The sequence below is a fragment of the Macrotis lagotis genome, chromosome 2, assembly GCF_037893015.1.
Source record: "Macrotis lagotis isolate mMagLag1 chromosome 2, bilby.v1.9.chrom.fasta, whole genome shotgun sequence".
NCBI classification, from domain to species: Eukaryota; Metazoa; Chordata; class Mammalia; order Peramelemorphia; family Peramelidae; genus Macrotis; species Macrotis lagotis.
This window is the reverse complement of record NC_133659.1, coordinates 147,682,149-148,258,864: the sequence shown is the minus strand read 5'-3', so window position 1 is coordinate 148,258,864 and position 576,716 is coordinate 147,682,149. Positions and strand designations below refer to the sequence as shown.

General features: G+C 35.6%; 6 protein-coding genes, 1 non-coding gene and 1 pseudogene across 23 annotated transcripts; 3 read left to right on the top strand and 5 right to left on the bottom strand.

Annotated features, from left to right (window-relative positions):
* Positions 1-94,082: 94,082 nt before the first annotated feature.
* On the bottom strand, positions 94,083-111,957 carry TOMM20 (translocase of outer mitochondrial membrane 20). The gene is made up of 5 exons (XM_074222983.1): positions 111,666-111,957; positions 105,337-105,383; positions 99,250-99,331; positions 96,471-96,613; positions 94,083-94,336 (listed from the first exon to the last, which is right to left on the bottom strand). Exons 1-5 carry the CDS (start codon positions 111,784-111,786, stop codon positions 94,292-94,294), a joined length of 438 nt encoding a protein of 145 aa, XP_074079084.1. The 5' UTR covers positions 111,787-111,957; the 3' UTR covers positions 94,083-94,291.
* LOC141515757 (small nucleolar RNA SNORA14) lies at positions 111,160-111,296 on the bottom strand. The gene has a single exon (XR_012476503.1). It is a non-coding gene; the product is annotated as a small nucleolar RNA SNORA14 (small nucleolar RNA).
* A 13-nt stretch (positions 111,958-111,970) lies between the features above and the next one.
* On the top strand, positions 111,971-121,641 carry LOC141513286 (lysosomal-associated transmembrane protein 4B-like; annotated as a pseudogene).
* A 5,525-nt stretch (positions 121,642-127,166) lies between these two features.
* RBM34 (RNA binding motif protein 34) lies at positions 127,167-144,981 on the bottom strand. The gene is given in 12 exon segments (XM_074222982.1): positions 127,167-127,514; positions 128,220-128,338; positions 128,750-128,789; positions 129,049-129,112; positions 129,235-129,318; positions 133,462-133,505; positions 137,238-137,297; positions 138,155-138,407; positions 143,034-143,116; positions 143,119-143,178; positions 143,918-144,092; positions 144,855-144,981. Coding segments are annotated over 12 exon segments (1,323 nt in total). The 5' UTR covers positions 144,908-144,981; the 3' UTR covers positions 127,167-127,226.
* A 25,607-nt stretch (positions 144,982-170,588) lies between these two features.
* Positions 170,589-386,284, bottom strand: ARID4B (AT-rich interaction domain 4B). Of its 14 annotated transcripts, XM_074222968.1 has the most exons (26): positions 386,197-386,281; positions 385,847-385,966; positions 384,938-384,995; positions 287,620-287,730; positions 284,100-284,165; positions 278,994-279,084; positions 278,436-278,515; positions 261,686-261,777; positions 255,117-255,255; positions 249,690-249,769; positions 246,313-246,389; positions 244,721-244,879; positions 235,739-235,807; positions 227,090-227,184; positions 226,416-226,513; positions 224,809-225,049; positions 223,814-223,989; positions 219,524-219,793; positions 202,373-202,457; positions 199,775-199,970; positions 192,149-193,354; positions 189,281-189,394; positions 186,462-186,680; positions 180,579-180,725; positions 171,664-171,790; positions 170,589-170,788 (listed from the first exon to the last, which is right to left on the bottom strand). In XM_074222968.1, exons 3-26 carry the CDS (start codon positions 384,941-384,943, stop codon positions 170,710-170,712), a joined length of 4,023 nt encoding a protein of 1,340 aa, XP_074079069.1. In that variant the 5' UTR covers positions 384,944-384,995; positions 385,847-385,966; positions 386,197-386,281; the 3' UTR covers positions 170,589-170,709. The 14 variants fall into 14 exon arrangements, 12 of the variants coding, with proteins under 12 accessions (XP_074079069.1, XP_074079067.1, XP_074079066.1 ...); XM_074222966.1 differs by lacking the exon at positions 385,847-385,966 and having other exon boundaries at positions 386,197-386,284; XM_074222965.1 differs by lacking the exons at positions 385,847-385,966; positions 386,197-386,281 and adding an exon at positions 385,364-385,700.
* On the top strand, positions 385,872-423,378 carry GGPS1 (geranylgeranyl diphosphate synthase 1). 3 transcript variants are annotated; one of them, XM_074222979.1, is made up of 4 exons: positions 385,872-386,409; positions 407,242-407,337; positions 413,827-413,897; positions 420,105-423,373. In XM_074222979.1, the coding sequence occupies exons 2-4, from the start codon at positions 407,268-407,270 to the stop codon at positions 420,861-420,863; spliced, it is 900 nt and encodes a 299-aa protein (XP_074079080.1). In that variant the 5' UTR covers positions 385,872-386,409; positions 407,242-407,267; the 3' UTR covers positions 420,864-423,373. The 3 variants fall into 3 exon arrangements, with proteins under 3 accessions (XP_074079080.1, XP_074079081.1, XP_074079082.1); XM_074222980.1 differs by lacking the exon at positions 385,872-386,409 and adding an exon at positions 386,448-386,753; XM_074222981.1 differs by lacking the exons at positions 385,872-386,409; positions 413,827-413,897 and having other exon boundaries at positions 407,255-407,337; positions 420,105-423,378.
* Positions 423,379-438,518: 15,140 nt separating this feature from the next.
* Positions 438,519-537,356, top strand: TBCE (tubulin folding cofactor E). 2 transcript variants are annotated; one of them, XM_074222977.1, is made up of 17 exons: positions 438,520-438,635; positions 463,562-463,695; positions 467,765-467,849; positions 475,270-475,452; positions 482,219-482,307; positions 496,521-496,620; positions 499,116-499,218; positions 501,151-501,227; positions 502,522-502,617; positions 513,238-513,302; positions 513,384-513,448; positions 514,224-514,376; positions 521,820-521,973; positions 528,242-528,310; positions 528,851-528,910; positions 536,098-536,189; positions 536,371-537,356. In XM_074222977.1, the coding sequence occupies exons 2-17, from the start codon at positions 463,590-463,592 to the stop codon at positions 536,461-536,463; spliced, it is 1,590 nt and encodes a 529-aa protein (XP_074079078.1). In that variant the 5' UTR covers positions 438,520-438,635; positions 463,562-463,589; the 3' UTR covers positions 536,464-537,356. The 2 variants fall into 2 exon arrangements, with proteins under 2 accessions (XP_074079077.1, XP_074079078.1); XM_074222976.1 differs by having other exon boundaries at positions 438,519-438,635; positions 536,098-536,436.
* Positions 535,153-574,032, bottom strand: B3GALNT2 (beta-1,3-N-acetylgalactosaminyltransferase 2). Its single transcript, XM_074222978.1, has 12 exons — positions 573,909-574,032; positions 559,997-560,144; positions 558,443-558,543; positions 556,493-556,686; positions 552,223-552,318; positions 549,778-549,888; positions 548,041-548,119; positions 542,569-542,752; positions 540,662-540,787; positions 539,850-540,009; positions 538,859-538,915; positions 535,153-538,285 (listed from the first exon to the last, which is right to left on the bottom strand). The coding sequence occupies exons 1-12, from the start codon at positions 574,024-574,026 to the stop codon at positions 538,151-538,153; spliced, it is 1,509 nt and encodes a 502-aa protein (XP_074079079.1). The 5' UTR covers positions 574,027-574,032; the 3' UTR covers positions 535,153-538,150.
* Between the last annotated feature and the right edge of the window lie 2,684 nt (positions 574,033-576,716).

Here is a 576,716-nt window from a genome sequence, read left to right as displayed (position 1 = left end):
ATTCACAGAGGTTTAGCAAACACTAACAAAGCCTTTCTTTAGCTTAGAAAGATCTGCATTGTTGTCTCCACTGGAAGAGATGAGGAGGCTTAAGTAGTGAGAAGACAAGTGACTAACAAGGAATAAGAGCTAAATAGTAACAGACCCTAGTGCTTAGGGCTCCTTTTATCATTGAACACCTTGTATCAGGCTCCTTATTGTTCTCTAGATCTCATTCCTATAGCAAAAAGTCTTACCAAGTATTTTCCTCACAGTAAACAAGGGAAATAGGTTTTTTATATAATATTTATTATCCCCATTTCACAGCTGAAACTAAGTGGTTTGCCCAAGATCATTAAGTTTCAGAGTTAGGACCACAGCAACAGCCCAGGGTTCCAATTCCAAATCCCAGATCTAGCCTCTATATCAGAAGCGGCCGTTATGGCCCATGTGACCCATGATACCCCTGACTGCATCCCAAACTAAATCAAAATAGAATTGGGGGCATCTAAGTGGCACCGTGGATAGAGCACGGGCCCTGGAGTCAGGGGTTTAAATCCATTTCTCAGACATGTAATAATTACCTAGCTATGTGACCTTGGGCAAGTCACTTAACTCCATTGGTTTTCCAAAAAAAATGCAATTGGGAAATATTTGGAGTCAGGAAGACCCAAGTTTAAATCCTTCTTATATTTACTAGCTTTGTAACCCTAGGTTAATTTATGTGAAAACCTCATTCAGCTTCAGTTTTCTCATCTGTAAAATGGGGATGAGAATAATAAAATGAGAGTCAAATGGATGACAAATATTAAAAGACTCTATAAATGCAAGCTATTATTAGTGAATTACATACAAACTAAAGTGGGGGCTCAGGGGACCCAGGAATGCTTCAGATCATAGAATCACAAAATGTTAGCATTAGAATGGATCCTAGACTTCCTCTACTCCAGAGTTTCTTAACCTTTTCACTGTCTCAGACCCCTATGACAGTCTAGCGAAACCTGTAAACCCTTACTCATAATAATATTTTGTTATTATCATATGCTATATGAGATTACAAAGGAAACCAATTATATTGAAATACCATTATAAAACATAGTTCCTGGACTCCAGATTATAAATTTCCATTCTAGTTCAATCCTCTAAGATGGTGATCTGCAGAATATTATTTGTAAATAGAAGTAAGGAAGGAATAATGCAGTCAGCAGAAGTATGAGGGTCTGGGTGATGAGGTCAAGAGTTTCAGAAAACCCCCCTTGGTATCCTCAGTTCCTGTTGTCACTGTGAAGCTGTACTATACCCTGAGGTATATGCATTCCTAAGGCCTCATCATCCACTTGTCCAGGAGCCTGGACCCTAGTGGCCGAGTTCCCAGCTTGCCTCTTTGTCAGGAGGGCAGGATGGAGGGTTACCTGGGGACAACCTATCTGAGCTCATGTGTTGCTAGGCGGATCTGCTGTCTGGGAGCCAACCTGACTCTAGGGAGCTGGGAACAAAGAAAGGCAGCTTCCGTCCCAGCCCAAGGAAAGCAGATCATGGCCTGCAGGTATACAGTCCCCACCCTCCACCCCTCTTGCAGTCAGGCAGAAATCCTTCTGCCTTCCTGTGATATCTGCATTTGGCACCTGTCATTCTTCGAAACAAGAGAGCGCATTTGAACTGACCAATTTTTTTATTTAAGTAGATATAAGTTCCTTGCACTGACTCCTTCTACTCCCTCCTATCAACCGATGCCAGCCCATCGGCCCCCAAGTCCCACCCTTTGTGTCCCTATCCTCCCTTTCTCTATTCTTCTGTTGTTTTCTCTGGACCTCACACCTCAGTACTGCCCTATTCCCCTCTGATTAGCGGGTAGACCTTAAGAACTCTCAAATCTCCACTTAATGAGGGGGCTTAGAACAACCATTTCCTCATTTCTCACCTGATTTCTCTTCTTCACCACCATGACCCAGTCTCAGTACTTCCTGCACCACCCCCAACCCTTCCTTACACATTCACACTTTTCAACTTTCTTTTCGAAGTTGTCTGTCCCATTTGATTATAGGTTCCTTGAGAGAGAGACTTTTTATTTTGTATTTATAGCCCTCAACATTTTACACAGTAACTGGGATATGGTAGTCACTTAATAAATGTTTAGGGACTGCCTAGAATCCCAGTTCTATTGTTAACAAACTACCCTTCATATTAAATAAATGCTTTCCCCACCTTCAAATTACATTGATATAATTACTTATGTGTATAATATTGTTCTACACCAATGAGATATAAATTTCATGAGGGGAGTCACAAATTTCTTTTGTCTTTGAATACTCAGAGTCTAGCACAGTGCTGGCACATACAAGGTAGGACTAAATAAATGCTCATTGAATTGTACTGCCTATACACTCTGTCTAAGACAGTGATCATGGCCATGGCACAAATGGTTCATAAGGATGGTCAGTGTGTTAGCCCCCAAACCAACATTAAGGCATATGATAATGAGCTTTTACCTCTGCTGTTGGTGCTCAAGACCACTTCTATTGATTTGTTTGAGTCTCAGGCTCAGGCCAAGAGATGGTCTCTTCCATTGCGGCAGTAATATGGAAGAGTGGTTTAAACTCTAATGTGTCATCTTAGGGTGACAGCAAGACATTTAGGGGACAATAAACAACAGACAGCTTGTATTTGTAATTATAAATCCCTGATAGGTTGGGATGGCTACCTATAATATATCTGTCTGTTGCCAATTATATTTACTTTTTAAATGAGGAATGGGGGGGTTGCTTTCTGAAGATGAGTCAGAAATAAAAGTTCTCCATTGTTGTGAAAACAGAAGAATGTCTCCTGAGGGTGTATGTAATACACCACTGTCAGGCCAGGACAATGGAAAAACTGACTGCTGAGCCAACCAAACCCCCATAAATACCTAATGATATCTCTTCTGGCCCAGATTTCCTACAAGTCAGTGCCTGAACTGCATACCAAACCACAATCAATAGGAAAGGATCTCTCCCTCTTGGACTAAGCCAGCATTTAAGAGCCTGGCTAAGCATCCTATTCCTGCTAATACAGGAGGATTCGGCATCTGCTGTTACATTAATTGAAAGGCAGTGTTCCAGCTGAAACTCAGAAAAGGTTTTTTTCCCTCATCAAAGGCAAAGAATGTGGACCAGATGGCTTTAAATGAATAGACTTTATCAATAGCTGGATCCCCAATATTATTATCAACAACAATAATACTAACAGTAAGTAATTCTACTGCATAAAATAGTGGTGCACAGAAATAAACAATAATCCTGCTTCCAAGACATAAAATAATCTTCATATTGATGATTTAGGTAACTGATAGTGTGTCCCCACCATTCCCCCAAACTCATCAAGGCTGAGTTTGAACATCTCTATAACACACACCACACATGTAGGTACACACACACACTCTCATCTGTGTGCATTTTTATGCCTATTTAAATTACATTATGAGAGACAGTATTGACATAGTGGATAGAGAGCTGATCTCAAAGTCAGATAATGCTAAATTCAAGCCTGCCCTCTGACACATACTAGCTGTGTGATCCTGGGCAAATCACTGACCTCTCAGTTCTAGGCAACTCTTTGAGGCTCTAATATGCATCTGCAGCCATAGCTTCCTTTCCTAGGAATTCTCTATATCTATAAAATCACAGGTGCAGTCCCTTTCCATGTATATTAAATGCAGGTATTTTGTATGCCTATGCACAAATGTTTGTTTCAAGCTGTCTCGGTTGGTCTGTCTTCCTCCTTATGCTATGAGAGTCAACTCCCAGCAAGACCATATCATTCATCCATCTCCTCCCTCCTCCCAGGATGTGCTGTCATGGAGTTAGAAGCAAAGAGCATGACACAGTTGAGAGTGGGGTATGAGCCAATGAGCAAGAGTTTCAAAGCACTAGTGTTTAGAACTGATTTTCCAAAAGTTCTTTCTTTTTTTAAAACCATACTTGTTTTGTTTTTTTCCAGGAAAGCTGAATTGTTTTTGGAAAAGAGGAGGAAGAGAAAAATATGTATCCATTTCCTGAGTCTTTTAAATAGTTCTCTGCAGACTGAGTATAGATAGTTAGGGAGGTCCTTGGAGGAGGGAGAGCTATCAGGTACACTGCATACTTGGAACGAAGATTGGAGCTGATCCATCACATATGTTTTTTAACAGGACATCTGTAGGAAAACTGGCTTCAACATGAAGGGCTCTAAGGGTGGATTGGCTTTTGTGTTTCCCCAAGAAAATGTTTTGAGGCTGGTTGTTCAGGTTGGCCTTCCTGCTTGTCCCTGCAGGATTCCAAAATGCTGAATTAGGTAATTCATTTGAGAAGGTGTGAAAGAGAGCAGTGTTTTTGGTGATGGGGGTTCCAGGTGGAGCCCTATTCTTAAACCAAGAATACTTTGGAGAATTCCCAAACAGGAAGGGGAAAGAAAGAAGGTAGAGAGGAAAAACAAGATCTCAAAGACCAGACTGTTTGAGACTTGAGATAATGATTGATGTTATCCACCATCAAAGGATGGGGTGGGGGGAGGTGGGAAGGGGAAACACCATTGCCTCGGAGGTCAGCTCTGGGACAATAAATACTGTGTTTGCATTATATCTGTTTCATTGTGAGGTATATAAAGAATACCCACCCACTTGACAGATGGGAAATTGGTGACTAACATGTGAAGTACCTTCTCTAGAATCACCTGACAAGTTCATGGGCTTTGCCTATTAGTCTTCATTGTGAATCCCTCATCATAAAATAAAGCACTAACTTGTTTTCTATGTCCATGATCCAGGCATAGTGGGAGGCCCGGTGCAACCCAAGTCATGTCTTGAGCTAGTCTCACTGCAACTAAGCTTGATTTAAGAAGACAATGAGAGGATGAAAAGGAAGCATGAAAAACAAGTAGAAAAGAAGTAATAGAATGAAAGTTTGCCTTGGAACAAGAATGCTCAAACATTTTTTTTATCATGGACCCCCCCCATTGGCAGTCTGGTAAAGCTTGAATCTCCTCAGAGATAATGTTTTTAAATGCATAAAATAAAATACATAGGGTTATAAAGGAAATCAAAGGTTAGTGAAACAGAAGTAGTTTTTCTCCCATCCAAGCTCTTGAACTCAGTGAAATCTACCCATACACTACTTGAAAGTCCATGGACTACAGATTAAGAACTCTAGTCTAAGTACACCAGGCAGTGCTAATCGCTTTTAAGGGATCTATTGAAAGAAAAAAATCATTTATTCTAATATACAATCATCAGCATTTTTCAAAGCAAACACATAGGGGCAGCGAGGTGGCACAGTGACTAGAACATGGGCCCTGGAGTCAGGAGATCCTCAGTTCAAATCCAGCCTCAGACACTTACTAATTACTTCTGTAACCTTGGGCAAATCACTCAGCCCCATTGCCTTTCAAAAAAAATTTTTAAAGCAAGTACATGGACCCCAAGTTAAGAAACCCTGACTAGACAAGTTGGATTTGAAGTGTTTCTCTGGCTATATCAATAGTCCGCTTCAATATTTCAGATTACAGATGCACTAGGCATTTTTGTTGTATCCTCAGTCAAAGTAGAAAGAATGTTTTAACTAATAACTAGAAATTTGGGTCCAACCCCAGCCATTAATTAAATATGGGACCTCAAGCACATCCCTCTCTTTAAGATTTCAGTTCCTTTACTACCTTCTCCCTGTGTCATGAATTTAAAAAATTGAATCATGATCAATCAATCAATGAAAGAAGCAATCATTAACTAAGCCACTGAGTTTAGGTTCTAGGGATACAAAATCAAAAATGAAACAATCCTTGATCTCAAAGAGTTTACATTTTACTGAGGAAAACAACAGATAAATATTTTACAAGATAAATATGAGATAATTTAGGTATTGAGAGAAATGTTCAGAGGAATTTGTGATGAAGACTGATGGGCCACACTCCTTGACTTTGTCAGGTAACATTGGAAAAAGCAGACTTACCTGTCAAAGGCGTGGGTAAGTCATTTGTAAAATGAAAGGTTTGGACCAGGTGCCACTAATAACCCTTGCAGCTCTAGCAATCCATGATTGGTAGATGCAGTTAGAGATACAGTTGCAAAAATTATCCAGCAGAGATGAATGCATATTGACTCCAGACAGGATCCTGGAATTTGATCTCTTGATAAAAAGAAAAAAATTTCCAGATCAAGCAGGTCAATGTATGTTCAGAAAGACAGTCTCTAAAATAGGTACTTTCTCTTTTGTCACCTCTTTACTCTAATTTTCATAGATCTTGGAGTAGGAGGGCAAAGTGTTCACTGAAGGAAAGCTTGCATGGAGGTGATCAGAGAATCCTCCCAACTAACAGTCTTCTCTTACAGACTGAAATGGAAGTCAGTAAAACTCATCCAAACTACCTCTAATTCTATATTGCCCAAAGAAAATAAAGCGATGTCATCCAATCTGATGAGTATTTATTAGTTCTCTACTACGTAATACTATGAGAATTGATCTCCCAGCCAGGAGGACCTCTGTTGAGTCCAGGTTCTGAAGACAAAACTCACCATGTGACCCTGGACAAGTCATTTCACTTCTCAGTGACCCAGTGACTCTATAAAATTCCTAAGTTGCAAAATAAGTGCAAATCTGCATTAATAGATAGCTTCCTCACTGGGAGTTCCTTAAACCAATGAAATCAAAGGTCTAGTCTTAACGAGTCAAGCATGATGTTAGATTCTGGTGTTACAAAGACAAAAATGAAAATATAAGAACCTTTTATTACAGCAGAGAAAGACATGTACATACATAGAGAGAAAGTATTAGAAATAGTATGGTCATAGAGTACTTAATTTAGAATCACTAATACATGTTCAAATCTGACACTCACTGGGTATGTAGCTCTAAGCAAGTCAATAAATTTCTCTGGGCCTCAGCTTCTTCATTTGTAATATGAGATGATTGGACTCATTTTAGAGATATTAAGATCTGACTCTGAATATATAAGTTTAATTTGTAATGGCACAAAAACACTAATAATTTAGGATTTAAGGGAAAAGTCTTCATGGAGGAGAAGGCAGATGAGCATAGTTTGAATGGAGCCATAGAGTCCAAAAGAAAAGGGGTGAGGAGAGAGAACAGATTAAAAAGATTAACTGTTAAGACCACATCCTGCCCCTAATTTACACTAAATACTTAAAATCTGATCCATCTCCTCTTCCCATTTGGACAACAGAGACCTGTTCATCTCAGCTATAAATAACTACCCCTCTCCCAGAGCCTCAGGGTGCTAAAACAGGACCTGTGATGTAAGCCTGTAGCACACACATAAATGGAGACCCCATGAATAGACAGATAAGCCTAGGCTGCAGAGCTTCACCAAGTGAGGAAAGATTTTCTTCCCATCTCAGCTTCCTCCAAGGACTATTTGACTACAGCAGATCATATGACTTTGTTCTTGGAGTTACATTTTAACTGAAAAAGTTTAACAACAACTATGACTTATGGCCTTCTAAAATTGGCAGCAGAAAAATGAGCTGAGGAAGTAATGGAAAAAAACCACAAGTGAAGCCATTCCATGTTATGCACAATTTCTGAGCACTTTTTTCTTTCCAATCCTCTGTGTGTGTGTGTGTGTGTGTGTGTGTGTGTGTGTGTGTGTGTGTGTGTGTTTCAGATGGTGGAAAATATTTTCCAGATACAGTCCTGGCCTTCCCAAGTACATATTTATGCCAGGTTTATAAAAAGCAGCTGCAGACAGGGTTGACTGAAAGGATTACTCTGCTGTCTGCCTTCCAGAAGGTGCTTCAGTTCACACCCTATCACCAAGACTCAGACTTATTTCTGAAAACCCTGTAACTTTCACAAAGCATACCCCAAAAGGAGGACAAACCTTCAACTCAGTAAATAGAAGTAATGGAGGATCCTTCCTATTCCAAGCCCTCATCTCACAGTTTAGATTTGCAAAGTGCCTTGGTGATATTGATTATTATTCCTAACAAGAGTCACTGAAATGCTCTTTCAGAAAAGAGAAAAGGGTATTTTTGAGATGCATTTCACAGATCCAACCAGCAGCACAGTACAGGAAGGTTTTATATGTGTGCTCACATGCTAAGCTCTTGGGAGCATCCGAATAACTGAATAAGAATCCAAATCAAGTGCATGGACGGCTCTCCCGGCTATGTACTGAAAGATCTACCCTCTCTCCATGCACAAATTCTGAGATTAGCAAATAAGACCTTTGCCATAGGTCCCAAGGTTCTCCATTCCTCCCTCCAAGATCCCATTGCTCCTTTACTTCCTACCCAGAGTCAGGTCTCTGCTTGTGCACTCGCTGGGTTATATCATCACTGCCCAACCTCTGATGTTCTGGGAATTCCCAACCAGCCATAAACGACTGAGGCCTACTGCTGACTCTCTCCTTAGTTTCCTGGCTAGCCTTGGGCTGGGTTTCCACTTATCTTTCTTAGTTTTCCCTCCTTGCCAGAGAATAATTAAAATAATAACAACCTCCCTGGTAGCGCTTTGGGGGTGGGGGTGGGGGTGACTAAGTAGTTAATGCTGGGAAGGTGCTTTGAAGACCAAAAGCCCTGGGTATTACTCATGGAGTTTTAAGGAGCAATGAGTCCCAGTCTGGAATTGAGTCAGCAAAGGAATGACCTCCCACCAACAAACAGGCTGGCACAGCTGAGGTCTCAAATGGGTTAGCTGGTCAAGGCTATTAGTTCAAGTGTACCAAGAGTATCTATCACTGGAAAACCAAAAGGGAGGATTGTTGTAGGAGGACTCTGGTATGTGACAGATTAGGGGTTTTGGAACCACAACTTAAAGCTGTTTCCACAGTCCAAGCCTTAGAGTAACCCTGCCAAGAAGGCGGCCTTACTTTAGGAGTATCAGTCAAGACAATATTTCCTGGCAATTGTTTGGGAAAATGCTTTTCTCACATCTAATTGTTCCCAGGAGACAGAATTCTCTCCATCTTCAGGAAGGAGGGAGGCTGAGAGCTCAGGGAAGCTAGCTTTGAGGAAGGAGGGGAGAGAGAAGTGGGAGGGAAGGACTGAAACATGCGGAGGAGTGAGTGGTGAAGGATCTGTAAGACCCAGGCTCTCTAATTTTCCTCTACTCCTTTACTCTCTAACCTGCAGCCCCTACCTATAGCAGGACTAGCAGTGAGAAAAGATCCAAAGTCGGAGATCCTCAGATAGAAAATAACGGTGTTTGCCTGTTGTTGTTGTTTTGCCACTGGGGTTTTTTTGGGAACTCTACAGCCCCTTGTACCCCTAACCAAAAAGAGGAGAGCTGACAGCAACTGCAGCTGGAGAGGCAGAAATAGAAGGGCAGGATGTCTTTAATCTCCCCCAGCGTGTGGCCAAGATGCCTTTCTTAGAGACCTTGTTTACAGTGCTTCCCCAAGCTCCTTCTTCACATTCCTTCAATTCCTGCTGTGTTGCCCCTTCTCCCACTGACTCCTCTGAATTTTATCCTTTTGCTCTACTTCTCATTCATTTTTCTTCCTGCCTTCCTCATTACTCAAAACAATAACAAAAACAATCTTACAATATCAAAAATGGTGGCATCCCTTGACTTTCCCTTCTAGAAAGAGGCCTTTTTTAGGCCTCATTTAGGCCTGTTTATTACCATTCTGTGGGCCTGGGAACCCCCTGAGAATGATGATCATTAGGGTAGTAACAGAAGCCGAGGGCCAGAATCAAAAGTAGACAGGCAGCAGGGAGAGGAGGGGGTCTGAAACCGGACATGAGTGGCAAAAAGCGTAACAGCTGTACCAGGCTAAGAAATGATTTTGTTCTATTTTGTTTTCAAGAAGGTGGGTGGAATCACTGGTTTGGAGAGGGTTAGAACAGAAGAAGGAAAAGAAGGGGGGGATCTCCAAAAAATAACAGGGGAACAGAGTTCTTCTCTCTCTAGTTATAAGAGTGCCATCTAATGGTGTTGGCCACAGGTGCAGCATCAAGTCCAAAGAGAAAAGACCATCTATGTGAGACTGCAGACAATGATGAGTAGGTAAGGTTGCCACATTCAGTGATCTGCTAACCACAAGCACTGAAGATCTATGGCCTATCTCTGGCAAGTAGACGTATCAGCTTCCTAAGAGTAAGAATAAGGGGGAGGGGGGAGTAAAGAGGGAGTGGAGAGGAATATTTGTTCTCTTCCTCCCTCCCATGCCAGCTATCTCTCTAATTGGCATAGTAGACAGAGCTCAGGGCCTGGAGTCTAGAAGACTTAAACTCAAATCTGGTCTCAGACTCTTATCGAGTATAAGACCCTGAACAAGTCTCTTGACTGCTTTATACCTCTAGTTCTTTAACCAGTAAATAGGAATAATAATAATAACACCTCCCAGGGCTATTGTGAGGGTCAAATGAAATAATAATTGGAAAGAATATAGCACTATGTCTGATACATAGCATATGTTGTATAAATATTAGCTATTTTCTCTATCTAATATAGCACACTTATCTATGCATATATTTATATATATATAGAAAATTTATATCTATATATATACACATATGAATGGATATGTGTCTCCACCCTATCAGAGGACCTGATTCACACAACCTTTTTTTTTATAAAGATTTTTCTACTTATTTATAATGGCATCATAAGTGCTGTTTTTATTTAGTCGTTTCAGTTGCATCTGATTCCTCATTACCCCAATTAGGGTTTTCTTGGCAAAGATACTGGAGTGATTTGTTATCATCTCCTTCTCCCACTCATTTTACAAATGAGGAGACTGAAGCAAATAAAGATAAGTGACTTGTCCAGGGTCCTACAGCTAGCATTGCATCTGAGGTGAAATTTGAACTCAAGATCAGATTTCCTGACTTCATGGACAGCACTCTGTGCGCTATCACGCCATCTGGTGGCACCCCAAGGAAAAGTTACAGATGAGAGGAAGCAACGAACCACACTCTCAGTTGAAAATCTAACCACACTCTCAGTCAAATCCTCCTGTTAGCACCTGTGTATCAGGTAGTCCCACATGCTGAGGGGTAATTCATTTGTAGTTGTCAGATCTATGCTTGCTTCGACTTTATATGTAGGCTGGTGGAAAAACTTGCCATTCCACCCACTATTGAAAGATCTGGTTGTAAAAATTTTTTGATTTTAATTCTCAAAGACATTATTTAATTATTTGTACTTATTATTTTAACTAGGTCTTTTATACTGCTTAAAATAAGATGCTCAATCACTTTAGAAAAGCTAAAGTCAAAGGGAAGCAAGGTCATATTTCTCTAAGGAGGATATGATAAAGAAAAATAGAGGTGATACAATGCTCCAAGAATGCACAGATATTTTTGTGGACATAGCTAATATGGGAATTTGTTTTTCTTGACTGTGCAGATTTGATCTTACACGTTTTTTTCCTTCTTTTCTGGAGGGGGAAATGGGAGAAAGGAAAATAAATGTTTGATAATTGAAAATATACAATTATATAAATGTATATATAGATAGAGATGGATAGATAGATAGATAGATAGATAGATAGACAGATATAATAGTTTCTCCCCCCCCCCATTCCCACAAAGTTTCTATCCTAGATTGCCTGTTGAGAGGAAGTGAGGTCAACAGTATCATGGGGAATCTGTATTTGGTTTGGGGGGGGGAGAAGAGTGAGGTACTTTTAGGTGATGAAATAAAAATGACCACAAGCAAACAGACTAATTAAGTCATCAGAATCAGAAGTTCCTGCAAAAGAATTCCTACTAATGCAGGTCAAGAACTACTCTGTAGTTTGTAGTTTTAGAGTGTTCTAGGGCCACCAAGAAGTTCAGTGACTTGTCCAGTATCACAAAGTCATTCTATGTCAGAAGTAGGACTTGAATCCAGGTCTTCTCAACTCTTAAGGTCATCTCTCTATCCACTCTGCTACACCACCTCACTAAAGGAGAATTTACCTAAGCTACTGGTCAGTTGTTGTTTTTTTTTCAGTCATATCTGACTATGTGGCCCCATTTGGGTTTTCTTGTCTAAAATACTGGGATGGTTTGCCACTCCTTGTTAATAAATATCTGAGGTTAGATTTGAACTCAAGATGATTCTCCTGAGTCCAGGCCCAGAACTCTATCCAACTGCGCCACCTAGCTGCCTACGAATCTCCCTATACAAATACCCTCCATCACTCCACAAATACACACCAGCAGCAATGTGGAACTGCCAGGACCTGCCTAGAGCTGATTCATTTATTTCTGTGAATTCTGCCTTTGCAAATGATCAATCTCTGTCGCTCTCAAGTTATACATTTGACAGGAGGTAGGGGTGAGAAAAAGGAAGAAAGGGCTTGACTAGTGAGTATTACAACAAATGTTACCTTTACTCATACAGACTTATCAGAGTTGTTCTAGTAACCTTTGAGATGTATTGTGATCTCTGATTGTATTTGGGCTATGCCATACCTAAGACAATATGTAGCTTAAAAATTGTTGTTTCACATTGGAGTAATGAACAACCTTGATGGACTCACTCATCCCTTCAGTGCAACAATCAGGGACAATTTGAGGCTGTCTGCAATGGAGAATACCATCTGTATCCAGAGAAAGAATTATAGACTTTGAACAAAGACCAAAGACTGTCAAATTAGAAAAAAAATGTTATATTATTATGTAATTTTACTATCTCATACTTTATTTTTCTTCCTTAAGGATATGATTTCTCTGTCATCACATTCAGCTGAGATCAATGTATAACATGGAACTAACAGAATGCCTTCGGGGGGGGGCAAGAATGGGTGAAAAATTATAAAATTCAAAATAAATAAATAAGTAGATAAATAAAATCTTTCTTTTTTTAAGGTTTTTACAAGGCAATGGGGTTAAGTGGCTTGCCCAAGGCCACACAACTAGGTAATTATTAAGTGTTTGAGGCCAGATTTGAACTCAGGTACTCCTGACTCCAGGGCCGATGCTCTATCCACTGCGCCACCTAGCCACCCCTAATAAAATCTTTCTTTAAAAAAAAATTGTTGTTGTAGTTGTTATTTAATCAATTTTGTCTATAAAATACCAAATGATACAACAAGTGATGAAGGAATCAACTAAATTGAATTATTACTTGGATCATTACATGGACAAATCATAATAAGTCTGATTCATTCCTATGTCATCCAATGTAGATCAAGATATGGCATGGCAGAACTAGATAGTAGATAAAAAGAGCAAAGTTTAAACTTGAAGACAGAGGAAACTTGATGACAGGAGAACTGTCCAAATGCAGAATGGGTTGTTTCAAGAGATACCAATATTCCCCATAACTGGAGGTTCTCAAGCAGCATCTAAATGACCACTTGTTGGGAAAATGTTAGAGATGATTCCTGCTAAGGTATAAAGATTGCTTGTGATTCTACAATTCAGAGTTAAGATTTTAGTTATTTCTCTAAATTCATACTGAATAACATGAAAAACAGAAATAATTCAAAAATCAGAAATAATTCATATAAGAGAATTAGGCTCTAGGAAAAGGGGAATTCTAGAGTGTTCATTAAGAATTCAGTCACAAAGGACAAATGCTGAGTGAGTCTAGGCTTGCTAGGTTTGATGTTCATTTCCCTTGTACTAGTCAGATTGGAAGGGAAAATGATATACCAGGCTTTCTGTAAGTACATTTTATGTTCTCAACAAGAAAAATCACTACTTGGCCAAAGTAAACTAGACATGAAATTCTTATGAAAACAGGACTAACATTTATGCCATATCACATAACAAGGAGTAGAGCAAAGCAATTTTTACAGCCAAAGGCAAACTTTTTCCAGTTTTGTTCTTTAAATCTTTTCTATTTAAGGTCTCTGACCTAAAAATCTCAAGTCTCATTTTTGAATACCTATAAGATAAAAGGTGAAAAAAATAAGGAATTGGTAAATGGGAATTATTTGCCCAAGAAAATGAATATAACAATGAGTGTAAGGAAAGAGCAGTGAATTTGAAATCAGAAAATAACAGAGCATGTTCAAAAGATGGTAACCAGAATGATAATGTCTTGGGTACCATACCATTGCTTAAGGAATTGGGGATGTTTAGCTAAATAGAAGACTGGAGGGAGATAAGAGAGGACAAGATGGACATGATCAATGCCTTCAAGTATTTAAAGAGTTGTCAGAAGGAAAAGAGAATGCATTTGTTTTTGTTGGTCCCTGATGACAAAACCAAGGGCAAATTTTCCGAACAATTAGTTCTGTACAAAAAAAGAAAAATGCTATGTGAGGAAATAATAGGTTCTTCATTACTGGAGATCTTCAGATGGACAGTCACTCCACAGAAATGGTGTAGAGACAATTCCTGTCAGGGATTGGTTAGATCAGATGAATTTAGGTCTCTTCCAAATCTAATAGTCTAAAGTGCATTTTAATGAACCTGGGTTCAAAGCTTACCTTTACCTCTCTGGTAAATGGATGAGAAGTGTTAGGTCATGGATCCTTCCAGCCTTAAAACCTAGAAAGCATTCACTGTGATGACTTTAAGTTAAACTTCATGTTATTTGGGAGTAGGGTGGAAATGGAGGGAAAGGGGAAGAGAGGTGTGGAAAGAGAAAGAGGGAGAGATCAGAGCAAGACCAGAATCAAGATGATTCCCCAGTGTGTAGTTGAAGAGGAAATAAATTGAGGGGCAGCAATTCCTCCAATCCACATTCTCAGCACATGACTTAGGAGCTTAGCCTTAGTCTTTATAGGAAACTTCCTTCCAAAGGTATGGGGTACCTCTCTGATCCCTTCTGAGGCAAGTCCTCCCTTCCTCCACATCATGGGATTCTCTACATTCCAAAGCCAGGCAAACAACAAAGGCAGTGTTTGTGTCATCTGAGAACAAACTTGGAAACTTTTAAATGTCAAAATGAATGATGTGGAAAGACTTGTGGGAAAGCCAAGGAAGCAGCAACATAGCTGAGAAAATGGAAAGGCAAGGGTTGAAACCCAAGGGCCTGCTGGTTAACAAGTCTGTGGGACTCAAAGTCTTTTAATATAAGGGATCCTCAGAAGCAGAAAGACATCTTGAGCTGTCACAAAAATCAGTGATGCAGCAAAAATGTGAAGATTAATGTGGTCCCAGCGGGGAAAGCTAGGGCTCATGCTATTGATTTTATTGAGAATCTACAGTGGGAAGAAGGACCATCTGATATGCAGCAGAATGTCACAGGGTACTAAATATTATTATCCTATTCTAATGAAATTTCCTGAGGCCCTGCTGCTAAAGGGGTCATCAAGTATCATATTAGAAGAGAGTCTCAATCACACCAACAGCAAAGTGTCCCTAAAGAATTGGGAAATGATTCATCTAAAACCCCAAATTGCCATTTTCTTACCAGTTTAATGTATTGTTTTCTCCATACAATGAGTAGAATGAACATTCTGGTAGCTCAGATTTGGAATATTGTATTACAGAATACCCTGAACTGGGGAGCCAAGAAATCTTGGGTTCTAATCCATAATCTGCCACTAAATTACCATGTGATTTGGGCAAGTCAGTTTTCTCACAGGTATGGGCAGCTAGGTGGCACAGTGGGATAAAGCACCAACCCTGGAGTCAGGAGGACCTGAGCTCAAATTTGACCCCAGACACTTGATAATTGCCTAGCTGTGTGACTTTGTGCAAGTCATTTAACCCCACTGCCTTAAGTAAATTTTTTTTAAAAGAGTTTTTTCATGGACAATAAAGGAGTTGGATTGGGTAGTTTCTAAGGTAGCTTTTAAATACTACATTCTTAAAAAATAAATTTCATATACTACTCCAGGCTCTCTAAACCACTACATGGAGCCATAATTAACAGTTTTTGTATTCATGACAAGCAGCATAAAATGCACTCTTAAATCAGCTTTTTAAAGACAAATTCACTTGATGATACTGGTACATTTAGATAAACCTGACATCTGGTAGCTTGCTATTTTGACTAATTAAGTCTTGCTCATGAAGGTTAAACTCTATTGTTTCTCTGTTGCTGAAGAACTATTAGTGCTGTCAATCACTCCCTAAGTTTTAATAATTTGAGACAAAGTTTCTGTTGCTCCACTATTAATACTTCCCTGCTAGTGGGTACATCCATGCTTACTTCTAGAACCCTGAAACCTCAAGTGACAATTACAGTCCAGGAAGGTCATTCATTCATGCTAATATTGTCTGAATTGCTACTTATTTTAAAATATGCCTCAAGTGTACATGATATATTTATATATGTGCATGTAAAATATCTACTTCTATAACTTCTTGAAGCATGGCAACAGCTGGAACTGCAACCAAATTTGGAGATAAATTGGGAAGTTCAGTTATGAAGCTGGTTAGTGTCAGTCTATTCCAAGGATAAATCCCTGGAGAGTAAGTGATATATGTGGCATATTCAGCACTGCCAGGCTTTTAATCTGGAATTCTTGATCTTATGCTCATCAGAGTTATTGCATATCACCACAGCAAGGTAATATTTAATTAAATTGACTTCATTCACAACTCCCTTATAGGGTATAAGATCTTGATTTCTCTGAAGTATTATCCCACAGGCTCAAGCATACACACACAAAAAAATAAAAGTAGTTTAATATAGAACACTGATATTCCTTTTAGATGCAGCTGAGCACAGAAATGATGCTCAAACAATAATAGTGTATACGTGAGTAAGAACATAGCTAAAGAGCCAACCACAGCTCTACAGTGGTCACTATACTCACAGTTGCCTGGTAAACTAATGAAATAGGGCAGCTTGCAAGAGTCCAACCAATCCTAATAATTATACCATTCAGATGTGGTCAAAAGAAGCTCCCAGTTCTGTGGAAAACACAATCACAGTCATATGCCTAAGAGTGCTATAAAGCAGACATTGTGCAATCAGCAACTACTAAAAAATAGCTATCTGGGAAGACCAGAGTTCTCTGGTGAAAGTGGTCCTAGAGACCAAATGCTTTGAAGAGGAGGGAGATAATGGCAGAGCAATCACTAGCAATTCTGGCACCTAGGACAAGTAATACAAAAGACACCCCCCAAGTCAAGTTTTTAAGATAAATTGAGTTTGGAAGAAGGGAAACTGGAGACCTCAAGAGACTTGGATCACCACGATGCTACAGTTACAAAAGCCACCTCTAGGAGAAAGAGCAGCGTGGGACCAGATCAAGGAGTTCACTTAGGGAATAAGTTTCTAGAGGAAGAAGTATCCTTTTCATAGTTTCTTCTTTTAATTAATTATTCACTCAATCACATTTATTAAGTACCTTCCTAATAAATAAAATATTTATTAAGCTGAACTCAGTTATTTCTCCTTGCTGAAGTCATACATGTCCTCTACATTCTGGTAGCCAAGTCAACGTTCTAGTCATACCATGAAACTCCTGGTACTGGATCATGACTTATTCCAATCCATCCTGTCTGTCAACCAGGAAAGAAGAAAGAAGAGGAGAGCAGTCTATGGGTTAAAACATTTAGATGGAAGCAGAAAGAACTCAGCTCAACCTTCCCTCTTCCAAATGACAGTGACAGTTCACAGCCAGGACCCACATCAGAGGCTCATCAGTTACCAAGAAAATGATTTCACAAATAACAAATAAACTTCAAATCCACAATTCAAGTTCCTCATGGAAATAATTTGTTCTTATTGCCTATTTATCCTCCATGTCTCCCCATAGTAGAGAAGAAAATAAAGGTTGGTGAAAGGTTAAACTGATGAAGTTTGAAAGTGATAATGAAACAAGGGAGACAGTAATCCCTTTGAATATTGGAATTGTCACCTCTCCCTTTCTTATCCTCAGCAACTAGGAACAGTGCATTACAGGGAGTAGACACTTGGTTATCAGTCTGAATTGAGTAGTAAACTCCTCATTATGGCTCCACCAGCTTCTCTGTTCCTTTGAAATTAATTCTGTAGAAGTTGCTTGACTTAGTTGTTGTTGAGTCATTTTCAGTCACATCCAACTCTTTTGGGTTTTCTTGGCAGAGTTACTGGAGTGATTTGCCATTTCCTTCTCCAGCTCATTTTATAGATGAAGAAACTGAGGGAAACAGGATTAATGACTTGCCCTGGGTCACATAACTAGTGTCTGAGGCTGGATTTGAACTCAGATATTCCTGACTCCAGATTTAGTGCTCTATTCACCCAGCCTGCCCACAGGTCAGATTAGAAGGAAAGATAAATCCAAGGGGGCAACTAGACACTTGGTTTGCAGGGCTGTTGGGAGGATCAAATGAGATCATATTTGTTAAAAAAAAAAAAAAAACAGGAGTTGGTTCATAGAAGGTGGTATATTAATGCTTATTCCCTTCCCTTTTTCCCCCTCTCTTCCCCCTTAAAATACCTCCTTTTAGCTGTTCACCAATGCCCAGAACTCCAGTAAGAGTTTCTTTCCTTTTACTTATGACCTTGTCCTCTGATAAAAATTAAAATATTTTTGGAAGAAGTAATATATTAGCTTCATTAGTCATTTATACCTCTGCATGAGTAAATTTCTTGGATCCTTCTCTCAGAACAGGGTTGGTGAGGTAGAAGATGGGAAAAATTTATGAGTATTGGTAAACTGGAGTTGAATAATGGGAAGATTTCAGGATTAGAGAATAAATCATTGCTAGGAACCCCTTAGCCAAACTGCTTACTTTTCAAACTTTCCTTGGGCCAGGCAGTCCTAACGAAGATGAAGAAGGGGATGAAAACCTAAATTCATTGGTAAAGGGAAATTCTCATGTGAGATCAAACAGCCTCAAAAAACAAAAACTGACTTATCCAGGGTCACACAACCTATTCTTCTGAAGAATAACATAAACCCAAGTCTTCCTAACTCAGATACCAGTTCTTGATCCACCATGGCATGATTGCCTCTAAAGAGTCAAATACTATGAATCAGTTATTATTTATTAAGAATTTAAGAGGTGAGGGTACAACGACAAAATGAAACAGTTCCTACCTTCAAGAAGCTTGCATTTTATAAGAATTCAGGCAAATCTGAGATCAGAATTACTCTGCCAAATAGAGTAGGGAAGAAGAAAGAAAGAAAGAAAGAAAGAAAGAAAGAAAGAAAGAAAGAAAGAAAGAAAGAAAGAAAGAAAGAAAGAAAGAAAGAAAGAAAGAGAAAGAGAAAGAGAAAGAGAAGAGAAAGAAAAGAGAAAGAAAGGAAGGAAGGAAGGAAGGAAGGAAGGAAGGAAGGAAGGAAGGAAGGAGGGAAGGAAGGAAGGAGGGAAGGAAGGAAGGAGGGAAGGAAGTATAGGAGGGAAGAAGGGAAAGAAGGAAGGATGAAAGGAAGGAAGGAAAAAAGAAGAAAGAGGGGGGAAGGGTGTAGTGGGAGAAGGTGGGGTAAGAATCAAGGTCAGTGATTCTACTTAGCCCTGGTCAGTGTCCTCTCTCCCAATAAGGTTGGGTCTCATTGAATAAAGGACCAGAAGAATTGCTGCTGAATCTCTAGCTAGTGATTTAGAAGCTGCTCAGTTATAAAACCGAGCTGGGCCCGATCTTTAAAGAACCAGTGCCACACACTGGCAAACTCTAGAAAATAAAACTATTCTATTCTAATCCATTATTCTTGCCACCACATATCTAGGGGATACCTCATCAATCTAAGTGACTTATCACCTAAATCACCCATTACAAGTATACATAGAAAGGCCCCTATCTCCCTCAGGATTGGTCACCTTATAGGATTTCATAAAACACCAAATCTAAACATACCTAAAGTTGTCTTTCACAGACATAAACCTTGAAAAGACCTTAGAGATTTTAGTTAAGGACACTGAGGCAAAGAGTGGTTAAGTAATAGCCCAAAGTTACCCAGGGTAAGGTAAGAGGCAGAGCCAGGATTTGAAGCTAGGTCATCCAAGGAGTGCTTGGTGGCATATTGGACAGAGTATGAGACCTGGAATCAGGAAGACTCATATTTCTGAGTTCAAATATGGCTTCAAAGAGTCACCAGCTGTGGGATCCTGGGTAAGTAACAATATTATTTGCCTCAGTTTCCTCATCTATAAATGAGTTGGAGAAGGAAATGCCAAACCATTGCAGTATATCTGCCAAGAAAAACCCAAAGGGAGTCATAATGAGTGGGACACAAGTGAAAAATGGCTCAACAACAACAAAACAACCTCTGACTTCAGATCTAACAACTCTGCACTATGCTACTCTGCTTTTCTATCATCACCCATGTTCTATAAATTCTGTCACAAATCAATTAGGGAGGTAGTCGATGGACAAGCATTTCATAAACTCCTTTTATGGCTCTAAGAACTGGAAATATAAAGACAGATATGCAATTAGAGTTTATTGTCTGTATCATCTATGGTAATTTCAACCATTTCTTGTTTTGTCCAGGAGGATGGAAATAGAGAGCTGTAACGAGGGAAGGATAATCAGAAATTTATCCCTAAGCATCAAAATTTAAATGGTTAAAAAAACTCAACAACATATTGCTTCTGATATTTTGAGGATACTAAAGCTATTTATTCCCCCTTCCATTCAACTGATTTTGTCTTAATTCTTGCATTCAATTCAGTAAACATTTATTAAGTATTTACTATGTGCAAACACTGTGCTAAGTACAGGGGATGCAAAAAGAGATGAGAGTCCCTGTCTACAAAGAACTTAAAATCTAATGGATTTTATTATTTTACAGTCTAATAGAATATATTATTTTCACATCAAGAATTATGAAATTGATCTGAGGATATATTTTATGTTGTCTGCTCTAGGTTTACATTTCTTGCTGCTCATTCCAATGACCAAAATTGCTTATTTTTTGTCTAGACTGATATGGATAAGAACTGAAAAGGCTGGCTGAATAGAATTGGGAGAAGATGAAATAGATACTGATATTCAAGGAAACATTTTCTGATGATCAGGGCATTAGGATTTGATGGTCCCTTGTCTGATGACTGATCTAAACAATCATGTCATGACCTCATGATATAGTTGAACAAAGCAAGATAACATAGTGACATGTCAGTGAACTGGGAAGTAAGAGACATGGATTCTCTTCCTAGCAATGTCATTAATGAGTCAAGTGAACATGGCAAGTCATATTACCTCTGGGTTCCCTCATCTCTTGAATTAAAAATTAAAACTCAAATATCGTATGGTCCTACAATGTCACTAAATTCTCATTTTCTGTTTCAATTCAGAAAATGACACCAAGGTGGAGCCACTCAGGGAAAAGGAAGGCAAATGAAGAGATTAGATCAGATCTAGTGCATGCATATCTCTGCCCTTCCTGCTAGCTTTCAATGGTTTCTTTCCCCAAGGCAACTTTCTCCCCTAGCTCTCCATATATTATTCCATGAGAGAAAATAGACTATGGTCATACTAGCATAGCAAAACCCAAGTCAAAGACTGGCTGCCTAGAATGAATATCCCAAGAACTGGAAAATAAAAGTGTACCCATAAGTTGGGAAGTGGCTGGACAAATGATGGCATATAAATATAATGTAATATGATGATTTTTCCATTTGAAATGACAAAAAGAAATAGTTTCAAAGAAACCTGAGATGATATGTATGACCTAATGTGAGCAGATGACAGAAGAATCAAAACAATTCATTCAATAATAAAAAAACAAACTTGGAGAAACTTAACATTTCTAATCAATGAACTGACTAGCACAATTCCAGAGGATCAATGATGAAGTGTGATACCCATCTCCTAGAAGTTTGCTGAAACATAACTAATGGAACCCTTGCCAGGAAAATGTTTCTAAATGCATTTACTAAAACACATAGGATTATAAAGAAATCAATTATACTGAAAAACAGTTATCAAGAAAAAAATTTTTAAGCAACATTCATAGACTACAGGTTAAGAACCCTGATCTAAAAGTACTGAACTAAATATAATAATTAAATCCACATAGAAATCAAATTATACAAGTATCATTTATCACACAACAACCAGAGGTGAAGAATTTCCATAGTGTGATGTTGATCAAGGGGGAAGGATTTCTCTATATTTTATGGCTGTAAAATTTTGAGGTCTCCTGAGTTTTTCCTCTGTGCTATCTTGTTGATTTTACACATAGATGGTAGAGGTGATGGTGGTGGTAGCAGTGGCGGTGGTAGTGGTGGTGGTGATGGTGGGGTTGGTAGTTTTAAACCAAAAGCACTAGAGCAAAGTATTTTGCTGTGAGTACAAGTCATCTCAGATGTGTAAGGTACAAGTCATCCAAGATATTTTAAGGATTTTAGAGTTGATGGAAGCTATAGCCCCTTCAGAATTCTTGCAGGAGGTTTCACCTCCAAAGGACCTCCAGGTTCTTTGTTTTTAAGTAAATCATGTCTCAGGAAGAACTTTGCATTTCTGAAATGTAATCCAATTCAGTTCATGTTTGAAAGTTGGCTGATTGTCACTAAAGACCTGCAAGTTATTTCCAAATAACCTAATGAAGAGTTAAGTGATCCAGGAAAGGAGATGGTGTGTGTTTGAGTCTCTGTGTATATCAGAGTGAACTCCAGCTACTATTAGTAATATCTTTAGTGGCAACTTTTGGTAAGATAGCCATTTCCATGCCTAGAAAACATTGTAGCATAGTGAAATGAACACTGGGCTTGGGTTTTAAAAGACCCAGATTCTAGGGGTGGTTAGGTGGCACAGTGGATAGAGCACCAGCCCTGGAGTCAGGAGTCCCTGAGTTCAAATCCAGCCTCAGACACTTAATAATTATCTGTGTGGCCTTGGGCAAGTCATTTAACCCCATTTGCCTTGAAAAAAAACTTAAAAAATGTTTTTTTTAAAAAGAGAGAGACGGATTTTAGCCCTACCTCTGTCACTAATCCTGTGCCCTTAACCTTGCTGATCTTGTCTAGAAAAACAATCAAGTTGGACTAGACAAGCTCTAAACTCTAAACCTCCCTTCTAGCTCTGAATATCTAAATAAGGGCCATGGTTAGCTGGTTTTAAAAGTTCATTCTATTTCTAACATTTCTTTTTTTTCATTGTTTTTTGTTTTTGCAAGGCGATGGGGTTAAGTGATTTGCCCAAGGTCACACAGCTAGGTAATTACTAAGTGTCTGAGGCTAGATTTGAACTCAGGTCCTCCTGACTCCAGGGCTGGTGCTCTATCCACTGTACCACCTGGCTGTCCCTATTTCTATTATTTCTCTTTCTAAGACTACTATTTTCCCTTGTCATAAATATATTTCAATCAGATTTTCCTGGATTTATAATGTATATACAGCATTGTGCACATGACTATAAACAGATGTATATATTTAGATGACTATAATGCATATGTGTATATACATGCATATGTATGAAAATACAAAACAGCTTGAAGAGGAAAGTAGATTTGTGGTGAAAATCATAGGCAATAATACCAATGGAATGTGGAATGAAGAAGTCAATAGGTCTAAATATGCCTGGCAAATAACAGGATACTCAATGGTGTTCTTGCTGATGAAAAGACTGTGAGGATGGCAACAGATAAAATAAGCATTCACATTTGTTCACATTTATAAAATGCCTTTTCTTAGCATGCAGCTAGAGGGCACTCAAGCACACACTCTTCCAAAGTGGATAACAGGTCAAATGATGTATTAAAGTTCTGAGTTTTTATTTAAATGCCTACTATGTTCTTGGAGGAGGCTAAATGCTAGGGATATAAAGAAAGTTAAAAATAGTCCCCTACTCTCTAGGGGCTGACATGGAAACATAACATCTAAACAGCAAGCAGTAAAGTGGAATGGGGAAAGAATGTCTGCAGAAAGTGGGATTTTTATCTGAGACTAGAAGACAGGGAAGTGGGGGGGATTATGAGGAGGGTGATAATTCAAAGAATGACGAACAGTCAATAAAAATACACAAATTTATTACTATCATGTAAAATGTAATATCATTTAAAAATATTTTTATGAACAGTTCATAGCTTCCTATACAATACTTTTTTGCTCTTTATTTTAATGTGCATATTTGTTTTTTTAATTCTAATTGAAATGTTTACAAACAATCCTGCAGAGAGAGAGAGAGAGAGAGAGAGAGAGAGAGAGAGAGAGAGAGAATCTGAATGGGAATCTAAACTCAAAATGCCCTGTAGCAGAAGAGCTTCAATGAGTCAAAAGATCCAGTTGATCATGGCTCCCATTTACTCTCTTATACAAGGAGGAAAAAAAATCTAGTCTTTTCTTGCCTAAAAAATTACTCTGACTTCATTTTTAAAAGGTTAATTCCTGTGTTTTTCAATTTAAAGTCAAAGCTGCTAACAAAATAACCCCTTTTCAGCACATGCTTATAAAAACACACTGTGTATGTAAGATCTGCGTTTTTAATCAGTTAAAGGTCTAGAATACCTTCAGTGATCACTTGTAGTCCCAGATAGCATCAAAAATAATTTTCCCTAAAAGACACAGAACCACTGCACTTGTCTCCTGAATTTAAATGCACAAGTTCTGCTGCAGAAAAAAAAAAAGTCATTCTATCATTTAAGCAGTGAGGATGGAGAAGTGCAACTCACACAATAAAGAGAGTGTGAGTCCCATGTCCAGAGAAGGATCTACCTATGGTGAAGAGACTGTCCTGTGTGGCTCAAAAGAAAGCAGAATAGATAACTCAACCTTCTTCTCTAGCCACTCTCCCCCAAAGAAGCAGGCTTGACCTCTTCCATCTTTTTTCTTGACTCAAAGCTAAACTCAAAGTAGACTCCCCTTTGATGAGTCCTGAAAGATACTTCTATTTGAAGAGTCCCAAAAGTGAGACTGGTAAGAGTTGAATCTCTCATCTCTTGATAATTCTGCTCCTCCAAAACACACACACACACACACACACACACACACACACACAAGTAGATCTTCATGTCTACAATTAAAAGAGTCCTGTATCAGTGGACTTTGGGATAGGAGTTACAATCATACACTCAAACATACAAAACTTGTAAGATCACATAAAAGAGAGATATAAATGTACTATAAGAAAGGTCAAAATCACCCTATTTTCAGAATCAAGATGTCCTATTATCCGACTCCTTTCTATGAACTGGAAAATGAAATCACTTGCAAAAAAGCCCAAGGGAGTGGATGTGACAATTCCAAGGAGCTGGGGGGGGGGGGGGGGCTTATCTCTCCAATCTTTTCTCTCTTAAAGTTCAATGCAGGAGGGTCAGAATTTTCTTTCCACAAAACCACTAGGAGAGATTGGCCAAGTCGGTATCTCCCTAAGGGAAATCAGCTGCCTTCCTTCTTGGCCAATTACAGCCGCTGCACAGCTGTCTTGATTCCTTTGGCTCTTATCCCCAAACCCCCAATAAACCAATAAGTAATGTCAGCCTCCCTAACAGAACAAAGATCTGAAAAGATAATAACTAAAAGCCATTTCCACCCCAGCAGATGTGCTTTTTGGGAATGTCATCACAAAAAAGAGAAGGCCCTAAGTTCAGCCAGAAGAACAGTTGAACTGTGGGAGACACTCTCAGAAGGCCTAAGAAACAACTTGGCTGGGGAAACAATACACATTGATCATTTGCTTTGGGTAAAGAGAAACAATAAACTGGCTGTAATGAATTGCCTAGATTGTCCTACCCATCATTTTCCCAGGGCCTCAGTCTGACAGATCATTTCTAGAACCTACTCTGCAAGGAAACTGACCCTTAAACACTATATTTCTTTATGCTAAAATCTAAGTGAAAATTGGTAGTGTCTGGTTTGCTGCAGCTGAACCAATTAAATTTCAAAATCTACATATATGTTCACCTTATACACCAGTGTCTTTACAGTGATCACTTGCTTATCAACTCATGGCAGTCTGGCTTGACATCCTCATTCAATGAAAACTGTTCTCTCCAGGATTACTAATGACCCCTAAAATACCAAATCCATTGTCTTCTTCTCAGACTTTATCTTTCTTGACCTATCAACAGCTCTTCCTGGATGCTCACACTTCCCTGGGTATTGGCTGATCTCTCTTTTCTTCCTGGCAGGACTCTCCTTCAGTCACTTTTACTCAATCCTCATCCATACTTAAACAACCCTGGGCTCTGTCCTGGGTTCCTTTCTCTCTTTGCATTATCTTGCTTGATAACCTCATCAGTTCCATGGATTCAAATGCCATCTCTATGAAAAGCAAACTTCCATAACCATAGGTTCAACCCAAGTCTTTCTTTTGAGTTCCTATCCTGAATCACTAAATACCTATTAGACATTTCCAACTCAATATCCTATAGACATTTCAAACTTGGGACTCATTATCCTTTTCCCCAAAACTTCACCCTCTTCCTAACTTCCTTATTTGGAGATCAACATCCTTTCAATAACATAGCTTTTAAACCTCAGAATCAACTTCTACTCTTCCCTTTCCCTCACTCATCATTTCTAATCAATTAACAAGTCTTATTGATTCTACTATCACAACATCTTTCACATTTATCCCTTCTCTCCAATTACAGAGCCACAACATTAGATTAGGTTTTCATCATACCTCATCTGAACTTTTGCAATAGCTTCCTATTTGATTTCTCTGCTTCCAGTGTCTTCCCTCTCCAATTAATCCTCCATATAGTGAATAAATTACCATTCTTAAAACATAGTTCTGACCATGTCACTTCCCTATTCAAGAAGATTCAGTGACTCCCAACTGCCTCTAGGATAAAATATACCTTTATTTGCTATCTAAAGCAATTGCCAACCTAGCTCCACCTGCATTCCTAGTTTTATTGCATTTTACTCTCCTAGTATCCTTCCCTTCCCTTACCAGACATTGAAGGAGAAATATCTAATTTTTTTAATATTATGAAAATATTATTTGTGCCTGTCTTATATTTTCAGAGGGCTTCCTCTGCAGCATAAACCCCATCAGATGTAAATTCCCTCCAATTGTTCAATGTAACTTCATTGTTAGGTATTAATTCGAAATGGAACTTCAGTGTTAAATATAAATGTGCCAAGATAAGAGCAACCTCAGTCCATCCCTCTATCCCTCTTCCAGCTTCCTGCTTCTCAGTCTTCAAAAGTAGGTAACTGACCCCAATCAAGTAGAGGGAGGTGGATCACCCTTTAACCTGTCTGTTTGGCCCACATTCCTCTCTAGGTCAGACTCACTTGGGTCAAGCCCAGACATTTCTTATGGCTGTTTTCCTTTCGTTGTTTCCCTCAGGCATTCCTGCCTAGGCCTTTGTTTTTCAGCCTGTTCTTAAGTAATTTACTGTCTCTCCAAATGAATTAAATTTCTGAATTAAAAAAAAAAAGCTGAGCTTTTATACCTCCAGGATCAGTCATGAGTTCTTCACATAAGAATGAGTCCTTTGGGACAACACCACCCAGTTCCCCCATCATCACAAAGAGCCAACCCATAACACAAAAAATTGTTCTTTACATTTACATTGTTGTACTCAGTATGTATATTTTTCCCTTGGATCTGCTTTATTCATCCATTCATTCATTTTGTCATTTTTTGAAAGCAAAATAATATTGTATTATATCCATGATGTACCACAATTTGCTTAGCTCTTTCTCAAATTGTGGGTATCTATTTTGTTTATAATTCTTTGTACCTATAAAAAGTAATGATATAAATATTTTGGTGTATTTGAAGACTTTCATTTTATTAATGATTTCCATAGTATATACATGTATATACATACATATGTATATGCAGATAAATATATACATAGATAAATAGTTCTATCTATATATCTTGGATTATAGGGGCATCTTTAGGTCAAATGATATAGGCATTTTCAATCACTTTATCTGAATAAAGTAGTACTTTCACAAATTGTTTTATTAAATCTCAGATCCACTGAAAATGCATTTATGTGCTTATCTTGCCATAATTATTCCAATACAAGCTATTCCCTTCTTTGTCATCTTTGCCAATTTGCTGAATAGGAAGTGAAACCTGAGGATTGTTTGGATTTGCATTTCTTTTATTTTAATATCAGTATTTTTATTTATTCCATATTTGAAATATTTATAACTATAATATAATATAAAACAAATTGATTTTTTAAATCCATCTTGGAATAATACAGTACATGATGTTTTAAGTACTAATACCAGTCAACTATACTAGTATAATAGTTGTAATGCTTATATTTTAGTATCACTTTTCACATACAAGACAATAAATAAATAAAATAAATAAAAACCTTGAATACTTTTAACACTTATTTACACTATTGGAGAGGATTCTGGGAAGATGTTAGCATAGGTCAGAATATTTCAAGCTCTCCAGATTTCCTCACAAACAAGACAAAATAGCTCTTGAGAGTGAAGAAAGAGTGAACAAAATAAATAGTTGGGGCAGAACAGTGATCTTCCTAGAACAACCAGAGATGATCTGAAGAAAGATCCTAGGACAAAGTTTGGCTCCAATGAAAAGTAAACACTTCCAGGCTAGCTTCCCTGAAACAGCAAGCCAGGAATCCCCGGGGGCAGAGAAGACTGAGGGAACCTCTGCTCTCAAAGGACACCAGACCCAGTGCTACTGCTGAGACTCAGTCCTAGGCAAGAAGGAATCAGCAGAAGTCCACTGAGTGCAGAAGTGGGGGGGGGGGGGGCAGGGAGGATGCTGATAGGGCACATAACAGAAGAGTTGAGTTCCTGGTCTCAGTTCCAGGCCAGAGCGGAGAACTAAAGGTTATAGCCGCTGGATGGTTCTCAGGGAGCAAAATCATTTCTAGTGTAGTGTGCCAGGGGACCTAGTTGTGGCTTGGAGGGGGAAAGGAGTGCAGAGGTTCCACCCAGGACAAAGCTCAAAAGTTAACAGTGAGGACTTGAGTCCAGAGGTACCATCCCCCACACCCCAGGATTAGAGGTGATTATGATAACACACTGTTTAAAAAAAAGAGCAAGCAAAGAAGAAAGAACACAGCCATTGATAGTGACTATGATAGAGAAGACCAGTGTTCATCTTCAGAGGATAGAGAAGAAAAAAAGGCTCTCCTACCCCAAAGAGTAAAGTCTGATGGTCACTTGTGCAAAAAGAATTCATAGAAGAACTCAAGAGAGACATTCAAAATCAGAGAGATTGAGAAAAACTTTTTTAAAAAAATAAGAATAATTCAAGAAAAACGAGATGATTATGTAAAGAAAGGCAACCAACAAGAAAAAGAGATCTAGAATCTTTTTTTAATTTAAATTTATTTTTATTAAAGATATTATTTGAGTTTTACATTTTCCCCCAATATTGCTTCCCTCCCCCCTCCCCCCCCCACAGATAGCACTCTGTCAGTCTTTACTTTGTTTCCATGTTGTAACTTGATCCAAATTGGGTGTGATGAGAGAGAAATCATATCCTTAAAGAGAAGAGAAGTCTAAGAGGTAACAAGATCAGACAATAAGCTATCTGGGTTTTTTTTTCTAAATTAAAGGGAATAGTCCTTGTACTTTGTTCAAACTCCACAGCTCCTTATCTGGATACAGATGCCACTCTTCTTTGCAGACAGCCCAAAATTGTTCCCGATTGTTGCCCTGATGGAACAAGCAAGTCCTTCAAGGTTGAACATCACTCCCATGTTGCTGTTAGGATGTACGGTGTTTTTCTGGTTCTGCTCATCTCACTCAGCATCAGCTCATGAAAATCCCTCTAGGTTTCCCTGAAATCCCATCCCTCCTGGTTTCTAATAGAACAATAGTGTTACATGACATACATATACCACAATTTTCTAAGCCATTCCCCAATTGAAGGACATTTACTGAATTTCCAATTCTTTGCCACCACAAACAGGGCTGCTATAAATATTTTTCTACAAGCAATGTTTTTACCCTTTTTCCTCATCTCTTTACCCTCTTTCCTCATCTACCAGTGGTGGTATTGCTGGGTCAAAGGCTATGCACATTTTTGTTGCCCCTTGGGAATAGTTCCAAATAGCTCTCCAGAAGGGTTGGATGAGTTCACAGCTCCACCAACAGTGTAATAGTGTCCCAGATTTCCCACAACCCTTCCAACAATGATCATTATCCTTCCTGGTCATACTGGCCAATCTGAGAGGTGTAAGGTGGTGGTACCTCAGAGAAGCTTTAATTTGCATTTCTCTAATAATTAATGATTTAGAGCATTTTTTCATATGGCTATAGATTACTTTGATCTCCTCATCTGTAAATTGCCTTTGCATATCCTTTGACCATTTGTCAATTGGGGAATGGCTTTTTGTTTTAAAAATATGACTCAGTTCTCTGTATATTTTAGAAATGAGTCCTTTGTCAGAATCATTAGTTGTAAAGATTGTTTCCCAATTTACTACATTTCTTTTGATCTTGGTTACATTGGTTTTATCTGTGCAAAAACGTTTTAATTTAATGTAATCGAAATCATCTAATTGGATTTTGGTGATGTTCTCCATCTCTTCCTTAGTCATAAACTGCTCCCCTTTCCATAGATCTGACAGGTAGACTAGTCCTTGATCTTCTAATTTGCTTATAGTATTGTTTTTTATGTCTATGTCCTGTAACCATTTGGATCTTATCTTGGTAAAGGGTGTGAGGTGTTGGTCTAATCTAAGTTTCTTCCATACTAACTTCCAATTTTCCCAGCAATTTTTATCAAAGAGGGAGTTTTTATCCCAATGGCCAGACTCTTTGGGTATATCAAACAGCAGCTTACTATAATCATCTCCTGCTTTTACACCTAGTCTATTCTACTGGTCCACCACTCTATTTTTTAGCCAATACCAAACAGTTTTGATGACTGATGCTTTATAATATAATTTTAGATTGGGTAGGGCTAAGCCACCTTCTTTTGCACTTTTTTTCATTAAGCTCCTGGCAATTCTTGACTTTTTATTTCTCCATATGAATTTACTTATAATTTTTTCTAACTCGTTAAAGTAATTTTTGGAATTTTGATTGGTACGGCACTAAACAGATAATTTAGTTTTGGTAGAATTGTCATTTTTATTTTATTAGCTCTACCTATCCATGAGTAGTTGATATTTGCCCAGTTATTTAAATCTAATTTAATTTGTGTGAGTAGTGTTTTATAATTGTTTTCAAAAAAGATTGTGAGTCTGTCTTGGCAAATAGACTCCCAAATATTTTATATTGTCTGAGGTTACTTTGAATGGGATTTCTCTTTTTAGCTCTTCCTGCTGTTTCTTGCTAGACATATATAGAAAAGTTGAGGATTTATGAGGGTTTATTTTATAACCTGCAACTTTGCTAAAATTGCTAATTGTTTCCAGTAGTTTTTTAGATGATTTCTTGGGATTCTCTAGGTAGACCATCATGTCATCTGCAAAGAGTGAGAGTTTTGTCTCTTCCTTCCCAATTCTAATTCCTTTAATTTCTTTTTCTTCTCTAATTGCTGAATCTAACATTTCTAATACAATATTAAATAGTAGTGGTGATAATGGGCACCCTTGTTTCACCCCTGATCTTATTGGGAATGGCTCTAGCCTCTCCCCATTGAATATAATGCTTGTTGATGGTTTCAGATAGATACTGCTAATTATTTTAAGGAACAGTCCATTTATTCCTATACTCTCTAGTGTTTTTAATAGGAATGGATGCTGTATTTTGTCAAAAGCTTTTTCAGCATCTATTGATATGATCATATGACTCCTGATAGGTTTGTTGTTGATATAATTGAGTATACTAACAGTTTTCCTAATATTGAACCAACCCTGCATTCCTGGAATAAATCCTACTTGATCATAATGTATTATCCTAGTGATAACTTGTTGTAATCCTTTTGCTAAGATTTTATTTAGGATTTTTGCATCTATATTCATCAGGGAGATAAGTCTATAATTTTCTTTCTCTATTTTAACTCTTCCTGGTTTAGGTAAATAGTACCATATTGGTTTCGTAGAAAGAGTTACGCAGAGTTCCATCTTTCCCTCTTTTTCAAGATCTAGAATCTTAAGGAAGAAAATGACTTCTTGAAAATTAGAATTGGGCAAGGAGAAGACAGCAAAGTTATAAGAAAACAAGATATTATAAAATAGAATATAAAGAATGAAAAAAGAAGATAATGTGAAACATCTGATAAGAAAACCAATTGATCTGAAGAACAGATCAAAAGAGAAAACAAAAATAATTTGACTTCCTGAAATCTATGATTAAAAAGAAGAATCTTAATTTGACAATACAAGAAATAATTAAAGAAAATTGTCCTGATGTGTTAGAACAAGAGGAGAAAATAGAAATAGAAAACTATCCACCATTCACTACTTCAAAGAAATCCTAGAAGGAAAACCTACAGAAATATCATAACCAAATTCCAAAATCCCCAGATTAACAAGAAAATATGATCAACAAGAAAAAAAAAAGTTCAAATACAGCAGAGCCATAATTTAGATTACACAAAACCTAGTAGTAGCTATATTAAAAGATTGCAAGTCTTGGAATACTGTATACCAAAAAGCAAAATAATGGCCATTGTGGCTGATAATAACATACTCAACAAAGTTAAGTATAATCCTGACTGAAAAAAAAGACATTCAGAATTTTACTGCAAAAAAGACAACCTAATAAAAGATACAAGCGAAATATAAGGTGAACATTAATGACTAATTACAAGGGACTCAATAAGAACAAATTGTTTGCTTTTTAATATGTGGAGATGTAAACTAAATATCTAAGACTGAAATTTGTAAATGGATAGTTGGAAAGAAAGATTGGGGTCAAGATGAGTATGAAATCCTTCTAAAAAACAAAATGATATAGAAAAAGGTAAAAAGTAATTATCTCATACAAATGACATGTAAAAGGAAGAATTGATACAGAGGAATTAGATGGGAAGGAGAGCTGATAGTCCTGGAACCCAACTATTTTTAATTGATATTTTATTTTATTTTATCTTTCCAATTACATGCTATAGTAGCTTCTTTTTTTTGCAAATTTATAAGTTACACATTTTTCTACCACCTTCCCTTCCCTCCCTCCCCTTGGAGGCAGTCTGGTAAAAGTTGTACATGAAAATATATTTACATATCAGTCATATTACACATATCACACATAAGAGGAATTAGGACTAAAGTGAACATAATATAAAGTCAAATTCCATGTTTTTCCCCCCTCTGGATGTGGATGGTGTTGTCCATCACAGATCTTCCCAGGGTTGTCCCTGATCTCTTAAATGTTGAGAGGAGTTGCATTTATCATAATAGAACAACTGACAATGTTGTTGTTAATGTGCACAGTATTCTATTAGTTCTGCTCCATTCGCTCTGGATCAGTTCATGTAATATTTTCCAAGCTTCTCTAAAGTCCAAACATTCATGGTTTATTATAGAATAATTGTACTCCATAACATTCATACACCATAACTTGTTCAGTAATTCCCCAAATGATGAGCATTCCCTCAATTTCTAATTCTTTACCACTACAAAAAGAACTGCTATAAATATTTTTGAACATGTGAGGCTTTTCCTGTTTTTTAATGATATAGGCTTAGGATTGGTATTGTTGGATCAGTTTTATTGTTTTTTGGGCATAGCTCCAGATTGCTCTTCAGAATGTCTGGATCAGTTTACAATTCCACCAATAGTTCATTAATATCCCAATTTCCCCACATCCTTGATCATTTTCCTTTCTTTGTCATCTTAACCAATATGATAGGCATGAGGTGGTACCTCATAGTTATTTTAATTTGCTTTTCTCTAATCAATAACAATTTGGAACATTTTTTTCTACATGGCTATAAATAGCTTTAACTTCTTCATCTGAGAACGGCCTACTGGAAACCTACTCTTATCAGAAAGGGAAGTGGTTGGGGCGGGGGGGGGGGGGCTAGGTTAAGTAATAGAAGGGCAAGGTAGTGGGTAGAAGTTAAGAGGAGGAGTGATAAGGAAAAAGAATAGCATGAGAAAGGTAGTGAGGAAAAATAAAAAGGAGGAAATTAAATAAATATGCTTAGAATGTAAATGCAATCAATTTATCTATAAAATGGAAACAGTAGATTAAAAATTGGAATTCAACATTTTGTTGCTTTCAGGAAATACTATAAAAATGAGAGAAATACATATGCATGAAATAAAGTCCAGGAGTAGAAATTATTATGTAAAAAAAAAGCAGGGGTAATCATTATGATCTCAGACAAAACTAAAGCCAAAATATATTTAATCAAAAGAGAAAACTATGGGGCAGCTAGGTGGCACAGTGGATAGAGCACCAGCCCTGGAGTCAGGAGTACCTGGGTTCAAATCCATCCTCAGACATTTAATAATTACCTAGCTGTGTGGCCTTGGACAAGCCACTTAACCCCATTTCCTTGCAAAAAAATTAAAAGAGAGAGGGAGAGAGAAATATTGTTTTAGACTATTTAAAATAGCCAGATCTTTTAAGGTTGGAACGTTGCTATTGTATAGCAAATGATGAACTGGTGGACTTAGAAAAATATGGAAAGACTTGAACTTGTGAAAAAAGATGCTATTTACCTTCAGAGAACAAGGGAAATAAGTTTATCTTACATATCTGCATATGAATGCAAATTTTCATAATTATAGATATCTGTGTGTATGTCTGTATATGTGTATAAGTATTTATGTGTGTGTGTGTGTGTGTGTGTGTGTGTGTGTGTGTGTGTAGACTTCTTGGGGGATGAGGGAAAAAGAAGGACAAAATAAAGTAAAAAATACACAGCAGAGAACAAAAGAAAACTTATGAAAAACAACCTTAACGGACTTACTCATACCATTGGGCAACAATCAGGCATAATTTGGGGGTATCTGCGACGGAGAATGCCATCTGTACCCTGAGAAAGAATTGCAGAGTTTGAACAAAAACCAAGAATTTCTATGTACCTTTTTAATTTAAAAAAAAATTGTCATATTATGTAATTCTGCTATATCTTGTACTATATGTTTCTTCCTTAAGGAGATTTCTCTCTCATCACATTCAATTTAGATCAATGCATACTATGGGAATGATGTAAAAACTAACAAACTGCCTTCTTTGGGGGGGAAATTGTAAAACAAATAAATTGTAAAACAAATAAATAAAACCTTTCTAAAACTAAAAAAAATAAAAATTTGTTATTTACATCCTTAAAAAGAAAGTAAAGATAGACTGCTTTAAACAAATGTATAATATTTATTATATAGACATTTTTTGAAATGGAAATTTACTGCTTCATTTTGAATTCTCTATTATGTTCTTTTGTGTACATGACATTTTTTTCTTTTCTATTTTCTATTTAAGTTTAAAATAATATTTTAAAAATTAAAAAAGATATAGATTAAAAATCTGTCAAATATCCCCACTTAAAAAAAACATTTTAATTTCAACAAATATGAAAAACACACTAGACTAGCTTATAACATAAAAAATCTAAATCTTATTCACATTTCCAGTTATGACCTTGGATAAATTAAGCATTTCAAAATATCTATTAATCAAAGCAATTTTCCTTTTTATGAGTAGGGGAAAGAAGCGAAAGACTTGCATTTCTTTTACTTTAATAAATTGCAAAATTCTTTCAGGAACATTCATTCATTAATTTAATAAGAATTTATTAGACACCTATTATGTTTGTACTAGATACTTAGGATACAGAGATATCTTTGCCTTCAATTAATTTAAATTCCATAGGAGGGAAACAAAATTAATTCAGAGAAGTAAATGTAAAAGACAAAATAAATAAAAAATAATGTCCAGATAGGTGGCACAGTAACAAGGGGTGAATTAAGAAATTTTTAAGTGATATTTAAATAATTAATATCCTCAACCTCAATATAACTAAGTTAAAATTTTCTTTTGGATTCAACTAAAACAGAATATACTGTTGAAAAGATAATTTTTCATTTCAGTTCATCCCGATTAAGGAGGCAAAACTCAGGAGAAAGAGAATTAAAAGGAGTTTTAAGAATATCAAAGTAGCAACACAGGTTGATCACTAGAGATCAGCTATATAATCAAGGTAGGGCTAGTTTTTATTGCAAAATTTCATAATGAGATAAAGATAATTCGATGGGTCAGCTCCAGCAAAAGAGACTGGGCAATTACACCTCACTTTCTCTCCAAAGTAGCAAAAACAAAACAATTTGCAGTTGGGATTATACATGTCTCAGGTAGGAATACTTGACAAAGAGCAGCTAATGCAAAAAGCTGCAGACTCAGCATCATCTTCCTCAGACAGAGATTCCCTTCAACACTGATTGACAAGCAAGGCTAGGAACAATAGGTTATTGAGTGAATATACCTTTAGAGTAGGTGTGTCCAACCTGTAGCACAGGGATCATAAAGGGCCCTCAAAGCCCAGTTGTGTGGCTTTATTACATTTTATTAATTATACTTATTGGTAATTTGGGCATACTGTAGTCATAAATAAATATTAAATTCTCTATGTGATCCTTGACAAGTCTTTGTTGAGCAATGTGGCTCAGAAGAGCTAAAAGTTGAAAACCCAATGCTTTAGAACTCGGGTGGGAAACTTCAGGCCATAAGTCCGTGAAATCATTTGGCTGCCACAGCTACTGCAGGCAGGACTCAAAATTCAATAAATCTAGGAACCTTTTAGAGGTGAATTAATTAAATGTTTGACCAAACATAGCAGGCTCATTTTTAAGTTGATTATTTTGCATGGGTTATAAATTAAGTTTTATATAAATTAATTTTTATATAAATTAATTTTTAAATTGATTATTTTGCATGACATTATAAATATCCAAATTTTCCTTGGCTAAAAAAAGATTCCCCATCTCTGCTTTAGAGGAAAGACTTTTCTGACTCCTGAGAGCCCCAATACCTGTGTATGCTACCTAATTCAAAATAAGATGAAAAACAGAAGAATACTTAGTAGTGGGTTCAGACTGTAGAGGAGCTAAAGATTCCACTTTATAATAAAAAATGTTCTGAGAGGTTCCATTGCTTCTCATCCAACACCATCTCCTGTCTTCATGCCTTTTCAATGGCTGTCCCCCCATACCTGGATCATTTCCCTTACTCACTTCCACCTCCTCATTTCCTTTAAAGTTTAGTTCAAACATAATCTTCTTGAGCAGAACCAGATTGTATACCATAAACAGCAACATGTGGTTGATGATCAACCTTAATGGACTTGCTCATTCCATCAGTGCAACAATCAAGGACAATTTGGGGCTATCTGCAATGGATAATACCATCTGTATCCAGAGAAAGAATTGTGGAGTTTGAACAAAGCTCAAAGACTACTACCTTTAATTTTAAAAAACCATTATCTTATTATGTAATTTTGCTATCTCATATCATAAGGATATGATTTCTTTCTCAATACATTTAACTTAGATCAATGTATAGCATGGAAATGATGTAAAGTCCAACAGACTGGCTTCTGGGGGTGGGGGGTGGAGAGTGATGGGAGGGAAGCCAGATTAGGGGGAGGAAAATAAAATTCAAAAATAAATAAACATAATCTGATCTTTTCTCTCCTATCCACCCCTACATTTTGTTTGATACTTATATAATGGGGGAACTAGCTTGTAAAGTCTTGGTACTTAGAGTAAATTTGATTTGCCCCTTCTCAGCAGGATTTACAGAGCATACAAAATATTCCCTTTACCTGGTTCCAATCCAATACCTGGAGGCTTGGGGAGGCTACTTCTGGCCATGAATGACTCAGACATCCATTTTGAGGTAACAAAAAGTCTTGTGATTGACTTCTAAGCCAAGGACTGATGACTCAGGAGGCCTGGCACTAGAACAGAGTTCCCATACAAAAAGATCTACACATCACTCTTGCCCTTTGTTTTTTCTTCCTGGCAGCGGGTGGAGACTACTAATTGCTAGTCCATGAAAGATGCTTTTTTCTTTTGTTTATTTGTTCTTGATCTTAGGTAAATTCGTATTCTAAGAGGGTGGTGCTCAGAAAATCCTGAGATCCTTCAGAGTGGTTTCTTTGGAAACCAAAGATGGCAGTAACTCTGGCTCTAGAGGAGCCAGAATGGTATGTACTGACCTGCCTTGCAGTAAATGACCTCAACTGAAACACCTCATTCTACAAGAAGCCAGCCGAGCTAAGCAAAGGAGCACAGGACCTGTCCATCAATAATGATGCTTCACTAGAAAACAAACCTGGAGCACTACTGAAAGGGAAAAAAGGACTCCTTGTAATGTATTTTAAACTAGTCCTTTTCTTAACAGGCCAGAAACTATCCTCAAGTCTTGACTGGCCCAGGAGGCTAAGACTCAAGATACTTCACTGGTAGCTTTCTTCCTGGTGGTCTCAGACTTAATCTACTTGGCTAGTTATAAGACCTTCCCATAAGAATTCTAGGGCTCTTCAGAATTGGTCAAAGGAATCATCACACCCTGCTCTGTGGATCAGATGGTTTCTAAATAGAGAGATTAGTTAAGTCTACTCACACTAAAAGCTGCTGCTTCTGATGTTTATCCTTCCTTCTTGAAAAAGACCGTGACATCAGGAAGGTGATGCTATGACAAGCACATGAATTGATTTGAATGAGGGGTGCTGTACTAAGATATCTATCTCATTTTCTCCTCCAGAGACATCTGGGACCATTGATTAGATATGAAATAAGTCTACTGGAAATGGCCCTGGATGCAAGGCAATCAGGGTTAAGTGACTTAGCCAAGGTCACACAACTAGCTAATAAGTCTCAAGTACCTGAGACCAAATTTAAACTCAGATTCTCCTGACTCCAGGGCTGGTGCTCTGTTTACTATAACTGCCCTCCACTAAGAGCCATAATATCCTTGTTGAATATCCTTTATGTTATGACTAAGTAAACCTCCATCTATGACTGCTGAATGAGTTGCTCCATATCAAACCAAAACTCCCTGTCAGAATCCACCTCACATTCAGTCTACACTAAACCTTAATCATTTCTTACTGCTTCTGCACTCTGGACTTCATTACTTTTACACCCAGTCATTTACCTCCCACCTTTTTTTTCACCTTACTTTTATGAGATATATTCCCCATTAGAATGTAAGCTCCTTATATCTTTCTTTTTGCTTATATTTGTATTCTCAGCTTAGCACATTACTTGGAGCATTTGCTGCTCAGGCATTCAGTTTTGTTCAACTCTCGGTGACCTTGTTGAGCATACTATCCCTGTTCCTAGCAAAGATTCTGGAATAGTTTGCCATTTCCTTCTTCAGTGGATTAAGAGGTTAAGCAGCTTAGGGGCAGCTAGGTGGCACAGTGGGAAAGAGTGGAAGAACTGAAGTCAGGAAGACTCATCTTCCTGAGTTCAAATCTTGCATCAAATATTTACTGGCCATATGACACTAGGTAAGTCCTTAACCCTGTTTGCCTTAATTCCTCATTTGTAAAATGAGCTAGAGAAGGAAATAGAAGACCACTCTGGCATCTCTGTGAAGAAAATTTCAAATGGGTCACAGAAAGTCAGATGCAACTGAAATGACTGAACAAAACAAATAAATGTTTGTTAACTGACTGACCAGTTTTAACTCCAGAATTCTTTGATATCTAATAGAGAAGTACCTCCTGAGATTAATTTCTGTTTGATCACATTTGATGGAGATTTGGGGAACCTCTAATTAACTGAATCATCCCATCTCCTTGCAGGAAGTCCAAGTGAGAAAAAAAACCTGATAAGAATCCTAAAAGAAATTGCTCTCCTTATATAGGGAAAAAAAAGGAGGTTCCTCCATAAGACCCTTCCCTACCCCATGAACTAAGTTATCTTGGCAAATAATTCATCATTAATACAACCTATTGTTAGGGACCAGTCAAGAGTTGTTAAGTCATTCTGGCAAAGCACATGTCCCTCAGCAAAGAATTCCATTGTAGATGCCCATCTCTCACAAAGGTCCACACCCTGTTATCTCATCAAATGGATTGGACTGTGGAGACTCCATTAATTAGAAAATCCCCATCACCCTTGTTCCATTTTTGAAGACGTTATCTGCTGTCAGTTTAATTTAAGCAAGTATAGCTCTCCTTTTCTTTTAGCAAGGCAATAGGGTTAAATGACTTGCCCAAGGTCACATAGCTAGGTAATTATTATGTGTCTGAGGTAGGATTTGAATTCAGGTCATCCTGACTCCAGGCAGGTGCTCTATTCACTCTAGCTATCCTTTTGACACAATTTGGGGCTTTCTCCTTCCTTCCTTTCCAAGAACAAGACAGATAAGCTGCCTTACAACATTGGAAAGTAGCAGATGCTAGATGAGAGGTTAACTCTTATATGCAAAGCTTGGCAAACTATCAGAAGTTAGAGGAGCTGGTTTGGAGAATTGAGCTGAGAGGAAGAGCTGACATTTCCTGTCCATACCCTTTATTAGTCAGGAGCTACTGCAAGAGCCAGAGTCAGAGTTGGAAGCAAAGATTTTCTTCCTTGGTTCCTGAAAATGATTCCTTGTCCATTGGTGATAGGAATCATTAGTTGAATACATCAAAGCAACTGGGTTGTGATCTATAGCAGCTGTCATTCTGGCTTGTTTGATAATTGTGAAGTGACAGGTTGCTTTGGTCCCAGATCACTTGAAAGATCCAGCTATAGTAATATGAACAGTGGAGTTCAGAGTACAGCTGTCACAAATGCTTCTGTTCATGTAAAACAGACTTAAAAGAGAGTGTAAAAGAAAACAATAGGACAGATTAAGTACAGGACATACAGAAACAAATCAGCACAGTTACTTAGTATTTGATAAACCTAAAGATCTCAGCTTTTGGGGCAAGGACTCACTATTTGACAAAAGCTGCTGGAAAAACTAGAAAGCAGACAGGCAGAAACTTGGCAGTATAGATCAACATTCACACCATATACCAAGGTAACCTCAAAATGGATACATAATTTTTACATAAAGAGGAATATCATAAGCAAATTAGTGAAGCATGGAAGAAATTACCTGTCAGGTCTATAGATAAGGGAAGAGTTCATGACCAGGCAAGAAATAGAAGGGTTCATGGGATTTAAAATGCACAAGCAAAACCAATACAGTTAAATTTAAAAGAAAAGCAAGAATCTGGAGAGGAGGGAATCTTTGCAACAAGTTCTTCTGATAAAGGTCTCTTATTTCAAATATATAGAAAGTGACCCAAAATTATAAGAATAAGAACTATTCCTCAATTGTTGATAAATGGTTGGAGGATATGAACAGGCAGTTTTCAGAGGAAGGAATCAAAGATATCAATAGTTTTATAAAATGTCCAAAATGGCTAATAATTAGAGAAATGTGAATTAAAATAACTCTGAGATATTGTGTTATGGCCATCAGACTAGCTAAGAGAAAAGGAAAATAACAAATGTGGGATGTGAGAAATAGGAGTACTAATATATTCTTGGTATAGCTGTGAAATAGTTTATCGATTCCAGGAAGAAACTTGAAATTATGCTCAAGAGACTTTTAAACTGAGTATACCCTTTGACCAGGATACACACCCCAAAAAAGATCAAAGAAAAAGGAAAAAGACCCATATATACAAGAATATTCATAGCAACTCTTTTTTTTTGCAGTGGGGAAAAATGGAAACCAAATGGATGCTCATCAATCTGGGAACGGCAGAAAAAGTTATGCTTTAATAATGTGATGGAATACTATTGTGCTGTAAGAAATGATCAAGGGAATGGTTTCAGAAAAACATGGGCAGACTTATATGAACAAACATAAAGTGAAGTGAGCAGAAAGAAATAGAAGAGAGGATCCATGTTATAAAATACTACCCACTTCCATATAGAAAACTGATGAACTCAAAGTGTTAAAACATTTCCTCTTTTTTTTCGTGTTTTTTCTCCTTTTCAAAGCATTAGCTAATGCATAAATTTGTTTTGCGTGACTTCATATTTGTAATCATTTTTGTATTTCTTGTCTTCTCAATAGATGTGGGATGGGTGGAAGAAGGGAAAGAATCTGGAATTGAAAATAAAATTAAATGGAAAAAATAGTCCATACTTGGAGTCAAAAGACTTGGGTTCAAGTCAGCTCTGAAAATGCTAAGCTGTGTAACTGCTAGGAAGTCACTTTATATATCTGAGCCTCAGTTTCTTCACCTATAAAATGAGAAGAGAACACTTTCACTAATTCAAAGAGTTGCTTTGAAGAAAGCACTTACAAACTATAGTAACCTATAGAAATGTGAGCCTACATCCAAGAAGAAGGAGTGAAAATTGAATATCATTTCAGAATGAATTTATAGCACTCAGAAGATAAAGGAGCAAAGAAAATAAAACTTTGCCAGCACTCCACTTTGTGCTGAGTTTTAAAATGAGGTGGCAAAGTTACAGGTTTTGTTGGTTTTCTGAAGTTTTGAATTTAGCAAGACAATTTTGTTCAGCTACTTTCTCTCATTTGGCATTTTCCCATCTAAAATGCTCATCTTTAAAAATCTCAGCCAAGACTTTATGAAATGATGTCATTCTAACATACCATACTTACTTTGATTCAATAGCAGATCCAAACTAGTTAGACTGAACATTACTCACTTACTTCTGCTATCATGATTCCCTTTTGAGTTTCTTCATTAGAGTGTAAGCTTCTAGAGGGCAGGGACTGTTTTTCCTTTTGCTTGTGTTTGTATTCCCAGGATTTAGTCGGATAAAAAGAAACTGCTTATTAAAATGCTGCCCCAAGAAAATGAGTTCTTCAGAAATAATTATTTCATTGTAATATTAACAATAATCTACATGATTCAAGATTCATATCTCAGCAGTAGTCTTTTCTATAACCTTTCCAAGAAGAGCTTATTCAGTTTCTACTTTTGAAAACCTTGAGTATTGGGGGACTCATTATCTTACTGAGACAGCCCATTCTACCTTCAGATAATTCTAATTGCTAGGAAGAGTTTGGGTTTTTTTTTTAATATTAATTCTAAATTTTCCTCTCTAAAACTTCTGTTTGTTGATTCCAGTTCTGTTCTTTGGGGCTAGGCATGTGCCAGAGTGATTTTCCTAAAGCACAGGTTATAATCATGTTGTCCTCCCCACTCAATAAAGTCCAGTGGCTCTCTATTACCGCTAGTATCAAAATCCTCTGACATTCAAAGTCAAATAGACTAGGTTATGAAATAGCTCAGGTCCTTCCCATCCATTTTTCTAGTCTTCTTGCACCTTACTCCTCACCACTAAGTCTTTGATCCTGTAACAATAGTCTCTTTATTGTTCCATGAACACGATACCCCATTTCTCTACATTGTGCATTTCCTCTGGATATTGTGTTTGGAATGCTCTCCCCTTCCCATCTCTAACTTCTGGTTTTCTGGCTTTCTTCAAGTCCTAAATAAAATCCCATGCAGGGGTAGGGGAACCTTTTTTCTTCCAAAGGTCATTTGAATATTTATAACATCATTTGAGGGCTATATATTTGGTCAAACATTTAATTAATTCATCTCTAAAAATCTCCCATATTTATTGAATTTCAAATCCCTCCAGTTGGAGGTTCCCCATACCTGTACAGAAAGCCTTTCTTAACTCATTTTTATTGTGATATTTTTCCCTTTCTAATCATTTAAGATAATTGTAATTATATTTTAATTAATTTGTTCACTATTTTTTAATTTTCCTGTGTATAGTGTGTTCATATTTGTTCACGTTTTGTCTCCCCCATTCAATTATGAGCTTTCTGAGGGAAATTCATCCCTTTACGCATTACCAGTAAGGGCTTAATAAATGTTTATTGACAGACTTCCTGGTTATATCATTTCAAATATTTGGACCCCCATCTTGGTTCTCTCTACTGCTACATTTTCCCTTCAGGTTAAGCATGTCCATTTTCTGCAATTAATTCTAACATAGTTTTGCATCAAGGCTTCTCATCTTGCTTACTGATCTTCCTTCTCTGAACTTGTTGCAATTTGTTGTTGTCCTTCCTAAGATGAATTATCAAAAACTGATAATCACAACAGTCTGGATATGTTCTAACCAAGGCAGAGTACAGCAAGACTGTCATTACCCTCATTCTGTATAATATCTATTAATGTAGCCTAACATCACTCCACAAAGCCTTTCTCCAAAGTCTGACATCCTGGCAGTGACTGAATTATCCAAGATTTTTCTAGCAAACAGAAAGATCTGGCAGGTTCTACTCCCTTTGAAATTTCCAGTGTAATCCCAATTACAGACTGAGGCTGCTGAAGGCCAGTCTAGCTAAGAACAGAAAGCTCATGACTATTACATAATCCTCAAGATGATGATTTCTTTGATTATGACAACCCATAGATCAAAGAAAACATTTAAATGGTCTTTAGCCCTATATGCACTTCTTTTGCTTTCAGAGTGATAATGATGGAGTGGTGGGCATTTAGTACTAAGAATAATAGTGGTTTTTTTTTAAATTGCAGGTTCTCTATATGTGAGATCTTTATCCAATGACCAATAAGTCTAGAAGGATTAAGGCTGACATCACCATGATAAGCAAAATTAAAAGTCAAAAGAAATCAAAGGTAGAAAGAAAGGTGCAATAAATACCAAAATATTCATAGAATTACATCACATGTAAACACTGGGGAAAAATAGATTTTCATCAGTTGAAGAATAGTTGAGTAAATTTTTGGCAACCATAATTTCTAACCATAACAACAAAGTTAGTTTTATAAATGAAGTTTAATTCTCTGGGATCTAACCAAAACCCACAGGTGGATGACATTCTTTCAAAGGTCAATGTTTTCCCAACATTTGGGGAAATTTTATACAATTTAGACAAAGAGCCATAAAACTTTAGGTGGCCAACCAATGAGATTTCACAAAGATGACATGGTGTTTTTTTGTTTTGTTTTGTTTTGTTTTTAGGTTTTTGCAAGGCAAATGGGGTTAAGTGGCTTGCCCAAGGCCACACAGCTAGGTAATTATTAAGTGTCTGAGACTGGATTTGAACCCAGGTACTCCTGACTCCAAGGCCGGTGCTTTATCCACTACGCCACCTAGCCTCCCCAGATGACATGGTTTTACAAATACAATTCTCTCAACTCTTATATTCACTGAAAATTCCTATGGACAAGAATTCCACTTATGCTGAAAATTAAATGTTCACAAACAATAGGATTTTCTCTCTGCTCATGTCTTTTATCTTAAAGTTTGTTTATCAAGGTAATTGTGATATTTTAACACAGATGGATTTTAGGAGACAGACCTTACATAGCAGACTGCATATTATAACTCTTAGTTAAAGGTTAAGAGACAAACGTCTGATCATAAATATATTGTTAAAGAACTATAAATTCCATCTTAAAGAATATCAGGCTATACATTTGTCATTGATTCAACCAGAGCAGTTTTCTTGTTTTTCAAGAATGACTCTCCATCTAACACACAACTTGTAAGCCATTCTTTGAGATGCCCATTTGAATAGACCTTACAGACAAAACCTTTTCCCTTTGATCTATTTAAATTTTTTTTCCCTTTCATCTATTTAAAAATTTCTCCCCCTGGGGAGAAAGAGATAAACATTTTTGAACCTACTTTCCTTAATTCAAGCTAACAGGAGAATTATTTTCTTTTTTTCAGAACTACAGAGATCAAGAAGTATTAATAAACTATGTAAGGATATGAGAGTACACAGTATGTAATGGAATGCACTTCAAGAAATAAAATACTATAAGGAATTCAGAGAAACATGAAAAGACTTGTATAAGTTGATTCAGAACAAAGAAAGCAGAACTGAGATCAAACAATTCATGAGTAAACATTTATTAATCAACTTTTATTTGCCAAGTCCTGGGAATACAAAGACCAAAATAGAACTGTCCCTGTCCTCAAAGAGTTTACATTTTACTTTTTAACAGGGGGAGGCAACACACACACACACACACACACACACACACTTTTGCAAAATTGATTAAAGATGGGGCAGCTAGGTGGCGTAGTGGATAAAGCACCGGCCTTGGAGTCAGGAGTACCTGGGTTCAAATCCGATCTCAGACACTTAATAATTACCTAGCTGTGTGGCCTTGGGCAAGCCACTTAACCCTGTTTGCCTTGCAAAAACCTAAAAACAAAAAACAAAAACAAACAAAAAAATTGATTAAAAGATGATTTGGAAGAAGGACATTAATATAAATCATATAATTTTAAAAGACTACATAATTCAAACTAAATGCAATGACAAATATTGATTTCAGAGGATTGATGATTAAACACACTTCCTTCTTGTCAGAGAGGTGATAAACTACAGGAGTAGAATTTGCCCAATTTATTAGCTACTTTGATTTGGGAAGAGAAAGAACAACAAATACAGTAATAAGCATAATATGCAGTGGTATCTAGTATTCTTTCTACTTTTTATTCAGTTGTGACTATGAAAATGTGCTCTGCAGTAGAAAATCAGTTTCAAAAGCCTCTATGACTAATAGAACAGGTAGACTGGTGGGAGGGTGGCTTAATGGAGTAGTGGATAAAGCACCAGCCTCAAAGTTAGGAGTACCTAGGTTCAAATCTGGTCTCAGATATTTAATAATTACCTAGTTGTGTAGCCTTGGGCAAGCCACTTAACCCCATCTGCCTTGCAAAAAACCTAAAAAAAAAAAATAGAACAGGAAGATGGGACAGTAAATAGAGGACCCAGCCTAGAGGTGGGAAGATGCCGGTTCAAATTCAGACTTAGATACCTAATAACTGTGTGACTCTGGGCAACCCAGGGTTACTTAACCCTGTTTACTTCAGTTTCTTCATCTGTAAAATGATCTGGAAAAGGAAATGGCAAACCACTCCAGGTTCTTTGCCAAGAAAACCCCAAATAGAGTCACAAAGAGCCAGACATAACTAGAATGACTTACAACAACAAACAAAGCAAACATAGCAAAAGTCAAAAATAGTGATGAAAAGGTAGTGAGAAGATAGGCAAAGAAGTATACTTTTATAGTTATAAAAAGGAACAACAGAAAATAATTTAGGAATTTTTTTAGGTGACTAAGCTATTTCTTTTTTCTCAAGGATACCACTGCAAGGTATATGCAAAGTAAGTCAAAGTCCCATATACATAGAAAAAAATTGGGAACAAATAAAGTGTTCTTTGAAAAGGGAATGGTTAAACAAACTGAAGGATGTGAATGTATTATTCCAAAAGGAATAATAAAAGTGAGAAATTCAGAAAAACATAGGAAAACTTGAGGAAATAATGCTGAGCGAAGTAAATATAGCCAGGAAAACAATATATGCTAAAATTATGCCAATGAAAACAAAAAGGATAAGAAATGAAACTGAATGTTATACAAATATGATGACTAATGGCTCCAAAGAAGAAATAAAGAAATACATCTTCCCCCTTGTCACTGGAGAAGCAGAGGACTATGGGTGTGAAATGTTGTACAGATTTTCAGATGCAATGTGTTGATTGTTCTTGTTTAACACTTTTGTTTTATTTTATTTTCCTCCCTGATTACAAGGAAGGTTCATTGAGTAGGAGAGTGAGAATAATATATTAGGAAATGTGTATGATATTAAAATAAAAGGCATCAATAAAAATTATTTAGTCAGATAACTGGGAGACTCTGTTAATCAAGGGGTCCCCCATATCTGTTGTGGCTTGTTTCACCTTGGGGCCCTATCAGTGATGACCTCCCTCCCAGAGGGGAGCTGAGAATAAGGAGTCAAGCCACACTGCCTTATGCCTCCAGCTTAATTTTATTACTGCTTAGCTTCTACATATATACTGTTAAGTCTTCCAGGGTAGAACAAAGAAAAATGAGGGAATGGGGGATGCAAGCAGGTCTAAGTGCAGCACTTGCGTTACAGCATAAGAGGGTACGTTAGGGGAGAAGTGGTAAAACACAGCTGTGTCCTGTGCCCTTGGGCCATAGGGAAGAAAGACCAGCTCCCAAGGACTCTGGCGCACCTTATCTCTCAGGGCGGCATGCCAGCTCCTGAGACTGTGTCCAGGTGGCGGGGCCATTAGAATAGCTTGTGTTCCAACACATATCCACCCCACAAACAACATGATGAGACAAGATGTGAACCTTTGTCAAAATGGACTTGTGAGCTAGGTATGTTCCCTAGCCCCTTGATAAGAGAACATAGGGAATTCTTATAATTGCTCCTCAGAAACTGAAGCTGCCTCCTGATGACCCATGCCCTGGGAAAGACCTATGTGAAGGAATTCAGACTTCCTTCAGTCTATAAGAATGAGGCTTTCCTTTTTTTTACCCAGAGGATCCATTTCATGGATTCTTGCCTACTTGAACTTTCAAAGGGGAAGGGGGAGGGGAAGAGATTTCTATCTTGTTCCTTTACCTCATGTCACCACCCCACTCCCCATCCAGGACCCAGATAGTACAACAGTATGATTCTTTCCAACTTTGTTCAGCAACAAATGAGTATGAGTGAAGATAGTGGATGGTGACATTAAGGCTGAGGTTTGGCAGGGCAAGATCCTGGAGAGGATGAGAGGGCAAGTGATTTGAGAGAACAAGACAGGAAAACTCTATGGTTGAAATACTGTGATTAAGAGTCCAGAAGATCTGGACTAATACTAAAGCCATATAATGAGGATCTTGGACAGGTCTAAAGGTGAATGAAAAATACTTGCTCAGCTACTCCTAAAGGGGCTTTCCTTTCAAAAGAAATAAAATGAGCTAAAAAGTTTACGTGAGAACTTTATGCATCTTATATTTATATGTTCAGATGTGTGAGTCCTATTTCCCTTAGGTAATTGGTCATTCCATTATATTCCATTCTCCTAGCCTGGAATCCTCCTCACTGCAGAGTACAGAGAACAACACCATTCCATCCTGCTCCCTCTGCCTATCTTTGATCTATACTCTTCTTCCTGCTTGAAAGGAGAGAAACACTTTTTCTTCCTACTCCCACCATTTACCTGGCTAGATTTGGCTTGCCTACATGGAAAAGAAAGAAACACCATGCGATCAATTCTCCCCACTGGTCCCTTGCTGAGCCTATACTCTGACAGGACTACATCCTGAGGTCAAAACCCTAAGGATACCTGCCTGGACCCATTCCTCAATGATGTACAAACTCTCATCTAGTTATCCCCAGCCCAGTGATTCTGAACCCTCAGAGATCATTATTTAAACACTGTTCTCCATCCCTACTGCATGCTCCTTTAATCCCATCTCCCTCAACTCACCCCATTCCCTAATCTCCCCATCTTCTTGCTATGATCTCTGGAATACCAGCGTTGTAGATAACAAAGTTACATTCAACTTAAATCTTTTTTCTTTCCCACTCTTTTTCTCTTCTGGATTCCACTGAGACCTCATTTCTTCCTAGTAACACTACCTTTCTGGTCACTCTTGCCTACACCTGTTTCCCTGACTCACTGATCAAGGTGAGGGAGGGAGTTGGAATAGTCCTTGCTCACTATTGCCATTTCCAAGCTTCCCTTAGTCGACATCACTCAGTAAATTCTTATCCTTCAATCCATATCTACCATCCAATCAAAATCTGGTAGCCGTTATATATTGACCTCAAAAGCATTCCCCTTTTTCCCCTCAATGAGTTCATAACCTCATAATCTTTCTCTCACCCCCCCATCTCCTACCCTCACATTAGGGGTCTTCAACTTTCATATTAACTTTCCTTAAACATCTAATCTTCCACTTCAACTTGCTTGCTCATTTCCCATGACCCACTCTTCCACCCCACCACAACTACACCCAGAGATAGTCTTATTCCTGGTCTTTTCATCCCCCCAAAAAGCACCACTACCATGTTCATGAAAATCTATTATTGTCTGTTGTCATTTTGTCTCTCTGATTTGCAGCCCTGATCTTCCTCCATATCTAGGCCTCCAATCTTTTAATCTCTCAGCTCTTCCCTTGACCACGACTGACTGCACTAGTTACAATCTCCTTCCTTTGTCACCTTGACTACATGGTGAACCAGTTCAGCTTTACAGTCTTCTTCTCTCAAATCTCTTGCCCTCTCATCCTCTCCAGAATCTTGCCCTTCCCAACCTCAGCCTTAATCTCACCATCCACTATCTTCACTCATACTCATTTGTTGCTAAACAAAGCTGTAAAGAATCATATTACTGTATCAACTGGGTCTACTACACATTTATGTAGTTGATATTTCTCCCAGCAACCTTAATTCTGACTTTTGATTCATCCAAGTTGGCATTTTGCATAATGTACTTTACAGAGAAGTAAAATAACTCATAAATATATTTATGTAAATACACATGTATACACACACACATATAAATGGAAATTAAGGTTGTTGGGAGCAGTAATGCAGACATACTACTCTGATAACAGAAAGTGAAGAAGAATAAGGTGTCTTTTGATGAGGGTGAAAGAGAATGTAAAAGCTGACTTGGAACAATATTTAAAAAAAAAACAACTAAAATCTTGACAACTGGTTTCATCACTTCCTGGCAAATAGAGGGAGAAAAAATGAAAGAATTATCAGATTTTATATTCATAGGCTCAAAGATCACTGCAGATGGTTACTACAGTCTTGAAATTAAAAGCTGCTTGCTCCTTGGAAGGAAAGCTATGATAAATCTGACAGCATACTAAAAAGCAGAGATATCACTTTGGTGACAAAGGTCTATATAGTCAAAACTATGGTTTTTCCAAAAGTAATGTATGGCTGTGCACTGCAGAATTGACATTTTCCAATTGTGATACTGGAGACGACTTCTGAAATCCCTTGAACAGCAAGGAGATCAAATCAGTCACTTAAATAAAGTAAATCAGATTACTCATTAGAAGAAATACCGAAGCTGAATATATTGGCTACATAATGAGAAAATAAGACTCATTGGAAAAGTTCCTGATTCCTGAAAGGAAAAGGAGATGGGGGCCAAAGATGAGATGAATAGAGAGTGCCAAGAAAACAATTAATTTGGACAGACTTTGAGAGATAGCAGAGGACAGAAGGACCTGGTGAGCTTTGGTCCAAGGGATCACAAAGAGTTGGACACAACTGAATGCCTGAATAACAATATACAATTATGTTATCTCAACTAGCATTTATGTTACAAAATCTCAACTAGCTCCCCATTGTAGCTAGGTAATCTTACTCTTTCAAACCTTTTCATCCTCTTTAGACCTCTCAAAGTTCCTGGTTCCTTCATCCTCTCTGCTAAGAACAGAACCTTGCCTCATATTTCACTAAAAAAAATTGAAGTCATTCACTGAGATCTCCTTTTCTCCCCTCCTCATCTCACATAACTCAGAAATTCCTTCTACCACTATTTCTGCCTTCACCTGAAGAGGTAGCTCTTTTCTTTGCCAAGGCAAACCACTCTCTATGCATTCCTTCTCATCTTCTCCAGCTATCAGTCCCACTGTCTCACATATTTAATTTCTCCCTGTCTACTATCATCTCCCCCATTTCCCAAAAGCATACTCATCCCCATTTTGTCTATCCATCTCTACTGTCCCACATCTCTCTTTCTTTTTGTGGCTAAACAACTTGAGAAGGTTTTATCCACAATCTGATTCTGCCTCCTCTTACTCTCTTCTGAACCTTCTTCAATCTGGCTTTCAATTGAAACTATTTTCTCTAAAGTTACCAATGAACTCCTAATGCTTAAATCTAGGGACTTTTTCTCAATCATATTACCTGCTCTTTCTATGATCTCTGACACTATCAACCAGTGTCTTCTTGATACTCTTTTCTCTATATATGTTATTGTCTCCTGGTTCTCTTCTTACCTATCTGATCACTCCTTTTTTGTCTCTTTTACTGGAGACAGGTCTTATCCATTACAGATCGGTGTCTCTCCACCCCTCCACCCTCACCGCCACCCCAAAGCTCTCTCCAGGTCCCTTTACCATTCCTCCTCAATTTCCTTGTAAATAATCATTCTTTTTTCCTTAACTGAAATTTTATTTATTTTTCCAATTACGTGTTAAGGTCTTTTTCAACATTTCATCTATTTACAAATTTAGGAGTTCCACATTTTTCTACCACCTTTCCCTCCCCACCTCTCCCCGACAATCTGGTAAAGGTTGTACATGTAAAAACATGATTAACATATTTCCATATTACTCATGGAAAGAGGAATTAGAACTAAGGGGGGAAAACATAAGAAAGGAAAAAATAAAAGAGGTCTGAAAAAGGTTAACGTGTGTTTTGCTCTGCATTCAGACTTCATACTTTTTTCTCAGGATGTGGATAGCATTGTCCATAGCAGGTCTCTCAGGATTGTCCTTCATCTCTGAACTGCTGAGAGGAGTTATAATGTTGTTTTTAATGTGTACAATGTCCTTTTGATTCTGCTCCTTCATTCAGCATCAGTTTATGAAAGTTTTCCATGTTTCTCTAGCTCACGATTTCTTGCAGAACAACAGTAATCCAGAACATTCATATATCATAACTTGTTTAGCCATTTCCCAATTGATGTTGACCCACATATTAAAATATAAACTGCTTGAGTTAAATGATTGTGTTTTTGTATTTCTTTGCTCAGTGGCTTCTAAAACATCCCCAGTCCTTAGCATAGTTTTTGGAAGCTGTTACACAATAATTACTTGTTGTCTTTCATTCAAGCAGCTTACATTGTTTCCTACTAATCCATAAAGTGATACAACTAATAATCTTTTAAGACAAATATTTTATTAATTTTTTTTGCTTCATTCAGACTGATCCTTCCTATTAAGTGCCACTGCCAGATCCTACTCCAACAACCTTACCTTTTAAGAAAACTAAAAAAAAATTAAATCAAACAAACAACCACAGTGTTGGTACATTTAAAATTCCCAAGAAATGAAACGCTAGACATTCAACAAGTTGGATTAAAAAACTATCTGTTCTCAGTAATGAGAGAATTCTATCACTGGAGAAAATGAAACAAGATAAATTGAAAAGAAAAGTTATCAACAGGAAGAAAGAAAATAAAACATCTGAGTAAGGAAAAGGGCTCAATGGGAAATGAAATTCTCAGGCAGGAAGGCAAATCAATAAGAGTAGCAGAATATACATTCCCCCTCCACCACCCTCCCCCAAAAAGAAAGAAAGAAAGAAAGAAAGAAAGAAAGAAAGAAAGAGAGAGAGAGAGAGAGAAAGAAAGAAAGAAAGAAAGAAAGAAAAAGAAAGAAAGAAAGAAAGAAAGAAAGAAAGAAAGAAAGAAAGAAAGAAAGAAAGAAAGAAAGAAAGAAAGAACTAGATTGGATAAATACTAGACAGAAGTAAAAGATATAGGTTAAGGACAAAAAATAAGTCATTAGATTACCAAATAACACCCACTTACCCCCCAAAAAAGTGAAAAAGGAAACAGTCTAAGGATTCTTTTTCAGAAAATTGTTCAAGAAAATATCCAGAAATAGAAAGATCAAGGGAAAGACTAAAGAATAGAATTAACCAAGTACTCTCAGAGAGAAACTAGACTAAATTTATCCAGACACATCATTATCAGACTTCAAAATTTCATCAGTAATGGATTTTTACAATTAAGATAAAAAATATGTCTTATGAAGGAATTATAATTTAAATCACACAGTCTTATTCACCCATCCTGAGAAAACAGCAAAAAGCTGCAATGACTTCTAGAAATTGAAGGCAAATAAATCAATTAAAATGTCCAAATCCATTGACCCAGAGAGTACCACTACTAGATATATACCCCAAAGAGGTCAATTTTTTTTCGTGTTAGCAAAAAATTGGAAACAAAGTTGATGCCCATTGGTTGGAGAATGGTTAAACAAATTATTGTATATAATGGAATATTACTATAATAAAAGAAAAAATATTCATAATAAATACATATCATAGAAATACCTATACACAAAAAGATGACAAAATATTCATAGCAGCTCTTTTATAGTAGCAAAGAATTGAAAACTGGATGCCAAGTGAAGTAAGTAAAGCCAAGAAAATAATATACTCAATGACTCCAACAATATAAATGGAAAGAGCAAGCATCACAAACCAATCGAAAAATGAATTATTAAAAAATTACAAAGGGGCAGATAGGTGGTGCAGTGGATAGAGCACCAGTCCTAGAATCAAGAGTACCTGAGTTCAAATCTGGCCTCAGACACTTAATAATTGCCTAGCTGTGTGATCTTGGGCAAGTCACTTAACCCCATTGCTTTACATAAAAAATTTTAAAAAATTACAAAGAACAAACCTGGCCCCAAAGAAGAATTTTGATAAAGCACCTCCCCTCATTCCTCTGCATTATTAGGAGGTTCATAGGTTGCATATATAACAAATTTTTTTTTAAATTTATTGATAGATTTGGCTGGTTTTCTTTCTCATACTCTTTTTCTTTTTAAAAATAATTCTTTGCTAAAGTAATAAAAATAGGTATACCCTTTGATCCAGTAATTCCACTACTGGATCTGTATCCCAAGGAGATTTTTAAAAAGATGACAAAAATATCCAAAGCAGCACTTTTTATAGTAGCAAAGAATTGAAAATTGAAGGGTTGTCCATCAGTTGGGGAATGGCTGAATAAATTGTGGTATATGCATATAAAGGAACACTATTGTTCTATTAGAAATCAAGAGGGATGCGATTTCAGTGAAGCCTGGAAAGACTTGCATGAATTGATACTGAGTGAGATGAGCAGAACCAGAAGAACATTGTACACCCTAACAGCAACATGGGGTGATGATCAAACTTACTGGACTTGTTCATTTCAGCAGCACAATAAACAAAGACAATTTTAAGGGACTTGTGATGAAAAATCCATATCCAGAGAAGGAACTGTGAGTTTAAATGAAGATCAAAGCTTATCATCTTCAATTTTTAAAAGTTGTCTTATGTATTTTGTTATCTCTAAATTCTTTCTTTCTTCCTTTTTGAATCTGATTCTTTTCTCACAACATGTTCAATATCGATCTATGTTTAGCATGGTTGCAAATATAGAGCCTATATCACATTGCTTTCTGTCGGAGGAGGGGGGAAGGAAGGGCAAGAGGGATAAAAATTGTAAAACTCAAAAACTTTGAAAAAAAAGATTGGTAAAAACTACATTGTATGTAATTGGGATAACAAAAATTTATATTTTTAAAAATTGTTAGATATTAATAAAGAGTTCAACATTTAAAAAAGGGGGGAAAAGAATAAATCTTTGTCATGAGGAATGTTACCTCAGAGGTGGCAGGTGAAAAGAAGACAGGGGAAATTTTTGTTACTATCAAAACAAAATATATCAATAAAATTTCTTTTTTAAAAAGGAAATGAGGGGCAGCTAGGTGGCGCAGTGCATAGAGCACTGGCCCTGGAGTCAGGAGTACCTGGAGTTCAAATCCAGCTTCAGACACTTCATAATTACCTAGCTGTGTGGCCTTGGGCAAGCCACTTAACCCCATTGCCTTGCAAAATAAAAAAAAAACAAAAAAAGGAAATGAAAAGAAATGAAATTAGATAGCACTCTGGAGATTTCACCCAGTGTTAGAGGAATAAAGTATGAACCTACTAGTTGATCGATTCTAGGCAAATCCCTTAACTTCTCTGAGCCTGAGAAAAACTATTAAAATAAAGGGAATGAACTAAATACTAAATAATGGGTGTTAAAAACTCAAACAGAGACAGGAGTCACTAATCCTTATATAAGGATCCCTGCAGATCACATAGATCTACAAACAGATTTTCAAAGCAATATTATTTATGTTTTATTATTTTTTGTTAAATATTTTTCAATTACAATGTAATGTGATTCAGGTAGCAATACTGGGATGCTGTAAGTTATATGCCTCTGATGGTTCCCATAGTTAACACTTATGTTCTAAATGACCTTAAAGGAATCTTTTGCTCTAGATCTATAATCCCATCATAAAAAAGTACATTTCCACAGGAAATATAAAAATCAAAATAAAATAAAATAAATTTGTCATGTTGTAAGAAATGATGAGCAGATTGAGTTTAGAAAAATATGGAAAGATTTGCACAAAATAATAAAGATTGAAATGAGCAGAACCAAGAGAACATTGTATACAGTAACAATAATATTATTTGGAAAATAACTATGAATGATTAATTTATTCTGAGTATTAAAAATACTCAAATCAATTACAAAGGACCTCTGAAAGAAGATGCTATCCACCCTCTGAAAAAAGAACTGATAAATAAATGTATGCATGCATGATATTTGCTTTTTCAGTGTGTGTGTGTGTGTGTTTGTGTGTGTGTGTGTGTGTGTGTGTGTGTGTGTGTGTGTGTGTGTGTATAAAATGATGATCTTCTCTAGTGGAGGGAGAAAGATAGTTAAGAACTTAAAATATAACAAAAAACATTAAGGTAAATTAAAAAAACTTGGCTAAAGCCTTTGATGGATAACCAAATCAATCAAGAAACATACCTCTGAGTAAATACTTAAAGCGACCAAGTCATTTAATCAGAAAAATCAACAGTGATCTCATAATACCATATCAATTACATAATGGATCTTTACAATTAAGATAAAAAACATGTCTTATAAAGGAATTATAATTTAAATCACACAGTCTTATTCACCCATCCTGAGAAAACAGCAAAAAGCTGCAATGACTTCTAGAAATTGAAGGCAAATAAAGCAATTAAAATGTCCAAATCCTTTGACCCAGAGAGCACCACTACTAGATATATACCCCAAAGAGGTCAATTTTTTTTCATTTTAGCAAAAAATTGGAAACAAAGTTGATGCCCCTAAATCACTAGAAGAGAATTTTTCATGTGAAGTAAAAAGAAAGAGAGAGAAAGAAAAAAAAAGTTGGGCTTTTAAGGGCTGAAATTGTTCCAAAGGGTGAGGGTGGGAGGCAGGATTGAGTGGGGAATTCATTATATTATTTAAGAAGGCAAAAATTCAGAAGCATTATTGTCATCTGTGGTGATTTCAAAGGATAGAAGAAGACAGAATGGAGTGGGAGGAGATTACTAGATGGCAAAAACAGGGGCAGGCTGAAGAAAAATGCAGTTGCCTAGTTGGGGAAGTAAATCAGACAAAGGGAAGGAGATCAGACAAGGTGAGGGAGATGGGTCAAGGTGAAAGGGTATAAGTGTTGGTCTGTTTCCCAAATTGGAAGCATCGTAAAAGACTATGAAGGCCACAGAGGGCTCAATTAATAAATGTCCTGCAGCAAGGTTATTTTGTTTGATAACTAAAGGTCACAAATGGACTTTGGAAGTAGGTGAAAAACTAATAAATGAACAAATAGTAAACAAAAAAATAGATAACAAATTCATCAACCAGTCACACAGTTATTACAGGACTCATAGTTGCATTATTAATAATGAAACATTTGAAACATTTCTTCCACTGTTATCTTAGAGATCACTTTGCTCATTACACCACAAGTCTTAGAAGAATCCAGTCTCCTGTATCAGAACCAAAGCCAAACCAAACATTTTGACCCAATTCAATTCAATTCAATTCAACAAGAATTTGTTAGACTCAAGCACCAGCTTTCCCTGAGCCATTCTGCTAGAAGAGATAGTAAAGTAAAAGCCACCTAAGTTCTGGGAATATAGTCTACTGAGAGGAAAAAAATTTGTGCTCAGATAAGTAAATATAAGAAATATGCAAAATAAAGACAAAATATTTAGGAGGGGGGAGCACTAGTAAGTTCAGGAAGAGATTCACTCGTTTCAGATTTTCCCCAAATCTGAAATGACCACCATCCTCAGTTCAGCCCCATAGCTAGCTCTTTTCCAGGCTCAGCTCAAAGGACACCTCCAATTTTTCTGACTACTGCCACCACCTCATCCTCCATCTGCTACTGCCTCTCCCACCTACCTCAAATTACTTTGTAATTAAAATCAAAGATTCAAAGGTAGAAGGACCCTCTCATTTGTTACAGAGAAGAAACTAAGAATCCAAGAGTAAATGAAGTGAATTCCTCAAGAGCTAGTGAATAGAGTGACGCTACACCATGCTGCCTTCGGTATGTGTTGTTTCCCTGGATAAAATAGAATATAATTTCCTTGAGGGCAGGGACATTCCATTCTGATTATTTTTCTTGGAGGTACCACTTTTTCCCAACCTTGAAAAAAGTTTGAGGTTCAAAGAGATGGAATTGCAGAAGAGCATTCCAGGAAAATATACAGACATAAGAGATGGAATATCAGTTATATTCAGGAAACATCCCATAGACTTTGAGGAGCATGAGAAAGAAAAATGTATAGGTGACCTAGAACAATATGCTATAGCCAGAAAGTGCTTTAGATGACAAACAAGGAGTATATATTTTGGTTTTGTATCAACAGGGAGTTACTGACTCACCTTTCACAGAGGAGTGGCATGATTAGACCTCTTGTTTTAGGAATATCAATTTTGACAGCTGTGTGAGAAATGGACTGGAGAAGCAGAAGCTGAAGACAGAGAACAGGTAGGAGACTATGGCAGTAATCCAGATGAGAGAAAATGAAGGGTTGAACCAAGGTGGTGAACCTTTCAGAGGCAGGTAGGGGACAAATCCAAGAGATCTTTTTTTTTTTTGGTTTTTGCAAGGCAAATGGGGTTAAGTGGCTTGCCCAAGGCCACACAGCTAGGTAATTACTAAGTGTCTGAGACTGGATTTGAATCCAGGTATTCCTGACTCCGAGGCCGGTGCTTTATCCACTATGCCACCTAGCCGCCCCTATCCAAGAGATCTTAAGGTGGTAGAACCCACAAGATTTGACACCAATAGTCACCCCTTCCACATCACAAATGTAAGAGGATCAGTTCCCCCCAAGATGTGCAAAATCTTTGTATAATTTTTTGATTTTCCCTTTGTATCAGAGATGAAAACTGGATTCTTTTTCTTTTTCTCTTATTATTGTAAAATTTGGGTTAAGTATTTGGTTATAGGATTTGTGTTGTCCACTGGATTTCATGTCGTCTGTGACTTCTGAAAAATTCCCAAAATATCTCATTTAATTTCCTATGCTGACCCATAATATGTTGAAAGTACAATGGGGAAAGTCAAGATGTGGAAGGAATAACTATATTTGGATATGGGAGATGCGTGAGAGTGAAAACTTGTGGTGACTGAGATATTGAAGACTAAAAGGTAGGGTATTCTGGACAGAAAAAGGGCAGTCAGAGGAGGGGTGGAGTTAAGGGAACTAGAATAAGCTTTATTTTCATTCATTCAACAAATAGTAGGCACCTACTATGTGCCAGACCCTATACAAGGTGCTGGGCTTATAAAGACAAAAAGAAAGTCCCTAAGCTGAAGAAGCCTACCTTCCCCAGGGAGAAACAACAGGTACACAGAAAATGCAAAATTTCTAGCAAGAAGGTAATAGAGATAGAGGGAATCTTCTTTAGGGAACATCATGTAACTTGAGCTTTTAACAAAACTGGATATTTTATGAGGTGGAGGTGACAAAGGTGTTCTTTCTAGGTAAGAGGGACTGCCTTTGAAAGGAAAGAATGGAGTAATAATAATAATAATATTTATATAGCACTTTAAAGTTATCTAAGTGTTATATCTTATTTTATTTCATTTGATCCTCACAATTCTAAGGGCAGTGCCTTATTTCCATTACACAGATGAAGAAACTGAGAATGAAAGAGGCTAAGTGATTTGCTCAGGGTCAAATAGCAAATAAAGTCTCTTTAGTTCTTGCTGCTCAGAATCTGTGCTCTATCCAGTATTTAAATGTATTAAGAGATAGGATGTTGTTGACAGAAAACATCAATTTGGCTAGTTTGTCTGAAATACCAGTTGTGTGAAGAAAATAAGCTTGAAGAGGTAAGTGAGAGCCAGATTGTAAAAAGATTAAAAATCAAAACAGAAGGATTCCTATCTTATCCTGAAGGTTTTTTTCTTTGAGAGAGATATTTTAGTTTCTTCTTCTTGGAAGAAATTGGGGTTAAGTGACTTGTCTAGGGTCACAATCTAGTTCCTGAAGCCAAATTTGAACTCCAAACTTCTTGATTTTAGAGCTGGTGCTATTATATCCACTGTACCATCTTGCTGTCCATTACTTCAACTTCTTAAAAATGGTAGTAACATTGTCAGACTTGAGCTTTAGGATAATCAATGTGGCAACTGTGCAGGGGTGAACTGGAAAAGGAAAAAGTTTGGAGACTGCAAGAGCAATGAAAGGCTTATTACAACCATGTAGATGAGAGGTGAAAAGGGTCTAAATTAGCATGATAAATAGAAGATTCTTTCTGTGAAGGCAGAATTAATAAGACTTAGCAACTGACATGGTTTGCCATTTTGGGGACCTGTTGAGCATTAGAGAGTTGTGGAACATTCAAATAGAAATGTCCAGCAGTCATAACCATCTACACAAGAAAAACCAAGTGGATGAAAAATTCCTCTGTGATATGCTATTGGATGGGTAAGCTATAGAGCTCATTTATCAGTACATATTTTAGATTAAGGAGTATATAGATGTATGTGTGTGTGTGTGTGTGTGTGTGTGTGTGTGTATAACTTCTACAAATGATTATTGAGTTTGGTCTAGAATTATTGAACATGGGGAGAGCAGCCTGGATTGTCTTTGAGAAACTATATCACAAGTGTAAATATACACAAATATATGTATACACATATTTAGTATCCATACACATATGTTACTGTTATATCTTTTGTGACACCAATCAGAATTTTCTTGGTAAAGATTACTAGAATAATTTATCATGTCCTTCTCTAGATCATTTTACAGATGAGGAATTGAGGCAAATAGGCTTAAGTGACTTGTCTAGGATCATGCAGCTAGTAAGTGTCTGAGACCAGATTTGAATTTAGGTCTTCCTGACTCCAGATCTAGGACTCTAGTACTCTGTTCACTGAGCTACCTGGCTGCCTCCTGCACACACACACACACACACACACACATATCATCATCATCATCATCATCATCATCATATTGCAAATACAAATAATTAGTGGAGTGAAATTACTAATCAGGAAACTAGAGGTTGTATTACAACTTAGCCACTAACTAGTCACATGACCTTGGAAAAGATATTTCACTCCTCTCTGCCAATTTTTCAATTTAGAAGATGTGGCTTATGAGCCTTATTTTATCTATCTCATACTACCAATTTGAGAATAAAATGAAAAAAGACTTTTGGTCATTGTTTAGTAAACATTTTTTGAGTTGAGTATAGTGCCTTCTGAGATTATGAAAAATTTGAGAAAAATGGGATCAAAAATCTAACAGCATAAAATGTATAATTTTAGCTATTGTTCATTAATTTCTTTTTGACAAAAGTTTAAGACAAGACTGTAATCCTAAATTTTTTAATTAAATAAAATTTAATTTTACCTGGTTTAGTAGGGGAAAATAGAATATTGTTTTCCCCTATTTCCAGTTATAATAAATTTATTTTTAAAATATGAAGAACTAGGATCTTAAATACAGAGATCATTTCATTTAAGTATATCCAGCTTGACACTTTCTTCAAAGTTTCTAATGCATTTCATAGATCTATCCTGTAGGAATGAAGCATTTTTCTCTCAAATTTCATGAGCCATTTTTCTTCTCCAAGTCTTTTGCAAAGTATTTCTATAAAGTAAATGCAACTTTCCTCTCAATTTTTATCAGTCCATCAACTGATCAATCAAGAGGAATCTTACACATGTTATGCTGTATGCTGCAGGTGATATAAAAAGCATAAAATGCCTCTGATTTCAAGAAACTTCTTATCTCACTGGAAGAGAAGAGATTTTTCACAAAAAAAATCACTGAAGAATAAGTAATCCCTAAAATTAATAAATACAATCAAAATTCAGAAAATGGAGTTTTGTGTGTTAGAGAAGTCTAGCCTCTTGAATGTTGTAAATGAATGAAAAGAAAAACCTGCTAGAGTAAGAGAAAATTGTACATTTTATTCACAAACCTTGCAATTGGTCTTGGAACCTCAGGTAATTTATGGTCTTCAGAAACTCTTTCCCCTCCCTCTTGGATGTTCATAGGTTCTCAGAGTTTGAGTTACAATCTAAGATGTCCACCCATTCCATGACATGCTCCTAATATGATCCCCCCCACAGATCATATGACACATGATATGCTAATGAACCCCAGTCATCACAGGGGGTGTGTGGGTTAATATTCAGTTACCTAATTGTACAAACTCAGTTGCATTAGGTCAAGATCTCTAGGTCACTCTTGACCGGTTGAGAACCAGTTTGGGATTTGCTATCCCTGGAATGGGATTAGGAAAACTATCCCAGTCTTGTGATTGGTTGGACCATTCCCCTTTGTAATGGATTCCCTAAGGGATCCCCTCCACACCCTGTGACGAAGGTGGATTTGGCCTGAGCATTGAAGGATGGGGAGGATTTGGCCAGGGCATCATCTTCATGAAGAGGTGGGACTAAGGATACCATACAACAGTGAGGTTAGCCTCCTGGAAGTGTAGGTTGGAAGGAAGCTGGAGATATTGTGGATTCCTTTCTTTCTATTTCTCACCTAGAGGAGCTACTATAGGACTTCTCTGACTTTTCCACTATACCCCAGTGAACTCATCCCTGGGAAGCCTCTTCATCCTGCATGATTCAGTCAGCTTTGGTACTTCCACCACATAATTATCCTCTGCCCCTCCAGAAGGCTGAGTCAAAACTTCTAAAATCTCCATTTAAGAAAAAGGCTGAGGGGTGGCTAGGTGGTGCGGTGGATAGAGCACCAGCCCTGGAGTCAGGAGTACCTTAGTTCAAATCCAACCTCAGACACTTACTAATTACCTAGCTGTGTGAGCTTGGGCAAGTCACTTAACTCCATTTGCCTTGCAAAAACCTAAAAAAAAAAAAAAGAAGAAGGAGGCTGAGGATGGATAATTCATTTTGCATTTAGCTAAACTATATTGGAATTTCTCTAATGCATTAGGGTACCTTTCCTTGCCCCTTTTCAATTTCCTTTTGTGTGTTGTTTTCCCCCATTAGGCTATAAGTTCCTTAAGGCAAGGGCTGTCTTTTTAAAAATTTTTTATCCTCCAGTGATTAACGTAGTGTCTGACACATAGTGGTGCTTATTAAATACTTACTGCTAACTAAACCCCAGTACTTGATACTTGACACCTTCACCCCTACAACCACCTCCTCCAATTGGTAAATTCGACCATAGAAACTCCATTTGAAAGAACACCCCACCAGTCATGGTGAATTCAGGTGTGGATCACCCCATTGCTCTCTGGTCTATTTCTTCATCTTGTCTCAACAAAAGTATTTTCCTTAACCCCAACAATACCCCTACCTGCTATTTGGCTCCCCTATTAGAAAGCAAGTGACTTCTGGGCAGGGATTGATTATATTTATGAAATGAAAATAATAATATTCCATGGTAAGTGCTTTTATAAAGGATTAATGACTGACTCATTTATAGTTCAAGGTCCAAAATAGGGGGAGGCTTAAAAGTCAGAGAGAGAAATCTGGATTTAATGTTGTAGGAAGCAATTATAAGTTTGTTAACAAAGGAATGAAAAAAATGAAAGTGGTGTTTAGAACAATTAGTTTGACAATGTGTGGGAGAAAGATTGGGAAGAATGAAAGGAAAGTCAGTGAGCTCATTTAGAAAGCTCTTGAAACTAGCCAGGCATGAGATGATGGGGCCTGGATCTGGTTGGGAGCAGTAGGAGTAGGGAAAAAGGGATAAATCTAAGTAACATTTAAAAGGAAGAAACAATAGGACTTGTTGAATGACTGGTTATAAGGAATGAAGGAGAATAAAGGGTCAAATGGAACTCTCTTAACTAATACTTTAATACTACTTTAATATGATAATCAATATGCCTAATAGTGACTCTTAAATACATATGATCCAGAAGTTAATTAAGGATGCTTTTTGACAAGGTTATTATACCAAAGATTGACAAATTCTGCTTAGGATAATAATAAGAGGAATCATTATCATAATATTTAAATAATCCTTTGAGTTTTGAAAAGCTATTTACATATATCATTTCATTGAACTGACTACAGAGAATGAAAAAGATTAAGAAATTAGGATTTACGGCTAAGCTAAACAGCTTAACCAAAGGCAGTGTGGCATATTGTATAGAGGGTCAGCCCTGAAGCCCCAGTGGCCTTCTCATGATGACAACACCTTCACCCTATAGCCCCCTCCTCCAATTGATAAATTCCACCATGGAAGCTCCATTTGAAAGACTACCCAACCAGTCATGATGATTTCATGTGTGGATCACCCCATTTTCTCTATCTTGCCTCAAAAAGAACATTTTCCCTAACCCCAATACTACTCCTACCTGCTTTTCAGCTCCCTTTTATTTACTGTCTTCCACTATTAAAAGTATAGTGTCTTCTGGACAGGGACTGTTTTTCTTTATGTTTATAAAATGAAAATAATAGCAGCTGCCTTCCACAGTTATTATGAGGATCATATGAGATAATATTTGTAAAGCTTTCCATATTAAGCTTTACAGTGCTTTACATATTAAGTATCTAAGAGATATTTTAATATCTTTATCTAATTATCTTAAAATCATAATTAGCTTATTTAATTACTTTGAAATCATAACTACCATATCTAATTACCTTGAACCCACAAGTTCAAGATGGGTTCAAGAACCATCTCTGACATATGCTGGCTCTGTGAGTTGAGAAAGTCATTTGACTTCTCCGTACTCTAGTACTGTGAGTTGCAGAGTAGGGCTATCGACACGACTGTCCCATAGCAATGAAATCATAGACCCAGGCCATAAAAATTCCCAAGAGATTAATGCAAGAGATAGCCAGTGTGCTCTATACTGACAAAAACACAGTAAAACAATAAGATCTCCATAATGTAGATCCCATTAATTCAGAATTTTGAAAACTACAACAAAGGTTAGGCTAAAAAGTATTTTTTTTCACAAGGAAGGAAAGGTTTGCTTTTGCAAATTAATATTCTGGGGTGTACACTCAGGGGCGGAACCAAGATGGCAACAAGAAGGGATCAAGTCTTAGGTGCTCTCTGATAAAACTTGAAACTAAGGACTCTAACTAAACTTCGAGAGACAGAACCCACAAAGAGACCCAGTGAGGCAGTCTCCTACTCAAGGTAACCTGGAAAAGAGCAGAAAGGCTCTGCTCCCGGGGTCGGAGGGGCAGCCCACCAGAGGGAAAGAACTTCAGCCTCCCGGAGGCAGCCCCAGGGCGCTGGGAGCCGGGGCTCACAGCAGCAGGGGAGTCTCCTGAGTTGCACCCCAGGGATCACCGGGAACAAAATGGGGGAACAGTGGGGGACCTCTGCCAGAGTGAGCACATGGAGCCCAGCCCTCAGGGCACACACCAGATCCAAACAGAAGCAGGTGGAGCCAGTAAGCAGGAGCCTCCAGGGCATGAGCCCAATGAGCTGAGGGAGGGGAGTGAAGAGAAACTGCAGAACTCTGTCCTCTGTCCCTGGAACAGGACTCTGGGGCTCTGACCACATTCAGATCCTGATAGCAGTCTAGACCCCACCATAGAACAGCAGGCCCCCCCCACCTCAGCCCCATGGCAGAGGGGGGTGCATATGGTCATTCACAGACCAGGAGGGAGGACAGAGCCTCACACACTGAGACCCTTGTGGGAGTGTCCCAAAAGCTCAGGAAGCACCCCAAAACCAGGCCCAGGTTGGGAAAATGAGCAAGCAGAGAAACAAGAGGAAGACCATTGAGAAATATTTTGCATATGAGCCCAAGAAGGATCAAAATACTCAGTCTGAAGATGAGGAAACACAAGCTCTCGCATCTAAAGACTCCAAAAAAAAAACAGAAATTGGCTATGACAGAGCTCAAAAAAGACTGAAAATCAAATGAGGATCGGGACTTCCGGCCAAGATGGCGGAGAGAAGACAGGCACAGTTCTAAAGTCTCCTGATCTCTTCCCCATCTATCCAGAAAACCCAGAAAGTAAAGCCAGAAGTACAGCTATCTCAGGATTTGTCTCCCGCAGCAGCCTTGGATGAATCCGGGCAGGTGAGTCTGGGCTCCAAGGGAGGATCTGCCCCCATCAGCCACATTAACAGCTGAATTGGAAACTGGGAGTCTGAGGGCCCAAGAGCAGACCTGCTGGATCAGTGGTGGGGCTGGGCAAAAGGGGCTTGGGTCCGCGGGGAAGCAGAGGCGCTGGTGTTGGTGCTGTCCCCCTGGAGCTCTGGGACCAGGCTGGTGCAGGACAACTGCAGACACCATCCCTAGGCTTCTCAGGTCTGAGAACCTCTGAGGAGAATACAATCTGGTCTCCAGCACAGAAAGACTTCCTTGAAGAAATAAGGAAGGAGCTTAAAAATTTGGGGGAGACAATACCTTAGAAAGTACAATTGGACAAACACAAAAGGAGAATAAATCTCTCAGATCATCAATTGGACAATTACAAAATGAGAATAATTCTCTCAGATCCTCAAATGAGCAAATGCAAAAAGAAATTAATTCTCTCAAAACCTCAATTGGTCAAATGGAAAGCTCTTTCAAAAGTAGCATTGACCAACTGGAAAAAGGAGTTGCAAAAGGTTAATGAAGAAAACTCCTCCTCCCAAAAAATAATGGAGTCTACAGAAACTAATGACTCCATGAGACAGCAAGAGTCAGTTAAACAAAATCAAAAAATAGAAAAAATAGAAGCAAATGTAAAATACCTCATAAACAAAACCACTGACCTCAAGAATAGAACGAGGAGGGGCAACCTGAAAATTATAGGACTTCCTGAAAACATTGAAGAGGAAAAAAAGCCTGGACTTAATGTTACAGGATCTAGTGATGGAAAACTGCCCTGATATCATGGAATCAGAGGGCAAAATAGTTATTGAAAGAGTACATCGATCCCCACCAGAAAAAGATCCTAAAATGAAAACACCAAGGAATGTTGTGGTCAAACTGCAGAACTATCAGATAAAAGAGAAAATCCTGCAAGCAGCCAGAAAGAAACAATTAAAATATCAAGGAGCCACAGTAAGGATCACGCAGGACCTGGCTGCATCAACATTAAGGGATCGAAGGGCCTGGAACGAGAAATTTCGAAGAGCATGGGAGCTTGGAATGCAGCCAAGAATCTACTTTCCTGCAAAGCTGAGCCTTCTCTGCCAGGGAAAAAGATGGACATTTAATGAAATGGAAGAATTCCAAAAATTTCTGATGAAAAGACCAGAGCTAAACAGAAAACTTGGACATCAAACAGGAGGTTCAAGAGACACATGAAAAGGTAAAAAAAAAAAATGCAATCCAGTAAGTTATAACTGGCTATATTCCAGAAACTGGCTATATTCCAGCATGGGGGTAAAAAAAATTCCTATAAACTTTGAGAAATGTAACTCTAACAGAGAAAATACACCTAGCCAGAAATGATGGACATTCATGACCTATCCATGAGACTACTATCCAATGGGATGTAACTGGCTTTAACCCCACTTGGGAGAAAGACTCTAATAACTCTCAGGAATTTTGACTCTATTCAATAGAATATACAGAACTAGAAGGGACAGACACTCAGAATTTTCTGACATAGAATGATCTAAAAAAAATCACTACTGCCCTAAAAAGGGGGACAGGAAGGAGATGGGAGGAGGGAGGGGATTGAATGGGGTAAGTCTCATTACACTAAGAGGTACAAAAAACCTATGGCAATAGTGGGGAAGAAGGGAGTGGAGGAGAAACACCTGAATCTTCTTCTCATCAGACTTGGCTTAAAGTCAACCTACACATATTATAAAACATCTAACCTTTCAAGTATTAAAAGGGGAAAAGGGGAGGGGGGATGGAGAAAGGGAAGGGGAGTAGGGGAAATAAGGGGAAATAATAAAAGGAAGGGAAGGGAAAAGGGAAAAAGGGAAAGGGGAAAGAAAGGGCAAACACACTGAAGGGGGTGGTTTTCAGGAACAAAAGACTGGGGAATATGGATAAAAGGGGGAGAAAGGGGGAAAAATACAAACAGAGGGAAGATAGCATGGAGGGCAATAAAGAATTAGTAATCATAACCTTGAATGTAAATGGGATGAACTCTCCCTTAAAACGTAAGCAAATAGCAGAGTGGATTAAAAACCAGAATCCTACAATATGCTGCTTACAAGAAACTCATTTGAATCAGAGAGATACATAAAGAGTAAAGGTAAAAGGTTAAAGCAAAATATATTTTGCTTCAGCTGAAGTAAAAAAAGCAAGGGTAGCAATCCTTATCTCAGACAAAGCAGCAGCAAAAACAGATAGCGTTAAAAGAGATAAGGAAGGAAACTATATCCTCCTAAAAGGTAGCATAGACAATAAAGTCGTTTCAATATTGAATATATATGCACCCAGGGGGACAGCATCCAAATTCTTAGAGGAGAAGCTGAAAGAATTACAGGAAGACATAGACAGTAAAACTCTACTAGTGGGAGACCTCAACCTCCCGCTATCAGATCTAGATAAATCAAATCATAAAACAAACAAGAAAGAAATTAGGGAGGTAAATAGACTTAGAAAAATTAGATATGGTAGACTTATGGAGGAAACTGAATGAGGATAGGAAGGAATATACCTTTTTCTCTGCAGTACATGGAACTTATACAAAAATTGACCATGTACTAGGACATAAAAACCTAATGATCAACTGCAGAAAGGCAGAAATAGTGAATGCATCTTTGTCAGATCACAATGCAATAAAAGTTATATGCAATACAGGGCCAAGGAGATATAGACCCAGAACAAATTGGAAACTGAATAAACTCATTTTAAAAAATGAGTGGACCAAAAAACAAATTATAGAAAGAATTAACCATTTTATCCTAGATAATGATAATAACGAAACAACATACCAAAACCTATGGGATTCATTCAAAGCAACTCTCAGGGGATATATTATAGCTCTAAATGCTTATATGAATAAATTGGAGAAAGAGGAAATCAATGAACTAAACATGCAACTAAAAAAATTAGAGAAAGAACAAATCAAAAATCCCCAATGAAGTGCCCAATTAGAAATTCTAAAAATTAAAGAAGAAATTAATAAAATTGAAAGCAAAAAACTATTAAATTAATTAATAAATAAAACCAAAAGTTGGTATTATGAAAAAAACCAATAAAATTGATAAACCTCTGGTCAATTTGATTAAAAAAAAAAAGAAAGAAGAAAACCAAATTGCTAGTATCATAAATGAAAAGGCTGAAGTCACCACCAATGAGGAGGAAATTAAAGTAATAATTCGAAACTACTTTGCCCAACTCTATCCCAATAAATTTGATAATCTAAGTGAAATGGATGAATATTTACAAAAATATAAGGTGCCCAGGTTAAATGAAAAGGAGATTAAATACTTAAACAACCCTATCACAGAAAAAGAAATTCAGCAAGCCATTACTGAACTCCCTAAAAAAATATCTCCAGGGCCTGATGGATTCAAAAGTGAATTCTACCAAACATTTAAAGAACAATTGGTTCCAATCCTATATAAACTCTTTGGAAAAATAGGGAAAGATGGAACTCTGCCTAACTCTTTCTACGAAACCAATATGGTACTGTTACCTAAACCAGGAAGAGTTAAAACAGAGAAAGAAAATTATAGACCTATTTCCCTGATGAATAAAGATGCAAAAATCCTAAATAAAATCTTAGCAAAACAATTACAAGTCATCACTAGGATAATACATTATGATCAAGTAGGATTTATTCCAGGAATGCAGGGTTGGTTCAATATTAGGAAAACTGTTAGTATACTCAATAATATCAACAACAAACCTATCAGGAATCATATGATCATATCAATAGATGCTGAAAAAGCTTTTGACAAAATACAGCATCCATTTCTATTAAAAACACTAGAGAGTGTAGGAATACATGGACTATTCCTTAAAATCATTAGCAGTATCTATCTGAAACCATCAACAAGCATTATATTCAATGGGGAGAGGCTAGAGCCATTCCCAATAAGATCAGGGGTGAAACAAGGATGCCCATTATCACCACTACTATTTAATATTACATTAGAAATGTTAGCAGCAGTAGTTAGAGAAGAAAAAGAAATTAAAGGAATTAGAATTGGAAAGGAAGAGACAAAACTCTCACTCTTTGAAGATGACATGATGGTCTACCTAAAGAATCCCAAGAAATCATCTAAAAAACTACTGGAAACAATTAGCAATTTTAGCAAAGTTGCAGGTTATAAAATAAACCCTCATAAATCCTCAACTTTTCTATATATGTCTAGCAAGAAACAGCAGGAAGAGCTAGAAAGAGAAATTCCATTCAAAGTAACCTCAGACAATATAAAATATTTGGGAGTCGATTTGCCAAGACAGACTCACAATGTTTTTGAAAACAATTATAAAACACTACTCACACAAATTAAATTAGATTTAAATAACTGGGCAAATATCAACTACTCATGGATAGGTAGAGCTAATATAATAAAAATGACAATTCTACCAAAACTAAACTATCTGTTTAGTGCCCTACCAATCAAAATTCCAAAATATTACTTTAACGAGTTAGAAAAAATTGTAAGTAAATTCATATGGAGAAATAAAAAAGCCAAGAATTGCCAGGAGCTTAATGAAAAAAAGTGCAAAAGAAGGTGGCCTACCCCTACCCGATCTAAAATTATTTTATAAAGCATCAGCCATCAAAACTGTTTGGTATTGGCTAAGAAATAGAGTGATGGACCAGTGGAATAGACTAGGTGTAAAAGCAGGAGATGATTATAGTAAGCTGCTGTTTGATAAACCCAAAGAGTCTGGCCATTGGGATAAAAACTCCCTCTTTGATAAAAATTGCTGGGAAAATTGGAAGTTAGTATGGAAGAAACTTAGATTAGACCAATACTTCACACCCTTTACCAAGATAAGATCCAAATGGTTACAGGACATAGACATAAAAAACAATACTATAAGCAAATTAGAAGACCAAAGACTAGTCTACCTGTCAGATCTATGGAAAGGGGAGCATTCTATGACTAAGGAAGAGTTGGAGAAAATCACCAAAATCCAATTAGATGATTTCAATTACATTAAATTAAAAAGTTTTTGCACAGATAAAACCAATGTAACCAAGATCAAAAGAAATGTAGTAAATTGGGAAACAATCTTTACAACTAATGATTCTGACAAAGGACTCATTTCTAAAATATACAGAGAACTGAGTCATATTTTTAAAACAAAAAGCCACTCCCCAATTGACAAATGGTCAAAGGATATGCAAAGCCAATTTACCGATGAGGAGATCAAAGTAATCTACAGCCATATGAAAAAATACTCTAAATCATTAATTATTAGAGAAATGCAAATTAAAGCTTCTCTGAGGTACCACCTCACACCTCTCAGATTGGCCAGTATGACCAGGAAGGATAATGATCATTGTTGGAAGGGTTGTGGGAAATCTGGGACACTATTACACTGTTGGTGGAGCTGTGAACTCATCCAACCCTTCTGGAGAGCTATTTGGAACTATGCCCAAAGGGCAACAAAAATGTGCATGCCCTTTGACCCAGCAATACCACCACTGGGTCTATACCCTGAAGAGATGAGGAAAAAAGGGTAAAAACATTACTTGTACAAAAATATTTATAGCAGCCCTGTTTGTGGTGGCAAAGAATTGGAAATACAGTAAATGTCCCTCAATTGGGGAATGGTTTAGCAAACTGTGTTATGGAACACTATTGTTCTATTAGAAACCAGGAGGGATGGGATTTCAGGGAAAGCAGGAGGGATTTGCATGAACTGATGCGGAGTGAGATGAGCAGAACCAGAAAAACACCGTACACCCTAACAGCAACATGGGAGTGACGTTCAACCTTGAAGGACTTGCTCATTCCTTCAGAGCAACAATCGGGAACAATTTTGGGCTATCTGCAAAGGAGAGTACCATCTGTATCCAGATAAGGATCTGTGAAGTTTGAACAAAGTGCAAGGACTATTCCCTTTAATTTAGGGAAAAAAAACAGATAGCCTATTGTCTGATCTTGTTACCTCTTAGACTTCTCTTCTCTTCAAGGATATGATTTCTCTCTCATCACACCCAATTTGGATCAAGGTACAACATGGAAACAAAGTAAAGACTGACAGAGTGCTCTCTGAGGGGGGGAGGGGAGAGGGAAGCAAGATTTGGGGAAAATGTAAAACTCAAAAAATATCTTTAATAAAAATAAATTTAAATTAAAAAATCAAATGAGGGAGTTGGAAGAAAAACTGGGAAAAGAAAGAAAAGAGATGCAGGAAAAACATGAAAATGAAGTCAGCAGCCTAGTCAAGGAAATCCAAAAAAATGCTGAAGAAAATAGCATGCTAAAAAAGCAGCTTAGGTCAAATGGATAAAACAGTTCAAAAAGTTACTGAGAAGAAGAATGCCTTAAAAAGCAAAATTGGCCAGATGGAAAAAGAGATAAGAAAACTCTCTGAGGAGAACAAATCCTTCAGACAAAGAATAGAATTCGGGGAGATTGGTGAATTTACCAGAAATCAGGAATCGATACTTCAAAACCAAAAAAAATGAAAAATTAGAAGAAAATGTGAAATATCTCATTGAAAAAACAACTGATATGGAAAACAGACTTAGGAAAGATAATTTAAAAATTGTTGGAATACCTGAAAGTCATGATCAGGAAAAGAGCCTTAACATCATTTTCAAAGAATTACTACAGGAAAATTGCCCTGATATTCTAGAAACAGAGGGCAAAATAGAAATGGAGAGAATCCACCGATCCCCCTGAGAAAGAGATCCCAAAAAACCAACCCCCTAGGAATATTATAGCCAAGTTCCAGAACTCCCAAGTCAAAAAGAAAATATTACAAGCAGCCAGAAGGACACAGTTCAAATATTGTGGAGCTGCAGTCAGGATCACACAGGACTTAGCAGCAACTACATTGGAAGCTTGTAGGACTTGGAATATAATATACTGGAAGGCAAAAGAGCTTAGAATGCAGTCAAGAATGAACTACCCAGCAAGGCTGAATGTCCTCTTCCAGGGAAAAAGATGGACTTTCAATGAACCAGGGGAATTTCAAATGTTCCTTTTGGAATGGCCAGAGCTGAACAGAAGGTTTGATCTTCAGATACAAGTCTCAGATGAAGCATAGAGATTGGAGGAGAAAATATGAGAGACTTAATGATGATGAACTGCATGTATTCCTGCATAGAAAAATGACACTGATAATACTCATATAGACCTTCTCAGTTAATAGAGCAGGTAGAGGGAGCTTTTATAGTTGAAGCACAGGAGAAAGCTGAATTCGAAGATAAAATATGGTATAAAAATGGAGTCAATAGAAAAAAAAGGGAAAGGTAATGGGAGAAAGAAAAAGGAGAGGGGGAACAGGACAAGATATTTCATATAATAAAATTTTTTTTATTATCTATTGCAATGATATGGAAGGGGGAGGCAAGGGGGAATGAGGGAACCTTTGCTCTCATCAGAGGTGTCTAGGAGAAGAAACAGCATATATACTCAATGGGGTATAGGCATTTGGAGTAAGAAGGAGGAGGTAGCAGGGGGAATGGGTGGGGATGTGAATAAAGGAGGAGAGGATGGACTATGGGGGGAGAGTGGTCAGATATAACACATTTTCTTTTTTACTTCTTGCAAGGGGCTTGGATTGGAAGGCCTGTCCAGGACCATAGGGCCAGGTAGAAGCTAGGCCTAAGGGGTGGTATTGGGGTTCAGGGCTTCTTGGCCTCAGGACCAGGGATCTGTCTGCTAAGCCACTCAGTGACCCTACAGCAGAGTCAGAGTGAAAGGAGAGAGAAAATATAGTACATGGTAGTGGAGAAATAAGAAAGGAGGGAGTTGTGATCAGCAATGGCAATGTTGGAAAAATATGGAAGTAACTTTTGCGATGGACTTACCATAAAGAATGTGATCCACTCATGACAGAGTTGTTGGTGTTGGAACAAAGACTAAAGCACATTTTTTATTATTATTATTTGGGGGAGGGTGCAGGGAAAATGGGGCTGGGTGGCCTGCCTGGGGCCACATAGCAGGGTGATCTTTGGGTGTCTGGGGTCAGATTTGGACACAGGTGCTCCTGGCTCAAGGGCCAATGCTCTGTCTGCCACCCAGCCACCCCTACTATTATTACTATTTTATTTTATTTTGGGTCTTTTTTTTTCTTCTTTTTGGTTTTTGCAGGGCAGTGGGGATTGGGTGGCTTGCATGTCACATGGCTGGATGATTGTTGGGTCTACAGGGCTGGATGTGAGTGCTCGTGGCTCCAGGGCTGGTGATTCGTCCATTGTACCACCTGGCCATACTTACAATTCTTACTATTATTTTTTTTTAATTTTAATTTTTTTCTCTCCCCTTTACTTTATCACCCAAGGAAGTCTATATTCATGGGGGGAGAGGTATTTTGTTTACTCTTAAACAAGAATATTTTATTAATGTAAAAAAAAAACATTTGTACAAAATGAGAATTAAAAAATAAAATAAAATAATAAAGAAATAAATAAAGAAATAAAATTAATATTCTGAGGAATACCTGAATAATTTGAAATAAATAAACTCCTTAAGAGAACTATTCAAATAAAATGTCTAAAAAATACAGATAGGATCATACAGAGAAATGAGAATAGGATAGGATAGAAGTGATACATGTATTCTGAGAGGACCCACTTGAAGATAATATCTGCAGGATATTATGGTGTGTTCACTCATTTTAATGTGACTTTTTTTTAGAATTTTGAAGTTTATAACTAACAATCATAAATTAACTCTTTGAACATCATGGGAAGTTTATATAAAGATTGTTGGGTTTGGGGCAGCTAGGTGGCGCAGTGGATAAAGCACTGGGCCTGGAGTCAGGAGTACCTGCGTTCAAATCCGGCCTCAGACACTTAATAATTACCTAGCTGTGTGGCCTTGGGCAAGCCACTTAACCCCATTTGCCTTGCAAAAACCTAAAAAAAAAAAAAAAGATTGTTGGGTTCATAGTTTAGGTTCATGAATTTCCTGAGTTTTATTCAAACTCAGTATAGTGTTGGGATATAGAAGACACTTAAATGTTTATTGACTTTATGTCATAAAGTGAAGATAAGTCATTGACCCCCACAGGATACTCTGACTTGAGGCACGAGTCTAGCCAGCCAGTGCAGGGGATTAGGAATCTTTGAGAAGAGGTAGGAAGGTAAGTTTATCATTAGAGTCACAAGAAGCTGGGGAAAGAAGAGACAGAAATCTTCCCGCTGAGACGGCTATTCTACAGCTGTTTTGATGAGAACTTGCTGATGGTAAGAGCTGTTGCTGATTGCCTGGAGAAAGGATAGAAACAACAACTGGAAGCTCATTGGCTAAGAGCTGAACAAAGGAAACCTCTCAGGGATATCTGGTCAGATGTGGACCCTTCTGGTTGGAAAGGAACAAGAGAGGAAAAAGACAGACTTTGTGTCTGTTTTATTGTCATCTTTGAATTAATGTATGGATAAAAATGACTACTTCACAAAACAAAAGAACAGATAAAGCTGGCCTTTTACAATAACAACCTGAATTTTATATAACATTTCAAAGTTTACAGAAGTCTTTCCTAACAACACACCTGGAAGGTAGGTAGTACCAGTATTATTCCCATTTTATAGTTGGGCAGATGTGGTGTCTGAGGTTCAGAGACATTAAGTAAGTTGCCTGGGATAAAAAGAACTATGATATTTAATTCATTGCAATTTCAAGCTCCATGCTTTTACTACAATAGCATGCTACTTCCTATATATGATTTATATATGTATATATATATATATATTCTTTAAAAAAATGCTTATTAAAGACTTCTTCAGCATTCTCAAATTCTTGACAGTCCTCTTTCCACATCAGATGTAGGAGTAAACAATCAATCAACAAATATTCATTGAGCCCTTACATAAACCAATCACTATGAATACACAGAAATTAGAGTTTCGGCCTCAAGGAGTTTACATTCTATTTGCATAATGTATATAAGCATACATACATGAATGAAGTTTGTATGTACCTATCTATGTACATGCATACATAAAAGTATATATATACATATATATACAAAATAAATAAAGGGTAATAGAGTGGAGTGGTTAAGTACTATCAGCTGCAGGGAATAGGGAAGGTTTCCTAGGGGATGGTCCTTGATTTGAGCTCTGAAGAAAACTAAGGATTTTATGAGGTGGACATAAAGAGGGAATGCATTCCAGGGATGAGAAACAGCCTTTACACAGGCAGAGATAAAGAGAAGTGTTATATGTAAGAAATAGCAAGAAGGTAAGTTTGGCTCATATGAAGGGGAGTGATAGCTAGCAACAGGTTGGGGACATGGGAGAGATGATCATCCAGCAAAGACCACTTTGATTAGTCAGTATTCTTTTGGTTTGACAGCAATCTCAAATGGAATTTTTGAGTAGCTAGATAGTACAGTGAATAGAGTAACTATAATTAGTTCTAAACCCAAGTATAATTTTGGCCTGACACTTTCCTGTGACCCTGGGCAAATCATTTAACCCTATTTGCCTCAGTTTCCTCATCTGTAAGATGAGCTGGAGAAGGAAATGACAAACCACTCTAGTATCACTGCCAAGAAAACTGCACACGGGATCACAATCAGCCAATACCGAAATGACTGAACAACAAAATGGGCTTTAGCTGAGAAAGCGAAGTTCGAAAATAACAAAATCACACTTTTTTTAAATTACTTTATAATGTAGGTTAGTCTTCCCTCCTAAATAGACTATTTAGGAGGGAAGACTAGAAGGATAACTCCAGTTTTTTCTTTACAAAATTTTAATAATTTTGTCTCAAATTTGGTCTTCAAAGTAGTGTGGTAAAGTTGGAAAGCATGCTAGTCTGGAGTTATGAGATCTGAATTTCGATCCCAGCTATCCACACATTAGCTTAGAGATCATTTCCCCTCCTAATACTCTATTTCTTAATGCATAAAATAAGGATAATAATCCCTATATTGTTTACTTCATGCTGTGAGGAAGGTTACTTTGTAAACCTCAGAATTCTAAATAAATATAAATTGTTAGAATGACAAAACATTTTAGGTGTCGTATCTTGCTGTGTTAACGCCCACACCCATAGGAATGGAAGTTATTTTTTTCCAAACTTTATATAAAATAGTTCATAAAAGATAACATCAGAGACCCTCTATTCTGTCAAAGTGAAAAAAGGAATACTGAAGAAAAATGTAAATCTACAATTCAGAAAAGAGATTCAATGTCATGCTATACTACTTATTAATTTTTTTTGAAAATTTAGCTTGTGGAGTCCATGGTATAATGCTCAAGAGCTAGAGAAGATATGGAACAAGTTGTCTTTCATAACTATCAAATATTATTTATTAAGCATCTTTATGCATACGATCCCTTTTCCTGCCATCTTTTGCAAGATTTTAATCTGCTTTTGCGGATGACTAATTTCTAAAGTCACATTTAAATTCGACTATTCATATAAAGTATTTTAAGACCTGTCACCCCACACTGCTTTATATTACGCATCTGGCTGAAGATAAATCTGAAAAGGACAACAGTGTCTTTTTCAAGGAGAATGTGAGGAGGGAAGTAGACTATGTCGAGATTGACCTGCTGAAAAACAGTCTTTCTGTCCCTTAGTCATAATGGAATATATAGTAGCAAAAAATTGTTGTTGCTTTAATTGAAACACCATTTCAGGAACTACCAGACTTCTTTGATCTTTGCATTTTATTAGTTAATAAGCATAGCTTCTTAAGAGGAATGCAGATTGGTGCATTATTTGGGGGTGGTGGTTTTGTTTTGCAAGGCAGGGGGTTAAGTGACTTGCCCAAGGTCACACAACTAGATAATTATATTTCTGAGACAGGATTTTATCCACTTCGCCATCTAGCTGCCCTAATATTGGTGCATTATTGCACTGTGCCTTGAAGCTCCCTGAAATGTGAATCAAGAGGCCCAAGTTCTGAACATTCTTACACAGAAATAAGTCTTGCTCATTTATAACAATGATAGAGCAATAATCAACTCTCAAAAATTATATATGATGTTATTCTAGAATTTGGAGGATGAAAGTACATCATGAATCCTTTGGATTTGTGATTGGTCATTGTGTTCATCAGAGTTGATTTGCCTTTCAAAGTTATATTATATTCACAATATTGTTATTTCTACATACACTTTTGATCCCTTTCCTATTGGTCTTAGGGCCCTGCTCTATGTTCTCCCTTGGTGATTCCATCAGTTCTCCTAAGTTCAATTAGCACCTTTATGAAAAAAATGATTCCCAAATCTACATGTTGTCTCACTCTTTTTGATACCTGGACCTAAATGTTCTACAGATATCCCAAACTTTACATGTTCTAAAAAGAAGAAATAATCTCTCTCCCCAAAATCTTGCCCTAATTCTCAAATTTTTAGTTACTATCAAAGGATTGGCAATCTCCCAGGCATCCAAGCTCATAACCTCAGTATCATCTGGTTCTTCATTTACAATCACCACATATATAGTCAATATTTTATGAAAAAATGTTTTCACCCTTTACAATGTCCCCTTCTGTCCACTTAATCAGTGACTGAATACAAGTTCTCATTTCCACTTTTTTGTATTTTTTCAATTGTGTTCTATTGTCCTTGCTTCAAGATTCTCCAACATAGTGGCTCCTTGTTACCTTAAGGACCAAATGAAAAACCTTCAGCTTGGCACTCAAAGCCCTTCAGAGCCTCCATTTCTTTCCTTTCCAATCTTGTCATACTTTATTCTTATCCATGTTTTACAATTCGGGTAAATGGCCTGTTTGCTACTTCATCTAAAGCCTTTGAACTGTCTACCTCCTTGGCTGAAATTTTTTCCTTCCTTATTCCCATTCCTCTGGTTTCATTCAAAACTAAACTCAAATCTCATCTTCTATGAGATCTTTCCTAGTCATTCCCATTTTTAGTGTCTTTCATCACAGAAAACCTATCAGTATATGTTTTATATACATTGTTTTGTACATGTGGTCTCCATCAGTGGGACAACTAAATGGCAAAAGTGGATAGAGTGGAGGCTTGGAATCAGGAAAACATCCTCCCTAGTTTAATAAGCTATGTGACCCTGGGCAAGTCACTTCACTGTTTGCTTCAGTTTCCTCATCTGTAAAATGAGCCGGAGAAGGAAATAGCAAATCACTCTAGTGTCTCTGCCAAGAAAATCCCAAATGGAAGTTACAAAAAGTTGGATAGAACTGAAAAAATGAACATAAATTCCAATAGTAAATTCTTTGAAAACAAATGCAGTTTTTGCCTTTTTTGTATCTCTAGCCCTTAGGATGATACACAATGCATGGTAAGCTATATTTCCTATATAGGAAATCATGCTTGCTTCTGGAGGAAATAGGAAGACAATGCAGTTTGGATGGGTTAGGGAAGTGAAATAGTGACATGAGCTTTAGGAAAATCACTTTAGCAGATGAGTGGATGGATTGGTATAGGGAGAGATGTAAGGCAGTGATGTCAATTAGTCTTAAGTGGGTAGGATGGTTCTATTCATATCCTGATGGAGCCTACATTTTGGCGGATATCCCTCCAAGTTCTTTTATCTGCAAATTTGATGAACATACTTTTATGCCTTTATCCAAATCAATACTAAATATTATACAGTACATGGACAAACATAGATGACACATTGAATGATTTAGAACCAATCTTTCAGTTCAGTCAACCAATTACTGCTGAATCCATCTGATTGAATTATTTAAGCTCTACCTCTCTATCTCATTCACAATTATAAGATACTTATCAAAAGATTTGTGAAAATCAAGGTAATTATATTTGTAGCTTTGCCCTTGCTTACTTGTTCAGTAATCTAGTTTAAAAAAAGTCATTTCTCAATGCTCCCAAATAAGGCTCTTGTTCCATATCTCCTCTAGTTCTCAAGGGACTCCATGAGATAAATTTTCAAAAAAAAAAATCAATGAATTATGACATTCAATCTTTTTGGAATTATAGATTTATGATTTACAATATTTTACAAATTATCAGCTCTCATAGGTTTAAATATCTCTGTAAATAATTTCCAGATCTATATATCCAAACCTCTTGTCTCTTCTGAGGTCCAGAACTGCATCACCAACTGCCTATTGGACCTTTCAATCCAGTTATCTCATAAAAATCTCAAATTCAACATGTCCAAAACTGATTTAATCATTTTCCCTCTCCAAACTTCCCTACTTTTATTGAGGGCACCAGCAGTCTTAAGGTCTTCTAAGTTCACAATTTTGGCATTATCTAAAACTATTCACCTTGTGGCATGTGGAAAGATCACAGGACTTGGGAGTTAAAAAATTTGAGGTCAAATTTCAACTCCACTCTGTATTGCCTGTGTGACCATGGGCAAATTTAATTTCTCTTGATCTCTTACCTCATTTGTTGACCCCTAAGATCTTTTAGCTCCAAGTCTGATCTGTTATCTCACAACAAATATCCATCAGTTGGTAAGTTTTGCCATTTCTACCCCTCCATTACTTCTCATGACCTCACTCTCTGCTCACCAAACAACTATGCTAATTTAAATCTGTATCATCTCTCGCCAGTCTATGTACTGTCCCTTCCTCACAACTTTTCTCACCTGCATGCTCTGTAATAGATCTAAAATTGATTTTCCTTCAGAACAATTAATTAATCATGCCATTCTCTTGCAGGAACTTTAGTTAAAAAGCATGTATTTTTGCTATTAGAAAAATGCAAATTAAAACAATTCTGAGGTACATCCTTACACCTAACAAATTGGCTATTGTGAAAGAAAAGGAAAATGATAAATGGGGAAAACACTAATGCACCATTGAAGGAATTGTGAATTATTACAAGGATTCTCCAATTTGAGAATAATTTGAAATTATACCCAGTGCTATAAAACTATGCCTTTTCATCCAATAAGACCATTACTAGGTCTGTATCCCAGAGATCATAAAAAAAAAAAGAGAAGGATCCACACAGACAAAAATAGAGAAACTTTTTGTGGTGGCAAAGAATTGGAAAATGAGGGGATGCCTATCAATTAGGAAAATGACTGAACAAATTGTGGTGTATTAATGTGATGGAACACTTTTATTCTGTAAGAAATCCTGAGCACCTTCCGTTTAGTGAACAAAGACAATTCTAAGACTTGATGGAAAATGCCATCCACAGCCAGAGGAAAAACTCTGTGGAGTCTGAATGTAGATCAAAGCACACTTTTTATGTCAAAATCCTGTATCCATTTTGATCTTAACTTGGTATAGAGTGTGAGGTGTTGGTCTAATCTAAATTTCTTCGATACTAACTTCCAATTTTCCCATTAGTTTTTATCAAAGAGAGAGTTTTTATCCCAATAGCAGGACTCTTTGGGTTTATCAAACAGCAGATTACTATAATCTTCTCCTGCTATTGCACCTAGTCTATTCCACTGGTCCACCACTCTATTTCTTAGCAAATACCAGACAGTTTTGATGACTGATGTTTTATAATATAATTCTAGATCAGGTAGGGCTAAGCCACCTTCTTTTGCACTTTTTCATTGAATTCCTGGAAATTCTTGACTTTTTCTTTCTCCGTATGAATTTACTTACAACTTTTTCTAACTTATTAAAGTAATTTTTTTGGAATTTTGATTGGTAGGGCACTAAACAGGTAGTTTAATTTTGGTAAAATTGTCATTTTTATTATATAAGCTTGGTCTATCCATGAGCAGTTGATGTTTGCCCAGTTATTGAAATCTGATTTTATTTGTGTGAGAAGTGTTTTGTTTTCAAAACGTTTCCGAGTCTGCCTTGGCAAATAGACTCTCAGAGCTCTGAGGGGCAAGGGGTGGAGCCAAGATGGCGACAAGAAGGGAGTCTTAGGCACTCTCTGATAAAACTTGAAACTAAGGACTCTAACTAAACTTTCGAGAGACAGAACCCACAAAGGGATCCAGTGAGGCAGTTCTCCTACTCAGGATAACCTGGAAAAGAGCAGAAAGATTCTGTTCCCCAGGTTGGAGGGGCAGCCTGCCAGAGGGGTGGCCCACCAGAGTGAAAGAACTTCAACCTCCCAGAGGCAGCCCCAGGGCACTGGGAGTCATGGCTCACAGCAGCGGGGGAGTTTCCTGAGCTGCACCCCGGGGAGCACCGGGCACAAAGTGGGGGAACAACAGGAGGACATCTGCCAGAGTAAGCACATGGAGCCCAGCCCTCAGGGCACACAGAGAGCAGCTTGGTCTTTCAGCAGCACAGATCCAGAAACAGAAGCAGGCAGAGCTGGTAAGCAGGAGCCCCCAGGGCATGAGCCCATTGATCCTAGGGAGGGGAGTGAAGAGAGAGAGAGACTGCTGAGCTCTGTCCTCTGCCCCTGGAACAGGACTCTGGGGCTCTGACCACATTCAGATCCTGATCGCAGTCTAGGCCCCACCATAGAACAGCAGGCCCCCCCCCACCTCAGCCCCGTGGCAGAGGGGGGCGCTTATGGTCATTCACAGACCAGGAGGGAGGACAGAGCCTCACACACTGAGACCATTGTGGGAGTGTCCCAAAAGCTCAGGAAGCATCCCAAAACCAGGCCCAGGCTAGGAAAACAAGCAAGCAGAGAAACAAAAGGAAGACCATTGAGAAATATTTTGCGTATGAGCCCAAGAAGGATCAAAATACTCAGTCTGAAGATGAGGAAGCACAAGCTCCTGCATCTAAAGACTCCAAGAAAAAACAGAAATTGGGCTCAGGCTATGACAGACTTTGAAAATCAAATGAGGGAGTTGGAAGAAAAATTGGGAAAAGAAAGAAGAGAGATGCAGGAAAAACATGAAAATGAAGTCAGCAGCCTAGTCAAGGAAATCCAAAAAAATGCTGAAGAAAATAGCATGATAAAAACCAGCTTAGGTCAAATGGATAAACAGTTCAAAAAGTTATTGAGAAGAATGCCTTAAAAAGCAAAATTGGCCAGATGGAAAAAGAGATAAGAAAACTCTCTGAGGAGAACAAATCCTTCAGACAAAGAATAGAATTCAGGGAGATTGGTGAATTTACCAGAAATCAGGAATCAATACTTCAAAACCAAAAAAATGAAAAATTAGAAGAAAATGTGAAAAATCTCATTGAAAAAACAACTGATATGGAAAACAGACTTAGGAAAGATAATCTAAAAATTATTGGAATACCTGAAAGACATGATCAGGAAAAGAGCCTTAACATCATTTTCAAAGAATTACTACAGGAAAATTGCCCTGATATTCTAGAAACAGAGGGCAAAATAGAAATGGAGAGAATCCACCAATCCTCCCAAGAAAGAGATCCCAAAAAACCAACACCTAGGAATATTATAGCCAAGTTCCAGAACTCCCAAGTCAAAAAGAAAATATTACAAGCAGCCAGAAGGACACAGTTCAAATATCGTGGAGCTGCAGTCAGGATCACACAAGACTTAGCAGCAACTACATTGGAAGCTCGTAGGACTTGGAATATAATATACTGGAAGGCAAAAGAGCTTAGAATGCAGCCAAGAATGAACTACCCAGCAAGGCTGAATGTCCTCTTCCAGGGAAAAAGATGGATTTTCAATGAACCAGGGGAATTTCAAATGTTCCTTTTGGAATGGCCAGAGCTGAACAAAAGGTTTGATCTTCAGATACAAGTCTCAGATGAAGCATAGAGATTGGAGAAGGGGAAAATATGAGAGACTTAATGATGATGAACTGCATGTATTCCTGCATAGAAAAATGACACTGATAATATTCATATGAACCTTCTCAGTTAATAGAGCAGGTAGAGGGAGCTTTTATAGTTGAAGCACAGGAGAAAGCTGAATTCGAAGATAAAATATGGTATAAAAATGGAGTCAATAGAAAAAAAGGGAAATGTAATGGGAGAAAGAAAAAGGAGAGGGGGAATAGGCCAAGATATTTCATATAATAAGTTTTTTCTTTACTACAATGATCTATTGCAATGATATGGAAGGGGGGAGGCAAGGGGGAATGAGGGAAACTTTGCTCTCGTCAGAGGTGGCTAGGAGAGGAAACAGCATATAAACTCAATGGGGTATAGGCATCTGGAGTAAGAAGGAGGAGGGAGCAGGGGGAAGGGGTGGGGATGTGAATAAAGGAGGAGAGGATGGACCATGGGGGAGAGTGGTAAGATATAATACATTTTCTTTTTTTACTTCTTGCAAGCGGCTGGGATTGGAAGGCCTGCCCAGGACCATGGGGCCAGGTGGATTCTGGGCCTAAGGGGTGGTATAGAGGCTCAGGGCTTCTTGGCCCTAGGACCAGGGATCTGTCTGCGGCGCCACTCAGTGACCCTACAGCAGAGTCAGAGTGAAAGGAGAGAGAAAATATAGTACATGGTAGTGGAGAAATAAGAAAGGAGGGAGTTGCGATCAGCAGTGGCAACGCTGGAAAAATATGGAAGCAACTTTTGTGATGGACTTACCATAAAGAATGCGATCCACCCATGACAGAGGAGTTGGTGTTGGTACAAAGACTGAAGCACATTTATTATTATTATTATTATTTGGGGGAGGGTGCAGGGAAAATGGGGCTGGGTGGCCTGCTTGGGGCTGCATAGCAGGGTGATCTTTGGGTGTTTGAGGCCGGATTTGGACCCGGGTGCTCCTGGCTCAAGGGCCAATGCTCTGTCTGCCACCCAGCCACTCCTACTATGATTACTATTTTTTTTTTTTTATTTTGGGTCTTTTTTCCCCCATTCTTTTTGGTTTTTGCAGGGCACTGGGGATCAGGTGGCTTGCATGTCACACAGCTGGGTGATTGTTGCATCTATGGGGCTGGATGTGGGCTCGGGTGCTCGTGGCTCCAGGGCTGGTGCTTCGTCCATTGTGCCACCTAGCCATACCTACAATTATTACTATTATTTATTTTTTTTTATTTTAATGTTTTTCTCACCCCTTTACTTTATCACCCAAGCAAGTCTATATTCATGGGGGGAAGGGTATTTTGTTTACTCTTAAACAAGAATATTTTATTAATGTAAAAAAAATTTGTACAAAATGAGAATTAAAAAATGAAATAAAATAAAACAAAAAAAAGAAAAAAAATAGACTCTCAGGTATTTTATATTGTCTGAGGTTACTTCGAATGAGATTTCTCTTTCTAGCTCTTCCTGCTATATCTTGCTACTCATAGTTGAAGATTTATGAGTTTATTTTATATCCTGAAACTTTGCTAAAGTTGCTAATTGTTTCCAGTTGTTTTATGGATGATTTCTTGGGATTCTCTAGGTAGACCATCATGTCATCTGCAAAGAGTGAGAGGTTTTTTGTTTTAGTTTGGTTTTTTTAGGATTTTGCAAGGCAAATAGTGTTAAGTGGCATACCCAAGGCCACACAGCTTGGCAATTATTGAGTGTCTGAGGCCGAATTTGAACTCAGGTACTCCTGACTCCAGGGCCGGTGCTCTATCCACTGCACCACCTAGCTGCCTTAAAGAGTAATAGTTTTGTCTCTTCCTTCCCAATTCTAATTCCTTCAATTTCCTTTTTCTTCTCTAATTGCTGAATCTAACATTTCTAATACGATATTGAATAGTAATGGTGATAATGGGCATACTTGTTTCACCCCTAATCTTATTGGGAAGGCCTCTACCCTCTCGCCATTGAATATAATGCTTGATGATGGTTTCAGATAGATACTGCTTATTAATTTAAGGAACAGTCCATTTATGCCTACACACTCTAGTGTTTTTAGGAAGAATGGGTGTTGCATTTTGTCAAAAGCTTTTTCAGCATCTACTGATATAATCACATAATTTCTGATAGGTTTGTTGTTGATATAATTAATTATACCAACATTTTTCCTAACTTTGAACCAACCTTGCATTCCTGGAATAAATCCTACTTGGTCATACTGTATTATCTTAGTGACAACTTGTTGTAATCATTTTGTTAAGATTTTATTTAAAGCTTTTGCATCTATATTCATCAAGGAGATAGGTCTATAATTTTCTTTCTCTTTTAACTCTTCCTGGTTTAGGTTGATACCTAAATGGTGCTGTTGCACCATAATGGTGTTATAGGAAGAGTTAGGCAGAATTCTGTCTTCTCCCATTTTTCCAAAGAGTTTATATAGAATTGCAACCAATTGTTCCTTAAAAGTTTGGTAGAATTCACTTGTGAATTCATCAGGCCCTGGAGATTTTTTTCTTAGGGAGTTCAATGATGGCTTGTTGAATTTATTTTTCAGAGATAGGGTTGGGCAACTTATATTTTAGTAAATATTTGTCCATTTCACTTAGATTGCCAAATTTATTGACATAGAGTTGGGCAAAATAATTCTGAATTATTACTTTAATTTCCTCATTGGTAGTGAGTTCACCTTTATCATTTATGATACTAGCAATTTGGTTTCCCCCTTTTTTTTAATCAAATTGACCAAAGGGTTATCCATTTTATTGGTTTTTTTCATAAAACCAACTCTTGGTTTTATTTATTAATTCAAGTTTTTTTTTGCTTTCAATTTTATTAATTTCTCCTTTACTTTTTAGAATTTCTAATTTGGTATTTAATTGGGGGTTTTAATTTTTCTTTCTCTAATTTTTTTAGCTGCAAATTTAGTACATTGATTTCGTCTTCTCTAATTTATTCATGTAAGCATTTAAAGATATAATATATCCCGATAGCCACTTTGAGCGAATCCCATAGCTTTTGGTATGTTGTTTCATTATTGTCATTACCTAGGATAAAATAATTAATTCGTTTTATAATTTGTTGTTTGATCCACTCATTTTTTAAGAGGTTATTTAGTTTCCAATTAGTTTGACATCTGTATCTCCCTGGTCCAGTATTGCCTATCATATTTATTGCATTATGGATCTGAGAAAGATGTATTCACTATTTCTGCCTTTCTTCAGTTGATTATTAGGTTTTTTTATGAACCAGTACATGATCAATTTTTGTATAAATGTCATGTACTGCAGAGAAAAAGTATATTCCTTTCTATCCCCATTCAATTTCCTCCATAAATCTACCATATCTAGGTTTTCTAATCTTTAACTACTTGTTTATTTTATGATTCGATTATCTACATCTGAGAGAAGGAAGTTGAGGTCTCTCACTAGTAGTTTTGTTGTCTTCCTGTAGTTCTTTCAGCTTCCCCTCTAAGAATTTGGATGCTATTCCATTGGTGTATATGTATTTATTATTGAAATCACTTTATTGTCTATAGCACCTTTTAGGGGAATATAGTTTCCTTCCTTATCTCTTTTAATGCTATTTATTTTTGCAGGAGTTTTGCCTGAGATAAGGATTGCTACCCCTGCTTTTTTCACTTCAGCTGAAGCAAAATATATTTTGCTCCAACCTTTTACCTTTATATGTATCTCTCTGCTTCAATGGAGTTCCTTGTAAGCAGCATATTGTAGGTTTCTGGTTTTTAATCCACTCTGCTATTCACTTACATTTTAAGGAAATGTTCATCCCATTCACATTCAAAGTTATAATTACTAACTCTTTATTGCCCTCCATGCTACCTTCCATTTGCATTTTTGCCCTTTTTCCCCTTTATCCATATACCTCAGTATTTTTTCTGAATAACCACCCCCTTCAGTGTTTGCCCTCCTATATTCACCACCTCCCCTCTTTCCCATTTCCCTTCCCTTCTGTAAGTTCCCCTTTTTCTTCCCCTCCCTGTCTCCTTTTCCCCTTTTAATACTTGAAAGGTAAGATGTCTTTTAAGTTAACTGAGTGTGTGTATAAATTAAGCCAAGTCTGATGAGAGGGAGATTCATGTCATTCTCATCTCCCTTCTTCCCTTCTATTACCATAGGTCTTTTGTACCTCTTAATGTAATGAGATTTACCTCATTCATTCCCCTCCCTCCTCCCATCTCCTTCTCCCTTTTTAAGGAGGAAGTGTTTTTAAATAATTCTGAGTCACAGAAAATCCTGAGTATCCATCACTTCAGGCTAAGTATATTCTCTCTAATAGAGTTATAATTCTTGAGTTATTAGTCTTTCTTCCAAGTAGGGATACAGCCAATGTCATCCCATTGGATAGCAGTCTCATGGATAAGTCATGAGTGTCCATCATTTCTGGCTAAGTATATTCTCTCTGATAGAGTTACAGTTCTTAAGAGTTTTGAGACTTTTTCCCAAGCTGAAATAAAAAGCCAGTTTTATCTTATTGGATAGCAGTTTTTTTCTTTACCCCCCCCTTTTTAAACCTTTTTGTGTGTCTCTTGAACCTCCTGTTGATGTCCAAATTTTCTATTTAGCTCTTATTTTTTTCAACAGCAAGTGTTGGAAGTTTTTCATTTTGTTAAATGTCCATCTTTTCCACTGAAAGAGAAGGCTGTGCTGGATAGTGAATTCTTGGCTGTATTCCAAGCTCCCTTTGCTCTTTGGAATATCTCCTTCCAGGCCCTTCAATCCCTTAATGTTGATACAGCCAGGTTCTGTGTAAACCTTACTGTCTCCTTGGTATCTAAATTATTTCTTTCTGGATGCTTGCAAGATTTTCTCTTTTATTTGATAGCTCTGGAATTTGGCCACAACATTCCTTGGTGTTTTCATTTTAGGTTTGCTTTCCGGCAGGGAGCAATGTATTTTTTCAATAACTATTTTGCCCTCTGGTTCCATATCAGGGCAATTTTCCAATTTTCCATCACTAAATCCTGTAATATTAAGTCTAGGCTTTTTTTTTCCTCTTCAATGTTTTCAGGAAAAATCATAGAATTCTCAGGTTGACCCTCCTCGATCTATTCTCGAGGTTGGTGGTTTGCTGATGAAGTATTTTACATTTTATTTTATTTTTTGGTTTTAATAGGCTCTTGTCTCAAGAAGTCATTAGTTTCCATAGACTTTTTTTCTTATTTTAGGTTTTTTTTTTTGCAAGGCAAATGAGGTTAAGTGGCTTGCCCAAGGCCACACAGCTAGGTAATTATCAAGTGTCTGAGACCGGATTTGAACCCAGGTACTCCTGACTCCAGGGCTAGTGCTTTATCCACTGCACCACTTAGCTGGCCCTCCATTCTTTCTTTAAGAGAAGAATTTCCTTCATTTAGCTTTTGCAACTCATTTTCCAATCGGTCAGTTCTATTTTTGCAAGTTTGCCATTTGACCAATTGAGGTTTTGAGGAAATTATTTCCTTTTTCCATTTGTCCAATTGCATTTTCCAATGATTTGTTCTCTTGTGGAAAGGTGTTAATCTTCTCTTGGGTTTCTTTTCCTAAATTTTTCAATTGATTTTTAAACTCTGTATTTTAAGGTCTTTCTGTGCTGGGGTGCAGATCATATTCTCCTCAGAGGTTCTAAGGTCTCTCTGAGTTAGGGTCTTTTCCTTCCAAGAATTTTTCTATGGACCCTCCTTTTTGCTGGCCTTTCTTCATTTTGCTAAGACTTTGAGTTGGGGAGGGTCTGGTTCACAGAGGTTTGGTGCTGGGATCCCCAGAGGCTTTATTCACTGAGTGTAATATCTCCAGCTGGCCAGTATGAGGTGCTAGAGGATTTACTCACTGAGTTTAATCTCTCCAACTGGCCAGTAGGGGTGTAGTTGCTTTCTCTGGAGCGTCTGTGACCTTGATCGAGGCCCTCTCCTTTGGCCTGGAGGAAGTGATTGGAGCTGTTATATACTTTTGTCTTTGATCCATGGTGGGCTATAACCTAGGATGAGGTGACCACTCTCCCTACCAGCTGAGGTGGTTCTGCTGCTTGGTCCTAGTCTGGAGCAGAGGTAGTGTTTGTTCTGGGAAGAGGCTTCAACTGAAAGGGAGGTGTGGATTTGTAGCTCCTCCAGACCAGAGGAGCCCAGGGATGATGTCTGAAGCTTTCCTACACCAGAGCTCTCCCTCTAGCCCTGCCGGCAAGCTCCAGAGGGTCAGTGTCACCCCCAATCCCTTTGCTCCCTAGTTGACCCAAACCCCCTCAGTCGACCAGGCCCTAGCCCATCTGTCTGATTCTTGGGCCCTCAAGTTCCTGGCCTCCAGCTCCTCCACTAATCAGGCTAATTCAAGGTTGATCCAGGTTACCAGGTTCTCACCTCAGGGGCCTTGATTCAACCAAGCTCTTGGAAGACAGATCCTGAAGTGGATGTTCTTCTGGGTTTTCTGCTTTTGTCAATGACTTCTGTTAAAAGGTCTGCTTATCACATGTGAGGGAAAGTCAGATTTTATAACTATGCCTGTCTTCTCCCCTTCATCTTGGCCAAAAACAAAAGCATACCTTTTTTTTTTAATAAGATTTTCCAAGGCAATGGGGTTAAGTGGCTTGCCCCAAAGCCACACAGCTAGGTAATTATTATTAAGTGTCTGGGGTTGGATTTGAACCCAGGTACTACTGCTTCAGGGCCGGTGCTCTATCCACTGCACCACCTAGCCGCCCCAAAAGTATACTTTTTTAAAAACCTTTTTTATTGGTCTTTTTTCATTTTTTTCCACCCTTTCTTATTTCACAACACGATTATGGAAATGTTGAACTTGATTGTACATGTAGAACCCATATCAGATGCGTTTTTATTTGTTATGGGGAGGGTGGTAAAAGAAATGTGGAATTCAATCTTAAAATAAGATGAATGCTGGAAAAATAAAAAAAAAAACCCAAGACATGGCCTATATCATAAACTGAAAAAAATTCTTATACTTCTTAAACAAAGGGACTGTTACTCAATAGCAAAAACAGATGTGGTCATATGTAGCCAATTATATACCTATTAATAGGAATGGTACATCCTTAAAAGGATCACTCCTGGTTTGTTACCACATCCTTACATGGCAGTTGAACGACTCTTAATTTCTGTGGAACTGAGGTTAAGGAAAATGGATGATACTTTCTGAAATGTTTATGCCCAGGTTAATAATAATGTTTGTCCTTCATTTCCTTTTTTTTATTTAAGGCAATGGGGTTAACTGACTAGCCCAAGTTCACACAGCTAGGCAATTAAGTGTCTGAGGTCAGTTTAAACTCAAGTCCTCCTGACTCCAGGGCTCGTGTGCCTCCCACTGTGCCATCATCTAGCTGCCCCTGTTCATTTTCAAAGATCACCTCAGGGAGGTGGATGATGCCATGACAAGCACATAAATTGGAATTCTGAGTGAGGGAGATGCTGTGTTATGTCACCAGTCTCTCACTTTCTCCTCCAGAGATATCTGGGCCCAGTGGCCAGATATGGCTCTGGATTCAAGTAATGAGGGTTAACTTACTTGCCCAAGGGCACACAGCTATTAAGTGGCAAGTACCTGAGGCCAGATTCAAACTCCTGTGCTCATGAATCCAAGGCTCTAGAGAAAAGATAACAAGGTACTGAATTTAAAATGATAAAAATGTTTGGCCAACTCTTTAGTAATGCTAGTAGGATGTTGCTCCCACATCTTTATTTTCTCCCTAGAGCTAATTAGATATCTTAGAATGTCACATCTCAGTGACAACAGAAAAGCTAAAATTATCCATTTTCAACACCAACTGTTCACCAATGCCTGATAAAAATCAGAAATTTTAACCAAACTTCAAATCTCATAAAGCCTATGAAAATTACCAACATTCTACTATCTAGCAGACTATTTAATGACCAAAAAAACATTTTCTTTTAGATAAAGGTATATTCAAGCTCAGCTATATTGAATTAGAGGTAGTTATTCATTTTGTGATCCTGTCTGACTTCTCAAGATCTCATTTGAAGATACTGGAATGCTTTACCATTCCATCTCTAGCTCACTTTACAGGTGAGGAAACTGAGGCAAATAAGAAAAATTTCTTGCCCAGGGTCACACTGCTAGTGACTGAGGCTAAATTTGAACTTGCAAGTTTTCCTGACTCCAGGTCTGACAGTCTGTCCAATATGCCACCCAGGTGGATCCTAAAGAGGTTTACTGTAATTTAAAATAAATATTTCTAACTAAATACCACATTTATCTTAACCTTGTAAATCTCAATTTACTTCTAAGTTTCTTAAGTCAGACAAACCAAGCACAATGTTTTTGTCTTGAAGTTCTTTCAATAACTGAGCACTACTTTATCATTGTACAATACTGAGATACATCAAATGTAGGACTAGATTAGGGCATATTTAGCTCAATTCAAGGATCTATCATGGAAATTGTTCACAGGTGTTATAATTTCTAATAACCAAATTGCTTTTCTTGTCACCACTTTCTCAGACAAAGTCTAGTCTGGACACCTACAAGCAGGTCACAGCTACCATGCAACACGTGATCCAGGAGGTAACAGGGTGAAAAGCTGAATAACCACCATTTTGATAGGATAAAGTATCCAGGGACTGAGGTTTAAAAACTTCAACATCCAAACCCATTTTATTGATCCAAACCCAAGTTCATTGATAATAAAGAGTCCTCTCTGATACTAGTGCCTTCTTCCCTTAGGAGCCATACAATCTTCAAACTCTGGAAGGGATCCAAAAGCTTCAGCATTAATCAAGTTCTAAATTTTTTTCTCTCAAATTTTAAGCTCCTTTGAAATTTACCTCTTATCTGTGTATTCTATCCTCTAGAACAGACAAAGGCAAATAACATACTTATTTGTTATAGATGAGGAAACCTAAACTAACAGTTAACTTTGACTCCAAGTTACACAGGAAGTCTAGAGTCTTCATATATTCCTATTAGATGACATTTTTTGTAAACATAATGAGGCCCACAAATTTTCTCCAAGCCCTTTAATATTTCGTTTTTAAACAGCCTGAGGCACAAGGAACATTAAAAAATCCGTCTTTTTTTAAGATTGAAAGTTCTATATAGTGCTTATGTAATAAACCAACATTCTTGAAATTTCTGCAACATTTTGCATAATACCCTAGTCCATGGGTTGAATAAATAATATAACAAAAGCAGATATAGAATAACTACCTTCAGGTAAGCACATTCCTGGTGCTTTACACCAAGTATGAAATTATGAAACAGATAAAAAAAACATTTGTCCATAAGAAGAAACTTGTATACCTCTGAAAGCTCATGACTTTCCATTTCCAAAAGTTTTATGCAAATGTTAATGTTCTAGACAATTTGTTCTTTTCTTAGAGCGTAAGATCACATTTGATTCACCTGAACATAATAGGTTTTGACATTATCAAAGTGGACTGGGGTTTCATAAAACAAAATCCTTTAGGAAGAGAACATGAAATTATTCTTCAACAAAGATATTTAAATTTCTGATGCCATATGTACTAGCATTAAATTTTTATATGCCCCCCAAGATACAATTAGAATTTGTTTAAAAAAATTCATTTATCATTCCTAAAATGAATTAACAATGAGGAATTATTCCCATACTAGTTCATGAAAAAAAAAAAAATTTCACAGCAGGGGTCCAATCTCACTCATACCTTTTAGGATCAGATATATTAAGTGCAAAATGGCTATTAATCTTTAAGAGGTCAGTTCCACTGATGCCACATTTCTTTCAAAGAAGCTTGAGCTTTGCTAATTCCTTGTATTAGCTCTCAGTAGCAAACATCTTCCCCTAATTATTTGCAGCCTATTTACAATAGCACTTCTTTAAAATGTGCCCAGATGAGCAAGCTAGGAGCTCCACAAAAGCTTTATTATACTTGGCAGAATGGTCACCACATCTCCCCCCTTCAAAATCATCACTTTAAGGTTCTCATTTCTTAAGACTATAAAACTAGAGGATATTATAGAACAAAACATTTATGATTTTTAAAGGAAATTTTTTTTATAAAGTTTATAGCAAATTATTGGGGTCAATCTGCATTTTAGAATACTTAAGAGTGTGTTTGGTTTAGAATAGCCCAATATATACCAGATGCTAGGCTTTATAAAGTTTTTAAACTTATGTGTTTATAAAAAAGGAGCTTGATCAGCCCAATCGCTCTCATCCATGATATTAAACATTGGTGTTTCAAAGTTTGAGAAAGTAAATAAACCAAAGATTTGAAGGTGTAGAGGAGAAATGATAAGGACCATAGAGATAAGTGCAAGGAAAGAGTTAAGGGGTAAATTAAACTTACTGTGAAATTACACAGTATCAGGGTTGGAAAAGACTTGACTTTAGAAATCATCTAATCCAACACATACCTGAAAAGGAATTCCAAGAAGGTCATATAGTCTCTAATTTAAAGACCACCAATGATAGGGAATTCACAATATCCTGAGATAACCCACTACTCTATCTTTGAAGAGACAACTGCCAACATTTTTTTTCTTTACACCTAATTTTTAGACTAAAAGGAAAAACTCATCAGGGTAATAGGTCAAGAAAACCATTTTGGAATATGTAATATATTTGTGAGTGGTAAGACAAACATACAAAAACCACAGTATAACTAAGTGACTCTGATGTTAAGGAAAATAATCATAGAGCTGAAAAGAACTAAGATTATTTCATACAAATCTCTCATTTTACAGGAATTCTGTGATAAAGAAATCTATCCTACAACTATCATAGTTGTTAGTGGAAGAACAAAACTAGAGCACATGTTTCTTGATTATTACTAGTTTAGTACTCTTTCCAATAACTGAATTGCAGAATAAATATTTCCAAGGGGTTTTTTGGTTGTTTTTGATAGCTGTTGTGCTATACACCAAAAATGGGTCCTAAATAGATCCATGATTATCTTTATGAACAGGAAATACTTCACAGCTTGTTAGCTTTGGTAAATTAAAAAAGTTAACAGTTTTCTAATATACTACAAAATTTATTAGGATTAAACCAAATTCAACCGTTAGTTCTCTAACATGGAGTGTTAATTTTTTTTATTGCCTTAACTTGTTTTTCAAAAATGAGCACTGAGTTTAACATGTAGTAGTATCATATGTATCTTACAACTGCATGTTTTAGTAACAAATGAAATTAATGATATTTAGATAATTCATAGTGTATTTATAAAATACACTTCTCACTAAGATAAATAAATAAAATCCAAGCAAACCTACCTACACAAAGTTAGGATGAACTTTGGTAGATTTCAGTGTAATACATAGTCCATAACTAACATGTTTGCCCTTCCCCCCCCACCCCCCATTGCTGCTCATCTTCTGGGCTAAGATTTATTTAAAATTTTTTTATTAAGATTTTATTACGTTGACATGTTTCTTATTCCACATCATCTTCGGCCAAACTCTGTACACTCACAATTCTCTATGGAGGAAAAAAAAGGAAAAATATATATAGTTTTCAAAAAACAGTAAGCCCATCTATATACAAGAAAAATACATTATTCAACTAAAGATTTACTAGTCAATTCACCATAAGATTTTTTTTAAATGAAGTGATATTTCATAGTTATAACCAAGGAGAAAAATGATCAATCAAATGATTTCTAATTGAAAATGCAAAAGAAAGCCTTTCAATACATGGAGATCTTGTACTTTGTAACCCCAGAATTAGCCTACCAGGGAAGTTAATAATACTGATTAGAACTTTCAGAACAATTCACCTTTCAAGCATACCTACTTCAAAAAGTATAGTCACTATAAAAAGCTCAAACACTGCAGCATGAATTCAAGTATTAACATACAAAAACATTTACAAAGTCTGGGCACCACAGGTTCTAACTTCATCTCCTACACTAAGAAATTTAGTGTCTGCCATAAAGTTAAGTTTTCAATTCTCTACCTTCAACAAAAAATAAAATAAAAATCAACCTCAGATCATTTTTTAATGGGAAGACAAATTTCAGAGGGGAATGATACTGCTAAGCATAAGTAATGCAAAGAACCAAATAAGATAGTATGTTTCCAATATCAAAGAGGTTAAAATTGAGATTAAGAAAATAAAGAACTGGGCGGCTAGAGCACAGGCCCTGGAGTCAGGAGTACATGAGTTCAAATCTGCCCTCAGACAGTTAATAATAACCTGTGTGACCTTGGGCAAGCCACTTAACCATTGCAAAAAAAACTAAAAACTAAAAAAATAACTTTACACCTTTTCCCCTTGACTACTAACATGCAGGCCATAACTTCCTCATGGCAATTTCTAGTGTGGAATCAGTGGGGCCAGGGATAGGGCACAAACACTGAAAAATCAGTTTTCTCTATCCTGAACTTCCATAGGCCAGGTCTACTTTAAAAAAATCTTAATCCTAGTTGTAGGTTCTTAAAAATCCAGGGAATATTTGTTTATTAGATCCAATTTGTTCTCCCCACTAAGTATCATAATCCAGCTAGAGAAGATATAAAGTCATTGAAAGGTTAACTCAAACCATTAAGACTTCATCTTGATGCTCTATTTCCACCCCTCCCATCATATCTTACATCTTAATTATCACATTAAGCTAAGGTTACTTAAGAAACTTAAAAGGGTTGACTTTTATGTTTCCATATATAATCTTCCAAATAACAAATGTGTACTTTCCTTTAAATAAAAAAAAAATTTTAAGTCTTTGCCCCCCCTATCAATTAACCCCATTGCCTTGCAAAAGCCAAACACATAAATTAAAAAAAAAGTCCTTTGGGTTTCTGGAAAAAAAAATAGTGTTGTATCATTAGAGACTAACATATCCATAACTTATACCTCTTTACTATAAAACTTATCATTAATTGCTGGTCATTTAAGTCAAAGGGAATATTCTTTTGCTACAACAAAAGTATGCTAGTTCTTAAAACAGAAGTCATAATTTTCAACATACCACTTGTCAAGACAGGGACATCTTACAGAGACAGCCCAACATAACTTTATCAAAAACCACCCTCCCAAACTACAATCTATGCAATATGAGCATTTATAACAGATAATGATCTTCTAAAATCATTCTTTCATTAACTAAATCGCTCTGTACAGCCAACTCAGTAGGGCAAAATTCAAGTCATCAGGGGTCAAAAATAGTATTTTTTGGATTTTTTCAAGGCAGTGAGGTTAAGTGATTTGCTGAAGGTCACCCAGTTAATTAAGTTTCAAGTGCCTGAGACCGAATTTGAACTCAGTTCCTACTGATCCTAGGGTTGGTGCTTTCTCCACTCCAGCTGCCCAAATGGTTGTTAATATTACATAGTAACAGTTTCACAATACTGTTTATTATGTAGTTTTATATATATATATATATATATATATATATATATATATATATATTTATTTGATAATATTATTCTAATTAATTTGATTTGACAAATATATGCCTATTGTACTATTTCAAATTTATGCTTGAATTTCATTATTTAACTAGGTTTAATAGGAAGGCCTTTAAAAGTTCAATTTTCAAAATGATAAAATTTAATTTTCAGATTCTAAATGACTACATTTTTGCCAATAACTGCAGAAAATTCCATTTTCTTACCTGGCTAATCGTTGGCAGCTTAGTTAGAAGCATCTGAAACACTGGTGTTGGAAGAGTTTGCTGTAAAACTTGCAACAACTGCTGTGGCTGCCCACAGACAGCAATGGCATTTGTCAAGTGATCAACACCTTTGTCATATTCACCTAGAAAGGAAATTTTTATGTAAATGCTTTTATGAAACCTAAAAAGTCTTTTCCTTTCATTATAAACTTCAAATATAAAGCACTTATTGATATACTTGAAATAAAACTATTTTCTAAGAGCCACTCCTTCAAAAAATTCTATTACAATAAACCTCAGGTGATAATACTATCCTAATTCCTTGGACACAGTGAAACTATTAGATAAACTACATTTTGAAATAAGTTGGTAACTGGAAGGGACTGAGAAGCATGTTAATCATCGAGATTGCTATTTGTTGTAATGACATTTTTTTTTGCAAGGTTTTGAGTTTTACATTTTTCTCCCTCCCTCATCCCCTGACAGAACACTGATAAGAGGATCTATATTTATAATTATTTATATATCACATTTAATCTTACTAGATTTAAGTTTATATTCTAGTTTTGGATTTTTAAATCTCATGCATAGTCTTAGCTATTCTCTGCTATCTCTGTTAAATTTATTTTTAGCAAATTGATTCTAAGACTCTAAGGTAGCTATTGATGATGGGTAGAGTCCTAAGCTGTGTAAAAATTATTTGAAAAACTGCCCTATAGGGCAGCTAGGTGGCACAGTGGATAGAGCACTGGCCTTGGAGTCAGGAGTACCTGAGTTCAAATCTGGCTTCAGACAAATAATTACCTAGCCGTGTGGCCTTGGGCAAGCAACTTAACTCCATTGCCTCGCAAAAACTTAAAAAAAAAAAAAAAAAAAAAAACAGAAAAACTGCCCTATAGAATGTATTAAGACTTATTCTTGGTCTCAAAGGGAAAAAATTGTAGCAATGGGTGTAAGCTGCAAATCGATTTAGCATGAAAAAGGAAAAATTTGCTAACCATTTCAACCTATCCCCAAATCTCTGGGATTATAATCTCCAAAAATAGTAAGCACCTATTCTTAAGAGAATGACTACTTATTAAATATTGTTAAAAATATTACAGTTCAAATGAGATAGATAACTTCTAGAATCTCTCTAAACTCCAATTCAATTTTGAATCCAAGTTCTGTCACTTATTATTTCTGTGACTTTAATAATGTCACTTTCTTCAGAAACAAATCAAGATTATTTCCAAAGTCCTTTCAATTCTGAAGTATGAGCCCATGAACCTAACCATTTAAAAACTAGACAGGAATTAAGGAAATAAAATAATTTTATTTACATTTAACCTATTTATTCTACTCTTTTATTATGATTAACTTAAAAATTTTTTTTGCCTGTAAATGTTTCTTCCTAGGCCATTATCCCATCAATTACTATTTTGTATCATATTTAGCCTTAAAAAAATTGAGTTTAAATAAAAAAATCAAAGTTATCTATAGTCATATGAGAAATTGTTCTAAATCAATATTAATTAGAGAAATGAAAATTAAAACCTCTCCAAGGTAAAGCCTCACAACTTATAAGATTGGCCAATATGACCAGAAAGGAAAATGATCAATGTTGGAGGGGATGAGGGATAATAACTAGGACATTAATGTATTGTTGGTACAGTTGTGAACTGATTCAACTTTTCTGGACAGCAACTTAGAATTATGCTCAAGGGCAATAAAAATGTACACAACTTTGATCCAGTAATACCACTACTGCATCTGTATCCTGAGATCATCTTGAAAAATGGTAAAAAATGAACAAAAATACTCAATGCAAATTAAGCTCTTTTTGTTAGTGGGAAAGAATTGGAAACTGTGGGGATTCTCATCAACTGGGGAATGGCTGAACAAATTGCAGTATGTGCATGTGATAGAACACTACTGATCTATAAGAAACCATGAAGGATGAGATTTCAGAAAAGCCTGGAAAAACTTGCATGAATTGATACTGAGAGAAATGAGCAGAACCAGAACATTATACACACTTTAATTATCAACATGATGGACTACTTGTTCATTTCAGCAGTATAATATTCAAAGACAATTTTAAAGGACTTGTGATAGAAAATATCATCCATATCCAGAGAAGGAATAGTGGAGTTTAAATGAAGACCAAAGCTTATTATCTTCAATTTTAATAGGTTGTCTTATGTGTGTCACTTTTTTTTTCTTTAATGTTTTCTTTTTTCCATTTGGATTTGATTCTTCTCTCACAACATGATTCATTATAAGTCTATGTTTGATATGGTTATAAATGTAGAACACCTAAATCAGATTTGCTTTCTGTCAGGGAGGAAGGGAGAAAAATGTAAAACTCAAATACTTGCAAAAAAAAAAAAAAAGACTGGTGAAAATTACTATTGCATGTAGTTGGAAAAACAAACTATTTTTAAAAACTCAGTCTACCACAATATTCCAAGTTTAATAATTAAATTATAGAAATGTCAAAAGTTCTCTCCCAAATATTGTAGAAAAATCAGGTAAGCATAGTAGTAACTTAGCAAAATTTACTTTCAATAGTCATTTTTTAATGTCAATCTAACATCACTATCTAGCTTACTTGATCTTCACAGAGATCTGAATTTTCAGCATCCTTAATGTGTCTCTAAGATTCAACACAGCAATAGTTTGAAGCAATCAAGACAGGCCATAGATGATCATGCTAAAATGCTTCTTTTAGAGACTTATTTTTCTTTTGAATAGAATATAATCATGAAAAAAATCTGATTCTTATAGTGATATTTACCTTGGGCTAGTAATTCCTCACCAAGTTGTATTTCTTCAAGAAAGAATTTCTGAACAGCTTCTGCATCTTTAAGGTCAGGTAACTATAAAGCAAAAAGATCTTAATTTTAAAAACTTTCAAAATGGTTAAACAGCATTTTTAATAAAATTAAAGGTTTTTTCTAAAAAAGAAAAAGAAAAATTTACTTTTGTAGTGTTGCTGATAAGGAAGTTTCCTCAAAAAAGCACCTTTACAAATGAATTCAAAAATATCCATTTATCACAGTTCTAAGAATAGTGGCAAAAAATTTAAGTCTACAAATGTAACGAACCAGTTTTAGATAGGAAAACTCAGGCTTCTTATCAATGTTCATTCAATTTTGCAGAATTAAAAACTAATCTTAGATTTTTCATTTCTTTCAAAGATAAATAGATCATTTGAAACTAGGTAATTAATTTAGGCCTCTCTTTTTTCCATTCTAAAGCTCAGTAACATCATAAATGTATAAAGGGTTTTGCTAAAAGGACTTGTGATAGAAAATACCATCACAAAACTAAATTAATTAGTTCCATTAGAGTTTGAAAATGTCAGCATAATCTAATAAAGTACTGAAGGGCATTTATGAAAATTAAATATTTAAACCCATGTGACCTGAGGCAAATTACAAAGTAACCCTGAATTTGCAATTTCATCTGTAAAAATAAGGTGGTAAGCCTAAATAGTAACAAAGTTGATTCCTACTCTAAAATACTGTGACTTCAATGTAGTCAGCTGAAAACAAAGCCTTTCTGATAGTGCAATTATTTTTGAACAGACATATCAATTCAGCAGAGGGACAATAAGACTACTGGCAAAAATTAAAATATGAAGAGCATTTGAATACTGATGTACTTAATTCAATAATCATTAATTGTCTAGTGTCTAAGGTGAAATACTAAAATTGAGGATAAGTGACACAGTGCTTGAAGGCCTTTTTAAGAGGTCATCCCTGATTTTTCCCATTTTAGTGCCTCCCTAACCCCAGAAATCATCATGTATTTAGTTGGGTTTTTAAAATACATCTTTTATTTACTTTTTATGTGAATCAGTTGCATCACCCAATAGAATATAACCTCCCTCAAAGAATGGTCTCTCAGTACGGAATTTCTGTCTCCCCAAGCATAGTTCATGGTTGACAGAAGGCACTCATCTGCTCACTGACTAACAATCTGTTTGGGATGAAGTAAGCTGAAAGGGAAGTATGGTCAATTTCCATCAGGTACAAAGAAGGTCCTTTGGACACTGCAGTTAAGCAGGGAAGGGGGGCAGCTGTCAGCTGTCACCAATTGACCTTTCCCAGTATTCCACTTCCCTCTAGCCTTCTTCCCTCAGGTTATCTCCTACCTGCTCTGTATGTTTATATCATTGTCTGCAGGTTGTCTTCTCCCATTAGAACATGAGCCCATAAGGATAGACACTTTGATTTTCATAGAGCCTGGCACCCATTAAGCACTTAATACCATGAAATAAGGCTAAAAGGATATGGTGGCAGCCCCCAGATTCTAAGAAGTTTAAATAACAAACTAAGTTTTTAATATAATCCTTGAGGTAACAGGGAGTCAATGAAGATTTTTGAGCAGAGAAATGTCAGGGTCAAACCTAAATCCCATAAAGATTATTTTGTAGCTGTGTAATTGAAAACTAAATCATAGACTATAACAGCTATTTTGCTAATCTGATGACAAGAGAGTTTTGCTATTCCTAAAGCATGTATGTAATTCAAATTATGAGAGAAAAGTTCCAAGACTTGCCAAGCTAGAAGACTATAATTCAACTGCTATTTATTAGAATTTATTACCATTATCATGAAATCTATAAAACATTGCTTAAGGTAAAGAAGTATTAGGCAAGAATCCAAAGGATCATAATGGGTATAGATGATGTTTTCCTAATTGATGCTAATCAAAGTCTCAGGAGAGACAGTTTTGGGGAAGAGAGCAGATGGTAAAGAAGATGGAATCTAAGAACAAGATTTGGATTCTGGACCATAAATTAAAATATAGCAGAATGAACAAAGGCTATATAAACCCATACTTACCTAGAAGTTCAGTAAACTGAATTAAAAAGACTTTTAAAATGAATAAGAGAAAAAAGAAAAAAAAAGAAAATTATTGACTAGGTCCACCAAACTAGATACCAAAAGACAAAAGAGCTAGAGCATGCCTATAAAGTGGAAAACATTGAGTCTACAGCCACCGCTGCAACCCATAACTTCAGATGTCCACCTTTAATTATGAAAGTACTGTTATAGCAAAGTAAAAAGAAAAACCCTCACAAGATAAGAACAAACAGCTGAGTTTAGAAGTATGAAAAATCATGCTAAGATTACGGTTTTAGAAGGATGTAAGTCACTCAAGAAAGTAAAAGTTAGGTTAGAAGAGATTGGGAAACAGTGATGAGAATAGCAGAGGAATGATGTAACAGTGAAAAGGGATTTCAAAATATTCTGAAGCTATTTCTCTACTCAAAGAGTATTAACGAGGGAAAAGTGAATTTAAAAAATGCAATCAGAATGATACCAAAGGATTTATAATTCATGCTGCCCATCTCCTGACAAAAAAGAATACTGGATTCAAGATGTAGATTGAAATATTTATTTTTGGACTTGGACACTGAGGAAACTTGTTTTGTTTACAATATTCATTAGGGCAGTTGTTGGCATTGTGAAGAGTGCCAGGCCTGAAAGTCAGGAAGACACTCATCTTCCTGAGTTCAAATCCAGTCTCAGGTACTTACAAACTGTATGACCCTGGGCAAGTCACTTCAACCCATCTGCCTCAGTTTTTTCACTTGGAGAAGGAAACGGCAAACCACTTCAGTGCCTTTGCCAAGAAAATGCTAAATATGGACCAAAGAATTGGACATGACTGAAAAATGAATGAACAGTAAACAATATTCCTTACAAAAATTTTTATTTTTTTTTAAATTGGGGAAATACTTAACTGTACCCAAATGTCCTTAGACTATGTCAACAGTTCACTTGATAAAACTGCAGCTCTCCAACAAATAAAGATAAGGACAATCTACAGGACCTTATGAAAAAAATGGCAAAGAAAAGGGTAAGGCCTATGGGTCTTCTATACCACCAGACGGAATGGAGTAGAGAATTCTCATCTCATCTAAGCCCTCTAGACACTCAAACCACCCTAATAAGCTCAAAGAGAGGGTCTTTCTGATGTTAACAGTTTTTCATGAATGGATTGAGGGGGGGGGGGGTGATGGAGGATAGGGGACTAGAAAGCAAACGGGAGAAGAGTGTCTAAAGTGGTACTAAGTAACCTTGCCCTCCATCCAAGAACAAAAGAGAATTTACTATTCTAGACCAATCTTTTTTTTTAAGGACTTTGCAAGGCAATGGGGTTAAGTGGCTTGCCTAAAGCCACACAGCTAGGTAATTATTAAGTGTCTGAGACTGGATTTGAACTCAGGTACTCCTGACTCCAGGGCTGATGCTCTATCCACTGCACCACCTAGCCGCCCTTAGACTAATCTTAATAAGGAAGAAGTGCTTTGAAGATGATAATTTGGCTCACCAGTAAGGAATTAATCAATTCCATCTTAAAAATCTGTGATAAAAGAAATTCAGGTATAGTCTAATATGCATCCCTAATTTGGGAAGATCAAATTTCAAAGGGAATGTAGAATCTTAGTACCTAAAATTCTAAAGGAAAAGTTTGCCCAAGAAGAAAAGCTCCCAAGAATACAATTCTGAAGACACAATGAAAAATAATTACTATCAAGATGATAGATTTTAGAATTGGAAATAACCTTACATCATCTTGTCCAACCTCTTCAATTTACAGTTGAGTAGAGAAAAAGATCACGAAGGATAAAAAACTGACCCCAGAACTGATAGGACAGGCTATCAACAAGAGAGTGTGGAGTGGTAAATCAAGATTTGAATCCAGGATTTCTAATTCCAGTTCTGATATAAATATAAAGCCAAAGAGAAGAAGAAGAAAGTACCAATCAGATGTATAAGAGAATCAGGAAACTAAAAAGAACATATTAAGAAATGGTTGATCAATAGCATTAAAACCTACAAAATCAAGAAAGATGTGTATTGAGAAAAGATTTGCAATTAAAGAAACCACTGGTAATTTTGGAGAGAGCAAGTATCCAAAGGGGCTGCTACATGAAACAGGGATTAAATGTGTAAGAACATAAAGAGAAGTAAAGGTCCTGAAAGAACAGCCCTTTAAGAGATGAGGAAAATGAGTCCAGAAATATTACGGGACTTGCCTGAGATCACCCAGGATGAAGTGGCAGGACCAGAGGGCCCAATGACACCAGCACTTTTTCCATTTAAATACTTCTTCTCCCTCTCCCTAGAGAGAATGTTTGGTGTGGAAGAAAAAAACCAGATTTGATATAAAGAAAAACTTGCTAACGGTAAGAGTTATTAAAAAATGAAATTAATGGTCATTCATGAAAGTTATCAAGTTCCTTTTTTCCTGAAGTCTACGATAAAGGCTGGATGACCACCTATTAAGCACATTGCCTAATTCAAATAGAAAAGATCCCTGTCTGTGGCATACTGACTCAGAATACCTCAAATCTAGGTTTTACTGAAATTTTTTTTTTTTGCTTAAACATTTCCCAATTACATTTTAACCTACTTCTGACAAGAACTTTGGCCAGCTTTGCTGCAAGAGTTTGATAACCTCTGTTAAAGAGTATCCTTATTCAGATGTGGACTGAATTCGATGGTCCATTCCAATTTAGATTCTATAATGCACATATTCCACCACAGTGCCTCTCAAGAGTGCTATATATCATTTGCCCATGAAAAAATTCTTTAATCAAAGGACTCAAGGTGATTCCTGTGTCAGTGCAACCCTCAAAAAACATTGTATCCAATGGACAAAAATTCCTTCCACACAGAATGACTGACCTAAACTTGTTAATAAATAAAGTAAAATTTAATGACTTGGATTTAATTTTTCTTTCCAGTCCTCAACATCTGACAAAGAGGCTAATAAAAAGGAGGGGAAAAAAGCAGCATATGACAGGCTATCAACAAAACGACAGGCTATCAACAAAACAGCATGAAGTAGTAAATCTACAAAAGGCTTAAAGGTTCAAGATCTGAGATGTAGATTTTTAACAATTTAAAATCTACTTTAAGGCTTTGGGCCTAAGCTTTTTCACCTATAAAATGAGGCATTAAATAAGCCCAGGAATCAGGCAGATATTCCTGACAATTTGGTCAAAATGCTTTCATTTTGCAAATGAAGAAACTGAAACAAAGGAAAGATGGCTTGCTCAAATCTACAACAAGTAGCATTAAACCTAAGTCTTATGTACAACTCTAATGATATGCCCTCCAAAATGTTGATTGGTGGATCAATGTCAGTCAACCTATGCAACAGTGTTTATAATGATCATTTCCTCAATATTCTTTACTGATGATCAGAAACGCATAGATGGGATGTTTATCAAATGTTTATAAACACAAAACTGAAGTTAACAGAATTAGCATTTATAAAGGGCCTCACAAATCATCAAATCCAAACTCAATTTTTGAGGAGAATATTGACAAATTGAAATGAGGAACCAAAATTGCTGACAGAATTAAATCAGGACAAATCTAAAGTTCTGCTTATTTCAGTACTTTAATCTGGTAATTCATCAGTATAAGTGCTCCCTCCATTAGTGCAAATTGTTAAGATCAGTACTCAAATTAATGACATCATATATCAATGGGATCTGAAGTCTTTCCAGCTTCAGGGACCTTCCAGTGTTTATACAGTTGGTACAGCCTTTGAAGAGTCAGAAGCAGTATCACTGATTTAATATATCAAAGACATCCAAATAAGCAATTTAATGAGGATAAAGTCCCCCACTTAACAGATGATCAAATATAAAAAGAATTGTGGTTTCAATTCAGGCTTGAAATGACTGAAATGACTATTTCTAAATACCAAACTATACTTTGATATTACTATGAAAAATTATATATCTGATAACTTGAAATGTCTATGTTTTTAAAAAATAAATATACTGAAGAAATTTTTAATAGATTTTTATATAACACAATCAATACTAAGTTCAGGTTATCAGCATTACCTTGGAAAGTCCAGCTCTCTCTTTAGCAAGCTTCTGTTTCTTTCTTCCTGCAACAGATTTAATAAACGTTGGTTTTACAATCAATGAAAATAGTGATTAAATAGTAATGGCTGAAATGTTTAAAGGTATAATCTGTTACTTAGAGTCTCAGTTTATTCATTTGGAAAAATAAGGTTAAGATCCACAAAAACCTACCTCCCAGGATTTAAGATCAAAGAGGATAATGTATTTGAAATTGTTCTGAAATAATTTAACTGCTCTACAAATTTGAGGCATTACCTTAACTTGTATGTGCTTTTCAACAAATATTAAAGATCTCATGGAATGTTCTTGAACTGAGATGTCTCTATGACTATATTCTATAGAAGTCTCTTTTTTTCTTTGATCTATATCATAAAAATCAAGAAGCAACCATAGTAAATAGTGAGCTGCATATACCATATACAGCAACATTAACACTGACTCTGTGAAGTCAGGTTTAAGTATCTTTTGATAATACCTGAGGCAATATTAACCTAAGAAAAGTAATTTAATTCTGTTATTATGCAAAGGTTATATTAAGAGATTACCAATGTCACAGTAAGACTGACCCCAAGAAAGAATAGTAAATTGATAAGCTCTTAAGAACTATTATATACTTAAGATATAAGATTTGGTATCTTACAAAAACTAGCATATTTGATGCAATAATCCAGTCAGAGAAGAAGAAATAAACATGATGATTTTTTGTGGAACTATTGAAAAAAATATGTAGATTAACAGACACTACTTGTTAATTGAGAAGACAAGGCAGATATAAATCCCTTTGGCATTTAAAGTCAACAACCTGGCTCCAACCCACTTTTACAACCCTATTATTCATTAATTTCCTTTATGTCCTGGAAAATCCAGCCAAACTAGCCTTGTTTTTCCTCACACACAATACTCCCAATGTCTTTATGTCTTTGCAGTGAATGTTTCTTTATGCCTCCCTTCTTACCTCTGACTTCTAGGATTCCCACTTTTCCTCAGAACTCCCCCCCAAGGATCACTTTCTATGCTGGGGCTCTCCTCCTAAGCCCCACTCTGTGTGTATGTATATCTCTATGTCTTTCCCCTAATGAAATAGAAGCCCTGAGGAGGCAAAGATTATTTCATCTTCTGAATCCCCAGGGTCTAGCACATTAAGGAGGGGCTTATTAAAATAATTTGAAATTGTTAAATTATTTTCAAATATCCTATACTAATGTTTCTAAATGTTAACAAAAGTTAACAAACTACTAAAAAACTAGGAATGACTTACACAAATTACATGCTTAGTTCCTGCAGACAAGATTAAAACTCAGACACAGGAGAGTTAAAAGACAAAGAGCAGTAATCCTGAAGTCAAAGAACTTTCCTCTGAACCTTACAAATTTTATGACCTTAGTCAGGTCACTTAAATCTCCCTGGGCCTCATTGTTAAAATGAGTTGATTTAGATGGCCTCTTACAGCTTTAGACATACAATCATAGAATAATCTTAGTCAAACAGTATTACCCTCATGTATGATTCTACAAAGTTAAAGTATTATAAGAATGTTATATATGAAAATGAAAATTTAAACCCATTGAACAGATAAAACTGGAATTGACCATTCATCTTACAAGTTTTCCTACAGTGTTTTAAGTAGATAAAAAAGTGAAAGCTAACTAAATGGGATGGCTCCAATTAATTTAATAAATAATAGCAATAGCTAACATATACTATATTAAGGCTTGCAAAGTTTTACACATATCATTTCACCTGAACATTAAAACAATGCTGTGAAGTGGTGGCTATTGTCCCCATTTTTTAGAAGAAGAAACTGAAGTTGACTAAGGCTAGTTAATTTACCAAGGGACAAAGAGGAAAAATTGTCAAGTTTTCCTGACCCAAGGTCCAGCAATCTAAAGTTCCCCCTTGGGGTGGTTAGGTGGCCCAGTGGATAAAGCACCAGCCCTGGAGTCAGGAGTACCTGGGTTCAAATCCTGTCTCAGACACTTAAGAATTACCTAGCTGTGTGGCTCTGGGCAAGCCACTTAACCCCACTCCCTAGCAAAAACCTAAAAAAAATAAAAAATAAAAATAAAATAAAGTCCTTCCTTACTCTACAATTACAAAACTTGAAATCTTTCCTCCATTGTTTAAACAAAAGTCTGTATAGTTAACCATCTAATTAGCTCTAAATGAATTAACCTACATACAACTTGAAAACAATGCATTCAATAAAATAAGAAACTCCCATCTAACTATGTTCATAAGCAAGAATTTAAATATGGTCATTAAATAATGATCATTCTAAATAAATTTACTGATAGAATGAATTTGAACAATGTCTAAATTGGAAGCCTAACTAATGAGGTTAAGCTAAATATGACTCATTCAACCTGTAAAAACTCCAACTTCCAATCTCAACTACAACTTTTTAACAACAGAATCTAAAATGACTGATTTGTAGTAGAGCACCTTTGTCTCGATTTTAGGACTATGAATAAACACTCAGGATTTAGAGCTGAAAATAATTTTATTACTTAAATTCAATGTCTTCATTTTACAGATGAGAAAAAGTCCCAGAGATGTCATACCCTAGGGTCAACATAGTAAGCAGCACAGAACTATGAATTAAATAATCCTAGGTCTTTCTTTGACTACAAAAACAAGGAATCTTTCCAATAACTATACTTCTGCCAATAAATGTAAAAATTTGGAGATAAGGCTTACCTATTCTAGTTATGCCTAAAACAAGTTTCATCTTAAAAAATAATGACTGTTCCTAAAATGGCTTTTGCTCATTTTTTACAACTGCCAGTTGATAGTAAAGTTATCTCATAATTAAAACATCTTGGCTATGAAACAGGACTGTTACAAATTTCCAAAAATAGAAGTTTCTTAGATTTAATATTATGGAAATGTTTTTTTTTTCTCTCCCATGGTATATATATATATATATATATATATATATATATATATATATATATCCAAATCCTTTAAAAAAATGAAAAATATAACTCAGAATGTGTAGCACAACCACTAACTCTAAATGCCTTAGATTCTAAGTAAACAGGTGGTGGCAAAATGACTTACAGGACTGAATCTAGAGTCAGGAAGCTCAGAGTTCAAATTCAACCTCATATATCCTGTCACTTAACCTGTTTGCTTCAGTTTCCTCTGATAAAATGGAGCTAACAGTAGAAAGGGTATCAAGAGGATCAAATGAGACAATATTGGTAAAGCATTTAAGTACAGTCCTTAGAACATAGTATGTGATCTATAATTGCTTATTGCCTTTCATTTTCCATCCCCTCTTCTCTGGCCTTTGTTCAGTCCCTCCTTCCTGTCTAGATCTACAAAAAAAAAAAAAATCCTTCCATGTTTCTTTGAGGCACTCACCACTACCCTTCTTAGGGCATTCCCTAAGGAACAGGAGGTGACAGCTTTAAAATGAAAAGGACTTCAAAAGGGGATAAGGGGTAGGAAAATGTTTTATGCCCAGTCTTTTCTCAATTTAGTTTTTATAATCTTTATCTAGGTTATAAACACTTATTTGGATATATATCATTCCCTCCCCTTCCCCAACAGAAATGTAAAATTCTTGAGGTCAGGGGCTATTTCATCTGTGACTCTGTAATCTCTCACTCCCCATACAACTTGTCACATAGTAAGTGAACTGTTGAAATGAATAGAATTGGAATCAAGAAATTGCTGGATATGATAAAAAGCCAACACTATCCTGGTTTGGCTGAAATATCTAAAGAATGAGGTGATCTAAGGCAGGAAAAATGGTGTGTGGCTCTAGATTGGGAGGAAAGGGGGAGCAAGAGAGTGGGAGGCAGTTCAAGATAAAGGAGTTTTAATTGTATCTGATACAAAGAAGATGAAACTGAAGAATTAGAGATGGAGACAAAGTTATGGCTATGTATGAAAGCTCAACTGGGGGGGTAGACAGAAAAAAATTTGTTAGAACACTACTGCCAATAAGTAGATGGTAAGGAGGGCCTATACTACAGTGGTGCAATGGAAACAAGATATCATTCAAGATCTACTGAATTTGGTTATCTATGTATGAGAGATGAAAATTAATCAAATTAATCAAAAATACGGGAGATTGGTATCAGAAAAAGAAGCAAAGTGAGAAATAAAGATAGATTTGGGGGATAAATATGATATACTAAATTAGATATTATATATATATTGAATTTGAAGTATCTGGAAGACATTCAAATAGAGATAACCTATCTCAGGATTGAGGATTTAGAGTTACTTCACTAAGATGAACATTGAAGTCACTGGAGTCAAAAGATTTCAGGAAAAGTATAGATTATAGCCAGAGTAGACAACCAAAGATAGTTGTTTGGAAAATAGAGAAAAGAATAGAGAGCCAGGAAAGTTAAATAAAGGAAACAGAAGATAATCAAGAGTTTGGCATCTCAGAAGACTCAAAAATGTCAAAATCCATAAAGGTCAAGACTGGGGTTGAGACAGAGGCACTGGATTTGTTAATCAAGCCATTGGTGGAGTAAATTCAGGACAATGGTAAGGATAGAGCAGGACAGCTGTGGACCCTGGTTCTAGTACTAATTAACTTAATTTTTCTACATTTCACGTCCCCTGTTCTAAAATGAGAGTACCAGGATCTCTTAAGGTCCCTCCTTAGGACTTTAACTTTACAAAATTTAAAATCACCTTTTCTCCACCATTCATACAGACTGTAGCCTTTACTTGGCCCAGGGGAATAGGTACAAAAAGGCAAAGTTAGAGATGTGGCCAGGTAGTGCAGCAGATAAAGCACCTGCCCTGGAGTCAGGAGTACCTGGGTTCAAATGCGGTCTCAGACACTTAATAATTGCCTAGCTGTGTGGCCTTGGGCAAGCCACTTAACCCCAATTTGCCTTGCAAACCTAAAAAAAAAAAAAAAAGGCAAACTTAGGGATCTAGCACAGTTGCTGGCAGATAATAAGTACTATGCAATTATAAACTATAGTTATGATGATTTTGCTGAAGTCTTTTTCCCATACTCTTCTTTGACTTTATAAATATAGGCTGCTAGGTAATTTGGAGATAACACTTAATAATTATCTAGCCATGTGGCCTTGGGCAAGCCACTTAAACCCTACTGCCTAGCAAAACAAATAATAAAAAAAACTTTAGTCACTTAGCAAGTGAAAAGAGGATACCTGTAGAATGTCTTACAAATAATTCAAAGGTTTTAAAAACAAAAGAAATTTTTGGCACAAAAACTTAAGTTTTGAATTTAATTCTAGTCAGAATTGGAAGAAATCTACCAAGTCAAAAAAAGGGTTAACAGTGGTGCCTGGGATTTGGGGGGGGGGGGTAAGTGGAGAGGATAGAGAACTGAATTTTGATCTCGACAAATAAAAGTTCGAAATAGCTAACCTCACTGTCACAAAGGGAAATCAATCTTGCCCAAGAAGTTGCAAACAAATCATGACCTTTCAAAATTGTCAACCATTACATTCCTCTGAAATGATCCACATAGAATGACCTCCTCAACTTTACACTTAAAATGTCTCTGAGGTCGTTTTCAAAGACAAATCGTGTCAATTATTATTGTTCTAGGTTTTAGCAAGGCAATGGGGTTAAGCGGCTTGCCCAAGGCCATATTAAGTGTCTGCGGCCGGACTTGAACCCAGGTTCTCTCCTGACTCCAGGGCCGGTGCTCTCTATCCACTGTGCCGCCTTAGCCGCCCTTGTCCATTATTTTTAAAAAAATATCTAACTTGCAAACAAATCTGCTCCTCTCATCTTGCGAACGCCGAGGTCCCCCAATTAAATTGGGTTTGCAAGCTGGCGATCATCTCTAAAAGGTGTCCCAGATGTGAAATAATGCCAAGTCAGCAGAAAACACTTAGCATTTTGGATTCATCTGCAATTTCCTGTCGCATTCACTCATATCTTGGGAGCGTTGGCAGAGGCGCTACCAAGAGGGTTTAAGAATGCGGTGGCACGAGCCGCGGGCTCGGGGTCTCGGCTCCCACGTTCCCTGCGGGGATGCCAGGCGGCTGCTGGGAGGGTCAAGGTCAACGTCATCGGGGACGGGGCGGAGTGGGCACAAACGGGGCAGCCTCGTCGCTCCTCGTTTAATTTAAGTGGGGCAAAGGAGGTCGGAAGCTGGGTCTGCCCCCAAGGCTTGGGCCATGCCTGCCGGGGGAGGCGCCCCGGAGCCGGGGAGGCACGTGCGCGGGGAGCGGGCCGGGGCGGCGCGCGGGGCCCGGGGCCCGGGGCGCCCGTTGGCCCAGGCGCGTGAGGGGGCGCCCCGGGCCGAGGAGGCGCGAGGCGAGCGCGAGGAGCGGGGGGCGGGGGCCACTCACGCTCTCGGAGCCGGTTCTTGAAGTTGGGGTCGCTCCGCCTCTTGCGGTCGAAGTAGATACAGTAGCCGATGAAGAGGGCCCCGCACACGCCGGCGGCGATGGCGCCACTGCGGCCCACCATGTTCCCGGCGGCTACGGGCCACGGACTCGGGCTGACCCCCAGGCCCGGAGACACGCGCGGGCCGCTCCGCTCCCGTCGAGGGCGGAGCCAGCAAGAGAGAGAGAGAGAGAGAGAGGAGAGAGAGAGGGCGGTAAGAGGACCCTTGGGCGCCCCACTTCCGCTTCTGACGCGCTAAAAGAGCGACGTCGCCGGGACATCCGGGGCAGAGCCTGAGGAGAAGACGGCTGACTCGGCGCTGTGCGCGCATGCGCGGCTCCCGCCACGTGGGACGAAGCGTGGCCGGAAGTGGACCGCCCCCAGGTAGCTCCAGAGATGAATAGCGGCGTTTCCTCCGGCACTCTGCGGGCAGGGTCGGCAGTGACGCCACCCCTCACGTAGCCCGGCCCGCGGTGCCCGGCAAGGGTGGCATGTCGCTTAATTCAAAACAGGTTTGTGTTCCTCTCCTCCACCCGGCCGGGGGTTCCCCGCCCCCACCCTCCGTCCTGTACCCCAAAGCCCGGGTCGTGCAGATGCTCAGAGCAGCAACCCAAACACCTCGGGAAGGAGGGAGGACCCAGGCTCAGAGTCACCCCGAGAAGCCCCTCCCTCAGCTTCCCTGTCTGGCAATCACTCCCCTCTCAGCGCCAAATCTTGGATCCTCAGGACCCCCCAGTTTAGCCCCAACTGATTTCACAGCTCAATCGATTCCATATTACTTGACTTTATTCCACCTTTATTTACTTGCGTTTCGACTCTGCAACGCCGTTGTGTGGAATAAGAATCCGCATTTTAAAAATATGTAAACTTTACTCCTTTGAGCAAAAAGGAAAGCTTATTTTGGCTTTTCCCAGAAAAGGGCACCCCCAAGTCTCACAAAGGCCGTGAAGATCAAGGCAAGCAAGACTATATGGCCTAGCGTGATTTCCCCCCCTCCCTAGCCCCCCTCTCTTCCAACCTGATTGGTTAAGGTTTTCAGAGTTACAATCTTTACTCGAAAAAATCAACCCAGCAACAAAGAATAAAAGGTTTTTGTAAAATATTACCTCACCATCCAGATGGCGGGGGGTATCACAATATTTCTAACGACCTTCTGTTAAATGAATTAATGTCTGAGTATGCAAGGTCTTCTTAGTTTAGTACTTATCAAACAAGAGAAGGCAGGCTACTGTTCTCACAGTCCATTATCAAACAGGTGGCTAACTGAGACTGCAAGGCCTCTTCTTTGGAAGTTTTCCACTGTTTCACTCCCTAACAGAATCAATGCAAGGTCTTTGTGGAAATAGTCCAGTTTCAACTCCCTAGCAGAATCAGGAAGATGTCTGACTGGCAATGCAAGGCCTCTCTCCCTCCCTTTCCTAAGAATAGTCAAAGAGTAATAGTCTGTCTTTGTTTTAATGATTTTTAACCCTGAGAGGACTTCACTAAGAATATTAACTCTTAAGAAGGAATATTCCACTCAATCCCTCCTCTTTTCTTCTAAATAAATATACCTATATATTTTGACATCTGAAGTCCTCTCACACTATCCTTGATACCCTCTCAAGTCCTATACTCTCTCTTCCTGTCTACTTGGAACCCATCTTCTTTTTTGGAACCCTGACCAAACAACCCATACACATAAGTTAGATGCAAGGGAGGAAGATGAACTCATCTAGTTTCCTCTCTTTTCCCCTGGAGGTATTCAATATCTTTCTGTAGCTGCAGGATCCATTCCAATCTCCAATTGAGATGACTTGCTGAGATCTCCTCTGGTAAAGGAACTTAACACAACATATTATCAGACAGATTCATATTTTCATCATCAGACCATAAAGTTCTAAAGCTATTAAAATTCACATTCACATTGAGATACATACTTTACTTTAACCAAAATACAACTTCCATAATTGTTTACTTCACAAGTGAATGTGTTGGAAATTATCAAGTTACTTGAGCTTATACCATTTACATTAGATGACCATCTTTGTACAAAGAGTGTCCAGCAAGTGACATACAAATAGCCTTAATCTCTTGCTCTTCATATAATAACTCAAATATCCTTAACTGTAATAAATAATCCTTTCTTCCCAAAAATGTTTCTTAACTAAACTATAGGTGATTCCTCTCCTGATTTACTCAACTGACTTACATTCCCTTCTCAAAATAGACCTTGAAACTGCTACTGCACAGGAGTATATCTTGAGATTATATAACCTTCTTTATTCTTCCTACTTAAATATCCTTTCCCTATCACAAAATAAAAGAATCTTAATTCTTCTCAAAACATATAGCTAACAGCAGAAGTTAAAACCACATGCTGACTTGTCTAGCAATTAACTTCCACTTGACCTAAAATTTCTATGTCAGATTGACTTTAATGATTTAATGATTTATGATTATAAAGATCTGGGACATCAAAGGAAAATTCCTTTATAGATATAATTTTGAGTGTCAGTTTCCAGGCAGAGGTCACATGGATAGTCAAATGCCCTAAGTCAAATATTAGATTTATCTGGTGGGACATTATTCAACTGTCACATTTGGGGAAGTCAAGTTAAAAGGGTCCAACCTCAGGTCACACTGAAAAGTCGCCCTTTGGCTTTTTCTTCCCAATACACCTGTCACCTGTATAGTGTCCAAACCTCCTTCAGGCTTCCAGACTTCGAGAGAGCATTGAAATCAACAGCACTTCCTTTGCAGATCACATCTGATGTTAGACATAAAACAAAAGCCAATTAATAAGTCCCATGTTCTAAAACAGTAATTCCATCTAATTAGATCTCCAAATGAATTCACTTCCCAAGGACTAAATGCTAATTCTAATCTGGATGGGGGGGGGCTCACAATCAGTCCCCTTCCCTACACATATATCACCTATATCTACTCTGAGTGTCCCTGTCATCAGAATACAAAAAATAAAGTGACTTTCTAAACATTCAAAAAGCAGTCATCTGGAGTATCTGGAGTATCCTTGACATACCAAAAAAAAAAAAAAAACTTAGTCACAAATATGTTTCATAATTCAACTAGAAGGTCTATCCTCCTAGTGGCACTAACTTCTAATCTGCAGACCCACATCCCTTTGTCTGAAATCATATCTGTTTTATTACTGGACAAAGATGGTGTATTAGAGGCCTCTTGGCTAGCCTGCTGTAATACAAAACACCCCTTTGACTAGGAGATTATTCTAAGAATTCTCACATAACAATTAGCCAGAGACTGTCACAAAAAATAGCACAATTATTATTATCATTATTTTCTTTCCCATGTTGTTTAGGTGCTTTTAATTCAAAGCAAACAATCACAACTTTGAGATTATAAATATAAATATTTACACACATAAATTACCACAAAAATTCCAATTTATATATATATATATATATATATATATATATATATATATATAAAATTGTCAAGTTCTTTGCAAACAATTTTCTATAATAAACCTGTCTAATTATTAGCTATGTTTGGAATACAAATTATTTTTCAGAATTCATTCAACCCATTAGAATATCTTTAAATTTAATAAAACAGTAATAAGTGTAACACATTAAGAAATCAATTTCACAAAACAATCTTTCTATTATTACATTTATACCTGGACCTGTAGTTCTAGAGCAAGGTCCAACACATCATTTAAAAATTTCAGGGAACCCAGAGGGTCTTTGATAACTTCCCTCATTATTCCCACAAAGCAGTCAATCATTAATTCCAGGTCTGACCACATTACTAAATCACTTGTTTGATAACTCTCTTCAACATCTTATTCATTGATAAGTCATCTAATTAGGATCTAATCATTTTCCAAAGCCCCACACATTTACACAGCATTATTGGAAAGGGTATCTTGCAGTTACACTATCTTTCTGAATCTGCATTTAACATGGGGGAAGAAATCTGCAATTTTACTTCTTTAAAATTTAAACATGCATGAAACAAAGTTTTCATGATGACATCTTATTCTCTTAAAGCAAAACAAAACAACAGGTTTTCTTAAAGTTAACCTTATAATTAAGTAGCTTTTACACACAAACCTCTTCTAAATTTGTGCTTTATAAGCTTATTTATCTCTTCTTCCAATACACTTCTATTTTCAAAACACAGAAAATAAGATTCTCCATGAATTTCAGTCTTACACATGATAATTTCATTTTTTACCCATGCTAGTGTTACATTTACATATATAATTTCTTCATCTTAAATAAGACTTCCATTCATTGTTCATTATTGTAATACAATTTTAAATTCCCCCCCAAAAAGTTGTTTAAATCTATTCTTTTACAAAGTTTACCAATTCACTATATATTTCAATTTCATCTATTTTCTCTTTACTCCCTAGAATTTTGCAATATAGAGAAAATCTTAAAACCAGTTGTTGCTAAAAATCCCTTTTTATGATTACAAGATTTTCTTAATACTTCTCTCAAATTCCAAAAGTCATATTCAAAATAACCTTAAATCATTTTCTTTTTCAAAGCTAAAAAATATGTTGGAAATTCTTTTTTATCTTTATCAGTGCAATACTAACTTCTCAATGCTTTAACTTATAAGAGTTTTCTATCCTTACTGACCAACATTTCTTCATCTTAAAACATTTTATGTTCTGGGAATTGGAGATTCCCCTCAATTTGAGATATTAAAGTAATATATATTAATTCTGTACCTTTACTATTTATCAGTACTCATTCACTCCAGTTTTTTTTTTTGTTTTTTTTTTTAGGATTTTGCAAGGCAAATGGGGTTAAGTGGCTTGCCCAAGACCACACAGCTAGGTAATTATTAAGTGTCTGAGTCTGGATTTGAACCCAGGTACTCCTGACTCCAGGGCTGGTGCTTTATCCACTGCGCCACCTAGCTGCCCCTAGATTTTTTTTCCAAGTACATGAATCATAACTCCAAACATGTTTTGAATTGGTCTTTCCCGATTCCCTTTGTTTAGTAATTCTAAAGCTTGATGAAGATAACTCACAGTCTATCCTGACTGTCAGCTTCCACCAAGGTCATTCCGTCCATATCTATTACAGCATTTCAATTAATTCTTTTTCTTCCTATGACTGGAGGAGCCATAAAACATTAAAAAAAAAAAACCTTAATTGAATTTGAAATCACCTCCCAAAGGCCCCAAAATCCCAAAATCAATCCTTTTAACTTATACAATATCAAATCTACTCAAATCTTGTTTACATGCTTTAACCAATTTCCATACTTAGCAAATGATTAAAAAAACTCAATTGTTTCTATGCCTTGATTCTCTTCCTAGTACTTTAAGAACTTCTTAATATTCTGTTCCACTGGAGTCCTGCAGCATCTGCAGCCTGAGACCTCTCTGGGCTTGGCAGAGCCCGGGATTCAGCCAGGGAGCCGGCAGGCTGGCAGGGGAGGGGGCGCTCCCTAGAGTCCCAGCAGCTGGAAGTGGCTGGGCTGGGCCGGGAGCTCTCCAGTAAAGTTGGGCACGTGTTTGCAGGAACTCCAGGCGGACGGAACAGCCACGGTGGGCAAGGCTGCAGCGACCCCCGCACGGGTCCCAGAGAGCCCGGAGGGGTTCCCTGAGATGAAGATGAGCGCGCCCTGGACCCGCTTCTACTCCAACAGCTGCTGCCTGTGCTGCCATGTCCACACTGGCACCATCCTGTTTGGCATCTGGTACTTGATCATCAATGCCGTGGTACTTCTCATCCTATTAAACACCATGGCAGATCCAGATCGGTATCACTTAACCAATTCTGAACTAGGGGCTGACTTTGAATTCATGGATGATGCCAACTTGTGCATTGCAACTGCAATCTCCTTTCTCATGATCTTGATCTGTGCAATGGCAACATATGGTGCATACAAGCAACATGCAGCCTGGATCATCCCGTTCTTCTGCTACTAGATTTTTGATTTGCCCTTAACTTGCTGGTGGCAATCAGTGTACTTGTTTATCCAAATTCAATCCAGGAATATATAAGACAGCTGCCTCCTCAGTTTCCATACAAGGAAGATATCATATCAGTGAATCCTACCTGTCTAGTCCTTATTATTCTCCTCTTTATCAGCATTGTCTTGGCTTTTAAGGGTTACCTGATTAGCTGTGTCTGGAACTGTTACCGCTACATCAATGGCCGAAACTCTTCTGATATTCTGGTTTATATAACCACCAATGATACTACGGTGCTGTTACCACCCTGTGATGATACCACTACAGCCTCAACTGCAATGGGTGTAGGGGTAGGGGCAGGCATGGGTATGGGGATGGGTGCTGGTGCGAGTGGAGGTGATGCTGCAAGTAAAGAACCCCCACCACCTTATGTATCTGCCTGAGCCAAAAGGTGGCTTGACGTTGGAAACAACAGCTTTCCTCAGACATGTGAGCAATAGAATATTCAGATATGTGCCCCCTATGATTGCCCATCTGTCTGTCTTCTGTGGATCTCTTGTTATTTTCAAACCCTGATATGTTAAAAATTTATAAACAATAATTTTTAAAATGTGCTTCAGTTATATCTTCTACCTGGGCTGCAGAATTTTTACATTTGTGTTAAGCCAAAAGTAGGTTCATTTGAAAGAATTCCTTACATTCAACATTTGGGAAAAACTAGGCCTTGAGTCTGAAAACAGTCTTATTTGGTGCCCATGAAAATTTCTAAAATAGATAGAGGTGAGAAATATTCTTCATCTTTGGGACCTTTAAGTTTTGAAAATATATAGAATAAAATTAGGGACAAAAAAGGGTTTTCACTTCCTCTCAACAGTTCTTGAGTTCTGTAGGCCTGATGCTTGCTAAAGTATCTCACTTTTTATTTTGGGGAATGGGATAGACCTTTCAACTATCACAGCATTCACCTGATAATCCTTTGTATGATTTAGAAGTCAATAGTTTCCATGCTCCAATTATGTCTGCTGCCTACTGGGCAAAAGTTACTCTTGTCTTTAAACTCACTCAATCTATAATTCCATCAGGAGGAGTTCTCTGCAGAAAAATGAGCTGCTGATACTGGTCTAATTAAGCCATGGACTTGAAAGAAGACTGGAGCTAACCAATCTTCTTTCATTGACCCTCAACCATCCTACCACTAGAAATATATTCAAGTCATAGTTCCATTCTCTAATTGAACTTCCATAGAGGTTTGATATTTAAGATGCAAAATCAAGAGTGTTTAGAATTTCAAATCACTTCCTCAGTTCTTCTTTCCCTCAAGAGACCCTGACTGGGTCTAAAACATATACAATAGAACTGGTAATTTTTGCGCAGAGTAAGCTTGTAATTTCCCACATTACCTAGGGAAGAAGGCAGAGAGTCCCTACAGTGTTTTCTAAGGCAGTTTTCTCACCTGTAAAATGAGAGAATGTTGAACTATATGTCTAACATGGCTTATGTTCTCAAGTCTATATGATTTTGATTTCTCAAACCATAACACTACTGTTATATCTTCGACCACCATTATTTTCTATCTTCTCTGACACTGAGTCCCTCACTAAAGCTGTAGGTTTCATGTGTTATATTATTCTTGAACAGACCTAGCAGAATATGATCTGCTCCCTGCTCTCTCTGCCTCTTCCTCCTTTCATAACCTCCTATAACATACCCTGAACTCTATCCATCTTGATTTCATGACTCTACCCTCTTCTGGGGCATCCCCAAACAGCTTCATTCATTTTACTATTTCTGATGGTAAAGTGATAGACAGAAAAGTAGGAAACCCTTGGGTTCCATTAGAATGGGCCAGGTAGGAAGGAGGGTAGGAAAGAACAGGGAAAGAATGAGAGTACATATCTACATAGGTGGGTGAGGTGTAGGCACTAGTGAAGGGTCAATGCCATCTGAGTCTGGTTTGTTCTAGAGCATGGTTGTATGACTTGTTTGGGCATTAACATATTTTTAGTTGACTTGATTTATATTGAGCAAGTCCTGTTTTACAAAACTATTTTCAAATTAAGGGGAACTTGATGGGAGAAAAGAACCATCATCTTATTCAAGAGCAAGACTGGAAGAGATTGCAGAAGGTCCTTAATAAGGACAAATAAGTTGGTAAATTGATGGAAGAAAGGTTTTCTGGGCAGAGGAGGTCTATGGAAGTTGGAAGAGTGATAGAGTTGTTCAACTCAAGAGAAAAAAAGAAACTCGAGAGTGAAAGACAACTGCTCCTGGGAGTTGAAGGCAGTAGACATTTTTTCCTGAAGTTGGGGAAGGAAATGGATGTGAGGAACAGTATCCAGAGAGTGAGATGAGGCAGAGAGAGGAGCAGGTCACCCAGGAAATGTTTGGTGGGTTGCAGGTCAAAAGTTTGCTCTCAGAAGTCTGGTGAAAGCCAGTTCCTAACTCTTCCTTGCCTCTTCCAGTTAGGGTGAGGTCCTGTTGCTTGATCTCACTCATTAAGACTACCCCAGGTCACTCAAGGAGGTTGTCTAGCCCAGTCTCTGAGGCACATAGTTAGTAAAACATATACCTTCAAACTTAGGCAGCAAGATTTGCTCTACCTCTCTCTGCCCAGCAAGTGTTACTCCCTCTTTGCTTTTCTGCTTGTTGACCCTCTGAAATGTAATGCAAACCCCAAATTCCTCTGGGGAGATGAATACAGCACTTTTCTTCCTGGTTATTAACTTCCTAAAGAACTGAAGAACTTTGATACATTCATTTGTTTGAAAGTCAGCAACTCCACTATTTGTTCATTGGTAAATATAATCTATTTGAAGGCTTCCTGCAATGAAAAGTGCTATGTCCTCACGTCTAAGAAAATAGCCTTTGGAACTTCTGAGAATGCTGCCCCATGGACCACCCCCTTTCCTGAGAATTGTCATGTAAATGCTACACAATTTCCATGTGAATAAGAAGTATCATGTTTATTCCATGCTATGTGTTTAAGAAAAAAAAATTCAGAGAAAATCAAAATCTGCTAATCCGAGCTCTAGGGGAGACTGAACAGACATTTGAAGCCATTATTTCTAACTCCTGCCAGTGACCTACTCTCCTCTCCAGCATTTTCTCATCTGTTTTGTATATGGTGTGCATTGGGGTCTAAATGTAGCCGTAATAAGCAAGAGACTTTGCTGTGGAGAATGTTTATCCCTTTGAATCAGCCTATTTTTTTTTTATTAGTGTCACTCATTATTACTTTCTATAAATATTCCCTAAATTCCACAGCTTCTAGCTTCTAGACTCACACAAAGTTAGATTGTAGAAAAGAAAGATTTGTAAGGGAATTCTACCCATTTTTGAAGAAGGCACAAATATATATATATAAAATTAAATGTGCAACTAAGTGGCACAGTGGATAGAGCACTGGCCCAGGAGGACCTGAGTTCAAATCTGAGCTCAGACAATAATAACTTAACTGTGTGACCTTGAGCAAGTCACTTAATCCCACTGCCTTTCAAAAAAAAAAAAACAACCAATGTATCCCTCACCTCCCAGAGGATAACAAAACAGTTTAGATGCTGAGTGAAGTGAGCAGAACCAGGAGAACACTACACATTTACAGGAACATTGTGTGATAATCAACTATGATGAATGTAGCCCTTCTCAGCAGTTCAATGAAAAAACACAATTCTAAAGGTCTTGTGATAGAAAATACCATCCACATCCAGAGAAGGAACTATGGAATCTGAATGCAAACCAAAGCTTACTTTTTTCAATTTTTAATATTTGTTTTATGCTTTATTTTTCCCTCTCATGTTTTCCCTTTTTTCTTTATTTTTCCTTTACAAAATGACTAATATGTTTAGCATAGTTATATTCATATATAACCTATATCAGATTACTCATTGTCAAGGGGAGGGGAGAGGGAAAGGAAGAAGGGAGAATGTAAAATTCAAAACCTTACAGAAAAATGAATGTTGAAAACTCTCTTTGCATGTAATTGGAAAAGTAAATAAATGAATTTATTAAAAATTTTTAAAAAGCAACAATTTAAAAAAATATTCTGTTCCACTATTCTTTTTTTTATTAACTTTTTAACTGTAGTTATTACTGTTCTGAACTAGCTGTATAAACCACAGGCATGATTCCATTTCCAGAAAACATTTTCCATTCAAAGGATTTAACACTTCTTGATTTTAACTGGTAAAACCTTTGAGAAGGCAAACAGGTACTTTAAAAAAAATCTCACAGCCTAATTGGAATATTACCTGCTCTCTTCAGATAGAATAAATCACATAACTTTTCTCATAAGGAGGCAGGTCTAAAATCTTTCTTGGGAGCTCTTCTGTTCTTAGGTCCCCACCTTGATAACTAACATTACCAGAATCTCAAAACTATAATGTTGCCATATCATTCTGGTAAAATAATAACTATTTAGTTTCCCTTTCTGTGTAACCAGATTATATACTTCAGAATTAACTTTACTCTCTTGACTCCCTGGGATTTACTTTTCCTGAAATCTTTTTCCAATTAAAATAACATTTCTTTTTATGATTTTTTTAACATATTTAGTAATTTTCATTGTTGCCTGTCTCTTTAACTTCAAAATAAGGTCCTTCTTTCTCGGATAATTCCCTTTTTGCTCCCATTTCTCTCCCAAGGTTGAGAGATAACAAACCAAAAAAAAAAAAAAAAACCAGGCAAGTGTCTGGGAGAAAAGCAGCAGGGAGGGGGAGAAGGAGAAAGCATTCTAGCAACAGAATCACAGTGAAAAAGTGGGAAGAGAAAGTCAACAGCATTTGATCATTTTCTGCATTTTTCCCCCTGATATTTTAGTTCCTTCTTCCAATTACTAAATTGAAGTCCCAAGGCACTATGTCCTGGCACTTCAGGGAGGGATTACAATTTACTGCTGCAGCCATGCTTTAAATTTGACCCTCCCATTTTTTCCCCTCGGCCTAATGCTGTCTCTTGGACTTTCTCCTAGGAAGATTTTACTTTGTTTATACCCCAGAGCATCAGCCAGCACTTCCAGACCCTTCACCTGTGCCCTTCATCCCCTAACTGCATGGGCTACTGGGATCTCTCCCCGCAGGCCATCCCACGATTCTGGCACAAAACTGCCTGAATTGGCCCTTCGGCCTAGCATGGCTTGAGCTTGGCAATTTAATTGCGTGGAAGTATTTCCCCCCCGGCCCTTTTTTCTGTCCCAAATTAATGGGAGGATGAAGGGCGGGTCACCTAGGAAGGCTCCTGGACACAAACTTATGGACCCTTGGCGTCTGCTTATCATAGCAATATCTAAATAAACTTTTTCTCCCTAAATTCTTCTGGATCAGAGTTGATCTTTTCAAGGAATCCTTTCACATTTGCTTGAACCTCTGAAACCTTTAACCAGACACATTTTCTGGCAACAGAATGAAACTCAAATTGAACAGGGCCACAGAACCATAAATAAGGACCCCTGCCAGTCCCATACTTACTTAGAAAACTACATGTTAAGATAATAAAAATGATTTTGTCAAATCAAAATTACATTTTCATCTGGTATGGATTTGTCCTAGCCATTTGGCACATATTTGATGCCTAAGGTATTTCCACTTTTCTGATTCTTATAATTCTCAGAAATCATAGAATTCACCCAAATTCATTGGGGACAGTAGAAATTATCTAACCACTTCTCTTTATAGATGAGGAAACTGAGGCCCTGAGAAGTGGCTCCTCAAGGGAATGGAAGCTCAAGTTTACTTGGCTACTAAGTTGGAAACCTTGGATTCAAACCCAGGTTCCTATGATACCAAAGTCTCTTTCCACTAGATCACACTGATACTTGTATTAGATGTTCTCTCAGCTTTTATTCCTTTTCCTAAAAATGCTTGTTTCCTTCTTTTTCTTAAGCTTGATCCTATTTAGTTCAAGAGTCTACTCCAAAATTGTAATTCAAATCTACAGCATCGTTTACTGTCACATTCCTTGTCCCCTTATTATACCCCAATTTACTACACCCCATCTATGGACCACTCCTACACTTTGTCTCTTCCACTCCTACCCATGTGCTGCTCAACAGGAGGAGGAAATCAGGCAAACTAGCTGAGTCAGTTAGTCTTCTACCTCTCCCCATTTATTTGTTCTTTCCAGACCCCTTACAGACACACCCAAGTTATCTACCATCCTTTTAAAAATCTTACTAGATACTACCATTCCCTCTATTATCCTCCATCTCTCCTTCCTTTGTTAAACTCCTAATGAAAGCTACCTATACTCATTTCCCTCATTTCTGCTACTCTTACGAGCTTTTCCAAACCTGTCTTCTGGCCTCCTTTTTTCACTTCATCACCTTCTAAAGATCCTTTCCTCTTAGGGTTTTCATGACACTGCTTTCTCTTGATGTCCTTACCTTTCTGACCATTCCTTAATCTTTTTCTGGATCATCATTCATATCATGACTTCTACCTGTAGGTGTAACCCTAAGATTCTATCCCAGGCCATCTTGTCATAATAAAATGCATAACAAATAGCTTTTATGTAATTAAGGTTTAAAAAGTACCTTACAAATATTCTCATTCTCACAAACACCCTAGAAGACAGGTGCTATAAACGAGGACACTGAGATAGGTGGGTTAAATGATTTGCTCAGCCATTGTATGAGGCCACATTTGAACTCAGATCTTCATAACTCCATGCCAACTAGCTTTCATTATCTATTCTCTCAATTAATTTCATTGGTTCTCATAGAGCAAATTACCATCTCTATGCAACTAACTCCCAAACCTATACATCCAGGTTATTTCTCTTGTGTTCTAGTCCTCTATCATCAACTATCTATCTACTAGAAATTTTCAACTAGATGTCCCATAGAAATTTCAAATTCAAAAATTGAACTCATTTTTCTCCCCAATCAACTTATCATTTTTCTGTTGGGAGCCAGGGTCTCTAAGCTGTTTGACAGTTGCAGCAAGAAGACTCAAGGCAGTGACACTGCCTGATGGAACAACATTTCCTTCTTCAATATATATAGGGATTTCATGCGTAGCAATATTTATAGGTTTATTATTGATTACAGTATTTACTCACCCTAATACTGGAATGACTATAAAGGAAGGATTTCAGAAAAATTCCTTGAATAAAACAGATTGTAAACTCTGTCTAAATTTAACAGGACTGCCTCTCCCTGAGGCATACAAAAGGCTTCAACATTATGAAATCTCTGGTAAACCCAGCACTGGGAATTCCAAGGAGATACCAGAATATATACAGGGAAAACAGATACGAGATGGGTCAGATAGAATTCCAGGGAAATTAATAGTTTTGCCCCCCTTATCATACACAGGAATATATGAAAAAGATGGTGAGAAAATAGTACAGGTGACTGATATGTGAACTCCAGCAGCCTTAGTTTCATGGGAAAGAATAAAAAAGTCACAGAAACTGTGGCTTCTACCAACTAGGGCAGAAAGAAAAAATTGGTTATTGTAAGAGTTAACGGATGGGTGGACAAGCATAAAGACCCTCACTGCAGACTGTTAAGGAAGTGTTATCAAAAAACATTACTTACACAAAAAAATATAAAAAACTTTCCATTAAAAGAATTGCTTAATTAATAACCCTAAATGAATTAACAATTATACAATGTAGTAATAAATATGGTAACAGACAGGTTAAGGTCATAGTGGTCCGAGTAGGGATAAGAAATTAACTATATAATTATTATTTAAACTTGTAATCACATGATTAAAACTTGTAAACATATGAACTATATGATTGATGATGAAAATTGCACACTCTTGTAACCAAGGAAATGATCTCAGCTGGCTTGCTTGCTTGAAACATACATGATTCTGAAACTATAAAATCCAAGCAGCTGACAAGTCAACCTGCTCCTGCCTATACCCACTTGTTGACTCAACTCATTTCACCAACTATCCCTCCTGTCAGGTTCCAAGAACCCCAGAGGCTGGACCCCATTTTTCCTCACCTTGAGTTTCAACTTTAGAATTGTCCTTGACATCTGACACTTTCCCAAATCACATATTCAAACTGTTGCCAAATCTTGAATTCTTCCTCATATTCATCTTTTATTTACTCAACCACAGCCACTCCCACATGGTTCAAGCCTTCATCATCTCTTACTTGGGACTATTGCAATCCTAATTGTGCTTCCTGTTTTAAATATCTTCCCCACTAAATCAATAGTTATGAGGGAAATATTCCATATCCTTTAAAGCAAGCACTATGGAAATGAAGTTGATATCATTCAGTAGTTCCTAACTCTGGTCATTGCCTCTTCTTCTGTGGAAGTAAAAAACTTGCTCTCCCTTTTGATATTTGTATAATATATAAAGATTCTTCATTACTGCTATTCATCCACTTGTTAACTCGCAGTGCAAAGAGACTCATGCCCCTCTTAAACGGCCTCATCATTCCATCCATGGTAAACACATGGAACAATTGATTTAGAGCTCAAAGGTACTTTTGAGGCCAAGGTAAGTCCAACCCCTCATTTTACAGATGAAACTGAGACCCAAAGAGGTTAGTGACTTGATCAGTGTCATATTTTGTTGAGGACTGAAATCCAGATATTTCTGACTCCCAAGTCCAGAGGTCATTTACTACATACCTTGCTGCTGACTTACAAATGATATACCATGAGTATATACAAACATTCTACCTAACAGTCACAAAATCTGTAATGAAATGCACAAAACCAGACCTGAACAAGGATCACTTCTACAACAATTAACTACAATCATTAACATTTAAATAGGGCTTACTTTATGCTATGCATGGTGCCAATAAGCATTTTATAGTTAACCATCTCGTTTGAAATATCTCAACAATTCCCTTTATTTCAGATTCTCTGTAACTGGTTACAACTTAGTGATCAAGAAGTTTTTGGCTCCACTTAAAAGGGCAGCAAGCCTACAGGGTTTGAAATTTTTATCAACAAAGGAAATGCAGAAATTGGTATGGTGTTGTAAAAAATTAACTGAGTAATATCAACTTCAAAAATTATCCTATAAATGAAAAGCTACTGTGCATGGCATCATTAAAAAAAAAAAAAGTGGTCTGTCTTTGAATCCTGGTTCAATTTGAAAGCAACTTAACCAGCTGTGTGATTGAGCGAGCCAGAAATTTGGATTTTTTACATTCAATTTCCTCATTCCACCATCATTTATGAAATGCTAATCACTGTGCTAACTATTAAATAACATTTATTTTTAGCCAACTTTAATAATATTCTATTGTTGTTTTTATTAAATGAGAAATTAAAGCATTGTTTCTAAGGTTACTAAAATTAGCTAGCCCATTTTCCAATGTTCATTCAAGTCAGGTGTTCCCTATACAGATATGAGTGGTTTCAGGATGAGAATACCAATGTTGGAGTCAGAAAGACCACAGCTTCTGACATAGCTGTGTGATTATGCTAAGTCAATGAAATTCTGGCCCTCCAGAGAACATTTTGAATCCCATGAAGTTTCAGTAAATCTTAAAACATACTGCTAGGAGGTAAGTTTTATAATTTGGAGCCACCATTAGAAACTAGGGTTGTCCAGATTTTAAGGATGCCTTACATTTTCTCAAACTCATTAAATAAAACACAACTTTATTATGTAAATTATCCAACAAGTAGAAACATCTCAGATTATTTGTGTTTTTCTATTTGCTTTTTACTTTTTCCACTTTTTTGCCAATTCTTTTTCTTTTTCAAGGGATTAGCTTTTTCTCCAGTAAATGTATTTCCAGAATGTTGTCCTGAACTTTTAGAAGGAAAATTAAGTTTGTGCTTAGATTTAGTGGAATTTTCCAAAACTTTGCCAGGAGTATGGGATGGTTTAACCTTTTCATTATTAACATAACGCTTGACTCGTAGTTTTCTTCCCATTAATTCAGAGTTGTTTAATCTCAAAGCAAGTTGTACAGCATCAGTATTCTGAGGAAATAATTCAAAGAATAATTACAAACAAAATTTCATGATAAAGCAAACATTTGCACAAAACCAAATAAATGATTTTAATGCACCAGAGCAATAACTTTTCATTTTTTTAAGTTACAAAATATTTAAGTTTTTTTCACACCCTAAAATCCCACTCCACAGGTAGAAAAAAGACTCTAAAAATAACCAGGATACTGGTTGTGCAACCTTAAATCCTTGGGCCTGTTTCATCCATAAAAGAAGGGAGAAATTGCTCGCTAATGACAAAGTTATATTTCCAGTTTTCAAAACAGAAAACTGAGTCATAAATTCACTTTAAAAGCTATCTGGGGCAGCTAGGTGGCACAGTGGATAGAACACCGGTCCTGGAGTCAGAGGAGGACCTGAGTTCAAGTCTGGTCTCAGACACATAATAATTGCCTAGCTGTGTGACCTTGGGCAAGTCACTCAACCCCACTGCCCTGTAAAAATTTTAAAAAATGAAAATTTAAAAAAAGGTATCTGAAATACTGCTAGGAAATTTTTTTGTCAGAAAAGTTTTTGTTGCAATGGCCCTCATTATAATGGGGTTTAAACTGTATCAGTTTTTCCCCCAATACAGAATTGGAGTGGAGATTTAACAATATAAAATGGAGTACTAGCACAGTATTACTTTCTTTTAGCTTATCTTCAAATAAATAATAATGCTTTAATTTTTCATACCTCGAAGAGCACATAGCCACATCCTTTGCCAACTCCAGTGACTTTATTTCTCACAATTTTTACTGCTAAAACGCTTCCACAGACAGAGAAATGCTCTTGAATAGCAGCCTCTTCAATCTCTGCAAACAAATTCAACAAAACAAGTTAAGAATTTTACATTTAAAAAAATTTTTAAGACTAACACAAAATTTTAGTATATTTTCCCAAAAGTTTACATTTTCTCAATGTTATAAGTCAATTTTAAATCAGAGATTCAGTCAATATTAAAACAACCAAATTTTAAACTTAATTTTGTTCTTAATTATTCTAAATATAAAATGTTAATTTGAATATTTGTTAAAAAAAAAAACTTGGGGCAGCTAAGTGGCACAGTGGAAGGAGCACTGGCCCTGGAGTCAGGAGTACCTGAGTTCAAATTCGGCCTTAGACACTTAATAATTGCCTAGCTGTGTGGCCTTGGGCGAGCCACTTTTTAACCCCAATGCCTTGCAAAAATCTAAAAAACCAAAACAAACAAACAAAAAACTTACTGTAAGGAAGGTTTCCCACAAACACTGATCTCTTGCCCCTCTGAAACAAGAATTTGAGTTTAATATGTTAATGGGGGGAAAATAAAAGCCAGAAATAAAATCAAGGAAGGTATCTATATAACCATGACTAGTAATGAATAACCCAGTTCTGCTCATGTAACTAGAAAGCACTTGTAGCACCACTAGGATTCTGAACTAGAGACCAAAGCCAAGACAAAACAATTTTATCTTTTTTGTGCCACTTTAAAAAAGTATATTAAATAGAATTCAGCAATTTTAAAAATACAATCTTAACTTACCAAAGGAGTGTCAGATATAAGTTCAACTCGGATGGGAAATCCCTCTGCAATGTGAGCACCATTTCTATTAAGGACATGAGGATGGTTATGAAAAGAAATGAGGAACAAATTACAAAGATTGCCTAAGACTGACAAAAAACAACAAAATTTTACTTCAAAGATTAACAGATCAAAAGATAAAATTACCTTTTTAGTGCCTTTTCAGCAGCACTCTCTTCCTTAAAAACTACATAACCATTGATACTCTTCTGTTCAGGGTGAACTTCACGTCTATTAAAAAAAGTGACTATTAAAAATTTTTTTACTTTGTAAAATATAATAAATGTACATTCTCCTATTTCTTACCCTTCATCACTATTCAATAACTATTCCCAAAATAAATGGTTTCTTTACATAAATATGTAAAAGTGAATTTAAAGAGACAATTCAATTGTGGAATGATTTGTGGGACAATAACCAAAATAGATAACCTGTCCTTATAAACTGCTCCTGTATCAAAGAACTGCTAAATTTTCTCTGTGACTCTTATTCTTGGGAGTATTTCTAGTATACTAGAATTTAAAACTGGTGAACCTAGAATAATAATAGGTATAACAGATTAAGTTGAAAATTGTTGCTGGAACTGACTGAATACAGAGAAGAAATATGCAATAAGATGACAAAATTTCAAGGCATTCCAGGATCAGTTTTCATTGAGAAGAATCTAAGAAATGAAAAAAAATTTTAAGCACCTATCATGTGACTGTCTTAGGCACTGAGGATACAAATACAAATAATCAGTTCCTGCCTTCAAGGAGCTTACAATAGTCTAATAGAAAATTATATTATAAATATAAATGCCCAGGTAAGAGTTTGAGGCATTTGAAATAAAAAAAGAAATATATTTGTGGAGTCAAAGGGTAACTTATTCCCATATTCTTCCCAATATCAGTGGTAATATTGATGTAATTACTGTCTCCAGAGGGTGGGCTGGGGAGAAAGAGGCAGAGTTGGCAGAATGCCCAGACAGGCCCTGGCTAGTGGATGGCTGGATGGTATATATGGAGCATGACATAGGGCTGGCTAGATAGAGAATATGAGTTGAATTTATTCCAACAAAAAGATTAAAAACACTGCTTTTACTACACACACACACACACACACACACACACACACACATATACACAAAACAAGCTGTGGGGGGGTTGCAAACACAACAAAAGAATACAACTACTAACTTAGAAATGACTATTCTCATCTCTATAAAATTTTCCTAATATTGTTATACAATGAAAAGTCAACTTGATGAAAACATAAAAGGGACCAAACAGAAGATTTTCCATATCACACCTCAGTTTTACATTCACACAATTGAGAATAAAGACCTGTCAATTGTTTATTGATTTTTTAAAAAGCCTTTTATATCTTGAAGAACAAAATTCTGCCTTAATGACTCTCAAGTATCTGCCATATAAAAATAAATATATACATCTCTTTAACAATATGACAAAAGATAATTTTGTTCACGTTTTGTTCATTTTAAAGGTGAAAACAAGGAAATAAGCTCTGATTCACAGATGACATTGTCGTAATTTCACCAATCCCCAATAAAGTTAAAAAGAAATCCTTAGTAAAATCTGGGACAATACAAAAAATAGATTAGTCTAACCATCTGTACTGCATGGAAAACACAACACTCAGATGAGTGTATAAGTCAATTAGCATTTATTATCTTACTATGTACCAGGTACTGTGTGAAGTGCTAGATAGAGCTATAAAGGTAAATGACTGAATTAGTCTCACAATAAGAATATAATTGATGAATTAGATAAAGTTAGGGAAGGGCTTTTTTGGGGGGCTTTCTATTTTGCTGCAATAGTCATCAAACAACATGGCCCTCATCTAAAAAACAGAGAAGATCAGTGGGACAGACTAGACAAACAGAAACTAGAGTTAATTAATACCCTACTGTATATGTGAGATTTCCTAGAAGAACTGGGAAAACTTACAGGAACCATAAAAGACAAAATAGACAGTTTCAATCATAAAATTGAAAAGGGCTTTTGTAAAACTAAAGCAGTAGCTGGATTAAAGAGAAAGGGAATAAAATCTTTGTCTAACATATCTGATAAAAGTTTAATTTCATTCATGGATCTCAATAGCAAGCCTTCTAGTTCATATTATTGATGAGAAAACTAGGTCTCAGGAAGGTTGTAAGTGATTTTGCCCAGGACAGGAACTCTCATCTTGACACAATCCAGCTTATCAGTGTCCTTCCTAAAATATGATACATAGAGCTGAATCCAGTAATCCAGAGGTGTTCTGATAAAGGCAAGTACATGAATGACTATCATATCTTTATTCTTGGACTCTATGCCTTCCATATTGTAGTCTAAGCTTGTATTATTCTGGCTGCCCTATTTTTTAGAACTATTAGAAAAGTCCTAAATTTCAAGTACATCATAGGTTAAATATACATTAAAAGCTAGATTGAACTGAACTATGTGATAAATACAGTTTAAGAGGTGAACACTAATGATCTGGATGAAAAATGGGTTCAAAGACAAGAGTGGATGGGTCATTAAGCTGAAATAAAAAACAGTAGGTGAACAACCCAAATGCTGCCCTAGTGCTTCCAACATACTAAAAGAAATAGAGGAACCTCTCTGGCATGGTAAAGGACTTATGATCCTTCTGACCTTAAGGTCAGAGTGAACAGATGAGAAGGAATGGAGAAATCTCTACAGTTAAAGGGAACACTAATAAAACTAATAAAACTATCCATTCACTAAAAGGACAGAAAGCATCAACATTACAAAAAGTAGCAGAGCTGCACAAAAGGTACATTAGCCTCTTTTAGCTCTCTGAGAACCTGGTAACATGGATCAGAGAAAAACAAGAGACAAAATCTACTTGATTTACCACAACCTGTTGACAAGTATAATTGTCACAATTAGTTATTGTCCTAGAATAGTCAAATTCTAAGATTATGGGAATAAATTTAAGGAAGATTTCAGGAGTTCTTCTGATAGAAGATACTTTTTCTTTATTTTGGGCTTGGTTTTTTTTTGTTTTCCTTTAAAGCATGACATACATGGAAATGTGTTTTGCACAACTCCCTTTGTAAAACCAATGTCAAGTTGCCTTCTTTCTCAAGGAGAAAGAGCATTTGGAAACCAAAATTTGAAATGAGGAATGTTAAAATTGTTTTTCATGTAATTGAGGAAAAAAATATCAATTTTTTTTTTTAGGTTTTTATAAGGCAAACGGGGTTAAGTGGCTTGCCCAAGGCCACACAGCTAGGTAATTATTAAGTATCTGAGACCGGATTTGAACCCAGGTACTCCTGACTCCAGGGCCAGTGCTTTAGCCACTACGCCACCTAGCCGCCTGAAAATATCAAATTTTTAAAGAGTTTATATGAACTAGCAGAACATGACCATCACCTTCAATATGGGCAAACAATAAGCTTATATATTCCAGGTTAAGAGTGACAAATAGGGGTGGCTAGGTGGTACAGTGGATAGAGCACCGGCCCTGGAGTCAGGAGGACCTGAGTTCAAACCCTGCCTCAGACACTTAATAATTACCTAGCTGTGTGGCCTTGGGCAAGCCACTTAACCCCGTTTGCCTTGCAAAAACCTTAAAAAAAAAAAGCCTACTAAAGAGCAACAAATCAGAGGAGAAATTAAGATTAAGAATAATTTTTTCTGGGGCAGCTAGGTTGCACAGTGGTTAGAGTACTGGCCCTGGAGTCAGGAGTTCAAATGTGGCCTCAGACACTTAAAAATTACCTAGCTATGTGATCTTGGGTGAGTCACTTAACCCCACTGCCTTGCAAAAACTTAAAAAAAAAAAAAGAATAGATTTTCCTGAAGGGAGCATGGATCACTGTGGCAAATAACAAACAAACAAACAAACAAACAAATAAATAAATAGATCAGCAAAATAATAAGCAATAAAGAAAAACACTTAGAGTAAGTAGGTTTTTTTAGTATTATTATAAAGGTCCTAAATTTCAGGTACATCATAGGTTAAACAGACATTAAAAACAATCTAGAATCCTAATGAACTATGTGCTAAACACAGTTTAAAAAAAAATGAGTTCAGAATACTCAAAAACCTGCCTTGCCTAGGAAACATGGAATATACCTCATTCATTTATAAGGAAATGCAGTGATCACCTTTCTAAGTTTCTTAATCTGTAAAAGGGGGATAAGGATACCTTTAGGATCTCTTACAGTTACCAATTCTTAAATAATTATGAAAAAGTGCTTCAAAAACTAAAGGATTTCAATAATAAATGTCATAATTACAGTACAGGAAATATAGCAATATATAAAAACAATTTTCTTAGGTCTAACAACTTAAAATTTTATTAAAAAAAGGAGACAAATTAACTTAATGGATTATTTTCTTCAATCAATAACTTACTTTATTGCAGCAATCTTTTTGGATAAAGTGCTCTTTGCTGGAATCTTTAAAACAAAAATAATGTTTAATCTTAACATATTTCTTCAATTTTATATAAGGGAAAGGAAGAAAATTTCAAAGTCAACAATATTAAAAAGCCAAAATATGAAATTTGTTACACTACAATTGAATATATTCCTAGAGAAAAAAAATCAATAGTAAAATAAGTTCATTAAGAATCAAACAAATGGGGCAGCTAGGCAGTGCAGTGGATAGAGCACCGGCCCTGGAGTCAGGCATGCCTGAGTTCAAATCCAACCTCAGACACTTAATTACCTAGCTGTGTGTGGCCTTGGGCAAGCCACTTAACCCCATTTGCCTTGCAAAAACAAACAAACAAAAAGAATCAAACAAATAAACCTTAAGTATGAAGTTGCCCTTACCATGGGATTTGTCCCTCAAAGTTTTTGTGTTTGATTTTATTTATGTTTTTTGTTTTTGCATTACTTGCATTTCCTAATGTATCTTTTCCCTCAAGCCAAAAATCATATCATAAAATAAAGCATGAGGGAAAAAAAGGAATTTAGTAAAGTCAACAAACTTATCAATCTAGTCTTAAGCTGTAATGACTTATTAAAAATATTCCATAAGAATTTAGTAGAGATGACCTGAGGCTTCAGGAGATAAATACTGAAGATGAGAAACAATAAGAATTTAGAAGTGTATCTCTTCCATAAATACAAACAACTGCTGCTCTTTCTGGAAGTGAATCCATAGCCATTTGTGCTCCTTCCTGAACCTGTGTGACAAAGACACTTCCCAAATAGAAAGTTTATAATTATTCCCAATTTGGGAATAATTGGGATCTGCTTCTGCCAAATTAGAAGTAGTGAAACAATGTAAATGAAAATAGTATAACACTGGTAATTTGAAGGGATCAATCTTGATTCCAGGGAAAATAGAAGATGTACATCTTCCCCCCTCAGTAGTGAGGTGGAGGGCTAAGAGTTTAGAATGCTGTATATGCATTTTATTTGCTTACAGTTTTTTTTTGTTGTAAGGGAAGATTCATGGAGGAGGGAAAGCAAAGGAAGTACGTTGGGAAATGATTGTTATTTTTCAAAAGTCGTAAACATTATTTATTGAAGATGGAACTATTATCTACACAAAATTCCCTTATGAAAGTAGAAAATAAGTAACTGAATACTATTTAAGAATTCACTCAGAAATATTATACAGTATCTTCTATATACAAAGTATGATATGGAATACAAAGATTAACACAAAAGTGTCTCTGGCCTTTCAGTCAGGGTTAATTAAATACAGAGACAGGAGCAGCTAGCTAGGTGACACAGCAGATAAAAGCACTGAGATTGAAATTCGGAAGACTTAACTTCATGAACTCAAATCTGTCATCAAATCACCTTAAAGCTGTGAAACTGGGCAAATCACTTAACCTTGTTTCTCTGCTTCCTCATCTGTCAGAGCTGGAGAAGGAAATGGCAAACCACCTCACAGTATCTTTGCCAAGAAAACTTTAACAGAACTAACAGAGAGTCATCAGACTTAACTGAAAAATGATTTAACATACTGTACAAAGCAATATGCAAATGAAACAGATCATACCCTTTGACCCAGCAATTCTTATACTATGCCTATATCCAGAAGAAATCATTTAAAAAAATGGAAAAAGTCCCATGTGCTCCAAAATATTCATAGCATCTCTTTTCAAGTGGCAAAGAATTGTAAATCAAGGGAATGCCCATCAACTGGGGAATGGCTGAACAAGTTATGATATATGAATGTTATGAATAAGAAACCATGAATGGTCAGACTCTAGAGCAGCATGGAATGAGTTATAGGAACTGATGCTAAGCAAAGGAAGCAGAACCAAAAAAAATTGTACACATTAACAATATTTTGAGTTGATCAACCTTGCAGCTCCTCTCTCAGCAGTTCTGAGTCCTAGGAAAATCCTAGGAGACCCACTATGGACAATCAATTCCAATCCAGAGGAAGAAAAACAAAACAAAAAAACCCTATAGAATCTGAACTACATTCATTTCTAAAAATTTCTCTTATGTATTTCTTTCCTATCTCATGGTTATCTTTCTTTTTCCTTAATCCTAATTCCTCATACAGAAAATGACTAATCTGTAAGTATGTTTAACACAAATGTGTATGTACAATATTCACCTGACTGCTGCTGAGAGGAGAGAAGGGTAGGAAGGGAGGGTGGAAGGAAATTATGTAACTTAAAAATATGCATATGCAAGTGGATCAGTGTTGAAAAACTTTCATAATGTAATTAGAAAATTAAAAGATCAATTGAAGAAAAAAACAAATCAATATGCAATAAAATGCCATAGATTCATTAAGACACACATGTATTAAGCATTTTCTATGAACAATTAATTTGCTAATTATGAACAAAATTCCATTGGAATCTGAGGAGGAAGACAGAATTTCTGATAAGAGAGGTTGTTTACCAGCAAAAAGCTTTATTTAGATAGTGCTTTAAGAATGGATAGGATTGGGGCGGCTAGGTGGTGCAGTGGATAGAGCACAGGCCCTGAAGTCAGGAGGACTTGAGTTCAAATCTAGCAGCAGACACTTAATGATTACCTAGCTGTGTGACCTTGGGCAAGTCATTTAACTGCCTTGCCCCCCCCCCCCCAGAAAAAAAGAATAGGTAGGATTCAACACTTTAAAAAAAGGGAAATAGCATCACAGGAGCAAAGAAAGGCTTAAACAGTGATGTGGAAGGTCCCATCTGAGGAATGACCAACAGTCATGTTCACCAAATAAAAAAGATTTTTATAGTGATTGATAATACTGTACAGATTAGTTGAAGCTAGACTGTGAAGGTGCTTAAATCTCAAGCTAAGGAGTTCAAATTCTTTCCAAGGCAGTAGAACGTCAAAGAAGAATTTTCAAAAAAGGAAAAGGCATAATCAAAGGTGTTCTTTAGGAAGATTAATTGCATAATGGTGATAGAATAGTGTGGAGATGAAAACAGGGAGACTAGGCAAAGGAATGAGGACCTAAACTAAGATGGTAGCAGGAAAGAGAGGGAATGATTCAAGAGACTGTGATGATAGAATCAACAAGTTACAGGAACTAAATTATATGGTTTAAGGGCAGGGAAAAATTAAATATAATTGAGATTTGAAAATTGTGGTATTAAAAGAAATATGAAAATCAAAAAGAGAATCTGGTCTACAAAGAAAATTCTATTTAAAACATTTTGAATCTAATGCGCTGGCAAGACAAACTGGTAGAAACTGTAAGCAAGCAGTTGGCAGAAGTGAGGAATTTGAGAGAGGTAAGAAGAAACAAAGATTTGTGAGTCACTTCCAAAGGAGGAGTTTAATTTGAGGAAGTATTTAACATTTCCTAGATAAGAGTACAGAGAGATTAAGGACAAAACTTGAATAATTTTTATATTTAGGTTAAGAAACAGTGATATGAAATTAAAAGTCTTAATTATATATTGTCTTTCATTTAGCAAGAAAATTATCCATTTACATTTCCTTCTCAATGGGAGTGGCCAGCAGACAATGTCTGTCAAGTATAATGTTAGGCTTAATAATATGGCTAACAATTTACTAGGAAATGAAGATATTAACTTATACAAAGACAAATATAACAAAAAGATAGTAATAGGTTAGGCCACTTAACAGCAAGAAATGGATCTGAACTTGATAAATCCAGAAATAAAAGTTTAGTAATTGTCTACTCTATCACACTAACCTTTATGCCAATAATACTATAGGGTTTAAAAGGAAACAACATACCAAAGAACGAAATCGTACACATTCTATTTGTCCATACTCTTTAAAAAATGATTTCAGCACCTACAAATCAAACAAAACACTCATTTTATATTCATATTTTTAAAAATCAATTAAAATTCCCACAATATAACAATAAATAAAACCTACCAATTTTAATTACTAATTTTTAAGCAAAGTAATAGTCAAGGGCCAAATGGTCCACTCCAACTATTGAATTCAGTTGGGGAAAAAAAAAACTTAACAATAATGTACATACAAAAGCTAACCTAATTCCAATTCTTGACATTTGGTGTTTATATTGTATTTCAAAGTATCATCATTCACTTGAATTATAATAAAAGCCTTTTGGTTGATCTTCCTTGTCTCATGTTTCTACTCACTCCAGTTTATCTCTACTCAGTTATCAAAATCATCTTCCTAAAACACAAGACTGACCAAGTCAACCTTCCCCTCCAAGTAATAAACTCCAATGGCTTCCTATTACCTCCACAATCAAATATAAAATCCTGTTTGGCTTCTAAAGGCCTTTGTAACTTGGTCTCTTCTGACATTTTCTGTCTTCATACCCCACATTACCCTCTAGATATTCTAAGTCTAGTGATACCAGCTTCCTTGCTGTTCCAATACACTCATTTCTCAACTCTGTTTTTTCATTAGCTGTCCACATGTTTGGAATGCTCTCCTCTGCCCCACCTCCTGGCTTCAAGTCTCAGTTAAAATCTCAGGCTCCTTTAATATTAGTGTTTTCCCTCAAAGAACACCATCAATTTAATCTGAAAAAAATCTACCTTGTACATACATTATCTACATGTCACTTCAGCTAGAATATGAACTGCCGAGGGGCAAGGAACTTTTTTTACCTTCCAATGTGATAAAATAAACCACTATAAATCTCTACAATCCATATATTCACTCACCTTTTTTTTACAGGTGACAGGTAAATTTCCCACAAATACTGTTCTCTTATTCTTTATTCTTTCTTCTTCCTCATTCACTTTAATCTTCTTCCTTTTATTTAACTCAAATGAATAATTTGAATTATCAAGTATTTCACCATCTGTTGTTTTACCATTATTACCATCTTGAGAAATTTTCTTTTTCTTCATCTGTTTAGCTTGCATTTTTTCTTCTTCTTCCTCTTCAAGATCAGCAAATACCAAAGCACTTTCTCTTTGAAAGACAAAATGTACATAAAGAGTAACAGGAATATCAAACATACCTGGCATGTTAAGAAAAATCACTTTTCCAATTTAACATTTCAAAACATGGAAAAAAGCTTAATTTAACAAGTGGATAGTTTTTTTTCACAAAGTTCTTAATTCACTAAATAACTTCACTAAAAAATTTTACTAAAAACAAAGATTATTTTAAGAATGTCTAACAAATCTATTTCTTTTGCATCTCCCTTTTTAATTACAACAAACTACATTTCTAGGAATTGTAAATAGTTTTCAGTATACAAATATCCATGGATATTGAATATCATGTCCATAATAGCCTATCCATAATTTCATTTCTTCCATAAACTTAACATTAATGAAACCTAAGATATTAGGAATTTTAAATGACAATCAAAATAAAAGAAAATATTTTAGATATAATTTTTATTTCACTGTCATTATGTGAAACAAAAAATTAAATTCGTTTATTTATTAAGCACCTGCTTATGTATCAAAAAGAAAAACTACCAGCCCCTACCCTCAAAGAGTTCATAGTCTGGGGGGGGGGGTCTGACAAGTATGTAAATATACATTATAAGTCAGGTGATGATAAATGAAGAGGTCCAATCCTAGGAGAAACGTGAAGAACAACTTCAGTTGTCATTATTAAAAGCTTCACAGAGAGGGTAGAAATGAGGATGAATGCATTTCAAGAATTCAGAATAAGCAAAGAAAATGAAGAAAGAATAGGAGAATGGGGATGTAAAATAAGAAGGAGATACAAAAGAGAGGTGTGAGGACGATCAAAAGACAATTTAGAAAATTAACAGAAAACCATACTTTTCCATAATGTTGCATTAAACAATGTCTTTCCATGTGAATTCCAAAACTTATACATATATAACATTATATATTACTTCAAAAAGCATTATATACTATTTCACCCATTAGAATCCCATCTATTTCCTTGAGCATATCTTCCTAGATCCTTTGCTCTCATCACTCCCTATCTTATACTGCACCGGATTCTATCCCTAAACAAAACAAATGTCTATGGGTCAGTTTTGTTGCAGGAAACTAGATGACAACAATATTGCTGTGTACAATGTTCTCCTAGATCTGCTTACTCCACTTTGCATCACTTTTTTTAAGTCTTTCCAAGTTTTTCTGAAACCATCCTGCTGATCATTTCTTAGAGTACAATTATATTCTACCACAACTGTACAACACTTGTTCAGTTATTCCCCAATTGAAGGGTACCTCTTCAATTTTCAATTCTCTGCCACCACAGAAAGAGATGCTATAATTATTTTCCTACATAATGGTTCCTTTTCCTCTCTTCCCCACCCCCCATCTTTGGAATACAAACCTAGTGTTATTCATGGTTCAAAGGGTCTGCAATTGTATAGACCTTCAAGCATGGCTCCAAATTGGCTTTCCAGAATGGTTGGTGCATAAATCCTTTTCTTTTAGTTTTTGCAAGGCAATGGGGTTAAGTGGCTTGCCCAAGGCCACACAGCTCCGTAATTATTAAGTGTCTAAGGCGGCATTTGAACTCAGGTACTCCTGATTCCAGGGCCAGTGCTCTATGCACTGCACCACCTAGCTGCCCCAGGTGCATGAATCTTAACAGTACCCTCATGTCCCAATTTTTCCATATCCCCTCCAACATTTGCTATTTTCCTTTTCTGTAATAATTACCTAATCTGATAGGTCTCTTCATATCCTTTAACTACTGTCAACTGAGAAGTGATTCATATGAAGACAAGCTTTAAAAAGGCTTGTCAGGTACTTACAAATTTCATTTTCTACTCAATAAAAGTAAACTCATGTGCTCACAAACGGACAAATCATTTCACAGATAGACAAATCATTAATAAACACTTATTATGGGTTAGGCCCTGTGGGAAGGGACTAAATTCATTTTTAATTTTGTATCTATAGAAAGTATTCATTTAATAAACACTTTGGTTTAATTCAATGGCAGGCACTGCCATTTTTAATTTTTCTATTTCCATAGCCTGAAACTATGCCTTGTAGATAACCTTTATTCAACCATTTAAGAAGCAACAACCTAGTCCATGCAAGGCACTATATACCAGGCTACAGGAAGACAAAGAGAAAATGAAAAACTAGTCCCTACCCTTAAGGAACTGCTATTCTACTGAGGGTGTTTACATTTCTTACACATTTCACAGCAAACATTTTACTGAATTCAGTATTTGTTTTTTGGGTGTGAGATTAAGGAATGGGGAGGAGAAACTTTTTAAAATTAGCCAAATGCTCATGTTGCACCTGATAAGCATTCTCCAAATCTCTTCTTTACTCATTCTCAAATTTAGTAACCTCATCAGTACTCATTCCCTCCAAACACTTATCCCAGCTGATGATTTCCAGACTTTGTTAGAACCAACCCCAATCTCTCTTCTGAACTTCACCAATTTCTTATAGAACATTTCAAATAGTTTTCAAACCCAACATGTCCAATCTTAAACTTATTGTCTTTTCCCCAAAACCCAAACCTCAACCAAATATCCCTATTTTTAATTAAAGGCACTATATCTGTCACCTCAAAGTTACTTTAAACTTCTCACTCTTCCTCACTTCACTATTTAATCAGTTGCTAAATGCTATAATTTCTACCTTCACAATATCTCACATACCTCTCTATTCTTAGATTCAATAGTTTGGGTCAAGCCTGCATCTACTCTTAAATATTATAAAAACCTCACAATTAGTGTCCCAGCCTCTAGTCTCTCCCACTCCAAACCAGATTCCACAACTACCAGAGTATTTTCTTTTATCAAAGATCTGACCATATATACTACTTGATAAATCCCAAAAGCTCCCCAGTGCCTTCAGATAAAATATAAAACCTGTCTGATTTATAAAACCCTTCATAACCCAGTTAAAATCTTAATTTCCACATTTTATGGTAATATTTTTCTTCATATATACTATTAGTTCTTCAGCATTGAAGAGGACTACACCAAATGACTGAAGGCATGAGTTGGACAATTATGTTGATTATAGTGAGGGGTATGCTGAGCAGGACATCCTTCTCACTTGCCTTTACCAGAATTGTTCCAACCCAGGGCGACTGAAGATGATCTGGCTGCTGCTGGAGTCTCTTGGCCTTAAATGGTTTTGATTCCTTTCATATCAGCAAGGCATCATGGCACACCATTAACACACAGCAAGCAATAGTCTGTGCTATGTGGTGACAGAATTTGACAATCAGGTACATCCTAGGGGCAGTTAGGTGGTGCAGTGAATTGAGCACTGACCCTGGAGTCAGGAGGATCTGAGTTCAAATCCAGCCTCAGACACTTACTATTTGCCTAGCTGTGTGACCTTGGACAAGTTACTTGACCCCATTGTCTTAAATAAATTTAAATTTTTTTTTTTTAAATCAGAGACATCTTAACCCGTCTCTTGATGGGTCAATCATCAGTACATCTTTCCACTCAAACCTTCCATCTTTGAATTGTGAGCCATGCTCATCAGTATGATACAATTGGCAATTGTTTTTAGCACTAGGACAATGTCATGGGCTATATTGCTCTGCTGTTAGTACAGTCCCTAGAGCTCAAGCTCATTAGACATAGCCAGAACTCACATTCTACCTTTTATCTCCATGCTTTTGAACCAGCAATCACCAAAACCTGGAATGCACCACTTCCTCAGCTATGTTTCTGAGAATTCCCTCAAAATGCAATGAAGAATGATCTTCTAGACCATAGCTTTCCTAATTCCCCACATCTAGAATCCTCCCTTGCCCACTTTCTCTACATTGTATTTATTCTGTATTTACTCTCAGAGGTACAAGCTGTCAACCCAACAGAATATAAGCTCCTTTGCAACAGGAATTCTTCCATTCTTTGGGCTTGAAGTGGCTCAGTGGATAGAGCACCAGCATTGGAGTGGGAAAGACCCATGTTCAAGCCTGCCTCAGACATTTCCTGGCTTTGAGGCCCTAAAAAAGTCGTTTCACCTCTGACCCTTAAATTTCTTTATTTGTAAAACAACAAAAACAATCGCTAACATTTAAATCACACTTAAGATGTGTCAGGCTCTGAACTCAGGGCTTTCCAGATATTATCTCATTTGCCTGATACAACTACCATGGGAGTTAAGCTCTACTCTTGCCTCCATTTTACAATGAGCATTATAAGGATCTAAGTAGATGCTATTTATAAACCCTGCAAAGATGTGCAAATCTTGAAATAAGTTACTATTATTATTATTATCATTATTGTTGTGATTTATATTCCCAGTACCTGGTATATATGAGATGGTTAATGAATGAATAAATGCTTCTTTATTGACTGATTGGCTGCATAGTACATGGTAAAGAACAATGAACCTCTGGTCATAGAATCAGCTCAAATTCTGGGTCTACCATTACCATATAACCTTAGCTATGTCATTTAGTTTCTCTGGGCTTCAATTTCCTCATCTGTACAGTGACGGATTTTGGCCAGATGGTCATTAATTCTCCTTAAATTTTAGATCTATGAATCAATATGACCTCAACAGATTAAGGAAAAACAGGGTGGAGCAAGAGTAACAAAGCAGGCTCAGTAATTTCAGTTTCTAAAAGTCATGAAAATATGCCTCCTGACATAGTACTGACCTGTTTGCCAATTTTTTATCTGCATCAGAGAGATGCTTCTTCACTATAATTCTTTTTGCAGGCTTTTGTTCAATACCAGCACAAGTTCTTCACTGTGGATTGCAGCAGTCTCATCTTCATCATGTTTTCTCTTCTTACTGTTAACCTTTAAAAGAAACTAAGCTATATTTAAAGAGTTTTCACTCAGCACAACTTATACAAAAATCCTACTCTTTCCTCCTCTCTCTATCTCTCCTCCCTCAATTGGAAGAACTTTCCACTCTAAAATTACTTTTCATTTACTCTGTACCTTGTATACACCTAATTTCCAACATCTTGTCTCCACTCCATGTTCTTTAGTGGTAAAAATTTGTTTTTACCTTTCTTTGTATCCTTAGCATTAGTACAGTGCCTGGAACATGATAAATATTATTGACTGACAGTCTTATTGATTGATCCATGATGATATTCTATATTTGGAATCAGGAGACCAGCCCTGTTTCTTATTATCTGTAGGACCTTAGGCACCTCATCAAATTTTGGGGAGGCTGGGGGGCAGGATGGAGGGGGATGACTAGATATCTTCTGAGATTCTTCCAACTATAAACACAGGATCTTATGAGTTCCCTATGTTCATTTCAAATGCATAGCAAGTGTAATGGAGAGAGAGCTGGCCTCTTAGCAACATTTTGGATAAAGAGTAGACCTTCTTGGAAAGATCTGAATTCAAATCTATCTCTGATCCAGGGTTGATACTATCTAAAGTATACCCAAGAAATCCTCTAAGATTAATTAATTGATTAATTGCAAAGCAATTGCTATAAATATGTGTTCCAAGTTCACTGTATCAATGAAATTAAATTTCACCTAGGAGAAAAAAAGATACCAGAACATTTCTGACTTACTTCTCTGGCAGTCACATAGACAGGCTGTTGCACTTGTGTAGCTGAAGAGCTGAAGAGTGATGCCAGGCGGCTCTTGCCATTCTTAAAGGGCTTGTTTTGAAACAAGCTGCTGGCCACCTGTCCAACCTGATATTCTCCAGATGCAGAGCTGCTCAATGTGTCCTCCACTGCTTTGCTGGAAGGAAGTAAAAGCAAGTATGTTTTTTAGCACTCTAAGGTTTGTAAAGTGCCTTTCAAATTATCTTATTTGCTACTCATATAGACCCTTTGAAAGGGATACCATGGTCATTCCCATTTTCCGTGTTGTGAGCATAAAAGCTAATCATTGCTCCTTTTTTTTGCCTTTGTCTATCCAGCACTTAGCACATACTCAGCACATAACAAGTGGTAATAAATGATTGGTAATGGATTGATGTGTCAGAGAATGAGATTTAAACCCAGGGCTTCCTTACTTCAAATTCATCCATTTATCGCTAGATCACCACACATACATCTGTAAAGAGACAGTGAGAGCCATCTCTGGGGCAGCTGGCGGTGCTGGGTCGGAGTCCAGAAGCCCCGATGCCCATCCCGCCGCCGCGCCCTGTCTGCCTCAGGTGTCCTCCTCCGCAAAGCGAGCTGGAGAAGGAGGCAGAGAACGCCGCAGGCTGCCGCAGCCGGCCAAGAAGGCCCAAGCGGGGTCAAGAAGGGGGCCCGACTGGGGGATGCGGAGCGCGTGTGTGCGCGTGCGCGTGTGCGCGCGGACGTACATCGGTGTGATCCCCGGCGCGGCCCCGTGACGTAGGTCAGCGAAGGGACTTCCCTGCAGTGGTGCCAGTCTGAGGCGGCACCTGAACCCGCGTCTCCCGTCTGTGAGCCCAGGCTTCCCCGGGCCGGCCAAGGGCCGTGGGGGCCGGAGGGGCACCGGCCCCGGCGCAGGCTGGCGCACGTTCCTCACCCGTCTCCGCTCGGCCTCTTTTTCTTCCTTTTAATCTTCCGCTCAGTCGCCATCTCCGCCGCAAGGTAGCACCTGGGCTGGAGGCGGGCCACGTGACGGCGCCCACTTCCGGCGCCGCTCCGGCAACTTCCGGCCGGCGGCCTCGCCCCTCCCCCTCCTCCTCCTCCTCCTCCTCCTCCTCCTCCTCTGGGTGAGGCCGAAGCCTCGCGAGTATTAAAGCTTCCCGACGGCCCTTGGGGCCTGTGGCCCTGGAGGGGCGCCGACTACCTGGACGGGGCGGGGCGGGGCCCGGGAGCGGGGCCCGGGGCCCTCGGAACTTTTTCCTTTTGCACCTTTTTTAGAAGAGGCGGGGAAGTGGGGGAGGGGGCGTTCCGAAAGGAGCGGCGCGCCGGACGCGCGCAGGCGCGGAGCCGGGCCTCGGGATCGGGGCGCTTGCGCACTGCGGGGCCCGCGGGGCCCGGGCCGAGCGCGCGCACACGCCGAGCGCGCGCACACGCCGGTCCCGGCGGGCGGCGAGGTCTTAGCCGGGAAATGGCCCTGAGCGACGGCACTCGCCGGCCACGGCCCCCGATGAGCTTTACAAAAGTTGCCTTTGTAAAATTTTACTGTTATTTTTGTCAGTTTACAACCATCACTTTTCGTCTCACGCCCCCCTCTGAAGGAACCCCCCCAATTCTAGGGGTACGTCTACAGAGTCGAGCGCGCCACGCTGCCCCCAGGCCGGTCTGGCATCTGTCGGAGGCGGCACTCCGCAGCCCCGGTGCCCGCGGGGCACCGACTTCCTGGCCTTCCGGGCCGTCCTGGCTGAAGTGCTGCAGACTGCACCCTTATTTTAACTGCGGGAGCCTTTATGCTTAAAGTGCATTTCTTGCCCTACCGGTTCACATTCACAGTTATACTTAATTGGGGGTTTCCCCCCCTCCTGTTTTTTTTATGCCCCCCCATTCTCAGTTTTCTTCCTCTCTCCTTATAAAGAAAAGCCTGAGAGAAGAGGTGTGCTTAGCACCAATATGCTAGGTTTGGTGAACTCTCAGTTCTCTCCCTGACCTAGAATCCAATCATAGATACTTATTCTTTAAAAGAAAAATTTTTTTAAGTCCCTCTTTGAAATATTAATCCTACCCTTATTCTATCCTCCCTTTTTTTTAACTTTTCCCCTTTCCTTACTGAAAGAAAGGTATTTTTGTACCTTTATATTTTCTCCTCTTTTGATCAGTTCAGAAGGTTCAGTGTTGGCCTACTCCCCCCACCCTTCCTTAGGAGTCTATTTAATAATATCTCATATAACTGCAAACCCCAGTTATATGACATGATTTCCCCCACCTTTCTCCCTCCCTGCCCCCAGGATATTCCTCTTCCCTTTCTTTTCTGTTTTTTTGATTTTTTTTTTGTAAGGCCAATAGGGTTAAGTGACTTGCCTAAAGTCACACAGCTTGGTAATTATTAAGTGTCTGAGGCCACATTTGAACTCGGGTCCCCCTGACTCCAGGGCAGGTGCTTTATCCACTGTACCACCTAGCTGTCCAACCCTGGACTCAGACACTTAATAATTACGTAGCTGTGTGACCTTGGGCAAGCCACTTAACCCCATTGCCTTGCAAAAAAGATAAAGAAAATATGTAAAACCACTGATGATAGGATTCAGAAGGGACTTGTGTCATCTTAGCAGAAGGGAATAAGCATTATTAAATACCCACTATGTGTGTCAGGCACTCTGCTAAATGCTTTACAAGTACTATCTCATTAAAATGTAAAGAGTTTATCATTATGTAATCCTTGTGATTGTTTCTCTTGAGTCCTGTGTTTGTATTTCATAGTTTCCACACAGAGGCACTGATAGCATTTTTTCCTCAATTCATTCAACACACTTCTTGCACAACAACCTAGAAAATGCATCAGATTAAAATCTGATCAGGAAAACCAAGACAAATTTACTATAAGTCATTTTTCCAGCTAAGGACCTTTATGATAGGGCAGTGAATGGCCAGGATGCAGCACAGGAGTAGGAGCAATTGCAGTGGCCAGGAAGGCAAGAAGGAGACCTCTAAACCAGAAAGGGGTATCAAGTGACAACTCTGTCAACTGTTAGTTCCAGGTCACAGTTCCAGGATGGACAGAAACAATCCCATGGGAGATGAATTCTACCTGTATTTTTAAAAATCAAATAAGAGCAGTAGAGGGAAAATGGGGAAACATCATAATTATGCAACAAAGTTATGAAAAGAGCATTAACAGCTTGACAAAAGAGTGACAAAATAATTCTGAAGAAAATAATTCCTTTAAAGTTAGAACTGGTCAAATAGTAAAAGAGGTACAAAATCTCAATGAAGAAAAAAATTTCTTAAAAATTAGAACTGACCAAGCGGAAGTTAATGACTCCATGAGGCATCAAGGAATAATAAAAGTTTCAAAAAGATTGAAAAGTAGAAGAAAATATGAAATATCTCAAAGGCAATACTAATTACCTGAAAAATTGACTGCAGAGATAATTTTAAAATCATTGTACTAACTGAAAACCATGAACAATAACAAAAGAGAACTTCAATATCATAGTTTATGAAATTATAAAAGAAAACTTCTCATATATCTTAGAACCAGAAATTGAATACATCCTCTAGTTACCCGAAAGAAATCCAAAAATTAAAAACTCCCAGGAATATTATTGTCCAAATTCAGGTTTCCCAGGTCAAAAAGAAAATACTACAAGAGGGCAGAAAGAATTCAAGTATCATGTAGTCACACTCAAAAATCACACAGATTTAAATTTAAATAACAATTTAGACACAAAGGGTTCAGAATATGATATTACAGAATGCAAAGGATCCAAGACTGTAACAAAGAATAGCCTATTCAGCAAAATTGAATATATAATCTGACAGGGAGAAAAAGTAATCTTGAATGAAACAGAGGACTTTAAAGCATTCCTGATGAGCAAATAATCACTGAATAGGAAATCTAATAATTAAATATATGACTCCAGAGAAATATAAAAAGACAAGCATGACTAAGAAATCAAAAGAGATTAAACCAAGGGAAAGAAGGATACATATACCTCAAAATTTTATCATCATCAGGGCCTTTTGCAAGAGTCTAAATAGAGGGCCTGGGTGTGCATCTAATATGTTGGGAAGATCTCCAAAAAAGAATGAAAGGGTAAGGAAGACGAACATACTGAGAGATGAGAAAGGGAAGAGGTAGAATACAGGAAATTATCTTACATAAATGGGGCACAGAAGAGAAGTTTATACAGTAGAGAGAGTCATGGAGGTACCAAGTAACACATGAAACTTCATTCTCATCTGAGTTAAAGGGGGAAGAATAAACATCCATGGGCAGTTAAGGTACAGAAATTCATTTTGTCTTCCCTAATTGATAAATGGTCAAAGGATATTAACAAGTAGTTATCAAATGAAGAAATTAAAACTATATGTAATCATATGAAAAAATGTTCCAAATCATTACTGATGAGAGAGATTCAGATTAAAACAACTATGAGGTACCCCTCACACCTATCAGATTGACTGAGATCACAAAAAGGAAAAATGCTGGGAAGATTGAGACATTAATGCACTGTTGGTGGAATTGTGAACTAATCCAACCATTCTGGAAAGCAATATAGAACTATGCCCAGTATATAAAACTATGCCCGAAGAGCGATAAAACTGATCATACCCTTTGACCCAGCAATTCCAATAGGCCTACATCCAGAAGAAAAAAATAAATAGGAAAAGTCCCACATGTTCAAAAATATTCATAGCAGCCTTTTTTAGAGTGACAAAGAATGGAGGGGATGCCCATTCAGTCAGGGAATGGCTGAACAAGTCATGGTATATGGAGTACTATTTTCTATAAGAAACCATGAATTGTTGGGCTCCAGAGAATCATGGAACAAATACAGAAACTGATGCTGAGTAAGGAGCAGAATCAAAAGAACATTGTACACATTAACAGTAACTTCGTGAGTTGATCAACTTTGATGGATGCAGCTCCCGTCAGCTATCCAGAGAGCTAGGATAATCATAGGAGACCAGATATGGACAATGCTATCCACATCCAGAGGAAGAAAAACAAAACAAACAAAAACACTACAGAATGAATGAATACTATGTTCACTTTTTTAAAATTTCCTATTTTTCCTTCCTATCTCAGTTTTCTTTCTTTTCCCTTAGTCCTAATTCCTCATACAGAAAAATGACTAATCTGTAAACATGTTAAACACAAATGTGTATGTACATTGTTCACCAGACTGTCACTGAGGGGAGTGGGGGTGGGCAAGGAAGGGGAAAAGAAATTATATAATTTATAAATATGCAGATACATGTGGATGAATGTTGAAAAACTTTCATAACATCTAATTAGAAAAATAATATGAATTTCTTAATTGATATTTTATCTAATAGGGAAGTGGGAGGGAAAGTTTTAAGAAAAAAAGCAAGGTAGAATAAAATAAAAATGAGGTTAGAATAAGAGAGGCGGTCCCAGAAGCAAAACAAACCCTTTAGGAGGGGACTGGGTAAGAAATACAAGGATACATATAAGACACTACATATAAAAAATATAAGAGAATAGGATGTAAGCTATTACATAGATAGTTCACAAACTTAACTATGAATGTGAAAAGGATTAACTTGCCCATAAAATAAAAGCAAACCAGAATCTAACAGTATGTTGTTTATAAGAAAGATACTGGAGGGGCGGCTAGGTGGTGCGGTGAATAAAGCATCTGCCCTGGAGTCAGGAGTACCTGGGTTCAAATCTGGTCTCAGACACTTGATAATTACCTATCTGTGTGGCCTTGGGCAAGCCACTTAACCCCATTGCCTTGCAAAAAAAACAAAAGATACTGGAAATAGACACCCAGAGAATTTAAAATAAGGGGCTGGAGCTGAATCTCTTATGCTTCAATTAATTTCATTAAAGATAATGACAAATGAAAGAATACATCCAAATTTGTGGGAATGAAGCCAAAGCCATATTTAGGGAAAAACGTATATTTCTCAATGCTAACATTAATAAAAGAGGGAAAAAGCATATTGGATATGCAATTTAAAAAAAACTAGAAAAGCAATGAATTTAAAACTTCCAGTTAAATGCTAACTAGAAGTCCTGAAAAATTAAAAGAAAGATTAATAAAACAAAGTAAACTTTCAAAAATTGAACTAATAATAAACAAAACTAGATGTTGGTTTTGGGGGGAAATAAAAAATTAATTACTGGATAATCTGATTTTTAAAAAAATATATTAGTATAAAAAGTGAAAAAGGTCAATTCACAACCAATAAAGAAAAAATAAAAGCTGCAATTAAAAGCTATTTTATCTAACTTAAATTCCAAAAAAAATGAAAATCTAAATGGAATAGATGAATGCCATAAATGAACTCTAGAAGAAGAAAAAATGTCAGAACCAGATATATTTATGTGTGACTTCTACCAAACATTTAAAGAACAATTAATTCTAATACTATGTAAACTGTTTGGAAAAAGAATGAAAAATTCCACCAAATTCCTTCTTTCACACAAATGGTCTTGCTACTCAGGAAGAATCAATACAAAGAAAACTACAGATCAATTTCCCTAATGAATATTGATACAAAAATTTTAAATAAAATAAAAATTTTAAAGTAAAATACCATTTAAAATAAAATAAACAGATAAGATTGATCTTACACTATATAAGAAAGATCACACACTATGACCAGGTGGGATTTGTACAAGGAATGCAAGGCTGGTTCAATCTAGAACAATTATGGGCATAATTGACCATATTAATAACAAAAATATGATTATTTCAATAGAAAACTTTTGATAAAATACTGCATACATTCCTGCTTTATTTTTATTTTTTGAGGTTTTTTTGCAAGGCAGTGGCGTTAAGTGACTTGTCCAAGGTCACACAGCTAAGTATTAACTGACTGAGGTCGAATTTGAACTCAATTCCTTCTGATTCCAGGGTCAGTGTTCTATCCACTGAGCCATCTAGCTGCCCCTTTACATTCCATTCCTGCTTTTAAAAAAACACTAGAAAGCATAGAAATTAGTAGAGCTTTCTTTTAAAATGATTAGTATCTATCCAAAATCAAGAGCAAATATTATCTCTAATGGTGATATACTAGAAGTCTTTCCATTAAGATCATTCATGAAGCAAGGATGTTCGGCATTGCCATAACTATTCAATACTAGACATGCTAATCATAATAGCAAGATATGAAAAAGAAATTGAAGAAATAAGCACAGGCAATATGGAAACAAAGCGAATACCTTTTTTTGCAGATATGATGATTTAATTAGAAAATCCTAGAGAATTGAAAAACTAATCAAAGCAATTAACAACTTCAGCAAAGTGGCAGGACATAAAATAAACCTACATAAATCATCAGTATTTATTACCAACAAAACCCAACAGATAAATTCCACTTGAAATAATTACAGAAAGTATAAAATACTTTGAAGTCTACTTCCCAAGACATACACAGGAACTATATGAACAAAATTATAGATTTTTCTATCTTATTTTAATTTCCTAATTTTCCCTTCCACCCTGATCCTGAGAAGACAAGAAATAAAATTCTCATTATACATATGAAGTCATGCAAAATATTTCATTAGCTATATTCTAAAGGAGAAAAAAGCAAGTAAAATTAAAAAAAAAAGAAAAAACTATATACTTCAGGTCACTCTCTGAAGGTGAATAGCATACATCAGATTGACTCAAATGACAAAAAAAAGGAAAATGACAAATATTGGGGGGTATGTGGGGAAACTGGTATACCTAATGGACTGTTGGATCCATGAATTAGTCCAACCATTCTGAAAAGAAATTTGTAACTATGCCCACAGAGTTGTTAAATTTTGCATAGTCTTTGACTCAGCAATGGTAAGTCTAATCTTCTGAAGAGTTTAAAGAAAATGGAAAAGGACTCATATGTACAAAAATATTTAGAGCAGTTCTTTCTGTGGTGGCAGAGTTAAAAGCTAAGGACATGCCTATCTGTAAGGGAATAGCTGAACAAGTTGTGATATATGAATATGATAGAATTTGTTGGTTAGTCACTTTAGTCTTGTCTGAGTCTTTGTGACCCCATTCAGGATTTTCTTAGCAAAGTCACTGGAGTGGTTTGCCACATCTTTCTCCAATTCATTTTACAGATGATGAGATTAAGGCCAACAGGGCTAAGTGAGTCATTCCGAGTCACACAGCTAATAAGTGAGGCCAGATTTGAACTCAGTAAGATGAATCTTCCTGACTCCAGGCCTGGCTGTCCTTATATGATAGAATAATATTGTACTATAAGAAATGATGAAGGAGATGATTTCAGAATAACCTCAGAAGGCCTGTAAGAACTGATGCAAAATGAAATTAGTAGAATGAAAACAATATACAAAGGAACTACTATATTGTAAAGACAATCAACTTTGCTCATCAAATTCAACTTAGATCAATGCATACTAGGGAATGATGTAAAGACTAACAAACTGTCTTCTGTGGGGGGGGAAGGGAAGCAAGATTGGGGAAAAAATTGTAAAGCTCAAATAAAACCTTTCTAAAATTAAAAAAGGGGAAAAAAGATAATCAACTTTGAGAGACTTAGTAACTTAACAACACCATTACCTATCACAGTTCCAAACTCATGATGTATCCTATTATCCAACTCCAGAGAGAACTGATGGGTTCAGAGTGCAGACTGAAACAGTTTCTTATTTTTCCTTGCTTTTTTTTTGGGGGGGGGGAAGCATAGCTAATGTAGATATTTATTTTTGTAAGGCTAAACATATTTGTAATTTATTTTTCTTATTTCTTGATTGGGGAAGAGGGAGAGGAAAATTTGGAACTGAAGAAAGAATTTTAAGTCTATATTTTTTTCTTTTTAAGATTTTATTTATTTTGAATTTTACACTTTTTCTTCTAATCTTCCCTCCCTCCCTCCCTCCCCGCCCCAGGCAATCTGTTAGTCTTTACAATGTTTCCATGGTATACAATGATCTAAGTTGAATGTGATAAGAGAGAAATCATATCCTTAAGGAAGAAAAAATATAAGAAATAGCAGAATTACACAGTAAAAAGTTTTTTTTTCTTCTAAATTAAAGGTAATAGTCTTTGCTCTTTGTTCAAGTCCACGATTCATTCTCTGGATACAGATGGTATTCTCCATTGCAGACAGCCCCAAATTGTCCCTGGTTGTTGCACTGATGGAATGAAAGAGTCCTTCAAAGTTAAACATCACCCCCATATTGCTGTTAGGGTGTACAGTGTTTTTCTGGTTCTGCTTATCTCACTCAGCATCAGTTCATGCATATCCCTCCAGGCTTCCCTGAATTCCCATCCCTCCTGGTTTCTGATAGAACAATAGTGTTCCATGACATACATATACCACAGTTTGCTAAGCCATTCCCCAATTGAAGGACATTTACTTGATTTCCAATTCTTTGCCACCACAAACAGGGCTGCTATGAATATTTTTGTACAAGTGATTTTTTTACTCTTTCATCATCTCTTCAGGGTATAGATCCAGTAGTGGTATTGCTGTATCAAAGGGTATGCACATTTTTGTTGCCCTTTGGACGCAATTCCAAATTTCTCTCCAGAAAGGTTGGATGAGTTCACAACTCCACCAACAATGTATTAGTGTCCCAGATTTCCCACATCCCTTCTAACATTGATCATTGTCCTTTCTGGTCATATTGTCCAGTTTGAGAGGTGTGAGGTGGTACCTCAGAGATCCTTTAATTTGCATTTCTCTAATAAGTAATGATTTAGAGCAATTTTTCATATGACTATGGATCACTTTGATTTCCTCATCTGTAAATTGTCTTTGTATATCCTTCGACCTTTTGTCAATTAGGGAATGGCTTTTTTTTTGAAAATTTGTCTCAGTTCTCTGTATATTTTAGAAGTGAGTCCTTTGTCAGAAATACTAGTTGTAAAAATTGTTTCACAATTTACTACATTTCTTTTGAAATGCAGTTGATTACAGTGGCTTTATCTGTGAAAAAGCCTTTTTAATTCAATGTAATTTAAGTCTCTATACTTAAAAAGAAAAAAAATACCGAAACTAAAACATCCATTTCTTGAAAAAAAAGTTCTTTCTGCTCTGGTCTTCTCTTCAGGAATGCTTTTAAGTCCTCTATGTCACATTAAAGACCCCTTTCCCACCTTCCCTCCACCCCAAGGTTTTGCTCAGTTTTGCTGCATTAGCTATTCTTGACTAGAAGCCTTTATCTTTTGCTTCTGGAATAGCATGTTTCAAAATCTTTGTTCTTTTATAAATTGTTGCTAGTTGTTATAGTGCTAAATCATGGATCAGTCAGTAATAACCATATATTAAATGTCTAACATGTATAAGACACTGCCCCAAGTGTGGGGATACAAAGAAAACAAAAAGACAATCATTGGTTACAATCTTTTGGAGGAGACAAGTACAAAGTATATACAAAACATATAGGATAATAGAGTGAGGCGCTAGAATCAGGAAAGGCTCTCTATAGAATGTGGAATTTTAATTGAAATTTCAAGAAAGCCAGAAGCTTAGAGACGAAGAGGGAGAGCAATCCAGGCCTGCATCAGTTCATATTTCTTATTATCCTCTGAATTCTTCATATTTGCTTCTTTTAATTAGTAATAATTTAATTTTAAATTAGTAATTTTAATTAGTAATATTTCACTATTACAATACTACAGAATATTTAACCATTCCTCAGTCCATTGGCACCCAGTTTGTTTCTAGCTTTTTTTTTCCCCCAAAATATTTTGGCATATTCAGAACCTATATTTATTCATATTCTAGGGTATATTTGTGTGTTTTTGTGGCATCTCTGGATCAAAGGATCTGGACAGAGATCCAGTGTCCTTGTCCTCCTTCCTTTCCACACTTTCCCAGTTCAAAAGCCTCACAAAATGACCTTGGAAAAGAGAACCTACTTATATCTGGGAATAAGCCAAGGTTAAGGGCTGGAAAGTCAGCATCTTGTCAAAACAATCTCTGTGAATTGGCAGACTCTGGAGACTCCAAAAAAGTTAGCTTTCAAGATCAGGCAGGTCCAAGGGTTGTTCTATTCTAGTTGCTATAAAAATTATCCAGGCAATGAACCCTTGTGGAAATTTTCATCTGTCAATTAGTTCTAGAAGTGCTGAAGCACCTGTTGTCTCAAGTGATTCTAACTATTAAAGACTCAGAAAAGAAAGGTTTCAACACTAAAGTCCTTAACCCCAGTAAATGGTTCAACATCAGACATGGATTTGTTTTTTTTTAATCAGTAGAAATAAAATTAAAGAAGTTGCATTACCATATACTTCTCTATTAAACCCTAATTATCATAAGGATTTTCTATCAACTTGTAGATGAAACCTATATGGGTTGATTTTCCCTGTTAGAAAGTGAGCTCCTTGAGAGCAGAGATTGTTTTGATTTTTCTATTTGAATCCAATCCTTAGCATATGTTTTGTGTATGGTAATTGCTAAATAAATTATTTTCATTCATTCATCTGCCCAGCTGCTATGCAAATCCTGTTCCCCAGACTTCACCTTTAGAAATTGATAATGAAACCAACATTAACACTTCCTGCCAAAATGAACATTTGTTGTTGTTCATCCTTGATTTTCTTTTTTTAAAAAATTTTATTTATTTAAGGCAATGGGGTTAAGTGACTTGCCCAAGGTTACTAAGCAATTACTAATTGTTTTAGGCTGGATTTGAACTCAGGTCCTCCTAACTCCAGGGCTGGTGCTCTATCAACTTTACCGCCTAAATGCCCCGATCTTTGATTTTCAAAGAGGTTCACTGACATTATGGATCATGTCTTGACTTACCAGTGAATGTATTTAAGTGAAGCAGAGTTGCACACAGAGCCTTCCTTTAGAGGACAGATTTCCTAGTTTCCAAATATTTAACATCAGCAAAACTCTGAAATCAAAACTAGACCAGTGTTGTAAAATTCAATGAGGAAATTTCAATGCAGAAATAACTTTTTCCATCCCAATATGACACAAAAAAGCAAGTCAAAAGCCCACTGACAATAGACAAGAGCAGTCAGATCCAGCAAAGCAAGCACAAGCATGACAAAAGATAGGAAACATGGAGCCTTCATTGCTCTATGTCTGACAGAGACTAAAGTAACGGGCTCCTCCCCAAAAGCAGGGGCCTTGGGAGTTATTAGAAGAGTAGCAGCTTGGTCACAATAAGATAGGGATATACCAGGTATCCATATGTCTCCAATATCCCTAGCACTCTGTCTGAAGACATTAGAAAGGTCTCTGAATCTCAAAGATCTATGGGATGTTTAACCTCAGGAGGGAGAAGTTAGTACAAAAATGCAGGACAACCCGCTCAACCACCCAACCCAAAAAAATCTCAACAGGGTTCAATGGTAGGGTAACTTCTTAGATCCTAGTTTGTTTTTTTAACCTATGCCACCTCAAGTGGCATTAACCAATACCACCTCAAGTTCAATCCTTACTTGTTTCTCTTGTTGAATTGATGCATTTCTAGATGGAATGTTGAGTTTGGAGAACTAGTGGTATAATATTGAGTGACCTATTTGGAAGTTTTGGAAGGGCAGTGTTATGAAAGAAGCATAGGAAGATAGGTAAGTCTAAATTATAGATGGCTCTAAAGGACGAACTAAGAATTTTATTCTGGAGGAAACAGGAAGCCACTAAAGACTTTTGAAAGTGTGACATGATCAGACTTGTACCTTACAAAGATGATTTTGGCTGGACTTTCAGGGGCAGAGCCCAGATGGCAGAATAGAGGTAGTGCTAAGATCTCCCAACATTCCCCCTTCAAACAACTTTAAAATAAAGCCTCAAGTGAAATTCTGGAATGGCAGTCACCAAAAGGTCAGGGTAAGACAGTTTTCCAGTCCAAGACAACGTAGGTCAGGAGTGGGCAGTGACACTGTGATGGAGGCTGGCCTTGGAGGTGGCAACAATAGCAGCAGTGGCTTCTGGGCTCTCAAGCCAGAGATCATAAGGGATGACTAGGCAACTGCTCAGACAGATTACAGGGAACCCCTGTGCCAATACTGGGTAGAAGACTATGCTAATGGCAACTCCATTATGTATACCCACTTTTGAGTCAAAGTTCCAAGGAGGAGGCAACTAAGTGGATGGGGGCAGCTAGATGGCACAGTGGATAGAGGACCAGTCCTGGAGTCAGTACAACCGGAGTTCAAATTTGACCTCATACATTTAATAATTACCTAGCTGTGTGACCTTGGGCAAGTTACTTAACCACATTGCCTTGCATAAACAAAAAAAAATGTTCTAGGGAAGGGGGACTTAATATGATTAAATTATTTATATTCTTAATATGGAAAAATGATACATGTAACTCCAAAGAACTTTATAATTAATAGGGAAGTTAAAAAGAATGCTACATAGACAGAGTACAGAGGTGATTCTATTCTATTGAAGTATTTTTAAAATGTATGGATGAGAAAAAGGGATGCATTGGGAGAAGGGGAAAAGGAGAGGAAAATGGGAAAATTATCCCATATTAAAAAGATTGCACAAGGAAAGGTTTTTATAGTGGAGAAGAAAATGGTGAGGGATGGGGGGCAGATAACACCTGAACCTCACTCTTACCTGAATTTGTTCAAAGAAGCAAGAATATGTATAGATACTCAGTATAAAAATCTATTTTACTCAATAGGGAAGTAGGGGGCCAAAGAGCTAAGAAAAAGAAGAGTGTATGATAAAACGGAAGGCAGATGAAAGGCAGTCTCAGAAGCAAAACAGACTTTTGGTTTAATGGGGGATTCTTTTAATTGAGGGGGAACAAGGTAAAAGAGAGTGAAAAGATAAACAGAAGAAAATAGAATGGACAGAAATACAATTAATAACTGAGAATGTGAGTGAGATAAGTTCACCCACAAATGGAAGCAGAGAACAAAAAAGAGAAGAACCAGAATCCAGGATTAAAATAAAGGGCTGAAGCAGAATCTAGAAAAAGGCCAGGGCAGCAATTATAATTTCTAGGCAAAGCAAAAGAAAAAAGGTCTAATTAAAAGAGAAAAGCAAGGAAACATCTTTCTAAAAGGGACCGTAAACAATGACTAAACATATATGCATCAAATGTATAGAATTGAAATTCTTTTTTTTAATTTTTAAAAAATTTTTTATTTACAGTAATGGCGTTAAATGACTTGCCCAAGGTCACACAGCTAGGTAATTATTAAGTTCTGGTTCTGAATTTGAACTTGGGTCCTCCTGACTCCAGGGCCGGTGCTCTATCCATTGTGCCACCTAGCTGCCCCAGCATTCAAATTCTTAATAGAAAAGTTAGATGAACCTATTGGAGGAACTAGATAACAAACTTATAGTAATGGAAGGAAACCTCAACTTTTTCTCCTTGGAGCTAGATAAATCCAAACATAAAATAAATAAGAAAAAAGGATACAAATAATTTCAGAAAAGGTAGATATGATAGAACTCTGGAGAAAACTGAATGGTAACAGAAAAGAGTGAATCTTTTTTTCTTCTGTACAAGGTACATCACAAAAGTTGCCTATGTATTAGGACACAAAAATTTTACAAATTCAGAAGAGCAGAAATATTAAATATATTCTTTTAAAAACAATGGAATAAAAATCATTAAAGAGAAGGGCAAATTAAATACTAATTGTAACTAAATAATCTAATCTTAAAGAATGAGTGAGTCAAAATCATAGAAACAATTTCATTGAAGAGAATGACTAGAATGAGACATACCAAAATTTGTGAGATATAGTCAAAGCAGTATTTTTGACAAAATTTATATCTGTAAAGGTGTAAAGAGAAAGAGATCAATGAATTGGGTATCAACTAAAAAAACCAAAGCAAAACAAAACATATTAAAAATCTCCAAACAAACACAAAAATGAAAATCCTGAAAATCAAAGGGGATCAATAAAATTGAAAGAAAAAAACAAAAACAAACCATTGAACTAATCAATAAAACTAGCACCTGGTTATATAAAAACATGCAATAAAATAAACTGTTTAGTATAAAAAAATGAAAAGAATTAATGCACTACCAATGAAGATGCAATGAAAGTACTATTACTTTTGCTCAGTCACTGGCTGGTAAAATTGATAATCTAAGTGAAATGGATAAATTTGTGAAACTATAAACTGCTCAGATTAAAAAAAACGAGGAAACAAAATATATAAATAACCTGCCTTAGAGAAAAACACTGAACAAGCCATAGATGAGTTACCTAAGGAAAAAAATCCCCAAGATCAGATGGAATTACCAATTCATTTCATCTAACATTTAAAGAACAATTAATCCCAATTCTATATAAACTATTTGAAAAAACGGTAAAGAAAAAGTCCTACCAAATTCCTTTTATGATACAAATATGACTCTGATACTTAAATCAAGGAGAGCAAAAACAGAGAAAGGAAACTATAGGATATTTTCATTAATGAATACTGATACAAAATTTTAAATAAAATACTAGCAAGGAGATTTACAACAATATAACACAAAGATCTATATAATTTGACCAGGTAGAATTTGTACAAGGAATATAGTAAGATTAGATCAACTTTAGGAAAACTAGAAGTATGATCAACCATATCACAATAACAAAAACAACAAAAATCAAATGATTATATCAACAGATGCAGAAAAAGTTTTTGACAAAATATAAGTACCATTATAACATTATTAAAAATTCCTATTTTAAAATTATAAGTAATACTACCTAAAACCAAGAACAAATATTAATTATAATGGAAATAAACTAGAATACTTTTCAATAAAATCAGTGAAAAAGCAAGGATGTCCATTATTACCTTATTGTTCAATGATAAGGAAGCAGTCTATGATTAAACAGGAGACAAGAGAGGTTCATGGGAAGTAAAATGACTAATTTGATCACAGGAAATTTTAAATATTTTTGTAGAAATAAAACAATGTAGTCAAAATTAGAAGGAAAACAGAGAAAATTTTTTCACAGTTTCTCTGATAAAAGTATCATTTCCCCTATGTTTTGTGTGTGTGTGTGTGTGTGTGTGTGTGTGTGTGTGTGTGTGTCTATGTGTGTGAGAAAGTAATGGAGTCAAATTGTCAAATTTACCAAGTAAGAGTCATTTCTTAAATGATTAATGATTAATGAATATGAACATGCAGCTTTCCAAAGAAGTCAAAACTATCAATGGTCACATGAAAAAATGTTCTACATCACTATATATATTACAGAAATACAAATTAAGACAACTCTGAGGTATCATCTCATAACTATCAGATTAGCTAATACAATAGACAAGGAAATTAATAAACATTGGAGGGAATGTGGGAAAACAGGTAAACTAATGTCCTATTGGTGAAGTTGGGAACTGATCCAACCTTTCTGGAGAACAATTTGTTACTATGTACAAAGGGCTAACCAAACTGTGCATACACCCTTTGTGATCCATCAATGCCAGAGATCAAAGAAAAAGGAAAAGGCTCATATTGTAAATATACTTACAGCAGCAATTTTTATGGTATCAAAAAATGTAAATTGAGGGAATGACCATCAGTGGGGAATGGCTGAACAAGTTGGGTTATGATTGCAATAGAATATTAATGTACTATAAGGGGGCAGCTAGGTGGTGCAGTGATCCTGGAGTCAGGAGGACTTGAGTTCAAATTTGACCTCAGACACCTTGGGCAAGTCACTTAACCCCATTCCCTTGCCAAAAAAAAAATCAAAAAAAATTTGCTATAAGAAATGATGAGCAGTATAGTTCCAGAAAAACCTGGGAAGACTTATATGAACTGAGCAAAGTAAGCAGAAGCAGAACATTATACACAGTAACAAAAATATTAGAACAATGATCAACTGTGGATTCCAAAGGACAATCTATGAAAAATGTCATCTACTGTGGGAAATTTGGGACATTAATACATTGTTGGGTAGAGCTGTGAACTCAGCCACCCTTTCTGGAGAGCAAACTGGAATTATGTCCCTTTAAATGTCCATACCCTTCAGCACTATCACTGCTGGTTCTATACCCCGAAGAGATCATGAAAAAGGGTAAAAACATCACTTGTACAAAAATATTTATAGTAGCCCTATTTGTGGTAGCAAAGAATTATAAATTGAGGGGACGTCCATGAATTAGGGAATGGCTGAACAAATTGTGTTATATGTATGTTATGGACCACTAATTGTTCTATTAGATACCAGGAGGGATGGGAATTCAGAGAAGCCTGAAGGGATTTGCATGAACTGATGCTGAGCAGATGATGAGCAGAACCAGAACATTTTACACCTTAACAGCAACATGGGGGTGATGATTAACCTTAATGGACTTGCTCAGTTCATCAGTGCAATAATCAGGGACAATGTTAGGTAGGGTATCTGTGATGGAGAATACCATCTGTATCCAGAGAAAGAACTGTGGAGTTTGAACAAAGACCAAAGACTACCACCTTTAATTTTTTTTTTAAAAAGTTCTTATATATTATGTAAGTATGCTATCTCTTATATTGTATTTTTTCCTTAAGGATATGATCTCTCTCTCAACACATGCAATTTTGATCATCAATTTATAGCATGGAAACAATGTAAAGATTTTTGGACTAACTTCTGTGAGTGGCTGGGGAGAGAAGCGAGACTGGGAGAAAAATTGTAAAACTCAAAAAAAAAAAATGCTATCCACATCCAGACAGAGAACTGGTGAACACTTCAGTGAATACTGAATCATATTGGGCAAGCCACTTAATCCCATTTGCCTTGCAAAAACCTAAAATAAAAATGACAAAGTTAAAAACAAAAACAAAAGGTCATTTTGGCAGTTGGGTGGAGAATAGTCAGAGAGAGAAGTCTAAATGAAAAATTAGGAGACTATCATAATACATAATAAACATGAAGAATTCTGAGAAATGTGGGAAGACCTATTTTGAACTGAGGTAGAATGAAATAAAAACAGTACAATGCAGTTATAACCTCCTGCTTGGCTTTTACAACATCTCAACTTGGCCTAAACTTAACATTTCAGCCTTATGATACATTTATACGATTCTTCTTCCACCACTTTGTTTCAGCCAAACTCATCTTTGTTTCTGAGACAGGGCTCTACTCTTTGTATCTTTTCACTGGTTCTTCCCCTGCCCTTTTATGTAATTCCTCCCCACACCTTCACCTCACAGATTAGCTCATTTCAATAATGATCCAGCTCAAGCATTTGTTTCTTAACATTCTTGCTTCTTCCAATTGCTAGTACCCTTCCTCTCTAAGTACCTTATAATTTTTTTTTAATAACTTGAGTTTCTAGCCAAACCTGGGACATTTCATATGTCACTTATACTCCAATATTAGGTTTGGATGAAGCAACTAAGAATGTGAAGGGCACAAAAGAGAAGGTAAGATATATCCATCTGTCCTTGAAAATGTGAAGAATATCCTGTGGATAAAGTACATAAACTTGTTCTATTTGACTCCAGAGGACAAGGAACAATGGGAGGCAGATTTCAGCTTAATGAAATATGGGGATCTGGAACACGTGCAGAGGACGGCATGTCTTTATATGAAGAATCTGAAGAAATCTGTTTCTGGAAGAATCATCATGACCATGTGGAAAGTGTCTTTGGAACAGAGGAGAATGCCTAAGTATTCTATAACTGATTTAGGTTAGCTAAACACTAGTTGAGGAGAAAGCATTTTAGCTGGCTTCAAAAGCATTAAAAAAAAGGCCAGTCAGCTTCAGCTAATCTCTTTTGTTTCGTTCATTCTTGAGGATTTTGGTGATTCATTCACTTACCACATTCTGGAAAGGGAGTAACCTATGTTTTCCACTTCCTTGGGAGTTTTGGAAAGTGAAGAGAATGAGATATAGGAATCTGATAGCAAGAGTTCAGGCCAGGTAATATAGCTAGCCTAGAAACGACTTACTAACAAATGACTTTCAGGAAGACCTAAGTCAGTGGTAGCTGAGACAAGAACTCCTCCAGCAAAGATGTTGCCTTTGGACTTGAACTTGACGGGACCACTTCTATATATAGGAAAAGAATGAAGTTTTGAGCCTACTCCCCTAAAGACTGCGGTAGTATAGGAGCCAATGTTTGTACAATTTTTTTAGTGGCTACGTCTTTAAAATGGACAGCAGCAACTGGTGGCTCAGTGAATAGTGTTGGAATAAGGAAGGTCTGATTTCAAATCCAGCTCTAAACATTCACTAGCTGTATGATCCTGTATGATCATTCAATATCTATTTTCCTAAGTTTCCTCAACAGGAAAATTAAGATAATGGTACCCACACCTTGAAGTTTTATTGAGGGGATCAAATAAGATAAATTTATAAAAAGCACTTATACAGTAGCTGGTATATAGTAAACACTAGAGTTCTTCTTCCTTTTCTCTTTCCCTTCCCTTCTGAAGTAAATATCCTTTTGTAAAGTAAATTGATATTGTGGTTAATTGAAATTTGGGCATTAGTCATTGACCCAACAACGGATGGAGTCACAACAAGATGGTGTTTGAACAAAGAGCATTAGAAACAAAAGAGATCCTAAAGCCTCAGGATGCTCTGAAGCCCTCCATGGAGATCAATGCAGTTGGTTTAGCTCTGGGAGAGATGGCTCCAAGTCAGCCCATGGAACTGAGAAGTGACTTCCTCAGAATCTCTGTGTCGGAGGCAGGAGTTGAATCCGAGTCTCTATTCCTTTCACCCAATCAAGTAACAAGCACACATTAAAAACCTCATATATGCTAGGCAGGCACCATGTAAAGTCTTGGAGATGCATTTGTAGAGAATGAAATAATCCATACATAAGAAGAATATATTCAAGCAACAGGAGGAAGTTTCCAAGTTTTACATGTGTATATATACATACAATTATATATAAATATATGCTTATATATATATTAAATACATAAAAGGGAAAAACTATTAAGTGCTTACTATATAGATCAGACACTAAGCTAATAGCCTTACTCATATTATCTTATTTGATACAACTAGTGGAAAGGAGGTATCTTATGAGGAAATTAATTTTAATGCTATATCATTTGATTATTCATGATAATTTGTAATATTCCCTTCTGTGTCAAAAAGTCATCTCTTAGAGAAGTTTTCAGAGAACAGGCCCCCTTGGTCTAGGTCATCACATTCCTGTCCTCCAAAGGACAGGTGGGCCTTTTTGTCCTATAAACAGTAACTAAACTTGACTTCCTCAAGCACTCTAAGAGTTCTCCTGTGACCTTGTTCCCATCATTAGAGTTTGGCTCATGTAGAAGAAATCAAGCTAAAAGAGAGTGGGTTTTCTTTCCATAATTGCTGGAGGCTGCTAAATCTCATGACAAGGTCTTGTTCCTCAATTGACCTCCTTCCCTTCATAATGAAGTAATGGGGAGGGACTGACATAGTGTACCCCCTCATTAAATGTTCACCAATCAGGGCTGCTTTTCCTTTGTCATGGGAGGTTTGTTTCAGAAGCATAGCACTTGATTTAAGATGTCTCAGCCTCCCTTTTCATCTTTGATCATCAAGAGAGATCATTTGACCATCAATTTATTAATTATTGACCAGTCCAGTTAATAAATTGAGTTTTAATATCTGGGACTTTTGTCTCTTAGAATTTCATATACTCCAATTCTTAATCTCATTTTGCAGTTGAGGAAACTGAGGCAGAGATTAAATGCTTGATCAGGGTCACATAGCTAGTAAATGTATCTAGATTTGAACTCGGCTCTTTCTGGGTCCAGATGCAGCACTCTATTCACTGCACCAACTAGCTGCCTTATTAAATAAAAATAAATACATATTAGTTAAATGTAAGATAATTACATTTGTATGTACAGAGATGACAGTCATATTTAAAAAAGTAGATGAGATAATCAAGAGAAAGCAGAGGGCACAGGACAGAACCATGGAATATACTCACAATAGGAACTGTCCATGGATCATGAATGAATAAATGAAATTGCAATTATTAAGCAAGCATTTAACTAGGTACAAATCAGATTGAACGGGGGTGGGGGGGGGTTGTTCAGGGAGGATTAGCACCTCCAGTGTGAAGGATTACCAAGCTCCTACTAGGAAAGCTCATCCTCAATTCTTATTTTTGGCTCCAAGAAGCAGTCACATGACAGTAAACCAGATGGAGGGTAACTGATAGCTTCCAACTTGTCCTAGAGTTAGGAGGAATATCTACTACTCTCAGTGGGATGGGCAGATGAGAACAATTTGTCCAATGGCCACCAAGGCAGTTGAAACAGGTACTGCTGAGCTCTTTGAATAGCTTGGCCAAGTATTGAAGACACCCAAGTCCTTCTTTGCCTTCCAGGTCTTCACCAGTGGTCTTAACTTTTGTCCTGTCATTGGACTTTGATAACTCAGGAAGGGAGTGATTTTGCTGATGATTTTGCTCAATTCTGCCTCATTTAAATCAAATTCATACACAAATCAAGACATCACCCGTGATTGGCTCTCTTCAAAAAATAAAGGGTAACAACAAAGTACAAATTGAACATCATGTACAAATTACTGAGTTAAGTGTTATAAGAATAGGAAAGTAGAAGTTATTGTTCTCATGCATATCACATACTAATAAGGGAAGACAACATATGGATATAGAAAGTTTCAGTTACAAATAAGATAGAAAGGTCAGTGGTCTTTAAGACGCAGCAGCAGAGCAGATGGCAATGCATTTTCTTTAATGTCATTTCTGGTGACAAAACCATATCATTTTTGATGCTGAACCATTTGAAAATCACCAGAACTTTGTTGGCAAGGACTTTTCCAGCTCTTCAGTAGATGTAGCTGCTATGGAGGTGGTGGAGGGCTGCAGCACCTGTAGAGGAAGTTGACAGGTCACACATCTCAATAAGCATTGTTTCCCTGGATAAGTGATAGGAATAGGCTGAGAGCAGGATTGGTGGTTTGGGAAGAACTGTTACTCCTGGGACTCTGGTTTACCTGAATTATTCAATATTAGTTATCAGATAGTGATGCAGGAGATGAAAATGATGAGTCTTTGATTCACTAGAATTGCTCCCCTTATGATGGCTGTGGAGGCCAGAAGAAAGCAGGACTGCTAGTCTGTAGGGTACTTTATTTCTGGGGAGCTCTTAGGGCTCTGGGCCTTGGGTTATCTCTACCCGAAGGTAAAGAAGTCTGAGGAGAAATTAGACAGGTAGGAGGAAAACTGGGAAAGTCATGTCACAAAAACTCAGGGAGGAGAAATTGGAATAGAGGTCAATAAAGAGATCATTAATAACCTTAGAGCTATTCCAATGAATGAAGCTGGATACCAGATTTTTAAAAGAGGAAGAAAGACTTAGAGGAGAGGAAAAATTAGGCTGTGAAAGATATATAGGGCAAAAGCTTTGGGGAATGGTAGGTTTAAGTGAAGGTTAATTTATTTTTCTTTTTAGAAATGGGGAACACTTGAAAATATTTTTGCTCAAAATCAAAGGAGAGAGAGTAGGAAAGTAAGTTGACTAAGGGTTAACTTTTCCTAAGATTGCCCATTCTCTCCTCCTTTGCTCCAATGTCAAGGAATTTTGAAATACAGAACAGAGGGAGAGAAGAGAAAGTTTATGATAAATGGGTGTATTTCCATGGAACTGGTTTGAAGGGAATCACCAACAAGTGGTAATCCAGTACCTAGTTTTGTAATCACTTTTCTTTTGAGATGCTCACCAGCTATCTCTTAAATATTCTAAAATTTTTCTAGTTTTTTTAAGTTAAGACCAATGGCCTGTAGTTTGCAGCCTCAGTTCTCTGTCCTTTTTTTTTGAAAATGAGGACACTCAGGGTCAGCTAAGTGGTGCAGTCAGGAGGATCTGAGTTCAAATCCAGCCTCAGAAGCTCGATACTTACTAGCTGGCTTGATACTTACCAGCTGTGTGACTATGGGCAAGTCCCTTAATCTCTTTGCCCCCACAAAACAAAAATCAAGACTTTTTCTTTTCAATCTTTCTCTATTTCCCAACTCTTTCAATTATTACTGACAGTGTATTGCTCAGTAGTCACATCAGTCAGTATCCCAAGGATGTAGCACTTTTTCACTAGGTGACTTCAATTCAAGGGCATCTAGATGCTCCCTGATTATCTTAAGCATCAATTGTTAAGCCACTTTCATTTCTAGCACAGAGAAACAAGCAGTAAAATAAGAATTCTGTAGCTCTGTGTTTTCTGTTAGCAGTTATCATTATCCCAACCACCCCAAACAAAGGCCCTAATAGCAGCGTGTTGATAAATTTTTAACAACTAAGCTCTCTTGGGAAAAAAAAGTACATTTCTTCCTAAAAAAATCTATATTTGGTTAGTTTGTGTTTCCACATTGATCTCTTCAGACAAATTCCACTTTTCTTCCTCAGTGTAATTCTTTGGGTCTTTAGAATTTCATTCTTGAGCATCTCCCATTCCTCCTGGGTTGATTTCCCAATGTAGCAGTTTAGTTCATGAGACCAATTACTTTTAAATATATTTTTGTAAATCTTAGGGTTCATATCAAGAACATGCCTGTATTTCCTCTCCTTCATCACATTTTAGGATGTAATAATCAGTTCCCTCAGGGTTCCCATCATTTCCATCTCAGTGACTAATAAAATGGTGAGAATTAGAGAGAATCAGATCCAGAACAGAACTTCCCCAGTTTGGTTCCTCCACCTTTTGAAGGATGAAATCACTAGGTCAAAATAACATATTAGCAGCTCTTGACAGAGAGTTTTAAGAGATGCCTGGTTAGTTGAACTCATTCATCACTTTTCTATCAGGTCTTATGCCCTGCTTCTGATCTATTTCCCAATTTATTTACTTCCACTTTCTGACCAGGTTGTCTTCAGGACTTCTGTGACAACCACTCTTTCTTTCTACATGACCTCCAAATACTCTCCCATCATAATCCTTTCCCATCCCCAGATTTCCTCTCATGACTTTCTTAAATAGACAAGATAATTTTTCACTTTGCAACCTCCCAAACTTAATATCACCATGCCACCTTTTTAACTTAACCTCTTTTCCCCAGTAATATATAAGATAAGAGTCTATTCTAAGGGTGTATGAGGAAATCCCTCAAGTGCCTTCTCAATTATTTTTTCTTTACATCCAGCAGAACTCATACTACTTTAGAATTTATAGCATGGTACTATTCCTACAGTGAATACTCAATAAATACCAAAATGAAAAATAATTCATGTTCTCCAGGGGTTTATAGGCTACTGGAAGATAGAACATTTACACAAATAAAATGCAAACTAATTGTGAGAGGGAGAAAACACTGACAACTATAGTAGTGTGATAAGGAGAGGCCTTTTGGAGACATTGACTCCTGAAGTGAATCTTGAAGGAGGTAAAGAATTCTAAAAGGTAGAGGTGAGGAAGGAGCAGCTCCAGGTAGAAGGAACATGCCTTTTCAATAGTTTAAAGGCAGGAAATGGAATGTTGTATATGGGGATACAGTATGTAAGTTTGACTGAAATATAAATATGCCACATGAAATGAAACAATATGAAATAAATTGTGAAAAGCAGCATGATAAAGCCAGATTGTGAAGGACTTTCAATACTCCACCCCGCCTTATCCTTGAAGCACAAGGAAGCCACTCAAGATTCTTTAAGAGAATGACATCAGACTTATGCTCTACCAAGATTTGGGTAGCAGGTTGGAAGATGGTTTAGAAAGCAGAGAAACTATAAAAGCAGGGAGACCAGTTAGAAGGTTATTGCAATGTGAGAAGTCCTGAACTAAGATGGTGGCCATTCAAGCAGCTAGAAGAGGAAAGGTGTGAGAAACGTTGTGGAAGGAGAACAAAGATTGACAGACAACTGTTAGTATATGAGGGTGAAGGAGAGGTGAGAGTTGAGATGCAAGGTTAGCAAAAGTTACAAACTTAGGTGACTTTTGGAATGTTGTCTTCAATAAATAAATAGAAAAAAATTAGGCAAGATTTTCTTGGTGAGAGAATTGTTTTGGATGTTGCAGGGAAATTGGAAGTTCAGAGGAGCTAGAATAATAAGGGACGATAGATCAATTTAGAGATGAAGAAAATAATGCTCATAGAAGTTAGGTGACTTGGTCATTGGAGTAACATTGTTAATAAGCCAAGACTTAAATCTAAATTCAGTGTTCTTTTTGCTACTCTACATTGGCCTTTGTAGGGTTTGAGATGCTCAAAAAATGAATTGTGGATTTGCAGAGAGGAGAAATTTTTAAGTTTTTTCCTTCTAAGTTTATTTCAGTAAAATAATCAACTTTAGAGCAATTTTATGTTAATCCTAAATGTTTCTGCCTTAGACATGTTATATATTATAAATTCATCTATTAAAAGTTATTTTAAGAGATAAGGAAGCTCATCTATAGGTGACATAAGGAGTGTGTGTGTGTGTGTGTGTGTGTGTGTGAGATGGAGATGAAGGTTTAGGAAGGACATAAAAGCTGAAGGTTTCCCAATTCAAAACAGATTTGGACTCAGTGCTTTAGAGAGCTAAAAACACCCTAGATAGAAATTAGTTTAATTGTTTTCTAATAAGAAAGTGTGACATAAGGTCATTCCTGAAAATGACAAGGATGCTTATAAGTACAATTTTTAAAAGGCTGCCCTCCTTTTGAACACATGGAGACAATTATACAACTAAAAATTCCTCAAAGTAATAACAATGTCATAAAATTTTAAATACATGTAAGAAGCTAACAAACAAGTTCAATTTAAAAAAAGCAAATACAGAAAAATTGGAGGGGGGAGATTTGTAAAACAAATAAAAAAATCAAACTCCTTGATTTTTTTCTTTAGACAAACCATTCTTTGAGAATAGAAATATTTTCACAACAGTTAGGCAAATGAAGAAATACAGATATAAGAACACTCAAATACCTTATTTTCCATTTATGATACAGTACTTAAGTTTTTTACAAAGGCAGCATGGTGCAATGCATAGAGGGCCAGCCTTAGAGCCAAGAAGCCTTTGGTTCCTATCTTGCTTCTGAGACATATTAGCTGTGTGACTCTAGGCAAATCACATAACCTCCCAGTGCCCCATGCAAAGCTCTCTAGGACTAAAATTTTACAGGAAGCTGCTGTTTTACATCCATGGAGGGAGCTTCCACACACATTAGGAGTTCCCTACATTGATGAAATAACTCTGGACAGATAAAATTTTTGGAGGTAGGTTTTTCCCTGGCAATATTTTATGATTTTGAAAGACCAAATCTTAATTTATAGAAATGCACTAAAATTATTTAATTAAACCTTTAGAAACATAATCAGGGATTCACAAACTATGGCATTTTATTTCAGAGCCTTTGCTTACATTTGTACAATATATTACATAATTCTCCATTGTCTGCATAACCTAATATATGCTCTAAAGCCTTTTTCTATAAGCTTTTCCTTCAATGTTTGTCAACAAATTTTTACAGTCCTGTACAAATCTGAATATTTTGAAACCATTTTCAACAAAATCGGTTACTGTGAGCACACACTACAAAGACTGAAAATGCTTTTCTTAGAAAATTTGAATGTAAAGGATTCTGACACGTTAGCATCTACGAACAAAACATTTCAAAATTCCCACATTGTTTTGCCAGGAAAAAAAAAACATGCCAGTCCCCATCCAAAAAAAAGTACACAGAACTACAATTAAAACAGTAAAACAGTCTGTACAATAAAGTACTGTGTATTAACAGTGCTAGGTATTAAATAGCTTGAATGAACACTTCCGCAATATACAAATGTCTTACAAAGGTGTATAATTAAATATACAAGTGCCAAACAGAACAGATCTCGGGATCATACAACATAAAAGTCAATACAAGTGAAAACAGTTTGCGTTCATTTTTAATTTTGTACAAGGCATTTTTTTATCTTAGTAAACCTACCACTCAGATAGCTGTAATTAAAACTCTCATTTTGTGGTAGTGTTCACTTCATCAACCATGAATCACACATGAACACAGCTTCCTTGCTCCTGAAATCCTCGGTTGCAGCTCATAATAAAATAAGCGTTACACATGAAATATCTGCTTTAAAGGGAAAAGAAACATTTACAATAAAACACAAAAATAGAACTGTGATAATCCATTATGAATAAATATACACTTTAAACCGGCTACATACAGTTTTATACATTGTTTAAGATTTAATATAGTTTGTTAGCCATTTTCTTCCTTTTTCACACAATGTATTATATCAAAATTAAAAAAAAAAATACTGATTCATAGAAAAATGGCGAAGTACAGTAGTTCCATTCCAATTAATGGGCCATGAAAACCCATTGCAAAACCATTTAACCTAATTCAAACCTGTAAACATTGTCAGTCTTTTTAAAAAGAGAATCTTATTTGGTTACCAGGACTGATGTCTAATGTCCTGTTTACCTGCAGGTTTTGAATTTATTACATGTGCTTGACTTATACAATTTAAAGCCACTTTAAGGTGACTTGCATTTAAAAAACAATTAGCTTGTACAAATGAAAATAGGTTCATATTTTTCATAAATAAATGGAAAAATATCAAATGTTCCAGCTTTAACAAAATACCAGGGAATACATGTACAGTTAAGTTGTTCGACATGTTCTGGCCCACCCAATAACTATGCTTCCTGTATTGTCTCAGCAGGCAGTGAAAAGCCTCCATTTGCCACAGTGGAAGGCCTTCAAGTTACCAGACATACAATTCCCAGACAAGTTGGAAACAATTATTGCTTGAGGAAAAGCAGTTCATTGTACTTTTTCTTCATAAAAAGTGCACTTAAGTGCCAAGTCAGCTTGTCAAGAAACAATTTTTAAATATAAAATAGTGCTTGTCTGATTTTGTGTGCCACTGTGCAGTATATATAAAAAAGGGCCCTCAACAGCCATGAAGTGCAAAGTGCTTGGGGGAGTCCTGCTGTCACCTGCACTCCACGGACATTCCGGGCTGGGACGCACTGGACATGGAGGGTTCTGCTAAAGTTAACATGACAGCAGCTGTGATTGAGCTGGATGAAGGAGAGGAGGAAGAAGATGAGGATGTAGCAGCACCTAAAGAGAGTGGAAGCAAAACAAAAAGTAGGTTAGAAAAAACAGGACCCAAAGAATACTAATGGCTGACATTTCTACCATACTTTAGGATTTTTTCAAAATACTTTCTATGAATTGTTTTATTTGAGCATCACAATACTTTGTAGATCCATTTTACAGATGAGGAAGCTTGCTTCTAGCAAGGTTTAAGCTAGTAAGGTTAAGAAATGTGAACTACCTAAGTCTTCTTATCCCAAGTCCTTTGCTTTATTCACTATTTGCCCTAAAGAGAAAGGGAGGATTAAAGTATTCCAGTGCTCTGAACTATGACTATGTAACACTAAGTATAAGTATTTGGTTTGCAAAAAAGAAGTTAGATATCATGAAAGCATGATATAAAGAAAAGAAAGCATATAACTATCAACTTGACATTACCAAAATAATCTTTATCGAATGTCATTTAAGTGATAATACTATAGATTACTTGATATAACACAATGAACACTCAATATGTAAGACCTAGTAACATAATCCAAAAATTAGGTAATTCTAGTTCCTATCTTTTCTATTGGGAAGAGTCAGCATTTTTATAGATTCCTGAAATTTCTTTATATATTTTTTTAAGAAAGAGCACTAATAAAGGTTCTCTCCTGGCGTCTCATCTATTTTCTACACATAGCTAGCTGGTACACTGGATGTGGACTCAAAAAGATGAGAGTTTGAATCTTGTCTTTGGTAAATTATTTCAGTCTCTTTGAGTCTGTTTCCTTATCTGTAAAATGAAGATGCTAATAGGATCTATATCCCATGACTGCTGTGGGAATAAAATGACATAATATGTAAAATGCTTGTTAAACCTGATGAACTATTAAATATTAGCTATGACTTAGGACACTATTTGGGATATCCTAAGTACTTAACTAAATGCATGCTTCAAATGAAAATAATAAAACCATGTGAACATTGTACACAGTAACAGCAATACTGAATGATGATCAGCAATGAATGACTTAGCTCTTCTTAGAAATGAGTTCTAACAATTCTAAGAACTTATGATGAAAAGTGCTCTCCAAATCCCGAGAAAGAAGTGATAAGAATTTGAATGCAGATTGAAGCATATTTTTTTTTGTCTATTTTCTTTCACAACATGACTAATGTAGAAATATGTTTTGCATGACTACAAAGATGCTTGCCTTCTCAATGAAGGGGAGAGAATTTGGAACTCAAAATTTTTAAAAAACATAAATGTTAAAGATTTTACATGTAATTGAGGAAAGATAAAATATTTCAAAGAAAAAATAAATGCTTTCTTCCCTGATGATGAAGATCATGATGATAATGATTATATCTTTCTTGATGAGCTGATGACAGCAGCTGTGATTGAGCTGGTCTCCATTAGCATCTATTTGCAAATGATTCTCAGATTCATACACCCAATTCTAGTGTCTCTCCTGAGTTCTAGTCTTTTACAACCAATTTTCTATTATACAATTCCAACTGGATATCTTCTAGGTATCTCAAATTCAATAGGCACAAAACAAAATGCAATTATCTTTCCTCCCAATTCCACTCCTGTTCACAACTACTGAGGGTACTGGACCCTTCAAGTTACCTAGACTTGTATCCTTGCTAGCCACTATTTTCCTTGGCCCCCACCTATCTAATAATTTGCTTTCTTTACAGTATCTCTCACATATAGCTCCTGCTCTTCTAACATCATAGTCATCACCCTAGATCAAACCTTCATTACCACTCCTGAGTTGCAATCACCTTCTAAATGGTCTCCCTACCACAAGTCTCTTCTCACACATTTCAACCTCCACAGGATGGTCAAAATGCTTTTTTCCTAAAGCACTGGTAAGATCATGTGACCCTCCTATTTGAGGTGCTTTAGGTACCTCCAGATAAAATATAAACTCCTCTAACATTTCAAGTTCTTCACAAACTGGCCCATTACTATCTTTTAGTTTTCTTACATATTACTCTTTCACAAATGATTTAGTGTGACTTGTTTTCCCCTGTATCTTGGGGTTCTTAATCTTGGGTCTTCATGCTTATGCAGTGGGTCCCCCATGCCTGTCTTGCTGCCTACTGTTCCTCTGGTCCCTTCCTCTGTCTGGAGAAGGTAGGAGGGGACCTGAGTCAGTCATCTCTTCATTTCTCACCCTGCTGTTCTCCTTTGGACTTCTACATCATGCCCTTGGATCAGGCACCTCACCACCAAAAAAGATGGGGGGGGGAAGGCAGTCATTTCCTGAGAGCTTCAGGTAGTCACATCCCTCTCATCTCAAGTTATCATTACCACCACCACCACCACCACCACCACCACCACCACCACCACCACCACCACCACCAATAATAGCCAGTATCAATAATGTACTTTAAGGATTAAAAAGTGCTTTACATAAATCATGTCATTTGATCCTCATCAATCCTATGAGGTTGTTTCTGTCTTTTTTCATCTTCATCTTACAGTTAATGAGGCTCAGAGAAGTGAATTGACTTGCTCAGGGATCACACAGCTAATACAAATTTAAGATAGAATCTGAACTCAGGTCTTTCCAACTCCAGGTCTAGTATTCCAAAATGTACCAGCTAGTTTTCTCAGACACATTTATCTTTGCTACCTATTTCCTCCTTCATTGTTGTCTTAGATGAAGAGGCAGCTATCCTCATTGCCAAAACAGTCCCTTCCACTTGGACCCTTGACAGCTTCTTCTCCTATCTTCTCCAACATTTTGGTCCCATTATCATCCCCCCCCCCTTTTTTTAGGTTTTTGCAAGGCAAACGGGGTTAAGTGGCTTGCCCAAGGTCACACAGCTAGGTAATTATTAAGTGTCTGAGAATGGATTTGAACCCAGGTACTCCTGACTCCAGGGCCGGTGCTTTATCCACTGCCCCACCTAGCCGCCCCTATCATCCCTTGAGTCTACTTCCCTGATGACTATAAATACATTCCTTATAATTCTCCATCTTTAAAAAACCCTCAATTGAACTGATTTTCCTGTTGACTACAGTCCTATTATCTCTCCTTCCCTGATGGATTTAACTCCTTGAGCATTTAGAAATACACCAGGTTCCTCCATTTCCTATCTTCTCAGTCTCTTTAAACCTCCTTTATAAAAATATAGTTTCCAACTTCATCATTTAACTAAAAATGTTCTGTTCAAAGTTATCAACTATCCTTTCATTGTTAAATTTAATGGTCTTTTTTCAAATCTTTTTGACCTCCCTGGAATCTTTGACATTGCCAATCACTATCTTTTAATATTTGCTTCTTCAAAATCTCAACTTTCTTTAGGATTCTGTAACACTATCTCTTGGTTCTCCTGTCTGACTACTACTCAGTCATCTCAAATTGGAAGTCCTGTAAGGCATCACAAACTCGTTATGTCCAAAATAGAATTATCTTTTTACCTAAAACCCTCTCCTCACTCCAATTTTCCTATTACCATCAAGAGCTCCACCATCCTGTCACTTACGCTGACAACCTAAATGTCAACCTCAACTCTTCAATTTTGCATTCTCATCTCAACATTTCCCATTTATTGTCAAATCTTGTCATTCATATCTTCACCACATCTGTCACATACACCCCCCCCACAGCCACCATATAGTCACTATGCAGAATAAGGTCCTCAACACTTCTTAAATGGACTAGAGCATTTTCATCAGCATCCCAATCATTCAATACACTCCCATCAGCTCCAGGGTCAAATCTAAAGCCCCAGTCTGACAATTAAAGCTTTTCAAAACTTGATGCTTCCCTCTTCATTCATTCATTTATTTTTTAGGTTTTTTGCAAGGCAAATGGGGTTAAGTAGCTTGCCCAAGGCCACACAGCTAGGTAATTATCTATTACATTACTTAATTGCATCTATTTTTTTGAATTATAAAGATTTTATTTATTTTGAGTTTTACAATTTTCCCCCTAATCTTATACTTCCCCACCCCCCCCCAGAAAGCAATTTACCAGTCTTTACATTGTTTCCATGGTATACATTGATCCAAATTGAATGTGATGAAAGAGAAATCATATCCTTAAGGAAGGAACAAAGTATAAGAGATACTAAGATCAGACAATAAGATACAAGTTTTTTCCTCCTAAATTAAAGGTAATAGTCCTTGGTCTTAGTTCAAATTCCCAATACCAAGTGTCTGAGGCTGAATTTGAACTCAGGTGCTCCTGACTCCAGGGCTGGTGCTCTGTATACTTCACCACTGAGCTAACCTGATTTATTCCTTCTTAGGCAGCTTGGTGGCTTTCAATCTTGGGGTGGGGGGGTGGGGGACAGACTCACCATCTGGTGCCAAATTTAGTGGGGTCACTGGATTGTCTTTGGCCCATCTGAATCTCAGAGTTCTCAAGCTCAAGGAATACATCAATCTAGCCTCCCCAATAGAAAGGACACAGGGAGTGTTAGCACAATTGGCTAGTAGATTTTTAAAAACTGTTTTTAAACCTATTAAAAGGTGAGTTTCCTGGTTTTCACACTCTAGAAACTAAATAAACTATATGTTAGTAATGGGAAAGAGATGAGAAAACCAAGCAGCTAAGGATTAGGAGTATGGAAAGATTTCTAGAGAAGAATGGCTGGGTGTGGCAAGGTATGAGAACTAATGAGATAACTGGAGTTTTCTAAAGTTTATTTCCTTCTATCTGCCTTTGGGATGGCAGAAATTTTCTAACTTCAAATTAAAGACAGCTAAGTAGAGACTGCATTATCCTATCAAATTAAAAGGTAGAAAAAACTTCTGCCTCTCCTTTGTCCAATAAATTATTTATCCTTCATTCTCAAAGAGGGTAACATAAATTATATACCTTTCTTAGGATGACTCCAGCAATGAATAATAGGCTTAGAAACCAGAAGTTTTCAGCAACAGTTAGTTAAGAGAACTTCAGTAAAAGATAGAGGATCTGGATTCAAGTAAGAATGGAGAGAAGGGAGAAATTTTCAATTATTTGGAAAGTGAGTCTGATGGAATTAAGTAATTCCTATGTATGTACAAAATGTAAATGTAACCAAGGTTTTCTCTGAAGAGTTCCTTGAAATAATAGAAGGCGGGCTTCAAGGAGGAAATAAGAAGAGAAAGGATGCAGAGAGGTTGGGTGGGGTCCCTATAATGTGACAGGAAGAAGGACCAATAAGCGGTCATACAGTGATAGCTAGAAAAAAAAAAGGTAGGGTTGGCTAATGAATTGTTTAAAGGATACAAAAATAGTTCATCAGCAGCTTCAACTTATATATTCCTTTTTCACCACACTAGGTGATCTCTCATTTACTGGCACCTGTAGATTTTTATCATTACAACACAAATGCTTCCTCCAGATGATGTTCCTTTTCATGAAGAGCCTTAGATCTACTACCTAGCTGCAAATGTTTTGGCCACTGACCAAAAGAGAAAGTTGGATTTGGGAAGTAAATAGTAAGCTAAGAAGGTGGTATCAGAAATGAGATTTGGAACAGTCTGGCACAGAGGCGTTATGGGCTTTTGAGAATGTATAGAGTAAAACTAATACTGGCCTTTAAAAACCCACTTGCCTTCTTAGTAATCTGAGAGGGGAAAGGAAGAGAGAGAGAGAGAGAGAGAGAGAGAGAGAGAACTGCCCACACAAACTCATTACAGAAAAACAGCAGATAAGAGTACAAGAAGAGGGACAGAAAAGAGAGCTGGCAATTCATGGGATACAACATCCAAGAGGAAAGCCAGAGATCAGAGATAAAACCTATGGCTTCAGATGACAACAATTCACAAACATGCACAAAGTACTGGTAAATAAGTAGTGTCAATTAGAAATCCTAATAGAAAATGGCAAATCTGACACAATAGCTACCACTGAAATGATGGGATTCATTACTGAAATATATCTTTGGATGAGTAAACTTTAAGAAAAAGGAACAGAAAAAGGTATAACACATAGAAAATTACTTAGATCAGGAACTCAGGAATCAAAGAGACCTGGAGAATAGTTGAATACAGTTTGAGAAATAGAAGCTATATTGTTATCAAAGTTCACTATAGACCAGTGCTGTCCAACCTATTTACTGAAGCAAAAGAAAACATATTTTGATTTGCCATTTTAGTGAGAGCTCTGCAGTAGTTTGGCTTCGTTTACTAAAGCACTTAGTAAAACCCACAGGGGGGTGGCATAAAAATATACTGCAGGTGTCATGGGCCTGCTGGCTGCATTTTGGACAGCCCTGCTAGAGACCAATTATTAAAAAAAAAGAAGAATCAGACAAAGAGTTAAAGAAATGATTCAAAATCTGGTATGGGGGTATAATATTATAATGATTTTGATAAAGGAAGACTATGGCACAATCTACTGTCACATTCTCCAAAATTTGTAACATAACTTGATTTCATCCCTCAAAAGGAAACAATAAAGCAAATTATAAAGACCTAATCTGGACTGGTTGCTGAAGAAAAAATGATGTAAACGCTGGGGAGAAGTCTATCATGGAATTTATGAGGAAACAGAAGAAAGAGGGACATAATTTGTGGAGGACAGATTTCAAAAGATTTAGAGAGAACAGTACTTCAAACAGTATATCCAAGTCCTAATAGTTTATTGGAGAAGTATCACTAAGAGAAGACACAAGCAGAAATGTCTTCAATTAAGAGGAAAAGGGGGAGCTGCTTAAAGGGATCAAATGACTAAGGAAATTCATGGATCAATTTAGGATTTTAAAATAGCATACATTTAGAGTGCCTACTATATGACAACATTATTTTTATTCAATAAGGGCTTTACAAATGACATCTCATATAAAATTGTTTGCCCTCTCAAGGAAAGATCTGGGGGAGGAAGAAAGAACATAATTTGGAACTCAAATATTTTTTTTAGGTTTTTGCAAGGCAAACGGGGTTAAGTGTCTTTGCCCAAGGCCACACAGCTAGGTAATTATTTTGTCTGAGACCAGATTTGAACCCAGGTATTCCTGATTCCAAGGCCGGTGCTTTAACCACTACACCACCTAGCTGCCCCTGGAACTCAAAATTTTTAAAAAATGATTGTTAAATATTGAATGAAATATATTTTAAAATTTGAAAAAATAAATCATCTCACTTGATCTTCAAAACTATCCTGAGAGGTAAAGTGCTATTATTACCCCCATTTCATAGATGACAAAACTGAGGCAAGTAGGAGCAAGTGACTTGCTCATCAGGATTACACAGTAAATGAGTAGAGCTGGATTTGAATGCAAATCTTCCTGACTCCACTGTACTACCTAGTTGCACCAAAAAAAAGGACATGAATGGAAGCAAGAACAAGAATAAACGCAAAACATATCTTCTAAGAATGTCAGAAGCATCAAATTCCCAAATGAGATATGCCTGATGTGAATATTAATGACACTTTTTAAAAAGCTTTTAAACTATGCTGAGCATCAGATGAGGATCAAAAAAAGGAAGGGACTGCTGCTTAGTTGAGGTGAAAATATTGAGGATAATGGACAACAGTGAGAAGGTTGAACTTTTATCATCCCTAACTTTGCTTCTGTTTGCTTTGACAGAAACAATTAACTTTGGCCTGGTAAAGATAGAACAGAAATGATTATGAAGATGCTGAATTTTAATTCAAAAAAAGGAGATAGTAATAGAAGCCCCTAAGCACTCTCACAATGCCCACATCAATTATCAACATACTCTACTTCTAAGGCACAGATAAGACTGGTGATTGCTATTATTAGTCATCTTTGAAAGATCCTGGAAATAATGAAAAGTGCCATCTAAAAGAGATGATTATTTCCCTATTTTCAAAAGAAGATTCAATGAACATCTTAATTAGATAAATGGGAATCCTACAAGATTAGTGGACAGCTATTCAACTCATTTCTTTAATTGTATGGCTTGATAATATACAATTTTGTCAGATACCTTAAGAGATCTCCCCAAAATATGATGCATATAGATAATTTTAAAAGATAAGGAACTCTCATTTTTTTGGAACTCTCATTTTTTTTTAGATTCAGGAAACTTGAGTTAGTCTACACTAGTACACATCAATAGGAACAATAAAAATATTCACATCCACACATTAAAAGTAATCAGTGCCATACTGTGGAAAGCATTCCATCACTGGTTTTGCCTTTTATCTAATTGTATGAACTTATGGAAGTTTATTTAACTTTCCCAGATCTGATTTCTTTCATCTGCAAAATGTACACAGGGTGGTGTTGGGAACAGGATTGGATTAAATGTCCAGTGAAGAAATAAAATGCTATAATATTAGAATAAATTAGAAATAAGTTAAAGAAGAGTGGCATGGTAAATATGCAATTGCCTTCCCAGTAAGGGTTCAAATCGTTTCTCTGGCATGCACAGGCTATAGGGTGTAAAAAAAAAAAAGACAACGTTTCACTACCTTCAGCTGTTCCTAAAGGCTATAATATATAAGGGCAGGAGCCAGGCTATGTCACATTGGCATGGACCCAAAAAATAATTAAAGAAGAAAAATGGACTAATTATTTTATGGAATAACAAGAAATTTTAGAAAATAAATAATTTCTTTTGTTTTCTACATTATTTTCATTTTCAAATATTCCCCTCTCTGGTATATACCACATCCCTTATAATAAACCAAAAAATTAAGGGAGAAAACTGACAGTTCAGCAAAATTAACCAACATATTACAAGAGTCTAACAATATAGGAAATGTTACTTACTGACAGTGTCCCATCTCAGAAAAGATTAGATAGCAAAGGAAATTTTTTTCTCTGCTTCTTCAAGATCAAGCTTGGTTCATTATAATTATACAATATAATAAAAATTACATTTTACTGAAAAGGTGAAAACACTCACTTTCTCTTTCTTTCTTCTTTAAACGTTTTCTTCTCCGATCAATGGAAGCCACCTCAGATTTCAATGAGAGATAATGTTTCCTGATTTCCTGTAGTTTTTCTTGAAGGATTGCAATGCGTTCTGTACTTGTCATATTTTCCAGGTCAGCTATCAGTTTAAAAAACTTCAATGAATATGTGCTTTCAAAAAAAAAAGGAATTCTTTATACGAAAGCTATAAAATCAAAAATTATGTAAGACCACTTTAATAGGTATCTTATAATTTTGGTTAGAGAAAAATGCAAGTGGAAAATAGAATTATATCATGGAAAAAAGAGGAAATTTCAAGCTAGTATTTTTCTGCCTACTCAAACATCTGTAAAAAAAAAAAGTCAAACACTCTTGAGAGTCTGACTCTAGATATTTTAATTCCACGAATCTTCCTTTTCTAGAACTTTGGACAACAAGCCTTTGGGATTTAGGACTCCATCCAGATCCTAGGCCCAATTTTTGTCTCAGTGTGCCAGAATCTTCTGACTATGTCCCACCAATTCTATATGATTCAAAGGAACTAGTACTGAATGTAACATCCATGATTTAGAATATTGGAATTCTTCTCTTGAGCTCTCTCTTTAATCTTCCCATTCTCCTACTGTCTTGACTACTAGTGAGTCTATTTTGTGTTTTCATTGAAAGGTCCTGACACTGCTCTCTGCTCTGTTTTCCTAGTCTAGTCTTCCTTTCACAGCTTGAATCCCATAGTCACCTCTATCCTGGCCCCTGCCCTTCTGTCCTGTCCCTTTTCCATCTCAGCCCTTTTCACAGTCTTCTCATGGGGTGCTTAGGGAGTCAATCAAGGAACAAACCACGAGGATGGACTAAGTATCACCAGTGTTCCAGGCACTGTGTGTGCTAAGGAATAGGGGGAATTTCATATGCAATTGCATGTAAGAAAATTAGAAAAGTAAACAACAACAACAGACAGCACTTGTGTAGCATGCTAAGCTATCTTGTTCCATCTTCTGGAAAGCCCTAGGAGGTAGAGACTGTTATTATTCCCTTTTCTATAGATGAGGAAACTGAGACAGGTAGAAGCTGAGGGTCATACCCAGTATCACATCTGAGGTGGCAATGGACTCAAGTCTTGTGACTCCAGGGTAAGGGCTCCATCCACTTGGCTACTTAATTGACTCAATCTCAATAAATAGAAATGTATCCAAGTAGTTAAATACAAAGGAGTTTTGGAGGGAGAGTACCAGTAGTTGGAAGGATCCAGAAAGGCTTCTTACAGAAGATAGTTTTTTAGCTGGGTTACAAAAGAAGAGGACTCTGAGGGATTTATAGTCAGGTGAAAGAGGGCAGTGGCATGGAGCAGAAAGATGGACCGTCATGTATGAAGAACAGAGGAAAACGATAGTTTGGTTGGACTGTAGAACAGGAGAGAAGCAAGGTCCAGTGATAGACAGGGACTAAAACAGCAGAGTCATGGGAGCTGATGAAGTTGAGGAATCACATGGCCAGTCAGATCTACACTTAAAGAAGAATACTTAAGCAGGGAGGAAGGACTTCTTAAGGGATAGGCAGATAGGTGGCACAATGGATAGAGCAATGGCCTTGGAGTCAGGAATTTGAATCCAGCCTCTTGACACTTGACACTAATTAGCTGTGGGATCTTGGGCAAGTCACTTAACCCTGACTGCCCCACAACAAGGGCCATCTCTAGTCTTTCTGATTCCTATTTGACCACTGGACCCAGATGACTGGAGAAAAAAGTGAGCCACTCAAATCCATTTCATGAGCTTGTCATTGCACCACCTCCCTGATGTGTTGTGGTCTTCTTCAAAAATGAAGAACAAAACATTATTAAGAGAGGTGATAAAGACCTCTGTATGAGGAGAGAGATCCTGAAGGTGAGAGATGTTCTGAAGGTAGAAACAGTGCGATATGACAAATGAAGGGATGTGCTGGATATAGAGGAATAATACTGGAAGAATGATGGGACCTTCAACAGAAATGGGGAACCTGTTAAGTCTGAGCTATAAATGTCTAATAAGGTATTGGGGATTAGAATTTGGGGGAGAACTTTTTAAATGAGCATATCTTTGAGTTAGTTGCATAGAGGATAAGAGTTAAACCCATGGGAGCTGATGAGGTTATCAAGAGAAAGTATGGGATGAGAACAAGAATTCCTATGTCTGGAACCACTGGAGACTATCCAGACTACTAAGACATAGAATAGATGATGACAAGGAAAATGTATTGCCAAGACAGGTAAGAAGAGAACTAAAAGAGAGTAGCTTCATGAAAACCCAGTTTAAGATATAATATCCAGAAAAGGTGTCCAATGAAGCAGAGAAGCAGAGGTGTGACAATTAAAATATCAGTGATAACTTTGAAGAGAGAATTTTAAGATACATGATGAGGTTGGAAGTCAAGACTAAAAAGGGTTAAGGAATAAGTGAGAGAAAAGGAAATGGAGGTAGTGAATGGAGAAAGAGAAGTGGGAGGCAGAGAAAGAGAAAAAGAGATATCAATTTAGTGTAATCAACTGGAGTGGCTAGAGGAGATGTGATTAAGGATCAAGGATACATATGAAGAGGCTGGCCTTTGCAAGAAGGACCAGTTCTTGGTCAGAAAGAAGAAGAAAGTGGGAAGTGATAAAAGAATTTTGAGATGATGCAAATGGAAGAAGAGGAAGCTCATATCAAATGATCTCAATTTTCTCAATAAAGTAAAAGGCAAAATTTGTAAGAGGTGGTGAAAATGTGGGAGAATTGAAAAGAGAACTGAAAAATTGGAATAACTTCTTTGGGATTTGAGATAGGGAATCAATTAAGGAGAATAAAAGAATTGCCTGTGGCAGTGAAGGTTCATATTGGATAACATGAATTTGTAATTACCAACAAGGTTGGGTTCCTCCAGATGAATTCAGTAGCTTTTAAGTGGAAATAAGAACAGAAGACAAAGTTGTTAAAATATCTACCTAGTAGGTTAAGATCAGAGAAGGAAGAAGTAAAGTCAAAGCAGGGAAAAGATAGTTAAAAAGAAGCAGAGGGACTAGAGGTCTCAATGACACTGAAGATTTAGGAGTGGTCTAGCATAGGGAAAAATCTGGGCCCTCATTGCTACACAGCAAATCCAGTGTTCTTTCTTGACTATCTCTTAATTTCCTCACAGGAAATAAAGGGACTCTCATTCTACTGCTAAAAAGAAGAGGCCATTTAACATGAATTTCTTCTATTCTATACCTCAACATATATACATCAGTTCCTGTTTTCTTTGCTTCTTTCCTCTGTTCTCTCATGAAAAAATGACATTTCCCATTTCCTTATGACCTTGAAGCCATCCATTTCATGTTTCTTCAGGAGCTTACCTCTTCAATTATCCATCCTTCCAAATCTGACTTAGTCCCTTAAAGTTGTCTTTTATCCCTCTTCAGTTTCAAAAACTCTCAGAAAAATCTAACTACTTTACCTTCCACTTACATTTTAACTCATATAATCTGGTTTCCCCACCATCTTTCAAATGAAATTACTTTCTTCGAGGTTATGAATGATCTTAAAGCTCATGGCCTTTTCTGAGTCCTCAGTTCATTCATTCATTCATTCATTCATTCATTCATTTTTAGGATTTTGCAAGGCAAATGGGGTTGAGTGGCTTGCCCAAGGCCACACAGCTAGGTTAATTATTAAGTGTCTGAGACTGGATTTGAAACCAGGTACTCCTGATTCCAAGGCCAGTGCTTTATCCACTGAGTCACCTAGCCGCCCATAGTCCTCAGATTTCTTGACTTTTTTGTAGGTTTTTCATCCTGATGACTCTTCTCCATCTTATCTCTGACCTTGGCTTTCATTATATTATTCTTTACAGATTTCCTCCTACCTATATGATTCCTCCTTCTCAGGCTTTTTTGTTGGGATATTTTTCATGTTTCATTCCCTAATTGAAGGTGTGTCTCACAAGGCTTTGTTCAGGATCTCTTCTCTTTCTAGATCATCTCTTTCTTCAGGATCTCATCAGATTTTGTGGATTCAGTTGACATCTTTATGAAGATGACCACCAAATCAATATATCCAATTCTCATCTATGTCCTGAGATGCAGCTCTATACATCACCCACCACTGCTGGCTGGATATCTACACAAGAATGTACTGTAATCACTTTAAACTCAAGGTTTAAAGGAATTAAAGGAATTAAGGAATTACATTAAGGGATTTAATTAATTAAATTAAATTAAGGAATTAAAAGGAATTCATTATCTTCTACCCTAAATTTGTCTCTCTTCTAAACCTCCTTGATACTTACTACTGAAGGAAACATCATCCTTCCATTTACCCAGGTTCACAACCTGAGAGCCATCATTAACTCTTCTTCTTCTTCTTCTTCTTCTTCTTCTTCTTCTTCTTCTCTCTCTCTCTCTCCATTAATCCAATAATTTGCCAAGTCTTGCCAATTTTTCTCCAAAACATTTCCTTTATCTGTCTCTTCCTTTGGACTATTCTATTAACATATAATTTTGGTCTACTGTCTTCTGGTTTATTCCTTTACAATCCAGTTGCCAAAATAATCTTCCTAAAGGATAGGTTCAGAAGTTCCTCATCTTAAAATTTAAAACCCCTCATATTCTGGTTCCAGTCTATCTTAACTAATTTCATAATATTTCCTTTTATCTACTCCATGTTCAAGCCAAACTGGCCCACAAATCATTCCATATCCCAATCTTATGCTTTTGCACAAAATGTGTTCCAGTGCCTAGAATGTACTTCTTTCCTTAGTCACTTCTTGTTCTTGCTGAGGTTCCTAATATATGGATATGCTGAATCCTTCATATAATTTAGATTCCTTGATGATTGAGACTTGTTTTATTTTTGTCTTTATATTCCTGGGATAGGTAGCAAAAAATGCTTTTTAAGAATACCTTCTAGATTCCCCCAGTTTTTAGTGCCTGCTCCCTCCTCAAACTGTATTTATTTCTCTTTGCAAATATTGCACAACATCCCCAGCAGCATACAAGTTTTCTAAATGGACTACTATTATATCTATTTCCATACATTCATCAATCCATTCTCTATACTGACATTCTTTGTATCTCACAGCACACTGCATATAGGATGCTTAATAAATGTTTGCTGAACTGAAATTAGGGATTTTTAAAATGTCATTTTTTTTCATTGCTATATCAATCAATAAGGCTTTATTAAGTGCTTACTTTGTGAGAGATGTTATGATAGGGCTGGAGATACAGAAACAAAAATGAAAGTCACTTCTATTAAGGTATTTACATTCTACTGAGAAAAGACCATTTATACATAAATAGGAATACATATACATATATATATGTATATACACACACATACATTTATACATGCATATACACAAATATAAAAATAACATGCAATTAGGTAGTAAGAGCTAGCATTTAATACAATGCTTTAAGGTTTGCAAAGTGCTTTACATGACTTCTGCTATCTGGAAGTAAAGCCTCTGCTAGCCAAGTCACAGATGATAGAATCCATGACCAACCCTGTATCTGTAGTCTTTCCAACTATTAAAAAGATCTAATGTTTATTCCTTTGAGAATCCCTTGTCAGCTCCATTCCATAATGCAGCACCAGGATAGAACTTTAGTGAAAGTTATTCAGAAATAAAAGACCTAAAAATTGTTAAGGATGCCTAGTCCACAATTTTGTAAGAAGCTAATTATATTGTTTTCATCTAGTTGAAAATTTATTACCTCGAAACAGCTAGGTGGCTCAGTGGATAGAGCACTGACCCTGAAGTTAGGAGGACCTGAATTCAAATATGATCTCAGACACTTAATAATTGCCTAGCTGTGTGACCCTGGATATCACTTAACCCCATTGCCTTAAATAAATAAAATTTTTAAAAATGCATTACTACTTACACATTTGAAAACTCCATTTGTAAATTTTGGGTAATCGATTACTATGTTCCTTGAGCTCAGAATCCTTGTCTCCATTCTTTCCATTACACTTTCCAGGAGACTGTGTTCTTGCTGGAGATTTGGAATTATGAGACTTCATTCCAGTGGAAACAGATTTAGCTGGTTGACTCTTAGTCACACTTTCACCAGCAGAAAGTTCTTCACTATCACTACTGTTTGCTGATATACAAAAAAACAGGACAGAAAAGTATTAAAGACAGAAAATTAAGAATTTCTGCCAGTGATTTAAGTAGGTAACTAAAAAAATAGTCATTTTAATTTATAACCACTAATATTTAGTGATTTGTTGATGTACACACTAGTAATCTAGTGACTAAAAAAACAGCACATGCAAATTCAAGTCATCAGTTAAATAGTTCATTCAAACCCATCACCTTAAAGAAAACTGTTCTTACCTGAAATGCTCAATAATCAAAAAAATTATTTAAAACATTCTTCTGCCATGCCTTCCATACTCAAAAATCACAATTATTTTAAGACACTTTAAATTACAAACATATTATAGATCACTTGAGCTTTCTCTCACCCCCTGATTTCCTTTTCTACTGTACATCATAGAGACAGTGATCAATACAATACACTGCAGGTCACAAAATAAAGAATGGTAAACCATGTTCAACTAGAGATCACTGAATTGGAGCTGAAACAATTCTTAGAGGTCATCTAATTCATTCCTATTTACAGATGAGCAAACTGAGGCACATAATGGTTAAGTGACTTGCCCAAGATCAGACAGCTTAATAAGTGGCATAGCTGAGATTTGAAATGAATCACATTTATTAGAGACTATTTAAAAAGTATTCCACATAACTTTAAAAATTCAAAATCTTGTTATCTTTTGGGTTGTTCTTAGATTTAATCTTGTGACTGATTCTCCTCTTGTACTATGCTCAGACTTTTTTAGAAAAGACCACATTAGAAGACTGTGAAGAAATTAGAAATCTATGTGGGAAATGCATTATAGCACCACCTGTTTATTTACAGGGAACCTGCAGACAGCAACATTATAAAAATCAAAGGAAAAATCTCGACAGTGTGCTTTGTAAAGAACAGATAATGGGATCAGAATCACTTTATTGTCAAATTACCTTTGCCAGGACATGAAGCGTTAACATTAGAATCCTGAAAGAGGTAATTCACTTTATTAGTTTGTTTAAAGCCCACTGTATATAATTCAGATAGGAGAGTGCATTCAATTGCTGTATCTCCAAATTATATGAAAATTGACTTGAAGTTGCGAGTCCTCTCAGGAAAGGCTACTTAGATGGTAAAGCCTTAAAGACAAAAAAATCACAGTGTAGAAAAAAATTTCAAATATCCTGTTAAGCTTACCAAATAGATTGTGTTATACCTGTATTGACTATATTTACTCACATAATAGCCACCACAGTTATAAAGCTCAAACTAGGTTTGGGATTCAAAAGCCTAGACATTTCTTGATTAGCAAAGGCACATACCAACTCCTCCCCCATTATGGGTTTTTTTTTTGGCAAGGCAGTGGGGTTAAGTGGCTTGCTGAAGGACACACAGCTAGGTAATTATTACGTGTTTGAGGCTGGATTTGAACCCAGGTACTCCTGACTCCAGGGCCAGTGCTCTATCCACTGTGCCATCTAGCCGCCACCCCCCCTCCATTATGTTTTGAAAAAAATAGAAATTCCTTTGGCCCCACTGCTCCTCCATACATAACTTAACCACATCTAGTCCCCACTTCCACCCTATTGCTGCTCCTGAATCTCTGGCAACTCCTGCCTATTGGTGAACTTGGTTCACCACTGCTGCCACCCATGGCTTGGCCCCACTCCGATACAGTGGACTGACTCAGCCTGGCTTCACATGGCCCTGCTGAGCATTGCCACCTGGGTCCTAAGGGATGCCATATTCACCGCATGGAAGTCATGTGGGCTCAGCAGAACCTCAGGGAACAGGCCGAATAACCCTTTCTGCATTGAGTGCAGCCAAGCCGGCTGATAGCAAAGGTCAAGCAGTGGAGGTGGCAGGAGTGTCCTGGAAGAGCAGCAGGAGGTCAATGTGGGGCACCTGAAAAAAAATTCTTTACATATTTTCTGTTTCCCATTTTGAGCCCAAGAAAGAGAGATAAAATGTGTAGCTCTAATGAGAATAAAATATGTTTACTCTGTATGACTCTGGAGTTTGTTTACAGAGTTAATGTTAAAGATATTGGTTTGAGCACATTAAGTAAAAAATAAAGTTTGAAAAGGAGAAGAGACATAAGGCAAACCTAGGAAGGTAGAAGCTACCCTGTAGGTCACATAGAAGTCAAGAAAATAGGAAGTAAAGAAGAACTTCTAGAATTGTAATCTGACAGAAAGGTTCCTCTTAATCTTAACTGACTGCACTCGTTTAAGGGTGAGCAAAACAATTAAGACAATGGCAATTTTGGGGGCGAAGAATGAATACAACATGGTTGTAGTGACTTACATGTGACATACATATGCACACTGGTAACTTTAAAAATCTCTGGATATTTAGGTTGAATTTTAAAAGGGTGCTATTTTGGACATTTGTGTTTATATATAAAGATCTGCCACTTAATGAGAAAGGCTTAACCTAATCTATGACATGGTATTATAGTTGAATAATATGAAGTTTAAAATAGATCTCTAATTCCTATAACTCTATGATTCTAAAGATATGGACCAAAGGGCATGGAACTGTCCCATATTCTCAGCATGAACTTTTTCATCTGGAGAGAAATTTTATTAGCTGGTATTTTTTTATTGAGATAATCTACTTACTGGTTTTGCCTTTCTTTTTGTTGTTTACCACTGATGTTTTGTGGCTTCTTTTCTGCTTTTTTGATGAACTTCCTCCCCCCTGAGCATCTTTTACTCTTTTCTGACCTGTACAGACTATAATGGGGAAAAATTCATTAAAACAAGATAAAAACAAACCCACCCTTAACATGTCTGAATTTTTAGTTTTTAGAGACATATACTTACTAACCTCAAAACTAAAAGTGGGTACTTAACATAGCTTGCTAGCATTAAAATAGTTACATTTCTCATAAACTGTAATGGGGCTGAATTTTCTACTTGACATGTTAGCAAATGAAAGTAAGGAAAAAAATCAAATGAAGAACACATATATTCATCCTAGAAAAGTCAAGTATAAACTGAAGATGGTTCCTGATAAAGCACCTAAAACATCCAAATTATCAAATGAAAAATTAAGTAGCTACTCATTCTGAAAACAAATATGTTAAGATTCATTAAAACCACAGAGTTCTAATTAGCCCTCAATAATATTAATATGAATATTTTAGAAGGAAATCACACTTGGGAAAATAAACAAATGAAGTTATAACACAAATTATGTGGATCCCAGGGCACAGGATAACACACATCATTTACAAACCCAATACAGTAATTTTCTGTTTAAAAAAAGTTTTGTCTTGTTCATGGAAAAGTTTATTCAAATTCTCTAATTCCTATCCTTGCTTCTTAGCTCAGCCAAACAAAACCTTCACTGACTAAGCACTCTATCCACTCAATTATAGCTCATACCGTCTAGTCTGCTAATCAAGCCTTTAATATAGCCTACCATATAAATGAGTCCATGTCTATATATATATATATATAGTATATACATATATATATATATATTTCCATATCTAGTGTGTATATATATATCCTATAACTAGACCATAAATTCCTTGAGGGCAGGGATTATTTCTTTATCTCTCTTTAGATCCCCTGTATGTAGAAGACTGCCCTATGCACACTTGGCACTCAATAAATGTTTGTTGATAATAATACTAATTCATCTTGTAAAAAAAAATAGTCTTTCATTCTGAATAAAGCTTCTTAGATCATGTCACCAGTGGAAAGATCAAATCTCCATGCAAAATTCTAGAGTATTTTATGGGTCACAGCTTGTTCCATAACTTTTGGTTGATACTACAACATTACAATGTAAGGAGAAGAAAAGGTGATTTTTAAATTGATTATTTTGAAGCACAGGATCTTAAAATTTAAACAACTGGTAAATGTCTCACCAAGATTTTTCCTTTAATTTGGAAACTTTTCTTCTCTGTGTTAAAAAATTAAGCATGAAAATACTGCTTTATAAGGACAGGAAGCAAACATGTATAAGGAAGCTAAAGATTTACATTTTTATTTTTAGCATATAGCATGATTCCTGTAATATTTAGTAGTTAACAAGCTACATAAAAATTAGACCATTATTTTTGGAAGGAAAATAATTGCTTAAAAAAAAGGTCAGAAATGGCTTTTTTTGCATTTTTTTATTTCATTTTTTATTATTGCCTTTCATGACCAAAATGTGGGAGTATGTTATCATGCTCTATGTAATTTTATATATTCAATAACAAAACTGAGAGGGTGTTGCTAATTTACACAATATGAACAGCTATATAGCCTTTATTTTTCCATAGCTAAATGATTTTCAGAGATGAAAAGCAGTATTGAAAAAATCTCTTGGGAATTTAGTAAAAAAAAAAAACTTTCAAAGTAATAACATTGCTATTGGAGTGAAATCTACTCTGTTCTCTCAAAGAACTCTTTCATTTAAAAATATCATATTCATACCTATATAATTTAATCTTATGGGGTACTTATGAAGGTACCAATATCATTAAACAAGGGAGCTATACATATGGATGTGAGAAACAGAAAAAAAATCATTATTTAAAAAAGGCAAATACTGATCTGGGTGAGAAAATTTCATATTTCAAGTAATCTAAAGGTAGTATTTTTTTGACTAAAATAAAAGTGGTAAGACTAGGATTTTGTGGGTCATATACCAAATTGAAACTAGTATAACATCATTCTCATAAAATGCTTTGAAACCAAGCTAGATTATACCAAATTTCAACCCACAATACACATTTGATATTTGAACAAAATGGTTTATAAGGAAAAGGATAATAGAAGTACAGCTACTGTGTCATCATATAAAGGTTCTAAAACTTTTAGGAAGAATTAATTTGAATTTCTAATTTTGTCAGCTTCTTCACTTGAGAAAGGCTAAATCAAAAAAGGATTACTGTAGATTACTAACATACATATTGATCCTTCAATTTGGGAGCTATGCATCTAAGAAAGCATCAAATTCCTTTACAAACTCACACAAGTTAGCCAGGCTTGAAAATCAGTTTGACACGGTTGTCTGAGGAAAGCAGTGCCTGGACAGTTGGTTGCTCCAAACCCCTACATACAGTATTTGGTTAAGGTTGGAGGGGTCTGTCAATAAATCAAAATGTTTTGTGAGAAACTGCACAACATATCTGTAAAAAACAATGTTACAAAAATATATTCAAGCAGCTCATGCTATACAGTCAACCACTGTTTAAATGAATATGCAAATGAGTTTGGGTTTGGAGTGCAATTTCCAAGATTCATTCTGGTGTACTGTGAAATTTCATGGACTGCTCAAGAAAAGAACATGAAAGCCTTCTTGGGCCATTAAATATATTCTGTTGTCCATTAGCAATACACCTTTCAATTACCAGTCTTTCCATGTTCTCACTAGTACTTCCCTTAAATGTATCAAGCTATAGCAACAGATACTGCAAAAGCATTAACATTTTAAGAAGGGAAATTCTAAATAAGTTAGCATTTTCAGCTCTCAGTTTTCTTCCTCACCTTTTCCAGGATGTTCCAGTTCTGGTTGATTACTACTGCTGGAGCTGACACTAGCATCAAAGCCTGTTGGAGAGATATTTCCTTCAGACTGGAGGTCTTGGAGCTCCCCTGCAACACTATCCACCTCAATTGTGCTATCAGTTTCACTCTTGATACTGCGTACCTCTTCTTGATTTGGGGCCAATGTTTCTGACACTGTCACAGTTGATTGCTGCCTACTGGTTTCTGTTACAGTTACAGATGAAGGTGATTCGGGTGTAGTAGGAGGGGTATTTAGCACTGAATTGCTCCCACTGCTCGGAAATTCTGATTTCTTATCATTCACTTCGATGTTTTTTTCCTCCACAGGTTTAATATCTATATCGACAGGTAATGGTTTCTCTAACTCAAGCCCAGGTGAACCATTCTCTTCTTCAGCCACAGTCTGTAGCTGCTCCTCTGTGGCCACATCTTCAGGAGAAGCATGTGGGGGTGAAGCAGCAGCCTCCGTGTCAGAGTCTGAAAACAGTTCCTTGAGTGTTTTTTTAGGCCACTGTCCTTGAATACTGGACCATACATCTTTTCGATCTTTAGCTCTACTGTTCTGAAGTCTTTCATCAGAGTTATTTAGCAGTTTTATCCTCTTTTCTGCCACTTCTGAAAACCCTGAATAGAAAGCAGTTGTCCTTAAAGATTTCCTTTTATCCTCCAAACCATTGTATTTCTTAGTTGGTGTCACTTTTGCCTTAGATTTATCTTCATCATCATCAGAGGAGCTGTTACTACTGTTTTCTAAACAAAGTGATTCTTTGCTCTTAGGTTTCTCCTCTTTTCTGCTAGGTGACCCAGGTTTTAAGCATTCTTCTGTATTGCAATGCCTTCTCTTACCACGTTTTACTTGAGGCTTTGACGACTTATCTGTTGTCTCCTTCTTGATTTCCTTTCTCTTTATTGTGACTTCATCTTCATAATCAGTATCTTCAGATATTTCTTCTAGGTCTTTTCTTAATCTTTCTGGAGATTTTGATACTGACTTGGGTGTTAATGAATCTGTTTGGATTTTGTTTTCTTGTGGCACAGATAAACTGCTCTGTTCCTCTTTTGGACTAAGCTCATTTTTGTCATGGCTCACAGTGTCAGCCTTAGACTCTTCCTTGCCATTATTATCTATGTCCTGAGTCCTTGCCTCATCTTCCTGCTCACTGTCTTCAGCAGAACTTTCAGAAGCTATTAAAATAAGATGACAAGACCAGTTATATGAACACACATAACACAGATATATTAGAAAACCATTCATTTTTATTCAACATGAAGAAATATTTTTCAGAAAAAACTAGTCTTATTACAAAATAAAAGCAAGATTAGAAGTTATATTCCATTTTTTTTTTTACATAACAAAACTTTACCCAAAGATCTTGCCAAGGATGGATTTCCATTACTTTGTTTTAAAATGTCAAGTTTAGGATTATGAAGGATTATAGGAAGCCTGTGGCTGATATAAAACATCAAGCCACTGATATCAGGAGGTAGTTAAGAAAACCACTAGACTTAGGTTGCTGAAGCTTTTAATGGATTTCAGTTCCAACACTTATTTATTGTGTGACCTGGTGCAAATCACTTAACCTCTCTGAGTTTCAGTGTCCATTCTGTAATATGAAGATAATAATATACTTATGCTACTAACCTACTGGAGTAAAATGAAGTTCAAATCAAATGTTCATGAAATACTCATTAACTATAAAGTACCACACAAACGAGCATTCTAAGAACTTTCTCAATCTTAAGGCATATTAGTATGCAAACCCAATAAAATATTTTAATAATAATGACTTAGCATATATATATATATATATAGAATCAAACACTGTTAAACATTTACTTTTTAGAAGACTATTATTCTAGGGTGCTATAGGCATTCAAAAAATTGGAGAGGATGAAATATGGTTACATCCCTCATGGACCAAGCCTGTATATCTGAAGAATAACTGTCCATAGAGCTCCCCTAAGAGAATAAATGTTAAATTACAGATCTTAAATTTTTTTTTGTATATTTTCAGGAAGTTTCTCCATATAAGATTATTATCTACTAAAAATATTTAATATTACCCTATAGAAAATTCACTAAAAAGTAAAAAGAAAGTTGCAAGCATAAGAGAAGGTAGTTTTAGAGTCCTAAATCATAAAACTTGAACCCTAGACCTTAAACTGATAGCCCCCTTGGCTCATATCTATTAGGAAGGAATTCATTAAGCTAACCAAATGTTTAAAAAAAAGATAATTACTGTTACACTAAAGATACATTTAAACAAATCTTTCTGAGTTCTTGAAAAATATAAAAATTCTTAGAGAACATCATTCTTTTACTTTATTTGATGATGCAGGGGTCTTAACATAAATTTGTCCCAGTTGCTATATATTTTCCCATAGTTTGTGAAAAGCTCAGATGAAGTTACACATAGACCTATTTAATATACACACAAGTTATACATATATGCAGTGCGTATATTTATATAAAATATATGTGTACTTAATAAATAGCTATTTTAAACTTTAATACAGATCCCAAAAGAATGTTTTAGGGTCAGCACCCAGGCACAATAATAGAAGTAGATTTTCATTGATCCAAACAACTGCTAAGTGGCCACTCTATAAAAGTCACTATTAAAAGTGGTAAGAGAGACACAAAGGTAAATAAAACACAGTTCTTGCCCTCAAGGAGCTTACAATCTGATAGGACACTGTCAACCATGGATTAGATAAGAGGAAACAAAAAATATTTGTTATCAGACAAATAATTTCTAATCTTAATGATGTTATGATGTTCTCTCATTATTTTATGAATTGTAGTATTTTCCCTAAATAGAATTCAATAACTACATTCAATTTAAACTTTCTTGCTACCAGAATTCTTCATGTCTCTGAACACCAATCTTTTTAAAATCATTTACTATATAGAAACAGTTGTCCTCTCAGTATGGGCCCAAGAGAAGTCAATGCCATCTTAACCCTATTTCTTCAATTATCCATTATTTATTTATTAAGAACTCTTTGAAATTTTATGCTTTCTTGCTTCTCAATATCTGGCACAAAGAACAAGCAGGAACTATTTATAATTTGTTTTATCTTAAAAAGAAGACAACTAAGAAAAAGTTAAAATGTTCTACAGCATTCATTAACTTCTCAGCAAACTCTGAGGTGCCATCTGTGGCTTAAACTATAATCCTAGTATGACCTCAGGTATCTAGGGCTTTTTCGAAGTCTGCATCATAGCAAGCATTACCATCAGAATCACAGTAGCCATAAGTATTCATTGCAAGAAATTTCAATTATAAACATGTATTATTCCTTCTTCCTTTTTAACTTAAATTTTAATAACTTGATTTAGCTATCAGATGAACTGGATGTATATAGCCTCTTAGCAAAGCAAAAGGAAAATCTGCAACCTCCTCTGTGCTGGTGACAGAATTTTAATACCTGAAGTAGCTAAAAAAAAAGTAGCTGAATCTGCTGGTTAATTAAATTAAACTCAAGTCAACAAACATTTATTAAGCACCTCATATGTGCAAGACACTGGGGATACAAAGATGAAAAAAGAAAATCATTGTCTTCAAGGAGTTTACAACCCACTAGGAGGGAAAAAAGACACACATACACAGGACTACAATACAAATTAGATTCTAAAAAGTAGAGAGGAGAGTCAAAGAAGGAGTGGTTGTTTCTGGAGGGAAGAGATGAGGAAAGACTTCATTTAAGAGGTAGTATGTGTTCTGGAGTTTAAAGGAAGAGAAGCATTTCAACAGAGAGATGTATGAGGAAGGGATTCCCAGCACAAGAGACAACAAGCACAAATGCATGAAGGCAGGAAGAGAGGGCACTGTGAGGTTAGAGAATGGCAAGTTCAGTCTGATAATAACATTGATTACATGAAGAGGTGTGTATGAAGAGGATGTTAGAGAGACACATGTGGAGGGGGGGATAGAAACCTTGGCCAATGGATTTGAATTATGTTTAGCAGATGCTGCGGAGGCCCTGAGCAGGACAGTGACAATTCAAAGCATAAATTATTAGAAAAACAATCTTGATAGAGATAGAAAGGATGCCTTCTACAGGGGAGACACCAAAGGGCAAGGATATTAGAGTATTAGCAGATTAATTCAGTAAAGAACTAAATCATAAAGTCTGAGTGGTGGCACTGGGATTAATAGAAATGGATAGATACACAAGATAAAGCAGAATCAAAAGGACTTGGCTATCAATTTTATGTAGGAAATGATGAAACAATAAAGTCACAAATGAACCCAAGGTTTTAAGTCTGGATGATGGGGACAACTGTGCTATCAACAGCCAACTAGAAATTAAAGAGAGGCAGATTTTCTGGGAAGATTATAAATTCAATCTCACATGTATTAAATCTGAGTGTATGGTATGTAACTGAGGTGGAAGCATCCATTTGAATGGAAATTCAATTTGGAAGCTCAACAGAGTCTAGGGCCAGAAATAGATTTAGGGGTCATTGGCACAGAGATGGTAAATGAAGTCGAAAGAGATGTAGAGAATGATGAGGGCACAGAAAGAAGAAAAGGAAGCAGAGGAAAATTAAAAGATAGAAGGAAAAGGAGGAAGCAACAATAGAGAAAGGAGTAGAGGCTAGAATGAAAGGAGGAAAATTATAAGACAGCGATGTCCAGGAACTAGAAGGTAGATATATCAAAGACTGGTCAACAGTATCATATGATCTCATTAGGAGACTGAGGAAAAAGGATTAGAATTGTTAGTTAAAAGAACACTGCTGATTCTGGAGAAAAAACTGGAGTAGAGTTGTAAGAAGGAAATCCAGATAAGTGAGGAAGTAGAAGCAACATGTATTTCTCTCATTAGAAAGAACAACTTAACCCTAAAGTCAGTGTATCTGGCAGACATATTCCAACTTTCAAGACAGCATTTCTAAAACAATCTCCTCCGCTAATTCAATTTAGCTTATTACTTTATATATATATTTCTTGGCTAACTCATCCTGCTAGGTCCTTAAGGATGCAGTCCCTCTCAAAACATGGCATTCTAAAAGCCCCATACCAAGATTCTTGAATGATCATGGTGTCTAATTGCTAATCACTGTCCTTAATACTTTTCATATGCAAACTGTCTCTTCTATGCTTTAGTTAAGTCAGTCCTAGTGCATAAACAGATTCAAAGCTTATTTTGGGAAAAACTTTGATCATCACAGACATCCGACCAATATGTAGAAGATGCTCCTCTATCTGGGTGAGAATATACAACAAACTTTCACCAAAAAACAATTTCCATTATGTACATTTGATAGTGAAAGCAAATGAATCCTTCTTTCAAGAACAATACAGAATATAGCTGTTTAGCAGAATTTAGCCATGGATTGACTGAACTACACCACATGCCCAAAGCTACTGGGGCTAAAAGTAGCTATTTCAGAGACATTCTAACATATATGTTAATCATGAGTCTATTTTTATGTATTTATTGTTAGATCAGAAGGCTCTGGTCATGGATGGTATTATGTTTACTTCCTAGAAAAATGACTTAAGGAAGTTAATCTTATTTGAAGAAAATTTCTGTACCATTTGCAAAATTAAATTTGGAGACAGTCTAATATTTTACACAGAGTCCATTATGTAAGAATTCATGAATGCTATATCAGATGACCTGAGTTTTAGGCTTTGTTTTATTACTTCGTTACTTTGGGCAAGTCACTTAATTTCTCTTAGAAATCAGTTTCCTCATGTATAAAATGGATAGTGCTCATACTACCTGCCTCACAGGGTTGCTTTGAAGAAAGCATTGAAAATGTAGAGCCAAGTATAAAGGATGTCCCAGAAGTCTCAGAGCAGTTTCAAGCTTTAAAAGCTTCAGAAACGTAATTAAAAAAAAAACTTTAAAAAAATCAACTGAAAGTTTGCTTAAATTTCATTTAAACTTTGCTAAAAGTTTTATGGATTCTGCTTAATAAATTTTAATTTTAACAAGACAAGGGAACCCCTTATGCATTATATGTGCAAGAGTGTCTGGATAACACATTCTCAGTCTGATGGATCTGTAGAGGAGATCCTCTTATTGACCATCTCAGTCATCTGAGATTATAATTTTTCCTGTGATATTATGCGAAAACTGTAAAATATGCATAAAACATTCTCTGTTTGATCAAATGTAATCCATCAAGTTGTTGAATAGAAGCTGATTAAAATGTTTTACTAAATTAAAAAATTGATTCATAATAATATATAGCATAAGATTTTAATTGGAAACATCAGCATTTAAAATTTTTAAATAATTAACCTTTAAAATGTTGTTTTTTGCAGTTTGTAGTATTTATGCTTTCTAACTTATTAAAGCTTAAAACTAAGATTTCTAGGACAGTCTGGATAAATTTAAATTATTATTATTCATGTGACAACTCCTTCTTAGACAAGATAACAGGAAAAAGCCTATTTCTTTCCAGATCTTTTCTTTCATCAGGCAAGAATTATATAACCTAGTATGTTTCCCTTTTCACCTTAGCTGCTAGAGTTAAGAGCTGAATTTGTTTGAAGTTGATATATAATATCTTAAATGTTCCATGCATCCACTTTTCAGCTTCTTTTAATTACACTCCTATTTTAATTTTTAATTTTTCTAACTTTATAGGCATTAAAAAATTTAAAGTAACTAAAATCAATTCAAGAAGCAGGTGGGGCACTGGCCATTAAAAAACTCCAGAAACATGTTAACCCAAAGATATACTAGACATGTTCCATATATCTCAAAACTATAGAGGGGAAAGATGGACTCTGGAATCATGAGAAATAGATTCAAATTCTAATTCTGCAACTTAATGTCTGTGTGACCTTAGGCAAGTCAGTTATTCTCAGTTTCCTCATCATAAAATAAGAAGGATAGCTGTACCATCTAACACAAAACATTTTTATGGAGAAAGAACTATTTAAATTTCATCCATCACTGTCATTTTGGTGCTAATGATTATTACAATTTTTATATTTAATGGATCCAAGATCTCATTAGTGTCTATGATTCCTGCAATAACGAAGATCATAAACCATCCAAGGCCATCCTATTCTCTATTATGTTTTTCCCTTGTGCTCATAAATCTGAACACATTGAATATATTGTTTGCCATTATAAGTTCTGCATATATTTATCCTCCCCACTCCCTGACTTAGTTCTAGGTAAAAAAAAATTTTCCCCAAAACTTTTAAATTTTTTTTAAAAGCTATGTTTCAAAGAAAATTAAAATATCTTCAAAGAAAAAAAATTATTTAAGTCAAATTTTAGTCTTTTTCCCCCCAATCTGAAACTTAATGAAGTCACAAATATGTGGCTGTCTATATCCCAGAGTACATATGTAATCATTGTACTATTAAATCATGCATTGCAATAATGTTCTGGATGATCTCAGAAAGGGCTAGATAGAATAAGTAGAGTATCATTACTGGGATAGTATTCCTGAGCACATCTGAATTCTTTATAACACAAAAGATGTTCAAGCCTTGGCCAATAACTCACTTATTTCAACTAATATTTGATGTAGATATATTTAAAACAAGCAAAATTGGAAAATCTCTCAGAATCAACTTACAGCAAAATTATATAATGAACAAAATTTTTAAATTTTTTTTTTACCTTGAAGTCCATTTAGGATAGAAGTAATTTCTACAGATTTAACTTGAACTTGTTCAGAATTTTTGGTTTCATTATCCAGTTTAGATGCTATTTCAGGTGGTGTATTTGCTGGAAATGGTGGTTTTGAAAGGCGGCGAAGCTTACAGTTTTTTGGAGAATATTTCTCATCTTTCTCTTTTTCTTTGTCAATTTTATTCTAGATGAAAAACAAATTAGTCAAACTGTGATTCATTTTATTTATCATTAACAATGCTTTAAAGTATTTTATTAAAACTTTAATGCTTATACAAATAATTTTTAAAATATAAAAACATCGAAAAAGAATATAGTAAACTTTAAAACAAGCTTTCAAAGCAAAATTTTGTCATGTAAGGAAAAAACTTTAATGGATAATAATATGCATTTTTTAAATTACTAGAAGGAACCTTAGCTTGTTAAGCTTTTTGAAACTAGATAAAATTGCCAAATTATGAGCATACTAGAGTCACAACGTCTCCACCAAAAAATAAAATCAAGTTTAAATTAAGAACTTAAATAAAAAATAATTTTAACCTAATTTTAGAGATATATAGTCTCATTGCTGAAATATGAGCCAGGGAAGAGAAAATCTTTCTCCTTTCAGCTGATAAACAATTAGCATTGAAAATAAAAGATTTCCTCTAGGAAATCTACAATAGTGTGGCATTTTTTTTTCTTTCATGGGGAAGGTAGAGCTTTACAAAAGATATGGGGTACCTTTGAAATTTATCATTTTCATTTCAGGCAAGGAGAGTCAGGTTAGTATCAATCTAAACCACTTTTTTAGCAATTACTCTTAAGGTACTGTTTCTGAACAATCTATGGAGATTGGAATTCCTAGAGTTGTCTTAATGCAGAACTAAAAAAATCTTGTCTGCAAAGCACCCAAGGTCTCATAATGCAGATTATCTATGACCTTCTTCTTTGTCCTATTATAGGTCTTTTCATGATTTCAGTGTAACCAATAATTGATAAGACTCAATAAGGCTACTTTTTTTCAATATAGACTAAAAGCAAAGTTAAACTATCCTAAACTTAAATGGCTTTAGATTCCTGGTGTATCAATTAATCAATTATTATCTTATGACATCCAGAATAAGGTATTAAATTGTGCTCTGAGTTACAAGGCGCTGGCATATTCTTATTCTCCTAAAAGCCCTCATATAACAGTACAATAAATAGCAATGTTTCCATATTTAATAACATAGTAAGATTGAAGATGAACAGGGGAAAGGAGTCATATCTGAAAGTCTCAATCATCCTGTGTGATATAAATACAAAATATCTGTCTAGTATGTAAACCTGGACCTAACTTGACATTGAGAAATAAGTGCCTGATCTTGGCTTATTTAGGAGATACCTCCACTCTTTTAGGTCACTATAGCACCATTTAACACATTAAAAGGCAATTTACCAAAAGGCCTAGCCTTGAGAGTGAGAAACCAACTATTTATTAACGAATATTAAGTTTCAAAAGAAATTATCAACTAAGACAACAATAACATCCAATAATAATATTGACACCCAAAGTTATTTTTCAAATCTATTTTAGAATAAAAGTTAAAGGCCAGATTCACAATTCACCCTAAATTCTTAAAAATCTAAAAGAAATCAGAAGAATTATCTATTTTACATAATAGATTATTTTTTATTATAACTTAAGAGATTTTTAAAAATTTGACAGGACTTTCTATTACCAATTATATTTTATTATTGAAATATGAATGTATCCAGTAGAACAGGTAATGATAAATATATTTTGCTCTGCCTCTTTTACCTTCCTTTAAATTTGTATACTAAAATATATAGGGACAATTTTATCTAATTTCTTTTCTTTTTTTCTTTTAGGTTTTTGCAAGGCAAACGGGGTTAAGTGGCTTGCCCAAGGCCACACAGCTAGGTAATTATTAAGTGTCTGAGACCAGATTTGAACCCAGGTACTCCTGACTCCAGGGCCGGTGCTTTATCCACTGTGCCACCTAGCCACCCCAATCTTATCTAATTTCAAGACAAGAACCTCTCCAAGGATATTCTTAGTGGCTACCAGCTGCTGGAGAAAGATAAGGAAAGAAAAGGGTCAAAAGATAGCTAAATCCTAAAACTGACTTGATATTTCATTTCTTCTTTTGCTGTCATCTCCTGAAATATACTTCTTATCCCTTTCTCTAGGGATTCAGGTAGGGGTAGGCAAAGAAAAAGACTATGCATTGGAATGTGAAAGAATTTGCTTTGTTTCCAAATCTACCATACAATATGGCAAAATTAACTAAAGAGAAAACATAACTTTTTTTTTTTTTTTTTTAGGATTTTGCAAGGCAATGGAGTTAAGTGGCTTGCCCAAGGCCACACAGCTAGGTAATTATTAAGTGTCTGAGGCCAGATTTGAACTCAGGTACACCTGACTCCAAGGCTGGTGCTCTATTCACTGTGCCACCTAGCCACCCTAAAACATAACATTTTACAAAAACATCACATCGTCCACCGACATCAAGATATAAACTTATTAAAAAAAGTAAGGAAACACAAAAAGTTCTCTGATTAAGTATTGTACAGAATTAATTTGGAAAAGAAATCGCCTACCTTTATTTTCTTTCGATGTTTTATTTTTGGTACATTTTTGTCAGCAGGTCTTACTATTTTATCTGCCTTAATCCATTCATCATATCTAAAAGTAAAAGTAAATTGTCATAAATACAAAAAACCAAGTCTTTGGAAGCACAAATTCAATATCAGAGAAACTAATCAGAAAACAATCATAGTACACGGCTGAAAAACTATCTATAGTTCAACTACAACACTCAAATGGTCAAGAATTTCACAGAAATTCTATGACCCAGTGACATTGTTAATATTAAATCCAACAGTGCAGTTTTCCAAGTCAGAAGATCCTTGGACTGACCATCTTACCCAGTTTGTTTTATCATCCTCTATTAGAATGCAAAATTTCTCAAGAACAGATACTATCTTGGCTTTTAAGGATTAGCACAATGCTTGACACATAGTAAGGGTTAATAATTTTTTTAATTGATTCACTAATTAATTCTACATCAAGCTTCTGGGTTTCCAGTTCAGTGCTTGGTCCATTACACCACAAAGTACCTTGTTGAAAAAAAAAAAGAATTAAACCTAAATGATAAATGTCACAATTGTTTACATACATTAGCAAAGTTGTATCACATCTCCCTCTAAACATGTTAAAATTCTACCTGTAAATTTTTTCAAAATTTAATGATGGATACCATTTCTCTACAACTGAACTTCCTCAAGATGGAGTTTATTACAGATGTTAAGTTCTTTGATAACTACACACACACACGCACGCGCGTATGTATATTATACCAGGGATTTCTTTTCCAAGTCCAAATTCACTTTTCAGTTTTTTCACTTACATGTGAAAATAGTTGGTAGACTTGGCTTTCCAAAGGAGCTAAACACAAGGAAGTGGCTGTGTATCCTATTAGAGAAGGGACTAATAGCCAATGAGATAGGAACTCCTAAAAAGGCTGATGTAAGTAAACTGATACTTTAGTGTTTATGCAAAAGAAGAAAATAGGGAAAGCAATTAAAATAATGAAAATCTGAAAATAAGACAGATTTTGCCTTAGTAACTTGGTTTGGAGGTTATTTTTACTCTGTTAAGTTTGCTGAGAAATGATGGCACCTTCTAGGTAGCACTGGTAACACTGACAGGCTCTTGGGGACTCTCAAGTAGTTATCTCGGTCAGTCAATGGTGATTGAGGGTGTGGGCCTTTATTACAGTGGGCCTTTAAAGAGAAGAAAGGGGCTCTAGAAAAGTTTTCATGTATGTGTAATTGTGTGTATATATGTATATAGAAATATACATATATATGTATATGTATGCATGTATGTATATATGTATGTATGTATGTATCACCAGATTCATAATTTCAGCTTCAAAGTGAGGTGGTGGAAAGAACATTGGACTTGGAGTTAAAGGTTTGGTCAAACCACCTTGTCAGCCTGCAGCCATCTTAAAAAGCTCATGAGGCACATGTGAAAAAATATGTGAGACTACAAATATGTATACACACACACACACACACACACACACATATATAAAGATAATATCCTACTAAAACTTCAACTCTTAATTTTTCTAAGTACAATAAGGCCTGTTTTTGTTCATTACTATTTTTTAACTCATTCCTTAAGATTAAGTCTTCATTCCACTAAATCCCATTCTACAAAAGAGAAAATATTGTAAATTTTCTCCCTAAAATTTGGAGGTCAAAAAAATGGTAAAAATTAAAAATGTTAATGATAGATCTTAAAAGTTCAAAGTTAACACTCTAAAGACTTATTTATAAGAAAAAAATAATTTAAAACATGACACAATAGACTCTGTCCTTTCTTATTTAATTAGAGCTTGAAAATTTTACTTTTATTTAATAATATTATGCAGTATTTGTTATTGATTAGTATGAAACCCATCCAGTGAATTTAACTTTAGAATCCAAGAAATATTGGGGCTAACATGAAATTCTTATTTTTATCTAATTTATCTACAATTGCCTCTATCTCACCAATATAGTTATCAAGCACAAAATATTTTCAAAAGCTCCAAATGCATTCACTCCAGTTAGAAGTCAATTATTTATGGGAACAGAAAAAAAAAAAATCTATAGTTGAGTGGGACAGTTAATAATACCAGCTATTATGCTGTTGAACATGGCAAGGACCTATGGTCACTATCAATTCTATTGGTAATTTAATCACAATCAAAATGCTCTAAGAATACTTCATTTAGAAAGTTAAGAGGACAGTTCAGTGGAAAGTAATTAGTGAATAGCAGAGGGCACAAGGTCCTCTAATTGAAAGAATTACAGGGAAGACATATTCAACTGTATAAATAATCTTGATAAATTTTAGGGAATCTTAAATCTCTCCTGTGCTTTTTTTTATCATCATATGACATCTTTAGAAATGTAGCAACATGAAAAAGATTCTATAGTCATACAAAATAAATTGTCCCTGTAAATATAGCAACCCAGTCAGATTTTCTTGTCCAGGATTTTCCTTTCTAAAATTATCTAACTAGTTTTCTTTTCCCCTTCTCTTTTCCATGTTTTCATATTTTATTACAAAACATGAATTATTTTTAAATTGTAAAGTATTAGACTTTACATGGTGTAATAAATACTATTCTTGTAAGAAGATAATTGGAAAAACGCTTTTCAGCTAAAGCCGTGAAGAAGCAACAAGATAGTAGAGTCTGGCAAAAAAAAAAAAAAAAAAGAAAATTAGAATAAACAATAGAAAAATAGATCAGCAATTGAAAATATCTTGTGAAAAACAAAAAAATATAAACATTTTCACAAATACATAATATAAAACTGATGGGGGTGAAAACATTGACTTTACCAAAAAAAAAAACTATCTTATCTAAGAAAACACTAACATTTAAGGAAAATAAAGTGATAGCAGGCAGTTTATAAGTTTGCATAATAGGCATAGTATTTTAAAACATTTTGCACACCAAGAAGAGAAGATTTGCAAAAAAGTATGAAAAAGCAAAAACTTGCACTATCACTGAGTATCAGAAAGACTTAGATCCAGTTAAATGACAACAGCACAATTAAAATTATTTAAATATGGGCAATATTAAGAAGCCTAACACAATGATTAGTACTTGACTGAATAAGATGCAATCACTAAATGAGAATGGATAATTATAAATAAAATACTATAATATAATTCTTAGTTATCAGTTCAGAAATTAGGCTTTTCGAGGGAGATTGAGTGCATTAAAAAAGCAGATCGCAGTCAATTTTAATTTTAATTCAGATATGGAGAAACCTCGGGTTTGGGTAGAACATATCATTTTTCTCCTTCTTTGTAAGAGTGCTGTTGCTATTTGTTTTTTTTAATTTTTATTTATTTAAGATAATAGGGTTAAGTGACTTCCCCAGGGTCACATAGCTGAGGCCACATTTGAACTCAGGTCTTCCTGACTCTAGGCCTATTGTTATTTGTGATAGTAACTGAAATTATGATTAAATATTCCTGAATTCAGAGGATTCTGATTCAGGAGTCAGAAGGGAATGCTAGCTGTAAATGCCAACTGTAAATCCAGAGTTGAGAGTTTTTGAAAATTTGAAATCTATTCATTTCAAAGTATATATTAATAAAATCAATAATAATACTAGAAAGTATATATTATAGCCAGAAAGTAGATTCAGAAATAATTTAAACATTGGCTATATAGTCAATAACTTTTACAGTTGGTTTTGAAGATATGTCTTGGTTTCCTTAGCAAATCAACTTGAAAATTTACTGCCTGAAATATAAACTTTTAAAAAATATATACACAACTAAGCAAATATTAGTTATTAAGATAATAAATGAATTCAAAATCTATGTCTGAAATTTAATATATGCAGCTCTCCAATATCAATTGAACAGTGTATAATTATAACTTATTGCAGAATCAGGCAGGATTTAGCCAGTAAATAAAAGTCTCATATCTTCTCATACAATTGACTTTTTTTAAACCAGAATTGACTTTTATTTTTAAATTAATTTTTTTCAATTAACTAAAATCCTCTACCTCTCCTCACCTCCCACTTAAAAAGAGAAGAAAAATATAATTATTATAGTAAATAAATAAGTCAGATAAAACAATGCCTTGCAATGGGCATGTCTATGTATACATACATACATACATACATATATATACATATGTGTGTGTATATACATATAAAAATATACAAATAAATAGATATCTATATTGTCTCAATTTGTACTCTGGATCCATTACCTCTCTATCAGGGTGAGCAATATGTTTCATCATGAGAAATGACTTAACTTTTAAATTTAAACTTTTTTCTCTGTGGTTTCCCAACCAGAAATTCAGGATCTAAGACAAGCTGAAGTATGTTTCTCAGAAATTGATCAGATTGTAAAAAATTTCTACTAAAGGAATATAAAATATAAAAAAGGAAGCTACAAGAGAAAAAAGAACTCAAAAAAAATCAAAATTTTAAGAGTGATGTTAGTGAGAATTATAAATCTTGAAAATAAACATTTTTGACAATATTCACCCATGTTAAAAAATGCCTTAAATTGCCTATGAAATTTTGTTTATTTGCTTTAACTTTTGGAAACATCAGAATTCTCAAGAAAAAAAATTTATTCTCAAGATAAAATTTGTGCTATAGCAGAAGTAAAAATTCTGATATTTCTAAGAGGCAAAATTGATAGCAAAATCACAATAAAAAGCTAAGAGGATTATTAATATTAATATTTTGCTATTTTGCATAATGAATCAGCAAATGCCTACAAATCCTATTACTGACAAGGCTAATGCTAGCAGATTGCTTGAGTGCAGGAGTTCTGAGATGGAGCAGAGCTAAAGTGGACTGTGCTACCCAGGGAAAGGATGAGGGAGAATAGAGGCCACCAGACTGTTTAAAGAGAGGTGAACTCAACCAGATTGGAAATGGAGCAGTTCAAAGCTGTCATGCCCATTAGCTGAAGGTTTGGGCTAGTGAGTGACACACTACTTCCAGCCTAGATGTGATAGGAGGATGCAGTCCCCCCCCCCCAAAAAAAAAGAAAAAAAAGAAAATTTTGCATATTGTTTTTAGCTCATGTAGAATTATAGTTATGATAATTAAAGAGAAACAGAAATAGTGATAAGTTTGTTATAACTATTCAAAATTAATACTGCTATTAGACAAATTTAAAGAATAATAATTATTATTATTAGGTTCTTTTGCAAGGCAATAGGGTTAAGTGGCTTGCCCAAGGCCACACAGCTAGGTAATTATTAAGAGCTGAGGCCGGATTTGAACTCAAGTACTCCTGACTCCAGGGTCAGTGCACTGTCTACTGCGCCACCTAGCCACCCCTAAAGAATATTATTTATTCATTAGCAAAACATGACCCATTTTGATATGAACTTCCTAAGTTCTGAACTATCAAATGTGACTTAACTAAGTATAAATAAATCTTAATGTAGGGTTTACAACAAAGTGAAAGTGATTAAGTTATTTTGTAAGGACAAAAACAATTTCTCTCCTCAAAAATCAACCTTAAATAAGATCAAAACAAATAAATAAATGAATGAATGAATGAATGAATGGATACGATACTTTGCATTACAAAAAGTTTTATTGTTCTCACTATTTTAAAACTCATAAAGTCAAAAGTTATTTTAAAATATTAATTTAAATATTTTTGTATTCATTTATTGTAAGCTCCAAATCAGGTTTTTTTTTTTGTTTTTTGTTTGTTTGTTTTTTAATAATGATCCTATTGCTGCAAATGTTCTGTCTCCAAAATGAGATGGAATTCTGGAGATGAAACTTTATATAGATAATGTTAATTGCATCATACCATTTTCAAACTCATATTTGCTATTAAGAGGCAGCTAGGCAAGTCAGTAGATGAATACTAGACTTAGAGTCAGAAACACTGACGGCAAATCTTAACTCAAATATTAGTTGTATAACACTTAGTCTCTATTAGTTACAGTTTCCTCATCTGTAAAATGGGAATAGCAGCAACTACCTTAGAGGATTGCTGTTAAGATCCAAATGAAATAACAAATATAAAGCTCCTAGCAAACCTCAAAGTGCTATCTAAATGTTTGCTATTACTATTTATCTGTTATGATAGGATGACCAGTAATCTGAAATACACTAGGAAGGCAAAAAAAAATGTTAAGAATATTTAAGTGGTTTGGAAAAGATAAATAGAAAGTTAGATTAGCAGAGGAAATGGAAAGGGAGACAAATGGAATAGATGATGGACGAAAGAAATGGATATGAATTTGATAAAGGAGAAATAGTGCCAAAAAGTGTTGCAGCCATTTTTCAAACAAACTGCATTAGATGGCCTTGGAAGCAGTTTAGTAGTTTATTCCAAAATAGATTTGGATTTTGTAACTGAGAAAAACTCACATGTCTTTTTTTTTTTTTGGCACAACAAAATTGCTTAGTCTTCTCAAGAAGATGAACCAGATACCATTATCATAATTTGTATTTAATGGATAAATAGAATGATTTGCAAAAATGATTTATATTTTCTTAAAACAATCATCACTTGAATATGACAGTATACAAAGTCAAATTGCTTGAAGCATTGGGTAACAGGAGAAAAGGGAAGGAGAAAAATAAGGAGCAATATTAATTAGGAAAGGAAAAGAAAACAAAAATGAAGGCTATGAGTTGAGAAGTGATCAAGGGGAGAAGAAAAGAAAGATAATGATGTGCTCTAATAATGTTGATGAGAAGGAAAAAATACAGGAGGAATATTTTATTCTCTAAAAGGCAGAGGATATACTTCACATGATATGTAAATGATCTGCAAAAGGTGAAGTCCTTCAGAGTTAGGTGGGTGATCAATATCACAAAAACCAATCCTTGCTGTTGGGAGTATTCAATCCCATTTCCCCCCACAAACAAGACCACCCATTAATAGCTCCAGGGATCCAGGAGAGACTGAAGAAAACTCATCAAGTCAAGTCCTATACTTTGAATTTATGGAGCATCCATCTATTAACCTCTTGATTTGTCCTGTGAATTTATGTTGCATTAACTAAAGCTGGGATAATATGAAAAGTCTGAAGTACTTTGCAACTTACAATGCTATATTCACTATGAATGCAAGGCAGCAAGGAGGCTCAATACATAAAGTGCAGGACCTGGAGTCAGGAAGATATGAGTTCAAATTTGACCTCAGACGCTTACTAGCTGTGTTCTTCTTAAGCAAGTAATTTAACCTCTATTTGCTTCAGTTTCCTCAACTATAAGAGAGAATAATAATAGAACTTATCTCACAGAGTTGTGATGATCATGAGATATTTGAAAAAGGTGATATATAAAAATGTTTATTCTCTTCCCATTTTCCCTATTATAATCATTGTAATTCTTGAAAACCAACCTTGGTTTTTGGACCCAAATCAATCATTTTTTTTCCTACAGAAAAGACCACCTACTTCCCTAGATGAGGGAGACTAAAGAAGATTATTAAGGATATCAAGTCATAAACAAACTCATGTCATATTGCATTTGGTTTCCAAAATCGCAATTACTTTTTTAGAATCAAGATACTCTCCATTTTCATTTAGTGATATGAGAGGGTGGTGCTAGAAGATGATTAAAGACAAAATGGGGTTAAGAAGGTAAGGATAATAGTTATTATACTCCAGTGACTGTTATTCTTTCTTATCAGGAGAAATTTAAGGAAAATTTAAAAGTAATATAAACATGGCTAACAATTCTCAAGGGAATTAGATATTAGAGGGAAATCAGAGGCAGCAATAAAGAAGTGAGAAGGATGATCACATAAAGTTTACTAGCATTCTGGGTAAGGTTCAATAGAATGAATTGGGATTTGGCACTAGGAGACCTAGGTTCAAATTCCAGCACCAACACAAACCAATGTATGACTCTGGGTTAAGTCATTTAAACTGACTTCAGTCATCAAATTCTTTTTTGGGGGGCTGGGGGAGAGGGGGAAAGGGAAAACTCATTTTCTTTTTAGTAGCTGAAACCATAAAATATCTAATATGTATAGCCTGTTTTATTTTAAAGTACATATGAAATTTAACATAACAGTATCACTGCTGTCCAACTTTTCTTCCCCCTTCTGTACTTCTTCAATTTATCCTTTTAAAAATGTTTCAGACTCCTATTTCCAAAAGTACTTTTTCCCTTATACCAATTTTCTAATAAAAGTAAAAAGTGTTTTAGAAATGTGAATTATTAGTATTAGTTATTATTAACAACCATTAGGCTATAAAGTAATGTAATACATTAATAATATAACCAAAAAAATGCAAAGAGGTGGGGAAAACACATAAAAGTAAAGAGGAAATAAGAATCAAAGAGTTTCAAGTTAAGAAACTATTTTAAATGAGAAAAAAGACAACAAGAAAAAATGTATTGGGAAAAGATGTAGCAAAAGCAAGTGGACATCAATTGTTTAGGTATTCAAATTTGCTTAACTTTATACTTTCTTTTGAGGTAACTAGTGACAGATCAATTACTTTGTCCCAATTTTTTTCTTTTTTCCATTGCTTTATAGGCAAGTTCAAATCACAGAATATTAAAGCTAATTAGACCTGTGATTCTGGGACCATCCTGAAATCCAGAGTATCATGAAGCTGTATGCAAGAAGTCATCTATCCTCTATTTTATGACTGAGGTTCCACGACACCCAGGGAGCTGAAGTGCTTACTCTCAGGTTACATTATTCAGTTAAGGTAAAAGTAGGACTAGAAACTGAATTTCCTTACCACCAGTTCAGAGCTCATGAATTATGCCAGTTGTTTCAGTTACATACAGTTGGTTCAGTCATAACCGACTCTTCATGACCCCATTTGAAGTTTTCCTGGCAAAGATACTTGAATGGTTTACCATCTCTCTTCTCTATCACATTTTACAGATGAAGAAACCGAGGTCAGAAAGTTTTTGTAACTTACCTAGAATAAGTATCTGAGGCCAAATTTGAACTCAAGAAGATGAATGAGTCTTCCTGACCCCAAGCCAGGTAGTCTGTCTACTGAGTTACCTAGCTCCTCTCAACTAGTAACTTCTATCAAGGGTTAAGTGGGGGAAATTTTGGTCCAAATACGATTATGCATGCTCTCAGCTCCTTCCCACAGATAGTTGGAGGCTGACTGCAGAGAAATTAAAATCAAGAAAGGCTTTGATCATATCTGTGCCCTGATGAAAACCTTTCAATGACTCTATTATAAGACTTCAAACTCCTTATTCTACAAGTCAAGACTTAACAATTTTTCCCAATCTATCTTTCTATTTATAATCTTATCTTTTGCTACTAGCAATAAGAGATTTTGGTCTAAACTCATATTTAGCTGAGGTGCTACCTTCTCCAATTCTGGATCATCAGAACCTCCAAATGAATTAAACAAAAATTTATTAAGCACCTACTAAATGCAAGCAAGTCTGCTGGGTGCTGAGGTTCAAGGGTAGAAGTTAAAAATATCTTGCCCATAGAGGAATACAATATTTACACAGACAGGGAAATACAAATATCCAAAGTAATTTGGGGGAAGGCTAATGCCACAGATGACAATTGAGTTGAACTATGAAAAGATTCCAAGAGGTGGAAGTGAGAAGGGTCTGTGTAAAGTGAAGGAATAGGATATTATATGAATGGACAAGCAAGGCCAGTCTGGTTGAACATAAAGTCTATGAGAAGTAACAATTTGAAATCATCCTAAAAAAGATAAGTTAGAGCCAGATTTGAAGTTTTAAATGTCAAACAAATAAGTTTGTATTTTATTCTAATGGCTAGCTTCTTAAGCAGGGAGAAGTGACATGGTCAGAAATATATTTTAGGACCATCAATTTGGGAGCTGACTAGAAGATCAACAGAAAGGGAAGACTGAACAGGGGAGACCAATTAGGAAATTATTTCAATAGCCTAACTGAGAAATGATACTAGCCTGATCTAGAATGAAGATTATGTGAATGAAGGGAAGGTGAGAAATGTTGGGGAGACAGAACTGACAAAAATTGACAATTGATTGCATATGGAAGAGGGTGGATATTGGGGGATCATGAGAGAAAAGTGAAGAGTCAAGGATTATTAAGATGTTGTTAAATCTGGATAAGAATAATGAGAATGATGATGATGATGATGACGACGACGACGACGACGTCCTCAACATTAATATGGAAATTCTGAAGGTGAGAGGGTTGGGAGAGAGGAAAATAATGAATTCTGTTTTAGATATGTTGAGTTTGAGATGAAAATAGTATATTCAGGGATAAATGTCCAACAGACTATTTGTGATGCAGGGGAGAGATATGAGGATGTGAAATGGGAGTCATCTGTATAGGATTGATGATTAAATTCATGGGAGCTGATAAAAATCACCGAGAGAGAGAGAGAGAGAGAGAGAGAGAGAGAGAGAGAGACAGAGACAGAGACAGAGACAGAGAGACAGAGACAGAGACAAAGAAAGAGAAGTTCTAGATATATTCACACATATGTAACAAAACATGGAATATGATCCAGCAAAGACAATTTTTAAAAGAGTCAGGTGATTGCCATATAGTCTATAGTCTCTCCCTTCAAACAATCCATTCTTCACACCACTGTCAAAGAATATTTAAAACAACAGTATAAATTGTGTCACTTATGCTCAAACGTTTGTGATTTTCTACTGCTTATTAACTAAAGCAAAAATTGTACTTGAGGACTTTATAATTTGGCTTCAACAAAGCTTTTAAAGCTTATATCATATGATACCCACCCTCTCCAAGTTTCACATAGTTTGGGCTACAGCTCTGTTCATGCCTAGATTACCCATTCCCAACTCCACCTCTTGGCATTCTTTCCAGGATACCTCAAGAAGCATCTTTACATGAAGCTTTCCTCAGGCTGCAAATAATAAATCCCTCCCTTTTGAGTCTCTTAAAACCTCTCATATCCATTATTATTTTTAACATATTGCAGTTATAGTACAAACACATGAATATATGTCTGATATATATGTGTGTGTACATGTACACATACAATGAGGGATAAAGAGGTAGAATGAGGAAGGGGGAAGGGCAGGAGGGAGGGAAAAGAGAGAGGGGGGAGGGGGGAGGGGGAGAGAGAGAGAAAGTGTGTGTGTATGTTAGTTCTAGCTCTCCCTCACCAGCTCTAAGAGCTGGGATGCTATTATTTTTCATTCTGGTATCTCCAGTGCAGAGTCTTATTAATAGTAAGAATTTAATAAATTTTTAATTGAAATGGAATTTTCCTGTCAGATATGCTTTTCCTAATCTTTTTTGCTTATCTAAATCATATCCAGTTTAGAATATAATTTCTAAGAAGATACTTCTCAGATCTATTTGTCCAGTCCTAACTTCTGTCCTTACCTTTAGTCTCACACCTCCAACAGTTCTGTAGACAACTCAAACTAGATGTCCCATAGACTCTTTAACTCAACATGTCCAAAACTAAATTTACTATCTTCCCTACCCCCAATTCTCCTTTCTTCAGCCACCCTTCCATTCATTCAGGCTCACAAACCTAGATGTCATCCTTGATTCCAGATCTTCTCTCACCTACATATTTTACCAAATTGCCAAGATAGTTTACCCTTATCCCCACTTATCTCCTCTAACATTGCTACCACATTGGTACAAATCCTCTTCATCTTATACCTAAACTATTGCAAAAGCCTGCTGATTCATCTCCCAGTCATAAATCTCTTCCCACTTCAGCCCATCCTCCACTCAGTTGTCATACTGATTTTTCTCAAACACAGGTTTTACCACGTCGAACTGCCCCCCCCCCCGAATAAAATCCAGGGTCTTTTTATTACTCCTAGGAACAAATATAAATTTTGGCCTTTCCAGTCTTCTTACAACTTATTCTATATATTTATAATTTTTTTTTAGGTTTTTTCAAGGCAAATGGGGTTAAGTGGCTTGCCCAAGGCCACACAGCTAGGTAATTATTAAGTGTCTGAGACCGGATTTGAACCCAGGTACTCCTGACTCCAGGGCCGGTGCTTTATTCACTGCGCCACCTAGCTGTCCCCCGCACATATATTTTGATCCAATGATATTGTACTGACTCTTTGCTATCTCTCACACAAGACACACCATCTCCTGACTTGGCATTTTCCTGGTCTGCCACACATGCCTAGAATTCACTCTCTCTTCCTCACTACCACATGGCTTCTCTTTGAGTCTCAATTAAGTGCCATCTTCTGCAAGAAGTCTTCCCCAGTTCTTAATCTTAGTGCCATTTCTCTGAAATAATCTTCAGTTTGTCCTATGTAGCTTGTTTATATAAAGTTGCTTGCATGTTGGTTCCTCCATTAGACTGCAACCAGGCATGTAGTAGGCACTTAAAATGTTTGTTGATTGGATCCACTTCTTCCAAGAAACCTTCTTTGACAATCTCAGTTAGAAATTATATTATCCTTTGATAATTTATAATTATCATAAATTATATTATCCTTTGAATTTACATATCATTTATCTGTTGACTTCTCTTGCTGGTTGTCTTTATCTATGTGTGTGTGTGTGTGTGTGTGTGTGTGTGTGTGTGTGTGTGTAACTTACCAATGAAAATATAAGCTTTTTTATATATAGGGACTAATTAGTCTTCATTGCATATGTTACTTAATACACATTTACTGACTGATTTAAATTTGTGCATTTCAAAATTTCATATCCAGTTTAGAATATATACTATACAGTTAGTATGTAACAAATAAGAGGAGCACGTATATAATTTTACATATTTGCCCATAATTCAAAATTATTGTCAATATGCAATGGTCATAATTCTGATTAAAGAAATATAGAGAAAGCAAGCAATGACATTCTAATTTTTAACTTTGGTGAACTTTGTTTCTCTCACTGTTTCCTGGAACTGTGATTTCAGTGATAAAGGGAAAACCTAGTATACAAAGTCCCTTTACTCTGAAAGTATGGCTCTACCTTTGAAAGGTAGAGTCCTCAGACTAGATTTGACTAGGTAACTCAGAGGTTAACTAGAATAAGAGTCACATAACTAATATGTATTAGAAGCAACATTTTAATCCAGAAATTCAAGACCAGTAATTTACTCACTATGTTGTCTCACTTGGTAATTATGGATATGAAAATTTATCCTTTCACTTTTATATAATTTTAAAGTCAACCTGTTAAACAAGTATATAAGTCAATCATCCTCAAGTCAACAGTGGTAGACTTTAAGCCATTTGGTTTAAGTATAACCCATTCTCAAAAAGGGGATTTTAAATTCATTTGAAAGTTAAATGTTTTCAAATGCTGGGGCCTTTGCTTTCATGATTAAGTCTGAAGAAAACCAGAAACGGAATTTGTTTTTTGACTTTATTGTTTAATGTGCCACAAGGGATGTGCTTGAAATGAAAAAAAAAAATCAGTTACTGACCATTTGGCATATCTTTTAACTGGGAATTCTTACAGTATTCTTCTGAAAGTACTCAAAATATTCAGACAAGTAATTAATTCCCATAAAATATGTTGCTTCTATACTGGTTCACCAAATTCATAAATATACTTTAAAAATATACTTTTTTAAAGACAATTCTTGTTTCAAATCTTTCTAAACAGTTTCATATTTCACCATAAATAAACTAAACAGCTAATTTTAGCTACTAGTTTCAAGCGCTGTCAAAACTCTGATTATGAAAGCTAATATAGCAAAATGGTTAAATAAAAGAATAATTTTCTTCCATCAAAACTCTGGTAGAATCTCTATATGACAGTAATAGTCAAAGGGTAAAGGTAACAAAGGGATAAGGGAGAGGTAGAGGAGATAGAGGTGCTGAACATGATATCGCTGTATGCAAACTCTCTCCACCAATTCAGATTCATCTAGTTCATTTGCGATTTATAGTCTTTTTGAGAGTTGCTTGGGAAATAGAGAAATTAAATTATTGCCCAGAATCATAGAACTACCATATGTCATTCAGGACTTTAATCTTCCTTGGTTGCAAGGCTGGCTCTTTATCCATTTTGCCCTGGTGCCTTTTTCACATTCTAAAGTCTTTAAGAATGTTACCAGTAACCATTAATTTAACCTATATGGCGTGAGAACACTCTAAAATATCTGATATGCCCAAAGAGAATAGTGTTTTGTCATTTTACTCACAAAGGATCAAACAGGTCTAATTTTAAAAGGTCTTATACAAAAAATTCACCAAAGTTAGGTCAATTTATGGAGTTTGAAATGCTAGTGACCTAGAGTACTCAAACTAAAATCATGAATTTTACAAATTGAACAAAAGAAATATTTGCTATTTATACTCTGTATAAACAAACAAATACCTCTATCAAGCAAGAAATGGCAACAAATTAAAATGATAGCAATTAATAACATTGTTAAATTAAAATTCCTTTTCAGAAATTAGGAAAACAAATCAATTTAGAAATGTTATAAAATCATGAAAATCACAATCAAACTTTTAAAAAATCTTCTAACTATTCAATGAATTATTCAGATATTAGAAAATTGTGATAATTTTAGGTATGACAGAATTTCACATGGACATGAAATCTTACTCTGTAATCTGTAAGTAATATTTCTTTGTTCAAATCAATACTATAATACCTTCAGAGATACTCTAAATTGGGAGGAAAAGAGATCTATAGTTTCTTATTTTACATTGTTCCTACTTCGAATAACTCCCATCAAGAAACTAACCACCTACTTGTACCTTCATAGAAGAGATTCACATTTCTGATTTTCATCACTCTTTCGATGTGGATTTATGAACACTCCCTTAGACCCCCTCAAATAGAGGAGAAAATTGAAAAATGGCTGGAGAGCTAATGAGATTTGTTACAGTCATCACTAGATATATTCTGGCAAAGCAAAAATCATAAAATCATTACCTATTAAATGTTATATTCTACCTATTATTGCATGGAGGTATATGAATTTTTCCCAAACAATATATATGATCACAACCTATTTTGTTGAATCCTGAAAGGTTTTTGTATGATGTTGGGAGAGCCTTCTACCCAATGGTCCATTTTGTTTTTCAATAAAAAAACCATGACTTAAATAAAATGTGGCTATTGAAAATATTCTATCACCTTTTCAGTGATGAATTACAATAAAAGACTATTTTACTGAATTCTGTCCCAACTTAAAATCTCAAAAATACTCCAACTTTCTTTTCTATAATATATTGAAATAAATCCCACATTTATTATCATTAGCTCATCATGTTATAAATCAAATATAAGGACAAAATTTCAGAGCTGAAAAATGATTATAATTGACCTTTCAAATGCTATTCTCAAAAAAATCTGAGTATTATGATTCAATTAGTCAATAATCCATATTTATCGAGAATATTTATGAGAGTATTAGAGATTAGAGAACCCCCTAAATTCTTTACTTTATTTATTAAATTTAAGGTCAATGATCAATGACAGCAGAAACACAATTTTTTAATATAATTTAACTACTAGTGCAACATTTAGGATGTGAGCCAAGAAGATAAAGAATGGAATGCTTTAAAAGGGGCATGAGTGATTAGATAATACCTATTTAAGGTTATTCTATATAAGATACTTAGCAATTTTTTATTTCTGGCTCAATTTAATATTTAAACCACTTATTTTATGGGTTTGTATAACAGAAGAAGCTAGTTATAATTAATAATTTTCAAAAAAGTTCATTGTTTAAAATGACTAACTCTAAAAAATTGGTCCAATAAATTGATCAAAAAATTGGTCAATATATTGTTATAACATCTATCTTTCAGTTCCCAATTATTTCCATGAAAGGAAGTCTTTCAGAAACCAGTCTTTCAATTTAAAGAAAAAACATTCTATTTAGACATCATTAAGACAAATAATAGCTGAATATTTGATTTATGTACAGTATAGAACTGAAAAACTATTATCTTAATGTCATCTGAAACATCTTATGTTCCTGTAAAACTATTTTGACTCTGTTATATCTCTGAATTGGCGTAGGCACTTTAAATCCCGGAAATCTTCTTAGTTTGGAATGAGCAGAATGAATCCCAGACAATATTCTTGAGGTTTTCCTTAGCACTGGAGTTGCTATGGTATCCAAAGCATCAGGATGGATTGAAATTATAGTTTTCACAGAATGAGAAAAGTAAGTGGATTGGGCAATGCCTCCAGTCTTTTCCATTGAGGGAACACAACTGCAAAAACTGCTTTTAAGAAGTCGAAAATTTTAGATGAGGTCTTCCTGACAATACTGTCATTAGCCAGAACCACACTCTACAAGAGAGTTAATTAAAAGAGTGACAATACTCTTTAAAATACCTCAGAAAGGTATTCCTGACAATAAATATCTATATTTTAACTATTATGAAGACAATATTTCTATTACTACCATTTATATTCCAAAAACAATAATGGACATTCCAAGAAAAATCCATTTGTGGAGCAGACAACTTAAAGATCCTAAAATCTACTATTTCTATTTAAGATTCACAAAGAATGTATCTGGATAAAGTTAGGCTACATAAGCCCAAGAGACTACTGGTTCAAGATAAGAATTGTGGCATAACCCAAGACTGAACCTTCAGCATTGAAATCCTGTTCCCCAGTTCACAGTGGCAGCTGAAAAGTGCCATCCAACTATTTCTTTGAGTAGAGTTGAATTCTTTCAGTTATGATGTTTGCCAGTGTAGGAGATGGTCCAAAGAAACTTCTGTTGCTGCTGAAATGAAGTTATAATGCAAGGCCTGTTGATGAGGAGATAACTGGAGAACAAGGGCCTTCTTGAAGAAGGATAAGTTTTCAGAATCTCATCCCTGACTACTGAACAAAATGAAATAAAGATGACTTAAGATTACGAAGAAGATAATGCAGCAATGCAGTTGAATATGCAAAAAAGCAGATGATCTGATAACTAGCTTGAAGAAACTAAGAAGTTCAAAAGTCTTTAACCTTTTAAAAAAATATCTTCTATCACTGAACCAATAAAGTTGCCTTTCTTAAGCTATAGATGTTACCATAAAAATTGTCAAGACTTAATTTTTTCTTTATGCCATAATCTAAGGTGTAGCACTGAAAACATTAAGAACTACATAGAAAGTCACTAAATGTGGAATTTACATGCTAAAAAAACTAAATATTTTTGATATGGTACAATGACCTTAATAGGATATCAACAAGTCTGTAATTCAACAATCAATTTGTTTTTAAAATAGAAAAGTATTTTAGAAGTATTTTTTAGGTAGTAATCACTAGCTAAAACTCAGTTACCTCACATTCCATCCGCAGTAATGCACCAAGTAAAGGACCTCTCCACCTTCGACATCAGAATCTTTAATACTAGCTTCATACATTTTCTGATTTTTCCCTCGTCCATACCGCACTTGAACTTTCATGCCTGGTGGATAGCATTCAAACTCCTCTTGCTCATTGTTGTCATCGTCGTCATCTTCTTCTTCCTCCTCCTCCTCCTCCTCCTCCTCCTCCTCCTCCTCTTCTGCTTCTTCCTCATCTTCATCTTCCTCCTTATTCGTTTCATCTCTTGAAAGGTTTAAAAAATTGCAGAGTTAATAAAAGACACTTGATAAGTTTTTCAGTTCCAACCCACATATACTGATAAATATTGTGGATGCGATTGTTCCTGGGAACAGCAGGTTCCAAGTGCATGAAATTTTCTGATTTCCAAATTAATATAATCACTAAAAATGGTAGTAAAAGAAGCTTTTACAAAAAGTGAAGAGGCAAAAATGGCTTCATTTAAAGAAAATTTCCATCAACAGCCAGAAGAACTGAAGTGGTGCTGTATACCAAGGAACTAGTGAGGTTGACTGTAACAAATTTTATTTTTTTTCAAATATTTACACATTTGGTTTAACGTTCATTAGACTCCACAGTCATTTTTTGTAGTTGCTGTTGTTAAATATTTCCCTCTCTCATCAAACCTTAATCAAAATTTTCACTCACAGTAGCTAGTATTTTAAGATCTTTTAATCTTAAAACTATGTGTTTTGAATGTAGTCAACTATGTTAAACAATAATTAAGATATTATTTAATCTTATGCAAGCATATTCTGCCAATTTCACTAGCTTCTCTAAGCACTGTCTAACATTTAATTTTAATTTACCTATGCCTTCTTTGATGCAAATAATCTTTTACAGAATCTATCAAACCTAAAGTTCCAACAAAATGGATATAGTAAAGAATAGTTCCAAATGTTACTCCTCAAAAATGAAAGCTATAAATATAAAATCAGTTAGAGTATTCTCAGCAACGTGCTCTTTCTGTAATTTAGGAGTATTCATTTGCAGAAAAACCTCCACATATTACTATTTAAACAATATACAGAAAAAACTTACATTAGCACAAAAATATCACAAGTACTCTTATTTCAGAATTAAGAGGAAGTAATTTCAATATGAAATCTAAAACTGCACTAAATATTTCATTTTTAGTCTGTTTTACAGAAATACCTACACTAAACACAACTAATTTCTCTCAAAGAGAAACACTTTCAAAAGACAAATAAAAACTAAATATGAAAATCAATAAGATATCTAGATTTATTTCCAGACTTCCTTTAGTTAATGTTCTTATGGTGAACGACACTATTCTAAAGCTAATTTCAACCATATAAATTATAGATAATATTTAACAATTAATCTATGGCTATTGTACATCATCACCATGTATGGAACACAGAGAAATAAACAGTATGTATGGGTACAGTTTTTGGTTCCTTTCCCTTCCCATTCATTTTCTGAGGAAATTCTTAAGTCAACAAAGACTTATTGGTTTTAATAATTCAATGTTCACAAAGCACAGTTTAAAATTCTACTATAAAACAAAAAGCAGTCTATGTTTCACAGCTGTTTTTTGGCTTCCATAAAGTAATTTACTATGTAAATCACATAAAAAAAGATGCAGCAAATTTTTTTAAAAAAATAAATAGGTATCCAGGGCTTTCCAGTGACAGGATATTCTATCAATTTTTATAACAAAAATTTTGTTAAAGTAGGTTTGTTTTACAGGCTAGGATTAGAATCCTCAATGACATTTTTTAAAACTGGAAAATGTGCATCTTCCATAAATACTAGCTAAAATACAAAAGTGTGCTTTAGAGTACACTTTGTTACTACACATAGGAAACAAAACAGATTTTTTTTTAATCATTTAACTATCACTTGAAGTGAAATACAAAACATTTCATACATTGTTCATCAACCTGGCTGATTAGGAAATCAAAACATGGGAAGAAGTACTTACTTGAAGTAGCTAAAATATTCAAGAAAATGGCAACATAAATAATGGTAGGGAAGCATAATTACTGGTTTAAGATTATATGCATGAGAACAAAAAATACTAAAGTTCCTTGTATTTTCAGAAGACTATTTGATTGGAATGCTATGATCATACAACTGTACTTCACTCATAATAGAGTATATATTCTGGTACAAAAATCAGTTTAATGTTTGAGCAACAAAAATTCTATTTTTAGACTTCATCACTATCAGATAAAAAAAAAGAAAGGTGCATATTGCTAAGTCCAAATTCTTCTTACAAAAATAGCAAGACAAATTAGATCATAAATAGTTCAGCACTGAGCAAACTTGAAGTATTCCACAAATGTTAAATTTAAATAATATTAACAACAATAAAATAAAACTATAACAATGTTTAGGAAATAGACTGAGAAAATTCTTATTGGTTATGAAATAAACATTATTAATATTCTATATAAGTCAAGCAGGTTATTCAAAATGAAACATGAGACACATTTAACATCAGATAGGGATATAAACCAAATAAATTTCATCCAAATAACATATGTAGTGAACAAAAAGCAAACATAACAATTAAATCACTGGAAATCAGTAAAATCTAAGAATTCACTGCTCTACTGAACAATGCAGCGAGTAAATCAAAGGGCTAGAAAAATTAAGAAAATTTGAAAAAACAACAAATGCCCCAAGATATAAACATAAATTTCATTTATGTAAAATTCATTGTTATATGTAGACTAAAATAACATACATAAACATATATATATACATACACATATCTAATATATAATATATAGAGATATACATATATCAACATTGTTCTATGAGACATATTTCAATGCCATTTGATATAATATATATGTATGTATATGCATATTCATTCCAGTTTATTTTCTTTTAAAGTACCACATTTTGGTCAACAGATAATTTTAAGAAACAAAATATTCCAACAGATCTCTCCCAAATCTGAAGCCAAGCTCTAACTCTTAGAGGATGTATTTCATGCCTGAAGCGTGGAGAAAGAAAAGAGAAAACTCTAAATAGCAGCCAATTCCTTAGACAACAAAGTTTAGTGAATAAAAAATAAAACTAAATAATTCTTTAAAACTGTATTTCCAAATAGCTTTTTCTAGCATAAAACCAATAAATTAATTTCTGATATTACCATAATATGTAACAGTAAGAAAATACATCAACAACAAATTTAGTTCTAGGATGTGAACAGCAAGAAAGTATATTGAAAAGCAAGAATAAGAAGAAATTGAAATGGCCAGGGGAACAAAAGTCTATGGAATATTTTATAAGAAAATTCTAAACATAATAAGTCCCAGTAGAAGAATTCATTCTTCTTCTGCTACCTTAACCCACCTCCCCCACCTCTTTTCCTTTCAACTTGACTCTCTGGCTCAGTCTCTCATATAAAGAGGATAGAACTGAGGTCTTTAGAGGACAGAATAGTCACTGTAGACAATTTAGATATTTTACCTGTCCACAATATATTCTGAATTACAAAACCACTGACTTAATGGGTTTTTTTTTTGGGGGGGGGTTGCAAGGCAATGGGGTTAATTGACTTGCCAAAGGTCACACAGCTAGGTAATTATTAAGTGTCTGAGGTCGAATTTGAACTCAGGCCCTCTTGACTCCAGGGCCAGTGCTCTATTCACTGCCTGAGGTAGTGGTTCTTAAAAAGACCAGTAGAGATTTCCTAGATTACAAGGGGGAAAAAAAACCTTTTGGATAGACATCATTGCTCATTATCTCATCAACATTTTAATCAAGTAATGAGGATTTAGTTAATTTACTGTAGGATTATGGTTTCAGAATTTAAAGCATCTAATTCCTGTCAATTTTTAACCCAAGAAATAAAAACACTGGCCACAACACATAATCTATAGACATCCAGTTCCCCACAAACAATGGGATGATGCTCTTTTTCACATCCATCACTATCAAGCACGATGTGGTCAATAAACAGATTAAGCAGTAGGAAGCAATTTCATCTTTGTAAAGTTTCTCATATTTCTGAGCTGAGAACAAGAGAAATGAATCAGAAAACTTCAAATTTATTCCTTGTACAATGGCATTTGTAAGATCTAAGTCATTTAAAATTTCTAAAAGACAAATCTAAATCAGGCAATCATTCTGTATTTGCTCTTATTTTTCTTATTTGGATAAATTAATACACATTAACAACTTGGAGTAAAGAATCCAACCATTTATGTACATTAAACTAACATAGCTTTTCAAAATTATTTTTACCAAAAACAAATGTCTTACCCAGATTTTGCTTTTTCTTCTTCTGCCTCTACCTTTGTGTTGAGCATTTCATCTACCTTAATTGTCTCATCTTCTTTAACTTCTAGATTTTCATTCTCTTCTGTCTTTTTAATGTTAAGTTCTTTTTCCTGATCAGATTGTATATGTGTAGATTCTGATAAATTCTTTTTATTACCCTAGGAAAATATTAGAGAGACTAAGCCAAAATTTTTAAAATTACCATATGTATTTTTATACCCATGATCTCTAAAGAGTATACCCAGAAAAATGTATACTCCTTGTGAAATATTGATCCCTTTTGTGTTTGTATGCTTAGTGCAAAGCACATAGTAGGGACTTTTATTCTTACTCAATTAGAATCAAGCTAACTGCTGGGAATAGAAAAATTGTTTAGTATAATTTAATTCACTACTTAACTTTTTAAATACAAAAAAATTATTGTGAAAATAAGAATCAAAGAAAGAAGTGTGTTATAGAGCAAGTCATATCTGCATCAAAATGTCACATGCTCATTGCCTACAGTTTATTCCAAGAAGGGCAATTCTGGTAAGTACAGCATTAGAGATTTCCAACTTTCTGACTATCATTTTCAAAGGGAAAATTTTTATCCAATAGTATGGTTATAGACAAAATATTGATATTTAAACTACATTTAAACATTTTATTGAAGATATTTTAAAAGTTTGACATTAGTTCATATTTCATTAAAAGAGTAAGAAATTATTACTTTAAAAATAAGGTGAGACAAATTATGAAGTTCAAAAAGTTTTTTTAAATTAAACTAGGCAAAAATAATTCACTATAATATTTTGTTACATGAATAAAAATATAACTATAATACCTAAAATTAAAGAGAAATAGCATGTTGATGAGGAAGTATCAATTCATTAGTAAAGGAGGATCTATTTTGTATTGTGGAAACTTTCTAAATTTAAATAAGGAATAAAACTCAAAGGATCTACTAACAAGTACAGCACAGACAGAATCTATTTTACCAGACAAGGTTTGATATTTTCTTTTCTTTCTATTTCATCTTCAGCAGGTTTCTCTTCTTGTAATACAGTATCTCCTTCCTCTTTAACCTCTGTTTTTATTTCTGATTCAGTTTCTTCCTTGCTTTTTGTTTCTTTTGCATTTTCACATTCCTTACAAGGCTTGTTAACCATCTTCTCTGGCAATGCCATCTGAAATTCAATGTTGGCCGACCTACAATATTCTTCAAAGCCATACAAATATCTGTAAACAGTAAGACAGATTGTTTTTGGTAAAAAGATCCAATGTTATTAAAAATTCTTTTATTATACAGATTCCTATCATGAATACAGTGGAGACAGATAGATGGTTGATAAAGGAACCATTCACCTCTCAAATTCTACGATTCTTAAACCTAAGAAAATTGGCTATAGGGGGCAGCTAGGTGGCATAGTGGATAAAGCACCGGCCCTAGAGTCAGGAGTAACTGGGTTCAAATCCAGTCTCAGACTCTTAATAATTACCTAGTTGTGTGGCCTTAGGCAAGCCACTTAACCCCATTTGCCTTACAAAAACCTAAAAAAAAAATCGGTTATAAAAATGTCTATTTCTCATTTAGTTCTTAAAGCACAGAGACACACCTTCTCAGTAGTTAGGTGAAATAATGAACAGAGTGCTGGCATGAAGGACAGCCAGTGAAAATGAAAATTCAGGAGAAAATCTTCTGAGAGTTATGTGGAATGTAACAAGGAATGTAATAGAGAGACTGGAAAGGTAGGAAAGGATCAAGCTATAAGGAGAGTTAAAAGTCAAATAGATGATGCTATATTTGACGTTGGAAGTAACAGGAAGTCAAACTGTGAATAGGGAGGGTGATATGGTTAGATCTGTGCTTTAGGAAGAAGATTTTGAAAGTTGAACACAGGTAGTACTAGAATAGGAAAACAGTTGAAGCATGGATCCCAATTAGAAGTTTATCACAATAGTTTAAGGATGAAGTGATATTGTGATGATTGGTACAAAGGAAAAGTTCTGACAACTGATTAGATACATATGGTGAGAGCACAAAGTCAAAGATAATGTCTAAAACTGAGGTTGCAAACTTGAAAGTCTAGAAGAATAGCAGTATTCTCAAATAATAATATGGAAGTTTAGAATAACATGGAACATGATGGGGGGAAAGATGTGATTCATTATTCCACCAAAAACAAAAAGGAATGAGCTTAGGCTAAACTCTTACTTATTGGTCCCTGTCTAGAGGAAAAGAACCCACTCTCTGAGGGTCAACTGCCATAGATTTGAGGTAATATGTTGAGGTGGGAGGTAGAAGGGTGAGGGTGGTGTGGGGTGTTTTTCCAATGCTATTTGCACAGCTATAGCTGTGAGTGTTGCCTGAATATTGGCATGGCTACAGCTGTCTTGATAGGCCTACATCTGGCAGAAACAGGAGGTTGGAAGCTTACATATCACAGGGGACATAAAGAGAATTTTGGGGGCTAAAGGGGTAAAATTGGTTGTCTAGGAAATTAAAAGCCCACAACAAACTTCCCTTTATGTCTCTAATTGATTAATTAGAATCGCGGGGTCCAGACATAGTTCTCATTTGGCTTTAACTGGTTTTAGCACTTACTTTTTATAAGCACATTTAACATTATATCCTGCAGCTGAATTTAAAACAGGAATTCCAAGATCCTGATAGACTTGCTTCCATATGGCTCCACTTTCAATCTGCAATGAAAAACAAAATTAAAATTTACATTAATAATTGGAAAAAAGAACAAATTTTAGGAGAAAGCACTTTTTTATGAAGGAGATCAAATAAAGAATTTGAAATTTTTTTTTAAAAATTAGCTTGACACAACTCATTTCCGACAGAAAAAGGAAAGATTTAACTACATTCTGTACTAGAAACTACCATTCATGTAGATTTGTATTCAATTTAAAATAAAAATTAAATAAATTTGAAAAATAAATTAAGCATTAAAAATTATGCAAAAAGAAAAAATGAGTCACTCTACTGACTCAGTAGGCACACATTTAAACAAAATGTTTAAAAGACAATTGTGCTGATTTCCATATCAAACAAAGTAATTTTGGGGCCTAAGTCAGCTTAATGAAAAACTTATGATGTAAATTTAAAGGACTGAATAATGGTGTCAGTTTTAATTCTCTTAATAAAATTACAAATTTGGTATGTAATAGTGATACTTTGCATATAAAAAAGTAATCATTCTTTTTTTCTTAGTTATAACTTCTCAATCCTTTAAGGTTTTGACATAATTCACTTTTAAGTTGAATACTTACATTATCAAATCCTCCAAGTTTGTGTACAAGTCTAAATAACTTAAAAAGATTCAAATTTCGGTATCCAAGAACCGGCCTTTTATTAATAGGTGTGCCTAATAGCAAAACAAAAATTATTTTAGAGATTTTATTAAACTACAGGAACTAAAATTTTGTGAAGTGACAATTGTTAATAGAAAAAAATGAACAAACCATATTTTCTAATCACTGTAGAATAGTCACTATATTAAATCAAATTAACATAAATCTTGATCCAATACACTTACCACTAATTATTTCTACTGCTTCTTCAAGCACTTTACATTAGCAAAAACTAGTTAAATTTCAAAGATAATTGAATCTGAATGATAAATATCACCTCTGATACCCATGCTCTGCACACAGTTGTGATACATTTTTGTTCCTGACTAGGTTATTTCTGCACGATCTAAAACTATATTATAAAGTAGCAGACATCTAAACTGTCTGGTACTGGCTAAAAATAGAAAAGTGGATCAGTGGAACAGATAAGGTACAAAAGAAACAGTAGTTTCTACTATAGTAATCTACTCTTTGATAAACCCAAAGATTTCAGCTTCTGAGACAAGAACTCACTATCTGGCAAAAACTTCTGGGAAAACTGGAAAATAGTGTGACAAAAAGTAGGCATAGACTAACTATCTTATACTAAGATAAGGTCAAAATGAGTACAGGATTTAGAAATAAAGACTGAAACCGAAGTCAATTAAGAGAACAAGGAATAAATAATCTGTCAGGTCTATAGAATGGGGAGGAGTTTATGACCAAACAAGAGATAGAGAATACTAAAAATTGCAAAATGGATAATTTGATCTACATTAAATTAAAATATTTTTTGCACAAACAGGATAAATGCAACCAAGATTAGAAGGGAAAGCAGAAAGCTGGGAAACAATTTTCAGCTAGAGTTTCTGACTTCTAAAATATATAGAGAACTGAGTCAAATTTTTAAGACTACTAGTAGTTCTCCATTTGATAAATGATCAAAGGCTATTAACAAACTGTTTTCAGATGAAGAAGTCCTATGGAAAAAATGCTCTAAATTATCACTGATTAGAGAAATACAAATTAAAACAATTCTAAGGTACCACTTTCACACATATCAGATGAGCTAAAATAAACAATTAAGGAACATGATCAATGCTGGAGAGGATGTGGGAAAATTGGGACACACATACTGTAAGTAGAGTTGTGAACTGATACAATCATTCTGGATAGCAATTTGGAACTATGCCTTAAGTATAAAAAAAAATTTTTATTTTAACCAAGCACTTCTACTACTAGGGTCTATATATCCCAAAGAGATCATAAAAGAGGGGGAAAAGATCCACATGTACAAAAGTAAGAGCAACTTTTTTTTTGTAGTGGCAAAGAATTGGAAATTGAGGGGATGCCCATCAACTTGGGAATGGCCAAAAAAATTACTGTATGTGAATGTAATGGAGTATTATTGTTCTGTAAGAAATTCTGAGCGGCCAGATTTCAGAAAAGTTTAGAAAGACTTGGATGAATTGATGCTGAGTGGAGTGAGTAGTAATGGGAGAACATTAAGAAATGATCAGCTCCTTTCAGTAGTTCAGTGATCAAGTATAATCCTGAAAATTCTTTTATGGAAAATGCAATCAACACAGTGAATAGAGTACCAGCCCTGGAGTCAGGAGTCCCTGAGTTCAAATCTGGCCTCAGACACTTAATTACCTAGTTGTGTGGCCTTGGGCAAGCCACTTAAACACATTTGCCTTGCAAAAACCTAAAAAATAACCCCCCATATTTCCATATTAGTCATATTGTAAAAGAGGAATTAGAACTAAGGGAGAAAAACTATGAAGAAGAAAAAAAAGTAAAAGAAATTTTAAAAAGTGAACATAGTATTGCTTTGCTTTGCATTCAGATTCCATAGCTGCCCCGATACATGTTTTTTCCTTAAAAGATTTTATTTTGAGTTTTACAATTTTTTCCCTGATCTTACTTTCCTCCCCCCCACCCCCCCAGAAGGCAATTTGTCAATCTTTACACTGTTTCCATGGTATACACTGATCCAAATTGAATGTGATGAGAGAGAAATCATATCCTTAAGGAAGAAACAAAGTCTAAGAGATAGCAATATCAGACAATAAGATATCAGGGTTTATTTCCTAAATTAAAGCTAATAGACCTTGGTCTTTGTTCAAACTCCACAGTTATTTCTCTGGATACAGATGTTATTCTTATAGAAATATGTTAAACATGACTGCAGCCTATATCAGATTGTTCATTACCATGGGAAAGGACTGAAAGAAGAGAGGGTAGGAGAAAACTGTGGAACTTTCTAAAATTTGCAAAAGGATGAATATCGAAAATTACCTTTGCATGTAATTGGAAAGACAAAAGAAAATTTAAAAAGAAAAAAGGAAAAAAGGATATTTCTGAGAAGACAATAGGCAAAAGGCTTAAGAGCAAAGCTTATTTCTATTACTAGGTAACCTTAGGCAAGTTACTTAACCTGTTAGGGCCTTAGTTTTATCTATAAGTAAAATGAGGAGGTTAGACTAGATGATTTCTAAGGTTTCTTCTATTTCAAATGATTCTATGACATCATGGATCATACTCAAATATGAAACTTCAGAGAATAAATTTTCATTTTTAAGGTATATTACTGAAATAAAATATCCTAAAGGAGTGTGTACTGTCCAAAGTCAGGTACAAGGAAAAATTCTCTAATAATTAAGAATGGAGAAAGTATAACTGTTTTAATTCATATTTCACTTTGTTATATATTGTTCAAAAGGGTTTTCAGGGATCTTTACTAATATATATTTATTTGTTCAGAAACCTAGTGTCTAGAGGAAGAACAGAAAATGACAGAAATGAAGAGTAGTGATAGGACAGTTGGTGGATAACAATACAATAGGTCTTGGAAAATTAACTACACATTAAAGAGTAACATATCCTTGATTATCTCTCAAAAGTGTTTCACTTCTCTGACTAAGAATTATAAAATCCCTTTGTTTGACCAAAACTTCCCATCTATCCAAACCACTTTCTAGGGATAACTTCAAGGAACTTGAGAGATAAAGACAATGTAATGCTAAATTGGTTCACTTAGGGAGTTATAGGTCAGAGAAAGTCATTGCCAGGGAGATTGGCTGGAAAAGAACTGATGGAGGTAATGAAAGACATGATGAAGACACAGAACAGTTTTCTTCTATCTGCGATCTTCTAAGATTAGAAAGTAAGCTCCATAAATAAGGGTCAGGACTTCCTTGTATTTGTATCTCCCCCTCCCTCTCCCACTCCGAGTTTAGCACAAATGATAAAAGCTTAATAAATTCACTCTCTTGCTTGAATTATTTATCTAATTAATCATTCCATTATTTCCCTATGCATTATTCTTCCGGAATTCAATTTTCTTTCTTATTGTGAACTCCAGTCCTTCCATCCCTCAATTTTATCAGATCCACAATAAATTTAGGCCATGAAATCTCAGCAGATCCCTCACTGTAGTTTTTTACTTCTTCCACTCTGATTAACTATCACACTTAAAACAGGCAATCTAAAACTCTCATAACTTCCCCTACCCAATGAGCAAAGGATATCATTTGATATAAAAAAAAATGGAGAAGAAAATGGCAAACTACTCCAATATCTTTAAGAAACCCCAAACGGGGTCATAAAGACTCAGAACTGAAAACAACTAAAACACAAGAGGCCATTTGCTGTGAACTATTTCTAATTTTCAAAACCCCTTTATTACAGTCTAATGAAGAAATGAACCAACTCTCTCTGAAAGACAAATCCTATTACTTTTAAAATATATTTGTTATTGAACTTTGTTTTAAATCACTTATATTTCCAGTCTCTGATGAAGAAGTGAACTTTTTCTCCCTGGAAGGTCAATCCCATTACTTGAAAAAATACGTATTTAACTGAACTTTGCTTTAGAATAACCTACATTTCTAAACGTATCCCTAAAATCTCAAATGCCATTCATTAGAATGGGGGGGGGGGGGGAAGCACAATAAAACCAGCCATATCCAAAAAAAAGAAAAGTCTGATATTATATAGCATTCCACATCCATAGTTCCCAACTTTAATCCACAAGCAATAAAAATGTATTAAGTGCATACTACATGCCATGCCCTGCTTTAAACACTGGAATCATAAAAAAGAGGCAAAAGATGGTCCCTGCCCTCATAGAACTTACAATCTAGTGGAGGAGTCAATATGGACATAAATATATATAAAGTAAGCAATAGACAGGATAAATAGCAAATAATTAACTGAGTGAACGCATTTGATGGGTTAGGGAAAGCTTCCTGTCGAAGGTGAGATTTTAGTTGAGCTTAAAGAAAACAAGGGAGGTCAGTCATTGAAGATAAGATGGAAAGCATTCTAGACATGGGACATGCCCAGAAAAGATGCCCAGATCAGAGAGATGCTGGTGTCATTGGATCAAAGAGTTGTATCAGGGAATGATTATAAGAAGACTGGGAAAGTCTGAGGGGTGAGGTTATAAAGGTGTTTTTGAATGCCATGTAGAAGCCACTGGATTTTTATCAGGTGTTTGGCAGGTAGGGGTAGGGATGGGTTCACCTGGCTGGATCTATGCTTTAGAAAAGTCATTTTATTTGCTAAATAGAGAAAGGATTAGAATGGGGAGAGACTTGAGGCAGGTAGACACACTAGCAAGCTGTTGCAATAAATGAGACACAATGTGATGAATGCTATAACTAGAGTTACAGCAGTTTTAGAAGAGACAAGGGGGGTATATTTGAGAAATACTGCAAAGGTGAAAATCAGCAGGTTTGGGCAATGAGAGATAAAAGATCAAAGATAGTGAGGAAACCAGAATGACTCCTAGATTGTCAATCTGAGGGGGTTATTAGCACTGTGCTTGGCACATGGTCAATGCTTAATTTTTGTCAACTTGTTGTTGACTTGAATTGATTATATTAGATACTTTGAACTAGTGGTAAAATAGGTATCCTGAATTCAACATGTCCAAAATAGAATCCATTTTCTGTTTTGAACATTTTTCCTCTCTTGTACCTGTTATTTCAGTAGAAAATAATTTAAAAGAAAATATCTAATCAATTGCCAAGTCTTGTTAATTCAATCTCTACAATATCTCTCTTAACTGTTTACTTCTTTGCACTTATGTAGTCACCACCCTAGTTCAGACCCTCATCACCTGCTTTATAGTAATAGATTCTTACTTGGCCCCTCTACCTTCATTTCTCTCTCTAATTTATTCCCTATACATCTGTCAGTGATATTCCTATAGCAGTCTTGACCATGCCAGTTCCATAATCTAATAACACCAAGAATTCCCTACTTCTTTTTTTCCCCCAATTTCTTTCTTTTTTTGACAATGGAATCTTATTTTCAAAATTTTCCCTCAACTATATGCAAAAGCAAGTTTCAATATTTATTTCCAAAACTTTGAACTCCAAATTCTCTCCCCTCCTCTCCCCCTCCCCCTCCCCTTAAGAAAGTAAGTTACTTGGTGTAGGTTAAAAACACAGAGCCATGAAAAACATTATTATTGTAAAAGTAAACCTAATTTCCCCTTCACAAAGAAAGAAAATGTCAAGAAAAATATAAAGTGGGGAAAAAAATAATGGGCTTCAGTCTGTATCCATACACCATCAGCTCAGTCTTTGGGATGGATAGCATTCTTTATCATTCCCATCAGAGAAATTGCTTCAACTTTTTTTCCCACTGTTGCTATTACTAGCTATATTTCTCTCAATTCTATTCACCCCACCCCCATTTATCCCATTCTCTCTCTCTCTCTCTCTCCTTTCATCCTGTCCCTCCTCAAAAGTGTGTACCTGATTACCTTCTCCCAGGATCTTCTCTCTCTCTCCAATCATCTACGACCCCCCTCCCCCCCCACCCCTTTCCTCTCCTATTTTCCTCTAAGGGTAAGATAAAAGTGTATATGTTATTCCCTCTCTGAGTCACTTCTTTTTCTTTTCTTTTTTTTTTGAAGTTTTTGCAAGGCAATGGGGTTAAATGACTTGATCAAATTCATACAACTAGGTAATTATTAAATGTTTGAGATTAGATTTGAACTTAGGTTCTCATGACTCCAGGGCCAGTGCTTGATCCACTGCATCATATAACTGACCCCTCTGAGTCCTTTTTGATGAAGAGTAAGGCTCACTAAACTCTCCTTAACCTTCTTCTTCCAAAAAAGCAAAAGCTTTTTCTTGCCTCTTTTATGTGAAATATCCCATTCTACCTCTACTTTCCCTTTGTTCCCCATTAACTCATCTTTAAAAGAAAAATTCTTTTTTATTTATTTAAGACAATGGGGTTAAGTGACTTGCCCAAGGTCACACAACTAGGTAATTATTAAGTGTCTGAGGCAGATTTGAACTCAGGTACTCCTGATTCCAGGGCTGGTGCTCTATGCACTGTGCCACCTAGCAGCCCCCAACTCCATCTTTTTAATAGCTTATACCTTCAAATTCAACTCCCTCCTGTGCCTTGTCTATATATTCTCCTTTTGTCCTAATAAATGAGATGGTTCACACGAGTTATCAGTATCATTATCTTGTGCAGGAATACAAGCAGTTCAACATCATTAAGTCCCTCATGATTTGCCTTTCCCATCTACCCTCTGAGTTCTGTATTTGAATACCAAACCTTTTGTTCAGCTCTGGTTGTTTCATCACTAAGTTTGAAAATCCCCTGTTTTATTGAAAGTCTCTCCCCTGAAAGAAGATGTCCAGTTTTACTGGGTAGTTAAGTCTTGTGGGACACCAAGCTCTTTTGCCTTCCAGAATTATCATTTTCCAAGGCATATGAGTCCTTAATATAGAAACTGCTAAATTTTTTGTATAATCCTGACTGTAGCTCCATAATATTTAAATTATTTCCTTCTGGCTGCTTGTAATATTATCTCCTTGACTTGGGAGTTCAGGAATAATATTCCTAGAAGTTTTCATTTTTGGATATCTTTCAGGAGGTGATCAATGGATTCTTTCCATTTCTATACCCTCTGCTTCTAGGATATCAGGGCATTTTTCCTAGAGAATTTCTTGAAAAATTACATCTAGGATCGTTTTTTGGTCATGACTTACAAGTAGTTCAATAATTTAAAAAAAAATCTCACCTGGAGATAATTGTTATTGGGGTTTTTTTTTTTTAGGTTTTTGCAAGGCAAATGAGATTATGTGGCTTGCCCAAGGCCACACAAGCTAGGTAATTATTAAGTGTCTGAGGCCAGATTTGAACTCAGGTACTCCTGACTCCAGGGCTGGGGCTCTATCCACTGCGCCACCTAGTTGCCCCTGGAGATAATTGTTTTACTCAGTTTTTTGGTGGGTTCTGCCACTCTAGAATTTGGTAACAATCATTATTTAAAAGTATTTGGAGTGGTTTAGAGGGAGAATTCATTAAAGTCCTTGCCTTTAAGGGCAGCTAGGTGGCGCAGTGGATAAAGCACCGGCCCTGGAGTCAGGAGTACCTGGCTTCAAATCAGGTCTCAGACACTTAATAATTACTTAGCTGTGTGGCCTTGGGAAAGCCACTTAACCCCATTTGCCTTGCAAAAACCTTAAAAAAAAAAAAAAAAAAAAAAAAGTCCTTGCCTTTTCTCCACCATCTTGATTTCACTTTCCTCTCCATTTCTTCTAAGACTAAATACAAATTCTTATGTTTGGTATTTAAAGCCCCTTCAAACATACTTCCAACATATCTTCCTATTCTTATTATGAATTACTTTCCTTAATGCACCATAATCAGGTTATTCCAGGCTTTATGACATTCCTTAAACACACAGAATTCCCACTCCCATTTTCAAAAACTTCTCATAGGCTGTTGTTCTTCAGTGCCACACAGCTTAATCTCTAACCTCATTGAAAGCTCAATTTTAAGCAGCATCTCCACCAAAGGTTCTTTCCTCATCCCTCAAAAGCTAGAATTTTCTTTACCAAATTAGCTTATATTTAACTTTCTAAAAATTTTGCATATCCTTATATTACTGTAAGGAAAAAAAGTTGTCTCTTCCAACAGTCACTCTCTTAAAGAAGAATCTATTTCATTTTCTGCTTTTGCAGCCACAATATGTACAGTGTCTTATGTATAATAATATAACTTTCTTCACAACTTTTTTTCCTTACAGTAATAAGAAAACAGGGCAAGAGAAAAGAAAAAAAAAACTGAAATAAGTGTGAAAGCACTTTGATTTGGGAGAGTAATCTCTGACACTACTGCTAAAAATTAATTTCTGAGGTGATTATGCCATGATTGTTCTAGAATTCTCTATTATATGTTTTTACTTTACATATTTTTACCTTATCTTGGAGACAAAAGTTCTATACTGGATTAGAATAAGGATCCATACATCTAAAGATATATACTATAGAAAATTTAAAGTATTTTTATTTTAAAGAATAAAAAGTAGCTCTATTCTAGAACAGGAAAAAAAAGAACAAAGTAAGTATACTTTTAGATAAGAGATCTGCAAATAGAAATCTAGAAGACAGTTTAATTTACAAAACGATGTAACAGTTTATAAATATGAAGTTTGAATGTATCTTTAAAATTGATCAAAATCAACTTTTAATTATTATATTGGATATAAATTTGATTATCTGACATAGGTTAATTGGAGATTAATTAAAAGAAAACACACTTCACCTCTGTCTTCCATAAATTTGTAAAGTTGTTGAAGAAAGTTCTCTCGTTCCTCTGGAAATGGTTCTATTTCTTCCTAATAAAAACCAAAGAAGATAAAAATAAAATCACAATTTGTGCAACTGAATATTTAATTAGTACAAGCCAGTTTTATGACCTCTCCAAAATTATGTGATCATAAGGTGTTAAAAGGGTATTTTATCATTAAAATATGAACTCTTAATAATACTGTTATTCAGAAGCAGCAAATTCTACTTCCAAAATCTTTAGATCTTAAATCAAAACTCTCTCTCTCTAAAAAATAGTCTAATAAGTAAAATACCAAAAAAAGGAATTCCAGAAAGGGAGGTGAAAGTAAAAATAACTCCTACTCATGAATAAGTCTTTTTCCTATACCCATAACTCATTTACAAACTAACATTACAGTCACAAGAAGTCCAACTCTTGAACTGGAACAGACAGTGACAGAAACAAAATTATGGCCTCCATAATACATAATTTTCTCCCCAAGATTAAATATAGAAATTAGATAGAAATATCTTTACAATATAACTTCATCGTACAGTAATTTAAACTTATGGAGTTGAGTGGGGCCCAAACTTGGTTTAAAATTAGCTGAAGACTCAGTTATGGAAATCTTCAGATAATAAATTTGTTTCCCATTACAAGGAAGGGCCTAGTTCCTTGCTGTTGTAATCAAGGGTTGCAGCACTGGTAAGTGGGTCTTTGAAAAATCTATAGAGGGCAGGGTAGTTAATTTAAATATTAAGGGTCAGAAAAGACGCCATTTATTCAGTGGCTTGAATCTTTTTTTTTTTAGGATTTTTTTTTTTAGGGTTTTGCAAGGCAAATGGGGGTTAAATGGCTTGCCCAAGGCCACACAGCTAGGTAATTATTAAGTGTCTGAGATGGATTTGAACAGGTACTCCTGACTCCAAGGCCAGTGCTTTATCCACTACGCCACCTAGCTACCCCAAAGTGGCTTGAATCTTACTATGAGAAGGGGGGGGGTAGTAATAAAGTTGACAAGTGGAACCTGACATTTATCCTGGCTGAAACATACCTAAATCCAATATCAAGGGAATATAAAGTTATTTGCTTTGAAATGGAGGTACTAAGTGTATAAATCACTCTAGGTCCAAGATTATTTAGTATTATTTAACTAATTATGGGAAAGGTATATAGGGTTGGGAGAAAAAATACTCAGATAAATTGTAAATAAGGATTCTATAAAGAACAACTTATATAACAAAAAAAACCGAGTTAACAGCAGAAGCAGTATTTACTAATTTAAAAGGATAAAAAAAGGAATAATAATAGCACTGTAGATACATTACCTAGTTGGAGACTCACAACAACTATTATTATGCCCATGTAACCATAGAGGAAACTGAGGCCAAGAAATATTGTTCATGGTCACATTAAGTCAAAGGTAGCCTTCAAACCCATGTTTTCTTGTCCAGCATTCTTCAGTAAGTCATAAAACAAAGAAGGTGAAGAATACTACTGATACATTCAAAGGTCTACATACCAATACATAATAGGAAGCTGAAGAGTTTGATATAGGCACACAGGGATTTCATGGATGACCTCATATTTATAGAGAAAATAGACAAATACACACACACACACACACACACACATGCACATATAAAGGAAATAGACAAGAAAGGACATATATACTCAGAAACAAATATAAAAGAGTGACATGAAACTATACTAGCCTAAATCAAAAATAAGCTTAATTTTCTAAAAATGCTAAGTGAAATAGAAAAGGCTTTTAAAGATATGTTTAATATAAGGGAACAAAGAAAAAACAGGTTGTAGTATATGAGATAAATTGTAATGTTAACAGATAAGAGGGGGGAAATTAATAATAGCTAGTATTTTGCCTTGCTATTTGCTAAGCAATTATTATATTATTTGATTCTCACAAAAATCACGAGAGGAAGATGGAGGAAGAAAGTTAAGGCTATTAATCTCCTATTTTGTTTTATCTTCTCTATTAAGGAGAACAATTTTCCATTAGAAAGGGTGAAAAAAAGTTCAGAGACATTTGAAGTCCAAGACAGGAAATAACATAGGAGAGAATCCAACTGCCAAAGTTTAAATCTCTAGAGTACCAATCTATGATCTAATTTCCTGGGGTATTAAAATAATTTGGGGGGTATTAAAATATTTTGTAGACAAAATAATAAAAACATTGCTAATAATCTTTGCCTAATTGTAAAGAATGAGAGAAGTACAAGAATAGAGAAGAATGACAAATTTTATCCTGAAAGTATAAAACGTGGGTTATGAAAAATACAACAGAGGCTAAATTTACAATAAAATTAATTATAAAAAAAGTTAAGATTATAAAACAGATGCTTCATGAACACTTAGAATGGTTATCATTAAGAGAAAGCATGGATTACAAGTCATACTGAATTAACTTCATTTTCTGTCTGTGGCTGAAATATTAGGCCAGCAGAGAGACAGTCATAGACATGTTAATATCTCAATATCAGCAAGCCATTTGATAATGTCAAGAAATTTTATCATTGTGGACAAGACAGATTAATGAAATCTGAGAGTATAATTAGGCATGATTATAGTTAGAATAACTATAGCAAAGAAGACTGATTAATGAATGAATATATCTGTGAGATGGGTCTCTGTCCTCAATCCTTTTCTCCTCAACATTTGTAATAACAGCTTGCACTGCGTGATAGGATATCACATTCATAAAATCTACATGCACACAGTATCAAGGAGAAGATGATCTATCTATATCTATCTGATAGATTAATAGCTGAAAAATATTTTAAAGAGGTGAATTCTAAGATAGAAGCTCGGCAAGGTAAATGCTTCAAAGGGACAAAGGGGCAATTAACTTGAGAGAAACAGATAGTTTTCAGTCAAGCTGAACTAGTTCACCAAAGAAAGGGGAGGGGAGTATAGCTCTGCAGGGATTTAGGAATAGATAGATATAAAAGACAGCTCATCTAACTGCATTTCAGAGTTTGAACATTTACATTCTCTCACAATTGCTTCTGCAGTTGCATCTTCCCCAACTGAGTCCACCCCTGAATGAATACTTCACCCTATATCCTCTCTGCTTTTCAATTTAGCAGGTGTCCCAAAACCCTGGGTTGAACCCCTAATAATGATGATAACCTACCTGAACACATTCCTCAATGGTTAGTGAATTCTCTCACTCTGTCAAGCCTTTCCCTTACAAAGATTCTGAATCTTCGTTGTCAAAGTTTAAACCATTTTCCATCCTCCACTGACTGCTTCTTTACTTCTCCCACCTCCAATATAAAGGCTATTAATTCTATCAATAGTGCTTTTTGTAATATCTGTTCCAAGCTTGAAAACAAGTTTGTTTCCATCTTAAACTTTTTCCTTGCCTTTTCCATCCATCTTCCTGTACTCACTAAGATGTAATTTCCTCCTGATAATCATAGCTTTTTCAGGTCACCCTCCAGCACTGGTTGCATCTTCACCCAAACTCTCTCACTTAGTAACTGAGCTGGAGGAAATGGATGCTACCAACTACCACTTCTGACATACAAATAACTTAGTAACCTCTCCTCTTCCTTTGAAGTTGATTCAGTTCCCTCAATCAAGATTCTGTTGGCTATTGTTTAACTGACCTCCAGGATACTTCTTTTCTGAAAAAATTCAATGCCTGGCTAGCTTTCTTTCCTCCCTAATTCCTGCCCTCATACAGGAACTTCAAAATATAAAATGATATTTCCTCAAATAAACTAACCTCTCAGTTTCTCAATTATTTTATTTCTCATGATCTATTCCTCCACTCCATTGCACCAATACACAGAAATGGTCACACCCTTTACCTTAACATATCACCCTAGAGGGAACTACAAAATCTCCCCTCTGATCACAATCTGTTGTCAGACTTCTCTCTCTGCTTGAAATCCTTAATTCTGTTCATTGTCCTTGTTCTTTCCCAAATCTTCACCCCTGTAGAGCTTTACTCTCATCTCTCTTTCCCATGCTTACTAGTGAATGACTGTATGCTTGTCTTGCCAAATCTCAGTCTTGGATTACACTGCCTCAGTTCCTGCTTACATCCTACTAAAGTTGTAGAAAATCATATTCTGTGGTGAAAAAAGCTGGGCTGACTAAATTTATGAAAAATTTATATTACATAATTTCAACCAGGTCCTCATTGTAGAAAGGCAATCCTTTTACACTTTCCTGATCCTATTCCACTTGCCAAAATAACTTTCCCAAATTTTTCATACCTTGTCATATTTTCCATAGTTCTCCTCCCCACCCTACTATCTGAGAACCCTGTTCAGTGAAAAACCTAAGACCATTCATTAAGAGCTACATTTTCTCCACTTCTTTTTTCTCTCATCATTCAGATGCCCCCTACCACCATCTTCTCCTTCATCCAAGTCAAACCCACAGATACAAGTGATTCAATGATACTCTTCTAGCAGATTACTCTATCAAATTTACTCTAATATCTTCAATCTCTCCCTATTGGCTGCTTTTCTGATACTTACTAACACATTTGTGTCTTCCCTATCCTTAAAAAAATCTTCCATGAATTTTTCCTACTAAATTTCCATGGCTAAAGTTATTAAGGCTTTTAACAACCTGTGCCTTTAGTTCATTTCCTGATACTTTCTTAACTCCCTGCATTATAGTTTCAGACTTCATCATTCAACTAAAAGTGTTTAATCCAAGGTTACCAATGATGCATTAATTACCAAATTTAATAGTCCTTTTCTCAATCATTCCTTTCTTAACCTTAACACTTTCTATGTTTTAATTGTGTCACTACTCTCTCCTGGTTCATTTCCTATTGCTCTTCAGGCTCATTTGTTGGATTTTCATAGGCCAGGCCTAACTAAAGTGGATGTTCCCCCCAAGGATCTGACATGGCATTTTTCTCTTTTCCTCTTATACTATTTTGCTTAGTGATATTATTTGCTCCAAAGGGTTCAATCATCATCATTATGCTAATGATTCGCCAATCTATTTATCTAGTCCCAGTCTTCTAAAGCCAAATCCCAATCTACCTAGTAGACATCTCAGCTTGGATGTTGTGTAGGTAGCTTAAACTCTCATGTCCAAAAAAAGAACTCACTATCTTTTCCTCAAACCTTCTCCTCTTCTGAACTTCCCCATTCCTTTGAGATTATCACATACATTCATTTCCCCAGGCACCCAGGTTTGTAACATGGGTTTTTCATTCTTGACTCCTCAATTTCCCTCACTCTCAAATATTCTATCCATTTCCAAATTCCGTTAATTCTATTTTTGTTACAGCAAACATATTTGTTCTCTTTCTCCTCTGTTAGTGGAGTTAGGATCTCATCATTTCATGATAGGACCAAATGAACAGTCTGGTCTCTTTAATTTATGTTTCACCCCACTTCATTAAAAGTTCAACAGTTGCCAAATTAATCTTCCTAAAGTGCAGATCTGATCATATTACCCTCCTATGCTCAAAAGGTTCCAGAGGATTTTTACCATACCTAGAAAAAGATGTAAAATTATGGGTTTAAATTCCTTGACAACCTGTCCCTCTTTCCTTTCTTTTGGATCTTCTTACTCTTTACTGTTTCCTCCACAGTCTACACACTTTAAATCTGGTGATACTGGTTTCCTTGCTATTTTTCAAACAAGACATTCTCCTTACTAAGGAGCATTTTTTCCCAACTGTCCCCTTCCTGGAATTCTCTCTCTCCTGCTCTTCCTAGTTCTCTTCAAATTCCAGCCAAAATTTTACTTTATTGATTTCCTCTAATAATAGTGCATTCCCTCTATGATTGTCTCTAATTTTTCCTATACATTTCTTATTTGTACAAAATTGCTTTACATATTGTCTCCCCCATCAGACTGTGAGTTCCTTGACAGCAAGGCTTAATTTTTTTTGGTCTTTCTGTCTCCAAAGCTTAGCACAGTAATTGGTACATAGTAGATCCTTAATACCTGCTTATTGCCTTGATTTGCAAATCAAATTCTTAGTCCATTCTTTTCTTCTTCCCTGGGTGTAAAATTGGGCAGAATTCTTTTGACTTTTTTTAAAAAAAAATTTACATTTGCATTTTCTGGGCCTTGATGCAATCAGAATAATGTCAAAAAGTAAACATCTGAAGGATATCATTAACTATAAACAACTTTACTTTTGATTTGTCTTTTCCATGACAGTAGTGAGAACTTTTGACAAACATGTCCCTATTTTATTCTTCATTTGAAATTAACATAATAGGAGAGGTTTTTAAAAAGTGATCTCACTTGTTTTATTTTTTTCCCCCTGGGAATCTATAGGACCTTAAACAACAAATGTAAGGAAGACACCTTTATGATAGAGTTTTACTTTCCAAAATAAAATTTTTTGTAGTCAACAAGAAGCTCAATGAGTAATATCTTGCTTGTCAAAAAAAAAGTTTATTATGAGGCAGGGCTAGGTGGCACAGTGGATAGAACACTGGCCCTGGAGTCAGAAGTACCCGAGTTCAAGTCCAGCCTCAGACACTTAATAACTACCTAGCTGTATGGCCTTGGGCAAGCCACTTAACCCCATTGCGTTGCAAAAAACCAAAAAATTTAAAGTGACAAAGTAAAGACAAATTGAAATAAAAGATAATTTCTGAAACCATGTCTGTTCTTTTCTTATATTTTTATGATAAATGTGTAGGTTATTTCTCATAAAGTATCTTCAGACTTGAGAAAATAGGCACATGGTTTGGTAGTTGCTGATGTCCTCTTTGACAGGAATAGTGTTCATGATTTTTAAAATAATTTGTTATCCTTTTTTTTTAAGGTTTTTGGCAAGGCAAATGGGGTTAAGTGGCTTGCCCAAGGCCACATGGCTAGGTAATTATTAAGTGTCTGAGACTGGATTTGAACCCAGGTACTCCTGACTCCAGGGCCGGTGCCTTATCCACTACGCCACCTAGCCGCCCCTTTAATTTGTTATCTTTACCTCTTTCTAGCACACTGAGAAGTAAACCTTCCATCCTTGGAAAAGGCTGTCACCTTCAACACAGGACTATTTTGTTTATTTCTGATCTAGTCCAACTACTGTTGCAAACTATTTTTATTATTTTGATATTTACTTTGTAATATAGTGAAATAAGGAGCATGCAATGCTAAGTGTATAAATTCAATTACTAGTAATTGGGTAAGATGCTCACATTTAAAGTCTATAAAACATTAATGTTCATAAATGGTCTCAAATCTATATGATCCTTAGTCCCTTCTGACTCCTTTTCTGCCTTCAATGTTACTGAAGGAGAAAAATGGTATTAACAGAGAAGATAATCAAGATCATTTTCTATTTTTCTTTTGTTTTGTGTGTTGCAATAGTCCTAGAATTGACCATTTAATGCCTAGATTTCCAGTTAAAGATGAACCTCCCTATCCTTAACTAGATTTCTGGACAGTAGTCAACCATCAGGAATGGACGTGAAACCTTTTTTAGCAGAGTAGAATCTTCCAACAATCTGCACTGCCTGGGGGCATAGTCCTCATAAACTGAGGATAATTTATACATGAAGACAGAACATAGGAGTAAGGCTTTGTGGAAGTTTAAAACTTAGCTTTAAAAAAAAATTCAACTGTACTGCCAGGGCAGACATTCATATATAAATGATTAGGGGTTTTAGCTTACTGTAAGTTTAATATGAGTCTAGAGTGGGATAACTCTGCTTAAATGAATGAAAAAGCATTAATAAATGCATACAATGCATCAAGCAGTGTATTAAAATAACTAAATCTTAACACCACATTAAGTTAAGTATAGGGTACAGAGTAAAGAAATGAATGATACCAAGTTCTTCTGGTGAAATATCCTTTGAAAGATTATGCTCAGTTTGGGGTATCAGGTTTTTGAAGTGATATAGACAAACTGGAACACATCGAGAGTAGGGGGAGGAAGAAAACTGGTAGGTAAGGAAAAGCACCATATGATAATGAACTGGAGATATACATGCTGAACAAGACACAGCATAGATGAAATGATATGTCTATTTAAATAGCTTAAAAGATGTCATGTGGAAAAGAAGTAAGACAATTTATGTGGTTCCAAAGAGTAGAATTAATACCAATAGCTACATAGTACAGGAAATAAGGCCTCAGCTCAGTATATGAAAGAATTCAACACAAGTGAAGCTATCAAAAATGTAATTATTGCTTCCTAATGAGACAGGGAATTCCCTGTTACTATAAATTTCTAACCCTACATGAAATAGTGATGGAGAGGATAATTAAGCTTATTACTTTTGAATTTACCAAACACAGAACTAAGAGATGTAAATAATCTATTAATGCTAAAATAATAAAAAATAATGTTGTTATGTTAAAAATCTTCATTTCAGGGGGTGGCTAGGTGGCGCAGTGGATAGAGCACCGGCCCTGTAGTCAGGAGTACCTGGGTTCAAATCCAGTCTCAGACACTTAATAATTACCTAGCCGTGTGGCCTTGGGCAAGCCACTTAACCCCATTTGCCTTGCAAAAAACCTAAAAAGAAAAAAGGGGAATTTAAATATAGCTTTAAAATGTATTGCTAAGTTTTTACAGTGAAATTTATTTTATAAATAGAAAGTATATGCTATTAACTTGAAAGTATATGCTATTAACTTGATAAATAGTAACAAAAATATTAATTTAAATAAGAAATAAACTTCCTGTAAAATGTATTCCATGTGCTTACCAAATCTCCCTAAAAAAAAAGTTGTTTCTTTTTTTTCCCTCTTTTTTTAGATTTTTTTTTCAAGGCAATGGGGTTAAGTGGCTTGCCCAAGGCCACACGGCTTTTTGTAATTATTAAGTAATTAGGTAATTATTAAGTGTCTGAGGTCGGGATTTGAACCCAGGTACTCCTGACTACAGGGCCGGTGCTCTATCCACTGCGCCACCTAGCCGCCCCAAAAGTTAAGTTTCTTAATGCCAAATTCTGCTTCCAAAAGAACTATCTGCTATTATTTACAATTAGAAACCTTATCAGATTTTACTTGCCTCCTCTTCACTACTATTATCTTCTTTTTCTTTTTCATCATCCTCTTCTTCTTCTTCTTCCTCTGCTTCACTGCTAGAGCTGTCCTCTTTCAATTCAGTTTTCCAGTTACTGGGAACAGTTTTACTTTTATGAAATTCAAGTGCGTAGTCAAAAGCTATAAGATAATCAGAAATTGAACCTATTTTAAAGATCAAAGACAGTATGTCTGGATATAAAAATTGGATTATTAAAAAAATCTATGGATACATTATGTTCAAACACAGTTCAAACACAGATATGAGTTAAGGGTTATTTTTATGCTTTTAGCATTCATATTTATTTTAAAGAAGTTTTTAGAAATCAAGAGGAAATTCAGTTGAGCACTGAACATTTTATAAAAAGAATATATGATGACAATATTATCATTCAGAGTACAAACATTAGTTTTACTCACACTTTTATCAAAAAATTATTTGCTGAATTCATATGCTAGCAATTTTAGGACAGATAATAAAATTATTAGGGGGGAAAAAGCACTTGAAAATAATGAGTAAAATTAAATCATTTATCATGAGCCTGAATTAAGACTATGTTAAAAATCAAGCCAAACTAAAAGAAGCGTATATTTGACCTTCTATAATCAATCTAACAATTTATGAAGTTAGTTTTTGAGCTTTTGGCAAACTACATAATATGTTATTAAAATGATAAGGAAAACAAAGTGGATGCCCATTAACTGGAGAATGGCAAAATAAATTTTGGTTTGTGAATTTAACAGAATATTATTATGCTATAAGAAATGGAGAAATAATGAATATAGAGAAGCATGGAAAGTCATATAAACTGATTTAAGGGGAAGTCACAAAGAATAAGTCTGGCTCTGAAGAAGAACAATGAAAAGACAATCCTGCACCTTTGCAAAGATAGGAGGTTCATGAATGTAGTACACTCTAAATATAGAGTTTTCTATTCTTGATTAATTTTGACAATTTCCCCCCTCTTCTGACTTTAAAAATATTATCCGTTATATGAGGTAGCTTATTTAGGGGTGGGAGGGAAGATATGAGAGGAAATTTTGGTGATGATTTAAAAAACATCAAGATATTAATAAAAATTTATTTTTAAATTATAATTTGATAAATATGAAGAGAAAATGACTGATTACTATAATATTCAGAATAAAAATTTTTTTTGCTACAAACAATATAACTCTGAAAAAGTTACCTATTGTAGTGTGTCAGAAAGGCCTATCAAATCATTAGTGCTAAATAACAAATCATTGTTGCATTTATCTCCTTTATACTGTCTAAGAATACTTTTAAAGACTTTAGGCAAAATTAGCTTCTAAAGTAAAACAGAAGATACTTTAAGTTCATTCAAAAAAAATAGAAAGCATTTTGGGAAGCTTTTCCTTAAAAACAAAAACAAACCAAAAATCAAATATTTCTAAAACTGAACATTTATATCTCTCATTGCAGAAACACATGTATGAAAATATATGTTAATAATTTTCAAAGAAAGTCACTTTTAGAAGTCAAAAACTTCAGCTTTTAAGTATTCTCACTTTTTAAAATTATAAAACAACAGTCAAAGATTATTCTTACTAACCTTGTTTTAATACAGCATCAGGTTTTGGTGAGGTTTCACTAGAAATTTCGTGAACATCTTTTCTGGGAACTGAAGTACTATATATACAAATTTTTTTAAACAGAAAAAATACATTGGTTAGATCAGAGACTAGAAAATTGAAAGACACAGAGAGACAAGAAAAACACAGTAATTTTTGTTATTTACAATTTAAGTGTATAAAGGGTTTCAAGTCATAAAGTGTGCACATTCTATCAATTTGGGGAAGAATGTCGAAGATATCACTGAAGTTAAAGCTAACAAGAGTAACAGAGAAAGGATCACCTAAGCCACCTAAAACAGGGTAATTCAAGCTGAGAGATATTTTGTAGATGTATGCTGCTGATAAAACTACAATGGACTCAAGATTCCATCAAGGAAGCATTAATCTAAACATAAAGGTGAGTTATAATTTTAGATATTTAAAACAGGCTAATAATAAATACATACATACATTCTAATATATATGGTATCATTCACTGAGTATATTTTAAAAAGAAAAATGTGAATTTTCCCAATGGATCTCTATTACTATGTCTAAGGAAAAAGTAACAATTTTAATTATTAATACTATTTATTTGCTGATGTCTTCACCTGCTACAATAAACCTTTTTTGAGCACATTCCCTCAAGATAGATATAATTATTCATAAATTACACCCCCCCCACAAAACTAGTTATTGTCCCAAAACATAGAATTCGCCCTCTAAGAGTTACCTACCCATCCACAAGGATTGGGGGAGTAGAAGGATTATTTCCTAGTACGTTGCATAGCTACATCTTAAAGACTACCAAGAAATCATTAAATTAGGTTATAAACTAACCTGCTGGGGGGGTGGGGTGGCAATATCAGTCAGTTAAGTCAGACAGCATAAGAACCAAGTGAGTGAAGTACAGTATTGAGAGCTAGGATCCAAAGAAAGTCCCTCATAGTCCCTGCCTGGGAGGGATTCACAATCTAATAAGCCATTGGGAAGTAATGAATGAAGAACAGGTATGGCTGCACAAAAGAGAGATTTGGGTGAGATTGGACTCATCTTTCACCCACTAAGTGGCTGACCACATGACTCTTAGGGTTATGCGACTGGGAGTTGGGACTGGACCAAGTTAGGGAAAATACTGTCCAAGATATCATTATTTTCTTAAGAAATTATTTTAAAATTTTTTTGTAACATTATCTTCACACCAGGATAAATTAGCTTTATGTGAATATTCATGTTTTCAGCAAAATCCACTTTAAATTTTTTATGCTTTTCATCCAATCTTCAGTTCTATAATTTTATATCCTGAAGGGAACAATTTCCCCATTGTAAAGAATGTTATAGTCCTCTTATTCCTTTATTCTAATTGGTATATTTATTAATGTATATTTTAATTTCTATTAAGTTTTTGGAGAGCAGGTACCACAATTATTCATTTGTGTATCTCCAGTACTGGTCTGTATATGAGTTATTAGCTTATTTAGTGTGCCTCTGGCTCCAGGAGCTTAATATTCCTGGATGAATCAATTTTTTAAAAAATCAAACTTTTGAACTTGCAAGGCTGAACACTAGACGAGATCCTACTCTCATCAAGGTATAAACACCCTATTTAAGACTTAGTCTTAAAAAAAAGCCAAAAAGCTTCATTCTTGAAACATTTATTGTTAATGTTATTTTGAATAGCTATATTTAGTATCTGAGTCACTTCCCAAAATTCCTACTCCAAAAATGGTTTAATAAAGTTCAATTGATAATACTTGCTATAATCTAATTTTGAAGTGTACCCTTGGTTTAATAACAGCAAGAGACATTTAATACTTCAAAACCAATATGTAAAAGTTGCATTTGGCTATCTTCTAGTGTTGTCTTCATTATATTGCTATAGTTATTGTGCATTTTGTGTAACTATTTAATTAATACAAACATATACACAATGATTCAAAGTTCAACTATGAAAAACCTCTACATAAAAAAATCATTCACAAATTAATACATATCTTTCGTAAGACAATATTAACTGAAAAAGTCACAATTTATCAGTACTCAAAACACTATAATTTCAGCCAACAGATGTCACTATTATCACTGAAAATAACTTTAGAGATTATAAAGTCATAGCTATTTTATCTAAGACTGAAAAAAATGTCATTTATAAAAACCACATTAAAAACTTCCATCATAATTATAAATATTCCCATAATAGAGAAGGTGCTCACTGAAGAACAGTGACATTGGGTATTTGGTTGTGACCAAACAAAGCTACCACAACACAACTGAAGAGAAAAGTCATGATTTAAAACTATTAACAGGCAAATGATTCTCAAGCCTTATGTTATATTTAGGAAGAAAAAAGAATGACAGCCTATTTCCTAGTATTTGTCTACCATTAAAAGTGAGTACTGTAATTGAAGTCTCATTTTTTGTTTGGGGGGAAGATGGGGCAGTCTGCATCTGTGATTTCACTGGTGTCAAATTTCAGCAACTCATTTGTAAGGCAAGGTCTTAAGAGTGTTTCCTAGGAAGAATGAGAGGTTGGTTTACTTTCACATAGCTCTTACGTGTCAAGAGACTGGTCCTGAACCCAAGTCTTAATTCCCAAGATCTGTTCACTGTGCCGTGATGTTCTTAACACAACTTTACACTCTGTGATATTTCTGTGAAGCATTCACATTGATGATAACATGGATCTTTTAATACACTGAAATCAATATTGTGTTACATCTTGAATTAACCTGTACTGTGCTAGAAAAGTCCCAGAGAAAGTAGTTACTCAGGTGATTTTTTTTGTTTCATTATGTGAAAAAAAGATCCTTATCACATTGGTATGAAATTGAGTGAGCTTTAACCAAGTTAATTTATTCAGTAAATTCACCCACTAAAGTTAGGTTCATTAAACTGAGGATAGGTATGACTAAATAATTCACATGGTGATCTCAGGATGTTTTTAGGACCAGAGCTGCAGCTCTCCAAATAAACTTTAGTTGGTTATCAGGGGGGAAAAAAAATTCTAGCCATGTTTCAAATATACCCAGGTTGACAGTAATAAGGAAAACAGCTAATAGGGAATGATTTTAGAAAGGAAAACTAAAATCAAGATATTTAAAGAAATAATATATGTTCTGACTAGATTAAATCATTAATTAATGGATATAAAACACTACAAATGGATGTAACAAACTAATGGATGTAAAATGTGGTAACTAACTCTCCTTTATTGCTTTAATAGATTTCTGATAAGTGGATACAAAGTTGAAAAACAATCATTTTTCTTAAATTTGAAATGTCAGACAAAACAGTAATACTGTTACAAACAATTCAGCATATTAAAGCTGAAGAAATTTTACATGGACATTTTTTAATATAATACAAATTTACTTACAATTTGCCATCTTTGAAAGAGCGAACTAGAATATTGTCCTTCTTGACTGCAATATCATCACTGCAATCTGGGCAAACCACCTTTAAAATATATCATATAAAATATTATAAATATACCAATTTGCCAAAGAAATAATCACTGATTTTACATTGGGACACTTTTTGATATTCTTTTATCTAACCCTATCTCTCCTCTAGAGCTCTAATTTATTCAAGCTGTGGTTCCAGGTTATGCCTTCACTTTCAAAAGGGGGTTCCTAGAATGAAAATAGAAATAAGAGCTCAAGGTCTATACAAGAAATGGAGAACTAAGTTGAAACTGTAACAAGGATGGAAATAGCCATGAAAGGAAATCAAAATAAGTTTAGAAGAGGAAGAGATAGGTATCGGATGAAAGATCAGGGAATGGAATAGGTAATTCCAGAATATCAGTTTTTTCATAAAATTTCACAAGTCTGAGTCCATAATAAACCAAAAAAAAGTTTCTACTGGTCATGTGTAAGAAAGAATGTGTATATACATATGTATATACACAGATATATGTCTGTGTATATGCCCATATATATATATAAAACATATTTGTGTACACACATATTTTTGTGTGTATAAGTATATATATTTGTATGTAGATAAGCATATAAGCATCCAAATGCATAAGTTTAATACAAACTAAAACCTCTTTAATAGATTTCTGATCTTATTAGATTGGACATTGCCCCATTCAATCAGTCAAAAAAGTCAACTACATAATGTGCTAGGTGCTATGGATACAAGAAATGTAAAAACAGTCTCTTCCCTTGAGGAATGAACATACATGCTAATGAGGAAAATTATATATAAGTAGGTAATATACAACATAAAATAGAGCAGATGAAAAGTAATCTCAGAAAAGATGTCATCAGCAGATGGGAGTGGAAAAGGCCTCCTCCTGCAGAAGATGGAATTCGAATTGAGACCTAAAGCAAGCAGGGAAACAAAGAGCTGAAAGTAGAATGGTAAAGTCTTCACCAATGCAAATTATAAGTTCTCCAAGACTTCATATATGTGTGATTCTTGCCTGTAAACCATTCGTACAAGCTCAGTAAATACTCCAGGCCTTCAGTGTAATGCACTGTAGACTTTTTTCATTAATCTATGTGTATGTGTATTTACATTTTAAAGTATATTTTTTTATTTTTATTTTTTTGCAAGGCAAAGGGGGTTAAGTGGCTTGCCCAAGGCCGCACAGCTAGGTAATTATCAAGTGTCTGAGACCGGATTTGAACCCAGGTACTCCTGACTCCAGGGCCGGTGCTTTATCCACTGCGCCACCTAGCTGCCCCGTTAAAGTATATTTTTAAAAGTACATGTAATTTTAACTTTCCTGTGAATGCAATGTTAAAATTAAGGACCTCTATGGAAGCAAGTAGTGAAAAGATTGGACTGAGTTTTTTATCCATTTGGTTTTTAACATGTAGATTAATTTCTTTCAAACTCCTGTGAATTTTACTGAGGTGATTTTGTAATACTTTTCAGGGTCCAATTAAAAGAAATCTGTAAAAAGAGAGCTGGCCATCAAATAAGAATCCTCCTTTTATTCTACTTCAAACAAGTATTTTAAAATGAATGTTGTTGCACCATCTAAGGTGGGCATGTGCCACTTGAAGTTGATAGTATTTATCAATAAAAGGCATTTGGTAAAAATCAGTCTGAATTACACATAAAGTCTAAAAGGCTTTGTTGTAAGGAAATGTCACCTATAAGATAGTATGAATTAATGATAAGATATGAACTCTAGGAAAATTAACAGCTGAAATTTCCACAGAGCTTTAAGATTTGCATTGTACTTTACATACATTATCTTATTTGATTCTCACAACTATAATACAGGCAACTACTAATACCCTTTTTTTTACACATGAGAAACTGATGCTATGCTATTCACTCAAAATCCATAGATAAGATGCTATGTGTAGGGGCAGCTAGGTGGCGCAGTGGATAAAGCACCGGCCCTGGAGTCAGGAGTACCTGGGTTCAAATCCGGTCTCAGACACTTGATAATTACCTAGCTGTGCGGCCTTGGGCAAGCCACTTAACCCTATTTGCCTTGCAAAAAAAAAAAAAAAAAAAAGATGCTATGTGTCAGAAGGGCTGCTAGGTAGTACAGTGAGATAGAGTACTGAGGAGGTGCGGAGGAGGAGGCTGGGGCCACTCAAGTCAAGAAGACTCATCTTCCTGTGTTCATGTCTAGTGCGTGACCCTGGGCAAGTCACTTAACTCTGCCTCGGTTTCCTAGTCTGTAAAATGAACTGGAAAAAGGATGGCAACCCTTCTTTGTCAAGAAAATTCAAAATAGTTCACGAACTCAGACACTCATGAAAAATGATTGAATGAGTGTCAGAAATGGGATTAAAATACCTTTCTGAGGGGCAGTTAGGTAGTGCAGTGGATAGAGCACCGGCCCTGGAGTCAGGAGTACCTGAGTTCAAATCCAGTCTCAGACACTTAATAATTACCTAGCTGTGTGGCCTTGGGTAAGCCACTTAACCCCATTTGTCTTGCAAAAACAAAACAAAACCTAAAAAAAAAACCTTTCTGATTCTAAGCCTGAGCACTCTACCTATTCTTTCACTCTGCCTCTATGGACAATGTTATAGGCAAAGCTCAAATGTACTTTTATTCCTAAATACAATTGCAAGAAAATCTATTGAACATTGTAAGAAACATTTTAAATGACTACATGTACTAGGTAGGTAATTCGATAAAAAATGTGCTGGACCCAGAGTCAAGAAGACTTGAGTTCAAATGTGATCTCAGACATATACGAGTTATGTGGCCATGGATAAGTCATTTGACCTGTTTTCCTCAGTTTACTCATCTGTAAAATGGGGGCAATAGAGGGTTATTGTGGGAATCAAATGAGATAAAACTTGTTAAGTGTTTAACATAAAGTCTGGAATAAAAGGTGTATGGGTGGAGCTATGTAAAATGTTACATATAATTCTCTATTTAGTCTTACTTTTCTAACAAGCTAACTTGTCTTATTAGTTATGGAAATGAAAAGGTATCATTCTGTAAATGTGACCCCAGAATGTACATAATCACTTGGATTGAATTAAGGGGCAGGGAGGGAGAAGGCAAATTATATGACACTTTATTTCCAGGCTTGCATCAAAGTTGCTTATAAAAAAGATGTTCTGAAAAATCTCTGATAGGATTAAAACGTACAAATAGAAGTATTAACAGAAAAAAGGGAAAAAACAAGGTCAGAATACACCAGTATCTGATGGTCCATAAAACATGGTAAAGCATTAAGCAAAAAATAAAACCAAAAACAAACAAACATGGTAAAGCAAACACTATACCTGAAAAGGAGAGATCTGGTCCTGAGACTGGGGGCTGTTTGGGTTAGTTGGAGTCTCATAATGTTTTTGAACTTAATTAAAATTTCTTGTAGAAAAATTTGCCTTACCTAATTTTCTTTTTCAAAAAATACTAAGAAAACATTGGTACAACAGAAAGGACACTGGCTGTACACTGAGAGGACTGGACTCAAATCCCACTTCTGGTACTTATCACCTTTGTGATTTTAGGCAAGTTATTTAATCTCCCTGAGTCTCAATTTCCTCATATGTTAAATGAAACAGTTGAGACTTCTGAAGTCCCTTCCAAATTTACAGTTATAATTCTAGGATCTTTTAAAATCAATTTAAAGTTTACTATATTGATAATAAGATATATTAGGTAAAATAAGCAAATATGCTTATTCATTATTAAACTTTAAAATAACATATCAGGGGTGACGGAATACATTGTGTTCAAAATGTATTTCCTAGCAGGTTCCAACTTTTTCTTAGTTACTTTATCAAGACTTCTGGGTATTCTTAATAAATACCCAATACTTGGGTATACTTAATAAAAATTTTTTGATAGATGACTGTAGAACTAAAGTCTCTCTCTCTCTCTCTCTCTCTCTCTCTCTCTCTCTCTATATATATATATATATATATATATATATATATACACACACACATATATATATATATATATATACACACACACATAAACACAACATAAACAGTTTTTATTCACCCTGACTGATGAAGGAAATTTCCATTTATCAATAAAAAATAAACAGTGAGAAAGATTCTAACATTTCAACTGAAATTTTGAAGTTATTTATTTCTTCCAGTTCTTTGGGAGAGTAAAGCTAGTAATAACTTAAAATAAACTCAGTGAAAAAAATTCCCAGAAAGTCATCTTGATTAAAGAAGTCAAGAGATGAGTAAACAGGTCATCTTCTAAAGACTTTGTTACCTACCATGACTTTTTCACATTCCTATTTTCCTTAGCAAATACTATACAGAGATAATTTTTATAGCACTATTCTAACAGCTAATACCAGAAGCTTCTGAAAGCAAAATGTCAACACATACAAATCAGGTCAATTTTAGAAAATATTCTTAATTCTCATTAAATGACAATTCCATATGTATTTACATGAAAATGAAAAGGTATGCTGGTATTCAAAGTCACGAATATAGAAAACATTTTATTAAAGAAATATAAATGCTAACAATTAAAGGCATATAATTCTTAATTTATGAGAGGAATTTAAATCTTTTGCTCGAAAGACAAAATTCAGTTCCACTGTCTTTATTCTTTGCATTTCGTTGCTTTTTGTTTCATTGCAAGGCAATGGGGTTAAGTGACTTGCCCAAGATCACACAGTAAGTATCAATCAAGTATCCACTGCAGCACCAATCTTCCTCAATATTTCTTTGCATTTCAAATTCAGTGAGAATAAAGAAAAGAACACAATTCAGGTGTATCCACTGTTTAGAAAACCTATTGGTATTTAGGAGCATGACCATAAGTCATAAGGTTTAGATAAAAACTATTCTAACATGCATACAGAAGTAGGCTGTAAGCACCTTAAGAATGGACGCTATTGGGACAGTTAGGTGGTACAGTGGATAGATGACCAGCCCTGGAGTCAGGAGGACCTGAGTTCAAATCTGCCCTCAGATACTGAACATTTACTTAGCTATAAGTTTAATCACTTAATCCCAGGTACCTTGCAAAAATTTAAAAACATAGGAGCTATCCCTTTTTTTTTCCTTTGTTGCCCCAGTACCTAGTAGAGTGTTTTATTCATAGCAGATACTTAATAATGCTGGTTCACCTGAAGTAAACGGAATGGTTGACTAGACAAAGAGAAGGGAAAAAAGTAATCATTTGTCATGAACAGTTATTCTTTTTTGAGGAAATGAAGGAGAAAAAAAAGATTCAAGTCTATATAAATTACAATGAAATTTACATCTAATTTGAATGTTAAACAAGTGGTATAAAGGTACACTATTGTCCACATCCTCCAAAGTACTATTATTGCCCCCTCTGTACTTAGAAAACTGAAAATTAAATCTCTTAATACATTAAGTATACTCACCAGTGCTGGAAACCACAGAGCTTTCTTTTTATCCAAGCTTATATAGTCTACACATACAACTTTTCCTAGTAGCTCATCAATTTGTTTCCTATCATCTTCATCTTCGTCACTGGAAGATGATGAAGATTCTTCCTCTGGACTATAGGAGAAAAATCATTACATTTGAGACCTTCATATTGGATTTATCCAAAATATATTTATAAAATAAAACTTTGGTATTAAAAAAAATTATGTACTTTATACAAAACTGACAGAACTTCCTAAAATCTAGAGAGTAAAAAAAGCAAAACAGATGTTATGTTATAAAAACCCCTTCAAAATTTTAAATAAAATAATAAATAAAATAAAATTTTAAATAAAAAACTTTTTTTAAAAGTATAATTTCAGAGAGCTTGAGGCTAACCCTCTAGAGTCTTTTGGACACTGAAGCAAAAGAAAGCAAAAGCAAAAGGGCTCTTTTCTCCCAAATGTCTTTGACTTCAATGCTCTTCACTTAATCCTTGACTTCCATAAAACTACTCTAGCTAGAGATGAAAAAATTATTAATTTTTCGAAAAGAAGACAGCAATGCATGAACTACAGAACAGTGGGCTTGATTGTGTCTCCTACTTCTTGGCTAAATCTTGGATTAAAGATGCAGAAAAGAAATGTATTTTAAGCCACGGCTATTGTGCTGATTTGTTTTGGCTTTTTAAAAAAATCATATATGATTTTTATTTGTGTGAGGAGCTCCCAATATGGAATACTCTACCAAAACAAACCAGTATCTTATATATAATCTTAAGAGAATGACATGAGACTCAATGCCCATCACCACAAAACATCAAGTAGTCGGAAACAGGATATAGAGCCAGCTCTTCCTGATGTGGAAATTGCTTATTTATCCACTGTGCCACTGCACTAATCAACTTTAAAAGAAAATCCTAACTGGGAGGGAGGAGTGGATCATGTGGAAGTGATAGTAAAGTTAAAAAAGAAAGGACCATTAATAAAAACATTTAAAAATAATGAAAAATAATATAACATACCAGATTAGTCTCACTTCTCTTTTTTTTTTTTGACAGGATTACTAGATTGGTAGATGAAGGGAATCTTAAAGATATACTTTACAATCACCAAGGTTTAAGTAATGGCAAAGTCTCCTATACTATTCTTGAAAACAAGATGGGAGAAATGTGTAAGTAATACTATGTTAGTTGGATTCAGAACTGGCTGCCTAACCAAACCCAAAGAGTACACTTTAATGGTTTGATATCGATTCACATGTTATCCAATAGCGAGTATCAAGGATCTGTAGTTAGTCCTGGACTATTTAATACTTATGACTTTGATAACAAGAAGAGAATACTTATCAAATTTGCGATAAAGGTAAAAGCGAACAAATTTGTGTGACAAATCCAAAAAGGACTAGAAAGCATAAACTAGGCTGTCATTAGTATATGAACCTCTTAGTGAAGTTGCTTCCACTTCCAAGAAAAGTCAACATGTTCTCAGAAATCAGAAGTCTTAAAGAACTGTCTCAGTAACTAAAATGTTAGCTGATTTGCCCAAAGTCTTATATGTCCTTGCTTTGGGGCCAGAGAAAGGAATATGGTGGGTTTCAAGTGAAATTGAAAGGCGAGTGAAAGAGAAAGGAAAGAGAGACAAAGACAGAGAGGGAGAAAGGGAAGGAAGGGAAAGAGGGAGGAAAACAAGGAAGGAGGTAGGGAGGAAAGCAGGAAAGAAAAGGAGGAAGAAAGTTAAGGATCCTTTAAGATCCCAAGTACAAAATCATATATATTTAGGGTAGACACTACAGTTAACTAGAGAAGAGACAATAGAGGAAGCAGTTACTCCAGAGTCACTGATTTTTACCAGGAAAGAATGTTTGTTATAAAATTTAATTACTGAAGGTAAATACAGTCTTATACTTGGGTTCAAAAAAAATCAATTTCCTAAGTACATGATGGTAGAAATATGGTTAGAGTACTTTGAATATGAAAGGGGAGGGGGATATGCTTCAGTGGACTGTAAGCTCTCACATCTAATCAATTCTCTATAATTAAAACAAGTTCCACCTTAATTCAGGTCCTTAACAATTCTTGCCTTGATTATTACAATGTTCTCCTATCTGGTCTCAACTGTCACCCTATTCTGATCTAACCTCCAAACTTATGCCAAAGTGATCTTCCTGAAATATGATCTAATAATGGCATCCTCCTTTTCAATAAATACAAACAGCTCCCTTTTGCCTTAAGGATAAACTATATAAACTACGATTTAGCTTTTAAAGTCCTTGATTTCTAATCTATCTTTTGAGCTTTGCAGAATATTTCTCCCCCTCCAGAACTGCTATCCAGTCAAACCATCCTTTTCTCTATACCTCATCACACCACATCTCTTGGGCCTCTGAAATGATCTCCACCCCCACCCCACCAAGCTTAGAATGGATTTCTTTCTCACATCCACTGTCATCTTATATGGAATTCCTATTTACAAGACTAAGCTTAAGTATTGCTTCTTACATGAAAGACCCTCCAGATCTTTGCTAGTGCCCTCACTCTGACTCCTCTATGAGAATCTAAATACCTTGGGAGAAGGGTTTCATCCTTATTACCTATATCTTTGGTGCCTTGGACCTGGCATGGAATAGGGCCTTAATAAATGATTATTTACTGACTGAGGGGGATAGTACTATTGTATCTTCTTCATGTTCAGACAACATCTGCAGTGCTATATTCAATTCTGCATGTCACATATTTAGGATAATCTAAAGCCTCTGAAGAATGTGCAAAGGATAACCCTCAATATGGCTGCAAGGCCACAAGACCACAGGATATCAGGATCCATTAAAGAAACTGGAAATGGACAGAAAAGAAGAGGGTGGGGGCAGAGTACTCATAGTTATTCTCTTCAAGTAAATGATGTGTTGTCTTGGGAAGCAGGATTAGACTTGATCTGTGCTTGGCTCAAAATAGAACTAGAAGCAGTGGACTGCAACTTCAAAGAGGAAAATTTAGACTTGATCTTAAGAAAACCTTCCTTCCTTAAAATTAATTATCCCTAAGATGAATAGGTTTTCTTGGGAAGCTATGAATTGGCCCTCATTAGAAATCTTAAGGCAAAGGAGAGATGATCATTTGTTAAATGTATTGTTAAGGGGAAAAATTCTCATTCAGGTATCGGACAGCCTACACAGTCTCTAAGAGTCCTTCCAAATCAGGTGCTGTGAATCAATGAGTAAATGGACAAAACATTTAAGAAGCACTTACTATGTGCAAAGCATTGTATTAAGCATGAGGGATACAAAATGCCAGTTAAGACAGCCTCTGCTCTCAAGAAGCTCATATTCTAAAGGGAGAAGACAATACACATGGAAAGTTTCAGCTCCAAGACAGATGGAAAAGTATCCTAGTCATAGTGAACAAGAGAAATTTTTTAAAATTTCCTTTCCATTAATAAAATCATATCTATTTCTAATGCTGAATCATTTGACAATTCCAAAAACTTTGGTGACAAGAGTTTTATATTCTGGGTCTTCAATAGCTATGGCTGTAGCACCTATAGGAGCAGATGCCAGGCTGTATTTCAGCAAGAAAAGCTGCCTCCCAGGATGAGCTGTGAGCTCTGGACTGGAAAAAAATGCCATTATCAAAGCTCTTGAGTTTAGGGTCCTGGGTTATCTACATTGGGGTCTAAAGGGATATGTTAGTCAACATGGTGCAAATGCTTGATCTGCTCAGTCCAAAGTGCCTCTATAGGTCTCTGGCAGCTGAGTGGAGGATGGACTAAAGGGAGTCATTACTGCAGAAAACTGCAATAGCCCAAGTATGAGGAGATGAAATCTTGTGCCAGGACAGAGTATATCAGAATACAAATTCAGCTCACTTTGCTCCACAAATTCCTCTTTTAGACCTATGAATGTGGACATCCCCCAAAATCTGTTCACTTTCCTTCTCTCTCAACACATTCTCCTGAATTACTTCAACAATAATCAATCAACATGTATTTATTAAGTGTCTAATATGGGTCCAAGGACTGTCTTAGGGAGTAGGGATTCAAAGACAAGAATGAAAAAGTCTATCTTTAAAGGAGCCTCTGTGTACATGAAGACAACATACACAGGTTTATACAAAAGAGACAGAAGATGATTGGGAAGAAGGGGCATTAAGAGAGTCTTCATGCTGAAGAACCAAATGAGACCACTTATATTGAGTGTTCATTAAACTTAAAGGTGTTATATAATTGTCAGCTTTGAAATACATGAAGCACTATAGTAGGTGAGAAGGGAAGGAACTGCAGTCAAAAGGGTTGTGCAAAGGCAAGAAGAAAAAAAAAACGCTGTATATAAGAAAACATAAGAATAGTCCTTTTCTAATGTCTCTGTTGTGATGTACAGCTCCATAATTCTCCCAGTCACTTTTCCCTCAATCTGTGTTCAAATTCTACCAGCTTTATTTCTATATCACCCTCACATCTTCTCCTTCTATCCTTCCAATCTCTAAGTTTGGGCTCTCTTTTCTAAACTACAACAACAACCTCATATTTGAAGAGACAAGTATTATTTTTCAATTCCATATTCTCAGACCCTAGAATATGATCTTGCATGCAGGTGTTTAAATAGATGTTTCTAAAGAAACAAATTAACCAAACAAACAAGTATTTGCTCTTCATCATTTTAAAAATATTTTATTTTCCCCAATTATGCAAAACAAATTTCCATATTAGTCATTCATCACTGTTTTCAACAAAACATCACAATTTGAATGAGTGGGGTCTTCTGAACTACTAATTTGGACTGTATCAAATCTTAATCCTAAAGTATTCATATTCAATATCAAAGAAAATTAAGAATTCTCACAACTGATGGTGCTAAATACCTAAAGTATTATACAACAAAATTAATTTATAGATGGTATTACACAAAGAAATATCTTTTTATTAGAAGCTTGAAATGAAAAGATTTCACTAAAAAGAGTAGTTGGTTTAATGTATTAATTATTCTAAATCCTTAAATAGTTGTCTGATTTAAAAAGAAACATTACCAATTCTTTTAAGGTTATCACAATACCATTATACATTTAATTAGTTGTGATATAACTAGTGTGCACTGCACTATTGAAGTGTTTATAAAAGGCATAAAGCCTTTGCCAAAAAGGCTATCTTACACTTAGCAGCAAATTTAGAGGATATGAAAATCATGTTCAACTTTAATGATTCATCATGAAAGTTTCAACACTTAAATATAATCACTATTTACAATTATTCTTTACAATCAGTAAACATAACAACTTAATTTTCTACTTAGAAAAATAGAAAAGTATAACAGGGTTTTTATAAATATTTATTAAAACCATTCAAGTAGGAAGTCAAAACACTAGTTATTCAACTAATACCAAAATTTGTTATGATGGAAACAAGGTGACACAACAGAGTCCAAAGAGTGCAAAGACCAGAAGTCAGGAAGACTTGAGTTTAAATATTTAGCAGCTGTGTGTTCATGACAAAGAGAAATCAAGAAAGGTCCCAGTACATGGTATAGACCCAAAAGTACAGAGGACCAGCAAGATGGGTTGTGATCTACGTAACTAGAGAGGAATGTCTATGAGATTACAGTTTCACTTTAGGAACAGAGAAGATGGGAAATGAGATCTACTCATCCAAGTCATTCATTCTGAAAATAGCTATTAAAATATCTAATTTTTTACTAAGTGTCTCAGAATACTACATCATCTTGGCAACACTATTAAAATAAAGTATCATCCAATATTCAAAGCATGACAAGGTTTTTGAAAAGAAAATCTTTCAATTTTTTTAGTTAATTTTCTCTCTGGATAGATTTCAATATTAAAATATCATTTCCATAATAATAACACTAATAAAAGCACTTTACCTAAGTTATCTCTTTTGGTCCTCACAACAGTCCACTGAGGTAGGAGCTACTGGTATCCCCACTCTACAGATGAGGCTCAGTGAGGCTAAAATTTGTCTATGGTTACACAATTAGTGAATGTTTCAGAAAGAATTTAAACTCAGATATTCCTAACTCCAAGTCCAGAACTCTATTCATTGTACCACTCAGTTGACTCATGGATAATAATACCCAAGAAAATAATGAATAAACATAACCTAAATGTTCAAAGTTGCTAAAAAGAGATTAACCCAAATTAAGAATTACCTTCTGAGAAAAATATTTAGCTGATAATTTAAAAATTTTGAGGGTTATAAAACTGAAGGGGAACAAATTTTTATGTTTGATTAAAGACAATATTTTCAGGAAAGAAGAACAAAGGACTAGAATAATAGACATTAAAATGGAATATTTCATTAACAAATATTAAGAAACTTCCAATTTTCTCCATCTATTAAAATTGTCTTTTCAATACTAAATTTAAATCAAGAAATAATAAATGTATATTAGATTAATTTTGAGGGAGGATTGAAGACTTATTTCTAAATAATTTTTCTAGACCTTTAATAAATTCTTGCTATCCTATTTCCATATTAAATAAAAGTCAAACTAACACAACATGTCTAAGTAGAAATGAATTCTGATACAAATAAGGGAGATTAAAAAAAAACAAACTTACATATGATTAGATCTTCTTCCTCTGTTCGTTTTTTTTCCTATAACTGGTGTGCCAAAATGTTCAGGATTGGTAAGTGGAAGCTGGTCTAAAGTCTATGAACAAGAATATAAAATGATTAAAAAAAAGTTATTACTCTGTAAGATTAGGTATCAAATTCATTTGACAATATTCTTAAATCTTGAGATAGATTTGCTATTATTCAATAATACAAAATAATTTTCCTAAATACTGCAAACTACAGTTTCCAAAATGTCAAACTGAAGAATTAACACGTCTCCTGAAAAAAATTGTTGTTGTTGAGCAATTAAGGGCTCTCTTCAATAATTTAAAAGTTACTTTGAGAATGGTGGATGCCTCCAAATAAATTTTTAAGTTTAACTCAAAAAGATGTAATACTAAGCTGTCAGTTGGAATCCAGGAGCAAATCCGTGGTCACTCAATGGAACCTTGGTTAAATAACAAAAAAATCTGACCCTCACTTTATCTATATAAAAAAGGAACATTACTATCATTATTTTACATAAAAGTACAAATGAATTTAACTACTGACAAGATTATACTTAAAACTGCATTCAACTGTTCATATTTCAATTCTTCAAGGTCTCTGATTTCATGATGAATACTTCCTCCACTGATCATTAGAACTTGTTTATTACTTAGTAGATGATTCTTGCAAGTTCTTCAAAATATCTCAGCACAGTCAATTGCAGCACTGAGTCTTCAAACTTAGAGTGGCTTAAATTCTCAGACAAAAGTCAGAGTCCTAACATCAGACCAACTCATATCCTCCCCAGCTTGGAAGGAGTCAACTAGACCTCAGCCTCTACTAGTATTTAATCTAATTGCCAAACTGAATAGCCATCTCTCAATCCTCATGCTTCACTTATTTAAATTATTTTTTAACCTTAATTAGCAAAATATCTCCATCCTTAAAATTAAGAACAAAAGAAAAAGAAAGACCCAACATGTTCATAACTAAAAAAATGCTTCATTTCTGCACTCTGAGTCCATCTTTGAATTAAAACGTGGATAGCAATTTTTTAAACTTGGTCCTCTAGAATCATGATGGGTCAGTATACTGATCAGAGTTCCTTATTCCTTCAATGCTGTTTATCTTTACAATAGTTGTCATTGTATTAATTGTTCTCCTGATTCTCTTTACTTCACTTCATTCCTAATAAGTTCATGAAAGCCAGGGGACAGCTAGGTGGCACAGTAGATAGAACACCAGACCTAAGTTAAATCTGGTCACAGATACACTTAATTAATTACCTAGCTATTTGACCTTTAGCAAGTCACCTAACCCTATTGCCTTGCCAAAAAAAAAAAAAAAGCCTTCCCAGGTTTCTCTGAAATCATTCCCCTTCATCATTTCTTATTACGCAAAAGTATTCTATCACATTTATATATTATAACTTGTTGATCCATTCCATAATTTGATACCTCAAAAGAGCTAAGAACATTTTTGTGAATTTTTAGAGTTTGTTTTTCTTAGAACTAATACCTTTTTTTTTTCAGTTTTTTTGCAAGGGTTAAGTGATTTGCCCAAGATTGCACAGCTAGGTAATTATTAAGTGTTTGAGGCTAAATTTGAACTCAGGTCCTCCTGACTCTCCCTTTCTTAATATAACCATCCTCTAATTTCCCTTTCTCTCTTTTCCTTTCTTTCTAAATCTAACTCTTGTGTGTGTTGTATGTGTGTGTGTGTGTGTGTATGTATGTATGTATGCATGTATTACTTACTCCTTTGATAAGTTCATGAGAGGGAGGTTCAATCACTCCCTTCAACCTCACACCTCAATAGAAGGGGTTACAAAACTATGTGTGAATCTGACTATGGCTTCTCAGTATTTGAATTTTTTTTTTCTGACTGCTTTCTTTATTTTTTCTTTGATCTGGAAACTATGATATTCCTGGAAATTTGCATTTGGAGCTATCTTTCAGAAAACAACAGATTTTATTTTTATCTTGTTCTCAGTTCTAAGAGATTTTTTGCTAATTAAAATAAAAAGAGATTTCCTTTAAGATATTTTGATATATGTTCTCTAAGTTCATTTTTTGACATTGAATTCCAGTCGTCTGATGATTCTGAAATATTTTCTTCTGACCTTGTTTTCCAGCTCACGTTTCTGCTGAAATAACTTGCATTTTCTTTCTTTCTCCCTCCCCAATGCAGTCTTTTCACTTTTTTAAAAATTATTTCTTGCCTCATGGAGTCTTTGGTTTCTATTTGGTCCATCCTGATTTTCAGGGAGTTTGCTGACCTTTCCAATTTTTTCTTCTATAGCTCTCATTTCTCTTCCAATTTTTTTTCTCATGTGCTTTCATTTATAAAAAACATTGTTTAACTCTTTAATTCTTATGTCACCTCTTCCAGGAATTCTAACTGAATTTTTTGTCCATTTGGGGCTTTGTTTGTAAACAGAGTCATTCTCTTTTGTGTTTGTGGCTTGAGCATTTGTGCCACTATAATTACATAATGCTTTTTAAGGTGGGATTTTTTGTTTTCTTCCTTCTTTCAGTCTAGTTCCTGACTTTTGACTCTTAGATTAGACAAAGGAATTTCCTAAAGGAGTTTAGGAACATGGGAGTGGTGATTCCTAAGGTTATGACCTTCTTTCTGTGAAGTTTCAGTAGAGAGAAAGAGGTCATGTAAAATGAATAACTGGAGGAACTAGGAGGTTAGATTTCAGGGAATATCAATATGTACTAGCATATGAGGGCAAAAATTGGAGAGAAGAATGAGATGAATCAGGTGCTGAACTCATTGAGGAAGAAAAGAGAGTGTCCTGGAGGTTACTGGATAAAAATCACCAGAATCTTGACTGGGGGATAAATTTGCTACTTTAACCAATGAAATGGATGGAGTATGCATGAAAGCGCAACTAATCTGAGAATGGGTGCCCAGGGAAGCTCTTTCAACAAGGGAGAGTGATTTTTTCAGAGAATGCAAGAAGATGAAAAGAATGGTATGAGAAAAGACTTAAGGGGCGGAGCCAAGATGGCCACAAGAAGGGATCCAGCCTTAGGTGCTCTCTGATAAAACTCATAAACTAAGGACTCTAACTAAACTTTTGAGAGACAGAACCCACAAAGGGACCCAGAGAGGCAGTTCTCCTACTCAAGGTAACCTGGAAAAGAGCCGAAAGGCTCTGCTCCCTGGGGTCGTAGGGGCGGCCCGCCAGAGGGGTGGCCTCCCAGAGCGAAAGAACTTCAGCCTCCCGGAAGCAGCCCCAGAGTGCTGGGAGCCGAGGCTCACAGCAGCGGGGGAGTCTACTGAGCTGCACCCCGAGGAGCACGGGGCACAAAGTGGGGGAACAGCGGGGGACCTCTGCCACAGCGAGCACATGAAACCCAGCCCTCAGGGCACATAGCAAGCTGCTTGGTCTTCCTGCAGCCCAGACCCTGAAACAGAAGCAGGCGGAGCCTGTAAGCAGTAGCCCCCAGGGCATGAGCCCATAGAGCTGAGGGAGGGGAGTGAAGAGAGACTGCAGAGCTCTGTCCTCTGCCCACATTCAGATCCTGATCAAAGTCTAGGCCCCCCCATAGAACAGCAGGGCCACCCCACCTCAGCCCCGTGGCAGAGGGGGGTGCTTATGGTCATTCACAGACCAGGAGGGAGGACAGAGCCTCACACACTGAGACCCTTGTGGGAGTGTCCCAAAAGCTCAGGAAGCACCCCAAAACCAGGCCCAGGCTGGGAAAATGAGCAAGCAGACAAACAAGAGGAAGACTATTGAGAAATATTTTGCAAATGAGCCCAAGAAGGATCAAAATACTCAGTCTGAAGATGAGGAAGCACAAGCTCCTGCATCTAAAGACTCCAAGAAAAACAGAAATTGGGCTCGGGCTATGACAGAGCTCAAAAAAGACTTTGAAAATCAAATGTGGGAGTTGGAAGAAAAACTAGGAAAAGAAAGGAGATGCAGAAAAAACATGAAAATGAGGTCAGCAGCTTACTCAAGGAAATCCAAAAAAATGCTGAAGAAAATAGCATGCTAAAAACCAGCTTAGGTCAAATGGATAAAGCAGTTCAAAAAGTTATTGAGGAGAAGAATGCTTTAAAAAGCAAAACTGGCCAGATGGAAAAAGAGATAAGAAAACTCTCTGAGGAAAACAATCCTTCAGACAAAGAATAGAATTCAGGGAGATTGAGGAATTTACCAGAAATCAGGAATCAATACTTCAAAACCAAAAAAATGAAAAATTAGAAGAAAATGTGAAATATCTCATTGAAAAAAACAACTGATATGGAAAACAGACTTAGGAAAGATAATTTAAAAATTATTGGAATACCTGAAAGTCATGATCAGGAAAAGAGCCTTGACATCACTTTCAAAGAATTATTACAGGAAAATTGCCCTGATATTCTAGAAGCAGAGGGCAAAATAGAAATGGAGAGAATCCACCGATCCCCCCAAGAAAGAGATCCTAAAAAAACAACCCCTAGGAATATTATAGCCAAGTTCCAGAACTCCCAAGTCAAAGAAAAAATATTACAAGCAGCCAGAAGGACACAGTTCAAATACAGTGGAGCCACAGTCAGGATCACACAGGACTTAGCAGCAACTACAGTGGAAGCTCTTAGGGCTTGGAATACAATATACTGGAAGGCAAAAGAGCTTAGAATGTAACCAAGAATAAACTACCCAGCAAGGCTGAATGTCCTCTTCCAAGGAAAAAGATGGACTTTCAATGAACCAGGGGAATTTCAAATATTCCTTTTGGAATGGCCAGAGCTGAACAGAAGGTTTGATCTTCAGATACAGGACTCAGGTGAAGCATGGAGATTGGAGGAGAGGGGGGAAATATGAGGGACTTAATGAGGATGAACTGCATGCATTCCTGCATAGACAAATGACACTGATAATACTCATATGAACCTTCTCAGTTAATAGAGCAGGTAGAGGGAGCTTTTATAGTTGAAGCAAAGGAGAAAGCTGAATTCAAAGATAAAATATGGTGTAAAAATGGAGTCAATAGGAAAAAAGGGAAATGGAATGGGAGAAAGAAAAAGGAGAGGGGGAATAGTCCAAGATATTTCACATAAAAAGATTTTTTTTTATTACAATGAGCTATTGCAATGATATGGAAGGGGGGAGGCAAGGGGGACTGAGGGAACCTTTGCTCTCATCAGAGATGGCTAGGAGAGGAAACAGCATATATACTCAATGGAGTATAGGCATCTGGAGTAAGAAGGAGGGCGGAGCAGGGGGAAGGGGTGCGGATGTGAATAAAGGAGGAGAGGATGGACCATGGGGGGAGAGTGGTCAGATATAACACATTTTCTCTTTTACTTCTTGCAAGGGGCTGGGATTGGAAGGCCTGCCCAGCACCATAGGGGCAGGTGGATTCTGGGCCTAAGGGGTGGTATGGGGGCTCAGGGCTTCTTGGCCCCAGGACCAAGGATCTGTCTGTTGCGCCACTCAATGACCCTACAGCAGAGTCAGAGTGAAAGGAGAGAGAAAAGATAGTACATGGTAGTAGAGAAATAAGAAAGGAGGGAGTTGCGATCAGCAATGGCAACAGTGGAAAAATATGGAAGTAACTTTTGTGATGGACTTATCATAAAGAACGCAATCCACCCATGACAGAGTTGTTGGTGTTAGAACAAAGACTGAAGCACATTTTTTGTTATTATTATTTGGGGGAGGGTGCAGGGCAAGTGGGGCTGTGTGACCTGCCTGGGGCCACATAGCAGGGTGATCTTTGGGTGTCTGGGGCCGGATTTGGACCCAGGTGCTCCTGGCTCAAGGGTCAATGCTCTCTCTGTCCACCACCCAGCCACCCCTATTATTACTATTTTATTTTATTTTGGGTCTTTTTTTTCCTTCTTTTTGGTTTTTGCAGGGCAGTGGGGATCGGGTGGCTTGCATGTCACACGGCTGGGCGATTGTTGGGTTTACGAGGTTGGATATGGGCTCAGGCGCTCATGGCTCCCAGGGCTGGTGCTTCGTCCACTGTGCCACCTGGCCATACCTACAATTATTACTAATTTTTTTATTTTAATTTTTTCTCTCCCCTTTACTTTTTTCGCCCAAGCAAGTCTATCTATATTCATGGGGGGAGGGGTATTTTGTTTACTTGTAAACAAGTATATTTTATTAATGTAAAGAAAAACATTTGTACAAAATGAGAATAAAAAAAGAAATAAAAAAAAAAGAAATAAAGGACTCGACTGAGGAAAAAAAAGACTTAAAATGAAAGCTAGTCTTTTTTTTTAACCTATGGAGAAGAAAGAAAAGAGTCCTTTGCCATCAAAGAGCTTACATTCTAAAGGGGGAAAGCAACAAATAAAATGGGATTAAACAGTGAAGGTGTGAGGTGGGGAAAGAGGTAAAGTCCAGGGAGTTAAAACAGAGGTTTCACAAGGAACTACAATTGAAGGAGAGGGTCATAGAGGCAAAGGGATATTCCAAGGTGAGAAGATAAAGAGGAGGTAAGGTAGAATTTTTGGAGAAACAAGAGCAACCAAGAAAGATATTTATGGGTAAACACAGCTAAGCTGAGAATTTTCTCAAAATGGGAATCTAAGGGAAGAATTTGCCATTTGAAAGTATAAGGGCAGAGGGAGCTGTCAGGGAAAGGAGGCTGCAAGAAAGGCAGCATGTTTCATAATGAGAGAATACTAGGGCATGTTAGAATCTGGAGAGGCAAGAAAAGAGCCAGGAGAAGAATGGAATTAATTTTCATATAGAATTATTTACTCAACTGAAGGGGACACATTTGTTTATCAGTCTTAGCTATAACAAAAAGTACTTTTATGAATATTTTTGTTACTAGAGTACAAATTGTTCCCTTGATTCTTCCAAATTCATTCTGTATTAATTCATACAAATTTTCCCAGATTTCCTCTAATTATCTTATTTTCTCTCATCATTTTTCATCAGTTTTTTCAACTAACAAGGATTTATTTTTTCTCTTCCACTCCCCTCTCTACATCTCCACAAAAGTCTTATAGTAAAGATTCATCTTTAAGACAAATTTTCATGTTGACCTGATTCAAAACTATCTCATTCTGCATATTCAGTCAAGATTCATCATTATTTAAGACAAATTTCCATGTTGGCTTCATTCAAAACTATCTGTCTCATTCTGCATATTCAGTCCATCACCATCCTGTCAGGAGCTAAACAGATTTTTTCTGAATCCACCAGCATCATGAGTGATCATCCCACTAAACATCTCTTAAGTCTTTCAAAATTGTTTTCATGTTATTGTATAAATTTTCCTCCCCTGGTTCATACAAATATTCCCAGTTATCCCTATTGAGGCTATTCACCATGAACTCTCTCTTCTCCTCTCTTCCTTATCTCTTTTTTCTTTTTTTGCAAGGCAAATGGGGTTAAGTGGCGTGCCCAAGGCCACATGGCTAGGTAATTATTAAGTGTCTGAGACCGGATTTGAACCCAGGTACTCCTGACTCCAGGGCCGGTGCTTTATCCACTGCGCCACCTAGCCACCCCTCTTCCTTATCTCTTAAGACTTGGGTCTGTTGTGCCACTTTTTTCTTCTTTCACCTGTCTCACATGATGAAGGGGCATTATACTTTACCAAAGTTAATCCTTGTACTAGTACAAATGGTCCCATCCTGACTCTTCCAACAGATTGCCCCCTCTGTCATTCTCACTCTTTCACTTCTTTTCTTTTCTTTTTTGGAATGTTATTTTATTTTTTCAATTACATGAAAATAAAGTTTACAATATTCATCTTTTTTGTAAGCTTTTGAGTTCCACATTTTTCTACCTCCCTCCCTTCCTTCTCTTCTTCTTTCTCCACAACAGTGAGTAATCTGATAAAGGTTATAATGTAGAATCATATTTAATATATTTCCTTATTAGTTATGTTGTGAAAGAAGAATCAGAACTAAAGGGGAAAAACATGAGAAAATATAACACTAAACACATTTTAAAAAGTGAAAATAATATGCTTTGATCTGATTCAGACTTGTTTTCTCTTGATATCTACTTATTTTCAATTTCTGTCTTACTGCTGGCTCATTTCCATCCTTCCTACAAGCATGTTTATATATCGTAGCTATCCTGGAAAAAACCTCACTTGATCCTTTAAACCTGCTTTATTCTATTTCTCTTCTGCCCTTCATAGCTAAACTCCTCAAAAAAGACCACATAGAACAGGGGCCTCCACTTTTTCCTCCTCTCATTTTCTTCTTTACCCCTCACAATATGGCTTCCTACTTTACCATTCCACCAAACTGATCTCTCCAAAGGTACTAATGATTCTTGTCCATATCATACCCTCTTAACTCTAGGGGTCCCTCAGGGTTCTATCCTGGGTCCTCTACTATTTTTCCTCTCTACAACTTCATTGGTTGATCTCACCAGCTCACTTTTTTTTCTCTTTGTACTTGATGATTTTATCAGCTCTCATGGATTTAATTATCATCTCTATGCTGATGATTCTCAAATGTATCTTTCCTGTCCTAATTTCTGTTGCCCTCCAATCTCACATCTTCAACTATCTTTTCATCCAGTAGAGAGCTTAAATTCAATAGTTCAAAACAGAATTCATCTTTCCCTCTAAATCCTCCCCACCCTCCTACCTTTCTTTTTACAGAAGAGAGCAACACCATTCTTCCAGTCCCTCATGTTTGAAACCTAGGAATAATTCTGGATTCCTCACTATCTCTCATCCCCGTATATCCAAATTTTTGCCATTGCCTATTTCACCTCTGCAAGATCTGTTGAATGTGCCCCTTTCTCTCCCCAATACTGCCAACTCTAGAGCAAACCCTGATTTTATCACTTGATTATGTTATTAACCTGCCTCAAGGTTCCCCATTCCAATCCACTCTTCAGTCAGGAAACTAATTTTCATAAAAAGTAGGTCTGATATCATAACAACCCCCCTCCCCAATAAACTCCAATGTCTCCTGAAACAAATACCAAGTGCTCTATTTAGCATTCAAAGTCCTTCATAACTTAACCCTCCTCCAACAGTTTCAGTCCTCTTATGCCTTGGTCCCTGACATGTACTCTTAGGTTCCATCTCTAAGCATCCAGACATTTTCTCTGGCTGTCCCTCCAGCCTGCAACACTTTCCCTCTTCCACTCCAATAATTGACCTCCCTGGATCCTTTTAAGTTCCAACTAAAATATTACCTTCAACAGGAAGCCTCTTCCTATAAACCTCTTATTTCCAGTATTTTTTTCTTTTACCTATTTCCTATTTATCCTGTATTAAAACTTGCTTTGTATATATATTTCATTGCATGTTGTATTTCACATTAGATTAAGCTCCTTGAGGACTAGAACTGTTTTTTGCCTCTTCTATGTATATCTCCAGTGTTCAGCATAGTGCCTTACAAATAGTAGTAATAAATGTTTACTGATTAACTGATTTCTCTGACACGATTACCTTCATCTTTCTTATAGCATAACAGTATTTCAATATAGTCATATTGCTTAATTGGTCTAGTCATTTCCCAACTTATGGGCACACAATTCATTTCCAGTTCTTTGCCGATTACAAAAAGAGTTGCTATTGATGTAGGGCACAGGAAAAGACTAACGTATAGAACACCACTCATATGCAATGAATACTGCTCTTTCCTTGGAGGGCTGTCCCTGTGGCATCCATACTGGAGAATATCTGGAGTCGGGTACTAAACCACTCTCCAAGTGCCACCCTTGTCCAGGAAATGAATTTAAATAAGGTCTCTTGGAAAAGAAAGCCTCTTTTTTCTTTCTTTCCCCACCTTTGCAGGATGGCCACTTTCTCTTAAGTTAATTCTTGGCTGCCAAGTTCTCTAAGATAGTTCCTGGCTGCTGGAGATCTATGGCGTCTATTCCATGTGGCCGGACTCACTGGAGGATCAGTCCAGTCAGGTCTTCTGATTACTTTTCTTCCATTCTTTCTTTCAGGTACCTTGGCTAGACCTTTATTATTCACCCTGTTCTCAAGACACTTGTTGCTTCTCCAAGGAAAAAAAAGTTTTAGTCTGTGAACTCTGTAGGCTTGAGAGACTGATTTCAGAAATGGCTGGAGGAATCCTCACCTCTACTATCAATGTCTATTTTTTCCTAAAATATCCCTCATATAATAACACTTATCCTTTTTTTGTCAAGAGAATGAAATGGAATCTTAAGAGTTAATTTAATTTGCATTTCTAGAATTATTACTTGATTTGGGTACTTTTTCTTTTTTTTAAGTGTCTAGAATTCTTTATTTCCCCGCTAAAACAACTTTATTTTATTTCAATTACTTTTTAATTTTCAAAAAAAATTTTAAAATTGATATTTTTCCCCACTATTTTTATATGTGAACTTTAATATTATTATTATCACAATTTTGTTATAAGAGTAAACATAAAACCCCCCCTACCCGCCAAAGAAGATGAGAAACCTCAAGAATAGTGAGAGAGAAAAAAATGTACTTCAGTCTGTGTTCAGATTCCTATGGCTCTGTCTCTGGGGTGAGTTGCTTTCTTTATCATAAATCCACCAGATAAGTTGCTTCAATATTTTCCCCACAGTTGCTATTACTAGCTGTACCTCCACTCTATTGCTCCCCACTCTCATTTATTCTATTCTCTCTCTCTCTCCTTTCATCCTGGCCCTGTCCAAAAGAGTGTTGTATCTGACTACCCTCTCCCTCAATCTTCCCTCTCTTCTATCACCTATTCATCCCCCCTTCCCTCCCCCCCCATTCCCCCTTATCCCAACACTTTCTTCTCATTTTTCTCTAGGGTAAGATAGATTTCCTCACCCTATTAAGTGTGTATGGTGTTTCCTCTCTGAGCCATTTCTGATGAGAATGAAGGCTCACTCATTCCCCTTGCCTTCTCCCTTTCCACTCCATTGAAAAAGCTTTTTCTTGACTCTTATGTGAAATTTCTTACTTTCTTCTTCATCTCCTTTCCCTTCCTCCCTGTACTTTTCTTTATCAGACTCCATCTTTTTACTATATTATACTCTGATCTTTCCTATGTCCTGTCTATATATACTCCTTCTAACAGCTCTTATAAATGAGAAAGTTCACATGAGTTATCAATATCTTCTTCCCATGCAGGAATACAAACAGTTCAATATCATTAAGTTCCTTATAGTTAGTCCTTCTCATCCACCCCCCTCTATGGTTCACCTGAGTCCTGTATTGGAGATCAAACTTTCTGTTCAGCTCTGGTTGTTTCAGTAGGAAAATTTGAAAGTTCCCTGTTTCATTTAAAGTCTATCTTTTCCCCTGAAAGAGGATGTTCAGTTTTGCTGGGTAGTTGATTCTCGGTTGTAAACCAAGATCTTTTGCCTTCTGAATATCATATTCCAATCCCTACGAGCCCTTAATGTAGATGTTGCCAGATCCTGTGTAATCCTGACTATGGAGCATCAGTGGTTCAATTATTTCTTTCTGGCATTTTTTAGAATTTTCTCATTGATTTGGGAGTTTTGAAATTTGGTTATAATATTTCTGGAAGTTTTTCTTTTGGGAATCTCTTTCAGGAGATGATCAGTGAATTCCCTCAATTTCTATTCTACCCTCTGCTTCTAGGATCTCAGGACAATTTTGCTGCATTATTTCTTGAAAAATGAAGACAAGGCTCTTTTCCTGATCATGGCTTGCAGATAGTCTAATAATTTTTAAGTAATTTTTTTCTGGATCTGTTTTCAAGGTCAGTTGTTTATCCAATGAGGTATTTCACATTTTTCTTCTAATTTTTGGCTTTTTGGGAAGTTTTATTTCTTCCTGATTTCTTGCAAAGTCATCAACTTCCTTTAGTTCCATTCTGCATTTGAAGGAGTTATTTTCTTCAGAGAGCTTTTTCTCTCCTTTTTCAGTTGACCAATTCTGCTTTTTAAGGCATTCTTCTCCTCATTTGCCTTTTGTTTAATTGATTTTTAACATATTTTCTTCAGTATTTTTTGGTATTTCTTTCACCAAGCTGTTGATTTGTTTTTCATGATTGTATTGCTGTCATTTCCCCTCCCAAATTTTCCTCCTCCTCCTTTAATTGCTTTTCAAAGTCTTTTCTGAGCTCATCCATAGTTTGAGCCCATTTTCTATTTTTCTTGGAGGTTTTTGGATACAGAAAGTTCGATTTTGTCAACATATGAATATGTGTTTTGATCTTCCATGGGACTAAAGTTAATTCTCTATGGTCAGATTCTTCTTTTTGTGTTGTTTACTCATTTCCTCAGCCCAAGACTAATTTACAGCATTTCTAAAGCTTTGGGGATTTTTTTGGGGGGGCAATACTCCACTAGGACCTTTATTCCTCCAAGGTCTTATGCTCTCTTGCCTGCGCTTTGATATTTAGATGACCACCACACTTCCCTCTGCCCTGGAGCTGTAAGGAGGAGTCCTTCTTGGCTATATTAGTATGGAAGCCCAAACTACAACTGCATCTGGCAAACAGCAGAGTCCTACCCCAAGGAAGAGCAGAGAAATTTCTGCAGTCTTCCCTGACCCCCTTACCTATGCTCTGGGGGTGCAGGCTGCTTTCTCCAGATTCTCACTGCAGGTTCTGCAGCTGGTGCTCCCACACTCATTCTGGTGTAGCAGAATTCTCACCCCACCCCTTCAAGCTATTCCAGGGCTGTGCTGCGACCAGGGCTTTTTCCAACTCCTGGTCCTGGTGAAACACACCTTTCCCGTGGAATTTCCAAGTTATCTTGGAATGGGAAAATGTATCACTCAGTCTTTCTGTGGGTTCTGCCCCTCTAAATTTTGTCTAGAGTCATAATTTGTTGGCTTTTGGAGTTCTAGGGGGAAGGAATTCCCCGGAAACACCACCTTCATGCTGCCATCTTGGGTCCACCCCCTTGGGCACTTTTTTTCATATCACTATGGATAGCTTGGTCTTTTCCTTTATTCCTTTCTTCTCTATTCGGTCCCCTATCCTTCAGTCTTGCTTACACTGTTCCCCCACAAGAAGAGATTAACATCATCGTTTTTACCCTTCAATGTCCTAGTCCTCCTCTCTTCTACTTGGCTACAAAATCTCCACCATCCACTACCCCAGAACATTGCAGGTAGAAGCAGTATAAAGCAGAAGCTAACCAATTCCCTTCTCATTCCACCATGAGATTCACAAGTGTCCATCCACCCACCACTACAATAGTTCATTAAAACAGAGACCACATCAATTACCAAAAGAAGAAGAGTATTTGAATAAAACAATATATCCAGGATGACCCCTATTGTAGGCAACCCCAACATCAGCTTCCTGTTTACTGAAATACTAGAAGAGTCACAGGGGAATGCTCAAAATGTAGAGTGCTATTTTCTTTGTTCTTTGTCTTTAGCCTTTGAAGAGGAGGAAGGACCCCAGGAAGGGATGTCTTGACTTGCAAGTGAATTCTATTTGAGGGAGGCAAGGCTGTGCAAAATCATTAGCGCCTGTCTGTCTCTGTCTCTGTTCTCGTTCTCTCTCTCTCTCTCTCTCTCTCTCTCTGACTTTTTAGAGATAAGACAAGACTAGGGAAGAAATGAGGCAAAAGATGGCTTCACAAAAGAATCAATCTGAGAAAAGAATACCTTATTAGTTTCTTGCTAGAATAGAAACTGCTATTTATATTTGCTCTGAACCATCAAAACCCAAACAATGAGCAAGTAAGGCTTGGTGTATAACCTATTAATGATCATCAGTGATAATGATTTGGCTTTAAAGGCTACTGAAATTCCAATGGGCTTTATCAGAATCTGGTTTTCCAGAGCTATAGTTCAGGAAATCATAAATGAAAACTACATGACATAAGGGTTAACTGTCCCGGTTTTCTGGAAAACAAGAACAAAAACCAACACTGAAAGAATAAGTAGCTAGAGAAGAAAAATCTAGCTCACAAACCCCAAGATATCTTGCTAAGTATAACATGATCTTTGGAAAGAGCACCCAAATGTACAGCAAAGAAGTATAGCGAAGAGGAGAAAGAAAAGGAGGAGGAGGAAAAAGGAGAAAAAATAGCAATACTGTTCAACTGGAACTGGGTTGGGCTGGGTCTGAGGTATGGTAGGGACAGCTACTACTACTACTATTACTGCTGTACTACCACCACCACCACTACCACACCACCATTACCATTAATTCCTAGAAAGTATTCTAGAAGAAAAATTCAGCAGCAGCAAGAAAAGTCAAAAGATAGCCCCAGGCTTCCCCCTCTCTATTGATCCAAAAGTAGAACTCTTGGCTATGTTTGAAGATAATGAAATTGAAGAAGTTAACCAAAAAGAATGGAGAGAACAGAAATACAGACTTTAATGAATTCAAATCAATATGTAGAATTTTGTCAAAGCTGATTTTCCAAGTGACTACATTCCAAGATTTGACAGACTGCAACAAGAGGATAAAGTCAGACATAGTTATCATGTAAATTTCTGTTTTGCTTATAATATTGGGGCTCATTTGGCAAGTATGGATCTTCTGGTCAGGTAAAGTAGGTAACCTCTTCAGCTCTGCCATTTCTACCTCTTTGATGCAGTACTCCACTTCTACTGAGGCTTTTCTTTTAATGTTCTGGCAGGAAATTCAGCCTGGACTCCCATGAAAACATATCTCTTCCTACCAATCCAACACCCAGACTATAATATTTAGGGAGGGAACTCTGGAGAACAGGAACACTGAACAAGAGTCTGCTAAAACAAAGTAAATGAAAAGGAAAAAAATAACTATAGTCTATGGTATTAAGGTTCATAGCAGTTCCATTTATCACAGCAATAAAAAGTCACTTAATAGCAAGGGCACAAGAATGACCCAGTTTTCTCCAGTCCCAAATACTAGTTACAGAAATGGAGTAACTTTTCTAGTCTATCAATGTGGACAGGGATATTTTGATAATTACCATTAAACCTGGATCAAAGGAACTTTCTTTTATTATGTGTTCTCCATAATTATGTGTTTACCACTTTCTGAAAAAAGCAAGAAAATCATTATTTTCTCCTTATGAAGGGAAAAAAAGAAAAAGAAAAAGTGCCTGTTCATATCCTTTGACCATTTCATTATTTGGACAATGGCTCTCATTATTATAAATCTGAATTAGTTTCTTATATCGTGGAAAGAGACCTTTACTCAAAGAAACTTTCCATAAATATTTTTCTCTCTAGTTAATTCTTTCCCTTCCAATTATAGCTGCATTGGTTTTATTTCTGTAAAATCTTATTAATTTTATATAATCAAAATTGTCATTTTATCTTTTGTGTGATTTTTCTTCATCTCTTGATTGATCATAAACTCTTCCCCTATCCACATTAGTAAAAAGTAACACCTTCCTTGGTCCTCTAATCTGTTTGTGATATGATCTTTTATATCTAAGTCATGTAGCAACTACTTGGCATTTATCTCTGTATACAGTTTTAAGTGCTAGTATAGACCTAACTTTTGCCATACTGCTTTCCAGTTTTCCCAGATGTTTTATTTAACACTAAGTTCTTAGTTCAACAGCAGGGTATCACAGAATTTAGAGTTTTATACCATTTTCCCCACTTCTGTCTTCCCCATTTCACTGAGTTAATAATAATAATAATAATAATAATAATAATAATAATAATAATAATAATGATGATGATTTTATAAGTTTTTTATGATTTGCAGAGCATTTTACTTATAATAATTCAGGAAGAGAGTTATTACAAGTATTACTACTTTACTTTGTCAAAGACTGCACTAGTACCAAATGTCTGAGTTAGAATTAGAACCCTGGGCTTTCTAGACTCTTAAGTCCAAAGATCTTTGCCTTATACTACCAAGTATCCAATTTATTTTTTAGACATAAAATATTACAACAAAAAAATTTCAATATATGTATATGTATATCTGTGTGTATATACAAATGCAAGTATTTGTGATATGTATACAATGTGATACTATATCCATAAACAGTCATATATATATTCACATACATACATACATATGAAGAAATAGAAGAAGAGATAGTAAATGCTTTTACACATATAAAAATTAAAGGTGGGTCATATTAGATCTGGGAATTCATAGTTTAACATAATGAAGGTTTTTCTTTTTCTTGTTGCTTTTTCAAGGTAATGAGATTAAGTTACTTGCCCATCCTTACACCGCTAAGTAAGTATAAGTGTCTGAGGCCAAATTTGAACTCAGGTCCTCCTGACTCCAGAGCCATTGTACCAACTTGCCGTTCCTATAACCATGCTTTTCAGATCAGGAAATGGAACAATTTCCAAATGTTGCCTCTGAGCTCTACCTAGTTTGTTATTCCTATCATGGTAAGAAGTCAAATTTAATATGCTTCTCTAAAAGCTGCTCCTAGTCATAATAAAATAAGAGAATATCAACATCAGAACTTTAACAAATCTGTCAATTTCTATCTGTCAATTTTAAAAGATGACTCAGATCATGAATTTAAAACTTCTTTGTTTACAGAGGTTGCAATAGCCACCTAACTGATCTCCTTGCCTCAAGTACCTCTCCACTCCATTACATCTATCACACGCCAATCCATCTTCCAAAGTAATGCGCTTAAAGAAAGTGGACACAGTCTACTAAATAGCTCAAAAAAGAGGAATCACAATATCTAACACTGACAAGCAACAGTTTTCTAGGTTTTCTTTGATTTACAAAAACAAATTGAAGGAGGAAAAAAAGCATACTTTCTGACAAACAAGAGGTTCAAATTAGACTTCACAGATTATTTTTGATGCAATTTTTAAATTACTTTTTCAGCCCACTAAAGTAATTTGATTGCTCAAGCAGAGAAGACAAAAAAAAAATCAGTTCTAAGAATATTAAGAGATTTAAGATATTTTCATTTGTTAAATTACTTACTTCACTTTCAGCAAAATGTCTTTCACCTTTCAGACATAAAGAAGATCTTCGAAGCGTTTTCTCATCTCCATCATCAAAAACTGTTTAAAAAAGTCATCATAAAATCATACAGAGAACAAGTAGTAAAAACAATGCTACAAAATATTTACTACTTCAAGTATGATCTATTCAAGTACCCCTTTCACATTTCTAACCAAAAATGTTTTTTCCTAATGCTGACCTATCCTTACAGCTCTAGAAGAACTCCATCTAAACTATACTGAATAACTTAGCAAGAAATACAATAATTTTTTTGCCTAGATTTTACTTTTGAAATGTTTTTTAAATATTTAATAATTAATTCTTGTTTTCAGTGTTAAGACTTTATTTGTCTTAAAAAATATTTTGGTACAATATTTTCTTTCTCCGTTTTTGAGAGTAATTTGTGTAGTATACAGCAGTAAATATGACTATAAAAGTTTCACTGAATTGTCCTTTAAATTCTGTTAGTCTTTTCTCTTACGTTTAGTTTAATTTAGTCAGCTATTTTTTTTTAAAGCAGGAGTTATTTTCCCTTACCTACTGTGTACCAACTTGCATCTGTCAATTTATTAATGACTGCTTCTTGATAGGCACCATCTGCATTCTTTACTTCTACAACTGCTCCAACCTAAAACATAAAATGACAGATTCTTAAAATTTTTTGTAATAGATGAATGCGATTATTTTAATATTTTACTTTATATGGCACTATTTTATCATAGTAGAAAACTTAGGATATTAATTTTATTTTATATAGTTTATTATAACAATAATATAGTAGATGATAATAAGAAGAATCTATTTCAGGAATAAAAATTCAACACGAAATACCCAACTGATAATAACTACCACATCATTCTAAATCTGAAAGCTACCATATAACAAAAAAGCAGACTATATAAAAAATGCCATAATATCAAATTCAGGAAAGGGCATGCATGATCAACTAACTGAACTGAAAATGTATATTTAAAAAAAAACTGCCTGAATAAAATACATGAGTATATATTTCTTATTTTCTTTAAAAATACAAGGCTTTAAAAAATTACTATTAATTATTAAAAATTTATTTTTCATGGGGGGGTTCTCTTTCCAAATAGTATTTATAAGTCATTCTCACATACACACACATCTGATGCAAATGAATTGGAGAAACTGAGTCAGTAAACATTTTCACAAAAAAGTTCCCAAATTTTCTTTAAAAATCATGCCAAACTATTTAACCTGATTTGTGAACAATATTACTCAGACTTAGACACATGAATTTATTTTCCATTAAAGAGTCAATCAGTCTAAGATGCTTGATTAATGCATACTTATAACCTCTTCAAGGAGATAAAAAAATACCATATTTATTTCATTTATTAGCTTCAATGCCAATCAGGCTTATTCTGCTTAAAACTATATGAACCATGGGGAAAAAAATCAAGTGAATTAAAATAAAATTAATTATCTGACTAAAGCTTAAAAAATAGCATCAATGCAGAATGATATTTATTTTGTTTACATTCAACTCAAATGATGATCTAGATATGATCTGAGCAAATGTATTAATCTATAATTTCTGGAAGTAAATACAATTATAAATAATCAATCATGTTCTGGAGTATATTGGAATTATTTTCTTTAGGAACATTTTAACCAGGAACTACCTCTGCATCTGAATATTCCAAGAAGTCTAAATAAAATCAATGCAATAATAATTTTTAGTTTCATACACTTGATAAAAAATTAGTGGTTTGACCCAAGTCACATACAAAAGAATTAAAAAGAAATCAAGAGAATACCTTATAATTAAATTTAAAAACAAACCCAAATCAGAAACAGAATGATGTGGAAGCAGAAATTGATCAGAAGGGCAACTTGAACAAATAACTTCCTTTCCCCATCTGTCCTGTTAGGATCTCATCTCTCAATTATTTAGAGGTGACCCTGAAAACTTAAAGCAGATCATTGTAAAGCAGATCATGTGTAAAGAACTATATGGAGGTGACCAATTTTTTAAAAAAAATATCTAACTATGAAAAGGTTTTCATAAGAGCAGACTATATTTTACCATTAGGTACAATTAAAATACTTAAATTCTAAGCACTAAAACTGCTCTCCAAATTGCTTGTTTGTACATTGGCCAAATAAATATTTCAATTAAGGATTTCATTTGAAGTTGGGAAGAATGGTGGAGTATGATGAACATGAAAATCTGTGCTGATAGTGACACAATTTTAGAGGTTTTGAGGGGATGAATTTTCAAGATATAGCCAAGAGGAAATGATTTTCCCTTCTTATCCATATTCTGAAATAAAATTGATTATGTGCATTACTATTGCCAAAGAAAAATTTTGAGAAAACAATGGCAATTATTAATCAATGTGTCTAATTTATTACATGTAAAAAAATCTTTATGGGACTGTTCTATGTATTTGTGAGGATTATCTTGGTAATAAAAACACATGCCATCTACATAGTGCTTTAAGAATGATAGCTAGTGGGCGGCTAGGTGGTGCAGTAGGTAAAGCACTGGCCCTGGAGTCAGGAGTACCTGAGTTCAAATTCGGTCTCAGACACTTAATAATTACCTAGCCATGTGGCCTTGGGCAAGCCACTTAACCCCATTGCCTTGCAAAAACCTAACCCCCCCCCCAAAAAAAAGAATGATAGATAGTCCTACTAATGCATTGATGATGGAGCTGCAAACTCATCTGACCTTTCTGGAGAGAGCAATCTGGAATTATGCCAAAAGGCAATAAAACTGTGCATACCCTTTGATCCATCAATACCACTGGGCCTATACCCTGAAGAGATCATGAAAAAGGGTAAAAACATCACTTGTACAAAAATATTCATACCAGCCCTTTTTTGTGGTAGCAAAGAATTGGAAATCGAATCAATGTCCATCAATTGGGGAATGACTGAACAAATTATAGTATGCGTATGTTATGTAACACTATTGTTTTATTAGAAGCCAAGAAGGATGAGATTTCAGAGAAGCCAGGAAAGATTTGCATCAGTTTTATGTTGAGCAAGATGAGCAAAACCCAAAGAACATTGTACACCCTAACAGTAACATGGGAGTGATGATTAACCTTAATGGACTTGCTCATCCCATCAATGCAATCATCAAGGACAATTTTAGAGTACCTGTGACGGAAAATACCATCTGTATCCAAAGAAAGAACTGTGGAGTTTAAACAAAGACCAAAGTCTATTACCTTCAACTTTTTTTAAATAAAAGTATCTTTTGTACTACATAATTTTGCTATCTGTAATGTTTTATTTTCTCCTCAAGGATATTATTTCTCTCCCAACACATTCAACTTTGATCAATGTATAGCATGGAAAGAATGTAAAGATTATCAGAAATGTCTTCCATGGGGGGGAATGGGGGAAAAAACTGTAAAATTCAAAACCTTATAGAAAATGATAGGTAGAAACTACTATTGTATATAATTGGAAAACAAGTAAAATATTAATTAAAAAAAAGAATGATAGTCCTTCACACGTACTACACCTCAACTTGAAATGACTCTTGAAATGACTATGAGGTAGATATCCTAGCACAGGTATTGGTCTTACCATTTTATAGAAGAAAGGTTGAAGGATATATTTAATAAGTGTCAGAGGTGAATTTTAAACCCCAAATTTCTTCTTGCTTCAACTTTATTCTACTATATCATGGGAAGGAAACAGACTTTCACAGATTATTTTCTATAGCAGACCATATCTTCAAACTCCATATAACTGAGATGCAATGAAAATATAAAATTCCATTGTCTGTTATTTATTACAAATAACCTTCTTAACTTATTATAGTAAAATGTAGCTTTATAGGGTATCTTCAAACACAATGCCTCCACACATTAAATTCATAAAATATTTCAGAACAAATGTGAACTTTGTTCAATGATTTCACTGTCAGCAAGAAAGCACAAATCAGGGAAAAAAAATGTTCACCAAAAGGGTTCATCTATGTCAAGAAGGATGTCTCATGCAAAGTCCAAACAAAACAGAATTTTTTATCCATTCAACAATCCAATGCATAAAGAATCAATAAAACTCTTAGATATTTCTGTTTTTGGACATTGTGGCATTATATAAACAGAGGTCAGGCCTTAAAGTCAGGAAGCCACAAGTGTAAAAACTATTCTGACAAATACTAGTTTTTGGTCATGGGCAGCAACTGGAACTCACAATGTAACTGTTAACTTAGCCAAATCTCAACATTTTACAAATATGTATATATATTCCTCTTCTTGACAGGAACTGCAAATGGACAATAAAATGGCCCAGAAATGAGCATCAGAATTCAGAGATCGGGGATATTTGAGAAATGGCACTATGTTTTCCAATCATTCCACAGTACTTCAAAAACCCATTTCTCTTTTTTTCTTATAACACCAATATCTTGGTCATATTATAGCTGTGTATTTTGGATTTTTGATCTCAGAAAAGGCAATACCACGGTTTGAAAACAAAAAAGCAACAACAAACTCAAGTAGGCTGCAATATATTGTGATCAATAACAGGCATACAAAAAGCAACATAGGTATTATATTCTGGATATGCATGATCATAAAGGATGGTGAGCTGGTCATATATTGGAAGTGAGGGAAAACAGATCAGTCAAGGAAAGTGCTATTTCTTTCTTTCTATCTTTCTTTGCAAGGCAATGGGGTTAAGTGGTTTTCCCAAGGCCACCCAGCTAGGTAATTATTAAGTGTCTGAGGCCAGATTTGAACTCAGGTACTCCTGACTTCAGGGCCAGTGCTCTATCCACTGCGCCACCTAGCCGCCCCAAAAGTGCTATTTCTAAAATAATTTTTTTAGGTTTTTTTTTGGGGGGGTAAGGCAATGGGGTTAAGTGACTTGCCCAAACTAGGTAATTATTAAGTGTCTGAGGCTGGATTTGAATTCAGGTTCTCCTGACTCCAGGGCCAGTACTCTATCCACTGGGCCACCTAGCTGCCCCTCTAAAATAAATTTTAAAAAACCAGAAGCACCCCCTTCCCCCAGAACACTAGGTTTAAGAATGATTTATATAAAGGTTTCACCAACAATTACATAGGAGGAAAAAAATGTGGCTATACTGTAATTTCTATCAGTTTTGGAAATTCCCATAATAGAAGCTAATTCTTATAGTGCTTCCTATGTGGCAGGCACTATACAAAGCACTTCACATTATCTTATTTGATCTTCACAATAACCTTGGGAGTTAGGTACAATTTGGATTTTTGATCTCAGAAAAGGCAATACCACGATTTGAAAACAAAAAGCAATGACAAACACAAGTAGGTTGCAATATATTGTGATCAATAACAGATACAAAAAGCAACATAGGTATCATTATATTCTAGATATGTATGATCATAAAGGATGGTGAGCTGATCATGTGTTGGAAGTGAGGGAAAACATGTAAGATGATTATATACTTCTGGTCCCTTACTATTTAATACCATAGATTAATTAATACTAAATACTAATATTTAATATTAATAACATTAATTTCCTTAACAACTAACATCCTAGTAAATACTACAGAATCTAAGCAAATAAATATTCAAACAGATAACTACTGAGAACACACTTTAAGGAATCTGACATTTCCTTATCAGGATTACTTGGTTAGATACCAAATAAATGAATTACCTTCAGTGGGCCCTTTATGTGATCATCTTGTACTTCCATTGTTGAAGAATCATGCCTAAATGTTACCTAGAGAGTACAAATTTGATTAGTTATCACTTACAAATAATTCAAGAAGCTCAAACTCAGTAAAGTATTAGTCTTTTTTATTTAAAGTGATTTAAATTTTTAATTCATTCAGTTTCCAGAAGTTTCAGTTTACTTAACACCCCAGTTCTGAATAGATTAACTGAAAATCATACATTTAAAAAATCATGTTCAAGTGTATTTTACTCTCAAAATTCCCTTATGATTTCATCTTTAAATTGCTCCATATTTAAGGATACAACATATTATTCTTTGTTCATTGCTATTAGCTATCACTTCATTGACTTAGTATATTTATGCTTCAATTTAATTTGAATAATTTAAAATTCTTTACCATTACCAATGCTTCTGTGATGAAATTGTAATTTTTAGGAGACACCAAAATTATTGCTCTGCCACACCTCTACCTCTCCTCCAGTGAGAGAATATGTAATCTCTCAGTGTTTTATTCTAAGGGAGGCTAATAAAATAGAATATTTCCATTTTTCCAGTCCTTTCTACATCTTCCTATCCTGAAAATTGATTCATTCATCAGATCAGATATTTTCTTAAAGACAGATTCAGTAACATTGGAGGGCTAAATTGATTTTCGAAGATAAAGTGTCTTGGTGTTAACACTACTAGGTCTCAAGATTTTTAGAAGCCAATTTTTCATTAAAATCTTTTTCCCCCATAAAATCATCATAATACCTTTTATAACCATGTTATTTTCCAGAATCTAATGCACTTTGTAAGCTGTCTTACAATCTCCTAATGTCTAGATCCAAAACACATCAGTCCCATAGACAGTATGAAATTTGGAATTTGGAACAATGTTCTCTTACATGGGTTTGACTAATTATATAGTCAGAATTCTTATAAAATACACTGCTTTTTGTGGCCTAAATTTGCAATCATAATTAAGCACCTATGTGCCCAAATTCTCAATGACCTAAATTAATCAAATGTAAAAACTCATTAGAGTACTTTGAAAAAGAATTAAGATTTTAAAACAATTACTGTTTCCTAAAAAAAAAAAATGATTTTTCACAGTATAGTCATCAGAAGTGGGTATCTTTAAGTCATAACGTCAGAGGTGGTAATGCCCTTATAAATCATTTAGTGCGGTGGTAACAAACTCAAAGAGAAAATATCTCTGTAGGTCACATTTTGATTTAGATACCTACAAGTTAATTTCATTTATATTGTACTTTATTTTTGCAAATTTTGTTAAACATTTCCCAATCACATTTTAATTTGGTTCAATTAACTAGGTGGATGCATCAAATTTGTGGGCAATGAGTTTGACACCTTAGATCTATTTTTTCAAATGATGAAATTACAGCATCAAGAGGTTAAAAGAGAGAAGTGGAAGAGTCAGAGTCTCTGCTTTCCAATCAAGTAATTTATCAAAAATGACAAGCAAATCCCTGTTAGAAATGAGGCTAAAATCTAGTTCTTTAGATTTTAAGTCCAAGATTCTTTCTAATATAAAAATGCTGTAATTCATGCTTCATGTAAAATTAGTTTTACAGAGTATACAAAGAGAGATCTATTACCATAAAATAAACTTCAGAAATTCTGGGAGAAATTCCATTTAGATATATTTATATAAACTGTCATATAATATTCATGAAGACATAATTCAGGACGTTATAGCAAATCAAATTACTAGTCTAACAAGCCAATGGCATTCAAATTCAATATTCAACGTATGATATGATATATTTAATAAAGAAAAAAACAGTCTAACAATATTCCCAATTAAAGGAATAGAATAGTCTGAGATGAATTGCTTTTCCTCTATTCTTATTCTCTTATTCTCTAGACCAAATCTTCTTATGCAAGTTCATACCTTCTCTGCAATTAGGCACTGAAAAATTAACTGACTTACTTGCCCAAGGTCACAGAACTAGTCTGAGTTAAGAGGTGGCACTTGAATTCAGGTCTTCCAGCCTTTGGGCCCATCATTTTAAGCAGTATAACATTCTGCCTGAGGAACACTGCTGGAACCAGGACCAGTGGAATTGTGAGATGGTAAAGAATATTAAATAAGTTTTCCAAGTATTCACCACTCTCAGGAAAACAAAAAGAATCCCCAGAAGGTAAAACAGTTCTAACACAAAGAATAGAGATAGGAATTCAAAATAAAAAACACTTATTAAGATGCTACTAGGGATATGTAGAAAAAGAAACAGCAATAATTAAACCAGTCCTTGCCCCTCAAGGAGCTTACACAAGGGAAAAGAGATACAAAAAGTATAAAATGTACACAGATAAACTGAGAAAAGAGAACACTGATAAATGGCAGAACTGGAGAAGACTTTCTACTAGAAGTAGAACCCCTGAGCAGGACTGGAAGAAGGCCTAGAAGTTTTAAGAAGTGGTGTCAGGCACGCAGCCTTTTTTGCAAAGGGAAAAAGAAAGAAAAGGAAGCTGTTTGGGGAACAAATCATTAGTAAGTCTGGCTAGAAACTAGACCCTGTAAAGGAGACTGATATGAAATGTCTAGAAAGGTAGGTGGAGAAAAAAGAATAAAGAATTCTTTTCACTTCTCCTTATAGAAATGCAACTCCTCTCTCCTGTGTTAATAAATGAAGAAAGTTGTAAAGCTGGTGGATTTTAAAACTTTCATTACCTCCCTTTCCCCTTCCAATACCTCTACAAAGGTAGTAACAAATTTCGTTTACAAGATTACAGCTGTGTAATCAGAGAGTAGGAGAGGGCTAGAGAGTTCTTCTAAAATACTAGATTATATACATACTTAATAGATTATTAACAGAGTTATGAATATGAATTCATACTTTTGATTTTCAGATATATACACACACACACACACACACACATATATATATATATATATATATATATATGGAACAGAAGACTATTCCAATCTACTTTATGTTTAATAGTTTACCAAAGTTTTGGGGGATTTTACTTTTGTAACCAATTTCTTACCAAATAGCTACTGTAATACATTATCTCAGAGTGAAAAAATTAATTCACATAATGACTAAACTTGGTATTTTTTTTATAGAATTATAGACTTTCAGGTTTGAAGAAATCAAAACAAAGTCATTTAATCCAAAACTGAGAAGAAACCTCTTATACAATTTCCCAAGAAATGATTAGCCTAACATTTCCTTCAGAGATGGGGGAGAAGTTCAACAGACAGAGGTTAGGTAACAACTAAATCCAAATCCTACTGGATTTTCTCTAATTTTAAGAGTTGAATGAAAAATGGCTTTGCTACATTAGATAACTGCAATAATTAGCTAATTAGCTAATTTTATTCCAATTATATGCTAAGTTGCTATCACTGACTTGTTTTGTGCTTTCTTAGAGCTAGCAGATCAAATTCAATAGGAAAAACTCTCAAATTCTACAAAAGTTAGAATTTAAACAGTATTTTGTATACTCATATTTACAGTATATATAATTAAGAAAATCTTAATACCTTGACTTTGACAAGTCTCTTTGTGGTCTTGATCTTGGCTTCACAGAAGGCTCCTCTGTACTTAGCACTCACATCAGTACCCACTGTCAAATAAGGAGGCTCATCAATGGCCTGAAAAAGGAAAACAATGAATATTTAATCTCTCCAATTTTTTTTCTAGCAATCAGTCCCCTAAACAGTAAATGTTGTGTTTCTAATAGAAAAAAAACACAGGTTAGTTTTATAAATTCACTATCAAGAACATATATTATCTAATAAAATGGCATGGCTATGTCTAAAAAATAATCAAAAGTTCTTCCCCCAAGACCTAATGTTAAATGGATCAAATATTGACATTTTACTTATTCTAAAAATAAAAACAGATATTAGACAAAAAAAATTGGAAGGACATCAAATTCTATAGGTAAACCACCTTGGATCAAAGGATATGAACAGGAAGTTTTCAAAGAAAGAAATCTAAGCTATCAATAATTAAATGAAAAAATATTGTGGGACAGCTAGGGATCACAGTGGATAAAGCACCAGCCCTGGAGTCAGGAGAACCTGAGTTCAAATCCTGCCTCAGACACTTAATAATTGCCTAGTTGTGTGACCTTGGGCAAGTCACTTAACCCCAGTGCCTTAAATAAATAAAAAAATTGTAAACTAATAATCAGAGACTATAAAATTAAAGAAAGAAATCTATGCTATCAAGAACCACATGAAAAATATTGTAAACTAATAATCAGAGAAAATAAAATTAAAGCAAGTGAGATTCCACCTGATACCAACTGAATCTACAAGGATGACAGAAGAGGACAAGTGTTGGAGATGCTAGAAGAAAAACAGATATACAGCAGCTTGGTGCTACAGCACATAGGGTCTAGAGTTAAAAAGACCTAAGTTCAAATTTATCCTCAGAGGCTTACTAGCTATGAGATTTCAAGTCACTTTACCTCTGCCTGCCATAATTTCCTTAACTTAAAATGGGGATAATAACAGCACCAAGCCTCACAAGATCAATGTAAAGATCAAGTGAAATAATATTCGTAAAGCCTTTGGATGGTATCTAAGCACACAGAAGGTACAATATAAATGCTTATTCCTTCCATTTCTCCCCAGCACCAATTCCCAACCACTGTGCATTATTGAAGTTATAAACTGGTCAGCCATTTAGAAAGTACTTTTGAACTTCTACATCTATACCCTCAAAGAATTCAAAGAAAAAAGAAAAGGATTTAAACATATGTTTATAGCAGGCAGCTCTTTTGATGGTAGGAAAAATTAGAACCTAAGAGGTGTACTCTAATTGAAGAACTGGCTTCAGTAGCTTTTTACAGTATCAAAACCTCCATAGCTTTCCTTCTACAGCCAAAGTTTTTTATTTCTCCAATAATTCAATAAGGGGAATAAAGTTCACAAGAATTAATGCTACTGGGATAAATTCTGTGCCACCTAGCTGCCCCATAAAGAATACTATTAAAAGAAAATAACTTCATTGCTTTTCTAAACTTTTTTTGAAGATCTTGAAACTCAACAAATTTTGGTATTTTTCTTATTAATGAAAGGATGCCAGGAAAACCATGAGAGCAGGAAAACTATGAGAGCAAGTGTGCTTGTTTTAGTGAACTTTGGGACACAATTATTTTTTGTGAAGGGGAAAATCTTGTAGAAAAAAAAAAGATGTCAATGTTAATCATGTGATATACATAGCACCAGGGAAGTGGGCTATGACCTCATAATAACAACCAAGTCAATGCTCTAAACTGAACAATCAATACATTACATGCATTTTCTTATTTGATTCTACTTTGTGGGACTGAAATATTATTATCTCTAAGAAATAAGGAAACAAGTTTTAAAAGGGTAATGATTTGTTCAAGATCACACAGTAACGGCCTGCAAAATGAGCTGCAAAATCAAATTCTTTTCACTACTAAGTATTCTAGTAGCTTTTCCAAAGGCAATAACATATATAAAATGCTATCTATCTAAATAGTAGCTAATATTAGCTCCTCTAGCTCTGCTTCTGACTAGCTCTGCTTCTGACTTTTCAGACTTTGCTACCAAGCCTCAATTGCTATTTCTCCCTGAAACTCCCCTCTGCCTAGAATCTCCTCAACCTAGCATCCCTCTGCCACATAGATTTTATTCTCCTATGTGAGTTCTACTTTTGACTTTAAAGACTTTGACACTAAGACTACAGCAGGGATAATTCCACCTGTGCCTGTCCCTTTCACTTCTTTTTATGTGCTATCCTCCTCCATTGGAATGTATGTATGCTCCATAGGAACAGGGAGTATCTTTCTTTTTGCTTCCAAATGGTATCTTGCCTTATTGTTGCTGTTGTTTTTCTACTGCATCATGTTGAACCAAAGGTTACAGTAAATTTGAAGATATTTTTCTCCCAAGAATCTGATAAAGTTTAAGTAAATAAAATTAGAATATAGATTCAGTTCTCTCAGCAATACAATGATCCAAGACAATTCCAAAAAAACTCATGATAGAAAATGCTATCCATATCCAGGGAAAGAACTAAGGAGTCTGAATGCAAATCAAAGAATACTATTTTCACTTTTTTGTTGTTTTTTTTCTTTCTCAAAGTTTTTCCCTTTTGTTTTGATTTTTCTTTTACAACATGACTATTGAGGAATTATGTTAAAAAATGATTGTATATATGACCTCTATCAGACTGCTTGCTCTCTTAGGGAGAAGACAGGGAGAACAAATTTGGAACTCAAAAGTCTTATAAAAGTAAACTGTGTGGGTGGTTAAGTGGCAAAGTGGATAGAGCACAGACCCTGGAGTCAGGAGTACCTGAGTTCAAATTCAGCCTCAGACACTTAATAATTACCTAGCTGGGTGGGGCCTTGGGCAAGACACTTAAACCCATTTGCTTGCAAAATCCTAAAATAAATAAATGAATGAATGAATGAATGAATGAATAAATGTAAGCTGTGAAAACTATCTTTACATGTAACTGGAAAAAACAAAACATTATTAAGTGGGAAAGTTTTTTTTTTAAGTTTGAAAAAATGAATTATGGAAAGAGTACCGGCCCTGGAGTCAGGAGGATCTGAGTGTAAATCCAGTCTCAAGACACTTAATAATTACCTAGCTATGTAACCTTGGGCAAATCACTGAAGCCCATTGCCTTGCAAAAACAACAACAAAAAAATGAATGAAAACATTTAAAAAAAATTAGAACAGCATGGGTTTAAGAAAGCTTTAAAACACTCTATACAATGAAAAAATAAAACAACTTTCTCTGTAAACTGAATTAAAATCTGACTTTAGTCACTTACTAGTGCTTGACCATGGTCTTAACTTAATTTCTTCATCTTTATAAATTGGGAAGATGGTAGTACCTACCTACCTCCCAGGGTTGTTGTAAGGATCAAACGAGAAAATATTTGCATAAAAAGTCTTGCAAAAACTTTAAAGTACCAGATAAATAAATGCTGGCTCTTATTAATTTCTGATTAATCAGAACCTGTCATTTACATATATATATATATATACATACAATACACATGTGCGCATACATATGTCTGTATTATACACATATGCAGAAGAATCTTTAAAAGTTTGTAAACATTATTCATAATCTAAAACTTTTAAAGGGGGGGAACACTGGACAATGTTTTAAAAAGGCTCAAGTTTAACAACAAACTTAACTTCTCTGATGCTATATGTAGCACTAGCTTTCAAGTTTCACATAACAATAATGATCTAGTATATAAATTTTAGTTTACTCCTAAGGTTATATTGAATATATCGATTTTGTAGTTATAAATAAAATTAGAATTATGAGATTCAAAAAACTAAACTAAACCAGGAATCAAAAAACAGGTGACTACTTTCATGGACATGGTCAACCTAAATTATAAAAATATCAAAATTTCCTAACATGCACCATCTATCATTTTTATCTCTACCATTCAAATACAAAGAAACAATGATTCTGAATGGACTTCACAGATCAGCTAGTTTAATCTCTATATTAGTAGGAATTCCCTCCACTTTACAGGTGATTAAGCTAGCCTTAACTTACAGTCCTCCAGTGAGAAGAAACCCACAACTTAGCAGGGCTGCTCATTCCACTTTTTTAAAACTGAAATTGTTTGGAAATTTCCCCTCATGAAACTTGTCCTTTTTGTACCTTCCAACTACTGTTCCAGTAATGTCCATTAGGGACAAGAACAAGTCTAATCTCTCTTTTACTGAATAGCTCTTCAAATACTGATTTTCTAGAACTCTTATTAAAAAAAACCCCTCTAAACTAGATTTATCAAAGAAAGCAAATCTTACTCCCTTACCTTCCTTTTTCTAACCCATGTTTCAACTGAAAAATCAAACAAACGCATCCACCAAATCTCATTAAAAGTTAAACATTTTGGGGGCAGCTAGGTGGTGCAGTGGATAGAGCACCAGCCCTGGAATCAGGAATACCTGGGTTCAAATTTGACCTCAGACACTTAATAATTACCTAGTTGTGTGGCCTTGGGCAAACCACTTAACCCCATTTGCCTTGCAAAAACTAAAAAGTTAAATATTTTCAAAATAACTTTATAAAAGCAAGCTCACAATTACTTTTTGAAAAAAACAGATTATGCTTTAAAAAAAAATGATCGTTTTGTTACCAAGACTGGTCAAGAAGAAAAGAGTTCACTCTAACTGCTATCCATCCATTCTCACTAATTTTCTCACATTTCATCATTTCACTCTATACTTTCATGCTTGATAATCTCACAGACTCAATCTTTTCCTTTCTATAAATATGCCTTTGGGGGTAGTCAGAGCTCTAGGTTCTCTGGTTAAGTGAGGAAAGTCTTTGTTTGGGAAATGTAATTATTATTCAACAAGTTACTACTTATTGAACACCCTCTTTGTCCAAGACACTAAGATGCTGAATAGTGATACAAAAAAATGGATGCAAACATATTTATCTCTCTAGAGAGCTTACAATTTATAAGGGAATAATATGACATGTGCAAAAAATAATAAAAAACTTGATGTAAATAAAGCAAAACAAAGTGCTATGAGAAGCCTATCAGTCATTTATGATTCATTCTCTCTCTCTCTCTCTCTCTCTCTCTCCCTCCCTCCCTCCCTCCCTCCCTCGAAAAATTTATAGCAAAAATGTTATTGAAACTATTGCTTCCACTTTCTCATTCCATTTGCTACTCAACCGTTAGTTTCAAAGGGTTTCTAAGGGTTTTGAGCCTGGTTTCTAGACTCCTCACCCCACTCACTCCCAACAATTCTGCAGAAATTGCTCTCTTAAAAGTCATTAATAATGGGCAGCTAAGTGGCCAAGTATGAGCACCAGTCCTGAAATCAGGAAGACCTGAGTTTAAATCCAACCTCAGACACTTAATAATTGCTTAGCTGTGTGACCTTGGGCAAGTTACATAACCCCATTGCCTTAAATAAATTAAAAATTTTAAGTTATTATTAAGTACCTAATTCCTGAATCCAATAGCTTTTTCTAATTCCTCAATCTCTCCTGGCCTTTTCACAGCACCCCACATTGTTGATCACCACCTCCTGAATACATCCTTTGCTTTAGAAATACAATATTACACTGGTTCTCCTGCTTTACTAACATTACTTCTGTGTCTTAATTTGGCAACTCCTTTTCTTCTGCTGCTCTTAAGGTAGGTGATGGCCATGACGCTACCCCCCAGTTTTTCTCTTTTCACCTTATTTAACAATTTCATTCATTCCATTCTTGGTCCAAGTCCTAGGCTCCATTTGTCTAGAGAATATTTCCACTTGCCAACATTATTATTCCTTGAACTAAACTTATTAACCTTCCACTAAAACCTCTTTGACTTCACTATTCACTCACTTTGAAAACCTTAGAGTTATTATTGACTCACTCTCCTTTACATATACTCAATTTCTAATTCATATAATACTAAATCACATAAATTCAAACCAGTCAGTCTATAAGCATTTATTAAGTGTCTAACTTACACATGGGAGTGTGCTTAAGTACTAGGGAATAGCAGAAAGGTAAAAGAGAATCCTTAGCCTTAAAGAAGCTGAAAATGTAATGGTGAAGACAATATAGTACAAATAGTACAAACAAGCAATTCAAGATAGTTAATAATCCAAAAAAAAGGAGTTACTAGAATTAAGAGGGAAAGAGAGGCTTCCTATAAAATGTGGACTTTTAACTGGGACTGAAGACAGAAAATCCAGGAGGCAGAGATGAGAAGGGAGAGCATTCATTCCAGGCAAGGAAAACAGTCACTGAAAATGTTCAGATTCTGGAGAGAGAGTATCTTGTGTGAAGAACAGGAAGGAAGTCAATGTTACTGGATCAGAGTGCACAGGGAGCATAAAATGTAAAAAAGATGAGAAAGTTTAATGAGGGTAGTTTATTAAGAACTGAGTGAAATGGAGGCAATGGAGGTTACTGTAGGAAAGGTGATTTAGTAAAACCGACTCTGTAGGAAAATTACTTAAGTGGATGAAATGGTGGATGTGAGGAGAGACTCACAAAGGAAAATCAATCATCAGGTTCCTTGCAGTCATCTAGATACAAGGAGATCAGAGCTTGCATTAGAATGGTAACAGTGTCAGAGGAGAGGAAGTTGTATTCCAGAGAAGTTGCAAAGATGAAATTGACCAGAAGCAGATTGACTATAAGGAAAAGAGGAGGGTTGTGAGAGAAGGGGAGGAAAAAAGTTCACTGGATTTGGCAATTAAGAAATCATTGGTAAATAGGTAATATGGGTTGCAAATGTTATCAAAAGCCAAGCAGTAAACTAGAGTTAAGAAGTGAGAGGAGAGAAAGTGGAGATACCTTTTGCAGATGATCTTTTTTTTCAAGGAAGTTAGCCACAAAAGGCAGGAGAGATATTGGCCAACAATTATCAGGACAGCCAGTAAATGGAAAGAATGAATGTAAGTTAGAGAGTAAGGATGACAGAAGCAATCTGCTAGAGGAAATGGACTGGCGAATGGGATCACTTGTGCCTTTAAAAGGTAGCCATGAAACAATGTAAAGACCGGCAAATTGCCTTCTGTGGGGGGGGGGGGGGGGGGGGGGGGGAGAGAAGTAACATTAGGGGAAAAATTGTTAAACTCAAAATAAATAAAATCTTTAAGTAAATAAAAAAGGTAAAAAAAAAAAAGTCAGCCATGGCAAGCTAAAGGGCACCCTTTCAAGTGAGACAAGGTAAAGGAAGAATTAATGGCAGAAGGCTAAGGAGGAAAGAAGAAGGAACTCTCAGTGAATAGGCTCAGTTTTTCTTAAAAAAATGAGTCAAGGTTCTTAGTCGAGAGGGTAGATTTGAGGAGGGTTAAAAAGGTTCAGAAGAACCATTGTGGTGAATGTGATAGTGAGTTAATTGGGTAGATGTAAAAAAGACAGCCTAGAAGCTGTTAGACTAGTCAAGGTTATATAACATAAATTTATTGTGGATTCAGTCAGAGCAGTTGTGCGATTTTCTCCACCTTCATTCAGCAACATGTGTGAAGGAGCAAATGCAGCAGGTGGAGGGAGTGATCCAAAGCAAAGGCTTGGCAAGGCACAGATCTTCCTTCTAAAAATGGCATCCAGAGTAGCCATCTTGTCATTTCCTGCCCTGTTGCACTTCTCTGGAATTCAACATCCTACAAGAGCACACAGATCCTGAAATTCGCACTTTGTCAATACCTTCCAAAAGAGATTGCTTAATCTGAGATTGTTTAAGCCTTTGTATTTTTGCCTAGTATTGTACTGGCATATGGGAAGCACTTACTAAATACCTGACCAAATGATTTTTTACTTTTAGGAGTCAAAGAGATTAAAAGGAAAAGGCACTGTCTTAAGTAGGAGTAAGATTTTCTAGTCAGATAGCTGTATGATCTTTTTTATTTATTTATTTATTTTAGGTTTTTGCAAGGCAAATGGGGTTAAGTGGCTTGCCCAAAGCCACGTGGCTAGGTAATTATCAAGTGTCTGAGGTCGGGTTTTAACCCAGGTACTCCTGACTCTAAGGCCGGTGCGCTATTCAATGGGCCACCTAGCCGCCCCTAATAGCTGTATGATCTTGAAGAAACCATTTAACCTCACTCAATTTCTCTTCTCTTAAAAAAATTGGAGATAATTTCTGTTCCTGAGGCTTCATGGACTAATTGTGGGTATCAAATGAGAGTCATTGTGTCAAAGTGTGTACCACCTTGACTATGGGGAAGCAGGAGGTCAGAAAGCAAAAAAAAAAAAAAAAAAAAATTGTTCTTCAGTTCCATAAAGCTGGAAAGTCTCTTGTGTTGGAAAATGCCATACATATCCAAAGCAAAAAACTATGGCATCTGAATGCAAAGTAAAGCATAATATGCTCACTTTTTAAAACTTCATGTTTTTTCTTTCTCATGATTTTTTTCCCCACTTAGTTCTAATTCTTTCACAGCTGGACTAATATGGAAATATGTTAAACACAGTGGTGGGATTCAAATAAATTAACAACTGGTTCTCTGCTCTAATGTCAGTTTTAATTATACAAAAAGATATACTAAAAGAAAGTTTAATATTTCATTCATTTAATACTCAAATAAAAAAACAATAAAAGAGGTTCCCAAAACTAGATTAAGTTACATTACCCACAGTAAGCAAATATATCCTTATGGAGTAAAATCAGCCATGTGTAGAAAGCAGCCAATGTTGGAACATAAGCAGAACCCAAACTCATTCTACCTATTCTAACTCTTTTTTTTCTTCTACTTTCATGGCTTCCAAAATGGGCAATAAGATAATCCTTGAAATCTATATTTCTATTGGTTCACAGTTTCCCACTGTCTTATGGGTTTCATCCTTCAGGGAATACTAGCATACTCATAATATCTCGGGGGAACTTTGGGCATGACACAAAGCGGAAACAAATGAGTTTGTCACCCCCCTAGTTTTTTGACAATTTTTCTCTTTATGTTACATGTTTGTTTATTGAAATAACAAAGACAAGGGACTTAAAAGGTAGTATTCATCAAAGGTATAATGAGTTATAAAAAATAAATGCATGAATTATTACAAGCACAGTTCCGTAAATTTTTTTCACTTATGAACGGAATGAATATTACTACATGCAGGGCCCTTAGAAAATGATACTGCTCAAATGAATATCAAAAAAAGTAAGGAATGTAAATTTGTGATTACCACATTGGGCGGCTGCCCAGGCACCCACCTTAGAGAGAACCTGGATTTCAAGTGCCATTTTTAACAACTGGTTCATCAAACCTAACATAAAATTAGATAACAGTTCTACAAAATTGGTATGAACCAGCTGAATCCCACCACTGGTTAAACACAATTATACTAAATACAATATATATCAGATTGCTGGCTGCCATGGAGTTTGCAGAGAGAAGGAATGGTGGTAAAAAATGTAGAACTTGGGGGCAGCTAAGTGGTGCAATGGACAGAGGACTAGCCCTAGAGTCAGGAGGATCTGAGTTCAAAACTGGCCTCAAGACACTCGATATTTATTAGCAGTGTGAGGCAAGTCACTTAACCCCTTGCAAAAATTAATTTTTTTTAAAAGTGGCATTCAAAAGCTTACAAAAGAATGAATGCTGAAAACTATCTTTTGAACGTAATGGAAAAATCTTTTAAAAAGTTGGAAAGTCTTTGTTTAAGCAATAGCCACTGCTGATAAATAGATTGTCTCAAGACAATATAAATATCTCATTATTATAAAAGTTGTGTGTACATGAAGATAAGAGCCATCTTATTAAATTAGGCATTGCTTATACAGGTAGATACAACTGCTCTCCAAATCAAAGATAAGAGATATTAATTATCAAAATTTTCAGAGATAATCATCAATTAACTTAAATTCTTTGGATCAAAGGAATTAAAAATATGGTTTGACAATTTGCCTATGTCAAGATATAAGTTCCTCTCCTTAAAAGATTATCCACTGTGGGCAAAGATTTAATAGTCATTTTAGAGACTCTGATTTACAAAAAATGTAAAAATGATTATGAAGGGACTTTCCTCTTCCAAAATGATTGTGTTAGACTTAAAAACATAGCAAACCACCTGAGTCATTAGTTGATTTAACTGGCACTGAGTGCTGTTGCATTGACAAGTCAAATGGGTGGCAGAACTTCATTATTACATGTTCTAATTAATTCCTTAAAAGGGCTATGTCACAGAAATCATAAAGCATGTAGCAACATGAAAAAAATCTCCCATCAAGAAATATTCAGTATGTACCTACTATGTGCCAGATATTAATGCCTGATTACTTAAACAAAATAAAGCATTATAATCAAGATTATATGATTCAAAACAAAAACATAGAAATTTTCCAAAAAATAAAATGGAAAAGAAATAGAAAAGAAAACAACAGAGAAAGTTATGTAAGAATCTACACTGAAAGGGGCAGCTACGTGGTGCAGTGGATAAAGCACTGGCCTTGGAGTCAGGAGTACCTGGGTTCAAATCCAGTCTCAGACACTTAATAATTACCTAGCCGTGTGGCCTTAGACAAGCCACTTAACCCCATTTGCCTTGCAAAAAACATAAAAAAAATTAAAAAGATTAAAAAATATCTACACTGAAAAAGAGATAAATATTTAAGAAATTGTGAACTTGGTTATATATTTATTATATTGCTACAGAAAATCACTAATATGAATATTAGAAGTATATTAATATTCAAATAGAATACTAGCAATATTACAATGTATGAAACTGTACACTGGTTTCCAGGACAGTATTCTGTCCTTCGGAGAACATGTAAAGAAAATACCATGATATTAAAAGCATTTTTCTCAAAAATAAAACAAAGCAAAACTCTTAAAACCAAGAGAAAGAAAAACCATAAAAAAATTTTAACTTTTCTTAAAATGCTGCTAAATTCTAAAAAATAAATTAAATTAAATTTTATATCACTGTAAAAACTACGGAGTGTAAGGACAAGATTCAAGTCTGATTTTGTCATCAGTTAGTGAGTGACCTTGGGTATGTTGGGTATGTTATTTTGCACTTCTGTGTTTTGGTATTACCTCAATCAATCAAATAAGGATAATAATTACCACTCAACCTACTTCACAGGTTTGGAACAGAGATACAATGATATGTAGTAATAAAAGTCAGTGTCATAAAGTATGAGCTAGGAAAGGCCTTAGAGAGGTCACCATCTAGTATAATCCTTCATTTATAAATAAGGGAAACCAAAGCCAAAGAGAAACTAAATAACTTGCCCAAGATAACAAGTAGCAAGAGTCTCTCTTCTCTTAAAATCTCTTAATATCTTCACTGGCTCCCATTCATAACAATATCTACATATCCAACCCTAGTCTCTCTCTCAGCTCTAGCCCCTCTAACCTCAGCTGCTGCTCATTGGCAATTTCTAACTGGATGTTTTGGGAGACATCCCAAATTTAATATGTCTAAAACAGAAATTAATCCCCTTTTTCTTCAAACTCAGTACCTTTTCCTAACTTCACTGCTTCTATCAAGGGTAACAGCAACTTTCCCCTAATTCAGCTTTGCGAACTTAGAATTATCTTCAATTATTCATTCTAGATGCCTCTCAAGAGCTTCAAAACATCTAAGTATCTCACTTGTTTGACATGGTATATGTGTATTTCTGTAAAAATATTTCATCACAGCATTGCTACCATGACACTAATGGAAATGGGAGTCATCAAAGCCTAAAATAAATCTTCAGAAACATCTGTGAAAATGATATATATTTTAAACTTGGCTCAAATTCTTATTGTTTTACTTCATTATTATCATTATAAGTGCCATATGAAGGTAAACAAACCATTCAAGTGTATGCAACATTTAAAACACAATGAATTCAAAAAATATTTAAGGATTATACTTCCCATAAAAATTGATAATTTCACTTAAAGAAATTTCTCACCAGAGCATCAAGTACAAAACCTCCTAGGAATAGTATCTTTGTAAGAAAATTGGTAAAAATATGCTACATTAAATTTTTATATTAAAAAGGCCTGTCAACAGAATTTTAAGAAAAAGAACTGAGTACCATTAAGAAAGAACCTTCAATCCAGGTAAGAGATTTATAGATAAACTCTAACTTACAAGCATTATCTTTAATACTCAGTACAAAATGACAAACCAATATTCCAGAAAAGCAAATCAGTTCTTATTCAAATTGTGCCTGTTTTTCTTCTCTATCACAAATTCTCTCAACATTCTTGTTTATTTTCATCAAGGGTGTACTAGAGAGCAAAAGCTAGCAAAATTTGCCATATAAGTGTTTACAGCTAAGAAATCAGCAATCACTAAAAATCTAGGCTTGATATATTTTTTTGTTGCCTGTTTAGATTTAAGACAGTATTGACAATGTAGAATAAATTTAAAAGAATGTGGACATATTTTCCCCCTTGAAGAGCCAAATCATTAAGTATTTACCAACACATCCCTTTTATTGTTCTATAAAAATAGCTTGAACCTAGAGACATAGTATAAGTCTCAGTGTACATAGTCATCAACAGAATAGAAATCTTGTGACTACAGGTTAACAGCATCAGCAGCTGGCATTTATAAAATGTTTTAAAGTTTGCATTCATTATCTAACTTGAACCTCACAAAAACTATTTGCATCCCAGCAATTCTATTCATTAATGAAAATCAGATCTGGAAAAGAATTTTTCCTTGTTGGTTCCTCAATCTTTTAAAGGATGGAATGAAAGTTAAAGTCAAGAAATTATTAGCTGAACTGATTTTTGCTAAATATTCACAAAGGTGTTCAAATATTTAAAATTATTTCATCATGCCATTGTGCCTGACTTTTGTTCTTTTTTTCAAACTCAGCTACTTCCTATTTTTCCTCTAGTCTCTTGGTGGCATAATCTTATGACAAAAATCACTTGTTTTATCTCTGATGGTATTCATAGAGTACAAAGAGGTCTTAGAGGTCATCTAGTCTTGATGCAAACATTCTTCACCAAGTTTCCTCTAATTTCTGACTTCTTCACATGAGCACCAATTCTCAAGGAAATGAAATTACTTCTTTTTGCTAGAGCTTCTAGTCCTCTTGCCTTATGTCTGAACAGACATCTGAAGTAAAGGGTTTTTACACCAGTTTCACTACTGACTCATTTTTTTTTTTGGACTCAACACTTCTTAGCATTTCAATTGATATTTTTTTCTCCTTTTTTATGAAATTGAGTTTGAAATAAGGCTTTTTTTCTTCCTCCTCTACTGTTTTGTATAGAAAACAGCAAATAAGCTCTTAAGAGTCTTTTTTTTTTTAGATTTTTCAAGGCAACGGGGTTAAGTGGCTTGCCCAAGGCCACACGGCTAGGTAATTATCAAGTGTCTGAGGTCAGATTTGAACCCAGTTACTCCTGACTCCAAGGCCGGTGCTCTATTCACTGTGCCACCTAGCCGCCCCATCTTAAGAGTCTTTAAAAACTCTCTGCTTCTAGAAATGAATCTATTATTCTTCTAATTCAGTGATTCCCAAAGTTATTGTTCCACAAATCCCCTTCAACAACAAAGTGTTTTGAACTTCAAGAGTAATAACAGCTTTAATGTACTTTTATATTCATTTTTAGTATTTATGATAAATATAGTATCTTTTACTCAAAAGTTCCATATTAAAATTTCTATTCATTATAATTATGAAATATGAAATTTTATTCTACAGCCACGTAAAAAAAACCTCCAAGCTTACCAGATATAAAAATTATTACAAAAATTTAGAGTAAGAACTGAAATAAAATACCAAATCCTATCTATAAGATTTCATATTAAATTTCTTTATTTTAAAAATATTTGAATATATATATTTTAGTGAAATAAGCTACAACTTGAAAAGATGTCTGACAATGTAATAATCATACAAAACCTAAGTTTGATGTTGAATGTTTAAATTTGAACAAAAGTTTTCAATATCTAGCTCACATTAGATAGTCATAAATCTGCATTCTGATTTAAAAATAAAGTAAAAAAAGATAGCTCAAATATGTGGCAAAAGATTAAAGGATAATTATTGTTGTAATCTTTTGTTGTAAGATGAAAATTCATTTTGAAAAATCAACCTAGGGGCAGCTAGGTGGCACAGTGGATAAAGCACCACCCCTGGAGTCAGGAGGACCTGAGTTCAAATCTATCCTCAGACACTTAATAATTACCTAGCTGTGTGGCCTTGGGCAAACCACTTAAACCTGTTGCCTTGCAAAAAAAAAAAAAAAAACCTAAAAAAAAATCAACCTAACCAACTGATGAGAATGATATGTGTAAAATATTTACTTTTCTACTATAATTGATAAATTGATAAACATAAGTTTGCTGTTGTTATCTGGCCCTCATACTTGAAGAGGCCTAAATGACATGACAATGTTGGTGTCGAGGTGTAGTATGTTCAGTTGCAGCTGAATTGAATGATACAAGCCTGGAAGGCTCTAAGACATGTTAGACCCAAGTGGTTCATTGCAACACATAGGAGGGAGATGCCTCTAAATTTACAAATCTCACTTTTCTTTTGAGTTACTGTGATTCTGCTTTGCTCATAAAAATTTCTTTGCTACTGGCATACATATTGATCAGTCCTGCGCAGTATATCTCATGTCTCACAATAAATACTAAAGTTTTTCAGAGAGACACCAAAGTATCCTTGCATCACTTCTTATGACACCTCCATTTATTTGCCTTATGTGAGCTCTCCATAAAAGAATCTTGTTTGGCATTCGGATTATATGGTCAGAGAATTTCATTCTTTAGGGTAAAGTTTGAATATTTGTCTTTCAACTTGAGAAAAGATTTTAATGTCCGTATTTTATCTTTCCAGAGGATCTTTAGAATCTTATTGTCTTCCTAAGAAAATTCAAATAGAAGTAATTTGGATTTTCTGGCATGGACTGTTCAAGTTTCATGGGCGTACAACAATAAAGTCAGCATCATGGTTTTGGTCGAATGCCTCCTGTCCTGCACTTTTATTCTTTCTCAAGTGTTGGGCTAGCTGTGACAATGAGAGAATCAACCTCATCATCCATGTGGACATTCCTAGAAAGCATACTGCCAAAGTAACCACAACATTTAAAATTTCTCTACTTGAGGTAACTGATGGTTCCACATATGAATAGGACAGTGCTGGGTTGAGAACCTCCATTTTCTTGATGTTAATGATCATGCCAAAATTAACACAAGCAACAAAGAATCACTCCATACTCTACTGGATCTCAACATCACAGGCTGCATTGAGTACATAAATCATTCATGAACAAAAATATGCACACCACCTCTCCCTAGTCTTGTTAGCCTTTCAAGTTAAATAGTTTACCATCAGTGTATTAGATGACCTTGATGTCATTTTCATCCTTATTGAAGGCATCTGACAATTCCACAAAAAATACCATGCTGATATGAAACTAAAATACAACACTCAATGAACTTCTCCAGGCAACCAAATTTTGCCATGATCTTCCACAAACTCTCATGACTGACCATATCAAAGAATTTAGTCAAGTCCACAAAAACTATGTACAAACCCCTATTTTTTTCTTGGCATTTCTCCTAGAGTTGCAGGGCAGCAGACACCATGTCAACCATTTCTGAAGCCATGCTGGCTATTAAGTAGAGGCATCTTACAGGTAAAGAATCAGTCAATTATGGGGCAGCTAAGGACTTCTGGCCATGATGGCAGAGAAAAGACAGGAACAGTGCTAGTTTCCTGATCTTCCCTCATATATAATATGAAACAAACCTAATTTTTTTTTTAGTTTTTGCAAGGCAAACGGGGTTAAGTAGCTTGCCCAAGGCCACACAGCTAAGTAATTATTAAGTGTCCGAGACCAGATTTGAACCCAGGTACTCCTGACTCCAAGGCCAGGGCTTTATGCACTATGCCACCTAGCCGCCCCAAAACAAACCTCTTAACAGAAATCCGATCTACAAAACTATGAGATCTACCTCAAGGTTTGTCCTCCAGGATTGTGGGTGAACCAGGAGCAGAGGGCAGACTCTACTGGGAGCACAGGACAGGGTCAGAGCCTGAGAGCTCCACTAACCTGACCAATGGGGCAAACTAGAACCTGGAAGCCTAAAAGCGGGGCAAGCCTGATCGGCCACATAGGCAAGTAGGGAGAAGAGATACTAGTTGTGGCACTGACAATCTGGAGCTTGCCTGCAGAGCTAGAGAGCTGAGTTCCAGTGTGGGAAAGCTGCAGCCATACCTTCATTTCAGCTGATGCCTCTTCCCAGAACAAACACAATTACAGCCTACCTCTGCCCCAGGCTAAGAGCAGCAGACCACCATCTTCAGCTATGAATAGGGAGAGAAATTAACTTGCCCAAAGTTAAGACCCACCACTGGACAAAGATAAAAGTACTCAACAGCTTCATCCATCCCCCTCCAAACTAAAGGAGAGGGCCTCAAATTAAGGCCACAGACACTCCAGAGAAAGCAACCAACACAGCTTACTGGCCAACCCACGTGGAGTTACTAAACCCAGTGAGTAAAGCCTCTAAGGGATCTCTACACCAAACTTCTATGAACCAACCCTCCAGCAACAAAAGGTCTTAGGAAAATGAAGAAAGGTCAGAGAAAAGGAGGGTTCATAGAGAAATTCCTAGAAGGAAAAGACCCTAGCTCAAAGAGACCTAGAAGCTCTGAGGAGAATATGATCTGGTCTCCAGAACAAAAAAGACTTCCTTGAAGAAATCAGGAAGGAGTTTAAAAATCAACTGGAAAATTTGAGAGGGACAATTAACACCTTGCAACAAGAAAACAAATCATTGGAAAATACAACTGGACAAATGCAAAAAGAAAATAATTCTCTCACAAACTCAATTGGTCAAATGGAAAAAACTCTTTCAAAAAAAGAATGGACCAATTGGAAAAGGAGCTGAAAAAGGTAAATGAAGAAATTTCTTCTCCTAAAAAAAGAATGGAGTCTCCGGAAACTAAAGACTTCATGAGACATCAAGAGTCTGTTAAACAAAACAAAACAAAAAAAAAAATAGAAGAAAATGTAAAATACCTCATCAGAAAAACCAGTAGCCTTGAGAATACATTGAGAAGGGACAACCTGAGAATTATAGGTCTTCCTGAAAACACCGAAGAGAAAAAAAGCCTAGACTTAATATTACAGGATTTAGTGATGGAAAATTGCCCTAATATCATGGAACCAGAGGGCAAAATCGTTACTGAAAGAATACATTGATCCCCTCCAGAAAGAGATCCTAAACTGAAAACACCAAGGAATGTTGTGGCCAAATTCCAAAACTATCAGATAAAGAGAAAATCTGGCAAGCAGTCAGAAAGAAACAATTTAGATACCAAGGAACCACAGTAAGGATTACACAGGACCTGGCTCCATCAACTTTAAAGGACTGAAGAACCTGGAATGAGATATTCTGAAGAGCAAGGGAACTTGGAATGCAGCCAAGAATCCAATACCCAGCAAAGCTGAGCATTCTCTTCCAAGGGAAAAGATGGACATTTAACGAAATGGGAAGACTTCCAACATTTCCTGATGAAAAACCAGAGCTTAACAGAAAATTTGGACATCAAACAGGAGGTTCAAAGAGACACATGAAAAGGTAAAGAAAAATGAAAAATAAGATGAAACTGATTACATATCACCTCCTGGGAGAAAGATTCGCATAACTCTTGAGAACTGTAACTCTATTAGTGAGAATATACTTAGCCAGAAGCGATGCACACTCATGACTTTTCTGTGACTGAGATAGAATGATTGTAAAACAATAACTCCTTAAAAAGGGGGACAGTAAGGAAACAGGAGGATGGAGAAGACTAAATGGGGTAAATCTCAATATATTTAGAGGTACAAAAGACCTATTGTTAATAGAGAGGAAGAAGGGAGGAGCTGAGAACCACCTGGATCTTCCTCTCACCAGATCTGGCTTAAAGTTAACTTATAAAAAAGCTCAGTTAAGAAACTTATCTTACCTTTCAAGTATTAAAAGGGGAAAAGGGGAGGGAGGGTACAGGGAGGGGAAGAAAAAGGGGAACTAACAGAAGGGCGGGAAGAAGGGGAAAAGGGAAAGGGGAAAGAAAGGGGAGGGGGTAGATATAGGAGGGCAAACACACTGAAAGGGGTGGTATTCAGAAACAAAATACTGGGGAATATGGATAAAGGGGGGAAAAAGGGGAAAAATACAAATACAAGGAAGATAAGCATGGAGGGTAATAAAGAGTTGATAATTGTAACTTTAAACGTGAATGGGATGAATTCTCCCTTAAAACGTAAGCGAATAGCAGAATGGATTAAAAACCAGAACCCTACAATATGCTGATTAAGAAACTCATTTGAAGCAGAGAGATACATATAGAGGAAAAGGTTGGAGCAAAATATATTTTGCTTTAGCTGAAGTGAAAAAAGCAGGGGTACCAATCCTTATCTCAGACAAAGCAGAGGTAAGGAAGGAAACTATAACCTCCTAAAAGGTTCCATGGACAATAAAGTAATTTCAGGATTGAATATATATGCATCCAATAGTATAGCATCCAAATTCTTAGAGGAGAAGTTGAAATAGCTACAGGAAGACACAGACAGCAAAACTTTACTAGTGAGAGACTCAACCTCCCACTCTCAGATTTAGACAAATCTAACCATAAAATAAACAAGGAGGAAGTTAAGGAGATAAATAGATTGTTAGAAAGCCTAAATATGATAGACTTAAGGAGTTAACTGAATGGGGATAGAAAGGAATATACTATTTTTTCTGCAGTCATGGCACTTACACAAAAATTGACCATGTCCTGGGGCATAAAAACCTAATGATCAACTGCAGAAAGGCAGAAATAGTGAATACATCTTTCTCAATTCATAATGCAATAAATATGATAGGCAATACTGGACCAGAGAGATACAGACCTAAAAGTAATTGTAAACTAAATAACCTCTTAAAAATGTGAGTGGACCAAACAACAAATTATAGAATTAATTATTTCATCCTAGATAATGACAATGAAACAACATACCAAAACCTATAGGATTCATTCACTCAAGGCAGCTTACATGAATAAATTAGAGAAAGGGGAAATCAATGAAATAAATATGCAGCTAAAAAAATTACAGAAAGAACAAATTAAGAACCCCCAATTAAATACCAAATTAGAAATTCTAAAAATTAAAGGAGAAATTAATAAAATCAAAAGCAAGAAAACTATTGAACTAAGAAATTAACCCAAGAGCTGGTTTTATGAAAAAAAAAAACACTAAAATTGATAAACCTCTGGTCAATTTGATTAAAAAAAAAGAAAGAAGAAAAACAAATTGCTAGTATCATAAATGAAAAAGGTGAACTCACCACCAATGAGGAGGAAATTAAAGTAATAATCTGGAATTATTTTGCCCTACTCTATGCCAATAAATTTGACAATCTAAGTGAAATGGATGAATATTTACAAAAATATAAGTTACCCAGGTTAAATGAAGAGATTAAATACTTAAACAGCCCTATCTCAAAAAAAGAAATTCAACAAGCCATTATTGAACTCACTAAGAAAAAATTTCCAGGGCCAGATGGATTCACAAGTGAATTCTATCAAACATTTAAGGAAGAATTGGTTCCTATTCTACATAAACACTTTGGAAAAATAGGGGAAGAAGGAACTCTGCCTAAGTCTTTCTATGACACCAATATGGTGCTGATACCTAAACCAGAAAGACTCAAAACAGAGAAAGAAAATTATACACCTATCTCCTTGATGAATATAGATGCAAAAATCTTAAATAAAATCTTAGCAACTCAATTACAACAAGTTATCACTAGGATAATACACTATGACCAAGTAGGATTCATTCCAGGGATGCAGGGTTGGTTCAATATTAAGAAAATTGTTAGTATAATTAATTATATCAATAGCAATCCTATCTGAAATCATATTATATCAATACATGCTGAAAAAACTTTTGACAAAATACGGTATCATTCCTACTAAAAACACTAAAGAGTGTAGGAATAAATGGTTTGTTCCTTAGAATAATAAGCAGTATCTATCTGAAACCATGAACAAGCATTATATGCAATGGGGACAGGCTTGAAGCATTCCCAATAAGATGGGGGTGAAAAAAGGATGCCCATTATCACCACTATTATTTAATATTGTATTAGAAATGCTAACATCAGCAAAAAGAGTAGAAAAAGCAATCGAAGGAATTAGAATTGGGAAGGAAGAGACAAAACTCTCACTCTTGGCAGATGACATGATGGTATACCTAGAGCATCCCAAAGAACCATCTAAAAAACTACTAGAAATAATTAGCAACTTTAGCAAAGTTGCAGGATATAAAATAAACCCTCATATATCTGTGACATTTCTATACATGACTAGCAAGATACAGCAGAAAGAGCTAGAAAGAGAGGTCCCATTCAAAGTAACAAGGCAGACTCCAAAACTTTTTGAAAAAAAATTACAAAATACTTGTCCCACAAATAAAATCAGACTTAAATAACTGGGCAAACATCAACTGCTCATGGACAGGCCAAGCTAATAAAAATGACAATTCTACCAAAATTAAATTAAATATTTAGTGCCTTACCAATCAAAATTGCAAAAAATTACTTTAATGAGTTCAAAAAAGTTGCAAGTACATTTATATGGAAAAATAAGAAGTCAAGAATTTCCAAAGATTCAATGGAAAAAAGTACAAAAGAAGGAGGCTTAGCCTTAGCAAATCTAAAATTATATTATAAAACATCAGTCATCAAAACTATCTGGTATTGGCTAAGAAATAGTCCTTCAATTGGGGAATGGCTTAGCAAACTGTAGTATCTGTATGTCATGGAACACTATTGTTCTATTAGAAACCAGTAGGGATAGGAATTCAGGGAAGCCTGGAAGGATATGCATGAACTGATGCTGAGGGAGATGAGCAGAACCAGAAAAACAGCAACATGGGGGTGATGATCAACCTTAATGGACTTGATCATTCCTTCAGTGCAATAACCAGGACAATTTGGGGCTGTCTGCAATGGAGAATACTATCTGTATCCAGAGAAAGAATTGTTGAGTTTGAACAAAGACCAAAGACCTTCAGTTTAGAAAAAAAAAAAAGTTACTCATTATGTAATTTTGCAATCTCTTATACTTTATTTTTCTTCCTTAAGGATATGATTTCTCTCTCATCACATTCAACTTAGATCAATGTATATCATGGAAACAATGTGAAGACTAACAGAATGCCTTCTGTGGCGGGGGGGGGAGGAAAGCAATGAGGGGAAAATAGTAAAACTCAAATAAAATCTTGCTAAAAAAATACTTAAGGGCTAGATAACCCCAAAAAATGATAATACCATTTAAAAAAAAAAGAATTATGGGTCAGCTTAGGTGGCATTATGGATAGAACATCAGCCCTGGAATCAGGATGATCTGAGTTCAAATCCTATCTCAGACACTTAATAATTGCCTAGCTGTGTGACCTTGGGCAAGTCACTTAATCCCATTGCCTTAAATAAATAAAAATGAAAAAGAATCAGTCAATTAAAAAGAACTCTGGTAAGAATCTTGCTGGCAGAGGTGGCTAGGCGGCACAGTAGATAGATCACAGGTCCTGGAGTCTGGAATACCTGAGTTCAAATCCAGCCTCAGACACTTAATAATTATCTAGCTGTGTGGCCTTGGGCAAGCCACTTAACCCCATTGCTTGCAACCCCACCCCCCCCAAAAAAAAGAATCTTGCTGGCAGTGACCCCTGTGACTATCACAGGACAACCTGTCTTAAAGGCTATTTAAGGGCCAAAGACCTGTGGTTTATCTTACTCTGTCCTGATGATCCTAGACAGATGGGCCAAACACTTCTATAATGTTCTCAATAGATCATCAAAAAATGCTGAAGCCACTGACCATATACTTCAGGTTGAAGTGAAACCATCTTTAGCAGAAAGTCCAACTGTCATTTGGCAAAGTTCACAGCACTGATTCCACCACTCAGTCAGAAGCTGACTGAAATTTTCTAGGTTATATGGCAAGAGGAGATTTTCCCTGATGTAAATAAACATACTCAAAGTGCAACTCTATATAGTTTTATTTTAATCATTAGCATCTACATAGCACTATAATATAACTTGCCTAGGGTCATAAAATTATTATATATTTGAAGCTATATTCAAACTCAAGTCTTCCTAACTCTTAATCTAATAATTAATTCACTATCATCCAGTTGCATATATACAATGTTACATGTTTAAGCAAACTTTTGTAAGCAATCACTTCAGATTCTGATTTCTGATTTGCATTTCTTATCTTTTATCATTGCCACATCAGTTAGTGTCATTAAAATTCTACTAAAAGACTGACCAATGCTACCAATCAAATCACTTAATAATATTCCAGGTATAAGAAAAGTAATGTCAATGAAAGATAAACTCAAACTGGAAAACAGTCATAATACTGCAAGGAAAAACAATATAAGATTTATTTTTGCAGAGGATTTGTTATGTTTGATGATTTCAAAGTAACTTATAATGTACAATGGGTTCAAAAATCATGGTTTTCAAACAGCTTGATATATACAAATTTTCATAATATTGTGACCACATGATTACATGGTGAATGAGGTTTGATTACAGGGGAATTAAAGCAAAAATAATGATGATGATGATGATGATGATGATAAAAACATTTATTTGGTGCTTACTAAATATACCAGGTACTGTGTTAAAACACTTTACAAATATTATCTCATGTGATCCTCACAATAGCCCTAGAAATAGGAACTATTATATCCCCTTTTCATAGATGAAGAAACTGACTTGCCCAGTATCATTTAGCTAATAAGGGTCTCTAAGGTCCCTTGAAACTAGGTCCTCCAGACTCTGAACTAAGTCCTCTTAAGTCCCTATTCTAGATATCTCACTCTAGGCAAAGAACATGGGAAGGAAGAAGTTACCCTGGTACAGTGTACAGAATGCAAATGGGGGTTTGTGCAAGGGTCTGACTTTCCAGTGAGGGATCAATTTTCACTCAAATTCAAATACACACTTGTGGCAAGTCAGAAAAAAATCAGTAACTGATTACTGGGAATAGTAAAAAGGAAGGAGTTGAGAAATTGAGTTTGTTTATCATTATAGGAGTAATTCAGAATCACCAAAACAGAGAGGATGTGAAAGAAAGGAAAATACTACCACTAAGCAATTATTATAAGCAATATATCATTGTCAAAAAAGAGGAAGAAAAATGATTAAACTTTTCAAAAGTATCCCATGAAGGTTAACATCATGCCAGGTGGTAAAGTTGTGACCTACTGTGTGATTGGTCAAGTACAAAGAAAATGGAACGTGACTGTACATATGAAACTGTACAGATCAAAAGCTTATAAAAGATGAATGTTGAAAAAGAACTTTGCATGTAATTAAAAAAATAAAATAAAATGACTTTCAAAGAAACCAGCAGTTTGAAGTAGGTTGAGTCAGGGAACAGCTTCCAGAGCACTGGAGAAGGCCCCTGGGGTCAAGACAGAGGTCTAGAGGTCTAGATATCTAGTTCTGGGGATAACACATGGTGCCCAGGTCCAGGATTAAATTACTTTGGTTTTGCAATTCTATCAATCTTTGTGGTCTTTACCACTATTTCAAACTGTAAAAACACATGAAGAATGTGAAATTCAATAAACCTATCAAAAAATATTTAATAAGGTCCAACTATATATCAGGTACTAGATATTGGAGATTAAAAAAATAAAACAGTAAGAATAATTTCATTGGTAGTTAAATAGTTCATTATGGAAATATTGAGATTTTTTTCCATTTTTACTATTTATTATCCTCTAAATTTAATTCTTGTGTATTCTTAGACTAAACCATATTACCTGGATTTTATGTTAAGCTTCCATGGAATTCATTCTCCCACCCCTCCACCTCCGTCCATTTCTTGCACTTATGAAGATATACTTCTACTTCTCATAGTCTTCACAACTTTTTTCACTTTTTGTTTTGCATGAATACATATTTGTAAAGGGGTTTTGTTTTTCTAGCCATCTGGGGAAATTTAGAACCTAAAATAAATAAATGAAAGGAAAACTAAAGTTCCAAGTAGAACTCTGATCTTCCTGAAGGTAGAATCAGGGTAATGACAGAGAGGCAAACCCCCCTTCGAATAATCCAAATAAAAGCGGGACTCCTTTCTTTTTACACTTTTACTAAATTAGGAAAATTATTCCTCAGGGTGCACCCAACATTAAATTTTGTTTGTTTGTTTGTCTTTTTTAGTTTTTGCAAAGTAATGGGGCTAAGTGGCTTGCCCAAGACCACACAGCTAGGTAATTATTAAGTGTCTGAGGCCAAATTTGACTCCTGACTCCAGGGTCAGTGCTCTATCCACGCCACCTAGCCGGCCCCAACATTAAGTTTTATTGACAGTCAAACTCTGAACTCTTAATTTTGACTGAAATTTTCTTTTTGTCTCTGAATATTATTAAAATCTCTCTCACACAGAGAATTTCAATTAACAACACATATGTATGTGCATGTGCATGTGTGTTAAGACTATGCAGATTTGAACTCTAACAGTACAAAAGTTTTTCTTCCACAGATATAAGGAGTAGAACTGGATTTTGAAAGAGTGAAATCTATTTTCTTTAAATCCTATCAATTTTGATAGTAAATAATTAACTAGCACTTTTTCTTTCCTAACATAGTTTATGAATAGAAAGAGTGAGTTTATATAACATGCAACTACTACAATAAAGGTAAAAAAGTTTCTTAACTCAAAAAATCATTAAGTCTCATCTTGTAATACTCACCTGAATTTTCATTCTACAAACTTACCAAAATTACTAACTTCAGTCCTAAATCTCTATTCTAAACAAAACCTTAACTTGAATAAGCAGGAATTCTATTCTAATCTGATTTTAGTTCCCATTTCTTTTGCTTTTTTCACAGAGATAGGTTGCTGATTCTGGCACAAAGTATCAATAGAATACCATAATACTGAACTAGTCTATAATCAGGAAATAAGCACTTTAAGAATCTATTATACTTGTACAATAAGATTATTAAAGGGCCCCTATGTAAAATAAATGAAATAAAAATAAAATAGTGTCATGGGCCTACCCCCCCCACTACTAAACATACAAAGCAGTAGCCCATCCCTAACCCAAAATCACAAAAGGGAGACCTAGAAAGATCCTTATCTAATTTCATCTCCATTATTTTACAAATGGCCAAAATAATAAAGTTGACTGCCCAAAGAAGCACAATACTAGCCAAGTTCAGATTAGAATCCAGATCACCTGATTTCCAATCTCATTTTCTTTCCACAAAATCTAAAATTAAAAATTTACTTTTATCAAATCACATGTATCACTCAAATGTGTTGTTCTAGACTCAGTCTTTTCCACTTCTTTGCTTTGTTTCAGCATAAATTGTATCTGTTTTACTCTAGTATAATGAGCTTTCAATGAATGAAAGAATGAATAAGCATTTAAGTGCTCCCTTTTAAAATGCTTAAAGCAGAACCTTATTAGTTGCCATGTCAGTCTGAAACAATTTATGGGGATAGGACATAGTCTGCAAGTGATTTGAGTTCAGTGCCCTACCACTCCTACCAAGAAAGGGACAAGGAGGAATTTAAAACATCCTGGGAGAAAACCTGGGCATCCTTACAAGAAGGAAAAACAAAAACAGTAGAAATGTGATATACAGCAAATAAAGGAAAATCAGATTGGGGCACTTCAAATAGCCCAGCAGAATAAATAATACACCTGGCTGCCAAGCTCTAACTCAAAAATCTTTTCTGTTAATTAACTATAGCTACCTTTAACAATTGGTTACTAAGGTCAGCTAAGTGGCCCAGTGGATAAAGCACTGGTCCTGGAGTCAAGAGAACCTGAGTTCAAATTTGACCTCAGACTCTTAATGCTTGTTTAGCTGTGTGATCTTGGACAAAGCACTTAACCTCATTGCCTTGGGGAAAAAAAAATTAAAAAAAGAAACCAATTGGTTACTAAATGTTTAATGAACCTCAGTTTATTTAATCCTTTAAAATGACTGAGAAGTCACAGTTTCATTTCAATTCTTTAACAGATATCTAAGGAGCCTACTGCAACAACAAAACAATGTTCACTAAAAAGAAGTGAGACTGAACTGCGAGACTGAAAGAAGGAAACAGTGGGGGGGGGGGCAGAGCCAAGATGGTGAGGAGAGGATGTCTCTTAGGAGCTCTCTCATAAAACTTATAAACTAAGGACTCTAACTAAATTTCTGAGAGACAGAACCCACAGAGGGACCCAGTGAAACAGTTCTCCAACTTAAAGTAACCTGGAAAAGAGCAGAAAGGCTCTGCTCCCTGGGGTTGGAGGGGCGGGCCACCCCAGGCCACCAGAACAAAGGAACTTCAGCCTCCTGGAGGCAACCCCAGGGAGCTGGGAGCCAAGGCTCACAGCAGTGGGGAAGTTTCCTGACCTACACTCTGGGGAGCACCAGGGACAACTTGGGGGAACAGCAGGGGGACCTCTGCCAGAGTGAGCACATGAAGCCCAGCCCTCTGGGCACACAGCAAGCAGTGTGATGGCAGCAGCCCAGATCCAGGAACAGAAAGCAGGAGGAGCTCTTAAGCAGGAGCCCCCAGGGTATGAGCAAGCTGAGCCTAGGGAGGGAGCAGAGAGAGAGACTGCCCAGCTCTGTCATCTGTCCCTGGAACAGGACTCTGGGGTTCTGACCACATTCAGAGCCTGATCGCAGTCTAGGCCCCCCCATAGAACAGCCCCACCCCACACCTCAGCCCTGTGGCAGAGGGGACGCTTATGGCCATTCACAGACCAGGAGGGAGGACAGAGCCTCATACACTGAGATCCCTGTAGGGGTGTGCAGGAAGCATTCCAAAACCAGGTTCAGGCTGGGAAAATGAGTAAGCAGAGAGAAAAAAAGAGGAACACCATTAAGAAATACTTTGCCTGTGATCCCAAGAAGAATCAAAACACTCAATCTGAAGATGAGGAAGTCCAAGCTCCTGCATCTAAAGACTCCAAGAAAAACAGAAATTGGGCTCAGGCTATGACAGAGCTCAAAAAAGACTTTGAAAATCAAATGAGGGAGTTAGAAGAAAAACTGGGAAAAGAAATGAGAGATGCAGCAAAAACATGAAGTCAGCAGCTTAGTCAAGGAGATCCAAATAAATGCTGAAGAAAATAGCATGCTAAAAACCAGCTTAGGTCAAATGGACAAAACAGTTCAAAAAGTTATTGAGGAGAATGCTTTAAAAAGCAGAATTGACCAGATGGAAAAAAGAGATAAGAAAGCTCTCTGAGGAAAACAAATCCTTCAGACAAAGAAGAGAACTCAGGGAGATTGCTAATTTTACAAGAAATCAGGACTCAATACTTCAAAACAAAAAGTATGAAAAATTAGAAGAAAATGTGAAATATCTCTTTGAAAAAATGACTGATATGGAAAACAGATTTAGGAAAGATAATTTAAAAATTATTGGAATACCTGAAAGTCATGATCAGGAAAAGAGCCTTGACATCATTTTCAAAGAATTACTACAGGAAAATTGTCCTGATATCCTAGAAGTAGAGGGCAAATAGAAATGGAGAGAATCCACCAATCTCCCTGGGAAAGAAATCCAAAAAAACAACCCCCAGGAATATTATAGCCAAGTTCCAGGACTCCCAAGTCAAAGAGAAAATATTACAAGCAGCCAGAAGAACACAATTCAAATATCATGGAGCTGAAATCAGGATCTCACAGAACTTAGCAGCAACTACATTAAAAGCTCGTAGGACTTGGAATATAATATACCAGAAGGCAAAAGAGCTTAGAATGCAACAGAGAATCAACTACCCAGCAAAACTGAGTGTCCTCTTCCAGGGAAAAAGATGGACTTTCAATGAACCAGGGGAATTTCAAATGTTCCTGTTGGAATGGCTAGAGCTGAATAGAGAAGGTTTGATCTTCAAATACAGGACTCAGGTGAGGCATAGAGAGTGGAGGAGAAGGGGAAAATATGATGATGAATTGCATGCCACACAGCTGGGTGATTGTTGGGTGTATGGGGCTGGATTTGGGCTCAGGTGCTCCTGGCTACAGGGCTGGTGCTCCGTCCACTGCGCCACCTGGCCATACCTACAATTATTACTATTATTGTTTTTATTTTAATTTTAATTTTTTTCTCTCCCCTTTATCACTCAAGTAAGTCTATATTTTTTGGGAGAAGGGAGTATTTTGTTTACTCTTAAACAAGAATATTTTATTAATGTATAAAAAATTATTTGTACATAATGACAAATTTTTTTAAACAAGGAAACAAAAACCTTTAAAAAAATTAAAAAATCAAAGATCAGTAAAGAAGGTAATTAGAGAATACTTATCTGATCTTGATGAGTTCAAGTCACAAGACCAAGGCTATTGATTATTTTTCTTCCTATGTTTGAGTTAAACTATGATTTTTGCACAGGCTGCCCCTAACCCTGAACATTATTAATCATCCTTCTTCACCTCTTAGAATGTGATCTTCCTTAAAAAGTCCAACTCAAGTATGACCTCCTACATAAAACCTTTCCAGTGTCATTTTATTTCACATCCATTTGTGTATTTGCACTGTGCACATGTACTCTTTACCCAAGAAAATGAAGGCTCCTTGGGGAATAGGATTAATTTTGCTTTTGTGACTATGACCCTAGCTAGCCCCAGCATAATGATTGGCATACAGCGAGTGCTGAATATATAAATCCTAGGATAGTAAAAGAACCAATCCACTTCCCAACCAATCGAAGTCAAGCCTGTTAATTCAGACCTTCCACCCTAATCAGAATCAGCCACTCTGCTCTGTGGCTCTGCTAAGTGAAATGGGCCCTGGGCCTCCATTCCACCTCTTACCTGCCCCCTGGTTGCTCTGTGCCATGCTACTGTGTGAGCACATGCACACACACACACACACACACACACACACACACACACAATATCTCTTCCACCTCCCTTTTATGGGTATATTAGGATGCACGTTCCTTTGAAGGTAGTTGTCTTTCTTGTACTTTTATCCCCAACATTTAGTCAGGATCTGGCACTTACTGTATCACACTTACCAATGCTAAGCTAAATTTTCAAGGATCATCAAAAGATTCCTGAGAAAAGCTCCTGTAGAATGGAAGGATAGCAAAAAATGGAAGAAAATGTTGACAGAAAAAATATAAAACAGTGTTAGATACCTGGTTAAATTCTACACTGTTATTCAAGGAGTGATTTGCAAGTACCTAGAATAAGAAATAGAAATCAGAGACAACATGGCTTTATCCATTATACTTTAATCCAATAATTATTAAGCACCTAATACATGGGGAACAGCTATCAAGATGATGTGATAACAAAGATTAAAAATTTTTTTCTTTTTTTGCTGTCAAACACTGTTTATACACACACATATGATTCTGATACCTAAACTAAGAAGATACAAAACTGAGAAATAAAAGTATGGGCCAATTTCCCTAATGAATATTAATACAAAAAATTTGAACAAGATAAAAAAAGGTGATTAAAGCATTATATATAAAGGATTACAAACTATGATTATGACCAGGTGGGATTTAAACCCTGGAATGCATAAATATTTCTTAAATATTAGGAAAATGATCAACATAACAGACCATATCAATAACAAAACAAACCAAATCACATGATTATATGATTATACTCAATATTTCATATATATAGCAAACTACATATATATTTATATTATACTACATAGTAAACTATATTATACACACACACACACACACACACACACACACACACACACACATAGAGAGAGAGAGTAAACTACTTGGTGGCATCTACCTAGGTGATTTCTTCCTTAGGTTTCAGTTCCCTTTTATTTAAAAACAATTTCTTTTTTTTCTTTTATTAAAGATTTTATTTCAGTTTTACAATTTTCCCCCCATGTTTCCATTCTGTTCATTGATCCGAATTGAGTGTGATGAGAGAGAAATCATATCCTTAATGAAGAAACAAAAAGTGTAAGAGATAACAAGATGAGACAATAAGATGTCTGTTTTTTTTCTAAATTAAAGGGAATTGTCCTTGAACTTTGTTCAAACTCCATGGCTCTTTATCTGGATACAGATGGTATTTTCCATTGCAGACAGCCCAAAATTGTCTCTGATTGTTGCACTGATAGAACGAGCAAGTCCATCAAGGTTGATCATCACCCCCATGTTGCCATTAAGGGTATACAGTGTTTTTCTGGTTCTGCTCATCTCAGCATCAGTTCATGCAAATCCCTCCAGGCTTCCCTGAAATCCCATCCCTCCTGGTTTCTAATAGAACAACAGTGTTCCATGACATACATATACCACAGTTAAAAAATTCAAAAAATATTCTTCTCTATAGAAGGTTAAGCTCTACTATATCAGAAGTACTTAACCTTTTTTGTGTTCCCTTTGGCAACCTGGCCAAAAAGTTTGGAAGGGGTTAAAATGGGGGAAAAGGTATAATGAACTCTCTTGTGCCTTTAATGTTGAAATGAAGGTGCCAGTAAGATGTCTATTTCAGAATGTGTAAGAAGAGGTAATTGGTGATGCAGGCCTAGAGCTCTGGAGAGAAACTAGACCTGAATGTAACTGTTAATAGCATTTAATAATAAATATGTTTGTTTATGATATATATATAGTACAAGCCAATTTCTTTCTTGGATTGATTCAAGAAGAATAAGTGAAATTAGACTGTGAACAATTTTATATGTCAAAAGGGTCCATATTTTATCTATTCACTGGAAGTTTTTGAGCAAGAGAAGGACATGATCAGACTTGTGCTTTAGGAAGGTCCTTTGGTGTCTTTAGAAAGATTAATTTGTAGGATGGATCAGTGGGAACAGACTAGAAACAAAGAGTTAAATTCAGAGATTGACTGCAATATCCAGGTGAGAGGTGGTAAGTCGAAATGTGAAATTCTGTACTTATGAAGTTGACTTTTGCTGTTTTTGAGGAAATTGGGGTTAAGTGAATTGCCCAGGGTCACACAGCTATAAGTGTCTAAGGCCAGGTCTAGCACGCTCTTCACTGAGCCACCTTTGCCCCTAAGGTTTTTTTTTTGAACTTTTTGAACCAGAGTAAAGAATGGAGAAGGCATGGCTGAACAATAGTCTGTGGAAAATATATCACTAGATATTTCTGGTGACCAAAAAGCAGGATTCACACAAGCTATGATGGTATTTTTAAAAAAAGATTTACTTATTTTGAGTTTTAAAATTTTTCCCCATCTTACTTCCCTCCCCCACCCCCCACAGAAGGCAATTTGCCGGTCTTTACATTGTTTCCATGGTATACACTGATCCAAATTCAATGTGATGAGAGAGAAATCATATTATGATGGTATTTTATACTTTTCAATCTATGAGGTTAAAGTGACTAGTTACAAAAATAGTCACTTAAGTATTAACATAAATTTGATTATGAGTCAAACTGATGACCAAAGAATTGAAGTGATTTGCCTACTAAAGTCAAACAGTGAGCTGTAGCATCAGTACACAAACTGATTTCCTCTGAATCCAAATTTAGTATGCTTCCCACTGTATCATGCTGAACCAAATTGAAAAAGAGAAAATAGAAGCAATGAATACAAACAACTTTTCTTAATTTTTCCATTCCAAATACTGGCAGTTGGGATCTCCTTCTTGGGCCTGAGAAATACTAGATACTGACCCCACCCAAATCCCACCAGTTCATTCTCCTTTCTTTCTCAAGCAGTTCACCCTTGATTTGCCATTTTCCTCTCCCCAATTCCTGCTCTTATAAAATGGATCTTTAATAACCATAAGCAGCCCTCTTGAACTCTCAATTCCTCATCCTCCTTAAATCCCATAACCTATTTCTATAATCCACCACAAAGATGGTAACACATTGAATCTCACTATTATCACCAGGTGTTCTACTTCCCTAATTAGATATTCTCCTATCTAATCATAACATCCTAACCATTTTACCTCTCTTTATGCTTCAGTATTTATCAATGTTCAGAAATCACAATGAAAGGACCTCAGAGGCTGTGTAGACTAACCATTCCAAAAGTTATTCTCAACCCCTCACCTTCACATACCAACTGGTTTTCAAATCAGGTTGTTTTCTTTCTCTAGAATGTTCTATAAAGTGGCAGACATCAAAACTGCCTGTTACTAGTTAAGAAATAGAGTAATGGACCAGTGGATTAGATAGGCAAAAGAAGTAGTAGTGAATGACTATAGTAATCTACTGTTTGACAAACCCAAAGACACTAGCTTCTGGGATAAGAATTCACTTTTCAACAAAAGCTGCTGAAAAAACTGGATAACAGTATGGCAAAACTAGGCAAAGACCCACATCTCATATCCTATACCAAAATAAGGACAAAATAGAATTTAAGCATTAAAAAGGTGAGATCAGAGACCAGTTAAGAGAACAAAAAGTACTCTTATCTATCAGATCTATGGACAGGGGGAAGAAATTATGAACAAATAAGAAACAAAGAACATTATAAATTGCAAAATGGATGATTTTGACTACATTAAATTAAAAGATTTTTACACTAATTAAAGCAATGCAGCTAAGATTAGAAGGAAGGTAGAAAGATGGGAAACAATTTTTGCAGCTGGTGTTTCTGATAAAGGACTCATTTCTAAAATATATAGAGAAATGAATCAAATTTATAAGAATACAAGCCATTCCCCAATTGATAAATGGTCAAAGGATATTAAACAGGCAGTTTTCAGATGAAGAAATAAAAGCTATTGATAGTCATATGCAAAAATGCTCCAAATCATCACTGGATTAGAGAAATGTAAATTAAAATAATTATGAGGTATCACCTCACACCTATCAGATTGGCTAAGAAGACAAAAAAGGAAAATATCAATGTTGGAGAGGATGTGGGAAAACTGAGACATTAATGTATTGTTGGGAGTTGTAAATTGATCCAGTCAATCTAGAAAACAATCTGGAACTAAACTCAAAGAGTTTATTACAAAGAGTAATAAAACTGATCATTCCCTTTGATCTAGCAATACCAAACCTAGATCTATATCCAAAAGAAATTACAAAAATGGTAAAAATCTCACAAGATATTTATAACTCTTTTTGTAGTGGCAAAGAATTGGAAATTAAGGGGATGCCCATCATTTGGGGAATGGCTAAACAAATTATGGTATATGAATGATATGGAGTACTATTGTTCTATAAGAAACCACGAATGGTCAGACTTTAGAAAAGCATGGAAAGACTTGCACGAACCGATAATTGAGGGAAGTGAGCAGAGGCAAGAAAACTGTACACATTAACAACACTGTGAGATGATCCTCTACCGTGGTTACCTCTCCTCTCAGCAGTTCAGAGATCAAGGACAAAACCAAGAGACTTGCTATGGACAATGCCATCCACATTCAAAGGAAAAAAAAAATACAGAGTCTGAATGCAGAGTAAAATATACAATGTTCACCTTTCTAAAATTTTTTGTTCTTCCCTTCTTGCTCAGTTTTTTCTCTTTCCCCTTAGTTCTAATTCCTCTTTTACAACATGACTAATATGGACATATGTTAAACACAAATGTACATGGTACAACTTTTACCAGATTGTTCACTAGGGAGGGGGCAGGGAGGGGAAGAAGGGGAGGATGATAGAAAATATGAAACTCCTAAATTTGTAAATGGATGAATGCTGAAAAACCATCACTACATGTAATTGGAAAAATAAAATAAAATTTCAATACAATGTATCTAAAATCAGACCCTTCTTTTATTTTATTTTTTTAATTTTTTTTTAGTTTTTTTAAGAGGCAAATTGGGTTAAGTGGCTTGCCCAAGGCCACACGGCTAGGTAATTTATTAAGTGTCTGAGGCCGGATATGAACTCAGGTACTACTGACTCCAGGGTCAGTGCTCTATCCATTAGGCCAACTAGCTGCCCCTAGACCCTTCTTACTATTTATACAATTACCACTTTATCACCTCTCATCTGGACTAATGAAGTAGCCTCCCAATTTCTCCTCATCCCTGCCACACAGTTTCCAAAGTGTTTTCCCTAAAACATAGGTCTGGCTCCATCACTTCTCACAATAAACACCCTGAGGCCTCGAGGATCATATATAAACTCCTCCATTTAGAATTTAAAACCCTTCACATCCTGAATCTGTCTTAACATATCCAGGCTTCTACCTACCTCATTCCCCTTTACATAAACCTGATTTTCTTTCTGGTCATCATACCCAGCACTTCATTTCCCAACCCCATGACTGGCTGCTCCTCAAATATGGAAGACTTCACTCTTACTTCTGTCTTTTAGAATGTCTAGCTTTTTTCAAGGCTTAGAATTTACAATGGAAGGGGGATTTCAAAGGCTGTATCATTTAAGCATTCCTAAAGAAGAATCCTCTCTAAAACTTACTTAGGTCATTCTCAGACTTGACCTCTAGCAAACTCACTGCCTTCAGAGGCACTACTTAATATCAACTTGTGTGACCTAGGCACCAGTATCCCTTGCAAGAGAAGATTAACAGTTAACACTTTATGGCTGTTTAAATGGGAATAGGGATGGTAGAAGATCTCAATCCTTTCTACCTAGCTTCTATCAATATAAGAAAGCTCTCCATAAGATTACCAATAGAGAAGACTGGGGATATAAGGAAGGACCCACTTTATATAGTACTTTTAGGGAGGAATTTCAATCAATGAATTGATCAGTAAGCACTTTTTAACACTATGTGTTATGGTATTTTTAAATAATAGGGAAATAAGGTCAAAAGAAAAACAATCCCTGCCCTCAAGGACCTTGCATTTTAACATTTACAATGAAAGTCTATGGTTTTCTGTTCTTTTATGGTGATAAGATTCTTCCAAGGTGACTTCTGCTGATAGAGCCCTCAAGGTGTACAAGAATCCATTATCACTGACCATGGAATCTAGTTTGTCTGGGAGTACAGTAAGCAAAAGTTCTACCATCTTGGACTTTGAATTTCTTTCCTCTCTGATTCATTATCAACTGTGGGTTTCTAAGGTGGTGCAAGAAAGAAAGAATCTTTTTTTTTTTAAGTTTTTGCAAAGCAATGGGATTAAGTGATTTCACACAGCTAGGTAATTATTAAGTATCTGAGGTCAAATTTAAACTAAGGTCCTCCTGACTCCAGGGCTGGTGTACTATCCACTATGACACCTAGCTGCCCCAGAAAGCATCTTCTGATTCTGCTCCTATTACCTCCTCTCTTTCCTGTCCGCCAGCAAGTGAAAAAAACAACAACTATAAGTTCTGCTCATAATATTCTTCCTTCTCTTTCAGGTCACCTAAGAAAAGAGGACCTCTCTTCAAATCCTACTTGCTGATCTAGATCTTTCTAGTGCTAGCTATGCAAAATGTTAAAAGATCCTTGAGTCAAGATAAATCCTATGGATTTAGAACAGATATCAATAGCTATGGACTGTAACTGTTTCTATGGGAATAACTTATTTTTATGCTTAAGATTAGTAAAGAATCTTATTTTATTACATGGTTTTAATGATGAGTTTTGGATATTGTAGAGATAAGAATTTATTATTGGCCCAAGGACAGTTTGTTTGCAGTCTCTACTGGGTTATGAGCTCTTGGAGAGACCAGTATATATATGTCTTTTGTCTCACCAGTACTTACCTTACACAATGCCCTTAATAGAGCAGGTGCTTAATAAATGTTCACTGATTGTGGAGGCCCATAAGTTCCACTCAGAGATGGCCAGAGGGCACAGTAAAGAAGGTTGAACTTTTGAGTTGAGAAGACCTGAGTTTAAATAATTTCTCAGAAGCTTACTAAGTCTTCCCCCTCATAAGCAGCATGAGTTACCTTATCTGTAAAATTAGGAGAATAATCACATCTATGCAACAGGGTTATTAAACTTTAAAACATTATATAAATATTATTATTATTGTCATTATGTTATTGAGCTGAGAATTCCTTTAAAATCTATAATATGAAGAAACGTATTGAACACAAGAGAAACTCTGTAGTTATGCTTTTCTGGTACACTAAGGTTGAGGACAAAATATCTCAGTTCCCTTAGAGGTAAAAAGGTGTAGACTCAGGGTCAGTTAGGTGGCACAATGAATAGAGCACTGGCCCTGACTTCAAAAATGGCCTCAGACACTTAATAATTGCCTAACTGTGTGACCTTGGGCAAGTCACTTAACCCTACTGCCTTAAATAAAAAAATTTTAATAAAAAGATGTTGGGCAGCTAGGTGGCGCAGTGGATAAAGCACAGGCCTTGGAGTCAGAAGTACCTGGGTTCAAATCTGACCTCAGATACTTAATAATTACCTAGCCCTGTGGCCTTGGGCAAGCCACTTAACCCCATTTGCCTTGCAAAAACCTAAAAAAACAAAACAAAAAAAGATGTTGACTCAACAGTGGCAGAAGATAAAAAAGTTGCCTCCCAGTTTCTGGGTCTATCAACATTTCCAAGTGAATGTCTAATACATATCTTAACTCACATTGTCAAAATAGTATTGATCTTTCCCCCAAAAAACTTCTTTATATCTTCTCTACTTCTGTCATGCATTTTCCCTCCTTAACATTTGGATCAATTGTCCTCAATTATTTCTTTTCCCCTCTCTCCTAATTAGGTTTCAGATCAGGATTCTACCTTCATAATATCTCTCAAGTTTGTCTTATTCTCTTTGTTCACATAATCACCACCCTAGATCATATCTTTATCATTTCATCTTGGTTACAGTTTCCTAACTATCCTTGTTCTACACATTTCCCCTTTTTAATCCAACTTTCACATGGGTGCCAAAGTAATATTTCTAAAGCATAGTCTAAACATGCTACTAAAACTGCTTCTAAGACCAAATAAATATAAACTGTTTAAAGCCCTTCAAGCTGCAGAAAGTTCAAAAAGAGCAAAAATCATAAGATCACAGATTTAAAGCTAGAAAGAACTCCAGTCCACTAATTTTCCAAATGAGGAAACTAAGACTCGAAGTGGTTCAGGGACTTGCCCAAAGTAACACAACTAGGAAATAGCAGAGCAAGTATTAAAAAGCTCATCATACCAGTGTACAAAGGGAACTGTAAAAAATACTATCAGATATCATGATTAAGAAATCAATAGTAGGGGCGACTAGGTGGTGCAGTGGATAGAGCACCAGCCCTGGAGTCAGGAGTACCTAGGTTCAAATTGGTCTCAGACACATAGTAATTACCTAGCTGTGTGGCCTTGGGCAAGCCACTTAACCCCACTGCCTTGCAAAAACTTAAAAAAAAAAAGGAATCAATAGTAAATTCTGGAAAGCAGTTTCAATAGTGTGATACAGATACAGTTAAACACCAAAATCTGAGGGATTGAGAAGTGCGTGGATGGTCAGGAAACAGAAGTGAAGAAAGCTTTGACAATGAATATAAAAAATATAGTATAAAAGCTTGAGGGGGGTGGAGGTGGAAGGGGAGGGAGAGAGGGGAAGAGAGACAGACAGACAGACAGACAGACAGACACACACACACACACAAACGCGTGCACACACAAATTCTCTCTCTCTCTCTCTCTCTCTCTCTCCCCCTCCCTCCCTCCCTCCCTCCCTCCCTTCACTCTTTCTAGAGTTTAGATAAAAGACACAATGACCAATGGGTTAAGTTCTTGGATAAGATGAGATGAAAAGCCCAAGTGAAACCTTAGCAAAAAAGGATCTCTCCTTTTTTTCTCACTGACTAAAGAAAGCAATTGCTCAATTCTCTTACCTATAAAAAATTTATTTTCAATAATGCTTTCACTGCTTATTTCAAAAGGATGTTTTAATATCCAATATGATATTAAAAGTCCTTATAAAGTTTTAAGGTACTCAACATGCCTTACAATATTATTTCATCCTCACAACACAGAAAACTGAGTCAGAGAGAGGTAAAGTAACTTGCTCAGGATTGATTACACAGCTAGTAATGATTTAAGGCCAGATATGAACTTAGGTATTTCACTGTACCATCTAGTTGCCTGGCTATAAATAAAATGCTTTGTAAAACCTAAAGTTCTATATAAATATATTATTATTATTATTATTATTATTATTATTATTATTATTATTATAATAAAACTGTACCCTTCTGAGTGTAACAGGACTGGTTATTAGTAAAATGTACTGGCTACCAAAATAGGAAATTTCATGAAGATATACCACTGAAAGATCTTACCTGAAGGGCTTGCCTTAATCGACTTTCAGTCCTCTCTCATGTTACCATTCTCTAAACATTCAATACTTCAGTCACAGTAGAGAACTCTGCTCATCCCTTCTTACTTGTGAACATAGTCTAAAACATCTTTACCACTCAAGGGGAAAGGAGTGAAATTCTACCCATTCATTCAATTCAAACCCTTCATTCTACATTCTTCCAGGAACAATTCCTTAAATCTGGTCTTCCTCAGTTGTCAGTATCTTTCCCCCTCAAATTTCCCAAAGCTCCTTTCCCAAAATTAATCTTGTAGTATTATATTCTATATATTTCTGTGGTTTTCATCCCTCATACTATAATATAAACTGCTTTAGGCGGGACTATGGATCACCTTAACTTTTTATCTTCTCAATCACCTAGCATAATGCTTTGAACACAGTAGGAACTTAAACTGAGCAGAGCTCAAGTTAGCTTAACCTAGAGTTTTTCACATTTACACACTAGTCTTTTCTCCTGTTCAAAATCAACAAAAATACCACTGATTTTAGACAGAATAAAAGTACATGACCAGATGGATCATGTAGTTTGTTGTCCTCAATTACAATATGGTTTGAGTTCCTAAAGTTTATTTTCATTGTATGGGGTGGCTAGGTAGCACAATGGATAGAGCACCTGCCCTAGAGTCAGGAGTACCAGAGTTCAAATCCAACCTCAGACACTTAATTACCTAGCTGTGTGGCCTTGCGCAAGCCACTTAACCCCACTGTCTTGAGAAAACTTAAAAAAAAAAAGTTTATTGTACAGTCAGTTTGGAACTCAGAATTTCTTTTCCTATGAATGGGAAGTTTCCATCTACCTTTCTTGGTAATAAAAGGGTCTATTCTAAGCAAAATTTTTAAGAGAGTCGTCTTTCCTGATTTTAGCAACCCACCTGTTTCTGCCTAATTACTTCAATGCATTCACCATCTTGGGATCAGAAGAATTCGCTCAATATCAGAAATGAATAATTTTTAGTCAATATAAAAATATAAAAGATTGATGTATTATAATATTCTTTGCCCCCAAAGTGAAGGATAATTTGGCCTATAATTGAAACCTCTTATGTGTTGATTCCTCTATTACAAGGTAAACCCAACAGCAAAGTGCATTGTTTCTTAATTTGCAATCCCCCAGTTCTTTGCATATAATATGCATTTAATACTTTTTTCATCCATTCAATATATTCCAAATTTCAAAGCTAAATATCTTGTCTTTCCAATTCTTTAATGTTTCTGTTTTTTGTTGGTTCATTATCTAAAATTTATCAGGCATATCTTATTTGTAAAATAGTTGTTTGCAAGCTGTCTCCTCATTATACTATAAACTCCTTGAATAGGGTCTATTTCTTTTTATCTTTCTTTGAAAAAACCCAGAGCTTAGCATAGTGCCTGATATAAAGTAGGCATTAAATAAATGCTTACTGATTAACTAAACTTCCATTTCCTCATTAGAATTCATATCTGTTAGTTATTAAAAATAGCTATTTGAATTCACTTATGTCAATGAATGTTAAAAAATCCTAAATCTTCTCAGAGAAGGCTACCATTTTTTAAGAGATAATGGTGCTTAACAAGAATTTATCCCTATTGAAAGAATTTCAGATGTATTAACTAATTCCAAGGTATCACTGTGGAGCAGGTGATCCAAGATTTTTTAATATTACACCAACAGAATAAAAAAGATAGATTCTACCAGACTGGAAGGATTGAATTTGTTCCTGGACATAAACTACTGCTACTTACTTAAGTAGCACCAGCTCAGCACCAAATAAGTGGTAAAGACAATCCCCCCCTCCAAAAAAAGCAAAAAAAGATAAAATGCCCTCAGTTCTATATAGCTCTCTTTCTACCTTTACAGTGATGGTGGCAAAAAGTGCTAGAAATGACATGCTTTTTAAACAATCTAAGAAATTTAAATTATATCATTAACTTATAGAGATAAATTGGTAGTGGAAAGAGTACTAAACCTGGATTCAGGAAGAAGTGAGTTTAAATTCAGACTCAGATACTAAAAGTTGTCTGACTGGGGCAAGTTGATTAATTTCTTCTTGCCTCAGTTTCCTCAACTATAAAATGAGGATAATAATAGCACCTACTTCCTGGGATTGTTATAAGGATTAAATGAGGTAATATTTCTAAAGGGAAAGGAAAGGAATAACCATTTATATGGTACCTACCATGTACCAGGCATTGTGCCAAGAGATTTTACAAAAATTAATTCATTTGACTCACAACAAAACACTTTGCAAATCTTAAAAGTACTGTATAAATGCTGCTGTTGTTAAACTTAACTGCCAATATTCTAAATATGAAAACCTTTTCCAGTGACCAACCAGCAGCTATACCTTTGGAGAAATTCAATCAAATAAATCTTGACATTTTCATTACAAACAAAACCAAATCAAGTCAACATGAACTTATTAAGTGCTTATGATGCTCCCAGCACTATGTTGAATGCTAGGAATATTGAAAAGGGAAACAAACCAAAATGAGAAATCAAACCAGAAAACCAAAGGAATTTGAAATTAAATGAAAAGGCCAGATCACAGGTTTTATAGATAGTTTTAAATTTTATGTCAGGACCAAACTCTGTGTATAAAGGTGCTATTAAAGTATTTTTGCATAATATGCAGAATTACAGATTTTTGAGTTGGAAGAGACCCAGATAGAGCGCCTGCCCTGGAGTCAGGAGTACCCGAGTTCAAATCCAGCCTCAGACACTAATTACCTAGCTGTGTGGCCTTGGGCAAGCCACTTAAGCCCATTTGCTTTGCAAAAACAAAACAAAACAAAAAACCTAAAAAAAAAAACCTAAAAAAAATGATAGGAAGAGACCTAAGTCCATTCAATAAACAAAAGAAATTCCCACTAGAACATATATAAGGCGAATCAGAAGAGAATAAGCATTTATATAGCACATATTATATACCAAGCACTGTGCTTTATATAAATCTCATTTGATGGATATAACAAGCGATTACTAGTCTCTACTTCAAGATCTTCAAGGTGGAAAAGAAATTACCGGCTCTCTAAGTAACATACACCACTCCTGAACAGCTTTAATTGTTGCGAAGTTTTGGGGTTTTTTCCCCTGAAAAAGACTTAAATCATCCTCCTTGCAATTTCCATTTACTCCTTCTGATTGTCTTCAGGGGCCAAAAAGAACAAGTTTAATTTCTCATCCACATGACAGTTTTGCAAGGCTATCACATACTCCTGAGTTTTCCCTTCTCCAGGATAAACATGCACAGTTGAATCAGTTTTCTTATGATCAAAAACTCATGTCTCTACTTTCCAAGCTGCTTTTCTCTGGACATTCTCCAATACAACTAATCAATATCCTTCTAAAACTAGCTCACATTGAACTAAACACAGTACACTCCAGATGAGGTCTAAAGAGGGCAAACTACAGTGGGTTTATCACTCCTCCCCCCATTAAGTCTAAAAGTTTTGGCTCTCAATTCAGTATGGCAACCCAGGACTGCATTAAGTTTTTTTGGCTTTCATATCACACTGCTGACTGATATTGATCTCATAATCCAATAAAACTCCCAAATCTTTCCCAGAACCACTATCTATACATGCTTTAACCTGTGCTGGGCTTGAGGTTATTTTTTTCCCAAATGCAATACTTGACATTTCTCTATTGAATTTAATCTTACTGATTTGGCACCATGCTCTAGCTTATCAAAATCCTTTTAGATCTGTAATCCAGTTCAGTGGCTATCACTACCATATTTTTGTCATTAGCAAGTCATAGATATCTTTATCTAAGTCATTAATATTAAATTTTAAGCAGCACAGATTTTTGTGGTATTTCAGTGAAGATTTTTTGTTATATTAACATACTGTAAGATTAATACCAATTCCTTTAGTATGACCATTTAACCTATGATGAATGGTTTTTGCCTGAGTTAGGTGAGTCTGTAGACTTGGACTACAGAAGTCCTGGGTTCAAATTTAGTTGTATCTTCTTGCTATCTGTGTGACCCTAGGTAAGTCATTTCAATTCTTTCTATCTCAGTTTCCTCACCTATAAAAACAGCATAATAAACAGCACTTACCTCAAAGGGTTGTGAGGATGATATGAAATATTTGTAAAATACTTTGAAAACTAGAACATCATAAAAATTAATATCAGTCATAATTATTATCTAAGCCATGTTTGTCTTCTCCACAATAACAGTATGAGATATGTTATTAAAAACTTACCAAAATCTCAGTCAACTATCCATGGCATTTCCTGTATCTATTAGTTTCTTATCCTCTCAAAAAATATAACAAGATTAGTATGATATGACTTGTTCTTGATTGAGTCATATTGGTTCTTGGAATAACTTGCTTCGCTTTCCAGATGTTTGCCAACTAACACTTTAAAGATCTCTTCTAGAATTCTCCTAGGATTAAAGTCAAATTCATTGACCCAGAGTTTGAACATTCATAGGTAAGTAACAGATATTTTAAGTAATAACTGAAATTTTAAAAGAAAAAAGTTTTATAAAATTTTCTATAGTTAGTTGAATGTCAAAATAAAAATAAAAAACATGCAATTAACTTAAAAGGCAGGAAAAATAGAAAAAAATTAAATATTGGGTAAAAATCCTCACAAAATATTCGGCAACATATTCTTTTCTGTTTTACTATAAACATAAATACAATAAGAAGTTTCTCAATTATCTTATAAAATAGAATAAAAGAGCAAAAAGAGCTAGTAGGGAATACCTGAAGAACTGAGAAAAAAAAGTTCTACATTAAGGGGAGGTAAAAAACTATGTTGTAGGTTAGAGCACAAGTTTAGACCCACTGGACTAGAGAGCAGAAAGGAAAAATTAATTAATTAATTGATTAAGTTACAACATGTTAAGCTAAGCCCATCTTTTTTTTTTTTAAGTACCATTTTAGACATGTAAAAATAATTCTATTCAGAGTACAGGCTTCTCACCAAAAGAAATTTTTAACAACATTCTGTCAGATTATCATAAATTGTGTGACTGACAAAGAGGATAAAAGGTGAAAAGGGTAAAAAAAAAGAAAAAGCTATACTGATGAAAGTAAAATGTTATAATTGATTAACTTACTAAAAGTTTCAACTCAGAAAGATGTCTGGTGCTTTTCCACCCAAAAAGTAGAAGCAATAATAAAATCTGCCTCATGCTCTCAAAAGAGCAAGATGGATTTTTAAGACATCAAGGATTCAAATTTATAAATTAAAAGATCACATGGAGACAAGATTGACAGTTTTTAATTGATAAAAGTTTTGAAATCCTCTTCTACTGGTAGCAAATTTCCTAGGTATAAAGGGCAACTTGGAGCTTCCATCAGGTCAAGCAATTCATTTAGGAAGTATCTATGATATGAAAGATCATGAGCTATATACTTGAAAGACAGAAGACACACAAGGAATAGCTTCTGCCATCAAATACCCTGGATTCTCCTAAGGCAGATGTCATCACCTTCTGTGTGTTATAGAACGTTTTTTGAAATTTAGTTAAGCCTAAGGATGCCTTCTCAAAACCATGTTTATTGACTCCACTCATAATTGAAGAAAATATTAAATTTCCACAAGAAGATAGTATAAAATAAAGTTGTAACTTTTTTTTTCATACAAGTTTAGACAATCCATGAAACCTATAGAAAGATGCAAAGGTTAAGAACCTCTTGTGGGGGGTAGGGGAGCTGTAACATGCCCAATAATAAATAAAATTCAATGTAATTTGATGAAGGAGAGTACATGCATAAGAAGGGGTCTAAAAACAGGATCAGGTAACTGACACCTAAACTAAGGCATAAAGAAGGTAAACATTACTAAAGGTAGAGAAAAGGAATTTTAGACACAAGGAATGGTTTTGGGGGCAGACAATGAAATGTCAATTTATGGGAGAGCTAAAAGTAGGATTTGGCTAGAAGACAGAATAAATACATCACAGTCATTGAATCTCATAGTCAAAGTGACTCACCTACACCAAATCCAAACCCGAATAAGAATCCTTGATATAATGCACCCATCATCCAAGCATTTATTTGAAGATTTCCAAGGTTTTTCTGGGAATAAATCTATCACATCCCATTCCACTATGAAATTACTCAAATTCTAACGGTTTCTTACCTCAAACATAAATTTGCCTTTACCACTTTCATCCATTGTTCCTAGTTTTGTGTTCTGGATTCAACTGGGTTTGTTAAAATGTTCCCTTTTTCATGTGACAGTGTTTCAATCAGCATCAATTCTACTTTTCTCATCTACTTAAAAGGATGAAATGAGAAAATAATTGTAAAAAAGTACTTAGTATTAGTGCCTACCACATAGCAGATGCTAGACAGATATAGAGTATAGATAAATAAAAACTATTTCCTTTCCTTTCTTTCAGCTTAATATCATCAATTAAGACCCTAAAAAAATCTTAATTGTGTGCCCCAAGAATCTCCAATGTTCTTCTTAAAAATGATTCCCAAAAACTGAAAGAAAGAAAAATGAAATAAAAATTGGAAAGGTAGGATAAATTCAGTTTGTGAAAGGTCTTAAATAACAGGTTAAAGAGTTTGTATTTTTACCGTAAAGGTAGTCATGAAAGGCTTCTGATCAGTTGTGACATGCTCAGATTTGCAGCTTACAAAAATTATCTTGGAGTCACTATGCATCTAGGTAGGGTTCTTACTTAACCATAAAATTTTGAGAATATAACTATCCAGACAGGATGGCTTTCCTTCTTTGTCAGTAATGATGATTATACTTAAGAAGTTTCCTTTTAAAAAATAAAGGCTATTTAAAGTAACATTTAATTTATTCAAATATACACTTAGGTAAATACTTCTCTCCCTCTAGAATGGAAGCTCCTAGGAAGTGGGTATTGTTTCATTCATTTTAATATCTAAAAAAATCACATAGGGCCTGGCATGTAATGGGCACTTCATTGGTCTGAGATGAAAGGAATTTGGAGTTTACCAATTCAGACCCTTTCATTTTATGGATAAGGAAACTAAGGCTTAGCAAAATGAAGAAACTTGCCCCAAATCACACAGGTTATTAGGTTGAAAAGGCAGGCTATGAATCCAGGTTCTCTGATCCCAGTATCAGGATTTTTTACATTGTACTAGGACACACACTTTTGAAATTCAGTTAAAAAGCATTCCTATATAGTTTTCTGAGTTGATTTCTGCTTATTCTTAGTCATATGATTCAATATCAAGGGGAAAAACTATTTGAGGTGCTTTTAATCATCATGATTCCATGAGACTTTTTAGAATAGTACAGAAAAAAGGATCTGAAATCAGGATATATGGGTTCAAGATCAGGATCTACCACACTCTACATTAGCAATATGCTCAATCACTTCCTCAATGTCAAAATGAAGAGGCAGGACAAAACTCTTGACAAGTGTTCTTCTGATTTTAGTATTTTGTGCATCTATGATTATCTGTCCTAAATACAAAAGTTAAGAGACAAAGACAAAATGGATCCTCCACTCTCTTAAAGGGTCACTAGAAAGTAGAAATAAAAAATATAAGCAACAGTCGCTACTGAAGGGAGATGCCTATTCTTTAATATACAGATACCTCTAGATTCCATCTACTTCCATAATGAAACCCTGAAAAAACCTTTACCCATGAAAATATGAGAAAAAAGGTTTCCTTCTTTTGTGATTCATTTTGTATTTGCTAAAATTATTAGTCAATATTAACAACTTTAAAAATTAGATTTTTTTAAATGAATCAAACAGATCTTTATTATCATACTTACACTATTATTTTCCTTGGGCTATCCCTTATCATACACAGCAAATGCAAGTAAACAAAAGCAAACAAAAGACCAATCCAGACTTATTTACTATAAAATTCAAATTAGAAGACCAATGTATATAGTCTAAGCAATACAGTCCTATAAAAGTGACCAAAAAAGTTAGGGATGGAGTAGAAATTCAGGAAAACAGTATTGCCAGATTGCTATGACCTACTCAAAAAGTCTATTATGTGATTCCAGTAACTAAGCCTTGATTCAAAGAAGTATACTACCACAGTAGGAAGGAAATAACTTGCTTCTTTCTCCTTTACTACAAAAACATCTAATTGAGCATATATGAATTTTGTAACCCAGACTCTAAAATGCATAATGTTGCTTAATCAGTTTTTATGGTCAAAAACTATTCTGCAAATATTGATACTGAGTTTTTTCATCTTTGTTTCCATTTGTTCTGTCTTCAAGCCTTTTCTTTTTTGGGGGGAGGGGGATTAGATGACTTGTCCAAGGTCACAAAGCTAGATATTAAGTGTCTGGGGCCAGATTTGAACTCAGGTTCTCCTGATTCCAGGGCCAGTGCTCTATCTACTATGCCACCTAGCTACCCTTCCTCAAGCTTTTTCAATAAGGGCCAAAAGAGTTATTAAAAACAAATCAATGGGCCGGCTAGGTGGCGTAGTGGATAAAGCACCAGCCTTGGAGTCAGGAGTACCTGGGTTCAAATCCAGTCTCAGACACTTACTAATTACCTAGCTGTGTGGCCTTGGGCAAGCCACTTAACCCCGTTTGCCTTGCAAAAAAAACCCCAACCAAATCAACAAGAACAAAATTATAAAACACTTCAAATAGAAGATCTAAATTATTTGGGAAATAAATATTCATTGTTCATGGATAAGATGAAATAATATAACAAAAAATAACAATGTTAAATTAATTAGTTAATGCCAAATTACTAAAGAATTACTTTGTAGAGTTAGAAATTTTTTTTTTAAATTATCTGGAGGATCCAAAGGTCAAGACAACCACAGAATCAATGAAAAAGAAATTCAAAGGAAGGGGACTTAAAGAGTACTAAATCTCAAACTATACTATAAAGCTGTAATCACAAAAACTATTTGACACTGGCTAAGAAAAAAAGAGTCAGATGGATGAATGGATCAGATTATGTACACAATATACAGAAGCAAATAAACATAGTAAGCTATTTAACAAAAATTGCTGGGAAAACTGGAAGTAGTCTGGCAGAAATTAGGTACAGATCAACATGTCACACCATATACTAAGATAAGCTCAAAATAGGTACTTGATTTAGACATAAAGGGTGATGTGATATAAGCAAATAAGTAAAATATGAAAGATATTACATGAATATCTATGAATACAGAAAGATTGCATGACAAAACAAGAAAGAGGTTCATAAAAGTAGAAATGTACATTCAAAATTAAAAGACAAGAAGGAAACTGGCAAGAGTGGGGTATGAGGGACTCTTTGCAATAAGTTTCTTTCATAAAGATCTCATTTCTAAAATATACATAGGAAACAATCAAATTTGTAAGAATAAAAATTGTCACAACTGATAAATGGTGAAGGAATACTGAGCAGTTTTCAGAGGAAGAAATCCAAGTTTTATATATATATATATATATATATATATATATGTGTGTGTGTGTATATATACACATATATATATATAGTCATATGAAAGAAATCCTCTAAATGGCTAAAAAACAGAGAAATGAAAATTATAACAACCCTAAAATATCACCAAACACCCAGATATTGGCTAAGACGATGAAAAGAAAAATGACAAATACTGGAGAGGATGTGGGAAAAATGGGTACACTAATGAACTGTTTAGTGGAACTGTGAACTAATCCAAACATTCTAGAGAACAATTTGGAACGATACCCAAAAAGCTATTAACATGTGCATGCCCTTTAACCCAAAAATACCACTACTAGATCGATACCCCAAAGATATCAAAGAAAAAGGAAAAAGACCCAAACATTAAAAATATTTATAGCAGCTCTTTTTGTAGTGGCAAGAATTGGAAACTAAGGGGAGGGAGACTGGGGGCCAGAAGACTAGGGAGAGTGCCTAAAATTTGGGAATGGCTGAATAAGTTATCGTACATTGATGTGATAGAATATTAGTTTGTTACAAGAAATGATGAAGGAGCTAGTTTCAAAAAAACCTGAGAAAATTTATGTGAACTAAAAGTTCATACACAAAGTGAAATAAGAAGAACCAAAAGAATAACCTAAATAGAGCAATATTATAAAGATAATCTACTGTGAAAGATTTAGTTACTCTAGATCAATATAATGATTCACCACAATTTCAAAAAAAAAGACTCAAAATGAAGTATGCTAACCTTCTCCAGAAAGATAATCAAGGAATTCAGAATTGGAAAAATGTGTTCTGGGTCACTTCATATATGCAATGATTATTGTTAAGTCTTATTTTTTTAATGGTTGGGAAAATTAAAGGGAGGGAAAGAATTAAGAAATGAAAACTAAATTTTTAAAACTTCAAGCCAACAAGCATTTATTAAGCAGCTACTGGGAACTAGGTTGTGTACTAAGTTGTAGGAATGTAAAACCCCCAGAATAGTCTCTGCCCTACAGGAGTTTGGTCACAAGACAAAGGAGGAAGACAACATGCAAACAATGATATACAGATAAGATACATATAGGATAAACTGGAGACAATATCAGAAGGAAAGCACTAACATTAAGGAAGACTGGGAAACGCTTTTTGCAGAAGAGAGGGTTTTAGCTGAGATTTGAAGGAAGCCAGGAAAGACTTCTGGCAAAGGTAGGCAGAGACAGAATTCCAGGTACAGGAACACAATAAAAAAAAAAATGGAGTATCTTATTTTAGAAATAGTAAAAAAGTCACTGGATTATAAAGTACATGGAGCAAGGAAGGAACCAGATTATGAAGTGCCTTAAAAGCCAGGTGATTTTATACTTGATTCAAGAAATAACAAGGAATCATCGGTGTTTATTGAGAATGAAAGAACTGTACTACAGGAATATCATTTTGATGGTGCTGTTTGTTCAAACTTTTCAAAGAAGTCCATGACAACAGGAGGTGATGCCATGACATGCAAATGAGTTGAATTTTAGTAAAGGGGTGTTGCAAAGTCACCAGCTTCACTTTCTCCTCTGAAACCATCTAGGTCCAGTGACCTGATATGGCTCAGGACAACTAGAGATGGCCCTGGATACTGTGGGAGACCTTGGTTTTTTAAAGCTAAGTCTTTCTCAAGTCCTACAGTTTGACTGAGACAATGCTCCTGACCACTTCCTAAAAAAATAAGGGGAACAAGTATATTGGGAGGTTAAGATCCTCAGTGATTAAGGCAGGTGATAAAAAAAAAGAAGGAACCTCTTGCATAGTTAAAAAAAAATATCAATCTTGTAGGGGAAGAGCCTCAGGATTTCTGGTCAAAACAGAAACAACAGCTGTTTGAATTCACTCTGAACCCACCAGTGCCCAAACAATGACCAAGTGAGCTTGGCTGTTGGCCCATCAAGGGTAGTCAGTGATTTGGGGGCTACAAACCACCCATATTCTTATCAGACCTTTGGGCAGAGAACCCACAAGTATAAGAATAAAAGTAAGAAGAGAGGGAGGGAGAGAAGGAGGGAGGGAGCAAGAGAGGAAATAGGTAGCCCAACTTGTCATCAATGGGGCTGATCTTATTACTCAATCACTTTGCTACCTAAGTGAAGGACGGACTGGAAAGGAACAGACTTCATGGGTTTATATTCTGATTAATTTTTTTTTAATCTAAAATCCAATAAAAATTAGAATTCAAGCTGTTATTATTATATACTCTTCATTTCAACTTAAAAACTTCATAAAAAGTATCCAGCCAATAACTTAAAAAAAATTTAAGAATTTTTTTTACTTGGATACTTAAATAGGTCTATAATTTCAATGATGTAGGTATTTCCTCCAATAATGCCTATTACAAATAATATAGGCTTTGTATACCATGGAAACAATGTAAAGACTGGCAAATTGCCTTCTGTGGGTTGTGGGGGGGAGTAAGATTAGGGGGGGGAAATTGTAAAACTCAAAATAAATAAAATCTTAAAAAAAAACAAATATAAGCTTTCTTGACCTATGTGATTTTTGTCCATATTTTTCTTTAAAATCATAACCATGGGAGCAGCTAGATGGCGCAGTGGATAGAGCACTGGCCCTGGAATCAGTAGTACCTGAGTTCAAATGTGGCCTCAGACACTTAATAATTACCTAGCTGTTGTAGCCTTGGGCAAGCCACTTAACCCCATTGCCTTGTAAAAACTAAAAAAAAAAAAAAAAAAAAAAAAAAAAATCATAACCATGGCATCCATTGAACATGGTAGGAGCCTTCCTTTTACCCTTTTAAATTCTGAATAGATTCCACTATAAAACATACTGACCATTCACCAATTATTTCTCCTCATATGACCAAGAAACCTCCTTCCTAGTTTACATTCTTCATACCACTTCTGTGCAAGTAAAGCATTACAACCTGCTCACATTTATTATGTGCCTCTTTAATGCTCTTTAGCTGACCCTCAACTTCACTTTGCCAGAGACTATAAAATTATATAATTCTAAATCAAAGTATCCCAGGAAGAATACAGACATTAAAAAGATGGAAACTGTTGTGAAGTTATGAACTGATCCAATCTTTTCAGAAGCAATTATAAAATATGTTAGTGATAAAGACCTGAGTTCAAGTACTACCCTCAATGCTCATAATCTGTATGACCATGGGTAAATTTACCCTCACATTTCTGGTCCAAAGTTTTCTCATCTGTAAAATGAAGGCGTTGTACTAGATGATATCTGAAATCTCTTTCTCGTTCAAGATTTATTAACATATGATTTCTATGAAAATGACCATGCCTTTTGACCTAGAGATCCTACTATAAGGTCTATGCTTTAAATAGGCAAACATTAAAAAATAAAGATTTCATATGCCTGGAAATATCTATATCAGTCCTTTTGGTAGAAGCAAATAATTAGAAATAAAAAGTAGATAAGAAATCTATTGACTGGAGAATGGCTAAAAAAAGTCATGTATACAAATGTAATAGATTGTAAGTGTGCTATAAGAAATTATTAATTATTAATGTTAGGATGGCAAGGAGAATTCAGAAAGCTGCTTAACTCTTCAAGTTTCCCTTGGAAAACAATGTTAAATCAAGCCTCTAAATAAATAGATTCTGGAGCAAAAGAACCCACAAAAAAGATGGAGTGAAACAATTTTAAGCTCAAGATATAATAGAAAGTCTTCAGGAAAGGTCTGTCTCACTTGAATAAAAGGGAATATGGCCCAGTAGAGGTCAGATTTGGGCAAGTCAGAGAGCAAGTCTTACCCACAGCACCAGATCCTTTGGTTTGTCTCAGCAAGGCAAAAAAATATACCAGGACACAGTTGTGAGGGCTCCATCCCTAGTGCAGAAGGCATATTGTGGGGGGAGGGGGGAAAGAAAGCATACTGTGAACCCCAAAATGAAAGTAAATGGGCCACCAGAGGGCAAGAAACAGGCTGCTAAGCATCAGGGCTGAAAGTCAGTGAACAGACCTTGGCCCCAGGACAAGAAGCTTGGGGCTGTGTCCTCTGCACCCCAGGAGCAGAATTCAACTTTAAAAAAAAAAACAGTAAATAGAAAGCTACTACTACAAGAGGAAAGATCACAATGTGGACTCAGAATAACATGGCAAAATGCCTCCATGTGAAGCCTTAAGTTCAAAAAGTCCTTGGAAGAGCTCAAAAAGGATTTTAAATCTCAAGTAAGAGAGGTAGAAGAAAAATTGAGAAATATGAAAAAAGAGTCAAGAACTTAGAAAAGGAAGTACAAAAATTAACTGAAGAAAACAACTCCATAAAAAATAGTACTGCCAAATTACAGTGAAATCCCAAGAAAATAGCTCCTTTAAAAGTAGAATGGGTCAAATCTATAAGGAGATACAAAAATTAACTGAAGAAAATAATTTCTAAAAAATTAAAATTGTGCAAATGGAAGATAACTATGAGACAGCAACAATTCACCAAAGAAAATCAAAAGAATGAAAAAAATGAAAGAAAATTTTAAGTACCTTATAGTAAAAATAAGTGAGCTAAAAGATAGATCTAGAAGAGACAATTTAAGAATTATTGGACTACCCAAAAGTCATGATCAAAAAGAAAAGCTGGACAACATCTTTGAAGAAATCATCAAACGAAACTACAGGGCAGCTCTAGATGGTGCAGTGGATAGAACACTACCTTGGAGTCAAGAGGACAAGAGTTCGAATCCCAGAGTTCTCAGACATTAGCTGTTGTAAATGCAAGTCACTTAACCCTGATTGTAAGCTGTTAAAAGTGTAAGTCACTTAACCCTGATTGTCTCACATCCAAGGCCATCTCCAGTCGTCCTAATTCCTATCCATCACTGAACCCTGATGGCTCTGGAGAAAGTAAGTCTGATAACTTAGCACAGTTCCCCCTTACTCAAATCCACTTTATGTGCTTGTCATGGCATCACTTCCCTGATGTCAAGATCTTCTTCAAGAAAGACAAACATTAGGAAAGTAAACTGCCCTGATATCCTAGAACCAGAGGGTAAAATAGTCTTTTAAAGAATCCATCAATCACTTCTTGAAAAAGGTTCAAAAATGAAAACTTCAAGGAATATTATAGTCAAATTCCAGAATTATTAGCTCAAGTAGAAAATATTGCAGGCAACAAGAAAGAACCAAAGACAAGAGAACCAGAGTCAGGATTATACAGGTTGTAGCAGTTTCTTTTTCTTAAATTTTATTTATTTAAGGTAATGGGGTTAAGTGACTTGCCCAAGGTTACACAGATAGGCAATTATTAAGTGTCTGAGGCCAAATTTGAACTCAAGCCCTCCTGATTCAAGGGCTGGTGCTCTACCTACTGCACCACCCAGCTGTCCCTTGGTCATAGTAGTTTGTTTTTTTTAGGTTTTTGCAAGGCAAATGGGGTTAAGTGGCTTGCCCAAGGCCACACAGTTAGGTAATTATTAAGTGTATGAGACCAGATTTGAACCCAGGTACTCCTGACTCCAGGGCTGGTGCTTTATCCACTGTGCCACCTAGCCACCCTGATAGTAGTTTCAATCAGAAAGTCTGGAATAAGATATTCAGAAAGGCAAAGGAGCTTAGACTACAACCAAGAATCAATTACCCCAAAAAACTGAGCATAATCTTACAGGGAAAAAGATGAATAGTCAACAACAACAAAAACAACAACAAAATAGGTAACTTTCAAACTTTCCTAATTAAAAAAAAACCAGCTGAATAGAAAATTCAGTCTTCAAATATGACTCATGAGATGCATTAAAAAGGAATAAACAAAGAAAAAAAATGCTATTCAATAAGATTAAACTGTTTACATCCCTAAGAGAAGATGATGCTTCTAATTCTTAAGAACTATCTCTATTAGGGCAGTTAGAAGAAGAATACTTAGAGGGTGTGGGTATAAATTGATTTTGATGTGATATTAAAAAAGAACAATTAGAGCAAAAAAAATCAGTACTGGAAAGCAAAGAAAGAGGGAGGTAGAATAGGGTAAATTACATCACATCAAGAGGCACAAAGAACCAATTATAGTAGAGAGAAAGAAGGAAGGAGGTAAGTACTGATTGAATCTTTATTCTCATGGATTTTGCTCTAACTTAGTTTTAAGGTGAGTCTCTGTTTCTGGGAAAAACAGGACATCATTAAAAAGTCAAAGGTTTAATATACAGACAAATAACAAATACATTTATGATCAAAAGCATTCCCTAGAAGGTATGTTGTCAAAAGATATGAATAGTTACCAAAAGAAAATCTGTAAAACTACCATATGAAAAAATACTATAAGTCATTAATAAGAAAAAAAATTTTGAGGCTTCACCTCATATTCAAAAAATTGGTAAAATTAAAGTGAGAAGAATAAATATTGGAGAAGATGTAAGAATATGGGCATACTAGGACACTGTTCATTTAATTCTGAATCAGTAAAAACCACTTTGGAAAGAAATTTGGAATTATGAAACAGAATCAAAAAAATATACACAATTATTACTAATGCATAAATGGAAAGAATATCCAAAAAAAAAAAGCAACTAATGTAGAATGTTACAAAATTACAGTACAACCCTCCAAGGAAGAAATTTGAGAAGATACCCCCATCAGACTCCTTTGCAGAGATAGGAGATTTAGAAGTGTGGAACATAGAAATAGTTTCAGATTTTTGATTTACAGATTGATTTTTGCCAATTGCTTTCTTCTCTCTTTTTTTAAAACATAAAATGAAGAAGAGGGTGGAGAAGGGATACAGGGAAAGAATTTAGGTAATATAAAAACAAAGGATATTAATGAAAATGGTTTTAAAAAAAGATTTATCTCACCTTCTTCCTCTGCAATTTTTTGGTTCAGTTTATTTTCCATTTGCAGTAGCAATCCAAATAAAGTGCAATCTTTATTAGCTGCCTATCCAACTGTGTTGCATGTTCAACTCTTCATGTCCCCACTGGAGTGGCTTGCCATTTCTTTTTCTAGTTTATTTTACAGCTAAGGAAACTGAGGTAAACAGGGTTAAGTGATTTTTCCCAGAATCACACAGCTAGTAAAATGTTTAAGGTCATATTTGAACTCATGAAGACAAGCCTTCCTAACTCCAGACCTGGCACTCTTGTATTTCATAGTCTAAACAAGTATTCTTCATTAACTAGGTTTTTCCTGAACAGAAAGTAAAGCTCTTTAAGAAGACTTCCCTCATTTAAGAGGCTTGGAATTCTTTTGAGGTTTGAAGCTATCATACAAAGTCATATGGAAAAAGAAGTATTTTACAAACTACATCCAAAGAAAATATCTCTTTCATTTATGTTTTGGATAGCTTTCCATAACAGTGGTCAACACTTCTGGCAAGCAAAGGTCATTATACTGATACTAATGGTCAGAGAGTTATCAGTGATCTTTGCTGTCACATATTTCAAAGAATCTTCTTTAATTTTACAGAAGCATTAAACTCACTATTGGAAGATGGCCTTTTTAGTGGTATTTTGCTTTATTAAAATCAAATCTTTTGTTACAATTAAAACTAATTAATACAATGTGATGCAATTTCTCTATACCTTTCAGTAATTGTTTTATTGCAAAGATGTGATCTGCATGAACAATTATTTGTGAAAACCTGGTTGCTTCCTTTTCATGTTTTCAACAAGCATGCCCAATGCTTGTGTAGTTATTCTCATAACAATTCTGCAGAGATAGTAAATGAGCATATAGTGTATTAAACACTCTGTGATGCAGAACTCTTTTTAAACAATACTTTTGTATCCTTCTATATTTTGATACCCAGAGAATTGATCCCTAAATGCTCTTATAACCATGGTCTATAACCTTCAACAAGGACCTCCTCTGCATATTTTTAGTTTAGACCAGCTGTTCTTCCATTTTTCCCTTAGTGAAGCTTGTGAATTCAAATGAAGAGATTCTATCATTAACAGAAAAAAGTTAGTTAAAAAAAATCTTCATGCATCTTTTCCACTTTTGTCTAGTCATAGCTTTTTTCCCAGTTTCATCCTGAAATGCTCTTGAAATAATCTGTAACCACTAAGTCAGTTGTCAAGTTATTTTTTGCAAATGTTTTTCCTTGTTCCACAGCTTTCTGCTGTTTAATGAGGGATTCAGGTCAATTTTTTTCCCCACTCCCCCAAGTAGTGTTTTACAAGTCTTGTTTCTATTCTAAATTAGTGCCATCTTTGGCTTTTAAATCAGTCTTCTTGGGTAAGGGATCAAGTTTGTGATGACCAAAGGTTTCTAAGGTCTTTTGATCCCTTCACTGTAGCACAAGATTTTTGTTAGTAGAGCTTCCTTTTTAAAAATAGTGATACTATGTTTCAATTTGTTATTTTATTCGTTCCTATTATTTAGCACAAGCATTTTAGTTAAACTGATAAACTTAGATTTGTCTCCATTGTATTTTATCTTTCTCTCTTTTTCAGTTTTTCCTTCAAATTTGATATTGATTTTGATCTCAGATATAACAAGTGGTCAATTCAGAAATGACTCCCATATTAGCAGCTAATTTAATCTTTTGTGATGTTATTATTAGATGTTTGTCATATCCACTGTCTCCCAATACTTCAGTTGAATAAAGTGCTGGTGATATTATGAGCTTTTTTTATTCATGAGCTCTATTTTTCAACATTTTCTTGCCATATGAAAGCATACTATGCTTCTCCCTTGGCCCCTGCCCAAACTCTTAGAAATATTAAGAAAATATTATATTAGTATCTAGTCTTTTAGACTCAGTTCAATGGAAACATTATTAGTCTTTCACTGTAAAAGCCATGAGGCTGGTTTCCTTGTATAAAATCTTTATCCAAGGTCTCACTATTTATAAACTGGCAGTTCAGATCAGAACAGATCAGTTCAGGATCTATTGAAACTAATTAGCATATTGATCAAATTAGGAATTAAAAACATCTTTTAATTAACTCTATTAACAGAAGCACTGAGTTCACCTTTGACCAGGAAGAAAAGGAATTTTTAGAGGAAATAAATGATTTTAGGAAAATTAATAAAGGATTGAACGACTTTAGGAAAATTAACAAAAAGGGATTGAATGTTTTAGGAATGGTTCAGTTTAATTAACTCTAATCTAAACTTTGTTCCCTGTTTAATCTTGACTATAGATATTTGTCTTTCTTCTGAAACGCTTTAGCAGAAGTCAGAAAGATTTTCAAAAGCATGCCCGATCTTTCTCTTTTCAATTTCCTTCTCTTTCAGCATAGATACTTAGAATAACATAACGATTAAGTTAGTCTCTGACAGATTTGTACCAAACTAAAAGGGAACTAAGTTCTCCCCCCCACCCAATGTAGTCATGCCTGACTTTCTAATAAAGTTGTTTTAAAAAAAAAAAGATTGAAGGACTTAAGAGATTCTACATAGAATCTTTCTATATAGCTTCATCCTCTGTAACATGAGTAACAATATATTTTATAAATCTATATAAGAATCAAAATAAGAGCCAAATGCCTTGAGAAACAATGTTTCTTCTTTCCTCTGCCTGGGCCTTTACTCCTTCTTTCCTGTCAATATGCAGGTAGGGAGTCGATACAGTAGTTTCCTGCTGCAAGACCATCTCTAGCATTCCAACATTCTCTGGGAAGAAGTCCTGCTCCTCTGAGCTTTCTCCTAAGCAAGTAAGCAAAGAGCCCCAGCTATCTGAAAACATTTCCATACCTCTGACTGAACTTGCCTGCTATACAGCAGACCTCCTGAAGTCTCACAAGATAAAGTATCACCACACTGGCACCAAAATAAACCTCAAGGAAGACTTTAATAAGTCAAAACATATGCCTTCCTCAAACAATCTCTAACAACTGATATGGACACACTCTTCAATAGTTAAACACACTCCTAATTCCTACACTTGCCCTATTGTGGTGATTCTGAATATCTAACTACTGTTGTAGTCAGATTCCATTTCCCTTCCTCAACCTGACAGTTCATCATAGCTAGCCACCTGTACTCTAGATTCCATTTGAGAACTCCTTGTCCTTTCCATATGTCCTTTGGAATGCTTGCCCTAGGAAGAACAACTTTTTTCCCTCTTAAATCTCATATCCCACTCCATCTTTTGGCATTGATGAGATATGGGTCTGCTGCACACTGTGTCCAGAACCAAATACTTTTTCTCTCTCACATCCTCCTGTCCCCTGATTCATTGGTCATGGTAACCTTTCCCTCTACAACTTTTCCCCTCATTTCCTCTCCCTTAAGTCTTCCATATTCTTCAGCAAGCCTCTGACCCCATAAATCAACTGAAATTATCCTCTCCAAAATTACTAATGATCTTTTAATTGCCAAATCTTAAAATCTTTTTCTCAATTTTTATCCTTTCTTGACTCTTAGTTATTACATCTAACACTGCTGATCACCTTCTCCTGGATGTTTTTTTTCCTCATGAGATTTTCATGACACCACTTTTTCCTGGTTCTGCTCCTATCTCCTCTGCTAGGTCTTTATCTATGTTATTTCCACCAACCATTCATGTCCTTCAAAAGATCTTTTCTAGACTTTCTTCTCTTTCCTCTCCACTTTCTGAAATGATGATCTAATCATTTATAATCATCTAATTACTCCTATGGTTTCAATGATCATCTCTATGCAGATAATTCCCAGACCTACATAACCAGTCCTAGTTTTTCTCCTGAACTCTAGGTAATATTTTAAACTAAATGTTTCCCAAGTCTCTTAAATCCAACATGTCTAAAACAGAAATTAACATCCACTTCCAATCTTCTCCTTGGAGTTTCTCAACTTTGCTAATACTTTTGGGAGTACCACCATTCACCTAATAACTCAGGCTCACAACTGGAAGACAGGAAGACTCCAGTTCAAATATAGCCTCAGACACTTATAAGCTACGTGACCCTACACAAGCTACTGAACCTCTGCCACGATTTCCTCAATTGTAAGATGGGAACAATGGCAGTATCTACCTCCCAGAGTTGTTATGAGGATCAAATGAAATAATACTTGTAGATTACTTAGCACAGTAGCTGGCACATATTAGGCACTTTCCCTTCATCCTCAACTTCTCACTCATCCCACATATCCAAACCATTGTCAAATCTTGTCATTTCTGCCTTTACAAAATCTCTTTCATTCATGTACTTCACTCACATAGCCATAATCTTAATTACTTCTTGCTTGGACTATTGGAATAGCCTTCTGAATAATCTCACTTCCAAGGTGAGTTTTCTAAAGCACATATCTGACCATGTCATTCCCCACTCTCCCCAAATGAGGTCCACTAGCTCCTTATTACCTCAAAGATTAAGTAGCATCTTGTTCAGCTTTTAAAGCTCTCATTACCTAGCCTGCTTTTATGCTTTCAGTCTTCTACTATACTTTATTCTCTAGGTACTCCATATTACAGAATAATGGCCTGCTTCCACTTTTTTAGAACACAATATTATCTTCTGTCTCTCTTTGCCTTTGTACTAGATGCCTCCACACCTGGAACACTTACCAGTTCACCTCTACCTCTTAGTTTTTTCATGATTTTCTTCAAGAAATTTCAAATCCTACCTACTTCAGTAAGCCTTTCCTGCCTACCTGTAACCTCACCCCTACCCCCAGCTGTTTCCATTCTCAGAGTGACATTCATCTACCCTGTATATTTCTTATCTCTTCCAATTTGTTTAAAAGCTGTCACTCCCCTTTAGAATGCAAGGCCCTATGGAGTTAAGAATTGTATTTTTGCCTTTCATTGTATCCTGAGCATTTAGTATAGGGCTCTGCATATATCAAGTACATAATAAATGTTTAGTGATTCGCTTAATACAAGGTACACATAAATAATATTGTTTCTGCTTTAAAGATACTGGAATAGTTTTCCATTTCCTTCTCCAGCTCATTTTATAGATGAGGAAGTTGAAACAAAGAGGGAGAAGTGACATAGCCAGAGCCACATAGTTAGTGTCTGAGGCCAGTATCTGAGACAGATCTTCCTGACTCCAAGTGTGAGGCTCTAGTCTATTAACTATTTGGAATTTTCCCATTTAGAAAGAACGCTATAAAATCTTTTAAATGTCTGCTAAGTTAGACATCACAAAAAGTAGTCAGTACATTCCAGGACAAGGAGTACCAGCAAAAAGAAGCATAATTCACAGAAGATAATGTCAAAGAAGAGGACTGCTAAAAGTAATCATGTCCTCATATTTCTTTAAATAAAAATGCTCAGGGCATGTATAATAAACAAGGAGGTAGCATGGTGCAATGGCCCCCAGGCTTGGGGCTCACTAATTCATTTACCCTACACAAATCATTTAGCTTTCCTGAGCCTCAGAAGTTTTCTCATCTGTAAAATGAGGGAGTTCAATTGGATGACCTCTGAGGTTCTTTCCAATTCTAGTTCTATGATCTTGTGAAATAAATTTAACTTCATGGATATTACAGATATCAGGAGGACAAAACTGGAAAGATCACAACTCAAAATATACACTAAGTACTCACAACTCAAAATATATATTAAGTACTCTATTACTCTAAGTGCAAGGCTCTACACTGGACTAGGAACACAAAAACAAAAAGGCAATGAAGATTCCATGTTCTTAAACTATTTTCACTTTGCTGAAACAGATTAAAGAGGTAGTATCTCAAAAAGCATTGAGTCTTCCATAACTAAGACTTGAAATAGAAGCTGGATTTTTCAGATACTGAAGGAAGAGTTCTTGTTCAAATATTAGCTGGACTAACTTAGAGAAATCAGTGAGTGCAGAGAAGGGTATGTTTATGAAAGAGGTTATAAAGGTAGGAAAAAACAAGATTTGATAGTGGCTTAAGATATGAGGGAGAAGTGAGAGTGAGAAGAAGAGAATGTGAAGGGAGGGAAGGAACAAGCATATATCAATAACTGTATTAAGTAGTTTACAAATATTCCATTCGATCCTCACAACAACCCTTTGAAGTAAGTGCTGGTACTCCCATTTTACAGTTGAAGAAATTGAGGCAGACAGAGGTTAAGTGATTTGCCTGGGGTTACACAGCCTAGATAGACACTACATTTGAATGCAGATCTTTATGAATTCCAGGTCCCACACTAACTGCTTAACAATACCAGATCTCAAACTATACTACAAAAGCAATAAAAATCAAAAGTACTTGGTGCTAATTAAAAAAGACGTGTTTTTTAAAGAAGTTTATTATTAAGTGTTTATTAAGAAGTCCATTGATAAGAATAAATTATACTGTCATGGAACACTATAGTTCTATTAGAAACTAGGAGGGATAGGATTTCAGGGAAGCTTGGAGGGATTTGCATGAGCTGATGCTGAGTGAGATGAGCAAAACCAGAAAAACACTGTATACCCTAACTGCAACATGGGAGTGATGTTCAACCTTGAAAGACTCGCTCATTCCATCACTGCAACAATTGGGAACAATTTTGTGTTGTTTGGAAAGGAGAGTGCCATCTGTATCCAGATAAAGAGCTGTGGAGTTTGAACAAAGTTCAAGGACTATTCCCTTTAATTTAGGGGGGAAAAAACAGATATCTTATTGCCGGATCTTGTTATTTCTTAGACTTTTTGTCTCTTCCTTAAGGATATGATTTCTCTCTCATCATACTCAATTTGGATCAATGTACAACATGGAAACAAAGTAAAGACTGACAGATTGTTTTCAGTGGGGGGGGAGTAAGATTGGGGGGAAAATTGTAAAACTTAAATAATATCTTTAATAAAAATAAATTAAAAAAGAATAAATTATACTAACTTACAAAAGCAACAGATAAATATAAAAATCAAAAAGATAGGAGAAAACTGCTGGGAAAAATGGAAAGCAGCCTGGCAAACTTTAGGTATGGCATATGAATAAGAACCTCATAGCACAGACCAAAATCAGCACCAAATATTTACATGACATATATCAATAGTCACATCATAAACAAATTAGAGAAGATAATGCCTTTCACATCTATGTACAGGAGAATTCACAACCAAACAAGGGACAGATAAGATCACAAAGGAGAAAAAGGTACGTTTTTGATTATATATAATTAAAAAGCTTTTCTACAAAAAAAAAACCAATACAGTTAAGATTATGAGGGAAACAACCAAACAAAAAAAAAATCTTTGCATCAATTTTATTTATCCAAAATACAACACATACACACATTAATAAACACAAATGTGATTCAATTTTATAAGAGCCATTTCCTAAAAAGTAACTGGTCAAATGAAAATGGCAATTTTCAAAGAAAGAAATCTAAGCTATCAATAACCATATATATTTAAATGTTCCAAATCATTACTAACTGGAGGAAATGCAAGCTAAAGCAGCAACTCTATAATTCTATCTCATATTCAGATTGGGCAAAAAGACAAGACCTTTGTAGGAGAGGAAAACATGCATATTGATGAACCGCTGATAGGGCAGTGAAATGGTCTAGCCATTTTGGAAAGCTATTTAGAACTACTGCCCCAATGTTACTAAACAGTGCATGGACTCTGACCTAGTGATATCACTCCATATGAAAAAAAAAGTGAAAGGACCCATTCACACAATAACTTTCTGTTACAGAACTAGAAGCAAAGGGAAATGTCCATCAAATTGGGAATGGCTGAATATATATTATCATACATATAAATGTAATGAAATGTTAGTGTATTATACGAAATGAAAAAAGTGAAAGTTTCAGAAAAACCAGTAAAGAAATGTAGTCAGAACAATTTATACAATAACAACTCTATACTGTAAAGAAAAATGCCTTTGAAGGAATTCTAATCAATGCAATGAGCAACAGGAATTCCAGAGGACCTACCATTTATGAAGCATACTACCTAGCCCCCACCCCTCATATGACAGGAGCAGAATAAAACATACAATTTCAGAAAGATAATATGAAATTTTTTTTTTGGTTTAACACTACATATGTTATGAGACTTTTTTTTTTCCTTTTGCTTTCCATTTTAGCAAAGTAGGAGAGAATTGGGCTACAGGTTAGGGTAGTTCAAAAAAAAAGATAAAAGGTTATTGAGTCATTTATTTTTAATGCACAGAAGAGAACAGACAAAATCTGATAGTTTTGAAAATTAATGTGAATTTATATCCTTAAAAAAGAAAAGCAAGCTGTACCTAAATAAGAGATTCAGTTTCATATACAATCCTCTTTATTTATACATGTATATTGAAACGCTCATTTTACTCTTGGTTTTTGTATGGTTGAAAATTTTTAAAAATTCAATGAATTTGCCTTAAATATTCGTAAAATTGGACCTACATTTTAAGCAGTTACTGTACTTGGCCACCTACTTGTTGAATTATCATTTGGCAGCCAGTGTTGATACAGTATATTACTACAAAAGTACTTCAACCATTTTTTAAAGACACCTGTTTAATTAAGAACTCCTCCCAATTCATTTCAAAAACATTTAACCTTAGAATTTAAGAGAGACAACTGAGAGAGAAAGGAACTAGTGCTAACAATTTAACTGAGATTCCCATTAAAAAAAAAATGACTATGTAAAAAAACACATTTTGTTCATTGCAAATTCCAGAACTTTTTTCCACCAGATTGTTCAACTTCGAGGGAGGGGAGTAGGTCAAAGAAAATTATGTAACTTATGACTATGCATATACATGTTAATGTTGAAAAACTTTCATAACACGTAACTGGAAAAATAAAATATCAACTGGGACAAAAAAGAAAAATATCTAGTTAGGTCTGTACACAAATGAAAGTTCAACCTCATCAGATTCCAAACAAGAATTTTGTTTATTATAAGCAGTATCTCTTAGTTGTCAGTCAACAGTAGTTATCTGAGATAAGATAAGAAGATAGTACTGTAGACCTGAAAGCCAGCATAGATTTAGAAAGCAAGGAAGTCTGTTCCAATTCACAAGAGAAGCAAGGAGGATGGGGGTGACAGTAAAATTCTTTACAAGGAAGATCTTAAATTCTGAAACTTAGAACTGAAATATGACAAAAGAAAAGTTCCATGTCAGAGAAACAAAATAAACCATCACATCTAAACATTTTAGACAATCACTATGACATAAAAACATAAGTCATGACAAATAGTGACTATGTCAGACTTTAATTTTTAAGAGCTAATTGATCTCTGTGACATTAACCTTAAAACTGTTCAGATTATTTTAAAAGACAATGATAAATAGTACATATAAAGCAAATAATTATTTTGGTTTTAGTTTTGTTTTGTTCCTGTAATTTAATCAGTGTAGATTGCTTCACATTTGTAAACTAGCACCAAGAGGAAGTTCCATGGAGTGGGGGAGGGGGTGGGTCTGCAAAATATATGATTGCTTTTCTTTGTAATCTTGTATTATTTTGTGCATTTAGAAACACTACTCTGAAATAATGTCCATAAGGTTCACCAAACTGCCAGAGGCATAGCAGGACATAAAAAAAGATTAAGAATCTCTGGCATAATCAAAAAAATATTGGTCCTGAAACCAGAATTTGCCTTCAAATAGAGATGCTGATGTGAACTGGAACAGATTACTTAATCTTTCTGAACCTCAATTTCTTCATTTATAAAATGAGATAATTCAATTAGATGTTCCAGGTTTCTTCAGGTTCAGGTCTAAGATCCTATTCTACTTAAGCAGACTGCCTTAGTCAATAAATATTTTATTAAGAATTTACTATGTGGCAGGCACAATGGTAAGCATTATGGATTCAAATATTAAAAACAGTGCCTCTCTCTCTCTCTCTCTCTCTCTCTCTCTCTCTCTCTCTCTCTGACACACACACACACACAGGCAAAAGAAAGAAGAAGGTAACCTGGTAAAAGAGATGATGGAGACAGGTCAAAGAAGTTTGGATGGTGATAAATAATGAGATGGCTAACCTGGGAATCTCTTAAACAGTGTCCTTGGGAAGAGTCCTTTGCTCTGCTTTCCAGTTTCTAATTCAAAGGGAGAAAAAGGGTACTACAGGTACTGAAGAGTTGTTAATATTAAGGATGATGCAAATGTGGAGGATGATGAGATTTCCTGGAGACATGACAGAGTTCAGTCCAGAGGAGTAAAGAGAATCAAAGAAATCAGTCTACATTAGTCTAGAATAGACAGTAATCAAGTATAGAAAGTAAAAAAAAATCTTAATGATTAAAAAAAGGAATGGGGGAAAGAAATCCTTTTTTTAAAAAAGGGGCAGAGAATTTTTTAACATGTCAAAACAAAATGAAAATGAAGAAAGGAATAAATATTTAAAGTGACCACTTAACTGAGAAGGAAAAAAAAGAGCAAAAGAATTAGAAAACCAGAAAAAAGGAAAAAATATTATTGCTTATAATCTTTGTGAGTTGCCTGGGGCACTGATATTATTAGGTGACTTAACCATGGTAACATAGCATAGGCTTGCCTCATTTTACTGTGCTTCCCAAATATTGTTTTTCTTCTGGAGACCCGAAGCAACCCATCTCTATCAAGTCCATATGTGTCAGTTTCTAAAGGCAAGAGCTCATATTGTGCCTCTGTATCACATTTTGGTAATTCTTACAATAGCTCAAATTTCTTCATTTTGATTATATCTGTTATGGTGATCTGTGATCAGTGATCTTTGATGTTACTATTATAATTGTTTTGGGATGAAACAAACCATGTTCAGATAAAATGGCAAACTTAATTGATAACTGTTTATGTTCTGACTATTCTACCAAAAGGCTAAGCCTCCATCTTTCTCCCTCTCCCTCTCTGTTCTCTGGGACAAAACAATACTGAAGAATATTATAGTACTTAGTTGATAAAGCAGCAGCAGGGTTCAAGAGGATAGATTCCAATTTTGAAAGTAGGTCTACTGTGGATAAAATGCTATCAGAGTTTTATTTTAAGAAACATAGTGGGAAGGGGATTTAAGACAGTGGAGAAAAGGCAGGGAGACTTGCCTAAGTTCTCCTAAATTCTCCTCCAAAAAAATTTTAAAACAACAAATCAAAAAAATCTGGACCAGCACAACCCACAAAAAGTCAGAGTGAAACAATTTTCTAGCAAATTCAAAATGACAAGACAACTAAAAAGACTGGCATGAAAGGTCTGTCCCACAGAGGTGCAATATAGCTTACTCCAGTGCAGGTCACACAAGCACAGACACCCAGTAAAGCAGCAGCAGTTTTTTAAGGTGACTGAATGTTGATGGTTTCCAGAGTTCTCAGTCTATATACAATGGATCAGACAGCTGGTCAGAAAGAGATTACAGTTGCAAGCCCTTAGTGCAGGACTCTATAGTTGGATTACAGCCCCAAGAGCATTAGCACAACAGAGTTTGTGGCCACAAGGAAGCTGGGACCTTGGTCAAAGTTCTAGAGCAAAAAAAGAATGCTTGTGGTTGCTTACAATCCAAGGTACAGGTCAGAAGAGTTACAAACAAATCATTCCTGGAAATCATACCTGGAAAGAACTGAAAACTTACAGACCATCCCAGAAATTACTCTGAAAATAGTTGCACAAAAAAAAAAACAACAAACCTGAAGATTGAGACAATACACCCTCCACCCTGGGAGCAAGGCTGAATCTTAGCATAAAGTTAAAAGTCAAGAAATAAGCTAGAAAAATGATCAAACAACAACAAAAAAAGAGCATGGCCATAGAAAGTTACTATGGTGCCAGGGAAGATCAAAATGTAAACTTAGAAGAAAACAAAAGCAAAACTGCTTAATCCAAAAACCTCAAAGAAAAATATGAATTAATCTAAGGCACAAAAAGAATTCCAGGAACACCTCAAAACCAAGTATAAAAACCAAATAAAAAAGCTGAGGAAAAATTGGGAAAAGACATGAGAGTAACAGAGTAACATAAGAAAGTCATTTAAAAAAAGAGTCAACAGTTTGGTAAAGGAGGCACATACACACACACACACACACACACACACACAAAAAACTGAAGAAAGTAACACTTGACAAACAAAAAAGGCCAAATGGTAAAAGAGGCACAAAAAATCCAATGAAGAAAAGAACTCCTTAAAAAGTAAAATTGTTTAAGTGAAAAAAAGACATACACCAATTCACTTAAGTGAAGAACTTTTTAAAAAGCAGAATTAGCCAAATGGAAAATAGTTACAAAAATTCACTAAGGAAAGACCTTCTTAAAAAAGTATAATTGGGGAGGCAGCATCAAAATGACAGAGTAACCCGAACCATTTCACATACCTTTAAACAATGACTCTAAACAAATTTGAATAGCAGAACCCACAAAAAGGCTGAATGGAACAATTTTCTAAACAACTTAGAAAATCAGTAAGAAGAGTCTGCTACACCAGGATGAGAGAAGAATGCAGAGCAGTTCAAGATACACCACAGCAAACCCACTCCACAGTCATCCAGTAACGGGAAGCTGAACAACTGAATCAGTGGCAGTGATGGTGGTTTCCAGACCTCTGAGCCCAGAGTATTTTCAAGGACAACTTGGAAGGTTAGCAGGAAAATGTTGCCATACCAAGGTGAGATTGGATCACAATCCAGCACCGGCCTCAGCAGCTGCAGACCTAGCCCTAGCAGATCAGGAGCAGCCTCAGGAGTCACAGAACAGCAGAGACAGCAGCTTCCAGAATTCTCAGACCCCAGATTAGGAGTTTCTCTTCTATCCCTGAGGCAGTACTCTGTTGCTTTGCTTATACTCAGAAAGAGGTCTCAATCTGGGGTCCCAGTTTCAGAAGAGGAGCAGAAGCACAACAGAGCTTACTGCCTGTACTAGAGCAGGAACTCTGCTCTCCATTCCAGGGTACAGGCAAGGGAGAGCAGTCATAACCATTCACAAACCATAGGAAGGATTCCCCAGAAGTATCTCTAAAAACAACTGCAAAAGCCCTCACAAGTTGGGACAGCGCATCCTCCACCTGGAAGTAGAGACCCACCTTATCAAAGAGTTAAAACCAAGCCATAGGCTGGGAAAATAAGCAAGCAACAGAAGGAAAAGAAAAATTCAACTATAGACAGTTACTATATCATACAGAAGATCAAAACATTCACTCAGAAGATGATAAAAGTCAAAACATCTACATCCAAAGTGCCCAAGAAAAATATAAATAAGGAAGAGCTCAAAAAGGATTTTGAAAATCAAATAAGAGAAATAAGAGGGGAAAAATGGAAGAAAAATGAGAGGGATACAGGAAAATCATAGAAACTGAGTCAGCAATTTGATAAACAAGATATAAAAAAATAGTGAGGAAAATAACATCTTAAAAAGCAGATTCGGCCAAATGGAAAGAGGTTCAACTACTTCAATGAGGAGAAGAATGCCTTAAAAAGTACAACTGGTCATATGGGAAAGGAGATACAAAAGCTCATTGAGGCAAATAAAATATTCCTTAAAATAAAGAATAGAGCAAACAGAACCTGACGACTTTCTGAGAAATCAAGAAACAAAAAAAAAAAAACCTAAAATAATGAAAAACTAGAAGAAAATTTGAAATATCACTGGAAAAACAACTGTAAATGACCTACCTTTTTATGAAATGCTGCAATCTAAGACTTTCAAACTTTCCTGATGAAATAACCAGAGCTGAACAGATAACTTGCTCTTCTCAAATACAATATTAAAGTGAGGCATTAAAAAGGTAAAAGAGGAAAAGCAAATCATAAGGCACTTAAATGAGTGACAACTCAAATAAACCCTCTCATTTATTGGGGCACTTAGAAAGCATACATGGACAAGGCACATAAGGGAGTTGAATTTGAAGGAATGATATACTGAAAAGATGAAGTTAATGGGAGAGAGAAAAATGTACTAGGAGAAAGGGAAAGGAAGAGGTAGAATAGGTTAAGTTATTTCTCATGAAAGAGGCAAGAAAAAGGTTTTGCAGTGAAACGGAAGAGGAGGAAGGTGAGGAGTGAATGAGTCATACTCTCATCAGAACTAATTCAGAGAAGGAATAATATACAACACCCAACTGAGTATAGAAATCTATCTTACTCTAGAGGAAAACAGGAAAGGAACAGGATGAGAGAAAGGAGACAGGAAGTAGATGATAGAATGAAGAGAAGATTGTGGGAGGAGAATGATCAGGCAATAGGTAAAAAAATCAGGGTAGGGAAAATAGGATGGAAGGAAATACAATTAGCAACTATGGGGAAAAATATTGAAACAAGTATTTCTGATAAAGATCTCATTTCTTAAACACAGGGAATTAAGTCACATAAAAAATAAGAGCTATTCCCCAACTATTTTAAATGTTCAAAAGATATGAACAGTTTTCAGATGAGGTTATCAATGCTATCTATTTAAATCATGGCCTATATCTGAGAAATTCGGGTTGGAATGACTCTTGAGGTACTATCTATTGTAGTCACTAATAGGTCAGAAAGAGAAAATGACAAATGTTGGAGGTGATATAGAAAAAAAATGAGACATTAATGTACTGTTAAAGGAGTTATGAAAGGTTTCAACAATTCCATAGAGCAATTTGGAACTATGTCCAAAGGGCTACAAAACCATGCCTCCCTTTGACCTAGCAATGCCATTATCAGGTCTGTATTACAGAAGAGATGAAAAACAGGAAGAAAAAGGAGTTACATTTAAAAGGATATTTATAGCAGCTCTTTTCTGTTGACAAGGATCAAGAGATTGACCCTGCTCATCAGTTGAGGAATAGCTGAAACAATTGTGGTATGTGATTAGGATGAAGTACTATAGAGCAGCGAGGTGACACAGTGGATAGAGCACTGGCCCTGGAGTCAGGAGGACCTGAGTTCAAATCTGACTTCAGACACCTAATAATTACCTAGCTGTTTGACTTTGGGCAAGTTACTTAACCCTATTGCCTTACAAAAAAAAAAAATTTAAAAAAAAGGAAAATTTGCTTTAAAAAGATGAAATACTATTATGTTATAAGACAGAATGAACAGGATGCTCTCAATAAAAAACTTACATGAGCAGTTGCAATGGGAAATGTCCTATATACAAAGTACCAGCAATATTGTAGAATGATCAAGTGTGATTGACCTACCTTTTTTCAGCAATGCTGCGATTCAAGAAAACTCTGAAGAACTTATGAAAAAGAATACTATCCATCCCAAAGACAGAGCTGATCATGTCTAAATACAAACTGAAGCACACTTTTTTTTAAAAAAATCATTCTTCTAAGACTTTTTTTTCTTGGAGGAGTGGGGGTGATTATGGTTACTTTTACAACATGACTACTGTGGTAATATTTTTCATGACTACAAATTTTTAACCTATATCAAAAAACTTGCTTTCTCAGTGGGGGAAATTGGAATGTGAAGATTCAGAGAGAGGCTTTAAAAAGTGAATGTTGAAACTTCTTTTTGCATGGAACCAAGGGAAAATAAAATAAAATACCAAAAAAAAAAAAGAAGAAGAAGAAGAAGAAGAATTAGCTAAATTGAGAAGAGGTACAAAAATCAGTGAAAAAAAAAATTCCTTAAAAGTTAGAACTGGCCTCTCAGATTGGCCAAAATGACCAGAAAGGGCAATGATCAATGTTGGAAGGGATGTGGGAAATCTGAGACACTAATATACTGTTGGTGGAGCTGTGAACTCATCCAGCCTTTCTGGAGAGCAATTTGGAATTATGCCCAAAGGGCAATAAAAATATGTAGTCCTTTAGATACAGCAATCACACTTCAAGGTCTATATCCTGAACAGATCATGAAAAAAGGTAAAAACACCACTTATAAAAAATATTCATAGCAGCTCTGTTTTTGATATCAAAGAATTGGAAATCAAGTGAATGTCCATCAGTCAGGTAATGGCTGAACAAGTTGTGGTATATGTGCCACATATGGAACATATGCAAAACTACTGTTCTGTTAGAAACCAGGAGGGATGGGAATTCAGAGAAGCCTGGAAAGACTTGCATGAACTGATGCTGAGCAGGATGAACAGAACCAGAAGAACATTTTACACCTTAACAGCAACATGAGGGTGATGACCAACCTTAATGGATATGCTCATTTCATCAGTTCAATAATCAGGGACAATTTTAGGGTATCTGCGATGGAGAATACCATCTGTATCCAAAGAAAGAACTGTGGAGTTTAAACAAAGATCAAAGACTATTACCTTCAATTAAAAATAAAAGTTGTCTTATGTACTACATAATTTTGCTATCTCTTATTGTTTTATTTTTTTCCTCAAGGATATGATTTTCCTATCAACAGATTCAATTTTTTTTTTAATTTTTATTAAAGATATTGAGTTTTACAGTTTTCCCCCAATCTTGCTTCCCTCCCCCCACCCCCACCCCACAGATAGCACTCCGTCAGTCTTTACTTTGTTTCCATGTTGTACCTCGATCAAAATTGGGTGTGATGAGAGAGAAATCATATCCTTAAAGAGAACAGAATTCTCAGAGGTAACCAGATCAAACCATAAGACATCTGGGTTTTTTTTTTTCTTAATTAAAGGGAATAGTCCTTGTACTTTGTTCAAACTCCACAACTCCTTATCTGGATACAGATGGTACTCTCCTTTGCAGACAGCCAAAAATTGTTCCCAATTGTTGCGCTGATGGAATGAGCAAGTCCTTCAAGGTTGAAACATCACTCCCATGTTGCTGTTAGGGTGGTACAGTGTTTTTCTGGTTCTGCTCATCTCACTCAGCATCAGTTCATGCAAATCCCTCCAGGTTTCCCTGAAATCCCATCCCTCCTGATTTCTAATAGAACAATAGTATTCCATGACATACATATACCACAGTTTGCTAAACCATTCCCCAATTGAAGGGCATTTACTGGATTTCCAATTCTTTGCCACCACAAACAGGGCTGCTATAAATATTTTTGTACAAGTAATGTTTTTACCCTTTTTTCTCATCTCTTCAGGGTATAGACCCAGTAGTGGTATTGCTGGGTCAAAGGGTATGTACATTTTTGTTGCCCTTTGGGCATAGTTCCAAATAGCTCTCCAGAACAGATTCAATTTTGATCAATGTATAGGATGGAAACAATGTAAAGATTATCAGACTGCCTTGGGGGGGTGGGTGACAGGAGAGGAAAGAGAGGCTGGGAGAAAAATTGTAAAATTCAAAACATTACAAAAAATAATGGGTAGAAACTACTACTGTATATAACTGGAAAACAAATTAAATATTTATATTTAAAAAAGGTTAGAACTGGGCAGGTGGAAGCTAATGACTCCACCAGACATCAAGAAATAAATTAAATCAGAAGAATGGAGGGGGAAAGATGAAAATGTGAAATATTTTTGTGGAAAAACAAATGAACTGGAAAATAGATCAATGTGAAATAAGTTCCGAATTACTGAACTACCCTGAAAGTCATGGCTAAAAAAGAAAAGTCTAGAACTTATCAGGGCAGCTAGAAGGTGTAGTTGATAGAGCACCAATCCTGGAATCAGGAAGACCTGAGTTCAAAATTTGACTTCAGACATTTCATATTTACTAGCCATGTTGACCTTGGGCAAGTCACTTAATCCCACTGCTTTGCCCCCCCCCCAAAAAGAAAGAAATTAACAAGGAATCCTACCCTATTATTCTAGATCCAAAGAATGAAATAGAAATTGAAAGAAACCATCAATCACCTCCTGAAAGAAATCACCAAATGAAAACTACCAGGAATATTGTAGCCAAATTCCAGAGCTCCAAGGTCAAGGAGAAAATAATACAATAAATCAGAAAGAAACAATTCAACTATCATGGAGCTATAGTCAGTATAACACAGAATTTAGCAGCTTCTGCATTAAAAAAACTCAGAAAATGATAGAAAGCAAAGAAAATTGTATTCTAAGGACAAAGGAGCTAGGATAATAATGAAGAATCATCTATGCAGCAAAACTAAGCCTAATTTCTCAGAAAGAAAAGTTATCTAATGAAATAAAAGACTTTCAAGCATTCTTGATGAAAAGACCAGAGTTGAATAAAAAAATTGATTTTCAAATACAAGACTCAAAGCATATGACAAGAAGCACAAAAAAATAAACAGGAAAGAGAAATTATAAGGGATTCAATAAGGTTAAACTGTTCATATTCCTACATGGGAAGGTAGTAATTGAAAATCCCAAAACCTTTCTCATTATGACAGAAAGATCATTTAGACAGAGGGAATGGGTATGAACTGAATATGATGGGATGATCTCTAAAAAAATAAAATTAAGAGCTGAGAAAGAGGGAGAAGTAGAACAGGATAAATTGTTCCCCATGAAAAAGGTCTAAAAAGGGGGATGGTAGGGCAACATGATTGAACCTTACTCTCCTTATCATGGGCTCAAAGAGGGAATAATAACACCCATTTAGGTGTAGCAAACTATCTTACCCTATAAGAAAGTAGGAAAGGATACACTGATTAAAAAAAAAAAACAGACTGAGGAAAAATGGTAGAAGAAAACACTTTTGATGATGGAAAGGACAAAAGGCAAGAGAGAGAGAGAGAGAGAGAGAGAGAGAGAGAGAGAGAGAGAGAGAGAGAGAGAGAGAGAGAGAAGATGGAAGGGAAATACACTGTAATCACAGCTGTGAAAAAAATTTTACAACAAATTTCTCTGACAAAAGGTCTCATTTGACAAATATATGGAGAACTGAGTCAAATTTATAAAAATATAAGTCATTACCCAAATGATATTTAGAAATAGTTTTAAGATGAAAAGTTATAATCATACAAAAAAATTTCTAACAGAGAAATACAAATTTAAATGTGAAGTACCATCTCATACCTATCATATTGACAGATACAACAGAAAAAGGAAATGACAAATGTTAAAAGGAATGTTCAAAAACTGAAACACTAATGCAATATTGATGGAGTTATGAATTGATTCAACCATTTGAGAACAATTTGAAATCATTCCTAATGGCCTAAAAAAATTATGCCTACCCCTTTGACCCAGCAATAACCATTAAAAGGTATGTATTACTAAAAAGAAAAAAGGAGGCAGTTAGGTGACTCAGTGGATAGAGCACCAGTCCTGGAACCAGGAGGACATGAGTTCAAATCCAACCTCAGACAATAATTACCTAGCTGTGTGATCTTGAGCAAGACACTAAACTCCACTGCCTTGCAAGAAAAAAAAGAAAAAGGAAAAAATTAATATGTAAAAAAAATATCTCTAGCACCTTTGTGTGGTGGCAAAGAACATCAACTGAGGAATAGCTGAACAAATTGTAGCATTATATTATTGTCCTGGGATTCCCCCCCCCCAATCTTCCTTTCCTCCCCCCATCCCCACACAAAAGGCAATTTGTCTGTCTTTCCATTGTTTGCATGGTATATGTTGATCCAACCTGAATGTGATAAGAGAGAAATCATATTCTTAAGAAAGAAAAATAAAGTAAAAGAGAAAGCAAGATCAGACAATAAGATATCAGCGCCCCCCCCCCCCCCCCCCCCCCCGCCAAATTAAAGGTAATAGTCCTTGGTCTTTGTTCAAACTCCACAGTTCTTTCTCTGGATACAGATGGTATTCTCCATTGCAGACAGTCCCAAATTATCCCTGATTGTTGCACTGATGGAATGATCGAGTCCCATCAAGGTTGATCATCACCCCCATGTTGCTGTTATTGTGTACAATGTTTTTCTGGTTCTGCTCATCTCCCTCAGCATCAGTTCATGCAAATCCCTCCAGGCTTCCCTGAATTCCCATCCCTCCAGGTTTCTAATAGAACAACAGTGTTCCATGACATTAATATAATATACCACAGTTTGTTAAGCCATGCCCCAATTGAAGGACATTTACTTGATTTCCAATTCTTTGCCACCACAAATAGGGCTGCTATGAATATTTTTGTGCAAGTGATGTTTTTACCCTTTTTCATCATCTCTTCAGGGTATAGACCCAGTAGTGGTATTATTGCTGGATCAAAGGGTATGCACATTTTTGTTGCCCTTTGTAGTTCCAGACTGCTCTCCAGAAAGGCTGGATGAGCTCACAGCTCCACCAACAATGTATTAGTGTCCCAGATTTCCCACAACCCTTCCAACAATGATCACTGTCCTTTCTGGTCATATTAGCCAGTCTGAGAGGTGTGAGGTGGTACCTCAGAGATGATTTCATTTGCATTTCTCTAATAAGTAATGATTTAGAGCAATTTTTCATATGACTATGGATCACTTTGATTTCCTCATCTGTAAATTTCCTTTTCATATCCTTTGACCATTTGTCAATTGGGGAATGACTTTCCTTTGATCATTTGTCAATTGGGGAATGGCTTTTTTTTTTCAATTTGACTCAGTTCTCTGTTTATTTTATTTCCCAGTTTACTACGTTTCTTTTGATCTTGGTTACAGTGGTTTTGTCTGTGCAAAAGTTTTTTAATTTGATGTAATCAAAATTATCTAGTTTGTTTTTAGTGATGTTCTCCAACTCTTCCTTAGTCATAAACTACTCCTTGATCTTCTAGTTTGCTTATAATATTGTTTTTAATGTCTAAATCCTGTATCCATTTTGATCTTATCTTGGCATAGGGTGTGAGGTGTTGGTCTAATCTAAGTTTCTTCCATACTAACTTTCAATTTTCCGAGCAGTTTTAATTGGGGATTTTATTGTTATAAGAAATGATGAATAGGATGCTTTCCCAAAAAACCTGGAAAGACTCACATGAACTGACGAAAAGTGAAATGAGCAGAACCAGGAGAACATTGTATGCAGTAATAGCAATATTGTACAACAATCAACTGTGAATGATTTAGCTATTCTCAGCAATACAATGATCCAAGACAATAATTAGTGGATAGAATACCAGGTCTGGAGTAAGGAAGACCCATCTTCTTAAATTCAAGTCCAGCCTCTGACACTTAATAGTTTTATGACCCTGGGCAAGTCACTTAGTCAATAATTAATCAGTTTCCTCATTTGTAAAATGAGCTGGAGAAGGAAATGACAAACCACTCCAGTTTTTTTTTGCCAAGAGAATCCCAACGGGAGTCACAAAGAGTTGATATGACTGATACAACTGAAGAACAAAAACAAATTAAGATTTGCAATACATTTTACACATCTGAGGAAGTATGATGAAAATGCTAATTACTTTCAGAGAAAGAACTGATGCATGCTTTCTTTCACAACTTGACTAATATAGAAATGTTTTGCATGAGTGCACATGTATAACCTATATCAAATTGCTTGACTTCTTGAGGAAGGGAAGGAGAAGAAAGGCAAAGAATTTGGAACTCAAAATTTTAGAAACAAATGTTAAAAATTGTTTTTACATGTATTTGGGAATAAAACAATTTTTTAAAAAAAGAAACTGTCAGTAACCATCCTACCGACCACTTCAACAACCACCACCCTGATCAGTCAGCAGCCACCAACATTAAAGACCCTCTACTAGCAAGAAGATCATGACTCACGGAAGATTCAGATAATGTTCAGGTTAACATTTTTAACCAATAAAGCATTTTTTAATTAAGGCATGTACCTTTTTTAGATATAAAACTATTGCACATTTACTAGACTACAGTATGGTGTTAACTTTTATTTGCAGTGGTAAACCAAAAATTTGTGTGACCCACTTTACTGCAGTAATCTAGAAGCAATATCTCTGAGGGATACCTATAACATGTGTGTTAAAAATACCATTTGAAATCAAGTTTTCTTGACTCCAGAGTCAACCTTCTTCCCATTATAGCACAATGCATTTCTTATTTACATATGTAAGCATATAAGTACATCAAATATTAAACTCACTGAAAATATTATGACACAAAAGATAGTAGGAATATAAAAAATTTAATCTCAGTAATTTCCATACAATCTTTAACAAGTATACCACTGGTATATAGCAATATATTAAATGTTACAGAAAGCAAATTAAACATGATTCCTATCCCTGGAGGCTCACACATTCTTACAAATGAACTATCATATACATAGAAATAAAAAAAAAGCAAGTAAAATTATATAGTCATATGACAAAAGTAAGGGATAAAGAAAAGAAAATGACCTTGCTATTCTGAGTCAAGGCTAAGTTACTGAATACAAGGAGTTAAGTTTTATTAGAAACAGGAAATAAGAGCCAATGTGGTAACATAAGGAGATTTATAATGATAAATTCTCAAACACAGTCCTTGATTTACAGTTACATGATCTACTTAGATTTTCATTTTTAGCACTGAGCCAGTTATTTCACCAATATGTTCATTAGGCAGAAAGCACACAAGCAAACTTTATACCAATTTGCTTATACTTCCCTTGCTTTAGCCAGGACCCATAGGCCCTCTATCTAAACATCTTCAGGATTTTAATCCAACTGGCAGAAGTAGGAGGCAGAACTAAATTGAACAAGGAAAGAGAAGGGTAAAGAAAAAGCAAAGGTTAGTGAATTGCCTAGTGTATGACCATAGGTAGTTATACAGCACAATTTCTCTGGGCCTGATGACTCTAAAGTACTTTCCAAGTTTAATTTAATACAACTTAAATACAGTTAACACTTGAAGGGTGAGAGATATCAGTGAAGAGAAAGTTTAGAGAAAGCAAGTTTTCTCTAAAACAGGAATTCTAGGAAACAGGATTCTCCCATGAAAGGTCTGTCTAGTAGGAAAATAACAACAAAAATGATGATGATGACAAAAAATAATAAGCTACTGTTATTACATAGCACTCTATAGTTTGCAAATAGCTTTTATTATTTCCTATTACCCTCAAAACACCCTGTGAAATAGGTACTTCAGGTATTATTATCTCTATTTTATGAATGAGCAAAGTGAGATTTAGAGAAGTATTAAGTAGCTTGTCAGGAGCCATATAGCTAATATCAGAGTTGGAAGTTAATTCTAATAATAACAGTAAGTTTTCCTAACTACATTACTATAGAAAAAATATGAATTACAAAACAAAATGCTAAGTAAGGTCTGAGAAGGAATGTGATGGGGAGGAAGGATGAAGACAAGGTCTTCCTGAAAGAAGTAAATTTAAAGTAGACTGCAGCACTGAAAGGAAGGAATTTTAGAACATTTGGAAGGACCAAGTTTAACAAAATGACACAGTATGGCAAAGAAAAAAAAGAGATAGACTGAGGAATATTTTTATTTTCAAGAGTAATTATATTTGCTCATAATTACTTGTTTTTAAAGTACATTTACAAAATAGGAGAAAGAAAATATTTTTTCTCAAATTCATTTGTAATCACTTGCTGAGGAATCCTCTTTTGCATAACTATTTTGTCTCACATTTGCCTTAAACAGATTTTTTGCAAATGAAGCAAACATCTGTAGTCCTGTTCCAGCACTTTGTAGTGTTAGAAGTATGGCACATTTTCAACCATGAATGTTATAACTTCCAATCTGCCACTTGGACAATCTCCAGTAAACACTTCACCTGACTCTGGATGTAATTTTGATGACTGTTTGATTTACAAACTTTTAAATAAATTATGCAGCTACTGATAATGGACATATCCAGAATATTATGGAAAATATGTGAGTGTACTACTAAATAAATATAAAGTATGTCTTACAAGGCAACAATTGTTCAAGAATTGATTTATATAGTCATAATTGATGTATACTGATATATACATTGATAGAAGGAATAAATGCCTTCTGACAATTTTCAATAAAAGAATTCCACAGTTAAGATAACATATAAAACTTGTCTAAAAATAGATTTTTGCTTACTTTCAGTTTTCAGGTAAAAGGAAAGGTACCTCATTATATCAAGAAATCAAATATGTGGTAATAGGTTTTTGTACTAATCACACGTTACTCCCAGAAGCTATTCCACATACCATATTTTCCCATGTATAAGATGCACCCCTTTTTTGAAAAATTTGGGGTCTAAAAACTGGGAGCATCTTATCCAGGGGGTTGTAGTTTTTTTTATATTTCTCGCTTTTTCGTGCTTGATTTTGCATTCATTGCTGTATATATTTTTTTATTTCATTTCCCCACTTCTTCACACTTGTCTTTGCTCTCATTGTTTCACATTTGTTACTAGTATATTAGGTTATGTTTTGCAACGTTCTACCCAGAAATAGCTCAGAAAAGATTTTCGTACAGTGCTGAATTCAAGTTCAAAGTGATGCAGTTTGCAAAAATGAATGGAAATAGTGATGCTGAACCTAAGTTTGGTCCTCTTCTAACTGAGAAAATGATCTGAGACTGCTATGGGAAGAAGAAACCCTACTGAAAATGCCCTGACAGGAGGCCATGAGAGGCAAGTCAGCAAAATGGCCTGAGTTAGAAAAGGAATTGAAGAGATGGATTGGATAGCAAAGGGCAATTGGAATTCCTGTGTCCACAATGATGGTTCAGCACAAGGCCAGAAGAACTGCTGATGAAAAAGAAGTGATTGATTTCAAAGAAAGACACAATTGGTACTTCAGGTTCATGAAACAGAATGTCCATGCACCAGAATTGCTCAAAAGATGCTTGAAAGCTATGAGCAGAAGGTCCTGGAATTTCATAACAAATAAAACTTGAATTCAATAACTTTATATCATTCATTTTTTTTCAAATTTGGGGCCCCAAAATTAACAAGCATCTTTTATACATGGGGAAATATGGTATTTTTTAAGGTTAGGTTTCTTCCACTTATAATGGCATAAGCAACTATAACTGACCAATTGGCATTGCTAGTAACTTGGTGGTTCTCAGCATTTGTATTTTTCTCAATATTTCTAATAAGCACTAGAAAATTAAATAAAATTCAAAAAGGAAAAACTGAATTTTTCTCAACAACACAGGTTGTCAAATATGCAGGATATTCAGGTCAAGGTGAATAATAATATTTAGCTGTGGCATACATTCTTTTGTTGCTTAAAAAGGAACAACCCGTTATCAAGAACCATCTTTACTTTTCAGCTATTGTGGTTCTTCCTCTCTTTTATCATGAGCTTGGGTCTGAAGAGAACCATATTGCTCATTCCCACTTAATCAACTGTAGAAGAAACTTTACTGATTGTTTGCCTCATGAATGGCAACTGTAGCATTTACATCATAATCATGAAATTCACTATCTCAGAGTTCACCCTCAAGTGAATCAAATGGAATATTTCTTATTAGTTTTAAAAATTTGTTCATCAGAGTTCAAATTATATCACAAGGGATATGCTAAAATAAACATAAATCCCCAAAAATCTGAAAAATCAGAAAAATAAAAAATTAGCAAATAGTGGAAATTACATGCAAATATAAAATTCTATTTACTCTAAATACATTATTCACAAAGTTTTATAAATACCTGACAAATTCATTGAAGTTCCAAGGAAAAATAGACATGGGCAAATAAGTGACTACCAAAAAATAAATGTAGGAGCATTTCCTCCTATTTAGAGGCATCTCAGAGGCACTTGCATATTGAGCTCTAGAGTCAGGAAGATCCTAGTTCAAAAAAGACCCAGTTGTATGATGCCAAGCAAATTACTTAATTTCTGTTTGTCTCAGTTTCAACAATTGTAAGATGAAGGTTATAGCAGCCTCCTAGGGTTGTAAAGATCAAGTGAGATTATTTGTACATTATTAAGCACAGTACTGGGCTCACCTAGTAGGCACTATATAAATGCTTGTTACTATTATTCACAACTTTTAAATTATAAAGTGCTTAAGCATATCTATCATTTGACACATCAGGTCCTTATGGGTAGAAGCATATTTTATTTCATTATTCAGGAAGTTTTTAGAATGCTAAAAATAGAAATATTTAAAATGTTTCAAGTGTCTCAAATTTTTTTTGTATCAATTGATATGATGTCCTTCCAGTGTCAAAGAATCAAAACTGAATTTTAAGAATTCAATAAATGGGGGGCGGCTAGGTGGCGTAGTGGATAAAGCACTGGTCCTGGAGTCAGGAGTACCTGGGTTCAAATCTGGTCTCAGACACTTAATAATTACCTAGCTGTGTGGCCTTGGACAAGCCACTTAACCCTATTTGCCTTGCAAAAACCTAAAAAAAGAATTCAATAAATGAAAAGGAAGAATACAGAACTAAGGGAATAATTTATAAAGTAAAAATAATGAAAAGGGAGTGGGCTAAGTGTCTCACAGGATACAGCACCAGCCCTAGAATCAGAGGACCTAAGTTCAAATCCAGTCTCAGACATTTGATAATTTCCCAGCTGTGTGACCACAGGCACATTACTTAACCCCAGTGCCTGCCTTGCCAAAATAATAATAATAATAATAATAATAATAATAATAATATAAGGAAAAATAACTTTGAAAGATATAAAACTTATAACTAAAAAATTAATTAATGAGCATTCCGGAAGAGGACTGATGATTGATGCCTGTTGCTATCAAGCTCCTGAAAAAAGTGTGATGGAATCAAGATGCAGAATAAAACATACATTTTTTGGCCATGGCCATGGCCAAAAATGGCAAAAAAAAAAAAATAAGGTGGGTTTGGGGTTTGTTTTTTGCTATAATGGAGGGGAGAGACTGGAAGAGAAAAAAAAATAATAATGCCAAAAAAGGAAAAAAAAAGATATAAGACAATCTCTGCCCTCGAACTTACATTTCAAAAGGAAATATTAAAAATAGAAGGGAAAGAAGTTTTACTGTGAGAATTCACAAGGATTGTGAGTAAAGGCATAATGTATATTTCCTGAACCTCAATGATAGGTTCAGGATATCAAAAGAAATAGAACAAGACCTCTAGTTCACTGTGATTAACTTATGGGAGGGCAAAAACAAGTTACATAGAATATGCCATGCAAATTAAACCACCACCACTTCCTCAGACACCTTCTCAGACACCAATGAATGTAACCCTCAACCCCTAAGCCCTAGAGCCCTTGGAAGAGCAAAAATACTAATTAACAATGGTTCTAGCCTGGCCCCTGCAGCCATCATTGAAAGGAGCAACCCCTGTGGAGAAAGGACCCACAATGTTCACCAGCACCAAAATCTACTACTAATCATTCTAGAAATAGTAGTACTGCTCCCAGACATACTTCCATCCTAGGTCCCCTCCTCCATCATCCAAAAAAATCAACAAGAGAGGACTGACTGCTAAGTTCTCAAAGGCAAAGTCTTCGGTGCTATCTGATGGTTCAAGATCAGAAATGGATATCATTATGTCGGTGGAAATCATAAAGATGCATCACCATCTGCTTTGTTTAGAGAGTACAGGATCTTGACATTAGACATTCACCTAAAATTTCCTTTAAGTGCTCTCTCCCTCCTACCCCCCACCCATTAGAGATGTGAGTTCCCTAAGAGCAGGAACAGTGTTACTTTGTATCTCCAATGCTTGGCAAGTACTTTGCACATTGTAAGGACTTCATAAATTCTTTTCAATTCTTTTACAGGATGAGCAGGCACAGATAGTTGAAATCAGAATTGGAAAACCCATACAGATGAGATTTATATCCACTTGAGCATTTTAATTGAAAATCTGATTAATATGAAATGAATATTCAATTGAAGAGACACAGAAAACTGTGATATGTAAAAGGAAAGAAAGAGTCCAGCATAGTGGAGAGAGGATCAATCCTGGACTCACAAAGCCTGGGTTCGATTCTTATTTCTGATGCATATGCTATAATCTTGCACAATGTAGTCACTTAACCTCTCAGCTCTCTCAAATCTTAGTACCAACTAGTTGTGGATTGGCTTTCAACGTAAGGAATTTCTCCACATCCCACGAACTCAGAGGTTTGACTCATTCTGCCAATAAATGGGTAAGGCTCAAAACTAGGCCTGGGGTACACTGAGACAGAACCTGTTCTCCAGGAGCTTAAATCTCTAAAGTTAGGAAGGTCATCATATAAACAAATTATGCTGATTATACCAGACAGACAGAATGCAAGCTTCTTAAAAGCAAAGAGAACAGGAAATATTTCTTCTTCCTCATGTCTGCCTCCTAACTTCCCTTTCAGCTAAAAGCCTACATTCTACAAAAAGTTTTTCCTGCTCACCTTAAGAGTAGTACAATCCCTCAGTGGAGGGAATTATCTATTTATCTTTCCTAAATTGTGCTTGTAGCTAGTTATTTGTATGCTGTCTCTCCCCATTAAATTGTAGCTGGCCTTTCACTTTTCTTTGTATCCCCTGAGTCTGGTGCTGTGTGTCTTGTGGGTGCTTTTACTCCTCTCCTCTCTAAACTGAGCAAAGACAGCTGAACAGGGGAGTGTAAACATCTATGAAAATACTCAGATGGTCAAAAACTTCACAAAACAATGAAGCCAGTCAGAATTTTTCAAGAAGTATGAAATCAAAAGAATCATAAAATCAAACAATTGAAAGGTGAACAGACCTAAGGGGAAAAGTATAAAGGAAGAAAGAAGAATATCAATAAATAAAATACTTTAACATTTGAAAATGTGCCCCTTTTCGAGCCATGTCTAGAGGTTATCTCAACCTAAATGGACATTTCTGAAGTTTTTTCTGGCTTTACATTATTTTATTCTGTCAACAATCATCTACTATGAGTTATGCTCTGTGCTCCTGTGGATACAGGGACAAGAACAAATTAGCTTCTGCCCTGAAGGAGCTTACATTCTAATGAGGGAAGATTAACAGAATATATTAAACAAAACAATATATACAAATAAGGAAAAGACAAGTTAAATACAGGGTAGTTTGGGATGATGCAGTTGAATGCAATCAGGAAAAGCCTCACTCAAAAGATGGTATCTGAGCTACATGTTGCCGGGTTAAAGAGGGAGTACATTATAGACAAACTAGAGTCATGTTTTAAATCAATATTTTAGGAATAAGATTATGCCAATCAAATTATACATACTCATGTTCTTCAAAATATTTTCCTTGAAAAGAGAAATTAGGGAGGGGAGGGTAAATAAGGAGCAACAATATTTTGTGTTTTCAAATAATAAGTATAGACTATCTCCTGGAATTCACATGGCTAACATGCCCCCCCCCCCCCATGAAGTAGAAGTCAGGTCTTCATGACCCAAACATTAACACAACAGATAAATAAAAGAACAAAACCTTAAGCAAATATCTTTAGGAGAAATAGAGACAAAGTACCTTCCTGAAGTGCAATAAGAAAGCTGTCTATATCCTGTAATGAAAAAACCTCTACAATGTCTAGCTCTGGTAATAAAGTTCTTGAAAGAGAATATATTGTATTCTTGGAATATAATCTCTTTGTTAATGAAAGTATTTTTGTTTTATATTTTAGAATATAAAATTAGGATGCAATTTAAAAAAGATTATCACCCATTCTTTTGTAAATTTAAAATATGTAAGGGTTTAAATTCCAGGAAAATTCATATTAAAATTTTTGACATAAGTAAGAATCTTAAGTCATTTACCTGTGAATTAGAAATTAGAGCACATGTGGTAAAAATGAATAATAACTGAGATTTATTTATTGCTTTAAGGTTTACAAAGTGCTGTATATACTTAAGTACACTGGTCCTAGCCTATCTCCTGCTACAAACCAAACTTTCAAGACCTACTAACTTAAAACCTATCTAATCAGTTGATACCTATGAAAACAACCATGTTATAAATAATCTATAATGATAGGAATAGTTGTATTACCACAGTATTTAGGAACTGCTTCAATTGCTTGCTGAGGCAAATTTTTAACTTGCCTGAACTAGCAGACAAACCCTGCATTCTCAGCAACATGGAGAGCAGGATGACCCAGCTAATGTTTATTTATGAAAAAAAAGTTCTCACTACAGTGAAACAAGTTTTCCTCCTTATACTACACACTTCTAGGACAATATTCTCCAAACTCAGAACAAGGAAACACATTTTATGCCATAAAGAGGACTCATTCTAAGTCTTGTCATAGAATACTAAAATTTTAGCACTCAAAGGATCCTTGCTGACCAACTCCCTAATTCAACTCGGTCTTACAGATTCAGACACTGAAACTCGAAGACATGAAATGACTTAGTCAAAGTCACAAATCTAATCAGCAAAAGAGCTTGGAAGAAAAGCCTGGGGAAAAGGGAAGGGAGAAAAATTATAAAATAGCTGACTTCAAGAATTTAAAAGGCTGTCATGTAGAAGAGGAAAGGGTTTTAGACTTGTTCTACAGAACTTGAAACAATGGGTAGGTGTTAAAAATTGTCAAATAGAAACTTCAGGAAGGAACACCTGCCTCATAATTAAAGCTTCCTAAAGATCATATGGACTAAATGGGCTACCTCATCAGGGTCATGAAGCAAAGAATGATAATCACTTTCCCCAGTATGCTTGGTTAAGAGGGTATTCTTTCTCAGGTATGAAGGGGACTGACTAGCTGTCACAGAAGTACCTTTAAGCTCTGAAAAGCTGTGATTCTGTGATCAAATCCTATCTTTCACATGGGACCCCTACTCTCATACTTCTGGTATAGAATTCTGAGGCTTAGAGTAGCAAAAAAAAAAAAAGCAGACCATTAAGAAATTACACACAGGGGCGGCTAGGTGGCGTAGTGGATAAAGCACCGGCCTTGGAGTCAGGAGTACCTGGGTTCAAATCCGGTCTCAGACACTTAATAATTACCTAGCTGTGTGGCCTTGGGCAAGCCACTTAACCCCATTTGCCTTGCAAAAAAAAAAAAAAAAAAAGAAAGAAAGAAATTACACACACAAAAAAGGTAAAAATGACAATTTTAAAACAGATTGTCAGGCAGACAAAAAAATTGTGCAAATGAGTAATTTAAAATTTATTTCAAGACATTTAATTTTTTAATAGCTAAACGTGTTAGAGTTATCAATCAACTAACAAGCAATTAAATAGCAAATCAAATCACTCATTTATTGACTCAGGTGCTATAAGCAAATACATTCTTAACAAGCAATGGATAATGAATAAGGCTGAGTCCTAAAGCAAAACAAAAACATCTATAATTATAATAAAGTTAAAAAGAAAGTTAAAGTAGCATAGCTTCACCCAATGTGGAATACCTGACTAACATCTTGTCCTACTTCCATCTTCAAAGCTAATTCAGATTGTTGATTTAAGTTTTCCAAATCCACTGGGTTAACATGAACCTACCTAGAAGATAAAATTAGCTCAACTGTATATGTAACAACTCTTGAGCTCATTCTTAGTATAGTGTTTTTATTTGATTACCCTATATGTGAAATGATACAAAAATATTAATTTTTACAAAATCACTAGGCATGTGAGGAATATTCACCTACGTATTTTGCAGAATTTAGAAAACTAAGGCCTTTAAAGGCTAAATGACCTGGGCAAAGTAAATTTTACTTGAACTATCTCATACTATTCAGCTAACATGTAAATCTGGTTAAAGAGCAGTTAGGTGGCACAGTAGATAGAGAGCTGGACATGCAATCAGAATCACTTCTCTTCCCAAGCTCAAATATGGCCTCAGACATTTAACTGTGTGACCCTGGTCAAGTCACTTACTCCTGGTTGCCTCAGGCAACTAAGCAATAAAATAAGATAGAGAAGGAAATAGTAAACCACTCCAGTGCCAAGAAAACCCCAAATGGGGTCACAAAGAGTCAAATGTGACTCAACAAAGAGCTTGGTTAGATGGTTTTATGGGTTACACTGACATTAAAAGCTATAATTCAATGGTGTTTAGAATTATTTAAAATCTTATCTACTACTTGCCCTACCTTCATTCCACATCATATTAATGTCCTTGGTTTAAAAATCTGTATTTTTCTACAACTTATGTTGTGTTTTAAAATACAAAGCTCCTATGGAACACATCATTTATTAATCTCCTACATTGGGTGCTGAGTCAATCTCTGGGAATACAAAGAAAGGTCAAACCCAGAACCCACCCACTAACTAGGGAGAGCAGCACCCAAGCACCTCTAGACAAACAATACAAACAATAATAGAGATGAAAGTAGAAGGAAGGTACTCTATAAAGAAAGGTCAGAAAGCATTCTTAAAGTGCAGGAGACAAAGTTGAGGAGGACAGAACCTAGGCTGGGGGGGCAGGCAAAAATACACAGTCTGAGTTCGTTCTGACACAGTAAAGGAGAGTGACTCAATCTCAGAGTATGTGGGGGAGATAAAGTAAAGGGTGGAAAACCAAAGGGGGTCTGATTATGAAGAATAGGTAATTTTCTATGAAGTTGTGAAGCACCAAACAAAACTTCAGGTTAACTATAATTGTGTTTACAGATTTACTTGCCCTCTGAAACAAGAGGTAGCAAATATAAAATCTTTCCTAGACAACTCAAGAGTCTTTAAATCTAAACAAATATTTTTTAATGCAAAAATGTCTTTTTTTTCATTTCTGTCTCTTTTCTTCAATATCAGAGCCCAGCTTTTACTTTTTTTTTCATTCTTATCTGACTATTCTAATTTCAGATTACTGTTTCTAATCAGCCACACACTGAAAAAACAAACAATATATAATTCTTAAGAAATTTATGATTCAAAAAGGTCTCATGAGTAAAATGGAAAGGAAGATTCAGCGTCAGACACTTAATAGCTGGGTGACCCTGGGCAACTCAGTTAATTTCCGCTTGTCTTAATTCACTAGAGAAATAAATTGCAAACCACTCTAGTATTCTCACCAAGAAAATTTCATAGACAGAACTGGTGGGCTATGGTACAAACAGGACCACAGAATCAGACACAACTGAACAAATGAACAACAAAAATATCTTAATCACTGTGCTAAACATTGGAAATGCAAAGAAAGGCAAAGAAAGTTAGTCCTTCCTATCAAAAGAATTCACAGTCTAATGGGGGGGAGACAATATGCTAATTATGTACAAATAAAATATATTAAGGGTAAACTGAAGTGATCAAGAGAGGGGATGCATTATTACCAAGGAGGAATAGAAAAGGCTTCCTGTGGAAGATGGAATTTTAGTAGGGACTTGAAGGAAGCCAGGGAAAATAGAAGAGAAAGGTGAAGAGAGAAAAGAATTATAGACATGAGGGATAGCCAGTAAAAATGCAGTCCGGACATGTAAAGTCTTAATTGGAACTAGAATACCAGTATCACTGGATCACCAAAGATGTAGAGGAAAAAAAGATGTAAGACAATTAGAAAGGGAGAAAGGAATCATGTTTGGCGGTAGGGACTCAACTACTACAACAGGGATGACTGTTGCCAGTGTCAGGAAAGGAGAGAACATTTATGAGAAATGATGGGAATCAACTTCAAACTGGACAGGGCTATTTAAAGAGTTTGAAGAGTTGAGAATAAGACCCATATTCTGAGTCTGAATAACTGAGAGGATGAACAATAGTAATCTGCAAATTCTCAGCATAAAATTCATGGAAACTGAGACATCAACAAGAGAAATTGTATGTAGAAGATGCAATCCAGGCTTTGGCTTTACCAAGTTAAACCTCAACACACTTTCAAGTCACATCTGATTAGGGAATATTAAAGAATTGGAAGTGACTATGGAGATTTTATAATCCAACATCCTCGTTTTACAGATGTAGACTCTGAGGTCCAGAGAAGTGTAGGGACTGAATTGAGGTCACACAGCTAACAAATAATAATACTGATACTTGAATGGAAGTCTCATGAATTCAAGATAAATCTCCCAAAAACTGTGGACTAATAATCAAGACTTCTATTTATTTTTGACAAGGAGAATGCATAAGAATATTTTAACTGAAAACTTTACAACAGAGAGAGAAAAAATAAAATTGTAATGTCAAGTCCAAATAATATAAAGAGTATAAATTTAAAAGATATATAATCTTAGCATTATAAAGACATTAAAGAAAGAAGGAAAGAACATTAAGGATGGTAAGAACTAAAAAATGTACTAAGGTTTAAGAACAGAGAGTACTTTTAAGAGACGAATAAATAGCTATCTATCCTGGCTGTCATTTACCTGTCTAAATAAGCAGACCTGAATTCAATGATCTTGAGGTCCCCTGTGGCACTGTTTTTATTAATGGGGTATGTATGTGTAATAGATGTAGATCTTCCATTTCTTTAATGTTTCATTCCAAGATTTCCTAAGGGGTAAGGTTTATTTTTTCCCACTTTAAAATAATTCAAGACCATCAAGTATTATTATCTTCCAAGTTTATGTTGTAACAATCTGCAAGCTAGTTTTTTCAGAGGTAAATTGTTTTATGAAAATTTTAATCTTACTTTTATTGTACAATCATATTGTTAATTCTGATTTTTAAGCAATCAATTGGGAAAATGTTTAAATATCAGCATTTATTTTTTACTTATGTGAGTCATTTTTTTCCCTTAAGCATTATATCAGGGAGATAAAAGTAAACACAAAGTTATTAAGGATCAATTACAATCTTTTAAAAAATTTTTAAAATATTTTAAAAATTATACTCATCTTAATAGACTACAACAAACTCAATCTATGAGTCGCTATAAGGCCAAGAAATGGCAATAAATTTTATTACTCACATACATACAGCTACAGTAGCAGTATGGTTTAGTTTTACAAACAACAAAGAGGAAAATTAGAAGTCTAATCCTGGCTTTGATACCAGCTTAATGTATGTCTTATGGGCAAATCACTCAATCTCACCGAATCTGTTTCTCATCCATAAGATTACAAAAATGTTACCTGTTTGACTCATAGGAATGATATGTGATACAAAAGTTATCAAGATCTTTAAAAATAAAGTATCCCTTAAGATTCTGTCCCAGGTCCTCTTCTCTTTTTCCTCTGTGATATTTCACTTGGCGAGTTCAATTATCTTCTTGATACAGAAAATTCCCAGATCTAGATAGGAAGTTGTAGCCTCTCTCCCAAGTTACAGTCCCACAATATCAGTTGCCTTTGGGACACCTTGAACAGGCTTGACATGTCCAAAATGGAACTCTTTTCTTTCCCTCAAAACCCTCCCTTCTTTCCAAGTTCCCTATTACTGCTGTAGACACCACCAATTTTCTTAAGGACACAGTGGATTACTGCCTTGATTTAACCCTTAAAATCCTCACTTTCTCTCATCCCTCATATCAAATCATTTGTTCAATCTTTCCATTTGCATCTTTATATCATCTCTCTCTCTCTCTCTCTCTCTCTCTCTATATATATATATATATATATATATATATATATATATATATATATCCCCTTCCCTCCACTCACCAAGTCACCATTCTGTTGCAGTTCGATATTGCCTCTCACCTGAACTATTCAAATGATCTATCTTCTGTAAGACTATTCCAATCTATCTATTCAATTGCCAAAGTGAATTTTCTAAATCACAAATCTTTAATCTAGCATAACATCTATTTTAGAGATGTTAAACAGTCTCAGTATGTATACTCTGAACCAGATTAAAATTTAATTGGGAAATATTTAATAAAATAAATTAAAATAGAAAACCACATGTTAATATTACCTATGTTATGTTTTAAGTTAATACATGACCCCCAGGAATCCTTATGTATTTATTATGGTCTTCATTTCTACTTGAGTTTGACATCACTGCCCTATTCAGTGATTTCCAGTTCCCTATTACCTCCAAGGTCAAATATAAAGTCCTTTGGGTTGGTGTTGGAGTTGTTATTTTCTTCTGCACTCCTCACATCCCCTGTATATACTCTACAATGCACTCATCTACTTGCTATTCCTGGCACAAAAAACTTCACCTCTCAGCTTTGTCCCAAGCCTGGAATACCCTGGATTCCTTCAAGACTAAGGTCAAATCCACACTTTCTCAAGAAATCCTTTCCTAGAGTCCATGTCTCACCTTCCACCTACACAATAAATAACTTTTATGGACTTAGTTATGTACATGTTATCTCTCACATTAGAATGTGAGCACCTTGAGGGCAGGGTACTTTTTGCCTTTGTTTGGATTCTCCCATCCCAAAGACAATTCCTGGGCCATGCTAAGTATTTAATTTATAATGACTTAACCTACCTTGAAATAAATAATAATTGAAGAATTATATTTTTTCTTTTACAAAATGTATAATGTCATAAGAAACTATCAGAGGATACCACTGATAGAGATAGACATGGTAGAGGTCTACCTGAAAATTAAGGTAAGACTTACATCCAAATCTTTCAGAGTCCAAAGCCAAGCTTCTATTCATATGCCGCTCTCTGACTCCCTTAGAATACCAAATAGATTCTTAAATTGAGGGAAAACAAAGACAGGCACTATCCATACTTTACAACATTAATTAAAACTCTCAATTCCTTTATATTTTTAAAGCTTCAAGAACAATTTCCACCAACCAGAAGTTTATAACAGTTAGCACAGATATATACACAGCTATTTTTGTCAAGCCAACCTTTTAAAGTACATCAATTAGTGGCAAGAAATATTTAAAAAGCAAGGTTTTTCAATTATCCAAGCAAGAAGAAAGTCAAATTCTCACTTTAACTTTGACAACAGCAGTTGTTGCCGTCTTCAGGCTAGTCTTCTTTCTCCCACTCTCCTCTGCACTAGTCAAGCCTCTGCGGCTTGGCAGAGCCCCAGGAGTCACTTACCCCACCCCCACAAGTTCACTAAGCTAGCCAAGCTTCAGGTGACTCACTACCACATCAGAAAACTGATATTGATCTCTTGAAGGAAGAAAATTTTTTGATTTACATAAATAAGCTAGGCTGGAAGCATATTAAAGTAAGAAATTAATAAGACAAAGAGGAAATAAGTTTAAGGTTCAAGTTCTCCAAGAGCTAACCTCTAAGGCTTGGAAGGATTTACTTTACACAGTAAATACTGACATCTGGGAAACATTGCAGGAAAAAGAAACAGGTATTGCAATCACAAACATGAAAATTTCTTTGCATCAAGAAAGTTTAGTTAAAAATAAAAAGTTTCAGAAACTACCGAATGGTTTTCAGTAGAAACCAAAAAAAGAAAGCTATTGCCTTGCATCAAGAACTTTTTAAAGAACTTCTAGGTCTATCAGACAATTTACATATCCAAAATTCCACAACTGAGGTAGTCAGCCTACCAAAATTAAAATGCAAAAAATTAAAAAGAGCCTCAACATCATTCCAAAAACCTACTTTAAAATCTCAGCAATTCATGTGGTATTTTAGTGAAGGGCCATTAGGCAGGCAGGTGGGAGAGACAGGTTTCTTCCAGGAGAGAAAATACTATTTTAAGTTAGTGAGCAAACTTGATAAAGCACTCAGTAAATTAACAGTAAATTACAACTAGCCACTACTGAAATTTACTTTTTCATTCTATCATGTACAGAAGATAAATTTTATTCGTTTCTTTTCCTTTTAAAAAAATGTCTTTAAACTAAGTCTTATTTTTAATAATACTTCATCCTGTTTCAAAGCTAACTCCAGGTTCTCTCCCCATGTCATCAGGCTACATATTCAAGAAAGTTTTTAATATCATCAGAGGCCAATCAAAGGACCAGTAAGGGTAAAGCTCTGAGAGGATTAGTACTATTAAGTTTGGCTATCAATTTAATTTCTTTGGCATTAAAAATTTATAACAAAGTATCTAATTGGGGCGGCTAGGTGGCACAGTGGCTAGAGCACCAGCTCTGGAGTCAGGAGTTTAAAAGCAGCCTCAGACATTTAATAATTACCTAGCTGTGTGGCCTTGGACAAGCCACTTAACCCCGTTTGGCTTGCAAAAACCTTAAAAAAAAAGTATCTAATTAAAGTAATGGAGAAGTTGTCATTTTATGGTGGAAAGAAAATTCTGAGCACTGAATGAAAGTTCTCTTAAAACATTGAAAAATTTATTAAATAAATGATATTTGCTCGCATGCCTGCTAAGTCACAATCTTCATCTCTCAGGGATAAAAATGAATTCTCAGGGTGTCATATAGCTAAAATGATAAAAACCCAAATGTGGGTTTTTTTTAATGAAAATTGATCATGACACTGCTCTCAAGGACATCTACACAATGCAAACATATTTCACTCCAGAAATACAGTATAAACCTGTAATAATATAATTTAGTACTTAGTTTCAGATAGACAAAGTTTAAACCATGTCCCTTGACAGCTATAGGGAATAAAAACCTTTTAATCATGATTAGCACAAGTCAATCATGAGACTCAATTCCCTATCATTATGTATAGTATATGCTATATCTTGAAATAAGCATTAAAGTTTAAAATCATAATCAGAATTGATTATTCCTCCCATAATCCATAAATTACATCATCTTCTAGGGAACAATAGATAGTAAATCAAGTTATTTCAATAATAAAATAACCTCACAGATCACCTAAATGACAGGGGATCATCACCAAACTAGATTCTTTGATCTCAAGAATAAAGCTAAACTAGCAAATTTAAACAAGACCCACAGATAACAGGATTTTCAAGGAATGAGTAGTGGTAATATCTGAATGACATTCCAAAGTCCAATTAATTTTATTATTAATCATACTTTTTATGCTTCATCTTGTTAGTACAAAGAATAAATTATATAATAACTGACACAGACTTCAAGGTTCACAAAATGTTTTACATATTATTTTATTCTCACAAAGACCTATGAAGTGGGAACTATCGGCATAATTAGCACTATTTTACAGATGAAGAAAGAAAAGATAAAAGAGGTTAAGGACCTTGCCCAGGATTGGAGACATAGTTCAAACCCCAGATCTTTCTGATTCCACACCTTCTACATGAAGAACCTTTCCTCAACTACTATGTGTTGACAGCTGATAAAGAATCCCTAATACCTTCTAACAATAAAAATTGCCACGTATTGCTTTTGAATATATTTCATATAAATTTTCATATGCATATTTTGTTTTGCCCAATAGAATGAAAATGCCATAAAGATGGAGTTCTCTGAAATTCTTATATTCAAGAAAAGGGGCCCATATGCACTGAGAGAAAGCATTTTTTTCAATGAGTAAAGAACTTGTAGGTTGAGTTTTTTTGGAAAATAGCATTAATTTCTGTTAAACTATTTAATGGTAAAATGGAATGAACTTGACGATTGTTTCTCCTGTCATTTTCCTGATTCTAGAAATTGATACTTCAACCTTGTATATAGATTCATTTCTATAAAAATAAAGATACTTCTATAGAACACTCGAGTTTTAGGAGTTCCCTGACTCTTGAGATGAATCTATGCTTGGTCATTCTTAGGCTAAGACCTAAATTCCACCTTTTAATATCAACTTATTATATGAAAAATTAGTTTAAGATAAACTTTTTCATTGCTCTCTTTTTGTTCTAATATACTATTACAATGATACCCATTACATTTTATTTATATACTTCATTTAAAATAGATTTAATGTAGTATTTAGGGACAAAAATAAACATACTTTCTCTTCACAAGAGAAAGACAAACCATCAGAGGCATTCAACATTTTCCTTTTGCTTTTACATATCTATTTAAAAACTAGATATCGTTAAAAAAATGATATGCATATAATACTAAATTTGGGGAGACATGTTCTAATTTTATTTAAATCATATCCTATAAAATTCAGTAAGCTCAATAATTTACAATTATTTCATTTTACATTAAATGTAAAAACTGACTAGGTAAAAAAATTTTACACTATGGTTTTCTTTTTCTATGACAGATTTCTTAAATATGACAAAGCTATACTAGATCATGAATTTATAAATATCAAACAATATTCATAACTTGTGTTTTGTAGCCAAAAAGGTAGTACTAGTGAAAAACTAAATTTCTCACAAAATTTGTCAAGTATTAAAATATATCACTATTTGCCATTTGAAGTTCCTGTTCTAAGTTTTCTAGAACTTATCAACGCTCTATAACTGAAATAAATTAACATATATCTTTATTTAGCTTCAATACATTTCATAAAATAAATATTTATCTATTACCAATACTTCTCTAAAGTTAAATGCTAATAAATGCTGATTTCAAAACTCTGAAAATCTGAGCAATGAGATCCCAAGTGAAACCACCAAAACATTTGGAACAAACTACTCTGCAAAAGGTGACACCTTTAAGGGTCTAGTCTAGAATTATCTAATTCCAACAATTCTGCCAGTTAAAATTAATAGTGGGTGGGAAAGAGGGATTGTAAGGACACTCACTAGTCTCTTGATAAAAGATGTTACAGTTACAAAGGTCTAGACCATAAACAAAGAGCAGAAGAGGGGGAATCTATCATCACCATAATAGCTGACAATTATAAAATGTTTTAACAATTCATAAATTGTACACCTAAAAAAATTGTTCATTATCTACATTAGATTGTGTGACCCTTCAAATAATCCTTTGAGTTACTGTTATTTTCATTTTATAAATGGGGAAAATTTAAGTATATAGAAAATGACTTGCTGAAGATCACCCATTAAAGAGCTGGAATTCAAACCCACACTGTTTCCTAACTCCAGATTCCATACTTTCTACTAAAAGAGTTGCCTCCATTTTTTTTTTAGGGTTTTTGCAAGGAAAATGGGGTTAAGTGGCTTGCCCAAGGCCACACAGCTAGGTAATTATTAAGTGTCTGAGACCGGATTTGAACCCAGGTACTCCTGACTCCAGGGCCTGTGCTTTATGCACTGCGCCACCTAGCCGCCCTGAGTTGCCTCCATTTTTAAAATTTTAGCATCTTTCAAGGTCTGCCTTTCAGTCATATCAGCTAAAAACCACCAGGGTCTCCAAGACAGCAAGCTGAAAGGCAAAAAATGTACTTCTTAATTTTGGATAACTCATTTCTACTAGAAGGACTAACCAAAGGGTTAACAATTCACTGAGAAAATAGGAAATCCCATTAATTACACAAATTACCTAGTCCTCAAAAAGACATCTACCACAAAATATATTTCCTTTATTTTGGATCCAAGTTGAGATGGAAGCATCTAACTATGAATTATGAAGGAGCTAATATTCAGATAGTGAATTACAAAGGCTTCCTGTTTACTCTCCTCCCTCCAATTATCTGAATTATTTGGTGTAGGGAAAAAAAACAGCAAATTAAGTCAGTTCTTTCTTCTATAAATTACATTAAAAGTGTAGTATGAAAGGAATTTGAGACTGATGATTAATATATAGTTATGAACTAGTCTATGAACTTCAGCAATTTATAATTTTCCGAGTCTTAGAAATTCAGGCAGTAAAGTCAAATATGGAAAGCCGAAGAAGGATAAATTTAACATAACATCATCCTTGCTGTTTATAAAACCACAAATTGCTTTTGTATTACAGGTATCTTATCTCATTTTCCATAATCACACAGTTAATAACATATCACAAGATGGAGTATATATCAGGTTGTAAAAGGACTTCATTTGTTTAAAGAATACCTTCCATGTGCAGCTAAGGGGCTAGAGCACTGGGCCCTGCAGTCAGAAGGACCTCAGTTCAAATTCAGTTGATACTTATTAGCTGTGTGACCTTGGACAAGTTACTTTACCCCATTGCCTCACAGATTAACAACAAAAAAATACAATACAGTACCAACAAAGTGAAAATTTTTTTATATAAAAATGATACATGTATATGTTTATTTCAATTTTCTAAGATGTTCCAAAACAAGCATAATTATATTTTGCCAAGTACTGTCTATAAATATGTGGATTAGCAATGATTAAATTTTTTTCTCTACCTTATTATAGATAATACTAACTCTGTTGTGTAGCAATTGTTAGAAAATGCAAATATGTTTGATTTCTAATATATCAAATGCTATTAAAGCATCACAGAAATTGGGGCTATAGATGAAAAATTCTATCACTGACTTAAATCACAAGCAAGATAATGAATGCTAAAGATCCTTAATTTACTGAATAAAAATTAGGTTGCAAAAAGTTAAGGTTCATATTTGTAAAAGGTTATTACTGGCCACGTTGTTCTTAAATGAAGAGTTATATTATGATACCAGGAATAGCAACAAATGTAAAATTGATTTTAAACTGTAAAGCATTTCAACATTGGTATCATTTAAACAAAAACTAACAATTTATTTTTTAAATGCAATTACAAATATCCAAGGGTAACCTGATTTTGATCTGACACTTAGGTGAAACTGTTTAAAAAAGCAACCTTTAATTTAATTTTTAAAGACTGACAGTTAAACAAGAAATCATAAAATAAAATTGTGATAATCAAAGATTTCATAATTATCTGTTAACTATTGCTCCATTTTCAAACTTAATGCATTTTCCAGTCCAACATTTTCTCAAGAAATTTATGACTATTGTAGAAGAATTGTTCTTAATAAATTCACTTCTGATGATCTCACACACAAACACATAGTCCTCAGGGTCATTAAAATCATGCACCTCTTCTATATTTTTCAGATATCACAGACATTTTAGTTTTATATACTACTTATATAAATTTATGTATATATATGTATACACATACAGTACATATATATATATATGCAATGAGAGAAAGAAAGAAAATCTTTCCTTATACCTATATACAGCACAACTCAAGAATCCAAGAAAAACTGAGTAGACTTCACAGTACTCAGAATTTCCAAAGGTCACAGCTTTTACTTTTTTCCATAAACTTACACAATAGAAGTCTTAATTTGATACAGTATTTTTAAAATTGTCTTGATTTTGAAAAGACCCCAGATGTATAGAGAGACTATTCAAATGAACTGCCTGAGGTAGCTAGCATTTAAATTTTAACCTACTACAGTTTGCAGCATTATTACTAGAACCAATTATGAACACACCCACCCTTTTCAAGCATAGCTGAATTTTTAGAGAAAAGAAAAATGTCTGCTAGGCTTGATGCCACCAGTTGAATCTAAACCGTTCAAAATTCTGATTCTCTCTCTCTCTTTTTATCCTAGTGTGTATTAAATGCCTATTATCGGTACTCAATACATATCTGCTAGGCTGAAAAAGGCAAAGAAAGTAACAGAGACGTCTGGGGCCACCGTATCTTCCAATAAGCAAACCCAAAAGGTTAAAAAAAAAAAAAGCCTACATTCCAGGCACCGGCCTTTCTTCATTCTCTCTGTCCCTACCCGATGGAGAATGATCTATCTATGTGGCATCTATAAAAGCTCATAAAAATCGGTTTCTGTCTCGAGTGCCGGGGAAAGTTTTCCTAAAGGCAGCAGCGACGGCACCACCGACGCGGGAGGGCGGGTGCCGAGCCCCACAAGGCGCCCCGTCCCGGCAGGGGCTGGCCCCGGGCCGGGGGCACCGCGCTGCACCCCCGGGGCCGGGAGGCCCACGGCGACGCGCCCGCACCCTCCCCGAAGCCCTCTCTCCAGGGCCGCGGCAGCGGCCTCGCCTCGGGGCCCGGGGGCCCGGGGGCCCGCGGCGGCCAGGGCACACGCCTCCCCGCGACCACCCCGCCCCGCGTCCCCGCACGAAGCCCCGCTTACCTTCATGGTGGCGGCTGGGCGGCCGCGAGGCTCCCGCACACACACGATTCACCTGCACCTGGGGCGGAGACAAAAGGCGGCGAGTGAGCGGCCGGGACCCCCGCGCCCCGCGCCCCGCTTCCCCATTGTGGGCCCCGCCGGAGTTTCCCGGTCCCCGGCGATGACGCCATTTCTGTCAGAGCAGAAAGTCACAACAAACCCCGGAGTCCGGCCCCGATCCTTCCCCGCCCCGGCCCGGGCCTCCTCCCCGCGGCCGGCCTGCGGCGCGGCCCCCGCCCGGGGGGCTCCGGGGCGGGCAGGGCCCCGCGCCCGCCGCGGGGGTGGCCCCCTCTCTCTCTCCCCCCCCCCGCCCGGGGGCACACGGGCGCCCCGGAGCCGGGGGCCCCCTCCGGCCGCCGCATTCCCCCGCCGAGCGGGCGTCCCTACCTGGCCGGGGCCGAGCCCCCTTCCCCTGCTCCGCCCCGCAGCCGGCGACCCCGAGGGCCGGGGGGGGGGGCAGATGGGGGGCAGGGGAGGCCGCGGGTCCGGCGGCGGCCGCGGCTCCTCCTCCTCCTCCCGCGGCGGCGGCTGGTACCTTTGTTTGGCGGCCGCTCGAGCTCCCGAGCTGGGGGGGGGGGGAGGGAGCGAAGCGCGGAGAAAATCCCCCGCCGGACCCCGGGCCCGGGCCCCGAGCAGGGCCCCCCCGCGGACGCGGAGCGCGATGGGCCCGCTGCGGCTCCGTCCGGGCGCCGGTCCAGGCGGGGGGCCGTGGCGGCGGCGGCGGCGGCTCGGGGGCTCCTCTCCGATCCGGTGTCTGGGCTGCTCACTCCGGACTCGACTGACGGGCAAACATCACTCCCCCTCCCTCCCCCGAGCCCCCTTCCCCTCCCCTGCTTCCCTCCCCTCGTCTTCCCTCCCGCCCCTACCTACCCTCCTTCCTCAGCCTGCCCGGCAGGAGGCCTGCGATTGGCTGCTGACATTTAGAACCCGCCCCCGGCCTCTCGCCATTGGTCCCCGGGATACAAACACCGACGCCATTTTCCACCAGTTCTATGGAAACAGAAAGTGACGCCGCGGAGCTCGCCGGGAGTTGTAGTCCAGCCGCCGGGACCGGAGCTCCGGCCTCCCACCGCCCAAGACTGCAAGACCCCTAATGCTCCGCGTCGGCGTGAGGGGAATAGGAGCGGAGTGGAGGGCGGAGGAGGCCCGGAGCTAGCGATCGCTAGGGAGGCGGCGGCGACGCCTGCGCAGTGCGACGGGGATGGCGCATTTTCTCGTACCGAGTAATGCGGAGACGCTGGCGGCTGAAAAGGGCGGAGAGTGTCCTAGTGAAGCAGTGGGAGGGATTCGTGTTGGCGGCGGGAGGAGCCTCGAAGTGAACTATAAAGGAGGAAGTTGAGGCACGGCGGTGCCGCTTTGGGACCGGCCCCGAGAAACGCTCGTTCTCCGCTTCTGCTGAGCGCCGAGGTGCAGACGGCGGGGGAACCCGAATGGTGAGAGAGCAGAGGGGGCGGGGAGAGGAAAGAAAGAGGGACGAGGACCCGGATGCTAACGCGGCTGGAGCTTCCTCGTCTGTGTCTGTGTGTGCGCGCGCGCGCGTGTGCGCTTCTCTCGGTCTGTTGGAGGCCGCGGAGGGAGCGAGGGGCCATGGAGGCCGGGGCAGCCCGGCCTGCTGACTTCCGCCGAGGGAAGCAGCGCCTTTGAACCGCAGCCCTTCCCTTTGGCCTTAAAACTGGGGACTCGCTGGTGCCACATGCAGAAGCAGGGGGTCCGGGTTTGAATTCGGCCCTTCTCTGGCACCTCAGCCTCACCTTTTGAGTTGAGGGCCTTGAGCTAGGTAAGAGTTCTTATGAATGTTGTTTTTTTATCCCCCAATAACATACGAAGATAGTTTTCCAACATTCATCACCATCAGCCTTTTTTTTTACCATCAGCTTTTAAAGTTCCACATTTCCCTACCTCCCTCCCCGAGACCGCAAGTAAGGTGATACAATCAGGTTTAAGACATCTCTCTATTAGTCACACTGTGGAAGAAGAAGCAATACTAAAGACAAAAGACCACGAGAAAGAAACAGGTTTTAAAAAAGTGAAAAGTAGTATCCTTTGGTCTGCATCCCGTAGCTCTGATTTGTGCCCTGTGTCTAAATCCTTTCACAAAATAATTTTAAAATACATAGTATTACAAAGTAAACCAGCTATCGAAATGCGTGCTTATTAAAAAAATTTTTTTTTTCAAATTCAACCCTTCTTCCACATAGATTAGAGTTCCTTCCGCTCCAGAGTTACGATTCCCCTCAGATCCATAATCCAAAGATTTCGGTGTTGAGTTCCAGCTGTCTGGAATCCAAAGAAATTGGCCTGCTTCACAAATATATCATAGGAAATATCACTTCCTTGGGGGAAAAAAAAAGTTTATTTTAACATTTTGGAGGTTTTGAAAAAAAATCAGGCTTAAATCACAATTTGATCATTGGATAGAACGTGGATTATTGTCTTTTTTTGAAGGCAGTTTTTCTACTCAGAAGAATGAGGAATGCTGTAATTAGGCTTGAGACATTTATAGTTTTACTTTAACCTCTAACACTGAATGTCATGTACCACAAATGAACCTATTTGCATTAATGTCTTGGATATCTATATTTAAAAGGTTGAGGATATGTATCCATTATAAACAGGTTTCTGTCTTCTACAGCAAAAGAATAAAGAGGCAATTGTTAGATGCTTAACTTGGAGCCAAGGAAAACCCATGACTTTTATTAACTGTCTGTCCATGACAGTTAATACTTAACTACTCTAAATCTCAGATTCTTCATTTGTAAAATAGGAATAATAAAGCTTATAGTATATACCTATCTCACAGGGTTATGAAGGATCAAGTGAGAAAATGTCTGATTTGTGTTGTGGAAGGAATGTGAACGGCCATGAGGGGAAAACAAATTGTGTTTTAATAAATGACACCAAACTAACTATAAAAAAAGAAAATATATGTAAATTACTTTCCAAATCTTAAAATGTGTGTGTGTATGTGTGTGTGTTGATGGGGGTGGGGTCAAGGACAAATAATTTCTATGATTTCTCCACTACAGTTCCTGTATCTTTCTTCTGAGAAGAGGCATGGTGATAAATATCCTACTAGACAGAATAGATAGAATCCTAGAATATAAAGACTAGAAGGTAGCCTAGAAATAATCTCTTCCTACCCCTCATTTCTTCTGATAAGAAAAGGGGTCCACAGAGATGAAACACCTAGTATCAATTAGTCTTTTTTTTAAAGCCTCCCATGGGTCTATTATTGTGCTAGATAGCAACATTCAACTGTTCCTTGCCACTTATGGTCTGATATAATAATTTACGAGACAAAACTAACCCAAGAGACAATTTGTAGAACTACTTCATGCCTGGTCTTTATGAAGGTAATTTCATGATTTTTAAAAATATATTTAAATCATTTAACCATGGCCAGAACTTGTTTAGTATGTAATGTACCATCTCAGTAAAGATTGAAAATTATTTAATTAGAGTTTTTTATTATTTCCAAAGATATTTTACAGATTTACAGAAGTTCAATTATTTCTGGATGTAGCACCAGTTATGTTAGAGGTAGAGTATTTTAAAAAATGTTATATGGCATATTTCTCCTTATTATCTTTTTCCAGACATTCATAGTAGTATTCTGATATTAGATGTGGGAATAATTTAGGGTAGTTTATTCTGTAATCTTGTTGTCAAGGCAAGTGAAAAATTGCCTTCTTTGTACAGGTAAGCAGATATGTTATGCTAGATGAAGTATAGAGTTTTGAAATAAATTATAATAGGATTAATTCTTATGTGAAAAGTAGTATATTGTAAGCAGTGTGAATGGCCAACTGGATCTGCTGCTGCAGGGGGTAATTAATACATGATCACAGAAGCTAGGTGCAGTGGTTTTCTTTATTTCTTTATATAAGGGTGAGTACTGTATTTTGGAATTCTTTACCGTTTATCATCAAATGCCTCCTATATCATCTATGCCCATAAAGTAAAATATTAACATACATTATATGAATCTGCAGTTTATTTTATATGATTATATGTAGAATCTTATTAGCAAGGATCTGAAAAAGTTTGTTTTGTCTTTTTCTTAAACTGCAAATGATTATGAACTATAAGGATGCTTTCTGTTATCTGTAGCCCCTCAAGCAGACTAGATTTTCAAAAGCTTATTACATTGTAAGCTTAATACCATGGTATTGAGGAGGGAAAATCCTGAATTATAAAGATCTGTTTTCTTTGTATCCAAGAGCCTATAGAGAATGAGATCACAGTCTGAGATGACTATGCTCTCAGCTCCATGAAGGTCACTAGAATAAATAGGGAGAATGAGGAAGAACAGTAAGTACTGTGATTAAGAGGGGAGAAAGGGGATCTTTTTTTTTAAATTTTTAAAACAAGAAAACTAGCTCAAGTCTTCTTGATTTCCATGAATGGTGTTTTATCCATACCACCTGCTATTATTATTCTGTAAGTTCTGTCTCTATTGTTTTTGTTAGCAAATTGCTTGGCCTAGCATGTAGTACTTCAGTGACTTGGTGATTAAGAGTACCTTTGGACCAGTCTGTCTAATAGTGCCTACTAAGTAATTCCCTTTGCTTTAAGAGTATAAAAGTAGCAGAGTTCAAAGATGCTGTCAGTCTCATGGGATTCTTCAGGATAAGCAAGAGAAAGAAGTTTATAATCATATGGGAGGTTCACATTTGGTTCAATGATTATACCTAAAACAATGTTGATTAATGTTGCTAGATGGCAACCTGGAAGGGAACCTTCAATAGCGTTTTCAGGGTTTGACTGTCCTCAGACTTTTAACACTTTGTGCACTGGGTAAAGTGGAGGGTTTTCCTTCCTGTATGTATGTCTTTATTTTCTTGTTTTTAGAACAAGTAGGTTTGTGCTTAAAATTATAAAGGAAATCACTGTGCTCGAAATTATAAAGGGAAAATTAAGCCAGTTTCATGACCAACTTCTAAGCTCAAAGGAAATGGCCTCCTGACTAGATTAGACAAAGTTCAATGTAAACATCAGCAGAGTTCTTGAGGCATGTTACAGAGGCTAGATGATATTGGAAATGTTTCTTTTATGCCCCTCCATGCTTACTTAATACATTTGAAGTTGATACAAAGTTAGAGCAAATAGTTAAAATTTGAATGGCAGACTCATGCTCCAAAAATGTCAACCAGCTGTAATAATTGGATGAATATAGAAAAATAAAACTTAATTTGTAGGTTCTTAAGTCTTTTAAATTAGTTACTTCAGTAGTCCATACCCTTTCTGGATATTTGCTCACTATATCCCCTATATTCTAGTCACTATCTTCATTTTAAACCTTGGCTCTATCCCTGGGTTTCCCAGGTGGGTTGAACTTTCACCTTATCTTGCTTGAAGTCAAGCCTCCATCTCCCTTCCCAGCCAGACTTACTTCCCAGTCATTTTCCCATTATTTGTTTGTTTCATTTTGAGTTCCAAGTTGTCGCCCACATCCTCCCTCCCAAACCCACAGTAGAAAAGGCCAACATTTGATATAGATATATGTGGTTCACTTCTTTGGAGGTAGATAGCGTTTTCCTTCATAAATCCTTCGTTGTAGATTCGAATGTTTATATTATTCAGAATAGCTTAGTTATTCATGGTTACTCTTCTAACCATATTGCTGTTAACACAGTTTTCTTTTGGTTGAGATCACAGTGTGATTTTCATTATTTCACTTTGCATCATTTCATAATCTTTAATGAACCTTCGTGAAAGTTCCTTTTCATGCAAGTTCTCTCCATGTTTTTCTGAAATCAATCTGCTCATCATTTCTTTCTAATTTTATTACAATCTTAAAGCTTTTCAGCCATTCCACAATTGATGGATATCCCTTAATTTCCAGGTCTTTGCCATCTCTAAAAAAACTTCTTTAAAAATTTAAGAACATAGAGGTTCCTTTCTTTTTTCTCTGATCTCTTTAGGAAACAGACCTAGTAGTGATATTGCTGGATCAAAGGGTGTATGCAGTTTTATAACTTTTTGGGTATAATTCCAGATTCTCTCCAAACATCCCCTTTCCATTGTCTTTCAAATGTAAGCACTTTCAGGGCAGAGTGTAGCTTTGTATCTTGCTTTTTTGTATTTTTTCCCCATTATTCAACAATCTCATTTTCAGTTCAAGAGTCTATAAACTTTGAGCTAAGAATGCTTTTTACATTTTTAAACAAAATTTTATTTTCATTGGTCCAAACTACACTTTGCCAATAACCTGGAATAGTGAAGAAAGAGTTGGCCTCAGGAAAAAAGACCTGGATTAAATCCCAACCTCTTGACACATCCTGACTTGTGACCCTGGGCAAGTCACTAAAGTCTCACTTCTGAGCAATTCAGTATACCTATAAATGGCAGAGAAAATGCCAGCGTACATTTGTAAGGAGTGTTTTCTATACCAGTGAAATTACAGGTCCATGCTCTGTCCTTCCAATATTCATTAGGTAGCTTTCATGAGTTGCTGGAAAATCCCGTCTCATGGTGAAGAACAATTTGGTGATGAGTCCTCTCTAAAGTTCACTAGTTTAATCATCAGACCTGAGCCTATATCTGACATCTACAGACAAACAGGTCCTAGAGGCAGGACCTGCCACCATCCATTGGCAAAGCCTTGAAGAACTCAGGATCATTGCCATGTCATAATGAAGCATCAGGGTAGGACTAAAGGAAAGAAGAAACTGGAGATGTGAGTATAGATACATGTAAAATTTTGACTTTTGATTCAGAAAATTAGCTGTGTAAGTTCATGACAGAGAAAATGTGTCTAAGCAAGAGTTCAAGTTACCTGGGTATTTTAGTTAACTGAAAGCTCAATGTGAGGCTAACAGATCCTAATGCAATGAAAATCGTAACCCCTCCCCCCAAAAAAGATGTGTCTTTATTTAAGCATCACCTTTGTACCTGCAACAGTACTAAGCATTTTACAAATATCATTTCATTTGATCTTTAAAACAATTCTGGTAGATAAATACTATAATTGACCTCATTTAACAACAGAGGTGGACTGAAGTTAAATACTTGCCCAGGGTCCCCTAACTAGGATTTGAACTCAGATCATCCTAACCCAGACCCAGTGCTCAATCCATTGTGCCGCCTTGCTTCTATTTTTTTTTAATGATAAGAAAGGTGAGGTCAAGTGGAGAATTAGAAAAAGTAACTTGTTGAATAATGTCTGAGCTAAAGATTAAAATAAAAATAATAATTATTAAAAGGTAATTTCAGTAAAAATCTCAAGTTCAATATAAATAAACATCATTCCCTTTATTTCTCTCCCAAATTCATCTGAGATGTGAGGGTGGACTACTTCAAGATTCAGAAGAGAAGAACACAAGGAAAAAAGGATATGGTCTTAGATGAAGGAATAGATAGCATATACTCCTAATCCATGAGTAAGATTATTAATATAGACAAAGAGTCAGGATATTCCCACTTCTTTCTTAATCTTGGAATAGCCTTTCGTAATAGTCATGACCCAAATGACTGGTTTTCACAAAACAGTCTTTTTATGAGGAGGCAGTGTTGCATGGGTTTGAGTCTGCAGGAAGGGAAACAAAATTGGAGAATTGGGAAAATAGGTATACGGTCTGACTGGTGGGAATAGAAGGCCAAGATCCTGCCAGTTACCATCTCTTGGATGTTTCGGGATGACTTGGAGGAATAGATTGTATCAGGTGATACTAAGTTGCCCAATACTTGAAGCTGGTATTTGGAGGCTTAATGAACATTGTTTTTCTGCCAAGGAATAGGTTGGCCCAGATAATATCTGGGTCTCAACTCACAAGATTGTGTCAGTAATGTTTCTGATATTAATCTACATTCTTGTTGCTACCACTGAATGAGTGTCCCATTTTCTCTGCAGTAGTCAGACCAGAGCATTATAAATGCCATAATTCTAGTCACTAGGAATATGACAACAAAAGTGAAATTTTATGTGATCAAGGAGATTTACATTCTATAAGAGGAAAATATCAGTAAGGAAAGAGAGAAAGAAATACAAGGCATCCTGGAGGAAGATCAGTAAACACAGAAGGAACCAAAAAAATCCACGTATAAAAGTTGGAACTTGGCACTAAACCTCAAAGCAAACCAAGGCTTCTAAGAGGTGGAAGAAGGGAAGGAGAACAGATAGCCATTGCAAAGTCACCGAAATAGGAAATGGTTAGCGTGTATGAGGAACAGCAAGACAATCATTTTGGTTGAATTTTAGAGTGCAAGGAAAAGATTAATTAGGTAATAAAGCTGGAAAAGGAGAACCAAATTGTGAAGAGCTTTAAATGTGAAGAGCTACTAGGAAGTACTGGAGATTATTGAACAGAATGATCATGGTCTTTATCACTTTAGCATCTCTTTGGAGGATGGACGTGTTGTATAAAGATACTTGAGGTACAGAGAACAACAATGAGGTTCACAGTGGTCCAAGTAAGAGGTGGTGGAAGGACCTGAACTAAAGACTAGTTCTTACTAGTTGTTAAGAACTAGTGACTTCTAAGTAAGAAGAAGAGGGAAGATGGTAAAAGTATAAAAATACAACTGACAATAATCCATTACAAACAAATGGATTTGTAGGATGAGTGAAAATTATCTTGATGGTAACACTACAGTTGTCAAAATGGGTAATTGGCAAGGTGGTGCTATATTCATTGTTAAGTTTGGAAGAAAGGTAAGTAACTTTTGTCCATGTTGAGCTTGACATACCTACAGAATATCCAATTTACCATGTTTAACAGCTCAGGATATATAGATCTAAGAGTCATCTGAGTAGAGATGATAATTAAACCCTTGGGTCTGATGAAATCACCAACTGAACTGGTATATAGAAAAAAGAGAGGAGAATCTAGGACAAAGCCCTTTAGCTTATGGCTTTCAAGAGTGTGATATGGGGGGCAGCTAGGTGGCACAGTGGATGGAGCACCGGCCCTGGAGTCAAGAGTACCCGAGTTCAAATCCGGCCTCAGATACTTAATAATTACCTAGCTGGGTGGCCTTGGGCAAGCCACTTAACCCCATTGCCTTGCAAAAAAACTTTTTTTAAAAAAGTGTGTTATACATGATAAGCCAGCAAAGGAGATTGAGAAGAAACAATCAGACAGAACAACTAAGAAAAGAGCATTCAGGAAGAGAGGGTGCTCTATTGCATTTAGGGTTGTTGGGAACCTGAGAAGAATGAGGATTAATAAAAGTCCATTAGATTTGATTATTGAGAGATCATAAGTGACTTTAGAGTTTGCAATTCCAATTGAATAATGAGGTTGGACACCACACTGCAAAGGCTCTTTTCCAAACCTTAAAAAACCAAATATACCTGGACTGAGACACTTAATAATTACCTAGCTGTGTGGCCTTGGGCAAGCCACTTAACCCCATTTGCCTTGCAAAAAAAATAAAAAATAAAATGAGACTTTTCACATACAGAATAAAACAGGATTGTATATGAAAATGCAAATCTATTACATACAACTTGCTTTTCTTTTTACATAGGTAATAAATTCTGTGTCTTATTTGTATTTCTATGCTTGCCTTGTATTTCATTTTGATTTTCCTTCTGTTCTTTTGTCCATTTTAAAACAAAGATTCATTGACCTTCTGTTCTTTCTTTTTTCTTTTTTTTTTTTTTTGACAACTGTATTTTACTCCCAACTCCTCCAGTTCCTCACATTGCCAGGAGGAGGCGGGGGGAACATATCCCTTGCAACATACAGAGTCCCCCAGATATCTTTTTGTGGTTTTAAGCTAAAAGCTTTAATATACACAAAAATGTTTACAGCAACACTTCTTTTTTTTTTTTTTAGTTTATTTTCATTTCTTTGCAAGACAATGGGGTTAAGTGGCTTGCCCAAGGCCATACAGCTAGGTAGTTATTAAGTGTCTGGGGCTGGATTGAACTCCTGACTCCAGGGCCAGTGCTCTGTCCACTGCATCACCTAGCTGCCCCTACGCTTTTTTTAAATTTTATTCATTTAAGGCAATGAGGTTAAGTGACTTGCCCAAGATCACACAGCTAGTTAATTATTAAGTGTCTGAGGTGGGATTTAAACTCAGGTCCTCCTGACTCCTGGACTGGTGCTCTGTCCACTGTTCCACCTAGCTGCCACTTAGCTGGCAACACTTTTTATGGTAGCAAAGAACTGAAAAAGCAATCAATAAATTTTTACTGATTGAAATAAAGTTACTATCTGTGGAGATGGATAAACATTTTGGTACTGTGAATGAAATGGCATATTTTACTGTAAGAAGCAATGATCATAATTCAGAGAAACATGCAAAGACTTACATTAACTGATAATGAAGTAAGCAGAGGTAAGAAAATAATATGTACAAATGACCACAACGAGGTAAATAAAACAATTACCACAAAAAAAATGGAAATTGAATGATATGGAATTATGAAGAAATTTCAATCCAGAGAAGAGATATGAAACTCCTTTATAGAGATAAGAATTCACTGTAGTGAAGCTTGGTATGTAATGTTAGATTTTTCAATGTATTGATTGATTACTTTTACTGAATTTTTTTTCTCTTTTTCCACTTTAAAAAAATTCTGTTATGAGATTACTCTCTGGGAGGGGAAAGGGAAGCAGTCATTGAGAAATCTAAATAATATAAAAAACAAAATATATCAGTAAAAATCTATTATTTAAAAACAGTCAAGCAAAGTAAATTCTTACATTGGCTATGTCCAAAATTGTATTTTGTGTCCATCAATCTGTCAAGAGGTAGGTAGCATGCTTCATCATCAGTCTGATGGACTTATAGTTGGTCATTGCATTGATCAGAATTTTTTTAAGTCTTTCAAGGTTGTTTTTCTCTGTAGTGTTGTTACTACTGCATAAATCTTAGTTCTGCCCACGTCACTGTGCAATAATTCATACAATTCTTTTCCCATATAATACTTTTACATTTGTCATTTCTTATGATATAATAATTATAATAATAATCTATTATATGTATGTGTTCTAATTTATTCAATTATTTCCTATTTCATATACCTACTTATTTACTGTAACAAATAGAACTGCTTTTTGGTAGAGCATATGCTTCCCAGACATCTCCATTCCACTCAGTCCATTATCTCCACCTCTTTTTCACCAGGATTTCTTAACATTTTTGGCAATATGATTAAGCCTTTCTCAGAATATTTTTAAGTGAATAAGATAAAATACACTACATTGAAAAAGAAAACCAATTCTATTAAAACATGAATGTTCTTATAAATGAACCCCCCCCCCCCCCAGAAATCTGTGGACCCCAGATTAAGAATCACTGCTGTAAACTCTTCCTACCTTTCGATCTAATTTCCACTTATGGACCAGGTTATGAGCATAAAAATGTTGTTTATTCAATTGCTTTGTCCATTCATTTTTGTCAAACTTTTTCTTTGGGAGAAAAAGTTCTGAGGAAGGGGAAAGTGCCAGGAAATGAATGATTTTCTGAGAATGTAGATCTGTGTCACCTCGATCCTCTTATTCATAAATCACAGTGATTATTACCTCAGAATCAAATAAAGTCCTCTATTTGACATTTAAGCTACTTTACAACCTGGCAGTTGCTATCTTTCCAGTCTTGTCATATTTTATTACTTGTTGTTTATTACACACTACACTCCCTTTCCTACCTATATGTCTTAGCACTATCTAACCCACTGTTGTGGAATATTCTCCCTCCTCTCCTCCTCTTAGTTTCCCTTGCTTTGCTCGAGACTCAATTCATATGTAACCTTCGACCCGCAGACCTTTCTAGCCCTCCTGGCCAGTGTAGCTTTCCCCCAAGGATACTTTACTTCTCATCTCTTTGCACTGTATATGCATCATCTTTGTTTTCATGTCATCTCCTTCAAAGTAGTAAGCTCCTGGAGAACAAGGACGATTTTTGTAGTTTTTAACCTTTCTTTATCAGAGTGCCTGCCACATAAAATTTTTTTGATATGTCAATTATACATGAATAAGCTGACAAAGTTAAAGAAGAGGACCTTGGGGACCAAATAGAAAAATAAGATAAAACTTGAGACACTTCCTTACCAGAGCCATCCTTTCCCTTACTGTGATACTGGTGACCCCCAAATTCAGAGTTCATGATTTAGAAAAGGTCAAAATGGAGCTCTCAACTTGATTTCCTTAACATTTTCTCTGATTCACCTACAGACTAAGTGATTGAAATAGGCAGTTCATTCCCATTAGCTCATATAGTGGGATGTCTCCTAAAAAGATATCTATGATAGCTGACATTCATTAACATATTACTAGCATATGATAATAACAGAACTTGATCTTATTCAAAAAGAATAATTAGTTGTGGCACAGCATTGTATATGAGTACATTGATTGACTGATTTGTATAAAAATTCCACAAAGCTAAGGGCATACTCTTATGGACATACTATTTGAATGAAGATCAAAGAAATGAAAAGGGAAGTGATGTCATGGTGAGCGTACTCTATAAACAGCCAAAGCATCTGGAGGACACCTCAGAATGCTTTCTCCCAAGCTACACACAGCCATGATGGAGAATTTGCACCAGGAAAAGATGTTCCACCAGGAAAACGTTCCACCACCCCCCTCCAACTTAACTCTACTTAATGTATTTTGTATGTGTATGTATGTTATGTATGTATGTATTGTGTATATATATAAAATATATATGCAGTTAGAAATATATATGTATATATTTTTGTATTTTGTTTTCTCCTAGTATAATTTAAGTATCTTGAAATCAGGTATTTAGTTTTTTTTCTCTCTATCCCTAGTGCAAGCACAGTTTATTGCATATATTAAGCATTTAATATAATGGCTAATGATTGAATCACCTACTAATTTCATCAGTTCCTGAACTCTAGATCCATGTTGTCAATTATTTAAGCATGGTGTTATCCTCTTCCTTCACCCAGTAAGTCCCTCCTTCCAAACTTTCCAATATCTATTTGAAGGTAATATAACATCTTCCCAGGATCCCAGCTTTGATATACCTCAGAGTCATCCCTAACTCTACCTTTTTCCTCACCCTTCATAGTCATTTATTGGTCAAGTCCTATCAATTCTATTTTTGTATTATTGCTGTTCTCTTCCAGAACAGGGCCACTACCTTTATTCAGGCTTTAATTGCCTCTCACTATATTGTTTTAATTGTTTCTTTGTTTCTGGTCTTTTCTAGTTATATATAGTCCATCCTCTCTTAGGTAGCTGTCAAAATAATCTTTTGAAACTACAGATATGGTCACATCACCTTTTGTCTCTAGTAGAGAATATACTCCTCAGTTTGGCATTTAAGAGTCTACAATCTAGTGATATCTTGGCTTTCCAGCTTTATTTTATAATATTCCTATCATAAACTACACATTTTAGCCAAAGTGAACTACTAGCAATTTTTTTAACTCATAATTCCATCTTTTGCCTTTGAAAATTTATTCAGGTGATTTCCCATGCCTGGATTTAACACTTTCCTTCAATTTATTTCTTTTAATCTTTATCTTCAAAGTTCAATTTAGGTGTCACTTCCTCCAGTAAACTTTAATTATTACTACTATATCCCTTCTCATATTTCCTTATATTTATTTGTGTACATAAGAACCTTAGGGTAATCATACTATCTCAAAATTTTCACAAAATCAAAAAGAAATACCACATATAGTCTAATGGCTGTTATTCCAAAATCTAGGATACATAGAGTTGGTGCATAAAAAACTATTCCTGAAGCTATAGTTATATCTTTGTATATGAAATAAAGCATATATTATTTTATTATTGGAATTAATCGGACCAATTGTTCCACCAAGTAAGAAACTGATCATATGTTAGCTAAAGAGTTGTCAATTTTTTGCTCCTTTCCATATCTGGGCCATGGGAAATTTCCTACATTGAATCAAATGAAGCCACAGAAAGGCTCTATTTCCGTTTTTCCCTTTGGTCATTTTCTTTAAGTTACAGCTTTTTAATCATATTCATTCCAGAAATCAAAAGAGCTTGTTTTCCTAGAAACTGCCTGCTCAATTGTGAAAATAATAAAACTAGATAACATCATTTATAGATGGAATTATAATGTTGACTTTTTTTAACTTTAAACTTTTATCCTTCATCAGTGAAAATATTATTGATAAACATTTTGCTCTAGTCTTTGGGCCATTTCTGTATCAATAGTCAATGGTACACTTTAGCATGTCTGAATGGTACACTTTCACACCTGGAGAAACCAGTTCTGGGGCTAGCTCAGAGAAGAAATGGTAACAGTCATGACCTAGAATAGTTATCATGTGAGCAGAAGGAAGGGGCCTGAAATAAGGGGCTGTTGGGATAGTAAAACTGGACAACTGTTTTGATGGTGATGATGGTTGAGAGGAATGCTTAAGAATGGTGTCATGGAAGATTGAGGCTATGGATTTTAATAATGATTGTAAGAATGGTGGTACCCTCAATATAAATAAGAAAGTTTAGAGGAGAGGTAGATGTAGAGAGAAAGAAAAGTTCCATTTTGGTACATGAAGGTTGAGATGCCTACAGGATATTCAGGTAGGGATTCGAGCAGACTTGGTGATCTGGGACTAGAGCTGGAGAGAAATTATACTACCTAGAACCCAAGGGGTAAGGAGAAGGGAATAAATATAAAGAAGTAACTATTACATGCCAGGCACTGTCCTAAAATTTTTATTAATATCTTATTTAATCTTCCCAACAACCCTGTGAGATAGCATTTTACAGTTGAGGAAACTGAATCAAACAGGATAAGTGACTTGTCACACAGCTAGTAAGCATGTGAGTCCAGATTTGAACTCAGGTATTCCTGTCTCCAGACCCTAGACTTGATCCACCTACTTAACTGTCCCAGGAGCAATAAATGGGAGTTAAAGAGTATAACTTGAGGTTTTTGATATAATAAAAATGTCTTAATTCTAAAAGAGGAGTGTGCTCCTTTCCTTCCCATCCCACAAATCTTCCCAGTAGTTGTTCCAAGTCTTCCATAAGGGATATTTGTTCAGGTACATCCCCTTGAAGTGTCCTTACAGCCAAGACTGAATGTTAAAAAGTTCTGACTCTCGAGGAATGAATAACCTGAGTGTATAAAAGTGCTGGTAGGTCTCACAAGATGGAAAGGGTAAATATTGATGATAAACTGTAACCTTGGAAGAAATAACTCACCAAGATGAGATCACAGATCCATTCAAGTATTTCTCCATTTTAAAAGACTTTTTAAAGACAGAAAATTGCCTTTATCTGCTTTTTAACAAACACCAGATCTCATAATGTTTTTTATTGAGAAATTTAATTTTGAATAGATTCACTGAAAGATCTGATAAGTCACTTTACATGTCCACACTTCATTGTAACATTAATCATGTTCTTGGAATAAATTTTTTCCTGTCTACTTTTAATCTTTTTTTGTTGCTGTTCTATTGACATCATTAAAAGTTTAAATTTTGTATTTTATTAACAATATCAGCTACAAAGAGTACAAACAGACATGAAAAATAAAATCCCCAAGTAAAATTTGATCTATTTACATGTTAATAAAGGGAAAATTAGAACTTTACCAAAAAAAAGACATCTATGCCCTTTTTCTAATTTTTTTTTATATCTTGGATTTGTTGCTCTGTTTTTATATATTCCTAGACAATATACAATTTTCTGAATGTTTTCTTCACTCTGTACCACTTTGTGTTTCCCTATTTTTTTGTATTCTCTATATTTGTCATTTTCTATTTTAATTATTGACATGCAGTTAGGAGTGGCTAAGTAGTACAGTGGATAGATTGTTGGACCTGGAGTCAGAAAGACTCATCTTCCTGAGTTCAAATCCAACCTGAGACATTGACTAGCTGTGTGACCCTGAACAAGTCTATTTCCTCATCAATAAAATGAACTAGAGAAGAAAATGGAAAACCATTCCAGTATCTTTATCAAGAAAAATCTCAAATGGAGTCATGAAGAGACTGCCATGACTGGAACAAATGAACAACAATGAGCCATAAGTACATACATCGATATACCAGTTTTTATAAATGTGTCACAATTCTGGGTCATGAAGATTACATTCAGTTTTTCATTATTACAGAGAAAATCTCTAAATATTTTTGCATGGGCATTGGATCTTTGTGTCAAAGAGTATGATTAGATTTGAAACTTGTACTCCTAAGCTACTTTTAACAATATTACACTAATTTATAGTTCTATCAACCATTTTTGCTTGTTTCTTTAACTTAAACAATTTTTTATTTTATTACTTGTGAATTAATAAGGTTTATCTCAAGTTTCTTTAATTTGTAATTCTTTGAATTTTAGGCAGTTTAAATAATTTTTCAAGTAATCTTTGAACAATATCTGATATCCATGGGCATTTTCCCACTAGGAAATATAAATTTTTTCTATTTCCTATAATATCTATGTCATATTTTTATCAAGTGTATTTGCCACAAACCTTTTTTTAAACAATTTTTTTTATCTTGGCTACCATGGACTTTGTGCAGCCAAAAAAAAATAGTTTGTGTTTCTTTATAATCAAATCCATACAATCTTTGAAGCCTTTCGTCACAGATAATGGGCCAGGCTCAGAGACATGAAGACTTAAATTCAAGTCCTGCCCCTGACACTGACTAGATTTTCGATCAGAGAAGTCTCTCAGTGCCTAGATATTAAGATTTTTTTTCTAAGTTAAAAAAAATTCTCCCTCTGAAGATAGACATCAGCTGCTTGGATAGTTTTCATGCAACATGAATAAATCACAGGTCTGGACCCAAAACTAAATAAAATATTTGCCTTCCAATAATTCCATGTGTTTAATGAAAAATTCTCTGTACAATTGAAGAATATGTTAATATTTCTTTGAATTTAAAAATATTATTCTTTTAAGTGAGTTGAGAATATAAATTCATTTTGAGGGGATGGGAAACAAAGTTACACAGTTTCACCAATAGTTTTATTTAATAATCATTCCTTTTCTCAATGTTTTGTACTCTTGGTTGTATCAAATACTAATTTCTTGTGTACATTTGCTTCTATTTCTGAATTTTCTACTGTGCGCCATTGGGCTATTTTTAATCTAGCACTGGATAGTTATGATAATTACTACTTTTTAGCATAGTTTGAAATCTGACTGGATAATTCTCATGTGAACATACATTGTCTTTTCAACAATCAAACTTATTTCTTAAGTATTCATTACCTACAAAGTACTATGCTTAAGGTAGGAGAGGAGGAGACAAAGGCCAAACTAAAGCCATCATTTTATAAAGCTACTGAGTCTCAGAAAGCTAAGAGACCTTTCTTTCTAGCATCATCTCTAGTCAAAAATGTCAGAGGTGAGAGCTGAACTCAGAACCGTAGATTCTAGAGCTAGTTACTTTTCAATTGTTAAAAGTGTCCACTGATGAGATCGTTGTTTATCTAGAAAATTGAAGAAATTCACCCCCCAAATTGAGAAAATGTCTCTAGTTGGATAGAAAGGCCTCTTTTTAAAAGTGAGAATTAGGTTTTAATTCATTATAAAATTCATTATAAAATAAGAAAATGCCCTCTACCAGTATAATAAGGTTCCCTGGATATACTAAGTTATTAAGACTTTGCCCAGGTTCCAGAAGCAGGAGTTAAACCCAATCCATTACATCATAAGGTCTTTCCATATATATATACATATGTGTGTGTGTGTGTGTGTGTGTGTGTGTGTGTGTATACATCATAAGGACTAAAGCATACAAAAGAAAAATCACCTTCATTTTTTATGAAACAAAATACAGGATTTGGTAGAAAGGTATGCTATTTATAAATTGAGAAAGTATATCAAATATTTGAGGACTATACTAAGAAACACTAAAAAGTCTATGAAAACATTAAAGTGATTGACAAATAAAAAGGAAAAATGAAAATCTGAATATTCCATTAGTCGAACTAGGATGAACCAACAAAGCACAAATCTTTGTTTTTTTCCTAATTAATGGATTATAATATGCCTTTAAAAATATTTTATTTATACCTTTTTTCTTTGCATCACAGCCACTTCAGTCCTCTTTTCTTCCATTTTGAACTCTCTTATAAGAAAAACAAAAACATCTTAGACCATGACCAGAGATGACAATCCATTTAATCCTTTATCCTAGTAGTCCCTTCCCTCTATGTCCTACCATAGGCAATATGTTTCATTTTCTGCTCTCTAGGATTTTCAGAATAGCAGAGGTAGGATTTGAACTTAGTTCAAATCTCATGGTCTTTCCTCTGTAACACTCTCTTGATTAGATTTTATAGATGAGGAAAATAAAATCTTTTCAGATGAAGTAACTTTCTCTTATCTCATGGGATTCAGTTGTATATCCACCATACTATGGAAATAACTCTGGATAAAACTTTGAATAAAACTTGGGAGGTTTTTGTGTTCTTTGTATTTAAAAAAAAAATCCTAGAATTTTATCTTAGGAGAAGTATCTCATGATGATTAGGAGAGATACTATAGTTAAATTGAATAATTTCTTAGATAAAATACTTCTTGTTGAATTTTGTAAGGTTTTTTTTTTCACCTAAGCAGCAATTCGGCAAAAGTTGGATTCCCTGCCCTGATATCATCAACAGATATTGATCCATCATTACTCCACTTTCTATTTTGTCCATTTTTTTTTCAGTCTGATGGGAAAGAGGTAGAATTTCAAAGTTGCTTAAATTTAATTTTTCTGATTATTAATAGGTTAGAACACTTTTACATATGACTATTGAAAGGTTTGGATCTTGTTTTCAAAATTCTACTTGTTCATATTCTTCGGTTATTTATCAATTAGAAATGGTTGTTCTTATAAATTTGAAATTTGAATCAGTTTCTTGTACATCTTGGAAATAAGACTTTTATCAGAGAAACTTACTACAAGGATTTCTTTTTCCAGTTACCTTTCTTTAATTTTAGCTATGTTGACTTTGTGCAAACAAAAAACTTTAACTTTATTTAATAAAATTGTCTCTTTCATCTTTATGAGCCTTTCAGTCTTTTAATGAATTCCTCATTTTTTCACAGATCTGAAAAGTATTTTGTTATTTATACCTCCATTTGTTTATGATGTCACCCTTTATATTCAAGTCCTGAATATGTTTATATACAATATGAGATGTTGGTCTGTATACCTTGTTTCTCCCATACTGTTTTTCTGTTTTTCAGTTTTTGTCAGAAAGTGAGTTCTTAGCTTTAGTAGCTGGAATGTTTATCAAATAATAGTCTGCTATGCTCATTTGCTTGTGAATGTTGTATACCTAAATCTATTCAGCTAATTGATTAATCAATACCCTCATTACTATTTTGTAGTTAAACTGAGACTGTGTACTACTAGACAGTTATTAAGATATTTATTTAGTATTCAAATACATTTGTGAATGTTTCTGTATTTATAAAATTTGTACTGAAAAAAGTTTCTTCAGTTTCTTTTAAATTGGCTATGTTTTCTCTGTTCCTCTAATTTTTCTTGATGATTAATCAAAAAAAGATAACTGTTCCCTTTCCCTGGCAATTCTTTCAACAACTTGCTTTTTGTTTTATGTTTCTATGAACAGTTTCTTAATTGTACAAATAAAATGAGATATTTTTCAATTAAAAAATGAATTTCATTCATTTTTTCCTAGTTCTATAAATTAATCCTTTGATAAGAAATTCATATTTTATTAACTGGCATCAGAGGTGTTGAATCTCCCTATCTGTAGTGCAGCTAGAAGTTTAAAGTCAGAAATTGATTAGGAACAATACAAGTATTTTAGAATAAAGAGTGTGAAGTAGAGAAATTGATCCAAAAATTAATGGCACCCTGTAGTGATTAGAAAATAATTTCATATATTTATATATATATATAATATATATATATATATATGTAGGTAGAATATAGTACAAGAAAAAATGATGAGACTCAAGATTCAAGAAAAATCAAATTGCTTAGAGCCAAAGCAATCTAACAGTATAAAAAAAAGGTTCAAATATTATTTAAATATAATGTTTCAGTTAAAATAGAATCATTTCGGAGTAAAGGGAACCACAGAAATACAGTTTTGTCCACCTATACTTAAGAACTCCTATTGCATAAAAATCTGCTTAAAAACATCAAGTTGGGGTAGCTACATGGCGCAATGGATAGAGCACTGGTCCATGGAGTCAGGAGTACCTGAGTTCAAATGTGGCCTCAGACTCTTAATAATTACCTAGATATGTGACTTTGGGCAAACTACTTAACCCCATTGCTTTGCAAAAAAAAAAAAAAAAAAAATCAAGTGAAGGAAAACTCATCACCACCTGTGGCAACCTATTTCATTCTTGTAAGGTTCTACTTGGCAGCCAGGTGAGGTGGGTGGCTTGAGTACTGGCCTTGGAATCAGGAAGACCTGATTCATATCTTGCCCCAGCTTACTAGCTGTGTGACCTTCATCTCTAAAATAGGGATATTATTGGTGCTAACTTCACTGAACTGTTGTAAAGAGAGCATATGTAAAATACCTTATTATTATTAAGAAATTTTTCCTTAAACTTGCATGAACTGTTGCTGAGTGAGAGGAACAGAACCAGAAGAACATTGTATACCCTAACAGCAACATGGGGGTGATGAGTCACTTTAATGGACGTGCTTATTCCACCAGTGTAATAATCAGGGACAATTTTAGGGTATCTGCAATGGGTACCATGTGTATCCAGAGAAAGAATTGTGAAGTTTAAACAAAGACCAAAGATTATTACCTTTAATTTAAAAAAAAAAAGTTGTCTTATGTACTACATAATTTTGCTATCTCTGATATTTTATTTCTTCCTCAAGGATATTTTTTTTCTCTCAACACATTCAATTGTGATCAATGCATAGCATAGAAACAATGTAAAGATTATATAAAACATGAAAATAGTGTAAGGATTGCCTTCTGGGGGAGGGGCAGGGGAGGGAAGGAAGGATAGGGGAAATATTGTAAAATTCCAAACTCTATAAAAAAAATGATAGGGGAGCAGCTAGTTGGCACTGGCCCTGAAGTCAAGAGGACCTGAGTTCAAACCTGGCTTCAGACACTTAAGAATTGTCTATGTAACCTTGGGCAAATCATTTAAACCCCACTACCTCGAATAAATAAAAAAAAAATTTTAAATGATAGAAAGTTTTTCCTTCCTTACTTTCTGACTCTTGTCAATCTTTTTTTTCCTTATTCTTCATTTTGTCTTCTGTGACCAAACAAAACAAATCTAACCCCCAAGATAATAACCTTTTTAGATACATGAAGTTAACTTTGACGTCCCTCTAAAGTCTTCTCTTTTCTAGAGTAAGTAAACTTGAGCAAGTCCTTCAGCCAGTTCAAAGCTATAAGGCATAAAGATCATTGTCTTCAATTAAAACATAGTTACATGTTTTAAATTCAGAGCACCTAAATTGAATTGACTGTGGATGACCCCTTCTTAATTTGAAAAAAAGAAAAAAATTTTCTTTTCCAGAGTAAAACCATGTTTATTCATTTTTATATATGATCTGTTTAATAGTTTTTTAAGATTTTGTTCATTAAATCATGTCATGTCATTTCTGCTCATAAATGACTTTAAAATTACATCCATACACTATTGTTCTATTAGAAACCAGGAGGGATGGGAATTCAGGGAAGCTTGGAAAGATTTGGATGAACTGATGCAGAGCAAGATGAGCAGAACCAGAAAAACATTGTACACCATTAACAGCAACATGGGGGTGATGATCAACTTTGATGGAGTTGCTCATTCCATTAGTGCAACAATCAGGGACAATTTGGGGCTATCTTTGATGGAGAATACCATCTGTATCCAGAGGAAGAATTGTGGAATTTGAACAAAGATCAAAGACTACTATTTTCAATTTAGGGGGAAAAAATTATCTTATTATGTAATTTTTCTATCTCTTATACTTTATTTTTCTTCCTTAAGGATATGGTTTCTCTCTCATCACATTCAACTTAGGTCAATGTATACCATGGAAACAATGTAAAGACTAATAGACTGCCTCCTCTGGGGATGGGGGGGAGGGAAGCAAGAATAGGGGAAAAATTGTAAAACTCAAAATAAATAAAACCTCCCTTAAAAAATTATATTTATACAGTGATACATTTTTAAAGCACAATTGAAAGACGTAAAGCCTGTTTGTAATCAAAAGGAGTCATACTAATGATCTTTCAGCCTTTGCTATCACATAAGGAAGAACAGTTTGAAAACTGAAAGACATATTGAGAATTAGATTTTTCACTTTATTTTTGTCTTTTTAGAGTCACATTAAAGAGATCAAGGTGTAAAGTTTTCACCATGGTTCAAATAAATAACTGGGCTGTGTTTTTTAACAGATCAGCTTTTTTGAATTCTACAAATTATGGAAGAAGCTCAGAAAACATCTGAAAGAATTCTCTTAGAACCCTACAAGTACTTACTTCAATTACCAGGTAACTTCTATTACATTACATAGTAAAGTTTTCTTCTGAATTTCCTTCTGTTTTTCTCTGTGCATTTATTTTATTTTATTTATTTAAGGCAATAGGGTTAAATGACTTGCCCAGGTCACACAGCTAGGCAATTATTAAGTTCTGAGGTCACATTTGAACTCAGAGTCTCCTAGGGTTGGTTGGTGCTCTATCCACTGGGCCACTTAGCTGCCTACCTCTGCATTTTTTAAATATTTCAATGCCTTTCTTTTGTTTTTACATTATTATTATCAACCATACTCCTATTTAACTCTTTTGCTTTTCCTCATCCCCAATTAAAAACCAAGAAAAGGCAAAAAGAAAAGCACTTCTAACAAGTAAGTTGAGTCAAACAAAAGGATTTGGAAAATAGTAACCTAGAAGAGATCACAAGAAAGATCACCATGTTGATTGATGTTTTGTCTTTCATTCTCAAAGATCATGAAATCAGTGAAATGATGCTATGACTTGCAGGGAAATTGGATATGAGTGAGGTGATACTATGCAGTCACCAGTCTTAATTTCTCCTCCAGAGCCATCTGGATCCAGTGGCCAGATAGGGATTTATTGTATAATCAAAAGGACAAGCTCTAACAAGACTTGTGGAAGTTTCTAAGTGATCTCACTAAGAGGACCACTACATTCTCAAAAACTTAAGTAAAGGAGAAGAGGATGGTAGATTTTAGTAAAATACTTAATTTTTTAAAAAGTAGTCCAGATTCCCAGAAAAGGAATAATTGAGTTACTTAAAACTGGACTTTGAAGAACCATGATTTAGAGTTTATACATCATATCTAAGCAAACGGGGATCCACTAGAATCTTTTGAAGATTATTATTCATGCAGTGGTGTGAAAGATGAAATGGAAAGGGGAAAGATGAGGCAGGAAGTCTAACAATATTATTTATATATTAAATTCATACACTTTGCAGAGTACATTTATATAACCTTTTACAATATAGTAGGCAAGAAATGATGAGGTTCTATAATAATTCAATTACAGTGGAGTAGAAAGGATTAAATGAATGAGAGAAGGATTATAGAGATGCAATTGATGAAATGCATACAGAACTTCCTACAAAACAGACCATTTGTGAGTAGAAACTTTGAAGATTTAAGAACTGTTGAAGAACCATGAGCAGTGTTTAGTTTTAAACTTTTCCCATTGCCTTCCACATTTCTCATTATATTACCTACTCTCATTAAGATGTCAGAATTAAAAACAAGGTTTTGCTAAGGAGAATATGAGAAGCAGGGGGACAAAGGCTCAGAACAAAGAATAAGTACAAATTTTTGAAAAAAATGATTTTAATAGAAATTAGGCACCAATAACTTTTGGAAGGTAAAGATAAAATATAAAGATAAACAAAAGTGAAAATAAAATTTTGAACACAATGTTTGAAAACTAAAGATTATAGGATTATGGGATCTTTTAAATGGGACTGATAAAGAATATACATATTTCTCAGTACTACATTGAAAGTTTATAAAAATTAACCATGTATTAAGATATAGCTATATTGCTAATAAATGTAAAAATAAAAAATATTAAACATATCTTTTAGAAACCTTAACACAATAAAAAGAGTAATCAGTTCATCAAACACAAACAAAAGATAAAGAACCAAGATTTAATAATGAAATCTTAAATAATAAGTGGATCAGAGAATTATAAAAACAGTAATGAAAGGAAATTATGTAAATTATTTAAAGGAAATTTTCTTGATGAAACAACATAGCAAAATTTATGTAATCAATTAAAGCAGTCCTCAAAGAAAAAAACTATTTTAAAAAATATACATTGACAAAGAATATGTGTTTTTAAAATTTTAGGAAGTCAACAAATAAAACCAAAAATAAGCACAAAAGAAGAGATATTGGAAATTAGAAGAGAAATAGATAAACTGAAAACCAAAAAGACTACAAAGAAAACATAGGTAACCCTTTGAAAATACTAACAAAAAATTTTCAGAGAGCAGGACATGTAATCAGAGTAATAAATAATCTAAGTAAATTCACAACAAAATCAGAAGAAATAAATTATCTAAAACAAATTCATAAATTCACCATTTTATGTTAAAACTAAGAAGATAAAAGAAACCGCAGAATCCCTTCAAAATTATAAAATACTCAAAGTAAAGAGTACTAAAACAATCTTAATTCAGATTCAGCAAAGGAAATAGAATTCACCATAATGAAACAACTAAAAAGGGGAGAAAGGGGGATATTTCTTGGTACCAGTGGATTCATAGAATTGCATAAATAATTTTTTGACCTGGAAACTCAGTATCTGAGGCCATATTTGAACTCAAGTCTTCCTTACTCCACAGCTGATGCTCCATCCACTGCTCTATCCAATTTTTAAAAAACCAACTAGGTGCCAAATTATACAAAGTATTCTCAAAAACAAAGAAACAATTACTAGACTATGTTTATGTTACAAACATAGCTCTAAAACCTGAACCAGAAACAATAAAGCACAGAGGAAGAATAAAATAGCATTATCATTAATGAATATTTGGTTTGGTTTGGTTTTTTTTTTTAGGTTTTTTAAGGCAAATGGGGTTAAGTGGCTTGCCCAAGGCCATACAGCTAGGTAATTATTAAGTGTCTGAGACCGGATTTGAACCCAGGTACTCCTGACTCCAGGGCAGGTGCTTTATCCACTGCGCCACCTGTAATTAAAATCCTGTCAAACCTATTGCAGCAGTTCATGTAAGAAATCATTTGTTATGGTCAACCTGGAATTTTACCGCAAATTCAGGAATGGCACAGTGTTAGAAAAACAAAGTAAAAAATATTTAAAATTGCATGATTTTCTAAAAAGTGTCATAAGAAATCTTTGTCAAAAGCACAACACTTATTTATTTTGGAAATTCTAAAGTATCTGCATAGTGGGATCTTTTTTTAATAATCATGAAATGTATTTTTCTCAAAACCAAAAGCAAGTATTATACGCAACATCAGAACCTTTTCCAATAATTGTAAAAGTAAAGCAAAAAATACCCATTTACCCCACAATTAATTGATACAGTTCTGGAAGCTTTAATTCAACAGAAAGTGTGAAGACTAGCAGAAGAGATAAAAATCTCTATTTCTTGATGGCATGCTAATTTACTTAGAAAAGTCTAGAAAGTCAGTAAAGATAATAATTGAGAGAATAGCTTCAGCAAAGTGCAGGCTATAAAATTAACAAATCCAAGAGCATTTCAATATAATAATAATAACAAAATTCATGTTGTAATAATAGAAAGGAAAATATTCCAGACAACTACAAAATGAATAGAATTTTTGGAGAATGAATTACCAAAGTACACAAAATCCATGTATAGATTTGGTTACAAGGTGTCACTTGTAGAAGTAAAAATAAACATAGCTGGAGGAATATTCAAATCTCATTCCTTAGTCACTACCAAAGTTAATTTACATTTATAATGCTATTTTAATCAAAACTATCTAAGAGATATTTTATAGAATTTGTTAACAACATCTTTTGAGGGGCAGCTAGGCGGTACAGTGGATAGAGCACCAGCCCTGGAGTCAGGAGTACCTGGGTTCAAATCCGGCCTCAGACACTTAATAATTACCTAGCTGTATGGCCTTGGGCAAGCCACTTAACCCCATTGCCTTGCAAAAATTAAAAAAAAAATAATCTTTTGAAGAAAAAAACATAATATCAAGGGAAATAATGAAAAAAGGTAAAGATGAAGGGAGAATAACAGACCTCAAATTATGTTTCAAAGAAATAGTCAACAAAAACATTCAGTATTGGTTAAAGAAATAGGCAGATAGATGGAACAAACTAGACAAGGGAGAATTAATGGAACTCAATAATCCAGTGTTCAGTAAACCAGAAAATAAATTATTTAGGCAAGAACTTCCTATTGCATAAAAACTGTTGGAAAACTATCTGTAGAAATGACACTTGATTAGAGCTCATACCATAAAATAAAGCAAATCATATACCTTTAACAGCTATGGGCCAGAGATACATTCTTAATTAAACAAGGGAGAGAGACCATTAGAAATTACAAACTATATCATTTTGATTACATGAACATGAAAAACTTCTGCACAAACAAAACTAAAGCACCTGGATAATTATGAAGGGAAGAAGTCTATACAACTTGTTGAGAATTAGTCGCTTTTGTCATGTTACCACTTTACTGGAAGATGGGAGGCCTGAATTTCCAGGTTGTTTTCTCTAAAGGGGAATTTGGAAGCCAGCTTCAACTGGCTTGTAAAAACCTGTTGTTTTATTTTCATTCTGAGCATTAACTTCTCAGATATCAGTAAACGCTACAAATCAGGGCATAATTTATTGTTTTGTTAATTGTCTAGCTTTAAGAAAATGAAAGAGAAAATATTAATTATGCAGATTAAACTTAAAAGTGTTTATTCTGTGTGTACACCCCCCCCCAAAGAATAGATTTTAAAATATTTACATTTCTCCTACTTGCATGTTTTGATGGATTCTAAGATGAAAGGGATTTTTGATTTTGGTCTGGAGGATTAGGAGTTGGGATGGAGTGGAATGTAGAACTCTGATGCTTGGGGTAAGAAAATATATTAAATGTATTAAACTTTTTTAAAAAAAAAGAAGGGAAGAAGTGAAATTTGGAAAATATTTATCATTTCTCAGATACTGACTTAGTATCCAGGCTAACAAATGTATGTAAACAAAAGCCATTCTCAATAGATAAGTAGTGAAAGGATAAAAAGAAGCAGTTTTCCAAAGAATTATAGACAATAACCACATGAAAGAATATTTCTCATCACTAAAAATAATTCAGTTCAAAACAATACTATGTAATATTGTGGAATGATCAGCTGTGATTGACAACTCTTCTCATCAATATAACAATCAAAGACAATTCTAAAAGACGTTAGAGAAAACTATGGAATCTGAATGCAGATTACAGCATGTTATCTTCACCTTTTTAATGTTGTTTTTTGCTTTTCTCTTTTCATCTTTCTTCCCTTTTTTGTTCTGATTCTTCTTTCATGACATGACCAATATGGAAATATGTGTAACACAATTGTACTTGTATAAGTAATATCAAATTACTTGCTATCCTAGGGTAGAGGGAGAGAGGGAGGATGGGAGAGGAAGAAAACTTTAAAAAAATAAATGTTGAAAATTATCTCTACATATAATTGGAAAAATAAATAAATTTTTGAAAATTAAACTTAAAAAGAAATGATGAGCAGGATGGTTTCAGGAAAATCTTTAAAGACTTATATGAATTCATGCAAAGTGAAAGGAGAAGAACCAGAAGAACATTTTACACAGTAACAGCAATATTATAACAATGATCAACTGTGACAGACTTAGTTACTCTGGTCAGTACTCTGATCCAAGACAGTTCCAAAGGCCTCATGATTAAAATGTTATCCAGCCCCAGAGAAAGAACTGATGAATTCTGAGTACAAATTGAATATAATTTTTGCCACTTTTTTCTTGCTTTTATTTTTTCAATATGACTAATATGAAAATGTTTTCCATGGTTTCCCAAATAATTCATATTATATTGCTTGTCTTCTCATTGGATGAAGGAAGAAAAAAATTTAGAAGTCAAAATTTTTTTTCGAGTGCTAAAAACAGTGATTTTCAAGAAAACAATAATAAAGCCATCACAATCATAAGCAGGGAGATTTCAGAAAAGCCTGGGAAGACTTTTCATGAATTGATGCTGAATGAAATTAGTAGAACCAGAAGAATATTATACAACTTAATAGTAGGATTATTTCTTTCTCACAGTTTTTCCCCCTTCAGTTCTAATTTTTCTTTTAAAACATGACTAATATGAAAATATGTTAAACACAATTATATATGTACAACTTGTATCAGATTAGGGAAGGAAAGGGGAGGGTGGTAGAAAAATGTGGAACTAAAAGTTTAGAAAAAGATGAATATTGAAAATTATCTTTGCATGTAATTGGATAAAATAAAATAGCATTATAAAAATACAGATAGACACACCCCAATAGAGGAAAAATTTTTCCAAGTGGGCAAGTCAGCAAGCAAGTTACGTAAAGGTAGAGAAATCTAAATCCAAAGAGTGAGTCTGAGTCTAGATATAAGTGAAATAGAAAATGAATAATTTTAGATTAAATATTTCTATGTTAAATTAACTTTATTGAAAATATTAAAACTTTCTAATCTGACTCTACTGGCATGAAAAAACTTTGCCCAAATCACCATCCCATTGGACTGAATTCCTAATCTTTAAATTTTGAGGTGATGATGAATTGTTATGATCTGAGACCTTTTCTAATTCTAAAATTCTTTGCTTTTAACACAAAGGAGAATTGGGGTCTTGGTCTTCCTTACAGGCATTTGAGACTTTATAGTTCCCAGATCTGGGAATAAGATGGCATAATGAAGATGCTTGGCCTGAAATGAATACCATTTATGGATTTTCAGTAGCTAAAATATTGATTGTTAACAAAAAAATTATTTTTATTTTAGGTAAGCAAGTAAGAACCAAACTTTCACAGGCCTTTAATCACTGGCTGAAAGTTCCGGAAGATAAGACACAGGTATTTATATAATTCCTAATATTTTAATGGGTTTTTTCAAACTTCTTGAATTTAAGTTTTGTGAAGATCTCATTAAGCCTAAAATGTAATGTCTTTCTGAGCCTCTAGTGATTCCTCCTAAGACAATACTTAAAAGCATGTCGCCTTGAGATTTAGCCTTAATAGACCCATTGTGCAGGCCCTGGAATTAAGAAATCACCTATAAGGTATGATGGCCAAGAGGAGGATCTTGTAAAGCCACTTAACTTTTATTGTTTTTCTTCATTTGTTTCAGTTATGCCCAACTCTTCCTGACCTCATATGGGGTTTTCTTGGCAAAGATATTGGAATATTTGCCAGTTTTCTTTTCCACCTTATTTTACAGATGAGGAAACTAAGGTCAACAGGGTTTAAGTGAGTTGCCCAGGGTTTCACATCTAGTAAGTGTCTGAGGTCAGACTTCAGCACAGATCTTCCTGACTCCAGACCCAGTGCTCTATCCACCACATTACATACCTTCCTCTGAGATTTAAAAAACATCTTGGAATAGCGGATAGAGGACCCAACCTTGGGGTACTGAAGTTGTTTGTTGTTATTTAGTCATTTCATTTTTTCCAACTCCTTGTGACCCCTTTTTGGGGTTTTCTTGACAGAGATATAGTAATGGTTTGCCATTTCTTTCTCCAATTCAATTTTCAGATGAAGAAACTAAGGCAAATAGGGTTTAATGACTTACCCAGGGTCACACAGCTGGGAAGTATTAAGGACTGATTTGGAGTCAGGAAGCTGAAGCTTCCTGACTTTAAGCAAGTGACTTTCATTCATTGTGCCATCTAGCTGTCCATATAAATTCCCACTTCTGCCTAGCTCTGCCTTTACATATTGGATCCTGCATTATACTGTTGTGGAAAGATCACCAGATCATAGTCATAGATTAGAATGTGAGTGACCCCGACTGTCCTCATTACCTTGGACAAATCGATCTTTGTGCTCTACGAGGATTAAATGAAATATAAAGGGTAAAAGCATTATGCAAATGTTAGATTATGAGTGTTAAAGAATTTGAGGAGATATCAGTAAGACATTATACTAAATGAGAATTTTATACAGGTTGTAAATTTAAGTAGTCATATTATCTTCAATTTAATGAACATATTTTAAGCACTTTTACAATTCAGTGAGCATTTATTCAGCATCTTTTATGTACAAAGCTAAGGGCAGGGGGGCACAAATGCAAAAGAGATCATAGTCCTATCTTCAAGAATTTACACTCTTGGGGTGAAATACTCTACATAAATAACTAGTATAAACAAGAATTTGCTGGAGAAAAAGTGCTAATATCTGCAGATAAACTTCTCCTAAGAAGCTCCACAGCAACTGAATCTTAATGGAAGCTGGGATTTTAAGAGATAAAGGTGAGGGGCAGCTAGGTTAGAGTGGCAGTAGATAGAGGACCAGCACTGGAGTCAGGAGGACCTGAGTTGAAATTTGGCCTCAGACACTTAATAATTACCTGTGTGACCTTTAGCAAGTCACTTAACCCCTCCCCCTTGCCTTGCAAAAAAAATTAAACTTTCCTTCTACCTGAAATCTGCCTTTCTGCCACTTCCATCCATTGCTGCTGGTTCTACTCTTTGTAGCCATGCAAAATCCCTCTTCCATAAGTCAGTTGTTCAAATTATTAATGATGACTATCATGATTCCTCCCTCCCCCAGTCTTTTCTTAAGAGACTAGGTTAAAAATCTCCATTCCTTCAGCTGGTTCACCTTTGAGTCCTGAATTCACTTCCTTTCACTATACTGTAGATGTTGGTAACTTAACTACCACATAATTTCTGGGTGAGATCTGATGAGGGAAAAATACAGCAGACTATCAGCTCCCTTATTAATGAAATTGTACTAGAAAATGCCCACTTGATGTGGTCTACTTTTCTGACTTCCACATCACCCTTTTGATTCACATTGAACTTTTAGTCCTCAGAAATGTTCACATCTTTTCCATAATAGCTATGGAGACTTCTATCTCCACTTTGAACAGTGACATTTCATCTTAGATGTGACCTATCACATGACTCTTTGGGACCCCAACTCATCTAGTATACAACTATAAGCATATCTTCACCTATATAACTTACACTCAAGGAGAACAAAGAGAATACACTCTTACCTCCTGACCTGTGTTTACCACAATTTCCTGTTAATCATTTTCCCTTCTAGCTCTTCCAATCATTGATCATTTTCCTAGAAGCAAAATTAAATTTGAATAGTTTTATCTTTTTTCCATATTATATATTATACCTTCCACCATAAACAGCAGTATATTTGTTTTGAATCTCCTCTTACTCCCAACAAAACTTAAGAGGAACAAAGCACACACTCTGACGCTTCTAGCAATAGTCTTATTAGGTGGTCATGTCTCTCTTTTATTTTCATCCTTTGTTACATGCTCTTGCTTCCATCTTCTATACATGATTTTTCAGGTCTGATTTTGCCCAGGTTCAGAATTTCATTCTTTAGAGTTTCTCATCCCTTTAGAACAGACTGACATACATCATCCTTATCTGAATTTTTGAAATCTTTGATCTCCAAACTGGGTAGCCGTTGAATTTTGTCTCTGCTGAACTCCAGGTTCTCATTTCTAAGTGTCTACATGACACTTCTATTTCAGATTCTGTCACAAATTCTGTGATGGAAATTTCATGTCCTCCTAAAATTCCCATAATTTCTCTTTCAACAGTCAGCTCCTTAGTGATTATTCAGAAAAGCAAATTTCCTTCTTACTTTTTGAAGACTTAAATTTATAGGAAACCAAGAAATCTATCAAATACTCTGTTTTAGGGAAATAAAGTACTGAAGCAGATATTTTCATAATTGAAGTTCCCCATCTGTAATTTCTCAAATCCAGGTTTGTAATCCCTTTTCTTTACTAATACTATGTTTTCTCCTCCTTATCTAGGTGTTTTGTAGTTTGCTTCCATGATACTATAACTTGAGTTTTTTGGGTATTAAATCCTCACTCAAATTGTTTTCATTATTGTTTCCCCTCTCCAGGCCTTAGACTTTTCTTATGTATATGAAATGTTTCCATATACAGGGATCTTCAGCCACTCCTTCTATCCATTTTTGTTCCTCTTAGAACAGAGTGAGGATCTAGCATGGGCATAAGGGTTACCATGAGTAGAAATAGAAAAGTTGATAGGAAAGATTTGGTTTGGGCAGTGAACCCCTGGAGGGTAGATAACCTCTTTTGCCTCTTTCTGTATCCTCAGTGCTTAGCAAGTGAGTAGATTGTACTCAATAAATGCTTTTTGACTAACTGAGTTTGGTACAGGATATGTAGAATTTGAGAAAGAAGTGTCATGTAGACACTTAGAAATGAGAACCTGGAGTTCAGCAGAGACAAAGTCTGTATAGAGATGAGAATATTAAGAGAGTAAATCTAGAGATAGAAGTCCAGAGCCTTGAGGGAAATAGCAGCCTGAGTAGAAAGAAATGAGGGATCAGGGAAGGAAAAGAATATTTATAAGAGGACAATGGAAAGCAACGTTCCTTTTTTGGAAAGAAGAGGCAAAAGAGAACTGCAAGAAGCAGCAACTAGTCAGTAGCATCATATTGCAGAAAAAGCTAGGATACTGAGAACATAGAAAAAATGTCACATTGACCCCCTAAGTAATTTTAGTAGTGTGATATGAGTAGAATCCAAATTGTGAGATGCTAAGGAGTTATTAAGGAGATGATAAATATAAATTCCTCTTCCAAGAAGTTTCAAGAATGAAAGGAAGGAGGAACAGTAGTTCATGAAATTAGAAGGGTCAAAGGATTTTTAGAATAGGCAAAACCTGAGCTTGTTCATACACACACAAGCATAAGCACGCGCATACATACATACACACACATACACACACACACATACACACACACACACACACACACATGAAAAGGAGCTAGGGAAGAGGAATATATAATAGAATATGGTTTTAGAATAGACAGGGAGGAACAAGATTATAAAGACAGGTGTCCATGTCTGTCTGAAGATCTACTCTTCCTCTGAGGAAAATGGAAAAGGATAAGGTGAAGGACAACTTTTTTAGGTGAGGAATATCCAGAGAGATCATATTATGTTATGTTATATTATATTATGTTATATTATATTATTATATTACATTACATTATAATCAGAGGATCAGAGTTTGAATCGGCATTGTGGGAAGGTAACTTGTGTTACCTTAAACAGGTCCTTTAATTTTTTCCTGTACTATTTATTCATCTCTAAAATGAGAAAAATCATACTGTGCTCTTCCAACTCTAACCTTATGACTCTGAAGTGCTACAGTAGAAGTTGTGATCATCTACTGATGACAAGAGCAAAGGTGGACATTTGAGAAGGATAAAAAAAGACTTAAAAGGTGTTAAATAGCAAGAATTAAATGTAATAGTTCCAAACAGGCCCAGCTGATGTTTGGCTCATATATATGATAGACATAAGTATTATCATTTCAGGACCATGTTCACCAGCAGTCTAATAAACAGAAGAGAAAAACTGATAAATATTAACCAGATTAGCAGGTGTAATTTTTGGAATTTTTTTGAGAGTAAAAGATTCTAGGATGGTATCAATCAAATCTACTGACATGCCTGATAGTGGTCAAGACTGTATAGTAAAGTAAGAGTAGCCCTCAAAGCAGGAGGCAAGCTGGGACAGAAAAGAAAGGGTTGAGAAACCAAAGATCAGTGGGGGTGAAATGCAGTTTGAGAAGATTATGATTAGAGGAGATTATCAGGGACCTCACTTCCAGTGAGTCTGTGCAGTTTCTATGTCATAGTTTGGCTTTAAATTGCTAAATAAATGATCAAAATGCAGAAGTTAAAATTTAATATTGTAAAATTGTTACTATGTAAATACCCTGTGGGCTACATACCTAAAAGACATGTTCTTTATACAAATCCAGAAGCAGTTGGTTGAGAATGCATCAGACCTGGAATCCTGCCTTAGACTCAGTACCTGCTTAGACCCTGGGCAGTCTTTTCACTTCTGTTTGTCTCAGTTTCCTCATCTGTAAAGCAGGGTTAGTAATAGCAGATACCATATTTCTCCATGTATAAGACATACCTTAATTTTGGAGCCTAAAATTTGAAAAAAATATTATATAAAGTTATTGAACTTGAGTTTTATTCATCATGAAATTCAAAAGACCTTCTGCTCATAACTTTCAGGCATCTTTTGGGCAAGTCTTGTGCATGGACATATACTTTAGTCCATTCTGTGTCATGAATCTGAAGCACCAGTTGTGCCTTCCTTTGAAATCAGTCACTTCTTTTTCATCAGCAATTCTTCTGGACTCCTGTTAAACCATCTTTGTGGACACAGAAATTCCAATTGTCCTTTTCTCCTCAATCCATCTCTTCAAATCCCTCTCTAACTCAGATCATTTGGTTGACTTGCCTCTCATGGTCTTCTTCTACCCTGGCATTTTCAGTAGGGTTTCTTCTTCCTGTAGCCAGTCTTGTACTCAGTTGGAGGAGGACCAAATTTAGGTTCAGCAGCACCATTTCCATTTACTTTTGCAAACTGGATCACTTTGAACTTGAATTCAGCACTGCATGAAAATATTTTCTGAGTCATTTCTGGGCAAAATATGGCAAAACATAACCTAATATACCAGTAACAAATGTGAAACAATGAACACAAAGCAATAAGTATGAAAAAGCGGGAAATGCACATAAAAAAAATCTATAACCATTGTCTAAAATGCTCCCAATTTTTAGACCCCAGATTTTTTTTTTTTTGAAAAGGGTGTGTCTTATACTTAGGGAAATATGGTACCTCCCAGTATTGTTCTGAAGATCAAATACAATAACAGTGGTAAAACACTTAGCATATTTCCAAGCACATAGTAAAGGCTAGATAGCTGTTAACTACTAATTTTTGGATACATTTAAATTTTTGTGAACTTAATATCTAGTAAATCAAGTGTATTTAAAATATCATTGAATATCATTAGAAACAACAGTTTTAAGGAAAGTTCTGTCTAGTTACAAGTTGGCCTTGTAAAGTCTTAGCTATGTTCACTATACCTATTGCACAATAGTTGAAATTTTCTGTACTTTTAATTTGGGTTGGTAGGTAAAATGTGGAAGTATACAGTTGAAGTATTTTATTACATAGGTATTAATCTGTGTGCTGCTTTGAAAAGTTAAATTTAGTCTATTCTTTTTTTCTTTGATTAGATTATCATTGAAGTTACAGAGATGTTACATAATGCCAGTTTGCTTATTGATGACATTGAAGACAACTCAAAACTACGACGTGGCTTTCCTGTTGCTCACAGCATATATGGAATTCCTTCTGTAATAAATTCTGCCAATTATGTGTATTTCCTTGGTCTAGAGAAAGTCTTAACTCTCAATCACCCAGATGCAGTAAAGCTTTTTACCCGCCAACTCCTAGAACTTCATCAGGGACAAGGTTTAGATATTTACTGGAGGGATAATTACACATGTCCCACTGAAGAAGAATATAAAGCTATGGTGCTGCAGAAGACAGGTGGACTGTTTGGATTAGCAGTAGGTCTTATGCAGTTGTTCTCCACTTATAAAGAAGATTTAAAGCCACTCCTTAATACACTTGGTCTCTTTTTCCAAATTAGAGATGATTATGCTAATCTACACTCCAAAGAATATAGTGAGAATAAAAGTTTTTGTGAAGATCTAACTGAGGGCAAGTTTTCATTTCCTACTATTCATGCTATTTGGTCTAGACCTGAAAGCACTCAGGTTCAGAATATCTTACGCCAGAGGACAGAAAACGTAGATATTAAAAAATATTGTGTACATTATCTTGAGAATGTAGGTTCATTTGAATATACTCGGAATACACTTAGGGAGCTTGAATCTGAAGCCTATAAACAAATTGAAGCACTTGGTGGAAATCCTGAGTTGGTAGCTCTAATTAAATATTTAAGTAAAATGTTCAAAGAAGAAAACTGATAGTTTTAAAACCATTTATTAGATTGTGGCTCACTTTAGCCAGAACTTTTGCTTAGTCCACCTGTCACCAATTTAAAATATCAACCAAGCTACTAGCCTTCAAAAGTCATTAGATAAATAATGACATGAATGAAACATCAATCTATTCACTTCCTGTTGGTCATTGGTACATTTGAGGGAATTATAAAAGCCGGTTGATTTTTGTTTTCTCTTTATTGCCTACCAAGGCACAAAATTAAATGAGTCAAGAAAAATTAAATTTTCAGTTTAGTTAGTGATATATTGAAGAATTATAAAATCTCTGTCTCATGTGGTCAGATTTTATGAGAGAACTTAGACTATTGCTGTGATTGTCTCATTTTTGTCAATAAAGAGGAATTCACCCTCTCTGGATTGGATTTTTATCCCACTATTTTCCACAGTACTGTAATTTTAAAATACTTTGAAATTTCCATTGTAATTTTGATTATAAGGAAACTTCCAATAAAAAAAAATCATGGTTATTTGCTGCTACAGGATGGATATTGTACTGTGTATGTAGGTGTGTGTGTATATATGTATGAAATAATTATACACGTGTGTGTATATATATACATACATGTATGTATATCTGCCTTAAAATAATAAATTTGCTCCCAAAATATCTAAAATTGACTATATAGCTGAAAATTAAAGTACTTAGTCTGTAAAACAAAGGTTTTAGTAGATTTTATTCCCTTCACAATAGAGTATGAGATTAAAATTTTGCTTGATCACCTGTATCTTGCCTTGTTATTGGCTGCAATAATAACTTTTGTGGAGTTTGAATTTTTTAAATCATATTGTAGAATCAGCTTTATACCAAAAACAAATGGCAATCCTCTGTTTTGTATTGTTTTTTTAAATAATGTACATTAAACTGCAGCAAAAAAATAAAATAAGGCTAGAGTTTTATATTTTTGCTCATTACAGGTATTTTTTGAGGCCCCTAAGGAGCCACCTCTGTAAGAAATCAGAGATGTTTTGTCTGTTATGTTTACAATTCACTTTCTCCCACCTTTTTTTTAGCCACCGCCAGGTTAAGGAAGAATCAAGGTGATTTAAATTAAAGGATGTGTGGATACTTAAAAAAATCATAAAATGGAAAAATGCCAGTTTTTCCTCCTAAAAATACTGTTGACACTAATCTTTTTTTTTTTTTTTTTTTGGTTTTAGATTTTTCAAGGCAATGGGGTTAAGTGGCTTGCCCAAGGCCACACGGCTAGGTAATTATTAAGTGTCTGAGGCCGGATTTGAACTCAGGTACTTCTGACTCCAAGGCCAGTGCTCTATCTAATGTGCCACCTAGCTGCCCCCCACTCTAATCCATTTTTAAAATTCTTATATGTTGATTTCAGTATTTCAGTGGCACATAAAACTATATTTTAAAGCAACAATTTATTTTTATATTCCTCAAGAATAATTATGTGATTACATCTGAAACTTAAATGCCTTTGTTGATCAGCCAAAGCTAATTAAGCAAGTGCTGGTGAAGCCATTGTAGGGAGTAGTCCGCAGGTTAATTGATATTTAAGAAGCAATTTTGGTATGCTATTTTAACTGACTAAAAAGAATTTGTTTATTTAAGACAGAATATTTATGAATTCTGGATAATTTTCAATACCATATGAGTATATTAAACAAGAATATGCATTTTTCCAAATATATCTTACATTTAATTTTTTTGAAATAATTTTAAAATGCAGACTCTTGGGGAGGGGTTGGTTGTTTGTTTTTTGTTTTTCTTTTTTTAGTTTTTGCAAGTCAAGGGGTTAATTGGCTTGCCCAAAGCCACACAGCTAGGTATTATTAAGTGTCTGAGGCCGGATTTGAACTCAGGTACTCCTGACTCCAGGGCCGGTGTTCTATCCACTGTGCCACCTAGCCACCCCTAAAATGCAGACTCTTGATAAGTTTTAAAAACTTGAATTATATAATTTATTTACTTTCGTAATTTCATAGGGTGGATGAATTTTTCTTGCTTTTGAATTTTTCCAATTAGGATTACTTTTTCTTGATTACAGCAAGAATCAGCTTAGCTTTGGAAACTTCATTCCAGTAGTCTGTTAAACCCAGTACTTGATTGATTACTACTAACAAATATTTTTCAGTGTTAGTAAATGACACAGTAGTAGAAGGATTTTTACATTCTTTCTTTTGCTTAGTGTATCTTAAAAGCTTCTTATTGGATAATTGTGTAATCTGAAATGTAATAAGGATAATTATATAATAATGTTCATCGCAGAAATATTAAAGGATTGACTCTGACACCTAAATTGAGCCCTTGACCTAGACTGAAGCTTTATGAAAAATTTATTTGTCCCAGCACCATAAGTACATTTGTGACTGTTTTGTTTTGGAAGGCTTGTCTTGAAAAATAATTTTTAATACTGGTTTTTCACTTTAGGTCATAATAACTTCCATAGCTACTACTATTCCTTACCTTGGAAATCACAAGTATTAAGAACTGAGGGGCAGCTAGGTTGCACAGTGGATAGAGCACCGGCCCTGGAGTCAGGAGTACCTGAATTCAAATTCTGCCTCAGACACTTAAAAATTACCTAGCTGTGTGGCCTTGGGCAAGCCACTTAACCTCATTGCCTTGCAAAAAACCTAAAAAAAAAAAAAAATTGAAAGGTATTAGTAGACCTGATTCAATAGATCATTTCTCACTTTGTTTTCTTGACTTAATTTAGAAGTCTTTATCCCTATACAACTAGTGATTATGAAACTTATTTATCATTTATTTTTTTCTCCCAAATTCTTCCCAGACTACCTGTCTCTAGCTGTTATTTCATTTATGTAGCATAACTTTAACATGCTGAGTGAGGTCTGACTTCTATCCCTATCACTTGAAAACTGAATGCTTAAGTTTAAATGCACTATAGTTACCAAATTCAATGAATTTTCTTCTGTGACTATATTCCCTATCTATAACATTTTATAAGTATCAAAATTATCCTGTTCTAGATGTCCTACCTCTAGCAGCTCCCTTTATTATTAGATCGGCCCCTCTTTTCCTATCTCCTAATTATGTACCTTTCCGAAAGTTCAAAATTTAGCATTGATCCTTTTTAATTCAGTCATCACATTTCATATTATTATCTCTGTGCACATGTATTTTATATCTTCAGTTATATTTAAAATGTTTCCATTTTAGCAGCTTGTTATTTTCTGGCAATTTTCCCCCTCTCATTGAGTCCTTAAATCATAGGTTTCTAGAGTTGGAAGGGACCCTAGAACTCATCTAGTTCAGTCCATACACCAAAGAAATTCCCACCCTAACATACCTAACAAGTGGTTGTTCAACCTCTGCCAGAGAATCTACAAGGAAGGAATACTCATCTCTACGCTATGTAGCCATCCTCACTTTTGATCAGCTTTTATTCTCAAGCAGTATTTCATGATATCAAGCCTATATATGTGTATATGTGTGTCTGTCTCTCTCCAACTTCTTACCACTGTTCCTGATTCTGCCCTCTTCAGATTCTCTGAGATAATCTATTCAGTTTCTTGAGATAGCTATTATGTTTCTTCCAACCTCCTCAATACCTTTCTCTCCTTTAGACAAAACATCCTAGTTCTTTCAACTACTCTTCATATGACATGGATTCAAGTCCTTCATTATCTTGGCTGACCATTTTTGAATACTTTCCAGCTCTTCAATGTCTATCTTAACCCATAATACCCATAACGAAACATAATCTTAAAAACACTATATTCTGCTCCCATCACATTTCACCTTCCTATTCTTAGACACTATGCCTTTCAATGAAGACCAATATTCCACTGACTTTTTTAGTGACCATGTCATACTGTTTGCTGACTAGTATTAAATTTTCAGTGCACTAAAAACCACAAAAAAAATTATTTGTACTGTTTGGATTCAGCCCAGTGCTCTAACACATCAAGATCTTTTTGTATCCTATCATATAGTGTTAGCTTTTCCTCCTAGCATTGTGTCATCAACAAATTTGTTGAACATATCTATATCTTTATCCAAGTTAAATATTAAAATAGCAGATCCCTTGAATACTTCACAAAAGTGTCATTGAAAATGAACTTACTGACTACATTTTTAAGTGTGGCTATCCAACCAGTTATCAGTTTGATTGTATTCTCATTTATGCCATAACTCCATCTTTAGACCAAACTCCTTATTTGTAAAGTATGAGATACTTTACAGAAAGCAAGTTATCACCTTTATAACCACCATCATCTCTTTTAATGGTCTATGTTATGAATTATCCCAAGAATTGTAGTCAAACTCATTGGACCATAGTTTCCAAACAGTCTTTTTTTCTTTCAAATAAGAATATTTGCCCTTCTGCAATCTTACACTAATCTCATTTTTCCAATGTTTTTCTAGTAGAAAACTATATCCTTGGGTCTGTAAGATTGGCAAATGTAGAGAAGGATATTTTCCCTTCTCCAATCTTGTGGTTCTAATCTCATTTTTCCAATATTTTTCAAATAGAAAACATAAGATGGCAGATCAAATTGCTGAGGCTCTGCCACTTGACAGTCTTACAGACCCAAGAATATAGTTTTTCTCTGAATAGCAGAAACTTTAGTTCAACAAAGGCAGCTGAATGTTCTCTTAATATTTTCATACTTATCTTAGTGTAAGATTCCTCTTGGGTCATTTTTGCTCTTTAACTTCCCATGGAAAATCATTCTCCTTTGCAGAAAAAGCAGAAGCCAAGATTTTGAGCAATTCCCTCTTACGTCTCTTGTCAGTTATAATTCATGTTCTTGTAAGTTAAAGGTCCCTTCTTTGATCCTCCTTTTTCTCCCAATATAGTTCACACACACACACCCCAACAATAAGCATTTTACACACATAGAACATAGACATATAGAACAAAAAAAAGATTGTCCATGAAGCTGCAGATCTCAAGTATGTAAAATTTATTTTCCCTTTTAAGTTTATAATAAATTCAACCTGTAACATTCAGAGCTTTACTGATTGTGCATGTTTTCTGGTCAGGATTATCTTTTCTTTTATTCTTGTCCTATCCCTATTTCCATTTATCCTCCTCCTCCTCCCCCTCCCCTGCTTCACTCCAATCAGGAGAGGAAAAAGCTCTTGTAACTAATATATATTGTCTAGCAAAAAAAGATTCTCACTGTGTGCTGCTTTTGGAAGATGATAAAGCCATAACACCAAAATTGTTCCCAATTGGCATCTATTGTCCTTTCCTTGTGAGTTGTAATAAAATTTTGTTCATTGCTAACCTTTTCTAGAAGTAATGTTTTTCCTATGATCTCTCTTACATTACAGATTGCTTCATCTTCTGTATATTTCCTTTTAAAGGTCTCAAATGAATTCCCCATGTATCCATATCAATTTCTTCAGTCAAATCTTTTTTTTCCTCACTGAAGGAAAAAACCCAGAAGACTTGACCTATTCCACTTTTTTTGCCTCTCAGAACCTCTTCTAGTCTTCTGTGAAGACTTCAATTACTCTAGCTCCTATTTTTTGCACAATTACAAGACTTCTGGGGCATCACAAAACAAAACAAATACTACCAGGCAGAGACTCCTGAGTACCAGTCCCAATTCACCAACTGCCTTTTGACCCTTTCCAATTGAATGTCCTAGGTAATGCGGTGATAGATCTGAGTCAGGAAGACACATTCCTGAGTTCAAATCTGATCTCAGAGGTGACCCTTGGCAAGTCACAACTCTGGTTGCTCCAGTTTCCTCATATGTAAAATAAGCAGGAGAAGGAAATAGCAAACCACCATCTTTGCCAAGAAAACTCCAAATGGGTTCACAAAGAGTTAGACATAACTAAAATGACCAAACAATAAATTGGATGTTTTAAATTTAATATGTCCAAGGTAGAAATCATCTTTCCCTAAAAATGTCTTCCAACCTTTACTTTGCTCTTAAGGATATCAACATTTCATCCAACATTTGAGAGGGAGGAAAGGTGGAGGCCTATTGTAGTTCTTCTCTAAGAGGTTAGCCACTAAAGGTAGGAGAAATATGAGACAGTAGTAGGGTATACAGGATTTTTGAGGCTTTAACTATTGACTATAGCAGTAGCTTTCCAGTCACATATCTATTTCAGGACATTCCTGGTTCTGTTCCCTGGCCCCCACCTCAGTTATTAGTCATTTTCTCTATGTTTTATGTCTTCGTAGTTGTTTATATATTGACTTCCCAATTAAAATTTAAGCTTGAGAGCAAGAACTTTTTTTTTGCCCTTTTTGTATCTCCCACAATACCTTATAATAGCCATTTCATGAATGATCACTGTTCAATTTGATTCCCATGGTGTTTTCAGAATGTTATTATGGATTATCTCATATATATATATATATATATATATATGTGTATATATATATATATATATATATATATATATATATAACCAAAAAAACTGTAGTTTTAATGTTGATGCTTCACTCTTGAAGAGGATTAATGACATCAGGAGGGTGCTCTTTTTTTTTTTTAGGGTTTTTTTTGCAAGGCAAATGGGGTTAAAGTGTCTTGCCCAAGGCTACACAGTCAGGTAATTATATGTCTGAGGTCGGATTTGAACCCAGGTACTCCTGACTCCAGGCCAGGGTTCCATTCACTGCACCATGTAGCTGCAACTTTTTTTAGGTGTTTTGCAAGTCAATGGGGTTAAGTGACTTGTCCAAAGCCACACAGCTAGGTAATTAGTAAATGTCTGAGGCCAGATTTGAACTCAGGTACTCCTGACTCCAGGGCCTGTGCTCTATCTATGGTGCCACCTAGCCACCCCAGGAGGGTGCTTTCTTGATCTGCAAATGTATTGTATTTGAGTAAGGCAGAGCTAGGCAGAGTCATCAATCTCGCTCTCTCCTTCAGAGTCCTCTGAGTTCAGTGGCAAGTTGGTCAGGACATCTGGCTATGGTCCAGGATCCAATGGGAGACCTTGGCCTTTTTAAACTAGGACTTTCCCAGGTCTCAATCTGTCTGGAGGTAACACTCATTCAGCAATTAAAGAATAGGTAAGAATGGAAGCAAAAGATGGCCTACTTTGCCTTCATGAAAGAATCAGTTTGGGAAAGAAACCCTCAGAGTTTCTGGTCAAAATAGAAACAATTACTATCTATATTCTCTATGAGCCATCAAAACCCCCCAAAAAATGAGCAAGTGAGGTTTGGGCTGGGACATATTATTGTAGATTTAAATATATATATATATATATATATATATATAAAACTACACTAACCATATTTCCACATTAGATATGTTATGAAAGAAGAATCAGAACAAAATAGGAAAAAAAAACATGAAAAGTAAAAAGCATCAAGTAAATTTTAAAAATTGAAAATAGTATGCTTTGGTCTATATTCAGACTCCATAGTTCTTTCTCTGGATATAGTTAGTATTTTCCAAAGGATGAAAAATTTTAAATGAGAATTAATAGGGTCAGCTACATGGTGCAGTAGATAGAGCACCATCCCTGGAATCAGGAATACTTGAGTTCAAATCCAGTCTCAGATGCTTAATAATTACCTAACTGTGTGACCTTGGGCAAGTCACTTATTTCCATTGCCTTGCTGAAACCAAAAAAAAAAAAATTGAGAATTAAAAGCTTGGAAAGAGATATAAAACCATACAGAAGAATATAACTTTTTTCTTTCTTTTGGTTTTTGCATGGCAATAGGATTAAGTGACTTGCCCCAGGTCATACAGCTAGATAATTATAAAGTGGCTGAGTTTGGATTTGAACTCAGGTCCTCCTGACACCAGGGCCAGTGCTCTATCAACTGTGCCACTAAGCTGCCCCCCAGAATATAACTTCTTGAAAATTAGAATTGGGCAAATGGAAGCTAATGATTCCATGAAACATCAAAAATAATAAAGTCAAAGGCATGGAGAAAAAAAAATTTGAAATATAGAAAAAAAAACTGACCTGGGAAATGGATTGATTAGAGATAATTTAAGAGTGATGAAGGGAATGATTTCAGAGAAACTTGTGAAAGCGTTCAGGAACAGATGCAAAGTATAATGAGTAGACTCAAGAGAACAGTTTATATAATAATATTGTCAAGATAATTAGTTTTCAAAGACTTAGAAACAATGATAAGTACAACAATCAGTCACAATTCCAGTGGACATATAATAAAATCTACTCTACTTCCTGATAAAGAGATAATGAACTAAGAGGGCAGATTGAGGCATCTTTTTTCTTTTCTCTTTTTCTCTTCCTTTCCTTTGCCTTTCTTGCTTTCTTTTCTTATTTTTTAAGACATGGTCAATACAGGAATTTGTTTTGCATGACTATGCATATTTATAAGAGGCTTTGGGGCTTTTTTATTGTTTTGCTGCAAGGGGGTGCAGTGGAAAGAACACTGACCTCAGAGTCAGGAAGACAGAAGTTCAAAATCAGCCTCAGACACTTGCCACTTACTGTGTAACCTTGGGCAAGTCACTTAATCCTGGTTGCCATATATCCAGGACCATCTTCAGTAGTCTGATTCACATCTGGCCACTGGACCCAGATGACTCTGGAGTAGAAAGTGAGGCTGATGATGACTTAGCATAGCACCTTCTCACTCATCCAATTTATGTGTTTGTCATGGCATCATTTCCCTGATGTCCTGGTCCTCTTCAAGAATGAAAGACAGGGGCGGCTAGGTGTCCTAGTGGATAAAGCACTGGCCTTGAAGTCAGGAGTACCTGGGTTCAAATCCGGTCTCAGACACTTAATAATTACCTAGCTGTGTGGCCTTGGGCAAGCCACTTAACCTCATTTGCCTTGCAAAAACCTTAAAAAAAAAAAAAGGATGAAAGACAAAAACATCATCATTTGCTTTCTCATTGGGTAGAAGAGGAGGAAAAAGGAGGACAGAGAAACAGAACTGAAAATATAATACGCTTAAATTAAAGAACATATAAAAATGAACTAAATGACGCTTTGTAAAAACTAATTGATAATATCCAGTTAAACTAAGATGCTAGTCTCTAATGGGCTTCCAGTAGGCAGAATACAACAATGGAGATTTGAGTTGATAGAATTAGAGAAAGATATTCACAGGGCATACCTAGGATTCTGAAGTGGACATGTAGCTAATGTTACTTTGAGATAGTGAGCCAAAACATAGAAGCTGCTAAGAATAAAAAAGAGGGGAAAACAATCAGTTTAGCAAAACTGTTTAACACATCTAAGGGGGTCTTGTAGTTAAAAACAACACACACACACACACACACACACACACACACACACACACACACATACAATAGTCTATTTATGAAAAGAAAGGAGGGAGGTTGTTTTGCTAAAAATACCCCTGTAGTGGGATATTCAATTGTTCCCCCTCCCAAAACAAAGTATCCAATTTGATACCAAAGAAATAATCTAGGGAGCTCCAGATTCATTATATAGTTTAATTATCAAAGTGGAATACCTACATCCAGGCAGTCTGAGAATGCTGCCAGACCACTACATATTAAATCTCCCATAGTGAAGATCCTCCCCCCCTAAAACTCCCTTGTTAATTATAGAAATCTGACAAATGAAGGAGGAGCTATAGAATATGTCAGTATGCTGATATTTGGGGGTTATTCTGCTTAGCACTAGACTCAAGTCCCAGACATCTGGATGCCATACAGTGCTGTTTGGGCTGGAGCCATGGACTTGTTAGTCACTTGTCGCTGTGGTCATGCCTCAGTCAGTGTGTTTTCTTTTGACTTATATTTATCTTGGTTTATGGCTTTCATTGATAGGAACTCATTATTATTATTATTAATAATATGGCTTTAACCAATAGAAATTTTTGCTAGAAAATCCACCTTATTCATGGCTTTACTGCTTAAGGGGTACACATTATGGCTTTCACCAATAAGGACCAGATTCTACTCCTGAAAGCCACCTACATTCTTACTGAATATCTTCCAAAAGTTCCCTAGGGGTGCTCTACACTGAGATTTTAGAGCCTTTTGGGTATAGCTAGAAGAGATGGTCCCATTTGTAAGCATAAACTATAAAAGCAATACTAATACGAATAACAAAAGAGAAAGCAGCAATTTGGAGAAGTAAAGATAATAAAATAGTTCTCTATGACTCTGACAAAGATCTGAGCCAGTCAGTGATTATATGTGTATCTAGCATATATCTCATGGCAGTTCCCTAATCCAGGTGGTCTCCTTCTTTTCAACACATAGGAGAACTCTGCATGGTTGCAGGGCATATTCTGTGTGTTCTCATGTCTTCTATTGATGATTTACCCAACTTCTGGAAATTTGCTATAAAGAGAAAAATCTGGGACATGATTATAGTACCATCAAACTATTCCTTGATGTCTCAATACATCTATGATAGAATAAAGCATCCTTAGCTCTGTATGACTTCAGGTAACAGTCACAGTTGACAACCAATCATGCAGTAATCATTCCACCTCATAGTCAGATTCAGGAATAAATAGGTGGGAAACATTCCTTTTCAAAGGAACCCAGAAGGGAAACTGAGCCAGAAATTACCTTAGGCTGTTCAAGGTCATCCTCTTGGTTTTCTCTCTCAGATACAGTAGCTTTGTGGCATTTCTCTGAAATGGTAGATTATTGATTTAATGATCCATCAGACAACTATACCTGAATTCAAATCTCAAAACAAAACTAGTTACAGTCCCAAGAGCTTTTACCTCAAATGGTAAATTTCACCAATCATAACTTAGACCTAGATAAAGTTATTTTTTCTCTCATGAAGTTGCAATGAACAGTAAAATTTTACCAGGACCAAAACATATATAAGAGATTTCATTTAATATTCTTTGTGTGTTCTTCTTCTCCAGCTTGTTTTATGTAAAGACCAATCATTAGAAATCATTTCTATATTATACATAAACTTGCAAGTTTTCAGCAAGCCAAGTTCACTGTTTTGGAATTCCATAACCCAAACTAGCTCATTTTACAAAGCTGATGACCTTATTACACAGATGGTTTCCAGGAACCTGGCAAGTTTACAAAATAAGGGAAATTGACATGGATCCCAGAGAAGGCACTGAGCCTGGTACCCCTGTTTGCCCACCCCATCTACCCTGCTGTGGGATGTCCTCTTTGACAACCCTCCCATCTTTCCACACAGTTATCAACTACCAATTTTAGGTTTCACAATAACGTTAAATAACTTACACTTTAATAAATGATAACTAAATAATTGTAGATGTATTTCCTCTTAAATTCATGCAAAGGTGGAAGCATCCAGATTCCTAAATAGCAGTTACAAAGCTCTATAAAAGCTTAGCAAGACTGATAATATAATTGGTTTAAAATAATTTTCCACTGTCTTTCAGTTTATACTCTAATAACATCCAAGTTATAAAGAGTTCCAATTTTCACAATATAGGAAAAAAATTATTACGGATTTGAAAGTCAAAATAACCCATTACTAATGAGGTGACTCCAATTCAACTAAATGCATTTTCAAATTGCCTTACATAGAAAATCAGGCTCCTCATCACTCAGGTCTTCCTGACTCCAGGGTCAGTGCTCTATCCGCTGGGCTACCTGGCACTGAATACTGTGCACAGTTAAAATCCCATATAAAATTATCAAGTATGAAGCACTTATGCTTAATTAAGGAAATAATAATAATAACTGTTAACATGTATAGTGTTTACTCTATGCCAGGCAGTGTATTAAGACACTTTACAATCATGTAAAGAAAACAGATAAATAAAGGTGAGGTAACTTGCTTAAAGTCACTTAACAAATTTCAAATCTGTGATTTTCCCAATTTATCTTAATGACAAATAGTATAACAAATTCTGACTTATCTTAAACACCAAATTAGAAGAGACATGTTTCACTTAAAATGTGACCAAAATGAATTTAATTTTATCTGGATCTATGTTTCAAATGGTATTACAAAGATATTCAATTTATGATTTTAATACTGTACCATTATATTTTGCCCAAATGCTATTTATTCCAAATATTTCACACTATGGGGACTACTATTTTCAGTCAATCCACTATCATGTATTGTGAAAATTGCAATCTGACACTAGGTTTTAATCTACCTCAATTATCACATTTTAGTTTGATTCAAATTTGGGTGCCACAATTTCAGAAGGAATCTTTAATTAACAATTGATGCATAACTTTTCTAATTTTTTATATTTACTTTCAAATCAAACTACAAAATTTTCATACTTAGTCTTTCTACTTAACCAAATTCAAACATGATTGTACCCTCTCAAATGCTTAAAACATTTTTCTTTTTACTATACCTCTCTTATAATTCAAAAACCCAACCTTCTTATTATACCTTTCAAATTTTCCCTGCCACCCTTTATTATTTCTCTTTCCAAGTCTTTCAAACCAATTACTCAGGTTACACAACTTTCTTTTTCTTGTTCAATCATATTTCAGACAATATTCATTCCACTGAATATTTCCTTTTATAATTTTAGGACATTGTAAAACAAACTCAATGACTTATTGAAACCTTATGTTCCCAGCTGTATAGTTAAATTAAACTCAAGTGAACTATTTTATTAATTTGCCCTTCACACCATAATATTTTTTTTCACAATTTGTTACAATTCAGGTAGTCCTTAAAAGACAGAGGCATATAATGAATATAAATGAAGTCTCATTTATAGAAAGATTGTTAAAATTCAGGTAGTCCTTAAAATATAGAGGCATACAATGAATATAAATGAAGTCTCATTTATAGAAAGATTACCAATTTCATGGTACATATCCCAATTCAAAAACTTAGTTTTACATTGATCAGTGCTTAATTTTAACTTGTATGATCACTAAATAGCAAACTAGATATTCCAAACAAATATTTGATTGGGTCTTGGTTCACAAAGGACTTTCCCTTTTCCTTCCCCCCCCCCCCATGAGCCAGGAAAGGGTTAAGTGCCAGTTCTGAAGATTTGAACCTTTCACTGGTACAGCCCCCAAATCTGTCTGTAAAAGAGAAATAACTTTCTTATTTAGCTGTAAAACGATAAATTGGTCATTTCAGGGGCCTGTGTTTGGGTATGGGTGGGAGGGTGGTACTGGAAAGAAAAATTTTACCATAGTTCAGAAATGCAAAGGAAAAGAATAAAATTTTTCTAAAAACACAAATTAACTACCAAGAAGCCAGAAATTTTACATGCTTCTCCCTCTTAATTACTTCCTTCAACCATTCTTCTAGTAACCTTCACTTTTCTGGTAGTTGTCCCAAGTGTCATGGAGTGGACCTCCCACATCTGCTAACAACTGCCTCTGCTCTGAATGGAGCAATTCTCCAGGCCTAAAGGAATTTTCTGGATGTCTCTGTACTCACATGGTGGCCCACATGTGTCCAACACACAGGCCACCCCAACCCCACATAGGGGTCCTTGGCCATCCACAGATTTTTCCCTGTCACATTGCATATCCTCTTGACATTTTTCCAGAATCCTCTTGACTTCACTAATTGCCTTGCCAGAAAATCCCCCCTGTAGCAGGAGGTTGGAAGGGATTTCTCCCAAACAAGGGGTCCAATATCATAACAAAGAAAGAGGCCAGAAAGCTCCAGATTAATTATAAAAGTAGTTTAATAATCAAAATGAGATAATCATATTTGGGTAATCTGGGGCAGCTGCCAGATCACATATTGAATCTCCCACAGCAAAGACCTCCCCCCCAAAAAAACTCCTGTGGTAATTATGATGATGATGATGATGATGATGATGATGATGATGATGATGTTTATTCTTTGTTTTCGAAGACCATGACACATGAGGGAGGTGACACCATGACATGCACTTAAACTGGATTTGAGTGAGGGGGTGCTATGCAGTATTACCAGCCTCACATTCTCCTCCAGGAGAATGGGTCCAGTGACCAGTTGTGAATCAGAATGACTGGAGATGACCCTGAATGTGAGTCAGTCAGGGTTAAGTGATTTACCCAAGATCACACAATGAGTAAACTCAGTTCCTCCTGACTCCAGGGTCAGTGCTCTATCCACTGGGCTACCTAGCTCTCCTTGTGGTAATTATAGAAATCAGAAAAAGAAAGGAGGAGCTTTAGTGTGATTTGGATGATCTCTTGGTGTTTATTTTGCTCAGCATTAGGCTCTGTTCTCTGGGTGCCATATTAGAGCTGTTTAGACTGGGCCTGAGGATGTGAACCCTGTACAGGTGACTATGGCCATGCCCCATATGTTTTCTTTTGTCTTACATTAATCTTGGTTTATATTATTCATTGACAAGGGCTTATTATTATTATTATTATTATTAGTTTTATAGCTTTCACTATTTAAAGGATTTACATAATGACTTTCACCAATAGAGACCCCACAGAGGTTCATCTTCTCATTTCGTTTCTAGAATCAAATTTGTCCATTTTCATTTTACAGCTCTCAGTTTCTTTTTTTTTAGGGTTCTTTTTTTTTTTTTTTTGCAAGGCACATGGGGTTAAGTGGCTTGCCCAAGGCCACACAGCTAGGTAATTATTAAGTGTCTGAGACCGGATTTGAACCCACGTACTCCTGACTCCAGGGCCGGTGCTTTATCCACTGCGCCACCTAGCCGCCCCATCTCAGTTTCTTTCTATTGCTGTTCCTTACTTTTCACCGGTATTATCAGTTATCAGACATATTTTTCACTCTATATCAGCTATTTGTATTTACTTACTTCAAGCTACATCAGTTAATTGTATTTACCCTTCATATATTTTAAAATCTTACTTTCTGTTTATCTTATTTATCCAATAGAATATAAACTTTTTATAAAATCATAGATTTCAAGATAGAAGGAAAAATAAGTACATAGATTTAAAAAGGAACTGAGGTTCAGAATGTTTAAATGACTTGTCCAGAGTCACCTAGCTATATAAACATTTGAAGCAAAATTTAAACCCAGGTCTTCCTATCTCTATTACTTTATGTTGCTTCTTAGTTTCCCCCTGAATTATAAATTTAGGGCCAGAAGGAAATATAGGGAAGAGAAATTTAGAGCAGGAAGGAACCTTGGAGGATTGACTAGTCCAATCTCATTGTATAAAGGAACTGTGGCTCCAAGTGAACATGTGCCTTGTCTGGGGGCACACAATTAGTAAATAGCAGAGGCAGAAATCTAATTCACAAATCTTGTCCTTATTACCTGCACCACATCTCTCCTATAAGTCTTCCTAAGTTCTACTTTCTCAGCCATTGGCCTATAAACCTCAATATATCTGAAGTTTCAGATATCAAAATTTACATTCCTTTCAGCAGAATGCCTGCAGATGGCAGGGAACTGCCCCACTGGGGTCCTAATTGGAACTGGCCAATTGGGAAACCCAGCTTCCTTTCCTTTCTCTCTTTCCTTGTTTCTACTTTCCCTTCCTTCAGTCCACATGGTGAATCATACCCAGCCCTGGGTGTGCTTTGCCCAAAGAAATGTAAATTTTGGTTGCTGAAACCTCACAAGATATCTTGGAGTTTTATTGGATAGATTTTTTTTTTTTAGGTTTTTGCAAGGCAATGGGGTTAAGTGGCTTGCCCAAGGCCACACAGCTAGGTAATTATTAAGTGTCTGAGACCCGATTTGAACCCAGGTACTCCTGACTCCAGGGCTGGTGTTTTATGCACTGTGCCACCTAGCTGCCCCTTGGATAGATTTCTTAAGGACCAATTCACTCTGGCCCTTTATGACTGGCCACAATAAGTTCCCCACCCCATCCCCAGACATTGTTGGGTCCTGATTGGTTCTTTTAAGAGTGACTGTAATGAGGAAATCAAAGCGATCCACAGTCATGAAAAATTGCTCTAAATCAAAATGCAAATTAAAGCATCACTGAGTACCACCTCACACCTCTCAGACTGACCAAGATGACCAGAAAGAAAATGATCAATGTTGGAAGGGATGTGGGAAATCTGGGAAACTAATGCATTGTTGGTAGAACTGTGAACTCATCCAAACTTTCTGGAGAGCAATTTGGAATTATGCCCAAAGGACAACAAAAATGTGCATACAACTACTGGTCTACACCCTGAAGAGATCATGGAAAAGGGTAAAAACATCACTTGTACAAAAATATTCATAGCAGCTCTGTTTGTGGTGGCAAAGAAATGATAATTAAGTGAATGTCCATCAATTGGGGAATGGCTTTACAAACTGTGATATATATATATATATATATATATATATATATATATATATACTTATATATGCCATGGAACACTATTGTTCTATTAGGAACCAGGAGGGATGGGGATTCAGGGAAGCCTGGAAAGATTTGCTTGAACTGATGCTGAGGGACATGAGCAGAACCAGAAGAACATTGTACAACCTAACAGTAACATGTGAGTGATGACAATCTTAATGGACTCGCTCATTCCATCAGTGGAACAATCAGGGACAATTTGGGGGTATCTGAGATGAAGAATGCCATCTGTATCCAGAGAAATAATTGTGGAGTTTGAACAAAGACCAAAGATTATTACTTTTAATTAAAAAAAACCCCATTATCTTATTATGTAATTTTGCTATCTCTTATACTTTATGTTTCTTCTTTAAGGATATGGTTTCTCTCTCATCACATTCAATTTAGATCATTGTATATGCTGATCTAACAATGCAAAGACTAACAGACTCCCTTCTGTGAGGGGGATGGGGGAGGGAAGTAAGATTAGCGGAAAGGCTGTAAAATTCAAAATAAGTAAAATCTTTCTTTTTTTAAATTAAAGATTTTATTTATTTTGAGTTCTACAGTTTTTACCTAATCTTACTTCCCTCTCCCCCCACTGAAGGCAATTTGCCAGTCTTTGCATTGTTTCCTTGGTATACATTGATCCAAATTGAGTCTGATGAGAGAGAAAGCATATCCTTAAGGAAGAAATATAAAGTATAAGAGATAACAAGATCAAGACAATAAGATATCAGTTTTTTTTCTAAATTTAAGGTAATAGTCCTTGGTCTTTGTTCAGAGCTCTACAGTTGTTTCTCTGGATACAGATGGTATTCTCTATATCCCAAAACTGTCCTTGAAAATATTTCTTTTATAAAAAAAAAAAAAGGTGACTGTAAATAGCATTTGCTTCAGTTTTGACGAGATACTCTGAGGATTTTCCTCTCCCAGACTGATTTTACTTTTTTAACTGGGTAAAAGAGACCGGTATCTGCTGCATTTCTTTCCTACCCTTCACCGAATTAGCTTAAAAAAAAAAGATCTTCCTCTGCATCCAGGGCCATTTCCAACCCTTCTGATTCATAGCTGGCTGCGGAGGAGAAAGTGAGCACAGTACCCCCACCCTCGAATCCGATCCGCTTCCAAGTCCCGGCATCACCTCCCTGACGTCACGGCGCACCCTGACGTCACTCACGGTCCACTTCCGGGGCAGCACAAACCACCTCTGTGAGGAGGAGCTGCCCATCGGGCGCCCGATAGAACTGGCTACGCGGCTGCTTCCCATGGATGGGGGAGGGTGTGGAATGAGAAAGTGAAAATTAAAACAAATTTTAAAGATTAATTTTTAAATGCTCGTTGGTTGCGGGACTTGAGCGGGCAGAACTAAGAGACTACGATAAGCAACGCTTATTTCTAAGCGGGGTCCGCACCTTGCAGGCCCTAGGTGAAGCGCGCTCCCGTCCTCGCGCATGCGCGCACGCGTCCCCTCCCTCCGGGCGGGAGAAGCCGGCCAGCCAGCGGCCTCTCCCCGCCGGACTCGGGAGGCGGGACTTCCTGTCCCGCGCCTCCCCAGCTCCTCCCGGAACCCTAAGAAGCTGGAGGCCGGGACTCGTGACGCCTTGCTAGCCAACTCGTCGGTCCGCCCGCCGGCACCCCCCGGACGGGAAGGTGAGGTCGGGGAGCCGCCTCTGGCCGGCCGAGCCCTAGTGCCCTGCTCGCGCTTCCTTTCTAGACTGCATCTACCTCTTAGTCGTGCGGGATTAGAGGCTTCGGTCCGCGGGCGCGGGGCGCTTGGAGGCTGCCCCCGAGGTGCCCGTCCCGGACAGCCGGCGGGGCCTGGAATGGGAAGGGCGGGTCCGGCTCCGGAGCCGAAGCCGCGCAGACCCGGTGCGGCCGCCCTCCGGAGCCGAGCATCCTCGGACGGTTTAAAAGCCCGCAGGCCGCCTCCAGCTGGCCCGTCCAGGTTCTTGCACAGAACAATCTTTCTTTCATTTTACCGTCTAGTGCGGCCCGGCCTACTTGCTGTTCCCCGCACCTGACACGCTCCTTCCTGTCTGCACTGGCATGCTTCTCCCCACCCCCACCCCGCTTCTGGTGTCTTAATTACCTCTGCCTAGAGCTCGTCCAAGGTTAGTCTAGAACCTTCCACACCGGCTTCTGCTGATACCACCTAGTCCCGCCCCTCCCTCTCCGCTAGGGTCCTCCTCTCTGCATTTACTACGCATACATAAATATATAAATATATATATATATATAATATATTACATATATATCCTCTCTGCATTTACTCTGCATACATATATGTAACACATATATATCCTCTTCTGCATTTACTCCACATACATATATATCCTCTGCATCATTTACTACACATATATATAATACATATATATCCTTCTCTCCGCATTTACTCCACAAACATATATATGTATCCTCTGCATTATTTACTCTGCATATATATTACACATATATCCTCTCTGCATTTACTCCACATACGTATATATAAAATACATCCTCCTCTGCATTACTCTGCATACGTATATAATACAGATATATTACATATATATATCCTCCTCTCTGCATTTACTCCGCATACATATATAATACATATATATCCTCCTCTGCATTACTTACTCTGCATACAGATATATAATACATATATATTACAGATATATATATCCTCTTTACTCCACATATATAATACATATATATCCTCCTCTCTGTATTATTTACTCTGCATACACACACATATATGTTCAGACTTGCTCATGATCTCTATATAATGTAAGTCCTTTGAGGTCTGGGACTATTTTTCTTTTTTATTTTGCAATTTCCTAGCACAATGACTGACTCTTGTGCTTGTTGGATGAATGAATAAAAAGACCTTTAGATATATAAAATATTTTAAATGAGCAACATTATTTTTGTTATGACATTCTTAAGACAGGTAGTCACTTCCATCCAAGCAAATTAAGGCTTGAAACCTTTCTCATTGTATTTTCTTTGGTTATAACTATCTGAATTCGTGCCTTGTGCACCATACTAGGTTCTGTGAGGCAGACGAAGAAATATACCCTGCTCTCAAGGGGTTTAGAGTTTAGTTGATGAGACACATTATAAAGGTTTATGAAAAGACAGTATAGTAGGCTAATGCCAACCAATTGTACAAACTGTTAGAGGAAAGGGAGGATAAACTGAATCAAAGTAGTGGGGAAAAGACTGTTTAGAAGGCATAGGACTTCACCTGGGTCTTGATTAAAGTGTTTGAGTCTGGTAAAATAACATAGGATTATGGCTCATCCAGTCTAACTTCATTTTTTTTTTAGGTTTTTTTTTTGCTTTTGGTTTTTTTTTTTTTGCAAGGCAAATAAGGGGTTAAGTGGCTTGCCCAGGGCCACACAGCTAGTTAAGTGTATGAGGCTGGATTTGAACTCAGGTACTCCTGACTCCAGGGCTAGTGCTCTATCCATGGCACCACCCACAGAGGAGGAAACAGACACTCAGATACCTTAACTGATTTACCCTAAGATCATTCACTAGTAAATGGGAGGTGCACATCATGGTTTCCTAACTCCAAAACCATGTTATATACCATGGTGCCTTTTGATCCTGTGATGGAAAATGATTTATGATTGTGGTAATATTAAAATATTCTTGTCATTTTACTTAGATATTTGCTTTTAATGTAATCAATGTTGCTCATTGTAGCTGTGACTACAATAATAAGGCAGTGCTTCTTGCTCAATTGCAGGAAGAATACAGTTGGCTAAATTCATGCTTAATAGCACCAGGAACAGGGAGAGCTAAATTAGGATTGTAAAAATTGAACTTTTCTCTTGAAGATTAAGATTGAAATGTAAACCTTATCCTGTTTGGCATTTGTATGTCAAGGAAGTTTTTATAGCTTGTGTGTGCCTTAGTGAATGAACTCCCTGAAGCTCTATATCCTGATTTTTCTTTTCTTTCTTTTTTTTTTTTTTTTTTTGCAAGGCAATGGGGTTAAGTGGCTTGTCCAAGGCCATACAGCTAGGTAATTATTAAGTGACTGAGGTGAGATTTGAACTCAGGTACTCCTGACTCTAGGGTCAGTGCTCTATCCACTGCGCCACCTAGCCGCCCCATCCTGATTTTTCTAATAGGAATCTGAGATCTTAACTTGAACCCAGCTCTTGTAGGCTGCTTCTCATTTGTAGAGTAGAAGTAAAAAAGACACATGTCTGTATTTTTATAGGCAAGTACATTTGTCTAATCATTTATTTATATTACACCATAAACAATAGTTGCAGTATTATCACTAAGACAAAATAAAACAGCAAAACACAGAAAAGAAACGCAGTACTGTTTAGAACAAATGTTGTCCATATTTAATTGAATTTAAAATTAAAAATTAAGTCAGAACTTAGTTATTTCATCAGTAGCAGCCTCATACTTAATTCTTAAGATAGCACAGGGTCTATATGTGCCTCTTTCTCTTTATCTTTATCTTTATATTTATAGTATAGTATAGTAGTATTCCATTACATTGATGTAACAAAAATCATTTAGCTATTCCTTAGTTGATAGGATGTCTGAATCAAAGGGTATGGACATTTCAGTCAGTTTTAAAAGCATAATATCAAATTGCTTTTCAAAATATCAGAACCAATGCATGTATGTCTTCACCAACATTGCGTTAATATTTCTGTTTTTCCATTGCCACTTTAATATTGTCTCTTCTAAACTTTGTCTTTGTTAATTTTTTGTATGTGAGATAATGCTTATGGGTTATTTTAATTTGTATTTTTCTTATTTTGGTAATTTGGAAGTCTTTAGTTTGATTGCTAGTAGTTTTTAATTTTTCAGAGCACTATTCATTTTCTTTGAACCCTTAATCCATTGAGGAATCACAGACCCTATTAATGAGCTTTCAAACTTGTAATTTATCATGTTTAATTTTAGTTTAAAAAATCATATAAGGTATAAACAAAGTACTTTCTGACTTTTAAGGGTAAAATTATTACTTTGGGTATGAGAAGGCTTTTGTGGAATTTGACCATTTTGAAGGATGAGTAGCATGACAGCATATGAAGATGGAAGAGTGGAAATTTTAGATAAAGGGAACAGTGTAAACAAAAACATGCTAAGTAGAAAAATCAGGATATAGATTAGACAGCTAGATAGATTAGGTAGTTCAGTTTGATGTAGAGAATATAAAAGGATATAATGTTAAGACAGCAAAAGTAGCTTGGAAGTATGTAACTCTTTGGTACTTGAATTCTTTCTTTCAGTATATATTTTTATATTCTTGGGTATTTTCATTTTGGAGTTTCTTGCAGTAGATTGACTGATGGACTCTTTTAATTTCTGCTTTTCCCTCTGTTCTAAGAGATCTGGGCAGTTTTAAGATTTATTGAAATGTCATGTCTAAGTGTTTTGTTTTTTGAGTATTTTTTGGTTGTGGGTTCAGGATAGTCAAATGATTTGTTTTTCTTCTCAAATTATTTTCTAGATTTCTTGTTTTTGTTATGCGATATCTTACTTTTTTTCAATCTTTGCCCCAGTATTTATACTTTGTTTTAATATTTCTTCTTTTGTCAAGGAATTATTGACTTCTATTTGATACATTCTAATTTTCATAATTTGTTGCTTGGATGAAATTTCATACCTCTTATGCCAAGTTCTTAATCTTCTTTCAGATTCTTTTTTCCATAGTTCTCACTTCTTTTCCAACTTTTTTTCCAGTGCTCTTATTTTATTTTTCAAAAAATTACAGTATTTAATTTTTCCCAATTATAAATAAGAACCATTTTTAACATTGATTTAAAAATTTTTTAAATTATTTATCTATTTTCTTCGTCCCTCCTTAAGTAATTTGATATAGATAGATTATATATATATATCTATATATCTATATAAAATCATACAGAACATTTTTATATTAGTCATGATGTGAAAGAAGAAATAGATTAGAAGCAAAATAGATTAAAATAGATTAGAAGCAAAAACAAACCACACACAAAAGTGAAATGTAGTATGCTTTGAACTGTATTCAGACACCTAAAGTTCTTTCTTTAACTGATGTTGGAATACTAATAGTCTCCTTTACCATTCTTCTTTCCAAACAAATATATATGTGGCCTCAGTTGCTCATGATTCATATGAATCATAATATATATGTATAAATATGTAGTATAGCATATAAAGTGTATAGCTGTAGTCATTGTATTGTACAAAGTAATGTTTCAGCCATTCTTTGTCACTTATTCTCTACTGTTATATATTATGTCAAAATCAATAACAGTCCAGTCACATGCCTTTCTTACATTCACATATAGCAGCTACCCAAATAGAGAAAGGAGTGTCTTGGCAAGTCTCCGTGTGCCAAGGGTTCTGAAGACTTTGTATTTGTCCGTTCTTACTTTTTTCTTTGATGTGACTCCCATATGTGCTACTTGGTCTCAGGGTCAGCTAATTTTACTAGTACTGCTACCACCATCACCATCATCACCACTACCTCCACCACCAACACTATCACCACTACTAATTACTATTAATTGACATTTTGCATAGTTCTCTAAAATTTGCAAGGTGCTTTAGTGGATATAGAGCTTATTCTCAGTTTGAATCCTGTCTCAAACTAACTTAAATGCCATGCTATTTCCTACTGAGGCCCACTATGCATCTTTACATTAATCTTCAGAGAATTCATAATTTTTTCTTATAAGGTAATAATGTTCTGTGGCCTTGGATAAGTTAACTTACGCCTTAGTTTTATTACTCATTTCACAGAGCTGTTGTGAGGATCAAGTACAATAATACATATGAAGTGCTTTTCTACTCTTAAAATGCTTTATATTTATGTTAGGTTTGGGGGACACAGTGACAAAAATGAAAGTTTCTGATGTAAAATAGCTTACTGTTGGGGGACAATATGAATACGTAGATATGGATATATGTGTATGCATATACACGTACACACATGTGTCTCTGTGTGTGTTTGTACATGGGCATATATACAAGATCTTAACAAATAAATACGAGTTTTGGTTGGAAGGTACTAGAAGGAAGAGGGAGAACTAAGAAAGGTTTCATGTAGAAGGTGGCACTAATCTAAGTTAAATTTTCAGGGAAACTAAAGATTTTAAGCAGCTGTGTTCTAAGTTTGGTGACCAGTGAAAAGGCATGAAGATGCACAAGAGACAGGAAGAACACCATGTTGGATAAAGTGAAAAGTGCTAGAAGGGAGTAATAAATAGAACAGCTGGAAAGATAGATGGGGTCAATTTGTTGAAAAATTTTAAGTGCTAAACAGAGGAGTTTATTGAATCTTCAGGTAATAGGAAACCACTAGAGTTTATTGAGTGTAGAGATGACATGATCAGATCTAGGATTTTGGAAAACTACTTTGGCAGCTGAGTGGAGAATGGATTAGAAATAAGAGATTCCTGAATCTGAGAGAGACCAATTAGTAGATTATTTTAAAAGTTTAGGTGAAAGATAATAGGGTCTGAATTAGGTTGGTAGCTGTGTGACTAAAATGAAAGGGATGAATGGGAAAGATATATGGAGATAAAACTAACAAGATTTGGCAAAGGATCATATATGAGGGATGATAGAGAGTGAAGAATCAAGGATGACACCAAAGTTGAAAGCCAAGGTAACTGGAAAATGGTATCTATTACAGAAAGGGAGAAATTGGGAAGAGAGGTAGATTTAGGGGAATTATGTAGAGAGTATAATAAAAACAATGTTCAGAATTTAAAGGATTAAAAAAAACTTGGCATTTTAATAGGCAAATAAATACTACCTTAAAAGTATCACTGAGATAAATGAAGTGGGACTTATAACTAGGTTATGACAGTAGGTGAAAGACGTTCAAAGAATCAGTTTCTCAGAATTGGAAGGAATTTCAGAAGTAAATCCATACCCAGGTTTCTGAATCTCTGTAACATCACTGATAAATAGTCATCCGTCTTAAGTTTGACACCTCTAATGATGGAGAAACCACTACCTTCTGAGGCCAGTCAATCAACGAGTGTTTATTAAGCACTGTCAAGTGCTGGACATAGAAATACAAACTAAAAAGAAGAGGAGGTGAGAAGGCCATAGGTACTGAAGAAAAAGTTAGAAAGCAGGGGCAGCTAGGAGAGAGCACCAGCCCTAGAGTCAAGAAGACCTGAGTTCAAATCTGGCCTCAGACACTTAATAATAAGCATTGTGACCTTGGGCAAGTCACTTTCCTCATTTGCCTTGCAAAAACCAAAAAAAGAAAAGAAAAAGTTAGAAAGCAGCTGAGGCATAGGACCACCACCCTACCTTTTAGATAGCTCTTATTGTTAGGAAATTTTCTTTCAGGATCAGATTTAGAGTTGAAAGAAACCTAGTTCAGCCATCATCTTTTATAGTTGGGGGAAAATGGGGTTCAGATTTGCCCAAAGTCACAAAAGTTGTAACTACTTTTGGATGACTCTGAGGCTAATGCCTTATAATTAGCTCTTTGCAGCTTCTACCTGTTGTTCCTTGTTGTGCCATCTTAGATAGAATTAACTAGGTTTAATACTTCTGTCACATGCCAGCCCTTCAGATACTTGATGCCAAGTGTGATATCCTTCAGCACCTACCCAGCTAAGCAATTTCAGGTCTTCAGTTGATTTTTATATACTATGGTCTCCAATTGCTTCACTCTCCTTCTACTATTTACATTACTACTTGAATTAATTAATAATTTCAGTAGTATAATTACCTGACTCTCTTTACTGTTGCAGAACTCATAACTCCCACTGATTCTTTTAGTGTTTTTCATGGATACCAATGTAGCACTTGAGGTGCTACATTGTTTTCCCACACTCATGCTGTATGACTGCTTCAGCACTGTTTCTGGTCATGCAGTTCCTTGATGATGTATCTTTTCTGCAATTTCTGCCTCAGAAGCCATCATTGATAATATTCTGTATTTATGTCAACTGACTGCTTTCATAATTCAAATTTTGGGTTTTTTTTAAATCTCTAGAACATAACACTTTGATAGTTTAGTTTGGTCCTTGAAAAGTATATTAATTTTGGGCAGCTAGGTGGCACAGTGGATAGAGCACTGGCCCTGGAGTCAGGAGTACCTGAATTCAAATTTGGTTTCAGACACTTAATAATTACCTAGCTGTGTGCCCTTGGGCAAGCCACTTAATAACCCCATTGCCTTACAAAAACCTAAAAAAAAAAGTGTATTTAAATAGAATTGTTTTTATTCTGTTGGCTTGGCCTGTTTTTGAGAAATTAATTTATTTAGAACTTTTTTGTAATTCTATTGATTAAGTGGTTTTTCTTGCTTTTACTTTCATTATTCTCTCTCTCTTTTTAATTCCAGAATTTCTATGTTGATGTATAATTTAAGTTTTAAAATTTTGGGTTTTCTAAGGTTTTTGTTTTGTTTTTTAAGCTGCATACACAATTCATTGATCTGTACTTCTTTCATCTTTGTGACAGAATTTTAGAGATATGCATTGGCTATTTGATGCAAATTTTTTTTATCCTATTATTTTAATGAAATTATTTAATTAAATTAATTGTGTTTTTTTGAACTTATCTGATATGTTTTGTTTTTAAACTTATTACTTCTGTCAGATTAAGTTATTTAGTCTCCAATTAATTTTTAATTCTTTCTTTTTTAATTGACATTTTATTTGTTTTCTAATTATATACAATAGTTTTACCTATCATTTTTTGTAAGATTTCGAATTTCACAATTTTTCACCCCCCCAGAAGTCAGTCTGATAGTCTTTACATTGTTTCCATGCTATACATTGATCGAAAATTGAATGTGTTATAAGAGTAAACATAACCCCCCCCCAAGATGAGAAACCTCAAGAATGGGGGGGGGGGCTAGGTGGCGTAGTGTACTGGCCTTGGAGTCAGGAGTACCTGGGTTCAAATCTGGTCTCAGACACTTAATAATTACCTAGCTGTGTGGCCTTGGGCAAGCCACTTAACCCCATTTGCCTTACAAAAACCTAAAAAAAAAAGAATAGAGAGAAAAAAATATATATTTCAGTCTGTGTTCAGATTCCAGTGGCTCTGTCTCTGGGGTGAGTTGCTTTTTCTTTATCATAAGTCCACCAGAGAAATTGCTTCAATATTTTTCCCACAGTTGCTACTACTATGTCTCTACTCTATTCCTCCCCACTCTCATTTATTCTCTTCTCTCTCTCCTTTTATCCTGACCCTGTCCAAAAGTGTTGTATCTGAGTACCCTCTCCCTCAATCTTCCCTCTCTTCTATCATCTATTCCCTCCTTTCCTTCCCCCATTCGCCCTTATTCTAACCTTTCTTCTCATTTTTCTCTAGGGTAAGATAGATTTCCATACCCTATTAAGTGTATATTATTTCCTCTCTGAGCCATTTCTGATGAGAATGAAGGCTCACTCATTCCCCTTGCCTTCTCCCTTTCCACTCCATTGAAAAAGCTTTTCCTTGACTCTTAAGTGAAATTTCTTACTTCTTCTTCATCTCCTTTCCCTTCCTCCCTGTACTTTTCTTTATCAGACTCCATCTTTTTTACTATATTATGCTCTGATCTTTCCTATGTACTGTCTATATATACTCCTTCTAACAGCTCTTATAAATGAGAAAGTTCACATGAGTTATCAATATCTTCTTCCCATGCAGGAATACAAACAGTTCGGTATCATTAAGTTCTTTATAGTTAGTCCTTCTCATCCACCCCCTCTATGGTTCACCTGAGTCCTGTATTGGAGATCAAACTTCCTGTTCAGCTCTGGTTGTTTCAGTAGGAAAATTTGAAAGTTCCCTGTTTCATTTAAAGTCTATCTTTTCCCCTGAAAGAGGATGTTCAGTTTTGCTGGGTAGTTGATTCTCGGTTGTAAACCAAGATCTTTTGCCTTCTGAATATCATATTCCAATCCCTATGAGCCTTTAATGTAGATGCTGCCAGATGTGTAATCCTGACTATGGAGCCTTGTTAGTTGAATTGTTTGTTTCTTGTAGCTTTTAGAATTTTCTCATTGATTTGGGAGTTTTGGAATTTGACTATAATATTCCTAGAAGTTTTTCTATTGGGACTTCTTTCAGGAGGTGATCGGTGAATTCTCTTGATTTTTATTTTACCCTCTGCTTCTAGGATCTCAGGGCAATTTTTCCATATTATTTCTTGAAAAATGAAGTCCAGATTCTTTTCCTGATCATGGCTTTAAGATAACCCAATAATTTTTAAATTATTTCTTTTGGATCTGTTTTCAAGGTCATTTGTTTTTCTAATGAGATATTTCACATTTTCTTCTAATTTTTGGCTTTTTTGGAAGAATTTTATTTCTTCCTGATTTCTTGCAAAGTCATCAGCTTCCTTTAGTTCCATTCTGCATTTGAAGGAGTTATTTTCTTTAGTGAGCTTTTTTTATTTCCTTTTCCAGCTGGCCAATTCTGCTTTTTAAGGCATTCTTCTCCTCATTTGCCTTTTGTTTTGCTTTTTCCATTAGGCCTAAACTGGTTTTTAACATATTATTTTCTTCAGTATTTTTTGTATATCTTTTACCAAGCTGTTGATTTGATTTTCATGATTTATCTGCGTTGCTCTCATTTCTCCTCCCAATTTTTCCTCCATTTCCCTTAATTGCTTTTCGAATTCTTTTTTGAGCTCATCCATAGTCTGAACCCATTTTCTATTTCTCTTGGAGGTTTTGGATATACAAGCTTAGGTTTTGTTGTCATCTGAATATGTGTTTTGATCTTCCATGAGACTAAAGTAATTCTCTATGGTCAGTTTCTTCTTTTTCTGTTTACTCATTTCCTCAGCCCAAGACAGGACTTCCAAGACTGGGTTTGTTTTTTGGGGGGGGGGGGCACTCCACTGGGACCTTTATTCCTCTAAGTCTTGCCTGTGCTTTGATATGTAGATGGCCCTCATACTTCTCTCTGCCCTGGAGCTGTAAGGAGGGATCCTGCTTGGCTATTTAGTATGGAAGCCCCTTTCCTCCAGCCCCACTGCTGATCCAGCAGGTCCTGCTCTCAGGCCCTCAGACTCCCAGTTCCAATTCAGCTGTTAATCTGACTGATCTGGGGCTGAGCCCAGACTCACCTGCCCGAATTCTACCAAAGCTGTAGTGGGAGACAAATCCTGAGGTAGATGGTCTTTCTCCTGGCTTTTCTCTCTGGGTTCCATGAGTTGGACTTCCTCTAAGAGGTTTGTTACATGTGATAGATGGGGAAGAGATCAGGAGACTCTAGAACTGTGCCTGTCTTCTCTCCGCCATCTTGGCCAGAAGTTGCTTTTTCCTTTTTAAAGGTCATAATTGCTACTTGCTCCCTTTTGAGTTAAGCTAGACTTCAGTTCCTTATTTTAATTGTCTGTTAATTTTTTGTTTCAAATGTGCTTCTTACTGTTTTTTTTTAATTTAAAAGAGAAATTTTCTTGTCCTTCCCATATCCCTTTATTTAGTGATAGTTTTAAATAAAAATTCCTATATTCGCTATGTCCAAAAGGGGAAAAAACTTAATCTATACTATCAGTCCCTCATCTTTCTAATAAGAGTTCCTTGGAATAATAGCTGTTCAATGTGTTGATCATTGTTCCTAAGACTTTAAAGATTGATTATTTTTACAAAAATCATAGTTCTTATATAAATTGTTCTTGTTTCTACTCACTTTATTCTGGATCAGTCAAGAGTACTTCTTTTAAATAACAAATTATTTTTAATGTGATTTTTATCGTTTTCTTTTATCTTTTTATCTATTTTTTCTTTTTATCTTTTATTTTTACATGTAAAGATAGTTTTCTGCATTTTTTTTCATAAGATTTGGGTTCCATGTTTTTCTTCCTTCCCTTCCCCTCCCTTTGACAGTCAGTAATCTGTTTAATATATATACACATATACAATTATGTTAATATCTGTTAAAGCATATTTCTATATTAATCATGAACAACTTATTTGGATTCTGCTTTCTAACCCATTCTATTAGCCTCTTCCATTTTATGGGCAAGTTCATCCCATTCCCACTTGTGGTTATGAATATTAATTGTGTATTTATCTTCATTATAATCTCTTATAATTATCCCTTTCTTTGCTCTCTGACTATCTCTTTACAAAAAGGAGGAAGGAGGGGTGGATACTGATGCAGTGGATAAAGCACAGGCCCTGGAGTCAGGAGTACCTTGAGTTCAAATTGCCTAGTTGTGTGGCCTTGGGCAAGCCACTTAACCCCATTTGCCTTGCAAAAAAAACAAAAAACAAAGAAGAGGAAGGTGATGAATGAGCAGCATGCTCTGCATATGTGCTATTTGTTTTATGCATTTTAGTTCTGCTTTGTTCTCCCTCTTCTGTCTGAACACAGATTCCAATCTTAAGTTTTTACTTTTTTTCTCTTTCCTTTTGTGATCTGGAATCTGACTTCTTATTTCCTTTCTACTTCCCTTCTTTGTATTCCTATTGAGTTGAATATTTCTATATAAAATGTTGTTATGTTTGTTCTAGTCTTCCTTTGACTTATTCAGATGAAAGTGAGATTCAAGTATTGTCCTTTCCCTCCCCCCATTCCTCCTCTCCTTTTCTTCATTTTCTTTTACCAGTATACTCAGGTTATGTGTGATAATTTCCTTTACCCCTTTATCCTTTAGTGCATTGTTTTTTTCTTCTCTTTTGTTTCTTGTAAGATCATCAAAACAACAAAACCCACTCCCCCAACCCTTTGTTTTATTTAACTCATTAGAGTTCTGTGGATATACTTATTTCTTTTCTTTTCACTTATTCTTTGTATAATTCTTTCTAATTGCTCTGGTGTCTTTATCTTTTTAAAAATTCCTTTGTTTGCATTTCAGAGATTCAACTCAGTTTTTTTTATGTATCAGAAACATGTAGAAATCTGTTCATTAAAGGTACATTCTTTCCCCTATAGGATTATATATAGTTTTGCAAGCTGTATTCTTGGTTGTATATCTTTTGTCATTCTAAGATGTATTCTTTTGTAGTAGCCACATCCTGTATGATCTCTGATTCTTCAGCTCTTGCACTCTTTCTTTCTAGGTGTTTACAGCATTTTTTTTCTTTAACCTGCAAACTTTATAGTTTGCTGCAACATTCCTGTGAATTTTCATTTTGGGATTTATTTAAGAGTTTACTTTCACTTTATGAATTTAATTGGTTTGTTTTAGCAATTCATAATTTCTTGAATATGCTGCTCGTGGTTATTTTTTAATAAGGTGACTTAGGTTTTTTCTTTTCCTTTTTAAAAAATTTTTTTCTTCCAACTACATACAAAGCTAGTTTTGAACATTCATTTTTTTGTAAGATTTTGAGTTCCACATTTTTCTCCCTCCTTCCTTTCCCTTCCCTCCTCCCCTTGACAGTGTGTAATCTGATATAAGCTTTCAAGTACAATTTTAGGTTTTTTTCTTGTTTCATTTTTTCTGGTTATTTTTTTAATATGAGATACCTTATTTTTTCTTACATTTTTCAGTCTTTTGATTTTTTTTTTGAAAATTTCTTATTACCTCATGGAGTCATTCTGTTTAGTTTAGTCCCTTCTAATTTTTCTTGGATAAGATTTTGTACCTCTTATAATAAGCCAATCTCTCAATCATCCAGTCTTACAACCAATGTGACAAACTTTTCTCTTTCACTCCTCCTATCCAGTTAGTTGCCACCTCTTTTATCTTTATGACATCTTTTGTATATATCCCCTTTCTCCTTTGAAACTGATTTTAAAAAGAGGTTTACAATAAAGTTTAGGAGAGGCATGCAATCAAGAACAAATTCAAAATAGTAGTTTGTAAAAAAAAAAAAAGCCTGAAATCCGAAATATGCTAGGGTTTGTGGAAAATGTTGAAGACAACAAATAGGACTTCTGTTTTAGTTGTTTTTTTTTTTAGAATTTTTTAAAAAGTTATGTTTGGAATAAAAAGAATGAAAAAAGGATAAAGTCACCGCTTGAGGGGAAAATGAGGAAAAGTGGAAATTCCCTACACATCTTTGCTTGGTCTTTATAGGAGAAGATTAAAAAATAAAAACCATACTTAAAGGAAAATTGAAATTCAGGCTATAGTAAGGCTATTCTAAAACAGCACCTAGCTGCTTTTACCCCTTCCTACCTTTCCAGTCTTCTCATAAACTTCACTTCTCTTTTCTATGTATTCTTTTTGTTTGAATGACCTTAACCTCCTTCCTGTTCATTGTACTCAGCACTCTCATCACCCCACTAGGCATTTTCTTATCTTCCCTGGCTCCAACTTTCTTTTATGTTTTGGGAAAATATTTCAAAAAATTCCTTTAATTCTTCACTAAAGGTCCTCCATCTCTGCCTTTTGAAAATTGTATCAGCTTAGTATAGTAGTAGTAGTAGTAGTATTGAAATAATATTAATCTAGGAAATCAAAAAATCTTAGTTCTGGTCCTTGTTTTGATGTGACCTAGTCAAATGTAACCACTATTAAGTAACTTACCCTATCTGGTTCTCAGTTTTCTCATTTGTTAGAAGCTTGATCAAGATGATTTCTAAGATCCCACCTAGCTCTAGAATTGATATTCATATAAATCTATTAAATAATCAATATGACTGATTGAATTGAGGGCAAGATTTGGAGTCAGAAAGTCATACATTCAAGACCTCTCGGACACATAGCAGATATATAAATTCAGGCAAATAACTTCTCACTGCCTCACTAAACTTTCAGAGATTGTCAGTGATTTCTAACATTTGTATTAATGATGTGGATGAATATAGGCTTATAAAATTTGTGGCTGGAAGAAATAGGTAATTTATCAGTTGCAGAATCAAGATAGATATCTTATTTTAAAATAGATTTTTATTGATTTCTTTTGTTTTTATACATCACCTAAATTTCCTCTGTATCCTTTCCCCTTCCAAAAAGACTTTTCTTTTACCAAAAATTTTTTAAATTAAAATAAAAAGATTAGTAAAACAAATCAGTATGTAGAAAATATTTGCTAATATAGGCAATGATTTTTAAGTGAAAAATTTTAATTAGTAAAAATAAGTTTTCTTTCCCTCTCTGAAGAATTATTTTCTCAGACAACCTTGATGGGGAAAAATTTATTTTTTATTTTCATTTAGCTCTAACTAAAATTTTAACATTTTCTTTCATTTTGTTCAGTTTTTAATGTAGGTAATAAAGCACAATTATTATATTTTACCACACCATTTTTACTGATTTCACCAAGAAATGTTAAGAATCTCTGCTCTAAGGGAAAAGAGGAAGTTTTTATAAGACACTTTGTAGCAGGAGCAGATAGCTGAATTTTGAGTGTTAATCATTGTTCCAATTTCCTTATAGTCTTATTTTGCTTGCTTGCTCACAGACAATAATAGCTAACTTATGTAGAGCTTTAAAGTTTGAAAAACATTTTTCTTATATTATCTCATTTGATCCTTTCAACAACCTTTTAAGGTAGGTATTATTATCGTACCATTTTAAAATGAGGAAATAAAGATGAAATTCATTAAATGATTTGCCTCGGGTCATGCAACTACAGTATTTTATTCATTGCATTATTCTGTCTCCTGTAAGTAATGGTATTTCTGCAGCTGTTTTCCAGTCAACTTGCAAACAGTATACAACCTTTGGGTCTCATCTGAGTTTTGAAGGATACCACAGTAAATTGAATGTAAAAGAATCCATGACCACCAAGCTCAGATTCAATTTGTGAAGTGATCCCTTCCAACTCACTTTCAGTTGCAACATTCCTCATGCTTTCACTAAAGAGAGATATTGGCCAGGCTGGTATTAGGAACTTGCCCCAACCAGAGCCTATCTTAAACATTCTGAAGTTAATTACCACTATCACAGCACGAAATTGCCTCTCAGTGATTTCCTGAGTCCATGTCTCTTACAGTTTATCTTATCTTTATGCTGCATTGGATAGAGCACCTGGAGTCAGGAGGACCTGAGTTCCTTGTGGCTTCAGATTCTTGATACTTACCAGCCCTGTGACTTTGGGCAAATCACTTAATCCTGATTGCCTCACATCCAGGGACATCTCCAGTTGCCCTGATCCATATTTGGCCACTGAATCCAGATAGTTCCAGAGGAGAAAGTGAGAAAATAAATGAATTTGTACAGTATCTTCTCATGCAGATTAAATTCACATGCATGTTATAGCATCACTTCCCTGATGTAGTGGTCTTCTTTGACAACGAAGTTTCCACTGGTGATATGAAAATTCATGTTTATCATAAAATTTTGTACTTTTTTAAAAAGCACAGAATAGAATGAAGGAAACCTGCCCTAACAGCAGGGTTTACTTTTTTTTTTTTAAGGTTTTTGCAAGACAGTGGGGTTAAGTGGCTTGGCCACAGCCACACAGTTAAGTAATTATTAAATGTCTGAGGCAGGGGGTGGCTAGGCGGCACAATGGATAGAGCACTGGCCTTGGAGCCAGGAGTACCTGGGTTCAAATCCAACCTCAGACACTTAATAATTATCTAGCTGTGTGGCCTTGGGCAAGCCACTTAACCCCATTGCCCTGAAAAAAAAATAAATGTCTGAGGCAGGATTTGAACTCAGATCCTCCTGACTCCAGGTCTGGTGCTCTATGCACTACACCACCTAGCTGCCTCTCTCATCCAGTATTTTAAAGGGAAAAAGTGAAGAGATTGAAGTATGACTTAAGTCTTAAGATGAATAGGGTGGTGAAGAGACTTAAAACTCATTATGAAGAACATTTGAGGGAAAAACATTGGAAATATTTTGCCTGAAAAAGCGAAAACTACAGTAAGCAGACAACTCTATTCATTCATATATACACACACACACACACACACACACACACACACACACACACACATTATGCTGTTGTCTGGAAGAAGTATTTCATTTATTCTTGGTAGTTATGGAGAGAAAAACTAGGATTAGGGAAGCAGATTTTTAGTTCATTTTAAGGAAGAAATAGAGTACAAAAATGAGAATTTCCTTGTAAATTTCCAGTAAGCAGAAATGTTCAAATCAAGCTGTAATAACCATCCATAACAATATTCTGGAAAAGAATTGTTACCAAGTATATTTGCCAGGAGGCAGTCAACAAGTGTTGATTAAATGTTTATTGTCTACCAGACACTGTGCTAAAAGCTAGATTGGGATTGAACAGAACTAGAAGAACTGACAGAACCCATAATTATGGGAAATTCATTAGGCAGAAATCTAGGTAGGCAGACAATCAGTCAAATAGATGATAAGTAGATAGATGTTAGCAGGAGCTATCTGGCTGGCAGGAGGCCAAGTTGCAAAAATGCAGTTGTTTTTAGGGTGGCTTATGGGTAAGTATTGGGAACCTGATTCCAAGTCATTGAAAGGGCAAAGTAGGACTTCAGTCATGGAAGAACTGTGACCTTCACAATAGATGAAGGTAGGGAAAAGGCAAGTACCCAGTTACTAGAACTGAGGAGCAAGACAGGAAACTAGTTACAGCTAATCTGAAGGAATAGACTCAACAGAAAATGTAATAAAGATCATAAATATAAGTGGTACAAGCTGAAAACGTTTTGTGTGTGTGTGAGAAAGAGGAAATATTTGCAAATATTGGGTGGAAATTTAGATCATGCAACTTCTCAAGTCTTTCAGTTCTAAAATTATGTCCCATATGAAAGTTAAATACAAAATAAACAACAGTGGGGAAAATAGCAGTGTTGTCATTCATAACAAAGTGGTACACTAATTTTTATTTAACGATCTATTAAACACCTGCTGAGAGATTGTCTCTTGACTATGCTTTTGCACAGCATGTATCTATATTTCTAAGACATCAGCTTTCCTGCTTTTGACAGGGAACATTTAGCCATATCTATAAAAATAAGATTTAATTAGGATTAATATAACACAAATTAAAATAATTCAGTTCAGTGTTTAGATACAAAAATACATTGCAGTGGAGATTCAAAGATAATAAAGACAAGTTCCTACTTTCAAGGATAGTATACAAAATTTGCTTATGATATCTGTTGTTTTGTCTTTTGTTCTCGAAGAAGACCCATTACATCAGGGAGGTGATGCCATGACATATATGTGAATTAGATTTGAGTGAAGGGGAGTCTCCACCAGAGCCATCTGGGCCCTATGGCCAGAAATGAATTAGGATGACTAGAGATGGCCCTGGATGCAAGGCAGTTAGGGTTATGTGACTTGCTCAGGGTCACACAACTAGTGTCAAGTGTCTGAGGCTCATGTAGAGCCAATATTCTATCCCCTGTGCCTCCTAGCTGCCCTGATGCCTATACATACTTGGAGTCATTAATTCAGAGCTGAAAGGAACTTTGGAGATCTCAGTCAAACCTTCAGCTTTCTGTTTAGTAAACTTGTGAAAAATGGTAAAGTAATTTCTCTAGTCATAAGTAATATGTAGTGACTGAGTCAGGATTCATTCTATTCTCTGCTGACATCAGTTCTTGGATTAATGACATCAGTTTGTACTTTGAGAAGCCTTCTGCATCTTTTGACTCTAAATCCTGTGGTCATTCTACTGTACTGTGTTTTTGCAAAGAATTTGCATTATAACTTGTTACTTTAGTTTTCTAGATTTACCAGTGACCTAAAGGACTCTTTATTGGGGAGTATTGTCTTTAAACTTTAGATTCCTGGACTTTGCTTTATATTAGAATCTTGTCCTATCTCATTCCCAAAAATAATTAAAATTTTCTTAAAATTCTTGCTGAGAGCTTTTTTGTTTGGCTTGTTTTTCACTCTAAGTTGTACTTGCTTATTACTAAGGCTTCATTCAATTCTTTTTTTCTTTTATGAATATTTTATTTTATTTTTACAATTACATATTATGAAAGTTTTTCATCATTTATCCACATGCATATTTTATAACTTACAAAATTTTCTTCCATCCTTCCTTTCCATTTCCCTTCCTTTAATGGTGAATAATCTAGTGAATATTGCACATATACATTTGTGTTTAATATGTTTACACATTAATCGTTTTCTGTATGAGAAATTAGGTCTAAGGGAAAAGAAAGAAAGCAATGAATAGGAAGTAAAAAAAAATTTTAAAAAGTGAACATATTGTTCATTCAGATTCTGTTGTTTGTTTGTTTTTATTTCTTCATCTGGATCTGGATAGCATTTTCTGTAACAGGTCTCCCACGGTTGTCCTAGCTCTCTGAACTGCTGCTGAGCATATTGTGGTTAAATGTTATGCATCCACATAATTTTGCTCCCTTCACTCAGCATCAGTTGTTGTAATGTTTTCCTTGCTACTCTAGAGTTTGACCATTCATGGTTCCTTATAGAACAATTATACTCCAAAACATTCATATACCATATCATTCCCCAATTTATTGTAATCCCCTCAATTTCCAGTACTTTGCCACTACAAAAAGAGCTGCTATGAATATTTTAAAACATATTGTTAGGTCAAAGGGTATGATAATTTTATTACTCTTTGGGTCTAGTTCTAGATTGCTCTACAGATTAGTTCACAAATCAACCAAAAGTGCATTAATGTCCCAATCCTCCCACAACTTCTTCAAATTGATCTTTTTCCCTTTTTGTCACCATGTAAATCTGACAGACATGAGGTGGTGGTACCTTCTGAATTGTTTTAATTTGCATTTCTCTAATCAGTGATGATTTGGAGCATTTTTTCATCTGATTATATATAGCTTTAATTTCTTCATTTGAAAACTGCCTATTCATATCCTTTGATCATTTATCAATGGAGAATGACTTGTAACCTTATAAATATGATTCAGTTCTTTATATATTTTATAAATGAGATCTTTATCAGAACCTACTAGCTGTGAAAAATGGTTTCCAGTTTGATGTTTTCCTTATAATCTTGGCATTATTGATTTTATTAGTACAAAATTTTTTTTAATTTAATATAAACAACATCATCCATTTTGCATAATGTACTCTATTTCTTGGTCATAAATTTCCCATTAATCTGACAGTGTATTTCTTGATCTGTTAACTGGTCTATATATCACCTTTTATGTCTAAGTCCTGTGCCCATTTTTGACCTTATTTTGGTTTGGGGGTGTGACCTTATTTTGGTATAGGATGGGTTTGTGCCTAGTTTTTGCCATACTATTTTCCAGTTTTCCCAACAATTTTTGTTGAATAGTGAGTTCTTATCCCAGAAGCTAACATCTTTGGGTTTGTCAAACAATAGATTACTAGAGTCATTTACTGCTGTTTCTTTGTACTTCTAATCCAGTGGTCCATTACTGTTATTTTTGTTTGTTTTTTACAGGGCAGTGGGATTAAGTGATTTGCCCAACACACAGCTAAGTAAGTTTTAGGTGTCAGAGATAGGGTTTGAACTCAGTTCCTTCTTACTTCAGGGCCAGTATAAGGCCATATTGAACTCAGGTCCTTTTGACCCCAGGGTTGGTACTCTGTTCACTGTGCCACCCAGCTACCCCCATTTTTGTATTTTGTTTTTACTTAAAGATTTTATTTATTTTGAGTTTTACAATTTTTCCCCAATCTTACTTCCATCTCCACCCCCACAAAAGGCAATTTGCCAGTTTTTACATTGTTTCTATGACATACATTGATGCAAATTGAATGTGATGAAAGGATGATTTCTATCCTTAAGGAAGAAACATAAGGTATAAGAGATAGCAAGATCTGACAATAAGATATAATTTTTTTTTTCTAAATTAAAGGTAGTAGTTCTCAGTCTTTGTTCAAACTCCACTGTTCTTTCTCTGGATACAGATGGTATTCTCCATGGAAGACAGCCCCAAATTGTCCCTGATTGTTGCACTGATGGAATGAGTGAGTCCATCAAGGTTGATCATCACCCCCATGTTGCTGTTAGGGTGTACAGTGTTTTTTTGGTTCTGCATTTTTCTGTTTCTTAACCAGTAAAAAAAAAAAACTAAAAAAATTTCCATTTTTTTTCAACCTAACCTTGAGCAGTTGATATTTTTTCAGTTGTTTATAATGACTTTATTTGTGTGAAAAGTACTTTGTAATTATGATCATACAATTGGCTTTGTCTTGGGAAGTAGATTCCCAAGTATTTTGTGTTGTCTGCAGTTACTTTAAATGGAATTTCTCTTTCTAGAGTTCTCTAAATATGCCGTCATATCATCTGCAGACAGTGAAAGTATTTCTTCTTCTTTGTCTTTTTTTGCAAGACAATGGGGTTAAGTGCTTGCCCAAGGCCACACAGCTAGGTAATTATTGTGTCTGAGGCCGGATTTGAACTTAGATACTCCTGACTCCAGGGCCAGTGCTCTATCCAGTGCACCACCTAGCCACCCCAGAGAGTGAAAGTTTTGCTTCTAATTCCTTCAATTTCTTTTTTTCCCTCTTATTGCTAAAGCTAACATTTCTAATACTATATTGAATAGTAATGGTAATAATGGAAATCTTTGTTTCACTCCCGATCTTATTAGAAATAACTCCCAGTTTATCCCTCTTACATGTATTTGTTGATAGTTGTAGGTACTATTTATTATTTTAAGGAAAACCTGATTTATTCTATATTCTCTAGTGGTTTTTACTTTGTTTTGGGTTTTTGGGTTTTTACAAGGCAGTGGGGTTAAATGATTTGCCCATGGTCACACAACTGGGTAATTATTAAGTGTCTGAGGGCAGATTTGAACACAGGTCTTCCTGATTCTTAAGCAGTACTCTATCCACTGCACCACCTAGCTGCCCCCATTTCTAGTGGGGGTTTTTTTGCAAGGCAAATGGGGTTAAGTGGCTTGCCCAAGGCCACACAGCTAGGCAATTACTAAAAAAGTGTCTGAGACCGGATTTGAACCCAGGTACTCCTGACTCCAGGGCCGGTGCTTTATCCACTGAGCCACTTAGCCGCCCCTCTAGTGGTTTTTAATAAGATTAGATGTTGTATTTTGTCAAAGGCTTTTTTAGCATCTATTGAATTAATCATATGATCTCTGTTGGTTTTATCATTGATATGTTCAATTACATTGAGTATTTTCCTAATATTGAACCATTCCTGCCTACCTGATCATGGTATATTATCCTAGTAGTAATTTGCGGTAACCACTTTGCTGATATTTTATTTAAGATTTTTGCATCAGTGTTCATTAGGGAGATTAGTATATAATTTTCTTTTTTGTTTTGACTCTTCTTGGTTTAGGTATCAGTGCCATATTGGTGTAATAAAAGGAATTTGATAGAACTCTTCTCCTATTTTGGGGGGATTTGTAAGGCAGTGGGGTTAAGTGATTTGCCCAAGGTCACACAGCTGGGTAGTTAGTAATGTCTGAGGAAGGATTTGGACTCAGGTCCTCCTGACTCCAGGGCCAGTATTCTATCCACTGTGCCACCTATCTGCCCCCTTCTCCTATTTTTTAAAAAAACTTTATATATAATTGGAATGAATTGCTTTTAAATGTTTTGTAGAATTCACTTGTAAATCCATCTAGACCAGGAGACTTTTTCTTAGGGAGTTTATTGATAGTTTCTTCAATTTCTTTTTTGAAATGGAATTATTTAAGTATCTTATTTCTTCTTCTGTCAGTTTGATTAGTTTATATTTTTGTAAATATTCACCCATTCACTCAGGTTTATCAAATTTATTATCATACAGTTAGGCAAAATAGCTTTGAATTATCTCTTTAATTTCTTCCTTATTGGTGGTGACTTCACCCTTTTCATTATTGATACTGATAATTTGGTATTCTTTTTTGTTTAAATCAGTTTAACCAAAGGTTTATCTATTTTATTGTTTTTTTATAAAGCCATAATTTGTTTTATTTATTTATTAGATAAATGATTTTCTTGCTTTTAATTTTATTAATCTTTCCTCTTATTTTTAGAATTTGTAATTTGGTATTTAATTGGGAATCTTTAATTTGTTTTTTTTCTAGCTTTTTTTAGTTGCATGCCTTCTTCATTAGTCTCCTCTTTCTGTTTTATTCATATAAGCATTTAGATATAGAAAATCTCTCTGAAAAAACACTTTGACCTCATCCCATAAATTTTGATATGTTGATTCATTGTTATCATTTTCTTGAATGAAAGGATTATTTCTGTGATTTGTTGTTTGATCCACTTGTTCTTTAAAACTGTTATTTAGTATCCAATTAATTTTTTGGTTTATCTTTCCATGGGCCCTTATTAAATGTAATTGTTATTGAATTATGATCTGAAAAGTCTGTATTTATTATTTCTGCCTTTCTGCATTTAATTGTAAGGTTTTTATGCCCTAGTACATGGTCAGTTTTGCTATAGGTGCCATGTACTGCAAAGAAAAAGGAATATTCTTTTTTGGTCTCCATTAAGTTTTCTCCAGAGGTTCATCATATCTAGGTTTTCTAGAATTTTATTCACCTTCTTAACTTCCTTTTTGTTTATTTTGTGTTTAGATTTATCTTGTTTTGAAAGAGGGAGGTTGAGGTTCCCCGCTATTACAGTTTTGCTGTCTATGTCTCTTTATAATTCATTCAACATTTCCTCTAAGAATTTGGATGCAAAACCACTTGGTTCATGTATTAAGGGGATATGACTTCATTGGTATTGTGCCTTTTAAAAAGATGTAGTTTTTTTCCTTATCCCTTTTAAAGAGATCTATTTTTCCTTTTGCTTTGTCTGAGATCAGAATGGCTACACCTAATTTTTTTTACTTCTGCTGAAGCATAATATATTTTCCTCCAACCTTTTACCTGTGTGTATGCTTCCCATGTGTTTTTTGTAAATAACATATTTTAGGAGTCTGTTTTTTAAATCCATTCTACTGTCTGTTTATCTTTTTATAGGAGAGTTCATCCCATTCGCATCTGTTAAGGTTACTAATTCTGTTTTTCCCTCCATGCTAACTTTCCACATTTGTATTTTTCTCTTTCCTTTCCTCTTATTCCTCCTCACCAGTGTTTTGCTCCCTTTTCCCTTTAACTTTTCTTTTAAATTTTAACTTTAAGTTTACTTTTACTTTTACCTTAACCTTCCCTTTTATCAATCCCCTCTTCCCTTTTCTTTTCCTTTCCTTCCATACTTCCCTGTAGGGTAAGATAGATTTTTAAACCTAATTTGGAATGTATGTTTTTCCCTCTCTGTACCAAATGTATTGCATATGATTTACTCACTATTCACACTCTCTTCTTTTCCTCTTAAACTGGTGTTATTTATCCACTAATGCCAAACCTTCTCCTAGTATAATCCTTCTTTTTATGCTTTTATTGTTTTAAGTCTGTCTCATGCTTACATACCCTTTGTCATAATAGACTTCTTTTATCTGATCTGATAGAAGTACTTTTCTCAAAGGTTGATTGATTGATAAGCAACATTGCCTCATAGTCATGAAACACCCTCCCCTCTTCTGTCTCATTAGAAATACACTTTTCTAGAATCATGCAAGTACCCTCCAAGAACACACAATTCTTATGAACCAAAGCATCATGCAAAGTCAAATCATTTTATGAACCATTTATGCTTCACATCCCCTCCTCCCTCCCCACTGACCTCCAGCATACTCCCTCCTCTTCTGTCCAAAGCATCAAGCAAAGCAAAATCTCTTCATGATGTTCTCATGTCCAGTTCCTCTAAGTTTACTCTCTTCCTCTGTCTCTGTAGTACCCTAACTATAGCCCTACAGCCCTCCCCAACCAAATTTTGGGTGCACTCTCTCACACTGTCCTTTTAGTACCCCAATCATGGTTGTAAAACACTGGTTAACTAAAATATGGGTTAAGACAAGAGCATTTCCTAATCTCTTTATGTTGTTCAGGTCTTCTAAATAGGCTCCCACCCTCTGCCCCTATTGTACTACATACCTTTGGGTATCTAGTAAAGTCAAGTCACTCCTGATTTGATCATATATAGAACTGGTTAAGTACTCATATACTGGTACTGAAGGTGTACCGAAGGTCTCTCAAGAACTTTAGAATTGCTTGTAAGGCATGGGAGACACTGGTATAGGACCACCCAGAAAAGGGTGCCCTCATCAGAGAAAGTGCCCAGCTCTATGAGCAAGGCAGAATTAAAGTAGTTCAAAAGAAAAGTGAGATTCTTATGTTTAGAATAAATACCTCAGGGAGCCACCTGGACTATTTGTGTTCAACCTGTGGTAGAGCATTGAGCTCATATTGGTCTTCAGTCAGACTCAATTAGCTTGGTGGCCTTGGGCAAGTCATGTAACCCTGACTGTCTCACATCTAGGGCCACTTCCAGACATCCTGATTGATATCTGACCACTGGATCCCGATGGCTCTGGAGGAGAAAGTATACACAGTACCCCGCGCCCTTATACAAATCCAGTTCAGGTGCTTGGTATGGCATCACCTCCCTGTTGTCATAGTCTTCTTCAAGAACCAAGGACAAACATCTTCAGAAAAGACTTGAATAGGAAGCATTTCTTTTCTTTTCTTTTCTTTTCTTTTCTTTTCTTTTCTTTTCTTTTCTTTTCTTTTCTTTTCTTTTCTTTTCTTTTCTTTAGGTTTTTGCAAGGCAAATGGGGTTAAGTGGCTTGCCCAAGGCCACACAGCTAGGTAATTATTAAGTGTCTGAATCTGGATTTGAACTCGGGTACTAGTGACACCAGGGTCAGTGCTCATCTACTGTGCCACCTAGCCATCCCAGCATTTTCTTTCTTTTAAATTACTATGGAGTGCAGATTTTTAAAATGTCTTCTAAATATTTTGACTAAATTCTTATTAACATGAGTTTTTTCTTCTAGATTACTAAATGGTTTTTGTACTATCCTTATGATCATGAGTGATTCTGTGCCTTCTGATGTAATCGGCCGAAGAATTGATGTTAATGGAGAACTTGCTACAGTACGCTATTTTGGCAGTGTTCCTCCCATAACAGGTAGATACAATTTATATTTTCTTTCTTCATACTGTCATTGTTTCAATGAAGATTTGTCCTACTCGAAGAAGATTGTAAACCCATTACTTCCAATTTTGTAGGTTTTTCCTATGAATTTGTCTTAAGAAGCATGATGTGATTGTGGTGTTTTTTTAGCCATCTTATAAATGCAATTTGCTATACCTAGAGTATTTCTAGAATCTATTAAAAAACAAATATATTTGATTAAAGACTAAATTATCTTTTGATATACAATTGCAATTACTTCTAGTTTTAAAGTCTAAATTTATTTTTCAAAAGATTTTTTAAATGTTTAGTTTTAAAATTGTTACTATCCTATTAGCCAATTTGATAAAAGGATATGGTAAATATTGAAGGGTTTGTGGAAAAACTGGAACACTAATGTAGTGTGGGTGTAATTGTGAACTTATTCAACTATTCTGGAGAGCAATTTGTAACTGTCCAAAGGGCAACAAAACTGTGATCCAGCAATGCCACTAGATCCCAGAGAGATCAGGAAAAGGTAGGAGGAAACCCAAATGTATTGAATATTCATAGCAGCTCTTTTTGTGGTGACAAAGAATTGGAAACTGAGAGGATGCCCATCACTTGGAGAATGGCTGAACAAGTTATATGAATATAATGGAATATTATTGATCTATAAGAAACAATGAGCTTGCAGATTTCAGAAAAACCTGGAAAGACTTAATGAACTGATATTGAGTGAAGTGAGCAAAACCAGAACATCTTAACAGCAATATTATGTGATGACCAATATTGCAATACAGCAATCAAAGACAATTCTAAAAGATCTGCTATGGAAAATGTCCAGAGAAACAACTATGAAATCCAACTGTAGATAAAGGCATACTATTTTCAACTTTTTAAATTTTTTTTTCCTTCTTGTGTTTTTTCCTTTTTTTGTTTTGATTCTTTTCTCACAGTGTAACTATTATGGAAATATGTGTAATACAATTGTACATCTGCAATCTATATAAATTACTTACTATCCTAGTGTGGCAGAAGGGAAGGATGGGAAGGAGAAAACTTTATAAAAATAAATGTAGGAAATCATCTTAACATATAATTGGAAATATAAATAAATTCAATAAATAAATAATAATCAATTTTAAATTCAAAAAGTATTACTATCATTAATAAGAAAACCTAATGTAAAAAAATCTGAAGCTATAAATAGCTGCATTAGAATGTATTTCAGAAGCATTCTTCAATTTCAAAATAATTAAATCTATAGCTCTTTTCATAGAGATTTCATCCCAGGGTCCTCAATAAAAACAAAAAAGGTTGGTTTTTCTGATTCTTCAAAAACAGTATCAGGTGGTGTCTAGGATTATTTCCCTACTATTCACATTAATGGACTGATTCCTCAAAGGACAGCTGATTACTTCTTTTCTCAGGGTTCTAGAGGCATCACTGAAGTGCTGTTGCTTTTTTTTTATTTTGCAAGGCAGTGGGGTTAAGTGACTTGCCCAAGGTCACACAACTAGTAAATTATTAAGTGTCTGAGATTAAATTTGAACTCAGGTCCTCCTGACTCCAGGGCTCCTCTATCCACTGCTCCACCTAGCTGTCCCTTGCTATGGCTTTTAACAACATAAAATCTAGGGTCTCACAGTATGTTGTCATTTATTAATCAACCACTTATATTCCTTTAAGTTTTAGAAAAGGGATTAACTTAAAGGATGTGACAGGAACTGTTATAATAACATTTTTCCAAACTCGGGGCTGCATTCTCCCTTTGCATGCACAAAATCTTTGGGGAAAATGGACTTATATTTGACTACTTAAGGATAGCTAGGTGGTTCAGGAGATAGAGACCTGGGCTTAGAGTCAAGAAGACTTTTTTTTATGTGTTCAAATCTGACCTCAGATACTTAACGACTCTGGCAAGGCACTTAAAACCCTGTTTGCTTTAGTTCCTTATTTATAAAATGAGCTTGAGAAGGAACTCCCTGTACCTTTGAAAGAAAACCTCAAATGGGGTCATGAAATCTGATTCAACTGAAAAACTGATTGAACAACCAAAAAAGTAAGGCATCTATGTAGTAAAGAGGTATTTCCCAATTCCTTGTATTTAATGCCCTCATAATATTCCACATAAGTATAACTTGGATTTTGAGAATCTTTGCATTTCTAGAGTTTTTATGCAACAGTTCTCCCTTCAGGGGACATTTCCCCTGAAGCTGCCATTGTCTTTCCACATTTGTCTGTGGACTCTTTATTTTGTTTGCTACTTGCCTGGCTATAGCTTTTGTCTCTAGTGGACTCTGCTACTGATTCTAGTTACCACTGGGACATCTGATGGTACTTCTTGGCCTCCTGAACTGAAATATTTACCTGAACTCTCCCCCTTCTTGAAATCCTCATTCACCTAAGATTAGAAGGATTAAAAATAAAAGAAATGTGCTCACAACCACCTTTCCCTGTTCCTCCCAATTTCAGAGGAATCCTGTCTCACTCACAACTCACTCATAACACTCAGTTCTAGTTTAATCCTTCCTCAATCATTAGTTTTTCTTTTTCCACAATTAGAATATATTGCCCATCATGTAGTACCAGGTTATCATTCATAACTAGCTATTGACTTCCATTGCTTCTATGTTAGCTTGGATCTACTTGGATCAGCTTAGATTCTCCTGGGAAGTGAATATCTGTGCTTTGCATGCCTTTTTTCCCAGTAAGGAAAAATATGAACAATCTCATTATTTTGAAGAAAGGCATATTTGCAATAGGTCTCCCCATCCCAGTAGCCTATTCTCTTGGATTTGGAATTAATTCCTCCTTTTTTGTTTTAAGTTATTTTTCCTTTAAACTGTACTGGACCCTGACATATGGTTGATGTATTGCTTGAAAAAAAATTTTTAACTAGGATTAAGTAACATACAATACTCAGAGCTGAATCCAATCTAAGTAGCCTTGTTGAAGTGGATAAAACTCACAAATTGTGATTTATATCTCTTCCATCATAGATTATGATAATTTATTGTATCTATTTCATAATTTGAACCAACAGGTCAGGATAAATAAGTAGGCCATTGGCTACTGTATCAATGGTTAGGAAAGTGATTAAAACTGCTCTATATACTCTTTCCCCCTCTTTGTTAAGTGTTAATCAAACTAACAGCCTGCTGGCTGATCAAGGAATAGAAGAAAGTGACCACAAAGTAAAGTCTCTCTTGTTTTCCTGAGTGAACATGGGATAGGCAATCTGTCCTACAGAGTGTGAAATGACAGTTGAATACTGGAGATGCATGTCCTCCTACCTGCTAGACATGGAGAAACTTCTGCTTCTATATAAGGGACTGTTATGTGTGGGAGTACTATGTAAACTTTTAAGACCTGTAGTCCAGAAGCACCCAGGCATTGTTTGACTTGTAATTAGAGAATGCCTTAGGATTAGGAGTGTAAAAGGGTATTTAAGCACTTGCTTGGGGTGGAATAAATGGAGAACTTTCCATCTTTGTCTACTGTCTCTTCAAGGTTGGTCTGCATAAAGGATAAGCTAGCCAGCAGGAACTCAGCACTTTTGCCTAGTAAGAATTTTTTGTGTATTGTGAAAGAAAAGTGACTTCCTAGTTTTTATCTCTAACTATACTAACACAGCAAGAGTTGTTCTTATAGTATCTACTAAATAAAGATAATTATTTCTGGATTTAGGGGTTCCTTTCAAGGCAGTGTGGTTAAGTAACTTGCCCATGGTCACACAGCTAGATAATTATTAGGTGTCTGAGGCTGGATTTGAACTAAAGTCCTTCAACTCCAAGGTGGTGCTCTAGCCACTGTGCCACCTAGATGCCCCAAGATAATTTTATTCAATTAAAGAAACACCTGTGTGTCCCATTGTGTTCTTTTAGATCTTTGAGTTAAGCATATGGTTTTGCTTAGTACAGGAATGAGTGAGATGAGATCATCTTACCTTCATAAAAAATAGTATTTTTTCCTTCATTGATATTATCTTAGCGACATTTTATGTTATAAAATATGTTATAGAGTAGAGGTAACATTATATACATCATAATTATTTCTCATTTTATTTTTTTTCCCCTAGGACATTGGCTGGGAGTAGAATGGGACAATCCTGAAAGAGGAAAACATGATGGTAGTCATGAAGGAATTGTATATTTTAAATGCAGGTAATTTTTTATTATATCATTTATTTATCTAAGACTATAGCATCATAGGGGAAAAGGGAAAGAAGAAAGAAAACATTTTGATATAAGGTGCAGTAGAAAATGGTGTTTATATGTAGAAATGAACAATATTTTTTCCTTGTGTGGTTATTACTACTGTTGGGATAAACTGTAGCTATTTTATTTTTTGAAAGAAGAGATTAAAAATGAATTGAAAACCAGCTGACACATGATTATCTTTTCATATTTAGTCTAGTATCTTTCCTTAGACTATCTGCTTTGGTTCTTTTTTCTACCTGGTTGTTAAATAAGGTAACTCAGTCACCTGAGGCTTTACCAATTGAATTTTTTTTTTAATTTAAAAATTTTTTAAATTTTAAAAATTCTATTATCAACCTGCTTATTAATTTAGTTTGTATTATTTGATTATCCTGAAATACTCATTGCTTTTTGGGGGGAGTGGTGTTTAAATGTGATTTATGCTCAGTAAGGTAATATTGAAAAATTACCTCTCTTCATTGTAGTTATTTAGTAGTTTCTCTATATAAAACACTCTCAATAACAGTTGTACCTTTCTGGTTTATTTTTATGCTTTTGTTATCAATCAACAAGTATTTATTAAGTCTATAATCAAATGTATAATAAGTATATAATTAAGTATTAAGTATCAAGTATTTATCAAGACTGTACTAGATGCCATTTACTAAGGATACAAAGACAAAAGTGATCTAGTCCTTGCCCTTAAGGAGTTCATATTCTACTATGGAAAAAAACGTACACATAACAGTTATGTAGACAAACCTTCCAGGAACAGCTTCAGGGTGCCTTGGCTCCTGGCAGCAGAAGCAGTTTCCTGACCTTTCACCCTAGGGAGCACTAAGCACAACTTGGAAGATCAGTAGGGAGACCTCTGCCAGAGCAAGGACAAAATCCAGGCCAGTGGTGGCCCTCCTCAGCGTGGCCTGGATCACAGGAAACAGAAACAAGCCTGTGAAGCTGCCCAGCAGGGAGCTGCCTGGCAGTTGCTCCCTGAAAACTCAACCCATGGAAAGTAAGGGAGTGGAGGGAGACTGCTGAGGTCTCCTCTCTGTCCCTGGGACAGGACTCTGGGGCTTTGACCATATTCAGACCCTGGTTGCAGGCTGCCGCCCCCCCCCCCCCCATAGAGCATGGACCTCCCTCACAGCCCTGGGGCAGAGGGGTGAGCGGTGAGCTTGTGGTCATTCACAGACCAGGAGAGCAGTCAGAACCTCCCATAAGACCTTGAAGGAACTGGGGTCCTTGCAGGGGTGTCCCAATAATACTCAAAAGCTCAGGAAGTACCCCCAAAACAGGCACAGGCTGGGGAAAGGAGTAAACAGAAAAAAAAAAGGAATCTAACCATAGACAATTACTTTGGTCCCATAGAGGACCAAAGCAAATACTCTGAAGGTGAGAAAGTCCAAGTTTCTGCATCTAAAGACTCCAAGAAATCTAGAACTTGGGCTCAGGCTAGGAAAGGTCCCCAAAAATATTTTTAAAAACAAGTAAGGGAGGTAGAAGAAAAATTGGGAAGAGATGCAGGACAAACATAAAAACAAAGTCAGCAGCTTAGTCAAGGCAATCCGAAAAAAGAAAAATGCTGAAGAAAATAACATATTAAAAACCAGTTTAGGTCAAATGGATAAAACAGTTCAAAGAGTTAGGAGAAGAATGCCTTTACAAAGCAGAATTGGTCAGATGGAAAAAGAGATAAGAAATCTTTCCGAGGTAAACAAATCCTTCAAATATAGAATGAGGCTAAAGGAAACTGATGACTTTGTGAGAAATCAAGACACAATAATTCAAGACCAAAAGAATGAAAAGTTAGAAGAAAATATGAAATATCTCATTGAAAAAACAACTGATCTGGAAAACAGATCCAGGAGAGATTTTTTTTTTTTTTTAGGTTTTTGGCAAGGTAAACGGGGTTAAGTGGCTTGCCCAAGGCCACACAGCTAGGTAATTATTAACTGTCTGAGCCCGGATTTGAACCCAGGTACTCCTGACTCCAGGGCCAGTGCTTTATCCACTACACCACCTAGCCACCCCCAGGAGAGATAATTTAAAAATTTATTGGGCTACCTGAAAGTCATGATCAGTAAAAGAACCTTAACCTCATTTTTAAAGAATTTTTACAGGAAAATTGCCCTGATATCCTAGAAGCAGAGGGTAAAATAGAAATTGAGAGAATCTACCGATCTCCCTCCAGAAAGAGATCCCCCCCCCAAAAAAAAACCCAGGAATATTATAGCCAAGTTCCAGAACTTCCAAGTCAAAGAGAAAATATTACAAGCAGTCAGAAGGACACAATGCAAATGTTGTAGAGCTACAATCAGGATTATACAGGTCTTAGCAGCATCCACATTAATGGCTCATAGGACTTGGAATATAATGTTCTGGAAGGCAAAAAAACTTGGAATGCAACCAAAAATCAACTACCCAGCAAAACTGAACGTACTCTTCCAGGGGAAAAAAATGGACTTTCAGTTGTTCCTGTTGAAACAATCAGAGCTGAACAGAACGTTTGATCTTCAAGTATAGGACACAGGTGATGCATAGAAAGGGTGGATGAGAAGGGTAAATTATGAGGGACTTGATGATGAACAGCATGTATTCCTGCATAGGAAGATGATACTGATAACATATATGAACTGTCTCATTTAATAGAGCAGATAGATAGAAGGTGCATATATAGACAAGGCATGGGAGACAGCTGAATTTGAAGGTATAATATATTGTAAAAATGGAGTCAATGGGTGAAAGAGAAATGTACTCAGAGTAAGATTAAGGAGAAGTAGAGTAGGCTAAGATATTTCATGTAAAAGAGTCAAGAAACAGGTTTTGCAATGGTATGGAAGGGGGGAAGGTGAGGAGGTATGAGGGAGCCTTCATTTTCATCAGAAATGGCTCAGAGAGGAAACAGCATACACACTCAATAGCATATAGACATCTAGAAGAAAAAGGAGAGAAGGGGACAAGGGGAGGGGAGGGGGGATGTGGGTGATATAGAAGAGGGCAGATCATAGGAGAGGGAAGTCAGATATAACACGTTTTCCTTTTTACTTTTTGCAAGGTGGTGGAATTGGGTGACCTGCCTGGGACCATGGGCCAGGTGATTGTTGGGTCCCTGGAGTGGGATGTAGGCTTGGGGCCTCTTGGCCCCAGGACCAGTGCTCTGTCCGATGTACCATTCGACTGCCCCACAGCACATTTTAGAAGAGGGACAGAGTGAAAGGAGAGAGAAAATAGAATAGATGGTCATGGGGAAGGTTGAATGGAGGGAATTACAATCAGCAATAGCAACTGTGTAAAAATATGGAAGTAACTTCTATGATGCACTTATGATAAAGAATGTGATCTACCTGAGACAGAGCTAATGGTATCAGAACACAGACTGAAACACATTTTTTTCTTTCTTTCACTTTATTTCCCATGAGGTTTTTTATATTTTTGGGGGGAGGGGTATTATGTTTATTCTTACCACAAGAATATTTTAGTAATGTGTCAATGAATTAAAGAAAAATTTAAATAAATTAATTTAAAAAAGTTATGTTGAATATAGATACAACAGAAATACAAACTAATAGGTGGAGAGGCCCTATTTGCTGGAGAGATCTGGAAAGGCTTCATGCAGAAAGTGGTGCTTTGAGTTGAGTTTTGAAGGAAACTAGGGCAGCAAAAGTAAAAAATAGAGTATATATCCTAGACAAGGAGGATAAGTGCTGCAAAGGCATGGAGATGGAGGGTGGAGTGTTGAAAAGACCAGTTTGTACACACTATGTACTTTATAAAGGAAAATAATAAATGGTAATGTTAGTAAGCATTTTGTTAAGCTTCTGATATGTGCCAAAAAAGAAAAGAAAAGCCAAAAGACAGTCTCTTCTCTCAAAGAGCCCACAGTGTATTGGGAAATACAATGTAAACTGTGGACTAATAAGATCTGTGGGTGATGGCAAGATCAAAAATATTATTTTCATATGTGACTGAGGTGAGTAGAGGAGCAGAAAATGGAAAGTAAGTAGTTGTGGAACTGAGTCTTTTAGGGTGTGAAGGGAGAATTAACATGCATATTAAATCCTCATTTGATAAATGATCAAAGGATAGGACCAGGTACTTTTCAGATAAAATTAAAACTGTCTATAGTCATGGGAAAAAAATTCTCTAAATTACTGTTCATGAGAGAAGTGCAAATTAAGGGCAGCTAGGTGGTATAGTGGATAGAACACCAACCCTGGAGTCAGGAAGACCTGAGTTCAAATGAGACCTCAGACACTTAATAATTTCCTAGCTGTGTTATCTTGGGCAAAAACACTTAACCCCATTGCCTTAAATAAACAAAATTAAAAAATTAAAAGAGATCCACTTAAGTCTTTCCAGGTTTTTCTGAAATCCACTTGTTCATAATTTCTTACAGAATAATGCTATTCCATCACATTCATCTTCCCAACTTGTTTAACCATTCCCTAATTGTTGGGCATCCCCTCAATTTCAAATTCTTTGCCACCAGAAAAAGAGCTGCTGCTATAAATATTTTTATATATGTGTGTCCTTTCCCCTTTTTTTTAATAATCTCTTTGGGATACAGATCTAGTAGAAGTATTGCTGGATCAAAGGATATGCACAATTTTATAGCCCTTTGGGCATAGTTCCAAATTTTTCTCCAGAATGCTTGGATCAGTTACAACTGCTTTAGTGTCCCAGTTTTCTTACATCTCCTTTAACATTGTTCATTTTCCTTTTTATGTCATATTAACTAGTCTGAGAGTTGAGAGGTGGTGGTATTGCCTGTTCCTATCCTTTCACCATTTATCAATTGAGGGATGACTTATATCCTTATAAATTTGACTCTGTTCTTTATATATTTTAGATATGAGACTTTTTCTGTTAATCTGGGCAATTTATATTTTTATAAATATTCATCCATTTCACTTAGATTGCCAGGTTTGTTTTTTTTTTTGATTATGCAAAAGAGACTCTTCTTGCTTTTTTTTTTGTTACCCACCTTAAACTCTGAGAAACTCAGAGAGTCTTAACCTCCCTGCCTAATTTTTTTTTTTGGAAGAGGTCATTCTTGGCCTCTTTTCCTTATCTCTCTCTCTCTCTCTCTCTAATAATCTTCATCCATGTCTGACCAGTGGACCCCAACGACTCCAGAGGAGAAAGTGAGGCTGGTACCTTTGCACAGTACCTCTTCATTCAAATCCAACCGACTTGTACATCATAGCATCAAACTGCTGCTTCCATGGTCATCTTCGAAAATCATGGACAAAAAACAACAATCCTTATCTCTCTCTTAACTAACCTTACTGACTGAATGGATATTTTCTCAGGCAAAATATGATCTGGGAAAGACCTAGCTTTAAAAGGCCAAGGTTTTCCACCACATCCAAGGCCATCTGCAGGCACCATTAAATATATCTGGCTACTGAACCCAGATGCCCCCAGAGGAGAAAGTGAGACTGATGACTTTGCATAGCACCCTTTCACCTAAATCCAATTGACTTACATGTCATGACATCACCTCCTGCTGCCATAGTCTTCTTTGAGAACCGTTTTACCAGCATGTGATTGGGCAAAAATAATTCTTAATAATCGCTTTAATTTCATCTTCATTGGTGGTTCTTGTACCCTTTTCATTTTTAAAAGCAAATTTATCAAGAGTTTAATCTATTTTTCTTCCATAAAATCAGCTCTTAATTTTATTGATTAGTCCAGTTTTTTTTGCTTTCAATTTTATTATTTTTTTTATGATTTTCAGCATTTCTCTTTGGGTGTTTAATTTAGGATTTTTGATACATTCTTTTTTTAGCATTTTTAATTGCATGTCCAATTTATTGTTCACTTTCTTTTTTTTAATTGACGTGTAGATATATAAATTTCCCCTTAAGAACTATTTTCATTACATCTCACAAATTGTTGTATGTTTATCCCTTTGCTGTTATTTTCTTTGGTTTTTTTTTTTTTTGGCAAGGTAAACGGGGTTAAGTGGCTTGCCCAAAGCCATACAGTTAGGTAATTATTAAATGTCTGAGAACGGATTTGAACCTAGGTACTCCTGACTCCAAGGCCTTTATCCTATGCCACCTAGCCACCCCCTGATTTATCTAGTTTTGAGAAAAATAAATTGAGATTCCTTATTAGTAGTTTTACTATTTCTTTTTGTAATTCATTTAACATTTCCTTTAGTAATTTGTAAGCCATGCTATTTGATATATATTCATTTAATTTAGTAAAATATAGTTTCCCTGCTTTTCTATTTTAATTCTATTTTTGCTTTTACTTGTCTGAGATTATGATTACTACTGTTTTTTTCTTTCAATTGAAGTATGTTAGATTTTGCTTCAGCCCTTTATTTTAACTTTCTGTTGCAAATAGGTTTCTTGTAAGCATCATATTGTTGGATTCTAGTTTTTAATCCATTCTGCTATCCACCTCTTTTTTGTAAGTTCATCTAATTCACATTCACAATTATGATAACCAACTGTATTTCTCTTCATCTAGTTTTCTTGTTTATCCTTTACTCTTTATCCTATTTTACCCTTCCCCCATAAAAGTCTGTTTTGCTTCTAATCATTTCCTCCCTCAATCAGCCTTCCCTCCCCTTTCTCTTAGCCCTTTCCCCTCCTACTTCCCTACCTACTTCATGGGAAAGACAGCTTCAAAGATAGCTTCTCATTCCTCCCTCCTCCCTCCATGGGAAATATATCTCTCATGTGTGATCCTGATATTTCACAAATTTGTGGGGACAGTGTTGGAAAGGTTGCAATTCAAGTGTTGCCTCCTTTTCCATACATATGTTTTGCAATCTTTCTGCATAATTGGTTAAGGGGTAGAGGAAACAAGAAAGGAAATGGACAGAATGTGACTTATCCCTTAGTTGGTAGAAAATTTATTTGACATTTTTTTCATAGGGGAAGGGATTACCCTCCAGGCCTGGGTTGAACTCCTGAGAAACATACCCAGAGCCCATGGTCTCTCTGTCACATGAATAACCATTATCTCACTAGAATTTGAATTATTGTCTTCATGAAAATACAGAACAAAGGTACCATTAAATTTGTTTATGTCCTTAACTCTCTTAAGCCAATATCTAGACTACATAGGTATAGTAAACAGCTTAACTTTAATTTGGGACTTCTGTTGAATACTGATGCACTTGAAATGGATTGGTATAGTGAATCCTTAATAACTTTTCATTGGATTAAATGCAGGTGAAGAGACTTACCTAAGGGCACATTGAAAGACAGTTTCAAAACTCAGTCAAAATTTATATTTCCTTACTCCTATTATTGAATTTTGCTATCATGACTTATTGATCTAGCTACTATGAACCTACAAAACATCAAGCTATAGTTATTTAATTTCTCAAAAGATTTTTCTTTTTCTCATTGTTCTTATCTAGGCATCCTACAGGAGGATCCTTTATCCGTCCAAACCGAGTAAATTTTGGAGTGGACTTTCTCACTGCAATTAAGAATCGCTATGGATTAGAAAATACTAAACAGGAAGATGGAATTGAGATGATTGTTATTGGAAATAAACCTGTGGAAACTATTGGGTTTGATTCTGTTAAAAAATTCCAAAGGTAGGAAGAATCAATATTGATGTAACAGATTTTTATGGTGTACTTTGATTTTAAATACATGTACCTGGGGACCTAAATGTGTTGACTGATTGCCAGCTGACACAGACACTTTAAAAATCTTGCTATTTGGTCCTTAATTTAGTCTGCCATGTCATGGATAACGCTGAGAGATTAAGTTAATAAAATACCTTTATTTACACTGTTGATAAGGAATCTGAGGCCTGAAATTTGAAACCTCACTAGAGGGCTAGTGTTGTGATGGTTATATTTGTACCATATTTGTTGTTTGCTTTCTTATTTCCAGAAGTTTCTGCCTGCTTGCTTTGGGCTGGTCATTTCATGCTTCTGTTTATCATGTTTTTCCCTTTCAGTATACATATTCTCATTTTATTTTTAGAGAAGCCAACTGTGGCAGTGGAGCAGGTAGTTCCTTGAATACCATCCTAAACTTCAGGATTAAAGAAGCTTAAAATATACTGTGGTTTTATGCAAAGACAGTAAGATTCATTTATGAAATGGAAATTTCATAAGGGATTGCCTTAGGGAATAAGACTAGTCAGTGGGATACTGAGATCTATATGATAATGTTCAAGATTGCATTGCAAGTTTTGATTCATCAGCTCTAGCATTTAGTAGCTCATCCTAAAGTATGGAGAGTTCCTGAGAATGACATCTTAGAAGTGACCCTAGTTGTTATTACTGAGATTAAATTTTGCTTCAATTCAGCAAGCATTTATTAAACACCTATTATGTGCAAGACACCATTTAGATGCTGGGGTTATAATTGTGCAGAAACAAACATGAAAAGCAACAATTGCCTTTTGTAAACAGAAAAAAAATACAAGATAATGTGAGGAGAAAGAGAGTTCTGATAATGAAGGAGATCAGAAAAGACTTCATATAGAAGGTAGTACATGGCCTGATCCTTGAAGGAACTTAGGGATTTCAAGAGTTATTGAGTTATAGGAATGGAGGACTAACAGTAAAATAATGCTATCTCGAATTGAAATGCAGCAAGTAGGCCTGAAATGCAACCATATGGATGCGGGTACTTATTAATTGCAGGCATTTTTTTATCAGCAATGTTGAATATGACTATTGCATAATTATGTTCTTTATTCTTTGCTATCTAATTATTAACTATGAAGATAATGGTTTTAGTGCTATGCATATTCTAAAGTGGAAATAGCAATAACTGAGTGAACCATTGCAAGATCACAAAGTTTCTTCTTTGGTTCATATATGAAGACTATACATTTCTCAAAAATCATTTTAAAAGACTTAAAGAACCAAATTCCTTTTTTTTTTTTTGCAAGGCAATGGGGTTAAGTGGCTTGCCCAAAGCCACACAGCTAGGTAATTATTAAGTATCTGAGGCCAGATTTGAACTCAGGTACTCCTGACTCCAGGGCTGGTGCCCTATCTACTGTGCCACCTAGCCACCCCAAGAACTGAATTCTTGATGAGATTATAGTTTCTTGCCTTTTAATCAAATAAGTGAAATATTAAATTTATTATATCTAAAAGGGGGCATGTTTATATTAATAATTTACTGTCCCTTCACTGAGTATCATGAATTCTGATAGTAGCAAAAAATTGGTTGTATATATAAAAAGGGAATGCCTATTTTGCTTCTTCACCCAGATCATAAACTGTAATAATACTTGCAAGTGTTTCTATGCATATAAAACTATAATGGTTTATATAATAACCCCGTTTTTGTGAATCATTTTAATTGTTACTTGGGGAAATATCATGTTAGAATTTTTATTGCTTAAAGTAGCTGATTCTATAGATAATTTGAAAAGTATGAATTGTGTATCTGATCTCCTGAATAGGGATATGTACTGTACCTGTGATTGCATTGGTATAAATTCCTGTATGAGGCAACTCCAGCCATTGTATGTGATCACTGTCTGTAGCCAAGAGTTGATTATTAGTATTAGAGAACTGCTTAGAACAGTGGTATCAACCTCATATAGAGATGGGGGCCACTGATGCACAGAGAAGCATGCTTTTGGGCTCATATTTACTTAGGAAAATACTCAATTATAGTTCTTTATGAATATAGAGCAACACATTGAAATCATTAAAAAACTACATTTTATTCTTTTCTGACCCTTCTTGTGGGTTGCGCTTTTCTCACTGAACACTATGAAGTGCCTGCAGCCAACAGGTGTTAGAGGCACCCCTGTAAACTCAGGTCTTCTTTTCAAAACTCTCCATTACATTTTAGTGATATCTATCATAAACAACTGATGATCTTTTATTTTCAGTCAATAGTTCCTTGTGGATTAAATTTTTATTGGCAATATTTGATGTTAAGTTTTTCCCACTTGACAGTATCTCTTCACACGTTAAATATGAACTCTAAAGATTCTCTTCCTTTGAGAATTTCTAACCCCAATGCTTAGCATTAGTCATTTGCACATCATGGATGTTTACTAAGGGCCTTGATTCATTTATTCCTTCTTGGCTTGAAGACTAACTCTTTATCCATCATGTCAGTGTATCATAAGTTTGTGACATTATTTTGATTAGGTTAAAAGTAATTTAGAAATCATGATTTTTTTAGATTAATTTTTATTAAAGATATTATTTGAGTTTTACAATTCCCCCTATCTTACTTCCCCCCCCCCCCCCCCACAGAAAGCAATCTGTCAGTCTTTACTTTGTTTCTATGTTGTACCTTGATCCAAATTGGGTGTGATGAGAGAGAAATCATATCCTTAAAGAAAAGACAAGAAGTCTAAGAGGTAACAAGATCAGACAATAAGATATATGTTTTTTTCTAAATTAAAGGGAATAGTCCTTGAACTCTGTTCAAACTCCACAGCTCCTTATCTGGATACAGATGGCACTCTCCTTTGCAGACAGCCCAAGATTGTTCCCGATTGCTGCACTGATGGAATGAGTGAGTCCTTCAAGGTTGAACATCACTCCCATGTTGCTGTTAGAGTATACAGTGTTGTTCTGGTTCTGCTCATCTCACTCAGCATCAGTTCATGCAAATCCCTCCAGGCTTCCCTGAAATCCCTTCCCTCCTGGTTTCTAATAGAACAATAGTGTTCCATGACATACATACACCACAGTTTGCTAAGCTATTCCCCATTTGAAGGACATTTACTTGATTTCCAATTCTTTGCCACCACAAACAGGGCTGCTATAAATATTTTTGTACAAGTAATGTTTTTACCCATTTTCATCATCTCTTCAGGATATAGACCCAGTAGTAGTATTGCTGGGTCAAAGGGTATGCATATTTTTGTTGCCCTTTGGGCGTAGTTCCAAATAGCTCTCCAGAAGGGTTGAATGAGTTCATAGCTCCACCAACAGTGTAATAGTGTCTCAGATTTCCCACAACCCTTCCAACAATGATCATTATCCTTTCTGGTCATATTGGCCAATCTGAGAGGTATGAGGTTGTACCTCAGAAAAAGCTTTAATTTACATTTCTCTACTAATAAATGATTTAGAGCATTTTTTCATATGGCTATGGATTACTTTGATCTCCTCATCTGTAAATTGCCTTTGCATATCCTTTGACCATTTGTCAATTGGGGAATGGCTTTTTGTTTTAAAAATATGACTCAGTTCTCTGTATATTTTAGAAATGAGTCCTTTGTCAGAATCATTAGTTGTAAAGATTGTTTCCCAATTTACTACATTTCTTTTGATCTTGGTTACCGTGGTTTTATCTGTGCAAAAGCTTTTTAATTTAATGTAATTAAAATCATCTAATTGGTTTTTGGTGATGTTCTCCAACTCTTCCTTAGTCATAAACTGCTCCCCTTTCCATAGATCTGACAGGTAAACTAGTCCTTGATCTTCTAATTTGCTTATAGTATTGTTTTTTATGTCTAAGTCCTGTAACCATTTGGATCTTATCTTGGTAAAGGGTGTGAGGTGTTGGTCTAATCTAAGTTTCTTTCATACTAACTTCCAGTTATCCCAGCAGTTTTTTTGTTTTGTTTTGTTTTTTTTTAGTGTTTTGCAAGGCAAATGGGGTTAAGTGGCTTGCCCAAGGCCACACAGCTAGGTAAATTATTAAGTGTCTGAGACTGGATTTGAACCCAGGTACTCCTGACTCCAAGGCCTGTGCTTTATCCACTATGCCACCTAGCCGCCCTTACCCCAGCAGTTTTTATCAAAGGAGTTTTTATCCCAATGGCTGGACTGTTTGAGTTTATCAAACAGCAAATTACTATAATCATCTCCTGCTTTTACACCTAGTCTATTCCACTGGTCCACCACTCTGTTTCTTAGCCAATACCAAACAGTTTTGATGACTGATGCTTTATAATATAATTTTAGATCAGGTAGGGCTAAGCTACTTTCTTTTGCACTTTCTTTCATTAAGCTCCTGGCAATTCTTGACTTTTTATTTCTCCATATGAATGTACTTACAATTTTTTCTAACTCATTAAAGTAATTTTTTGGAATTTTGATTGGTAGGGCACTAAACAGATAGCTTAGTTTTAGTAGATTTGTCATTTTTATTATATTAGCTCTACCTATCCATGAGCAGTTGATATTTTCCCAGTTATTTAAATCTGAATTATTTTGTGTGAGAAATGTTTTATAATTGTTTTCAAAAAGATTCTGAGTCTGTCTTGGCAAATAGACTCCCAAGTATTTTATATTGTCTGAGGTTACTTTGAATGGGATTTCTTTTTCTAGCTCTTCCTGCTGTATCTTGCTAGACATATATAGAAAAGTTGAGGATTTATGAGGGTTTATTTTATAACCTGCAACTTTACTAAAATTGCTAATTGTTTCCAGTAGTTTTTTGGATGATTTCTTGGGAGTGAGAGTGTTGTCTCTTTCTTCCCAATTCTAATTCCTTCAATTTCTTTTTCTTCTCTAATTGCTGATGCTAACATTTCTAATACAATATTGAATAGTAGTGGTGATAATGGGCACCCTTGTTTCATCCCTGATCTTATTGGGAATGCCTCTAGCCTCTCCCCATTGAATATAATGCTTGTTGATGCTTTCAGATAGGTACTGCTAATTATTTTAAGGAACAGTCCATTTAAACTACACTCTCTAGTGTTTTTAATAGGAATGGATGCTGTATTTTGTCAAAAGCTTTTTCAGCATCTATTGATATGATTTCTGATGGATTTGTTGTTGATATAATTGAGTGTACTAACAGTTTTCCTAATATTGAACCAACCCTGCATTCCTGGAATAAATCCTACTTGATCATAATGTATTATCCTAGTGATAACTTGTTGTAATCGTTTTGCTAAGATTTTATTTAAGATTTTTGCATCTATATTCATCAGGGAAATATGTCTGTAATTTTCTTTCTCTGTTGTAACTCTTCCTGGTTTAGGTAACAGCACCATATTGGTTTCATAGAAAGAGTTAGGCAGAGTTCCATCTTTCCCTATTTTTCCAAAGAGTTCATATAGAATTGCAACTAATTGTTCCCTAAATATTTGATAGAATTCACTTGTGAATCCATCTGGCCCTGGAGATTTTTTCTTAGCGAGTTTAGTGATGGCTTGTTGAATTTCTTTTTCTGAGATAGGGTTGTTTAGGTATTTAATCTCTTCTTCACTTAACCTGGGCAACTTAAATTTTGTAAATATTCATCCATTTCACTTAGATGATCAAATTCATTGGCATAGAGTTGGGCAAAATAATTTCAAATTATTACTTTAATTTCTTCCTCATTGGTGGTGAGTTCACCTTTTTCATTTATGATACTAGCAATTTGGTTTTCTTCTTTTTTTTTAATCAAATTGACCAGAGGTTTATCAATTTTATTGGTTTTTTCATAATACCAACTTTTGGTTTTATTTATTAATTCAATAGTTTTTTGCTTTTGATTTTATTAATTTCTCCTTTAATTTTTAGAATTTCTAATTTGGTATTTAATTGGGGATTTTTGATTTGTTCTTTCTCTAATTTTTTTAGTTGCATGTTTAGTTCATTGATTTCCTCTTTTTCCAATTTATTCATGTAAGCATTTAGAGCTATAATATATCCCCTGAGAGTCGCTTTGAATGAATCCCATAGGTTTTGGTATTTTGTTTCATTATTATCATTATCTAGGATAAAATGGTTAATTCTTTCTACAATTTGTTTTTTGGTCCACTCATTTTTTTAAAATGAGGCTATTCAGTTTCCAATTTGCTCTGGGTCTATATCTCCTTGGCCCTATATTGCATATGACTTTTATTGCATTGTGATCTGAGAAAGATGTATTCACTATTTATGCCTTTCTGCAGTTGATCATTAGGTTTTTATGTCCTAGTACATGGTCAATTTTTGTATAAGTTCCATGTACTGCAGAGAAAAAGGTATATTTCTTTCTTTCCCCTTTCAGAGTAATCATGATATTTTAAAGTATTTTTTATAATAATAAATGGTAACATTTTTGTTTGATGACTAAGGAAAAGGATTTTACAAAGAGAAAATTAAAGATAATATTTTAACTTTTGGATGGTATTTATATTGAGAGCACAGAGTAAAACACTAATTTTCTTGGATTGAGATGCTGTCTTAACTTATTTTTGCTGCCTAGGAATGTATCCCATTCCTGAGGTGGAGACCCTATTCTCTTTCTTCTGTAATTCCATCTCCCTCCATTTTTTTCCCCCAGTCTGATAGGGCATACTTGTGAAGTGACTGCATGCAGGTGAATTTGAGGGATTATTTTGCATTAAAGATTTTGCATTTGGATGTAGGGTTCTGTGATACATACTGTCCTTGTGTTAACTTTACGTTTATAATTCTTGTAATTTTCATTCAGTCAGCTGAGCAGGTTGAAAGAAGTCTCTGTTTGGAACTCTGCAGTGAGTTGTGCTGGCAGCGAAGGGGAAATTGCACAAATATGTCCTAGTATCCTTTTTTCAGTAATGATCTATCACTGGAATCTAAGGTGATATCTGCTCCCCCCAAAAAAAAATCTTTTCAAAACATATTTTACATTATTTTATTGTTCTCCCTAATGTATTATTTTTATGCTGGTTTAACTAAAGATGCTTCTGGGTGCTCAGGAAGAAGAGTGCTTATACTTTCTCTGATATGCTGTTGTCTTACTCAAACCTGGGAAGTCTGGAGTTTGCAAAGCCATTTAGTACTTCTGGTTAAAGGTAAGTATAGTTGGATTGAAGGCATAGGCCATGATTGGCTATTGTGGTAGAATGTCAGATATGACCCTTCTTCAGACCACAGCTCTTAGGTGCTCTTCCTCTAGCTCTTGCATTTGTATATTCTTTTCCAGATATGACCCAAGGGTGAGAAATTCTAAGTCCCCCCTTTCCTTTTCTTCCTTTCTTTCTAGGATATTCCTTTCCTTATCCCTTTCTCTATAAAAACAAAACAAAAATTGAACAAAATCACAGAATTTGCTTTTTTTTCCCCCCTTTCCTTTTGACTCTTTAAGGATTCTTTAAGGACAATGCACACTCAACTTCTCCAGTTAGGATTAAAGCACTTGATCATTGTTTTACCCTTTCAGAATTGTTTAAATGTATGTATGTATGCATATGTGTGTATACATGTATAGACATATATGTATGTGTGTGGTTTCCCTTATCTGCTGTGTTTGTGCAAAGAAGTCTAACTAGTTCTAGTTTTCTCAGCAAAAATGCTTAGAAGCCATCTATTAATTATGTTTATTTTATATCTTATATGTTGAATTTTACATTGAGTTCTGTTCTGTTTTTCACAAATACCTGAAAATTTTTCAGTTTGTTAAATATTCTTTTTTTCCCCATTCATTTGCTAGGTAAATCATTCTATAATTGATTTTATAATTGATCGTGTGGATTCATCTTTTTTTTCTGTTCTACTATGTTATGAAAATGCTTGTTTTATTTCTCAAGTTAAGAATAAAATATAGAAACCTCTGCTTTGCAGGTTGTTATTCTTATTAGTATTTCTTTTGCCATCTTTGACTTTGATGCATATAATATTTTTCCCTTTGATCTAGAAGTTCTGAACTTTGTTTCACTTATAAATATTTTCAATATAGAATTTCATTCAAGTGGTAACTTGTATATTCTTTGTTTTCATTTTGTCTCCTGGTTTTAATAGTTTTAGACAGTTTTCTTTTGTAATGTTAAAATACAGTATCCAGGTGTTTTCCTGGCTGATGATTTTTAGATAGTCCAGTTATTCTTTTTTTTTATTTTTCCAGTTACATGGAAAAATAGTTTTCAGCATTCATCTTTTCACATGGTTGTACAAGTACAATTGTGTTTATTAACATTTTCATATTATTCATGTTGTGAAAGAAGAATTAGAACTAAGGGGGAAAAACGATGAGAAAGAAAGAAAAACAAAAAAGAAATTTTAAAAAGAAAACATAGTGTACTTTGTTCTGCATTTAAACTCCACAATTTTTTCTCTGGATATGGGTGGCATTTTCCATGACAGGTATTTTAGGATTATCCTTGATCATAACTTAGAGGAACTGTGTCCATCATATTTAATCATCTAACAACATTTCTCTTAATGTGTACAATGTTCTCCTACTTCTCACTTCTCTCTGTATCATTTCATCCACTCGTGATTTCTTTCTTTCTTTCTTTCTTTCTTTCTTTCTTTCTTTCTTTTCTTTTCTTTTCTTTTTTTAATTTCTGCAAGGCAATGTACAGTGTTAAGTGACTTGCCTAAGGTCACACAGCTAAGCAAGTATTAAGTGTCTAAGGCTGTATTTGAACTCAGTTCCTCCTGACCCCATGGCTGGTGCTCATCCCACCGATCAGAATTCTTAAGTCTTTCAAAGTTATTTGTCTTTATAATCCTGTTATTGTTGCATAAATTGTTCTACTGGTACTCTACTCTTTACCAGTTTATATATATATATCTTCTTAGGTTTCTCTGAAACCATCTCTTTCATAATTTTTACAGCATATTGGTTTTCTGTTATATTCATATACTGTACTTTGTTTGGTCAATCCAAGTTTATGGGTATTCCATTAGTTTTCAGTTCTTTGCCTACTGTTTTTTTTTTTGTACACATGGGTCTTTTTACTTTTTCTTTGTTCTTTTTGTGGTATTGACCTAATGTTGTTTATTGCTGGAATAAGGTACATATACAATTTAGTAGCTTTGTTTCAATTTTCTTTGACCTTTTGACTTTTGGAGATCTTGTGGCTAATCAATTTTTCAAATATAGTTCTTGTTATTACTGTAAAATGATTTTTTTCTTGTAAAAGTTTATCTTAAAAGTTTTTAACACTAATGTGTCTCCATTTGAGGGGAGTTTTTTCCATTTGCTTATGTCTTTATCCTTTCTATTAGGTAGTTTCTCCTCTATTGTTTCTTTGAAAGTTTTCTTTCTGTATTTGCTAGCTTTATTATTATACTACTCCTTCTATATTGGATTCAGGTGGAGAGCTCCAAGAATTCTGAACTCTCAGCCCTAATTCTGGAATAGAGAAGCCAGCAGGTATGATTTATAATAATTTCTTGATTCTAACTCCTCCTGCAGATTAAGTCTGAGATACTGAAGCATAGTTTGTGGTCTTGTGATAGGATGAATGAGCTTGGGGTCCCAGTTTCTGTATCTTGTTCCCTCTTACTGTCCTGGGTAGGGTAACCATACTGATATCTTGATCTTTGGATTTTTTCACTCTAATACGATTCCTGGATTGGAATTTTTTGCTCTCTAAAAGTCCAGGGAGTTTAAGTGATTTGACCAAAGAGCCAGACATGTTAGACAGCTGTCTCTGACAGTGTTGTAATTCAAATAAATTAACAACCAGTTCTCTGCCATGTATAAAAGAATATACCTAAAGGTAGTTTTATATTTCATGCATTTAATACTTGAATAAGAACAATGAAAGAGATTCAAAAACCTAGATTATGTTATATTATTCACAGTAAGCAAACCGTATCCTTATGGAGCAAAAGCAATATCGTGACCATAACAACCAATGTTAGAACACATGTAGAACCAAAACTCATTCTAGCTATTCTTTTTTTTCTACTTACATGACTTTTGAAATGGGCAATAAGATAACCCTTAAAAATCTATATTTCTATTGATTCATTGTGTCCCAGCTACCTATTGGTTTCACCATTTAGGGATCACCAAAGCACTCATAATTTCTCCCCAGAATTTTGGTCATAACACAAAACAGAAACAATTGACAACTTGTCACCTCCTAGTTGTTTGACATTTTTTCTCTTCATTTTATATATTTGTTTAGTGAAGTGTCAAAAAAAGAGGGAATTAAAATGTATTTCATTGAAAGTATAATGAGTTTTAAGAAATGAACTCATTAAGAAATGAATAAATTTATTCATTTAAGAAATGAATAAATAAATATTACCAGCATAGTTCTGTCTATTTTTTCACCTATGGATGGAATTAATATTACTATGGGCACTTAGAAAACAGTGTTGCACAAATGAATATTAAAAAAGAGAAAGGACAGTCTCAGACACATAATGATTGCCTAGCTGTGTGACCTTGGACAAGTCACTTAACCCCATTGCCTTCTAAAAAAACAGAGAGAGAGAGAGAAGACTTCAAGCCAAGATGGCAGAGAGAAGCCAAGCACTGTTTTAAGCTCTCCTGGCTTTCTCTCAAACTGACATGAATCAAGCCTCTTAACAGATTTTTGGATCCTCAGAACCCAGAGAAGAACTGGGGGGGCGGGTAACATCTCATAGCAAGGTCTATCATAGGAGCATGGGCATGCCAGGGACAGAAAGCAGAGATCCATTCCAGGGTTGACAGGGTGAGGTCAAGGGACTAAACTGAGAACAGGAACAAAAGCATTTTCTGTGTGCATGGCAGTTGGACAGGAGAACTCCAGCATGACAACGCAGACATCTATCTGGTCAGCTTGGCTGGTCTGGAAGACCTGGGTGGTGAGCCCCCATGTTTTCAGTGGAGTCCCATGTTTTCAACTGAACCCATCTCCTCTTTGTTCCTATGGGAGGGCCTGACTTTCTCCAGAACAAACACAGAAACAAGCCAAGTATTGACAAGTTGCCCCAAGACCTTGGTGTGGGTGGCAGACCTCTTCCAGCATCAATTTCTGATTAAGCTGATTAACTTCCTAGCCTGAGGGCCCAGCCCACATTGTAGAGGATAGCAGAGATCCTGCCTCAGATTTAGGGATTGGGCCACACCAACAACACAGACAATCCAGAGAAAGCTTCTGGCATCCCTTCTTGGCCAGACTAGTGAGTAACCTCCTGGAGTTCCTAACTTGTGAGCAAGACCTCTAAGGATTCAATCCCATCCCTTTTCTTTCCCCCTTCCCATTACCCCTTCTTTCTTCCCTTCCCTCTCTCAGTTCCTCCTTTCCTACCTCCACCCTCTCTCCTTCTTAATACTTGGAAAGTAAGTTTCCAAACATAAATAAATATGTGTTAGGAAAAGGACCCAAAATGGAGAAAGACCAGCACAAAGCATGATCCATTGAATATTACCTTGAAAATAAGGATACCAGCTCAGAGAAGGCTGGAGCATCAGAGGAGAATATGAATTGGTCTCCAGCCCAGAAAGACTTCTTAGAAGAGATCAGAAAGGAGTTTAAAAATCAAATGGAAAAAAATGGAAAAAGAAATGCAAGAGAAAATGAACACTATGCAAGAATAAATTAACATCTTACAACTAAAAACAAATACTTTGAAAACAAAATTAGGCAAATGGAAAAAAGATAAAAACTCCTTCAAAAGTAGAATTGACCAAATGGAAAAGGAGATGCAATAGGTAAATGAAGAAAACTCTTCTCTTAAAAAAAAGATTAAAATCTTTGGAAACTAATGATTTCATGAGACACCAAGAATCTGTTAAACAAAATCCAAAAAATTAAAAAATAGAAGAAAATATAAAATACCACGTGGGCAAAACAACTAACCTGGAAAATAGATCCAGGAGAGACAAGAATCAGGACTACTTGAAAACCTTGGTAAAAAAATAACCTGGATTCCATACTTCAGGATATAGTGAAGGAGAATTGCCCTGATAGCCTGGAACCAGAGGGCAAAATAGTCTTTGAAAGAATGCATCAATTCCCTCCTAAGGGGGATTTCAAAATGAAAACACCAAGGTATATTATGGCCAAACTCCAGAACTGTCAGCTCAAGGTGAAAATCCTGCGAGCAGCTACAAAGAAACAATTCAGGTAACAAAGAGTCACAGTCAGGATTACACAGGACCTGGCTACAGCAACATTAAGGAATCCAAGGGCTGGAATATGTTATCCCAAAAAGCAAGGAAGCTTAGACTACAGCCAGGAATTCACTATCCAGCAAAACTGAACCTTCCCTTCAGGGAAAAGGGACGTTCAGCAAAGCAGGAGACTTTTGAATTTTCCTAATAAAAAGACCAGAGCTAAACAGAAAATTTGGTCTTCAAACAGGAATCTCAAGAGATACATGAAAGGGTAAACAAGGGGAAAAAACTTATCCAATAAGATGAAACTGGTTATATCCCCACCTGGGAGGAAGATTCTCATAAATCTATTTTTTTTTTTTAAATTATTGGGGCGGCTAGGTGGTGTAGTGGATAAAGCACCAGCCCTGGAGTCAGGAGTACCTGAATTCAAATCCAGCTTCAGACACTTAATAATTACCTAGCTATGTGGACTTTGGCAAGCCACTTAACCCCATTTGCCTTGCAAAACCCTAAAAAAAAATTATTAATTTATAGCCGTGAGGTTAAGTGACTTGCTCAAGGTCACACAGCTAGGCAGTTTTTAAGTGTCTGTGGCTGGATTTAAACTCAGGTCCTACTGACTCCAGGACTGGTGCTCTATTCAGTGCACTACCTGTCTGACCATGATTCTCATTAGTCTTGAGAATTCTGTTAAAGGATATATACTTAAACAGAAGTAATGGACACTCATGACATGTCCATGACTCTGATGGAATGATTTAAAAATAATATCTCATTAAAAAGGGGAACAGTAAAGAGATGGGAAGAAGGGGGATAAATTACATCACACAAAGAGATGAGAAGGACCATTGCAATAGAGGGGAAGAAAGGAGAAGGTAAGAATCACCAGAATTTTACTCTTATCGGATTTAGGTCAAAGAGGGATTAACACACACACACACATTTGTGTTTGGAAACTTACCTTTCAAGTATTTATAGGGGGAACAGGGTGGAGGGAGGAAAGGAGGAACTGACAGGAAGAAGGGGTAATGGAAGAGGGAAAGAAAAGGCATGGGGTTGAATAGAAGGGGATAAACACACTGAAGGAAGTGGTATTCAGAATCAAAATACTGGGAAATAGGAATAAAGGTGAAAAGGGGGGGAATACAAATGGAGGAAATAGCATGGAAAAAATAAAGTGTTATTATAACTTTGAATGTAAATGGGATATTAAATGGAAGCAGATAGAATGGTTTAAAAAACAAAATACTACAATATGCTGCTTCAAGAAATGCATTTGAAGCAGACATATATACAGATTAAAAGTAAAAGGCTGGAGTAGAATATATTATGCTTCAGCTGAAGTGAAATTGGCAGAGGTAACAATCCTTATCTCAGACAAAGCAGCTACAAAAATAGATCTCATTAAAAGAGATATGGAAGGAAACAATATCCTCCTAAAAGTTACCATAGACAATGAAGTAATTTCAATATTAAATATGTATACGCCAAGCAGTATAGCATCCATATTTTTTTTTTTTGGCCAGGCAATAGGGTTAAGTGTTTTGCCCAAGGCCACATAGTTAGGTAATTATTAAGTGTCTGAGGCTGGATTTGAACTCAGGTACTCCCGATTCCAGGGCCAGTGACCTTATCCACTGTGCTGCCTAACCGCTCTAGCATCCAGATTCTTAGATGAGACACTGAATGATTTTCAGGAAGACATAAACAGCAAAACTCTATTGGTGTGAGACCTCAACCTCCTTCTCTCAGAATTATATAAATCTCTTTTTTAAGAAAATTATATATTTTCATTCATATACACATGTATATTTTTAAAGTTACAAAATTTCTGTCCTTTCTTTCTACCCCTCCTCTCAGCAGTGAACAGTCAGATTAGCATTTTACATACATATTTTTGGTAAACATGTTTACATATTAGTCCTTTTTTGGTATGAAGATTTAGGATTAAGGGAAAGAGATAAATAAGAGATAATTTTTATAAAGTGTACATCAGATTCTGAGGGACTGATTTTTCTTTTTTTTGTTTTGTTTTGTTTCTCTTCCTCTGGATGGGGATAACATTGTCCATAGATGGTCTAATATGATTGTCCTAGCACTCAGAATTGCTGAGAGGAGCTGCTGCCTTTGAAGCTGATCACCTCACAATGTTGTTGTGAATGTGTATATTGTTCTCCTGGTTCTAGTCCCTTTCCTTGGCATCACAGCCTGTAAATCATTCCATGTTTCTCTAGCGTCTGATCATTCATTATTTCTTATAGAACAATAATATTCCATAATATTCATGTACCATAACTTGTTTAGCCATTCCCCAGTTGATGTCCCTTTTCCCTGAAGGGAAAGCTCAATTTTGCTGGATAGTGAATTCCTGGCTGTAGTCTAAGCTCCCTTGCTTTTCGGGATAACATTCCAGCCCTTGGATCCCTCAATATCCAATTCTTTGCCATTACAAAAAGAGCTGCTATAAATATTTTGGAACATGTAGGACTTTTCCCATTTTTTTTTATAATTTCTCCTGGATATAAACCTAGAATTGGAATTGTTGGGTCAAAGGGTATGAACAGTTTTATTGCTCTTTAGGCATAGTTCCATATTGCTCTCCAGAATGTTTGGATCTGTTCTCAACTCCACCAGTAATGCATCAGTGTCCCAGTCCTCCTACAACCTCTCCAGTATTGATCATTTTCCCTTTTTCTCCTCTTGGGCAATCTGATAGGTGTGTGAGATGATACCTCATTGTTTTAATTTACAGTTCTCTTATCAATGATTTGGAGTATTTTTTCATATGATTATATATAGCCTTAATTTCTTCATTTAAAAGCTCTGTCTATTCATATCCTTTGATTATTTATCAATTGATGCAAGACTTGTAACCTTTTAAATTTGATGCAGTTCTCTATTTTAGAAATGAGACCTTTATCAGAACTCCTAGTTATAAAAATTGTTTCCCAGCTTTCTCCTTTCTTTTTAATTTTGGCAGCATTGATTTTATTAATGCAAAACCTTTTTAATTTAATATAGTCAATAATTCATTTTGCAGTTTATAACATACTCTAATTCTTGTTGATCATAAATTTAACCCCTTTCCATAGATCTGATAATTTCTCTATAAGAACAACAAAGCCGAAGAGCAAGAAATAGAGAAATTCCATTTAAAGTAACTACAGACAACATTAAATAATTGGTAATCTACCTCCTGAGACAACAATCTACCTCCCAGAAACTGTATGAACACAATTACAAAGCATTTCTCACCCAGATGAAGTCAGATCTAAATAATCTAAATAATAAATCTAAATAATTGGGAAAATGTCAGTTACTCACGATTAGATCAAGCTAATATAATAAAAATATATAATATATAATAAAATATATATAAATATAATATATACAATATAATAGTATGTATAAAATATTATATATAATATATATAATAAAAATGACAAATTAAATTACTTTATTCAGGGCCATACCAATCAAACTACCAAACTACCAAACTACTATTTTACTGAACTAGAAGAAATAGTAACAAAATTCATCTGGAGCAACAAAAGGTCAAGAATAGCAAGTGAACTGATGAAAAAAATGTAAATGAAGTTGGCCCAGCTCTACCAGATCTAAAACTATACCATAAAGTGGTTGTCATCAAAGCTGCCTGGTACTGGTTAAGAAATAGAGTGATGGATCATTGGATTAGGATAGGTTCAGAAGAAACCACAGTAAATGACTACAGCCATCTAGTATTTGACAAACCCAAAGACATCAGCTTCTGGGATAAGAATTCACTATTTGACAAAAATTGTTGGGAAAAATTGGAAAATAGTATGGCAAAAATTAAGCATAGACCAACACCTCACACCCTATACCAACATAAGGTCAAAATGGATACAGGATTTAAACATAAAGAGTGATGCCATAGATAAATTAATAGATCACAAATTAGATAAATCTAATGATAAAATAAACAAGAAAGTTAAGGAAGTAAATAGAATGTTAGAAAACTTAGACATGATAGACCTTTGGAGAAAATTGAATAAGGATAGAAAAGAATATACCCCCTTTTATTTTCTGCAGAACATGGCACCTACACAAAAATGGACCATGTACTAGAATATTAAAAACTTCATAATCAAATGAACAAAGGCAGAAATACTGAATATTCTTTTTCAGACAATAATGCAAGAAAAAATCACATGTAATAAAGGACCCAGGAGAGAGAGACCTTACACTAATTGGAAATTAGATAACCTCATTTTAAAGAATGAGTGACTCAAACAACAAATTATGGAGAGAATTAATGATTTCATCTAAGACAGTGTCAATAAGGAGACAATATACCAAAACTTATGGGATAAAGCCAAAGCAGTTATTAGGGGAATATATTATATCTTTAAATTACATGAATTAAATAGAGAAAAAGGAAATTAATGAACTGAGCATGCAGTTAAAAAAGTTAAAGAACAAATTTTAAATTCCTAATTAAATACCAAATTAGAAATTCTGAAAATTAAAGGAGAAAGTAATAAAATAAAAAGTAAGATAATGATTGAACTGAACTTATAAAACCAAGAGTTGGTTTTATGAAAAAAATAAAATAGATAAACCTTTGGTTAATTTGATTTAAAAAAAGAAAACCAAATTACTAGTATCAAAAATGAAAAAGATTAATTCACCACCAATGAGAAGGAAATTAAAGTAATAATTTGAAACTATTTTGCCCAACTGTATGCCAATAAATTTGATAATCTAAGTGAAATGGATGAATATTTACAAAAATATAAATTGCCCAGGTTAAAAGAAGAAATTAATATCTAAATAACCCTATCTCAGAAAAAGAAATTCAACAAGCTATCAGTGAACTCCCTAAGAAAAATTTCCCAGTCAGATGGATTCACAAGTGAATTCTATGAAACATTCAAGGAGTAATTGGTTCCAATTCTGTATAAAGTATTTGGAAAAACAGTTGAAGATGGAACTCTGCCTAATTCCTTCTATGGCAATAATGTGGGTCTAATACCTAAACCAGGAAGAGTCAAAACACATAAACAAAATTATAAACCAATCTCCCTAATGAATAAGGATGCAAAAAAAAATCTTAAATAAAATATTAGCAAAGCAATTACAGTAAGTTATCACTGGAATAATGCACAGTGACCAAGTAGGATTTATTTCAGGAATGCAAGATTGATTCAGTATTTAGAAAACTGACTATATCAATAACAAACTTAAGAAATCATTTGATTATCTCAATAGATGCTGAAAAAGCCTTTGACAAAATACAGTACTCATTCCTTCTAAAAACACTTGAGAGTGTAGGAATAACTGAATAGTTCCTGAAAATGATAAGCAGTATCTATATGAAACCATCAAGAAGCATTATATGCAATGGGGATAAGCTAGAAGAATTCCCCATAAGATCAGGTGAAACAAGGATGCCCATTATCACCACTACTATTCAGTATTATTAGAAATGTTAGCTTTGGCAATTAAGAGAAGAAAAAAATTCTAGGAACTAAAATTGGGAATAAAAAAACAAAACTCGCACTCTTTGCAGATGATATGATGGTATACCTAGAGAATCCCCAAAAAAATCATCTAAAAAACTTGCAGGAAACAATTAGCAACTTTCAGCAAAGTCACAGGATATAAAATAAACCCACATAAATCCTCAGCATTTCTTTATATTACCATCAAGATGCAGCAATAAGAATTAGAAAAAGAAATCCCATTTAAAAATAACTCCAGACAACATAAAATACTTGGGAGTCTACCTGCCAAGGCAGACCCAGAAACTCTATGATAATAACTAAAACACTTCTCACACAATTAAAATCAGATTTAAATAACTGGCCAATAGTTGCTTGTGGATAAGCTGAGCTAATATTTAAAAAAATGACAGTTCTACCTAAATTAAACCATTTGTTTAGTGCCATACCAATCAAAAAATTATTTTAGTGAGCTAGAAAAAAATTGTAACTAAATTCATATGAACAAACAAGTCAAGAATATCAAGAGATTTAATGGAAAAAAATACAGAAGGCAGCTTAACCTTGCCAAATCTAAAATTAACATTATGAAGTACCAATCATCAAAACCTGATGGTACTGGCTAAGAAATAGAGTGGTGAATCAGTGGAATAGACTAGGTGCAAAAGAGATAGCAGGAAATGATTATAGTAATCTGCTGTTTGATAAAACTAAAGAGTCCAGCTTCTGGGACAGGAACTCAATCTAATAAAAGCTTCTGGGAAAACTAGAAGATAGTATGACAGAAACTAGGATCAGACCAACACTTCACACCCTATATACCAAGATAAGGTCAAAATGGGTAAAAGATTTAGACATAAAAGACAATATTAATAAGCAAGAACAAGGAATAGTTCACCTGTCAGATCTATAGAAAGGGGAGCAGTATCAAGAAAGAGAGAACACTATAAAAAACAAACTAGATAATTTTGATAATATTAAATTAAAAAGGGTTTGTATGAACAAAACTACTATGACCAATATCAAAAGAAATGTAGTAAATTAGAAAACAATTTTTACAACTTGTGTTTCTGACAAAGGATTGATTTCTAAAATATGTACAGAAACTGAATCAAATTTATTTTAAAAAACACATCATTCCCCCAATTGACAGATGGTCAAAGGATATGCAAATGCAGTTTTTGGACTAGGAAATCAAAGCTATTGTCATATAAAAAATTGCTCTAAATCATTATTGATTAGAGAAATGTAAATTAAAGCAGCTTTTAGGTACCATCTCATACTGATCAGATTGGCCAATATGACCACAAAGGACAATGATCAATGTTGGAGGGAATGTAGAAAATCTGGGACACCAATGCATTGTTGATGGAGCTGTGAACTGATCCAACCTTTCTGGAGAGCAATTTGGAATTATGCTCAAAGGGTAATAAAAATGTGCATACCCTTTGATCCAGCAATACCATTACTGGCTCTATACCCTGAAGAGATCATGGAAAAAGTTAAAAACCTCACATGTACAAAAATATTCATAGCAGCTCTGTAGTGGCAAAGAATTAGAAATTGAGGGGATGTCTATGGGGAATGGCTGAACAAATTGTGTTATATGTATGTGATAGAACACTTTTGTTCTATAAGAAATCAGAGGGATGGGATTTCAGAAAAACCTAGAAAGACTTACGTGAATTGTTGCTGAGTGAGATGAGCAGAACCAGAAGAACATTATACACCTTAACAACAACATGGGGTGATGATCAATCTTGATGGACTTGCTCATTCATCAGTGCAATGATCAGAGACAATTTTAGGGAATCTGTGATAGAGAGTGCTATCTGTATCCAGAGAAGGAACTGTGGAGTTTGAATGAAGATCAAACATTATCTTCAGTTTTTAAAAAGTTGTTTTATGTCTTACATAATTGTGCTATTTCTAATGTTTTCTTCCTTATGATTCTATTTTTTTCTTTCAGCACATTCAATTTTGATCTTTGCATATCACATAAACAAATGGAAAGACTCAATTAGTTTGCCTTCTGTTTGGAGGGGCAAAGGGAGGGAGGGAGAAATTGTAAAATTTGAAACCTTGCAAAAAATGATTGGTAGAAACTACCATTGTATGTAACTGGAAAACAAATAAAATATTTATATAATTTGAAAAAATAGAAATGAATGTAAATTTGTGATTTCTATATTGGGTGGCCATCTTAGAGAAAACCATGATTACAGGTGTCATTTTAACAACCGGTTTACTGAATTCCACATAAAATTAAGTATTGGTTCTGAAGTCAAACCAGTGAGAACTGGCTGAATCCCACCACTGCTCTGACAGATGTCAGAGATAAGATATGAATCTAGATCTTCTAGCTCAAGAACTAAGTAGATACTTAGTAAATGATTGAAAGGAAGAATTGGGTTGATGCCTTCCCTAACCATTTTTAACACAGTGATACTTAAATTTTATCTGAATTTGTTATAGCATGCTGCACTTAAGTGTCCGACATTTTGTTCTCAGATTTACTTGGATTTTTTCTAGAAATAACTGAAAAGTTCAGAAACTAAACTAGGTTCAAAGAAACACACAAGACTTAAAAAATTTGGCAATCAGTATTCCTTCCAGCATTCCTGACTCCTCACTGCAACAATTGCATCACTATTAGGAGCTCAGAGAAGAAGCACTCACTCATTTGGCTATACTATTCATAAAAAGCTCTTTGATGTTCTTAATTTTTGTAACCAACCCCAGGATAAAAATACATTTTTAAAATTTTGTAATTTTTTATTTATATTTTTTGCAAAGCAATGAGGTTAAGTGGCTTGCCCAAGGCCACACAGCTAGGTAATTATTAAGTGTCTCAGGTCGAATTTGAACTCAGGTACTCCTGACTCCAGGGATGGTGCTCTATCTACTGTGCCACCTAGCTGCCCCCCAAAATATATATTTTTTAAAGAAGAAAAAATCAGCTAAACTGATCACCATAATATGTCAGTTTCCATGGATCTTCTCTTCTTCCCCCTCTCCACTCCCCCCCATCTCCTTTGCAAAGGATCAGATATCTTCTCATTTCTCTTCTTTGGGCCCAAGCTTGCTTGTAGTTTTTTACTATTTATTTTTTGTTTTGTTTAGTTTTTTTTTTGGAGGGGGGGCTTGTGTGTGATTGTTGTCCTTTATATTATATGACTGACAATAGTCATTGTGTATATTATTTTCTTGACTCTGCTTTTTCACTTTGCTTCAATTCATACCTTTTCATTTTTGTATATATTGTAATCGTCTTTTCTTACATTTCTCATCTAAATATTCTAATAATGTAAGTAATATTCTATTACATTAATGTTTCACAATTTGTTTAGCCATTCCCAAATTAATGGGTAGTACTTTGTTTCTTGTTCTTGGCTACCACAAAAAGTGCTGCTATAAATATTTTGATATACTTGGGGTCTTCTCAGTACAAGTGAGTGTTTCTTAACATCTTCTCTCAGATATCAGAAAAATAGATTTGTCAAAAAATCTGTTGTCCTCATGGAATGAAGTGACCTTCATTGCTGATCAGCTCAAATGCCTGGAAGTTCTTGATCTCAGGTATGAACATTCTGTTGCCTGCTAGTTAATATTCTATGCAAATTCTAATCTTTGCCCAGTGGGCACATATCTCATGATGGTAATGGGTTTGCTTCCTTTAGGTTGTTACCTTGCAAAAACTTATATTAGATCTTAGTTTCATTTCACTTTTTTAATGTAAGCTATTATTTGAGGGAATATTACTTATTTTAGACTTGTAGATAGTTATATACCTGGGCTCACCAATAATTTGTAAGTCCATTAATAAGAAAAGCAAATTTTATAGTTTTAAATTTTCATGTAATTGGAGTTATGTTTGTTTATAATAAGTGGCAGAGGAAGTGATTTTTTTGGCAATTTTTTCCCTTCAATTTTGAATTAATTCAAATTAAGTTAATGAAATAATTAATTGAATTTTTGCAGTTTAATATATGAGATGTCAGCAAAATATTTTGGAATCTTTGTGGGAAAAATCTTGCTTAGACTCCTATAAATAGCAATAAGAATGATTTCGTTATGGAACTTTGTTTAATGAAGCCTGAAAATAAATTTTTACTAAACTATTCATTAATTTATTTTATTAAAATCATTTGTATAGTATATCCAGAATGTTTGGTTAGTTTTATACTGCAGAACCAAATTTTCCAAGTGCCTCAGTCCAGCTTCCCCTTTCAAACCTGAACCAACTTGCATTTACAGGTGAGTTGCACCTGTCCTGTTCAGGTATATTCGGTAATAGACATGAAATTAGTTGTATTTTAAAGTGAGCAGTGGGGGCGGCTAGGTGGCACAGTGGACAGAGCACGGGTCCTGGAGTCAGGAGTACCTGAGTTCAAATCCAGCCTCAGACACTTAATAATTACCTAGCTGTGTGGCCTTGGGCAAGCCACTTAACTCCATTGCCTTGAAAAAAAAAATAAAGTGAGCAGTGGGTGGGATCAAGTATGGTTATAATTTGACCCCCTTTTTTCCCTCTTTGTAAATATGGGCCAGGTTTTTCAAAGGCTAATTCTTTCCAAGTTTTGGTTCAGAATCATGAAATCTTAAAAGCTGAAGGAGCTCTTAAAGGTATGGTAATATAGCCATATTTGCATAAGAATTCCCTCTAAAACATACCTAAAAGGGATCATTCAAACTTTTACTTGAAGATATCTAAGGGGAACTCCTTATCTCCCAAGGGCAGCCCATCACAATAGATATCAAGTTTTTCCTTTTATGAACTGAAAAGTATGTCACCATTTTGTTCTGTATTGCAAAAGTAGTTCCACAATTTTGTTCCTTACTTTTTGGGACTAAGCAGAACAAATTCAACCTCTCTTCTACATGATAGCACTTCAAGTATTGGAAGATAGCCAGTATGGCCTTCCTAAATCCTTCCAAGGCTAAATGGTTGTCATTCTGGTCATTCTCCTCTTAACACTGTGTAGCTTGTAGTGTTCTTTCTAAAATGTGGCACACATTAACAAAATATTCTAGATATGTTCTGACCAGGTCAGAGTACAAGAGTATTGTCACTTCTTTTTCCCTGGATAATATATTTTTCTTAATGTACTCTAAGATGACATTTTGGGGTAGGGGTTGATTGCCTTACTGCTGATTTATAGTTTATAGAACTTTTTTCTGAAGATTTCCTAGTTATCCATGCTTCCCCAGTCTTAGATTTATGATGTTGATTTTCATAACCAAGGTGTTAGACTTTTATATTTATACCCATTATTAACCCTATATTAGATTGGATCCGATAGTGTAGCTTACCAATATCCTTTTGGGTCCTTATTTTGCCATTCATTGTGTTAGCTGTCCCTTCTCAGTTTGTTAAGTTAGGATACAGAATAAGAAACTTAATTCTTACAAGAGCTAAAAAGGATAGGGGCTTCTTAGATTTCTTTATTTTCAGTCATAAAGGCAAAGAAACATAATTGGAAGGCAATTAAACTAAGCAATATTTATTGCTTGGGAATAGTTAGGTCTGTCTTTATTTTGAAACTTAATGAGGAAGTTGCTTATCAAAAACTGAATCACTATTTTTTACCTTAAAGTAATTATATCTTTTGTACCATAAAATGAACACCTCTGGGGCCACTAGGTGGCTAGGCTAAGTGGATAGAGCACTGGCCCTGGAGTCAGGAGTACCTGAGTTCAAATCTGGCCTTAGACACTTAATAATTACCTGGCCCTGTGACCTTGGACAAGCCACTTAACCCCATTGCCTTGCAAAAAACAAACAAACAAGCAAGCAAAAAGTAAATAAATAAATAAAGTGAACACCTCAGAATAGTTGGCCAGACCCCAGGATGAGTTTCTGTATTTTAAGATACCATCAAGTTACATTCTGAAAACAGATTTTTTAAGGTTTAATACATTAAGTTTCTTTGGGTTCTTTAAAAAAGAAATTCATTTGTATTCAAAATGGTCCAAAGCCTAGTATTATATTCCAAATTGGCAGCTTAATTGAATGATTCATTTGGTTATATTCAATTAAAATTAATACTCTGCTTTATTCTTTTTCTACACAGTGAAAATAAACTAAAATTTTCCTATGATTCACCATCTCCATCCTTTACATTTTCTGCATTGAAGGTTTTAGTGCTTAACCGAACAGGAATAACATGGACTGAGGTAACCTGCTTTACAGCATATTTTATTTTTAGTAGTATTTGAAATTTCAATTTTTTTTTAATTTTCAAAGGTTACTTAAACATAAATGTGATACTTATATACTTAAGCACAAATATTTTCATTTCATTACATTCAGTCACAAGAATGGAAAGTAGCATAGAACAGTTTTTAGGAAAGGATTTATTTTTAGAGGATTTACATCCAAATCTAGTCTGTGATGCTATCTATGGGGCCTTGGAAAGTTTGAACTCCCTGGACCCTAGTTTGCCTTTCTGAAAATAAGAGGAAAAGATTTACTTATCTCTGAGGGTCCTTTAAGATTTATTTAGATACATGATCCTATGATCTTTTAAAAGAATGTTGAACAAAGTGTCAGTAGATAATTTGAGGCAATCATATTATAATTTTTATTTATTAAAATGACTGATTCTTTGAAAATTTGATAATTTAAAATTAAAAAAATTTTATATATTTTGAATTTGATAATTTGAAAATATTCTGTACCTTATTTGGGCCACTGGTTTATATAAATATATCATTATTCATATGCCTTATAGAAAGTATTCAAAAATGTGTAATGTTTATAGATGAATAAAAGTTTTGTTGGTTAAATAGAACATCACATTAAAAAAAACCCTCTGATAAGTCCTCTTCTGTTTTCTCTTGTCCTTTCCCATTCTGTCCTCCCCTCTTTTCCCCAGCCCCCCCTTTCTTTCTCATTATTTGTTGAGTCTGAAGTTAATTGAAATGATGTCAGCAACTTTATTTTAATACTGGAGCTGAGTAGGCAGAGGGGCATAGAATTCCCACAAGTTCACTACATTTAGTTGGATACAATTTGTAGCTGAACTTGTCAGATTAATAGGAGTTCATTCCAAGCAATCAGTTTTGCACTAATATACTTCTCTCAATGGAATTTTTACTGGCTTTTCAGCACTCCCAGAAAATTCCATTTGCAGATTAAATTTAATTTAAAAAAACCTTTTATTAACTACCTGCTATTTGCAAGACAGTCTACAGTCAAGTTTTCAGAACAAATATCGAAAGGGTCCCTATCCTTAAGCAACTTACACTTACTCAAGGGATGAAAGATCAATATATTATGCATAGATATGTGAGGTCATTTGAGAAGAGAGAATTATAACAGACATGGAGGGAACAAGAAAGGTTTTAAAGAGAAGGTAGTATCTGGGCTGAATCTTGAAGGAAGCTAGAAGTTTTACAAAACTGATTTGAGGAGGAGACTGTATTCTCGGGATGAGAATGTATAGTTTATGTAAATACAGAGTTGGGAAATGGAATACTGAGGTTGAGGTATAGCTAGTAGTACAGTTAGATTGTTTATATATAGAGAGAGGAATAAGTTCACACCAGATTTTAATAGATTTTAAACACTTTAGTCAAATTTGTATTTCTTAGAAGCAATAAGAAATTCCTGAAAGTTTTTGAACAGGACAGTGCCATAGACCAGTTCCTTAAGAAGATTAATTTGAAAACCCTGTGGAAGATAGATTGGAGAGGAGATAGACTAGAAGGCCCACAAATTAGCCTCTTGCTGTGATCTCAAGTATGATGTGATGAGTGCCTGAACATAATAGTTTTGAGTGGTTCTGAGTGTGTGTGTGTGTGTGTGTGTGTGTGTGTGTGTGTGTGTGTGTTTAATAGTATATTATCATATCACTAAGACATACCTTTTTAATATTTTAATGTTATCATCTTCCCCGTGGTATTCATTGCTTGAAACATGGCATGTAATTAATTAAACTGAAGGTGTCATTTATCCAACAGACATTGTAAAATAGTGACTAAATTGCATTCATGTGGAGGTGGAAGTAAAAAGCATTGGAAATGAAGTCATAACTCACATTACTTATGTTAAAATAAATGAATAGATAGTAACAATTCTTTGTCCTGTAACAAATTTCCCGATAGGTTCTATGGTGTGCCCAAGGATGGCCAGTTCTAGAAGAATTATATCTTACATCTAATGATATTATAATTTCAGAAAGGTAGGAATGATTTGTTTAAATCCTAAAGTCACCATTTTATGATTTGCATTTTGTGGAAATTTAAAATACTTAATGTTTCTTTCCGTGGTGCTCTTACAATTATGCTTCAGAAATTATTCTTACTATTTTTGCTACCCATAATATTATTATTTTTTTTTTTTAGATTTTTTCAAGGCAACAGTGGCTTGCCCAAGGCCACACGGCTAGGTAATTAAGTGTCTGAGGTCGCATTTGAACCCAGGTACTCCTGACTCCAGGGCCAGTGTTCTATTCACTGTACCACCTAGCCGCCCCCTAACCCATATTATTTTTTAAGAACAGTTAGATGGTGCAATGAATAGAGGGCTGGACCTGGAGTCAGGAAGATTCACATTCCTGAGTTTGCAGTACTCCTTGGACATTTACTAGCTGTGTGACCATTGTCAAGTAACATAACCACATTTGTCTCAGTTCCTCATCTCTAAAATGAGTTGGAGGAGATGCAAAACCAATCCTATGTTTTTGTCACAATAATCCCAAATAAAGTCATGAAGGGTTAGACACAACTGAAAAACAACTGAACAGCAAAAAATAATTTCTTATATATTTTGATTTGTAATCTTATCAAGAGGGGGAAACTAGTCTGAGTTCTTCTAAATTATGGAATAAAGGTTATTTTAAAACAGAAGTGGAAGAAGGGAGGGAGAGAATTTAGAGTTCAAAATTTTTTAAAAATGTTAAAAATTTTTATTTACATATAATTGAGAAAAAAATATTTAATTATCTTGTGAGGAAATTTTTTACAAGGAAAATTTCTGTCATTATTCTGCTTTAATAGATTGTTTAGACTAATTCGTAATAAACAACATCCATCTGCATAAAAGAGTTAATGTTTAAAGTCCTTAAAGACTTCGTTTTCTAGTGGCTGCTAGGTGGCGCAGTGGATAGAGCACTGGCCCTGGAGTCAGGAGTACCTGAGTTCAAATGTGACCTCAGACACTTCATAATTAATTGCCTTGCCAAAACCTAAAAACAAAAAAGAAGAGGAGTTCATTTTCTTATATTAGGTTAAATATGTATACCCCTCTACCAGTATCTCCTTCATTATCCTGTTTGTTTATACTAGTCATTTATTCTTTCCTCTTATGATATAAAGGTAAATTTCAGTTTCGGCCAAACTGTAAAATCTTAATGACCAAAATTATAAATTGAAGAGATTTTATTATGTGATATGAACTTATATATATTGAACTGGAATAAATAAATATTTTCTTAAAATGCCCTTAGTACAATTCATTTCTATTTTTTAATACAGGCCCACTGATGTTCTACAGACTATCAAGTTATTAGACTTTTCTTATAACCAGTCAATTGATGGAGATCAACTTTTCCAAATAGCCTATCTACCCAGGTAATTTTATTTTGTTTAATATTTTTAAAAAGGTTTTTGTCATCCTGAATTTTTTAAATGCCAATGTACATGAACGTTTTGATAGCTCATGATAATTTTATATAAGGAATTTATGCTATAAAGTATGGGAGTTCTTTTTTTTTCAGAGTGGTTTTTTATTAAGATATCTTTACAAAATGGAACACCTCTCTCAAGGTGGGAGAGAGGGATGAGGAATCCCAGAAAGGAAAGTCTTTTATGCAGTCTGAAAGGCTTTGTTTCTGCTCCTTCATGCCAATCATAGATTGGGGTCACAATCTAATTGATACATTGGTCCCCACATATTTCCCCTGCCCTGCTCATTATACTAATGAGCAAGAACAACTTGCTCAAAGCTAATGAGCATGCTCAAAGGAGAAGGTCAAGACCCTAGGTTAATTTAAAATATGTGGAGTAGACCTGGCCTAATCTTAGCTTTTGATCAAATTGCCCTTAAGGGAACAATATAAGCAGAGTCCAGTCTTTGTAATGTAAACTAAAAATCCTCCTTTCACATTCTTGTGGAACCCAAACACCCACATATTCCTCACAATTCCCTCTTTTCTTTTATAATAAGAATTTGGGGTTCCACACCTTATTAGTGATTTCTTTTTTTAAAATCACAATCTTATTATTGACATAACTACTGACTTTTTCTTCTATAAAGATTTTTACTTCCTCATTATCAGAGACATGGGCCCATCCTAGTTTTGTGCCAGAGCACATGTCAACTTTCTGATGTCTTTTACTACTTGCCTATTGTCATCTCTCTTTAGGTAGCAACTTGATAGATTCAATTTACTCCAAACTCCTCCTCTAACCAAAAAATTGTCTAATAAAACTCTATGATAACTCTCTCTCTCTTGTTTTTTTTTTACTTTTACTTCAAACATATACATTTCTTAACCTTTTGCACTCATTACAATAATGACTCAAACATCCTTAACCAAAATGAATTTTTTTTTCAAAATATTCCCAATTATACCATACATTTTCCTTTTCTGAAGTATTACTTGACTCACATTCCTTTCCCTAAACTAGACCTTGAAACTGCAATTATCCTAAGAATTCCCATTTTCCCTTGTTACCTATATATCCTCTCTAACATAAAAATTAAAGAAACTTAATTCCTATCTTAACATGTAGCTGATAGCAGGTGTCAGAGCCACACACCTAAGCTATCTCTGGCTATTAAATCCAGTTGACCTAGAGCTTCTTTTTCTGATTTGCTTAGTTACTGTAAAGATCCAGGACATCAAAGGAAAAATCCTTTCTAGATATAATTATTGAATGTCAGTGTCCAGGCAGATGTCATGTGGGTAATCAAATGTCTTAGTCCAGATTTATTCTTCCAGGTGAGACATCATCCAAATGTCACTTTTGTAGAAATCAAGTCAAAAGGGTACAGCCCCAATCCATACTGAAAAGCCACCCCTTTGACTATACATCCTTGTCACCTGACATCTTCAGCCCATTGGCGTCCTTGGCTCCAAGAATATGACATTGACCCAATAACACTCCCTTTTTGCTGATCATGCTCGTATCTGACATAAAAAGAGAAAATTGATTAAAAGTTGCATGATCTAAAATAGTCGTTAACTTCCAGTGAGTCCAATTTACTAAATTTCAATTTTAGTCTTAATGGGGTCCCATGAATCCCCTATCTAAACTCTGAGTCTCCTTCCTGGGTTCTTGCCTAAACCAGGAATTCTAACTATGGCTGGCCTTACACTCCTCATCTCCTACCTCTTACTGCTTAATGATTTCAGACATTCTTTATCTGAAATCACATCTACTCCATCTCTAAATAAAAATGGTGTATCATATTCCCCTTGACTAGAGACCCCTTCTTCTAGCCTGTTGTATTTTACAACAAATAAACATTTCCTTTGGCTAGGAGATTGCCTATCATCTCCTTAATTATCTTTCTCATATTGCATATGTACTTTTACTTCAAAGCAAGCAACCAGTTTTGGAATATATATATTTCCAAAATATTCCCGATTCACATATATAGCTAGAAACTACTAGATATAAACTTGATTGACTACTAGCCATCGTTAACATACAAATTACTATTTTTGTTTTTGCAAAACAGTGGGGTTAAGTGACTTGCACAAGGTCACACAGCTAGATGATTATGATTTGAACGCAGGTCCCCCTGACTTCAGCATTAGTGCTCTATCCACTGCTCCACCTAGCTGCCTCCTAATACACAAATTATTACTTTCAGAATTCTTTAAACCATTAGAACATCTTAGGTGACTCTAAATTTCCAACGTGTGTTATTAATTCCAATATAAAAAAGAGCAATAAGAATAACACAAATTACTAGATTGTATAAAACAGTCCTTCCATTATTTTATTATTCATGAACCCACAGATCTATCCCAAAAGATCATAATTTTTGATATATCCCTTTATTACTCCTTCAGAGCAATCACGTTTTAATCCCAGGATTTAACATTACAGTATTTAGATAGCTTATATATTCATAAGAGATAACCAAATATTGTAAATAAATCTCTTTGCAGTTAAAATACAGCTGATAAATACAACTTATCATCAATTAGTTCCCTTACATGGGACCACACAACTGCCAAAATAAAAATGTAATTGTTATCATTATTAGGCTTAACATAAAAGTGAATTATAGCTTTTCTCAAAAGAAATCAGTAAATATCCCTGATAACATAATTATGTATTTCTCTTCTTAGTAACACAATACTACTTTCCTTTAACTCAAAGGTGTTAAAATCCCAAACTAATTTAACAATCTAGGTTATTTAATTCCTCTCATTCTGTAAAAATTTTGTCAGTACTAATACTAATACTAATAACCATCTTTTAAAACCCTCAGAATGATTCCCAAAACTCTAGTTCAGAAACTGGAAAAACAGAGTAAGAATCAGGAGCACAGCACATTTAGACTATGTGGCCAGAGCAGAGACATTGATTAAGCATGATTTCCTTTCAATAAATATGTTTCCAGTCCCTGGATTTTATATTTTCTTTCTTTCCCAATCACATATTCCACTTGTGGTGGGTCTTTCCCTTTAAGGCTTAAACTCTTTAAGTCTGCTGGCCCCCCTACCCCCCACCCCACAGGGGGCAGGGCACTCCTCAGCTGAACCCAGTTTAGACTTCAAGCTTTAACAAGACTGTGGATGGGATCAAGACTCCCATGTGTCCAACTGCACACCCTTCCCTCAACCCAGGGAGAAAACATGGGATCTTTCCCCGACAATCATAAGAATAAGAATTCTTCCCTCCTATAATTTCTTAATCTTTCCCTTAAAAGTCCTCTCTTAAACTCTTTCCAACCACAACTTTTTCTCTTTAAGAATCCCCCTCCACTTTTCTCTTTAATTCTACATACCAACACAGCTACCCCTGGCTCAGGTAGGGAGGGGCTGATCTCCACCAGGGAAACACTGCAAACTTACTTACTTCCTTCTCCCCCACCTTCTGAAACTCCTCAGTCTAACTTCTAGCTCCCCCAGTTTAAAGCTCAGACTGAGTCCTCAGACTCAGAAATAACTAACACAGACCCCCCCCCCCCCCCCCGAACATTCAAACTCACTCATACATCAGATTGGATCCAATCAGCTTCCTTCAGGCTACCAACCACATGATTCCCTTGCCCTCCAAGTCTGGAGGCAACTTTACCCCTTTAAGATTTTGGGGGTAATTCCTGGAGAGGGAACCCAAATCCCCCTCCCTCCCTTCAGAGTACCCTATTATCCTCTAGCCTCTCCTTCAGGATTGATCTCCCATCTGGAGGATTTCTCAGCTAACCAGGGCAGTTCTGGATATCACCACCCTGGAGATCACCCCAATCAGGGTTCTTAACTCCAGACATTTTAATCACTCAGCTCCAAACCTGGACCAATATTCCCAGGAATATCTGAGATATTTCCCTGCAGAGAACACCAAGAAAGTAGGCTTAAAATCAAGCCATTTATGTGCATTATTTTCTTGTATTCTTCCAGGAAAATAACAGGAAAGTAGATTTACATTAATACCGTGGGAGAGTCCCCAAATTGTTATATGTGGCTTGTTGAATACTTAGTCCAGAATTATTAAAATGTTTTTTTTTAATTAAGATATCTTGGAGCAGCTAGGTGGCACAGTGAATAGAGCACTGGCCCTAGAGTCAGGAGGACCTGAGTTCAAATTTGGCACCAGACACTTAATAATTACCTAGCTGTATGACCCCATTGCCCTGCAAAAACAAAAAAAAAGATATCTTAACAAAATGGCACATCTCTCTCAAGGTGGGAGAAGGGCTTGGAGTGCTTTAATTGATGATTAATCATAATCCCTTTTTGGAAATTTTTATTTAAACTGATTTATAATAATCTCTTCTGGTAGAATAAATTCATATGTCTTTGTATTTGCAAAAATAGAATTGAGTAAGTTAGTATGTGAGAAATAAACAAAAGTTAATCCAGAGGAAGTTCATTGTAATTTTGGAGACTACTGTTCCTTGATTTAGCCATAGTTTAGATAGCCAAAGCTTTCTCCAAATAGGTTTTTTTTAAATTTCATTGGTGCTTGCTTTAAAAAAAAAATCACTGTCACTTTTAGGGCAAATCTCTCCCAGTTCCCTTCCTTTGCTCCTCTTCCCCTTTATAACAAATAAACAACAATCATATCAACCTATTGAAATATCTGAAATTGTATGCCTAATCCATACCTGTTATCATTTCCTTTTTGCTAATAAGCAGGAGGCATGCCTCTCCATTATGGTCTCAGAAACTTGGAAATGTCCTTATCAGTAGCTTTTTTATTTAGTGCACACTCAATCTGATTATCCTACTGTCTCCCTCCTATTCTTTATATTCCACTAACCTCCATAATATTTCCATTTTTCTTCATGACTTTAACTGTCAACTCAGTTCTTTTCATCCCATCAGCTTGAGTGATTTAAAATATCCATGTTGTTGACCTGACCAACAAACAGGTCTCATACTTTCAGTTTCGCTAAACTTCATTTCCATTACATTTTAGTTCCTCACCAACACAGCCACACTGTGGACCTGATCATTTCTTGGAACCATTCTGTCTTTAAGATCTCAAATTTTTAAATTCTTCTTTTTGAACAATCAAAAACAACCTATCTTCCTATTATCTCCTTCCTTTATTCCTACTAAACCTATACTTTATAACCTCTGTCTAGGTCTGCAGCTTAATCATTTCCTACCCCAATATCAATCATCACTTCCTCAAGTCTCCCATGGTACTCCATTTCCCATTTTCTCAGGTGAGAACTTTGACTCATATTTCAGCAAGAAATTTAATTCATCTTCCCAGATCTCTCTCTTCTCTTCTCTTTTCTTCTCACATCATTCCCCCCACTTCCTCTTTATTCCAGTCTCTGATAAAACTATGGTCTTTGTCTTTGTCAAGGCCAACCCCTCTGTAAATACAGATTTCCCTTAACATCTTCACCATACTCTCTCTTATCTTCAATCTTTCTCTTTCTACTGTTAGCTCCTAAAAATCCCATGTCTCTCTCATACTCAAAAATCCCTCATTTGATTCTACTAACCCTGATAGTTGTCACCCTGTATCTCTCTTTTCCTTCATGGTTAAACTCCTTGGAAAAATTATGTATACTCAGGGCCCTCACTTTTCCTCTTCTCAACCATTTCTCAGCTCACCATAAACTCACTTCTTACTCATCATTCAACTGAAACTGCTCTCTCTAATGTTACCAAGGATCTTTTAAACACTTAGATACAAGGGCCTCCTCTCAGTCCATGTCCTTCTTGATGTCACTTGCAGCCTTTAACCTGAGATCACCTTCTCTTAGTGGATATATTCTCCTTTCTTGGTTTTCTTCCCAACTGGGTGACCTATTCTTTCTTTTTTGCTGGATCTTCATTCTTGCCCTATCCCCTATTTTTGCTTGTCCCCCAAAGTTCTTTTCTCAAACCACTTCTCTTTTCTCTATATTTGATTTACCTTGGTTATCTCCTCAATTTCCATGAGGGGAAATGGGAAAGGAGTAAGGTTTTATTTTGTACTCAATCTCTGTTAGGCCCTATGTTAGATTTTTTTACAAAAATCTCATTTAATCCTTTCACCAACCCTGTGAGGTAGGGGATATTATACTATTATCCCCAATTTTATAGTTGAGGAAACTGAAGCAATAGGGCTTAAGTGACTTGCCCAAGGTCACAGCTAGTCAAAGTCTAAGATTGGGTTTGAATTCAGATCTCCATGACTCCAGGCCTGATACTCTATCTGCTGAGCCACCAGCCACCTCATGGCATAATTGCCCATGGATTCAGTTATCCTCTCTACTTAGATGATTCCCAGATCAACACATCTAGTCCTAGTCTCTCTGCTTCTACACTCCAGACCCACCCACATCTCAAAATGATGTCCCATAAGCTTCTCAAACTCATTGTTCAAAACAAAATGTATTATTTTTCCTCCTTTCTTGTGAGCTTCCTTCTTAGGGTGAAGGTCCATCCCTTCAGTCACGCAGGCTAACAGCCTCAGCATCATCCTCAACTTCTTGTTTACTCAGCCCTACATAGTTAGTTGCTAGGTTTTGTCATTTTTACCTAAATTTCTCTTATACCTTTCCCCTTCTCTTCATTCATAGAATTACCAGCCTAGTTCAAATCTTCATCACACCAAAACTATTGCAATGGCCTTTTAACTGGTCTCCCCACCTTGTTTCTGTCCCCTGCAATCTGTCTTCCATTCAGCTGCCAAAGTAATTTTCATGAAGCATCAGGAACCTCTGCCCTCTACTCAGTAAACTCCTATTCCCTTCAAGAATAAAATATGATGTCCTCTTTTTAGCATTCCAGGGTATTTACAAAATGATCCCTTTCTACTTTTCCAGTTTTCTATCTTCTTTATACACTGTAGTATAGTAACATTAGACTAGTTGCTTTCCTTCCCCACAAAACTTCATCTTCTATTTCCATTCATTTACTCTGACTGCTCTTCTTCACCTCTGCCTCTTGATTAATTTAGCTTCTTTCAATACCCGGCTCAAATGCTACATTTTGTAGGAGGCCTTTTTCAATTTTTTCATCTTCACCCCCTTCCCTACCTTGTGCTTTCCCATCTAAAGTTACTTTTCTTCTACTCAGTATGAATTGTACCTTTGGGCAGCTAGGCGGTACAGTGGATAGAGTGCTGGGGAGCACTCATCTTCCTGAGATCAAATCTGTTGTGGTATGACCCTGTGTAGGTCTTAACCCTGTTTGCCTCAGTTTCTTCATCTGTAAAATGAGCTGGAGAAGGAAATGGCAAACCACTCCAGTACCTTTGCCAAGAAAAGCAATAATAAGAAGAAATGTTTTACTGTTTGATGTAACATATAAAAGGTTTCAGGGATTAATAAAAGGGGTCAGTGAGGGCCAGCTAAGTAGTGCAGTGGATAGAGCACTGGCCCTGGAGTCAGGAGTACCTTAGTTCAAATCCAGCCTCAGACACTTAATAATTACTTAGCTGTGTGGCCTTGGGCAAGCCATTTAACCCCATTGCCTAGCAAAAACCTAAAAAAAACAAAGTCAGTGACACTCATGCCAAAGATTCCTCTAAGATTTATATGCCCTTTTATGTGCTTAAATGCCTTTGGAAGAGTGGGCATACATGGACAATCAAGTCTAATTGGTTAACAATAATAAAAAGAATGAATATTATAAGGTGGGCTTATTCTGAGAGTCTGGAAGATATGACTGAAAACTCAGTCTTAGTCAAAGAGACTTAAATCTATATCCATAACACTAACACACCATTTCAGGTATTCTGAACAAAAGGGAGAATCCACTTTTTTCCCAGAGAGGAAAGCACAACAGGTTGTAATCCAGTCATTCCTCTCAAAGTTTTCCCTCTCCTTATCAGCCCTGAACTACAAAGACTGCTTAAAAATCCTTAGAGGCTGATTTCTGAGTGAGGAAGTAGAAAAAGGGGAAAACCTTGGTTCTAATTTAATAATTGGTTATTAATATGTAAGTGAAATAATCATTTCTTTCATTGATGTAATTAGCACCATGTCATCACAATGCACAAACAAAACCATCTGGAAAACCACACTCTGCTTTTTGCTTACTGTGTTATGCTAAGCACTGGTGATGCAAAGAAAGACAAAAACCACAAAATTCCTAATCTCAAGGATCTTACATGGAAAGAGGAATAAATTTATGTAGAATCTAATAATAATAATCTGAATAAGAAAAGAAAGACTGACAACCTGTTGCTTCCATGAAACAGTTTTAAAAACAAATATAAGGGGCGTATTAGGTGGTGTAGTGGGGTTCAAATCCGGTCTCAGACACTTAATAATTACTTAGCCGTGTGGCCTTGGGCAAGCCACTTAACTCCATTTGCCTTGCAAAAACCTAAAAATAAACAAACAAACAAACAAACAAATATACAGGGGCAGTTAGGTGGTGCAGTGAATGAAGCACTGGCCCCTGAGTTAGGATGATCTGAGTTCAAATCCAGCCTCAGACACTTAATAATCAGCTGTGTGACCTTGGGCAAGTTACTTAACCTCATTGCCATTGCCTTGCAAAAAACAAATGACAACAAATATATATATACACAAAATATATAAACAACAAATACACACACACACACACACACACACACACACAATAAAACTGAGGGGATAGAAAAAATATTTACCATAACATCCATTGAATTAAAAAAAGCTAGAGTTGCAATCATGCTGTCTGACAAAGCAAAAACTTTGTGCTTGCTTGGTTGTTGTCCTTCATTCTTGAAGAGGACCAAAATGATATTAAAATCAAGTTACAGTGTGTCTGACTGTGGCTGATCACACCAATACAAGTGAGCTCAAATGCTGTATCATAGGTAAGGCACAACTAGGCCATGTGAACATTTGGGGTGGATTCTCTGAATTTGTGCATCTTTCCTTTATTTTGAGCTTTGCTGCTTCAATTCTTCCGTGTTCATAAGAGTACAGTATCTTGTCTGATGAGGGCATATCATTCTGGGAAATCCTGTTCTAGTGTCTCCCAGGTCATGCAGTCAGTTCAAAGTTCTTCAGAGAAAGGCTTACATGAATTAATGCTGAGTGAAGGGAGCAGAGTCAGGAGAACACTGAACACAGTAATAGCAACATTAAGTGATGATCAACCATGATAGGTTTTAGTTCTTCTCAGCAACAATGCAATGATCAAAGACAATTCTTCTTTTAAATTTATTTATTTTTAAATTTTACAGTTTTTCCCCTAATCTCACTCCCCCCCCACCTCCCATGGAAGGCAGTCTGTTTATCTTTACATTGTTCCTATGCTATACATTGATGTAAGTTAAATGTATTGAGAGAGAAATCATATCCTTAAGGATTTTTTTAAAATTAAAGGTAATAGTCTTTGGTCTCTGTTCAAGCTCCTCAATTCTTTCTCTGGATACAGATGGTATTCTCCATTGCATATGCCCCCAAATTGTCCCTGATTGTTGCACTGATGGAATGAGCAAGTCGATTAAAATTTATCATCAATCCCATGTTGCTGTTAGGGTGTACAGTGTTCTTTTGGTTCTACTCATCTCGCTCAGCATCAGTTCAAGTTTCTCTGAATTCCCATCCTTCCTGGTTTCTAATAGGACAATAGTGTTCCATAATATACATATGCCTCAATTTGTTGAGCCATTCCCCAATTGATGGGCATTCACTCAATTTCCTATTCTTTGCCACCACAAATAGAGTTGCTATAAACATTTTTATACAAGTGATGTTTTTACCCTTTTTCATGATCTCTTGGTAATTGGTAGGGTTTAGGCCCAGTAGTGGTATTGCTGGTTCAAAGGGTATGCACATTTTTATTGCTTATGGCTTTTATTGCTTTTATGGCTTAATTCCAAATTGCTCTCCAGAAAGGCTGGATAAGTTTACAGCTCACCAACAATTAATGTCCCAGATTTCCCACAACCCTTCCAACAATGATCATTCATTGTCTGTCCTTCTGGTCATATTGTCCAGTCTGAGAGGTGTGAGGCAGTACCTCAGAGATGCTATAATTTGCATTTCTCTAATAATGATTTAGAGCAATTTTTCATATGACTATGGATAGCTTTGATTTCTTCATCTGTAAATTGCCTTTGCATATCCTTGGACCATTTGTCAATTGGGGAATGGCTGATCAAAGACAATTCTAAAAGGCTTGTGATGGAAAATGCAATCCATCTCCAGAGAAAGAACTATGGAGTCTGAAAGCAGATCAAAGCATACTATTTTCACTTTTTCTTATTTTTTTTCTTGTGGTTTTTCCCTTTTGTTCTGATTCTTTTTTCACAGCCTGATTAATATGAAAATTAGTTTATCATGAAACAAAAAAATGTTCTTCAAAGAGAACACACCCTTCTTGAGTCCAAGCAATATATCTTATTCTTCATTTTATCTCTCCACCCCTCTACTCCAAATAATCAGCAGATAAATGTCTAACTGGCTAGAGGTTGCATCTTTTCTTTATGTACAGAATTTAGACAACATGGCACTTTTGCAATTTAAAATGATTAAAACCCCTTTTATTGCCTGATTATCTACTTGTGCTATTATTCTATTGTTATGTTTTTAACCAGATTCATATTTCTCAATTTCAGGTTAGAACAGCTAATCCTTTCTGACAATAGAATTTCTACTCTACATTTTCCAGATGCTGGAATAGGTACACTATCACAAAAATTCTTTCATCATATTTTAGTCATTCACCCACTTCTGCATGATTAATTTTATTCTCCTTCTTTAGGGTGTAAAACTTCAATGTTTCCTTCTTTGAAGTGTCTAGTACTAAATAGCAATCAGATATCACAAGTGAGTATGTTTGCTTTATGTGTGCATATAACATACTGGTTGACTTTCTTCCATCCCCAAATGGCTTATGTGAATATATAAAGACACTGTTTCCTTTAATAATTGTAATAAATAGTCCCACAGAATAAAATCATATGCTTCCCTCAAACTTATTTATAATAAAAACTAAGTATAATAAATCAAGTGATCAATAAGCAGTTAATTCCTTAGCATGTACCAGGCACTATACTTAAACCCTAGGGATAAAGGGACTAAAATAAGACAGCCTCTGTCCTTAAGGATAATCTGTTGGGAGAAACAATATATACATAGATTGTTAAACATAAAATACAGATACAGTAAACACAAAGTAATTTCCTGGTGGGTGGGGAGTGATAGTAACTGAAGGACTTTGGGATATAATCAAGGAAGGACTTTTTTTAGGAATTGGCTGTTAAGATGAGTTTTGAATGGAGAATGCACTCCCAGGTATGGAGCCCAACCTAGTAGTCTGTAGTACAGCCTTAAGCCATTTTGGCTGGAACGTGGAATGTGTCCTAGAAAGAGTTAGGTCATAAGAAAAAAGTCAGCTAATTGTTGAACCAATATCTATTTAGATCATTAACATATGTAATATCTATATATAAAAATAGGTGTGACCTTTAAACTTGGAGAGTAATTGATATTTTAGGCATTACAAAGCTGAATCTTCTGAGAATGTAATTGGTACTGTTTGATGTGAATTTACAAATCAGTTTGAAATCTGGATAATTTAATTTTTTCTCTTTAATTCCAGTGGTCATCTATCAATGAATTAGATAAGTTACAAAGTTTACAGTACTTGTCCTGTACACAGAATCCTCTCACTGAAGGGAGTAAAGAACCTCAGACTATTCGACAACTAATTATTGCCAAAATTGGTCAGTTGAAGACACTGAATAAGTGTGAGGTGAGTATTTTATTTCAATTAGGTATAATAGAGATGGTTTTTAATCTATTTAATCTATTTTAAAAAATAGATTAATTAATGTTTTATTAGGTTTTTGGAAGAGCCTGGGAAGATAATGTTTTAAGTAGGATGTAAGCTCCTAAAAGTCAGGAACTGTTTTATTTTTATCTTTGTAACTTTAAGTAATAGAATAGTATTTTATATATTATTGTTTTTCAGTTGTGTCTTAACTGTTCATGATCCCGTAGGCCATAGCAAGCCACTACTGACCTTGGAGTTTTTTTGGCAAAGATACTGGAACAGTTTGCCATTTCCTTCTCCAATGGATTAAGGCAAACTTCTCCAGTTTGTCACACAGATAATAAAGTGTCTTAGACTGTGTTTGAACTTAGGTCTTCCTAACCCCAGGCCCAATGCTTTATTCACTGATCCACTTAGCTGCCTCTGCCTTTTTTATTTCACTAATGAATTGAGTGAAGCTGAATTGGACAAATGAAAAAATTATGTCTAAATTTAGTGACAAAGATGAGGTAAAAATATTTCTCTTCTTTGACAAAATGATGATGACTGTTCTTTGTAGCCATCTTGGGAATATGATTATTATTATATATTAGGATAATAGTCTTAAATTCTCATTTTAAAACTTTTTTAGCTGATGATGGGAGGAATTGTGGGGGAAGACACAAAATAAAAAATAAAAATGAATGACGGAATGAATGAATGAGTGAATAGAGTTAGTTTGATAGGTGGGGGAATGTGGCAGACATAGATTCCATTATTTTACTTTATTTTATTATTTATTTTTCCAATTTTATATATAAAGACTTTTTCAATATTCATTTTTGTAAAGTTTCCTCCTTCCACCCTTTTTTAAATTCCAAAATTTATTTATTTATTTGTTTGTTTTAGGTTTTTGCAAGGCAAATGGTGTTAAGTGGCTTGCCCAAGGCCACACAGCTAAGTAATTATTAAGTGTCTGAGGCCGGATTTGAACCTCAGGTACTCCTGACTCCAGGGCTGGTGCTCTAACCATTGCACCACCTAGCCGCCCCTAAAATTTATTTTTCTAATTATATGTAAAGATATTTTTCTTTTTCCCCCAATTGATATTTTATTTTATTTTTCAATTACATATTATGAAAGTTTTTCCACATTCATCCACATACATATATGTGTATTTATAAATTACAATGGATCCTTCCTTTTTCCCCCTCACCTCAGTGGCAAACAGTCTGGTGAATATTGTACATATACATTTGTGTTTAACATGTTTATTAGATTAGTAATTTTCCGTATGAGGAACTAGGACCAAAGGAAAAGGAAGAAAAGCATGAGATAGGAAAGGAAAACATAAGAGAAATTTTTAAAAAGTGAATGTAATAATGTTCATTCAGATTCTGTAAGAATTTTTTTGTTTTGTTTTTCTTCCTCTGGATGTGGACAGCATTGTCCATAATAGGTCTCCCAGGGCTGTCCTAGCTCTCTGAACTGCTAAGAAGAGATACATCCATCAAAGTTGATCAACTCACAATGTTGTTAATGTACAACGTTCTCTTGGTTTTGCTCCCTTTGCTCAGCATCAGTTCCTGTAATTCATTCCATGCTTCTCTAGAGTTTGACCATTCATGGTTTCTTATAGGACAGTAGTATTCCATAACATTCACATACCATAAATTGTTCAACCATTCTCCAATTGATGGGCATCCCCTCAATTTCCAATTTTTCAACATTCATTTTTGTAGTTTTCTCCCATGGGTATATATGTACTGTCACTGCATTCTATTCTTATAGAATAGAAGGAGTTATGTGTGCTAAATGATACCACTTTTGGGTAGATTTGGAATGATTTCATTGCTTGTACCCATGTAGAAGTCATTAATGACTTTATATCAACTTGAGACCTCCAGTGGAATGTCCAAGAAATTTTTGCTTTTCCTTATGATATTTAATATTTTAAACAGCTAGGTGGCATAGTGGATAGAGGAGCATTCATCTTCCTGAGTTCAAATGTGACCTCAGACACAAACTAGTTGTGTGACCCAGGGCAAGTCACTTAACCCTTTTTGCCTCATCTGTAAAATGATCTGGAGAGAAGGAAAAGGCAAACCACTCCAGTGACTTTGCCTTGAAAACCCTGAATGGGGTTATGAAGAGTCCTATCCAACTGAAAAATGATTGATTGACAACTAAATTTTTATCAGTGATATATATATAAAGGCATAGAAGTCATGCTTAATCAGATCTGTAGATGAGACAAAACTGAATAACAGGTTATAAAATCTTGATCTTGATGGGGTGGGACATTTTTGACTATTTCTAAGAAACCCTTTCAGCCCAGTGCCTAGTATTTCCCCAGAGTGCCTGAGTAGAGGTGGAGGTAGTCAACCCCACCATCTGATAAACCAACAGCTCCCAATAGGATAGACAAACCCATTTAGCTGAAGAAGTAAGCAATCCTGAGGGAAGGAAACCTGAGCCAAGAGTTTCCCCTACCTTTGACAGTTGGTCCTGCATTAAATCTAGCCCCCTGCTAACATTAGCCAGAGAATCAACCTTTATAGAGATTTGATGGTAACTGCCTCTGTAGATGCTAGAGTCCTTGTCTCCTCCTGAAGACCCAGAAAAGACAAAGTGTTACCACCAATTTTTTTGATGTTGTAAAATAGTTCATTATCAGAAATAGTTATGGTTTTAACATTAAAGATGTTTTACATGCTCTACCATTGGGCCCTAAGAATCATGAGGACTTTCCATCTTGACTTGTACCTGACATCTCTTATTTATGTGGTCTTCTCTTAGAATAGGGGCTCTTTGGGAGCAGGAATTGTCTTGCTTTTCTCTTGGGTCAGCGCAAGACTTTGAACATAGTTAATACATAGATGCTTTTTCATTTACTCTTCAAGATAAAACAATCAAAAAACAGTCAAATTTAAAAGTACAAGATAGGAGGCAGCTAAGTGGCACAGTGAATAGAGCACCAGCCCCGGAGTCAGGAGTACCTGAGTTCAAATCCAGCCTCAGACACTTAATAATTTCCTAGCTGTGTGACCTTGGACAAGTCACTTAACCTCATTGCCTTGCAAAGCAAAGAACAAAAAGAAAACAAACAAAAAAAGTACAAGATGAAGACAGATGTCATTTCCTCTGTTAAAAAAAATCTGAAAGTTTAGTAGACTGTTTCAGAGGTGTGATATGGCACTAAAAAAGAGTTATGATATCTTAGGCTGTGTTGGGATAACCTCACTGTCTTCTGTTCTAATGAGACATAGTATTTTAAGGGAACACATTTAGAAAGGACTCTGATAAACTGGAGAGAGAAAGGCAGACAGTGTTGAAGTGCTAAAGATAATGTCAACTGAGGACAGGTTGAAGGAACTGGAGCTGTTTAATCTGGAAGAGACTTAAGGGGTGGAACTTGGGACTGTAGGGTGGGATGTGATAGTTTTGAACTTCTTGAAGAGCTATCAAGTAGAAAAAAGATTTGATTCATACTGCTTAGCCCCAGAGGGCAGAACTCAGAACACTGAGTGGGTGAAAGTGGTAAAAAATAAAATTTTGGCCTGATGTAAGAAAAAATTTCAAAGATAATTAAAGCTGTCTAAAAGAATGAACTACCTTAAGAGATAATGGATTCCCCTTCATTAAAAAGGTCCTTCAGTGAAATCTAAATGCCCACTACTCTAGTATATTGTATAGAGGATACCCTTCTGATTCTGAGATTATAATTTTGTAAGATCTGAAGAGGATTATAAAGGTTGTCTAGTCTCTCCTACTCCAAGTATAATTCTCCTGAACAATAGTCTTGGTGTTTAGTTGTTTTTTGGTCACCTCTGACTATTTGTGACTCCTTTTGGGGTTTTCTTGGCATGATTTGCTGTTTCTCCAGCTTATTTTACAAGGCATATGGAGTTAAATGACTTGCTCAGCTCAGACATACAGCTAGTATATGTCTGAAGCCAAGTTTGAACTCTTCCTGAGCACTGTATCCTCTGTTCCATCAGCAGCCCACAATAGTCTTAACATATGGTCATCTAGTCACATGCTTTAATACTTCAGTTGGAACGAAATTGTTATATTATGTGGCAGTCTAGTCCATTTTCATTCATTTATGGACTGATCTAATTATTAAAAGTCCTGCCTCATATTGATTTTCCTAAAACTTCTGCCTCTTGTTCTAATACTGTCTACTGGTAATATATATAGAATAAATCTAATTGCCTCTTCTGAATGAGAACCCATAAGATATTTAAAGACAACTTTTGTGTTTCTCTAGCCATCTTTGCCCAAGCTATAAATCTTTAGTTTTTTAAAATTATTCTTTCTGTGACATTATTGTGATCATCTTGCTCTGGATCCAATTGAAGCCTTTCATCAATCCTTTTAAAATGTGGCATTCAGCACTGTCTGATGACCATGTAGAGTTTGTTCATCCTTTCTTATGGGGCAGATGACCCCCCCATGTTAGTTTGTTTTCTTAAGTTTTTTTTTTTGTTTGTTTTTTGGGGTTTTTTTTTTTTTAGGTTTTTGCAAGGCAAATGGGGTTAAGTGGCTTGCCCAAGGCCACACAGATAAGTAATTATTAAGTGTCTGAGACTGGATTTGAACCCAGGTAAGTACTCCTGACTCCAAGGCTGGTGCTTTATCCACTACGCCACCTAGCAACCAACCTCTTTCTTAAGTTTTTTAAGTAGCTTCATCACATTCCATATACACTGTCCTTGAATAAAGAGTCAACTAAACTTTAATTTTCTTATTAACTCTTATTAAGCCCTATCCTATAATTGTACAGCTCAATCTCTGAAACCAAATTCAAGATTTAACTTTTTTAGTTTTTTGGGTTTTTTTTGCAAGGCAGCGGGGTTAAGTAGCTTGCCCAAGGCCACACAGGTAATTATTAAGTGTCTGAGGCTGGATTTGAACTCATGTCCTCCTGTCTCCAGGGCTGGTGCTCTATCTCCTGCACCACCTAGCTGCCCCCAAGACTTAACATTTAATTTAGTTAAACTTCATCTTTTGTTTTTTTTGTTATTTTTTAAAATTTTTATTTATTTATTTTGAATTTTATAATTTTTTCCCTAATCTCACTTCCCTTTCCCCACCCCACCCCCACAGAAGGCAGTCTGTTGGTCTTTACATTGTTTCCATGGTATACATTGATCTAAGTTGAATGTGATGAGAAAGAAATCCTATCCATCTTACTTATTTTAACCCATTACACCATAGGTATAAAACACTTGCCCTGGGTCACTTTTGGCCCTCATCAAGCCCAGCATGGCCTGAATCAAATTAGAATGTAATTGGGAAAATTTAGTAAAATAAATAAAAATACAGTACTACCTGGATATTATTAGCTTGTGTTTTTCTAAGTCCTTTTGAGGCCTGCAGGTTTCCTTATGTTCATTTTAGTAGCCCTAACTACTGTTTTATTTCACTTGATTTTTTATCATCTCCTATAGATTCAATTTTCCTTTTTATACTGATGATTCTCATCTATTCATTCAGCCCTTATTTCTCAATGACCTCTAGACTCACATCTCCAAATGCCTATTAGATAACCTGAATTGAATATCCTTTAGACATTTTAAACTTAATATGTCCAAAACAACTCATCATCTTTTCCCACTCTCCCTGTTTCTTACTCCATAGTGCTTTTTGTTTTGTTTTCTGGGTGTGGATGTTATTTTCTATACCAGGTCTCTCAGGGTAGTCTTTGATCACTGAAAACAATTCAAATATCAAGGAGCCACACAGTCAGGGTAATACCTTCAGAGAAGGAACTTGTCTGAATGCAGATCAAGGCATACTTTTTTTCTTGGTGCTTTTTTTTTAAATTGTTTTCTTTACAACTAGAAATATGTTTTGTATAACTGCACATATATAATCTATTAAATTGCTTACCTTCAATGGGCGAGGAAGGATAAAGTGGAAAGAATTGGGAATTCAAAACTTTTTAAAATGAGTGTTAAAAATTGTTTTTATATGTGATTTGGGGGAGAATAAAATGTTAAATATATACATATATAATTATTTAAGCTAAAATAACCAGAATAGATAATTATAAAAAATTAAAGGTTATTTGCATAAACAAAATCATTACAGCTAGTATAAGAAAAGAAACATTTGACAAAAAAAGACCCTTGCATCAAATATTTGTGATAAATGTGTGATATCCAAGAGGAATAAGGGATCAAAATAAATATATAACATCTTGAACCATTTCCCCAGTAGAGGATTAGAGTCACCGATTGTAATAATTTTCAGAAAAAATACAAATAGTCAACAACCATTTGCAAAAATGTTCCAAATTATGAAGGGTAGGAAAAGTTCTATTAAATAACTCTGAATTTGTACCTCATACCCATAAAATTGGCAAAAATGATGAAAAATGGGAAAAGATCAATGGTGGGAACACCAGTTCACCATCCATCACTGCAGAAGTACAATGAACTGGTTACACTGTTACAGAAAAAAATTGGAGTTAAATGAGGAAAATACATCAAACGTGCATACTCTTTAATTCAGTGATCCCACTACTGTGCATATACTCCCAAGAGCTTAGTGGGGGGAAAGAAAGGTCCTATATAAGACAAAATCTTCACAGCACTCTTTGGGGGAACAAACATCTAGAAACAAAATGGGTTCCACTTATTGGTAGTAATTTGTCGTAAATTAATAGAATGGAATAATATTACCTTGTAGGAAGTAAAGAATTCAGAAAAAAATAGGCTTTGAAAACAATACTGAATAAAGAAAGCAGAACCAATAGAAGAGTATTCACGATGACTCTAATGGTATAAATTGTAGCACTGAAAAGGTAGTCAAACTCTGCCAAGCCCTAATGACCAGCTGCAGTGATAATACAATTTACCTCCCTCTTCTCTGTAGAGTGAAGGGTAAAGACCACAAAGATGGGATGACAGCAGACATTAGAAGAGATTGCTCTCAGTTGGTTTTGCTTATGTCTTTTAATGTGTTACAAGAAAGTCTAAAACAGGAGTGTGCAATCTTTTAGCTCTTCTGGGCCCTAACTACAAAAGCCCCTCAGGGGTCTCTTACAGAATTCAGTACCCATTCATGGATACAGTGGAACCCCCAATACCATAAAATGCAAAGGTTTTTAGATTTGGAACCAGAGGACCTGGGTTTGAATCCTGTTTGATTTACTTGCTAACTGTGCGAGTCACTTAACTTCCCCAGGCTTCAGCTTCCTCATGTAACAAAGATCCAAATAACTTTCTAGGGCCCCCTCTAACTCTATGAATCTATGATAAAATGTTTAAAAGGGTGTGAACTAATGTTGAATGACTAGATTGTTAATGTCTCTTATTCTTTTAAAGCTATTTATGCATAATGGCATTGGGGAAGATCTGGGATAATAGGATTAGAATTTGGGAGTAGGCATTTCTCATTTTGACAGACCTTTTTTATTCCTCTTCAATACAGATTTTTCGTGAGGAAAGGTATGGAGCTGAGCTTGACTACCGTAAGACATTTGGAAATGAATGGAAAAATGCTGGTGGACATCAGGATCCAGACAAAAACAAGCCAAATAATGAATTTATTATAGCCCATCCTAGATACCAGTTACTCTGTCTTAGTAAGTACAGCATAAACATCAGTGGCCTTTAAATACCTGTTATGTACCAGTTACTGTGGCATAGACAAGTCATAGACAAGAATGAGATCCTGGCCTCAAAGAACTTATATTCGATCCAGGGAAAAGCCTATATAGCAGAGCTACAAATAAATATAAAATCCTTGTGGGAGAGGGGAGCATAGGCACTGATCACTGAGGAGATGAAGAAAGGTTTCATGTAGAAGGTGAGTTTGAAGAGAGTTTTTAAAGTTTTTGCAGGGCAATGGGGTTAAGAGTGACTTGCCCAAGGCCACACAGCTAGGTTATTATTAAGTGTCTGAGGTCACATTTGAACTCAGGCCCTCCTGACTCCAAGGCTGGTGCTCTATCCACTGCACCGCTTAGCTGCCCCTGCTTAAAAAGAGTTTCAAAGAAAACTAGAGATTCTAAAAAGTGAAGGTCAAAAATGAGTGTAGTTCAGAATTGGAGACAGCCCATGCAAAGGTTAAAAGAAAGAAGATGGGGAAACAGATGGGTGGCGTGGGTAGAGCACCGACCTTGGAGTCAGGAGGGCCTGAGTTCAAATGTGACCTCAGACACTTAATAATTGCCTAGTTGTGTGTGACCTTGGGCAAGTCACTCGTAACCCCAATGCCTTAAATTTAAAAGAATAAATAAATTTTTAAAAAAATAAAAAAATTAAAGAAGATGGACTTTCATGTATAGTGAACAGCAAGAAGATGAGTTTAGTTAGGCTATCAAATGCAAGAAGTTGAGTAATGCATAATAGAGCATAAAGGGTAGATTAGAACTAAAATCTGACAGATGATTGATTCCCCTGCCACAGCATTGGATCTGGAGGCAGGAAGGCCTGTGTTCACATCTTTTTTTAGACATATAATATCTATATGATCCTGGGCAAGTCCCAACTTCTTTTTTAAAAAATATAATAGTATTTTATTTTTTTCCAACTACATGTAAAGATAGTATTCAACATTGTATAAGATTTTGAGTTCCAAATTTTCCTCCCTCCCTTCCCTCTCTCTTCCCCAAGACAGAAAGCAGTGTGATATTGTCAACATGTATAATCAACATATTTCCATATTTGTCATGTTGTGAAAGAAGAATCAGAACAAAAAGGGGGAAAAAAAGGAAATAGCTTGCTTCAATCTGCATTCAGACTCCCTAGTTCTTTTTCTGGATGTGGATGGCATTTTCTATCAGAAGTCTTTTAGAATTGTCTTTGATTGGCGGAGCCAAGATGGCAGCATGAAGGCAGCATTTCCCAGGAACTCCTTCCCCCCCCCCCAAACTCCAAAAAAACCAACAAATGATAACGCTAGCCAAAATTTAGAGGGGCAGAACCCACAGAAAGACTGAGTGATACATCTTCCCAGGCCAAGATAACTTAGAAGTTCTGCGGGAAAGGTGTGTTTCACCAGGACCAGGGGTTGGAAAAAAAGCTGCAGTCATAGTGCAGTGCAGCCCAGAGATCACTGGCAACAGCTTGAAGGGGGAGGTAAGAGAATTCTGCTATACCAGAATAAGTGTGGAGTGAGGAGCACCCACCGCAGAATCTGCAGCAAGAATCTGGAGAAAGCAGCCTGCACCCCCAGAGACTGGGGTAAAGGGGTCAGGGAAGACTGCAGAGATTTCTCTGCTCTCCCTCGGGGTAGGACTCTGCTGTTTGCCTACACTCAGGTCCAGGTTGCAGTTTGGGCTTCCACACGTAAGATAGCAGGATCCTCCTTATAGCTCCAGGACAGAGGGAAGTACGGGGGCCATCTATATATCAAAGCACAGGCAAGAGAGCATAAGACCTTGGAGGAATAAAGGTCCCAGTGGGGTGTCCCTCCCCCCCCCCCCAAAAAAAAACCCAGAGCCTTGGAAATGCTGTCTTGGGCTGAGGAAATGAGTAAACAACAGAAAAAGAAGAATCTGGCCATAGTCCCCTGGAAGATCAAAACACATACTTAGATGATGAAAAAATTGAAGCTTCCATATCCAAAACCTCCAAGAGAAATAGAAAATGGGCTCAGACTATGGATGAGCTCAAAAAAGACTTTGAAAAGCAATTAAGGGAGATGGAGGAAAAATTGGGAGGAGAAATGAGAGCAATGCAGATAAATCATGAAAATCAAATCAACAGCTCAGTTAAAGATATACAAAAAAATACTGAAGAAAATAATAGGTTAAAAACCAGTTTAGACCTAATGGAAAAAAGCAAAACAAAAGGCAAATGAGGAGAAGAATGCCTTAAAATAGCAGAATTGGGTGGCTAGGTGGCTCAGTGGATAGAGCACCAGCCCTGGAGTCAGGAGTACCTTAGTTCAAATCCAGCCTCAGACACTTAATAATTACCTAGCTGTGTGGCCTTGGGCAAGCCATGTAACCCCATTTGCCTTGCAAAAAGTCCTTAAAAAAGCAGAATTGGCCAGCTGGAAAAGGAGATAAAAAAGTTCTCTGAAGAAAATAATTCTTTTAAATGCAGAATGGAACTAAAGGAAGCTGATGACTTTGCAAGAAATTAGGAAGAAATAAAACTTCCAAAAAAAAGCCAAAAACTAGAAGAAAATGTGAAATATCTCATTGGAAAAACAACCAACCTCGAAAACAGATCCAGAAGAAATAATTTAAAAATTATTGGGCTACCTGAAAGCCATGACCAGGAGTAGAGCCTAGACTTCATTTTTCAAGAAATAATTCAGCAAAATTGCCCTGAGATCCTAGAAGCAGAGGGTAAAATAGAAATTGAGAGAATTCACCGATCACCTGAAAAAGGTCACAAAAGAAAAACTTCCAGGAATATTATAGCCAAATTCCAAAACTCCCAAATCAGAGAGAAAATCTAAAAGCTGCCAGAAATAAACAATTCAACTACTGAGACTCCATAGTCAGAATTACACAGGATCTGGCAGCATCTACATTAAGGGTTCAGAGGGTTTGGAATATGATATTCAGAAGGCAAAAGATCTTGGTTTACAACTGAGAATCAGCTACCCAGAAAAACTGAACAATCTCTTTCAGGGGAAAAGATGGAATTTCAATGAAACAGGGGACTTTCAAACTTTCCTATTGAAATAACCAGAATGGCCAGCTAGGTGGTGCAGTGGATAGAGCACCGGCCCTGGAGTCAGGAGGACCTGAGTTCAAATCTGGCCTTAGACATTTAATAATTACCTAGCTGTGTGGCCTTGGACAAGCCACTTAACCCCACTGCCTTGCAAAAACCTGGAAAAAAAAGGGAGCATATATAGACAGGACATAGGAAGGAGCGGAATATAATGGTATAATATAGTAATAAGATGGAGTCAAAGGGTGATAAAGGAAAGTACTGGGAGGAAGGAAAAGGAGATGAAGAAGAAGCTAAGAAATTTCACATGAGTCAAGAAAAAGGTTTTTCAATGGAGTGGAAAGGGGGAAGACAAGGGAGAATGAGTGAACCTTCATTCTCATCAGAAATGGCTCAGAGAGGAAATAACACACACATTTAATAGGGTGAGGAAATCTATATTACCCTAGAGAAAAATGAGAAGAAAGGGATGGGATAAGGGGGAATGGGGTTGAGAGGGAAGATCATGGAAGTGGTTACTCAGATTCAACACACTTTTGGACAGGGCCAGGATGAAAGGACAGAGAGAGTAGAATAAATGAGAGTGGGGAGGAACAGAGTGGAGGGAAATACAGCTAGTAATAGCAACTGTGGGAAAACTATTGAAGCAACTTCTCTGGTGGACTTAAAGAAGGCATCTCACCCCAGAGACAGAGCCATTGAAATCTGAACACAGACTGAAATACATTTTTTTTTCTCTCTATTCTTGAGGTTTCTCATCTTCTTGGGAGGGGAGGAGGTTATGTTTACTCGTATAACACATTCAATTTACATCAGTGTATATAGAATGGAAACAATGGAAACAGTATCAGACAGCCTTCTGTGAGGGGAAGGGAAGGGAGGGTGGGGAAAAATTGTAAAATTCAAAAACTTACTAAAAATCATAGATACATATTACTATTGTATATAATTGGAAAACAAATAAAATATTAACAAATTAAAAAAGAATTGAAAAAATTGTCTTTGATCTGTTGCTAAGGAAAGCTAAGTCCATCATAGTTGATGATCACAGAGGATTGCTAGCATCAGTTCATGTAAATCTTTGCAGGTTTTTCTAAATCTACCTGTTCACAATAGTCTTCTATTACATTTGTAAACTACAACTTGTTCAGCCATTCCTCAATTAATGGGCATCCCCTCAATTTCCATTCTTTGCCACCACCAAAAGATCTGCTATAAGTATTTTTGTACATTGGACTCTTTTCCCTTTTTAATGATCTCTTTGGAATACATAGACCTAGTGGTGTATTGCTGGCCTAAAGAATGTGCAGTTTTATTACCCTTGGGGCATAGTTCCAAATTGCTCTCCAGAGTGGTTGTATCAATTCATTACACCACCAGCAATGTATTAGTGTTCCAATTTTCCCATGTCTTCTCTGACATTTATCATTTTTCTTCTCTGTCATATTAGCCTATCTGGTATCTCAGATTTACATTTCTCTACTCACTAGTGACATAGAACATTTTTTATATGTCTATAGATAAATTTAATTTCCTTACCTGAAAACTGCCTGTTTTGACCACTTCTGTTTTACTTTCCTAAACTTTTTGTAAAAATGAAGAAAATAATAGCACCTATCTTCCTGATTTGTTGCAAGGATAAAATGAGTACTTTATAGACCATAAAGTACATTATTATTGGCTAACTATAATGATAATAACATTTATTAATATTAGCCACTAGAGTTTTTTGAGTACCAGAGGTACATAGATCTGGACTTTAGGAAAATCACTTTGACAGCCATTTAGGGAATGAAGTAGGGAGAAACTTGAAGGAAGCAGATCAATTAGGAGGCTATACTTAAGTAGAGAAGGCACAATGTCCCCAACTAGTTAATGGAGACTGTGTGTGAGAGAAGGGGACAGATAAATAGAGATAGAAACAAGATTAGAAGACTGGCAACATGAAGAATGAATCAGAGTGAGTTGAAGATTATACAGGGTTACAAACCTGGAGTTCCCATGGAGCTTTTGTGCCCCAAGGCCTAAGGTGTCTCCCTAATCATTTCTTATTTATTTTACAAAGTTATTTTGATGGAGCTTTTCATATTATTTGTCCCAGGTTCCTGAGTAACCATGTAAGTCCACCCTGGTAAGACCCACTGCAAATACTTTCAATAATACAGTATAGATATTCATGGTCCCATTTGATCCACCCAAATGTGTTTTGGTGCACAATTTTAACACGTTTTTGAGAGTTTTAAACCCTAAGGAACATGTGGGAGCTCTTTGGTGCTTCTTTGTTCTGTTCATTTCATTTTAACCTATATTACTCTTCCAAATTTTGCTTTTATATGACTCTTATTTCTGTACATTTCTTAATGCAGAGAAGCAACCCATTGCATAAATGCTTCAGGCTCTAACATCATCTCTGTGAGTGAGAAAGCCCGCCCTGTGGGAATGGCATACCAGTCATTCCGTTAAGTGACCCATTTTGCTGGGTGCCATAGGTGATTTGAGTGTTTTCTAAGGAAACCCTGTAGCTATGGATCTTTATTTCTGGTCACAGTTTAAAGACAAGGCCTGGATAAGATAACTTTGAGAATTTGCCAGAAGTTCTTCAACTTTTGGCCCACAAGAAGCCTGGGCAGTTGAAAGAGTTCTCCCAATATTGAAGCTCCTTTTTCTGGTGCACAAAACTGGTTAGTTGAAGTGAAGCGGGGAAACCTAGTCTAGCCATTACACTCAGTAGAAGTCCAACTGATGCCAGGTTTCTCTTTCTGACCTCGAAAAGGGAAGGAACTGTTGATAGAACTGAAACATACTTGAAAGAAAAGAAAGTTGTGACTGAGAAAGAGGTATCTTGCCTGGGAATGTAAAAAAACAACAAACCAAACTGCCACCAAAACTCAGGGCTGTGATTAGAATATCAACTGTTTCCCCAAGATATTTCTTAGTGGGGAAGGAAAAGAATTGTTTTAGGCATTTTTATCTGTAAGATTTCTTTTTTTTTTATTAAAGATTTTATTTGAGTTTTACAATTTTTCCCCCCAATCTTACTTTCCTTCTCCCACCCCCCACGAAAAGCAATCTGTCAGTCTTTACTTTGTTTCCATGTTGTATATTGATCCAAAATGTGTGTGATGAGAGAGAAAGGATTTTATTTTCTTACTAAAAGTGGGTTTTGAGTTCCTTATTCACTTAATTGACATATTATTATCCTCTTTTTACAAACAGAATATGGGGCTCCTGAAGATGGGGAACTGAAACCACAAGAGCCATTTATGCTGAAAAATCAGTTGCTAAGTAAGAATTCATAATTTTAAAAATAGATTATTTTTCTTCAAGTCCTTATAAGCAAAAAAGAAAATGAGTAGGTGGTTGCCTGATGGAGATTACAGTTTGCTTTAAGTAGATTTTACATATTAACTAAAGTACCTTGATATTTAAAGCTATGCTTAATGATTATGAATTTTAAAATCTAGCACATCCGAGTAAAATTGCCATAAGGATTCAACATTTTATATCTATTGTGCTTCAAATTTCATTTTAAATTGAAATAGGTGTCTGGGTAGTAAAGTGGATTATGATTCTCCAGAAATAAATATTGAATGTTTCCCAAAATGCAATTTGGGAGAGGGTTAGAGAAAATGATAGATTAGGGACTGATCACTAGACTCTTATTTCTGAGATGACTATGGTGTATTTAAGGCCAAATATTAGTCAATAAAAGCTTTTCTGAATTAAGTACTGAAGCAAGGAGCTAATGATAGCTTAATTACAAACATATTAAAAGAAACACTACTACAGGTATTCTTCAAGTAATATTTCTTTTTTTTTTTAAAGCACTAACGATAAAATGTCTTCATCAACCTGATCAAAAAGTCCTAGTGAAGCAACTACCAGGTAAGATTGTGCCTGAGCAGTATTGATCTCTACTTGCCCATCCTGGGTAAGGATGCTAGAAGCTTTCTAAAACAGATCAAGGTCATGTTAAAAGTTGAATAACTTAAGGCAGCACCAGAGAAAGTATGTCATATTGCTTTTCCAGAACTTCTATCCCAAAGCATCAGGAACCCACCATTTCTTTAATCTCAATATATCCTGTAGATGCCCCTGACTTATTAGCCAGAACTATGAGGTGCTTGGTATAAGGGCCAGCAATATCTGTCCTGAACAGCAGCCTAATGAGAGCCAAGAGGCACAGCACTAGGTTTGTCAAAGGTCAACTATCATTTCTGGAACAGTAACTTATAATTTGAAGAATGGAGCCTCTCTTAAATGAAAGGAGCCCATATATCCATTCCAATCACAAATATTTTAGAGGTGTTAAAAGTTTAAAAATATTTACTTATACTTATATCATTATAAATAATATATTATTATAATTATACTTATAAATGTAGATATATAAAGAGAATATCAGATTTTAACTTTTAAAAATGTAGCTTTGTTTCTTTTTATTTTAAAGATTATTTCCTAGGGAAAGCTAGTTGGCAAAGTAGATAGAGCACTGGCCCTGGGGTCAAGAGGATCTAAGTTCAAATATGACCTCAGACACTTAATCATTCCCTAGCTGTGTGACCCTGGGAAAGTCACTTAATCCCATTGCCTTGAAAAAATAAAAATTTAAAATGATAATTAAAAAGAATATTCCCAAGCACAGATTTACATAACTCTTCTCCATTTATTACAGTGTTTTTAAAAAAAATTTTTTTTTAATTTTTATTTAAGGCAGTGGAGTTAAGTGACTTGCCCAAGGTCACACAGCTAGGGAATGATTAAGTGTCTGAGGCCAGATTTGATATTGCAATGCTTTTTAAAAAATCCTTGGCTGTTGTTTGTCCCTCGTTCTTGAAGGTAACTTTTTGATTTGCAAGTGAAGTGGATTTAAGTGATGGAGGGCTTTGCAAGGTCACCAGCCTCACTTTCTCCTCCAGCATCTGGGCCTAGTGGCATTATAAAAATCAGGATAACTGGACATGACCCTGAATGTAGAAGGAGGTTTTGACCTTTTAAGCTTAAAGTCTTTCCCTGGTCTTGGTTTGTCTGAGGCAATGCCCATTCAGTGATTAAGGATAGGTAAAGTATAAGGGGAGAAAAAATTGACTTTCTTTTGTATCCTAAAGAATAGGGACTATCTGTTTTCCCCCACTGCTTGAGTATTGTGTTCAGCATATGGATACTCTGGAAAAACTCACTGACCAAATATAAATTCTTGGAGAATAATAACCATAGCTACTTTTTCTAAGATATAAGACCAAAAGCAATTATTTTTCTTCTCTACTTAAAGATCAACTTTGGGGCTTTATTCAATTGCTTGTTATTTTATAGGTTATCTAGTCCTCCTTCATTTTACAGATGGGGAAACTGAAGTCAAGAGAAATTAAGTGACTAAATCAAGATTGCAGTTATAGCAAGAACAATAACTGGAAATGAACTAGGTTTTTCTTGATATCAAACACTGTGCTTAATCCGGAATGATTGTTTATTCACAAAACAAATCTCTTTCTGAACAAATTTGATCTAGATAATTTAAATTAGACATGACTCAAATGGAAACAAACTAAAATCTGAAATGGTAGCTATCATGTGCTGTATTAGTTCAGATGCTATGGAATAATCTGAAAATTAAATTTGGTTAAGGTATATATTTAAACAAATCGAGTCAATGTAGAACAATGATTTTTAAAAGCAGAAATGAAATTCAGGTCAGCAAAGCCACTTTTTCTATTCATCAGAAGAGAAAACTCACTGATTTCTTAAATTTATTCATTTATTTACTAAAACAAGCTTTTACATAGGTAGAAGTCATTTGTTAATTTACTGATATTTCTTCCTTTGATTTTTTCAGCCAACACTCCAAAATTTACTTCTCCCCAACAAAATAAAAAGTATAGATAGTTTGATTTCATTATTCAATTTTCAGAGTTAAATATTGACAGGATGGGCCACAGTAATGCTGGGTGAGTAAAAGACTAGATCATCACCTTTGATGTTATTGTCATTAGCACTTAGGAAAAAAAGCATCACTGTTTGTACTCATGGGATTATCAATATTGAGACCTAGTTTCCGTGGCAGTTTTTTCCACTGGGAAAAAAGGGAACCTCAGTTTTTAATTCTGAAATCTTTAATCACTTCCCTAGCTTTGAGGATTTATTGTGGAAATCATAATTGTGGCATTCCATAATTATCAGAGTTGCCTGGAACATTGAGAGGATGGGTGTCCAGCCATGGGTAGTATATATCAGAAGCAGGAAATAAATCAAGACCTTTCTGACTCCCTTACTTTATCATACTTCAATATCAAAGTAAAGTAGAAAAAAACAAACCAATTGCTCCATTTGCAAATCATGCCTAGTACATCATTCACTTGTTCTAACTACCCTAGCTGCTTTAATGGTCCTGTTAATCTTTTAACAGCTATAGCTTTCCCAGTGTATAGGGCAGAAATAAAACAGTTGCATATTTCTTTGTGAATAAATATACAAATAATCCTAGAAATGAAGAGATAGCACAGACATAAGAGATGCTTTCGCATGAAGCTTTGTTGTATCAGGAAGATAGGTTTTTTTATTTCAGCCCTTTTATTTTTAATGTAAACAGGAGAGCAGTGGACAGAAATCTTCAAGGTATTTATGGTGTAAAATTTATTATAACCAGTTGCAACTAAGAGCTAAGCCATTAGCTAAGGACTCTGGGGAAAAAAACTAATTAAAATTTTATAAACTTTTGTATGCTTTGTATAAGATTTTACCTGTAGTTTAAGCAAATGTTTTGCCAGAATGAGTTTACTTGCAATAATTTTCTAAAAGGAATCATTATCACCTCAGATTCATTTGAGCCTCAATTATTAATTAGACTATCTCAAACCTTTATTTCATTAATCATTAAGTAGAAAAGCCAGTTAAAATGGTAAGCATTAACTTCTGCTTTGATTAAACTGAATCTATACCTCAAATAGTATATATAATTCAACTGTTTTACATTAAATCAAGAGTTTGTTTTTTCCTGATACTTGGAAAACATTTATTTGTGGCACAGGAGGTAACTATATTTGTAACATGTGTAAAAATGTCCATCAAGAACCACTGAAACTTTAATCATAGCTGATCAAGAATCTCCTCTACAAAATCCCCAAGGATCATCTTTGCTTGAAAACTTCAAGTGAAGTAGAAACCACTAACCTAGGTGATCTGTGTTCAATTTGGAGCAATTTTAAATATTCAAGTTTTTCCTTATTTTTAAACCTAAATTTTGCAATTTCCACCTATTCCTCTAAGTTTTTATTCTCAACCTAAACATGTCTAATCCTTCTTCACTTGATAGCACTAAAATTACACAAAAGGTGGGTCATATTGCTCCCTAAATCTTCTTTTTCAAGTTAAATATTTCCAATTTTTTTCAGCTGATCAAGGTATGGCATGACTTAAGACTCCCACCTTCTGGATATTTTCCACTTTTTCCTCACCTTTCCTGAAATTTAGTGACCAGAACTATCAATCATGTTTCAATTCTGATCATACACAAAGGGCATCTGACTCACTGTGTGTGTATATATATATATATATATATATATATTATATATATATATATATATATATATATATATATATATATATATATACACACACACACACATATATATGTATTTTTTTTTCTCAATTGTCTGGTTGTGCTTCTCCCTTCCTTTACTGAAGTGGAATTTTTTTCCCCTTAAGATGATTTTACATTTATATCCATTCTGTTTTATCATTATTGAATAGAATAAAAACTAGCCTTGAAGCTAGAAGATCTAGTTTTAAGACTTTCCTCTTAACAAAAATATTGGCCATGTGACCATTGCCAAAACAATTAACCTCAGTGCTTGAGGCAAGTCTCTCAGAATGTAAGAGAAGGTATAGATCTTTATCAGAGAATATTTCCTAAATGGGTATTCTATGTAAAACTACAGGTCTAGTCCTTATCCTAAATTTCATTTCATTAGATTCTTTATGTTGAAATCTTGTTTGTTAAGGTCACTATCTACACATTTATCCATAGGATTGATAAAAATTACTGGTGATCTCTCTCCAAACTGATACTAACTCATTAACTATTTAGCATAGTCATTCAGCTGGTTCCACATCCATCTACCAGAAATGTCATTCAGTCCACAAGGATAGCATCTGACTTTCAAATGCATTGCCCTGATCTAACAATTTCAACTTTCTGCTGAATGAAGGAAATATGCTTAGTTTAGCATGACATTAATGATTGTTGTTCCTTTTTTTAGGTGTTTACTAAATATTCTTTTGATAACACATTATAGAATTTTGCCAGGTATCAAAATCAGGCTCACTGGTCTGTGGTTTACATATCTCACTTGTTTCCTTTTTTTTTTTAATTTTATAAAGGTTTTATTTAGAATTTTACAATTTTCTCCCCAATCTTGCTTCCTTCCCCCACTCCCCACAGAAGGCAGTTTGTTAGTCTTTATATCATTTTCCCATAGTGTGCACTGATCTAAGTTGAATGTGATGAGAGAAAAATCATATCTTGAAGGAAGAAACATATAGTATGAGATACAGCAGAATTACATAAGATAACTTTTTTTTTTAAATTAAAGGTACATATTAAGTCTTTGTTCAAACTCCACAATTCTGTCAGTATACAGATGGTATTCTCCATTTCAGATATCCCAGAATTGTGCCTGATTGTTGCACTCATGGAATGAATGAGTCCATTAAGGTTGATCATCGCCCCCATGTTGCTGTTAGGGTGTACAGTGTTTTTTTGGTTCTGCTCATCTCAGCATCAGTTCATGCAAATCCCTCCAGGCCCTGAATTTCCATCCCTCCTGGTTTCTAATAGAACAATAGTGTTCCATGACACATATACCAGTTTTGTTAGGCCATTCCCCAACTGTTGGACATTCCCTCAGTTTTCATTTCTTTGCCACCACAGAGCTTTTTTCCTCTTTGAAAATTTTAACAACTTTTTTTTTCTAGTTCTGGGGTTCCTCCTCATTATCCATGATTAATGACAGTGGATTAGCAATTGAATTTTCCACTTTTTTAGTTCCCTGGGATATAATTCACTTGACTTGGTGACAAATTCATTATAGACAGCATGATTCTTTATCACATTCTCATTTATGTCTTGAATTCTCTCTCCTTACTAACCATTTTATTGTTCTTTCCAGCCCAAAGTACTTTCTTTGCAGAGAAAAAAAACAGCAAATGAAGGTAGTAATTGACTAGCAATAGCTAGTCTTCCTTCATCTATAGTTATCCTTGCCCTATCCCTTCTTTGCCTGTTTACCCTCCAAAATAGGCTTTTAAAAATTTTGTTGTCCTCAATGGTCTTAGAACTCCTTATTCTTATAGTTCTATGATACATTTATATTCATCATTCCATACTTCGTCTCCCTGGCAATTTGTCAAAGGGTTGTTTCAAAGGGCTTATAGGCTGTGCTTAATTATCATTTAATTTATGTCCATCTGAGATGGCATTAACAGAAATGGCCATTAATTATGACATATTTAACAAGTGTTTCAAAAGATGTGACAGTTATTACATGTACTTATTACACTTTAACAGATCTGTGATTTTAGTAATTTGGGTACAGATGATTACAGCTCATTGTTTATGACTTATCCATGTTTCCCTGCACCAGAGAAGGGCAGAGAAACCATCTTGGTTTCAGTATACTCACTAATGGAACTGGCTAGCTGCCTGCCTCTCATGACTTGCTTAAACCATGTGACCAGCCTGTCTTTTCTTCCTAGTCACATTTTGCTGGCATTTACTTTTTTTATTTGGAATTCCTCGTTGCTTAGATGTTCGTGCTTGCTGTGTCCCCCATAAAATTCTGTCCTGGAGCCTCCTTGGGGTGTCACGGAGGTGATTCCTGAAGATTGTCCTAGTAAAAAAGCTTTTTACTACAGATGGTTCTGCAAGAGATTGAGTCCATTTTCTAAGGAGCAGGTTTTTTAAGGGAGAATCTCATCCTTAGGAGTCTAGCTCCTTGATGAGGAATTCTGGGGGGGGGTATGACAGCTGATGTATGTGAGTAATATACAATTTAGGTTGAATTTTGTTCCTGGTAATATTTAATTAGTTTAGTTAGTTACATGGCTGAATGTAGTATATTAAAGAAAAAAGAAAACACTTATTTTTTATTCTAAAATAAAGATCACATTTATTATCACAAGTTGCATAAAAACACAGACAGCTTTTACAAAAATGATTTTGATAGAAAAATATTTGAGTTTAAGTACAATGTGATATTGCAGGAAAACCACACACTATTGCTGTTCCTCCAGCTAAAGCTTCAAAGAAACTAAACATTTCATAACCAAATATCCATTATTTACCAAAACCCGTCTTTGGAAGTGAGTTCATTGTGTTTTCTTCACAAACCAAATCATTTACTCATTCAAGTTAAATTCCAGGGCTGTACAGCCCTTTGGTGTCATTATTATAGCACGTTAGTGAATAGTAGAATTCAGAGCTGAACAGGATCTTAGTGATCAACCAGTCCAACCTCCTCAATTTATAGTTAAGGAAACTGAGGCCCAGAGAAGAAATGATTTTCCCAGAACTAGGTTCTAGAACCCAGGTCTCCTAATTTGTTGGCAAATGTTCTTTTCCTTCTATCATCTAGACATGAAAAACCAAAGGATGCTAATGATTTCAGACATTCCTTAATTTGTGCTGAGAATTACATCAGGTGGGGAACATAGTATATTATCAATGGAACAGGATGAAAACTCATTGTCAAAGGTCACTTAGGTCAAAAACATTGGCTCAATGTGTCCTGTGTACCCCACCAACTATACTAAATATTAAGGAGCAACATGATGGTCTAATTTATAACAGATAAGCCTTTTCAGTATCTATCAGTGTTTTAGGTAATCTAGTACAACTAAAGAACATAAAAATATCCAGCCGACTTGGTGCTCAGAAGTTAAATAAAAACACGTGCTTATGTTACTGTTACTTTAGGGATACTCATTGTTTTTCTTTTTTGTTTCTTTTTATAAATATAAATGGTTTTATAATTAGCTGTCCATTTTAAAAGAATAATTTCTTTTCTTCTACTTGACAGAGTCTATGACAATTCAAAAGGTGAAAGGCTTGCTGTCTCGACTGCTCAAAGTTCCAATATCAGAACTCAAATTGTCCTATGAAAGCCCTAAAGTAAGTAGATTCAGCAAGATCCCAGTCAAATTGAGCCTCTCATTAGAGATTCAAATATACAACATATCTAACCAAAGTAGATATTATTTAGGATTCTGAAGGCAACTGACATTTAGTGGTATGAAGAGTATACTGAGCAGGGATTTATCTCATATCTTTTTAAACTTTTTTCCAATTTTAGATGGAAGGCAGAGAAATTGAACTAGAGAATGACCAACAGCCATTACAGTTTTACTCTGTTGAAAATGGAGATTGTATATTAGTACGATGGTAAAAATTCACCTGACTATTCAATGTGACTGCGGCCAAAAAGTCAACGATGGTAATGAATTTGTCAAACCATATTTCAGTGGAAGAAAAGATTGTTTCTAGCATTTGTATAATAGCTCTAATAAATACTTTGTGCCTATTTACTGGCTTTTTTGTATATTTATTTTTGTATATTTTATACTAATTTCTTCATAATACAACTTTACATAGAAAACCTAAATGTTAAGACTATTTTGACTATGTTGTTCAAAAAAAATTACCATCTACAAACAAGAATTCTGCATTTTCTCCTAGTAGACCTCACTATGAAAACTAAATGATACCATGTGGTTATGAATAACAACCAAGGAAAAGGCCACTTAAAGTGGGGGAGGCACACATTCCACTATTTTGCTAATTAAGTTAATGCTGCTATATTCCCTTCTGTTGTACTGTTTTAAGGACATTGGAAAAAATCATGCTTTTCATTTGGATTTGAGCCTAGAAATAATAAGAGAGTGTGTCATCTTCATGGAAGTTCAAATATAACTGAAATTCAGCTCTAGACATTACCTCAATTTTATGCAAATATTAGTTATGCCTGAGGTAAGCTATGATGATATAAATGCTCCCAGGAAATAGAAAAGTGAGGTTAATTCTTCTAGGGCATCAACTTATTCTTTAGAAAATTACTTCCCCATTATCACCAAAACCCTGAGGAATACTCTTACTTTTGACTGATATGGGAGATTTTTCTTAATAGGAACACTCGTAGCCCTTATCAACAGAAGCTGACCAAATTAGCACCCAATACTGTATGCCTGTTGAAAATATATAGGCTGAGGGGCAGCTAGGTGGTGCAGTGGATAGAGCACCGGCCCTGGAGTCAGGAATACCTGAGTTCAAATCCAGCCTCAATAATTACCTAGCTGTGTGGCCTTGGGCAAGCCATTTAACCCCATTTGCCTTGCAAAAACCTAAAAAAAAAAAAGAAAAGAAAAAGAAAATATATAGGCTGGGGCAGCTAAGTGGCGCAGTGGATGGAGTACTAGCCCTGGAGTCAGGAAGACCTGAGTTCAAATCCGAACCCAGACACTTACTAATTACCTAGCTGTGTGACTTTGGACATGTCACTTAACCCCACTGCCTTAAATAAAAATTTAAAAAATTATATAGGCTATAAACTTGGGTAACTACTAATATGCTAAGACATACTTTTAAAAACCAGAGTCCCAAACAGGGCAACATCTCCCTCTCCAGCTACCCACTAGATCTGTACTCACTCTTCAATAATCACAAGGGAGAACTGCCAGCACTTCATTCCCAGAGCAGGCAAGCTAATGATCACCATTTTAGCAGTTAAAACTGATTTCAGCAATTAGCCAAGTCATAACCCTAAAAGTGAGGGATTGATTATTAAACTCTAAGTAATCAAGTTTTGTTTTTTCTTTAAAGAAAAGGACTTTTTTTCCCCCCTTTATAATATGGTATGTTCAAAACTGCTTAAAAAGTTAATTTTTAGCAGATGCTTTTTTAAAAGGGGAACTTCTATGCAAATGTCAAGAAATATTCCATCAGTTATAGAAGAAAGCACCGCACCGACATAATGCCCCTTGAAAGAAATCTGGTTCCGTAGCATAACCTTGCATTTTTGTACACCTTCATGTTTTCTTCATCCAGGTCTTCAGATAGCCAGATTTAAATGATTATCATCATCTTGCCTCACACTTACAAGGATCCCCACATGCCTCCTTTAGCCTCCACAATTCTGTGAGTTCTTCTGGAGAATACTGAGGGGAAGAGAGCATCCCAGTTTCACAAGTCTTCTCACACAACCAAAGACTATCCTGTTTGTGGAAATAAAAAATACAGATATAAATATGGTATTATTACATACACACAAACCCACACACCAGATCACTAATACAGATAATATCCAATGTTTTACTACATTATAATCTTCAATTTCATTTTCAGATTTTATGGGAATACAGTCATTAAATGGCTAAATCTTCAGAACATGTTGTAAAAGGAATAGAAAACAATCACAAAGGAGAAAGAATTGGCTCTAGAGACAATAAAGATGTGATGAGTTTAAGAGACAGTGATAATGGGGTTTTGGAAGAACACTGAAAATTAAAAATTGGAATAGTGGATAACTACTAATCCTCATATGAAATAAAATGAAAACTGAAAATTTTTCTTAGGACAATTAAGTATGAAAAAATTTATATTTCAAATTAACAGAGGCAGAACTGGAATTCAGGAGATAGACTAAGATATTATTTACTTAGAGACATCTCCATGACAGTTTATAGGGAAAAAAAAGTTTTTATTCATAAATGACAGGACAGAAAATTTATAGAGGTTCAGGAACTGTTCATGACAGGATGCACCTGTACTCCCTCAGATTTGCTCACCTGGTGTCTCTTAGGCCCTATAGCTGCCATCCAAATGCCCATGCTCACATCTTCACCCTACAATGTGCCCACAAAGATCATAGACAAAAAACAGTTTTTAAAAAGGTCATGGTTCATATTTTATGAAAGTAATGAATTTGAGGTCAAAACCATAAGGTACATATTTTTTTTAAGGTTTTTGCAAGGCAAATGAGGTTAAGTGGCTTGCCCAAGGCCACACAGCTAGGTAATTATTAAGTGTCTGAGACCTGATTTCAACCCAGGTACTCCTGACTCCAGGGCCGGTGCTTTATCCACTGTGCCACCTAGCCGCCCCCTACATATTCTTTTAGTTTTTGTTTTATTCCCAATTTCTGTCTCTTTGTGTGAAATTCTAAATCCCATTACAGAATTGGATAGGAAGCTTGGCATCCACAATTTATAAAGAAGAGTGTAATGAATCTTAAAATTCTACAACAGTGGCCTTGAGAATAAAATCAGTTGACTAAGGAATCCCAAGCAAAGGAATAACATAAATTTTTACTCTACTACAATATTAAAACTAGAAGCAAATAAACACTCTTTTAAATAATCCCCATTCCAAGGAATAGTGAACTTCAGTTCAATTCTGCTATTCTATTGGGACAACATTTATAAATATAAGCTGAAAATATATAAAGTTTCAAGAAAGATTTAAATAAATCAATGGATACTGCTAAAGCTGTACCAGGATTATTATGGGGAAACTGAGTAGAGTTGGAAAAAATTTTAACATTTTGACATCAATCTCAAGACATACTACTAATTTACATTTATAGAGAGCTTTACTTAATGTACTCAGACTGACTTACTCAAGATCACATGGCTCTAAGGGGCAGGACTAACTAGGTGTTAAGACTCCTTGTTCAATAAATATTCCTACACTCCTGATAGTGCTAAGCAAACTACACTAGATAAAATTCAGTTTAAACCACTCTTAAATTTATCATGATCTTTACAAATTTTGCTTTACCTGATATGTCTTTAGTCTTTCTGAGTTGCTTGCTAGCCAGTGAACAATATCTTTGGAGATCACGTAGCCTGAGCCACATGCAAAGGCAGGATACGCAGGACTGGGGTACTCCAGTTCTTGCCACTTTCCTGTCCGGTCAACTGCCCAATTCAATCTGAAACTTAGATCAAAATAGCTACATCAGTTTCACGTGCTTACTGGACAGACAAACCATACTTACCACACTTCTCCCTCCATTTACTACCCCAACCCCAAACCACTAGGGATGAGGGATGATTCCCTTTTATATAAACAAAATTATAGTTAAGCAGCCTGTTTTCTTCGTTCCTCTTTCTCTACATTCATACCTGCAATACCTAACACAGCTTTTTATACACAGGTAGGTAATTTTTTAAAATGCTAAACATTGAATTTTATATGTGCAATATTGTTAGACTAAAGTTATCTAAATGATTTTAAGGGGGCTCTTTTGATACAAGAATGAGGGGGGAAAAAAAAGTCCAAAAACTCACTTAATGTGAAGTTTGTTCATTTGAAATTGACATCTTGGGAGGGGAGAAAGGGGAGGGGGTGGGGAGGGATTAGACTTATTTATTATCAAAAAGAATTTATTCAAAATTGCTTTTCTCTTCCCAACAGGCAGTAAAATATAGAAGCCTGTTATGTTTTACTTTTTTTAATTAAATTACAACTAGGAATAATTTAGTAGGGAAATTAAATTTCACAACCACATTTATTGTGAAAGTAGCATTACACATTTCACTTCAAAGTAATTATATTCAATTATTTGAAAATCAGTAGACTTTACTTACTTTCCCCACCAAGAATTTGGTCTGTCCAAGTTTTTGTGGGCAATTCTATTAAACACAGCTTCCAAATCTATGTAACAATCATCATCTGTCTTCAGCAACAAATCAAAGCTAGTTGTATCCACAGTCCTGGTGCCAACACATACAAACACATATACACACACACACACAAACAAAAATCAGTGACAATCTTATATAAAGAATATAGCAGTAAGATAATATGACAAGACTAGGAGAGAAGGCCTGATGGAGACCTAAATATTTTTTAATCCTTTTACACTGAAATGTCTTAAAAATATCATAATCTTATTAAGAGAATGACAGAAAGGAAACTAGAAAAATCAGAGTAAAGTTCTACCACCTAAAGGATGGCTGGATTGATATACCACTTCTGCCCCAAATTTATAGTTACACTAATGCTAGTGATTATAAATTTACTATCAATACTAACAACTGAACAAGGTCTACATTGTATATTTGATATAAGGGTAATGAATAAAGAAATGCTACCTATAAGGCTGACTCAAATTGTTCTTAAATGAGGTAACTGCTCAATTAGTAGTTAAAGGATCTCACAGTTTAAATGTGCACAAAATTCAAATTTTGCCCATGTAAATATCAGAGAAGCCTTTAAAATGTTATTTTATATCAGTTTCTGCAAAAAAGCAACATCCCTTTTATATTGAGTCCAGAATTAGACATTTAAGAATTTTTTAAATTTATTAAATTTTCTTCAGTAATCTATTTTAAAGTTACACTGTAACTTTTTGTATTTTTCAAAATACTTTAGTAAATTCCTCTTCAAATCTTGAACCTTCGAACAGTAAATGTCATAGTTAATGGCTCCTATAAATTGAAACATCTGATAGCTGCTGCAGAATGAGGGACTAATGCAAAGAAAATTTCAATTCCTGGGTCTTACAACTGTCTAACTTTGACCATTGCCATCCCCCAGATTCCTCACACTTAGTCATAACTGAGTCTGATCCATTAGTACCTGAAAAATTATATTCTATTGTCCACCCTCCACAGTATTTTCAGACACCTAAATTTGTAACCATCTTTGACTAGCAAATCGTGCCTTACACAAAATTTTTGTTTATCCCAAGTACTTTTGTACTCTGGGTCACATAGCAACCAACTGAGGTGCTGTTGAAGAACTAAGGGAAAAGAAAGGAAGAAATTTGGGTCTCAATGAAAAGAAAAGGAATAAAAGTTTAGGATTAGCTTTTGGGAAATTAAAGAGTTGTTTGGAATTTGAATTCCAATCACAGATCCACACATTGAGTCATCTAGTATACGATGTAAAAATGTATACGTAGTGCACAAATAGATCTGTATTTGGTACCAACAGTACCAAATGTTAAGAGTAAGCATCAGTTGGCTGAGGAATCCCAAGCAAAGGAATAACAAGATAACACTAGTACATACTGAAGATTATTACCACAATTGGGTTGTTAAAGGACAGTGAATCTAAATTTGGAATACTAGGACAATAAAGACAAATAGATCCTCTGGCTTTAAATTAAATTCCTTGCCTTCTTAGAGTGGGGGGGGGGGGGAAGTGCTGAATTTAAACATTCTGGAGCAAATTTAAATTTGTGAGCAGCAAAATAAATTACTGTATCAAGGTAGACACATACACAACTAAATTATGACCCTGAGGAGTACAAACACTCGATGTTCATCCTACTGACTTACATATGTTGGTGAGAATCTCCTCTCAATTCAATCTCCTTCCTTAACTTTTGTTTTGTTAATTTCTAATAATTTAATGGCTGATCTTCTGGAATGGTAATCCTTAAAAAAAAAAACTGAGGCAAAATTGATCTATTCCAGATGTCTGGAATATCACTCCCTGGGAACAAGACGATAAATCATAACCAGTCACAAAATATTTTATAACCTACCACCTGTAGAAATTCAGTAATTTTGCAGGAACATTTCGGTAGGTGTCTACAATGTCCACAAAAACAATGTCACCAAAGGTGCTGCTCTCTTTCTTCAATAAGGCATCCTCTTCATGGAGGTTACTGATGTGATCAACAAACCTTTCTGGGCGAGTCTGAAGGTTTTGTATAAGGGTGTCACCTTCTGAAAAGAAGGAATGAATGACAAGAGTGCGAGAGATTTACTACAAAAGTGAAAAAAAGCTAATAAGTAGTGATAATTGCTTTTCTTTCTATGTAGTATTATAGTTTAATAATAACAATGATAATAATAACTGACAATAATACTGGCTAGCATTCCTTCTGCTACTTACCTACATGCTAGGCTCTGCCTGTGCTAAGGACTTTCCATTTAGTATCTCTGTGGATCCTCACAACAACCCTGTGATGTAGGGGCTAATTATGATCCCCATTTTATATTTGAGGAAACTGGGGTCAAGAGAGGTTAAGTGACTTGCCTAGGGTCACACTGCAAGGAAGTGTCTAAGGCTAGATTTTTCCCTACTTTAGTTCCATCACTCTATCCACTCTTGACACCTTACTAAAGAGAAAACTGAGGTGTAAAGTGTGTGTCTGTGTCTATATATACATATAAATATAAAGCCATACAGCTATATTACTTAGCTCAGTCTTCCTGACTTCAAGTCCTGTCACCAATTATTCTCTACCCTCAGTTATCTTTATCTCAAAGTCTTACCATGGCACATCAAGAAACTAAAAAAAAAAAAAAAGCAAGTTAATTTTATTTTCAATTCATAGAATCATTATTGAATATTAGAAAGAGTACTACTCTAAGAGACAAAGTTTGGATTCTGAATCTTAATTTCCTTGTCTATAAAATGAAGAAGCTGAATTAAATGATCTTTCAACTCATAATTTCTACAATTCTATATCTATTTCTTTTAACTTTAAAAAATGAATGTGGATTATACAAGTTTGGTGGTTTTTTTTTTTAGTTTTTTACAAGGCAGTGGGATTAAGTGGCTTGCCCAAGGTCAGTCACACAGCTAAGTAATTATTATGTCTGAGACCAGATTTGAACTCAGATCCCCCTGACTCCGGGAGCGGTGTCCACTGTGTCCCTAGCTGCCCCGATTATACAAGTTTTTAGGAGAGGAGATAAAAGTTATAAGAAACAAAAATCACAGTAGAGGTCTATACCCTGAAGAGATTTTGAAAAAGGGTAAAAGCACGACCTGTACAAAAATATTCATGGCAGCTCTGTTCATGGTGGCAAAGAATTGGCAATCAAGTAAATGTCCTTCAATTGGGGAATGGCTTAGCAAACTGTGGTATATGTATGTCATGGAACACTATTGTTCTATTAGAAACCAGGAGGGATGGGATTTCAGGGAAGCCTGGAGGGATTTGCATGAACTGATGCTGAGTTAGATGAGCAGAACCAGAAAGACATTATACACCTTAACAGTGACATAGGGGTGATGATCAACCATGGACTTACTCATACCAGCAGGGCAACAATCAGGCACAAATTTGGGATATCTGTGATGGAGAATACCATCTGTATACTGAGAAAGAATTGTGGAGTTTGAACAAAGACCAAAGACTATTACTTTTGAGTAAAAAAAAAAAAATTATGTAATTCTGCTATATCTCATACGGTATGTTTCTTCCTTAAGGATATGATTTCTCTCTCATCATATTCAACTTAGATTAATGCATACCATGGAAACAATGTAAAGACTAACAAACTGCTTTCTGTGGGGGTGATGGGGAGGGAAGCAAGACTGGGGGGAAATTGTGAAATTCAAAATAAACAGAATCTTTCAAAAGAAAAAAAGTCACAGTAGAGATATTAAAATTCCAAAAACTGAAAGTGAGTTTAGAGGGGGTGTTTTTTTTAAAATTCTGTTCTAAATTCTTTTTTTAGACACTATAAAGCATATCTATCTTGAGCTTTTGATTATTCACGAAATAAAATGTCAGCCTAAACCTAATTTCTGCCAAACTATTTTCCAATTTTTCCCAACAAAACTGGTCAAATGGGAGGCACATCCCCTAGTAATTTATGTATTTAAGTCTATCCAACACTGGTGATGTTTTCAATTGTTCCTTCTTATTTAACCTATTTTACTGATATATTAACTTTTTAAAAGCCTGTATCAAATACATTAATGATTACTACTTTATGATATAGTTTTCATAGTATTACTATTTTTATTATATTGGTATGATCCAACCATAAGCATTGTTATCTATTCGATTATTTTTCCCCCTTATTTTTATAGTGTTTTGTAATTATACTTATATAACTCCTACGTGTATATTGGCAGGTTAACAAGTATTTTACGTATTTTGTTGGACTTTTTTTTGCAATGAAATTTCTTGTTAGTATTTTCCTGACTTTTTTAAAATCAATATTTTATAGAAATGCTGATGATTTTTATGAATTCATTTGGTATCCTGTTCCCTTGCTGCAACTATTGTCTTTTTTCCTTATTTAAGGCAGTGGGGTTAAGTGACTCGCCCAAGGTCACACAACTAGGCAATTAGTTAATGTCTGAGGCCAAATTTGAACTCAAGTCCTCCTGACTCCAGGGTCAGTGCTCTATCCAGTGCACCACTTAGCTGCTCATTCTCAAGGGAAACTTTAGACTAAGAAGCTACAAACTTGCTTTCAGTGAATCTGTTGCTCACTTTGCACAATGTAGGTGTGATGGAAAAACTAAATGTAAATGAAATTAAAAATTAAATGTATTTGAGTAGTCCTAGGAAATGAAAGGTAAATCATTTTGTAAACTAAATGACTTCCTCTCATCTAGAATATAGTGTTATATCATGCTTTCTTAAAGCAGTATTTCCCTCCTGGTGTTCTATGGAACTCAAGATGCTCTAGAAGGAAAGAATGGAAGCAGGAAAGTTGAACACATTCTGGAGATAGAAAAATAAAAGCCTTGTGTCCAAAGAAGGAAAAAAAGTTGGGGATAGGATGAAAATGGTCTCATATATCTGGTTGCATCACAATATGCAAGGTGAGCAATGAATGTATTGCCATGGCAGGTTTGATAAGTCCTGCCACCAAAAAATAACAAGACTGAGGGGCACAATGATGGTGGGTAAGGCCTAAGTATTGCCACAAGCCATAGACTTGACTGCGACCCAACCTGGTCAAAATGACTTGCATGAGAAAACCGGAATTGGAGAGCAGATGTCCTGAGAATATAGGCAGCAGCCAAAAGCTCTGGAAAGAGAGAGAATCAGTCCGGTATTAACCTTCCTCCTGTTTCTTAAGTGAGGCTCAGTTCTCTGGGCAGAACTGAAGCTACTCCCAAACATAAAAATGCTTCATACTCTTAAATTACAGAAGTCATAGAGCAATTTTTTAAAAATTAAGAAATTTAAATCGGTTCTATTTTCTTTCAAAATTTCCCATACTCCCTTCACCCTGAGGGTTTTCTATGTCCAAGGATAGGTAATTCTAGGGTTGAATCAATACAATTCAAGGCCAGATAGTAATTCTAGGGTTGAATCAATACAATTCAAGGCCAGATACTTCTAGGAAAATGACAAAGCAAGGCAAATCCTGTAATAGTTTAATATTATGCTATCTGCTTTAACATCACTAAGTAAATTTCACCTTAATGCTTGAGTTATTTTACTCTTCAAAGAAAAATATCCTCAATGTGTAAAATATAACTAAAAAAAGTTTCTTCCTCTCCATGATAACAATAGAGCTAAGTGCCAGGAGTCAAGGGCAAAGAGTAACAGGATCCCTGCAAAGACAACAAAAATCAGCCAGAGTTACCCTAGATCTTTCCCCCCATGTCCCTCAAAAACACATAAATAAGTAAGTAAACTAATTTTTAAAACATAGCAATAAAATAAAGGGGAAAGCAACAGGTTAGGAGGAATCTGGGCAAATCATCTTTATACACAATTTGAGACAGTCATAAAGAGGACAATGAATCTTTGTTTTTAGGTGGTTTCATTCTTAATATGGATAAAAAGACCTGATGTTTTCTTATTTCACAAATTTGATCATTTGGGAGATACTTCAGAGGTTCTCTCAACAACTATCTCAAAGACATGGAAAGGTCTCTTTACATCACAGGGCGCCAATGCCCCAGAGAGGTAGCTGTGTGGGCCGCGACAGAATCCCATGGTACAGGACAGCAGGACAGCACTTTTTTCCCTCTGAGTCCCTTAAGTGGTGAGTGTTTTAGGAAAACCCTTCAACTTCCTCACAGTTTAACTACAGAACTAATCCAGTCAACCTCTTCAGGACAATCTAAGGAAGGAGGCTTCTTCTCTCCCTGGCAGTCTGTCTACTGCAGAGAAGCCTGTGCTGGGAGGAAGGGCCCAATGCATAGATCCAGCTTTATAATATATGAGGAAATTCTTTAAACACTAATTCACTCATAACATTGGCATCATTATACTCCCTCCCATCTTTTCCCCATGGGACACTGGGGAGGTAACATGAGAATGGGAATAAAGGTAGCAGCCCTCTAGAAGAGCTTCTCAGACAAGTCTGTATATGCCCACTTCATTTCATGTTGTCCAAAACATGGCCCTATGACAGGGAAAGCCTGGCAGAATGAAAGGTCTCCAAACATGGTGTACAATACGAGGTCCACTATGGTTAATCTCAGCAATCCTTCTCTGACCTTTTATAATCATTGACAAAACAACGACCCCCCCAGTCCAAGAACCCTTCAGAAGGGATTGTACTGATTGGAATTCTGGCAACACTAAGCAGCCCTTGCTCATCACTTTCAGTTTTATAATATATATAATATATTATAACATATTATAATATATGATATATTATAATATATATTATAATATAATATACAATATAATATATAATGTATATATAGAATACTGCTAATATATATATATTAGCAGTATTCTTCTTTTCTTGACCACAAAGAGGATACAAGGGAACAGAAATTCATCTCTTAAAACACACACACACACACACACACACACACACACAAAACTATCACAAAATGTGACAATTTTCTCCAAATAATGTCTTAGTATTGGACTAATAATACTCTTGACCCTGAACTCTTAAAAGATGATTCTGAAACTTGTAATCTATACTGTAGGAAGAAGAGAAAAGATTCAAAGAAAGAGGCAACAGTGGGAGGTATAGTCTAAGCCTCATTTTTCCCCACTGACCTAATCCAAGGGCGGGTAATGGAATATGGCCCAAGTCCCCTAAAAACATGTTGGAAGAAGAGGTTTTCATCCATTTCTTTTCCACCAACCAACACAGGAGATACTCAAATCTAGAAAAAATGTTGTCCTGTCTCATTTCCTGCTGAAAAGATAAGCGAGTGGCAAGAATGGCTTCCCCCAAAAGCTTCTCATTTATCTTTAAAAACTACTTTATGACTCTAGGTGGTGTGAGTTAAGCCCAAGAAATACAATAGGTTTTTTCATTTGTTTGGCCTGTACACTTACCCTGAATTGTATAAATAAAGCCTCCTGCTATTCCCTCTACACCTTCCAAGAATTCATAAGGCAATGCTCCCTCACCAGCCTAGAAAAAAAGAATTGAATAAAGACAATGAAACACTCACTATGTTTCATTATAAGGAATTATCCATATTTTAAAAAGTACTTGGCAAAAGAGCAGAATATTTCTGCAAAGCAAACATTTTTGAAGTTCATGAGGCAACAAGATGAATGACTATTACTATGACTATATATATATATATATATAGATATATATAGATATATATATAGATATATAGATATATATATTTATGTTTCTTCATCTGAATGGAGTACTATACCACTATACCGCAGGCATTGTAAGTCTCTTTCTGGGGCCTCAGAGTCACACTGTCTTGTTTTTGTTATTGCCAAAGTCCAAAACTGAATGCCACTGAGCTTCCATCCCCAACAGCATTTTTGTGTTTTCAATAACTCAAACTTTTGTTTTCTCTTACAGTAAAAATTTCCACAAAGCTAGACTATAAGACATGTTCAAAGCTTTAGGTAAGATCAGATTACCAACTGTTGGCAACCTTGTCTTAGCACAAAAATGCTAAGGAAGAGTGTTGCTAAAGAAACGAGTTAAGGTTGATGTTAAGAGATGCAGATTTTGCATCCACAAAAAACCTAGAATACATAGAAAAACTCACAGCTTTGTCTGAGGCTTGTTGTTCAAATTATTTTTGATAGGCACATTAACTTTGGATTCAACTTTATACATCTTCAATTACTGAGGAAGCATGAGAAAATGCCTTTTCGAGGTGGCAGAATTCAGGAATACATGGTAGAACTCTTTGGCCTAAGGGAGATTTCCCTTGAAATAAGGAACTGGGTTCAAATTCCATTTCTGATATGGACTAGTTGTGTGACTTTGGGCAAGACATTTAATTTCTAAGTGCATTCAGAAAATTTTTAGTATTTCTGGGACTTAATTCTTAGGACTTCTTTCCTCTGGCTAAGTCATAGACAATCTAGGTATTTGTGTATTTTAAAGTTTTCTTGATTTATCATTTACTCCCTAAATTTCTATACTTAATAAAATTAAGGAAATAAAATTAAAGTTTTTAATTTATTAAACCTGTCAAAGTCCTAAATTTCCAAATTCGCTGAGCAATGTTGAAGCACACAGTCTTTATTTTAGATTTTCTTGTCAAGTGCTATATTTTAAATGAAATATAACTAGCTTGGTAAGTCAGAAAATGAAGATTATGAACAGCAATGAGTTAGGATTCATAAAGATTTTCATGTGAAAAACTTTGGGAAACGGAGGCATTTTTCCACTCAGAGAATTCACTAACACAAAGACATTTTCTACTAAGGTAGTATATTTATTGTATTTGAATTTATCAAGTAACGTGTGACAGCTATGTTTTTAACCTTTCAGGTCTTTATGCTATAGTGATCCCTATATTTATAGCGATTATTAGACATGTTCTTTTTTTAATTGTTTTTTGCAAGGCAATGGGGTTAAGTGGCCCACCTAAGATCACAGAGCTAGGTAATTATTGTGTGTCTGAGACCAGATTTGAACTCATATCCTCCTGAATCCAGGGCCAGTTCTATCCACTGCCCACCTAATTGCTCCAGACATGTTCTAACACAGAATACTATTTCCTAATGAAAGGATCTGTGCAAAAAGGAAAATAATTAATTAGGTGGCGTAACTTGTAACTTTTTCTAAATCTAAAAAGTAGGACTTACTGTAATGATTCTGAGGACTCCGCCTCCATCATTCACTGTTACTTTGTGAAGATTCCTGGATACAAGACCTTGGAGATCCTGGCTCTCCCACACGATCGTGCCTTCAAAACTCTGTTTTGTTTTTTTAAAAAGAAAGCATAAACTTCTAGATTGAACTTCACAAAGAAAAAAGTATTCTAAAGAGATTAATTTGTGACTTTAAATAATCTAGGCATAATTAAAAGAAAAACCTTGGAAAAGATTGTGGATTGTGCAAATTTTCTAAAAGATATCCATCCATTTCTTTTTACTTCAATCATATTATATTTAAATTTTCCAAACATACCCCATACATTTCCTTATCCTTTTTTTTTTGGCTTTTGCAAGGCAATGGGGTTAAGTGACTTGCCCAAGGTCACACGGCTAGGTAATTATTATATGTCTGAAGTCAGATTTGAACTCAGGTCCACTGTGCCATCTAGCTGCCCCAATTTCCTTATCTTCTTAAAGAGGATGTTGAATAGTACGTCTTTTGTATGATGAAGGATGATTATGAAAATCAGTTGTTATTTATTTTTATATACTTTTTTCCCCACACTCTCTTCAGAGAAGATCTCAAGTGTCAGTAAAAAAAAAAGGAGGCAATTTTATCAAGAAGTTTGCTATTCTCCTAGGCCTCAGACATCCTCTCTCCCTCTTCCCATTCTTCTCTCTGATGAAGAACTGGTCCTTTTGGCCAAGACTAGCCCTTCTATATGCACCCTTGATTCTAGCACTCTCAATCTTCTCCGGCAGACTGAAACGTAGTAATAAATTTTTTTAAGACTGACAAGAAGCATTAGAAGAAGTTATCACAATAAGATTTCAGCTCCTCCTCCAAAACAGGTATATACACAGATAAGTATAAAATAAGTCTCTAGTTGTTTGAGGTGAAACAAAACAGTCCTTTTTTAATATTGAAAATAGTTTTCATTTTTATGCTGAGCAAATGTGAAATTAGACTAAGCAGTATTTTAAGTGGCACATGCTGCAATTTTCATTTAACTTTGACCCCATACTGAGATTTATGCCTCAGTGAGTTACACAATGAAAACATTCAAGAGATCTGCTTCCTTGACAAGCCGTACTGCCGACAAATCACCCTGGCAGGTTAGTAAGCAAACACCCCAGGAGGGAATAATATAATGGATAGGGGCAGCTAGGTGGTACAGTGGATAAAGCACCGGCCCTGGAGTCAGGAGTACCTGGGTTCAAATCCGGTCTCAGACGCTTAATAATTACCTAGCCGTGTGGCCTTGGGCAAGCCACTTAACCCCATTTGCCTTGCAAAAACCATATATATATATATATATATATATATATTAATAATTCCTTCTCTAACATAGAAGAAAGTAACCTGTTTGTTACTCAGTTATTTAATCTCTGCTGACTCTATCCATACAAACTGTTCATAACTATTCTTCAGTGGAAAATCTCAATGCAGCAAAGTCATAAATCATCCTTAAAATTTAACATCCTACATTGTAGTTTCAACAAGAATATAAGTGGATTTGTAAAAGAAAACTCTTTTTTACAGCAATAATATTACTAGACACGTCTAAGAAAGTTTGCAGAACTCCACCAGACCAAAACCTAAAAAAAAAAAATTAGGCCAAAACTTTAGTTTTTAGCTATGAGTATCTGTATAACCAAAAATGCCACCTATAATATCAGCACTGCAAGTAACGGTCATCGTCACTGATGCTGACAAGAAGACAATTTTTGTGCATAGAGAAATTTCTTTCAGTTCCTTTTCTAAGATTTGGGGAGAAGGGGACAGTGAACTAATGCTTGCATTCTTCCTTCCCTTTCTGAAGAAGTCAGCCGGACCCTGCTCGGCACTTTGCAGTAAACTGAGAAGCCAGAGTGCTGCCTGGGGACAGGGTGGTTACTTCAACAAACTGGCTCACAGGCCAAATGTCAAGAGCATTTTAGGAGGTATCTGGGAGAGGGTCCTGTTCTGGGTTAAGGTCCCTATTGTCACCTTCAAGTCACCTTCAAGCATTTACGACTCATTAAGCCCTGGACTGAATCACAACATTGTCTCTGCTTGAACAGAATGAAATCCATACACACAAGCCCCAAGAATCCTACTTCATATATTCAGTCACCTCATTATTCCTGGATAAGACTAACCCTAGACACATGAATAGCCCAACTTTAGCCTGCAAATCTTTACTTAACAGCATTTGAAAATGTAAGGACTCAAAGTCTTCTAATAATCTCATTAATATTTTAACAGAGCCTCAAAAATTTACAACCTAGTTTCATTCCCACAGCCCTTGATAAAGCAGGCTGCTAAGGTCTCAGACAGCTAAGAGCTCTCTCCCAGTTCAAAAACGAAGGCTGGAGCAGCATCAACATGTAGCAGTCACCTCTGCCCAAGGCCAGGCATGGGGGCTTCAGACTTCTCTTTCTATCCCATACCTCCGGCAAAATGAACTGCTCCACTGGTTTATACCACAGTCTGTTGACTTGAACTCCACAACTGGGGGGACTAAAGCGGGCACTAAGGAGAGCTTCCTGTGGGCACAGAATCAGAAAAAACAAGGTGATAATAGGATCTTAATTTCCATAAAATTATTTACTTATTTATTTTCATCCATTTGAACATGTATATTTCCAAGTTAGAAAATTTCCCTCCACCCTTCCTTCCCACCCCCAGCCCTTCAGTAGGGAACAGTCAGGTTAGCATCTTACATATATATTTTATTAAACATATTTACAAATTAGTAATTTTTGGCATGAGGAATTAGGATTAAGGGAAAAAGATACATAAGAGATAATTTTTATAAGATACTCGTCAAATTCTGTAGGAATGGTTTTTTTTCCTGTGTTTTGTTTTGTTTTGTTTTTCTTCCTCTGGGGATAATACAGTCCATAATCTGTAAAATACAGTTGTCCTAGCTCTCTGGAAGCAACCCCAAGAGGGGTTGCTTCCATCAAGGTCGTTCATCTCATAATGTTGATGCATAAATTGTTCTCTTGGCTCCTCTACTCCCTTCACTCAGCATTAGATCCTATAAGTCATTCCATGCTTCTCTAGAATCTGACCATTTATTGTTTCTTATAGAACAACAGTATTCCATAGTATTCGTGTACCATAACTTGATGTCTAGCCACTCCCCAAATGATGGGCATCTTCTCAATTTCTAATTCTTTGCCACTACAAAAAGAGCTGCTATGAATATTTAGGAACATATGGGACTCTGCCCATTTTTTACAATTTCTTCTGGATCTAGTCCTAGAATTGGAATTGCTGAGTCAAAGAGTATGAACAGTTTTATTGCTCTTTGGCCATAGTTCCATATTACTCTTCAGAAAGGTTGGATCCATTTACAACTCCACCAGCATCCATGTCCCAATCCTCCCACAACCTTTCCAACATTGATCATCTTCCCTTTTTTTCATCTGGACTAATCTAATAGGTGTGAGATGACACCTCATTATTGTTTTAATTTGCATTTCTCTATCAATAGTGATTTGGAGCATTTTTTCATATGCTTATAAATAGCTTTAATTTCTTCATTAAAAAAATTTTTCATATGCTTTGACCATTTATCAATTGGGGAACGATTTGTAACCTTATGAATTTGATGCAATTCTCTATATATTTTAGAAATGAGAACTTTATCAGAACTCCTGGTTGTGAAGATTGTTTCCCAGCTTTCTGCTTTTCTTCTAATTTTGGCAGCATTGATTTTATTACTGCAAAAACTTTTTAATGGTCAAAATAATTCATTTTGCAGTTTATAATCTGCTCTAATTCTTGTTTGGTCATAAATTTATCCATTTTCCATAGATCACATAGAATAAATTTTGGTCTATTAATTTATCTATGGTATCATTCTTTATGTCTAAATTCTGTACCCATTTTGACCTTAATTTGGTTTAGGGGATAATAGGATCTTTCAAAGGCACTCTTCACATCATGTTAAATGCTCTATTATATATAAATAATGCAAAGAATAATTATCAATAGGAATATTCTATTTTATTTAACCAGTATTAGTTTCTACCAACTCCAAACCCCTACCTTTTTCTTTTCTATCCATCTATTATCAGGTTAGGTTACTGGAATCTCCCTTCATTATGTCAATGATGTCATTTAGTTTTCAAACTAAAATGATGATGCATTCTTTTGGGTGAGTGAAGTACTGAAGTGACATCCTATACTTTAAACAAGGGGAGGCAAAAACCAAGGCAGGAGAATATAAAGATGACTGATTTTCATTAGATTCACAGCCTATTTCTTTGAAAAATCACCCATATGGTTTTTTGGGGGGGGGTTTATTTTTGCAAGGCAATGGGGTTAAGTGACTTGCCCAAGGCCACATAGCTAGGCAATTATTAAGTGTCTGAGGCTGGATTTGAATGCAGTTCCTCCTGACTCCAGGACAGGTGCTCCATCCACTGTGCTACCTTGGCTGCCCCTCACCCATCTGTTTTTAGTCAAAAGAAATGTTTTGACTTATGAAGGGAATATCTCATTAAAACTATTAAAATGACACAAGGTTTCCAAAACTACAATTTTTTTTCTGTTAAATTCAGCTTTTTACAAAGGCTTTGGGAACATGTTTTTGTTTCTTCAATGAAGTAGTTGTGAACATCACTGACTTATAATCAAAAAAAGGGTCCTAGAACCTTGGCAGGAAGAGGTTTTTGAGTATGTGCCTAAATTGACTTAAACTACTTTAGAACAGACTGCTAACCTGTCACCAGCTATATATAAAACATCCCAGTGAGCAGCTAAAGGTCAAATCCCTAACATGGTCAAAGCACTGTACTTATGAACTGGGCTCCCCTGTTGGTAGCACATTCATTCAGAATAACGAGCAGCAGACACATCTTCATCTACTACCAAGACAATTAAGTATCTGATGCTGGCAAATCACAGCAGGTCCTCATTTCCAGATTAAGTATGGTGGCATACTAAACACTACAACTCTCAAGTCACTTAGAGGATTTCCCAGATAGAAGTCATTTAACTGAAGCATAACAGATGGAATCATATGTTAATTGGCCATTAACTTGACTCTTCTCATAGCAATAACACTAGATTGAGTTCAAATACATCCATGCCAATGGAGGAGCTCTGTGAATACAGTACCTACACTCATACCACCGAGATTATGCCTTCAGTCTATCTCTCTTACTACTTGAAAATCAGTATTTAATACTTTTAGAAAGAAATATGAATTACACACGTAGCTGAAAAAATTCAACTAGGAAAGAACAAGTCAGAGACCAAGACTTCAATCCTGAGTTAAACAAGAATTTTTTCTCCAACATACCTGATGAGTTACCAAGGATACAACTGAGGAAAGCTCAATACACTTTGGGATGGCTCTGCTGTTTAGGAAGAGGCCTAAGTCTCCAGTCTCTTCAGTCAAGCAGACTAAATCTAATCCTTCAAATGGAAACATGTTGTGAAACTATACTCAACACCCTCAACTAGGGGATATGTTTCCAAGTTACTGAAATATACTGACTGAATCTATAAATGCCTCACACTCTTTGCTAAAAGGGGAGAAATCTTTTAAAAGACAATACCTCTTTATGATAATAAATGTAAGCAGTAATGGATATATGCTAAAATTGAATGAAATTTTTAAGAAGTATGATGACAGTCAAAGGCCATGGAAGTAGAATTAAAACAGCTTTAAAAAGTTGGTTTTTCACAATTTTTCAGTGTACAATAAATTATAAATCAAGTGTACTACATCAATAAGGAAATCTATAAGGACCATTGCTATTATTTTTCTTCCTGTGGCATTCTTTTTGAAAACGGGCAATTTCTCATACTCACTATTATATATAATTACAATACAATTTTATCACAATTCTTTATACTACTTCCTCCCTAAAATGCTTTTATAATCTTCCCCCTAAAATTTTCCCTTCTTCTGGACTTTCCTATTTCTAGAGAAGACACCATTATTTTTCTTTTCTTTCTTTTTTTTAAATTTTATCTAAGGCAGTGGGGTTAAGTGACTTACCCAAGATCACACAGCTAGGCAATTATTAAATGTTTGAGGCTGTATTTGAACCCAGGTTCTTCTGACTCCAGGGCTGGTGCTTTATCCACCAAGCCACCTAGCTGCCCTAGAAGGCACCATTATTTTCTAGTCTCCAAGTTTCATAACTTGGCATTATCTCTTCTTCTCTATCACCTCACGCATCTAATCATCTGACAAATCTCTGTTGTTTCTACCTGCACAACATCTCTTCCATTCAATCTTCCTTCTCCACTCACATAGCCACCACCCAGGTTAGGTCTTCCTCTCCACTTGTCTTTACTTGCCTAGGGTCACACAGCTAGAAAGTATAAAGTGTGTCTGAGGCTGGATTTGAACTCAGGTTCTCCTGATTCCAGGGCCAGCATTCTATCCACTGCACCACCTATCAGCAACCCACCCCCAATATAATTAGTTGTATATAATAACCTGATATGATATGTAGCCATATAGTACAAAATAGAATATAACTGGTAACACATATTAAGATGTCTCTTATTACCAGGATTATAAAAGGATTCCATTACATTGAATAAGGAAAAGAAAATCAAGCTTCTGAGCCAGGTAGAGACAGACTCATTTGTAGACCTTTTTTAGGAAAAATAAAGATGGAAAAGAAGTTAAGGAGTTGGAGAAGGAGGTTAGGAAAAACAGTTTATGAAGTCAGATAATACTAATACCTCCTGCTCTGCTTGATACACCTTGACAGTGATATTCCTCTGGAAACCCACATCACCAGCATCATAGAAGACTCCAAGACTAGTAATGACAATTGGGTAGAGAACTCGAAAGCTCACACTGACAACCTGATCCTCAGAGGACCCTGATGAGGTTCCTTCGGGAAGACTGAATGCCTCAATTTCCTGATTTAAAACTAGGGAAGTAATAATAACATGTTTATATATCATTTTACAAAGCACTTTTTGCACAATAACCTTATGAAGCAGCAAAAGTTATGATTATCTCTATTTTACAAATGAGAAAATTATGACAAATTGAATGAATCATGGAGTAAGAATCACAAGAAATTATAAACATATATATACCCAAACCAAAATATACCCAAACCAAATAAAACCTTTTACCTTTACCAAGTCTAAATTGAAAACTGGACTGCTAAAACTAAAGCAAGTGATTGCTTGTAAAAATTTCTTCCTCTTGCCTCAAAATAGTTAAGAACAAAAACAAAATTGGAAATATATGGATATTAGGTTTGACAAAAGTTTACTGACTACTAATAGAGACTGAATTAAGAACATGCAAAATGTAGAAAAGCAAAGTTCAGTTTCTCCCCTAAACTGCTAATATCAAACTTAATTGAAATAGGATAACTAAACTAAATCCCCAAGGTTACATGTTGACTTAGAAAAGCACATATTAATATTCTCTGTCATACAGTATTTTTATTTGTTTTGCTAAATGTTTCCCAATTATATTTTAATTTGATTCAAGGCTATGTGCCTGACACCTCTGCCTGGACATCATTCACAGAAGCTTCATAATAAATACAATAAGTGTGTGTCTTTAGAAAGCAGATTTGAAATTTCCCTAAAAGGTATGTCAAAATACAACAAAGACAAGTAAATTTCTTCCTCATGAGGATCTGCCAAAAAAGCTATCACTGGCCAAGTCTTCCCAGACCCCAGGCTGAAGGGGCTGCTAGGGGTGGGGGTGGGGGGAGAACAAGCCAGAGTATGTGCTCCGTTCCCCTCTAGGGTAGTGTGTCGGGACAGTGGAGAAGGGGAGTTTCCTCATTTTGGCTTGGAATCTGGGTGCCTAGACTGTTGGAGGGGGGAAGACCCTCAAGTGGCAGCAGTGGCATCCTTATGTCAAGTGAACAAATAACCCGAGAAACAATCTCTTCTTCACAGAGTCCATTTGGGGGAAATAAGCTGAGGCTATGTACACCTGAGAAAGGGACTCATCAAGAATACATGGGGAAAAGGGAGGGACCAGAGGCTGCCCCTGGCCTTGGTTCCTGGCAGTTGGTTCCATGCTCACCGACTCCATATAATTATCTCCAAGAAGACATGGCACTGTATATTAACTGTTATCAGTGGAAGAACATTTTTGTTGGAGGTCAAGGTTCTCAGGAGAAAGGGAATGTGACTCCTTCCCCCAGGCAACAGGAAATGGCGTGCATATACCTGCCCTCTATGACTCTTTGTGGGGGAGGGGAGGCAAGTATTCACACACACCCCCCAAAACTGATTATGTAATTAAACTGAAATATTTCTAAAGAATGTGATTTGAATTGACAATATGGGGTAAAAATGGCTTTATCTTTCTCTTCTGTTATATACATAAGAACACTTGCATATACTTGATACACCAACATTTAATCTTCTACCTGACAACATAAAAGAAAAAGAAAAAACCATATCCTGAAATGCTACACAAGCCAAGAGTCTCCCATCTGTATCCCAATATTATTAGGGGGGGGGGGTTGTCAGCAGGGGAGGGAGGTTTCACTTTGTCAAGGATGACTTCATACTACTAAACTCAGCAACTCTCAATTAATCATCTTGGTAGTGTGATTGACAGTCACCCTAGGACCAAAAAAGAGAAAAAGTCTAGAGGGGATTAACAAAATTATGGTAACAAAAAACTAATATAAATGTGGAACTCACTAGGATTGGTGATGTTCAACAGTTTGCAGGAATAAGGATCTTCTCGATCTTCCACAGGCACGTTACAGCCATGAGCACCTATTATGAACTTCACAAGCACACTGAGAGATTTGTTGGTATTAATATCAATTAATAATATTCCATCTTGAATATGCAGATTCCTCCTGTACCCTTTTCAAAATTTGTCCTTTTTTAGTCATAAGTACATATTGAAATTAACTTTACAGCTTCACTTTACCTCTTGCTGAAGAAAATAACCAAACAAAAGATACTAAATAAAATACAAGTTCATTTCTAAGCTTACTCTACTACTGAAAGACATAGATACTGGCTTTGGCCACCACTAAAAACCCACATCAGTAAAGGACAACTCATCAGTTCCTGGATTATAACTGCTTATACTTCTACTAAGCTTATAGTAAAAATTTAAAAAGAAGGTCTATATCAAAGTGTTGTCTAAAAACATGACTCTCTAATGAATATGTAAATATGTGTATGTAGACTATATATATATATATATATATATATATATATATATATATAATATATACATACACAGAGAGAGAGAGAGAGAGAGAGAGAGAGAGAGAGAGAGATTTATTTTGCTGATAGCCAATCAAGACAATCTCTTTTTTTTTTAAACAATCAGACTTTGGGTATGTGAGTATAAATAGAAATCATTAATAATTTTTAAAGTTTCTTGTCTAGACATTAGCCCCAGATGGCTTTCAGTCATGTTATCTGCACTTTCTCAAAGACAACTATAAAGGTAACAGATATAATTGTAGGAAGAAAATTTTACCTAGCATTATAAGAATACCCAGTCAATTTTAAAAAACAATTTTTGTTAGTCTGTATGTTTTCTATCTAAATGTCAACATATAAGGAATTTTTACCAAAACAGAGCAAGAAACAAGAATATAGAATACATAGGACTTAACATTTTCCACAAAATTTTACTTCATATCTACTTTGATTTATTTTTGCAAGGCAGATGGGGTTAAGTGGCTTGCCCAAGGCCACAACAGCTAGGTAATTATTAAGTGTCTGAGACCGGATTTGAACCCAGGTACTCCTGACTCCAGGGCTGGTGTTTTATCCACTATGCCACCTAGCTGCCCCATCTACCTTGATTTTTTGAAAAAAGTTAATATTACGGAATTAGTAGGGCAAAAGTTTATAGTATAGCTCATATACAATGTGTGATCTCTCATTGTAAGGCTTTAGTATATAAAATTTGTTATTTTAAAATTAAAACATTGGTATTTAAAATAAAATTCAACAAAATATTCTTCCATTATATTATGAATAAGTAAATTGGTAAAATTCATTTTGGGGACCTAACTGAAGCTAAACATGCTAATTTCTCTATACTGACAATAGTTTAATTTTTTAAAAAATGCTCAGGATAAATACTTCCTACTTTGTTGTTTTTCTTCCAGAAGACAGATACCTTGATACTTAATTTTTTTTTTTTAGTTTTAATTTTCAACATTCATTTTTTGGTAAGTTTTCTATATATCCAGCAAGGTACTAAAATATGAAACAACTTACCGTCGACTTAATTCTGAATGCTGTTTCAAGTGCTTCAGCCAGGTGCTCCTGATCACATTTCGTAGTTCATGATTATTTCGAGCTGACAGCACACCAACTACCACATCATAATGTTTTGATTTCCGATGAGGAAATAAAGTTGGTTGATCTGGAAATAAGTGACAATAATTTATACAACATCCTGTACATCAACAATAACCATGATGTCAAATATTGGTCTTGAAATATTTTATTTTTCAAATATTTTCAAACATTTTAAAATTCTAACATTCAATTTTTTACTTTAAATTTTCAAATATTTTTAAATCCTTTAAAATAAGAATTTGTATAGGGAAGCATATATTCATCATTCTATTCCCTGGATGGACAAATCCAAAAAATTCTCTACTTGAAAATAGTAGCATTTCTCAATAAGTCTATAACCCTTTAAGGGTAAAGAATTTTAGGGTCAAGAAATTCTTTATCTTAACAATATAGAGTGTGGGAAAGAAAAAGCACCCTTTTTTGGTGAAAGGAACCATCTAAGATCTTAGAAAATGGAGCTTCACTTTACACTTTACAGATCAATAAAAGATAGGTAGGTTTCCATTCACCTTCACTTTTAATTTGCTTAAAGATCTGAGGACTTAGCATGAGAGGAAAAACTATTTTTGAAGTATGTAGGGCTGTCCACTATCTTCTCTCCTACTGACCATTTTAGAAACTTTAGCAACCTACAAAAACTCCAAAGGCAGTTCTATTCATCCAGCCTCACTTGGTCCTTCCCCAATCAGAAGTAGGGATACTCAAGAGAAGTTATCTTCCAAAGATACATATTAACCAAGGTTCTTGGCAACTCTGACAAAAAGTAATGGAAAATTCTCCTTGGGTTTAGTGCAGCCAGGGAACTCCCACTGTACTGGCTCTGTAACTCTGGTTATACCCTTTTGAATCGACACATCTTCTCATTTCAGATCAATGTACCACACAGGAATATTCCTTTTCAAACTAGCCACTGCACCACCATCCACAAGTCCTCACCACCCCCCCAGCTATTTTTTTCAATCAACATTCTTTCAAACATTTTTGTTTTACAGAAACTTGGTTACACTTGCAAACCATCTCCACTTGTGATGACTTTCTCTTCCCATTCACCAGGTCAGAATGGGTTGGGCATATTCCTTGTTTCCCCCTACAGTTTCCTGACCAGTCCTCTATCAACATCTCACCTTTATTCTTTTTTTTAAATTTCTTTTCTTTTCTTTTTCTTTTTAGATTTTGCAAGGCAATGGGGTTAATTGGCTTGCCCAAGGCCACATGACTAGGTAATTATTAAGTGTCTGAGGCCGGATTTGAACCCAGGTACTCCTGACTCCAAGGCCAGTGCTCTATCCATTCAGCCACCCAGCCGCCCCTCCTTTTATTCTTTTTTTTAAAAAATTTTATAAATATTTTGTTTTCCAATTACATACAATGGTAATATCTAAGAATCATTTGCAAGGTTTAGAATTTTACAATTTCCTCCCTCCCTCCCCTTTCCTTCTCCCAACAGAAAACAATCTGATTACAGCAAACTATCACTATGTCCAAGTAGGATTTATCCCAGGAATGCAGGGTTGGTTCAATATTAGGAAGACTGTTAGTATAATTAACTCTATCAATAACAAACTTTTCAGAAATCATATGATTATATCAATAGATGATGAAAAAGCCTTTGACAAAATACAGCACTCATTCCTACTAAAAACACTAGAGTGTAGGAATAAATGGTTTGTTCCTTAGAATAATAAGCAGTATCTATCTGAAACCTTTAACAAGCATTATATTCAATGGGGAGAGGCTAGAGGCATTCCCAATAAGATCAGGAGTGAAACAGGATGCCCATTATCACCACTACCATTCAATATTGTAATAGAAATGTTAGTTTCAGCAATTAGAGAAGAAAAAGAAATTGAAGGAATTAAAATTGGGAAGGAAGAGACAAAACTCTCTTTGCAAATGACATAATGGTATACCTAGAGAATCCTAAAAAATAATCTAAAAAATTGAGCACTGGGGCAGCTAGGTGGCGTAGTGGATAGAGCACCGGCCTTGGAGTCAGGAGTACCTGGGTTCAAATCCAGTCTCAGACACTTAATAATTACCTACTGTGTGGCCTTAGGCAAGCCACTTAATCCCATTTACCTTGCAAAAACCTAAAAAAATTTTTTTTAATTTAAAAAATTATCTAAAAAAACTACTAGAAACAATTAGCAACTTTAGCAAAGTTGCAGGATATAAAATAAACCCTCATAAATCCTCAACATTTCTATATATGACTAGCAAGATGCAGCAGAAAGCTAGAAAGAGAAATCCTATTCAAAAGAACCAGACAAATATAAAATACCTGGGAGTTTACCTGCCAAGGCAGACTTAGAAAATTAGCGAAAACAATTACAAAACACTTCTCAGACAAATAAAATCACATTTAAATAACTGGGCAAATATCAACTGCTCATGGATAGGCCAAGCTAATAAAATAAAAATGACAATTATACTCAAATTAAATTACTTATTTACCCTACCAATCAAAATTCCAAAAAATTACTTTAATAAATTAGAAAAAATTTTAAGTAAATTCATATGGAGAAATTTCTAGGGATTTAATGAAAAAAAAGTACAAAAGAAGGTGAGTTATCCCTACCAGATCTAAAATTATATTATAAAGCTCCAGTCCTCAAAACTGTCTGGTGGTATTGGTTAAGAAACAGAGTGGTGGATCAGTGGAACAGACTAGGTGCAAAAGAGACAGCAGGAAATGATTATAAAAATCTGCTGTTTGATAAACTCCAGCTTTGGGGATAAAAACTCCTTCTTTGATAAAAACTTATGGGAAAATTGGAAGTTAGTATGGCAGAAAATTGGATTAGATCAACACCTCACACCCTATACCAAGATAAGATCAAAATGGGTACAAGATTTAGACATAAAAGACAATATTATAAGCAAACTAGGAGATGAAGGAATAGTTTACCTGTCGATCTATGGAAAGGGAAGCAGTCTATGACCAAGGAAGAGATGGAAAACATCATTCAAAACAACCTAGATAATTTTGAATACATTAAATTAAAAAGTTTTTGCACAGACAAAACCACTGTAACCAAGACTCATTTCTAAAATGCAGAGAGAAACAAGTGTTCAAAGGATATGCAAAGGCAATGTACAGATGAGGAAATCAAAGCTATCCATAGTCATATGAAAAATTGCTCTAAATCATTATTAGAGAAATGCATATTAAAGCAGCTCTGAGGTACCACCTCTCAGATTGGCCAACATGACCAGAAACGACAATGATCAGTGTTGGAAAGGTTATGGGAAATCTGGGACATTAATCTATTGTTGGTGAGCTATGAACTCACCCAACTCTTCTGTAGAGCAATTTGGAATTAAGCCCAAAGGGCCATAAAAATTATACATACCCTTTGATCCAGCAATACCAGGTTTATACCCTGAAGAGATCATGAAAAAGGGTAAAAAATCACTTGCAAAAATACTCATATCAGTTCTGTTTGTGTGGCAAATAAATGGAAATTGAATGAATGTCCATCAATTAGGGAATGGGCTGAACAAATTGTGGTATATGTATATGTTATGGAACACTATTGTTCTTTTTTTTTTATTTGAGTTTTACAATTTTTCTCCCAATCTTACTTCCCCCACCACAGCCACGGAAAGCAATCTGTCTGTCTTTACTTTGTTTCTATGTTGTACATTGATCCAAATTGAGTGTGATGAGAGAGAAATCACATCCTTAAGGAAGAAACAAAAAGTATAAGAGATAACAAGATCAGACAATAAGATATCTTTTTTTCCCCTAAATTAAAGGGAATAGTCCTTGAAATTTGTTCAAATTCCACGGCTCTTTGTCTGGATATAGATGGTATTCTCCACTGCAGACAGCCCAAAATTGTTCCTGATTGTTGCACTGATGGAATCAAGCAAGTCCATCAAGGCTGATCATTGCCCCCATGTTGCTGTTAGGGTGTACAGTGTTTTTCTGGTTCTACTCATCTCTCTCAGCATCAGTTCATGCAAATCCCTCCAGGCTTCCCTGAATTCCTGTCCCTCCTTGTTTCTAATAGAACAGGAACACTATTGTTCTATTAGAAACCAGAAGGGATGGAAATTCTGAAGGTTTTGCATGAACTGATGCTGAGTGAGATGAGCATAATCAGAAGAACACAACAGCAACATGGGGTTAATGATCAATCTTAATGGACTTGTTCATTACATCAGTGCAACAATCAGGGACAATTTGGGGATGTATGTGATGAAGCATACCCTGTATCCAGATGAAGAATTGTGGGGTTTGAACAAAGACCAAAGACTATTACCTTTAATTTAAAAAAATTATCTTATTATGCAATTTTGCTATCACTTATCTGTTTTCCTAAGAATATGATTTTTCATTCAACAATTCAATTTAGATCATGGAATTTATAGCATGGAAACAATGTAAAGACTGTCAGACTGCCTTCTGTGAGGGGGCTGGAAGCAAGATTAGGGGAAAAATTTCAAAATTAATGTTGAGAGAAAAAAGTTTCATAAGGAAGAAAACATTAGAGATAGCAAAATTAAGTATTACATAAGACAATTTTTTAAAATTCTGATCATACTGGCCAATTTGAGATCACTTTTATTCCTTTTTTTTGGTTTGGTTTTTTTTTTTGGCAAGTCAATGGGTAGGTAATTATTAAGTATCCGAGGCAGTATTTGAACTCGGGTCCTCTTCTACTACGTCACCTAGCTACCCCCACTCTTATTCTTTTTTTTAGAAAGGTTTTATTTTGAATTTTACAATCCCCCCCCATTCTTGCTTCCCTACCCCCACACCCCACAGAAGGCATTCTGTTAGTCTTTACATTGGTTCCATGTTATACACTGATCTCACTTGAATGTAATGAGAGATAAATCATATCCTTAAGGAAGAAAAATAAAGTACGAGAAAAAAAAATTACATAAGATAACAGGTTTTTTTCCTAATTTGAATAGTCTTTGGTCTTTATTAAAAGTCCACAATTCTTTCTCTGGATACAGATGGTATTCTCCATTGCAGACAGCCCCAAATTGTCCCTGATTGTTGCACTGATGGAACGAGTAAGTTCATCAAGGTTGATCATCACTCCCATGTTGTTGTTAGGGTATACAATCTTTTTCTGGTTCTGCTCATCTTGCTCAGCATCAGTTCATGCAAATCTCTCCAGGCTTCCCTGAATTCCCCTCCCTCCTGGTTTCTAATAGAACAATAGTGTTCCATGACATACATATGCCATAGTTTAAGCCATTCTGAAACTGAAGGACATTTACTTAATTTCTACCCCCACTTTTATTCTTAAAAGGATTATTTATACCATTCCTTTCTCCACCAGCAACTTGATCTCTCAATTCCTCAACCTCAACTCTAACTTCCTTCTTCACCCCATTTCAGCCACATCTTCACCCTTACAGTCTCACAGAACTATCCTGCTTCCAAGGTTCAGAACTCTGAAATTTTAGTAACTGATCACAACTATTTATCTTTCTTTTCCCCTACGAACCCTACTCTCAGTTTAAGATGCCTAGGAGGACATCTAATTTGAAATGCCCAGAGGCAACTGATGATGGTGGTACTTAATACTGACTTAATTCAACATATTTATTAAGTACCTAATAAAAGATAAAAACAAAAGACTTGTACTCAAAAATTTTTACAATCTATGAGAGAATCACGTATAGATGTAAGTAAAATACAAAGTAATTTTTTTTTAAGTTTTTACAAGGCAATGGGGTTAAATGGCTTGCTCAAGGCCACACAGCTGGGTAATTATTAAGCGACCTAGGCCACATTTGAACTCAGTTTCCTCCTGACTCCAGGGCTGGTGCTCTATCCACCACCCCTAAAGTAAATTTAAGAGAGAAAGAGGGGCATCTAGGTGGCGTAGTGGATAAAGCACTGGCCCTGGAGTCAGGAGTACCTGGGTTCAAATCAGGTCTTAGACACTTAATAATTGCCTAGCTGTGTGACCTTGGGCAAGCCACTTAACCCCATTTGCCTTGCAAAAAAAAAAACTAAAAAAAAAGAGGAAGAACACTACCTATTGGGGAAGAAGAGGGATTCTGTATAGGAGCTAATAATGAAGGTATAAATGAAGGGAGAGTGCTTTCTAGACAAAAGGGGAAAAGGAACTGGAGTAGGAAAAAGAGCAACCTAAATGGGGAAGAACTGGTGGGCCAGTTTCAGATCAAGTACTTAAAGGGAAAGACTTTGATCTAGTTCCACTCAGAAAAGGTTGTTAATCTTTTTTTTTATTTCACAGAAAATTTTGGAAGTGTAGTGAATTTCCTACTCAGAAAGTTTTTAAATGCATAAAATACACAGAATTACAAAGGGAACTAATGTTATTGAAATAACTTCAATTTTTTAAAAAAGTTAATGGGTCCAATGTTAAGAACCATTTTATTAATAGGTTGTCTTCTAATGTTACTATTAAAAGACATTTTCTAAACAAAAATATTTAAAGTAATTTTACATATAATGGTGAAAATCCAGCAAAAACAATGATGTGTAAAAACTGGGAAATGAATAAACTGGGTCCCCAGGACAATGAATTATCACTGCATCATAGTATTTTAGGGATCTGGGATTTTCAGTATCATGGGTTTTCCTTTTATTGATGCAGACTTAAAATGCCTCAAACAGCATACATATGGCCTTTGGCAGTTTTCATAGCCAATTTGATAAAAAGCCCCTCTATACTTAGTTGATCTTTAGACGATGGTTTTACATGAAATCCGTTCCTGGGTCAATAGTTGAAGCTTAGCTTTGAGGACTCAAAGTCACTTATATCATCATGAGGCATTGGAATACGACTTTAAGTAAAATGAACTACAAAAAATTGCAAATATAAAAAGACAAAGAAAATAGCAACAAAAGTACATAGGATAAGAAATCAGTGTCAGAGCAAAAAGTTAGTATCATTGTTAATGCCTTTTTTAAATCAAAAAGTAAATATGCCTGAATTTTATCCCTTATTTGATAAGCTTTTGTATTTTCATATTTGTTGAGAATGTCATAAATGATTATTATTTTAGTAAATGAAAGTAGCAGGAAAGATCTTTTTAAAGAAAAGCAATTTAGGGGCAGCTAGGTAGTGCAATGGATAGAGCACTGGCCCTGGAGTCAGGAGAAACTGAGTTCAAATCCAGCCTCAGACACTTAATACTTACTTAACTGTGGGATCTTGGGTAAATCACTTAAGCCCATTGGCTTGCAAAAAAAAAAAAGAAATGAAAGAAAAGACATTTTACTTTAGTTTGCTCATCAACTTTCATCTTTCATGTTTTGTGATGTCCAAATGGTGCTAATAAAGCACCACTAGATTGATCAGTGGATAGTTTGCTAGGCCAGGAGTCAGGAAGACCCAAGTTCCAAATCTGAACTCATATTCACTAATTGTGTGACCCTGAACACGTCATTTAACTTAAGTTTGTCTTATCTACTGAGGAAAAAAATGGCAGTGTCTCTACCAAGAAAACCCCATGAACAGTACTGGCATACTATGGTCCACTGAGTCATGCGAGTCAGATAACTGAACAACAAAGTATAATATTCACTCTGGCAAAACAGACTACAAAATCAAACTAGAGCCTTCAGGGGCACAGATGAGTCAACCGGAACATAAAATTCATACTAAAGAAATGAACTGGAAAATATTCTAGAGGGATGGCAGCCAAAATGATGAGCTAGTGAGGTAAGGCCAAGGTCAAAGTCATCCTACCAGCAACTTAAAAGGGCTTGGACCAATTCTCAAGGTCAAACAAGTTTTTCAAACAAACAACAAAAATGCCCTCATCAGAGAAAAAAAGTCAAGATGGAAGTGGACCAGAAAGTCTTAAGGAAGTTCAAAGGATTAGAAAACACTAAAACTTTCCTCCCTAGTACTCCATTTCACACTTCAATAGGCAAAGTGTAGGAGGCTTATTCAGCCTCCCACCATGGCTTCTTTCACACTATTGTTAGATGGGCTACAGCTAGCTATAAGCATCCCATTGTTAGCTGGACAAGTAAAGATGAGGTAAATTTCTAGAAAGCGGATTAACATGTTCCGCTACATATTTGAAAGCTGAATGTTAATAGCTATACTCTATGGAGAAGCATCAAGTACACAGGCCCTTTCTTTCCCCACCCCCTCCCCCAGATTAAAATGTAATTGGGAAATATTTAACAAAATAAACAAAAATACAATAGAGCAAAAATGTTGCCTTGTGGCTTTCTAAATCAATATGTAGTCCATAGGGATTCTTATTCATTATTTAGCAGCTCCTCTGATTCAAAGGTTGACATTATTACTCTATAACCTTTCACTTGGAAACTTCATCAACACCCAAGTAAATTACTCCCAAATCTTCTAGCCCTAGCTATGTGAATCTCTAAATGTCTTCTAGAAATTTCAAATGAATGTCCCATGTCCATCTCAAACTCAACTTGAACACAAACCTTTTTTCACAAAATCCACCTCTATTATGAATTTTCTATTCTTTCTAGTCACCCAGGTTTACTACCTGAGCATTACCTTTTACTCTCAATTCTCCTTCATCCCACACATTCAATCAGTTGCCAAATTTTGTCATTTCTACCTCTATATCTCTTCTATCTTTTTTCCTTTCTAATGACATGACCACTACCCCTCAGATCAAGATCTCACCACTTCTTGTCTGGACTACTATAATATCCTCATTAGAATGTGTCCTTGAGCATAGGGTCTGTTTTATTTTTGTCTTTTTTAGTTATAATAGCTAGTAAAGTGCCTGTGCAAGGTAGGTACTTAATCGTCATTGATCATTTAACTCACTGAAACAAAATGAGTTAAGAGATCTGATGCTCTATAGTCTTCATTATCTTGGCTAACCATTATTTTCCTGTACCTCAGTTTCCTCCTTAGGATGAAATATCTATTTCAACCATCAAAACTGACACTAATAACATAATTCTTGAAAAATCTGAATGCTGTCACTTGTAGTAAAACTGGTCTTCAAGATTATAGGGGAATATAAAGGAAAAACATTAGGTGCATTTCCCTTCTCTGGAGAGGTAGGAAAGTGCTTCACAAAAAGGTTGTATATGTTATCAGACACTGGCATCATTGCTTTTGTTAAAAAGTTTCAAGGTGGGGTACTGAATATGGGATCTTGAAAACTGTACAAAAAAGGCATCAATATACATTAAAAAAAACTTAGGGGAAGGTAGGTGGCTAAGTGGTTAGAGCACTGGCCCTGGAGTCAGGAGAACCTGAGTTCAAAATTCAGCCTCAGACACTTAATACTTACTTAGCTGTGTGACCTTGGGCAAGTCACTTGACCCACTGCCCTGCAGAAACCAAAACTAATAAAAAAAAGCAAACAATTCTAAAGTGTCTTACTGGATCTGAAGTTGAACCCCGGAGATCAAGTCCAGGTTTGGGCCACATACCTACTATAGAAATTCTCTTAGTCTATTTCCTCTTCTATCTGATAGATACAGTAAGACATTATTAATACTTCATTGGGGAGGGGACTGGTAAACAATCAGTCAATAAGCATTTATTAAATCACCTGTTATTTACTGGGCACAGGGTATATACAAAAACAAAAATGTCACTATTCCTGCCCTTGAAGGACCTTACATTCTAAAGACAGATGCCAACAGTCATTTTGAGAGGTCAGTCAATATTTTCAGTCCTACTCAGAAAAGCTTACTGTACACGAAGGTCTTTGAGCCAAATCATAAGGGAAACAAGGGATTCTAGTAGGTAGAAGTGAGAAAGGTGTCTACCAGGTATGTGGGAGACAGTCAGTAGAAATGTTCAGAAGTGGTAAATGGGAGCCCTGTGAAAAATTCATAAAGCCTAGTTTGGTTGCAATAGGAAATACATAAGGCTGGAAAATTATGGTAAGGCTAGATAATGGAAGGCATTAAATGACATAACAGAAGAGGTTATATTTAATGCTAGAGGCAATGGAGGGCCACTGGAATTTACTGAGAAGGGAAGTGCCATGATCAGTAGTAAATATTTGAGCAAATAATTTATTAATTAATACATTTTATAAATATGAAGAAGACCTGGGGGAAGGGTTCAGTTCTGCCTCCAACAAGGAATAACTGGGAAATTTGGAACAAATCTTTGGGCCTCAGTTTCCTCTTCTGTAAAATGTAGTAGGTGACTTACTGACTTCACAAATTCTTTCTAATTCTATGTATATGATCCTTTAGGAACATGAATGGATGAACTCAACCATAGAAACAAGATAGCAGAATATGCAATAGAAAGCAAAATCTAATAGTGTTTCTTAGAAGAAACATGATTGAAAATTGAGGACATAATTAAAATAAGGAACTGGGGTAAAAAACCTATTATTCTTCAGAAAAACTTTTAACTTCTATGATTCTTTTTTTTTTAAGGATCTTTTTAAAGTATTTATTGCATACAAAGCACTGTGGTCAGAGTTGGAGCTACAAACAGAAACACAAGACAGTTCTGGCTTTCAAAGAGATCATATTCTAAAAGGAGGCATACATAAAAGTTTCAGTAGCAAATCAGTTAGAAAGATCAAAACAGATGGTAATGCCCTGGTTTTCTTTAGAGACTTCTAACTTCAAGGAAATCCACAATTATAGAAATCAATTAATAAAAACAATTTCTATGCTGAATTTTCAAAATTGTGTTTTATTTAAATTCAAAAATAAAATTAAAATCAATATTTACTGGCAACAACTACATACAAAGTGCGATGTTCCAGAAAGCTGTACCGCAGATTATGAGAAGTCTTTCAAATTTATCTCCATTCCTAAAAAGGAACCATCAACTCAAGTGAAAACACCCACAAAGTTAAAAACAGATTTATTCACATGACCTTAACTAAAGGTCATAGTTATTTTTAACCATAACTAACAATGTGAATCTGATCCTTTTCCATAACCAACAATGTATACAAGAATCAATAAAGTTAGGTTTTGCTGCCATTTAAAAGAGGAAACAATACCAAAGAAGAAGGTACTGATGCAACTTGCTACTCTTCTGTGTACTTTCTATCCAAAATGCCTATTATTTTTGCTTTTTCTTCCATTAATTTAGTGTAAAACTGACATAAAATAAAAGCAGAAAATACTAATCATTATCTAGTTATGCCACAGTAGTTGTATCCAAGAAGGCTAACTCAGACAAAATATTTCTTGCATATCTGTCAATAAGCAGTTTTCAAAAGACTGCCTCTCTTACAGAAACCAGATATGTAAAAATTAATATAACATTAGAGGTAAAGAACAGCAGCAAGCCTACCACATGTCCTCCATGCCTTAAATGTTCTCTCTCTCTCTCTCCTAATCTCCACCTAATTATTCAGCTTCCTTCAAATCCCATCTTCTTTTTTACATATAAGGAAATAAGACCACTAAGTGACTTACCCAGGACCCCCCAGGTTAAGTGTCTGGGGCAAGAAAGAAACTCAGGTCTTTTTTTTTTAATGTACTTATGGGGGTGGCTAGGTGGGGCAGTGGATAGAGCACTGGCCTTGGAGTCAGGAGTACCTGGGTTCAAATGCGGTCTCAGACACTTAATAATTACCTAGCTGTGTGGCCTTGGGCAAGCCACTTAACCCCATTGCCTTGCAAAATCTAAAAAAAAAAAAAAAAATGTACTCATTTTGAATTTTACAATTTTCCCCCTAATCTCACTTCCCTCCCCCCCCACAGAATGTGATGAGAGAGAAATCATATCCTTAAGGGAAAAAAAATAAAGTATAAGAGACAGCAAAATTACATAATAAGATAACTTTTTTTTTTAATTAAAGGTTAAGTAGTCTTTGTTCAAACTCTACAATTCTTTCTCTGGATACAGATGGTATTCTCCATCGCAAATACCCCAAAACTGTGCTTGATTGATGGAATAAACAAGTCCATTAAGGTTGATCATCACCCCTATGTTGCTGTTGGGTATGCAAGAAACTCAGATCTTCTTGACTCCAGATCCTGACTCCTGCCAATCTTATTGATTCACTTCCATAATTATCTAAGAGTTTTCTCCATTAGGAGAGGCCCCTACCACTCCAAAGCTCTCACCAGCTGGGTGGGCTTGCACAAGCCCAACTAAGTCTACCACTTCTTTATAGTAATATGATAGTTACCTTTATATTTATTGCATGGGAAAGAGTAAAACACTTGTTTTAGGTTGTACCAAGAGGACACACCTAGGGTCAAAGGTTGATCAAATTTACCTAAAAACAAATTTTCCACAATTGAGAGTAGTCCAGCAAAGGCAAGCTTGCTCAAGAATGCCTAATCAGAGGAGAAATAACAGACACAAAAGCAAGATTACCATTCTGTGGAAGAAAGTCCAGCACTGGGTGGATACCATTCTGAATTAAATTACTTTTAAATCTCCTTCAAACTCAGAGGCTCTATGATTCTATCATACTGGACATCAGTACTTAAGCGCATCATTTGATTAAATAGAAAACAATCATTTTTAGTGGTAATGAAGCTAAGATATTTTCTCCTATGCTACTTAACCTGGGCAAGCAAAGTGGCACAATAAGGTAAAGTGCTGGATGTGGGGTCAGCCTGAGTTCAAATGCAACCTCAAATAGTTATTAGCTGTCACTTAATTCTGTTGGGGTTTTCTGCAAGGGGATGGGGTTAAGTGACTTGCCCAAGGTCACACAGTTAGGTCATTATTAAGTGTCTGAGACCGGAATTTGAACCCAGGGCCGGTGCTCTATCCACTGTGCCACCTAGCCTCCCCTACTTAACTCTGTTTGCCTTAATCCACTGGATTAGAAAATGACAAACCACTCCAGTAGCTTTGCCAAGAAAACTCCACAGACAGTATTGGTGTCCATGGGGTCAGGAAGATTTGAAATGACTGAACAGAACCACACTAAATGAGTATAAGGTTTATTTATTCTACTTTATGTCATCCCTAGCACCTTAGCAAGGTCATACAAACGTTGTGAGTATTCCATAAATACCTGATTAACATCATGAGTACATCATGCCAAAAAAAAAAAATAATCCAGAGGATAGAGCACCAGCTCTGCAGTCAGGAGGACCCGAGTTCAAATCCAGCCTCAGACACTTAATAATGACCTAGCCGTGTGGCCTTGGGTAAGACACTTAACCTCATTGCCTTGAAAAAACTAAAAAACAATCCACAAAGGAAACCAAGTACAAGAGGGCAATACTGACCCTTGAGTGCAATAAAACACTGCTCATTCCAATTTAGAGAAACCTAAAATTCTTTTTTTCCCCAATGGAACTTAAAAGCTTTGCAACATCAGACACTTCGCCAAATCCTATTTGAACAGGACTTAATTGTAAGGTTAACACAAAGAAGTCTTTCCAACCAGCTTGTGCTGCTTCTTTCAGGGAGTCACATAAAAACAATAATCAAAGATGTTGACCTATCAAGGACTAAGAAAAACACCCCAGCACATTTAAGAATTCCTAAATATTCTACTCTGGTCTTATAAACTTTGAATTTTAGGTAGGAATGGGTAACTTCCCAGAAGAATTAAACGTAAAACAGCACATTTGCTCTCTAAAGGTTTCTTTTCGTGCCTGATGGCGGGTGGGAAGCCTGAAGGCTGTTTTACCGAGCCAAAGACCCCGCGCTCAGGAGCAAAGGATTCGCTTTATTTATGTATTCATTTCGTTTTCTGCAAGGCAGAAGCGGCTCGCCCGAGGCCGGACTTGAGCTCCAGCGCCGGCGCGCCTCCAAGGATTTATTTAAAAATAAATAAATACTTCATCAAAAATGGCTCTGGCCAAATAAAGGCCCGGCAAACTTTGGGCCACCCGCTCCCGGCCGCCTCGAGGGGCCCCTGGCCGCGCCGGCTCGGGCCCGGGCCGCCGGGGCCGCCCCGCCCCCCTCCCGAGGCTCACCTGCGGGGCCGGCCCCCGAGGAGGCGGCGCGGGCGGGCGGCGCGGAGCGCAGCCGCAGCCAGAGGTGCAGCGCGGCCCCGAGCAGGCACGGGCCCAGCAGCACCAGCCAGCTTCGCATTGGCCGCCGCGCCGCGCGCCGGGACCCCGGGCGGCCCGGGGGGCGCCGGAGGGCTGCGGCGCGGGCACCGCCCCCCCGCGGCAGAGCGAGCGCGGCCCCCGGCGGGACTCCCGGGGAAGGCTTCCCGGCCCCCGGCGGCGGCGGCGGCGGCGGCGCGGCGGCGCCGAGGCTGCCCGACGCCCCGCCCCTCCGCCTCGGCGCCCCGCGAGGCCCCGCCCGCGCCGGGTAGACGCTCGGGAACTGAAGTTCCGCCCCGAGCCCAGGCAGGGGGCGCGCCCTTACCCAATGAAGCCCGCGAACTACAATTCCCAAACGCCCCTGCTCCTCCCCGCCACCCGGGCTCTGCGGCGCTCCGGAGCGGAACTGATCGGCTTTCCGAAACGTGCGCCACCTAATGGTGGGAAATCTGCCGCCGCCTAATGGACGGGGGGGGGAGGGGGAGCGTCGGGGTTCTGCGACTGCGCGCCGTAAGGGAACCCGGGGTGACGCGCGTGCTGCGGTTTTCCGGGGAGTTGTGACTGGCAGATGCTTCGGACGGGGAAGGAGGTGGGAGGGCACTCCAGGCCCAGGATCCCCCGGACCGAGGGAAAAGCCCTCCGCGGCAGAGGGCTTCTTCATTGACCCGGAAGTAGATGGCCCTGGCCGGACGCCGATGTTTCTAGAGACTGGGGTCCGCTTCCGGATCGGGACGGAGCGGTGACGCCTCCATCCGGCCCGCCCACGTGGGGACCCCTGGCCTTCCCCGCGCTCCAGGGCCCGAGCTCCGCGGGCTCCGGGCCCGCCTGCAGGCCTGCCTCGGACCCACCCGGCCGCGTGGCTGCTCAAAACCTCCGTCCGCTCTTGGGTAAAAGGAGCAGCTTGGACTAAAGGCTGCAACACCGATAATAACGCACAAAGTAAATGTCATTTACAAATATCATCGCTTAGGAACACATTAGCTATTAGCGTTTATGGATCTGACATCTCTATGCTCCATTACGTTTATCATTTATCTGTCATTGCACACCTAAAAGTACGGTTGAAATAATAGCTATTATCATTTAAAAAATATCATTTATTTTTGTAAATACATATCACATTTCAAACCTAAAAGTACAAGATAAATATCAACTATTATCATTTATGTGAATATGTATCACATTCCAAACCTGAAAACCATAAATAGAAATTATTTACATATAGATCATTTATATAAAAATATAATATGTATCACATTCCAAACCTGAAAATTAAATAGCAATTATTTACATATAGATCATTTATATAAAATATATTTATGTATCACATTTCAAACCTGAAAACTATAAATTGCAATTATTTACATATAGATCATTTATATAAAAATATATGTATCACATTTCCAACCTGAAAACCATAAATAGCAATTGTTTACATATAGATCATTTATATAAAAATATATTTATGTATCACATTTCAAATCTTAAAGCACAATATAAATATTATCCATTACCATCATCATATATATGCACAAATATACACACATGCATATACATATATCTTAACAACACTGCTAGATAAATGCTATTATTCCCATTTGACAGATGAGAAAAAGGAGACTGTGACTTTAAAGTGACTTGCCCATGATCAAAATATCTGAGGCAGGATTCAAAGTTAGGTCTGATGATTCCAAGTCTTGCCACCTAGCTGACTAGAACCACTTTTCATTAAAAGAAAGTCCAGGACAGTAGATAGAGCACTGAACTTGTATTCAAATCCCACCTCAGACATTTAATAGCTCTGTGACCCTGGCAAATCACTTAATCTCTATATTCCTTAATCTACTGGAAATGGTAAACACCTCCAGGATCTTTACAAAGAAAACCCCATCTATGGTAAAAGTGGGGTGAAGTTGATGACAAATGGAGAGAGGAGAGCCCCAGTTTCTTTAGTGTCATTTAATCTGTTGAGTCTCTTCAGGGCTCTTCACTTCAAGTTTCTTGAACTGTTTCTGACTTTGGGAAAAGAAGATTGATGATGCCAACTTTACTTCAGGTTGCTGAAGCTAAAATAAGACAACTTTGGGAAGAAACCAACATGAGGGGAACAGACAGTCTCTGTCACCTCTGTAACTCCAGCTTGCTACACTAGAGACTTTCAAGAAGTTCCTCTTGGTGAGCTCTTGGTTAACTTCTTGCCAGAATCATTACCAAAAAGTGAAGAAAACTGAACAGACTAAAACTCTTGTACTCTCTTGTACTCACCTAGTCCACCTTGCCCTTGCATTTATCTTCATCAGTGAGGAGCGTTCCATGCCAACAGGCTTTGGGACTTGCGTCCCACTGTTCATGCAGTCACTGTCTTAAGGCCCTCATCACCTTGGGCCTATAGAAGTAGTCTAATGATCTCTCTCAAGATTCCACCAATCCCAATTCATTCTCCACACAGCTGCAAAAAAAAGAGTTTCTTTAAGCCCAAGTATGATTAAACCACTCTACAAATAAACTCCTGCTCCCTATTAACCTCTAAGATCAACTATAAATCCTTTAAGGTTTTTCACAATCTGATTATAATTTATCTTTTCAAACCCATTATGTACTGTTATCTATAGTCTGCAGTCCAGCCAAATTGATCTTTTTGTTTCTCACCCAGTACACTCCATCACCAATTCTGTATTTTTTAAACTGGAAGTCCCACATCCCTTTCCCAAAAGCTAGTTAGATCTTTCCTCA

Coding starts and splice junctions, on each gene's coding strand:
- TOMM20 (XM_074222983.1), bottom strand. CDS start 111,786: ATGGTGGGCCGCAGTGGCGCCATCGCCGCCGGCGTGTGCGGGGCCCTC. Junction 105,384..111,665: donor CAAGAACCGGCTCCGAGAGC/GTGAGTGGCCCC, acceptor AATCTGTTGCAG/GAAGAAAGAAACAGAAGCTT. Junction 94,337..96,470: donor AGCTGCCAACGATTAGCCAG/GTAAGAAAATGG, acceptor TTTCCTCCATAG/AGAATTGTGAGTGTACAGAG.
- ARID4B (XM_074222964.1), bottom strand. CDS start 331,814: ATGGATGAAAGTGGTAAAGGCAAATTTATGTTTGAG. Junction 261,778..278,435: donor GACATTTTGCTGAAAGTGAA/GTAAGTAATTTA, acceptor TCTTGTTCATAG/ACTTTAGACCAGCTTCCACT. Junction 223,990..224,808: donor AAAATATCAAACCTTGTCTG/GTAAAATAGATT, acceptor ATATTTTCCTAG/GGTAATAAAAAGAATTTATC.
- GGPS1 (XM_074222979.1), top strand. CDS start 407,268: ATGGAAGAAGCTCAGAAAACATCTGAAAGAATTCTCTTAGAACCCTAC. Junction 407,338..413,826: donor GTACTTACTTCAATTACCAG/GTAACTTCTATT, acceptor TTTTTATTTTAG/GTAAGCAAGTAAGAACCAAA. Junction 413,898..420,104: donor TTCCGGAAGATAAGACACAG/GTATTTATATAA, acceptor TTCTTTGATTAG/ATTATCATTGAAGTTACAGA.
- TBCE (XM_074222976.1), top strand. CDS start 463,590: ATGATCATGAGTGATTCTGTGCCTTCTGATGTAATCGGCCGAAGAATT. Junction 513,449..514,223: donor ATAGCAATCAGATATCACAA/GTGAGTATGTTT, acceptor CTTTAATTCCAG/TGGTCATCTATCAATGAATT. Junction 514,377..521,819: donor AGACACTGAATAAGTGTGAG/GTGAGTATTTTA, acceptor TCTTCAATACAG/ATTTTTCGTGAGGAAAGGTA.
- B3GALNT2 (XM_074222978.1), bottom strand. CDS start 574,026: ATGCGAAGCTGGCTGGTGCTGCTGGGCCCGTGCCTGCTCGGGGCCGCG. Junction 548,120..549,777: donor GAGTCCTCAGAATCATTACA/GTAAGTCCTACT, acceptor CTTTTTTTCTAG/GCTGGTGAGGGAGCATTGCC. Junction 540,788..542,568: donor TTACTGAATTTCTACAGGTG/GTAGGTTATAAA, acceptor TGTTGGCACCAG/GACTGTGGATACAACTAGCT.